Source organism: Podarcis filfolensis, assembly GCF_964270895.1.
Source record: "Podarcis filfolensis genome assembly, chromosome: 6".
NCBI classification, from domain to species: Eukaryota; Metazoa; Chordata; class Lepidosauria; order Squamata; family Lacertidae; genus Podarcis; species Podarcis filfolensis.
In genome coordinates this window covers 79,511,820-80,068,099 of record NC_139609.1, presented here as the reverse complement: position 1 = coordinate 80,068,099, position 556,280 = coordinate 79,511,820, and the positions used below count along the sequence as shown (strand labels likewise).

Below are 556,280 nucleotides of genomic sequence, written 5' to 3'. Positions count from 1 at the left end.
GAACCTGGAATGTAGCATTGTCCTGAAAACACACACCAGCTTTTGTTCAGGAGGAGATTTTTCCTATCAAACTGCTAAAGCCTCCCTTTGCTCAAGTCCTTTTGGCACATGGCAAAAATAAAGTACTGAACTATAAGGTGTTTTCTCAAAACTATTTACCGCTTGTCATTGACAGTAGAAGGGATATTTCCATCTCTAAACTAGCAATCTAAAATTGCTTTGTATTCAATATCTGTTGTGAAAATTATAGGGCACCTTGAAATTGGCCAAAGCCTGAGATACAAATCAGAACTGTGGTTATTCATGTAGAAGCTCTTGTTCAGTCCTCAGAAATGATAAAGGAGTCAAGGGAACAGGCTAGATGCTGTTTAATGCTCAGGAGTTTAACTAATCAGATTATCCTATGATACGGGTATAATTAGGCTCTGGTAACTTGCAGAGGAAGTGCCTGTTTCTATCACATCCTTTTTCTTTAGCTGGTGATACTCAAATGTTTTGTAGGAATCATATTCCTTGAAAAGGAATAGCCTTTTGAGTCTGGCCAGTACTTAATCTTTAACAGAGGCAATGACTTTATTAGAGCAATATTAGCTCTATCCAATTATATACCTGCATCAGCAAAAGGGAGGTCTCATAGCCTCCCCATGATTAGCAACAAAAATCTGGGAGTTAGAAAAACAAGTTTTTGTAAGCTAATGAATGAATGCCTACTTAAACTCTTTGTGGTTTCTGCTTATCATTGGCAATGTGGCAACATTATGACAAAATAAGAGAGGCCTAGATAAGTACTTGGCAGCTTCTCTTCTTCAAAGCACGGTGATCTGCTGCTTGTATTCTCTAGTTTCTTGAGTCTGATAAAGGTAAATGTTTTTGTTGCTGGATGGATTTTAGAGATGCTTAATAGTTGCCTGATCTCCCTGTAGAAGCGCCAGCCTAGCTGAATAGGACAGTTCAGTTTTTTCATAGGTGGAAGGTCTTCCACACCTTTCTCTTTCTGCACTGGGGTCCCTTGGGAATCTGCCCTTCACTTTCTACACATGGTCCCTGGGTGAGTTCAACAAATCCCCTGGCTTTCAGTATTGCCTATGCACAGATGACACTTGGTACTCTTCATGCCCCACACCCCGAATGAGAAGAATCCCATCCTCAGCCAGTCCTGCATCTTCAGTTGCCCTCCCTGATGCCTCTGGCTGCTTTGTCATCATCTCAAACTTGGCATGCCCATAACCAAGCTTCTCATTATTCCATCCATGCCTTTCCATTCTTCACACATTTTGAACAAGCACACAGACTTGGCTTTAATATTGGACTCTGTACTTTTGTTCTTGATTTTCAGTAATGTATTTTTCAAATATTCTGAAGGAAGAAACAACACTTTTCTGTCCCTTTGGCAAAAACTCTGGTCCGTGACATAGACTGCTGCTGCGGCCTTGCTCTCTTTGTTTTTCCATTATTTCTCTTTGGAACCCAGAATTTTATCCGGCATTCTGCCTGCATCCCAACCAACCATCTACATTTCATCTCTGATAATATGGTGGATCTCTTAAATTCTGACATTGGTTTCCCATCAGCTCCTGGTTCTAGGCACAAACTCCTTGTGGTTATCTTCAAAGCTCCCTCCCTGGGACTTGCCCCCTTTTCTCTTTGCTCTTATATTTCAATACATCCCTATCCATGAATGTTCTTCCTCCAACGTATTGGAGGGTTTCCTGCTCCCAAGACTTTCTGCCTTGCTGGCCTTTATTTCCAAGTATTGCCAGAACACCTATGTGATGGCACCTCTCCTACTTTTGGTGCCCTCCAGATGTTGGGACTGGCCAGTGGTTAGGAATGGTGGGAACTATAGGGCCTTATAGGACATAGTAGGTCCATAACCTACTATAACTTAGTCTGCAACATCTAGACCTAAGTGTGTGTAAGTGAAGCAATGGCATATTTTCTGTTTACCCTTCTCTTAATTTCCCCTGTATTCCATTTTAGATTGTAAGCTCCTTGGAGCAGGCTTCTGTCATGCTGTGTTCAATGCCATGCATCCTGATATATTTGATCTTGGTTAGGCACTATGGGCTGCTGGTTTGTTGTTGTTGCTGTTCCATATAATAACGGGTGTAGAAGGAGTTTAAGCTCCTGCTCGTGAGTTGTGGTTCAAAATGGCATTAATGCAGGAAGTTATTGATATATATGAACAAGTGGCTAAAACTGGCTTGGTTAACTAGTAAATTACTGAATACAAGCAGCTGCACCCTCTTCCTCCACCTGTTGTGAAACAATCTGGATTACTCAGGATAGAACTATGTTTGCTAGGACCAGCCTAGCCTTTTCCTACTGGATCATTTCTGCAGTGGGGTGGATAAAATACTGGCTAAGGTGGCTCTTTTGCCTTTAACAACTATATAGCAGAAATAACTTTTAAGATGTGCAGTGTGTCCCAGCAGGGCATTTAATTATTTAATTCCACCACTCCAGCTTTTGAAAGCACGAGTGGTTCTTCTGCAAAGGTACCTGGGCTTAGAGAAATTAAGCTTTGGAAACCAGCATTCCAGATGAACTGCTGCACTATTTGTTTTCAAACTATTCCTGAAAACCACAGGGTTCCTTCAAAGGGTGAGGAGTTTCTCAGTGGAAGACAGGCTTGGCATATGCTCCAGTATCCTGCTATCGTAAAGGGTTCCATGGTAATATATTCATTTTCAATATATTCCCCATTGACTTGTCTGTTGGGAGCCACTATTGGATGCAAAAAACCCTCAGATTCTATCCCTGGTTGGCATTTCCTCTTGGAAAAACTCAGAAGAGCCATTCCCAGTCTGCATAGATAGATAATAGCCAGCTCTATGGATCAGTGGCCTGACTCTGGCTGCATACACACTGTACCTTTAAAACACATTCTTTCCCTCAAAGTATTCCGGGCATGATAGTTTAAACTACAGCTCCCATAATTCTTTGTGGGATGAGTTTTGTTTTGAATGTGTTTTAAAGGTACAGTGTATTTGCCTTCTCAGCAAGGCAAGGTAACTCCTACATTCCTATATCCTAGGTCACAAGTAGGGAATTTGTGGCCCCTTCAATGATGCTGGACTTCCAGTTCTCAGCTGGCAGGATGATGGGAGTAGCAGTCCAACAATGACTGAAGGACCACAGGGTCCCTATCTGTGCCCTATTTTATTTTATATAATAATAATAATAATAATAATAATAATAATAATAATAATAATAATAATTTATTATTTATACCCCGCCCATCTGGCTGGGCCTCCCCAGCCACTCTGGGCGGCTTCCAAAAGAATATTAAAATACTGTGATACATCAAACATTAAAAGCATCCCTAAACAGGACTGCCTTCAGATGTCTTCTAAAAGTCTGGTAGTTGTTGTTCTCTTTGACATCTGGTGGGAGGGCGTTCCACAGGGAGGGCGCCACTACTGAGAAGGCCCTCTGCCTGGTTCCCTGTAACTTGGCTTCTCGCAGTGAGGGAACCGCCAGAAGGCCCTCGGTGCTGGACCTCAGTGTCCGGGTAGAACGATGGGGTGGAGACGCTCCTTCAGGTATACTGGACCGAGGCCGTTTACGGCTTTAAAGGTCAGCACCAACACTTTGAATTGTGCTCGGAAACGTACTGACCAGTTGTTAAAGCACAAGAACCAAACACAACAGACTGAATGGCTATGTTCAACTTAGAGCCGTATCTGAGTTTGCTGTACTGATGCTGAGCATGTTCTCTTGCCTGCACGAGTGAAACACTCCTGCAAGCAGAAAATGATTTCAGTTTTGCCACCCAGTGAAACCTACCTGCACACATTTTTTTTTACTCCCACACTTAGTGAACATCTGCATGTTTTACTTGGTCTCTGGTTTTGAAATCACTTTCTCTGTATAAGCTGAGAAATTCTTGAGAACTGATGTCACAACTGCACTTGCTTTCCTTTCCCTCTTTTCATCTCACTGCAACTAGACTTGCGGTGTCACTCCAGAAAAAGACAGAAGTAGGTGGAGCATCGTTGCCGATGACTAATTCAGTTACAGCTAAAGCTAACTGAGCTAACCGGCATTTGTGAGGCAGGGCAAGGTGACTCAGAATGAATGGCATGGGTAGATGGAAAACCCCAGGTGGCCTTTCAACCACAGCATAGCACTGGTGATTGGAAAATACCAGTGTGACGTAAAGGGGAGGAGCAGGAAAACCTGCAGTCCAAATCTCATTCCTATTGTCAGTTCTTTGGGTCATCTTGCACTAAGCTACTAGGAGTTTATATGTAATGCACACCTAACAATACACGCCTACCTTACAGAGTGTTACAACATAGGGAAGCCTGTAAAGTTTGATGTTTTTATTATATTAGGCTGCTGAGGAAGGAACTGGGGGAGGAGACTTAGAGAGCAGTGGGAAAGTGTGGACCTTCAGTCCTTGCAACTGCCTCATTGGGGCAAGACCTACTGAGAATAGTTGCTGTGATCACTTGGTCTGCGCTGTCTTAGTTTCTTTGACCAAAGAGTTGACTTCACAGACACTGGGTGTTTCATTGTTGACTTGTCCCTAACTCCCACTCCTGGTGGGTGACAGTTCCTTGAGCTTCTTTCTTCTCCCATCCTCTCCGGGCAAGGTCTAGATTTTCACAGGATGTTTCCCACCTGCTTTTACTTTATTATTTCTACTTTTTTTCCCATTTTGAAGCTTCCAAGGTGGCACAGTGTCCTGATCCCCTGGCTGACAGTGCGCCAAGACAAAGCTCCACGTCCAGAAGGCAATCCACACAGCAGAGTTCCAAGTGTGGATTTGCCAGTCCACGCAAGCCAAGTCCAAAGATCAGGAAACACAGTCCGGCGACAGCCCAAGTAAGACAAGATAGTAGTTCAGCACTCACTCTCGAAGCAGAAATCCATGAAGGTCCAAGGAGAATCCCAGGCAAGGTCCCTCAACATGGGCTCTGCTGCCTTCTTATACTGTGTCTGCTGTTTTCAATATCTGGGCTTCATGAGGCATGCAACCCTCACCTGCTCTCAGCTTTTTCCAGCTGAGAAATTTCATGTCTCCTTCCCCACCTGGCCAGCTAGTGAATGAGGTTGCAAGCCCTGGCCCACCTCTGCTTCCTGGACTGCCCCACCCACTGTCCCCTGCACCTTAGGACCTGCCATGTTCGTGGGGATGGGGGCCTCTCTTGCTCTGGCTTCCTGTGCTCTAGTCCCTGCCTCCCTCACCCTCCTCTGTCACCTGGTGAGTATTGGCTACCCCAACCTCTCCTTCCCCATCCCCATCCTGTGTGACCCACTCCTAGCTGCACCCCTCACCAGTATCCTCTCCCTCCTCCCCCAAATCCTGCCAGTTCATGACACACAGGCACCAAGTTGCACCCAGCATTGGAGGGGAGGGGCCTGATACCACATGTGCGACGCGCATCATATGCATGTGATGTCACGTATGTTGCGCCTCTCTTGATATGATATTCGTGCGCCAGGCCACACTGGTCCACGCGGCATCTCAACACTAATGTATGTGTTGAGACTGCAATGTGAGACTGCAACACCAATGTGCTGAGACTGCAATGCAGAGAAAGAGGGCCAGAAACTAAGAATAGGAAAAGAACAAGGTCAACAGGAGGTTTGTGTGGGCTTGTATGTATGTGGTAAACTTTGGGGGGTGGGGGAGGCCTGGCTAAAGTGAAAAAACATATTTCCCTGGGGCCTGAAAACCATTAAGTGCCAGGTGAGCAGCCCTGGGGACAGAATTTCATAAATGGAGCACTACAGGTATTCACAGTCACAACCCATCTAATCTAAGAAGGCAGGGAGTGGCAGTAGGACCCAGAAAAAGGCCTCGGATAGTACTCTTAACAGGTTAGTGTGAGAAAAGATGGTTCTGTGTCCTACGTTTTGGCTTCAGATCCCAATTTGGCTCTGAAGCTGCTGCTGTTGCTGCTGCTGATTCTGAGTCTTCTTCACCTTTACCTTTTACAAATATTTTAACAAGAAAAGCAAAACCTTTGCAAATCTAATTTACCTTCCCCTTGACTTTCCTCCCCTGCTTTCTGTGGTTATTTATTTATTTTACTGCATATCCTGTTCAAATATATTTACTAATTTCCCCCTAACTTCCCTTTAATTCTCTCTTACTGCACATGTTTATATCAGTCCCACTAATATTTGGGTTTGTTTACAATGTATCTTCAAATGGTCAATAAAGTCTCCCCTTTCTATTTTAAAAAGTCTTTCCTCTTGATGCCTTATTCTTCTGGTCAGTTTTGCCATTTCTGTGTATTCCATTAATTTTAATGGCCAGTCTTCCTTTGTCAGAACTGTTTCTTCCTTCCACCTTTGGGCACAAATCATTTCAGCAGCTGTGGTAGCATACATAAGCTTCCCCCACCCCACCCCCATTCAGTAGTACTTCTCCACCAATTATTCCTAAAAGAAAAGCAGTTGTTGTTTTTTGCAAAAGGCTCTGAAGCTTATTAGGTGACATTGAACCTGTTGCCGGCTTTGGAACACATGCAATAAGCACCAAATACACCAACCTGAACTCCCAGCAGAAGGGGTGGGATACAAAGGATATTAGATAAGAGACCAGGATAGGAGAAGACTTTTAAAGTGGCTATTGATGATCTTTAGGGGAGAGACTGAAAAGGGTACAGGAGCTGAGGTACACAGAGAGGAGAAATGAAAGGACAAGGACCTCTGATTAATTTGATGGCGAAAGTGGCAAGAAGCCAGCAATCGGATTTATGGACAGCGCAGATGTGATCATAGTAATGATGAGGTGTTTTCTTTTTTTATGCATGGCATTCTTTCCTTGGACCTTGTGCATGCAAAATGAGATGGGCTCAGGCACTGAACTATGAACGCGCAGATCCAAGTCACATATTTAGGCAGTTACTCTTGTTCCATCCATACTGTAACATTTGCCCACTTCCCTGATGGTAGAATTATTCCAGGGTGGGGAGGGGAGAGAGTGTCATTTTAGAGAGTGAAACTTAATTTTTGAAAATTTCGTCAGTGAGGGGTTGTGGTTGTGAGGAATTCAAATCTGTTTTTTTTGTGATTGGACAACATTTAGTTTGGCAAGTCTACGTTGGTGCAGAAGCTGCTTGGTTTTATTTACAAGCATGCAAGCAGAATGTAAGCAGAGACGCACGTGCTCCTACCATGCAGCAGATCTGCTACTCCACTCACATGGTGCTTCCAGCTCATCTCTCTCCTCCACTATTTGGGTGCTCTGGTCATAGTTAGCACCAACATGTGGGCTGAGTTGCTACTGCCCCTAATGCCTATGCATCAAATGCAAGTACAGTGGAACCTTGTGTTACGTACTGGCCTCCTTGCGAATGCTGCGGGTTATGAGCTCCGCTAACTTGGAAGTAGATGCCCTTTGTTGCGAACTTTGCCCCGGGATGCGAGCAGAAGTCACGCGCTGGCAGGGCGGCAGCAGCGGGAGGCTCCATTAGCAAAAACATGCCTCATGTTACGAGTGGTTTCGGCTTAAGAACGGACCTCCAGAATGAATTAAGTTCATAAGCGGAGGTACCACTGTATCAGAAAGGAGAGAGCACCCTTGGTGTACCCTTGTGATCTAGAACCCTGATTACTCAGGGTTCCAGAATGTGCGGAAACCTGCTTGTGATAAGACTCTTCTCACCCATCTGTGTTGCCAAGGGGAAGTTCTACCCAACTTCCCACTTGTATATTGGTGTTAACAGTGCATAAAATTTCTGAATAAGACCTTGGTCTCTGTTACTAGCGACAAACAAGCATGTGTACAGGCACATAAAAAGGTAAAGGTAAAGGACCCCTGACAGTTAAGTCCAGTCGCGAACGACTCTGGGGTTGCAGCACTCATCTCGCTTTACTGGCCGAGGAAGCCAACGTTTGTCCGCAGACAGTTTTTCTGGGTTGTGGCCAGCATGACTAAGCTGATTCTGGTGAAACTAGAGCAGCGCTCGGAAACGCTGTTTACCTTCTGGCCAGAGTGGTACCTGTTTATCTACTTGCACTTTGACATGCTTTTGAACTGCTAGGTTGGCAGGAGCAGGGATGGAGCAACGGGAGCTCACCCCGTCGCGGGGATTCGAACCACCGACCTTCCAATCAGCAAGCCCTAGGCTCAGTGGTTTAGACCACAGCGCCACCCACATACCTATGTACAGGCACATACATGGACACAAATATCCAGATAGAGCCATCCCTACCATTATGTGGAGTGAGGTGGTTGCCAGAGGCAGCTGATTTTGAATGTTGTCAAAGGACAACAGCCTGCCAGTTATTTAATGTGTCACAAGGGGCACTGTTAGGTAATTTTAGATTCTGAATTTGAGAGTCTCCTGTGCTCCCGCTCTTTACATGGCAATGCATATTTCAAAATGTGGATCGCCAGCCCAGTTTCATGGGGTGGTGGAGCTCTTCCTTTTGCTGGGTGGGGCCCTTCGCTTCTGTCCCAAAGCGGAATGCACCATGTGCTCATTATTGTCTTGCTTTTCCCACCCACTAACTTCATTCCGGAAACATCTGCCAGGGTTTCACTCCCTTCTGGAGGGACGGGTACATAGTCTGGGGAAACTCTTTGACCCATGTCTGTCACGAGAGGCCCAAGTGGCCTTGATAGCAAAGAGCCCATTACCAATAGTGACCTTTCCTGCCGAAGGGTAGCCAGCAACTGTGATCCACATGCTGGATTGAATCATTGTGACATATTTTATGTGGAGTTTCCCTTAGAGCTACTGCAGAAGGTGGTGGCCTGGCTCCTTTATTGGGCTCCATGCAGCACAAATTACCCTTATGCTGAATGCTTGCCAGTTTACTAGTCTTGACCTGCAATAAACAGCTTGAGACCCAGGTTTGTGAGAGACCTCCTTCACCTGTACAGGCCATCAAGGTTACAGGCATCTTCTGGGGAGCCTCTGTTGACTGTCTGACATTGCACAAATTCTCATCTGGCCACATCGGGGAGGAGGACCTCCTTGATAGTGGCACTTTCCCTGCAAAATGATCTCCTAGCAGAGATCAGAAAAGTGCCCAGGCTGAACAGCTTCTGCTGGAAGTTAAATACACTCTTGTTTACCCAGGTGTACAGTAAATCTAATAACTGGATGTGGCTGATTAGATTGCATTGTACAGTTTCAAATGTAAACTACTTGGGTTAGTTAGTCACAGAACTGAATAGCTGTGTATGTGTGTCTCCCAGAAAAGTCACCTGCTTTGTCCCATTTGTTCAGTATCAAACTGACAGTTGTGTTTAAGGTGCATACCTGCACTCATTCATTCTGGGCCTTTTACTAAAGAAGGGTGGCCAATCACTGTAACACCATGCGAATTGTTCTGAATTCTGGGAGTTTGGGTGATGCACAGAAACTTTGTCCCAGGCTATTTGAATAAAAGGGCTGAACAATGGGTGTGAAACGCTCCTTCGGGTACACAGGACCAAGGCCATTTAGGGCTTTAAAGGTCAGCACCAGCACTTTGAATTGTGCACAGAAACATACTGGGAGTCAATGTAGGTGTTTCAGAACTGTTGTTACATGGTCCCAGCGGCAGCTTCCAGCCACCGGTCTAGCTGATCAGTTATTCTTCATTGCCAGATAGCTCCCTGAATTGCCACAAACATCTGCTGGGGTTCCCAGACTCACCCATACTTTTATTTCTGTTTACCCTAAAACTAATTATATAACACTCCCATCTGAACAATAGGTCCTTCGTCAGTTTCTGGAGAATTGGGGCGGGGTGGGGTACTTGGCTGCTGCAGGGACGTTAGCCAAAGGGGTGTGGCCCCCCTCCCTGATAAATGAAGACAAACAAAATATCACCTGCTAAGAGGGGAGGAGATGATGAGTATTTGATGTTCCGGGCAGGATGCAGCCGCTGTGTTCTGTTCCCAGGCATCGATTTCTTGGTACGAACTGCACCAGAATTTGACTGCATTGAAAAATCGAGGGGTGGATTGATGTCCAAGAGAAATGTAAAGAAAATATCAGCATTCTCAGGAGAATTTGGAGATTTGTGGAAGTGCAATAAAAATGAAAATTTTTAAAAATCCAAACAGTAAGGGGGCAGCAACCTCCTTCTTCCCCTAAAACAAAAATATTCAGTAGCAATGGAACCTAAGTGTCTGTTTATTAAGGAAGATAGAAACATAAGGCGCTTGCTCCAGCTACATGCAGCTTCTATTACATTTCTGTTATCGTATACAGTATGCTGGAAGAGGACATGGCTGGTGCTCTGCACAGGAAAACCCACAATTAAGGATGATGATATGCTGCAACATTTCATTGCGGTTCCCACCAGCTTTGCACAAGTACCAAACTGAAAGCCCTGCCTGGACTAGGGTTTAGGGAGCATGCCTAAGTCAGTAGATTCACAACTAATTTAATAGCCTTTCAGTTCCCCTGGGAAAAGCTGCCTTCTCTAGGCAGGGCTTTGAAGAAAGGAACGAGAAGTCAGTGTTTTCATTCAACAGAACCTTTTGAAATCCTTTGATCAAACTAGCTCAAGTGCTGCTGTTCTGGGATGTTAGAGGCTGAAGCAGAATTGAGTTGAATTAGAAAAGCTGTTTTAAAGTTCAGAAGTTTTCATCTACTTATAATTAATGTTTCCCTTAAATAAACAAAAGCTTTTCTAAATTACCCTCCGCCCTCTAATAGTTGCCTTGTCATAAGAGCTAGAATTAAGTCGCCTGCCCACAGCATTTTTTGAGCCATGATCATGGCAATGGGGAACTCAAAATATCCACCCTGGCCCCAGAGGAATCTGGGGTGGGAGGGTCAGATGTAGGGATGGGCAAATATGTAGGCCTTGGCTTCTAGCTTCTCATTTTTCCAATCATACATCCAGTTCTCCACATTTCCACATCAGTTTGCAAAATATTTATTAATTTTGAAAAGTCCTCATGAAATGCACCAGCGTTTTGTTGCAAATCTCTTTAAAGCCCTTTGCAGCCTCGTACCTACTGGACCGCCTATCCTGGTATGCCCCTCGGAGGACCTTAAGGTCCATAAATAGCAATACTCTAGAGGTCCCGGGCCCTAAGGAACTCAGATTAGCCTCAACCAGGGCCAGGGCCTTTTCAACACTGGGTCCAGCCTGGTGGAACGCTCTGTATCTCATGAGACCAGGGCCCTGCGGGATCTGATTTCTTTCCACAGGGCCTGTAAGGCAGAGTTGTTCCACCTGGCCTTTGGCTTAGAATCAGCCTGATCCCTTCCCCCTCTTTCCTTTTCCTTCTGTGTTGGAATCCCTATTTGGGGACTTCCCTGGCTTTTTTCTGGCCCACGTAGGACCAGTCTGGACAGTTGGCCTTGGTGAAGATTTGATGTTTTCTCCCCCCAAACAGTTTTTGATCTGGGCTTCCACTGAAATGAGGCTGCATTTTAAGTTGTACTTTAATCCTGTTTTTAAGTTGTATTTTAATCAATTGTTTTTATACTTGATGTTAGCCACCCTGAGCCTGGTCTTGGCCGGGGAGGGCGGGGTATATATATATATATATATATATATCCCAAATCTCCCAATATACAGGCTTGCTTAGATTTGCTTTTATGTTGTTTTAATTCTATTATCGTTTAATTACTTTTAAAGTATTATCTTTCTCTCTCTTTTTTAGCCTTCTGTGTTTCACCTGTTTTGTTTCAATTTTTGTATGCCATCTTGAGTCCTGTTTCTGGGAAGAAAGGTGGAATATAAATATAATATCAATATAAAAAGAAGTTAATATTATGATTTAGCAAAATGGCTATATTGCATGCCTTCCAATCATGCCTTGATTTTTTTCTCCCACCTGTGCAGCAACCCTGGCAAAATCCCTTCCCGCAGCTTTATAGCTCTGCCTAATTTCCTTATCTCAATTCTATGATTCCGGCACTATCTGAGAAAGTCTCCAACAGGATGTTGGACATAACATCATGTTTGCTGACTGGGAACAGTTGTGGACCACAGGTATGAAATTTACGGCATGTAATGCCTTAAGAGAAAATATTATGAAAATGATATATAGGTGGTACATGACCCCAGTCAAGCTTGCAAAAATTTATCATTTGCCCGATAATAAATGTTGGAAATGTAAAGAAACTGAAGGTACTTTTTTTCACCTTTGGTGGACGTGCCCTAGGATTAAGGCTTTCTGGGAAATGATTTATAATGAATTGAAAAAGGTATTTAAATATACCTTTGTGAAGAAACCAGAGGCCTTTCTCCTGGGCATGGTCGGCCAATTGGTGTTAAAAAAGGATAGAACTTTCTTTATGTATGCTACAACAGCAGCAAGAATACTCATTGCAAAGTATTGGAAGACGCAAGACCTACCCACTCTGGAAGAATGGCAGACGAAATTGATTGACTTTATGGGACTGGCAGAATTGACTGGCAGAATCCGTGACCAGGGAGAAGAATCGGCAGAAGAAGAATGGAAGAAATTCAAAGACTATTTGCAAAAATATTGTAATATTAAGGAACACTGAGTGATGTTGGATTGAAATTAAGGGGTTATTAGCTGTAATGATACAAAAGAATATGAAAAAATAGTTCTTTTTTGTACATAAGTAAAAGTATAAGTTACAATAATTTAAGAAGATGGATTGAAAATAAGGTTTATAGCTGTATTGCTAGGAGATAAGGATTTGCTGGATGAACAATTTGAACTGGAATACAAGAAGGGGAGGTATGAGGAGGTCAAGGAAATATGTTATTGGAAAATATGACATGAAATTTATGTGTTTTTAATATTTTTTCTTTTTAATCCTTTTTTCTCTTTTTTCTTTTTCTTTTTGATTTGTATAAAATGGAAAATCTTAATAAATATCTTTTTTAAAAAAGAGAAAGTCTCCAACAGGAAAAGGCATGCTTTTCAGCAGGCTGTTTTAGTTTGGAGCTTGGGTCACATGCAAAGTCACAGGATGCTTCTGAGTCTCCGATTCTCATCCTGCCTGTCACAAGTTCCGGAAAGCATTCCAGGGAAACAGTTGCGGTATATTCTTCCAAACATGCGCTAACCCGCTTCTCCCTTCCTCAACAATCAGTGTCATTCTGCTGGGGGTTTTGGTTCAGCATGTGATTCCTTCAGAGGACAATTGGGAAACAGAAGACTTCCTGGCTGGCTTTGCAAGGCACCACAAACACATGACCGGCTTTCCTTCCTGAAGGACTCAGGGTGGATTTGCAGTTTGCACTGACCTTTCTTCATTTTAAAGTAGGTTTTCCACCGTGATCATGAGCATTCTTTGATGCTTTTTCCCTTTTCGTTAATGGAGCACATACAAACCTGTCAGAGTCAGCTATATATAACAAAAATGACATCACGTCTGGAATTCCGACACAAAAGGAATAGAGATCAAATTGTTTCTTAATATAATGTCCTCTTAATTTTTGATAACTTTAAGAGGTCCTAAACCTCTCATAATGAGCATTTGTTCCCTCTTTGTGATCCCCCAATGCTGCTCAGCTGACTGGAGAACAGCTGAGGGGGTTGAAAAGGAGGCTGAACTGCAGGAAAAAAATGTTAATCCTCACCTAGAGCTGCACACCTTCTTTCCCCGGTTGGCTGATCAGTGGGAAGGAATGTTGTGGGTCACGTATTATTAGGCAGTAGTTAAACCACAGAGCCTAGGACTTGCCGATCAGAAGGTCGGCAGTTCAAATCCCCGCAACGGGGTGAGCTCCCGTTGCTCGGTCCCAGCTCCTGCCCAGCTAGCAGTTCGAAAGCATGAAGTGCAAGTAGATAAATAGGTACCGCTCTGGCGGGAAGGTAAACAGCATTTCCGTGTGCTGCTCCTGGTTCGCCAGAAGCGGCTTAGTCATGCTGGCCACATGACCGAGAAGCTGTACGCCGGCTTCCTCAGCCAATAAAGCGAGATGAGCGCTTCAACCCCAGAGTCGGTCATGACTGGACCTAATGGTCAGGCGTCCCTTTACCTATTTATTTTCTCACCTTTTCCTCCACAGACCTCATGGTTCTCCCCTTCCACCTTTAATCCTGTGAGGTAGGTGCAGTGGCAGAGGTAGGGGGGTTCGGTAGGTGTGGGCTGCCCAGAGTGTCACCACTGAGGGGGGTCTGGGTGGCACTCACCACGGGCCTGCAGCGCGCCTGAGCCATGCATCTCTCCTGGAAGAGACACAGTGGCTTGGGCACGCGCAGGCTCCACACTGCCCCAAGCGGTCCGCCCACTGCCTCCCCCCCCCCCAGCTGTAGGTGGCTGAGTGGGAGGAGGCAGGCAGACTCCAGAGGCCCCATGGTGTGACCCGCCCCGGGGGTGCTGCCCTAGGCGCCCAAGTGGCTTCCTCCACCACTGGGTAGGTGAGGCTGACAAAGGCAGTGACTGGCCCAAGGTCACCCAGTGAGCTTCATGGCTAAGTGAGGATTCGAACACTGATCTCCTACTACACCCACTCCCTGGTCCAACACTCTAACCACTACATCACCCTGGCTCTCTCTGGTTCAGAAGCAGACCAGGGTAGTGGTGTGTGGACTTCAAACTTCTCAACTAGATATGGTTGGTACAGCGTGTTCCTTAGAGACACTGATCAAACAATGTGCATATTGCCCAGAAAATGTACAAAATGATGTCAAGATATGTACATTTCCCAAAGCTTGTGGGGGATTATGCTGAATGACAAGGAAATGTACAAATTATGTTGATATATGCACATTTCCAGGGCTTCTTTGAGATTATGTCTATTGACCAAGAAATGTGCACTGCACAATTCCCTCCTCGTTGGTGGTTTTGCGCACATTCTCCACGAGGACTGGGGAATGTGCACAATGCCTGGGTGTTATGCACATTAACCAAGCAGTCTGCATTCCCCTTAACACTCTGATGAGGAATGATAGCATAGAGGGCCTTAACAGTTTGACAACTGCAGTAAAACTAGAGGACAGATGCCTATGCTGAGTTCTCTTGCTCTTGGCACTGAGTTCAGTTAAGAATACTTTCTTTGCACTTGGTAGCAGGTTTCCCCTTGATGTGTGGATTGGTTCCAATGTACTTTTGCTAATGGCACTGCTTTACAGGAAAGCCAAGATGAATCAAAACACTCAGATACACTTAATGTTCCATCATTAAGTTTGGTCCTTCCCCTTGACCAAATACAGCTAATGTGCTCAACCCATAGTCCTTGTTGAGCATATGGGTCACCACCCTGGAAGGAGTGAACATTCTTTATTAATCTCTCCTCCTCCATAGTAACTCTTGTATGTTTGATTCCATTTTAATATGTCCTAATGTTGTGAGTTATCCCTAAAATCCAGCTTTTGCTATAAAAATGTTGGGATCAGCATCTTGTAAAACCATGGCAAGTCCGAGTAAACAATATTCTGTGTAGGTGGGCATAAATCCGCCTTTACAAGTCACCATTAAACTATCGGTCCAGGGTGGTGTAGTGGTTAGAGCATGGGTCGGCAAACTAAGGCCCAGGGGCCGGATCTGGCCCAATTGCCATCTGGATCCAGCCTGCGGACGGTCCGGGAATCGCCACGTGGATCTGATTCTGATTGTTTGGGCTGCGCCATTCCCCCCCACACACACACACACCGTGGTGGCGCCACCCCCTTCCTCCTCTTGGCTTCTCCCTGCCCTATGGAGGAAGGGGGCTGGGCTTTGATTGGTGCCAGCAGTAACGTGATCGCTCGAGCGGCCACCATTTAACGCAGCCCCTCTCCGGAGCCCTTTCGCGTATCGCTAACTATCCTTCCTCTGCCGCCACCAGCCCCTGCCGCTCACAAGACACAGGAGCCATGGTTGGCTGAGCGCCCTTCTCGAGTGGCCCCCATTTAAAGCAGCCCCTCTCCAGAGCGCTTTTGCTTGCTGCTCATCGTCCCTCTGCCATCCGGCCCCCCAGAAGGTCGGAGGGACAGTGGACCGGCCCCCTGCTGAAAATTTTTGCTGATCCCTGGGTTAAAGTGTTGGACTAGGACCTGGGAGACCAGAGTTCAAATCCCCACTCAGCCACTGGAGCTCACTAGATGACCTCAGGCCAGGCACAGTTTCTCAGCCTAACCTACCTCACAGGATTGTGAGGTTAACATGGGGAGGAAGAGAACCATAATTCGTTCCGGAGGTCCGTACTTAACCTGAAACTGTTCTTAAGCTGAAGCACCACTTTAGCTAATGGGGCCTCCTGCTGCTGCCACGCCGTCGGAGCACGATTTCTGTTCTCACCCTGAAGCAAAGTTCTTAACCCGAGGAAATATTTTTGGGTTAGCGGAGTCTGTAAGCTGAAGCGTATGTAACCTGAAGTGTATGTAACCCGATGTACCACTGTATATGCCACCTTGAGCTCCTTGAAGAAAAGGTAGGATCTAAATGCAAACAAAAACAAACGTCTCAGGATCAGAACCTGTGAGCTACCCCAAGTTGTAGAGAGGATCCAGCTCTCTCTCATCCAAAGCAGCATGTTTGATGCTCCGAGCTAAATGTTCGGAAATGGTTTCTTGATGTAGAGATCTCTGTGAAATGCTTGAAATGAAAACAAAGGAATAAAAGATATCAGAGTTTGGAGGAGGGGTTGTGTTTGTGTGTGCATAATAACAAAAAAAAAAAACAGGTTTGAATGTGATTAAAAAACCTATTTTTGCTTAAGTCAAGAATGGACACCAGGTGTGAGTTGAGCATGTTAGCCCTCCACCCCAACATCACACCTGTCACCATTCATCGTTCTTTCTATACTTTTCAATGCATTTCCCAACCACTTTTCTAACCGCAAAAGTCACCTTCTTTTTAAAAGCAGATTGGTTGTGCTAGGGAGACAGTCAGTTAATGTGGATAGTGAGCTTCTGGTACCTCCTCCATTGCTCATGTGATGTTCCCCTCCAAATCACAGCCTCCTCACACTTTTCCCCTACTGATTTTCTCACGCCGGTGATACTCTGAAAAGGAGAGGGTGCGAGAAAATCCAGACTGAGGGTGGGGGAAGGCCATGATCTGGAGGCGAATGTCATCTGGACAATTGAGAATCAATGGGGGTACAGGAAGCTTGCTATCCACATAAAACAACATTATGGATGAGCCCAAAGTCTTTCGTTCCATTCTAATTGTGCAAGCATAATTTCCCCAGCATGCACTTGAGTCTAGAGGCACTGCAGATACTGTTAACTGTTGAAAGACAACATCCAGGCCCCTTCTCTTCTGTCTGATGGCTTTTTATCTTTAAACCAGATGTGGAGTTCTAGAAGGATCTTCAAAAAGAGGATGTCCTCTGACAAGTCTTACACATAGAGGATGGTCCACTGCAAAGAAGGATGCATGCCCCCTAATTTTAGAAACCTGATTTTCCAGCACACTTGTTCCTATGCGCACACATGCACCCAACAGGTTGCATGGAAAGAACCCCTGAAGAACCCCTATAGGGACTGAAAGAGGTAGAGGTGAAGGAAAGAGAGAAAGAAAAATGTGAGCTAGAGGCTGGGTCCCTCTCTTCGGATAGAATACCCGAGGCTGCAGATTTGCTGGTTGGAACAATGCACTCTTTGCTTTCCTCTACATGTTGATTTGTCAATAAACCAAATCCTACAAAAATGCCAGAGGTTTATTCCACAAAGAAAGCCCAACTTTGGCACGGCTGCTTCTGGAACTTTTCACCGCCTGGGGAGCCTGCAGCAGCACTATTCAGCCTTGACAATGTTGGAGCTCTTCTACTCCTTCCCAATATTAGTTTCTCACTTGCCAGACAATCACCCTTTATCTTAATGAGACTCTAATAAAGGCTGGGGGTGCGTGGGGAGAGAAATACCCACCAAGTGCAAATCCACTAAGCTTCAGATTAAACTATGCACAATAGTAAACAGCACCTGAGCTATTCATTTACCTGTGTTAACATTACGGAAGTGCCACTGTCCACATTCTTTCCTCCTGTATCAACAGCCGCACAGCTTCTCATCAAGGCTATTCACTTGATGCGGATAGGGGTGGCAGTTTTGTATGCAAAAGGATCTCCAGCAAACAGGTATATCCGGACTGCCTCCAAGAGGCCAAGGAGAGATTGAAATGCTGTTGAGACAGATCTGAAAAGTATTCTGTTTGTTTTCCCTGTTGCACAGGTTGTTATCTGCCCAGGCTTAATGAAGAGAGGCTGAGCCCGGCTTGTCTCACAGGTGAATGACCTCGGATAGCTGCTGAGGGAAGTCTTTTGCTTCTGCCAAATGAAGAGACCGTTGCATTCTCGGGAGACATTTTGATATATGTCTTCCTGCTGCTCCGAGTCAACCGGGGGCAAAGGAAGTAAGTTCAGAGAGAAGAGAGAGCCATAGTCCAAGGAAAGAACACATTGGACTCCGGTTCAGTTGCCAGGATTTACAGCAAACAGGTTTCAGGAAGGAGGGGAGGCCCCCCAGCTCAGATGCCTTGGTGGAGAGACACTGCTGTATTACTGAGCCAGTGTGGTGTAGTGATTAAGAGCGGTAGACTCGTAATCTGGGGAACCGGGTTCGCGTCTCCGCTCCTCCACATGCAGCTGCTGGGTGACCTTGGGCTAGTCACACTTCTTTGAAGTCTCTCAGCCCCACTCACTTCACAGAGTGTTTGTTGTAGGGGAGGAAGGGAAAGGAGAATGTTAGCCGCTTTGAGACTCCTTCGGGTAGTGATAAAGCGGGGTATCAAATCCAAACTCCTCCTCCTCCTTCTTCTAGATCAACCTTCACCAACCTGAAGCCCTCCATCCAACATGGGGGGGGGGGTGTCCTCATCGCTTGCGCATGATGTCACATGTGTGATGTTACATGTGTCAGGCTTGATGAGGCCCTCGATATTTTTTTTGAGGCGGGGGCTCAGTCCTGCCCCCACATATTTGGGGGGTGGGCAGGCTGTGTTGTCCTCAGCTCCATAGAGTTGGTGCCTATGCCCCCATCTATTGCTGGACTACAACTCCCATCAAATCTGATCATTGGCCCTGCCGGCTGAGGCTGATGAGAGCTGGAGTGCAGCAGGCTAAGGAAGGCTAAGCTATGCAGATGAAGAGCATGGCTTTGCAGAAGTCAGGTTCAGCCAGTGCAATGCAGTTGGGATGGAGATGGAAACTTTGACCTTCCAGGTGCTGTTGGACTCTAACTTGCATTAACCTCAGTAGGCACAGTTAGTGATTAGGGATTATGGGATAATCATAATAATTCATTTTTTATACCCTTCCCATCTGGCTGGGTTTCCCCAGCCACTCTGGGCGGCTTCCAACAAAAGATTAAAAATACATTAAAACATCAGTCATTAAAAACTTCCAAGAGATCTGGACAAGATGTAGCAGGAATGGTATTCAACAGAACAGGGTCATACTAAGAACGCTGCTCTGAGTTACTGCAGAGCGGACTTCTGCAATCTTTGGAACTTTGGCGAGAAACTCTTCCACAGACTGGAGTGATCCACTAGGCATATTAAGACAATCTCTTGCTCCTGAGTTGTATAGGGCCTTATATGTTAATGCCAACTCCTTGAACTTGGTGCAGTAGCAGATTGGCAGCTTGTGCAAACACCCTAAGCAGGGTGCTATGTGCTGGGAGTAGTTTGCATCCAAAGGCACTAGCAGCAGCCTCTGGACCAGCCTCAAAGATAGCCCCACATACAGTTCATTACAGTAATTCAGCCATGGGGTTACCAATGCACGGTCAAGCTATCCCGATCCAGGAATGGCCATAGCTGTGTTGCCAACCAAAGTTTCATTTACATTCTTTGCTCAACAGAAACTGTCTTTCCTAAGCCAGCCATTTGGGTAATGGATGGCAAAACAGTGGCTTTCTTGGGTTTGTATTTTTTTTAAAAAAAATAATATTTATTACTTTTCCAACAATTTAAACACTACAAAAAAAATGAACAATACAATACAAATACAATACAATACAAAAACACTACATAACACTAACACATTAAACTAACAAAACAAAACAAAAACAGTTTAAAACACATCAAACAATTTCAATATCTTATCTTTCATTCACTTATTTCAACGACCTCCTCACACCTCCCTTTTTGTATTCCACTTCTATTAATTGCTTTCTTGGGTTTGTAAATCCACTGCCCCATTTGAGACACACACTGACCTGTGGCTGGTTTACTGCAGGTTCTTGAGTGCCTCTCCTGTAAACTAATCTACTCAACTCCAGCCCTCTCGCTTTGATTGAATTAAGCATTTAATCCGGTTATCCATGTGATCACCAAGAGAAGCATCACACCGCAGCTAAAGCATGATACAGCTTTTTCAATACCTACATCTCAATAGCCATAATCCTCTTTTTATTAGCCAGGATATATCCACCAGTGACTGTGTGCTTCTAGTCACAGAGCTGGCTGACTCTGCTAATGATGCCGAATTCAGGTAATTATTATCTAATAATGCACAGCACCGAAGCAGTCCATGTATTCTCAGCACGTCTACCTAGTTTGATCAAATAGGTCTTTGTCACTCATTTTTTTTTTTAGAACAGGGGTAGAGTGGGGAGCCCGTGGCTGTCTCTACAATGTTGGACTGCAGCTGTGATCATCCCGCAGCACTGAGCATACTAGCTGGGGTCAATGGGAGTTGGAATGCAGGGATATCCGGAGGGCCACAGGTTCCCCAACCCTGTTTTTGAAGTTGCTTCATGGTAACAGAGTAAATCTAAATTATGGAAAATTTGCAAACATTTCCATACTTGCATAATTTATTCTGATTCAAGGGAGAGTTCATGAGTTTTGCAGAGCCTTGAAAGGCGTGTGCTCTTTCTACTTGAAATCATGTTGAGCTCCACTGTGACTCTGGAGAACAGCAAAATAAAATAAAATAAAATAAAATAAAAAATTCATTTCCCCCACATTTGAAAGCATACCTTGAGAGCTGTAGGGCACTAAGGGCTAGAAACTTGCATTTGAAAAAAGACAAATGAACCTAAACCTTGGGCCCTGGCATAAGAACTTTGTACCCCTGCCTGCACTACAAGTTTGCACAAATGCTAGTGAGCATATTGGTATTGAGTGTAGTAGAGTTTAGGTATTGAGTTTGGTATTCTTTTCATTCCAAAGTACCTGGGCTTAACCTCTGACATTACTTGTTCCCCTCTTCTGTCAACCATCATGCAGTGAGTTTATGCAATCCTGTCACTTCCCAGACTTTAATTAGCCATTCTTTAGTTGTAGATAATAGAAAGCTGTTTATCAATTTGCCTGTCTCTACTGAGTGCTGGGCAGAGAGCAGAAACTATTGTGGCATAGCTAGATATAAGACAGAATCTGGCTGTGATGCGCAGAGTGATGGGGGATCTCAGTTTTGGGTTCTCTCACTTTCTCTTTCCCCCAATCTTCAGTTATCCACATCAGTCTTCATGCCAATTCACCAGGATTTTAGTGCAAATTTGTTTCAGAACAGAATCATAGATTTAGAAGGGACCAGAAGGATCATCTAGTCCAAACCTCTGCAATGTAGGAATTCTGCCCACAGCTATCCCTGACTGGGCTTAAACCACCAATCTTCTGGTTAACAGCCAGACACACTGACCCATTGCACCACCTGAAGGGGAAGAAATGTCTCAGGATATAAGTCAAATTCAGAGCAACAGAAGACAGGAAATAGCACATGCAACCTCTAGATATGGCCTCTCTCTGTATTTAAATGATGCAAATAGCTCCACCTGTTAAAATGTCAAAGCTGTTACTGGACATGCATAGTATCAGTATGGTTTTTCCAGCAGCAGCAAAAGGCTTTTTTTAGAGAGAGAGATGCATGTTTACCAGTCTCTCATATATACAATAAGCAAACAAACCTCTTTCATAAAAGAGGACCTCTCCAACTTCTGTGTTGCTGACACTAGCACTACTCCTAGCAACAAACTATTCTGATCACTACAATACTTGTTTGCACCCAAAGAGGAGGCAAACACGGCGTGTTGTTTATTAAGTGTTACTGTAATGAAAACATGTTGCATGGTTTGGTGATCTTCTATCAAACTTTGTTTCGTAGCAGAAAAGGAGAACTATTTCCTCAACCTTATGAATACCACCAGAGCCGCTCCTTTTGTACAGAGACTAATCTGGAAACAAAGCTCTAAGCTGAATGATGTGTTATTAGTGTAAATCAGGTAAGTCCACCTTTTAAGGGAACTGAGTCTTAATTTTTTCCCCATCCCTAGATGTGGTTGAGTTGCTTGGGTGTTCCATATTGTTTGTCAGGAGGGTGTGCCTTGGCAAGGTGAAAAGGGACACAACGTCTCCTGAGACTGATGGATGCCAACTCAGTATAAGACAGCCTCCTATGTTTCTAAATAAAGCCAGGGCACAGGTATACCTCTAATGTCTGTGTGGCCTGTGGAAGACATTTTGGCAGATGCCATGTAGGTGCACCTGTGCCAAAGACGCTCTCTCAATGTTCTCCTGAGATAACAGAAGGGAGCCAGTGTGGTGTAGTGGTTAAGAGGGGTAGTCTCGTAATCTGGGGAACCGGGTTCGTGTCTCAGCTCCTCCACATGCAGCTGCTGGGTGACCTTGGGCTAGTCACACTTCTTTGAAGTCTCTCAGCCCCACTCACCTCACAGAGTGTTCGTTGTGGGGAAGGAAGGGAAAGGAGAATGTTAGCCGCTTTGAGACTCCTTAGGGTAGTGATAAAGCGGGATATTAAATCCAAACTTCTTCTTCTCCTTCTCCTTCTCCTTCTCCTTCTCCTTCTCCTTCTCCTTCTCCTTCTCCTTCTCCTTCTCCTTCTCCTTCCTTCTTCCTTCTTCCTTCTTCCTTCTTCTTCTTCTTCTTCTTCTTCTTCTTCTTCTTCTTCTTCTTCTTCCTTCTTCTTCTTCTTCTTCTTCCTTCTTCTTCTTCCTTCTTCCTCCTCCTCCTCCTCCTCCTCCTTCTAAATAGCAAAGCAGCCCTGTGCCTTTTTGTGTATCATCTCCCAAAGCATTATACCAAGTCAGACTGTTGGCCCATCTAGCTCTGCATTGCTGTGATGCTAGCTCAATAATTGTCCTGGCCAGGGGCAAAAAACAACAACAAACCAAGCAGTTTCAAGTTCTTTTGGATCCCAATTAAATGGAGGGCAACAGACCATCAAGAAACAGAAGGAAGCAGAAGGTGCCAACATAGACTTATAATACAAAGCAATGATAGACAAAGATATAGTTATGAGGCAAAGCATCCTGTGAAATCAGCTGCTGGAGATCCTGGTAGCAGCCAACAGTTCCCCACATAGAGTAGTTAGATGGTGCCAGGCACTCTCGGAAAGCCCATGTCTGAGATCTCATAAAGCTTCTGGAATTATATACAGTTCTGTGAGGCTTCATGCCAGCTTTCCTCCTTCCATTGTCCTGCGAGTCTGCAAAAGTTCATGTTGTCAGCTCTGAGGACGAGCCAAAATTTGGGCATCTGCCAATTCATGGCTAGTTCATTTTTATTTTTATACCTGTTTTCCTTGACTGACAGCCAGAGGACATATTTAAGCAAAATTCACAGCTTACAAACAGAAATTAACTAAGAAAGCAGGAGAACCCCCTGCTGGCCATTCCCTGGCAATACAATTGTCCACACTGGCTGGCAGAGAGTCTCTCCCAGGCCTATTTGGAGACGCTGGGGACCGAACCTGAGAACAGATGTTCTAACACCGAACTGCAGCTTTCCCCCAAACAACCCAGACATTGCCTTCTACAATCTTTGCAGCCTTTGCTTCTCCCACTTGTTCCATTCAACACCCATGAGTCATACCTGCTCTCCATAGCAGATGAACAAGTGTAGTAGATATCAGAAGCAGGGAGGGTACCGAGGAGCTATGGCTGGCTGTATTGTCTCCTGCTGAATCTGGTAATTGGGTCAGAGTCTGGCTTGCAATATATTTCCAGGGTTGCAGCCGTCAGAGTTAATAATAATAATAATAATAATAATAATAATAATTTATACCCCGCCCATGTGGCTGGGTTTCCCCAGCCACTCTGGGTGGCTCCCAACAAAATATTAAAAACATAATACAGCATTAAACATTAAAAAAATTCCCTAAACAGGGCTGCTTTCAGATGTCTTTTAAAAGTAAGGTAGTTGCTTATTTCCTTGATATTTGATGGGAGGGCGTTCCACAGGGCAGGGTCCACTACGGAGAAGGTCCTCTGCCTGGTTCCCTGTAGCCTCACTTCTCGCAGTGAGGGAACCGCCAGAAGGCCCTCAGCACTAGACCTCAGTGTCCGGGCTGAACGATGGGGCTTCAGGTATACAGGACCAGGGCTGTTTAGGGCAGGCATAGGCAAACTTGGCCCTCCAGATGTTTTTGGCTTACGACTCCCATGATCCCTAGCTAACAGGACCAGTGGTCAGGGATGATTGGAACTGTAGTCTCAAAACATCTGGAGGGCTGAGTTTGCCTATGCCTGGTTTAGGGCTTTAAAGGTCAGCACCAACACTTTGAATTGTGCTCGGGAATGTACTGAGAGCCAATGTAGGTTTCTCAGGGCTGGTGTTACATGGTATCGGCCACTCCCAGTCACCAGTCTAGCTGCCGCATTCTGGATTAATTGCAGTTTCCAAGTCACCCTCAAAGGTAGCCCCACACAGAGCGCACATAGCCAAGAGCTGTGTAATAGCCTGCTGATTACAACATCCAGCATGCTCCAGCACATGGCCAGATCAATCAAGGCATACGAAGTCTGTGTTGCATGATGCTCAAGACAGGTGGGTACCACACCCATAAGCTAGGGATGGGTGTACTCTGCACCTTGAAGATGCTGGCAGAACATTCTTGAGCAATTAGAGAGACCTCTGTTCAATGCTCAGGCATAGAGTTCAGGAGGGTTGGACATACAATCTACTGTGAATCAGATAGTTTGCAATATCAGATATGTGTAAATAGTTCTCCAGTCAGCACAAGCCATTGGGCTCCAGAAAATCATACTAGTTTTCTGGTTTGCTGCTTAAGGAGTGGTGATGTCACTGACCTTTGCCTGTAGAATAAGGTGCCACTCCCAACTCTGTGATTTTCTGGCCTGTGAACATGGTGCTTTTATGAGGGTCACAGGCCCAAAGGACAGGCCCTTGCCCCAAGGTGGGAGCCACTGTGAGGGAGTCAATCATAACAGAAGAAAAGGGAAAACAAATAAGAAGAGAGGCAAAACAAATAAAGTAATACAAGCAGATCTAGTGTATGTGGTCTCAGGTGTTGTTGTGAACAAATATGAAGGTGTGAACCAAATGTTTCACAGGAATCTGTTGAGGTAATGCATGTGAAGTACTCTGAAAGGATTCTTCACACTCTCTTGCACACAGTTTTTTTTTTAAAGTCAGATTTTGAAAAGCAGATCGGCTTCTTTAGCTTAAACACAGAGTAAATGCACCACCTGCTGGTAAGTTTGAGCTATGAAAATCTGAAAAAAGTCAGTTACAGATAGGTAGCCGTGTTGGTCTGCCATAGTCAAAACAAAAAAAATTTTTTTCCTTCCAGTAGCACCTTAAAGACCAACTAAGTTAGTTCTTGGTATGAGCTTTCGTGTGCATGCACACGAAAGCTCATACCAAGAACTAACTTAGTTGGTCTTTAAGGTGCTACTGGAAGGAAAAAAAATTTTTTTGTTTTGAAAAAAGTCAGTAAGCTGGACTTCGTAACATAGGGAGTTGGCTGAAGCAACCCCAGTTCCTGTTTTCCTTACTGTGAAGCCATGACTATCTAGTTCTTTTAAGACGAGCATTTAGCACAACCGCACAAACCATTGATTGTGTGAGGGTGGCATGAAGGTTTGCATTCTGTGCTCATGAAACTGGAGACAGCTGATATATTTCCTGGCCAACCTTTTGTGCAGCAACACAACAAGCATACATTCAGCAGGTGCACCCCTTGGCTCAGCACCCTGATCCGGCGCTGAATGCAAGTATCACAAGGACACCAAGGCAACTCCAGTTGCCTCCTTCCAGAGGAAACCAAACCTGCATCTCTGGAACTGTTCACCGTTTAGAGAAGTGAGTAGTGCAGAGCGTTACTTTGGGAAAGGATTAGGAACTATTCAGTAGACCAGCTGATGCATGCATTCACCACTAGATAGAGCCAGAAGATGGATATACAAAACTCATGAAACTCAGAATGTAACATCAATCAATCAGAAAGAGGATGAGGGAAGGGGAACAGAGTCCAGAAATATCTCAAGTCAGGGAGGCAAGAACAGCAAACTTTTTCCAATGTCCTTAAAAAAAAAAAAGAGCAAAGTAACCTCACTTGAACTCAAGAAATTGCGCATTGAAACAAACAGAGTACTTGTATGCCTCCTTCCTTCCATTTAACACTCCAGCTTAAATGGGAATTCTGTTTACTTCAATACCACTGAAAGGTCCATGCACTGAGTCTCAATCTTCTCCGGGAGCATCTAATAGGTGAAAATGCAATATGTGACAGCAAAATGTGTTGCCATTCCTGGGCCAGGAAAATGCAAAGTGCAATGATGTCACATGATTACACTTACTCGAGATTGTGGGCAGAGAAACTGTTTTCAGCAGCCAGCTATGCATCTGTTGTAATATATGGTTCTGCCCTGCAAACGTTCACTACCTTCATCAAAAAAATATCCTCAGCTGAACCCAGACAAGGTGGGTCATGTCAGTTTCAAACAATAGGATCAAATGTGGGGAGTGGCACTTCAGCTACCCCAGTGCAGCCCAGAAAACTGGGCTTTTTAACATTAAAAATGATTATCTAGTGACATAGGAAGTTGCCTGAGTCAGACCCATTGGTGCATATAGCTCAGTATCATACACAGTACTTGACCGGCAGCCACTCTCCAGTGTTTTCAGACAGGGAGTCCTTTCCACACCTGCCTGGGTACTCCGGGGATTCAGGAGCAGTGCAGTCACTGTTCTCCAGGGTGGGAGTAGAGACAGAGAGAATAATAAAAATATATTGGAAGATCTCTGAAAATTGTATTCTGAGACACCACCCCAACCTCTGAGCAGTCTGAGATTCCAGGGGTTCCGGGCGCCTACCCAGGGTTCATGTTTCCTTTGAGAATGAGGCACAGTGGAGAATGTGGTGTCTTAGCAGGTCAAGATGGACTTGCTAAGATGTATAAGACTAAATCGGATAAGTGCTGGAGATGCAATGAGGTCGAGGGCACGTTCTTCCATATGTGGTGGACTTGTTTAAAATTAAAAGAGTATTGGGAACTAATTTATAATGAATTGAAAAAAATGTTTAAAAGCACCTTTTCCAAAAAAAACCCTGAGTCCTTTTTGTTGGGGATAACTCAGACGGAAATTCCCAGGTGTCAGATAAGGTTATTTATGTACACCACTATGGTGGCCCATGTTTTGTTAGCCCCAAAATGGAAAACAAGCGAGGTCCCAACCAAAGAAGAACGGCAACTTAAACCAGGGGTCAACAAGGTTTACCTCGCCTGGGCCGGTTTACTCCAGTGGAGACCCCTCTGTGGGCCGGATTGCACCCACACGCCCCAAATTTCTGGCATCTGCATCTGCGCAGACACAATTTTCGGCGTCTGTGCATGCTCAGATGCGATTTCCAGCACCACGGAAGTGAGTTTAGTGCAGCATACGGGGACTCACCAAGTGGGCGGCTCGGTTTGGGGGCGGGCGGCTCATGGGCCGGTTAAATGACCCCCATGGGTCGCTTGTGGCTCATAGGCCTTAGGTTGCCTGCTCCTGACTTAAACTGTTGGAATATGCACAGCTTGAGGATCTAACTTACAGAATACGAGAACAAGAAGAACACTCGTTTAAAGAAGATTGGAAAATGTTTATTGAATATATGGGGGATAATTGTGTACACTTGAAAACATTGGCAGCATTAAGATAAATTCAACAGTGTAAATAAGTTTTGATGGAAGTAACAATGGAGTACTGAATGGTTTAGTTTATATAAAATATGCAGGGATTTATGTTGTGCAAAATGAACCATGGAAAGAGAAGAAGGGAAGTCACTGATATTTTAAGGTTGTCTAAATGAATATTCTAAATTGTAAAACAGAAAATGTAATAAAAATTATATATATAAAAAAGAGAGAATGTGGTGTCTTTGTGGTTTCTTTACACAGATATACAACCTGATCCTACAATGGAGGGGTTCACAGCATCAACACCCCAAGAAGTTCTTGTTTCCCTCATAGCTGCATCCTTGGAGTCAAGCAGACATCAAACATCGCTCTGCCTCACTTCTTCCAGTTTGTTGCTTTACGTTTGACCCACTTCACCGCCAACTCTGCCCTAAACTGGCTTCGTCTGTCGAGGGCCCACCCATTTGCCATCTTACAACAAGCCCCTTAATCACCCCATCACCTCACCAGGAAGCTAGCTTGGCTAATCCAAGAATTAGAAGGCTTGATCAGCTTTTAACACATGCTGGCTCCAGGGAGTAGATGGGGTCTGGCATACAGTTTAACAACCCCAAATGCACAACACAAGCAACAGTTAATTATAAGCAGCAACCGTTTGAGAGAGCTGCACACGTAAACCCAACAAGAGATTTTCATCTAAGCTACTACTGCTGAACATTGCACTGAGCTTTGGTTAGCAAAACTCAAAGATTTGCTTTGAGCCCTCCCAGTAAGAACCGATACAGAGTTGATTGACTTGATACCCTGACACACACAGTCATATCAGTAAATGCACTAGAACAAATATTTATAGGCATCGAAAATGAAGATACATTCAATATGCAGTTAAATACAGAGGGGAAGCACATTCTTTGGGTGGTTATCCTGAAATTTCTAATTCAAAAAATTAATGAACAGAGACCATTTTCCTAAAATGCGTCATTTTGTGAGTTATACTGACCTCTTGGGTAACAGGTCAGTTTTGTTAGCTTTTTTAATAATTCATTCTGCATCCATTGATTTCCACTGTTGAGCAATACACACTTTTAGTCCAACAGCCTGCAATGCAGGAATCTTTTGCCCTATGTGGGGCTGAAACCCACAGCTCTGAGATTAAGAGTCTCATGATCTACCAGCTGAGTCATTATTACAGCAAGCCTTCTGGGTGCAGAGTCTACCTTGCCAGAACATTCCCCCCAGAACCCTGAAGCCCGTCCCCACCCATCAGCTGGAATCACCCAGAGACACCAGTGGTTTGACAAGTGGTTTGGACAGAAATGGATTTGTAGGCCAATACTGGCTTGCAGACCAGAAGTTCCCCATCCCTGGTTATTGTTTCTTCTCTCCTGTTCTGGCCCTGTAAAGGCAGCAAGTGCGCAACTGGCCTTAACCAAGGTCAAAAGCAAACTCTGTCTTCCACCTACCTCTCTCAGGCTCTTAAAGGGCCAGACCTTTGGCCTGACAGCGAGCACAGCTCCTAGACTCCACAGCCACATGGCTGTTGCACTCCATGCAGCACTGAACCTGTGAGATGCTATGGAAGACACCTGGGAGGGTCCTGGCTGTGGCTCTACAGACCCAGTTGCTTTGGGAGGTTGTTCCATAGATGCCTGACTGACAGCCTCACAGCCAGTGGCCTACCAGTCTCAAGCAACAGGCCCAGAGCTCTGAACCTGGCCTGGCCCACCAGCTGGTAACACACACTGTGGCCTTGAGCCCTGCATCCCAATCACTGCTGGACTCCAGGATCACAACATCATCCCACTGCATGTCTGAACCATAGTCCAATTACTGCTGATGAAATGGCAAGCTCATACTCTCCAACATTGTTGAAAATAGGGACGTCTCTCCCATTGTTCGGTCCCTGCTCCTGCCAACCTAGCAGTTTGAAAGCACGTCAAAGTGCAAGTAGATAAATAGGTACCGCTCCGGCGGGAAGGTAAACGGCGTTTCCGTGCGCTGTTCTGGTTTGCCAGAAGCAGCTTAGTCATGCTGGCCACATGACCTGGAAGCTGTCTGCGGACAAACGCTGGCTCCCTCAGCCAGTAAAGCGAGATGAGTGCTGCAACCCCAGAGTCGTCCACGAATGGACCTAATGGTCAGGGGTCCCTTTACCTTTATTCCATAATGATGTTTTTACTATTTATATCTTCCTCAGTTGCCCCAGCTATTCTGGGCAGCTTCCAACACATATAAAAACCTAATAAAACATTAAACATTAAAAAAAAACCCTTCCCTGTACAGGATTGCCTTTAGACGGCTTGGGGAGACGGATAACTCCATACCCTCCAACCCTTGCCCTTTGCTACTGGGAGGCCCGCATGCCATATCGAGTGTGCTTGTGGCCGAGTGTGCTTGTGGCCGACGCTGTGAACAGATCGCCTGCGATGAAAGTTCTCTTATCAAGAGAGATAACAATAATATTTAGTTCCAACAAAGCAGCCTTATTTAGATGGATTCCAAGGTCAACCCACACAGTTGCGAGTTTCCTGGTGCCTGGAGCCCATATTTTCTCCTACGTAATAGCTGGAATACCTCTGATCCTCCCCCACAGCAAACAGTTTGGGAGGGGAGTCCAGACCATAAACTATTGACGACATAAGGTTGCCGACAGCCAAGGGGGTCACATAAATCTCCCTGGCTGGAAAGTGGGAGAGGACTAAAAAGTTTCCACTGCAAAAGATTATTTAAAGCCCATTTGCTTTTCTCCTAGCAGACCTCTAGTCCTCAAATGTTTTCCCTCCTACTTCTTGCAGTTGCCCTGAAGCTTACTTGAAGGCGATGCTGCCAGCTATCAGGAAAGAAGCGAGCTGAATTAGATTAGCCTGAAGGCAACAGAATCCCAACAGAAGCCTAGAGATTCACTTGAAGTGAAAAAAAAGTGTAGGGCTGCCTGTCTATCAGAGGCAGTGCCAGATGCTGGAGAACAATAGCTTTTATGTACTGGTTGTGGGCTCTGAGTCATTATGCAGTTGGTCAGTGTAGAAGGCAGTGGCGGAGAAAGAGGGTGCAGTGAGGGCAGGTGTCATCCTGCCTGTGTGACTCCCAAGCCTCCCCTGACTCCTGAGATGTCAAAACGAAGCAGGAAGCCTGGGGGATGGGGGAGGGGAGCTGCGCTGCTTTGCTGGTGGGGTGTCATCCCTGAGGGGGGGTGTCATCCCTCGGGTGTGTGTGTGTGTGTGGGTGTGTGTGTGTGAGAGAGAGAGAGAGAGAGAGACAGACACACATTCGGTGCGCCGCCTGCTCACATGATTCCCGAGCCTCCCCCGACTCCTGAGATGTCAAAACACCCCATGCTCCATCCTGTCTCTATGGGTGAGCACCCCATCCTGTCCCTATGGGTGCTGAGCACCCCATCCACCCCTATGGGCGCCAAACACCCTGTCCTGCCCTGATGAGTGCCAAGCACCCCATCCTGCCCTTATGGGCACCATGCACCCCGCCCCTATGGGTGGTTCTCCCCGCCCCTGGCCGTGCCGCCCCAGGTGCCCAAGAGGCTTCCTCCGCCACAGGTAGAAGGCAGGATGCTGAACCCTCAGTGTGGTCCATCAGGGTAATTGTGAGAATGCCTGATTATCATCTTCCAAAGCAACTACCCTATTCTGAACTTAAAAATGGCAAGCGTAATGCTAGGGGTCAACAAAAGAGGTTTAAAGACTCTCTCAAGGCAAGTCTTTAAAAAGTGTAGTATAAACACAGACAACTGGGAAACACTGGCCTGCGAGCACTCCAGTTGGAGAACAGCCTTTACCAAATGTGTCATGGGCTTTGAAGATGCTCAAACTCAGGATGAAGGGGAGAAACGTGCTAAGAGGAAGGCATGCTTGGCAAACCCTCACCATGATTAACTCCTGCCCGGAAACCTATGTCCCCACTGTGGAAGGACATGTGGATCCAGAATTGGCCTCCACAATCACTTATGGACTCACTGTGAAAACCATGTTTATGGAAGACAATCTTACTCAGCTATGAGTGATCACCAAAGAAGAAGTTCTTCCCTGTCATATGAAGAGAAGCTGTGTATAATTTTGGATATTGGACTGCTTCCTCTTTCTAAGTGAGTGGAATGGAGGCACCCTCACCATGGACTTGGGCATGTGTCCAATTAAAAAATGCTTGATAAATGGACCGATCAAGTACTTGTAGTTCCCCTATTGTGATAGCCCTGTGTGGGTGTTCTAGCTCGTCTTGATGAACACAGAAACAAAAAGTGGAATCTCACTGAACAGGGCTGCCCCCTATCTCTTATTAGAATTTATATATCTCCCCACATCCTTCCCAGGGAGCCCATGGCAGCAAACAGATACACAATTTAAAAGCAAAAGCAAAACAAAATCTAAAGGTAGTTACAGTTAAAAAACATTCTCCTACCCAATGATTGCCAGGAACAGTAATGCCAAATGCTTGGGTAAACAGGAATGCTTTCAAATTCCTCCTGAAAATTGATAATGATACTGACAGGTGCACCTCACTAAGGAGGACACATCACAACCAGGGGACCATCACTGAAAAGGCCCTGCCATGGGTTAGTGCCAACCAAGCAGACCCCGGTGGCAGCTCCACCAGCTAGGCCTTCCCTCAACATATTGGAAACATCTAATGTCTCTGCAGTTGTGGTATGTTTGTTTCCAATATGGATGATGGCTAGCTCAAAGGCATAGCATATTTGGGACTCAGATCACTGCTGTGGTCCAGGCCCAGTGAAACCTTTGTAGAGTCAAAGCTCAGTAACCTACTGATCATCACTAGTTAGTCCTCAGTTTTTTTGAGAGACAATAAAAACATCTAACCCTCCCTCCTCGCCATGGCACACACTCAGCACCATTAAAAGGCTATGCACTCCAATTTTTGCAGCTTGTAACTAACTGCTAATAAACCATAACCACTTAGTGAAATTTATGGCACTTTCTTGGCAAGCGGCAGAAGTGATGTACATTGGAGGTCATGTACTTAATGCCAGCAGTGCTGGGTGGAGGAACCACATTATATTTCTTGTTGTATTCACTTGGCATTGGGCAGATTTATGAGCCCCAGAAAGACTGACATTACATGAGAGCAGACAGTAACTGTCAAATATTGTCAGTAATAGTCATAAATATATTTAAAGACATTAAAAGAAAAAAGCCTCTTGTTGTCTTTCCAAAACTCCTACTGAATACATTCATCTATGGGAAAAGTCCTATATTTTAATTCTTTCTTTCTTTCTCTTTCTTTCTTTCTTTCTTTCTTTCTTTCTTTCTTTCTTTCTTTCTTTCTTTCTTTCTTTCTTCTCAATGAATAGATAGCTGGAGTGGTATTCAGGATCTTGTTGGGGGCTAACTTACAGTTCAGCAGCTGTGAAAGGGGAGCAATAGTGACTCACTCACCTTACCTTTTGCCAATAAACAGCACTACATTAAAATTTCACAGCTAAATTGTTGCGTGATATGTTTTCTTCTAGGCTGGATCTTAAGAATCTTGCTGAGTTGTATACCCTTCCTAAACCAGGATGCTGATGCTGGGGAATTTTCTTCCTCCAAATTCAGCTGGGCGGCAGTGATTTATAATTGCAGATACACACACACAACCCAAAGTAGTAAACAGATGTGACCTAACCCCTTTAAACTTCAGTAGCTTGTAAGCAGGCTCCTATTTTTAAACCAGTAAAGAAAGCACAAGATGAGTCTAAATGAAACATTTGCAATGTATTCAATTGCATTGTAAGCGGAGGTGGGGACAGTTTGAAAGCCTCTTAAAAAAAAATAAGCAAACAGATGAGCAAATTGTCATTCCAGGAAAAAGGGAGGGAATATTGTCTTAACAAACAATAAAGAATGACTTTATATACACATAAATATGTTTCTTTTTTAAAAGAATTACTGGCCATGACACAACATAGAGAAATTATAATAGATGCTCCCCTAGCCTTTGACATCTGAGATGTACATTTTCAGGACTCACCTGGCATTTTGTAATTGCATTGTAAGTGTTTGAAACTGTTTTTAGTATCATATTTTAAGTTGCTGAAACCCACCCTGTGACCTTAGGATGAAGGGCAGGTAATAAATTAAAAAGTATTAATAGCACCAATGTTTATTAATTTGTGAATTGCTTTTCATATGTAAGTCCCAAGACATGTCTGTCCCAAGATGTACAGACATATCATTAAGAAAAGTACAAAAACAACAAAGTATAGATTGAACAACAGCACAAAATGAAACCTAAGGCAGAAAGACCTTTTAATCTACTTGTCCAAACAAAAATGTCTTCAGGTTTTCTTTGGGAAGTACAGGAGATGGGGACCTGTCACATCTTGACAGGAATACTTTTCTGCACAACAGGGGAGCCACACTGAAAGGCTTGCTCTGAGATACTGTGGAGCATGCTTCTGATATTGTGTGAATATTACAAAGAAAAATTCCTGCCAAATGCAGTGATCTCCTAGATAATTCAGTTTCTGAAGGAACCATCTTGGGTCAATTTGGAGAAAGGCCTTTTCCATGGTGGCACCTAGTTTGTGGGAAAGTCTCGCTGCTGAGATAGGACAGGTCCTTAATTGTCATGAACTGGCAGGACAACGGGGAGGATGAACAGGTTCCTGGTGAGGGGGGAAGCTGGGACTCAGACACACCATGGCAAGCAGGAGATGAGGAAGGAAGTTCTCACAGGGTGATGGAGGATGGTGAGGGGATGGGGGGTCATTACACAGGAACCAGAGAGCAGGACTCATCACCAGAGCCAGAGGAGCCCCAGTCTCCACAAAACAGCAAGCTCTAAGGCAGTCTTTCTCAACCTGTGGGTCCCCAGCTGTTTTGGGACTACAACTCACATCACCCCTAGCTAGCAAGGCCAGAGCTCAGGGATGATGGGAGTTGTAGTCCACCAACATCTGGGGACCCACAGATTGAGAACCACTGCTCTAAGGTGTATGGGTACTTTAGGAGGCTGAGGCAGGCAAGGGCCCACAGCCCAGCTCTCTAGCTGGCCAGCTGGGGCTCGCTAGCTCTGGGAGGAGGTGTGTGATTTCTCAGCTGGAGTAGGCTTGGAACAGGTGAAGGTCACATGTCTCATCAAACCCAGATGCTGCAATCAGCATGCAAAGTAAACAGTGGTACCTCAGGTTACGAACTTAACCTGTTCCAGAGGTACATTCTTAACCCGAAACCATTCTTAACCTGAGGCGAGCTTTCACTAATGGGGCTTCCCGCTGCCGCTGTGTGGCTGGCAAGCGATTTCCGTTCTCATCCTGGGGCAAAGTTCTCAACCCGAGGTACTACTTCCAGGTTAGCAGAGTTTGTAACCCGAAGCATTTGTAACTTGAGGTTCCACTGTAAAAGGGAAGAAGAGCTGCGATTGTTCAACTGCCATATTGATGGACCTTGACTTGGATGTTCTTAGACATCTATAGGACTGTGCTTCAGGTGTGACTCTGGACTCTATCCTGATTGCTGGAACTCAAACTTGGACTGCATTTCTTAACCTTTGGACTTTGTGTGGATTGACCCTTAGATTTTGACCTTGGCATACTGCCTTGTTGCCAGGTAGGCGAGGAGTTCAGGACATTAATATGTTTTTGCTGTCTATTAAAAACATATCTATTCACTCAGGCACTTTTTGAAGACTCCCTGGAAAAGACCCTGATGCTGGGAAAGATTGAGGGCACTAGGAGAAGGGGACGACAGAGGATGAGATGGTTGGAGAGTGTTCTCGAAGCTCATGAGTTTGACCAAGTCGAAGTCATGAGTTTGACCAAACTGCGGGAGGCAGTGGAAGACAGGAGTGTCTGGCGTGCTCTGGTCCATGGGGTCACAAAGAGTTGGACATGACTAAACAACAACAACAACACCTTCTTGTAACAATTTTTCAACTTACTGTAATTAAGCAGTGCATTTTATTTCCCTGTAGTTTTATTGCATGGTTCTTGTTAAGGCCATTCACAGCCTACATTGCTGATAGGGGATACATTTGTATCAGGCCCCAAGATGGCATGGGCCCTGGACCCTAAGCTTTCATTTTAAGAAAAGTAAGTCAATGGGACATCTGTAAAGAAAGTTAAAAAGCAAAATGTGGAGACATTCTAAGGTTTATTAGAGGCAGATGCAGAGAAGCGGCTGTTGCTAAAGGTGCTTGCAATCACGTAATTACTGTTGCTAAGCAATCACAGGAAGAAATGTTGAAAACCCCACCTGGGACATGGAAGGGGGATTTCTAGAGCAATGGGGGAGAATCTCGCTGTGATTATTGTTAGCATGACACTGGGCGGAGAAGGAGAACCTGACAGTGAACTGGGGTATGTCTGTTTAAACTCTTTCCTCCAAGTCCACATTCTTTTATGTACTCCCCAGGTGTGGTGTCTGTATAATATAAACCACAATTGGCTGGCTTGGGTATGTTTTACTTCGAGATAAATGAGGCTTCCTTCCTACTGGGTGAAAAAATGTGATATTGCAAAACTTACCACTACAAATTTTCCTTATCCCCCACACAGCTGCCATCATCACTAGGCTGTTATTTATTAATATACAGCAATTATTTTTAAAAATGCAAAATGAATTGGCACATAGCTTGTTATGGCCGCAGGCAATTTTAGTTCTGTAAGGGGGGGCTGAGGTCCCCAGTATTCTTTGGGGGCACCCATGTATTTTAAATGTATGGTATGGGTGTGATCAATAGTTCTTAGTCACAGTTAACAAATCAAATTATGTCCTGAGAGCTTAGGTTCGTTTAGATGATTTTTCTCTTATGTTTATTTGCGTTAGACAAATGTACACCAAAGTCCCTAAGCAAGTGATATCCAAGACAAAAGGAAGGTTGGCAAACATGACCTGTCATGGTCTGAGCAAGGTTAGGAAATGGCCCCTGTTCACTCCCAAGCAAGCAGGACAATTTCTACAATTGCAGTTCTTATTAGTTTACTTACAGCAAAATCAGACAGTGGCTGCATTTGAATGCTACACTAAACCATGGTCTATCATGATTTGAATGAGCCCGCATGAGTTTGGGGCTTGTACATTCCACATCTGTCTCTTCTCTTTCTATGTGTCTGAGATCAGAAATGTTTGCTTCAATTTTTTATTTATTTTTAATTACTGTGGCTTGTGTCATCCAAATCTAACAAACTGTGGTCAGAATTAAATATGGTTTCTTATAAACAATCCAACTTCAAATAATGGGTTATGTAAGCAATTGGCTCGTTTTGACAAACCACAGTTAATATTAACCACAGTTTGTGTTTCAGATATAACATTAAACTATGGCTTAAGAGCCAATGTGGAAACAAAACCTTTCAACCCCCTCATCACTTTCTGAATACAGCCATTGTAATCATACTGCATCTATGGCAGATCTCTCTATTAAACTCTATGAATATTTCCAGATGTTTTGGGGAGGGAGTCCGATTAGATTCGCCAAAGCAACAAGGGGGGGTGAATGGAGCAATAAGAAAATGAGAAATGCACTTGTGGAATAATGGGTTGGGAGTTCAGGAATTTTGGGCTAACTTCAGGCTCCATCTTAATGAAGGTTTTATCCTCAGCATAACCAGGCACAGATGCTAAATGCCTCTGGTGCCAGAAAAATGCAAGACCATTGAAGAGCAGTAGAAATTCAAAGTGACAATGAGTGATTGCAAGTTTTCCGTAATAGTAGTTCAATTACTTTTCCCCATGCAAGGGCTGTGAATTGAGAGATGGATAATTCCCATCTTCCACTCCTGTGCCATTTCCCCCAATCCCTATAATTTTAAAATTTATTCCTCTGCCCCCCAAGAATTTTTCTCTTGCTCTTCAACCCAAAAATGGCTCCCAGTGTGACCAGCATATCAATGCAAACAGAACAGTTGCTTCCCTCAGGCTTACCAGTCTAAAAAGACACAACTAGAGATGGGGGATGGGACCATTCAGTTTACATTTTAATGTGGACCTTCCTAGTTTCCATTTCCCTAACGAACACACAAACTGAGACATGTCTATCTTTCAAAATTCACACTTCTCAGGTTTCCCGCTTCACAAAGAGAAGCTGTCTGGACATATACATTTCCACGGGTCTGCAATTATTATCTACTTTCCTCGTTTTGTAATTTTCTAGTAGTTTGTGTTGGTCAAGTGTACAAATCTGACTGAGGAAATAGCTACTTGTAAGCACTTCACACTGGCAAGTTGTGTGGGAGAAATCTCCTCTTGGGCTCTTCTCCAGTTAGTCATTTCAGGTTTGTTCTCGACTGAATCATTGCAGGATCATAGACATCATGCTACTTTTTTCTATGAGTGTTGATTTTTGTCTGGCTTGAGGCAAAGCCATTCAGGAGGCAACATCTGTGCAATCCTTATGAGAGTCTTTACAAAGAGCGAAACCAAGGCAGACACTACAGCAAATTGGTGAGCTCCATTTCTCACTAGAGGAAGAATCCTCGCCACAGCCTCTTTCGTGTGATAACATGGCTTGCATAATCTGAATTAATTTGGGGGAGGGAGGCACAATGTTCCATTGTTTCTGATCTTCACATGATATTTCCAATGGCTATATAGGCTTGATATGTCTCCATTTACCAGGGGAATAATTGCCCCCTGCCAACACATATACACACCTGGCTAAACTAACACCACTATTTTGCCTCTGTCTTGCCATGACACAAGGTAGGCAAATGGGTCATCCAAACTGTGGGAATGTTCAGGGTGGCAGGAGAGGATATAATGTCTATTGATATCCTTCCTAACTTGCGCTAGCAAGTTCCTTCACTTAGCAGAGTGCATTCTCCTTTGCCCAGGAGAAAACTTGTTGCAAACTCGTGTGAGTTTCTTAAGACAATATGCAATTCAATCTGGCTTGTCCAGATTGAAATGTGTTCTAATATTTTCCTGATAAGACCCCTTGAATCCCTCCTAAAAGAATAAAGACACCACAGTCTTATTCATAAGTAACAAAAAGAAAGTTTACTCACGGTCAGGTAGAGCGCAGCGTGATCCCTGAAGGCAGGCTTAAGGCTTGAAGTTTCAAACATATACAAACAGGTTTACCCCATAAGGGAGATTTACCTAGTGACTAAGGCTAGCAGTCTAGCAGTTCACAGGATGAAAGGAAGATGGAAAAGGAGAGATAGTGGCCACATGCCTTGGCTTTTTACCAGGTCTGGAAAGGTCACGCCCACCCACTAGTCACATGTGAGGAAGGATGCTCCAGGCCAGGAGGAACAGGAAGTTTCGACTGGCTGGACCAAACATTCCCTTGCATGTCCACTCTAGCAAAACAAGGAATGTTGTATTTGACTGCTCCCAGTGGATTACATCCCACACAAACCACTGGCAATGTTGGTTTGTCAGGTACAGACAGATAAGGATTTGGCCTGCCCCTCCAACTCCAGCAAATCCTTCTGCACTAGTTCTCTCGGAGCACATTTTCCTTGGTCTCTCCCAGTTTCTCTGTTTGGGGAGTGGTAAAAGCAACTTGCTTTGTTTCCATAGTGCTCTGATTGTTAAAGGCCTATTTAAATAATCTTCCCTGCAATTTACCCAATTACTTCTTATCCCATCTTCAGGGCGAGCTGAACAATGGTTCCCTTTCTTTTTAAAACACTTTTGAAACTGACAACATGTCAACACACTTTCCCCTGAGGCCTTCATTGCCTTCTGAGCCTCTTAAACTTTCCCTTTTAACTCTCCTTTCAATCCTGAGGAAGTTGTCAACATCCACATTCTTCTCAAATTATGGCAACTAGAACTGAACCCAATTCTTTTTCCAGGACAGAGTCTGCCACATCTGCTTCCAGGGCCTTGGCTTCCTTTGTTTATTTTCAGAAAACCTAAAATAGTATTTTTTTTTATTTGCTCCAATGTGCCGTACTATTGAATAACTCATTTGTTATGCCCCAAAATGCCTAGATCCATGACAGCTGTTCTAGGGCACAGCCAGTTGGCCTCCATTTTAGATTTCTGCACTTCCCATCCTCAAAAAAGGCCTTTTGCTGCTGGGGGTGGCTGAATCTGACCATTTTGGGTTCTCTTTTTTTCCGGCCTGAAGTTCAGTTCTCTACAGTTCAACATCATTTGTGAAAAAAATTGCTTAAAGCCCTTCTGAAAAGTCACCCTCATTTTACTGCAAATTTGTCCTGATTTATACACTTTTGTTTTGCAATTTTGCCTAATATGCACATTTTTGCAAAGGAATGATCCACAGTATAATGCATCTTTTGCATGTTATTTTCACTGATATATGTGTTTCTAGGCACACTTTACCCCTTGCATTTTTATACATGATGTGCAACTGGAGAATTAGATCTCAAAACATGGAGAAGTGAAGGATGGCTGTGATTCAGTTCATGTATTATTTTGGAAAATGCAAAAGAGGTAGATTTGCCTTCAAAAGCAAACTGAGCTGAATTTCTCCCCTATCACTAGTTGCCATATTGGTATAGCAAATGGTGGTCCTTGATAATGTGGCTAAAATGAAAGCATCCCCTGCAAAGTCTTATGGGGGATTGCAACTATAGACTCATTCTATTCCATTTGGCTCAACTTTATCATCTTTGTGAACCACAAAAATGACAGGACACAAATATCAAGTCAATACACGTTGACTGAGGGGGGTTTTATGAACAAGGTGATTGAATAAATACTATGGTGGCTGTGGGTCATCATTGGTGGTGTTCTGGAAGTCATCCTGAATGAGAATTCAACACCACCTGAGAAGGAACTGTTGGAAGTACAACAGCAAGGACCATTTAGTTAATAACTGTACTCTTTTTCAGCACCTGCGAAATGCTGATGTGAATTTTAATCAGTTTTAGATCTTAACTTTTTGTTGGTTGTTGGCCTCCATCTGTCTCCGGAGACAATGGAGGAGTGCACCTTTGGGGTGAGGTGAAACCATTGGAGTGTTACAGCGCCTGCAGAGACCGGTGCAGGACAGACATGTTTTGTTGCAGCTGGGACAGATCAATGCGTCCTGCTGTGCTGCTTTGGATGCACCATGGCATTTCTGTTGGGATACTGCCAGGGAGACGGGGGCATCAGGCAGGCCTCCAGCTGGCTCCAGCCACCGGCCGGCATCCGGGCAATCACCGGTCTCCCTTGGAACAGCATCAATCAGTGACACGAGCCTCAGATATGTTTAGATACCCATGCACGCTCTATCGGTAGAGTGAATAAATCTTCTCACAGCAGAAGAGGCGGACAGAGAAATGTGTAAGCATATTTACAGCATTTATTCAACACAGTTCAGGAACAAAGGAAAACATGTCTTCTTCCCTTCGTGTCCAGCAAAACAGCTATAAGCAAAAGCAACATACAAACGGAAGTTCCCAGCAGACAGTGCTGGAAGTAAACAAGCATGTGACACACAACAGTCATGCCTGTACCCTTTTAAGATGGAACGGAACTATATCCTAACAATTTCTTCTCTCTGTGCTCCTCTGAGTGGTCATTTCTTCTCCAGTCACGGCTATGGATGCCTGTTTCCAGGCACTGCAGTCATCTGCAATGGATTCCCACAGGGCAGGGTTGATGTTACCAGCCTTCATGTCATGTTTGTAGATATCTTTGAGGTGCGGGCCAGCACTCCATAAATCAGCATTGTTGACCACACGCTTGAGGCGGTAGATGATTTTGTCTACCAGGTCTCCATCATAACTGGCAACCTCTTCATTGACTCTGCACTGGACAAGTATATTAGCAAGGCAGCTCACCTCTCCAAAAAGGTATGGGAGAATGTGATGCTAATGCCCAAAGCCAAGATGGTTTACTAAGCTTGACTGTTGAGCATGCTGCTTTATGGAAGTGAGTCATGGGCAACTTACAACTTCCAGGAGCGTTATCTCAACATCTTCCACATGTGCTGTCAGGAAGATTATGGGCATCAAATGGCAGGACAAAGTCTCAAACAAAGATGTGCTCTCCCAAACCAACATTCCCAGCATGTTTGCATTAAATTTTGTATGCTTTAAAGTATTTTCCTTTTTTATTTTATTGATTTCATCTTTTTGTAAACCACTTTGAGGGTTTCATTTCTACAGTCGAGCAACATATATCTTTTATTAAATTGCCTAGCAACCAGTCAGATTGGCATGGTCATTGCTGAGGTAACTCAAGTTTTGACTGGCTAGTTTGCGCTGATTGCGTGCTTCAATGCCCACCCTAGCTAAAAGACAAACTCTCTTTTGGTCATTTCTCTTCCCATTATGTCCTGTTTTTCTTCAGTTTATCCACTAGTAAAGTATTATCAATTTTTTTGTGCATCTGCATTGCCCAAGTGACTTTGCAAACAGGAAACAAAACAATTATTCCAAATAAAGTGTAATGATCTCCTTCTCGATACATATTCTGTCATTCCCATTTGCAACTATACATATTTGTTACATCTGTTAGGAAGTTTGACTGGGAAAAGGGTTTTTGCAGTGAGGCATATGCCTGTTGTCAGTCCCCACTGTCACAAAGAAAGCTAATCCACACTTCATTATTTCCTTTTGTTTTGACAGTTGTAATCATTCTAGTTCTGGAGTGGGGAGACTCAGCATTGGGCGTTGGATGCATCCCTCTAGGCTTCACTGTCCAGCTCTTGGGACTTTCCTAAGGTATCCCGTAGTTAACCATCCAGGGGACCTTTTACCTTACTCCCCACTTCCAGGCTAAGCCCCTCACTATCCTGCACCAAACTGTCTTCCAATGTGCTTGTCTAGTTGGAAAGTGTCCCTGAATAATGTGTCTTGTTTACCTGGAGAGACAGATGAAACCTCTGATGGTTGCATGGCTGGAATATAGCCTATTTTGCAAAGAGTCTCAGCTGTTGTTCCTTACACTTTTGCCCCTGGCCCTCTTCATCACTGTCATGGGGCCCTTGGAATGTTTTGCATGAGGTTCCCCACCCCTGCTCTGGATAGTGTCACTGGGGTGGGGCCAGATTTGGCCAAATGACAACTCCCATCTCATTGAATCCAGAGCTTTCCTGAAGATCATATGGCTTGGCGCGTCATTGACTGGTCTCCTTTTAATTCCTTTCTTTTATCTAAAGCACTGCAACGGTACATGGAATGAATTTCTCCCTGATGTGCTTAAGAATCATGACCGAGAACTGAAACTGGTGCAATGTGCAAACAGAGAATAATTTTGAGATCTCTGACCAGTTTTCATAATGCCAAACAAATGTCTCTGGCATTTTTGGTTATAACACGCCTACAGACTACCCCACCCAGAATACCAGTTCTGTTTTCAGCCTTCAGTGTTTCAAGAACTATTCATTTCCCTTCCAGTAAACACTATAACCCGTTAATTTACAGCCAACCTTGGAAAGCTTGGAGGCATCCCGTACTTCCAATCCACAGCGATTAAACTGCGACATCGAGAATCCCTAAAGCAAGGAGAATTCCAAATTCCAACGGCAGATCCTCACAGCCTATAAATGTCACCACACTGATAAAATTGCTTCAAATGAATTTGGGTTTAAAATGTGCAATTTCATTCCCCCCCCCCCCTGCAAGGTCTTGCCTGTTTTCTTCTGGATGCAATGTAGCTTTTGAGTTTAATATTCAAAGCTCTGGTGGTTATCTCCCAGTTATGGAAGTTCTCATTGAAATCTGTAGGACTCAAGCTATGGCTAAATTTTCGCACTGATTTCAGTGGAACCAATTTTTAGCTATCTTAGTCTGGACGCAATCTTATGCATATAATGAAACAAATTCAACCTTACAGACTCAGAAGTACCTTGTAATGCTATCCTGCTGCATGGAGACCACTATTCATTTCAGATCTGTATGTAGTTGGCCAATAAGATGCCTTGGGAGTCGGCAATCCAAACCTACATATATCAGTGTGGAATGCAATGAGAGTGGATCCTCTGACTCTGCGTGCTCCACAAACATTTTCTTTGCAAAGGTGCTGGCTTTTTGTGGAGACAAGGATGGTTGCAGAGCACAGGGGGCTTGGAGGTTGCATTGGAGGAAGTGGAAGACCACATATGGCCTGCAGGCTGAAGGTTGCTCATTTGTGCTTTATAGCACAAAGAGTGTCTTACGGAAACTCCAAGGTAGATAACTGGACCTTTGGAAACCAATATGCCAACAGGACATGGACTTCAGTAGCAACCATGAAAAATTAAAAACTTATACCTCAATCTTATGCTTGTGAATTTTGCTTGGAGGCAGGCAATAGCTTTTAGCTAAAGCTGTGAGTAGTTTAAGAAACATTCCACTCCCTGTGATGTACACACCTTGCTTTTGCCCCACTGTTGCCCCCTGCTCAAACATGTTTTTGAAAGAATATGAAAACCTGCCATTCCTGTTTACTGGAGGTGAAAGTGTGTCAAACACATACGCAACAGGCAGCAATCTTGGCTGCAAGCTACCTTCAGCTCCCTAAAACAAACACCACCTGACTCTTAACATAGCCACTGTCGACTCACATCAGCAAAAGGGGAAATTGAAGTCTCTTGAAATCTGACTCAAACCAAAGAAATAGGAAATGTTTCATGGAAAGGAACTATAGGGAGAGAAGAGTAATAGCCATTGGCAGTGAAGGGAGAATTGTAAGGATTGGGAGGATAACTGGGCTGGAAAGAGATGTTGAGCAAGCGGGTGTGATGTCAGAGGCATATAATAGAACAAAGCCACAGAGGGATTTGAACTTCAGAGCTGAGCAGGAATGGTAACCCGAGAAAGTGACAAGGGAGGGTGTGGTAGCGTTAGTTTCCTGAAGTGGAAAACCCACAACATTCCATATTACCTTACTATTAGAAATGAAAATAATGCAACAAAGGTTATTTAAAGCATGAAGTTTGGTGAAGCTCGGGGTAAACTATAGCAGCATCCTGGAAAGAATCCCTATCCCCAGTCATTCTGAGGGCTGCTTTTCAATGACGTCACTGGAACTGGGCTACAGAACAGAGATCTGGGACCCCACATTCCCAGAAGGCCCTCAAATGATGGTGTCACAGCAGTTTTTCTTCCTTGTGGGTTCCCCATAGGCATCTGGTTGGTTGGCCACTGTGAGAACAGGATGTTGGACTTGATGGGCCTTTGGACTGATCCAGCACCAGACACTTATGAATGGGACATCTAGGAACCTCATGAACACTCCCCACTTATGATTCAGGCAATGGATATTCAGAGGCATAGTGCCTCTGACTACGTGCTGCCTTGTGGGACATCTTCAGAAGAAGTAAATCCTACCCAAATCCAGAATGGAGTTCCCAAGACATATTGTACACCCTTTTTGCCAACTCCTTCAGCTGAGCTGGTGCCAAACATATTGCTCTGCTTTCCTTTGGACTACATCAGCAAGGCCGAGAGGGGAGTCATGACATCTGGGCAGCCCAGAACCTCCATACACCTTGTTTAGGTTCACATCCCAGGGAGGTCACTTTGGTGCTGCTAATGCAGCAACCACAATGTGGGAGGCAGCTGTTATAATTTACCAGTCTCTGCAGCCACAGCAGGCACTGCGATTCTCCAGTGGTTTGGCTTCACTTCCAGAAGTGCTCTCCATTGTCTCTTGAACAATGCTTTGGACAGTGGTGGTAGAACATACCCATCAAGCTTAGCAGCTGTTGATGGCCTTATCCTCTATGAATTTGTCCAATCCATTGGGCACAGACCAGATCCAGACCTTTTTAATTTCAGCAAAGCTGCCGCATCATGTGCAGGCTGCAGGCCAGGCCCTAAACTCTGGCAAACAGTTGTGACACTACCTCAGCCCTAAAAAATATTTCGACTTCAGTGCTCATACGTTTTCCCCGGGCAGAATCTGTGTTGTGAATTGCACTGGGGAAATGGTGTGCTGGGAGGTGGTCGGGAAAAGTCTTGTTTTATTTACATAATTTATACCATATTTGGTATAAATATTTGGTAGAGGAACGAGTAGCCTACCTCTTGATCTGGATTTCATGTCTTGGGCCAGAAGGTGGGGCTTTGACTAAGGCTGTGCCAAATTTTCATAATGTTCCGTTTAAAAAACAACACACACAAAAACAGAGCCTTCTTTTCAAAAGAGAAAACATTTGAGCCCATTGTTTCCTTCACATATGAAGTCACATCCTAGCTAAGGAAGGTTGTGGGAAGAGCAGATATGAAGCCTCATTTATGTCCTGCAGCAGACAGCATTTTCATAACCAAAAACTTGGGGCTAATCTGTCGCAGATGTAGATTTTTAAGAGAAGGGATATTTCCATTCTGTCTTTTGGTGCAAAGCAATGCAGTCGATTTCCTCCTGCCTGGGACAGCTTTGAATAACGTTTGCACTCAGAACATCAACAGTGCTTTTCATCTGATCATCTTGAGGCATTCTGGAGATTGAAAGCAGGCCTCTTAAGTTTTCCTGTGTGGTGGGTGCTTAACCACTTTCTTGTCTGATTTCAAAGTGGATGGGTTGTGGTAGACTGATGAAGCGACAAACACACACAATTATCTAAAGTAGATGGCATGTTCTTGTTATACTTTGCAGCTTATATCATGCAACCAGCTGCTGTAGATGACAACAGTTAATGTTAGTACTGCTCAAACCTCGATATCTCGTCTGCTGCTGAAATGAGTACTTAGGAGGGAGAAGCAGAGCAACATTCCCTAACTCAGGGCTCAGGCCAGGCTGACCTCCTTATCCATAATTATTAAGTCATGGATTTTATTATGAACCAACCTGGCTTTCAGTAATGGCACCAGCAATCCTGACGGCAAGTTGGTACGGCAAGTAAATAACTTTTAGTTGAGAGACTTACATAGGCACAGTTTTCCATAGACTTGTAGAACTGTAGACTTGGAAGGGACCACAAGGGTCATCTAGTCCAACACCCAGAAATACAGGAATCTTTTGCTTGAACCCATGACCTTAAGATGCAGCAGCAAAAAAGCTAATGCTATTCTAGGCTGCATCAACAGAGGTATAGTGTCCAGATCAAGGGAATGAATACTACCACTCTGTTCTGCCTTGGTCAGATCACACCTGGAAGGGCAACCAAGATGATCATGGGTCTGGAAACCAAGCCTTATGAGGAACGGTTGAAGGAAAAGAAGAGACGGAGAAGAGATAAGGTAGCAGTCTTCAAATACCTCAAGGGCTGTCAAATGGAAGAAGGAGCAAGCTTGGTTTTTTCCTGCTCTGGAGAGTAGGACTCGAACCAATGGCTTCAAGTTACAAGAAAGGAAATTCTGACTAAACATCAGGAATAACCTTCTGTGACAGTAAGAACACTTTGGGAGGTTGCGTACTCTCCTTCTTTGGAGGTTTTTAAACATAGGTTGGCTGGCCATCTGTCTTAGATGCTTTAGTTGAGATTCCTGCATTGCGGGAGGTGGTGGAATTCAGTGGCCCTCCTTTCTTGAAACCATTGGTTCAGGTCCTACCTCTGGAACAGGGGGAAAACAGCTTGCTCAGTGTCCTCTTATGCAGGCTAAACATACCCAACTGCCTCAACCATTCCTCATAAGGCTTGGTTTGCAGATCCTTGATCTTCTTGGTGGCCCTCCTCTGCACATGTTCCAGTTTGTCAACTATCTATTGCCAACTATATATTGCTACTATATTGGGGTGTCTTTTGTACTGTTTAATTTGGATTTGTTACTGTCATTTTCTTGATTTTATTGGTGAGCTGTTTTGAAGTCTCCAAAGTAAGTAATCAGCATATTAATGCTTAAAACAATGCACATCTCCTAATTTTATTTTTAAAATAATCTTTTGATTATTTGTGTTATGTACTGAGTTGAATAGGATCCAAACTGCAGCAGTCTGATTGGTCCTAGAACAATAGGATTCAGAATGCAGCAGTCTGATTGGTCCTAGAACAATGCAGCAGTATGATTGGTTGGCAGGAACCACCCAATCATGCTCCAGATAGAAGTGAATCCACAACCTGATTGGCTTACAGTAGAATTCCAGAATTAGCCAATCATGTGCAGCCCATTGTGTAAATAATGTATATAAAGCAGATACCTTGAGGGGACTTTCATTCATTCCTCCTCACCACTATGAGCTGAATAAAGAGCATGAAATCACTTTGCGACTCTGAGTATATTTCAATTTGGAAGCCAGTTAAGCCTCCAAGGAATTTCCGGTGTTCTTAGAAAATGATGCATTAGAGCCAAAAAAGAGAGATAAAGATGAAAGTATCATATTATTTCAAATGATCTAATAGGTGCTGAGGAGAACACCCAGATCCCATTGCTTCATGTCCAGGAACAACACTGAAAGAAAAAGTTAACAGAGTCTGTACTACGAAATGAAATAAACCATGGGAAATTCCCCAGGCTAAGCACTTAAGGAAAGAACATCCACAGAAGGACAGTTGTTCCTTGGGCTGAACTTCTGATCCTTATTTCCCTCTGGCACATTTCTTCAGTGCATGAACTCTGACATCATTCATCTCCGTCAGGGCTTTACTTACAAATGCATTAGTCAGTAGTAGTAGTAGTAGTGGAGTCCAGGAAGTATTTTCAGATCATTTCTTTCCCTAGAAAGTATATACGGGTATAAGAAGAGCCTTGCTGAATCAGGCCAGTGGCCCATCGGGTCCAGAATCCTGTTCTCACAGTGGCCAACCAGATGCCTATGGGAAGCCCACAAGCAGGACCTGAATCCAAGGCCACTCTGTCCACCTGTGATCCCCACCAACTGCCTCAGACAGTGGAGGCAGAACACAGCCATCCTGGTTTGTAGCCAGTCATAGTTTCAACCCACTCGCCTCATCCTGTTTCGAAGCCCTTCACTTTGGTGTCCTCTTGTGGGAACAAATTCCCACAGACAATGTGCTGTGTGAAGAAGTACTTTCTTTTGTACGTTTCAAATCTTCCTGCATTCAGTTTCATTGAACAGCCCTCAGCCTAGCAATGAATAGGAAACTTAGCGGCATGTTCAACCACAATGTCCCAATCCCTGGGTAAGGGGTAAGCAACGAGATTCGGCCTCCTGCAGCCTGGTGCTGCCCTCCCGATGTTGCCGGGCTACAACTCCATCACCCCTGACCATTAGGCAGGCTGGCTGGGGCTGATGGGAGTTTGAGTCCGACAAGCATACCTGGGATAGTCAGATGGTAGATCATGAGATTCTTAGAATCATGAAGCTGGAAGGGGAGGAAGGGAAAGGAGAATCATCAATAGATTTTATTGCATTAGCCGTGTGGCCATAGCATGATATACATAAAAATAACAACATAAAATGGGGGTGGGGAGGTAAAGGTAGATATCGTCCTGGGCAAATACTTAAAGGGAGGGGGGGGGAAGAAAAAAAGAGATAACAGAAGCAACAGAGGATTTAAAACATCGAGTGACCAATAATACAGATTACCAAGATGGCAGCTAACTTCCTGCTCAGTGTGATGAAGAGGAAAGCGGCATTAACTTCTTTTTTAACACCACAGCTGCAGTCGATACGCTGCACAATCGAACGAAGTTCCAAGTAGCTTTATTGTACAAGGACAATGGAGCTAGGACAAATCTGAGGAGCTGAAGGACCTCTTTAACGATCCTCCTCCAGCCTCAGCAGTTTTTTGTTTTTTTGTTTCTGTATTATTGGGAAAGGAGAATGTTAGCCGCTTTGAGACTCCTTCGGGTAGTGATAAAGCAGGATATCAAATCCAAACTCCTCCTCCTCCTCCTCCTCCTCTTCTTCTTCTTCTTCCTCCAACCCTACAATTCTATGATCGATTCTCACCAGCAAATAGCAAGAGTTTGGAAGCACCTTAAGGTTTCCTAGAACAGAAGTATGGAAACAACCCAGGGTCCCTTCCAACTCTACATTTCTGTGATTCTAATACGAAGGATTCATCAGAAGAAGACAATGCAGAAAAGATTTACCGTCTGGAGAAAGTTTTACTATCCCGCTCTTGTATATCTGTTTTCCGTGCAGGCATAACACTATAATTTGAGTGAGACAAAACCCTTTTGTTGCCATGGGATATTTTGTTAGTGAACCGCTAAACCTGCAGATCTTGCTACATGTCCCTGCCAATGTGTAGTACAATAGGAAGTGTGCTTAAAATGTCCTACAAACGAAAACTGACACCCCTAGGTTGGAAATACTGAACTCAAAAAGTTACACAATTTTTTCCATGAAGATGATTTCATAACTAGCATGCAATGCCAAAGGTGTGTCTGAGCCTCATCCAGATTTTGAAATATTTTTTTTTACCTTGTTCATACCATCCTTCACAATAGTTTAGAGCTTGCTATGATTACACACAAGATAAGCGAGGGAGAGGTTGAGTGAAGCTGGCATGTGATGTAGCCTTCTCCGTATAGGAGCATAGATGTTTGGCATTCAGCTTTCTTGGGGGTTACAGCCATAAGAGAGCATATTAAATTTGCACCTGTTTAAAACTAAATTAGCACCTCCTATTTGTGAGGACAGGATTGTGTTGAGATGGCAAGCCTCAGACTGGGAATTCACGAACGCAAGATTGTTTCAGAAACGTCAAGTGATGAGACGTCAAAGTAAGATGGACATGTTTTTGGCAGTCAGCCTAGTATTTGTTTATTGGTTTTATAAACAGCCAAGAACCTGGTGGAGCAGTTTCAGCTACACATAAAATAGTTGGGCTTTAGTTGAGATTCCTGTATTGCAGAGATTGGATTAGATGACCCCCAGAATCCCTTCCAATCGTACAATTCTAGGATAGATTCTCACCTGACAATAGCAAGTGTTTGGAAGCACCTTTAGGCTTCCTAGAACAGAAACTTTGCAGAACAATGGTGTGTGAAGCCAGAGGCAAAAACGAGGTACATATTGTTGGCAAAACGCTCTTGGGGAGACGGTGACCCCCCAGAACCTCTAAGCATCTCCTGATACGCACATCTCTGGAAGGCCATGTCCCTTCACTCCAGAGTGCCTCTCTGCGACACTTTTCATATGAGAAGTGCACAAAAGTCTTCTGGCATCTTGCAACAAGAAGAAAGAAACATCCGTAGATCTAAGCTACATTTTATTTACATTCTGTACAGACAATCCATAACCACGTCTGTGTTCTCCAAGCTCTGGCAGAACAACTGTTGCATACTGCAAAAGTGGAAGTACAGTTACAATAACACGCTCAGATGGAAGAGATAAGACAGTCTTCCGTTCCCACACTCTTCTCAGACATCTCATGTGATTTATACTAATCACTCTAGCAGCATCGGCTGCATAAAATCCCAATACATATATCCCTTTACCTTTCTGTTAAGTACTGAGTTGAATAGGATCCAAAATGCAGCAGTCTGATTGGTCCTAGAACAATAGGATCCAAAATGCAGCAGTCTGATTGGTCCTAGAACAATGCAGCAGTCTGATTGGTCCGCAGGAGCCATCCAATCCAGCTCCAGGTGGAAGTGAATCCACAACCTGATATTGGCCTACAGGAGAATCCCGGAATTAGCCAATCACATGCAGCCCATTGTGTAAATAATGTATATAAAGCAGATATTTTGGGGGAACATTCATTCCTCCTCACCACTATGAGCTGAATAAAGAGCATGAAATCCACTCTCGACTCTGAGTATATTTCACTTTCTATGGTAGGCTACACTCCAGCCACTGTAAAGTCAGAAGCTTCTGCAGGCAAGACAGAGATGCTACCATAGTTCAAGAACACACTTTAGCTGAGCTAAAGCACTTGGCGGGAGAGCCAAATGGGGCGGTCCAAAGGGCTAGATAGAGAGAAGAAGAAGAAGAGTCTGGATTTGAAATCCCGCTTTATCACTAACCTTAGGAGTCTCAGAGCTGCTAACAACCTCCTTTCCCTTCCAGAGGTCTGGAGGAGAAGTCTTTCCCTCTTGGGGAACAACGCTCATGTGAAGGGAAGGATTTTTATTTTTTATTTTTTGCAAGGGAGAGGACAGTAAAACAACAAAATCACAGTGATCAATCCTGAGACCTGCTGTATAGTCTAGAAGATCTGGGAAACTGATCAGTTTGAGCGGCAGACTGAGCAATCATGGCTATATTTTTAAACTACAGTGGTACTTTGGGTTAAGAACTTAATTCATTCTGGAGGTGTGTTCTTAACCTGAAACTGTTCTTAACCTGAGGTACCACTTTAGCTAATGGGGCCTCCCGCTGCCGCGCGATTTCTGTTCTCATCCTGAAGCAAAGTTCTTAACCCGAGGTACTATTTCTGGGATAGCGGAGTCTGTAACCTGAATTGTCTGTAACCCGAGGTACCACTGTAATTAAGATGGGGGTAAGGGGCAGGGAAGAAGTGGCAAGGAGGTGAGGCACTTAACCTTTTTATTGCCCACTGTTTTGCACAGCAAATCAACCCCAAATGGTGACTACCCAAATGTGGTATCAAATTGTGTTTTGAATTTGAAGTGGGGGAGGTGGGCGAAACGGATGGGGTGACATTTGAGCTGCCAGGAGGGTAAGGCTTTCACCCTGTCCCGTTGTTCCTGTTCGATTCAATGTAAATTTAGATATCCTGCCTGCCTTTGCTACTGGTCTGGTTACAGAGGAAGTCAATGTTGTACTTTTTTTTAAAAAGAGCCAAAATAAAATAAACTTACTGAAATGAACAAAAGATGGTTTCTGCAAAAGATGTGCCTCCCAACCGGAAGCAGGATGTGAGATATTTGATGATAGTTTAAAAAAATAAATGGTTCCAAGAATCTGCTCAGAGAGTCTGGACTTCACATGAAGCAGGAATGAAAAATTGTCCCAGCTATGGTCAAACATTTTGTCTGGGTGTATGCTAACTGCAGGAACAGACTTTGTTCCTAGTGGTCTGCCTGATGCTAGAGATAACCACCATTTCAAAGAATTTATCTTGGCTGCTTATGTTTCCTCCTAAAGCCAATGGACCATTTGTGTTTTACCTAATTCCCCTCAATCTTTACAAAACAGACCTCCCCATACACATTTTCAAAACAGAAGTGGATTATAGCATACTTGGAATAAGGCTCAAAGAACTGCCTTACTGGGTCAAGCTAAGGATGGATGTAGTCTGGGATTCCAGCTGTCGTCCCCACCAGACTGGTAGTTCTCTGAACTTCCTTCCAACTGCTCATTAGAAGGATAATTAAGTAACTTTGAGCCCATCCAGGCTTGGCAGGGGGGAGGGGGTTGCAGGTGTATTCTGCAACCTGTCATTGACACAATAATAGTGTGTTTGTGGTGAAGTTGTAATGGACCATTCACACACCATCCCTCTTTATTCATTGTTTTGCAATGCTTCTCCAACGTTACTGCATTATTGCTGTCTTGAGGGACAGTCTTGCACTGAGGCCCATTAGCAGACCAGCTCTGTGTTACAAAGATGTCTGCCAATGTGGCTGACAAGAAGATGTGGAACGACTACTGGGAGGTGTGCAGAGAGAAGAAACACCACGATGCATCTTTAGCAGCACAACCAGATGCCTTCATTTGCCCCAGCTGCAACAAAACATGTTCTTCCCTATTGGTCTCCACAGCCACAGCAGGTGCTGTAACTCTCCAATGGTTTGACTTCATCCCTGAAGGAGCACTCTTCCATTGTCCCCTGAGACAGATTGATGCCAACCAACCAATCCCATGCCACTAAAAGCTACCACATCTCCATAATTTTTGGCAGCTCAGTGCTGAGGGAGTCTACCAGGTTATTACGGCTATTGTTATTTACTATTCATCTGCTCATCCCAGCCACTGGACCTTTTCTGTTCTTGACCAAGTCCATCACCAAAGGCTCCTGAGTAAACTTAGCAGTCAGGAGATAAGAAGGACAGGTCCTCTTGTGGATTGGTAACTGATGATCAAAGATAATCAAAGAAGCATACAGCAGAAATAAATGGGTCTCACAGTGGAGGTACCCAGAAAGTGGGGTCCTGCAAGAATCTGAATTGGGACTGGTGCTTTTAAACTTATATATCATCTGAAGTAGGGGCCTGATGGAATTTTTTTGCTTTCAGAACTTTTGTCATTTGTAGCTCTAGGAGGTTTTGATTTTCAAAATACGCACACTAGTAAAATATCAGGGATCTATCACACTGCAAGTAGAAATCAACTGGAGGTGAATGCAGACCACAGTTACTATCTCTGTAACTGCGTAAGTTTCACCCCACTATTATAAGAATAATACCTAAAAGACAATTGCCCAATATATCTCATTTTTAAAATGGCACAGTCTGAACAGGGAAATCCAACCAAGTACTCAGGGTCTGTCTGACCAAAATTCTGGATTACTAAAGTATTTTTATTTTTAGTCAAAGGAGAGTTTCTGCTATAATTGAAGGTCTGATGGAGACAAAAGGATCACAGTTGTCTAGGACAAGCTCTGGAAATTTTCACTGTCTTTGATGGCCTAACCAGACCCTCCATATGGAAGTATTTTCATGTTAATTGCACAAAGAGATAGTGGTTTATGTTCACTTAGAACCACCAAGTATTTCATTTTCTCCAAAGGAAGTTTGATCCTTATCCAATATAAACCTCTTGGTTTTTAAGATTATTATTCATTCTTAGTGTACGCTGTTAGTTGTATGTAGTGACAAACTGAATGGAAGGACAGGGGCCTATACCCTGCAGGATAATGTTACACTCATTGAAAGTGTCTAAGTGGTGAAACATTCCAGGGCTTAATTTCCTTTGTGAAGAGGTCAATGGAGACTTTGTAGGCATTTTAAACTTTCTGGAAGAGAACGGATCATGGAGTACAGCCACTGGTGGAGGAAGAGAAGTGCGGGGGGAGCGCACCGCCCCCGGCAGCGTGATCCCGGTGGGGTGCCATCGCGGCTGTTCCCCACCCGTACTGGGCGCCACACTCCCACAAGTGGCATGCCATGCCCCCAGGACTGCGCCAGCCCCGCCCCCGCTTGCTCTCCGCCCCCGCTGCCGGAGCATGAAGCTCAGCCACTGAGTACAGCGGCCAATCACTGATGTCCAAAACTAGCTGGTGAACCAGCTGGAATAGTAAAAAGGTACTCTTAGCCATCAGGGTCACCTGAGCATCCAGTAACCACATTGGATTCATGAGCATCCCCAGGCAATGGACATGTTCCTTCCAGAAGAATGCATCCAGGACAGCCATTTGCTCATTTTCTGGACTTGAGAAACACCCTTGTCTCTTCAGGATTCTGCTTCCGTTTATTAGCTCACAGCCAGCTGATTACTGCTTCCAAGCATTGGCCTAACAATCCAGCCACTTCTGATTCAAATGGAACAGAGGGATGGAGATAGATGCCATTTGCATATTGATGCCACTTCACTCCAAATCTCCTGATGACAGCTCCCAGTTGGCTTCATACAAATATTAAATCACACAGGGGACAAGATGGAGCCCTGCAGAACACCACTGGACAGTGGCCTCCCATAACTACCTTGTGGAAATAACCCTGGAAGCAGGAGTAGAAACACATAAGTGCAGTCCCCCAAACCCTGCCTCCATGAGATGCTTCAGAAGGATACCAGAGTCCATAGTATTGAAAGCCTCTGAGAGATCAGGGAGAATATGCATGGTTGCAGTCCCCCATTTCTCTCCTGAAAAATGCCCTTAAGCAGATTATCAACGCAGTTTCAGTGCCATGGCCAGGCTTGAAGCCAGACTGGATCAAAGTAATCAGTTTCCTCCAAGCATGCCTGAAGCTGGGCCACCACCACTGTCTTGAGCATCTTGACCCCAGAGGAGATATTAACCACGAGGGAATAGCTATTCAGCCCTTCTGAGTCCAAGGAGGTCCTCTTAAGAAGGGAAGGCATCACCACATCCTTCTAAGCAGAAGGTACTTCCCCCCTCCCCCTGATGGTTCGCTGAGGCTTTTATTGCTTCCTTTTTTACAGTGGGAAATTATTGCTACATTTAGTTCTGAAAATGATGACTAATGTGGAATATTATGGAGGTTTATTGTACCATAAATGGCAAGAAGTGCCACTGAAAAGAGAGAAACTCTTTTGTCACACAAAATGTTAGAACTTGGGAGCATTTGGCAGAATGGGTTAGTAGCGGAAAGATGCTAAACAACAAGAAATAGTTCTTTGTGGAATGTGCAAGCAACAGAATAGCATCCCATGCCACAAAATGTTACGACAGGCAGTAGAGATGACTTTAAAAAGGATTAGGCAAATTAATGGAGAAAAGGCTTATCAATGGTGATTCGCTATGATAATAAAGGAATGAACTTTCATATGGGGTGGCCTCTCATCCATCAGAGAGTAAATGCATTGCCTCAAAAGAGGCTAAAAGAGGTCATGGATTTGCATACATATTTCACGTGCTAATTTATATGGATAGATGCAAATTAAGCCCAGCCCACATCTCAGTGTTGGCCCCTGCAGGGTGGTGGACAGAGGGATGTGTCCCACTGGTCAGATCCAGTTCCCTGCCTCCAATCTAGCCTGGCATTTTCTACTCTGGTGGGCAGTGGGACATCACCTGCTAGCTGACTCTTTAAGCTGGAGATGCCAAAGCATCTTCTCTACCTATGCTTCCTGGAGTGACACCTGTCTGGTTCATGGGACTTATCGCCAGCAAACCAAAAGTGACTGTGAAGCCCATCTGTGGAAGGAGGCATCATGATGCAGCTTTAAATCCCTTGAATTGCCCAACAACATAATTTTCGCTAGGGATGGAAGATTGTACCCTAATCCAAAACAGACTTGCCTAATCTGGTCCAGAGGGAGCATGATGCAGATCAGATCAATGGTCTAGTTCAGAATCCACCAGATAGCCAATTCTATTGTGTGGCAGGTAGTCTGAAGGTTGCTTTTCCTCATCATTCTCCCTTCCCATCCTGCCCCCTTTCAAAACTTCTGTAATAGTCTATCCAGCTGCCCACAGTCTGGATGAAAGAATCAGGACATTCGCAGGAGAACTAAAATGCATGTTTACAAAGCTATTGTACTATCAACCCTACTATATGCTTGTGAAATGTGGACCATTTATAACCACCATCTCCAACTCCTCCAGATTCAATCAACAGTGTCTCTGAAAAAAATTACACATCACCTGGGAAGACAGGCAAATTATTGTCTTCCTGATTATTGTCTTCCAAAGCAACTACTCTATTCTGAACTTAAACATGGAAACTGTAATGCTGGTGGTCAACAAAAGAGGTTCAAAGACCCTCGCAAGGTGAATCTAAATAAATGTAGTATAAACACAGAAAACTGGGAAACACTGGCCTGCGAGTGCTCCAACTGGAGAACAGCCTTTACCAAAGGTGTCATAGGTTTTAAAGACACTCAGGACGAAAGGGAGAAATGTGCTAAGAGGAAGGCATGCTTGGCAAACCCTCACCATGATCAGCTCCCACCTGGAAACCTATGTCCTCACTGTGAAAGATGTGTGGATCCAGAATTGGCCTCCACAGTCACTTACGGACTCACTTTTAAAACTGTGTTTATGAAAGACAATCTTACTTGGCTATGAGTGATTGCAGAAGAAGAAGAAGAAGAAGAAGAAGAAGAAGAAGAAGAAGAAGAAGAAGAAGAAGAAGAAGAAGAAGAATGAAACTATGTGCTTTGCTATATATACAGCAAGTCTCTCTGGGAGAGTTTCCATGGGGGCAGGCCTGTTTGTTTGTTTGTTTGTACTTCCCCTGTGAGTGACAGGGTACCATAAGGTACCATAATTCCCAGGGGAACTTGCTCTATGTGCACTGGAAGTGCACAGTGGCAAGGAGCTCCTGGCAACTAGGTGTACTATTTAAAATGTTCTAAAAGGGGTGGGGGAGGATGGCGGAAAGAGGCAGAGGTGGTATGCAATCCTCAGACTACCTCATAAGTACTTTAAAATGTGTGTTTTTGTTTTAATTATATGTTTTCAATGTGTGTTTCTGGGTGGGTTTTTTTTTTAAAAAAAGGGTTTCCCATTAAAAATCCACCTGGAAACAGAACAAAATGGACTTAGCCCTGTCGCCTTTGTGGACCATGATGGACCAAATTTTAATGGGTTCATCCATCCCTAATTGTCACAGTCCCCAAACTTGGTATGCAAGAAGCTTGGCACAGTGTTCGGCCCGCTGGGCACACGCTGACTCCAAAATCTGCATCACTTCTGCACAATTTTTCCAGTTTAAGTCTGTGCCAACCAAAATAACATCTGGATTATGTTTCAACATCAGAAGCAAAGGAAGGGGGGGAGAGATGTATTTTCAGAAAAGCAACTGTTGGTTCAGGGAACATTGACCGACTGTGTCCTTAGGATAAATAGCTTCAAAATCATGTGGCTTTTGATTAAAAACAAGAAAAAGGGGAAAAAATGATTTATGCAAGTGACCATAAAAAAGAGAGATAAATTATTTGCTAGGGTTCAAGCTTGCCTGCAACTAACCTCTTCTTACTTAGAAGCTTCATTGTCAATGGAACATTATGAAGAAATGTGTGTGTCTTACTGAGCCCCCTCTCCCTTCCGTCTTTTTGAAAATGTATGGCTGGGGATGGAAGGCACAGTATGAACCAGCATTTAGCATTTCCTTACCCATAAAAGCAACAGCCAGTGAAGCAGAGCAATATGACACAGAAATGCTAATATGATGGTGTTAAGCTATGCAGGTTCCTGCCCCCTTCCTGCCCCTTCAACTGCATGTTACCATGAAGGTGCAGATTAATGGAACCCAGTCATGTCTCTATAATTTATAGTTTGGGCCTGGGTGCTCCTGAATCTCAGTCGTTTGGGAATTGGTAATGATTTTACAACGGGAAGAGGGAGACTCTGTGAATATGCTTAGAGGCACCTTTCTTTATTAATATTGCACATGTTTCGGGTTTGAGTGTTTCCTCTTCCAGATCAATTCCTGATTCAGTTGTTTAGTAATGGGAGCAAGACTGAACAGTAAGTACATAAATAAACAAGACTAGCGACGGAGGGTAATGTCTGCTCTCTGCATTTTTCCTGCATCTGATGCAGTGAGAAAATCATGTTGACCTCTGAGCTCTGAAGCCACATTGTGACTTGGGATAGACACTGTAAGAGAGCGACTGTAATCCGTTGAGAACTCCACGGGCAAAGGCTTTCCTCGCAGTATCCAGCAGGGAGATTCCATGGTAGTTGTTACAGTCATGGTGGTCACCTTTGTTGTTGTAGAGGGTCACAATATTGGAGTCATGCCCAGGTGTCAAAAAAGACTATTTATGCATGCTACTACTGTGGCCCATGTTTTGTTAGCCCCAAAATGGAAAACGAGCGAGGTCCCAACCAAAGAAGAATGGCAACTTAAACTGATGGGATACGTGCAACTTGCAAATTTAACATATAGAATTAGAGAACAAGAAGAATGTACTTTAAAGAAGATTGGAAAATGTTTACTGAATATATGGGTGAAAAATAACATATAGAATAAGAGAACAAGAAGAATATACGTTTAAAGAAGACTGGAAAATGTTTACTGAATATATGGGTAAAATTAATATATAGAATAAGAGAACAAGAAGAATATATGTTTAAAGAAGACTGGAAAATGTTTACGGAATATATAGGTGAAAATTAATATATAGAATAAGAGAACAAGAAGAATATACGTTTAAAGAAGACTGGAAAATGTTTACGGAATATATAGGTGAAAATTGTGTTCATTTAAAAATGCTGGTAGCATTAAGATAAATTCAACAGTGTACATAAGTTTTGATGGATATAACAATGGTTTAATGAATGGTTTAGTTCATGTAAAATATGCAGGGATGTTTGGCATGCAAAATGAACCATGGAAAGAGAAGAAGGGAAGTCATTGGTTTAAGGTGTTTAAATGAATATTTTGAAATGTAAATTAGAAAATTTAATTAAAAAATTATGTATATAATGTTGAAGTCATGCATGTATCGCAGCACAAATCCTTATTCAAAACCCTGCAAGAAGAGGCCATGGAGGTGTGACATGAGGGAGGAACGGAAGCCAGATTTCAGCACTTCCATTGGGCTTCTGTCCTCTCCTGGTTCTTTACCACATGCCTGGGAGTGGATGGCATTCTTCTGCTAATGAAGAGCTCTTTATTAAAGATACCTAATGGATCGTTTTGTGAACAATACAATAGCTTATTTAAACAGAGCTTTAAAGTAAAGGAATTTGACAAGAAAACTTTAGTTCTTGGGTGACTGCAGCATGAAGTCACTAATTAACAGTTCTTCCTTCAACAATTGGACAGCTGATGACACTATAGTAACATTTTTATTTAAAAAAATGAAATGAGAAGTTTATTATAAATATTCTGACAATGTCGCTGGCTTCCTCCCCCATAGCTTTTTAAATCTATTATTATTGTTACGTAATCCTCAGTGATTTTGGGTGTGAAGTATAACTTTGGATTTTCAAGACCCAAAAGACAGTCTGGCAAGAAAAGGTGAAGAAAAAAATATTCCCTGTGGTTTGGTTGATTCTGGCCATAACATGGTGTTAATGGTTATTATGACACACATCTCCAAGCTTTGCTGTTCAGTCCCTCTTGGAGGTTTCATAAAAAACCTCAGATGGGGTGAGGAGGTAGCCGGCAAACCTACATGTAGAATCAGAGTCACAGCTGGAACTCAATCCTGCTAATCTAAAGGATTAACAGAGGAAGTGGGGGATTTGTGGGAGCTGTTGGGAAGCTAGGGATGCAATGGCGCTGTGGTCTAAACCACTGAGCCTCTTGGGCTTGCCGATTGGAAAGTCGGCAGTTCAAATCCCCGCGACGGGGTGAGTTCCCGTTGCTTCGTCCCAGCTTCTGCAACCAAGCAGTTGAAAGCACACCAGTGCAAGTAGATAAATAGGGACCGCTGCGGTGGGAAGGTAAACGGTGTTTCTGTGCAGTCTGGCACTCATCACGGTCCTCCATGTGCCAGTAGCCATTTAGTCATGCTGGCCACATGACCCGGAAAGCTGTCTGTGGACAAACGCCAGCATCCTCAGCCTGAAAAGTGAGATGATCACTGCAACTCATAGCCTTTGACTGGGCTTAACCATCCAGGGGTCCTTTACTTTTACCTTACCTATTGAGCAGCTATTTATAGTTTCAATCTGGGGGGAAGTGTTGGGCTTCCTGGAGTTGGTACCCCTGTCCTGAAGGAACAGGTGCTTTGCTTAACATTTCAGTTGCTAAATTGGGGACTTTTAGCTAATTTTGTAGGTCAAATATTTCTTAATGGACCATTAAAAAAAATCAGCACTAATGTCAATGAAACAGTGACTCAAATAACTTTCTTTCACCCACCCAAATGTTTTGCAACCTTTACACCCAGAAGAGCTGGCAAGTAATCTGATTGCATCAGACACAAAAACTGAGAATTTGTCTGACGGTATTATTCTTACAGTATACAGTACTGAGGAAATGGATGCTTAGCTGTTAAATACAGCAATTTCTCAGGAAAGACTACAATCCCTTTCCCCCCTCTCTTGGTGAAGTATTTTCAAACGGGCTAAAGAGGGCAAGGAATACCAACTAAAGAACAAGGGCAAGAAAAATTGATGGAATATGCTGAAATGGCAAAGCTAACTGAAAGACTAAGAGACAAAGACAACAGAGAATTTAAAAAGAATGGGAACCATTTAAGTTGTATTTACAGAAACAATGCAAAGAAGTGGACTCACTGGTAGGTTTTGAGTAAACACTTACAATGGGCAAAATAAATATACAAAACACCAATAATGTTAGAATGATAAGAGGATAACAACATTTAAGTTAAGGAATTTAATATTAAGATTTAGTAAAACAAGCAGGGGAAGTTTATATGCTAAGAAACCAGAAGAGGAAGTTGAGGGAAGTCATGGGGGGGGGATTTGGGAATTGTATGTTTTGTTATCTGACATTATTATGATAAAAAATATGTATAACTTAATAAAAATTATTTACAAAAAAGAGGGCAAGGAATGTTCTGCGGATTGTGCAGTTCAGTTGGCAGCATTAACATCCCCCCCCCCCCCTTCTAGCATGGATAGGGGAGAAATTTGGGTCACTTCAGATTTTAATGCAAACCTACCCAACTTGCACTTTACGAAAGAAGTTGCAAGCTGAAACGCAACTGAGATTCGGAGTTTCCCAAATTTTGTGATGTAGTTCTCCAACTAAATAATGTAAACAAATATGTGATTATTAATGGAAAGTGTGTGTAACATATAGCAATGCACTTTATTTTGGGAAATGGTTAAAAAAAATCTGTACATTGGACAAAATTGCATTTAGAAATATGTGGCAAATATATAATATACAGTATATTAGTGGTGATAACAGTGTTTAAATGCCTTCTGCGAATATGCTACTATTTGGAATTCTTAGTAAGTTCTCAACTTACTAAGACCTCGAGGGCAATATCCTGATATTTATAAATAAAACAAATATTTTTAAAAATCTTACTATCCCCCACCAAAACACTGACAAGATTAATCAATATTTTCCAAGGAATGTGCATGAAGCAACCCAAATTTGTATTTTTTGTGTGTTTGCTGAATTTCCATTTCCATTCTTTTTCTCTGTTTTCTTTTGTTCTTGCGTGTTATTTTAAGTGTATGTTGATGTTTAAATAAATAACAATACAATGTATATATGAAGAGATAATTTACTGCAAAATTATGAAGATTTTTTATGAGGACTAAAAAAAAAAAAGCAAGCAGACTCAGAACTGTGGAGAACTGAACTTAAGACTAAAAAAATAAGAAAGTGAGAGAAAGTAAAATTGCCAGATTTCTCCATTCCTACTTTCAAGGCCATTTGCAGGGCGGTGTGTGTGTGTGTGTGTGTGTTCCCAAAAGAAGGAGAGGGATTGAGTTGTGCATTGCAATGGCAGAGTGCTTTCTGACTGAGGGCATTCTATAGCGTGATTCCTTCCCTATCCCTTCGCAAAGTACTCACAAATTTATTAGAGAGTTTGAGGAATTGTATGGTGAATACCTATTTGTGTCCCCTTTAATAAACAATTTGAGGGGAGGGTGGTTTGTTTGTTTTTTGTAACTGGCTATAATGTTCATGAACAAAGCAACTACTGGGGCCCATTATCAATGCCTTTAAAAATGTCACCATCACTTAGTGCCAGATGGCCAAGCAGCTGCCATTTTATTTTCCCACAATGCCCCTGGTGCAGTGTCTCTCTGATGCCACCTCATGCTACTTAGAGGAGCACTCTCTACCATAACCTTGAGGTCCAACTTCCCCTGTCTGGGGTACAATATATTGTTCTTCCCCTCCCATTTTACCTTAACAACAACACTGTAAAGTCAGTTAGGTTGGTAGACAGTGTTTGGCCTAAGTTTGTCTTGTGAGCTTCATGGATGAGTGGAGATTTTAACCCAAATCTCCTGATAATAATAATAATAATAATAATAATAATAATAATAATAATAATTTATTATTTATACCCCGCCCATCTGGCTGGGCCTCCCCAGCCACTCTGGGCGGCTTCCACAAAAACCAAAAATACAATAAAATATCACACGTTAAAAACTTCCCTGAACAGGGCTGCCTTAAGATGTCTTCTGAATGTCAGGTAGTTGTTTATTGCTTTGACATCTGCTGGAAGGGCGTTCCACAGGGCGGGCGCCACTACCGAGAAGGCCCTCTGCCTGGTTCCCTGTAGCTTTGCTTCTCGCAATGAGGGAACCGCCAGAAGGCCCTCGGCGCTGGACCTCAGCGTCTGGGCAGAATGATGGGGGTGGAGACGCTCCTTCAGGTATACTGGACCGAGGCCGTTTCCTGAGCCTTCCTTGCGCAATGAAAGGCAGGGCTGGGGAGCCTTGGGGGCAGGACAGGCTCTCTGATCCTCAAGAGCCTCCCAGATCACACCCCCATCTTTTCAGGCACCCCCCCACCCAATCAGTTTGGGACATGCTGGTTTGGGATACTCTTGGTGCTGTAATTCTTTCCCATCCAGTACAAAGCTATCATTGGATCCAGAAGACTCTGCACTGTATGTCCATTTCAGATGTGAATTTGCACAATTCATGAGAAAGCTCCTGTGATGATGATGATGATGATGATAATAATAATAATAATAATAATAATAATAATAATAACAACAACAACAATAATAATAATAATAATAATAATTTTTTATTTATATCCCACCCTCCCTAGCCGAAGCCAGGCTCAGAGCGGCTAACAACAGTAAAAATAACACAGTTTACATAAAATCACAATCAATTAATTGAAATACATTCTAAAATGTAACCAGAAGTACTTCAGTTCCCCTTTGTGTGTAGATCCTTCAGTGACTCGTGTCTGAGACTGCAAGCTGGAAACATTCCATGAATTATCTTTAGCTGATTCAGTTCACTGGTTTCTAGCCTGTAACAGAATCCCCAGTATGGTTTATGTTTTTTGTTTTAAAAAAGGAAATTCCCTCCATACAGCTCAGTTATGATACTCACAGCAGCAGCCACCTTTACACATCCTTATGCAAAATGTGGCCGGGAGAGGCCGGGAGAGGCTCATCCACTTCTGCTTAGCAGGATACTTGTAGAATCAGATTCATGGTCTTTATTGGGAAAGAACCACCACAAGACCAAAACACAGACAACCTTGTGTAGGCAAACATTTACTCTTCGGCTTTTTTCCGTCCAGTCACGGAGTGATACATTAACCCATCCAGTGACTATAACTAGCAATTAGTGCCAAACATGATTTCTCAGGGATGGATTTCTCGGATGGTTTCTTTATTTATAACATTTTATGCAAATACATTTGTGCTCAGAGCTGTCCACAGAAAACACTCTAACTACTATCAACCGCTGGGAAAGTAGAGGGCAGAAAATGAATAACTTCCAAGCGCCCTAATGAGGACTGAGCATGTTTGGGGATAGTAATTGCTGGCCTAAATCCATTGATTTCATTTTTTAAAATATTATTTTTATTGCTTTTCCAAATAATTACAAATCAGTCCAAATTATTTAAATTTAATACAATTTTTTTAAAACATCAGGTTTCCCGCTCCTGTTACAATCATATGTCCATTACTTCCTGATGTAGCCACTTCATTCTTCTTTAATCTCCTCTTCATCCTTCTCTTGATGTTAGTCCATTCTAACAGCTGACCTTTATAGTTTCCTTACATGCAGCGCCTCTGTTGCTTTTCATAAATATAAAATCCATTTCACATGTGCAGTCCTTCATAAATGTTGTTTTCAGACCCTTTGAAATCAAAGGGTCTACTCTGATTATGACTTGGTTGAATGCCACCCATAATATTTATCTCAGGAATGTTCCTATGAAGGCTGGGAATCTGTGGCATTCCAGATGTTGTTGCACTCCCAACTGCATGAACCCTTTGCCAGTTGGTGATGATGGGAGATATAATCCAACAACGTTCGGAAGAATCATAGAATCATAGAATCATAGAGTTGGAAGAGACCACAAGGGCCATCGAGTCCAACCCCCTACCAAGCAGGAAACACCATCAGAGCACTCCTGACATATGGTTGTCAAGCCTCTGCTTAAAGACCTCCAAAGAAGGAGACTCCACCACACTCCTTGGCAGCAAATTCCACTGTCGAACAGCTCTTACTGTCAGGAAGTTCTTCCTAATGTTTAGGTGGAATCTTCTTTCTTGTAGTTTGGATCCATTGCTCCGTGTCCGCTTCTCTGGAGCAGCAGAAAACAACCTTTCTCCCTCCTCTATGTGACATCCTTTTATATATTTGAACATGGCTATCATATCACCCCTTAACCTCCTCTTCTCCAGGCTAAACATGCCCAGCTCCCTTAGCCGTTCCTCATAAGGCATCGTTTCCAGGTCTTAGGAAGAACCTAAGCTGTTTGAGAGTGGAATGAACTACCTTGGAAGGTGGAGGTTTTTAAACAGAGGTTGGATGATCATCTGTCAAGGATTATGTAACTGTGGTTCCTTCACTGCAGGGAGTTGGATTGCCCTCGAGGTCCCTTCCAACTCTACAGTTCCATGATTTTGTGAACGAATAAGGAGCCACAGGGTCTCTGGGTTACAGTATCATTTCCTCCCAGGAATGGTCAAAAGCAGAGGTCAGCAACCTTCTTCAGCCGTGGGACAGTCCACCGTCCCTCAGACCATGTGGTGGGCTGGACTATATTTTGGAAAAATAATAATGAACAAATTCCTATCCCCCACAAATAACCCAGAGATGCATTTTAAATAAAAGGACACATCCTACTCATGTAAAAACATGTGATTCCCGGACCGTCCGCGGGCCAGACTGAGAAGGCGACGGGTCTGCATCCGGCCCCCAGGCCTTAGGTTGCCTACCCCTGGTCAAAAGTCTATAAAGGAATCTGGGTGAGTTACCAGAAATTTTGAAAAACAGGCATGTGCTCAGTAAGCTTGGAAACAAAGGATTTTCCTTAGACGACTTTTCCTCTGCTAGATGAACTTTAAAACTGGTCTAGTAAAAAAAAGAAAAAAGAAGTGTTGACAAATATTTACACTTCTTGGTAATAGGGTCGTGGTGCTCCTTAAATCATGGGATATACACTACGGGGGTGTGCAGTGTGTGGCCATTTACGATAGGCAGAACTGAAGAAGTCAAACAAAAATGGAAATAACGTTGATAGGGGGTGGGAAGTCTCTATTAACATCTTAAGTACGGTATATTTATCTGCAGCGTACCAGAAACTAATCTCCCAAAGCTCCCATTCGCTCCTGCACAGTTCTTGAGGTCTCGGTGGCTTGCATCTCCATCTTCAGTGCAACTAGCACCTTATAAATAACAAAGGAGATGAACCACTGTTATGGTATTCACTACTTGCTGGAGACAACACAACCCTTTCCAGAATCCTGAATGTTGTTCTAGCCTCTAACGTGCAAATGGGACTCCTATGCATATTGAGCAGATAAATAAGGGAAACCACTGGAAAGTGAGGGCGGGAACTTTAAACTGAAATCTTCATAGCAAATCTATTTGCATTCAGAGCATAGGAAGCTGCCTAGTACTGAATCTCAGACCGTAAGAGCCTGTAGGATCAGGCCAATGGCCTATGTAATCTGACATCCTGTTCTCACAGTGGCAGCCCGGGTACCCGTGGGAAAACCTCAAGCAGAAGAGCACCCTCCTCTCCCAATTTACAATTGTAGATTTTTTATAACTGGTCTTAATACTGGGTGGTTTTTCTTATGTCACTATAGCTTGCCTTAAGACCTTATGTTGAAAGGTGCTGTATGTCAAGATGATAAACTTGCTAGAGCCAGATAGTCTTTTAAGTGGACAGCCTCACAGGGGACATGAGGGTGACTACATGTTTTACTTTCCAGAGTGCAGCACTCTGTCTGAATATCCATCTGGTCTAACTCCTCCTCCTTTTTTGCATATAATTTTTACTAAATTACATTTCAAAATACTCATTTAAACAACATTAAATCAATGGCTTCCCTTCTCTTTCCGTGGTTCATTTTGCATAACATACATCCCTGCGTATTTTACATAAACTAAACCATTCGGTATTCCATTGTTACATCCATCAAAACGTATTTACACTGTTGAATTGATCTTAATGCTACGAGCGTTCTTAAATGAACACAATTTTCACCCATATATTCAGTAAACATTTTCCATTCTTCTGCTTGTTCTCTTATTCTATATGTTAAATCTGCAAGCTGCATGTATTCCATCGGTTTAAGTTGCCATTCTTCTTTGGTTGGGACCTCGCTCGTTTTCCATTTTTGGAATAACAAAACATGGGCTGCAGTAGTAGCATGCATAAATAGTCTTTTTTGACACCTGGGAATTTCCCTCTGAATTATCCCCAACAAAAAAAGACTCTGGTTTTTTTGGAAAGGTACTTTAAGACATTTTTTTCCCAATTCATTATATATCATTTCCCAATACTCTTTTACAAGTCCACCACATATGAGAAAACGTACCCTCAGCCTTGTTACAACTCCAGCATTTATCTGATTTGGACTTACACATTTTAGCAAGTCTATTCAGAGTTAAATACCATCTATAAATCATTTTCAGGTTGTTCTCCTTCAAAGAATAACATACTGTGGTCTATCTCCTTCTTAAATATATGGAGCCATCAGAACAGAGAGCAGGAGAGGTCTTGAAGTTGCCCATCAGCAGCAAGCCCTTGGACCGCAGATTGAGCCCATCTGGACACAGTCCTCTCCACTGTGGTGAGATGTATTGCACTTCTATTTAAATTATAGTGATTCTTTTATTCTATTAGGAGAAATCTCAATTAAAAAAAAATCTAACCATAAATTATAGTGGTTCTTTCTAAATTAGCAGCTAGACATATAAATTAATGTATGCAAAGTTATGCAAATCTGTGCCCTCCCCCCCTTATTTGTCAGCTCAGCCCTTCTTTTTTGATGTCACCTCAGTGGCCATCTTAAGAAACGTATATTGCTGGCATTGCTGGTTGTTAAATTGACCTTGGGTTGTATTTTATTATTATTTTTAAGTTCCATCCTTTCCATGAAAGCCACATTGTCCTTTAAAAGAAATAATAATAATAATAATAATAATAATAATAATAATAATAATAATAGACTAGAATGGTTTTCACGAATGGCTTTAGAGTTTTTAAGATCCGTTCATATCAACACTGTCTTCTTAACAGATTTATAAAATGTACCCTGAAGAGTGTTGCATTAAGTGCACAAAAACATTGGCATTTTTCTTGAAGTCTGGGGTCCTTATGGGTCAGATTCAAAGGACGTTACAGTAGAATTCTAATGAGGGCCCGGGAAGATATAGAGTGGCAGATTCACCACCACAGCCTAAGCTCTGCTGGCCAGGATAGAAGTCTCCCTTCCTTCCCACTTATGCCAACTCTAAGTTGAGGGGCCCAATGATCCCAAGCCTCTGGCATCCCACTCTAGTGTGCCCCATTTTGAGGTCATTTGGCTGACTACTTACAGCAGAAGGATCACTGGTGGTAGCTCATGACAAAGCTCAGAGCTTCCATTCCAGCAGAGTCGCAGCACCGCCTCTACCACCACAGTGGCAGTGTTCCTCTCGGCTAGCAGAGAGGTGACTGCTGTTTTATTGAGAGTCATTCTGCAGCGTGTTCTTGATGCAGCAATACGGTGTCGCTGCTGCTCCACTTTAGTCTCACAACAACACTGTGAGGTAGGTTAGGCTGAGCAATAGTGGATGACCAAAGCTCGCCCAGTGAGTTTCATGGCTGAGTGGAGATTTGAACCCTAGTCCCCCAGGTTCTAATCAGAAACTCTAACTACTCAAGCCCCTCAAGCCCCTCTAAGCCTGGGGTTGGGCCAGGCAAAAGCTATGGTCAGGCAAAGGATCAAAGACACCGAGAGACAACAGAACTGTTCAAGGTGCCCTGACTATAAAATTGGAGAAATTGAGAGAACTATAGCTGCACCGGCAGCATATCTCTTCTTTACACTTGCCAGAAGCTCGGCTCTGCCCTCGCCGGTCCAGGAAGGAGCCTTTAAAAAAGTCCCATATGCTCAGAGACTTTGCGCCTGTTCATTGGGGGAGATAGGAAGCCCAGAACACTTGTTCTTTAGATGTCCCTTTTATGAAGAGGCAAGTAGTAAGACCATTGATCTCCTACTGATGAGGCTCGCTGACCTCCCAGAAAAGCAAAAATCCGACCTTTTCCTGTTAGGCAAAGATCAGAAGACAACCCGGATGGTCGCCAGTTTCTGTGTACAGATCTGTAGGCGCAGACCATCTCCCAACTCAAACTAATTCGTTAAGAAAATCCCCAAACTCAGTTCCATGAGTGACTCTGGGTCAACTCCCTGTGGTAGTTTATTGTTGTACATTGTTATAATTGTTTGTTTTCCTTCTGTGACTGTACCCCCAAGTGTGTTTTATAAGCTGGTCTCCAACCATAATAAAAAATTATCTATCTATCATCTATCTATCTATCTATCTATCTATCTATCTATCTATCTCTATCTATCATCTATCTATCATCTATCTATCTATCTATCTATCTATCTATCTATCTATATCTATCTATCATCTATCTATCTATCTATCTATCTATCTATCATCTATCTATCATCATCATCTATCTACCTATCTATCTATATCTATCTATCTATCTGTCTGTCTGTCTGTCTGTCTGTCTATCTATCTATCTATCTATCTATCTATCTATCATCTCTATTTATCTATCCACTACACCACACTGGCTGCACTACACACCACTCTAACTCCCCCTCCACCAGCCCCCAAGCCATCAATATTGGGAGGTTGGGATTGTGATCCTGGTCACACTTTGGCACCAATGAAATCCATGGGATTCTATTATCCATAGTTAATGTTTTCCACGTTATTCCACTGGAACTGAAGTGTCACTACTTTGGGATGCAGCGCTATGACTTTAAGAATTTATCTTGGGTATCTATGCCTGTCAGTTATAAAAGAGGCTTCTGGCTGGCCACTGTGGGCATAGGGTGCTGGGCTAGATGGGGTATTGGTCTGATCCAGGAGGCTTTTCTTGTCCTCTTAGGATGTTGCAATTGCTTTTAAATGATGCTGGAGTTACAGGACTGGGTCAATAACTGGACATTAAAACCAGAACCACGGTTATTTAATCTACCCTCCCTCCCCTCCACAAATGGGAACCTTATGAGAAAAATCAAGGGAAACTACTATTAAAGTGAAGCAATATATATTTCATCTGCTAAATTGTGCAGTAATTTAAAAACAAAGAAAGGAACCACAGCAGCCAACATGCACTCTGGGAAGGAGTCCACAACAAAACACTGTTAATTTCAGCATCACTTTTTCCATTCAAAATGACTCAAGCATTTTGATCCTCTGAACTGCATTTGCAACTAAGCCAAGAAACAAGTGAATGCGTGCATAGTGCCTGCAGTTTGAAAAGGTGAAATGTACACAGACAGAGGAGTTTGCCATTTTGTGGTTGTTGTTAGTTTCTCTCCAAAGGCAAAATCTCTCTCTAAAAATACTTCAGAATGAAAATTGGTGTCGTTGTCAGACGTTCTGAAAAAGTTCCACAGTTGTGTTACATGGCAGCCATTTTGAAATGGTAGGAATTCTGGACAGCAATCAACAATTATTCTTGAAGTGTTGATTAAGCTTGTCCATGTTCCACCTGCTCCTTCTGCTAACTTATAGTCTCTGTTTCCAGCACTCCCTCCATTATGGACCCCCCTTTCATCCACTTGGAGAGAGCCAATCGGCAGGTGGGTGGAGGCAATCAGCTGTGGGATGCTATGGAGTGATAACTGCAGGATAACCAGCCCCATATAACCAACATGCTTAAGTCTAGTTAAGGCATGAAGGGGTTAAGATAATAGAGTAAGCTGAGACTTCCAGGTTAGCGCCATCGGCGAATGGAACTGGCTCCGTGGAAACTGGGTCTTCCTGCCGCGGCGAAGGTGGGGACCCGCTAGAAATCCCAGGTGGAGGAAGCCTGGGAATGTGGGGTTCGGCAGGGCACCAGGAGTGCCTCCCCTACTCGCGGGGAACCCCATTTTGGGGCTCCGGAGCGAAGTGGGGTGAGCGGCGAGGTGCTGCTAACTGATTGCTATTTTCACGGAGGGAAGCCGCATAGCCATTGCCGGAGAGCGCTGACTTTTTCCTGTGGACAATTGGACTCTAAACAAGTACCCGTGAGTAGAAACGGAAAATTGGATCAAGAAACACTCTAATTTGGCACTGAAGCGGGTAGGTTTAAAACAGGAAGTCCGCCTTCCGCTTTTTGTAAATAGACTGAAGCAAAAACCTTGTAAGCTAATAGCCTGGAAAGTCGTTTGTAAAGGTCGAAATCTCCTTCATTTATAACCACTAAAACCCCCTTGGAAGCAGGAGAAAAGGGGGGAGATTTTGACTGTTCAAGCCTGCAGGAGAGAGAGTAAAAGAAAAATAAGTTTCCACCGTCTCGGACCTGGGAACGGGGTGTCAGAGACACAAATTGTCAGAGACGTTCATTGACTATGAATGGAACATTTTGACAGATAGCTAAAAAAGAGAAACAAACTGATTCCAATGTTGCCTTTTGCATTCTAAAGAAACAAAATATTTGAAAAATGAAAGTAACTTTCCTTTGTTGGATATGTTTTTTAAAAAAATGGACACAAATAGAAATTGTCTCCTCTAGAGGGAGCTTGTTAAATTGTTGCTGCAGTCCACTAGGGGACTTTACAGCTGCGAGATTACGATCATGGGACCAGTCTTCTGACCTTGAATAAAAATGTGTTGGGAGGAAGTCTTGGTGCAGGCTTTCTGTAAAACAAATGCCTTGCTGGAGCATCTGCATGAGAAGATGGATCTGATGAATGAGAAGTTGGATTTGATGACTGTTGTAGTCAGTAAATGCAGACAAACAGGGAATGCTGACACAGAGATCATACAGGGACCAACTCAGGAAACTGGTTCGACTGGGCAAATGCAAGGGCAGATGATAATGGAGGAGGTGGCGGTTGCACCTCAAGTAATACAAATGGAGAGATCCGAGGCCCTGCAGGAGCATAAGCCGCTGTTTTTGAAGATTGAATTTGGAGTGGGCCAGGGGGAGCCTGGAGCTGAGGAGGCTCTTAACTTTGGAGGGACTTTGAAATATGCTGTTAATTATTTTTTGGATCACATTGATGACTGCAGGGAGTGGGACTGTGGGGAATGGGTTGGTCTGATGAGGGGAGATGGAAATAATTATCGGCTGGAATCCCCCAGAGATCTACTCCTCAAGGAGAAAGGAAATAAATTAAGAAAGAGACCAACAAAAGACAAGGAAAAGTGCAAGTATAAACAAGAAGAAGAAGATCTGCAGAAGGGGCATGGAAGAGATTTAAGGGCCTCGGACATAAGATCACCAGGTTGATGGACTGGATGGAATGGACAGTAAGGACTGACATGACCCGAGACCAGGAAGAATGATGAAGTGGATGAAAATTGGAAGAAAGTTTATAAAGAAAAATTTTTATTTTGGGAATTAGTGTTAAAATTAATGAATATTAGGGAAAATGTTGGAATGAAGCTATCTGGCTTTAGTAGAAAGGATATAAGGAGTTATGCATAAATAAGTATTAAGTTTTTAAGTTTTAAGGTATTTTATGGTAAAATAAGGTTAAACAAATTAAGGCAAATTGAATAACAGAATATGGTGAAAGATGGAAAGGATTTGCTGAGTTAATTAATAGGTTAGATTGTCAAGATAAATTATTCAAATAATAACTGAGAAAGATGGAAAGAATTTGCTGAAATAACTAATTAAGCTAGAATACAAAAAGGGAGGTGTGAGGAGGTCAAGGAAATAAGCAAATGAAAGATGTAACATGAGATTTGTATTTTTCTTTTTTGTTGTGGTGTTGTTGTATTGGCTTTTATGTACTTTTTCTTCTTTTTTCTTCTTTTCTTTTTTGTACTTTTGAAACTCTTAATAAATATCATTAAAAAAAAAAAAGATAATAGAGTAAGCTGTCCTGCCAGGCTTAGCTCACCTTGGGAGGAACTAGGCAACCAGGCCTATTGTACTCTCCCAATCTACCAGAGAAGCTCAGTGTGTAAAGAAGTCTGAGCTTGGAGCAACCAAAGGCACTGATAAGCCTTTATTGAGTTCCTATACCAATAATTTAGGAACTTTTACTACCGTAACCAAACCAAGTTTTACTTCCTGTGCAGCCTATTCTGAATGCTGTATGGAAAACCTTGAAACTCACAATGGCATATTTTAAAGGTCCAAGAACCTATATACCCATGTTTGCTTTGCTGCATATCTTGAAATTTTAAATCTCTGCTGGGTTTGTTTCGCCAAAGAGTGCTTGCCCCAAACCTGGATCTTGGCATCCAGGAATTCTCCTTTTATACCTATTTTTTTTTCTTACCACCAACAATTATAAGGCAAGTTCACTTGCAGAGCAGAATCACAGCTGGAATGCAGCTGGCAGATGTTTGTGGGTGTAAGCTGGTTGAGATTCACCTCCAGAAGCCAGTTTACTGCATTTACTTTTGGAGATGCTTCTGTGTCTGTCTAACCAAAAGCTACTGCATGACCTGGAGATGGACTGCAGTGCTGAGGCCCACCTACAAGTGAGCGGAGCCTCACTTGAAGGTCCCTAGGCTACAGTCTGAGAAACACTGATCTATTCTATCTAGTTTTCTTCTGCTTTTATTTAGCTGTTTGCAAGTTTGATTTCATTGTAGTATTTTTATATGGATTCATATTAATTTCTTAAAATTTGTATTTTATGTAAACCACTTAGAGATTTCTTTTTTATATGAAGTAGCATGTACATTTACGAATGATAAAGCAAGTAATGCAGGAGTGGCTAAAATTCTTTTGAAGAGACAACTGTAAAAAATAATAATTACAGGTATCCTCTGTTGTGCCTGCTTACCTGGAGGTAAGTCTTTATAAAAGTACTTTTGAGGGCGGAATCTGCTTTCAGTGCAGGGCTACTTCATGTTGTTTTGCAATTTCTGAGCAGTGAATGGGATTTTTAAAAAGATATTTTATTGCTGAGCTATCTGCACATGCCAAATTCCCCACATTGTACGTTAAAATTATTATCCTTTTGAGCTGCCAAAATATCGGGGATGCCAGTTGGCTGCATCTATTATTTGCAAATCTGCTATTCAAAGCAAAGCAAAATCCGAGAGCATGAATGTGCAAATGCACTATTTGTGTTACAAATGTCTCAGTGAGGCTGCTGCTTTATTTTTATAACACCCAGTAGCTAACTGTGCGAGGCAGAAATGAGATAGATGCAGTTACCTCATACTGCTATATCTTTAGTCTAGGAAAAGCAGTAAGTTTCAAACTGCTGAATTTGGGGAAGACAAAACACAAGGTGCAAAGCAAAAAAATAAAAATCAAACAAATCAAAATGACAATAGATAATACCATATACAAGAAAATGATCTATTCTATACAACGCAGTAACAAGGGGAAAGTTGGGGATTTCCCCCCATCCATTGTTGTTATCCTTAAGATACTTTTCCAGTTTGCACACCTGGATGACAGCATCAGAATGTTTGTTGTTGTTGTTGTTGTTTAGTTGTTTAGTTGTTTAGTCGTGTCCGACTCTTCATGACCCCATGGACCAGAGCACGCCAGGCACTCCTGTCTTCCACTGCCTCCCGCAGTTTGGTCAAACTCATGTTCGTAGCTTCGAGAACACTGTCCAACCATCTCGTCCTCTGTCGTCCCCCTCTCCTTGTGCCCTCCATCTTTCCCAACATCAGGGTCTTTTCCAGGGAGTCTTCTCTTCTCATGAGGTGGCCAAAGTATTGGAGCCTCAGCTTCACGATCTGTCCTTCCAGTGAGCACTCGGGGCTGATTTCCTTAAGAATGGATAGGTTTGTTCTTCTTGCAGTCCATGGGACTCTCAAGAGTCTCCTCCAGCACCATAATTCAAAATACTACTAAATCATTTTGATCTTACTGCTTTTAACTGTTGTAAGTCATCTTTAGCAATGCAAATCCTTTAAGAGGGCAAAATATAATTTCTTTAAAAACACACACAAATAAATGAATCTGTACAGGAGAATGATTTCAGACCTCGTTTCAAATAGTCCTTTTCATATCTACCACTGTAGGCCTGTCCATCAGAGGGGAATGGGGCTCTGCCCCAGTCTACCCTCAGCCAGCCCCCATCTGTCTGCCTTCTTACAACGAGTCCAGAGGGTGGTACTGGTTGTCAGCATCTTGCTCCTTCATAGAACTCAACAAGGTAGGGGATGGGGACAAAGCTAGAATGAGTTGGCTCCGACTGTCATTGGCTCTGGCTCCCCCTACTGTTGGCCTCCCTGCCTTGTATCCTACTAGCTCCAGCGTGCAACAACAACCATGGCCATAGTCCAGTCCTCTACACTCCAGTTTCCTGCTGAACCAGGAAGTCTCTTCTTGCTCACCTAAGTGGGAAGGGTCAGAAAAGGCATTGAAGGGAAACAGAAATAGAAATAAAAGGTTGATGTTTTAAAAAGTAATAACTGAGAATAGAGAGGAAATTGATAAGATAGGGAAGCTGTTATAGGAGGAGGAAGTGAATGTAAAAAGAAGAAGAAGAAGAGAAGAGTTTGGATTTGATATCCCGCCTTTCACTCCCCTTCAGGAGTCTCAAAGCGGCTAACATTCTCCTTTCCCTTCCTCCCCCACAACAAACACTCTGTGAGGTGAGTGGGGCTGAGAGACTTCAAAGAAGTGTGACTGGCCCAAGGTCACCCAGCAGCTGCATGTGAAGAAGCAGAGACATGAACCCAGTTCCCCAGATTACGTGACTACCGCTCTTAACCACTACACCACACTGGAGGAGGAGATATGAGAAACTGGGAGTTTGGAGGTGAGCATGGAAGTGCAAGTGAAATGTAATAAATAGAAAGGAAGGAAAATGGAATAAGAAATTGTAGGAGAGGGGTAAACAGTGTGAGAAATCAGCAGGTTGCAAGTGGGAATAGGGTGAAAATTAAGCATGAAAAGAAAAGGGGAGAAGAAACGGCAGGAAATGAGTGAAATTACTTTGAGAGAAATGTGGCATGGAGAGGAAATATAAAACCAAAAGCCTCCGCTTACAGTAGAGGTCAGGTAGCTAGCCCTCTTTTTAGCTCATGGACCAAAAAATGGTCTCATCCATCCTTGATCGACACTTAGGTCAACAGGAATGGGGTGGGAGGTGTAGCTAAGGAGAAGGTTATTGCCCTCTCACTGATCAAATGACCAATTTGATGACTAAGGGGAGAGCAGTTGCCATCCACATCACAGACAAGTTTTAAGCTCCATTTTAACCTTCCCATAAGCTCCAGCAATGTTCTGCTTTACATTTCCACCTGCCCCTTTTGCCACTGTACAAAAATTGGTGGGTTCTGACCAATGGTCCAGGGGTTAGCTACCACTGACTTTAACTATCTGGATCAGGATTTTTTGCCTAAATAGGGTGGCTGAGTATTAATACCACAAGGCAAGAAAAACTGGGACCAGAAGAATATATACAAACTAATGTAATGCATATGCTGTACAACAATATTTTAATGGACTATGGCACCAACTAAAAATAAACAATATTTATCTCTTTTTATACAAATAAAAAAATTACCAAGTTGTATAATATAAATACAGCTAAAATCAACAAACTGAATACATGTGACTCATGAAATAACACAGAGCACACAAAAATGTGAATAAACTGAAAAATTAAAACAATGAACGCTAACAAAACCCTAGTGTTATTTATTACTTGCATCATAATACTGCTAGTGCCCATCCTAATTAGTTCAGGAAAAGTGAAACATTGGAACTCTCTGCTACAGTGAAAATCTGTAAAAGAAATTAGGAATTTTTTAGTCATTCTTAACGAGGGGTGAGATATAGTGATATTGAGAAAACACCAGTCATTGCCCACTAATTACGCCAATCTCAATCTCCATCCTCTGCCATTTTATTACTGGCTTTGCCCCTGCACTACTGTTTTGTGACTGGTGAGCTTCAGCCCTGACCCTCTCAAGTGCTACCTAAGGATGGAAAGTTTGAGAACCCTTGCAGTAAACAATACTGGACTAGGTGGATCATTAGATAGTTTCCTGCATTCCTGTACTTTTAGTTGAATTATCCTGTAATATCCATGTACTGCTAAGCCAGTCCTGAACATCTGGACATGCTTACATAAGGAACAACTTGCAACCAGGGCATTGTCACAGTTTGCATTTGGCAAGAAGGGGGGTGCATTAACTCATACGGAGACTGGGTTTTTTTTGGTGGTCAGGTATTTGTTTCTACAACACACACTGGTGCCATCATATCAAAATATAGCAGTGATTGTAAAAATAAATAGAGAGGGGAATATATCAAGATACTGTATATAAAACCAGGAATTGGATAACAATGTAAAATCTCTGAAATCACTTAAGTCAAGTGCAAAAACAAGGAATGGGTGAATGGTGAGCCAGCGCTAAATATCTGTTCTGCAGACTTTAAACAAACAAACAAAAAATTTAAAAAATAATGGGGAGGAGGATTAACTGAATAATGACTTTCTCTGTAATTCATCCACTGCACTGCAAACAAGGCTGCAGTCTGATAACCTGCTTGCTTCTGAACAAATCTCACTGAAATTGTCAATATCTACAAGTGAAAGTCCATAGAATCAAGCAATACAATAATTTATTTTTAAAAATAAATGAATTTAAAGAGAGAGAGAGAGAGAGAGAGAGAGAGAGAGAGAGAGAGAGAGATGCATTTTGGATAACTTGGTCGTGTGGACAGGGATTGAAAACCCTGAGCTGGAAATGCAGTGAGCTCAGTGAAAACGGGAGTGTGAACCCAGCTCAAGAGGAAAGTGTCAACTCGGGGCTTGAGGACACTCCCAGAGACCTCTGAACGCTTACCACGGTTACGCGTTTAATGGGAGGGGCAGGGTCCTTCCACTGGGCGAGGCTGGAGGTTGTTCGTGTGGCATCCACGCGCTCTGGGCGCGCGACGCACACTGGCACCGTTGGCTCTTCTCGCCCAAATGGAGACTAAGTGAAGCCCGGGAACCGACGTTGCTTGCCCCACCTGGGATCGCGGCCGTGCCTTTCTCCCTTTTCTGGAGCTTCGGGTGGGGGGTCGGCGAAGGCGGTTGCCACCAGCACCTGCCTTGGCGAGAGCCAAGGGAAGAGGGAGCGCGGCCTCTTTTGGAGAGAAAGGCAGAGCTACGCTCCCAGGCGGTGGGACGGCTTGAAGGCGCTGCTGCTGCTGCCGCTGCCGCCTTCGAGGAGGGCTTTGCGGTCTGACGGCGAGCCAGGCTGCGGTTGGACGGGTGGGGGCAGGCAGAGAGGAGCCTCGGGGGCGGGGATCGAGGGACTCAAAAGCGCGTGCAGAGGCAGCGTGCGCGCAAGGCTGAGCCCAAGTCTCCATCGCGGCGCCGGCTTCTCCTGAGCTGCCCCGACGTGCCATGGCTTCGCTCCTCACCGCCGGCTTGCTGGGGCTTCTGCTGGTGTTGGTGCTGGTGCTCCTGGCTTCTCACTTCGGCAGAGCGCGGTGAGTGAGCGGTTGGGGTTCGCGGCGGCTTCCACCTGTTCTGGAGGAGGCGAGGTATGGGGTGAGGACGCAGGAGAGCGCGACGCGGCTTCGCTGGAGCTCGCCAGATCTGGATGTGGGACATTTCTCCTGGGAGATTTACCTGCGAGGTCGCCTTAGCCCCATGGATGCCCACTAAACTGCTTAAAACGGGCACTGTTACATGTGCCCCTTAATACTCCATCAACATTTGTAAGAAGACGGTATTTTAGGGTGACAGCGTGGCAGTCTACAGTGTGGAACTCCCGGCTTATTGACACCAGGCAGGCGCCTTCACTGTACTCTTTGGCACCTGTTAGAAACATGTTTGTTTCAGCAAGCCTATCCAGGCATGTAGAATGTTGGCACGTGTCTTAGCCTGGTTTTTAGCTTATTTTTATCTTAATTATTTTGGAATGCTTTAAATAGCCTTTTTTTAAAAAAAAACTGCTTTCACTTATAATTTCATTACTTTATTCTTTTTGTGAATTCCTTTGAGAGTTGCGTGTTTTCTGTTTCATTTTTTGTTTCTGTATATAATATATGTTTGCAGCATTGAGTTCCATAATGGAACAACAGGGCATAATAAAATAAAGGGACATAAGGAAATACATAAAATGGGATTGGACCTGAGGCAGGATTGAAGAGGCAAATCAAAAAGTTGATCTATTATTGAAGGGGGAGCATTTAGTGTTGGTCATTCGTTTTGTATCTTATTTTTTAAAATAATTTTAGTGTGTTTTAATGTTTTGTTTGAACACCATTAGGATAGCTCAGCCAGTAGTGCATGACTCTTAATAATGCCATAATCTGTGGGTGCTGGATGTTACTCCTGTGTTTGCATGTGTTTTAACAGATATATCTAACATCTGAAGATAATGCTTAATTAATCTGATGAAGCTGCTCTGGTCTATGACAGTTTATGCCATAGACCAATCTGTCAGTCTTTACCATGTGGCAAGAGTCATTATTTGAGGATCAATAAATGTGCATGAAAAAGTAACAAACAGTCTTGTGGTACCTTAAAGACTGTGATGAGGTGGGCTGTAGTCCACAAAAGCTTGTTCCATAATACTGTACAGTTGTTAGTCATTCAGATGCCACAGTACAGTGGTACCTCAAGTTACAGACTCCACTAACCCAGAAATAGTACCTCAGGTTAAGAACTTTGCTTCAGGATGAGAACAGAAATCGTGCTCCGGCGGAACGGCAGCAGTGGAAGGCCCCATTAGCTAAAGTGGTACCTCAGGTTAAGAACAGTTTCAGGTTAAGAACGGACTTCCAGAATGAATTAAGTTCTTAACCAGAGGTACCACTGTACTTTGTTGCTTTTGTTGCAACAGACAAACAGGGCTGTCCCTCCAGCATATGTGTGCTAGATTTATTTGCTGGCATAGAACCACCTAGAGAACTCAGTTTTATGGGTAGTATACAAATATAGGTTTGTGGAGTTGCATCGCGGACATGCCGTCCAAATGTCATTTCCAAGTTTTCTAGATAATATGTACATTTGAGCCGCATTGTCTTCCTGGCCTGCATTTAGCATGTTAATGCGTGCATGGAAATGGGATAGAGGCTCAAAGTTATGTAGGGTTGTAGTCAACTAAGCTTTATGTGGGATAGACCCATTGAAATTCATGGACCTAAGTTAGCCATGCTCATAAATCCCATGGGTCTATACTGAGCAGGACTAGCACTGAATAAAACCTTTTGAGTTTAAAATGCCCAGGAGTCCATTTTTATATATAGAGGGCATCCCTATCCCATCCAGTTCCATTTCACACCTTGAAGCTAGGGATGTGTCCAACCACCAGCATACCAGACAGAAAGACCCTCTGCAAACCATTCGAAATATAGTTGATAAATCTGCTGCATGCAAAGCATTATCAAGAGGGACACAAGTGATCTCTCTACCACATGCTGTATATGATGGTGTCCTGTATTGTGGATCTATAGTCAGAAAGAACATGTAAAATAAATATTTGTTTACTCGGATAAGTGGAGGTTCTCTAGGGTCTTAGGAAAAAGATTTTCCCGAGCTGTTTCTTGATGTACATTTTAGCAAGCCTGCCAAGGATTAAGCCTGGAATGTGCTTTCCCACTGATGTGTGGTCCCCCTCCCCCAGAGTATTCTTACCTATCCACAATTCTAAAAGCATTTTGTTCTGGAATTGTGTGTCGAGGGAGCTTCTGGAATTTCCTTTCCTGATGCTTCCAGGGAAGCTCAGGGCAGGCAGATGCCAGAGAAGATTTAGATAGGGACACCTGTTTTCTTATGTTCCTCTGTAAAGTGCTATTTACATAGGTGGTACTATACAAATAAATAAAGATCCTTTATTAAAACAACTCAAAATCTTAGGGCTCCTTTAAGACTCTTCCTTAGTTTTCTTGCAACAGGTTAACAACGTTAAACCCCTGGAAGATCTTACTATTTGCTATTACTATTTTCCTCCTCCACATCCAGCTTCTTTAAGAAAATAGCTTTCAGGGTAATGGGCAGCCTAATGCACTTACAGTGCAATCTCTGCATGTATACTCAGAAATAATTCCCACTGAGTTCAATGAGACTTACGTCTGGGAAAGCATGTTTAACACAGAGCACACCCATTGAAATTAATGGCTCTAAGATAGTCATATTTATTTATTTCAGTGGTTCTATTCTAAGCAGGACTAGCACTGGCGACAACCCATGAACCACAATCCTATTCATGTCTACTCTTCAGCAGGTCCAACCTAGTTCAGTGGAGTTTACTTCCAGGTTAACAGTGTAAGGCAGGGGTGCCCAAACTTCTTTCAAAGAGGGCCAGATTTGATGAAGTGAACATGCGTGAGGCCCGAGTGAAGTTGGTATTTTTTAGGATTGAAGTAGTTGAGCTTTTTTGAGGATTTTACCCCAGGACATATACTGCCACAGAGGATGGATTAAATTGAACGGCAGGCCAGATTAGGCTCCAAAACGGACTTTGGACATGCCTGGTGTAATAATAATAATAATAATAAATTTTATTTATATCCCGCCCTCCCCAGCTGAAGCTGGGCTCAGGGCGGCTAACAACAGTAAGGGTGCAATTCTATATTCAGTAAGTCCTATTAAAGTGAATGAGACTTACCGCATTTTTTGCTCTATAAGACGCACCAGACCATAAGACGCACCTAGTTTTTGGAGGAGGAAAACAAGAAAAAAAATATTCTGAATCTCAGAAGCCAGAACAACAAGAGGGATCGCTTCGCTGAGAAAGCAGCAATCCCTCTTGCTGTTCTGGCTTCTGGGATAGCTGCGCAGCCTGCATTCGCTCCATAAGACGCACACACATTTCCCCTTACTTTTTAGGAGGGAAAAAGTGAGTCTTATAGAGCAAAAAATACGGTAATTCAGAGCGGACGTGGATATTGTTACTTCCCACCCAATTTTCAAGCAGCTACCTGCACTTACTGAGATCTTGATTTCCTTGGAATGAATAGCTTTATTTTATACAACCTGAGCATAGGAAGAAGGGTTCCCAGCATTAACGCTCTCATAGATCTTGCTTCCCCTTTGGGTTTTCAGTCAGCCCACAGTCCACCACAGAGCAGCAGCTCACTCACTCACAATTCTGGCTGTTGTTCTCCTATGTAGCAGCTGGGTGAGGAGTGTGGGGGAAAGGTCTACCCCAGGGGTCAGCAACCTTTTCCAGTGGTGGGCTGGTCCACCGTCCCTCAGACCATGTGGTGGGCCGGACTATATTTTGAAAAAAAATATGAACAAATTCCTATGCCCCACAAATAACCCAGAGATGCATTTTAAATAAAAGGACACATTCTACTCATGTAAAAACACGCTGCTTCCTGACCGTCCGCTGGCCGGATTGAGAAGGCGATTGGGCCGCATCTGGCCCATGGGCCTTAGGTTGCCTACCCGTGGCCTACCCATTTGTACTGTGGCACAGAGCAGCTTCTTTGGTGGTGCTCAATCGAGGTACAGTCATATCTCATGTTACGTTTGCTTCCTGTTATGTTTTTTCAGGTTGCATCCCGCGGCGACCTGGAAGTACCAGGAAGGGTTACTTCCGGGTTTCGCCGCTTGCACATGCGCAGACACACAAAATGACGTCACGCGCATGTGCAGAAGTGGTGAATCACAACCCGCGTGTGTGCAGACGCGCCACTGCGGGTTGCGTTCCTTTCATGTTGCGAACGGGTGTCCAGAACGGATCCCGTTCGCAACCAGAGGTACCACTGTACTTAACTAGGCAGCAAAGGCCATTACCTCAGCTGGTTTGGCAAGCTTTCTCTTATGCATTCTATCCTCACAAGAACAGGACTTATTGAGAAGTCTGATCTTTTAAAAGTATACATAACGACTTGATGGGTATTATAAGGAAGAATCAGCTGGCGGCAGAAGACTATGTTTTGAAAACACTGAAAGGAGAGGATCTGACCACGCTCTTGCCGTGTGAATTTCACTTCAAGACTGAGCCAAGCTGTTCCTGCCCCATTCCATGCTGTGTGTGAGAGATTATCTGCTCAAAAGACGTTTGTGTTGGCAATCAGCTTCTGTCATTGTCCCAGTGATCTGCTTAAGGAAGTCCCTAAGGCGAGAAGGGGAAATGCGGCCAGCTGTCTGCTAGCTCCACAAAACCAGCAAAAGAATTTACCAACGCAAACTGGGCAACACATCTCCCTTTTGCACAGGGCACCAGGGAAGCAGAAAGCAGAGCCTGATGGGAGCATTAAGACATTTCCAGTTTGCACATTGAAGATCAAGGAAGGAGATGGGACATTGAGGAAATCCTGTAAGAAAGAATGGGCCAAACAGCACAGGGGTTTAAGATACAATTTCACAACATTTATTTTCTTTTTTGTTTTATTGGAACAAAAACAAATTGTTGGGGGTGGTTGTGCTTATGTGGGGGTGAAGGGGTGTGTCTGTGCTTTTGTACTAAGGGAGGGAGGGTTAACTCTTTCTCTCCTGCCATTTTCCAAATCTAAATCACACCAACTCCATAGCTGTTATTTGGTCTCACTGAGGGAAAACAGAGCAGAAATAAGAAAATAAATGGGGGGGGGAATGCCTCCCCCCCCTTTTTAAAAAAAGAGTAATAGTCATGGAATGTAAAATCCTGTAAGCACATACAAAGTGCCTCTATGCACCAGTCCAACTCTTCAGAACTGTTTGTTAATCTTGGAATAAATTGAAATGTCCCAAACTAGTAGGACAAATAAAGAAGGAAGCAAAGGGGGAGAAACAGCTTTGCTTGCTAGATGCCCTGTAAAGCACTGTATTTTAGTATTTAGCCTTAGTGATCGTAGTATTATGATTTTAAATAAATTGTTGTTGATGATGGTGATTTCTTGTTTTGATTAGTCGTACATTGGTTTGAATATATTGTACAATTCAGTGTTGTTAATAAAGAGATACCATAGGCACATTGGCACAAAAGCAAGCCATTAAAAGGGGTGGAGAACCTCCACATGTTGTTGGACTCAAACTCTCATTATCTGGACTCATTCCAGTCTGGATCTGACATAGAATTGGCCCTGGTCACCCTGACGGATGACTTTGAGGGAGAGGGAAGAGGATCTCTCAGCAGTTTTCTATATCATTGATGATGGTGTTCTTCTGGACCATCACTAAAAATTCAATAAACATACCTAAACTTTATTATTTACTGTTGCTGTTATAGAAAACATTTTGCTTTTAATGCACTACTGGGGACGGATCTTGAGGGAAAAAAAGCATTTTCCCCATTTAGTTTTGTGGCACCTACCTTTAGGAATTCCTTCCCCTTGAATATTAGACAGGTACCATCTATTTTTGTCTTTTTGGCCCCTACTGAAGACCTTCCTCTTTAAACAAGCCTTTTAAGTTGAGATCTTTCCCTGTCTGCTTCTGTGTTAGAACTGTTTTTAATATATTAGAACTCTTTTAAATTTCTTTTTTAATAATAATAATAATAATAATAATAATAATAATAATAATAATAATGTGTTTGTTTTGCCACCCCAGTCTCCATGGGGAGGAAGGTTGGGATATAAATTTAATTATTTGATTATTTAGTTAATTCATAATATGCTATTTCCATCTGCTAATAGCGTTCAGTATCTGGCCATCATATTTTCCCACTGACGGGACAGAATGTATTTCTTTATAAATTGTCTTGTACAGTAGAAACTGGGGGTGGGTGAGGGAGACAGTTTATTTCAGGATTCCTGTGTCCTTTGCTTTATTTTGTCTGGTAGCCAAAACCAGCAAACGCAGTGATTATGTAAAGTTGTGGCATGCCAATGTACAGGCGTTAATTCAAGCCATCCTATTTAATCAAAATAGGGAACTGAGAAATGGGCAGCTCGGTTCCCAGCACATTTCTTGGGAACTAAGTCAGTGGGTTTATTGTCAGGAAAATACGCAGTCTAAAATGATATATGAGTTGAGGGTCTAAACTATGGCTAAAAGGTTTGGGGTTTTGTCCTTTTTTGAGGACCTGACAGGGGTTTAGAAAATTGTGAATGTTTGGAGAGAGCAGACAATCTTCATATTCTGTCAGTAATAAGTGCTGCAGGGCATGCGGTAATAATAATAATAATAATAATAATAATACATTTATTTATTCCCCACCCATCTGACTGGGTTTCCCAGCATTAAACATAAAAAACTTTCCTAAACAGGGCTGCCTTCAGATGTCTTTTAAAAATAGGATAGTTGATTATTTCCTTGACATCTGATGGGCGGGCATTCCACAGGGCAGGCACCACTATGGAGAAGGCCCTCTGCCTGGTTCCCTGTAACTTCACTTCTCGCAGTGAGGGAACTGCCAGAAGGCCCTTGGCGCTGGACCTCAGTGTCTGGTATACAGGACCAAGGTCGTTTAGGGCTTTAAAGGTAAGCACCAACACTTTGAATTGAACACACAGTAATCTGTGCTGGCAAAATAGAGAGCAATTCAAGATTGGCAGAAGAAAAGGTCTTATGCACTGTCCGTAACCATTGGAAAGATTACCATTGGGCTAGATAAGCTTTAACGCAAGAATGAGAGTCTGTACTAAACCTATCTTCCATGCATATTAGCTATGATATTTAAATGGAACTCCAAGTCCAGAGGTAGTAATACTATTCAGAGGTATGTTTCCTTTGCATGTATTTATTTATTATTTATTATATTGAATTTGTATCCCACATTTCCACCATGGAGCTCAAGGTGCTCTCCCTGCTCCTAGTCCAACGCTCTAACCACTACACTATCATTATTCATGACCTTCAATAGATTGACATCCATGTGGCTAACTCTTTTCATTTTGGTAATGGGGTGGCTATCTCTTTCATGTGGTGTAGTGGTTAAGAGTGGTAGACTCGTAATCTGTTGAACTGGGTTCACGTCTCCGCTCCTCCACATGCAGCTGCTGGGTGGCCTTGGGCTAGTCATACTTCTTTGAAGTCTCTCAGCCCCACTCACCTCACAGAGTGTTTGTTGTGGGGGAGGAAGGGAAAGGAGAATATTAGCCGCTTTGAGACTCCTTCAGATAGTGATAAAGCGGGATATCAAATCCAAACTCTTCTTCTTCTTCCTTGTGGTCTCTGGCTGTGGTCTTTTCCCGTTTCACAGATATAAAACTCAGCAATAAAAAACTAAACAGAGACAGATATGTTTGTGGGCCTTGCTTTGGGCACGAGGATCTTGAGGCTTTGAATGCATTCTTTGATTTATCATATCATACCCTTCAACATTTCTCCTATGAAAATAGGGATGTCCCATTCCATAACAATATTTTACTATTTATACCACACACATCTTACTGGGTTGCTCGAGTCAACATATATAAAAACACAATAAAACATTAAACATTAAAAAAAAAACCTTCCCTATACTGGATTGCCTTCATATGGCTCGGGGGTCCATACCTTCCAACATTGTTCCAAAGAAAATAGCGACATCCTAAGGAAAAGTGGGACATTCTAGGATCAAATCAGAAACTGAGACGGCTTCTCTAAATCAGGGACGTCCCTGGAAAATCGGAACTCTTGGAGAGTCTGTCATATTGATCTCCCACCCTTCCTTCTAAAGAAGCCTGGAGTGGTGATTTGCATGCTTGGAAAGAGTAGCTCAACATGTTGTGATCTGAACTAGCCATACTCTAAACAAGCTAGACCTCTCTGATTTAGGAAAAGCAGCCGTGTCCAGTTCCTCATTTGGGATACGGAAATGCCCGATGAGCCCACTGTTTTGTTAGATCCACTTCTTCTTTTTGGTCCTCTGAAAGAAACAGCTTGTGTTTACTTCCTACCCTCCAACATGTTGAGTCCCAAAACCAGGAGGCACATCTTCCCATCCATGCTCCTGCACGTGACCTATGTGAGATCATGAAGCCCAAATGAAGCACTTTTTCCTGGGTCATGCTCTCACTGTGCCCAAAAGAGTGCATTTTGGGGCACTGTGCAAGATTGCAGCCCTGAAAAAAGGGTGACGTTTCAGAGCAAAGTATTGAGAGGTCACGGCACCCAAAATGGTGGTTGTGATCTTGTGGGGAGAAAAACGGAATGTCCTGGTTTTCCGGAGACACTTGCAGGGTATGTTAACTCTGAGAAGGTCTGAAACATTTTTGTTCCCAGATGCTTAGGAAGCTGAGGTAATTTTAATCTGTTTCAGCATTTTAATTTTTGTATGCTTTAAAGTAGAGTTGTGAATTTTTCTTGTCGCTTTATCTTCTTGTAAACCACTTTGAAGTTTTTTAAACAATCAAGCTGCCTATAAATTTAATGAAATGATTAAATAAAATGTTTGCTGCTTTGGATTCCATGGTAGGGCTATAAATAGGAATTAATTCAGGAGTTTGGAGAACAACTCATTCCAGAACGTTCTGCCCCACTTTTCTTTTTCTGCAGTCTTTTCCTGGAAAAATCTAGTATGCTTACCTGCCTGCACATAGCTTCTACTGACTTTTAAAAGAGCGTACAAAATTCAGGAAAGGCCTGAGGTGCTTTCAATTCAAACTGAAATAATAAACGCCTTTTTGTAATGCTGTATTTTTAACATTTTGGTTTTGAATCAGCAGGAAGGTTTTGGAGCCAAGATGTCACCCTGCCCGTCCCTTTTTAGAATAGATTACCCCACAGTTTACGTAAGCTAAGCTATTGGTTAGCAGCAGAATCCTGTGTGGCCTGCTGGTTTTGGCTAACAGAAAAGTAGATTTCCATTCCTCTTAAGCCTTTTATTAATTCAACTAATCACTGCGATTTAAGACATAGGTAAACAATTGAGATTGGGTTGCAGTATCAGCACAGGCCTCTCGCAGAGAAAAATGATAACCACTCCCCCATTTAAACACAGACAGCATGTGCATTACTTGATTTCATTACGCATGGTTACTGTGTGTCTGAAAGCTGAGCACAAAAAGCATTGTGTGAGAGAGCCAACGCAACTTCTGCCTGGGGTGTTAATATCTGTGACACTGCAGACGACCTTCAATTAAGGTGGCCATTAATGAATTACCAAAAAAGAGAGCAAATGAAGACATGGCTTTGCATAAATTTTGCCTTGGCTACTTTATATGTATAGATGCAAATTTAGAAATATTTATTTTAAAAAATAATAATTTACAGTTGAAATCTTTATTTTTTAGGACCCACCCTATTCTTGTGACTGTTAACTTGTTTTATTTTATTTTGTTTTAAACTATCAATTCTTTATGGATTAAAAAATGTGCATTATGTACTATCTCTTAACAGGTTTAAAAAAAGAGAAAATTATATAAAATAGAAAATTTATAAAGAAAAAAAGAAGAACTAAAGAAGTAACAGATAAGAAACAAAGAAATCAAATAAAAAACAAAAAAGACAAAGTTATTTACATAGTAAAAGTACTCATCAGCAGAATCCATCCCATCCTTCTCATTATACTGTTATAATACCAATATAACATATATATACTATACTGATATAAAATCCTTTTTTACACAGGTTTACATTGTTTAATATAATTTCTTTCTGCTTTGTAAACATTCCTTTGATCTTTTTCTTTACAAATATCACACAATTTCTTCTAATATGGAGTTATTTGTACAATAAAGTTTTACATAATTCTGAAATATTATCCATTCTCTAGTTTTGTTTTGTTTTTGTTTTTTGTTTCGATATTCCTCTAACTGATTCCATCAGTTTTGCTAATTGTCGATATTCTAACATGAGTATCTGCCAATCTGTAATCTCTGGGAGCATTTCATTCTTCCAGTTCCTTGCTATAAGGGCTCTAGCTGCTGTTATACCATACATAAACAATGTTCTTACATCTTTTTTAATTTCTGGTGGTAGTATACCAAGTAGGAAAATCTCTGGGGATTTTTTGAAGGTGATTTTAAATAGTTTCTTAAACTCGTTATAAATATCATTCCAGTACAGTGGTACCTCAGGTTAAGTACTTAATTCGTTCCGGAGGTCCGTTCTTAACCTGAAACTGTTCTTAACCTGAAGCGCCACTTTAGCTAATGGGGCCTCCTGCTGCCGCCGTGCTGCCGGAGCCCGATTTCTGTTCTTATCCTGAAGCAAAGTTCTTAACCTGAAGCACTATTTCTGGGTTAGCGGAGTCTGTAACCTGAAGCGTATGTAACCTGAAGCGTATGTAACCCGAGGTACCACTGTATTTGCCAATGGCTATACATGTCCACCACATATGATAGTATGACCACTCCTCTTTTTTGCATCTCCAACAGGTTGATGTTTTCCCTTTATACAGCAAGCTTTTTGGGAGTAAGATGCCATCTATATACCATTTTCATGGTGTTTTTCCTGAGATTATAGCATGCTGCAAATTTAATGTCTGTTGTCCATAATCTCTCCCGTTGCTCCATAAGTATATTATGCCCAAAGTCCTGCACCCATTCAACCATAACTGCTTTAACTTGTTCCTCTTTTGTTTCCCATTCCAGAAGATACTAATACACTTGAGAAATATTTTCCTTTTCGTTAAATATTAATTCTCTTTCGAATCTAGATGTTTCCTTTGCAATTCCTTGTTTTGAATCTGTAGTTAATCTTTGATGTAGCTGGAAATATTGTAGCCAATCTGTTAGCAAGTTTTTAATTTCCTCATATTTCTTCAATCTTGGTTTATCCTTATCTACTTCCAAGACTGATTTGTATGTCGGCCATTGTCCTTTCATGTTTCTTTTTTTAACTGCCATGGCTTCTGTGGCTGAGGTCCACAGAGGTATCTTTGGCTCCAATATTCCTTTGTATTTAATCCATATTTTGTACTGTATAATCATTTCCTTATCATATGGCTCAAAAATCCCCTGTGGACTTTCACTTTGCTGTATACTAAATATGTGTGCCAGCCATACCTATTATCATGGCCTTCTAGATCTAACACGTCAGTTTCCTTTAACGTAATCCACTCTTTTATCCATTGCATTCCTGCAGCTGCGTGATATAATTATTTTAACTAGAAATATAATCCATCAGTTTGTTCCCGCAGTGCTAAATGCTGATAGGCATATTCAAAGCCTCCATTTCCCCTTCTTTGTGGTCTTTTTCTTTAAATAAATCAGAATCACTGAATTGTGGTGTTGGAAAAGACCACAAGGATCACCTACTCTAATACCCGCAATGCAGGAATCTTTTGCCCAGCGTGAGGCAAAAGAGTCTCATGCTCTACTGACTGAAAAACCCTTCAAAGAGAGAAATCTTTCAAATAAAGGACTGTCTTTTTATTCAGAATAATTGTCACACACAGGAGGAATAAGGATATAGAATGCTTCACCTACGGGTTTAAAAATCATTCAACGTGTCAAGATGAATAGATGTCATTAATATCGCAGTTGTTGTACAGTCATACCTCGGGCTGAATATGCTTCATGTTGAGTGCGTTCAAGTTGTGCTCCGCAGCAACCCGGAAGTAACGGAGCGCGTTACTTCTGGGTTTCGCCACTCACGCATGCGCAGACGCTCAAAATGACATCACACGCATGCGCAGAAGCGACAAAAAGTGACGCGTGCGTGCGCAGACGTGCTGTCGCTAGTTACGTTTGCTTCTGGATGCGAACGGGGCTCCAGAACGGATCCTGTTCGCATCCCGAGGTACCACTGTATAAGGGAGTCTGGAATGATAATGCTAAGAGTTTGGAATGATTAAATGCCAATACAGTTAACAGTTTCCATATTGGTCTTATTTCTAGGCGACCGGGGGAACCTCCACTTGACAAAGGTTGCATTCCTTGGCTTGGGCATGCGCTGGAATTTGGTAGAGATGCGGCCAAGTTCATGAGTGACATGAGGAAGAAGCATGGGGATATTTACACGGTGAGTACCAAGTCCTCTCCGTGAGCCACCTTAGCATTTAATTTTACATTATTGTTTTTCGAAGGTGATGAATGGCCATGACTCAGGCCCTGGTCTACTGCTCCTCACATCACCAGTGCTCTTGGTCAGAGGATGTGCCTGTAGCAGGGCAGGAGATTAGCAGCATTTAGCAGAGAGATGCTAGGACAAATGTCACCAATATGGGGTCTGTGGACACAATAACACCCTTGGGGGGCCTAAAAGGCCTCTGAGCCTCTACCCACCCACTAACTGCCCCTCTTCGTCATGAGTGGTGAAGATATTTACCTTTTTCTCCCTTGAGTACATAAAGCTGAAGGAGGAAGTTGGTAGGGTGACACACATTCCCTCTTTCTCTTTTGATTGTATTTGCTTTCCAGGGTTCAGATTAATTCTACTGGGTCCAACTTTTAACCAAATTCCTTAGGATATGTGTATGCACTTTCTCTTTCTGTATCTCCATGTGTGTGCACTGTGTGCGTGTGATCTAGGGAGTAAGGAAGAAAGTGACCAGAGAGCAGGTGTCCATGGGACTCACTCACAAATCTAAATGTGCCCATAGGCCTAAAAAGATGGGTGAGCCCTGTGCTAAGGGCTGGGGAGAAGCAGCAAAGTGTTGCCTAACAGAGCTGTGTGTGCCCGGTGGCCAGTCCAGCACCCCTGAAGCTGCTGCGGTAGATGACACTGTCCCACCACCAGTGTTGAAGTAAGATTTAAATGCCTGCCCAGTTGAGTTTGAGAAGAGCACTATCTCTATCTTGTCCTTTGCCTCGGGCATCTCAGTGTCTTGAGCTATTCCTGAACTGTTGACAACTTGAGACCCTAGTTTTGTAGGAGAAGCCCAGAATTCCCTTGAGTCCTGTGAAGCAGGTGATCCCAGAAAACTGGTCTAAATTTAGAAAAAGTTCCTAGATCTTCTGCTTTCCCTCACTCTCAATAACCAGTCTCCCATTTCTCTCTATGCTTTCATTCTGCTCTAAGTACTTTACTAACAGACCAATCCAACTCTGACACTGGGTTGTGGGGCATTTGGACTGAGTGGAGGTGTCTGTCCACCCAGCTCTCTCAGCTGAACCAGACCTCTCATTTGCCCAGCTCCACTTGGTTCTGAATAGGTGGGCAAATGAGAGGTCTACTGGCACTATCTCCACCCAGTGGAAAGCCCTGAAGGAGGGCACCGGAGCTGAAGCCTGGATGCACAGTGCGATGCAGCAGTGCGGCAGGCGGCGGTGCTGCGGTGCTGTGCATGGCAGTCAGCTCAGTGGAATCCCTCCTTCGTCGCCAGTGAAATATACTCGGAATCGAGTGTGAATTTCATGTTCTTTATTCAGCTCATAGTAGCAATGAATGAAACTTTCCCCAAAATGTCTAGCTATATATACATTATTTACACAATGGGCCCTGCGTGATTGGCTAATTCTGGGCTGCTCCTGTAGGCCAATCAGGTTGTGGTTTCACCTCCTCCAGAAGCCTGATTGGCCACTCTTGCAGGCCAATCAGGTTGCTGATTTACCTCATCCAGGAGCCTGATTGGCCACTCCTGCAGGCCAATCAGGTCGCTGATTCACTTCCACCTGGAGCTGAATTGGGTGGCTCCCGCGGACCAATCAGACTGCTGCATTCTGGATCCTATTGTTCTAGGATTCAGCTCAGTACATAACAGGTGGGTAGGGCTGAGCTGGCCCAGGATCTGCTGGATCCCAAGCTGATCTCACTGCTATCACCAGCCAGCATAAGGCCCATTCACGACCCAAATGCATTGTATGTAGTGCTGTTTTTCTAGAAAAAGAGGTGCCAGAACTCACCATGAACACCTCCCTTGTTCTGTTATAATGGTGCCCTCCTGAGAGGTGCCGGAACTGAGTCCTGGCGAGTTCCAGTTGAAGAAAAATCCCTGATTGTATCCCAAGAGCCAATTTCACACTCCAAAAAGCAAGAGAGAATGCAGCTGCTGTGCCTTCAATCCTCCTGTGCCTCTTCCACTTCTTTCGTGCCTGTGCCTGCAAACAAAATTCTTCTTTTGCCTCACGGGAGATGAAGGTGGGTGATGGGATAATTTAAGCAATGGGGTGGGACAAGGCAAAGCAACTGCATCCTGCCTGCAGCTTTTCGAAAGCCAGGCACCATCTTTAGATGACGACAAAGCAACCTTAAGTGTGAGAAGCTTTGTGTACAAAATAGTCTACGCAGGGATAGCTTTTATGTGATCTTCCCTTTACAGGTCACAGAGCAGCGTCAGTTTTACATAATGACACAGTTCCTTCATGTTTAGACAGCTCATCTATGCATCCTCCTGTTGCTCAATACATAATTCTTCAGAGAGAGAAATAAACTCGTAGGGAGATCTTGCACTATTAGAGAACACCAGCCATTCTTGCTGACCCACAGCCTTCTTCTCTTCAAGCATTGCTTCAAGGGAAACCCATGGCGACAGCCCTATGCACAGGAATCAGTGAGCAAAGTTATGACACAGTTTTACCATTTGGGAAACCCTTGAATTTTATTCATTGTATCGCAGAGGTAGCTAACCCCTTTGCAGCCTGGGAGTTGCACTCTGGGCTAGCCAACTCTCTGAAGGTCAGTTGTGAGTGGTGGTTGCGGGTACTTTTGCCACTGAAAACATACCCTGGCCGGAATCCATGGCACCACCGCACATACAGCTCATATAAACCCACACGAAAGCACACACACTCACCAGAATTGAAACAGGCGCCAAAGGCAGATCAGAAGTCTTCCTCTGTGACGTTATCTAACACAGACACGCAGACCACCCACATGTCACACAGACAGGAACTTGCCACACTGTTGTGCGATGTGCTGCTGGTCATTTTTTAAAAAAAATCATTTTTATTAAATTTTCCACTTTAACAATCCAATCAAATCACATTAAATATTCCAAATTATACATATACATATCAAATAATCCAAATATTCTGCCAAATTACAATTTTTTTAATAGGACTTCTGATCTTCTCATATCTCTACTGCTTTTCATAGTCATTTCCGATGGTTCCTCTAATTCTTCCTGTTGTTAACCTTCCTTCTTTCACGGCCTCTGAGTTGTTCCCACAAGCGAGTTGAAACAAGCAATGATGTGTTTCTGTGTGGATTTTATGTCTATGATTCCCCTCTATAAGTTTGCAGCATCTCCTCACACGCTGGTGTTTCTGCCGAATCAATCCAAAGGTCTTTTCGCTGCTGGCAGCCGCCATCTTCACTCAGTTCCGATGAAATCAAGTCTAAGCGTCTGCTCATTAATTTTCCCAGACCGGTTGCATCAAACATTAGCCTTTCCAAGGGAATTTTACCAAATCAAACTGGAAATACAAATATTAAAGGCTCACCTCCCCCTATGGCTATTTGTAATTCTGCAACTCAGTCTTGACTTCCATCATGGTGGATTTCCAAATTTAAAAGTGCGACACAGCTCCTACACAGATTCTAGGATATTTTTTAACATCTCTCCAGTGGCTAATGAGATCCTGCTTCTGTCTAATATCAACAAATTGGAGAATCTTTTATCCTCTTCCAAGCAAATCAAAGATCAAAAGCCTTAATTATATAATATTGTGATGTGCTGCTGCTCTTGGTGGAGAGGTTAGGTTTAAATCTTTCTACCAAGCTCAGTGCTGCATTTGGGGAGATCTCTGCATCTCAGCATGGGATTGAGGTTCTAAGCCTCTCCATCAAGCCCAGTGCTGACCTGGGAGGGGGGAATCGTCACCTCTCCTCTTCCCAGAGTAGTCTCTGAAGAGCAGTGACAGATATTTTCCCACCCATCACAACATGATGCAGGGAGAAGAGGAACTACCCCATGGGGAAGAACATGGGGCTGATAGGAACCATATTGGCTCATTTAAGAACCTTCCCAAGAGGGAATAATGGAAAGTTCGCGGTGCAGCTGTTTCGTTTCTGGTGCTATAAATATATGGCACCTAATTGCATTTGCTTTTATTTCTTGGGGGTTTACAATGCTACTGGTTAAACATGGATTTGGAAAGCAATTGTATGACACATTTATTTCTAGGGCCACATTTATATTTTCACTTCCTTTAATGAATAACACACGAGTTTCGCATTTTCGTGATCTGCTTTGCTTGTTTGTATTTCAGGTTCAAGCTGCAGGGAAATTTGTCACTGTTTTACTGGACCCTCATTCCTATGAAGCAGTGCTTTGGGAGTCACGTTCCAAGCTGGACTTTGGCCAGTATGCCCGCATCTTAATGGACCGAATGTTTGAAGTCAAGCTGCCGGATTATGACCCTAATGCGGAAAAGGTCATGATGAGAATGTAGGTGCCTATCTTACATGAACAGTGCTTGCAAAAGCCAAGCCGCTGTACCATGGACCATCTATTTATTTGTTGCATGTGTGTTCCACCATTCCTCCAAGGAGCTCAAGGTGGTGAACCCCTCCCCATTTTATCCTCACAACAACCCTGTGAGGTTAGGCTGAGCAGCAACGCTTGGCCTAATGTCATCCAGTGAGCTGGCTTGGCCTAAAGGGACTTGGCATCCAACATCATAGAAGGGACCACAAGGGTCATCTATAGATAAAGTAAAGGTAAAGGGACCCCTGACCATTAGGTCCAGTCGTGACCGACTCTGGGGTTGCGGCGCTCATCTCACTTTATTGGCCGAGGGAGCCGGTGTACAGCTTCCGGGTCATGTGGCCAGCATGACTAAGCCACTTCTGGCAAACCAGAGCAGTGCTCAGAAACACCGTTTACCTTCCCGCCAGAGTGGTACCTATTTATCTACTTGCACTTTGATGTGCTTTCGAACTGCTAGGTTGGCAGGAGCAGGGACCGAGCAACGGGAGCTCATTCCGTCGCGAGGATTCGAACTGCCGACCTCTGATCGGCAAGTCCTAGGCTCTGTGGTTTAACCCACAGCGCCACCCGTGTCCCTTCCTGTATAGATAGATGGATTGAATATATATACCGCCCTATACTCAGGGGTCTCAGGGCAGTTCGACTCCTGTAAGGCAGGAATCATTTTGCCCAGAGTGGAGCTCAAATCCATGACCCTGATATTAAGAATCTCATGCTCTACCAATCCAGAGGGCTGCATTTTCCTCATCCCTGTTTTAAAGGTCTTTACAAGAAGAGATGGATAAGCAGCTTGCCTTTGTAAATATTGTTGTTTTCAGAGTCTTCCTGTAGAATCTCAAATTTTGAATGGTGTCTGGGTTTCAATCTTTTGTACCTGGGGAGGAGGAATCTCTAGCATAGCCACAAACTGCATTAAACCCTTAAAACTGAGGCGGAGGGCAGAGGGAGAAGGCAATAGCAGAACATAAACAACCAGACCTCAGAGTTTACACTGGCAAACGAAAAGGGAAAAACAGCAACACTGAGGATAAATGCTCATTTGATGGAGCTGGAGTCACATGACTGGAAGCATTAGATAACTGTGTTTACAGCTCAGTACTATTGGGTGGGGGCAGGGAATGATGCTGCAAGTTGCACTTGCTTGACAACAACCTTACAATGCCGGCACTTACATGAATGCTTTGTAAAGGCATATGCAACTTGGGGCCTGGATAGTTGGGAGAGCAGCTCATGTCATCTGGTTATAACTCTCCAATTGCTGGCATCTGCAAGAGAGGCTCTCTTGGTTGTCCTGCCTTTAGCTGATGTTTATTATGCAGCAATATGGGGGACAGCCTTCTCGGTGGTGGCACCCCAGTTCTGGAATTCCCTCCCCTACAAGATACAGCTGCACCAACTCTCTTGAGTTTTTGGCACTAGCTGAGGAGCTGGTTAATTATTTCTAAATTTTGCAGAAAGTGGCTTGTGTCAGGTCACTTGGTGAGCTCATAGCAAAGGTGAGATTGGAACCTGGTCTGCATTTCCGTCTCTTTGTCTCAACTCAGGGGCAGGAAACCTCTGGCTTGCAGGATAATCTGTTGGAAGCATGCTGTCAAAACAGACCTCTGCCACCAGCAGGATGAGTGGACAATACAATCCTGCTCAGTTTGGCTGCACCTGCCTGTTCCCCTACTGGGAACAGGTGTGCACAGCCTAAGTGCAGTGTGGGGCTTTTTGAAAGCTCTTTTGCAAACAGTCCTGTGCTGCTCTTTAAGCAGAAGAAGCAGAAGTAAAGGGGTTTTCAAATAGCTCCATGCTGCACTTTGAAGTTCTGACAGCAGGTGCTACAAAGCACCGCATTACTTGATGTCACTATAATGTCAGGTGATTGACAGGTGTGTGACCCCAGCCACATATACAATTTGGCCCTGCAGGGGTGGGGAAATAAGGATATGGCCTGCTGGTTAGAAATGGTTTCCTATTCCTTCCCCAGCCGATGATTCTTTTATTGTAAAGATGACACTATACTGTTGCTTCTAGTTTCTTCTGATATTAATAATCGGTAGTACTCTTATTACACCTCACTTGAATGGATCACAAAGATGTGCGTTACCACCTCCTTAGGTAAAAGCATAACCAGCGGATCGAATTAATGTTGGCTAATGTAAACAAGGAGTGGCTCTGCTGGATGCAAGTTCCTTGTGAAAGCTTTACTTGTGGAAGTTTCCCAGTGAGCGGGCCAAGAAAAACAGAGTCATTTAGTCCTCTGAGGTGTTCAGTAACAGAATGGTTCTCAAAGAAGCAGTCGATGTAGCTTTGGGTAATGAAGGCTGCATGGTGTATGGGGCAGAATGAGGAGAGTTTGTGTCTCAGTTCAGTAGTGAACCTTGCTGCGGAATTTAAGGGCCAGACATCGTCTCCCTTCCTAACCTACATCGCATGGTTATTGTGAGCATAAAATGGAAAGAAATGCTGCCTGAGTTCTTTGGAGGAAAGATGAGATGCAAATGTGACAGATATGTAAATAGAAGATAGTGGCTGCTCAGAAGGGCACCAAACCATACAGTAATGTTGGCCACACTGTCAGCTTTGGGTCTTGTTATGTGGGGGCCTTTCTCCGTCTCTTCTCAAGGCCTTACTCCCTCAGCATGTTATATTCTGCTAGTTCCTTTACACTTATTCTGACAGAAACAAGCCCAAGAGCTACAATTTCCAGAGCTCCCTGCAAAGAGGGATGGTTAAACCACTCTGAAAACTGTTGCTCTGTGAGGGGAGCAGGTGTCTCCTAACCTATTCTCAGCACCCGTAAGAGACTGAAGTTCCCAGGATCCTTTGGACTGTTGAAAGTGGTTTGATCCTGCTTTCAATTTATGGTCCAGGTGGGGCCTGCCTGTATATGCAGTGGCTCTGACGCGTGAACATCATAGATAAATTCTAGGTTTCATGTTCAGTACAAAAAAGGGCACGTGGCAAATTGGCTGCCATTAATGAACTAAGAATGCACCCTGAAGTACACCTGTCCTCTCCAGCAGTTGTTGCAGGGAAAGATTGGTAATGGTACGTAGACGTATTTTTGGGAATCTTGCCGGCTCACTTGGGACCTCTGAGGTCATCCAAACCACTATCTATGCTTGCTTCTCCATTAGCCCTTTTCTCTGGAATTGCCACCCTTTGGTTGTATGCTTTTTACAGAGAATCCAGATGTTGCTGTTGTTAAATTGCTGCAGTCCAGTATTTTCTGTGTTGTCCTCCCGTATTTTTCAGATCTCAGTTGTGGGCATTTTTAGCTGCCGTAGTCGAATGGGACTGCAGCTCAGGCAAAGCACTGTGGATGGTTGTGCCTTTAATTTAAAAACTCCTGTTTGCAAGTCCTGCTCTTTGTATTACTTCCTGTTGCTTCCTTAATTGGCACCGTGACAGCTTCTCCTCCAGATGGGGTGGTGGGGAGCTTTAAGTTACTGTATTTAGGAAAAATGACTACAGCAGAGGGAGACTCTTAGCACTGATTCTTTCACCATTAGCAGTAGTTTTGTGAGTTTAGTCCTTCAAGAACTCACAGGGTGTACGCAGCAGATAAGAAAGCCAATGTCACATGTGTTGCAGTTTTCAATGGGATTGCATTGTTCACGACTGAAACATTCTGAATCTTGCCTCTTACTGTTATTTTAATTGCTGATTTAAATTCTACACTTTGTAACAGGGTCTGTAACAAAAAAAGGGAACTTATGTTTTATGAATGGTTAAACTACACCTTTAATAAGCTCTTGCTTTTATTCTTCTAAAGTAAAGAGGTTTGTTTTGTCCCACTTTTCCTTCCCCAGGACTCTGCAGAACAAGAATCTCCCCACCCTAACAAAGGCGATGTTCTTAAACTTACGAACCATTCTGCTTTCTGACCCAAGTAGAGGCAGCCAGCAGTGGAAAGAGGAAGGTCTGTTTCACCTCTCCTACAGTACAATGTTCAGGTGAGCACAGCATACCTAAGCCATTTCCTCTGATACAGGAAGATGGTGGTGAGGTCTCCTCAGGGCCAGCATATATTTATTCAGACAGGTTATATACCGCTTAGTTGCCATCATCTCTAAGCAATGCACAAGAAACTGAGTATAATCCATTAACATAATAAAGTCAGAATTCAATTAAGCTGCCTGCTGGAATAAAAAAGTATTCAGTGGGTGCTGGAAGTTCAACAGGTAGGGAGAGGGCTGTCTATCTCAACTGGAGAGGCATCTCATAAAACTGGGCTCACAATACCAACCAAATGACTCCTTGTGGATACAAGCTATGCATCTGAACCATGGGCGACCACCAGTAGTGACTTGGCAGGGATATAAGGGATCAGGTGGTTCCTACATCAGATACCCCAGTAGTGATGTGTGGAAGTGAGAGCTGGGCCATAAAAAAGGCTGATCGCCGAAGAATTGATGCTTTTGAATTATGGGGTTGGAGGAGACTCTTGAGAGTCCCATGGACTGCAAGATCAAACCTCTCCATTCTTAAGGAAATCAGCCCTGAGTGCTCACTGGAAGGACAGATCCTGAAGCTGAGGCTCCAATACTTTGGCCACCTCATGAGAAGAGATGACTCCCTGGAAAAGACCCTGATGTTGGGAAAGATGGAGGGCACAAGGAGAGGGGGACGACAGAGGACGAGATGGTTGGACAGTGTTTTTGAAGCTACCAGCATGAGTTTGACCAAACTGCAGGAGGCAGTGGAGGACAGGAGTGCCTGGCGTGCTCTGGTTCATGGGGTCACAAAGAGTCGGACACGACTAAACGACTAAACAACAACAACAACAACAACAACAACAACAACAACAACACATCAGATACCCAGTGGCATCACTGTGTACCAGATGGGACTCCTAACTCACCAGGGGACCCATTGCCAACCCTCTGCTTTTCTTCCTCCTTGCTCTTGCTACCTGTTTGCCATTCCTCACAAGGAAAATGAACAGCAACCGGAAGGGAGAGAAGGAACAGCAGCATCCATTGGACCTTGCCCTCTCCTTCTGGGTGAGTCTGCAAACTGGACCAGCCCATAGGGTGAGGGGCAAGCAAATAGGCCAGGGAGACAGCAATGAGGAAGAGGTGAGCCCACCAAGAGCATCTTGCCCAAAGGCCCCCAAAACATGGGTCTGTCCAGGAAAGGAAGCTTGGTCTTAATTCTTTAGTGAAATCTGCAACGGTATGTCCTTAGGAATGAAATTGGCACAGTTGATCTCCTTGTCTATCCTTCCACCATCCTGCAGGATGTGGAGAAGAATATATATTGAATGCCTAAATGGAAGTTGGCCTTGTAGAACACCACTTTTGATGAGAAAGAAAACACAATTTAAATATCAAATAGACCTTTAGGCCCACTGGGGATCTGGCATGTATATTGGTATGTATCTAGCCAGGATCACACAGTGGAACATTTTCAGTTCAGAATCCAGCCTGTTGGGGAGAGTTTAAAACACAGATGGCCTCCCAGCCATTTTTTGAATGATGTCACTGTTGGTAATTCAAGCCCATATCAGGAGAAACTGGCAACAATCCCAGGCACCCGGCTTGATTCCCTGTTGACCTCCCTGGCTGCATTCCCAGCAAGCGCAGGCAAGGTCTCGATAGGCGATTCTTCTCAAACGTGAGAAGAACACATCCCCTCTTTCCTGCCCCCCCTGGCAGGGGAAAGAGATAGACAGAAACGTATTTACATGCTTTTATTTCTGTCTTTGCAGCATTACAAAAAACATGACTGCTCTCTTCAAACTCCAGCAGTGTAGTAACAAACACTTCCTGTACTTCCTGGACAGGAACAAACGGAAGAGCTCATATTACACTCTGAGCTAATTCCGGTGCTTCGCACTGTGAATTGACTGTCCCTCTGTTTCCCACGGGCAGTCCCAACATTCCCATCATGTTTACTTTTCAAGCTAGGACTTTGCAGCTGCATTGCTTCAATATCGTAACAGTCACAACATTGGCCATGGTGGCTGAGATTAATGGGAGTAAGAGGCTAATAGCATCTGGAGGGCCACAGCTCTAAAGACTGCCGGCCCTCACTTTTTCACAAAAGTTCTCAAGAGTTGTAACCCAAGGTGACTTTGCACTTGTGGAAAGGACTTCTGCTTCTACATTGTGGGACACTGTTTTCAAAACAGATGGAAGCTGGTTTGAGGGAAGATGCGCCAGAGAACTGCATTTCTCCAGAAGCAAGAGGATTGTGGCTGATGTTGTGTGTACTCACTGGAGCCTGAGTAAACAGCAATGTGTACACAGTCATTGTACACATAGTACACACCATATAGATGGTGATATTGTCAATAGATGAGGAGACTGATTATGAGAAAAAAGGGATGGAAGAGATAAAACTCAGTTTTGGATATACTGAGCATGAGATAAGCAAGAGGAATAGCAGAGAAGCAGATAGATATTTAATATAGATATGAATTTTCAAAAGGCACGCATAATGAGTTGAAGATGAAAGGGTTTGAATAGAGAGGTAGAGATGATACCGTTTCCATATAAATGGTACTGAAAGTCATTGTAATTAATACATTTGTTCAAGATGACTGTGATATTTATATTGCAAGAAAAGAAAAGTATTTTAAAGAGGATTTTTATTGTTTCTATCCCCACTTGCCAGAGCTGGGTTCCTGACACTGTATGGCAATGAAGGCAAAGATTATGAGGATAGCAGGAATCAGGCTAAAGACCTGGCCTTCTCCCTGGAAATATACACTGAGTTTTATAAACTGGACCGTCTTTTGATGAAAGCTGCTCGCTCCATCTTGAGTGCAGGTTGGTGTGGCTGGTCAAGAACAATCATTCCCCAAACTCTGGTGCTTGGTAAATTGGAAGTGGTGTGTGGCTTGGCCTCCCAAAACAATGCACTCCATCACCAAACCTGGAAATTCATCTCTCAGCCTTTGTAGGCAGAGCTAACTGCTTGAGGCACCAGACTTGGGGAGAGCTCATGGGACTCTGGAGAATTGTAGGAGGCTGCCCCGCCACAGCATTTGCTGCTTGAGGTGACTGCCTCAATCTGCCTAATGGTAGGGTCGGCTCTGCCCTATCTCCCAACACACCTTTATTCATGTAAATTTATTTTTTTGCATTTTAAAATTAAGTTATGTGTATTTGCGTAAATGCATATGCCTATGTGTGCGCATGCACACACGCACACGAGCACACAGATCTCTAACGGATCTTGGATAGCCATAGGATTTCAGAACTGGAAGGTAATTTGAAAGCGATTTACTCCAACCTCCCTGCTTTGTGCAGGAATTTTGCAATAACAGAATACTCAGCAGATGGGCCTGATGGGCCTCTTAGTTCACCTCATGAAGGCAAGTCCACCACCTCCCAGGGAAGCCTTCTATACTGTCGAGAAGCTCTTGCTGTTAGGACCTTCTCCTCATGTTAAGCCCAAATCTGCCTCCTGGCAATTTCCACCCATTTGTTTTGTCTTGCCCTCTGGACAAAAAGAACACAAGACTGCACCACCGTCTAGATCTGGTGGCCCATCATCGTTGAGCTCTTTTGCTAAACCAGCAGAGCTTCCATCACACTCCTTTTCCACCACTGCCAGAGCCATCTCTACCTTGGGAGCATTTTGGGCTAGCCCCTGTTCCTCAAATTTCATTCTCATGTCTTCAGAGTTTTGGCAGCGGCAGCTGCTGCTCAACTAACCAGATGCTCCCAGTTGCAAAAAATGAGCCCATAACACTGCTGCATAAATGTGATCTCACAGTAACAGAAATGTAGCTTCCGAGAAGGACTAGACTACTTAATGTACAGAAGCTATTATGAGCAGTAGATGGTGCTATTGTGCAACCTTTTGGGTCCTTTTGCCTTGCAGGGAGTTGTGATTTGCTTCTTTTAAAATGAATAGATAGATCTGGTTACCCCAGGAGTCAGCAAACTTTTTCAGCAGGGGGCCGGTCCACTGTTCCTCAGACTTTGTGGGGGGCTGGGCTATATTTTTTTGGGGGGGGGGAATGAACGAATTCCTATGCCCCACAAATAACCCAGAGATGCATTTTAAATAAAATGACACATTCTACTCATGTAAAAACACGTTGATTCCTGGACTGTCCATGGGCCAGATTGAGCAGGCAATTGGGCCGGATTCAGCCCCCGGGCCTTAGTTTGCCTACCCATGGGTTACCCATTAGAATGATACTTGCAGAATAGTGGAAAAACTATGAGGACTACTACTCAAACAGTGGAAACCTCCATGGCAGCAGAGTTCCACCACTGGCATAGCCCAACAGAGGGACCACCACCTAATCCTAACCCCTCTCTCCTGATAGTGCTTATCATGGGGTTAGGATTCTGCTCTTGGTGCTGTACACATATCAAAAGATAAGACAGTCCTTGACTACAGACTTACAGTCTAGTAGACATGATTCAAAAGGAAAGGGGAATGGGGAGGGAAGAGGAATGCAAGTCTCTGAAGAGTTCCTCCTCCCCTGGCTGGTTGATGGGGCCCAACTAGTCCTGACCATGCCATTATACACCTCCTGGGAGGCAAAGGTTTCAGCCTCTGCTCACTGACAAAGACCAGAGTGTGCTTCTCTTTATCTCGGCAATCCCAGGGTACAATCCCAGATCTCCTGGATTCAAATTCTTGCTCAGCTATGAATGGGGGCATTGGAGAATCTTTCAGTATACCTACTGATTTATGTGTCCCACCTTTCATTCCTAACCAGGACCCTCAAGATGGCTAACAAAATTGGAATTAATGCATATAATGCAATAATCTAAGGCAATCTGAGATAATACCATTATCTCACAGGGTTGTTGTCCGGAAAAAGTGAGACGGCCCCATATGTGCTGTTCTGACCTCTTGTGGGGGGAGGTATATTAGTGCAATCACAATGATACAACATCCATATTGATGCCGCTGGCTTTTCTATGTGCAGCGGAAAAGAAGGAAATCAACAGCATTAGGAAGCACCTCTGGAACTTACTATCTGTGAAGAGACTGGATTGCAGAGCTAACCGAAGTGTTTGGCTGGACAGCTACAAACAGCACTTGGTGGACCTTGGAGTAGATGAAAATATGCAGACAAGAGCAATGCTGTTGCAGCTCTGGAGTACTCAGGTAGGAAATGCCACCATCCCACTTCCTCAATCGACACTTTTCTTTTGGAGTTTAAAAGATAGGCCTGACTCTCCACTTCCAAATTTCCATGCAACCTCAATTTTTTTTTTAAAATCATGAATGGGTGAAGTTAGGAACATGTACATTTTAATCTAAAGGCCTATCATTAATGTAAATGTTGCACGTGAATGTGATTGCTGCATTTGTATATACCGTAGGTTCTCTGATATTTACTATGAAGACCTGCATGCCTGCATTTGCCAAAGAGCTATCAGTGTTTTGACAGTGACAATCTGCTTCACAAGAGGGACTCTGTATCCTAGTGGAAACACAAGGTTTGCATGCAGAAGGTCTCAGGTTCAAACCCTGGCATCTCCAGTTAGGGCTGAGGAGGTCACTTAAAATAATACTGACCGAGAACAAGAAGTATAACAATGTGATAACATAATATTGTATATAACATAATATTGTATATAAACAGCAATGTGATAACATAATATTGTATATAAACAGCATTTGATATAATAAGCCAGAAATGGTAGTTGAGTCAACAGGGAGGGGGAAAATTGGAAAATGTATGTTAACAATGATACAGTGGTACCTCGGGTTACATACGCTTCAGGTTACAGACTCCACTAATCCAGAAATAGTACCTCGGGTTAAGAACTTTGCTTCAGGATGAGAACAGAAATTGTGCTCCGGCGGTGCGGCGGCAGTGGGAGGCCCCATTAACTAAAGTGGTGTTTCAGGTTAAGAACAGTTTCAGGTTAAGAACAGACTTCCAGAACGAATTAAGTACTTAACCCGAGGTACCACTGTATTGGATATTTGTTTTGAGAAAAGAAAATTAATAAAAATTATTTTTAATAATAATAATAATAATAATAATAATAATAATAATAATAATACCGACCAACTGGATAGCTCAGCTGGTTAGAGCGTCTTGCTAACGCCAAGGTTGCAGGTTTGAGCCCATTATGGAAAAGCTGCATATTTCTGCATTGCAGGGTTTAGACTAAATGATCCTCAGGGTCCCTTTCAACTGTATGATTCTATTACCTTGATGGGCTAAAGCCTGACTTGGTATAAAACAGTTTACTACTAGGGGAGTATCAGTAGTGGCAGAAGAACATTGTATTCAGGAGCCCCTAATCAGTTTCCAGAGGAACCTTTTTGAGCACACTCTGAAAACCACTGCATGCAGCTTGCTTTTCTGCTTCTTCCACCTGTAACCCGCCCCCTGTACACACACACATTCCACATGCATTAGTGCATCTGCCCCAAATGACATTGGGGCAGTTTCCCTACAGCTTCCCTACAGCTTCCCTACAGCTTTCCTAGCAGATGACAGGAATTTTCTGGAATGCAGTCTCCAAGGAAGCGGAAGAGACTTTATTCTACCCACCACCCCGAGAAGCACGAATAAACGCATTTGCTTGCAACATGAAAGATTAAAAACCTTGTGCACTTTGTCCCCTCCTTTAAATGCCTGCACTTTAATTAAAAGAGCAGTCGCCCTCCTTGAAAAGTTGTGCGGAATAAACTTGCATCCTCCTCTCCAAAAACAGCATGAATTATGCATGCCCTGCACTCCTCTCTGTTAGGTTTAATGTACTGTTGATGCACTTGCTATCAGCGATGGTGCTATATTGCATTTCACTTAATCATCACAATTTTAAAAAGAAAAGCAGAGGAAAAGTACACAAAGCTTGTTCCATCGGATATTTTTCCCCCCTTGATTTTCCACAGAGTGTATTTTCCAGATTCTGAAATAGATTTGCCATCCTGGGTGCAAAGGGGCAGGTGGGAAATGTTCCTATGCAAAGACAACCTGTTTCTATAATTAGGGAACTCCGAAACCCTCTTCAAAAGTTCACCTGCTACATGATTAGGATAGTGCATGGAGGAGAATGGAGATGAGCTCAACAGCTCCATCCTTTTATGTCACCTCTTGAACTTGCAGATCCGTAACTTTCCATGGCTTGGGAACTGAACTTCTTTGGCAAGCAAACTTCTCTACTTGTGTCAGCTCTCCACACATTTTGAAAACCTGGAAGACCAGGGTTCTAGATTGTACGGTGCATGTGTACAGCAGGCTCCCTGCTACAGAAATTCAGCCCCAGACATGTGGAGGGCTATGATGAGAACATGATGGAGGGGGCATGTTCAAGTTAGACGCTAAAAACTCTAGCGGAGCTGAAACTGTCCCTTGCATGATTCCAGTTACATGGAGGAAATGCACTTCCAAGGGGGGCTTGAGTTCTCAGCTGTCCATGTAGCACTGATGGTCAAACTCTCGCTCCAGGTTCAACACATTTAGGAAGGGAGCTTAACATTGTAAATGGGCTATGGGGGTGAGGGGGTGGTCTGCCCCGAGTGCCATCCAGGGGGGTGACATTGCAGCTGCCCTCACCCCCCGGGACGCTCGCTGCTTGCTGTACACCCCCAGGATGTGCCCTGCTTGCTGTGCATGCCCCGGGATGCACACCGCTTGCTGCACACACATCCTGATGCATGCCACGCCCCCTGGGATGTGCGCCAGCCATGCCCCCAGATGTACACCGCCCCCAGTGCTGGAGCAGGTAGCTTTGCCACTGCCTAGAATTGAAGCTGGCACCTTTCGCGTTCAACTTTTCCTGGCACTTTTTCTCCATATGGGCATTGGCTGCAGCAAGCTTAATGATGTGGGTGTATACAAGCCAACCTCATAAGCTAGGTCTAAACAAAGCACAAGACTAGAGCAAAAGCTGTGAGGTTTAGGAAAAATGGGGGGGGGGAGCAAATATCTCACTTTTTCCTTTTTTTTTACTCCCTTTTGCTTTGTTCAGCCTTTAGAGAGCAGTATAGCCATTCTTTTCCAGCTCATTCCTGTAGTTCAGATTGCTAGAAGCCTTGTTTTTGAACAAGAAGCGAGATGTAGGAATTGTATAGAGAGAAAGGGATGTACTGTGGCTCAGTAAAAGGACACACACCATGCACGCAAAAGGTCTCGCGTTGCATCTCTGGTAAGGGATGTGAGAAGGCAGTGATTTCTGTTCCAACCTGTACTCATCACAATCTGTTCTGCCTCCATTCTGCAGCACTTTGGTTTCCACCAAATACTACATTATTCACCATGCTGTCTGCTGTGGCTGAATTTATGTCGTAATTTCTGTTACCATTATCACCACGTATTCAACCATGCTTGGTTCGGGTGCATGAGCTCTGGCACACCGAAACCCTGAGGAAAACTTACATAATTTGCATATTTATGAAACCTTCCTAACTTATATTCATTGCAATGTAAGGGAGGTAGATTGAGACGCAAAGTTACACACACACACACACACGCTCTATCCAAACTCTCTCCAACATAGTCAGTCAGGGGTTGAGATTGCCCTGCAACTGGTGCCCATTGATTTCAACAGGTCTGCTCTAAGTATGACATGGGTACAAGCCTTCATGTTCTGCTTTCGGCTTTGATTCAATTACAGTGGTACCTCAGGTTACATACGCTTCGGCTGCGCAGCGGCAGCAGGAAGCCCCATTAGCTAAAGTGGTGCTTCAGGTTAAGAACAGTTTCAGGTTAAGAACAGACCTCCATAATGAATTAAGTTCTTAACCCGAAGTACCACTGTATATGCCTAAATTCACAGGGCTTGTCCAGGCTCCTCCTGTTATTGTCTTCCTGATAAAAGTATTGTCAGATGCTTTGAGTTTCTGAAGGAGCTGATTAGGTCTGGGAATACTACCATTAATAATGCACAAGCGCTTGAAAGGTATTTATCAGCCTTTCAGGGCAATCCTTCAAGAACCACCCTCTTGTTAATTTGCTTTCATGTTATGGCTGCAATTGGTGTTCTTTACAAATAAAAATGATATTTACAGTGACTTGTGTTTTGTTTCCGTATGTTGTTGTAGTAGATGCTTTATTGATTCATGAGTTGTTGTGGTGTTGTTGTTGTTGTTGACAATCTTCTTGTTGTGTTTATTTTTAGAGTAATGCAGGGCCTGCAGTTTTCTGGCTTCTCCTGTTTCTTTTAAAATACCCTTCAGCCATGGCAGCAATTCAAGGTGAAATGGAAGGAATCTTTCGAAGTAGAAGACAGAAAATTGGACAAATGCATGGAATCAGCCAAGAGATTTTAGACTGCACACCCATTTTTGGTTAGTAATCTCACATTTGGAGCCAGCCTCAGGCAATTTGATACCTTCCATGAAACTTTTTTTTTAAATAAAAAACATGTTATTTATTATTACATGTATATCCTGCCTTTGCTCCAGAGAGCAAGGTAGCATATATGGTTCTCCCCATACCCATTTTTTTGCTTCAACAATCCTGTGAGGTAGGTTAGGCTGAGAAATGGTGTCTGGGTCTAGGCCACCCTGTGAGTTGCATGGATAAGTGTGGATTTGAACTCTGGTCTCCTAGGTCCTAGCCCAACACCCTAACCACTAGACCACACTAGCTCACAGCGGTACCACTGGCTCCTGGAGTCCCTGCACCCATCCCACGTGCCTCTTTGACATCCAATTTCCCTTCACATATGGACCCAGGACCACCAGATTCTCTACTGTCCCTACATTTCTGTGGTCTGAGTTTCACTGTTTCCAGATACCCCTATCATGGTTATAGCTGTCTCCATGTGCTGCCCAGTTACTCAGTCTTTCTGAATCTGTGCAGAGCCGGCCCTATCATTAGGAAGAGTAAGGCAATCATCATTGGGGCAGGGCCTACATACTTAAAGCAGGATCCCTGCTTCAGACCTTTAGCCTCAACATGTGGTCATGAGGGGGCATAATGGTGGGGGCAAGGAAAGCATCTGCCCCTCAGACAACCGTAATCACCTGAGGAGAGAACAACTGAAATGGCCTAATATCTGCACTTCTGTGCAGGAAACGGCACATAAGTCTCATATGATGGCGCCTGCTCAAGTATTCCATTACATGTGTCCTGTTTCAGTCATGCTGGGAACATACAGGGAGCTGAGCAAGACTTGGAAGGTCTGGTTTTGAATGGGAGACTATCAGAAGCTGGTGTTACCATTAAAATTTACAGGACCTTGGACAGGTCCTAGGCACCCATGAATTACTTCAACAATGCTCACATAACCAACTGAGGTCCTAAGTCATGGTGGTAGCCTCTTCGGTGCTTGGGCAGAACCCTGCTTTGAGAACCCTGGCATTTTCCTGGTACAATTTCTATCTTCTCATCCAAGAGATTAGAGGACTTTGGGTCCATGACGGGTTGGTGGAGCTCCTCATTGGAGAAGCCTGAGACTACTTCAGGGATAGAGTCAAAGATCAAACCTCCCTATGCAGGGTGATCCATGGAGTGTTATTAATTACTGGGCCTCACACACACTTGGGAAGTGCAGGGTCCTTGAGGAAGACTCATATTTGTAGAAGCCTCGACCAATATCTGAAGAGCAATAAGTTGGCTGGCACTTAATACCTCTTTCACTCACTCTCACTCTCTCATTGCCCCCTAAATTTCTCTGGAATGTACATCTAAATTGCTGCTGAGCTTCCCCTGCAAGATTTATGTGAATGTGTGGTTATTCTTAATGTGTAGTCATAAAGAGAAGAGAAATACTTCCTCATTAGCATCTGCCAAACGTAGGACTCCAACATGCTCTTATATAATCATTGCACAAGCGTCCGATTTAACATCAAATTTATTTGTGTCTCTCAAGAGAAGTAAGGTTGTGCCTAATGTTCATGGGTGGATATTTCTGGCATACAAAGGTCACATTCTACACCACCCCCTCCCAAATCTGTACCTTTTCAGATTCGTTCACTGTACCTCTGTGGAGCTGCTTCGGTACCATTTTTAAATCCTCATTGTTGTTGGCTGCCTGATCCAGCCAGTAAAGGAGCACAAAGCCAGCGTGATATCACAGTGCCACATAACCAATCAGGGCTGGCTATGTGATGATGTCATCAATCCAATTAGAGTGGCAGCCATGCCTCCTGCCCTCCCTTTGAATGGGCAACAGTCTTTGTCATATTTTGCAGGGCCTCCCAAGCTATCACAAAATCCCTCCACCTACATTTCATCCCATTGAGCAATGGAGGAATGCCCAAATTTCCTTGTTGGCTTTTGAAGGAACACTCAGATAATTAAGGTATTAATTTACACTGCATTTCTAACTGATGGTGGACTTTAAAATCCCTAGTTTAGTCATCTCTTCCCTTCCAAATGTGGAGAAACAGTGGTGCTGCGTTGCCAACATTGTGATCAGAACTGAGAAATCTAAAAGACAACAAGGTAGCCCTAGACCACAATGTCCTTTCATTAGATTACTCCTTAGGCACAAGGAGTATTTTAAGTCACTACATCTTGTTCCAAGTACTGCAACTCCTACATTTGCACCATAGTGCCTTTGTCACCGACCATGTTTCCTTAAAGAGGAATGTTCATTAACTCTGTTCAAAACTGCTATTAAAACAGGGTTGATTTGTCCCGGCAGTGACACATTTTCACACCATTCTTCCTGCTAAAGATCAGCATATGCCGTGTAAGGACCTTTTTCAGCTGCTAGGGAAGATGGGCAATAAACCTGTTCGAACCAAGAATGCTCAAGGAGGATAAGACTCTAAGTACTAAGCACAACTGCTTGGAAGTACTTGTCCCATGGCAAAAAAGAAGAAAAAGCTCCAAAAAATCAGCAGATCCACACTATACACTTATAGCATATTTCATGCACAAACTGCAGCTCCCAGTATTCCCAGTTGTTGTTGTTGCTTGCGGGGAAGCCACTTGCTTTAAATGTGTGTTGAATAGCCTTTGAATGTATGCTGCGGATCTGCCCACAGAAAAATACGTAGTTTATTGGGGAGAAAAATCCTAGCCTGGCTTTCACCCTGTCATGAAGTTTTCTATGTACAGGATTTGATATTCATTCATTCATTCATTCATTCATTCATTCATTTATAAAGGGTCATTCCATTCTTTCCCAGCTAGAAATTGTAGCGGTCTAGTTCAGGAACTTTTTAAAAACTATAAACTAGTTTTTCAAAACCGCCTCTAAATTCTGATTCCACAGGGAGCTCGAAGAGATATGGATTGTTTTCCCCATTTTCATTTTATCTTCACAACATCCATGTGAGATAGGTCACCCAGCAAATTTCATGGCTGAGTAGGGAATTAAAACCTGAGCCACGTGGCTCCAGTCTTTACTTTCTGACAGTGACCCCATACTGGCCTCCCACACTGTTAAAGAACGCAAATCTGTGTTCTTAAATAAATGGAGGGAGTTCTTAAGTCTTTGAGATGTAGGTACGAGGTATGAATGGTCAGAGTGCTGTGCGATAAGTATAGTTCAACATATGTGCATTACTAGTAGTAATTATTATTTTTTAAAATATATACATATACCATTTTCAGCCATCAAGATGGATTTAAGGGTAAAACACTAGAAATCTAATGCCATGAAACAGAATATCTTTCAATCAAATAATAAAAATTAGGCTATTTATGTTATTTGGTATAATGTACTAAAATGTGGAAATGTACTGTTATGCTATAAACTGTAAGGAATGGGATGGTGGTTTTATAAAGAAATGGAGGGGAATAGCACACACCTGCTGTTTGCACTTAATGTATTTGCAGCAGGAAACCTTGGTGTAACCGTGACGTGCCTCTGGCAAATGTAAGGAATTGCAAATAGAAGGAATCTAACGGACTGGCAAATGTAATAGAAGGAATCTAAGGAATAAGGCAAATGTAATAGAAGTAATCTAAGGGACGCGGGTGGCACTGTGGGTTAAACCACAGAGCCTAGGACTTGCCAATCAGAAGGTTGGCGGTTCGAATCCCGGCAACGGGGTGAGCTCCCATTGCTCGGTCCCGGCTCCTGCCAACCTAGCAGTTCGAAAGCACGTCAAAGTGCAAGTAGATAAATAGGTACCGCTCCGGCGGGAAGGTAAATGGCATTTCCGTGCACTGCTCTGGTTCGCCAGAAGCAGCTTAGTTATGCAGGTCACATGACCCAGAAGCTGTACGCTGGCTCCCTTGGCCCATAAAGCGAGATGAGCACTGCAACCCCAGAGTCATCCACGACTGGACCTAACAGTCAGGGGTCCCTTTACCTTTACCTAAGGAACAGAGGAGGTTGCTTTATACTAAGTCAAGGTCCTTCCTCCATCTAGCTCAGTAATACACTGACTGACAGTGGCTATCCCAGATTTCAGACAGAGGGTCTTTCTCCCAGCCCCACCAGGAAATGCCCAGGATTGAACCCAATACTTTCTGCATGCAAAGCATGTTCTATACCATTGAGCTACAGCTACAAGCCTCTTCCTTTTTCACTGGACTAGACTCCTTATCGCTTTTCCTTTGCTGCCAGTTCAGTTTCTCAGGAAAGAGTAGGCAATCTTGCATTTCCTAAAGGATATCTCATGGTGGAATTTTCTTCAGTGAATTTGCAGTGTTAGAAAAGTGAGCCATCTCCTTGGCACACAGAGATAAAGGCAGCTGCTCCTACCTTTGCTCCTTTGCATGTTTATTGGATGCAGTAATTTTCCCCCTTTGCTTCTCCCGTTTGTACAGACAGCGCATTGAATGAAATGCTACGTTTGACAGCAGCTCCTTTCATCACCAGAGAGGTCCTTCAAGACATGCGCCTGAGACTGGCAGACGGCAGAGAGTACAGCCTGAGAAAAGGAGATAGGCTTTGCCTCTTTCCATTTATAAGCCCTCAAATGGACCCTGAAATTTATGAGGAGCCAGAGGTAAAGCTGCACTGTTCTGAATCATGTTCCCCCTGACAGTTTCCTCCACAGATTCCTTTCACTGCGTGGCTTATTTAAACCAACTGGGTCGAGTATTGTGACAATGCCATGTGCAGCATCCTGAAGACCACAAGAAGATCCTGCTGGCTCTGGCCAATGGCCCATCTAATCCATCGTCCTCTTCCTACACTGGCTCACCAGTTGCCTATGGGAAGCCAGGACCCGAGCACAGCAGCACCCTCGCCACTGGTGATTCCCAGTAACTGGTATTCAGAGGCACACTGCCTCCAATGATGATGAAGGTAGAACAGAAACTTCATGGCTAGTCACCACTGAAAGCCTTAACATCCATGATACTGCCTAATCCTCTTTCAAAGCCATCCAATATGGTGGTCCTCATTCTATCTTGTGGGAGTGAATGGCACAGTTTAGCTGCCTGCTGTGTGAATAAGGGAATCTATCAGCTTTCTTGGATGAATCCCAAGATCTGGTATCATGACAGAGGGAGGAAATATTTTCTCTATCCACTTTCCCCATGCCTTGCATAGTTTTGACCACCTGCATCACGTCTCCTCTTAATTGCCTTTTCTCTAAACTAAAAAGTCCCCAATGCTGCAACCTTGCAATCATTCCTCAGCAGGGGATTGCTCCATCTCCTTGTTTATTCTCATTTCTCTTGCAGCCTGACATGGGCATAAAACCCATGCCAACATGTCGAAACAGCACAATATTGACAGAGTCACATTCCCATGCCTAAAAACAACCTAGCTTTCTGGGGAGGATTGTGCATGTTTCAGGATTCTTAACGCCATGCTAGCGTACAAACTGGTACTGCTACCAGTTTTTCGAGGATTTCCATTTTCTTCTAAAAGAAAGAAGTTTTAGCCCTTAAAGCTAGAGAGATAGGTTTGAAAGCGCTTGTTGACATCTCAAAGGGGAGGGAGGTACAATTTCCAGTGATCAGGAAAGGCAGTTTGGATGCTCAGCAGACTTTTTGCCCCACCAAAGACTAGCTGAACCAGAAGTAATGCTGCACCTTGCACCTAATGACCTTAAGCCATTAGGTGGGTATGCAACCTAAGGCCTGGGGGCCAGATCTGACCCAATCGCCTTCTAAATCCGGCCCGCGGACGGTCTGGGAATCAGCGTGTTTTTACATGAGTAGAATGTGTCCTTTTATTTGAAATGCATCTCTGGGTTATTCGTTCATTATTATTTTTTCAATATATAGTCCAGCCCCCCACAAGGTCTGAGAGACAGTGGACTGGCCCCCGGCTGAAAAAGTTTGCTGACCCCTGCAGCTTAAGCCATGTTAGCTTATGGAATTCACTTCAACAGGACGTGGAGATTGCCACCAATTTAGGTTATTTTAAAAGGCAACTGGGGAGGGGGAAGGGAGGCAAATTGATGGAAGATCATGCTACCAGTGGATGCCTCTGAATATCAGTTGCTGGAGAACAACAAGAGGAGAATTACCCTCATGTCCTTCTTGAGGGTTTCCCGGGGCATCTACCTGGCCATTATAAGGAAAATGGATGCTAGACTAGAAGGGTCTTGGATATGATCTAGCAGGGCTCTTCTTATGTCCTTAAGCACATTCTATATGAAATGTGTTGCTTGACAGGAGTGCCAAGGCAGACATAGAAAAACAGACTGTCCTTTTGCAATTCATCATTTGGACATACTGATCTCACTTATCTCCCGGCCTGCCATGTGAAATAGTGGAGAGCAACAGAGAGGGGGCAAAAGTCCTCATGGTTTGTGGATGTCGCATACACTGTATTAGCTTGGCTGGCAATGGCGAAATCCTCCATCCGTAAGTGCCTGAGCTGTTACTGTCAACACTGATCTGGCTCACCTGTTCCACCCTTGGTACAGCTCCCGGAATTATTCTTGCGATAGAAATCTTAATGGATCTACACAGCCATTGCAAGTTGGATATTTGATATGCCAACAAGCTATGATTTCTTGTATCCAAATCGCAAAGAGCTGCTGGTTCACATAAACATATGGACACCCCATGGTTTTCCTACACCTGATTATTTTGTCTTTGGTGACTGGCTGCTGAATGGGTGAACTGATTTGATTGGGGGAAAAGATGGTTTTGGGTGATGACAAAATTTCCACCTGTGATGTTAGATCCGAAGTGGCTCATTCACACACGTAGCATCTGTTGGTTTTACAGTCACGTGTGAACCTGCTCAGGTAATACGTGTCCCTCAAAAATTGGCTCTCAGGACCAATTCCAGGAGTAAAAATAATAACTCTCTGGATATAAAAATAGAATGATGTAATCCAGGAGTTCCCAAACTGTGATCCCTGGACCACCAGTAGTCTATGATATTTATTTAGGTGATCCATGCCATATCTGAATTATATATTCATACCAATTTTAATTGTATTTTTATTACTTATTTTACAATTACGCTGGCTGCAACAGGTAGAAAAATCATTAATGGTATGTGAAGACCATCAGTAATTTTCAAATGGTCGGTGGGGTGGGGGGCAAAGTTCAGGAACCACTGATGTAAAGAATGCTAAGTGCAGACCAAAATTGATGAGTGGAATTCCTTTTTGACTGTTGCTGTGACAACCTAAGGCACTTCTTTAATATATCAATGAGTTTCTCCTTCTCTGTCTTCCTACCTCCCTCACACCAGCACCACGTTAATTTTCTCTTTGTTAACAAAGAATCAAACTGGGATTGCTTCCTCTTATGAACAGCCTCCCAGGGACCATTATGGTAGAAACGATGCTGATATTATTGTAACTCAAGTCTCATTAAATTATTGTTTGTAAGGTTGCACGAGGCTCACCTGCCTCTCAATTAGCAAGTAAATTCCTGTGTTCTATTTCAGGATCCAAAAACAACAAAAAAACCCAACAGCATGTTTTAAAGTATTTCTCAAAATGCTCATCAATGCCTTACATGACAGATTTAATTTGGAGCAAGCAGAGACGCTCTGAGTAAGCTTAGAAAAAAGTAAGGTTGTTAACCTTAATTGCAATTAAATGTTCCACTTTTGCCACATTAAGCTTCCAGGCATCTATGATTTGAGAGCAAACATCTTTCAGCTCCCCAGGCACTTCCATCCCCTGCTAAAGGATCCAGATGTGAATTCTGTAGAGGAGAAGGAAATGGTCCTAAATGCCTCAAGCAATGCCAAAGTGGCGCTGTAGCCGTGAGACGGGAGACTGGTGCTGTGGGCTGACTGGAAGGGTGTAGAGGAGGTTCTGGCTTTGAAATGTTGTTCCATTTTCCCCATTCCACTCCCAAGGACAGCCGAAGAGACTTAGACCGAGCATCAATACATTCAACAGCCAATTCTAAAGGCTCTTCCTCCTTTGTCATAGAATGGGCCTCAGGCAGACAACTGGCTAGAAGAAAGCAATGCATCAAAGATGCATTTACTTCCATCTGCCCCAAGGAAATCCCCATTAATTTTAACACAGTTTGTGGAGGAGAGCTTACTGTGGATTTTCCCCTGTGTTGCCACTCTAAGTTTCCTCTTGTATCTTGTGACTGAAAAGGGTGCAACAGGAGTAGCCAATGTGATATTCTCCAGATGTTGCTGGACATCAGCCCCAGCCAGCAAGGGATTGTGGGAATTGTAGTCCAGTGACATCTGAAGAACACCACATGGGCTATCTCTAGTCTACATGTAAACAATGTGCCTTATCACAGGAACTTTTATTCTTTTATTATTGTAGCCACCCCTACAGTATATATATATTTTAAAAATCCAAACAGATTCCTGCCCATGACTCTAAATCCTTGCGCTCTGCATTTTTAATGTTTCTGAAAAGAAACATTTGCTCACTTTGAACCTCTTCTTTCTTTCAGAAATTCAGATATGACCGATTCCTCAATTCGGACGGCACAGAAAAAACAGATTTCTATAAAGGAGGGAAAAGCCTCAAGTATTACTCCATGCCATGGGGAGCGGGAATAAATGTCTGTATCGGAAAGTTCCTTGCAGTCAATAGCATCAAACAGTGAGTGAATTTGTCATGTTGATATAATGACCGCCTCTCGCAATAATTTCGATCGTAAGAAGCTAGTGCTGGCTTGTAACAGAAAATGACAGCATCGCGTTTACTCAGAAGTAAGTCCCAAAGTGGTTGATAGGGATTACTCCCTAGTAAGTCATATTGCAGCCCAGCACTGGCCATGATGGCTGGGGACCAGTGAGAGTTAGAGTCCATCAACATCTGAAAAACCACAGGTTCCATATCCCTGGTCTGTCTGAAACGCCGGAAAGTTAGTCAGTGTAGACTTGCCTGGTCCTCAGCCTGGTGCCCCCAGGTTGGGCTACATCATTGCTGGTAATTGGTTATGCTGGCTGGGGCTGATGGGGACTGGAACCCAACAACATTTGGAGGGCTCCAGGTTGGTGAAGGCTGGTGTAGACAATATTGAGATGGACCAATGTGGCAGCTTCCTAGCCCATACAGGATTCTCAGACACATGAAAGGGGCCCTGTACATGTAGGCATATTGCAGGGAGATACGCAACCAACACATGGGGGGGCAGAGCCTGCTCCTAGCCGTCCTCCCAGCCATATGCATAGTTCAGAGGAACGACTTACATTGTTATTAATTCAATTTATGAGCTGCTTGACACATAAGGACTCTCCAAGTGACTTACCGAATTTCAAAAGCATAAAGCATGGCATGAAATCAGGAAAAAACTAACAACGTATTGCAATAAAAGTGGTACAATAGCCTATAAAATAAACCCAATAAAATAGCAGCGAAAACGTTCCATCAATATAGAGAAAAGCCATCGGAGTTCTGTCAGGCACAGAAGACAAACTTCCCACTCCTTTGCTGTCCTGCATTTCCAATCAGATACTTAAAGCATGCTTAAAAAAATTTCTCCTGAGTTAGCAGATTGACACCACCAACTATCTAGCCCAGGGGTTGTCAGCCTGGTCCCTACCACCCGCCAGTGGGAGTTTCAGGATTCTATGTGGGAGGTAGGGGGTTCTGCGGCACAAGCTGAATCCTCCTTCCATTGAGCACTGGAAATTTTACCATCAAACAAGATGCATTAGTGGGCAGTAGGTATAAAAAGGTTGACTACCCCTGATCTAGGCAAATGGCTGTGTGTACAGTGTGTGTACAGTGCTACTCAGTAACCTGTGGGGCTGTCTCCAGCTTGAATATATTTGGTACATTCAATATATACCTCCTCCTGCCCAGGTGGACCCCACCAGCAGGTTTGTCTAGTGATGTTGCTCCTAAAATTGGTGCCAGACACCTGCTATTTCCAAGATAGCACTGCTCAAGGGGCATTGTGGGAAATTTAAATGGAAGCTGCCTGGTCACCTAGCACTGCACATCTGCAGGGGGTGCAGAGGAAGTTAGAGGTTCCAGGGAGTTCAAAGCAGTGATCAAATGTGATGTGCCACCTTTCAGCTCATGGTCACAATGCTGCACAGTTAAAAGGTAAAAGGACCCCTGACTGTTAGGTCCAGTCGCGGATGACTCTGGGGTTGCGGCGCTCATCTCACTTTACTGGCTGAGGGAGCCAGCGTACATCTTCCGGGTCATGTGGCCAGCATGACTAAGCCACTTCTGGCGCACCAGAGCAGCGCACAGAAATGTCGTTTACCTTCCCGCCAGAGCGGTACCTATTTATCTACTTGCACTTTGACGTGCTTTCAAACTGCTAGGTTGGCAGGAGCAGGGACCGAGCAATGGGAGCTCACCCCGTCACGGGGATTCAAACCGCTGACCTTCTGATCGGCAAGCCCTAGGCTCAGTGGTTTAAACCACAGTGTGCACAAATTGATAGAAAGCAATGTAAGACCTACATTGGCTCCCAGTACATTTCCGAGCACAATTCAAAGTGTTGGTGCTGACCTTTAAAGCCCTAAACAGCCTGGTCCTCTATACCTGAAGGAGCGTATCCACCCCCATCGTTCAGCCCGGACACTGAGGTCCAGCTCCAAAGGCCTTCTGGCAGTTCCCTCACTGGAAAAAGTGAAGTTACAGGGAACCAGGCAGAGGGCCTTCTCAGTAGTGGCGCCCGCCTTGTGGAATACCCTCCCATCAGATGTCAAGGAAATAAACAACTATCTGACTTTTGGAAGACATCTGAAGGCAGCCGTGTTTAGGGAAGTTTTTAATGACTGATGTTTAAATGTATTTTTAATATTTTGCTGGAAGCCACCCAGAGTGCCTGAGGAAATCCAGCCAGTTGGGTGGGGTATTAATATTAATAATAATAATAATAATAATAATAATAATAATAATATGCTGTTGTTGTTGTTGTTGTTGTTGTTGTTGTTGTTAATTATGTGAGCCTTCTATTTGCTACATTCTCAGTGCCTCCAGACTGTCAGTATTTTGCAGTAGGGATTCAAGCACATCCCAGGAGATGCAGGTTTACACAGTTAAAGTAGATTAAACCACCCAGTTGCCCTAGTGCCACAAATCCGCTTTAAAAAAAGAATCAGTGTGGAAAGTGACAGGGAATTGCACTGAAAAGTATGGGATGGGCATGTTATTAGCAGGAAGATGAATGAACACCCTGAAGGCAAATCTGGATGAATGCAGGTTCAACGCTCATTATCAGCGCTCATTATCTCAAATAAGAATGAATGCTCAATAAAGACTGGATATGATTTAACTTCCTCTTAAGCTTTGGTGCAAGCAAATCAGGATGAATGCTCAACTAATATGGCATTTGGAGGAGCCCTAGGTGTGACCAGATGCCACCCCCATCTGTCTTGAATAATTTAAAATGAACAGGTCACAAGATTTTCCAGTTTATCTAAACCATCCATTTATTTTTCCACAGAAAGAAATGTTAGGTAGCATTGCTAAGCCATTGAAGGCAGCAGCTTTGATTCCATTAAAAGAAAATCATACAAGCTTATCACACTGTTTTATGCACACTTAGCTATGGTTTTCCCAGTAGTGATGTATGGAAGTGAGAGCTGGACCATAAAGAAGGCTGATCGCCGAAGAATTGATGCTTTTGAATTGTGGTGCAGGAGGAGACTCTTGAGAGTCCCGTGGACTGCAAGAAGATCAAACCTATCCATTCTGAAGGAAATCAGCCCTGAGTGCTCACGGGAAGGACAGATCGTGAAGCTGAGACTCCAATACTTTGGCCACCTCATGAGAAGAGAAGACTCCCTGGAAAAGACCCTGATGTTGGGAAAGATTGAGGGCACAAGGAGAAGGGGACGACAGAGGACGAGATGGTTGGACAGTGTTTTCAAAGCTACCAGCATGAGTTTGACCAAACTGCGGGAGGCAGTGGAAGACAGGAGTGCCTGGCATGCTCTGGTCCATGGGGTCATGAAGACTCGGACACGACTAAATGACTAAACAACAACAATCTGGGAGTGAGGCCCATTGAACACAGGGGAAGCTATTTCTGAGTAGACATGCCTACAAGATTACTTTGTATGGCTACAACCTATGCACATTTATTCAGGAGTAAGCTCCTCTACACTATACTGTTAAACTGTAGTTTCCATTACAGTTAAGAGCTACTGGATAAAACAGAACTTTCTTCGTGCTGTATGGGGCCATACAGCAATCTGTGCATCTTACAAAATTGGAATTGTTGGAATGCTCTGTTTAATATATTGCTCTCCTGGTTTGTATTCATACTACCTATTTTACATTTAAAAAGTACAGAGCCAAGATCTTGGAGGCCACTACTTCCATCTTTCTCTCCCTCCCTACCCAATAGGCTTCTTGGCGTTGGGCGGCGGCAGCAGGGGGCATAGATTAATCTTGCCAGAGGTCTAACTGATAGCTCACCAAATGCTTTTGTAAGAATGCATGAAATCAGGCCCAAGGCCACATGTCATCACATCCCTGTCTTTGGCCCTACTGACCAGGTTATTTTTCTCATTTCAGGTGTGTTTTCCTCCTCTTAAGCTATTTTGATTTGGAGCTGAAAGATCCCAATGCAGCAATCCCACCCTTCGACAAGGAAAGATACGGCTTTGGAATGTTGCAGCCAGAGAAAGATGTCATCATTCGATATAAACGGAAAGCTCAGTAAAATTGTATATTTCTTCCCCTTATCGTCAAGCTCCTCTGGATATCTCTTCATGTTCTGCAAGAAAACAGCTGCTCACTGGTTTCAGTTGAAATTTATTTTGACATGACATGGGTTGCTAAGGTATATTTATATGTTATAGCTACAAAGAGGGCATAATAAATTGTTCTCTGTGGCATCTGCAAGCTGTTCATTTGCAAAAGCTAACCGGATGGCTATTGGGGCTCCTTCAGACAGGTGTTTTCTGCAACATGTCATTGACTCAATAACAGTGGTGAGCTTATACCGGACCAATCCATACATCATTCTCAGTCACTCAGCAATTGTTTTCCAAATCCCTAGACATTCTTTTTTTGGGGGGGGTCTCTTCCCCTCACTTCCTTGTCTGGTTTTCCCCACCTTCTGTTTTATCACCAAGGCTGCATCTACACAGCTATTAAAAAAACGCTCTGAAAAAAGCCATTTTAAAACTCACAATGGAAAATTTCACAGAGTTCTGATTTCAGCTTCACACCACCATTTGGTGTCACAATGTTATATGACATTTATAATGTTCTATTTTTAGTAATGTAGCTGAGTCCTAAAAGCTTGCAAGCCTCTGTATAATTACTTTATAGTAAGTCTCATTGAGCTGGGTGGGACTTACTTCCAGGAAAGAAACTCAGTCATGCTCTGGATCACACAACCTTACCAGGGAGTAAGTTCTATTGAACTCAATGGAACTTTATTCTGAGTTGACATGCATTAGATTGTCCTGTTAATTACTATAGTTAATGGAGGAAATTCAAAATATTATATAGTGATAAATCACCAAACAAACAAACAAACCTCTAGCCACCTTTAAAAAAAATCACTGGTGCACTTTTTGCCTTCCGTTGCTAATGTTTTAATAAATCCAGCCATCAGCAAGTACAGTGGTACCTCGGGTTAAGTACTTAATTTGTTCTGGAGGTCCGTTCTTGACCTGAAACTGTTCTTAACCAGAAGCACTACTTTAGCTAATGGGGCCTCCTGCTGCTGCCGTGCCACCGGAGCATGATTTCTGTTCTCATCCTGAAGCAAAGTTCTTAACCCGAGGTACTATTTCTGGGTTAGCGGAATCTGTAACCTGAAGTGTATGTAACCTGAAGCATATGTAACCCGAGGTACCACTGTATATGTAGAAGTGTAGAGTTGGAAAGGGACCCCAACTGCAGTGCAGAAATCACTAAAGAATCTGTGGCAGATAGCCACCCAACCTCTGTTGTGGGTGGGTGGGTGTTGAGTACAGCAGAAACAACAAAAACCATTACAGTGAAAAACCTTCTCATTGTTTTTGTTTTTAAGTTAGGGTTTGTATAATGCTCGTTCTACACAAAGTAGACCTGTTGGAAATTAATTTCAATGGATCTTCTCTGAGCTTTGAATACAACCCTTAACATTTCACTTTGCACAGGGCTTCCACAGGCAGGGCTGACTATGCGAATCCCCCCTAAGCATCCTTCGGCCAGCCATTGTCTCTCAGGCCTCCCTATCTACAATACAGAGATAATAAATTAATAGTGACCTACTTTATAGGGTGCTGTGCAAGCATGACTGAAATATGAATGTGAAGTGCTTTGAATACACTTAAAAGGCTGCATTTTAAGAGAGCCAGCATAGAGTAGTGGCTACAGTGTTGGACTCAAACTGGGGAAGACCTGGGTTCCAATCACACATGACCCAGTCACTACGGCCAGACCCTCAAAGTGTCCCTATTTTCCAGGAACAGTACAGGATTTTCAGAAGCTGTTCCAGTTCTGATTTTGATCTTGGAATGTCCCAATCTTCCCTAGGACGTCCCTATTTTCACCTGAGAAATGTTGGAGGGTATGTACAGCTATGGATAAAATAGAGGAGAGGCCCACATGCACCGCCTTTAGATCCTAGATGGAAAGGCAGTGGTGTAGCGTGGGTTGTCAGCACCCGGGGCAAGGCAAGTAATTTGCGCCCCCTAACCCGTGGATTTGCGCCCCCTAACCCATGGATTTGCCCTAACCCCAGATGTTGCGCCCGGTGCGGCCGGCCCCCCCTGCACCCCCCACGCTACGCCACTGTGGAAAGGTGGGGCATAAAGTTAATACTGTAGTAATATATCCCATGATTATACAACCACTGGGCTTTTTTGACAACTTGCCAGTTGTTGTTGTTCTCAGTTAATTGGCTCTGAATTAGTGTATTGATTTTCTTCAGTCGTTTTTCTCTCTTCCCTTTAGTCCTGCTTGCATGACATGTCTGTAGATATGAGTGAGAGGATGGGTGGAGAGGGAAGAGGCAAGATCCTGGCCTCCATTCTTGCATCTGTTCACCAACCAATCTGAGTAGCACCTGTCTATGAAAAAAATAGCATCCTTGGAGGCTCTCTGTGCAGCTGGGATCTCTGGAAAGACAAAGGTCCCAGATGAAATAGTCAAATTACGGTAGTTATTAATTTTCCTAAAGCCTTAGCAATGACATTTCATTCCATAAGCTATTACTGTTTACAAAATAGTTATGTGAGGGCAAGTTAGCTTTAAATACACCAGAGGTCGTGCGGACGGAAGAGTCAAACCTTATGATTGGGATGTGTACATTAAAAACACAACTTGAGCTTTTGTTACAAATACCTTTATTGCACTAAAATGTTTTCAGTAGCAGAGTCAGATGTGTTTCACAATTGAGTAAAGGCATCTTTTTTAAAAAAGGCACAAAACTTTAGAGGCAGTGTGGTGCATTGGTTGGAGTGTTGAACCTGGACTAGGAAAATCTGGGGTTTGAAACTGCTCAAAAACAAAGCGCACTGGGTGACCTTTGGCCAGTCACTTTCTCCCTCAGTTTAAAAGGTAAAGGGACCCCTGACCATTAGGTCCAGTCGTGGCCGACTCTGGGGTTGCGGCGCTCATCTTGCTTTATTGGCCGAGGGAGCCGGCGTACAGCTTCCAGGTCATGTGGCCAGCATGGCTAAGCCGCTTCTGGCAAACCAGAGCAGCATACACAAACGCTGTTTACCTTCCCGCCGGAGCGGTATCTATTTATCTACTTGCACTTTGCCGTGCTTTTGAACTGCTAGGTTGGCAGGAGCAGGGACCGAGCAACGGGAGCTCACCCCGTCGCAGGGATTCGAACCGCCGACCTTCTGATCGGCAAGTCCTAGGCTCTGTGGTTTAACTCACAGTGCCACCCACGCCCCCTCCCTCAGTTTAGCCTACCTAACAGGGTCAACTCCATATATGATTACTATATAATAATGGGCCCTGCTATGGGTGTTGGAAATGGGTACCTGAGACGGAGCCTTTTTGTCGGTGGCACCCAAGATCTGGAACAGCCTTCCAAAGGATGCCTGCCTGGCTCCATCGCTGCTTGCTTTCAAACAGGCTATTCCAGTGCATTCTCATCGAGTACCACACTTAACTAAGCTAAATATGTCTTCTCAGAAGTGAGCTCCATTGAACTCAATGGGAGTCGCTTTTCAGCAGACATGGTTAGGATGGCACTGCCCATTGTGTTTATGCTGCTGCTGTTTTTTAGTTTAGATTGTTTCTGTGAGGGAGGGGGTTGTTCTTTTTATTACTGTATATTTTTGACTATATGTTACTATAAATTGCCTGCATATTTTATAGAAAGGCCAAATATAAATCTCAAGAATAAACAATCTCAACTTAGTTACTGGCATGTAGACTTTGCCTTTGCTGATTTATAGAGCTCGGTGCCTTTCTCCACAACCACCAAGCAAGGAAACCCAAGAATTACGTGTGTGTTAAAAACATGCATCATGTATACTGTACTGGCAAGGGTGACAGAATGTCCTTTTCCTCCTTGGCACCGAATTGAGGTTGCTTTCAGGCAGACCCATTGCTCAGAGGTAGAGAATTTGGTTTTGCTTGCCAAAGGTCCCTGGTTAAATCCCTGGCATCCCTACCTTTGAAGGTGACCCGGAAACTACAACTAATCCAGAATGCAGCAGCTAGACTGGTGACTGGGGGCAGCCGCCGAGACCACATAACACCGGTCTTGAAAGACCTACATTGGCTCCCAGTACGTTTCCGAGCATAATTCAAAGTGCTGGTGTTGACCTTTAAAGCCCCAAACGGCCTCGGCCCAGTATACCTGAAGGAGCGGCTCCACCCCCATCACTCTGCCCGGACGCTGAGGTCCCGTGCCGAGGGCCTTCTGACGGTTCCCTCACTGCGAGAAGCAAAGCTACAGGGAACCAGGCAGAGGGCCTTCTCAGTAGTGGCACCCGCCCTGTAGAACGCCCTCCCTTCAGATGTCAAAGAGATAAACAACTACCTGACATTCAGAAGACATCTTAAGGCAGCCCTATTCAGGGAAGTTTTTAATGTGTGACATCTTAGTGTATTTTTGGTCTTTGTGGAAGCTGCCCAGAGTGGCTGGGGAAACCCAGCCAGATGGGAGGGGTACAAATAAATTATTATTATTATTATTATTATTATTATTATTATTATTATTATTATTGGTAGGGCTAGGAGACATCCCTGCCTGAAACCCTGGAGAGCTGCTGCCAGCCAGTGTAAACAGTACTAAGGTAGATGGACCAGTGATTTGACTCAGTATAAGCAGCATCCCGTGCTCTTGATAGATGCAGCTTTTACACTGGCAATTTATTTAAACTTGATTTAAACTGGCCCAGAAGCTGCAGCCAGTGTGGAATGCACTGGCCAGGCTGCTGATGGGGGCAGGCTGCCCACAGCATGGGACCCCTCTGCTAAAGCATCCTCGCTGGAAGCCCATATGCTGCCAGGCCAGGTTCAAGGTTGTGCTGATATACAAAGCTCTGGATGACCGAATATACCTTATTAACCCAGATACCTTAAGGACAGTCTGAGCCCTTGTATTCCAGTACAAACACTGAGATCATTTGGAGCAGTACTGCTAGTTGTCCCCCATGTTACAGAGGCCTGGCTGGCCTCAATTGGAAATTGAAGGTTTAGAGCCTATGGAACACTCTTCCACCAGAAATTTGTCAGGCACCCTCTCCATTAACTTTCAGGCATCTGGTGAATATGCTTTTTATGCCAACAGGCCTATTCTGTTTATTCCCTCCCCCCATCAAAGTTAGCCAGTTATTTTAATGATTACTTTGTATTGCTTTCGTTGTTTTTTAAAAAAATGTTTTATTGTATTTGTATATTTTGTTGTACACAGCCTCAGTATTTTGCATTAGATGGCAGTACAGAATTATTTTTGCAAATAAATAAATAAACAAACAAACCCAGCCACTTATCTGGGTGGGTTCCTGTTTGGCTCTCCGCTTGGTCCAAGTGTCACGCAGTAACAAAATGCTTCAGTGCAGAGTGCTGCTCTTCAATGTGCCAGCCAGTCAGCCCCTGTGCCCATTTCCAGGTTACTCCATTCCATTCCCACTTCCAAAAAGCAAGTCAACATTTGCGCCTAAAGTCCTCACTGGGTTTTGGGGAGGGAGAAGTCACCCATTCCCCTTGAGGATTTTCCCTAAGTTTTTTTGGGGGTGGGGGTGGGGCCTGGAGATTTCGTCATTGCAGTTCTGCAGATTTTGTGGTTTCCCGTATGCTTGCTGATATCTCCCACTTTTGTGTTTCTGGTGCCTATTTGGCTATATAGGCTATGGCACTCCCAGCCTGAACATTGAAATAAAGGGTACTGAACTAGATTATTACCCCCCTCCCTTAGAATTTATTTGTCCTCATTACAGGTCTTGGCCCAATTCACATGTTTTATAGTTATTCTGGGAATGGGCACATTAGCAAATGCCCTCTGTGCCCCTGTAATCATAGCTTTGAATCTGCATGAAAAACCAACGCTTCTGGTTTCTAATGGCTGTAGCAGTGAACCTTTAAATTACAACTGCAAATAGCAATTTAACAGATCTGTAAATTTCTGCATTAAGTAAGTGGAATGTTTAAATCATGTCAGGGGGAAGAGGTTCGTGGTGAAGCTTAATCTCCAGGATAGTCAGATCTTGCTGATGTAAGTGATGGCACTCAAGATGGGGAAACTGTGCCCAGAGCTCCTGTCTGTTGCTTTAAGAGATGCAGATCAGCAAGTTATGGTGTTTCACACCCATCTTGGAGCTTAAAAAGGTAAAGGGTAAAGGGACCCCTGACCATTAGGTCCAGTTGTGACCGACTCTGGGGTTGCGGCGCTCATCTCGCTTTATTGGCTGTGGGAGCCGACGTACAGCTTCCGGGTCATGTGGCCAGCATGACTAAGCCACTTCTGGTGAACCAGAGCAGCGCACGGAAATGCCGTTTACCTTCCCGCTGGAGTGGTACCTATTTATCTACTTGCATTTTGACGTGCTTTTGAACTGCTAGGTTGGCAGGAGCAGGGACAGAGCAACGGGAGCTCACCCCGTCGTGGGGATTCGAACCACCGACCTTCTGAGCGGCAAGCCCTAGGCTCTGTGGTTAACCCACAGCACCACCCGCGTCCCTAATCAGCCTGTATTCACAATCTCACTTGCTATAAAACACATGTCAGCAACCGCTGGCCTTCCAGATGTTGCTGAACCACAACTCCCACCAGCCCCATTAAGCATGACCAATGGCTTAGGATGCTGGGAGTTGTAGTTCAGCAACATCAGGCTGGCCAAGGAAAACCTGCTATAAAACAAGGATGGGGAACCTATGGGCTTCCTTCTGGTGGTGCAGCGTTAAAACTATTAGCACATTGCAAAGCTAAGCAGGGTCTGGTATGGTTTCAAACTGGATGGGGAACCGTATGTTGAGATTCCTGCATTGCTAGGTCAGCTTTCTCCAACCTGGTGCCCTTCAGATCCTTGGGATTACAACTTCCACCAGTGGGTTGTGTGGAGACGATGGGAGTTGTAGTCTGGGACTCCAAAACATCTGGAGGGCACCAGGCTGGAGAAGGCAGAGACTGATTATTTTGGCAACCCCCTTTTTGTAAACAGCATGACTAGAACAAGCTACAGTTTGATGCAAAAATCATTAGGATCCAGCCCTATGTTTGTAAATCTGTTACCTTTTGTACATGAGAACTAGTTCGTGAATACAGAACAGAAAGCAAACCCTATCCTTTTTATGAAAAAAGTGGTGCATTGGGTGGTTATAGTTCAGTCTTGTTACTACACAGAGTACTTGTGGGGTGAAAGTGGGGTGGCTTATATTCGGGTCCACCACTCCAAGCTCAGGGTGGGATGCAGCTGTCAAAACAAAACTTAAGAAATAAATAACAGTTTGCTGCCCTCTAATGGTGTGTATGCACACACACATCTGGAACCCAAGACACACTGCCTCATTTTTCCTAAGGTAAGGCCCGCTATTCGGAGGAACTCTGCCTGCTTCTTGGGAGAAAAGCAATGACAAACCTAGACAGCATCTTAAAAAGCAGAGACATCACCTTGCCAACAAAGGTCCGTATAGTTAAAGCCATGGTTTTCCCAGTATGGAAGTGTATGTATGGAAGTGAGAGCTGGACCATAAAGAAGGCTGATCGCCGAAGAATTGATGCTTTTGAATTATGGTGCTGGAGGAGACTCTTGAGAGTCCCATGGACTGCAAGAAGATCAAACCTATCCATTCTTAAGGAAATCAGCCCTGAGCGCTCACTGGAAGGACAGATCCTGAAGCTGAGACTCCAATGCTTTGGCCACCTCATGAGAAGAGAAGACTCCCTGGAAAAGACCCTGATGTTGGGAAAGACTGAGGGCACAAGGAGAAGGGGATGACAGAGGACGAGGTGGCTGGACAGTGTTCTCGAAGTTACCAGCATGAATTTGACTAAACTGCGGGAGGCAGTGGAAGACAGGAGTGCCTGGCGTGCTCTGGTCCATCGGGTCACGAAGAGTCGGACATGACTAAACGACTAAACAACAACAACTTCCCAGCATCATTGCACACACATCCTAAATAAAGTAGAAGATGAAATATGGGGGTGGGGGAAGGAACCGAAAACACAATAGGGGGAAATAAGTTTGACAGTCCTTTCCCTAAAATGTCTGTTCTGCAGTTACTGCCAGGTGACTGGGTACTTATGGGTCTCTCTAATATTCAAGGAAATAGTGAAGAGGCAGAGAACTGGCACATCTGCACCATATTTCTAAAGCACACGGCTTTCCCCCAAGGAAGCCTGGGAGCTTACCCCTCACAGAGCTACAATTCCCAGCACCCATAGCAAATTACAGTTCCCAGGATTCTTTGCAGGAACCCATGTACTTCAAATGTATGGTGTGGGTGAATTTTGTGTATTTTGTGGAGAACAGAGAAGCCCCAGAAAGTGTTATGACTCACTGTTGCTTAACAGCGCAATTCTACACATGTTTACTCAGAAGTAAACTGAATTCAAGGGGGTTTTCTCCTGCTGAATTGTATATAGGATCGCAGTCTAACTTGGCAAGAAGAGCAGGATGGGAAATCCATGGTTCTCAAGAGGATATCAGACTCCATCTCCCATCATCCCTGACCACAGATCGTGTTGGCTGGGGCTGATGGGAATTGGAGTCCAACAACCTCCAGAGCCCCACAGGTTCCTCAACCATGTGTGAGAGGGAGTTAGCAAGCCACACTCTGTCAGTGTCGGGTCAAAGGAATATGTGAAGTGTGTGGGAGGTTCTGTAGAATTTATCCAGGTTATCTTGAGAAAGAAAAATTAGCCAATAGCTCATTATGTTATGGCTATGATGGCTCAGAATGTTTTTTTAAAAACAACAACATATGTTATTCCCTGAAATTAATTAGTATTTTTCACTACCCATCTCGGCAGGGGAATAAAAAAAATATACTTTGAATAACAAGCAAAATCATAAATAAATGATGGCAGTCTTTTGAAGCTTGGGCCCCCAAAAGATGCCTGCCTCTGTTGCAGACCACGTTCTTGGTTGGGTTACATCTGTCAGGCTTCAGTTTTCTAAGTCACTCTGCGAACAAATTATTTTGCGCCAGCCTTCCTTTGCACATTGAGAGTGAATGACAATGTCTGTGTTTTAGGATACAAAGACAGGTGCAGGCACAGGTGCAATAGAGGTGAACAGATGTGCTTAGTCAATTAAGACCTTTTAACAAATACCCATTTTGATGTGCTGGTAAGAAAAATCACCTCTGTGCTGTTGAAGGTTGCAGTGACAACCAAAATAAGCAATCTCAAGACCAGTTTCTCCTATGCCAGCCCTTGAAATAAAATGATATTAAATATAGGTGCAGTAAGAAAGGCGGCGGCAGCAGGAGGCCCCATTAGCTAAAGTGGTGCTTCAGGTTAAGAACAGTTTCAGGTTAAGAATGGACCTCCGGAATGAATTAAGTACCTAATCAGAGGTACCACTGTATTATTATTATTATTATTATTATTATTATTATTATTATTATTCCCCGCCCATCTGGCTGGGTTTCCCCAGCCACTCTGGGTGGCTTCCAACAGAATATTAAAATACAATAACCTATTAAACATTAAAAGCTTCCCTAAACAGTACCTGCTTTTGACCGGAAACTGCTTCAACGGATGAGTTCAATGGTATTATGAGCTACATGCATAATTGTATATACCTCTATCATGTCCCCATTGCTTATATTTTTTTCTAAATTAAAAAAGCCCTCATAGAGGAGTTGCCCCACCCCTTTGATTACTTAGGTTGCCCTCATCTGAACTTTTTCCATCTCTATGATCTCCACTTTCAAGTGAGGAGATAAGAACTGTACACAGTATTCCCAGTGTGGTTGCACAATAGATGTGTACAACAGCATTATGATACTGGCAATGACTTTCCATTTTGGAGGCATTAGGTATGCTCAGAAGAAGCTTGCCTTATGCAAAGTCCAACTTCCCCAAAGAGCAAAATGCTTCTTAATGAAAGCCTTTCGTTTGACACAGAGCAGCATCCATCGGAGGTCTTTCCATCTTAATAATCAAACCATGCAACAAATGGGGTCTATAGCCATTTGGAGGTCTGTGGTCTGAACTTAATGTATCCAATTACCAAAAATGCCTCTGCAAAGTTCCTCTTCCCATGCAGGCATGCCTCTGGGTAATTTTTGCAGCTTTGTCCATAAGGTAGTGCCGCCAACATCATTAAATATTTACTTAGAATTACAGTTTGCATTTATTACATTTCAGCACTCGGCATTAAACTCTCTGAACCACAAGTTCTGTATTATTAGTGACTGAGAAACGCAGAAGGGAGGGCAAATGCTATGAAAATCGGAGAGTAGAAACTCAGCTCTTTCCTCGCATTTCAGAGCAGGGCATCTGTATGCTAGTCCAAAAGAATCACCCTCTAGGTGTGATTTACTGCAGTGTTCACTGTGAAGTCCTTAAAAGTCTAGTCATTAACCTCAGGACCTAGTTAGCACAATATCCATGACAATCAAGATTCCTTGAGTTCTGTAATTTGTAACTCCCTTGTGGTCAATATATTTTCTATGTAACTATTAGGAACAAACAACTTTTTGAAGGGGAAGGGCCATAACTCACTTGCTGAGCCCATGCTTTGCATGCAGAAAGCCCAAGGTTAAATTGCTGGCATCTTCAGTTAGAAGGATCAGGTAGAAGGAAGGCGCCCCAGCATAAGACATTGGAGAGCCACTGCGGGAGTAGACTAATTGGGGGCTATAATCTACGCAGTCAGCTGATTGTCATTGCTTGATGGCTCCATGTGCTGCACTTAGCAATCTCCAGCAATCAGCTGATGGTTGGTGCTCACAAAGTGTTGTGCAGGGCTATGCAGAAGCCACCATCAACTGGTTGGCAGTGCCTGCAAACTCTCCTTGGCCCAGCTGCATCTTTACTTGCTTCAAACCTGACTTCATGAGCCTAATTTGGCCCACAGACTGGAGGTTCCTCACTGCTAGATGGGAAAATAATCTGACCTTGTTTAAAGCAGATGACAGCAGTCACAAAATTAAAAGACGCCTGCTTCTTGGGAGAAAAGCAATGACAAACCTAGACAGCATCTTAAAAAGCAGAGACATCACCTTGCCAACAAAGGTCCGTATAGTTAAAGCCATGGTTTTCCCAGTAGTGATGTATGGAAGTGAGAGCTGGACCATAAAGAAGGCTGATCGCTGAAGAATTGATGCTTTTGAATTATGGTGCTGGAAGAGACTCTTGAGAGTCCCATGGACTGCAAGAAGATCAAACCTATCCATTCTGAAGGAAATCAGCCCTGAGTGCTCACTGGAAGGACAGATCCTGAAGCTGAGGCTCCAAGACTTTGGCCATCTCATGAGAAGAGAAAACTCCCTGGAAAAGACCCTGATGTTGGGAAAGATGGAGGTCACAAGGAGAAGGGGACGACAGAGGATGAGATGGTTGGATAGTGTTCTCGAAGCTACCAGCATGAGTTTGACCAAACTGCGGGAGGCAGTAGAAGACAGAAGTGCCTGGCGTGCTCTGGTCCATGGGGTCACAAAGAGTCGGACATGACTAAACAACAAAAAGTGAATTAAATTATCTGCCACTGTAACCTATTGTTTGCTTCAAAGAATTGAAACATGGACTTGGTCTACACTGCGGTTGTCAACCCAGTAGCTGTGGATGCGGATACACCTATGAAGTCTTTCATTGGCAGGAGGGTTGGTGTTTCCTTCCAGCTTTGCCTTAGGTGGCAAAGTAGGGTGGGCCTCCCCTCCCCTATCCCCACTCCCTAGTGCCATGTGGCCCCCTCAGAAGGTTGAACAGAAGGGAATCTGGCCCCCAGGCTGAAAAAGTCCTCTGTCCTTGCCGCAGAACAAACAGTTTTAAATGCCTTGCTCTTTCCAAGAATTCATATAGTCTGCAAGCTCCAATATCCTCACCACAGCAAAAGCAGAGGCAGGGAGGTTCAGATTTGCACACAGAGCTGCCTCTGTTGGCGTTCCACAACACTTATGAGCCATTACTGCTTTAGATTCATCATCATCAGTGACATTAAGTACAAGGGGCCTCTCTCAGCTTTTCCAAGGAAAGGAAACCACAATGAGGTTGTGTGAATGATGTTGCAAATGCTAAAACATTAGTAAAAGCAACTCCAATTAGAACTTCTCTTACCCCCCCGCTCCTGTTTGTAATACTCAGCTGGGCTTCTTTGCTGGTTCTCCACACAGGCCAAAGATATCCTGACATTGATTTAGAAAGGGCAACAAAACCAATAAAAAGCTTTTTCGAATGAATTAGATTGAAACACTTTTTTCCATTCCTTAATGGCCTGTATGTTGAGAGAGAAAGAGAGGCTGCATTCCTATCATACATTTAAAGCATGTGACTTCCCCCCAAAGAACCCTGCTCTTTGTTAAGGGTGCTGGGAATTGTAGTTCTGTGAAGGATAAACTACATTTCCCAGGATTCTTTGGGATGGGAGTCATGAGCTTTAAATGTATGGTGTCTTTGCAGCCTGAGGGCAGAGAGAATTGACTGTTGGGGTGCGACCATGAGCCAGTGATTCTCTTTCAGCCAAATCTTCCTCACAGGGTTATTATGAAGCTAATGTGAACCAACCTTCGTATGTAGGCCACCACAGGAAGAAGGATGGAATACAAATGCCATTAACCATAACGACAACTGGTCTTTCCGGTGAAAATACTGCCTAATATGAGATCAATTTCTACAGCAGCAATCCTAGGTCTTAAAATCCTAATGTAAATCTATTGGGCAGGATCCAGATGGATTTCCTGAGGGAGGCAGTTCCTCATTCTGAAGGTCACAGTGATGAAGACCCTCTCAGTTGAGGCAGAATATGCAAAAGCTGATCTAAGTGGAAGGAGAGGAAGCAGGCAGAGGAAAGGTAAGTGTGGATAAGCCCTTAGTCTCAGTGTTGTCCTTGTAGAACTCAGCAGGGAGGAGGACAAAACTAGACTTGATTGGCTCGGTCTGTCACTGGCTCTAGCGCCACCTAGTGTTGGGCTCCGTGACTGCTGCCCTACCAATCTCAGTGGCCACCAGTTATTGCTGGGCACAACTGATACTTCAGGCTAAGCTAGGCAAGAACACTTCTGGCCAAAGCCTTCGTTAGGAGCAAAATTCGCTCTTCCGAACTGGGTTCACTCCGAAACTGTGAGCCAACTTGTCATGCAAAGCTGCTTGTGACAAGGATCCTAGAAAATGCCTTGTTTGTGTGTCATCTTGAATGAATGCTGTTAATGTGGTATCAAGCACGAGAGGTGTTTAAAAAGCGAATTCAATTCCAATTGATGTAGCTTTTTCATTCCATTTACAGATGGGAAAAACTGATTGAAATGGGGGAAACTGATTGAAGAATGGTTCTTGCAAAAGCTGCCTCTCATATGGATTCTGGCATCTATAAATCTGTCAGCAGTGGAAAATATCACATAATACTCCCCTTTCCCACCAGCCGTTAGGAAATAATGGAATGGCATAAAATGTGTGATTGAAGCAGGGACGATTCACAGCAAAATATTGGGCATTTTAACAGTTTTCATTCAAGAGGCACCCAAGCACTCTGCTCTCCAGAATAGAGTCATTTAAGTGAGATTAAAATTGCAGGTAGGTTTATTGGTTCATTAGAGAAGAAATCAAAGGAAACTGGAAGGTAATAAGTGGGACTGACAATAAAAATGGTACACAGTGGAGTGTTCCTGTTGCAGCAGCCATGTACTCTTTCAGAATACTTCCTTCCACCTCTCCCATTGCCAGGTGAGTGTTTGCATGCCACCCTCCAACAGTCAGTCAGCATTCCTTGAACCCTGAGCATGCTCAGTCCTTGGGGTTCCTCTCTTTAGTTTCCCCCTTTTGCACTTCTGTTTACCTTGGGGTTCCCCTTCCCACAAACCTGCTGATACCTACCCTCTTTGGCATGGATGGATGGTACCAGTTTGGCCACATAAGGATCATATACATTATGAAAGTTGGTCTCTGTGTGTGTGAGAGTGAGTGAGAGAGAGAGAATGCCCATGCACACACACACACAAACAATCCCAAAGGAAAATACACAAATAAATATGCAAGCTTTTGAGCTCATCAGAACTCACCATCAGCCTGGAGGGGGGGGGAAGATGTATTAATTTGTATACTGCTTACATGCCAAAATGGTTGCTAAGTGGTTTATAAGTATAAAATCCGTTATAAAATCCATTCCTAAACAAAATACAGAAGAAATCCATTCCATCAAAACATTAAAGCCCACCCATTTAAATTTACAATAAAAGAGTCCCATTAAAATGTTTGCCCAAATAGGCGTGTATTGAGGAGCCGGCTGAATGCCAATGATGATGGCTCTTTTTCTTATTATAGCACAATACAGGTGCTACCAGCGAAAAAGCCAGCCTCCATCTTACCACAAGCTGATAACCATCAGGCCATGGCAAAACTAACTGGATTCCATTTGCTGAGCTTATATTAATCATAGAATGGTAGAGTTGAAAGGGACCCCCAGAGTCATCTAGTCTCAACCTTCTGCAATGCAGCAATCTCAACTAGATGATACATGGCAGATGACCATCCAACCTCTGCTTACAAACCTAGAAGGAAGGTTGGGAGTCTGGAAGTCTGCTCAGCTCTTTCTTTTTAGCCATTCTGGGGTCGCCTCTGCTCCGCAATGCCGGCCTCTAGATGGAGCTCGCTCCTTCCCCTCTTCCCCGTCTCCCTTTCTCCTCCAACTTCTAATCCGCTCGAGCCAAACTCCGCGCAACCAGAATCGCAGGGCGAAGCTGGAGGCTCAGGCTGGACTTGTTGATCTCCGTTAGCAAGAAGCGAACGGGAGAAAGAAGGAAAGGCGAGAAGAAGGAGAGAGGCCGCGCTCCCTGACTGCGAGCGGCGGGCGCTTCCTCCCCGCTGGGCCCGGGCCCCGCGCGCGGCGTCGGCGGAGCTGAAGGTGGGGCTTGGGCGAGAAGCGCAGCCGGATCGGCGCGAGGGCCTGCGAGACGCTTGTTGCGACGGGGGGCGCCTCTTGAGACCCACAGAGACGCCTTGGCCCGTGGGGGGGGGGGGAGCTGCTGCCTTCGCTCTCCCCATCCAGCTGCTGAAGGGGTTATCCTGGGATTTCGTCCCCGGTGGGGTTTTCTTTTTTCCCCTGCCCGCCCCCCTCCCCATCTCTCGCCGCCGCCGAGGATGCCCGCGACGCCTGCCTGCCTGCTGAGCTAGCCCGGAGCAGGATGTAGCGAGCCAGCCAGCCAGCTGGCCGACCGATGCCCTCGCCGCCCCCCGGAACCCCACGGCGCCTCCTTTCTCCGGGATCGCGGCAAGAGAAGTGAGTGGCGGAATTGGGGGATGGGGAGACGGGCACCCGGGGGGAGGGGAGAGGGGGGATGGAGGCAAACCCCACGCGGAGTTAGGAGCTAGAGGATCACATCTGCCCGGGGCAGCATGTGGATGCGCAGGCTGGGCTGGGGAGCTGCCCGAGGGTCCTGCTCCTCAAATCGAGGGTTCGGTCCCCGTCGGTGTTGGGGGGGGAGGGATCTGACTCCCCCTTGCCCCCTGAAAACCTTTGTAGGATTTTAGTCGGGCGTGGGGAAAGAGAAGGAGCCGTTCCTCCTCCTCCTCTTCTTCTTCTCCCGGATTTCTCCCATCTTGTATAAGCAACAGTGTTGCTAGCTCTTTCTACTGGCTGCATATTATTCTCTTTTTTAAAGGCTGTTGTTATGACGACTCCTATTAGTTATCGCTGGCGGGGGGGGGGATAAATGGAGATGGAAATTCTTTCACACTCCCTCCCATAGAAGCCCCACATTCTTTCTTTTTTTTAAAAGAGCTGGAAATAAATGTGATGATTGCTCCCACTCAGGTTATAAACTCGGGTTCTCTGTCTCCACACCATCTCCATCAACAACGTACACATTCCGCGGTGTATTCTCTCTTTCTTGTAGACTTAAATGGAAGAAGTGTGCCTGTCTTTCTCCAGTGCCTTATTTCAAATAATTGAGCTTAATGGCCCCAATTTCCCTGGAGGCATTTGCCCCAAACTCACCAACAGATGTAGCCAACTTAAGCTCAGCAGACTTTGCTTCCCCAAGTATCTTACTTAAATGAATTAAAATAGGTGTGCCGCTCCCCTATTCACTCATTCCACTAGAGACCTTCATAAGGTGAGAGTTTATTTTTTTTTGTTCCCTCCCCCTCCACAATACACCCCCCACTGATGTAATCTGTTCTAGCATGGGGCCATTGCAAGCCCACTAACCCCTTCACCGACCACCCTTTGTAAGTGGTGATTTACAAAAGATTAGTCTCTGACATATCTGCCTTTCCAGAGCTTACTAGAGAGAGGAGAGAGTAATAGCCATAGATATGGCTTATTTCACCCATACCCAATGTGAACAGGACTATCAGACTGTGAATGTCATTTGACTTTGCTCCATGCTAGACTTTCTGCATGTAGAACGGTGTGTGATCAGGTGCTGCTGTGTAAACTATTAGTGCCGGCCTGTGCTCTGATGTCTTTGAGTTAAATTTATAACAGGGGACAGATTAGAAGCACATGTGAAGAGACTAGATTGGAAGCATTTCTGTTTCTCCAAATACCTAAAAAAGAAAAAAAGGGGGGGGAACCTCCATGATTCTCTTTTACAGTTCATAGTTCAGCTCTTTGGCAGAAGAGAGAAAACTGACAAATGCCTCTTAAAGAACATGTAGAAGAAAAAATGAGAACCAGTAGATAAAAATTGCATGCTATTTTCCCAGTCTTAAAACCCATAAACCTGGAAGGAAGTGCTATTGGTTGAACTAACTTCAAAACATGGAGTTCCTAAATACCCCAGGTTTCATGTATGTATGATTTGGGGAAGGAGTATAGAAAGGCATATGACAATTTGATGTGTAGAGTTTCTTGCAGAATTATAGTGACTTTTAATGCCCCCCCTTGTATCCTACCCCATATACAACGTTGTATGTAGCGTGTCTTCAGAGAAGAATTTGTAAGAAAGGTTCAAGCTTGGATCACAAAATATGCCTCTTGGTGGGTGTGTACCTGGTTTTCCCATTTATGTCTCTCGGGTTCACCCACTTCTCTAGGGAAAGGTGTTTGGATGTCTCAGTTAGCCTTATCAGTTGAAACAGTGGGACTCAAATGAACACCAGTGGCTGTATCTTGGGTAGGGGATGACTCTGTACATCAGACTTCCCACCTACTCCCTTTCCAAAATCCAAAATCTGTTATGGTTGTACAAACTAGTCCTTTTGTTAGGGACATTCAAATTCTCATCGTGCCTAGAATCAAGCTGGGACATCTATTTGTGTATTTGTGTGTGTGAGAGAGAGGGGAAGATACGAAATGGTGAGGGACAGACTGGGCTTATAGTGACAAACTGTTATGTACATTGCCTTTAAACCAAAACATGCAGGTCTCTTTTCTTAAGTAACCAAGTATTTCAGCTTTCGCTTGATTGTTCAATGTAACACATACCCAAATGCTTTGATGCATCAGTTTAAAGGGGGGGGGGAGTCCACAAATCTAAGTAAAGGTTCAGAAGAAAAGGAGGGTGGGTAGTGGTGATGAGAATACATATTACTTCAAGGAGAGCAAAATTAATTACAATGGAAACTGCTCCGATGAGCTGCCAACTGGGGTTCATGGGGTCTTCCAGATCCCACTACAAACCAGTGAGGCAGTTTGGTAATTTTAGACTCCAGACACAATGGACATATGGGGGTGGGAGACTCTTTAGATGGTAACTTCAAAAGCATAGTAATCTGCCTAAGCCACATAGGGGCCCGCATGCGCTTTCTCTCTCTCTCTCTCTCTCGCTGAGTGGGGCATTGTCCCAGCAGCCTGCCCTGACAACACCACTGCCCCAAACACAAACACTCTGATAGCTCAGTTGGTAGAACATGATACTCTTAATCTCAGGATTATGGGTTCAAACCCCATGCTGGTTGAAAGATTCCTGCACTTCAGGATGTGGGACTAAATGGGCCTCATGATCCCTGCCAACTCTGCAATTCTGTGATTCTGTGACATGCCACTGGTTATTTTCCCAGAGGCTGGAAAACGTGTTAGGAAATCTATTTCAGCACCTGGGTGTGGACAGCGCACACGGTTCCCTTCTATTGCAATGAGTTCTTGCCATGTATAGATCAGGCAAAGGCTGCTCTAAGTCTTGCTGGGCCAATGGCAAAAAAGGTAGCCTGATCGCCTCCCGGCACCCTTCCCCCAGCTCACCACTCTTAAGGCTCTCTTCAGTTTCAGCACCATTAAACTGAACAGCGACCTGTGCTCTTGCAGCCAGCCTTCTGTCCCCGCTGCTCCTTCAAGCAGACTAACGGAGCTGTTTGTACAGCTGCCTGATTAATTGATCAAGCAGGCAGCCCACAAACAAAGGAAGAAGCTTTCATTTGATCCCCAGAAGTCGCCAGTAGCTCTGTGGATTTTTTTCTCTTGCAGGCATGGAGGAGGAGGACAGATGAAGAGATCCTGCTGAGAAGTGTGAGTGCCCTGGAAGCTTTCGTCAGCCTGTTCCAGCCTTCCTGAGACAAGCAATGCCTGCGGGGATGAATAAGCATGGATCTCGATCGACTACCTCTTTGCCTCCCGATCCCATGGAGATTGTCAGGAGCAAGGCCTGCTCCAGAAGGGTCAAGCTTAATGTGGGTGGCTTGGCCCACGAGGTTTTATGGAGAACCCTGGACAGGTTGCCACGGACAAGGTTGGGTAAGCTCAGAGACTGCAACACCCACGAAACCCTTATGGATATATGTGACGACTACAACTTGGAGGAGAACGAGTATTTCTTTGATAGACACCCAGGGGCATTTACTTCTATCTTGAACTTTTACCGCACTGGCAAGCTGCACATGATGGAGGAAATGTGTGCCTTGTCCTTCAGCCAAGAACTGGACTATTGGGGGATTGACGAGATCTATCTGGAGTCCTGCTGCCAGGCAAGGTACCACCAGAAGAAGGAGCAGATGAACGAGGAGCTCAAGAGGGAAGCGGAAACAATGCGAGAGAGGGAAGGAGAGGAATTTGATAACACTTGCTGCGCCGAGAAGAGGAAAAAGCTCTGGGACCTTCTGGAGAAGCCCAATTCTTCTGTAGCAGCCAAGGTAAAGTCTAAGCTACACATACTTTATCTCTTGTGGAGACAGCATGTACCTATTGATCAGAGTAACAGCTGGGGAATACTGGGCTTTGAGTGTTTTATTGTACTATCCTGGCTGTACTGCCCGTAGCATCAAAAGGGATTGCCACAATGCAGTGTGCCATTCGATTCTTTTCTTTTCTGTGCTTTCATATTACGGAGTTATGTTTCAGTGTTGTTTTTAAGAGAGACGATTTGGGGACATAGACACAGATTGACCTGTCATTCTGCACTTCCTGCATTTTTACTGACACAAGAGTAGAGGACTTTCTGTGGGGGGCCAAACCACTTAATGGAAAGTTTAAAAGGGCCATGGACAGATTATGCAAACACTTCATGTAGCCAAAGCCAGATATGTAATATATTCATAAATCATGAATGGATGCATTGGAGCTTTGCCAAATCTCCTGAAGAGTGTTTGGTGTTAGTATCCCCCAAAGTATGGATTTTGGTGTGACAGCAATACTGTATAGCATATTTCAATTCATTACCTAAAGGTTTGTTTTCCTTCTACTGGTATGTGCTGTGAAAATATTACCCATGTCAATTGAATTGTTGGTTTGGTAGCAGCTAAGTTCACTATATTGATATACCATTCACATTATGCAGACTATAGTTACTTAAGTTCTATGTTTAAATTCAACAAGTGTGCTACTCTTCCCATTCCTCTCCCTACCCCTGGGCAGTGATGGCTTCCTAATGTTCGTTCCAGCTTCTCTATTTTCTGGATGCAGTGTTCTAGCGGTTATGTTGATATCCTAATCTCCTGGACCACCACCATTTTTTTCATTTCTAGTCTCAGGCATTTTGGGGCGATCTGAAAACGTTGTTTTTTTCTTGTGATTACAGAGGACTGACTTTGTTTAAAGAAGAAGGAAAACACAGTATCTGCATGGGGTCTCGTGGGATTCCATAAATTGGTATAGAAAGTTAGAAGCTTCCACTCTGATAGTCTCAGTCTGCCACTTAGATAAGTTCTGAGGCTGCTAAATGGCCCACTTTGGAGGGTGGGGTGGCTTTTTTGTGTTTGTGCAGGGGCTTTTTTGTGAACACCAAGCCACCTGATAGAAGTGGATGATGTTCTGCCTTGTCTTTCAGTCAAGAACTGAATGACAGGAAGTCATGAAAAGAGGGCAGAAGAGTCAGGGGAGAGGGTCCATAGCCTAGTGATAAGAGTCCACATTTGCATGAACCTGGAAGATTCCAAGTTCATTCATTGGCATTTTCAGTTCAAAGGATCTCAGGCATCAATGTGATGAAAGAATTCTGGTTGAATACCCTGGAGATCTTCTGCCAGTCAGAATGGGTCAGCAATGGGGAATACAGACCCAACAGCAAAAGGTAACTTCAGGTGAAACTTGCTCTAACTTGGCTGCCTAACAGATGGGTGAGGAGTTTGCAACACTGCTGCCTTAGGCTACGCTCATCAAAACATGATATATACACACACCACTTCACTTGTGAAGGGTGCATGGTTGTATCAACCCCTTTCCCTTTTAAAGCATTCCAAAGTAGTGACCTAACCCTTTCATACCCTTGTGTATTTAAAGAAAAGTATTGATTTAAATCTTCTATTGCAACCCATGCAGTATTTCATACTTGTACCATCTAGAAAATACAATGTGAAAAACGATACTTCAGGCTCGACGGTTTTTTGTTCGAGGGGTAGGTGGGTGAGATACACCTTGGAAAGATTAAGGCTCCAAAAGTCACCATCACCAGTTTATGACCTTGAAGCTGCCAGTGTGGTGTTGCTGTAGGCGTGCCAGACTAGGACCTGGGAGACCAGGGTTCAGGGTGACCTTGGGCCAGTTGCTGCCTTTCAGCACAAGGTTATTGTGAGGATTGACTGAAGAGGGGGAGATCCATGTATATACCACCTTGAGCTCCTTGGGGAGAAAAAAAGGTGGGTTACAAATACAATAAATAAATTAATTAACACCAGCATAACCACAAAGAAACTGGGTGCAAATGTGAAGGCTATCATATTAGCAACGTGTAGCATTAAATTGGAAAACATCAGATGGTCAGCTGTTAAGAAACCATGTGGGTCTCATAGTAAAGCAGTGGTTTTCAAGCTGAGTTCTGTGGAACCCTAAGGCTCCTGGGAAAATTACCAAGAGTTTCTCAGTGAGAAGATCAGTAAAGGTTAGAACATAGGAAACTGCCTCCTACTGTGTCAGACTGTTGGTCCATCTAGCTCAGTATTTCCCGGATTTCAGGCAAGGGCTTTCCACATCCCTCCATGGAGATGCTGGACTCATGGACCTTCTGTAGCTTCCACCACTGAGCTACATCCATTCCCCAAGCTTCCTGGAGTGGCAGCTGGCTGATGGTTATCAACCTTCCTTTGTATGGTGCAGCAAGAGTGGAATGTTGCCAACTGTGTGCTCAGTTGAGATGTGGCAGTGGAGACATCCCCAAAGCCGTGAGTGTCTTGGATGAAGGGAGCAAAACACCTCCCAAAATCTTCTGCGATATGCAGAACTTCATTGCATACACTATGGGACATCTCAACAGGTAGTATTTTCTGAAGGGAGAATCTTTGAAAACCACAGCCATCAAACAAATAGGCATGGAAGCAGTTGCGATTTTTCTAGTCAGTGGGATGGTCTCGGAATACGCTGTGATATGCAAATTGCACATTCTAGCAAGAAGACTTTACACTTTGCTGGATTAGATGCTTCTGCATGAGCACAGCCCGGTGATTGTAAAAGAAACTGATAATTCCTTTAAAGTTCTGAGAAGGCGTTTCAAGGATCGAGGGACATCTGATGCAGTGTGTCAGGAAAAGGGATGTTGTGTGGCTTTCAAAAACAACAACCAATTGTCGTTTTTATTTCTCACAACAGACTGATCCAGGCTGCCTTTTTAAATATATATTTCAGATGTCACAGTGCTGAATGTGAATAATTTATCAGGGTGTTTTGGCATGCGTGCAGAATCCCAAAACGTCGGCCTCCGGCTTAGGCCGGCTGTGGCACAGAATCAAAATCCATTAGAGGCTGTTGATGTTTCATGATTTATTGTATATGAGGGTGATCATCCTTGCCAAAGAAGTGTCTTTTGTGATTTATAAGTCAAATCCATTCTAGGGTTTGCCTTCTGGAGAGAAGAGGGAGAGAGAAATCCAGTGTAAATGCATTTAGCAATTGCAGGCTTATGTACTAATTTAGAGTGGATTGTGGGAGCACATTGCACTTCCTTGCGAGCTTCCGCTGCTGAGATTCTTAGCACAGGCTCAGATGCTGAGTTGCTCCTCTGTTCACATAAGAGGGTACGGTTCCACCAAGTTTCCCTGCTTCTTTAACCTGCCCCACAAACACACATTATTTCCAAATCATTCCCAGGGAGAGGGTCCTGCTCTTTCTAATATTTTTGTGGCAATTGCCCTCATTGCCTTTTTTGGTAGCAAGATGAATGTATTTGGATTTTCATACCTTTGAAATGCTAAGATTTTGTTTGGAGTTTTTATAATTTGTATTGTTTGTACTTGATTTTGTGCGTTGATTATTCATGAGCTACCTTGGTGGTGGTGGTCTTCTTTTTTTAAAGCCGAAACGCAGCATGTAAATAAACAGTAACATTTTAGGGTATCCCACACCATTGCCAAGTTTTCCCCAAGCCCCTTAGCAGATTTTCAGGGGGTGCCAAGAACTGCAGAAGAAAGCAGGAGGCGGAGAGACCTTCCCCAGGAATATGAACTTGACGTTTCGTTCATAGGAGGAAAGTTAAGCTCCAAGCTGGGATATCTGACGAACTGGATCATCAAATCCCCATGTGTCGGACTGACCTAATCTGCCCTAACGCATGGATCGTAATTTAGCTGTCTATCAAATTTCACATTTCTCCAAATGTTGCAATAACATTGGCACTGGTACGGCTTAATAGGAGTGAGAGGGGTGAGTGCAGTGTAAATTCCCCCGTGGAGTGAATCCAGTGCTGCCACTGATGTGTCTGCACTACACTGATCTTGTTGCTGCCTCTCCTCTCTCCCTCTGGGTAAGATGCAGTGATGCTGGTGATGAAAAGTAAATCACTTTTTTGTAAACCAATTTGAGGATTTTTTTAATGATCCAGCGGTGGATAAATTTTCTGATCAAGCGGTGGTTAAATTTTATTAGCTAACTAAATAGAAATTGCTACCCCACCAACTGTTGCAGTGCAATTCTTGGCGGTTTAAATGTATCAAAACCCATTTAATACAGTGGTACCTTGGTTCTCAAACTTAATCTGTTCCGGAAATCCGTTCCAAAACCAAAGTGTTCCAAAACCAAGGTGCACTTTCCCATAGAAAGTAATGCAAAATGGTTTAATCCGTTCCAGACCTTTAGAAACAACCGCTAAAACAGCAATTTAACATGAATTTTACTATCTAATGAGACCATTGATCCATAAAATGAAAGCAATAAACTGCAGCCACACAATCAATCAATCAGTAGCTGAACTGGGTTCCACACAGTCACAAAAACAAAAGAAAAAAGCTGCAAAAACAAAAATTCAAAATAAATAGCAAAAACAGTCAGTGTGACATTCAAAACAGAAGTGTGGCACTCAAATTGGAAGCGTAACGCTCAAAATAGAGCACGTTCGGCTTCTGAAAAATGTTCGTAAACTGGAACACTTACTTCTGGGTTTGCAGTGTTTTGCTTCCAAGTTGTTTGAGTACAAAGGTGTTTGAGAACCAAGGTACCACTGTATTTTCTGAGTGAAAATAAATTTAAATCCTTATTTAAATATGTACTGAAGTGTGAAACTCATGTAGATATGTTTTAACAACAATAACAGCCACAGATTAATGTGGAAGGGGGATGGAATGGGTTAATGAGTAAATACATCTGCCATTGACACAGACCAGCAACCGACTGACCGATTCATCCAACCAAGCAAAGCCAGGCAAAATGGGACTATGATATCTCTAGGCTTCAGTTTGGTGCTAGAAAACAAAACCAACCACATTTACGTGATTTAACCTAGTAGGATTCACCTGTCTAAATCCAATTTTCTTTTCACCTTGTTATCGAAGACTCCCTTTTGCATTCATCAGAATCTGCTGTAACTTATTTCTCTAATATTTACTGGACAAGCAAAGGAGGGGATATTGAGCTGTTGATAAGATCACTTAAAACGGGCCACCTGGTGCCTCTCAACACACACTAATCATACTATCATGATCAAAATCAGAGCTAGACATAAAAGAAGAACAACATAGGCAAAACCAAACATTTCAATGTCCCATTGGTTTCAGTGGGTGAATTAAGCACAAACATAACTTTCTCCACCTGAAGTAAATGGAACTTAAAAGTGCTTAACTTTGTCTGGATTTTGGCATAAATTAATCTCTGCACTTTCCAAGATAGTTATGGTAGTGCTAATCAGTGACCATGATAATATTCCAGGTTGATTAATCTGTAACACAAAGGATACATGGACATTTAAAAGCTCAACCTAAGTCAGCCTTGTACTTAAGCGCTTTCTTGGTAGCTATAGGCAACAAGGAATCACATGCAGGTGAGTGGACTGGTAGAGGAAAGACAGAGTATTTATTCCTTCTCTCCTTTCTGTGCCCGGCATAGAAAACGATTGGGTTGTTAGAGGAGGGAAGACCTCTCCACAGGCCCCAGCATAGAAAGGCCACAAGCTTCTTCTCAGTTTCTCATCTGCCAGTTACAGCAGGCTGGTAATTTGTTTATTTATTTACTTATTTTGCAGCCTAGTAAGGTGCATACATCAAAACAGGGCCCTGTCCTGGTTTCTAATCCATAATTGACTTCTGACTTCTGTTCCAAGATTGAAACTAAGACCTCCACGTCCAATCTGACTATAATAATAATAATAATTTATTATTTATACCCCGCCCATCTGGCTGGGCCTCCCCAGCCACTCTATGGACTAACATGAACTTATCTCATAAACTCTTATCTCTAATTCTGTAACGAATTATTGTGTTATACATATCTTTATGAGTTTGAGTTTGTAATCTCTATTTGAGTTTGTAATCCTTGTCAGAATACATACTTTTGAATGGATTAGTTTTTGTTACTATTGACTATTGATTTGTGAGTAGGGACCACTCCCACTATTGAAACTTACATTGGCCTGAGTTCTTGGTGTGCTTTTTCTTAGTAATTTTTGGGGGCTTATTTGCAAGGTTGCTGTAAACATGCAGAGAAAGAAGAAAGCTACTCTTGGTAATACTTTTATTGTACACATGGGGAAGGGGAAATGGAATCTGGAGAAGTGTTGAGGATCTTAGGTGAAATTAGCATCATACATTGGTGTGCATCATACAATGTGGCTTGTTTAGCCTTATATGTGCAAAGGTATGATGCTTGTTCCCTGGGCTAAATGACCGTCTCTAGAAGAATGTGAACAAACCAATGATCTATCATTGGATCGCATTAGTTTTGTTTGTTTTACTTTAGAATGGCCCACTCGCTGGATCATCACCTTGTCTTGGTGAGTGGGCTTGCATGTTCCTATGACCCTTGTGAAGTGAAGTGAAGAGTGTTTGAGGACCAGGACATTTACAGGGAAACCAAAATGCTTGTTTACAAAGCTATTGTACTACCAACCTTACTATATGCTTGTGAAACATGGGCCACTTATAAACACCATCTCCAACACCTCAAAAGATTCCATCAACAGTGTCTCCAAAAAATTTTACACATCACTTTGGAAGACAGGTAAATTAATACCAGTGTACTGGAAGAAGCAAAGATCACCAGCGTTGAAGCAATGATTCTTCAACATCAACTTCGTTGGACTGGTCATGTTGTGCGGATGCCTTATGATCATCTTCCAAAGCAACTACTCTATTTCCAACTTAAGAATGGAAAGCGTAATGCTGGTGGTCAACAAAAGAGGTTTAAAGACTGTCTCAAGGCAAATCTTTAAAAATGTAGTATAAACACTGACAACTGAGAAACACTGGCCTGCGAGCGCTCCAGTTGGAGAACAGCCTTTACCAAAGGTTTCATGGGCTTTGAAGACACTCGAACTCAGGACACAAGGGAGAAACGTGCTAAGAGGAAGGCACGTTTGGCAAATCCACACTGTGATCAACTCCTGCACAGAAATCAATGTCCCCACTGTGGAAGGATGTGTGGATCCAGAATTGGCCTCCACAGTCACTTACAGACACACTGTTAAGACCATATTCATGGAAGACAATCTCACCAGCTACGAGTGATCGCCAAAGAGAAAAGAGAGACTTTAGAATGGGTGCAAAAGGCTCAGAAATTCATTAGAGCAGCTGTGCTGGATTGTTCAGCCCTTTCCCAGTACTGTTCTCCTAAAGCTGCTATAATAATTCTCAGAGGCAAAGTAAGGAGTGTGCAGATCCAATAGAATTATTGGGGGGAAGGGGAGACTTAAGTATTAGCAGCCGAGGCTATTTCCCTAATTTAAGCACCCGCTTTCCTGGTGCTGCAACTTCCATCAAATTCAAAGTGCCCTGCTGCACCCATTGTATAATTTTTTGAAAATGCAGTAGATCCCATCACACACATCCTGCGTCACTTGCGCTTTGTCCTTGTCATAAGGAGTGCATCTTCTGTAAAAGGCAGGGTATAGATTTTCAGCTCTGCTCTTCTGTTATGAGTGAAACAGCTGTGCCTGATTATAATAATTTGGGGACTGCAATCTGCACACATTTCACGTCAGCCCCAACCCATTGTCTGCAGCCACTTCATAAATGTCATCCTTTGTGTTGAGCAGGTGGCATTGTCTGGTGACCAAAAGATCAACACTCTCTTTCTCCTTTATTTATTTCTAAGGAAGGGCCTTTCATTTTCTTTGCCAGCAGTTCATCACATTCTCCTGTGCAAACCAATCCAGTGGAAGTAATTCAGGAATTGCTGGAGAGGAATCTCTAGCCAGTGTTATTGAGGCAGTCAGATGAACTCATCGTAATTGCTTTTGCGTTCTTAAGAATTGATGCTTCTGTGATCTGTTAAAGTTTAAGTCAGGGATGGGGAACCTGTGGTCCTTGCAGATGCTGTTGAGCTCCCAGCTCCCATAACCCATAACTAACATAGCCAGTGGTCAGGCATCATGGGAGTTGGAGTCTAATATCTGCAATGACACAGGTTCCCCATGGACCCAACATTAAATAAACACATAATTGATTGTAGTCGGCACTTAAAAGCTTCTTTTCTGACTCTAGTTTTTCAAAAAAAGAATGCAGTTGATTTTTCACTGTAAAAGTTATTCTTAATGCCATGAGTCGTTACCATGCAACTTCTAAAGCTCAGTACATGCCTGTAGTGCACATGCTAGCACACTACTTGTGACATTCCCTGATCAGAAGCAGCTATCCAGACCTTAGCTTTGAGAGCAGTGTTGGGGCATGTGAAGCATTTGAGACTGCCAGGTTGTAACCTGGAGATTTCATCTTTACAATTAGCTCTGATGCTGGAGTGGGTAATGAAGCATCTACAGCTTCTGCTGCCTGCCCTCTCCCTGACCTACTGTATGGCACAACTGGAAACCAACTCACACCTTCTGTTTATATGTACAAAACATCTGGGGGAAGATGCCAAAATACTTGTGAGATGCAGCATATGCCACACATGGACAACAACCCAACAGAAGTTCTAATATGGTAGAGCTGCCATCTCTTGATCTGAAATAGTTGGGATGGGAACCATTGGATCATCATACATTACCAACAAGTTTGTTTGTTTGGGCGGTGCAAGAGATTGTAGCACTCAGAGCGTGGTTGGTTGCATTCAGCTGATTCCAGTGAGTTTTGTTTGTGTGTGAGAGGGGGTGAGGGGTTGTTGGGTTAAGTTAGCCATATCGATTTGTATGTTGTTGGGAACAGAGACATTGTATGTACTCTTGTTGTCTATGGAAATCCTTCAATTATACTTATATACCGTACTGGCTCGAATATAAGCTGCAGCCTCAAATAAGCCACACCTTTAAAATTCAAGAGGAAAAAGAAAAAAAGACAACACCCGAATATAAGCCGCTCCCTTAAAATACCACAGGCACTCACACCCGTAAAAGGAGTCATTGGTGGTAGGGAGCATCTGCGCAGCTCCATCGAAAGAGATTGGGCAAAAGGTGGGGGCAGAGCCAATATTCTGCTTCCCAAAGCTGGGAGCCTCCCTCTTGAATTCCTGACCAGGCTTTTGGGCTCCTGCTCTGCCCATAAGGAAGATGGAGGGAGGGAGGGATCTGAGTTTGTGGGGTTGTGGAAACTTGCACCCAAAAAGAACCTGCAGGGGCGTGGAAGGAGGATTGAGAGGAGATCCCATTCCCCCCCCCCCGACCCTGTCATTAAAACTGAAATGGTTGGTACGTAAAAGCCAATTTTTGTAAGGTCGCAAATTTAAGCTGCACCTTAACTTTTCACGCTTGGAATTTGGAAAGAAAGTGTGACTTATGTTCAGGCCAATATGATATATATTACACATTATCAACAAGTCTCATTGTGCAGTTGGGTTGGAGACTGACTGGCGCTCTACCCCATGGCAGAGTCAGAATGGAATACTCTACTATTACCGAAGAATACCCTCTTCACCCAGAACCATTAAAGAAACTGGCAAACTGTCTGGATTAGGAGGTTGCAGTCCATCTTCTTGCACATGGTTAAAACTCCTCAGTCCTATGGCAAGAGCACCCTAATCCTAAAAATATGTGTGCTTTGCTTCACTCTGCATCCCAGCATTTCCATAGTTATGGGCTGAACCCTGAGTGACAAAATCTGTGTGAAACCCAACCACGTTATCATAGCTACTGTTGTGAAGCTGACAGCCATGTGTTCCCCAAGTACATCAGGCCAACCCTCTCCACCCTAAAACCTGGGCAGCTTTGATTCATAATTGCAGGCTGCCACAATGGCCATTGTCACGCTCCTTGAAGCTGCGAACATGGAAATTGCAGGGATGGAGAAAATCAGAACAGTGGTGACTCACATCCCAAATATGAAGCTGCAGTGAGGAGATCTCCATCTCTTTCAGAAGCATCCAGAGATAGTGATGGAAGGCACTTGGCAATAAATTTTATTTGTGTTGAGTGCTTGGCCCTCTTCGCTGGGAAAATAAGCAAATAAATCTCATGTAGTCCAGCTCAACCGGACAACACATAGGCAATAATCTTAAGCAAGAGTGATGGCACTCTTAATGCATTGGGAATTGGTCCTCTGCATTAAAAGCTAATTAACATTTGTTCTTATTACTAGGCTGTAACACCTATCAATGTCTTTAGTGGATCAGTTTCTTCTGTCTCATCTGATGGCAACATCCTTGCCAGATCCCTGCAAATTATTTAGCTTGAAATAATCCCTCTTATGCTACTAGGTGTTTGCTTTTGAGATGGTTCCTTTAACTCCTGTTTCTGCTTACTTTTCCAGCACTCCTGATCCTCCTTGCCCATATGTTTATATTTGCCTTCTGCTTATAGGCTCCACTGTTTGCTGTGTCTTTACTTAGTCATGCTTTCCTCGGCTGCCCTTGCCAATTGGATTGGATTTAGCTGGAATGAAAGTTGGGTTGCAGGTTATTTCCTTAAATGCCTCTTCTTTTCATGTGGATTTTCAAGCGGAGGCTTCCTTAGAGGTGTTTTGCCACGGCAATTAAAGTTAGCATGGATCATTCACCTTGCTTTTCAGTGTTTTCTCACTGAGAACGCAGGGCTTTTTAAAATACCTGTATCGTTGTAGACATGAAGCAAATCAGCTCCCAAATATTGACCTTTGTGAATTTTGCTATTTGGATAAGAACACACACACCCACCCTGGATGTTTTCTGAATATTCCAAACAGCGTACAGATATCCTTCAGATGGTCACCGCATGATCGTTTGAGTGCTGTCAAACATGTTTAGCTATGTCCTTGGCTAGCGCTGTGAGATTCCCACCCCCATGTCCTTCCCCACATTGTCCTTTCATTGCACTGTCCCCAGAACTGCTCCAGAGGGTTGGGGGGAAGCCCTGAACAGATTTATGGGGTGCAGTGGGGGCCAGAGGGGAAGAACATACCATTGAGTAAAGAGAAATCCTTGCATTGACAGAACCATGTATGTAACATTACATTGAATACAATCCATTATCACTGATGCTACAATAAGATCTGAGCCATGCCTCCTCCTCCGCAACCACCCTTGGATCTCCATAATGAAAAAAATCACCCAGTTTATGTTAAATTGGAACATAAACTTCTGTTTATTTATTGCAGTTTAACAAGCGTGTGGTTTCATAAACGGTATCGGTCAATTACAGTCATGGGGTGCCTATCCAGACCTATAACTTCCACTTCCTGCTCTCACTGACTAAACCACCTCTCAGATATCTACTTGTCTTCCTATCTCCTAACTGTTCCTGACTCAGCTTATTTTGCTGCACTAACTCACCTACCCACAGACTCTATCCCAATTCACTCCCACTCCAACCAACCACCCAACTCCCAACGAACTCCTCCTCTCGCCCCTCCCAGAGCTGGTTTTATAGTCCCTCTGACTCCACCCCCTGGGTTCTAATTGGGTAACCTGTTTAACTATTCACCTCCAGCACTCTCATATGTTAATGTCATACCCCCCGCCAGACTTTATTCATTTGCTGGAGTAGGAGGGGGGAGGCCATTTTTGCTTATCTCCACCCCCGTGTCTTGTAGTCACCACTGCCATCTCCCTGCACAGTTCCATTACAGGAAAACAATAAAACACTTAATAGCTAGTAAAAATAAACCACAAACATCCTGTCTCTCCCCCCCACTACCCATACCAATACCAATAAATACATAATGACACCCAAAATGAAATCGGAACACCACACAAGAAAAAAAAAAAGCAAGGGGCTCTTCAGTAGGGATTGCCAAATCTGTCAGTTTCAGCTTCTCTTGGTTTCTCATTTTGCCAGGCTTAAGCTCAGTGTTCCACATCATTTCGCAATTTTTTAAAAAGTCCTCACGAAAATTCCTCAGCATTTCAGTGTGAATTTCTCAAAATATGCACATTTTTGTTTGCAATTTTCCAAAATGTAATGCATGTGTATATATTGTGTTCACTAAAAAAAATGCTTTGTTCTGCACAATTTACACTAGTATATGCATTTTTGTAAACATGTCTTGGCTGAAGAACTGCATTGCAACATTCGGAGAAGAGCAGCTTTCGAAGGATGGCCATAGTTTGGTTCACGTATGGTTTTGGAATGAATTGGGTAGCCTGGGCTTGAAACGCAAACAAAACCCAATTTCTCTGCCTTCCCTAGTCTTCAGGGCTTTTCGAAACACATGGGGCATGTTCGAGCACAGCTGGCAAAGTGTTGCAGAGATGTGGGGCCTGTGCAGAAAAGGCCCTTCCCTAGCACCTGTCAATCAAATTGCTGTCAGAGGCAGTCACCTAAGGAGGACCTCTGCTGCCAGCTTCCAAGTATGGGCAGGTTAGCATGTGTGGAGGTGGTTCTTATCTGAAGAACAGTTAAGGCATTGATTTATAGAAGTTATTCCAAATTAGCAAGAGATATTCATATGACTCCAACCAGAATAGGGATTTGGATTCCATAAAGAAGTGGATAAGTTATACTTTGCAAGATTATATTAGCTCTAGTTAATGGATTTTATTCATACTTTAGCGTTGAGAAAGTCTCCATATTGAGTTGTGGCCAGTAATGAAGATGATATTTATTTATATCTCATTCTGTTTACTCTTCCCTCATTAACCATCCAAATGAATTTACGAGAGTCCTCACTGTTATACAAGTAAAATAAGTGCCAAATATATGCAGCTATTTGTTTCAGTGTGCAAAAATAACACTAGCAAAATAAATGTTGCTTTTGCCCAGCTGAGGCACCATATCAAGAAGTTTAAAATATTAACAGCTTTTTCATAAGATCAAACTAAGGTGGGCCAGAGATCCAATCACCTGTCTTCAAAATCTATACCAGGCTAGTTTTAACACAAGTTTATTATGGATGTTTATAATGGATGTGCTTTTGTAGAGGTTTTGTTGCATTTGGGGGAGAATATTGACTGATAGTTTACAGTGGTTGAAGTGCTGTTAGAAGGCAGCCCTCTATTTGAATGGTTGTTTTGTCTAAGTCCAGTTTAAAGATAAAGAACCCTAAGAAATAAGAGCAGGAAGAGACTTGCAGTGGTTCATCAACAATTAGTTAGCACCAGGGTGGATAAAAATCAATGATTTTTAATTAAATAATAATAATCATTTTTTTAAAAAAAAATTAAATCGGATTTTTAAAATAAAATGCTTTTGGAGGAAAAATCTTTCTAAAGATAGTTTTCTATTTAAGTTATATTATAGTCCAAAGACTATTTATCAGGAAATAAGGATTTGTTTTAAGTTTTTCATGTGTGCTAAAACTCAGTTTAAGGGGTTTTTTTAATTTAAAAAATAATTTAACCATATCAGTTAACAAACATGGATACATATGCTATAATGTTACTGTTTTAGTTAAATAAATAGTTTAAACTGTTATTAAGGAAATGATTATTTTTCTCCTTCCAATAAAGTACAGCAGAAAACTTGTCCAAATATAAACAATACTTTCATAATTAGCTGTCTGTATTTCTGATAGTATAATCAGATCAGTAATTTTTGATATAACTGTAAAAACTACTCCGAAAATTTATTATTCCAAAAATGAAACCTTCATCTGGTTGCAAATATTAACATTATACCAGCAAGAATGAGTCTGTCTGCAAGAAAGGAAAAGAAAGATTTAAATCAAGTCTTACTGACTAGTGGTTTAAATCATTATTTAAATCGATTTGATTTAAATCAAATCCACCCTGGTTAGCACTGGACAAACAGACTGAGAATGCCCACAGAGATTATCTGGTCACAGTCTTCCTCACTATGGAGAGATGTGTTATATTTCTTTTTAAGATATAGCGATTCTTTTGAAATTTGCATCTCTCTAGTATCAATTCCCACATGCAAATTTTCTGCAGATCTCAGTAAGTAGCCACCCTAGAGAAGAACATAAAAATAGCCTGCAGGATCAGGCCAGTGGTTCACCTAGTCCAGCATCCTGTTCTCACAGTGGCCAACCAGATGCCTGTGAGAAACCAGAGAGCAGGATCTGAGAACAAGAGCCTCCTCGCCACTTGCTTGTCTCGGTAAGCCTTTCCACCCAAAGAAATGTTCAGATTTCCCCCCTCTGGTTTCTTTTCTTTCCCCCTTTCCCCTTCCTCTCTTTTCCAAGGGGGGGGGCAGTTGCCCAAAGTTTTGGGTCCTCTCTATGGTCTGCTACTGAGCTATGTATCCTTTGTAAGTGCTAAAACAGGGCTCAGAAAACTTTTTCAGCAGGGGGCCGGTCCACTGTGTCAGGAGTGCATGCAGGAGCCAGGCCCTGTGACCAGTAGGGCTTCGCAGGACTGGGGCCTTCCTAAGTTTGTTCTGGAGAGGCAAGGCGCAGCCGCACAGGTGAGGCCACTTAGTAACTCACTGCACCTGGTGGTAAGAGCCAGGAAGGGATATAAGGTCAGCATTTCCCTTCGGCTCTTTGCCACAGCAACACATTTCCTGCCTTGCTGCATTTGGCTTCTTTCTTCCTGATCCCCAGACCTCGGCTTCCTGACTCCCTGCTTCTTGATCCTCGGACCCTTGACTTTGTGACTCCTTGCTTCCTGACCCTTGGACCCCCAGCTTCTGGACCCTCATTCCTGCTCCCACCCCACCATCTTGCCCCTGGTCCCAACGTCCTCAGCCGGGACTTTGATCACCTGTAGACCGGACCGTGACTTACTGTCCCTCAGACCTTGTGGGGGGCCAGACTATATTTTGAAGGGGGGGAATGAACAAATTCCTATGCCCCACAAATAACCCAGATATGCATTTTAAATAAAAGCACACATTCCATTCATGTAAAAACACCAAGCAGGCCCCACAAATAACCCAGAGATTCATTTTAAATAAAAGGACACATTCTACTTTAGAAGGCGATTGGGCCAGATCCGGCCCCCGGGCCTTAGTTTGCCTGCCCATGTGCTAAAACAAAGGGGTTTCTTCCTTCCTTGTAGACATCAGCAGAACACCAGGTCTCCATCACCACCCTGCAGGTACATTGTATAACTATATTTATTTACCTGCCATATTTATAAATCACTCTTCCTCCAAAGAAGCTCAGGGCAATGTGCAATGCAAGAGAAACAGTAGCATGCCTCTAGTAAAGAAAACATTGAGCAAACCTGAAGGATTTACAAAGTAACAATCTTTAAACACAGATCTACAATTTGGTGTTGGGGAAGCTCTGGGTGAGCAAAATGGTCTTCAGTTCATGTCTAAATCTTTGCAAGGCAGGGGACAGGAGCCTGAGGAGGGTGCAATTCTGTGTGTCCTCTGCCTATGTATCTTCTCAGGTATTATGAGCAGAGAAGCCCCACCAATCTTCAGGTAGGCTGGTATTGAAAGAGGTACTGCTGCATATATTTCAGCCCTGAAATGCTTAGGGCTTTATGAACTGTTCTCAGCAGCCTATAGCTAGGGAAGATTGTTAATTTTGGTTCTGTGAGTTTCTCATTTTTCCATCCTTCAATGCAGTTCACCACATTTCCACAGTAATGTGCATTAAAAAAATTGTCATGAACTTCCATAAGAATTTTAGTGCAATTCTCTCCTGATCAATTTTTCTTGTATGCAGTTTTGACTAATATACACTTTTTTTTGCAAGCACCTTCCCCTAATATGGTGCATTTTTGTACATGTTGTTTCGTTGGTGATCTGCATTGCAAAATTCAGAGAAGTGCTAATTTCAAAGGAAAGCTGTGTGGCAGCTTGCATATTGGTTGGGGAAGTGTGAATTGCATAATTTCTCATTAACATGCAAACAAAATCAAATTTCTCCTACGTCCCTACCAGTAATGCACAGGCAGCCAGCGTAGTACTTTTACAATTGGTGTTACATTCTCCCGTCTTGCTTCTCCCTAGCAGCCATATTCTGCACTAGCTTTCACTTCTGGACTATCTTCAAGGGCAGCCCCACACAGTAGTGTTGCAGTAGTCCAGACAAGGTCACCAGAGCATGAGTTACTGATACCAGAATATTTTAGTCCAGGGACAGACATACCTGGAAATAAGCACTCCTTGCCACCAAGGTCACCTGATCATTAGTTCCCACTGACAAAATATCAACAGTTCATTCCTTACCATTCATAAACAAAAGACCACAACGCTACAGATGCTGGTAATATATCAAAGGATAGAGCTGTGTGCTATCCATTGGGGACATGGGTGGCGCCATGGTCTAAACCACTGAACCTCTTGGGTTTGCAGATTGGAAGGTCAGCAGTTTGAATCATCACAACAGAGTGAGCTTTCGTTGCTCTGTCCCAGCTTCTGCCAACCTAGCAGTATGAAAGCACACCAGTGCAAGTAGATAAATAGGTACTGCTGCGGTGGGAAGGTAAATGGCATTTCCATGATCTCTGGCACTCGTCACGGTGGTCTGTTGCATCAGAAGCGGTTTAGTCATGCTGGCCACGTGACCCAGAAAGCTGTCTGTGGACAAACGCCAGCTCCCTTGGCCTGAAGCGAGATGAGCGCCACACCCCATAGTCGCCTTTGACTGGACTTAACCATCCAGGGATCCTTTACCTTTATTTTATCCATTGGATTAAATCTACTCTATTGCACGGTGGTACATTTAATGTTTTCTTCCTGCTGGAAATTCCAAGGCAATTTTGATGCATAAAACATTCTCCAAGACAAAAATTAGCAACAAGGAACCTAGCCTAATAATAGCAATTTGGTTGAGACTATTTTCTTATATGTCTTTGCAGTTGCCTTTCATTTAAGGGTGGCTCCCCCCCTTTTTAAACCAATCTACTTATTGCTCCACTATCTCACTATCAATGTAATTAAACTGGGAGGGCATGGGTGGAAGATGGAATCTGGGTTCCATTATGATCCAGGAAATGTTGTTACTGCTGCTGTGGGGAGTGGGGAAATTGAATTGACACTGGAACATATGCCAAGAGCTTCCTCATTTACAGAAAGAAGTTGTCTGGCAGAAGGAGGGTTTCCTGTGAGGGGGGTCATTAGACATGGAATGTACTCTTGCCTTTCTCTAAAACCGTCTGGTTGACAGAACCATTATAGAGGATTTATCTGTGCCTTCTCTCAATTTTTGATTTGATTTGAGAAAGAGGTGCTTGCTTCGATTTTGAGCAGCTGTACATCAACCTGAATCTGGAAGGACAGTTCTTTTACGCAGAGCCCTGGATCAGGCCAATGGCCCATCTAGTCCAGCATCCTGTTCTCACAGTGGCCAACCAGAAAGCCTGCAAGCAGGACACCAGCACAATAGCACTCTGCCCACCTGTGATCCTCAGCAACTGTTTATTCAGAAGCATTACTTTAGAAATATTACTCTAGCAATGGGTATACAGAAACATTACTGCCTCTTACTGTGGAGGCAGATCCTAGCTGTCATCATCATCATCATCATCATCATCATCCTTTGACCGCTGCTTGACATCCTCTATGAATTTGCCCAATCCTCTAAAAAATTGTCCAATCCCAAGATGGCAGGGCTGGCTGTACTGTTGGAACAGGGGTGGGGTGACTCAAATAAGTGTGGGTCATAACACAGGCATTCCTTGAATTTTGTACTTCTCTGAATTTTGCAATGCATTTTTTAGCTCAAAAAGCCCTATACCAAAATATGCATGGGGGGGAGCATAGCTTGAGAGAGACTAATTTTAGAAATGTGAGCTTGGTTAGAAAATAACATTTAAAAATGCAGATTGAAGTGCACATTCCATTATGAATTTTTGTACCACATTTTTGTTTTTAAAATTTATGTGGAAAACAGAGCAAAATGGATTTATGAATGAACAGAAGTAGAGCTGACACAGGCCAGAAATAGACTCTTCCATCAATCCATCCCTACATACAGCTATTCTTACACTATTTTTCTCAGGTAACGGCCTGATTAATCACAGCAGGTGCTGCCACATTTAACCACACAAGATCCCCATCATGTTACCTGTTACTATTTAAATACTGGCACAAGAGCTACTCCATGTTTCAAAATCTCCTCTTAAGGTCTCCTATCTACCATTTTCAGAATGCATTATATTAGCATCGCTGAATTAAAGAGCCAGTATTTTTTTTCAGGGCTATAGATTGTCAGGGAAGGTTCACAGTTGAGGATGGCACCTGACTCTGGGGCTTTCAGTTACTAATATTAGACTTTAAAAATTCCTCATGACAATTTGGGAATGTCAAAAGCAGAACTGATCTGAGAGCCAGCCCCAGCACACGGCGTTCTCATTTCAAATGCATCCAAGACTCTACTTACAGTTCAAGGTGACCTTGGCTGCTATCCTTGCCATGATCTTAAGGGTGTATTTTTGGTAGCATTTGCAAGGAATTTTTCAGTACCAAAGCTTATATTGCTGATTAGCAGGTACACGCTGCATTCCTGTCTATGTTTACACACACAAGGTTATTTTATAGGAGTAATTGAAACCTCCTAACAATCCCACCAAATGCAAATGAAATGCGATCGCCTCAAATGGTTGGATTAGTAGCCAGAAAGCAACTCTGTAGTATTGAATTTGCCTAGAGGAAAACAATGCTTTCCCAAAGAGATGTATAAAGACTCGCTGATTTCAGAGCACACTGTTACCCACCAGCCTTTGCTGAACATTGAGGTCAATCCAGTATATACTTCCTATAATGCTCAGTCTCCCTGGCTGCATTATATCCATGTGCAGGAGAAACCAAAGCATCGTTGTGCCTCTCTCAGCTCCTTCCTGCAGCCTAGATCTCTAGCAAATAACACAAAATGGGAGTGTGCCCAGTGCGCATCAAGTGAAGCCTTTAGACCAGGCATAGGCAAACTTGGCCCTCCAGATGTTTTGGGACTACAATTCCCATCATCCTTGACCACTGGTCCTGTTAGCTAGGGATCATAGGAGTTGTAGTCTCAAAACATCTGGAGGGCTGAGAGTTTGCCTATGCCTGCTTTAGGCCCATTTTGTTTACCTGATGACAGCTCCTATTACTATTACTTAAGCAACACAATGAAAGAGGAACTGCCAAAACAGAGGACAAAAGGGAGCACAGATTTGCATTAAATGTGCTAATTTGCTCATTTGTCTGCAGAGATGCAAATTTATAAGAAGAAAATGATCCCTACAGTGGGGAAAACTGACCAGGTGTGTGCCTGCTGTCCGCTCTCTGGATGCTAATTGTTGATGGAAAATTTCAAGGCCCTAATCGCCCTTCTTAAAACAAACTTAGGCTGGACAGCCCTTCAAACAGAGATCTGCCCTATGACAGCCCTCCAGACAGAGAACTGCCTTTCTGTAAAGTAGGGTATGTGGCCACCATTATCATCCTCATCACTGTTAAATTTATTAGCTTCCCTTCACCAGCAGATCCCAGGGCCGGGTTACAAAACTTCAAAATTCGGAATGCAAAACACTTGAAACACATTACATTCACAAGAATAGGGTCAATCCTGAAAACACACAGCTCAGGTGCCAAAAGCCAGGGAAAAGGGCTAATCCCCTACTCTCTACTCATTTGCCATTTGATTTCAGTAGGATTACTCCAGAGCAGAGCAAATGTTTGAGAGTCCTTTTTCCCCAAAACAGGAAGTGGAGTCTCACTTCAGATTTAGCTTGTGCCTGCAAAGTTATACAGCTTGAAAATTAGTTTATCTTTAACATTAAATTAAATTAGCTTAGCTTATCTTTAGCTTTATAAGAATCCCACATGTTCATTCATGCATTTCCCCCCTTGTTCTTCTGAATGCCGAAGAAACACAGATGTTATTCTAGCAGAATTTGTAGAAGGCAGTTGAATAGCATTGTACACGGCTAACTGATTTAAGCGTGGGTGGGCTTTTAAAAAGCAATTTAGTTAAACAAGTGCAGGACTATTCTTAAAGCAATCTGCAACCTGGAATATATTGATTTGCCAGGATTCCAAACGAAGCATGCAGCCTGATCTTAGGCTTGTTTACTCACTGTGCTCAATAGGGCTTACTTCCAAGTAAGCATGCATAGAATTGCAGCATTATAAAGCAATTATTAGTTCAGCTTCTGTACCCGCAAGCTGAGTGAGACGTGTCGGATGTTTGCTTTCACAAATGGAGAGCTCTAATTTTGTCAGAAAATTATATTGTGACTATACCATACACTCATAAGAGAAGCGGAGCAGAAAAATGTGTCTACGTTTTGCATGGAAGACATCCTTCACAAGTACAGTCAGAATACACACACACACACACACACACACACACACACACACACACACAAGATTCACTCCTGTCTAAAATCATGGCCTTACTTTTGAATAGGAAATGCAATGCTTAATATAACTGTCAATAGCGGACAGTATGATGTCGTGGCACTGCTCACCTAACCTCCAGTCAGTTGCGTTGCTGCTGCTTTCTGGGAGGTAAAGGGGAAGGGGCAAGGCAGCAGAGAGGCTGGCATGGTGCAAACACACAAGCAGAGTCAATGGGGAGGGAAAGGCTCATTCCTTCAGAGGCAACCTTCCAGGGGCTGCACGATGGTATAAAATTGCGCAGAGCAATTGATGTGACTTTTAGCCTTGGATCCTCAGCCACATTCCAGCCAAGCAAACATCAAAGGATTCTGTACTCCACACACTTCTCCATGTCCCATATAAGGAAAGAAGAGGCGTTATCACAGTTCAAGGACACATACTAGCCTGAAAAAGAAAATGCTTTCAAGGAGGGTGCAGAGTAAGACTGTAGAGGAGTTTGACCTCAGGATGTGGCATGGCCTGGGGGAGGCTTGCAGGTCAGGTAGAGAGGCCTAGAGGGCTGGATTTGGCCCATGAGCTTGAAGTTCCTCACCCCTGATTTACTGAGAGGAAGTAGCATGAAGAGGATAGCCTTTCCTAGGGATGCTGTTGTTTGATCTGTGCTTGGATATGTTCCCAGTCCCCTTTCCCCCTTGTACGTATCTGCCCAACTCTTATTCTCCTTACTTCACTGCCGCTGAATTTCCTCCTGTAAATTGCCCTTCCTGTGGATAGACAGCCACATAAATCCCTCCCGTAAAGGCTGCTCCTTTGACGGCAGGCTTTGGCTGTGCTGATCTCTCTGTAGCCCTTCATGCTTGAATTCTTCTGGGAGCATCATTTCACATCTGAGGCATTGGGTCAGCTTTTGCCATCCTTTCTCATGCATCTTATTCAGCACAGCCCAGGCGGTTTATAAGCATTGGGAAGAGGGCAATCAGCTGCAGGAGGGACCACTGGTTTCCTCTAGCATTATTAATATGGAAACGATCAAGCAACTGTTGCCACGTGTCTGGGGGCGCTCCATTCTTTTTTTTAAAAAAAGTAATATTTATTAAGAGTTTAAGGATTACAGAAAGAAGAAAAAAACAAAGTTAAACAAAACAAAAAAATACATTACAATACATTAAAAAATAAAAAAACGAAAAAAAACCACTACCTATCTTAACAAAACAGAAACAAAAACAAAAACAATTAAAAACACATCCAATATTTCCATATCTTGTCTTTCATTTACTTGTTTCATCGACCTCTTCACACCTCCCGTTTTTGTATTCTAGTTCAGTTAGCTATTTCAGCAAATCCTTTCCATCTTTCTCAATTTTTGCCCTATAATTTATCTTGACATAATCTAACTTTACTTTTCCTCCTTTAGCCGATTAACAATCTATTTTTACTTAATCCTTTATAACATTTCTGCTAAAGCCATATAACTTCATTCCAACATCCTTCTAACATTCATTAATTTTACAATGTTTCTGTAAATAATCTTTAAATTTCTTCCAATCTTCCTCCACCGAATCTTCTCCCTGGTCTCGGATTCTGCCAGTCATTTCCGCCAATTCCATGTAGTCCATCAACTTCATCTGCCATTCTTCCCGGGTGGGTAGATCTTGTGTCTTCCAATACTTTGCAATAAGTATTCTTGCTGCTGTTGTAGCATACATAAAGAAAGTTCTATCCTTCTTTGGCACCAATTGGCCGACCATGCCCAGGAGAAAGGCCTCTGGTTTCTTCAGAAAGGTATATTTAAATACCTTTTTCATTTCATTATAGATCATCTCCCAGAAAGTCTTAATCCTTGGGCACGTCCACCAAAGGTGAAAGAATGTACCTTCAGTCTCATTACATTTCCAACATTTGGGGCGCTCCATTCTATTACCGCTCCCTCCTGTATTTCTGGGGCTTCACCCCAAAATGGTCTGCCAGCATCCATGGCTGCTGACAGCATGGAAGAGTGCCATGACTTCCAGAGAGTCAATAAATTATCCCCTAAACCACCTTCATGAAACAGCCATCTAGGTAGAACTACCATTGTGTTCCTTCCACCCTCAAACCTGAACAGCATATCTGGAAGGATACCATTTTTGATGCTATATTTTTTTCTTCTTTTTTCGGAATCATTTTTATTTGATTTTACAAATGTAAATTTATTACAATACCAAATACAGATCCATAAAACGAGATTTCTCTGAATCTTGAGACTTCCCCCCATCCCCTTCATGGGTCCTATTGTCAACATTTCCAACTGCCATTTATTTCATACTCTATGTTTTGTATCTCTCCATATTGTCCATAGTATTTGTTACATTACAAGTGAGTTTAAAATCCTGCTAATGTTTTCATCTGCTTACAGTGGTCTTCTAAATAAATTACAATTTTTTCCCCATTCTTAAAGCTTTTGTCTTCTTGGTTTCTGAGCTTTCTGGTCAGTTTTGCCATTTTGGCATAGTCTAACAGCTTGGTTTGCCATTCCTCTCTGGTAGGGACTCTTTCTTCTTTCCATCTCTGGGCTAGTAGCATCCGTGCTGCTGTTGTCACATAAAAACCATGTTTGATGCTATCAATTGCCATTGAGAGGTCCAAGTGATTCAACAGGTCATATTCCCCTGCAAGGGCATCACACAGGGCACCTGAGTTTCCCCCACCAAGCCAGGCCTGAAACCCAGTTCTGTTTACAGTGGTACCTCGGGTTACAGATGCTTCAGGTTACAGATGCTTCAGGTTACAGACTCCGCTAACCCAGAAATAGTACCTCAGGTTAAGAACTTTGCTTCAGGATGAGAACAGAAATCGTGTGGCAGTGGGAGGCCCCATTAGCTAAAGTGGTACCTCAGGTTAAGAACAGTTTCAGGTTAAGAACGGACCTCCAGAACGAATTAAGTTCTTAACCCGAGGTACCATGTGTGACAATGATTAGCCATTTCAGGGTCTCTCTAGACACAGATGTTTGTTTTCCTTCTCCCTGCCTGCTCAGTTCTTTGATCAGCAGTCATTTTGTCATCTTGGGACTCTGTTCTGATGCCAGTGGTTCTGGGTGCCCAGTTTTTTGAATGCCACAGATTGGGCCAAAGGCTGCAGCATATGTCAGTTGATCTGTTTGAGATGAGGGCCAGACTGTTGCTAGGTGATCTCTTGATTTACCAGTGTGGAATACACAGCAGCAAGCTGTCAGAGATGGAGGTTGTAATCATGCAAATAGGTGTTGTGAGAGCAAAGGGTTTGGTGGTACAGTGGCTGATTTCACAAAGGCGTTGAACGCCGCATACAGACGCAGCAGTGCTGTGGCTTCCTCCTTTGCAAAAGGCATCTGAGGTTAGGATTTTTCCCAGGGGAACCAGTCCTAGATCAGTATCTCCCTTCTGATTGGTACCCATCCTAGTCCTCTAGCCTAGCCAAGCAAAACAGCTGGGCTGGGGGAAGTAGAGGCTTACAGATATGGAACACTAAATGGAAAGATGTATTTTTTAACTATGACCTTTAAAGGGGGAATCTGAAACACAGAGTCTGGTTGAGCATCAAAAATGCCAGGCAGCATTGTGTTATAAATAGTCACTGAATATAGTGAGGTGGATTCCATAGAGGAAGTAAGAGGAATACCTGTATTATAATTGACAACCCTGTTTTTTACCCATGTTTTCTTATCCAATAATTCTCACTCATATCAATGGGACTTTCCTCCCAGGTAAGTGTGCCTACGGGCTGTAGCAGTCAAAGATCACTTCCAGCTCATCATACAAGTCTGCACATTCATGGCAAGGAGGATTTTGACTTGTGCTGTTATTTAGCAAATATAGATCTAGGCTGCAATTCTGTACACACTTACCTTGAACTTATTAGTGTGACTTACTTTTGATTAGACATGTCGATGATTATACAGTTGGGTAAGATCCTGCACTTGCAAGGGGTTATATCACCAGGTTTGTTTACCCTTGATGATTTTATCCAGTTACTCTGTGATAGATATTAGATCCTCCTTTGCCGACCTGGTGCCTTCAACCACCCCCAGATGTTCTGGACTTCATTCCCATCAGCCTCAGCCAGCATGGCTTCACCAGGATGATAAAGGCTGTCTCAGATGGTTTGTATGTTATTGGGACCATGATGCACTGACACTGTGTGATCATCGAGAGCAAATCTACTACACAGTTTTAAGCTGTATTCCCCCTCCTCAGGGAATTCTGGAGGTTGTAGTTTTGCAAAAGGGAGTTTCCAACCAGCTTCTCAACACTAAACTCTTATTCTTTGTGTAATTCCACTTTGCCTCTTAGTATTGCTATAATGATTGGCTCCCAAAATTCATCTGTTGATGCAACACTTTCCCTATAACGTAAAGGCAAGTTGGACAAGGTGGGAATGTGGTAGGGTTTGTATCTGTTGATGTTACGCAGTTTATTTTCTTTCATTAGCTGCCTGCGCAATTCTGGCATGAAATAGATTAAGCAATCTGATGAAGGATTACTTCCTACCTCCCTCCCCCATTTAGTAAATCCCTTAGGAAAAAAAGAGATTATGGATTTGTCAGGTGTTGAGAACAGATTGCTTTAAAAAATAACAATCCCCAAAGTGCTAATATTAAAATGGGCAGATAGGGTGTATTTGATCTTATTTTTGTACCCAAAATGTACATGTTATTTGGATTCCATCTGCCTCCAGAATGGAGGCCCTTATCATACTTGATTAAAAGAACTTTATGCTAAAGATGCTGATTTAGCAACACTTGAAAGCAGATTTGAGAGCCTCAGAGATGCATATGTTTAGGTGAACGGACACTACTGATATGCGAGATGTATCAACAACAGTGAATTAATTCTCTCTCTGCACTTGAGTTGTAGATTGGTTGGCTTAGCTGCAGAGCTATAGAAATTCAAGAATGTAGCTACACATGGAAAGGGGAAGCATCACGTGCTAGTAGGTGTGGGGGCAGAAATTCAATTTGGTTCTCCTTTTAAGGCGAATCTTCCTGATTTGCGCTTTCCAAAACAAATACATGAAATACAGCCGCCCTTCAAAATTCACACTTCTAATTTTGCAACTCAGCTCCCCAGCCAAGAGATGTGTTCAGAAAGTCATACACTAGGATAAACTGTGCAATGCATCTATTGGTGAAAATAATATCTCTTTGCAATAATGTGTATATTTGGAAAAAATGAGAAATGGAGAGAAACCAAAATGGACATACTTGCTCATCCCTAAATGTATCAGAGCATCCAGACTGAAATTTGTATATATAGTTAGTTAGAGCATGGCGCTGATAATGCCAGGGTTGCAGGTTTGATCTCCATATGGGACAGCTGCATATTCCTGCATTGCAGGAAGTTGGACTAGACGATCCTCAGTGTCACTTAGAACTCTGCAATTCTATGATACTATGATTGCAATGCTGAATTCAGAGCTACCTAACATGACTCACCAAGTCAAAGGCAGCTTCCTAGCCACTCATAGCAGTCTGCTTGGCCACCTTTTCTTGCCTGGCGGTCTGCATTGCACTTGATGGGTCACTGCCTTCAGATATTTGAAGGTTCCTCGTATGCATGAATGGAGTAAAGTTCTGTGGGTTGGAAACGCAAATTACAAGAAATGGGATTTTGGCTAAATATTAGCAAAAACCCTCCAATAGTACAAGCTGTTTGAGAGTTGAGCAGACTGCCTTGTATAGTGATGAACCCTCCTTCATTAGAGACGTTTAGCAGATTGCTTGCACTGCTGAGGGTTGGACTGGATGTGCTTTGAGGTCCCTTACAACTTGTATGATTCTGCAGACTGCAGGCAAGCTCTTGGATGAAATGGCAGAAAGGATGGCAAGAAACATTTGAGCTGCCCTGCAGTATCATTCTTTGTACATTTACAGTCACCTGCCTCCCTTTCCTCCCTTGCCCCATCACGGATGTAACAGGGTTCAATCCTGTGTAGAAGTCACAACTTCTAACCTTGCAGCTGTGCTTTCTAATCACAGATGTTTTGGGACAATCTATAGTCCAGGGGAGGATGCGGGTGGCTCTGTGGTGTAAACCACTGAGCCTAGGGCTTGCCAATCAGAAGGTCAGCGGTTCAAATCCCTGCAACGGGGTGAGCTCCCGTTGCTCGGTCCCTGTTCCTGCCAACCTAGCAGTTCAAAAGCACGTCAAAGTGCAAATAGATAAATAGGTACCGCTCTGGCGGGAAGGTAAACTGAATTTCCGTGTGCTGTTCTGGTTCTCCAGAAGCTGCTTAGTCATGCTGGCCACATGACCTGGAAGCTCCCTTGGCCAATAAAGTGAGATGAGCACCACAACCCCAGAGTCGTCCACGACTGGACCTAATGGTCAGGGGTCCCTTTACCTTTACCTATAGTCCAGGGGTATCCTGTCAGTCTCAGCCAGCATTGCCAATAGTGGGTAGCTGTCCCAGTGGCCCTGATATGGAAATATATCTCAGCCTCTCTGTGCAGGAAAGAGAATAGCACATCCCTGCAAGAAGAAAATAAACATCAGCCTGCTTTGCATGCTGGCTCACATAAGGATTACCAGGGAAATATGTGTGAAGTGATTTGAACACATGCCATAGGGAAGCTACACACAACACCAGTGCAAGTAGGTAAATAGGTACCACTGCAGCGGGAAGGTAAATGGCGTTTCTGTGCGCTCTGGAAACGTCACAGTGTTCCGTTGCACCTGAAGTGCTTAAGTCATGCTGGCCACATGACCTGGAAAACTGTCTGTGGACAAACGCCAGCTCCCTTGGCCTGAAAGCAAAATGAGCACTGCAACCCCATAGTCGCCTTTGACTGGACTTAGCCATCCAGGGGTCATTTACCTTTTACCTTAAAACGGAACTAGTTTGCATCTTCTGGTGTTGAGCATCTCTTTTTCATTCATGTCCAAACAGTATCAGACTTAGGGTCAGGGTCATTGATTAAAGCTGACATAAGGGCGAGAAGCCCCAGACTCATTTTATATAGTTAGATGTCTAATGAATGAACGCATGCCTACGACAAACATGAAAAGGCACCCATCCATGTATTGCCAACAAATCTGGAAGAATGTTTGATTAGCGTAATTGTATACTTTGTTTAGTACATCTGTCTTTATACTCATAATTTATGCTTTGATGCACGAGTGCTAATTCCCAGGATATGTGGTGGAACAAACAATTGTTGAAAGAGCCTTTCTGAAGAGGAAAAACCTAGATGTTGTGACATATTTCTGAGACATGTGCTTAGTTTGGACCCGTTTAGGTTTATATGAACATTATTGTTATTCAAGTCTAATCAAAGATGGAGGGGAAATTGGAGAGGGGGAGTGGACATAAAATTTATGAACATAAGAACCACCCATGCAGTCCAGAATCGTGTTCTCACAGTGGCCAACCAGATGTCCATGGGAAGCCCACAAGAAGGTGCCTGGAAAGAGCAGGGCAAAAGGTAACTGTGAATAAGCCCTTAGTTACAAAAACTTGTTTGAGATTTAAGAAAAACCACCAGCAACCTTTTGCCATAGCTTATAATGAAAAGTAACAACCATGCTTTCATTTAGTGAGGGTCATCTACCTTAGAGACTCATCTCAGCTACTTCTGGTTACCAAATCCTGTCCACGCAGTCCAACAACAAAAACATGGTTTTGCTACTTCAGTTAAGAGTGCCGAATAAATTCTGCCGGGGAGGAATGAAGGAAGAGAGAGGCCCTTTCATTTTGAAGGGAGGACAACTCAGTCACGCCCTCTGTCCTTTGAATCCAATCTACAAGCATGCAGCTGCCTAATCAAGGCTGCTGAAAATTGGAAGTCCCCAAAACTGCTTCTGGGAGATAAGCTGATCACCATGCATTTGCCAGTTTTATAAATGTATGGGTTGAAAACGTCAACTGAGGGCCACCTCACAATTCATGGCAACAATGAGGATCCATGCTGTTCAGCTGGGTCATGTTGGTAACTACAACAATTTGCCTCAAGTGGGAAAACGTCTATTTGAATCCCTTTGTAACTGTAAGGCTCCTGGTGTACATCTCCTTTGATGGCAGCCATTGGTCAGTCGCAGCAGGCTCTTCTTTTGTCCTTAATATCTGTAGGGCCACAGGTTCCTCATCCCTCCTCTGAGGGAAGCAGTGTTCAAAATTCCCCAGGCGCTAGGCACATTTTGCTACTGGCACAGGCCCAGGTTGGTGGCTGACATCTCCATCGGGCCAGCTGACTCGTGCGCAGCAAGACACACATGTTTGTGCTTCTGCGCTGCTGCAGAAATCATGGACCGCTTGCTGGGCATCAGAGCCCTCCATCAAGGAAAGTAAGCACAGGGCTGAGTACAGAAATATTTGACTGTAGCCTTTCCAAAGGCCACCCAAATGGAACTCACAGACCACACTTTAGAAACCTCTGGCTTAGTCCATAGTTAATGCCATTTCCATTTCCACTGTATGTTTCTGCTTCTTGAGTACTGGGACAAGTGAATTGCTGTAAGAGCAAGCTACAGTCGAGCAATGTAGTTTTAAAGCATAGGATTGTAGAAATAATAATAATAATAATAATATTAAAAATATTATTTATACCCCGCTCTCCCCAGCCAAGACCGGGCTCAGGGCAGCTAACACCAGGTATAAAAACAATTGATTAAAATACAACATTAAAATGCAGCCTCATTTCAGTAGAAACTCAAATCAAAAACTCTATGGGGATGAAAACGTCAAATCTTCACCAAGGCCAACTATCCAGACTGGTCCTACGTGGGCCAGAAAAAAGCCAGGGAAGTCCCCAAATAGGAGTTCCATCACAGAAGGAGAAAGGAAAAAGGAAAGAGGGGAAGGGGATCAAGTTGATTCCAAGCCGAAGGCTAGGCGGAACAACTTGTAGCATTGGAAGGGACCCCAAGGGCCATCTATGGAGAATAGACGTTCTGTTGTGATGACTGTAACCTAGGTTTAAAGTGTCATTTGGTGTCCAGCTTATATATCTGAGTTTCTAACACTGCAGTGGAGGGAGGGAGATGCCAGGTACAGTTCAGTAGTGGCATTTCAGATGAGCTGCAGAGCAGCAGCTGTTGGATGGGTCTTTCGCTTGCCTCCATGCTTCTTCCTCCCACAGCTCTAGGTCTTTTCCCCCAGAGCTCAGTGTCCAAGAGCAGAAGGAAAGGAGCCATAGGTGAGCTGCCCCCTCACCTGGGGGTCGTTTGCCCAATTACATACCTCCGTAATAGAGAAAACATGTCATAAAACGAAAGAGGACGCAGATTTGAATAAAATGTGCATATTCCATTTTTTAAAACATATAGCTGCAAATTTAGAAATAATTGCTATCATTTAAATAGCAAGACAACGATCTCATCCTAATGTTGAAGGCTGAGAATGAGTCACCTGTGCAAGCACCTGTTTCCTTGACCAGGTGCTTGCTATTGATGGCCAAGAACCTTCCTGCTTTCCCTTCTTATCGTTCTTTATCTTTACATTAGTCTTGGGCTGCACTTAGTGCTACACGTTGGATTGTAGAAACACTAGACTCCCAGCAAAAGATTGAAGCAGAAGAGCTTTCTTTTCTTAGATGGGAATACAAAATAACTCATCTCATATGTTAGGTGCTGTGAATATGTATCTGCATCTTCCCAAATGGCCCTCAGGTGGAACAGATCAAAACAGAGAGATGGTCTGGAAAATGTCAGATTCCTAAACACTAATACGATTTTCAAAATCCAGGACACCATCTAAGTCTGATCCCTCACAGCCAAGTATAAGCAAACATGTGTGTTTAAATATGCACTTAGGAAGAACACATGTTTGAAAGGGCCAGGACAAATGTACTTGAAAGAGATTGATGCCCGGTATTTAACCCCTACCTTTTGTTACCTTGTATGCCAAACAGCAAAAACAGAACATCATAATTCATCACAAAGACCTTATTTGGGTGGTGGCCATGGATGGCTTGATTCAATACCTGGAGGCCCTTTCATCTCAAATGATAATCTCAGTCATTAACTGGCTACATCACGACACAATTCTTCTGCAGATGAAGAATCACATGGTCATAAAAGTTCTGTAATATAAACAAGGGGGACCAGCTCCGAATCCTATTTGGACAGATTTATCACTTGATTATGGAGCAGAAGACCTTGTCTGGGCTCTGTGCCACAATAGATTAATATTCAACTCACACTGTTTTCCCTCTGGATAATGTAACTCTCTCATGCATCTGTAGTTTCTCCCTCTCTCCCCACCTTTTTTTGGTACTGTAAGGCTGAAGGCTGATTCTCTATGCAGACAAACACATTCTGCTCCAAAGTCCACAATTGCATTTCCCCTTAGAAAGAAATAATCATTTCACCAATATGGCATTTATTGACTTTTTCAACGGTGGCTTCTGTTCTCCCATGCACTCTATAGAGTTTTAGTATTGTCTCCAACTTTGGTTTTTTCCGAGTCATTCCTTCCCTGCCCCAAGTTCTATGGGCTAAAGCGACTGGCGGTTTGCTCCCCTTTCATTCCAGTTGTGCAAATACTGGGTTGTATCCAATGCAGTGCTAAGTTGAAGTCACTTAGTGCTATACTTAATCAATTATTATTATTATTATTATTATTATTATTATTATTATTATTATTATACTTGCTCCACTGGTGCAATGTTTTGCACCAGCAGAATATTGTTTCACAAGCAGCTTGCTGGTAAAACATTGTGCAATCTGTTGTGTTTGATTCCTCTGTTGTGCAACATAGAAACTGACTCAACTTTTAGTGCAACACCCCTTGCTCTAGCAGGCAGAAGACATTGGCTACAGTCCACTGACTCGAGGCATAGAATCATAGAATTGCAGCGTTGGAAGGGACCCTGAGGGTCATCTAGTCCAACCCCCTGCAATGCAGGAAACTCGGTTATAGCATCCATGACTGCTTAAAAAACCTCCAAGGAAGGAGAGTCCACAACCTTAGCTGAAGCTGCATTCATTCATTGTTGCATTTATTTCCCACTTTTTTCTCCAAGGAACTCAAGGCGATGTGTGCGGTTCTCCTCCCCCTCATTTAATCCCCACAACAACCCTGCGAGGTAGGTTAGGCTGAGAGGCAGTGACTGGCCCAAGGCCACCAGTGAGCGTCATGGCCGAGTGGGGATTTGAACCCTGGTCTCCCAGGTCCTAGTCTGACGATCTAACCACTACATCACACTGCATTGTGAGGAAATGGCCCCTGTGCAACTAGGTTAAGTGTGGCTTTTTAGTTCAGGGATATATGATTTAGAAGGGGGAAAAAATGTAAGCAGGTTGGGGGTGATGTCATGGGCTCCCTTGGGAGGAAAGGGGGGGTATAAATTTCGCAAACAGATGGTGGAGCTGTATACAGTGGTACCTCGGGTTACATACACTTCAGGTTACATACGCTTCAGGTTACAGACTCCGCTAACCCAGAAATATGATCTCGGGTTAAGAACTTTGCTTCAGGATGAGAACAGAAATTATGCAGCGGCTGCACAGCAGCAGTGGGAGGCCCCATTAGCTAAAGTGGTGTTTCAGGCTAAGAACAGTTTCAGGTTAAGAACGGACCTCCAGAACGAATTAAGTTCTTAACCCGAGGTACCACTGTAAAATTATAGATTATGTGGAGAAAGTGGCCAACATGCTCTCTCTCAACACTGAGGTTTGAACATCCAATGAAGTGGAATAGTGGAAGATTCAGAACAGAAGAAAGAACTTCTTCACACAGTGCATAGCTAAACTTTGAATGGGGATTAAAAGCAGGGAGAGCACTGTTGCCTTCAGGCTCTGCTTGTGGGCTTCTGAGAGGCCACAGTGAGAACAAGGAAGCAGGACTAGATGAGGCTTGTACCTGATCCAGCAGGGCTCGCTTTACGTTTCTGCCTTTGTGGGGGGTGGGGCTGGAGGCCTAGAACAGGCATAGGCAAACTCGGCCCTCCAGATGTTTGGGGACTACAACTCCCATCATCCCTGACCACTGGTCCTGTTACCTAGGGATGATGGGAGTTGTAGTCCCAAAACATCTGGAGGACCAAGTTTGCCCATGCCTGGCCTAGTATAACAGGAAATCAACAGTGTGGTCCCATATCTGTCTACTTAGGAGTAAACCCTGTTGAGAGCTAGGTTGTACTGACTCCCAGGTCAGTGGTTATAGGACTGCAGTCTCAGCCTGGGCTAAGCAACGTGTCAAATGCCCTGCACAGCCACCGAAAATGTGCTTTTAGCTGAGCCCAATGATCTCCAGGAGCCCTGTGTGTGTGTTGCATGTGCATTTCTGAAGACTGGAAGTCTTGTCTACAGCAGAGGTGTAGCTGCAGGTTACTGGAAGTGAGTAATGCACACTGCATTAAAAATGACCCACTTGATCTAATTATAGAACTGGCATCTGTGTTATAATTGATGTTTTCAAGCTAAGGCGGAACCGCTGGGCTGTGAGAATGGGAGGAGAAGGGGGACAAGGACCGAAATACGTTTACATATTTTGTGGCTTACATTAGCAGTCAGCTGGAAGGGCCAAGGTCGCAGATAACACGGGGATGTTTCAAGGCAGACTCTGATTACCAGATGCCCTCCTAATGTTGTACATCTGCCCTCTTGTCAGTCTTCCTTTTGGCAACCTGCATGCTTTGGTACATTATTCATTTCGTTCTTTTGGTGTGCTATCCTTTTCCTTCTTGATTTTCAGCTTTCAGGAACATGAAAGTCAGACGCGAGGGAAGGAGTACTAAAAAAACTCTCTCTCTTTTTAAAGAAATGCACATTCGTCTGAGCACACTTTAAAAGTCTCACCTCCCCCCATTTTTTTTTTAAAGAACTATAGCAGTTATAGAGAAGCTTTTTACAGTCAGATGCCAGGGGCAAAAGTGTGGAGAACAACAAAGGTGAATTTTACCTTTTTACTGTAGGCTAGTTTCTAGACTGGTTGGACAGTGTTCTCGAAGCTACCAGCATGAGTTTGACCAAACTGCAGGAGGCAGTGGAAGACAGGAGTGCCTGGCGTGCTCTGGTCCATGGGGTCACAAAGATTCAGACACGAATAAACAACAACAACAACAAGTTTTTAGACACACAGAAATCCCTCTCTATTATCCATTCAGGCAAGCAAGAAGCATTATCAGAGTTCAGGGATGCATTTGTGCCAGGCAAAAACACTTGGGGAGGATGCTGGTAAGGTTGGTAGGGCTGGGAAGGGGGTGTGGCTTGGAAGGGGGTGTGGCCTGGGAAGAGTCCTGAGGGCCAAATAGAAGGGCCATCTTTGGCCCCCAGGGCTGAGGTTCCACATCCCTGAACTATAGCCTAGTTATTACAGTGTTTCTCAAACTTGGGTCCTCAGCTGCTGTTTACGAGACCCTAGCGAGAGGCTGCCAGCCAAGGTAGACATTCCACATATGCGCTTCTAAAAATGTAATCCCAAGCGATTTAACATCCCAATCCCAGGACTTGCTGTGGCAGCAGCTAAGTAATTAGGTTGGGTCATGCTAACCTCTACACTGCAGTGTCATGGGGCCTGGTGCTATGCTGTTGTTGGCTGTTATGGGCTAAAAACTTGGGACCTTATTCAAGAGGCTGCTTCTGAGGTTGCCCTGTCACTCTGCACCAGGTGGGGAAGGCATTCTTGCCAGTAAGGAGAAGGGGCATGGCATGGGAAACGGGACAAATTACATACATTTAGCTTACATTTAAAGGCAAAACTTACCTAATTCGTACTTTCTGAAACACTATGCGAGCCATAACTCAAACCATCCTTTGAAACACACACTCATCCTTCGAAACTCACACTTTTCCAAATTTTGTAATGTTGGCCTACAACTCCCATCATCCCTGATTAATGGTCCTGCTAGTTAAGGATGATGGGCATTGTAGTCTAACAACAGTTGGGGACCCGAGTTTGAGAAATGCTGGCCCTATTAGTACACCTCATACCACATACATGTATGATCTCAGGCTCACAACTCAGTACAGTGGTTCCTCGGGTTACATATGCTTCAGGTTACATACGCTTCAGGTTACAGACTCAGTTAACCCAGAAATATTGCTTCAGGTTAAGAACTTTGCTTCAGGATGAGAACAGAAATCATGCTCCGACGACGCGGCCGCAGCAGGAGGCCCCATTAGCTAAAGTGGTGCTTCAGGTTAAGAACAGTTTCAGGTTAAGTACGGACTTCCGGAATGAATTAAGTACTTAACCCGAGGTACCACTGTACCTCCATTTAGCAGATCTCAAAAAGCAGGGCTGGGAAAGATCTCTTTACGAGACCCTAGTGAGAGGCTGCCAGCCAAGGTAGACATTGCAGAGGTAGATGGCCCAAAGCACTGACCTGGTATGAGGCCCTTTCATATCTTTGTGAATGTAAATAGTCTTCTCCAACCAGGTGCTCTCTAGATGCTGTTGGACTACAACTCCCATCAATCTCGGCCAGCATTTGGAGGGCACCAGCTGGGGTGGACTGGTATATGGGATATGTGGATATATATGGAAAGTGATGGGAACATTGCAGCAGGAGGTCTGGGGTAACAGTTGTTTGATGCAACATTGCCTAGCCTGCCCCCAAACAAATCAGAATGAATGCTCAAAAAAATAGCTGCTCTTGTCTAACCTTCCGCAAACTATGTAGATGAATCAGAACGAACCTTCAGTAAACAGACCATCTGGGCGTGACCTGAGTCAAATTATTGTTGCAGCTAACTCGGTATTGTTGGCACTGACTGACAGCAGGTCTCCAGGGTTTCAGACAGGGAACATTCTCATCCCTACCTGGAGATGCTGGGGACTGACCCTGGGACCTTCTGTAGCCATCATGTCTCCCTTTTCCTGCAGGAGCAGGTTGCAAAAATCTGCAAAACCTCATAAAATGGCTTCAGAATTAAATATACAAGTTGCTTGGAAAACAAACACAGCTGCATAAATGTTGATTCATGTGAGATACTGTTGGCACGGAATTCAAGTTTTTCTCTCTTCCAGTATGGACACTTTCTTTTCTTTTCCTAATGAGATTGGCTGCAGGCTGAGACTGGAGAACAATAACAGGAGGACCCACCGAAATAACCATCACAGAGACAGTATGACACCATCCCTGGTCTTAAACATTCCTGAAATAGTTATGCATGCTGGCAGCCTGACATTATTTATATGCTCTAAACTGGGTAATAAGGCTTTTAAAATATAGAGTAGATAAACTGATTTGCTCTAAGCATGCCTGTCTCTTCTATTGTATTATATTTTGCACATATGTGCTTCTAAAAATGTAATCCTAAAAGATTTAACATCCCAATCCCAGGACTTGCTGTGGCAGCAGCTAAGTAATTAGGTTGGGTCATGCTAACCTCTACACTGCAGTGTCATAGAGCCTGGTGCTATGCTGTTATTGGCTGTTATGGGCCAAAAACTGAGGACCTTATTCAAGAGGCTGCTTCTGGGGTTGCCCTGTCACTCTGCACCAGGTGGGGAAGGAGTTCTTGCCAGTAGGGAGAAGGGGCATGGCATGGGAAATGGGACAAATTACATACATTTAGCTTACATTTAAAGGCAAAACTTACCTAATTTGTACTTTCTGAAACACTATGCGAGCCATAACTCAAACCATCCTTTGAAACGCACACTTTGAAACTCATCCTTCAAAACTCACACTTTTCCGAACTTTGTAATGCAAATAACATACGGAAATGCATTGTATGAGGAAAGCCGCTTTGCAGAAATGAGGAGAAATTTAGAACTGAAATTTGCAGAAATGAGGAGAAATTTGCACTGAAATGCCACAATCATAAGAAAATCATAAAGTGGTATCGTAGTGCTTTAAATGTATAGTGAAGATGTGGGCCTGTTTAATAGTCTGAGGACTATTTACATGACTACATTGGGTTCATCTACTATCCACATTACTATTATGGTGGCTCTTTGCCACTGCCCAGTTTTTGTTAAAGATCAGCACTAATTATTTCACAATTCCTCATGGTTTATTCCTGATGACTCCATTTACTAGCAGGCTGAGAGCATGTTTATCTGCACTTCTCCTTCTCCCTGCTTCGTATTGTTAAAGTCTCGTTGGCTTCATCTACACCTCCTGTCAAAAATACAAACATGGTTCCTTTTGTTTCTCTGCTGGCAGACTTTCTTTCTTTCTTTCTTTCTTTCTTTCTTTCTTTCTTTCTTCCAAGGGGGCATTTCTTTTTTGAAAGGCAGGTGCATAAATTATGGCAAAAATGAAGTCAGGGAGAGGAAAACTCTTCAGTCTGAAGCCTGCTGACGGATTGTGGAGACTGGAAAGAATGAGTCATAAGATGGTTTCTTCATTTAGACTTGGCTAATACAGCACCAGGCAGCGCTTGGAAAAGTACTCTGGAGGGAAATGATTGCACTTTTTCCCTGTCTCTCCATCTCTCTCTTTCCCATTTTATATGAAACGCCGCATTTCAACACTTGTAACTCTTGTCAGAGTTTCAGTAAGGTTAAAGGGCGACATTTTCCAACCATTTTTACTCTCAGATTAGCGGTTCCTCTTAAATATTTTCACCCGCATAAAGTGGCACAGTTCCACCAAAATCAGCATGAAACCATAGCCCTTGAAGTGACAGTGGTGGGAACAGAGAATTCTCAGAGACCGGGGCTTATCTGCCTACAGATTTTGCCATCTTTTCTTCGCTCACCAAGTAGCCCAGCTGAGAAGGAAGGATTGCACATCACAGATTCTTGATTCCTTCCTGAGGAATGACCAGGAGGTCAGGATTGCAACCGAAAGCCCTCCCCTCCCTGACCCCCCCCCCCAGCTCACCACTGCACCAAACTGATAGTGTTATATTTATATTGCTGCTTCCATTGGATTAATTAACATTGGACACAAGGTCTAGCAAGGAGCTCTGCTGCGATCTGGCACCTCAGTTCCTGCAAAACTTTTCTTCTTGCCCTAAAACCCACTGGAATGGTTTTGAAGCAAAGACACACTGAACATTGAAGCTGAAGTTGCCAAGGACTCTTCACTTGCTGTGAACATCCCATTTGCAGTTTGCATAAGAGATGCTCATACCAGAGGATCAATAAGTAGGTCTATCAAAGGGACACAGACTTAATTGAAACTTCATGGGCGCTTCTGCTTTGAAATTGAACGTAGCCTTATGTGGGGCTGCCCCTTTCATTATGCTGCTGCCCCATGAACAGCCACATTCATTTGGAAGCCAGAAATGCCACTGCCACTGAACTGAGCCCATGACCCTGTGCAAAAGTACTTCATGCACTGGGGAAGAGAAAGAGAGTTCACAACAGGGCTCCACACAGATAGTTGTTGCTGCCAGCTTCTTTGCTGCTGAATGCTAGAAAAAAAAGGGCACATCTGAATTTAATGTGGTGCAAACACTTGCAACAAGGCCCACCGCAGTGTGAAGGTTACTTCTTTCCTCCAGGAAAGAGTTCTGATCAGAAGCCAGCTGCAAAGTGGTAATTGGGGTCCCAAGTGGTATAGAGTTGTTGCCAGCAGTGGTGTAGTTCTAATGGGCAGCTATAACCAGTGCATTTTAGATCTGAAGTAGTGTTGCTTCTTCAGCTAAAAAAGCTTGGGCACAAACCAACACTGAGCCCTGTCCGTTCTCACTGATTTCAACAGGAGGAAGCTAGGCATGCACATAACTCATCCACTGAAGATGGTTGGGATCAGTGGCGTAGCGTGGGTTGTCAGCACCCGGGGCAAGGCAAGTAATTTGCGCCCCCTAACCCGTGGATTTGCCCTAAACCCAGATGTTGCGCCCGGTGCGGCAGGCCCCCCCTGCACCCCCCATGCTACGCCACTGGTTGGGATTAAAATTTGCTTCATTTTTGCTAGAACTTTTTCCTACCATTTTGATGGTGTGTGTACATATTTGTACATTTGAGCAAGAGGAATGTTCCCAAGAAAGCAGATGATATAGAGAAACAATATGTAGAGAAACCCATTCATTTATTAGGAAGCAGCAAGTGCTTTCCCTTTTTTATTTTTAATGGCAAAGGTTGCAAATTTGGCGGGGTTTGGCACACAGTGCCAAACTTGGACTGTATGAATATCCACCTTTTAAATTTTTGTTTGTTGCCATTACTTTCCCAGCTCCTGCATCTTCTTTGTTGCCATCACCACCCACCCGCCACCGGCTGGTTCTTCCCCCTCTTGGATTAGTCACATAGGTAATCCTGCCCAATGAAGGATCATGTAGTGAATGGGAAGGTGTCATGTCCCTCTGTACCCAGTTGGATTTGGATGTTTAGCAGGATCATTGAGGGCAAGTGAGGGCAAGTGAGAATGAGGCCAAGTAAGGGCAACAATGGCAAACTCCTCCCCAGTGAGTTAAAAATCTTTGAAAAAAGCACTGGCATTTTTTTCAGCATTGTTGAAAGTGTCCGTAGAAAACAGTGAGTTAATCCTATTAATTACTAAACAGCACGTTTTCACAACTCCCTTGAGCCAGACTGCCCCTTCAATTTATATATATATACACCATTTCTCCTAAAGAAGGACGATTTGTGGCTCAAAACGCAATTTGCGGCTTTGTCTCTTATCGAACAACATCCGTCCTTCTTCAGATTGTTCTTTTGTTGTATGCACAAGTGCGCAGAAACGAAGAGAAAGAGCAAAGAGGGGAGGGAAGAAAAGGAGGAGGATGGAAACAGGACAGAATCATAATGGTACCTGTTTAGGACACACAATCAGTTCAAGTATTCACTTCTCAATCAGCTAGGGAATTACCCAGAGTGGCTGGTGTTCCACTTTGGGTTACTGAAATACCCCTGAAGCCCAACAACAGTGTAGTAGAATCAATTCCAGACCGATGCTTTATTTAGTTTTCCACCTCATTGAATTTGTAGCTGTAATTGGTCTGGCGAGGATGGCAATAGTAGGCCCTTATAGAGGAAATGCTGTCTGGATTGTGCATCCACTTAGAAGTAAGTTCTGAACTGAAATTAAAGTCTGCCTCTTTTAAGCATTCACTTGCTTTTGTTTGCAGCAGATTAACTTTGGGTAGGGCGACCAAGAATTTTATCTGCGTTTTGTTTTTTTAAGTCCACCACTTAGAGAGCTCTGTGATCAAGCGGTTTATAAATACTCCAAATGCATAAGTAAATTTATTTTGCTCTATTTTACAGAGCGCAGTTCTCAGCTGGAAGGGATGTCAGAGGACAACCCTCCCTTTGGAGGAGTCCTCTGTTGGAAGGGCTTGTCCAGTCCAAGTGTGGCTTTAAAGATAAAAGAAGCAGAAGAAGGGAGGGCAAGGAGGACCATGGAAGTTACTTGCCCGTCAACAGTTGGCACCACTCACTGGCTTGGGATTCGGTGAATCTTGGGATTCCCTGCAGAGCTGGACCAGGGCCCTCAGCACAACTCAGGGCTTTGCTCTCTCAGCCAGGTGGACCATAAGCCTCCATAACTTACACCAGCACAAGTCCCCAGAAGGGGACATGGTGGGAGCAGTAGGGAATAAGGAGAGACTTGCTTCTATTCTGAACCCCTTTCAGCTTGATCATGTGACTTGGGCCAAATGCTCAAAACTCAACCTGACTGGCTCATGCAGTGGTAGCGCCTCCCAGAGGCTCCTGGGTGCGGTTTGGAACAGGAATTGGGCGAGCATAAGTTATGTCTTCCTAAGGTACGTCAGCTTCCTATAGTTGGTATTGCTCTGCTAGTGAGTTGGATTTATTTTGGACAAAAATTTTCATAGTTTCCCAGTGCCTCTTTTATCTAAACATATTCTAAACGCACCTAGAATATGTAAAACACTCACCTGGCAGTTGAGAAATGGTGCAGAGCTGCAGATAGAGAGTGGAACATGGGCAGGGAGCTCCGGTTTCAGATACTGGTTCAGCCAAGATGCTTATTGGTTGCCCTGGGGCCTTGACATTATGTCTCAAGTTAACATGTCTTACATGCTTGTTATTGGCGTAAAATACCAGAATCCCTGTGCATTATATTTATGGCAAAGGTGCATTTTATCACCTTTTAAAAAGCAAGGTATCATTTAGAAAGCAAGATATAATGCTCCAGTAGCACTGGACAAATAGGAGTTGCATCTCTGGGGGAAAGCCTGCAGTGACAGTTCCAATGAAAATTGCAGTTAATTGGGAGAGGGAACTGCTTTCTCAAAATGAGAAGGCCTTTTAAAAAAAATGTACAGGGAGATTCCAGGACTTCTGTGGTGCAAATAATACTATGTTCAGTCTCTGTTTTTTCCCGTCTCTGTGGCAGCGACCTGATTGTCCTAGTTTTCAAAGTTTGGCTTGTAGAGGTCTTTTAGTCAGACCTGGAGAGTCAAAACTAAATAGAAGAAACATTGCGTTATTGGAAGTCCACAGCAGTGATGTTGAAATGACACAAATACTTGTGAGGTGAAATAAGAGGTAGAGAAAGACAAAGCAATGTCACTGGAAATCTAAGCTGATGACCCAAACAAGGTGAATGCAGATGGAGAAACATTCTCAAGGGATGAAGCAAAGGCTTTAGATCGTTAATGGAATGTAAGGAGAATGCCTTTCTTTCTTTCTTTCTTTCTTTCTTATAAAAAAAGCAATTAAATAGACAGATTTTTAAGCCTTTGGGCTTACCCTGGGCATCTGGTTGGCCACTGTGAGAACAGGATGTTGGAATAGATGGACCATTGGCCTGGTCTAACAGAGCTCTTTGCATGCTCTTCTGTCCCAAAGCAAAATACTTGTTTTGTTACCATTAGGTCAGTCCCTGTTTGTTTGTTTGTTTGGTTGGTTGGTTGGTTGGTTGGTTGGTTGTTGTTTGTCTTTCTCTCTCTCTCTCTCTCTCTGTGTGTGTGTGTGTGTGTGTGTGTGTGTCTGTCTGTCTGTCTGTGCATGTGTGCAACAAAGTCAAAATGAATTAGTAGAATTAAGTAAGCATTCAAGGGAAGGACTGTAATGTTTGAGCATCGCATGCAAGAAGTATCAGGCTCAGTTCCAAGTCTCTCCAGGTAGGGCCAGGTAAATCTGCTGTCTGAGATCCTGAAAAGCCGTTTCCCGTCAGAGAGCATAGTCTGTTCCAGATTAGATGAACCGGTGATCTGACTTGGTACAAGACAGATTCCTGTGCTGTTCAGTTCATATAATTCCGGCTGTGACAATTGCCATTGTGGTGAAAATATTGGGGGAGGAAGCGTGAAGACCTGGGGTAGCATAAGCAGCAGCAAAATTGCCATTTCTGATTTATGACTCTGCTACTTAATAATACACGTGTGCAGATAAAATTACAATGAGCTACATCTCCTCAACATAAAGCAGAGAATGCACAGAGCAGGCAGACGCTCCATTGAAATCAGTGGGTCTTAATTATACCTTTGCAGTGCCATCTACTGCAGGTCTAGGCAGAAATGAATTCCATTGTGTTCATGGTTGGTCAAGTGTACGGAGCCTTTGGTCCTCCAGTTCTTGCTGAACTACAACTCCCATCATCCCTGGACACTGACCATGCTTGCTGGGTCTGATGGGAGTTTTAGTTCAGCAATATCTGGTGCTCTAAAGATTCCCCACATCTGATGGTAGGTGAAAATATTCATTTCCCCCCAGAACTTGCCCCCCAGCATTAACATGAGCTTGGTGCCTCCCAATGGAAAACGCCCTGGGGTGCTCCTGCAGCCCCCACTGTCTGAACATCCTCCGGTATGCTCTGGAAAAGGCATTTCCCTTCTTCTCCAGTGCACTCAGCAACATATACCAAATGGTATATGCACACTAATCTTCTAGCATTACACAGCAAGAAGCATGAGACTTCGTAGAGCTAATCTACGTATTTATTTACACACTATGCACAGATGAAGAGTTATGGCATCCTCTCTCATCAGCTCCGAGAGAGAACATAACAAAGTAAAAGCAAAAATACAGTCCAACAGTACCCACAACGGAAGAGAGATAAGGCTGTCTTCTATTCCCACGGTCTCCCAGACAGGCATGTGAATTACACCAATCACATCTGCAGCATCGGAGGCATGAAATACTAACAGTAGGCAGAGTGCCATGGATGTGCTGCCTCCCAACTTCAGCTACAAATCCACAGACAGACTATGGACCACCAGAATGAAGCTTGTATGCTACTGGTTGGACCAGTTTGGAAAGCCCTGCCCTCAGTTGCCCATCAGCAATCAACCCCTGGACAGCAGGCTTAGCAGTTGTCCAGAGCTTTCCCATCTATTGCAAAACATGATTTGTTTCTATTTAAATTCTAGCAATTACCTCTGAATTGGCACATGCATTTTAAATATAGCCTCTTTTGCCTTCTGGTTTGGCAATGTGTACATGGCCCCCAATCCCTCTGGTTGTATGGTTTTCAACAATCCATGAATAGGCCTGGTTCACAATCCTGCAGATCTTGGAGAAGATTGCAATGATTAATATTTCTGTTGCTTAAGGGACAACCTCTGGCAGGAAGATGGTAGGCAGAGATGCAACACTTCATTATAAGCCCACAGCTGTGGGGTCAGAAGCACCGCACTCCTGCTATTGTAGGAGCCCAGTACCCACAGTGATCCATGCTAATGCGCTGCACATCAAGATCAGTGAAAGCCACAGATCCCTGTTTTGCATTCGTATTGTTGTGAATTTTCCTGACATCAAAGCTGGCTTCTTCTGTACTGTCATCATTACCATTTCAAAGTTTTAATATCTCTCCTTTCTCTACAAGCTGCATTATTCAGTTAACCCTCCTAAGGCTTTTTCTGGAGGAGAAAAGTCCAGTGCTATTTACACCCTCCCTACTTTACATTTTTCACATGGAGTTTTCTTACAGGTAGCGAGGGTAGAGAAATTTGACTTGGTACACATTTAAAGCCAAATCCATCAACTCTCCACTTTCCAAAATGCATATGAGAACCAAAATACAGCTATACTTTAAAATTCACACTTACACAAATTTTGCAGTGCAGCTCCCCAACTAAGTAATGCTTACAAAAATGCATATATTTGGGGGAAATGTGCAGGAAAATGAAGATATTAGTGAAGATAACCTACAAAAATTCATTCTATTAGAGGAAATTGCTTGCAGACACGTGTAGCTTAGTCAACATTGCCTATAAAATGTGTTCATTGGGAGAAATCCCCACTAAAATGCTGATTGTCATGAGGATTTAAAGACACATAAACACATTGCTACAAAATGTAAGATATTATAGCCATCTTCAAATATCTTAAGGGCTCTCACATGGAAGAGGAAGCATGCTTGTTTTCTCCTGCTCTGGAGGACAGGACTCAAACCAATGGATCCAAGTGACAAGAAAAGAGATTCCGACTAAATATTTGGAAAAAAACTTTCTGACAGTAAGAGCTGTTTGGCAGTGGAACAGACTTCCACAAGTGATGGTGGACTCTTTTTCCTTGAAGGTTTTTAAGCAGACGTTAGATGGCCATCTGTCATGGATGCTTTAGGTGAGATTCCTGCATTGCAGGGGGTTGGACTAGATGACCGTTGGGTCCCACCCAGCTGTATGATTCTATGATTCTATTTGGAGAACCCAGTTTAAAAATGAGAAACAGAGGGGGACCGAAATAAACAGCTCCTTCCATACCTGCTTGTAGGATGCCTTAGAGGTGAACAAGTCACCGAATATGGCAGTCAAAACAGACCAGAAGGTTGGTACACCTTTGCTATCATGTCTGAGGTTTTGGAGCTTAGAAAAATGGTGGGATATAATCACCAGGGTTATTTACCTAACAAAGGAAGATGATCAGCCAGACCCGTTCAGCCAGTAGGACCACTTTAACTACCCTACTCCCCAGCTCCCAATCTCCCCAATTGGGAAGGGACCCCGGAGGTTATCCAGTTTAACAACTCTTCTGTAGCTTGCAATGATACCATTGCTGTACTTTTACAGAGGGGTGTGTTTGGTTTGGATAGGAAGAACTTTACATTTCTTATGTTCAATAAAGCACATTGACAAGGAGAGAGGTCCTCTCTGAGCTTCATTTAGACGAGCAGTGGTGTGTGATTAGATGCAAAGGGGGACATGGCTCCTAGACTTTTAGGATCTCTATCAAAGAAGGAATGACAGAAGTATGCAGCATTTTAAAAACTCTGCGAGCCTACCTGCAGTTCCCCAAATCCCCTCCTTTGTTTCTGGTTTCCCTAGCAGGGGATTTAAATTTGGGCTTTCCCTGTTCAAAGCCAGCACCGTTATAGCAGCATTCAGGCTTGTAAAGCTCTACTTCCTTGATAAACAGGAACTGCACATGTTGCCATGGTGATCAGGCAAGCTCCTTGAACTCAGCAAAAATTCAAAGGCTAATGGAAAACATCTACACAACCAGAACTGCATGCAGTGCACTTATGCACAAGCAAAAACAACCTCGCTTCTTCATATTTTGTTTGAATATTTTATTCCTTAAAACCCTTGACAAAGAAGCGATGTCTGCAATTCAATTGTTGCCTTCTTTTTCTTTGTTTTTGTCAGGTACAAATGCAAGCTTTTTCTTCCTCACTGGAGGGATCGAAAAGATTCCCAGTTCTGGAGAACAAGGGCAGTACCCTTCAGATTAATTCCTCTACCATGGTATCTGGTATTCATTATTTATTCAAGTGCTCAGTCGGAATCCCTGGTGTAACTAAGAGAGCAGACTGGCTTGATGCAACTAAAATGACACAGCGATCCCAACGAAATATAAATCACCACAGCTGACTAACATGAAAAACAACGTTTATTTGTGGGGTGTTGGATGGTCCTTCAAGAGAGAGGGTCAGCTATAGGACAAGGCAATACAGTAGTTGAAATATACATGCTGCTTCCTCTCTCGCTCTTTGGCATCTCTTTCCTTTATCTCCAATTATAAGATGAAAAATGAACTTCTCGTGAAGTGCTCATACAGCAAAAGTCCTTGAGCCTGTTTAATTTAGGCTGCAGTAATAAGCGTGCTTACAAGGAAGTAGGGATGGGGAAGGAGTTGGATTCCGTTCACATTTAAAGATGAGCCTGCCTAATCTGCACTTTGCAAAAAAATATGGGAACTGAAACTCACCCATTCTTGAAAATGTGCATTTCTCTACATTTTGCCTCCAGGTGAGGCAAGTGTATGCTGTTGCATACACGAGAGTAAAGCATGCATCAAAATGCACGTATAGTGGAAAATAACCGAAAAATGCATTGTACTGGAGAAAATTGCATTGAGAAAAATGTCTACTTTGCATCCAGAATTGGCTATATTAGTAGAAATTCTTCACTAAAGTGCTGCTGAATTTTCATGAGGACTTCTTTAAAAACAAATCACAAACTGATATGGAAATATGGAGAGAGAATACTGAGAGAAACCAAGATCGACAGATTTGCCCATCCCTGCAAGGAAGCAAATCTCCATGGGTTCTACTTTTGTGTAAGCATGTATAGGATCAGGCTGTGGTTAGAATCATAGTCACCTTAGTCCAGCCCCGTTCAGTGCAGGAATCTCAACTAGATAATACATGACAGATGACCACTCAACCTCTGCTTGAAAACCTCTAAGGAAAGAGAGTCCACCGCTTCTTGTGGGAGTCTGTTCCACAAGTTCTTCCTGATGTTTTAGTCTGAATGTCATTTCTTGTAACTTGAACCCGTTTGTTCAGGTCCTAGCCTCCAGAGTGGGAGAAAACAAGGTTGCTTCACCCTTCATGTGACAGTCAGTGCCTCCTGTTCCTACTTGGCTTTCTTCTATGGGCTCAAGACCTTGGCACTTGATATCCAGGATATCTTCCAACATTTCACAGATTTAAATAGGAACGCACTTTGAGCATCCCTGTTCGCATGCAGTGCCTTTCTCCTAATGACTCCTGTTGAAACCACACAAAACAATTTCCAGCGCTGTTAACAAACTACAGTTTCCAGGACCCTTTGGAATGAAGCCATGTGCTTTTAATGGTGTGGATTTGGTCTGCTTCAGGCAGTGGGATATAGAGGAAGGTGCACAAAACCAGGAACTGAAGTCCAAATGGTGCTGTAAGTTATCCACGTCGGGCAGAAAAGGGTCTTCCACTGCCACTGTTTCCAGTGTTTCCCGTACTTCCCAAGGAAGCAGAAGTCCACTGTTCTCCTGTAATTCTTGAGAGGAGACATCCATTTTGCAGACACCCACGTTTGAGCATTCCAGGAAACAAGGGTGGAGGGCAGGGGAAGCATTTCCCATGCCATTTCATCAAGCAAGGAGGGTTGCTTCAAATATGCTCTAGACAGCTGCAGCAGCCTAGCAAAACGGAAAGAGAAATCAAAAATTCTCTACTGCAGCGACTCTTTAACAATGAGTTGAGCTTATTATCTTTTAATGGAGCTTAGGGCAGAGCCTATCTCCAGGCAGGAGTTGTCTGCAGAATACAGGAACAGCTTGAGAATGTTGCCTTGACCCCTCTCACAGAATCCCCATTATTCATCAGGGAGAAGGAATGATGATTAAAGCAGATAAATTCTGCAATACAGCCCCAAGGCCCATCAAGTCCAGCATTCTGTTCTCACAGTGGCCAGCCAGAAGCCTATAAGAAGTTCACAAGCAGGACCTGAGCACAACAGCGCTCTCCCACAGATTCCCAGAAACCGCTACATCTGCCTTAGATATTCATGTCTGGTCCAACTACACCAACAGAGATGGTCATTCGCTGTAGAAATAGCTCAAGTAAATAAAGGAACATGCAATCCAAGAGAGCCAGCATGATGTAGTGGTTAAAGGGTGGAACTGAGACCTGTGAGACCAGAGTTCAAATCCCCATTCAGCCATGAAGCTCACTGGGTGACCTTGGGCCAGTCACTCACTCTCGACCTAAGCTAACTCACAGGGTTGTTGTGAAGATAAAATGGGGAGAGCTGTATGTGCCACCTTCAGGTCTCTGAAGGGAAGCCCAAATGTAAATGCAATAAATGAAACAAATAAACGAACACAACAATGTTGTGAAGTATGCTGAGCTATAAAAGCTCTTAGATAATATGAAGTGCAGCCACTTGGGTTAGCAAAGTGTCTTGGACCAGCTCTGGAGCGGTTGATGTTTTTAGCAGCATTGGTAGAAATTTAAAGCTATTGTTTTGTAGCCTGGAAAAACACCACTTATCTGGTGCTGTCCAGTTTTCTGTTGCATCCAAGACCTTTGCTGTAAAATGTTCCAGATGGAGGGATGTCACTGAATAAATACTGCTGGTTCAACACACACACACACACACACACACACCCTGTAGGTCCACATGCCACATTTGTACATCAGAGTCCTCTGAATCTCAGGAGCCGCTTGAGGTGCAGGGTTTAGGGTTTTGCAGCCAGAAAGGGCCAAGGGAAGCACGCAGAAAAATGCACACAGTTCCTTGGGCCTGAGCCAGGATACCCACAACCACATGGGAAATAATACCTTGCACTTCATAAAAGTCAATGGGAGAGTTACACTCAAGACACACCACTTCTGCGCTCTAATAAAGTCTCTTAAAAGTGCTTTTGGCTGGCTTATTTAAACAGCCATTTAGACAATATTTGGAGTTGGCATCAAACAGCTCAGTATCTGAGAAGATCTTTTAACAGTTTTAAAAATAGGAGCTTTTTGCCTCAGTTCTCCTGGTTCTGCTTTGTAACCAAGATTTGAATTTCAAAGGCCCTTAAGCGGCGCTGCCTCCCCCCCTACTGCTTATTGCAAAATATCTGCTGGTGAAGAAGCTTATGCTTTTCGTCACCAGGGCTGCTGACAGAAGTGCCATCTTTATAGACATAACACTTTTCAGGCCTTCAGAAGCACCCCGCTGCCACCCACATCAAACTGCATGTGAAAACCCAGTTAAGACCTGTCAGCATAAACGATCAGTTGGTGTTTCAAAGCAGTAAGGGAATGGCAGACGGGGGGGGGGGGGGAGGGGGGAATACAGCAGAGTATTTTTTCTTTCTTTCGAAAAAGAAAATATATATGAAATGCAAACATTGAGACAGAGAGTGCTGTGGCACTCCTGTCAAAAAGCCTGTTAGACTTCTGCCCACACCTTGTAAAAACGTTTCCACTGTCCCCCTCCCTCTCCCACCACCTCCTCTCTCTTTCCACATGCCAACCAACTCACCCAGTTCGTGCATCTGACAAGTTGGACTCTGGCCCACAAACATTTGTGGCACAATACATTTGTTTGTCTTTAAGGCAGCCTTTCTCAACCTTGGGTCTGTGGGATAACCAGCCTCATATAACCAACATGCTTAAGTCTAATTAATGCATGAAGGGGTTATTGCCATGAAGTAAGCTGTCCTGCTAGGCTTAGCCAGGTCACTCGTCCTCACCTTGGGAGGAAGGTCATCAAGCCTATTGTTCTTCTCTCAGTCTACCTAAGAAGCTCAGCCTGTAAAGAGGTCTGAGCTGGTTGCTCCCAGCTCAGACTACATGGCTCTAACAAGCCTTTCTTGAGTTCCTATACCAATAGGAATTTTCACCCCTGTAACTAAGTCGTTTTACTGCCCATGCAACCTTTTCTGAATGCAATATGGAAAAGTACATGAATCTGACCTTGGGAAAGTTTGTAAGTAAACCATTTTAAACTTACCAAACATGTAGTCTTTTTCTTCGCTAATGGAAGAGTGAAGTTTTGGAAGTCACAAGAGCATTTTTAAAATGTCTAACAGCCTATGTTTCCACATTTTACTTTGCTACATATTTTGTGATTTTTAAATCTCTGCTGGGGTTCTCTCACCAAGAGTACTTGCCCCAAACCTGGATAAAACTAAGGCCGATAGTTGCCATTTTTGATGAGACTTCAAATCCAAGTGTTGTTGACAGACAGCGGGGTGTAATGGTAGAGGACCACGCTAGTAAGGTCCATATTGCTGCCATTTCTCATCATGGATTGCTCCCCATGTCATTTGTTCAGTTAGTTACAGCAGCCCATTCAGCTCACGTACTTAGCACTGGAGCCTAAAATGGTGCTTTAAACGCGAACAAAATTGCAGTCCGTGGTTCATTCAGCTTGAGTTTATTTTATTCTGTCTCCTTTTTATAGGAACCTTCTAAATGTCTCCAAAGGTTTAGTCTTCACTGGGAGGGAGGTCTGAGCCTCCTAACATTCCCCGACACTGTAATCTTTTAGCAAAAGTGTTCTGCTTCTCTTCATACTTTCTTGCACTACTATTTGTCTCTCCTTGCACTGGCAGGAGACACGGGACGCTTCCTTTGATAAGCATCAGAGGCAGGGGCTGAAGGAGAAGATGAAAAAGCTTTTGACTTTGCTGAGTTGAAAAAATTGCAGGTCGCCGCAGGTTAGTTAGCACTCAACTCTCTCACTCCACCGTGAAAGCTTTTAGATTCCAGGACTTTTGGAAACAAGAAGCTGTCCCTTAGGGAACGCAGATCAGGACCGGCCAGCCCATGAGGCAGACTGAGACAGCTGCCTTGGGTGGTGGAAGTCCATGGGCCAGCACTTCCAGAGGCACCCTCATGCTGACGCTGGAAAAACGAGGAAAAGTGGTGGCTTCTGGCTGGATCCTACCAGTAAGTGAGGTTCCAGAGGAGGGCTGGGCAGTAAAAAAGAATGGGCTGCCCCCAGTGCAGAAAAAATGCAAAGTATACAGTCATACCTTGGTTTTTGAACAGCTTAGTTCTCAAAACGTTGTGGCTCCCGAACAACACAAACCTGAAAGTGACTGTTCCGGTTTGCAAACTATTTTTGGAAGCCAAACGTCCGACGGGGCTTCCGCGGCTTCCGATTATCTGCAGGAGCTTCCTGCAGCCAATCAGAAGCCGTGCCTTGGTTTCTGAATGTTTTGGAAGTCAAATGGACTTCCGGAACAGATTCCGTTCAACTTTCAAGGTACGACTGTATATGGCAAGCTCTCTGAGCAAGTAAAGGTAAAGGTACCCCCGCCCGTACGGGCCAGTCGTGTCCGACTCTAGGGTTGTGCGCTCATCTCACTTAAGAGGCCGGGAGCCAGCGCTGTCCGAAGACACTTCCAGGTCACATGGCCAGCGTGACAAAGCTGCTCTGGCGAGCCAGCACCAGCGCAGCACACGGAAACGCCATTTACCTTCCCGTATAAAGCGGTACCTATTTATCTACTTGCACTTAAGGGTGCTTTCGAACTGCTAGGTGGGCAGGAACTGGGACCGAAAGACGGGAGCTCACCCCACCACGGGGATTCGAACCGCCGACCATACGATCGGCAAGTCCTAGGCACTGAGGTTTTACCCACAGCGCCACCAGCGTCCCCGCGTCTGAGCAAGTTACTGGACCCAATTTGAGCCAGATTTCACAGGAAGTAAAAGTAGGACCCATCCACAACATGCTGTTGTCAGAGATAAAGAGCAAGAGCCCTCCTAGTTCTTACTGATCACATGGCACAGCAGAAGCAAGATTTGAACAGGGGCTTTCCTGGTTCTCTGCTCACTCATTGCGATCATCAGTGCCCTTTACTTGAGCTTTGTCTCTAAAGATGTCTCTAAATACATAGGCCCAAGATCCAAAGAAATGTGCAAGTAGTGTCTGTCCCGGGCTTCTATTTCTCAAAAATCAATTGCTCTGGCATGCTGCGTCAGGTTTCAAAATGGTTCATGTTGTAGCATTGGTGGAATGTCTGTTGCGAAAAAAAGAGAAAACAAACTTCAAGCACACACATAGCTCCTTTAATCCTAGCTGTGGTTTTTCAGCTGTAGGTTACAAACTGAAGAGGGTTGATTTGCCAAAGCCGGTTGGTTCAGCATCAAAGAAAACACTGTCCCATGCCATTTGACGCACATGAAGTTTGTACGATTTGTTGTTGTTTAGTTGTTTAGTCATGTCCGACTCTTCGTGACCCCATGGACCAGAGCACGCCAGGCACTCTTGTCTTCCACTGCCTCCCACAGTTTGGTCAAACTCATGCTGATAGCTTCGAGAACACTATCCAACCGTCTCATCCTCTGTCGTCCTCTTCTCCTTGTGCCCTCCATCTTTCCAAACATCAGGGTCTTTTCCAGGGAGTCTTCTCTTCTCATGAGGTAGCCAAAGTATTGGAGCCTCAGCTTCACAATCTGTCCTTCCAGTGAGCACTCAGGGCTGATTTCCTTCAGAATGGATAGGTTTGATCTTCTTGCAGTCCATGGGACTCTCAAGAGTCTCCTCCAGCACCATAATTCAAAAGCATCAATTCTTCGGCGATCAGCCTTCTTTATAGTCCAGCTCTCACTTCCATACATCACTACTGGGAAAACCATAGCTTTTACTATACGGACCTTTGTCGGCAAGGTGATGTCTCTACTTTTTAAGATGCTTTGTACGTTTGTACGATAGCTTGTTACTATTGTAGAAGAGACACATTCCCACACTTCTGCGTGAGCTGAATGTGTTGGGAGCAGTATGCCTCTGAATACCAGTTGCTGAGATTCACAAGATGCTGTTGCATCTGCATGGCCACTGTGAGAACAGGATACTGAACTAAATGGGCCTTTGGGCTAATCCACCAGGAATCTCCATCTGTCGTTCTGAACGATGAGCCAGGTTTGTGTGAACCTGCCGGGATGTACATGACAAGACATGATTGTAGCCCTAGTTGTTTGCAGATATATCCCTCCGCCCCCAATCTTTGCGGTAATTAGATGCTAATCGCATGCAAGGTCTTTTTGCCTCTATTGATGAATTAAGTGCTGTTATTTTACAACAAGGGATAGGCTGTGATTGACAGCCAAAGGACTCTGTAGCGACCAAAAATAGTTGGAGTTGGGCAATTAGAACTTATAAACAGCATCTCAGATGAATGGTGGATAATTTGATATGATTAAAGGCAAATTAGCCAAGCACAACAAGAGAATGATGAAGTGTATGGGGAGGATGTACACAGAATTCATGAATTGCTGCCATGGAAAAGTCCTTACAACAATTAAGGGATGAATGATACTTCTCAAAATTTGGTCACCGCGTGCCTGGCACAGAACTGCAGATTAGACAATGCAAGGATGCACCTTGATGTTCTAGTCTTTTGAAAATAAGTTTTGCAGGCATCATTATCACATTGAAATAAGCTCTCTGTTCCTTCAAAAATCTGGACCCATTTGTATATTTGGCCCCAAACTGAAATTTCCAATTACCAATACTTTCTTTAGAGCTCACATCATTTCGTATGATTTATTCCTCATACAATTAAAGAAATTCCAGCCAGCCGATCATATTGATTGATATATTGGCTGAATTAACATTTGCATACAAGCTATTTTTGTTTGAAGCAAAAAGTAAACTTCATTTTTTAAAAGATGATGCGCACAAGTATCGTAGGAGGCATATTTTAGAAGAAGCACTTTGACCTGTGTGTGTGATGCCTCTTCCAAAATGGAGCTTGTCATCTGCAGTTTTTATAAGCATTTAAGTATATATATTTGTTTAAATCAACAGTAAGGTAAAGGGACCCCTGAACATTAGGTCCAGTCGTGACCGACTCTGGGGTTGCGGCGCTCATCTAGCTTTACTGGCCAAGGGAGCTGGCGTACAGCTTCCGGGTCATGTGGCCAGCATGACTAAGCCACTTCTGGCGAACCAGAGCAGCGCACGGAAACGCCGTTTACCTTCCTGCCAGAGTGGTACCTATTTATCTACTTGCACTTTGACGTGCTTTCAAACTGCTAGGTTGGCAGAAGCAGGGACCGAGCAATGGGAGCTCACCCCATCGCGGGGATTCGAACCACCAACCTTCTGATCGGCAAGTCCTAGGCTCTGTGGTTTAACCCACAGCGCCACCCGTGTCCCAACAAATCAACAGTAGTAGCATTATAAAAAAAAATCTTTTCCTTTTCCTCAACGACACTTTTTTATTTAATCCTATACCCACATACCTGGGAATGAGCCTCTCATAACTCAAGAGGAGTTACTTCTGAGCAAACATATATAACTGCTGTGAAGAACCTTTGGTCCTCCAGATGTTGTTGAACTATAACTCCCATCATCCCTGGCCATTGAACATGCTTGGGGGGGCTGGTAGAAGTTGTAGTCCAGCAACATCTGGAGGGCCAAAGGTCCCTCACACCTGATGTATAGGACTGTTGAAATTGCAGACCTAATCATTATCCTCATATAACAGTTGGAGAGCAGTACGTGAGAGACAACGGCTGCCCTAAGGACACCTAGCAAGTTCAAGGCTAAGTGTGATCATGTGTCCTACTCTACAGAGGTCAGTTCTCTATTTGAAGTGCTGTCAAGGGACAGCCCTCTCTTTCTGAAGGACTCCTCTGTTTCAAGGCCTTTCAGTCCTACAAGAAAGAACTGTAAGATGGGAGAGCAGGTGCCATGAAATTGCCCGTCAACATGTAGTATCTGGACTGAGCACACGTATAAACATTTACATAAGACTATATTAACAGATATGTCAAGAGTCACCAACTCTTTTGGCCCGACGGGTACATTGGAATTTTGAGAAAGGATTGTGGGTGCCAGTCACAAAATGGCAGCTGTGGGAGCATGCCATCATGGCTCAAGGTACGCTTTTGGGTTTCCCGTGGACAGCTGCTTAGCTAGTTGGTCCTTTGGCCTGATCCAGCAGGGTCCTTCTTACACTCTGCAGTGTATGAGCCTGTGCAAACAGTCTGTCACAATTGCAGATATTTGAGGGGATATTTACGGAGACCTTTCACAGGTGCCATAGGAGGTTCTGGCAGGCAAACTGATGCCCATGGGCACCATGTTGGTGACCCCAAGATAGGAGCTTGAATGTGACAGCAGAGTGAGTGTCAGATGTCAGATGGAATGGCATTTATCAGCAACTGCAAGAGAATAAGCATGTGTGTGCATGCTTGTGTGTACTTCTACATGGTACAAGCACACATACAGACACAATCTTGTGAGTCAGGTGTTGGGAGTGATTGGTGACTTTGCAGATCCAGCAGCAATATTGGCTGAGCTCTCCATCTTCTGATTTTGCAAAAACCTTGGCCTGTGTCCGAAACAAGGATATGAGGAGAAACCAGTTCTCATCAACTCAAGGTTTAGGGAAATTCTTGCTAAGGGATTTCAGCAGAACATCTGGGTGCTCAGACAAGTCCATGACCATATGTGGTTAAACGCTCTCCTGTTTCTAAGCTTTTTATCTTAGTATTGCAGCCGCATACACAGACACACAGCCGCACAAAAGAATTCCACAGTGACTGAGGAGAGGGGTAATGACAAAGTCATATTTCTTACAAAACTGCCAGGAGATGATCTTCTTCCACTGTGTTTTAGGAAATAACTGCAAGAACGGGGCATTTGCAAGGTTTCCATGGCAGCTGATTCCTGGTCTCGGAGCGAGGAGCTGTGACTAGAGATAATTAAAGCAAGAAAAATTGAGAATACAAAATACCTCTTTTTAAAAAATTTAATATCCTTCAGATCCCAGAACGTACTTGCCTTCTCATCCCCTATTTTGGACTCTTCTCCTGACTTCAGTGATGCTAAACCACAATCAGACTCTGCCTATCCATTTTCACCCAGGGATACACAGGCAGTCCCTGGAATCTACCATTTTGTTATCTTTGTTTTCAGATTTTTTTATTGGCAAATATAACCAGAAGAAAGGAAGGAAGGAACAAAAAACAAAAAAAAAATGCTGCTGACATTTGACAATAAAAACATTCAATCAGTTCCAATTTGAGTTGCATTGATTTGAGTCAAATAGTTTATTTTTGTTGTTGTATATATTTTAACAACCCCAAAGTTTGAGCGTCAGTAGCACAGACATTGTAAAGGTGTGGTAATCTGCTGTGGCAAAACCCCATTGAAGAAGATAACAGTTGTTACATAGACCTTGTTGATGGTTATGAAGAGGCGCCCATGACAGTCCAATCTTCAGGGCCCCCAAAATGCAGGTCCCTCACTGTGTCACACACATATCAGGGCTTTGTCCAAGACAAAGTTGATCCAAACAATGTGTACATTAGGTGGCCATGTGTCCTGCTTTATAAGGGAGTATCCTCTGTCTGAAGGACAAGCAGAGGATTTTTCCTCTGAAAGATAAAGTCTCCTCAGAAAGGAGAGCAGGAAGGGCATTGAAGCTGCCTCAACATTAATAATAATAATAATAATAATAATAATAATAATAATAATAATTTATTATTTATACCCGCCCATCTGGCTGGGCTTCCCCAGCCACTCTGGGCGGCTTCCAAAAAAATATTAAAATACTTAATACATCAGACATTAAAAGATTCCCTAAACAGGGCTGCCTTCAGATGTCTTCTAAAAGTCTGGTAGTTGTTTTTCTCTTTGACATCTGGTGGGAGGGCGTTCCACAGGGCAGGTGCCACTACCGAGAAGGCCCTCTGCCTGGTTCCCTGTAACTTAGCTTCTCGCAGTGAGGGAACCGCCAGAAGGCCCTCGGCGCTGGACCTCAGTGTCTGGGCAGAACGATAGAGGTGAAGACGTTCCTTCAGATATACTGGACCGAGGCCGTTTAGGGCTTTAAAGGTCAGCATTTATCCCTTGGGCAGCAGGCTGTGCAGGCATACAGGACAGCTGGCTACAGTCTTCCCCTCTATGGCAAGAGGTGTTATATTTCTATTTAATCACAGTAATTATTTCCAGTTGTGCACATATGCATCTGAATTAGCGTACGCAAAATATACGCAAATCTGGGTCCTCTTTTTCTCTTTTTTGTCTTGGGCAGTGTGTTAGTGGTCACACTATCTATGCATAGGGCTACAGCAATAGGCTTTCTCCCAGTAATCAGTCAGCAAACGCATATCACCATGTAAATGGCTGGACCTTAACAGGATTCATTGCAACAGGGGAACTCCTAGCAGACTGTTCATGTGAGGAGGGGCTTTGAATAGATCTCCATTTTGCTTCCCTCCAGACTTCTACCAAGGGAAGCTTCAGACATCCTAAGTGGTACTAAGTTATTCAGGAATTGTTTATTAAATAGGCAGCGTGCATTCCATGTGCAATTTCCTTTGGATGATTTAAGACAATTTGCGTGGCAAGTCCCCTCCCCCATGTGAAATGAAGACACCGGACACAGAATTTTAGGTTAATGGGCATAAAAAGGCCACAACTTTATTGATTACAGAATTGGAAGGTATTGGCCTTAGGCATTGGCTCCTGTCGTCTACCCGGCATGGGGACCGGGAAGGGTTGTCCACAAACCGTGGGAGTCCTGTTGAAGTACGCCAACTAGGATCCCACGGGTGTCACCGCTCTGGGGCGTGCCGGAGGTCCTTACCTCCCTAGGTTTCGGACAAGGCCACGCCCCTCGGAGTCCTCTACCGGACTACCCTTACTTTTGGGGAAGGTGATGGCGCTTCCTTCCCCCCTTCATTTGCATAACAATTGACCCCTGCCAATGCCTAACCGCCAATACCAAAATAAGTTGTGACGTTTGCTACGAGGTAGGCGAAAAAACCAAAAGGCTTGAAGTGCGCCAACTTGGAAAAATTCCTACCAGGCCCCTTGCGGCGACCAACCGAAGTCCATAGCAAGGTCAAGGCTAGCTAAACCTAAAGGGAGGGTGGGATGGGAAAACCGCTCAGCTGGAAAGGGGGCAAAGAGGGCGGTCCCCGGCCGTGCCTAGTCTTAAATAGGCTAGGCTACGCCTCCCCAGCCCGCTGATTGGCGGGCCGGGTCGCTGACACACCCGGGGATTCCCTAACCACGCGGGGGCAAGGGCCAGCCCCCGCGTGTGAGATGTGGGAGGGATTTCTGCCCGCAACACCCTCTCCTCCCAGGTCGGAAATGGCTTTGTCAGCTCACATGACATCTAGCAGTCAGCAGAGATTAGAGTTGAAAGAGAAAGCATCCAGCATGAGGCAGCAGCAATGAATTACCAGGGGGTCACTGGAGCACTTTTACTTTCTCATCATTTATTAAAGCAACACATATAGAAAACCTTTTCTTTTTTTCCTGCAGGTAAGCTTAAGCTGTCTCCTGCACTGTCTTTCAGAAGCATCGCAAAAGGATGCGTTTCAGGCCACCAATAAGGAAAAGCAAGGTTGCAGTGAATGTGCTGGGCGCTGTTGCCTTACAAGCTGCAGGAAAAAAGATTTAGAGAATCTTATAATAATAATTATACTAATAATTTATTATTTATACCCCGCCCATCTGGCTGGGTTTCCCCAGCCACTCTGGGCGGCTTCCAACAAAATATTAAAATACAATAATCTATTAAACTTTAAAAGCTTCCCTAAACAGGAGTGTCTTCAGATGTCTTCTAAAAGTCTGGTAGTTGTTTTTCTCTTTGACATCTGGTGGGAGGGCGTTCCACAGGGCGGGTGCCACTACCGAGAAGGCCCTCTGCCTGGTTCCCTGTAACTTGGCTTCTTGCAGCGAGGGAACCGCCAGAAGGCCCTCAGCACTGGATCTTAGGAAGGGATCCTGAGGATCATGTAGTCCAACCCCCTCAATGTAGGATTATGCAGCTGTCCCATACAGGGATTGAACCTAGATAGATCATATTTGGAACTACTTACATTATGTATTTCCAGAGTCTCACCAAGCAAGCATGCAACATGGCCGCTTGTGCAGAAGTCAAAATCCCGAAAACCCCAAGTCTTTTCTTTCGTGTTTTGTTTTACTGGCACGCAAGCTCCTAACATGGTTGGTGAAGAAATGTCTGGAAATGCATAGGTGTCTGATGAAGGCTTTAAAAGGAAGCTTCCAGTGTTCCACAGGGTAGGACTTCATTCCCATTTTTGTCACTCTCCCGTGTTCCCTGGCTGGCCACCTTTATCACAATGTCCTTTCTTTCCTTTCTGTGATTCTCGTCTGGGCTAAATAAAAATGCATTGGAAGCCTGTCGCTCAAAGGCAGGATCAGTGGTGCAAATTAGAGACATGTGTAAAGTAATATAATTTACAGAATTTATATAAAACAGTTAATTCTGGTTTAGAATTCCAACAGCAACAACAACACATAATGCACACTGACCTGGTCATTCCACCCCCTGCCACTGCAGCTGATTTGATTTGCTAAAAGTCAACGGTGTGTATTGCCCGATTAATCCCACTTTCCCCCTCCCCGTGTTTCTTCCTACAGATGTACTCTTGTTACAGTTAATTGTTAGCGGCATATGCTGTATACTAATGAATGCAAGTCATTAAATGACATAACAGAAATGCAGTTATTCTGGATCACAATTGGCATTCTGTTTGTTAACTGACAGGTATGTTTTCACGTCCCCAGTTGTCATTCTTGGTTTTGTAAGAAACCTTGAAGCAAGCAGCTTCAAGAGAGACCCTCTTCTGCACAGGTCAGACCAAAATACATATTTTATAATTCTGTCATCTGCCGGATGCCATTCTGTTCAATCAGATCAGAGCTTAAACTGGGTTTGTACAGCAAGGGCTATTGCTTGCATTTTTACAGCAAAAGCTGTTCCTTTGCACATGTATGGCAGGACTTCTTGCTTCTACCTGCCCAGGAAGAGCTATTGCTCACAAAGGCGCAGTGGCCAATTAATGTTTTTTAACGTGTAGCCAGGGCATTGGCTTTGGGTAATTTGGTTTGGGAGGGCTGAATCGCTCTGATGCCATTTTAGCGATTTTAAAATATGAAACAGTTTAGAAATGCTTTTAAATAAAACAAATGAATAAATATAACAAATCCAAGTACAGTGGTACCTCAGGTTACATACGCTTCAGGTTACAGACTCCGCTAACTCAGAAATCGTGCTTCAGGTTAAGAACTTTGCTTCAGGATAAGAACAGAAATCGTGCTCCGGCGGCGTGGCAGCAGCAGGAGGCCCCATTAGCTAAAGTGGTGCTTCAGGTTAAGAACAGTTTCAGGTTAAGTACGGCCCTCCGGAACAAATTAAGTACTTAACCTGAGGTACCACTGTAAAACTAGAGGATGAAGATAAATCAAATTCCATTTCTCTGGTGGTTGTTGCTGTGTACTACCGCCAAGGTGCGTGGTTATTTACACTTACAAGAAGACAAGTTCCTAAGCAGAGAGCTTACATTTGACCCAGGGAGGCAACAGAAGGAGGGAAGAGGGATGGCAGAGAAACCAGAGAAATATTTCAGTCAAGCATATTTGGGCTTTGTAGTAGGAGAGCAGAGAGTTGTGCTGCAGCCTTCACAGAAAGAAGGGTGGGGCTCAAGGAGGGATGTGAAGCACGAGAAGGAGGTGGCAGTGTATGTTGGTGTTCTGGAAGGCAGTTCCATCTGCCAAGTGCTAAAAACAACATTTTGTTTTAAAAGCAATCAAAAACAAGTGAGCCCTGCCACAAAATGCTGCAGCGTGTGGAGTGCTCCTGCTCGTTTGAAAGTTGTTCACAATTCTCGGGCCGACCGGCTATGACTTGCCAGCTGTTCTCTTCCTTGAGAGATGTGATGGCTAGCTTGAGAACAACCAGATTTTGCAGAAGTCTGCGCAGCTTTTTACTTAGCAAAGGCCGCACTGGATCCCTGACCTTTTGCCATGCTGACTGGGGCATGATGGGTGTCCAATAGCATCTGGAGGACCATGTGTTCCCCAGCCCTGATTTTAAAAAATGTATAGGCCACCTTTTATTGTAAAAATAACAAGTTGAATTATGAAATAAAACCACTGTAATCAAATAACAACAATATATACAATGAGATACCCAAAGTTCGGTAGAACTTGCAGGAAGGAGCCGTGCTTGGGAATGCCTGTGTGAGCAGAACACTTGCACAGTAAACTCAAAGCAGCCCAAATCTCATCTGCTAATTTAATTCTCCATGGTGCATTGCAGTTAAGACTCTAACAAATGTGAATTATCTCTCACGGTTCAAAAGGCTCCATTTTCTTTAAGAGTTAAGTGTTTTACTAAATTTATGTATATGTACTCAGAAATAAGTTCCACTGTATTCAGTGGCTTTGAACACCAGAAAATGTTAACTCTCAACTACTACCAGAAGTCCAACATGTAATTTTTATCCCACCTACTTTCCTTCTATATTGGAACTCAAGGAAGCATACCTAGCAGCCCCAGGCAATATTCTGTCTAGCCATTGAGGATTAGACCCAGACACGTTTAGCTACAGCAAGGCTGCTGCATTATGGAAACCCAGCCAGATGGGGAGGGTATAAATAAATTATTATTATTATTATTATTATTATTATTATTATTATGCACCTTCAGCCTATACAGTGGTACCTCGGGTTACATACACTTCAGGTTACATACGCTTCAGGTTACAGACTCCACTAACCCAGAAATATTACCTCGGGTTAAGAACTTTGCTTCAGGATGAGAACAGAAATCGTGCTCCGGTGGCGCGGCAGCAGCAGGAGGCTCCATTAGCTAAAGTGGTTCTTCAGGTTAAGAACAGTTTCAGGTTAAGAACAGACCTCCGGAACGAATTAAGTACTTAACCTGAGGTAACACTGTATTAGACATCCTTTCCTTCTTGTGTGTGTGCATGCTATCATAGAGAAATCCCCCCCCCCCCATTTTTGCATCTTAGGGTTCCCAGGCAAATGCACAAGTGACCAGACATGGACAATATATACTGTAATTAAGACAAAAAAAATTTTTTCCTTCCAGTAGCACCTTAAAGACCAACTAAGTTAGTTCTTGGTATGAGCTTTCGTGTGCATGCACACTTCTTCAGATACCTTCAGATTCAGGTATCTGAAGAAGTGTGCATGCACATGAAAGCTCATACCAAGAACTAACTTAGTTGGTCTTTAAGGTGCTACTGGAAGGAAAAAAAAATTTTGTTTTGACTATGGCAGACCAACACGGCTACCTATCTGTAACTGTAATTAAGAGTTATTTTCGTGGTTGCTAAGGGTTCTTTGGTGGGGATGTGACAGTAGTAACGAATTACGTACTTAACCCGAGGTACCACTGTATAGCCCTGCAATCAACATAGGCAACATTGTCAAATAAACACAGTCGTATAACACCTACAAAAAAACTTGTCACATACTAAATAAACTATCCATAAACTGTCACATTGTCTCTGTTCCATCTTGTCTCTGTTCCAGATTTGAGAGAAGGAGGTCTTCTCCGTAGGACTGGCCATGGCCAGCTCCTAAGCTTTCCTCCTCACACAACAATCCCATGTTGCAGCCATGACACTTGAATTTGCTTATTTAGCTTTTCCCCTCCCTGTTTTTTTCTCTCCCTTTGTATTGGGTCCATGAAATTGTTTAAAAGCTTGAACCACCTTGAGTGCATTGGCAGAAATCTGTGCAATAAATGTATAAATAAAGGGGGGGGAGTTGAAATGAAATGTAACTGAGTGCCAACTCAGTGGGCACCACAGTTCAAGAAGGACACTGACAAACTGGAACGTGTCCAGAGGAGGGCAACCAAAATGGTCAAAGGCCTGGAAACGATGCCTTATGAGGAACGGCTAAGGGAGCTGGGCATGTTTAGCCTGGAGAAGAGGAGGTTAAGGGGTGATATGATAGCCATGTTCAAATATATAAAAGGATGTCACATAGAGGAGGGAGAAAGGTTGTTTTCCGCTGCTCCAGAGAAGCGGACACGGAGCAATGGATCCAAACTACAAGGAAGAACTTCCTGACAGTAAGAGCTGTTCGACAGTGGAATTTGCTGCCAAGGAGTGTGGTGGAGTCTCCTTCTTTGGAGGTCTTTAAGCAGAGGCTTGACAACCATATGTCAGGAGTGCTCTGATGGTGTTTCCTGCTTGGCAGGGGGTTGGACTCGATGGCCCTTGTGGTCTCTTCCAACTCTATGATTCTATGATTCTATGATTCTATGATTCTATTGAAGCCTGAATATCAAATGCTCAGAGGATCTATCTGGAGAATATTCAAGATCTGAGCTACATCCTAGGCACAGCAATAGTTATTTCCTGGTGTACCTAAAACAGCAGTAGGAAGCAGGGGGAACACAGTGTCCTTCAGAGCCCTTTCTACTGTCTGGCTTTTAAAGCTTTCAACGCTGGTTGGTATGGGTGACAGACCATCTGGGTCCATAAATATCTGCTTGAATTCTGTCCATGAACCATTTGTCAAGGACCATCGAACTCCCTCTCTGTGTGTGAGTTTTATACCCAGTGGGATGAAGAGAGGCAGAACTGGTGAATTAAGTTTGGTATGACTCAATGAAACACGGATTTCGACCCCCACCCTTGTCCCAGCTGCCTCTTTTTCTTTGAAATGGCCTCAGGCTTCTCTGAGAAAGCAAGAAAAAGCACATTCTGAGAAGAAGGGTCTGTGATGTTCTGGCGGGGGAGGGCAGGAGAGATCTGTGATGTTTAGCAATCTGTTCCAATTGTTGTGACTCTGTGTTCTATAATAGTTAAACAGAACTGTGTTGTGCATGTTTACTTGGATCATGTGAGCAAGAAATGGTGATGAGGATGAATATTTCCCAAAGTGTTAAATGAGGCTCACTTTTAGACAAGGGAAGATAGCAGGGATGGGGTTTTGGCTCTGCAAGTCAGATCATTATCAGGATCAGCCTCACTTCTCAAATCTGAGGTGCCCGTGGCCTCCCACCTGTCAGTCACCTGATGTCACATCACTTGACATCTTCAGGAAAGCGTTTGCATCAGAATATTGACCAGTGCTTTCCATGGAATCCTGCCAAACTGAGCAGAATTTAACCCCTGCCCATCAGGTGATGAGCCCTCCATTGGAAGGAGTCCTCTGTTTAAAGGACTGTCCAGCCTGAGCCTGGTTTAAAGAAAAAGACTGAGAATAAGAGAATGTAGCAGCTGTAGCTCATCAAGTTAGCATCTGAAGATTAGACTAAGCAGGTCATCTGCTGACCATCTTCGCCACTATGGTGGGATGTATTGTCCTTCTATTTAAATTATTGCATTTATTTCTAAATTTGAACCTGTACATATAAATTAGCGTATGTAAATTTTACATACCCCTGCCTTCTTTTGTCCTCTTTGAGGGAAGGTGCATCATTCTTGGCAATGTCTTAAGCCTAAATGTGCCAGAATCTGGAGCATTTCCAGCTCAGGTTTGACTTAAAATTTCTTGGTGGTTCCATATTTCAGCATTCTTTCACATTTTACCACATACCTGCCCCAAAGTTTGATAAAAACTCTCCATTTTATTGTCCTCCTTACCATGCTATCCCCAGACATTCTCTTATTAAAGTAATTTTTTTAATGCAGAAGACACACACAAAAAACCCAAACATGGTAGAACTGCCATAATTCTAAAGGTAAAGGGACCCCTGACCATTAGGTCCAGTCACAGACGACTCTGGTGTTGCGGCACTCATCTCGCTTTATTGGCCGAGGGAGCCGGTGTACAGATTCCGGATCATGTGACCACCATGACTAAGCTGCTTCTGGCGAACCAGAGCAGTGCACGGAAACGCCGTTTACCTTCCTGCTGGAGTGGTACCTATTTATCTACTTGCACTTTGACATGCTTTCGAACTGCTAGGTGGGCAGGAGCAGGGACCGAGCAACGGGATCTCACCCTGTCGCGGGGATTCGAACCGCCGACCTTCTGATTGGCAAGCCTTAGGCTTTGTGGTTTAACCCACAGCGCCACCTGTGTCCCCGTCATAATTCTAGGTGGCTCTTAATAATCAAGACTTTAAAAATTAATCCTTTTCTTTCTCCTTCCTTGGAGGTTTTTAAGCAGAGTTTGGATGGCCATCTGTCATGGATGCTTTAGCTGAAATTCCTGCATTGCAGGGGGGTTGGACTAGATGACCCTTGGTATCCCTTCCAACTTTACAATTCCGTGATTCCCTGCTTCTATGATTCTACCCTCCAGACCTTTGGAAGTTTCCTTGCAGTCTTCTGTAAAAACCAAAGTAACTGTTTGCCAAAGTAAGTGTATTGCACCATAGATAAGTTAGTTACTGCAAATAGTTCAAATACAGCTGAAAATTAGTTCAAAAGCAGTAAAGAATTTTTGTAGAGGCTTAAAGACTAAGACATGTACATAGTAATACCCACTTACCTGGAAGTAAGTCTCATTGAACTCAAGGGGTTCTGTAGATATGTGTAGGATTACACTGTTGCTATTACATAACTTTTTGTGGACTAGACCCCACTTAATTAATAGTTTTCTTATCATGAGATTAGATCACTTGGAATTAAAGACATAAAAGGACATATATATATATATTAAAATACCTTTATCCCATGCAAGTAGAGAATGAACCATACATTCAGAGCTCCAGGGTTCTGTGATTTTGATGTTGTTGTTCAGATTCTTTCCAAGAGTTTTAAGATAGCTCTGATGACTACATGACTTTCATGCCACCCCGACTTGGAGCAACTCTCAGTAAATTTGTGTGCCCTTTATGTAGCCAGAGGGAAGGAAAGAGTAGAGGACAGGTTCATACCTCCACACATCAGGTCTCCGGACTAAACAGCGCCAAGCAAATCACAAACAGCAACATGCGCCAGAATCGATGAACCACATCTCTGCTAGGTAATGGACTGGTTAACCTTTAAATTTAGACTCCCTGCAGATAAGAGTGCACAGTCACTTCCTGCAAGGGCCTGGCCCAGGAAAAGATGTGTCCAGCCACTCATTGCATGTGGCAGTCGGGATTAAATAATAGGCTGGCGTTTCTAACTCACAGCATGATGCTTTGCCCTTTTAAAATGGAAGCCACTCACACCGTGCTGGACAAACTGTACTAATCGTTTTCTATTTAAGCCAAGTTCATCAGAAGGGGCAAGATTCCCAGCAAGGTTTGGAGACTTGATCTTGGATGTATTAAAAACTGAATTGCAAAAAGCAGGGTCCTTTGAAAGCATTTTGGTGTGGTTGTAATGAGAGAGAGAGAGAGAGAGAGAGAGAGAGAGAGAGAGAGAGAGAGAGAGATGCTACTGAAGAATAATCATGTTAGGAGTAGAACACAGAGAAGTTAGTGGCTGGCCCCATGCATCCCTTAGTAAAATGATCACCTCTGTTTGATCACCATCTTCTTATATGAATGAAGCATCTTAAAGGCAAGTGATAGATAGACTGGATGGGTACCAGGAGATACCCAGAGATAATATATTAACAGTAAGGGATGAGGAAATCCGCAAACACAGAGAGAAGGGCCACATTTTGATGTTTGCAGTGTTTGCTGCAAGCTGCTGTGGGCACAGCTCATTGTGGAAAAGCGACATATAAGTAAACTCAATCAATCAATTCATCCATCCATCCGCACTACATTTAAAGCACCATGGTGCCACTTTAAACAGTCATAGCTTCCCCAAATAATTCTAGGAGCTGCAGATTGTTAAGCATGCTGGGGGTTGTTGGGTGGCCTCTGTGGCCCTCCCAGAACTACAGTTCCCAGAGTGGAATAGAATTCCTCTTTATAGGAAACTTTGGGAGGGGAATAGAAGTCTCCCATCAACTCTTATCAGCCTTAACAAACTGCAGCTCCCAGAATTAAACAACCATGAAGGTTTAAAGTGGTATCATAGTGCTTTAAATGCATGGCATGAATGTGGCATCATTACTAAAACAGTTTGTTTTATTTCAGCATAAGGTGAACTTGCTTGGTGTCCATTTGTGGCGCAGGAGAACCAAATGAGAATATTTCTATGTGCCTCATAAACAAATCCTTTCCTCTTCTTCTCCCTTTCTTGAGAGGGAATCCTAATCAACCTGCTCTTGAAGTAGTTCCCTTTCTTAGCCTCAGGAAATCCCTCAAATAGGGTAGGGAAGAGTTGTCTGTGACTCAGAAAAGCATTTTCGTCCTATCTTTAGAACTGAATTATACAAGATTTGCTTCAACAGCGTCTGTGTGCTTGAAGTACACGTCAGTACTTCATGTGGGACCACTTATCCCATGTGTGCCCATAGAGAGGAGACGTCGTGACACACAGCGCAGCACCTGTGTGCAACGGGGCACCTTTTGTTCCTGAGCTCCTGATGTGCTTGCAGCTTATCGGCCTATCTGACTGTCCTCCTTCCTCCTCCAGCTCCCTTCCCTCAGAGCGGGCAGGTTTTCAGATTCAGTTACAGTGTGTTCCTCTGGCAAGAGTCAGAGCTGTGTCCTTTTGACCAATTTCTAAAAAGGAATTATTTATGTCTCATGCATATTTCTGGGCTTGACTGCCAAAAATGGCAAGCAGCACTAGGGCACGCTGATAGCACCAGCGATGGAGAGAGAGGGGGGGAGAGAGATTCATGGCTTGTGACAAGCAAACAAACAGAACACAGAATGGCTGCCTTCTCCAATTCTCCCTTGATCGTTGCTTTTCTTGTTTTGGTTTATTTATTTATTATATATATATATTTTTAAAAACCACCTCTGTGATTTGGGAATGAAGAGGGGAGAAGGGGAAATGCAAAGACAAGCCTGGAAAAAATTACGCTTCGCCTTCCTTTTCACTGTCTCAAAATAATCTTTGAAAGATCTCTGCAGTGTGTAGAAAATATTATGTTCCAACAGAGGCCAGATTTTCCCAACAATTATGTGTCAGGCATTGGCATTTCAGTCACGCTATATTAGTTTATCGCCACAGAAGTTTGCGGTGGGAATGAGAAAACAGGAGGATGGCTATCTCCAGAATGACCTTCTTTTGAGCTTTGCAAAGTATTTGGCTGGCCCACTGCAAGAGACAGAGGCTGGAGACAAGAGGCAATTTCCCACAGCTTGCTTTTTTTCCAAAAAGGGAAGCCCAACTGCTGCAGAGGAGCAGCTTAAATAGGAGGCAAGGGGGTGGGGTGCTAGGAGGGAAACCCACAACCCAGATGGGGAGGCCTCTCTGGCCAAGGGGACGCATCCTGCTCATAGCCTAAGCCTAAGGGTTCTCCACACCTGATTTGTGGGATGCGGGTGGCGCTGTGAGTTAAACCACAGAGCCTAGGACTTGCCGATCAGAAGGTCGGCAGTTCGAATCCCCGTGACAGGGTGAGCTCCCATTGCTCGGTCCCTGCTCCTGCCAACCTAGCAGTTTGAAAGCACGTCAAAGTGCAAGTAGATAAATAGGTACCGCTCTAGCGGGAAGGTAAACGGTGTTTCCGTGCACTGCTCTGGTTCGTCAGAAGTGGCTTAGTCATGCTGGCCACATTACCCAGAAGCTGTACACCGGCTCCCTCGGCCAATAAAGCAAGATGAGCGCCGCAACCCCAGAGTCGGTCACGACTGGACCTAATAGTCAGGGGTCCCTTTACCTTTACACCTGATTTACACAGTGTACACTTGAGAAGCTGGCTGTCCGTACCATCCTGCCCAGGGTTGGAGAAATTCAACTATTTGTGTGGTAAGTCACATTAATGGTAAAATTGCCCTTGCCTCTTGGCAAGGTAATAACAGAGAGTCCATACAGACAACTCTCTGTCACCTCATGGTACTCCCAGGGCCAGAGTCAGTACCTGGCATCCCTGGGCAGCAGGCAGAACTCAAGCTCTGCTGCCCAAAAAGTGCCAGGTAGCTAGATCTAGCCACCGCTTTAAATTTCCCACAATGCCCCTGAACTAGGAGATTTGTGGGGAATTCAAAGAGTGGGTAGACTAAACCACTTGGCATTGCTCAGAGCACTGCCAGCACAGCCAGGGATGCTCACCAGAGCCTGCTGGTAGAGGGGGGGACCCCAAAAGTGGACACTTTGCCCAGAGTTTCCCCAACCTTGGTAGCTCAGACCTTCTGTATCACCTAGCCAAGTGGTGAAGAGATTTTGACCACATATCAGTTGCTAATGTATGGTAGAATGTGTGGGGAAACAGTAGCCTGGAAATACTGCTTTACCAGTAAGGATGGAGGGATATTCAATTCTGTCTGCATTTGAATAAGAAACGATTCAATGCATGCTTTTTGAAACAATATGCAAACCGAAACACAGCTACCCTTCGAAAATTCATACTTCTCTGAAGTTTGTGATGCAGTTCTCCAACCAAACATTGTGTACTAAAATGCATATTCTAGGATAACGTGTGCCTAAAATGCATGCATTTGTGAAAATAACATTAAAAATGCATTGTTTTGGGGAGAATTGCTTTCAGGAATGTGTGCATTAGTCAAAACTACAGAAAAAATGTGTGTATTAGGAGAAATTTGCACTGATGAATTGTATTTGTTTTTATTTTAAAAAATCACAAATTGCTGTGAAAATGCTGGGAATTAAATTTAAGACTGGAAAAGCAAGAAAGAGAAAGAAAAAGGATTCTGACACATTCACCCCACTTGTACAGAGAAATAGACAAATTTATGGAAGATAAAGCTCTGCTTCTGAATACCAGTGCCTGGAGACCGCAGGATGGGGCAGGTGCTGCTGGGCTCAGGTCCTTCTTTGCAGGCTTACATATGGGCATTTGTGGAAATAGAAAGCTAAACTAGATGTCTTGATCCTCCAGGGCTTTTCTTATGTTTTCATATTCTTAAGCTGTGGTGAATTTCTGGTTCATAGGTAGTTCCTTGAATTATTTCCGATTGCTGAGCTTTTGGTCAGCATAGCAGAGGTTGCTTTCACTTTACACCATTTAGCATTTTCCTCTAGCGAGCTGAATTATTAATTGTTAACATTACAACAACTTTCCCCCCTCCCGTGTGACACTGCAGTGATTGCTTATTACTTTTTCTCCCTAGCGTTATTATATGCTCAGTGTGTGATAACTTTATTTAACCAGTAACAATTTTGTCCAGACTCATTAGCTGGTGTTGTGTGTGTGTGATGATGTGCTTTTAGACTCCTGGCTCTTGAGTTTGTCTCGTTTTTGTGTTCTGATTGCCTGTGTTTTATTGAAACGTTCTATATATAATTGCCCTGTGTTTGTTTAAACATCATATTGTTGCTCACCGCCTTGTGAGAAACTTTTTAAAAGGTGGGATACAAATCTACTAAATAAAAATGGGTTCATTAATTCATTCTGTGAACAACCACTGCTTCAAAGGTGCTGTTGTTTGAATATTGGACTGTTTTAATTTAACACAGCAACCCAACCCTCTGCCTCCCCCGCTCAATGTCACACTGGGGGGGGGGGTTGGGTTCAGTGGAAGTGACCCTCCACTCAGATCTACAGGCTCAGATGGCCTCCCACCAGCATCCAAGTGTGTGAGGGGACAGTCAGGAATACTGCTGAATTCTTGGCACCAGAGTCCACTACAAAGACTCGATATGGGGTCTACCAAGGGGTGGGGCTGAGCTGGTCCAGGATCCCCTGAATCCTAAGCCAGCCTCACTGTTGTTGTACAACAGCGCCTGGCCCAATCTGGACCTGATAGCTGCACCAGCTTGAAACTGGCTCAGGGATCAGCCCCTATTGACTTTCCCACTCCCCACCTTCTACCAAAGCCACTGTGAGCAGCATTCAGACTGTGGATGTTGTGGTAGCTCCACCACTCTGGTAGGAGGTAGAGGGTTACTGATTGCACACTACATCCCATTGAGTTGAATGGAGCAACTGAGTATAGGATTACAGCATATGTGTACTCATAACTATTATATCCCTGGAAGCATGTATGAAAGTGACCTGCAGGTTGTCCCATGACTCAGAAGTAATGGTAGAGGTACTTGCATGATCATTGTGCAAGTCATGTTGAAATTCCTATTCGCTATGGAATACATTAGCTCTCACTTTAGAAACAAACACATTTCTAGCCTCTAGTACTGTGAAAGTAAGGCTTGAGTATAGAGGCAGTACCTAGTGAAACAAAAAAGGGAATCTGAGTGGGCTTTCTCTTTGCATGGGCTTCAGTCTCATGCACATAGCTCTTGTCCCTTCCATTGGCGAATGGCCCAAGGAATCAAATAATAGCATCCTTCAAGGAGGGGACAGTCATGCAGTCTAGATGTGAAGTGCAGGTAAGTGTCCAGGAGCAGGCTTCTGGGACAACTCAGAGGCAGGCAGGGAGAGAGAGAGAGACTAGGCTGGCAACTGCAGTGTAGGGATGGTGGACTATTCAGCTGATGGAATCAGGGCCATCCCAAGACATTTTTCCACCTGAGGTGAACAGCAAGGCAACCCAAAAGCTTAAGCAGGGAAGTCGAAGCAGGAGCCATAAGGGCGAAGGGCTTCAAGTTCCAGTAGAGGGGATGGTTCAAGCTGCTTTTTCTCTAGTGTACCAAAAACACCAGGGATCAGATTCCATGCCAACCCATGGAATATGCAAGTTAGTTTGCCAGACCTATTTTTCCGGAATTCTTCTCTGTGAAAACCACTTTCCCTCATTTCACAGACAAATGCATACAAAGGAAATAGATGGCAGTGCATTGTACTCACCCAGAGAAAACAAAGCATCAATAAAGCCATCTTTCTCTGAACCAAGCTTGGGTAGAAAAACTACTTAACCTTCCGACGTTTGAGATTTTGATCTGAAATGTGCTTTTGGTCTGAAATTAGTTAAGCTCACCCCCTGTCAATTCTTTTGTTTGTTGGAGAAATAGACCTGTTTTCTTCTCCGTGCCAGCAGAGACATCACAGCGGGTGGGCTTGGTATCCTGATAGAAACCTGGCCTTTGAACAAGAGCAAAGCCATTCCAAGAAAGTAAAGGGTTTTGGCCTATTATATGCCATTACTTAGTCTCTTCATCCATGTATGGACCCTGTGGAGAAACCACTTAGTTCTCCATATTCAGCCATGGAGAGAACATGCCTTTTCAACTTAGGAGGCCAACCGTGTCAGTCTCATACTAAGAGTTTTCTCCCTTCTTCGTGACGCCAAAGAAGTCACAAGCTGATATAACTGTTTTGTCTCATGAAATGGGCCCGAGGCCCAGTTTATACATGACTGGAAAAGTATGGAAGCAGCTTCCCAGAATTCTTTGTAGGATGGCTACTTATGCATCTCTGAAAAAGAGGAAACACTACACCAAAAAGCAGGGTGCAGATTTGCCTACAATGTATGTATGCAGATAGTGTCTTACCTCGTTTTGTGGCCAGAATCCATTCCAGAGCCCCGGCCACTAGCCGAAAAGGACGCAGGGCAAAACGTCGTTTCTGCGCACACACCTGGAGTGGTTTGCGCTTCTGCGCATGTGTGAAGCGTGATTTAGCGCTTCTGCGCATGCACGAGCAGCAAACCCAAAGTAACTCGTTCTGGTACTTCCGGGTTTGTCACGGAGGTTCACCAGAATGGATGCTAGACAAGATAAACGTTCGCAGAGGTATTACTGTATGTTTGTATATAGATCCGAAGTTGGCTAATGCTCTTTTAAACTGTACAGGGTATTCAGTTTTCTGTTTTTGCTATGCTGTAAACTGCCCTGTGATCCTTGGATGAAGGGCAGTATAGAGATTTAATTAATAGTAATACAGTGGTACCTCAGGTTACATACGCTTCAGGTTACATACGCTTCAGGTTACAGACTCCGCAAACCCAGAAATAGTGCTTTAGGTTAAGAACTTTGCTTCAAGATGAGAACAGAAATCATGCTCTGGCGGCGCGGCGTCAGCAGGAGGCCCCATTAGCGGTGCTTCAGGTTAAGAACAGTTTCAAGTTAAGAATGGACCTCCGGAACGAATTAAGTACTTAACCCGAGGTACCACTGTAAATTGTAAAATGCTGCTATAACTTAAATAGAAATGCAATACACGTCACCTTAGTGAGTGGGTGGGGTTTAATTTTCAAAGCAATCTTGGATTGAACAGCCTATCAAATAGTGAATGTTCAAATGGAGGACTGTCCTCTGTAGAGGAGGACGCATGACTACTCTGGTGTCAAGCCACATTTAATATCTGTACAAAGGCTCTGCTGGTTCCTCCCAAACCAGCATTACACCTTCCCTTTTATAATGTAGACACTGCTGGAGCAGAGTTGAACTGGACCACAGGGAATGGGCTACCTTGCCTGTTACAAAATATATGCATTGGACTACAGTGTCGTAGGGTGGGATCCAAGTAAATCTCTCCATCAGTACAAGGATTTCCACTAGCTCAGTAGAACTGTCACACTCCGCTCCTCTCCCCACACCCTTCCCACATCTGTGGTAGAGGGTTTGTGTAGATAATGTGGAACAGATTTAGGAGTGCATTGGGGGAAGCGAGGGGGCAAGTTCCATTGTGCAAGTGAGAACCTGTTTGCTGGTGGAACAATCACGTACCACCCATAATCAAAGGCCCATGATTGAGTGAACTGGGAGCAAAAATAGAAGGCTGCTCCATGGAGTTAGAATTTCTTGTAGTAGCCAGCTTCTCAGTGGGTAAGTACAGCGAAGTTTCTTTATCAGATTTTATTTTTAAAAGGATGGATTTGTCTCCTCCCTCCCCCTCCCATTTGTTTCGATCACTTGTCAACCATATCTCAAGAGCTCAGGACAGGCTACAATTAGGGATGAATTACTGGATCAATCACAGCTCAATCACTGAAGTTTTAATCACAGATTAAAAATTGCTTCCAAGAATTGGTGGAACTAAGATCAGAAGGGCAAACTCTTTGCAAAGTGCACACCCATGCTGACCCCCTTTCTGCCCCTCCACACCAAACTTTGTGCAAGAAAGATGACAGTGGCTTCCTTTCCACGTTGACTCTCAAACTAGCAGATACCACAGTTTAGAGTGAAACCACTATCACTTTCTTTAACAACAACAAAAACCATAGGCAAAGCAACCAAGGGTAGAATTGCTCAACTGCAGTTTTATTTATGGTTCTTTCACAATACTGACTATTTTTGAGGCTGCTGTGGTGCCAGTGTTTTAGCATAACAGACAGTACTCTGTATATTTCAAATTCAAAAGCAGGATATAAAAACACAATATTAGACATCCTTTCCTTCTTGTGTGTGTGCATGTTATCATAGACAAATCCCCCCCTTTTTTGCATCTAAGAGTTCCCAGGCAAATGCACAAGTGACCAAAGATGCACAATACATAATTAAGAGTTATTTCCGTGGTTGCTAAGGGTTCTTTGGTGGGAATGTGACAGTAGTGACTGGCATGGTGAGGCAGAGCTGCCAAGCTGCCCTCTCAACCCCAACATCACTAGAGCTTACCTGAACAGGGATGAGGTGAAGCTGAGCAGTGGCTGCACAGGCAAACCAATAGGGCCAATCCATTACTCCAGCGATTGCATCCACAAAACCCCAACCTCACCATCACTGGCCCAAGCCCATCCAGGTAGGTAGTAGCGATGCCTCTTTCAGGAGCATGACTGCACCTCACTATACTTGCTGCTATTGATCATCAGGCATTGCGTCTGTGGTTTGCTGGGAAAATTCTGGAGGCGCATTATTTCAAGCCCATGAAGCCCATTGTTTCGAGTCATCAAACGGAGGTACACTTAGAGTGAGTGCAGTGCTGGTTGAGACAGTTTCATATATGAGCTTCTAGTGCAGTTAGACAAATGGTGAGCCCAGGGTTGAATGACACACTAAGCCAAATCATGTCTTATCTTACAGCTGTGCAGCAGGACCAGAACAGGAAGAGGCGCAATGTGGACACAGTCTCTTCTCTGGGGGCCTGCACACTTACATATCCATACTAAGCCACTGTTTGGTCTTAGCACTGTGTGCAGATCAGTTCTGTGTCTGTTGTCCTTTGAGTTGTGTCTGCAAGTCAGGCCTGTGCAAGAATTCTTACGTTCTCGGCCTTAGGTCTTTTTCTTATTAATGTCAAACAAAATGAATTGGAAGGTACCTTTTGAATTCCACTGCATGCTTGCCTTGAGTTTTTGTCCTATTCAGAACACTCTATTCATTGAGTTCCTGTATGAATAAAATGCGTTTGAAGAAAACATGCTGAAAGCTCAGCCAACCCTCATCTACACAAATATATATACACACACAGCCAAGAACTTCACAATAATAGAGTCACAACAATAAATCGTTCCTTCTTCGCATCTTCCTTCTTCCTTGTACAATCCTTCATTGTGCCTCTTTTCCAGTGGGGAGAGAGAGAAAACTTACTTATCTTTTTGCAGTGCATTTTCATTACTGATGGCAGGAATAAATCATTGGTGATTAAAATCGGTGGAGAGCTTGGTCTCTTAATTTGTGAAGTTAAGGCTACACACTTACCTAGGAGTAAGTTCCATGGAACTCAGTGGGGATTACTTCTTAGTAGACATGTTTGAGGGTGCCTTTGGCAATGTTTCCATTGCTATTTGCTAAATATCAAACAGATAGGGGTGTGGGTGGGTGTTGGTACAGCGCCAGCCGGCATGGCTGTGTTTTCCAAAACTTCTAGGAAGCTCCAGGTTGGCAAAAGCTAGACCCATTCTCTAGTTTTATCAGAATACGAGGAGGAGCTATGGTTCAGTGAGAGAGAGCACCTGCTTTGCATTAATAGAATCACAGAACTGTAAAGTTGGAAGGGACCCAAGGGTCATCTTATCCAACCCCCTGCAATGCAGGAATCCCAGCTAAAGCATCCATGACAGGTGGCCAACCAACCTCTGCTTAAAAACCTCCAAGGAAGGAGAGTCCACCACTGTGGCGATCACACAGGGTCCCCGGATGTTTAACAGTCTATTGATCCCTGTGCCACCACTGTGCTCGCTTCCCCGCTGCCACCAACCAGTTACTCTTTGGTAAAACACTGAGTCCAGTCAGTTGTTAAAAGTGAACCCAAAAAAAAAAGTTTATTTTACAAACATTAACAAGTTTATGGTTTCTCAGATAATATTCCTGTCAGTATCTTAACTTTAGTTTCTTTACCGACCTATACCTTCCTAATACCTTCTGACTGATTATCTCAACTGTCTGACTGACTCCTCTTAACAAATTCTCTCACTCTCTCCCACCAGACTAGCCCAACCCACAAACTTTTCTTATCTGTCTCTTCTAACTCCAGACTGTCTTCTCAACAACTCTAACTCTAAAAAAAAGCCCTCTGTGCTTAAACCTTATACACAGTTAGCTCTGCCCCCTGGGTACCCATTGGTTAGTCACTTTACAATTAGTTAACCCTTTCCCTATGAACCCAGTACGATGTCACACACATAGGAGGGCAAATGCCACAACCACCTTCCAAGGGAGACCATTCTACTGTTGAACAGCTCTTCTTCTCAGAAAGTTCTTCCTGATTCAGATAGTCTCAATTTCCAGTAGCAGCCAGTATGGTGGAGTGGCATTGCTCACCTGGCTTCCCACTATAGAGGTTACTGGTGGTAACTAGGAGGTGTGAGGCATAGAGGTGGTCACCACAATGCAGGCACAGCATAAGGAGTGTTGAATTGTGTCTGCTCCTGTGGCTGCCACTCTCTGATCTCCCTACCACCTTGCCCCTCTTGGTTACCAGCGGTTGCCTCTGCACTGGGAAGCCAGGTGAGCAATGATGCTCCGCTCCGCTCCACCAGCTGCACCTGCCAGGTTCAATCCTTAGTATCTCCAGTTAAAAGGAACAGATAGTAGGTGAAGTGAAAGACCCCAGCATGGAACCCTGTAGACCCTTGGCAATGTGTTGGCATCCGTCTGTCTCAAGAGACAATGGAGTGCGCCTCCAAGGGTGAAGTCAAACCACTGTGTTAGCATCATCCAAGTGACCTCCATGAAGGGTAAGCCTGATGAGTGCATATAGAGGTCCTAGGCTGCCCAGACAACAAGACTCCTTACCATCTTCTTCTCCTGAAGATGTCCCGCAAGGCAGCAGGATTTTAGTATAAGAGTTTTCCTTCTCTGGATCCCCTACCTGTTTGATATTTAGACCTATTTCTCTAAGGAAATAAGACACCAGCCCTAATAATAATAATAATAATAATAATAATAATAATAATAATAATTTATTATTTATACCCCGCCCATCTGGCTGGGCTTCCCCAGCCACTCTGGGCAGCTTCCAAAAAAATATTAAAATACTATAATACATCAAACATTAAAAGCTTCCCTAAACAGGGCTGCCTTCAGATGTCTTCTAAAAGTCTGGTAGTTGTTGTTCTCTTTGACATCTGGTGGGAGGGCGTTCCACAGGGAAGGCGCCACCACCGAGAAGGCCCTTTGCCTGGTTCCTGTAACTTGGCTTCTCGCAGTGAGGGAACCGCCAGAAGGCCCTCAGTGCTGGACCTCAGTGTCCGGGTAGAACGATGGGGGTGGAGACACTCCTTCAGGTATACTGGGCCGAGGCCGTTTAGGGCTTTAAAGGTCATCACCAGCACTTTGAATTGTGCTTGGAAACATACTGGGAGCCAGTGTAGGTCTTTCAAGACCGGTGTTATGTGGTCTCGGCGGCCACTCCCAGTCACCAGTCTAGCTGCCGCATTCTGGATGAGTTGTAGTTTCCGAGTCACCTTCAAAGGTAGCCCCACACAGAGCGCATTGCAGTAGTCCAAGCGGGAGATAACTAGAGCATGCACCACTCTGGCGAGGCAGTCCGCAAGCAGATAGGGTCTCAGCCTGCGTACCAGATGGAGCTGGTAAACAAGATGCCCTTGTCTCTGAAGTTGACATAATTTACTCGCTTGGGTTTTCCAGATAACCCAACAGTGTCACTGCCAGTCTTTGCATCCCAGTGTTATAACACTGGTTGCCTTTTAAGTCCCTGGTTTGTGGTGAGCTTTTCTGACATCTGATACAGCTGGAGGACCAGCTATTCAAGTATGGATTGGCAAAATGCTATTGATCTGAAAAGAATGGTTTGTATGGCTTTATGACCACATCCGCCCCATACATCTAAAGCACTAATATTCCCCTTTAACAATTTTCAGAGTGGTTTAACCATCAGTCCTTCTCCCAGGGGAACTCTGAGGATTGCAGCTCTCTGAATGGAACTGGAGTTCTCATAACAACTCTCTGCACCCTTAACAAACTACACTTCCTGGGATTATTGGAGGGAAGACATGGCTGTTCAAAGTGGTGCAATGCTGCTTTAAATGTATGGTGAAGATGGGGCCTTAAATACATTTTAAATCTGTGTGCCACATGAGCGAATCCAACACCACAGACGTGCTGATGTGCAGTTTGAACTCAAGTAAGCATCATGATTCAGAGCTCATTTTGGCATTTGGGATGTGCAGATGTGGCTTGGGTTTATGGTGCTTTTTCCTGCTGTGCTTTTTCCTTTTTTTTCTTTTTTTGGTCCAGTGGCTCAGGAAGTTGCCTGGGGCTTGTAAGCTGTGGGATCAAATTCCTCTTTAGCCTTTCTTATCTGGGCAGCCTCCAGCAATTCACTGTCTCTCGGCTGCGGCTTCACGTCTGTGAAAAATGAAAAGTCATAATGTTGCCTGTTTCCCACAGTTGGTGTGAGGATAATGGAGGAGCATCAAGGTGGCAGAATGCTTTTTACTTGGAAAGTGTACACAACATTTAATTTAATGAACCTATATAAAATATAGGAATAAGCCCTAGAAAATGTGGAAGAATGAAGCTCAGTGCGTCTGAGCATGTACAAAGTGTTTTTCCTTCACCAGCAGGGAATCACAGCCCACCTTTATACAAACTAGAAGAAGCAAGTATTCTGTTGTTTAGAACTCCTTTTTAAGACACACTAACTGTTGGTCTTTTTGACATTGTATTGTTGCCTTTTAAATGGACATAACTGCTGCCATTCTTATTCACTATAATGGATTTATTGCTCTTAAATTGCTTTGCGTTGTTCTGTTTTATTTTGACCTATTAAGGTAAACTGCTTTGACTTTCTCAGCATAAAAAAGTCATATACGTAATAAACTAAATGAAAACTGAATTAAATATTGTCAAATATGCCTAGAAACCAAGGATGCCACTGTGTCTGTGCTTGCATCCTTCTTTAATTTTATTATGGCATCTTTTCCCCCATTGGTCAGGGTCAAAGCAAACAGCACAGAACACCTTCTGCTACTGACCTGCTTCTTATGAATGCCAGCATCACCAAACAGGAGCACAGGCAGTCATCGGCATCAAAGGCCTTAGGCATCCAAGGAATCTCAGGACTTCCATCCTGCTTGCTGCAGGAAACAAGGAGTCCCATTCCATAAAGTTCCTCTGAGGAATTAGGCTAGGAACATAGGCCTCATACCAAGTCATACTATCGGTCCCTCTGGCCCTGTTACTGACACTGGCTGGTAGTGGCTCTCCAGGGTTTCAGGCCAGAGTTCTTCAAGCAGCAGTCAGGGGTGGTAGTGTGTCCCTGACTTCTGGCCAGTTGCATTGCTGCTGCATGCTGGGAGGGAGGAGGAAGGCAGGGACAAGGTCAGCATGGTGTAAACACACTGGCAGGAACACCAGATAGGCCCTACTGGTGTGTTTGCACCATGCTGCCATTACCTTTCTCCTCCCACTCTGCCAGTAAGCAGCAGTGATGCAACTGACCAGAGGTCAGGTGTATGGCAGCATCCCACCACATGGTGTGGTATTGAGACCTCCTCTGCTCTACCCTCTTGGTCCAAAGCTAAGGTATGGGGAAATAGCAGAATTCCAGCATGTTACAGCTCGTGATGGATCCAAATGTCATTCAAACACAGTTTGCAAGACACATCCAAATAGACTTGCAATACTTGCCTTCACACAAAGCAGGTATTACAACCCCAAAAGTTCTTCTCTAGCTTGGATTTAAATCTGAGCCAGAGAGTAACTTAAGCCCTTCTTCCAATTCTGCCTTCTATCCAGCCAGTCACCGCTTGTCTCCAAACCCTCTCCCACCCTTTACCTTTATTTGCTGCCCCAGATTTTCCTTACATCACTCTTTAATACATGGATCATTGCTTTGGCTACATACCGTAATCAGTGGGTGGCAGATCACATCGATTTCCCAGCACCACTGAGCCATTTCCACGATGTGTTGGATGCTCAGTGAGATTACACTCTGCTACACAGGGACACAGAAAGCTGCCTGATACTGAGTCAGACCATTGGTCCATCTAGCTCAGTGCTATATACACTGACTGGTGGTAGTTGTCCAGAATTTCAGGCAAGAGTCTCTCCCAGCCATCCCTGGAGATGATGGGGATGGAACCTGTGACTTTCTTCAGTTAAGCAGATGTTCTGCAACTGAGCTATAGCCCTCCACAAAATATTGTTTTCACAGGGCGTGATGGATCTGGAATAGAATAAGAATTGGGTTCAAAGGAACTGAGCTTTATTTTGATTTTGCGTGTAATAGTGCAATTTCTTGCAGCCAGCTCTGAGCTTGGCTAGGTTGATGTTGCATGACCACCTCTCCATGAGCTGAATCACAGCCATTGTGCACTGAAGCAACTTTATAGCTGCATCAGGACAGAGCTGATAAGAAAACATCACCCATGTTCAGATGCATGGTCAGAATGGGTGTGAATGCTGAAGCCCTTGTCCTCTGTTCTTGCTAGACAGCATTCGGAAGCAAATCAGGCGGTGTTTATTTCCTTTCTTGGTGTGAGAAACCAGAGCACTCTCTCTAGCTCCTAGGTTTTCATTCTCTGGTTTGAATACACATCAAACTACCAGTGAAGAAAGATCAACACATCCTCCCAGGTCTAATTAATAAGCATATGCAGATTGCAGTGACTCAGTTCAACCCACAGGAACTAAAATGTGTCCAGCTTCTCTTTTATGTTGCTTTGGTTTGATCCACCTCCACATTCCAAGAACATATTTCACACAAGCTATTTTCAGCATCACAAGGTAACAAGACAAATATCAGCCAACGGTTGCCATTTAAATAGACAGTTTTAAGATTTCTTGGATGTGTGGTGGGGGAGGGGGAATCAGTCTCAGCATTAAACTTAAAATTTAATGTCCTTTAAATGACTTATCCTGGTTGAAGGAGTCGTTTTGCCACTTCCTTAAAAAATAGCTTCTAACTAGGGCTGAACAAGAGACGCGGGTGGCGCTGTGGTCTAAACCACTGAGCCTAGGGCTTGCCGATTGGAAGATTGGAATCCCTGCGATGGGGTGAGCTCCCGTTGCTCGGTCCCTGCTCCTGCCAACCTAGCAGTTGGCCAACCTAAAGCACGTCAAGTGCAAGTAGATCAATAGGTAGCGCTGCAGCAGGAAGGTAAACGGCGTTTCCGTGCGCTGCTCTGATTTCACCAGAAGCGGCTTAGTCATGCTGGCCACATGACCCAGAAAAACTGTGTGCGGACAAACATCGGCTCCCTAGGCCAGTAAAGCGAGATGAGCGCCGCAACCCCAGAGTCCTTTACCTTTACCTTTTTAGGGCTGAACAAAGCCCTCAGTCACACATTCATCAGAATTTTCTTCTAAAGGGCAGGGAGAAATTCAGGGCCGTCGATGAGACAAGAGGAGGTGGCAAGGAATACTCAGGAATTTCAACTGGGAAGCTTATAGTACTTATGCACTGTAGTGCAAGGCGGTCTGAGAGTTGTTATTTTTTATGCAAAATCAAGCCACTTAGCTGAGCTCTCACTGACAACATGGTTTTGCACGGTTTATTCATGGTAAACGGGGCTGCTAATGCCCCTGAGAAAGCATCATGTGCTGATGCAGCCGCCGTACCCAAGGCATTACAGTATACAATGGCAGCTCCCCTACGAGGGTGAATTATAGCACTGTGGAGGTGGGGCAGGTTTTATTGGGACAGCAGCATGGAGGGAAAGGACTGGCTCCCCCCCCCCCACCACACCTCATGTGCCATGGTCCTGATTTCTGTGCCCAGACTGCTCCTTTTGATTGTGAACTGCATTATACATCCCTAGAATCAACTCACTTGGCCCGCAAACATCGTGACAGCAGCTTCCATGTGGTCCAAGAAACTTTGGCAATATATATAGTAGGGGTGTGGATCCCCTGGGCCCTCCAGAAGTTGCTGGACTTCAATTCCAATCAGCATGGCCAATAGTTAGGGGTGATGGGCACCATAGTGTAGCATAGTCTGGATATCTACACTTGGCTAGCCTTGAACTCTAGGAAGCTACAATTTTGCACTTCCACTGTATGCTGAATGCAGACTTGTAAAACCTGACTTGGCTATCATTCAGTTGCCCATTTCTTCAACTTTCTCCTTCTCTCTCCTCAGTCCTACTCTAATTGCCCCTCTACCCATTTCATACGTTGAGATCGGCATCACAAAATTCAGAGAAGTATGAGTTTTGAAGGGGTGGAGTAAATCACTCATTTTATCTTATTTTCAAATCCTGCATGTAGGGAAAAAATGTGTTATGGAGAAGGTGAGCCTGAAGACTTATTTTTTCAGTGGTGTGGGGGGTGGAGGGGGGGAGTTTATTGCAACTTTATTCTGCTGATAGCATAAAGTGGCTCTACAGTGTAGCTAATTGCAAGCTAATTCTAATGTGTGAACATCTGCAGAGTGCTCGGAAGTGATGCCTGCCACCTTTCCTGTGCATGCGATTGGGTTATGTCTGGAAATGGTCCACTTGGGGCTTAGGAAGCTTCCATAAAGCACTTAACACTGTCACTTGTCAGCACAGAAAGACACAAAGAGAGATAAGGTTGTGTTAGAGTGGAGAGACTGGGTTCAGATCCAAGGAAAAGTTTTTGGCTGCTAGTCAAGTCTCTTCTACTACTCTTTGAAGGATAAAGATGATGATGATACTGTAATAATTGTAATATGCTGTGTATATCTAAAAGGGGAACATTAACCATTTACCTACTATATTTATTGGATCGTGTTGCAGCAGATCCATCATCACAGTAAGAAAATACAGAAACATTCCTAGAGCACTTTTCCCCCAGGACCTCTCCAGACATCCTTTTTGTGGCGCATTCATGACAATTTGTGTACAGTTATACCTCGGGTTGAATGTGCTTCGGGTTGAGCGTGTTCGAGTTGTGCTCCGCGGCAACCCGGAAGTAATGGAGCGCGTTACTTCCGGGTTTCACCGCTTGCACATGCGCAGATGAGCCGTCACTAATTACGTTTGTTTCTGGATGCGAACGGGGCTCCAGAATGGATCCCGTTCGTATCCAGAGGTACCACTGTACATGACTCTATCAAGACAGTCATACATGACCCCGCTTCCATACTGTTTGCAACTACAACAGTTTTGGGATGCTCACACTCCTTACCTTTCAGTCAGTGCATGTCCCATAACTACCTTCCGAAATCCTGTAACTTTGCATGCCACAAATATTCTGGCAACTTTTCTGTCCCACTTTTGTTGTGCTGTAGCCCCTCTGGAAAGCAAGCATGTAACAGCAGTGAGCAAGCCTTGCAAATCAATTAGATACATCTAAGGTCACTTTAAATAAAATTGCAAAGCTTTAAAAAACAAAGTTGAATAAACACACATTCTCTCTCTCTCTCTCTCTCTCTCCCCTCCACCCCCTCCCCAGAAAAAGAAAGGTGTTAAAGTTCAACTTCTCCATGACACAGGTAGTCTAAAAACAATTCCAATGCAGGTGCAGACAGGGGAAAGTCACAACTTTTAAAAGGCTTGTTTAAAGAGAAAAGTCTTCAGTAGGTGCTTCCAGAAACATTTGGCTGCTTACTGTTGAAGCCAGGAAGCTTCCCTAGATGGGCCATTAACCTGATCCGTTAGGACTCTTCTTTCATTCTTATATGCATTTTGCTCTTAAATTCTGCCAGTTCATGTGGCCTCCAGAGATTAGTAATCTCGTCTTGAGATGGTGCAGGCACAAATATCAGATGCAGTGGGTTTTTTTATCTAGAATGCACTTTAGCCACTATCACAACCTGGTATTTCAACAGTGAATCTAGAAACACATCGGGTGTCCAGGAGGAAGAAATGAATGACAACTGCCTCAAATCCTCACCACCTCATCAATGAGTCTGTTGTGCATCATTACCTTAAGGGCCTCCTGGTCCCTTATATACCAATCACCAAGTTTCTGTTGGTAGTCCCCCACGGTGGTTCATATTCAGCAAAAGCTGTAGATTCAGTATTGCGGACATGATTCTATGGAACTCCCTCCTGGCTGAGATCAGACAGGCCTTCTTCCTGTAGAAATTTGGGCACCTGACAAATACCTTTCTTTTCCAACAGGCATTTTAGGCACGCTTTCTGTTTTTTATGGCTAATTTGACTTGATTTTGTTCATTGTATCCTCTCAATAATCTTTATGTACACCACTTAGAAACTTCAGTATTTAAGTGGCATATGATTACCACAAATAAGTAAATAAAATTACTAGGTCTTGTGCGGGTTCAACTTAGCTTAGCTTGCCAGTGCTTGATCGTGAACACTGGGCAGAACGACACATTACCAAACCCAAACACTACCCAGGATTCTGCATTCCAAAGGTAGGTTGGACACATGTCCCACTTTATGGAGGATTGCCCTCTTATTTGAAGGTGTTTTCTACTTGAAGAGCTGTCTGGTCAAAGTCTGGTTGACAGATCATGAACCTTAAGAAGGGAGAGCAGGAGGTGCCTTGAAGTTGCCCATCAACAGCTACCGCTGGGCAGTGGACTGAGCAGACACAGGTCACCTACTCACAGTCTTCCCTACTATGGGGAGATGTTTTGTGTTATCCAAATATGCACCCATACATCAAAATGAGTATATGCAAATTTGTGTCCTCTTTTTCATGTTGCATTTGTTCTTTGGGGTGATGCCGGCCCAACAGTGACCAGTTTCTGTGAGGCTTACAACAGGGCATGAGGACAACATCTCATCCCTGTTTGCGTATGTGTCCAGTCAAGTGTGGGAAATGTCAACACACTCTCCGCTTTAGCTTCACACTCGCACATGCATAAACAGCTATATTTACACTCGGTGGAACATCTTAGATCTGAGACTACTAAAAATCACTGGGAAGCAGAATCCAGCACATTGCTTGAAGTGTCTGTAGTATTATTAACCGTCCTTTTCAGCAGGTACGGGGGTGTTTTTCAAGACCAGTGACTCACCCCCTCCCCACTCACAATTTCTTTGTCATCCCAAATGATAGGTCCTACAAATGCCACTTCTAGCCTCCAAGCGCTAACATCTGCCGAGATGATGCTAGGCTTAACATTTCTAAATGCTCTGCCTGTGACACGTTTCCAGACAGCAGGTTAGGGACTTGTTAAAACTCAGGCAATGTTTGAGTTTTTCCCTTCTTTGCTAGGAAACCAGATGGTGCTAAATCCCTGTGGAGTATGTAGCATGATTTACTTCTCCTTCGATAACGTCTCTCTCTTTTTCTTTTTCTTTTTTCTTTTTTCCCTTTCGCTATTTGCATGGTGGGAGGGAGATGAAGCTGATATTATTTCTTTCATCTTCATGGTGTGGAAGGGGGTTGCATAAAACACAAATGTGGTAGGACCTCTGCCCTGAGAGTTTCTGGTTGTTGGTTTTTTAAAAAACAGCTTCTATGATAGAAGGTTGGGACGCAGGTGGCGCTGTGGGTTAAACCACAGAGCCTAGGACTTGCCGATCAGAAGGTTGGTGGTTTGAATCCCTGCAACGGGGTGAGCTCCCGTTGCTCGGTCCCTGCTCCTGCCAACCTAGCAGTTCAAAAGCATGTCAAAGTGCAAGTAGATAAATAGGTACCGCTCTGGCAGGAAGGTAAATGGCATTTCCGTGCGCTGCTCTGGTTCACCAGAAGCGGCTTAGTCATGCTGGCCACATGACCCGGAAAATGTCTGCGGACAAACGCCGGCTCCCTCAGCCAGTAAAGTGAGATGAGCGCTACAACCCCAGAGTCGGTCACGACTGGACCTAATGGTCAGGGGTCCTTTACCTATTATAGAAGGTTATGCTTTAAAGTTAAAGTCAGCAACCTGCAGCCTAAAGGCTGCATGTGGCTCTAAGCCTAACTTGATGTGGATGGCAAGGAGAAGAGAAAGTGGGTGGAAAAGAATGGAAGGGAGAGAGAGGAAGAAAGAGAAAAAGAAGGGAGAGATAGGTCTGGCGGATGTAGAGACAAGGGCTTTCACATCGCCTCTTCCTGCTCCCACCTCTCCTGCTCCACTGTCTCCCAGGATCAGGAGAGGGTTGAAGCAGGAGGGGCAGGAACAGGTTACATGCAGGCAGACGGGATGCGGGTGGCGCTGTGGTCTAAACCACTGAGCCACTTGGGCTTGCCGATCAAAAGGTTGGCAGTTTGAATCCCCATGGCAGGGTGAGCTCCCATTGCTCTATCCCAGCTCCTGCCAACCTAGCAGTTCGAAAGCACACCAGTGCAAGTAGATAAATAGGTACCACTGTGGTGGAAAGGTAAACTGTCTTTCCATGTGCTCTGGTTTCCGTCACGGTGTTCCATTGCGCCAGAAGCAGTTTAGTCATGCTGGCCACATGATGCGGAAAGCTGTCTGTGGACAAACGTTGGCTCCCTTGGCCTGAAAGCGAGATGAGCGCTGCAACCCCATAGTCACCTTTGACTGGACTTAACTGTCCAGGGTTCCTTTACCTTTTACCTTACATGCAGGCGGAGTCTCTCGCCTGCTTGCACACAGTTTGGGTGGGGAAGATACATAAGGTTTGGGTAGGGCCTCTCTGTTGTGGCGACTGATTTATAAGGTGCACACCTAGGAGTCGCTGAGAGATGTAGGACTGATTTGCATGACTTTTCCTAACTTGTAAGTGCACTTTTGACAAAGAGTTAATTCCTCACTCAGGACATTCCTTGCCTGACAGCGCTGTGGCGTGTGGTGCATTCTTGCGAGCAGAAATAACTTCCATTCTCATCTTACGTTAGTTGGGTTTGCGGTTGGTACTATCCTATGGCTTCATTAGTTAGAGCAGGGTTTCTCAAACTTGGGCCCTCAGCTGTTGTTGGACTGCAACTCCCATCATCCCTTGCTATCAGGACCAGTGGTCAGTGATGATGGGAGTTGTAGTCCAACAACAGCTGTGGACCCAGCTTAGAGACACACTGAGTTAGAGAATAATTGCCAACTTCCACAAGTGAACATGAGAGTACAATTTGGTCTAGTATCGGTTATGGGTTTATATTTCTTATGAATGCTAAGAAAAAGCCACAGTACCCCCTGTGGCATTATGGAGAGTAATAAATTCAACTGCTGGATTATTTACAGCTGTTTGACTACAAAACAGCTGCTAGAAAGAAATGCTTAGGCAACAGCTATAATATTCCACTGAAATGCTATTGGCAAATGACTAGTGGTGCAGAAAGATATGATATGATGGGATGGAGAGGGGAAGGGAGGGGAGGGGAGGGGAGGGGAAGGGAGGAGAGGTGGGAAAGAGATTCATTTATTGGTTTAAGATTGGCAGCATTATTAACTTCGCTTTTCTGAATGTTTCCTTTCTCTTCCCGAAGTTTCTCAAAGGGAAGATGCCATTATTCCTTATGAGAAAACTTTGCTCTTTTAGTCTTTGCTCTTTTTTTCTTCAGAAAGAGATGCAGTTGTTTACTTGTGTCTGTAATATATACAGTGCTTATCAATCTTCTAATGTTTGTTGCCTTTCAGAAAACCTGATATTTATATATTTTACAACGCTGTCGTTCAATCTTGTAGCTAAAATTGAGGACCATATCTTAGCATCTACATTTAAAGGAGAACTTCGTGTATGTGAACCTGGTGGTGTTAGATCTTTATCAAAACTATCTTTGCTACAATCCATGAATTGGGCAATTTGTTGATTCTAATGGCTGCTGTTATAATTTGAAATAAGGGTTAGTCTTTGATTTTTCAAATACTATGTTATTTGGATTTTGGTCTGTGATGCTCCCTCTCCCTTCCCCCCATTACAATTTGCATTTTGCTAAGAGTTCAATATGTGATTAATATGTGTAGAAAATGTTCACGGGTGTGTGAATCAGAAAGTGGTATAATTTTGTGTTGTGTGTTGGAAGTAAACCAATCACGCTTCTTCTTTTTTGCCTTGTGCTTGAAAAGCAAAATTTCAGGTGGTGAAACTTCACACATCACAACATTCTAATACCAGCAGAGGCTGTTCCTGTTGAGTATAGTATCATAGACAAGAGCCCAGTTAGAAAGGAAAAATTGCAGTGTTCGTTCAAAGTAACATTGCTGCTACTGGCCCGGATAAACCATTATGGAAAAACTGGCTCAACAGGGAGCTGAAGTTAAACATTCCTTGGATCCTAAAATCAGAAAAAAGGCGCCATTCTAACACCGGTGGGGAAATTCAGTTCAGTTCACATTTAAAGGCAAACCTATTTAATTCTCATTTCCCAAAATAATACACTAACCAAAATGCAGCTGCCTTTCAGAATTCGCACCGAATTTTTCTAGGCAGTTCTTCAGCCAAGTACAGTGGCGTAGCGTGGGTTGTCAGCACCCGGGGCAAGGCAAGTAATTTGCGCCCCCTAACCCGTGGATTTGCACCCCCTAACCCGTGGATTTGCGCCCCCTAACCAATGGATTTGCCCTAACCCCAGATGTTGCGCCCGGTGCGGCCGGCCCCCCCTGCACCCCCCACGCTACGCCACTGGCCAAGTAACATGTACAAAAACTCACATATTTGGGGAAAGTGTGTATAGGAATGCATATGCGTTAGTGAAAATAATGTACAGAAATGCATTGTGTTAGGAGGCTGGAAAACCTGTGCATATATGTTAGGAGAAACTTGCACTAAAATGCCGGGGCATTTCATTTAATTATTATTAAAATAATAATAATCCTAAACTGATGTAGAAATGAAATGTAGAAATGAATGGAGGCAAATAATATGTGGTCAGGGGAGTCCATCTTGCTTTGCCACCTGTGACAAAATGGGAATGTGCCACTTCCTGCTTCACCACACCTGCCCCAACACATCTGCTGCCACCAAAACTCAGCAAGAAGTGGGCATTCTAGCAGTGGCAGGTGTGGCACTGCCTCTTGTGCTTCCTCTACCTGAGGCAGCTGCTTTACTCCACCTCAAATGTGTGCCAGGTCTGTCCCGAGGGCACTGAAGGCTCCTTGCAGCCATCTAGGCAGGGTTAGATGTGGGCTGCTTCAAAGGATGGGGCAGATGAAGCCCACCAAACCATCAGTATCTTCCATCCCTTCCTTCATGTTGAATGATGCCGATAGCTTTGGGCAGTAAGCAGGAGATGGAGGAGAAAGTTGTGGGGAGCTTGTGGGACAGGGAGAGACAGCCTTCCTTCCTTCAGCCTTGGCAAAAGGACCATCCTGTCTGCCTCCCCTTTCATTATACTTCTAAGCAGAAAGCAGATTGCCAGCTCTAATTAATTCCACTATCGACATCCACACTAAATTACTTTGAAGAACTTATTGAATGGTGTTTCCAAGAATATGATCAGTATTGAAAGGATGATGGATCTACTGAACTCCAGAGATCCCGCTGGGAAGGGAAAGGGCCACTGGAATGTACTAGCTAAGACCCAGCCTCTCATTGATCTTCTTCCTTTAATGGACGTTCCTTGGAGCACAGTTCTGACACAAACAGCATTCCTTTGTTGAAACTGGAGTCACAGCTGGACAGCTCCATTGGTGGCAGTGAATGTGCCTCATAGGTTCACCTTCCAAACTCTGTGGGCTCCAAAGTCGATGCGAAATGCATGGTGTTGTGGTTAGAGGTTTGGATTAAGACCAAGGAGACACAGATCCAAGCCCTCACTCAGCCATGAGGCTCATTGTGTCATGTAGGGCCAGTTTCACTCTCAGCCTGACCTTCCTCACAGGGTTGTTGTGAGAACAAAAAGGGGGAGGAGACCACATACACTGTCTTGAACGCCTTGGAGGAAAGGTGGGCTATAAATATAATTAATTAAACAAATTATCAATTAAATGTGAGTTTTCTGGCTGGGCACTGCTGCCAATGGAATGTCAAGTAAATGGCACTGGTCCCACAAGGCTTTTTCTTATGTTGTTCTGAGTGTATTTCTTTTCTTTCTTTTTTTCCCTGCAGTGATACTTTTAATTTTATATTTATTTTATTTGATCTTTTCAAGCAGCCCTCCGCAGTCTTATTGGCATGGATGGAGATTAAAATCCTAACCTCCCCGCTGGCAGTTAGATGAGAGGTGCTGACATTCTAAAACAATAAAAACCTTTTCAGCTCTACAGCACTTCAAAAAGCCTTCTGTATATGATGGAAAAGCTTTGAAAGGACAGGAAGAGAGAGAGAGAGAGAGAGAGAGAGAGAGAGAGAGAGAGAGAGAGAGATTCAAATATGTGCTGAAACAGTTCAATGCATGTGTGCTCCCCACCCCCACATAAACCCTTCATTTTTCACCCTCTGCAGTAGCACAAACTTTGCAACATTTTGGAGCCAGCCTAATAAATGTGTATATTATTTCCATGTATTTGGTGTGTGGACTCTATATTAACAGAGCTGGGTGAGTGAGCTGGTGATTGATATGTAACGTAATAAAGGAGTAAATTGCTGCTGGCAGCCATTGTTTCTAACCCGGCCTTTCCTAATGCCTTCCCGTGGCCGAGTAAACCAAAGGGAATTTAGGAAATCATTTTGGCTCAGCTTCAGTGTCTGGGTTAGAAAATGACATCGCCCTGAGCAAGAATGGGAAGTGTGTCTCATACAGGAGGGTAGTGAAACGGCTTAATTGAGTCACAAACACCATCTGTGTCATGATGTTCAAGTAACTGCTTTGACACTTCCTATATAAACAGGTAGCTGGAACTGAAACCTGAATGTGTCAGGGTCTGGACTGAGGAAGAATGGTGGGGGCCACCACCCCCTTCCCCTGAACCGTCCCGAGGGCCGGAGAACAGTATAGATTTAGAACAGTGGTTTACAGACGGGCATACTCCAGAGGGGGGAAGCTGGGAAATACTGGGTGAGGAACAGCTAGAAGAAGAAAACCAGGAGACATTTGACAGATTCAGTGTCCTTGGAAAGCATTCCTGACCCCCCCCCCTTCACCTATGACTAGACGGGCTTTGAGAGTGATAGAACAGAGAGCTGAGCAGCAACAAGCTCATATTACCCGACGTAGTAGTGTTGATTAATGGGGACGGCGGGGAGTGAACCTTTACTGGGAGCAATGCCATATTTTTTAGGGAGATACACATTCCTTTGTCACTGTGATTATTAAGAAACGAACTGGTAAGAGGGTCTTTCCTTTGATCTGCTTCTTTACTGCCACTGGGGGAGGGATGCTATTCCCTGACGTCTGACAGAAGGTTGAGAATGAAGGCATTGTTCTCTGTTCACTTAAAAAATATACAGTGCTACCTCAGGTTACAGATGCTTCAGGTTACAGACGCCTCAGGTTACAGACTCCGGTAACCCAGAAATAGTACCTCAGGTTAAGAACTTTGCTTCAGGATGAGAACAGAAATCACGCAGTGGCGGCGCGGTGGCAGCGGGAGGCCCCATTAGCTAAAGTAGTGCTTCAGGTTAAGAACAGTTTCAGGTTAAGAACTGTCCTCCAAAAGAAATTAAGTTCTTAACCCAAGGTACCACTGTATATTAAAGAGTACACTGGAAATAGTAAATATTCTACATTAATAATCCTGCACCAAATGTCATTTGCAATGGGTGACTCAAGTGATTAATAAGTTGAGCCATCTCCAAGCTGAACTGGGAATGACTTCTGATTGAAACCCTGAAGAGCCACTGCTGGTCAGTGTATACAATACTGAGCTAGAAGGATCCATTTGGATTGGGAATCAAGCAGCTTCCAGTGTTCATAGGTGCCTAATTCATTGGTTGCGCTCCCTAAATCCACCTCTGGTAACTGGCAAGTGCTGGATCTGTCTTGGCTTGCTTCAAGCCCATGTTAGCTGATTCATTTGAATTAACTGCACATTTTGGGCCTGTGGCTGCTTTCAGAGGTAATGTGTTCATACATCCTAGGGCATATTCTTCTCTTTTTCAGAAGAGCAGTTCTGATCACTTCTTCTCCATTAGGGAGCCACACTATTTATTCTCTGTCCCTCTTTTGTCCTTTTAAAAAAATAATGGGATGGGGGGTAGGGAAGCAGCTACAGCCCTTTAATGGCAATTTATATGAGATGTGATGAAGCATTAAGTGCTAAAGTTAGAGCAAATTTGTAAGCGGGTTGTTCAATGGGGAAGGAAGCATGAATGATCATGCAAGAATCTGGGACAAAGGATCAGGGACATTAGATTCTGCTTGTTTGGCTTCAGCCAGCAGTAGGTGGTTTCACGGCAGCAGAGCAAGTAATTGGTTTCCCTGGCTGAACTCTCCATAATGTATAATGTGCATAATGTATGCATTGTGCATTTTTGTTAAGGAGCGGAGTTTTCTTCCCATACAGAATTAAATCAGCAGTGGCTTGGGGATCTAGCAGCAGGGATGGCAAAATTCTCGCTATTTGTGGCCAAAAGGGGTATGTCGCATGGCTGTGAGGTTGCCAGGTTAGGGCTGAGAGCCAATTCACATGAACAGTTTGGCAAACTGAAAATCTGAGTCGTGTGTGTAATGTGGCAAAACTGTGTGCATCCTACCATTACCCATGTCTTCCAACTGCAGACACAGAGTTGGTAATTCGAATGAATGAGATGACAGCATCCTAATCCATGTGGTTCCAAATCACCTTTGCAAACCTTGCTACCAGTGAAATCACAAAGTTGGCCCAAGAAATGTACAGGGACATCAGATGCTCAGAAGTGGGATATTTTCTCATAATTCTAGAAGCGTATAAATTGCAACTCTAATCTTTATAAATTGCTGTGGGCATAGCAACCTCCTTCAGTGCCCCCTCCAAAGAGGATGCAGCTTAGAAAAGAAATGTCTACTATACTAAAAGTCCCTGGATTCCCCTTAATAAAAGCATCTGGGTCTGGTAGCATATTCCAAACAATGCCCTGGAGCACTTCGTCAACCAGATGTCATGCTGGCTGCAGCTGATGGAAGTTTTTGTCTTAAACAGCTGGAGGGCACCAGCTTGACAAACGTTGTCCTTGAGCAGCACTAAGGGCCAGACTGCACATTATTCTTAAATCATAGCATGTAGCAATCTCTCCTCTTACAAATTACAGGCGTGCAGCATGGTGGATACCTTCTGAGAAAGCAGCACACAGAAAGAGGGGGCTTATTTCTCCCCAGTGTGGTTAGACCTTAAATATCCCACTCCCCTTGGACAGTTGGAACACTTTGGGGAGGAACCTCCTATTGGCACCAGTGGGAATACTCCAAGTAGCTGCAGTGGGAGGGAAAACTTTAGTTCCAGTAATGCTGGAGGGTAGATGAGATGAACTTATTCTCCCCTTATTGTACTCTCCTCCCTTGGAGGTCTTTAAGCAGAGGCTGGATGGCCATCTGCCTTGGATGCTTTAGCTGAGATTCCTGCATTGCAGGGGGTTGGACTAGATGACCCTTGGATCCCTCCCAACTCTATGATTCTATGATTTCCCTGTGTGCTATATTCCTAGTAAAGGTCATCCCCTCCCCAAAACACACCCACCCATGCCAATAATGAATAAAATAAAAAGGGAGAGATAGCTACATGCTACATAGTAAGAGCTACATGTAACAGGTAAAGGGATCTCTGACCATTAGGTCCAGTCGTGACCGACTCTGGGGTTGCGGTGCTCATCTCGCTTTATTGGCCGAGGGAGCCGGCATACAGCTTCCAGGTCATGTGGCCAGCATGACTAAGCCGCTTCTAGCAAACCAGAGCAGTGCACGGAAACGCCGTTTACCTTCCTGCCAGAGGGGTACCTATTTATCTACTTGCATTTTGATGTGCTTTCGAACTGCTAGCTTGGCAGGAGCAGGGACCGAGCAACGGGAGCTCACCCCGTCGCAGGGATTTGAACCGCTAACCTTCTGATTGGCAAGCCCTAGGCTCTGTGGTTTAGACTACAGCGCCACCCGCGCTACATGTACTTTAGCCTTAATTCAAGTCATTATAGGAAATTCAAATGGTGACTCCCAACTTCTGGGTGGTGATTCAGCATGCTGCTCACTGTTGCCACCTGCCAGGACTGACCAAGGTAGCGGTGGGGGAACCAGGTCTGTTATGAACAAATGCAAACAAACTATTATCCCATATGGGGAAAATTAAATTGTACCATAGCCCAAGCTGTTGTGCGGAGGTTGAATGGAAGAAGGGAAAGTGACAGCCGCTGTGTGGAAACTACTCTTGAATTAAAAAAAACAACAACATCAGGACAAACAAGGGTGTATTGGCTTTAAATTCAAGGTTAACAAGGTTCTGGTCCTTAAAGACTTCTGTCTGCATGGAAGTCTAGAGAATCATTGTCAAGGTCCCTTGAAAAGCATGTGTACTGTAACCATAATTTGTGTTTTCCGTCGGGTTTTCAAGCGATCAATTATAAGGCACTGTTAAGGTTAATCTTGTATTGTCCTCTGGCCAGCAGCAATTACTGCTCTGTCCTCATGTTTTCCAGAAACAAAACAGTAACAGAAATGCTTGCTAGATTTGCAGTTGTGTGGTGGGGGGAGGTGAGCACACACACACACCATATATTCACCCATTCTTTTCATCTCACCTTCAGGCCATTTCGCCTTATCTACACAAAGCATCCCAGTTGTTATAGCAACCATTTAAATATCTACAGTCCTCCCCCCCCCTTTCTTTTCATGCATACACGCACAGATCCGACCTTTTATTTCTTGATTTAACTGTGCCATTGCAGGACCCAAAGCAGGACAATGCTATCATAACCCAACTCAATCAAAACACAACATCCTCTGAGATGCACAAGTCTGGGATGGGTGTTTCTTGGGCTGCCCCAGCTGACCTGAGGCTGAGCCAGCCATAACTCATTCAAACTGGCAGAGTCAGGGCTTGGCCAGGAGATCTTAAACCAGTGGAATTTGTGCCACTGTAAGTCTGGGGGCATGGTGTGGCGAGATGGGACAAGAAGAGACTTATACCTCTTTCAAACCTCTTTCTGCTCAGTCATGTGAGCTCGAAACCCAATGGAACTTACATGGGGGAGGGGGGTGGTGAAGGTCGTATAACTAGCGTTGCTCCGAAGCAGAGTTTGAAATAAGGATAACTTACACTGTGGGTTAAACCACAGAGCCTAGGACTTGCTGATCAGAAGGTCGGTGGTTCGAATCCCCGCGACGGGGTGAGCTCCCATTGCTTGGTCCCTGCTCCTGCCAACCTAGCAGTTCGAGAGCACGTCAAAGTGCAAGTAGATAAATAGGTACCGCTCTGGCGGGAAGGTAAACGATGTTTCCGTGCGCTGCTCTGGTTCACCAGAAGCAGCTTAGTCCTGCTGGCCACATGACCCGGAAGCTGTATGCCGGCTCCCTCGGCCAATAAAGTGAGATGAGCGCTGCAACCCCAGAGTCGGCCACGACTGGACCTAATGGTCAGGGGTCCCTTTACCTTTACACTGCCTTAACTTAAGTAGATATAAATTCCATCAGCTTTCTATATATGGGATTGTTCTGTGGGTTTCATTCCTACAAAACATTTCATTTCATTGACTTATCACCTGAGGAAAATTGGTGGATGATTATTTCAAATAAATATGTGAAATTCACTACCCTGTCAGCTCCTGGCAATTGGCAGCTCTTTCCTCCCCCAACATCACTCTTTTCCAGTTTTCTTTCCCATCTCAAACTTTTGTGTTTTGCCCACACTATTCCATCTTCCAACCTGCATTTCCCAGAGACATTTTTTCATCAGTACCTCTATAATTATCCCGGTCATAGGCCCCTGAGATGTGCCCCCCCCCGAAACCACCTTATTCTTGTGAAGGCAATTTATTTTACCTGTTTTTAGTTCTGAATTTTAAATTGTTCTAACCCACCCTGGGCAAAGGACTGGTAATTGTAGTAGTAGTAGTAACACAACAACAACAACAACAACAACAACAACAACAACAACAACAACAACAACAACAACAACAACAACATATTTCTACAAAGCACTTTTCCCTGATATAATAAATTGCTGTGTGCTGCTCTTACTAATATATTTATCTGCACACTTTGGTGTACACATTTCTGTGCACATTACCTAGCTGGAGAACAGCATTGTGAAATCTGGAGAAGTGAAAATTTTAAAGGCTGACTGGGTTTTCAGTTTGCATATTGTTTCAGAGAGAGTGAATTAGGTACGCTTGCCTTTTTACATGCAGACGGAATAAGAATTTCATTCCCATCCCTAATACAGTGGTACCTCGGGTTACATATGCTTCAGGTTACATATGCTTCAGGTTACAGACTCCGCTAACCCAGAAATAGTACCTCGGTTTAAGAACTTTGCTTCAGGATGAGAACAGAAATCATGCTCCAGCAGCAGTGGGAGGCCCCATTAGCTAAAGTGGTGCTTCAGGTTAAGAACAGTTTCAGGTTAAGAAGGGACCTCCAGAACGAATTAAGTTCTTAACCTGAGGTACCACTGTACAAGCAACAAGTGTTCCAAGTAGTTACATGTACACATTGCTAAGTTGACCAGCTGTTCTCTGTATTCTTTTTTACTCTGCAACAAGTATTCTTGTGTGTTGCTCTTTCGGCCATCCCTTTGCCTTCCTACCTTGGCTCTTCCTTGCCTCTTTGGGCCTCCTTTTGCCCTCATCTACCTACCCTGTTCCCGCCTTGGATTATCTCTCAGATTACAGACACTGGCTCTCACTTGGAACTCTGAGAACTGCTTAGCTGTTTGGTGCGTCATCTTGGGACTGTTTTGTTGGACTCACGTCTGGCCTGCTCTAAAGTTGCTGACATATTTTTCCTGGCAATCCTTCCAGATCTTTAATACCTGCCTTTAATGACACACAGAATTTCAACCAGGGAAAACTTACTGTTCCTTTTTTGATGCGGCCCCTTATCTCCCTTCTCTGCTGTCTGTTATTCCAGTCCTTACTGAACCAGTCCAATGCATGCATTGACATATGCAATTATTATTACTACATGCTTGCAAAATTGAGCCTGAAATCAGAATCTCAGTTTCCTCTGCACAGATAAAAAATTGATGCAGGCTATATCCAACATTTGGTTCTCCATTGGGCTAAGGTTTTTACCTCTACGTTAAGTGCAAAGCTACTGTCATAGGAATGTAGGAAGCTGCCTTATACGGAATCAGACCATTGGACCATTTAGCCTAATACCGTCTACACTGACAGGCAGCAGATCTCCAGGCTTTTCCCAGCTCTCCCTGGAAACACCAGGGGATGAACATGAGACCTTCTGGAAGCAAAAGAAATGTTCTGCCATGGAGCTACAGTCCTTACTTCTCAGTAACTGTGAATGAATCCCTGCTGATAAGCATTATGGTACAATTGATGGAATTTAAACAATTGGTGTGCTTTGCAAGTCTCCTTGATAACTGGGCTGGTTGTTTTTATTTTATGGGTCAACACCCAAGTAGTTCGAGTGCATCTCCTCTGCAGAAGACTTTCTCGTCTCAGTAACATTTCTGTTGGACGTCCCTATTTTCATTGGAGAAACATTGGAGGGTATGGTAAAGGTAAAGGGACCCCTGATCATTAGGTCCAGTCGTGACCGACTCTGGGGTTGCGGCACTCATCTCGCTTTATTGGCCAAGGGAGCCGGCATACAGCTTCCAGGTCATGTGGCCAGCATGACTAAGCTGCTTCTGGCGAACCAGAGCAGCGCACGGAAACGCCGTTTACCTTCCCGCCAGAGTGGTACCTATTTATCTACCAGAACTTTGACGTGCCTTCAAACTGCTAGGTTGGCAGGAGCAGGGACCGAGCAACGGGAACTCACCCCGTCGCAGGGATTCGAACCGCCGACCTTCTGATCGGAAAGTCCTAGGCTCTGGAGGGTATGGAGTTATGTGATCCCCGTCAAGGAGATAAGTAACTATACAACCTTTAGAAGGCATCTGAAGGCAGCCCTGTAAAGGGATGTTTTTTAATCTTTAATGATTTATTATGTTTTTATTTATGTTGGAAGCCACCCAGAGTGGCTGGGGCAACCCAGTCAGATGGGCAGGGCATTAATAATAATAATAATAATAATAATAATAATAATAATAATAATAATAAAGCTTTTGGGGGGAATTATAGGGACAGAACTACCTAAATCTATAAAAAATTATTTATATATGCTACTACAGCAACAAGAATGCTACTTGCCCAAAAGTGGAAAGAAGCAGAAGTCCCAGCAAAGGAAGAATGGATACTTATGGAATATGCAGAAATGGTGAAACTTACCAGAAGAATAAGAAATCAAGATAACAAACTTCTTTATAAAAGAATGGAAATGGTTTATTGAATATTTACAGATACATTGCAAACAGATAAAAACGTTAGCAGGATTATTGTAATAACCTGCAGTTTCATAAGAGTATATATTTAAACGAGCAGATTAAATGAATTTGGATATGCAGGAGATATTAAAAAATAAATTTAAGGAACCACAGAAAGGGGAAAGGAAGTCAAACTTTGAAATGTTAAATTTATTGTAAAACCAATGAAATGTATAAACTTGAAAAGCATAAATAAATGAATGAATAAATAATATACAGTAAGTCCCTATTTTCATCAGAGAAATGTTGGAGGGTGTGGACTTGATTTTCATATTCTCAGGCCAGCCTTGGGGTAAACAAAAGAGTAGGAAGGTGTATCTATGTAGAGAGAACGGAATTGTCTTCCCTGTGCAAGGTTTGCTGAGTGATCCACAGCAGGAGGTCAGCAGGAGTCTCTGCTATCAATAAAAAATGAGCCCCAGCAGAGCCGTGATGAAATGGAAACGCAGATGAGAAGTGACAGAGCAAAGCACCAGCAGAAGCAGGGACTGCCTGAGCATCACAAGGGACTTCCTGTACTATCAGACAGTTCAAGATGCCTGGTCAGTGAAGGAGGCTGGTGGCTTTTGAAGCAGTGGTTTGCTTTAAGTGTTTCCTCCTTACACCATAATTATATGGTACTAATAAAGTGGGGAAGGGCTCTTACCTGAGTGACATTAGCTAATCTGTTACACTTAATGGCTTCTGTACGGGGACAGTTCCAGGTGTGATGTCGGCTTCTGATGATACCCCCTCCCCTTTCTATTTCAGTAAGACCTAGTGGGCTTAGCTCGTGGCAGAGGTGGCAGTGGGCAGCAGCCGGCAGCTATTATTTTTATTATTTTCTTATTAAATTTGTGTACTGCCCCCATCCGTAGATCTCTGGGCATTTCATAGCATAAAAATACAGTCGTACCTCAGAAGTCGAATGGAATCTGTTCCAGAAGTCTGTTCGACTTCCAAAATGTTCGTAAACCAAGGAAGCTCCTGCAGCCAATCAAAAGCCGCGTCGGACATTCAGGTTGCAAAGAACATTCGCAAATCAGAACACTCACTTCCAGGTTTGTGGCATCAGGAGCCAAAACGTACGAGTGCCAAGGCATTCGGCTTCCAAGGTATGACAGTACAAGATAAAAAGACAAAACACATAATAAAAACAAGAACCAACTAAACCATTGACCATCTCCCCCCAAACGCATTTAAAAGGGGCATGTGGTGTTAATCAAGGGACGCGGGTGGCGCTGTGGGTTAAACCACAGAGCCTAGGACTTGCTGATCAGAAGGTTGGCAGTTCAAATCCCCACAACGGGGTGAGCTCCCGTTGCTCGGTCCCTGCTCCTGCCAACCTAGCAGTTCGAAAGCACATCAAAGTGCAAGTAGATAAATAGGTACCGCTCCGGCGGGAAGGTAAACAGTGTTTCTGTGTGCTGCTCTGGTTCACCAGAAGCAGCTTAGTCATGCTGGCCACATGACCCAGAAGCTGTACGCCGGCTCCCTTGGCCAATACAGTGAGATGAGTGCCGCAACCCCAGAGTCTGTCACGACTGGACCTAATGGTCAGGGGTCCCTTTACCTTTTACAGTGTAAAAGGCCTGGTTAAAGAGGAATCTTTTTGCCTGGTGCCTAAAGGTGTATAATGAAGGCACTGGCCAAACCTCCCTGGTGAGAGCATTCCACAAATGGGGAGACACTGCAAAAAGGCCTGTTCTCATGTTGCCAACTTCCAGAAGGCAGACCCTCCAGGTATCCCTATTTTCCAGGGACAGCCCCAGATTAAAATAAGCCGTCACGGTTCTGAATTTGATCCCAGGATGTCCCACTTTTCCTTAGGACATCACTATTTTCATCGGAGAAATGTTGTAGCACCCTAATACAGGCCTTGATCAGATGCCTCAATGTTGGAGTTATGCAACCACTGAGCCAAGTACATTACAAGCTTTGGAAGACGTCTGAAGGGAACCCTGTATAGGGATTATTTTTTTAATGTTGAATGTTTTAATGTGTTTTTATATTTGTTGGAAGCTGCCCAGAGTGGCTGGGGCAACCCAGTCAGATGGGAGGGATATAAATAATAAAATTATTATTATTATGGAATACGATGTCCCTGCCTTCATTGGAAAATAGGGAACATCCCAAGGAAAAGCAGGGCATTCCAGGATCAAATCAGAAACTCTGATGGATTCTATAAATCCGGGACTGCAAAATGCCACTGGAAACATTCCTTTCAAACGGGTGAAGGGCCTTTGGCTTTCCAGATCATGTTGGACTCTGACTCCCATCAACCCCAGCCAGCATGGCCAACAGGCAGGAATGATGGGAGCTGGAGTCCCAACATCTCTAGACCTCCATCGCTGCTATAAAGAAGACCTTGCCTTCCAGGCAATCCAACAGCTCTGATTTATTTTTCCTGGCACTCCCAGCTGTTTGCACGAAGCTTATCAGCCTAAGTGAAGCCAGTGCATTATTATGATTGAATCAGAATAAATAAATTGGTTTATAAATGCATGCATTTTATATACTGTGCAATAAGCAAGGCAGTGAAGGAAGAGAAATGAAAAATGATGGTTCTGCTTGGTATCTTTTATACCAATGGCCTAAGAATGATAGTCTTACTTTTGCAGCTAGAAGTTTTATTATCGCTGTTTATTGGCTATTGGAATACTGTGCAGCTTACTGAATGTATTTAAGATCTTTCAGAAGGTTTTGCAGAATCTGGAATGTTTTGGGCATTCAGATTGCATGATGTTCTGAAGCCTGCTTAGTCTGCATACACAATATACATTCCATGCACATTTAAAGCACAGTTGTGAGAATTGCAGTTGGTTCAGGGTGCTGGGAACTATAGCTCTGAGAGGGATTAGTTCCTAGGATTTTGGAGGTGCAGACATGTGCTTTAAATGTGCCATAAATGTTTGGCATGTACACAGTGTAGTCACTGACATGCAAAAGGTCCCTGTTTGGCTCCAATGGTTTGAAACTTATTGCGTTTAATTTTAATATACAGATTTTATTGTATTACGCATTTGTGTTGTAAAACCACTCAGGTATTGTTTAAATAAAGAGCAGCATTCATTTATTTTAAATTAATAAAACAATCAAAATCAGCAGGTGATTAATTCCAGAAAACAAGAGTAATTCTTTTCTCGTGCCTCTTACAGCTGTTGAGGGATATGAATGGGAAGAAGTTTCTGATTGTAGGTTATTCTTGGCAATACATTTCTGAGACATGTTAAGTTTGATCAGGTTGTAGGGACAGCTTAAAAAAGCTTCTGTTTAAATATATTTTGATTATTTTTCATCTGCATCTTCATCCAAAACAACAACAACAACAACAATGTGCTTAAAATGTACTCAAGTGTCCATTGTAGAATTAGTGGCAGAGCAAGGACGGCAAGGAGATGAAGAGGAAATTCAGTACAGAAAGTTAATAAAGATTGGATAATGTTTAAAGAATACCTTAGAAACTATTGTGATAATGGTAAACTCCTGGCGGTTTGTGGTGTAGTGGTTAAGAGCGATAGACTCGTAATCTGGTGAACCGGGTTCACATCTCCGCTCCTCCACATGCAGCTGCTGGGTGACCTTGGGCCAGTCACACTTCTCTGAAGTCTCTCAGCCCCACTCACCTCACAGAGTGTTTGTTGTGGGGGAGGAAGAGAAAGGAGAATGTTAGCCGCTTTGAGACTCCTGAAGGGGAGTGATAAAGCGGGATATCAAATCCAAACTCTTCTCTTCTTCTTCTTCTGGCAGACCTAGAATGAATCTTGAAATACAAAGAATGTTTCTAATAGAATACTTCTGATAAGAAATGGGAAAGTAAAAAAAAAATAATGAACTGTGTGTAGATTAACAAAATGTAAAACAGCACAATGACAAGAATTGGAAGTCAGTGTCCAAGGTGTGTTTACGTTGCAATGTGGGTAGTGCGTATTGTCTGTATGACAAGTACTGTCTAAGTTAAAGTCATGATTTTTGTGTAAATTGATGTTAATTGATGTTTAATAAAGGTGTAATTTTGAAAAAAAGAAAAAAGAATTAGTGGAAGAGACACATTCAAAGAATATAGATCAACATGAATGACCTGAGCCACCGATTTATCAGTTTCTATAATTTCCATCATTCCTAAAATCTCCAAATGAAACACTGACCTATAATCACTACATAATAAAGCAACCAAATATCAGGACAAGCATTTGTAAGGCATGGACACAGCCTTAAAAAACAAAAGCAATTTCAGCTATATGCAACAGAGGTGAGCTCCAAATTATAAAAATAATGACAAAATGGAAAGGATGTGATTAATTAGCCACATTATTAGGTCCATGGAAGACTCCTTCATGTTGGAACAAATGCTGCTTATTAGTTTCATAATTAAGGCAATTAATCTCTCGGCTTCAAAGCCTTCTAACTACACATTTTAAGACAGAGAGGTTGCTGTTTTGATGCAGAAAAGTTCCATATGGTGATTTCACACTCCAGGGGGACTTTAATTCCTATGGTATTCAGAGGTAGCCCTATACATATTGGTGTAGAAAACAGTGAGAGGCAAGATTATGCCAAACACTGTAGGCAGTATCAATAATACTTTGGGCCTATAGGCTTATTCTTTTTTTAACCTACTGCTTACATTTCTGGAGTTTTTCTGCGCCTGTGGAGCTTTGCGTAACAGTTGTTTTTTTGCAGCTCAACAGGAACATAATACCTGTTTCCGCTGATCTGGCTAATTCCAGGTGGATCCCAGATAAGGGTTGACAACAGGTGTGTTATTAAGAGGTAGCCCAGGCCTGGATTTGCAGTAGACCCCAGATCTCCTACCTTTTCCTCCTTTTTAAATTACTTTATTTATTAAATAAGGTTTGTTTTTAAAAAAATCTCTCTCTCTCTCTCTCTCTCTCTCTTTCTCTCTCTGGAAAGGCTAATAGAGAATGGCATTGATTAACCTCACTAGGGAGTCATTCCATTACCTCAAAGCTATTAAAGAAAAAGTCCTTTAATGCCCAAGTTCAACCCCAGACCATGCAGAGAGAGATTAAGGCATCTAAATTCTAAAGCTGCCTTTACATCTACCTATACTCTGCTTCAGGGCCGTCTTAACCATAGGCGCCAGGGGTGCTGGGCTCTCAGGGGCTCCAGACCGAAAGTCCGGGGACCGAGAGTTGGAGTCCGGGGAAGAGCCTGCCCGAGAGTTGGAGTTCGGGGATGAGCGAGCCAGCAAGGCGCTGAGGTGGCCGGCCAGCTCCGCTCTCCTGAGCGCCTGGGATTGGCATAGGGCCATGGAGAGGCCCGCCCAGTGCACGCTGCTTACACCACAAGGCGCCCGGCTCCGCTCAGCCGCCGATGCCACAGGCTGGTTTGTTGTGCTGGGCTCCTTATGTTTCCTGTTCTCTTTTCCTGAGCAGAGATAAGCATGGTGTCAGCTCCCCCCAAAAAGGCTGACAACTCTGGGCAACCTGGGGGGGTGCACCAGGAGGATCTGTGCACCCCGGCGCCGCATATGCTTAAGACGGCCCTACTCTGCTTCATTTGGGAGCTCTCTGCAAAGACATTTCCTGCACGGATGCTTTCGTCCCAATCTCTTTGCGTCCTGTGGATGACTGGCCCAGTCTGCTGCTGAGCCTACCATTTCCATGGTCTTCTGCATGGGTAGGCAATGTGCTACCCTTCAGATGTTGGGAGTCCAGCTCCCATTGGCCCCCAGCCAGCATGGCCAATGATCAAAGCTGATCAGAGTCCACCGACATCTGGAAGGGAGCCCATTGGTTATTCCCTAGTTACTGTGACTGGAATCATCGAATCAGTAGCCCACTTCAGGGGTTTCAGATAGGTTAACGTAGACACGTGGAGAGGATAATGGAAATGAGCATCATCAGCTCCTTCTGTCACCATTTCTGTCACTGCCCAGCTCGCGGAGCTCCACTTCCACATTTTTAGAAACCTGATTTTCAGCTGTGACTTGGGCAAATCCTGTTCCCAAGAAGTTTGCTTGGTGGTCCCTTCTCTTGCCATCTTCAAGTGGACCCCAGAGTCTTTTTACAGAAAAGTTTGCAAAGGTATTATTATTATTATTATTATTATTATTATTATTATTACTGCTGTATTTATTATATTCTTTGTTCAAAGGTTTTGTAAATAAAGAGTATGCATGTGTACATTTTTGTACACATTTTGTACATTTTACATGTGCATGTGTACATGTAAGCCCCCTTGTGAAAGCTTAAAAGGCAGGGGAGAAATAAATAATATTAACCATATAAATCTGCCCTTGATCCAATCTACCACTCTTGAAAGGGAAGCTTTCATCTAAATCCTTATTCTGAAAGCACCTATGGCCATCCTACTGATTCCTTTTTATTTCACGAGGCAGAGTATGGTTTTAGAAACCATTTGTAGACTGGCTTTTAGACACACTGGACCTGACTGCTTTCTTTTGTGACATTTTGCTGTGTACCCTTAGTACATAACTTCTTAGAGCTGGAAATATAAGCTCAAGCAAATCAAAGCAAGCACTGCTGATTCCCTGCTACAAGCCAAAACACTTCTCAAAGAATCCCAAGATGCACCTGTGTCTTGTATCCCTAAGAAGCCTGTGGCAGTTGTTTCATGTGTTATTAAAAGTGTGATCTATCTTGTATAGAAGTGTCTAGGTTTATACAAAAAGGAATTTTAGAATATGGAAATAATGGCGCTTTGAACCCATTGAAGCTATCTGCTATAGCAACTCGTTGCTTTGAATGCATTATAACGTTCAGACATTCTTACAGTATCGTTTATTTTGCAGCACACAGGTTACAAAGCATTTGGGTGCTACACACACTGGTATTTTATGTTATGTACTGAAGTTCTCACCCTGGGCCAGCAGGGGAGTACTGTAGATAGTTTTTACTCAGGTCCACATATGCAAATAAGGGATTGAAAGTGACGTTCAGTGATTGGGTAGTTACAGAAGGTTGTTACAGTTACGTTGTACTGGAGCTCTATATAAGCAGGCTGACTGAACCCTTCAGTTCAGTTCTGTTTTGGCCTGTGAATAAACAAGAGCTGTTTGAAGAATCGCTGTGTCGTCTGATATGTTCACCCACAACTTAACATTTTAGGACTTCTTTACTCATAAAGGGTGGAATTCAGTGTAGAGCTAGGCAGACTGTTCCATCAGTGCAGGATTTTCTGCTTGTCTGATGGAATGATCTCCCCATCTCCTCTGCTTATGGTCTGTTCTGGCAGATTCTCTTGGTCCTCCAGAGTGGGGTCTGAGGGATGGAGAGAGAGGAAAGCCCTATTTCAGTAGCAAGGAGCCTTACACCGGCTTCTGCTAACAGAACAGTGTAGTTAAATCCAGCCCTGTGTTTTCTAAGTGTACACCTAAGCTGGGGTTGTTGTTTTCTAAGTGCCTAAAAATATTGTGTGAATGTGAGAAGCAGATCTTTGAAAATTCATGGATCAAACAGTTATGCTCTAATTATTAAATGTTTATTTCACCTTTCATCCAAGGAGCTCGAGGCAAGATGCAAAACCAGGTTTGTTGCAGTGTAATATGTGAATTATGTCCAAAGAGAAATCTTGTGGGATAAAAGACCTCCATTGTTGGTATAGCGTATTCCTTCCAAAAAGCAACTTACAATTCTTCTCTTGTTTACCTTCAAAATAGCCTCATAGTGGTGCTGTGGAGAATTGTCTTGGTGAGCAACCTTTAACATGCAGCCCCATTATTGTGACTTCTTCAGAGAGGCTTGATGCTCATGAGGGGCAAAGCAAGGATTCGAACCTCAGTCTTCCTTGTCTAAACCCAAGAGCCACACTCTAGCATAGATCTGAGTGTGGTTAGCTCTGCATTTGATTGTGGTCATGACCTGCTGGTTGCCAAGCAACCGTGCAAGAAGAAAAGCCCTCTGGATTTCTTATAGATTCACATCTTTGATAATCACTATATTTCATTACATGTGGCTTTTAAATAGGAGAGCAGTGACTGTGCACACACACCATGCATTTAAAGCACAAACCCCCCCAAGAAGCATGGGAATTGTAACTTGTTTAGAGTGCTGTAAACTGTAGTTCACTGAGGGGCAAAACAATCTGAGTGATTCCAGACAGGAAGGAAACCTGGCATTTTCTTTTAGCACTCCCCCTGATTTAGCCTTTGTAGCAGGACATTATCACACCCTCATCGATACGCATGGCTGGGTTCTTTTTCCTCAGGGCATAATAATACTTTTGTATTTGACGTTGTTTTGTATATATATATATACACACAGTGGTACGTCGGGTTAAGTACTTAATTTGTTCCGGAGGTCCGTTCTTAACCTGAAACTGTTCTTAACCTGAAGCACCACTTTAGCTAATGGGGCCTCCCACTGCCGCGCGATTTCTGTTCTCATCCTGAAGCAAAGTTCTTAACCCGAGGTACTATTTCTGGGTTAGCGGAGTCTGTAACCTGAAGCGTATGTAACCTGAAGATTATGTAACCCGAGGTACTGCTGTATATGAAAGGAAGCCGTCCATGGTGGCAAAGGTGAGATTGGGTGATAGTTTAAACCAGGCATGGCCAAACTCGGCCCTCCCGATGTTTTGGGACTACAATTCCCATCACCCCTGACCACTGGTCCTGTTAGCTAGGGATGATGGGAGTTGTAGTCCCAAAACATCTAGAGGGCCAAGTTTGGCCATGCCTGGTTTAAATGATCAGAGCTGTGTCAAAGGGGAAGGGGAGGGATGTTAAGAAGGCATCCAAAAGTGTGTCATGATTTCGTGGATAGTTCCTCAGGAAATGCAAGTGCTGGAGCTGGAGGGGTGTGTGTTTGTAAGAACAATCTATTTAAAATGCAGATGAGCTACACGTTGAGAAAATAACAGAGAATACCAAGTTCTCCCATGCTTGAGTATTGCAGTGGCACAATGGGTACCTAGAGACTTATGAAAGTGCTGCCTTTGTTATTGCTGTTGCTTAGTCGTTTAGTCGTGTCCAACTCTTCGTGACCCCATGGACCAGAGCACGCCAGGCACTCCTGTCTTCCACTGCCTCCCGCAGTTTGGTCAAACTCATGCTGGTAGCTTCAAGATCACTGTCCAACCATCTCGTCCTCTGTCGTCCCCTTCTCCTTGTGCCCTCCATCTTTCCCAACATCAGGGGCTTTTCCAGGGAGTCTTCTCTTCTCATAAGGTGGCCAAAATATTGGAGTTTCAGCTTCAGGATCTGTCCTTCCAGTGAGCACTAAGGGTTGATTTCCTTCAGAATGGATAGGTTTGATCTTCTTGCAGTCCATGGGCAGTAAGTGCTGCCTAGTAGATGCTTATTGGATTCATGCAACCACATCCCGTTCACAACTACAAAGCCCAGCAGTTGAGCAAGGAGAGGCAGGACAGGCATCAGGCATGGGCACCGCTGGGCATCTGCCATGTCCCCACCAACCCCCAGAAACCCCTCTTCCTCCTCACTGTCACTTCCTGTTCACTCTCCAAGAGTGTAAGCCATGAGAGAAGCCAGGCGAAAGGAGCACCAGTCTCCATTTTCCTTGCTCTCTCCTTCTAGGCAGTGGTGAGGAATGGACACAGAGAAAAAAGGAAGTCAAACAGGTGCTAATGACAGTGTCTGGGAGATGGGCCCACTGAGGGAGGGTTCCCCCAAAAAAAGAAAACAAAGAAAACCTCAAGTAGCCACTGGAGAGAGAATTAGATTGGAATTTTCCTGTAACAGAAATTGGAGAAAGATGGCTGCCTCCCAGGCAGTAAAGATGGTGATTTGAATCTAGTGCTAGTCATACTCAGAGTAAACCCACGGAAGTTAACGGATATGACTGAGGCCTATCAATTCCAATGGGAATACTCTTGAGTAGAACTTAAGTCAGATATAACCCAGTGGGTGGAATTCAATGTCACGTTAATAGGTCATGCATTTCTGCTTGCCAATTGGAATGACCACCCCACCCCCCGCTTTTCCCCCGTGTGAAGTTCTGGGGGTTCTCTCAACCCTCCAGAACAGATTTGGTGGGGCAGATGTGCACGGGGGGGGGGGGGGGAGAGAAGCCTTGTGACACGAGTGGGAGTCCTTGCACTGGCTTCCCCTAGCACACATATGTTTCCGTGTCTGCATGTGTGCAGAATGCTGACTGTCTCTTTTTGGGGAGTGGGGAGACACAGAAAACAGGGGCATGGAGGGGGTAGGGATGGGATAGTGTCTGGAATCCTGAACAGGGACTGCTCTGCACTGCAGCATTTTGTTGCAGGTCCTCCCTCTTGTCTCTTCTATTGCTATTTCCAAGCTCTCGGGGCTGTAACTAGAATACAGCCTCCTGTACAGAATTCCTCCTCATTACTTCTGTGCCACAGGCAGAGATGTCTTTGCCATCATTATACTGCTGTGAGACCCATTCCTGTAGAGGGGATTCTTGAAAAGCAATATTCAGGGTGATTGCCTTTCGATGCCTGCTGAGCAACCGGACCTCTAATTTTAATCTTTCTTTTTCCACAAGAACAGCCTCTAATGGACATGGAAAAAAGCTAGTCAGGTTCATGCTGATGTCTCTCTAAAACTTGAGCTGCGACTCTTTAAGATGATGGCTGGGCTGGGTTTGTTAGGTGAATCTGAGTGCATATAGATGCACTTGTCTAGTGGAGCCAGGGCAATTCCCCTACCATTTGCTCCCACTTGCTTTAGCTACTGTCATCACCATCATTCCTGGCAAGGTGACCCTTTAGATATCGGCAGAAAGCAGTAAATGCATCACCCAAAGAAGGCTCAGATATGCATTCAAATGGCGTGTGCTGATTTACACGTATAGACACAGACTTAGGGCTTCTTCAGACTTCCTCTTCTTCTGCTGCTTCCCCCCAGGGAAAACTCTCTTTAGTGGTTTTCTCTCTTTCAGGTTTTCTCTGGATTGGTGTTTACTCTGATTTAGAGCTAAAGGGCATGTTTTCCCTAGGAAAGGAGTGCGGCAAGTGGAAAACCTATCGGCCCTGTGTTTTCTAGGCACAGGGCAAGTGGAATTGTGAACAGGCCCTTAATCACATGAATATGTACACTTAGCACAAACTCAACATCAAAAAAAACGAAGATCATGGCCACTGGTCCCATCACCTCCTGGCAAATAGAAGGGGAAGAAATGGTGGCAATGAGAGATTTTACTTTCTCGGGCTCCATGATCATTGCAGATGGTGACAGCAGTCACGAAATAACCGTAAAAGATGTCTGCTTCTTGGGAGAAAAGCAATGACAAACCTAGAGAGCATCTTAAAAAGCAGAAACATCACCTTGCCAACAAAGGTCCATATAGTTAAAGCTATGGTTTTCCCAGTAGAGATGGAAGTGAGAGCTGGACCATAAAGAAGGCTGATCGCCGAAGAATTGATGCTTTTGAATTATGGTGCTGACGAAAACTCTTGAGAGTCCCATGGACTGCAAGAAGATCAAACCTCGCCAGTCTGAAGGAAATCAGCCCTGAGTGCTCACTGGAAAGACAGATCCTGAAGCTGAGGCTCCAATACTTTGGCTACCTCATGAGAAGAGAAGACACCCTGGAAAAGACCCTGATGTTGGGAAAGATGGAGGGCACAAGGAGAAGGGACGACAGAGGACAAGATGGTTGGACAGTGTTCTCGAAGCTACCAGCATGAGTTTGACCAAACTGCGGGAGGCAGTGGAAGACAGGAGTGCCTGGTGCGCTCTGGTCCATGGGGTCACGAAGAGTCGGACACAACTAAATTGCTAAACAACAACAAGCACAAACGTACAAATACAAATTTGGGGGGGGGCTAAATCTTGCATTGAAATTCCACCCTGGCATTTGGTGCAGCCTTTGTGGGACTGTACCACTTCCTAACTCAAGAGGCAGTACACAAGTTTCAATGCTCTTCCACATCAAAACCTCCTTGCATGCCACATCCTTGTGTATCCTTTATCCTGACATGTTAGCTTACTATGTGCAGGGCCTGTTTGGAAGAAGGATCGTAACTGGAGGTACGATAGGATACAAATATGACCGTCAAGCATACTAAATATCCATTTCCCCTCCACTTGCCATCCTGAAGTGGTACTGCGTACCATATGCTTCTTCAAAACATTTGAATCGGTTCCCAGAATCACTGGTTTAAGGCGCAGGATTGGATTTCATTTTGACATAGATCCATATTATTAATGTTGCTAATTTTATCCAATTCCTGTCTCCACTCCTCAAGATTACAAAAAGTGATGGAGTGTTTTGTGCTTAATCAGTCTTGCCTATTAATAATTGATTTCTGGAAGGGGGCGTTGACAGGCAGCATCCTTGGAAGAATGTCACAATTAAATGGGTAAAGGGAGGGCCTGGTTTCCTTCTGTTGTCCTGAAGATTACTTAGCATATCCGTTTTCGAAGCATTTCCTAAAATTTCCACACATTGATAACAACAACAACCCCCCCCCTCAAAAAAGTAGGTCACTCTGAAGGTCTTGATTTTCAACGAGGAACATCTTGGCATAATACATGGTGACTGTAATTATATAGCGGGCTGACAGAACTTCAGAACAATTCATACAGTAAACCACAAAAGAGACTATTTGACTTCCATCTTAAAGTGCTATATTGAACACATAATAACCATGCCTGTGTGAGGCCTTACCTTCTGTCTTCTCCGTGTCTCGCTCTCCTTGCTGTGATTGATTCAGTCTGAGCGCTGGTCCCCGTGAACAATTCAGAGCATTGAACATGTGAATTCACTTTATTCACCCCACTCGTCCTCCAAGGAGCTGGGTAGGAGACATTTTCATGGTTCATGGCTGAACAATTGTTTGGCATTGCATGGCTGGGGACCCCATGGTCTTCCAGATGCGGTTGGACTCCAGGTCCCATGGGGCCCAGCCAGCATGGCCAGTGGTAATGGATGATGGGGATTGGAGTCTGACGCCATCTTGAGGGACAGGAGGTGTCACACGTTCCCTGCCTCTGTTGTATTTGGCTTATTTAAACTGAGCCTAATTTGAATATGTTGCTATTCATGTTGGCTATTGTCTTGAAAGTCCACCTGGAAATATCTGAAATAAATAAATAAATTTGAATTCAAAGTCCAGACTAGGGAATGTCAGAACCTATGTTAGCTTCCTAGCAAGTGGGTTGATGTTGCTTAGTAGGAGGAAGCGTTAGGGGTAAGATGGAGGTAAGGGTGGCATGACAACTGTGTTCTTCTCTTAAGCTAAAATGCAATCATTAGGATGGGTGGGAAATGTAGAAAGCTTTAGCCAGAGACCTGGTGGAGCTGAGCCTGGCCAATGCAGGCTTCATGCAGTGATTAAATTGTGGTAAATTTTAATATTTATAGTCCTTGCATCCTTTACCTGCCTTTCAATACAATCTTTTCACCCACGTTTTTGTCCCTTGTAATCACTGTGTCCTGATTTCCCCATGTATGCACCTTTTTCTGATATTCTCCCTTTCCCAACGTTCATTTATATATACATGAACGTTGGTTTTGCTTTTATATTATTTGTGGATCATGCTTACATCTTTCACAGACTAAAATGCATTCACTGGTCTTCTGCTAATGTATTTAAAGGAAATACCTCCAAATGGATTTGAGCCGCTGAGATCCTGTTTGGTCACCACCCTCTCAGGCAAATTAAGGTCCTTCTCTTCAACATGTACATACATTTGTACACACCCAGGTCTCCATCCGGCTTATACTGACCCTGTGAGGCATTATATGGTGGGTGTGTTCTCAGGGTGTTTTTCATCATACAGAAAATCTAATGCCACAATAAATTTACCCAGGTTCTGGAAATTGGAATCTCACAGATATTCCTGCATCACATTGTTTGGGCATTGAAGGTACATCCAATCTACAAGAGACCTCTCCTCTTATTGCATGATTACTAACCTTCCCCATGAGTCTTTTATGAGGTACTTTGTCAAAAGCTTTTTGGAAGTCCAAGTACACTGTATCAACCAGATCTCCTCTTCTGTATGCTTGTTGACTCTGTCAAAGAACTCTTAAGTTTTGTAAGATGGGAATTGTCACTGCAGAAGCCATGGTGGCTCTTTTTTAGCAAGGCTTGTACTTCTACATCCATTTTTATTTTATATTTAACAGTGCTTTCCACCAATTTCCCCAGATCCCTTTTTAAAAATTGATGTTACATTGGCTGCTTTCCAGTCCTCAGCAACAGAGGCTGATCTTAGGGACAAACTACATATTTTTGTCAGAAGATCAGCAGTTTCACATTTGAGTTCTTTTGGAACTCTCGGGTGGATGCCATCCAGACCTGGTGATTTGCCCATTTTTATATTTGTCTACGAGGCCTAGAACTTTGTCTTTCCTCACTCTCTGGCTCAGCTCCTCAGATTCTCTTCCTGCAAAAGTTAATTCAGACATGGAGATCTGTCCTATGTCTTCCACGGTGAAGACAGAAGTTCTCCAATGAATTTCCTGTTTTTTTAAAAAAAGAAAGAAAAAGTGCTGATTAAGCCTGACCAAAATATTCCATATGACAAAATATTCCGTATAACCTTGCATGCAGCAGGTTCCATGCTCAATCACTTGACACCTCCAGTTTAGAACATCCCAGGTCTGAGATCTGGGAAGGACCTTAAAAACCACTGTAGACAATTCCAAACTAAACAGACCAGAGTTCTGACTCAATGAAAGCCAGCCTCCCATGCTCTCTGTACAGCCACACTGCCTTGCATCAGATCTCTGGCCAGCTTGAAACAGAGCTGTCCGAAAGCTTCATCTCCCAAGACAGCCTCCTCCTGTAAATCCAAGAAGGATGGAAATATCTATATTCTTCAGAAGAATATAGTATATTCTATGAAATGTTTTGCACTTTGCCAAATGACTTGCACTTCTTCACCTGTTTTCCCCCAGGAGGTCAATTTACATGGCCAGACCATCATTCATTGTTTACCTAAAAGCTTGTGTGGCTCTTAGTGCTCTCAGATACATCCACTGCCATAGCAACAAGGTTGCTTCTTCCTTCCTTAATGCACATCTCTTTCTTTTTTTCCCCATCCCCCACCCCCTTTTTAATGTGTCTATAGTTGCTAAGTGAAGCTTGGAAATCAGACAATGCAGTCAGCATTTTCCACAAAATCTTTCAGTGGAGGAGTGAAAAGCTCCTCCACTTATCACCTCATATCTAGCCATAACCACACAGTAAATAAGTATTATTGTGCCATTTTCCACATAGGCAAACGGCAGCTTCTGGACCAGCTGGCCTTGGGCATTTTACAACTTCCACACCTCCCTGTTCCTCTGAAGAAACAACTTTGAAAGGTGCCATAAAAGGTTGAGTGGCAATAATATCCTAGTGTACAACTGAGTGGTTTAATGCTTTCTAAGATCTCGACAACTCTTGTAAAATCTTTTGGGAAAGGAAGTACACCTAGTACTTTCTCTTTCTTTCTTTCTTTCTTTCTTTCTTTCTTTCTTTCTTTCTTTCTTCTTTTCCAGATACTTGAAGCAAGCATCCTGTCATGAAGACAGTAATCCCATTTTGTAATTTGTCTCCTTTCTGGTACCTTTTGAGGCAGAACTAGACATTACCTCATCAAACACATGATTCCAAACTGCTCTAGCTGAGGGAAAAAGGAGGGTGGGGACATGGGATCACTTTCTCTATATTATAGTCCAGATCTGAGTGAGCAACCATTTTTCTCTCAAGGGCCTCATTTCCACTGGGGTAAGCTGAGGGACAGGAGCTCTATGCAAGTGGTGGACAGGACCAAAGCTGAACAGGGGCAGGATTATCCCCTTTTCCTCAATGTCTCTCTTTCTACCACGCCATTTCTCTCTCCCTCTCCCTTTTTCTCTCTTTCGGCCACCCCATTGTCTCTCTCTCTCCCATCCCATTCTCCGTTTCCCATTCTCTTTCCCATTTCTCTCCCTATCTTTCTCCATGCTCAGTGGTCATCTGGTGGGTTGCTTTTGCGAGAGGTGAACAGAGAGATTTCAAAGTTAGACTGAGCATCACATGAAACTAGGCTTAGGGCTGTGTTTGGCCCTAGAGATGTAGGTTGTTTGCCCCTGGTTCAAATGTTTGGTTTTTGCTCATGTAACTATGAGATTGACATGCTAAGAAGGATGGCCAAACTTGGCTCTCCAGCCGTTTTGGGACTACAACTCCCATCATCCCTAGCCAACAGGACCAGTGGTCAGGGATGATGGGAATTGTAATCCCAAAACAGCTAGCAGGCCAAGTTTGGCCATGCCTGTCAGCTAAGGGGAATGTAAGTTGAGCTGTTAATGTGCATAACAACTGGCCATTGCGCATTCACCGGGCCTCTTGGAGAATGTGCAAATCATTCTTCCTTGAAGAGGATATTGTGCACATTTCCCAGTCCATAAGATTCAACAGGCCTTGGGAAATGTGCATATTTCAACTGAATTTTGTACATTCTCCGGGCATTATGCACAATCCCCATCAGGTACTGGATAATGTGCATGCATCAACTGAATTTTGTTAATTCTCTGGGTGTTATGCCTAATCCTCAACAGCTCTGGGGGCTGTGCATGTAACACATTTTCCTAAAATTAATAGCAGCATTGAACATGGGAATTACCACCAAAATTGTGGAACTGGGGGAGGGAATGTTTAAAACTTGCCCCTCCTTGCAATCTTTGTGCTGCTCAGCTAAGTGGTGAAATGGTGGCTGGACTACAGGGCGGGGGGGAGTTGATATTTTCCTGGAGCCTGTTTTTTTCCTGATGCTTGGCTGATGAGTGGGTGGGTATGTTTGGGGCCATATAAGAAGAGGTAGTGGGTCAGAAGTAGCCCAGGGTGTGCAATAGAGAAGGGGGTAGAAATCACATTTCTTAGAGATTCTGCATACTGGCTAGAGACTGTGCATACTGCTTGAAGAATGTGCAAAATACAATCAAGATATGTACATTCCCCAAGGATTGATGGAGATTGTGCATCATGGCTGGCGGATGTACAAAATTCAGGCAATAGGTACACATTTCCCAAGACCTGTTGGAGATTATGTATATTGACCAGGAAATGCACACAATTTCCTCTTTGTTGGAGGTTTACATGCACATTCTCTGCCTGGCGAATGTGTGCAATAGCCGGTCACTATGCAGATTCACTGTTCAAGTCACATCCCCTTAACACATAGAAATATCTGACTGTGAAATCATTCTCAGCTATGTAATGTACATCACAACATGGACCATTTTGTCTTTCTCTCTATTTTTTCCATCATTCATAATACTTAAGGCCGGCATAAATGCTAGTCATAAACCAACTAAGGATTATCATGAACAAACCAAATGAGCAGAATGAAAAATAAATTGAACCAAGAAAAACTCATTTATTAGACGATGAGGTTGCTCTCAAAAACTGGAAACGTTTCATTACTACCAGATGCTAGGCACACATCCAGCAGGTCACCACCAGAGTGAATACAGCTACTGAAAGTATAAATATTATCCATCTGGAAGTCAAATTCAGTCACAAGAAATAGTGTGTACAGGAACGTTTTTGGCAAAGCGGAAAGGTGGGATTAAAATATTTGAAATAGAATATCATACTCAGAATGCATTGACATGAAAAATGTTTCCCTGAAAGAGAAAAAGTATTTCAACCACTAATATTATTCATTATAGCTGTTTTTCAACCTCCAGGTCTCAGAGATAGTGGCCGCAGGCACACTATATTTTTATAGCACCATCATACCACTTTAGCAGTCAGAAGGACTCCTGGGAACTATAGTTTGTTGAATCACCAGGTGAAATGAATTGGTGGGGACACAAGATAGGCCTTCTTTTTTGTGACACCCTGATTATGGAATGCCCTTCTCCTGGAGGTACTACAGGTCCCATCATTGTAGACATTTTGGTGCTCAGTTAGAACCTGTCTTTATGGGATTCTAGTCTGCAGCTGCAGTTGGTGTGTTGCTATTTTTATCTGTATTTAATTTATATTAATACTTGCTCTTTAATTTATTTAGACCATTTTTTAAAATGCTGTTTTAAATTATAATACAGTGGTACCTCAGGTTACATACGCTTCAGGTTACAGACTCCGCTAACCCAGAAATAGTGCTTCAGGTTAAGAACTATGCTTCAGGATGAGAACAGAAATTGTGCTCCGGTGGCGTGGCGGCAGCAGGAGGCCCCATTAGCTAAAGTGGTGCTTCAGGTTAAGAACAGTTTCAGGTTAAGAACGGACCTCCGGAACAAATTAAGTACTTAACCTGAGGTACCACTGTACTTGGGAATCAGCCCCACTGAGCACAGTGGAGCTTACTCCTAACTTAAGCATGCCTAGGCTTGTACTGTTTGATTGCAGTAATGCCCACTCTACCTGGAAGTAAGCCCTGTTGAACACAGAGGGACTTACTTACAGAAGCGGTTTGTTGCGTGGGGTGGAGCAGCAGTGCTTGCTTCCCAACAGATGGGCTGCTGTTGCTTACTAAGAAGGCCAAGGTGGGGAGAGTGGTCAGCGCAGTGCGAGTGCACCAGCAGAGCCAATCCAATGCTCCTGCCCAGTTTGTTTGCACCATGCCAACCTCCCCATCACCTCACCTCTCTCCCTCCTGGTAAGCAATAGGAACTCATATGCCAGTGGCTCCACCCTACCCAGCAAGCTGTTTCTGCTTTACCTCTGAATAACCATAGCAGGCATGGAGAACCTGTGGTTCTCCGTAGGTTGTTGGACTCCAACTCCCATTAGCCAGCATTGCCAATAGTCAAGTATCTTAGGAGTTGTAGTACAACACCTGGAGGACCACAGGTTCCCCCTTCCTGATGTATAGGATTCCACAGTGATTTATGGATGTTTGCACAAGCAGCAGTTTGGCTCATTTCAGCATCCTTGCTTCCTAGTAAATGTGCTAAAGGATCTTAGCCTTATTTTCCTCTTCTGCCTTACTCTGTGTTGGTTAGCAAAGCATGTTCTCCTTCATGGAGAGCACGTGTTGTGGTGGGGGCCGCCAGGACACTCCAAGGTTGTGGGGCGGGCTAATTGATCATTGGCCACTGATGCGATTGGGCTTCCCTTGTTGTTGGGAAGAAGTTAATGTTGCCGTTTGTTGATTGACAGCCAGAAATGCTAAAACTCCTTGCACAAGGCTAGGGCTTCCTCTTTTCGCCCGTGCATCGGATTGCCCATTCCCCCCCCCCAAAGTTAGGGTTGTTCGCTTTGACCTTGCTATGCCTGTCATGGTGTCATGGGGTCGTCTGCTCTTGGGGCAGGGGCCCGGTAGGAATTTTGTCCATCTGGCTGATTGGCTAGGGCCATTTGGTTTTTGCCTACTGCGTAGCAAATCGTCACAACTTGTAAGGTTGTGGTTAGGCATTGGTTTATGGTTTGGTTGGTTGAGGGGCATGGATTGGCTGTGCCTGCCCCTCTAATGCTGCTGCTGCAAGGGATTCCGTTAAAGGAATCGGGGGCTAACTATTGCTTGTCCACCCTGTCAAGGGGGCTCGGGCCACTGCAAGAGCTCCTGGCTGCATTTGGGGAGGGCTGAGGGCAGGTTCCCTGCTCCGTCGCTACCCCCAAGTGTATTCCCCTTTTCTGACTTTCGCAGGTGTGCGGAATGTCAGTCTGTCCCCCACGGTGAGGGCAGATAGTCGCAACCAATGCCTAAGCAACCACTCACATGTTTGTATTTTAATAAAGTTGTGGCCAAAATTATACCAAAAACCTTAAACAAAAAATTTGGTGTGATGTGTGAGTTATTTGGGGTGGCCCTGGGGACCTCAACACGCAAGAGAAACTCTCCTGCTGCAGTATTTCTTTAAATACAGAACTAAGCATAGGCAAAGCAGATGCTTATTTTCCTTTCTTCTCACCACTGACCTCGGGTTGATCCTTGCTTGATGGATCAAATGCTAGCGTAAGACTGTGATAATGTTATTAAAAGGCCTCGGCATCCTCTTTCTATTGAGCTGGAAACCCAGCTATATTAATGCAAAGTAGGCTCAGGTACTAATCAGACATAAATTCCCCAAGATCACCCACTATTCACATAACCTTTATTTAAATCACTGGGTAATGCATGGCTGATCAATAATGCTATTCAATTATTTAAGAGTCACACGAGTACGGAAGTATTACTATCCCCAACTATCAAAGCCCAGGCTTGTCAACTAGGAGCTACCTCTACCATTTCCATTTAGTTAAGCTCCTCTTTCAACTGTCTCTGTATTTCATCTGTTCATTTTCCCCTGGAACGGTTTGCGGGAGTGAGATGAACTTACTTTCGCTGACAGAGGAGCCAACAGAACTGGAAAGGTCTTTGAGGGTTCTGAGCGTGTTGCTTTGGAAAGGAATACTGTAGAAAGCACATACATCCTCAGATGTACATGAACCAGTTGTGGCTGGTTTATGTAGCTCACATTCACACCGTATTTTTAAAGCCGTCTTATTCCACTTTCTGGGCACTGTAGTTGGTTAAAGACACTGGGAATTGTATATCTGTGAGGTCAGCACCCTTAACAACCTAGAGTTCCCAAGATTCTTTGGGGAACCCATGGCTCATAAAGTGAGATGAGAGTGTTTTAAATGTATAGGGTGTGTTAATATGTGATCTTGTGATCTTGAAGAGGGAAGTGCAGTCTGCATATGCTTACATTTTTCTTTATAATCAAAAGCTGAGGTGCTGGGTGTGTTTCTTGCTTAAAGATTTCTGGAAGTGACTTTTTTTCCTGTCATCTGGCATTATGGGGCAACACCTTGCACCCAAACCCATGTCAGCCCTGCTGTCATTGGGAAAGGATAGAAGTCCAAATGTTAAGCATAAAGAGTTGGCCTTCATTCTTATGGCAGCAGTGAGACAAATAGTTGCTTCCAGTGCTTTTTTTCTTAAAAAAAAATGTTTAGGGGTACTCTCATTTTGACTCAAGAAAACCACCATGTTATAGTTCAAATCAGGAAAAACAAATACAGTAAATGGACAAAAGTACAAAGATTCACAAAGTGTTTAGGGGTCTGCGTATCCCCAGAAAAAAAGTACGGGGGGGGAGTATGGTTGCTTCCATTTGGGGGGAAAACACCCTCTCCCACCATAGAAACTTGGACCCAATATGTGTGGAATATAGCACTTAGGGAATGCTTAACTTGCCATTGGCGGGTGATAAGAGGAATAACAAAGAAAGATGGGTTTGACTCCATATTGTCTCAATTTATATCATTTATTCATAATAGTATGGTAATCTCCCTTTTGTCACAGCAGCAACTGTAGAGAAATTATCCTATTGCTTTAGATTGAAATATACCCCATAGATGTGAGCTGAATCTGGAATGTAAAAGATTTTCCAAGTTCGAATTCATGCAATGTGGAAGATTGCATACAAAACTTAACATCTGTGCATGTATTTGTCTTGGAAGACAATGCTTTGTGTTTGATAACTGGTTTCTGTTTTGTTTTTAATTCAATGTTTGTAAAGAAAAAAAACCTGAGCATTGCTATTCTAAACAAGTTACAGAACTCATTTCTAGCATTAGGTGCCTGTGAAAACATGCCTCTTTCCCCAGATCTTCATCCACTAAATAATCTATGGCCTGTTAAATGTGGTAGGGGACTGTTATCATGATTATTTTATTATTATACTATGTATTTTTTTATGCTACACAAATTATTTTCTTAATGTCCTGCACCACCCTGGGATCTTTGGATAAAGGGTAGTATACAAATTGTAGTAGTAGTAGTAATAATAATAATAATAATAATAATAATAATAATAATAATAATAATAATAATATACATACTTACATACATACATACTCGTGCTAGGCAAAAGTATTCACCTTGTAATTTTCATTGATTTCAGAAGGAGACTAAAGGGCAAATGGGAAATGGCATTATTTAGGGGAGAGGGGAAAATCTGTTAATTTTCAGTGTATCATTTAAGAGGTAGTAGCAGAACATATAGTAACAAACAGACAAAGGAATACAATCTAGGATGCCAAAATACAAAAGTTACATTTATTGTGAAGACATTTATCACATTTTGGTTTGCATGACTAATATATACTGACCAGTTGTCTTTTTTTCCGGTAGGCTCTTGTTTCTGTGACACCTGTTGTTTCTGTTTGTTTGTTGTTGCTGCTGCTTTGATTCTGTATCCCACTCATGTCCCACTACTGAAGTCAGACCTGTTTAGATTGCTGATAGCTTTAATTACATGGCTAAAGGACTCCGTGTAGAACTAAGTGATCTGAATTAATTATGGTGCCACTAAATTATGTAACGCGTGTGTAAAGGACTGTTTGGAATTTTCCTTCCTTTATATTCTAGCAAAATGATTGGGGTTTTCTGGAGCACATTTCCCCCTTTCTCCAGCGCTTTCCACTGAACCAATTTTGCAAGGCGTGGGAAGCGTATGATTTATGAGTTCATTTATCCAAAGCAAGGTATTGAAAAAAAGATAAAGGGGGGGAAAGTGGACCTGTGTTTGCTGCAACCTGGTAAATGCAAGCAGACCAATTTCCTTTCCATTCTATTGCTGCTAATACTTAGGTTAAGGATTGACAATGTGCTTGAGATACGAAATGTGAATTGTAATTATACTACAGGCTTATGACCAATGATAGACCATGTATTTCAGAGCTGGCATCAGATTTCGGGGGTCCCTCGGCATGGTCTGGTCAATGCCCCCCTCCTATCACTGCTGCACCCCCTGCCACCCATCATCCTCTCTGCAGTAGCACAGATGCTGCCCTCTTTCCCCACCCCTCCCCATTGCTGTGCCTCTCCCCCTACTGCCTCTCCTCCTTTGTTTTAAACAATTGTACGAATCTATGAATAAATTCATAAATGATGATAATAAAAATTAAAATCTCCTTTTATTATGTAGTTTTCAGGGGAGGTTCTTGTGTGCTGTTCTTATGGCTACTGTGAGTTTTCCTGGCTGGGGTGCGTGTGTTAAACCGAACAGCAACATTGGGAGGAAAAGCTTTTTCAATCAATAAATTGAGAAACGTTTTGCACACCAGTGTGGCTGCTTTTAGTACACAGGCACCATTGCCGGGTTGTGGCACTGATGGGTTATGAAAGCACTATGGCATAGTTGTGTTGAACCACGGCCTAGGCACTGGCTCAACAGTCGTCTAATAAAGCGAGCCATAGAAGTAGCTGAACACAATGTGCTCAAGGTCAATGACCGAGAAAGTGCCAAGGCCTGTGCAAATCTCTGTTTTACTGCCCACTCTGCTTTGGTTCACCTTTCTTTGCAGTAAGCAATACAGCAGTGATAGCTAAATTGATAGACCGGTGAAAACAGGGAGACATTAAATTATGTTTTGCTCTTCAGAGACCTGTCAGGATTTAAAAAATAAATAAATCACTGTTTATCAGTCTCAGCTTCAGTTCTTATTTCTGAGAGGTCAGACTGTCGCTGCTCTGCCTGTTTGTTGCCTGGTTGCTGTTAGTAGCATTTCACAGGGCTGGGCCTAAACAGCTTTCCCTCATTAGGTATATAAGAATGATCACTCGCCATTAGCAGCCCTTCCTCTAGCCTAACCGCTGCCATATACTGACGTCTGAAAACCCTGACAGCATTCGCTTTCATTACCTCAAGTGACATTTGTGACATAATGGTTCCCACTTAAATGCAAAAGAAAATGCAGGGTGAGGTTGGGATTCCATGCAGAGAGCTAAGCGGGAGGAAATATACCTCAGCACTCAAGGGAATATTAACACGGCATTATGCGCTGAGTCACCAAATACCTTTGTCTAATGAGCTTCTGAACTGGAGCACCATATGGTACGGGCATCAGTGCTTTGCAGATGCCAATCATACTACCGCGGTTTATAGTACCGTATTTTTTCGCTCCATAAGACATACCTGACCATAAGATGCACCTAGTTTTTAGAGGTGGAAAACAAGAAAAAAAATATTCTGAATGAAACAGTGGATGTATGATTTTTGTGGTTCATGCTGTGGCCACAGACATGTGATTTGACGGTGAGTTTGGGTTAGCCCAATGCAAAAATCCTGAGAATCCATGTGGATCCGTGCTTTGTAACCACGTTTTTTCACCATTGCAGCCCCACAAAACAGTGGATGTATGTGTTTTTTGGTGCAGGCTGTAGCCATGGGCATGCTATGTGATCTGATGGTGAATTTGGGGTATGTACTTCGTAACACATAGAACTCGGAGGAGCAGAGAGAGCCCATTCTCCTTCTGTCTGCTCAGGTGGCAAGCATCGAGCTCCCATCACCGTTGTGCTGTTGGGGGGGGGGAGAGCGCAGGGATGGAGTTCAGAGGCTTGCAAGAGTGAACCTGTATTCTGAAACGTTTTATGTTATAAGTGCAATATTCACCTTTACCCCGGTATGGCTCCCCTTTATCACATACACAGCCCAACAAGACAATGACAATAATCCACCAACAGCATACAAATCAATATGGCTAACCTGATCCAAAACACCCACCCACCCCACTCACACACGAAAACAAAGATCACCACAGCCAATCACAAACAAACAACCACACCCTAGGCCAACCCCAACCTCTCTCACCACTAAAGGAACACAAGTGACACCAAACCCTACATACATTAAGCATAATAGAAACATCGCCACCCAACCCCACCCCCACCCATCTTCCCTCCCTCCGCCCCTTTTTTTTTCTCCCCCTAATGTCTCAACAAATGAAACAGATTTGTAAAAATGTTACATGGAAAAAATACGAGAGACATTACACTTCTGTAAAACAAGAAAATCTTTAATAAAAAAAAAATATATTTTTTTTTTAAAAAGTGCAATATTTGAATTTTTTATTAGCTGAAAAAGAAATCTTTACAGGGTTGGGAAGGGCACTGGTTTTAATAATAATAATAATAATAATAATAATAATAATAATGATAATAATAATAATAATTTATTTATACCCCGCCCTTCCCGGTTCAGAAAACCTGGCTCAGGGCGGCTAACAACAAATTTAAAACACTTAATTGAGGCAACAAAAAACAGCATAAAATACAGTATAAAACTTGAATAACAATAAATTCAGAATTCAAAAATCAATTTAGGGGGGAAATCCATCCAATAAACATTAGATGATCACCAGGGCTAGCTGGCTAAATTAGTCCTATTTGGGCCAGAGAGGAGACCAGGGGAGAATTAGCTGTGGGATCCCAGAGCGGGTAATCTTCCTAAAAAGGGGAGGGGGAGGGAAGGAAGGGGAATAAAAGATCAGGCTAAGTTCAAATTGAAAGCCAGGCGGAATACCTCTGTCTTACAGGCCCTGCGGAAGGAAGTTAAATCCTGCAGGGCCCTGGTCTCGTGGGACAGAGCATTCCACCAGGTTGGAGCCATCACTGAGAAGGCCCTGGCCCTGGTGGAGGATAATAGCTGTGCATCTGGCTAGTGTCAGAGACAGGAAGGGTGGCCATGCGTCCTACTTTAAAGAGGGCTTGTTTGAAAGTCCCACTTTAAAGATGGAGAACCCTAAGAGTTGGAGGAGTCTTGGAAGTTGCCCATCAGCAGTGTGATTGGCACACAGAGGTTATTTGGTCACAGTCTTCCCCACCATGGTGGGCAGGAAGTAAGTGCTTTTATTTCAATTATAGTGGTTATTTCCAGATTGGCATCTGTACATATAAATTGGCATATGGAAGTTTAATGCAAATTTGCCTCCCCTTTTTTTCATGATGAGCTTCCTTTTCCTTTTGGTGATGCACAAATGGCCACCCTAGAGACAGAGCATTTTCAGTATGGCCCCATCCATACCTTTGGAATTCCAGAGAGAGAAAGGGGAAGGGAGAGAAAGAGAGAGAAGGGGACTCCCAAAAAGATGGAGTCGTGCTGAAAAGGCCCTGTCTCTGTGGTAGCCGCTGGCTGATCGCTCCTGAACCTTGCAAACTTTCTTGTGTCAGTCTGCAATTTACTGAGGTGTTGCATACTAGGTTTTTAACTGCTGCCAATTTTAGTTTGGGGTAGGATTGTGGATACATATTTAAATCATTTTATGTTGTTTTCAGTTAATTATGCCCGGAAAGGCATATTGCAAACCTTTTAATAAATAATAAGTGAACAAAAAAAAATACGTTCCTCAAAGGAAATTGCTATATTTTCTGTTCCATATGTGCATGTCTTTGTTTTAGCTTATGAATGTTACAGAATGGAGACTGATCTGTCTCCCAGATTCATTCCTTCCTTCCAATTTCCTTTAGTGCTCACAAGTCATTAGGGGGAAAGAACAGCAGCATTTGTAAAGCTGCTAGCTGTTAAATGGCCCTCCCTTAAATGATAATTAGCTGAATTTAATAATGAATTAAATGTCATTATCTGGGTTGGGTTTTCTAATGCTTAAAAAAAAATGCAGTAATTGTTCCTGAAAAGAATGACTGGGCATTGCCCAGCCTTTCTAATTATATTAAATTGCTATCATCCATATATAATGAATTACCTTAAATCCTATTTATGGATTGCTGGGATGAGGGGTAGAAAAAGCCCTTTTGTGCTGGACTCCCCATGCTATTTAGTTCATTTTCAAAATATAATTTTTACTAAATTCCAAATATAATTTATACTAAATGTATAGGCATTCAGAGTATGTTATTAAGAATCCCAACTCCTAGTTAAAGTAGACGAGATTATAATGAGGAACGAAAACTGGGGGTGTGAGCTAGCCAGAATTAAGCACCTTTATCCCATCAGTTTCAGTGGAAGAGATTCAAGCAACCGCTTAAATCAGTGACAGAGATTTATACATTTGCCCAAGTTTCTTTTTGAAATCTTGTGGGATCATGCCTCTTTGTGTCTATAGTGCCTAATTTATATTGGAGTGCACAATTTCTCTCAAGTTATCTTCTCTAATCTTATCAATATTTGTGACCAACCTAAGACAGAGTTGTTCTGCCTGGCCTTTGGCTTGGAATCAACTTGATCCCCTCCCCCTCCCCCTCTTTCCTTTTTCCTTTCTCCTTCTGTGATGGAACTCCTATTTGGGGACTTCCCTGGCTTTCTTCTGGTCCACATAGGACCAGTCTAGATAGTTGGCCTTGGTGAAGATTTGACGTTTTCAGCCCCCCAAAAGTTTTTGATTTGAGTTTCTACTGAAATGAGGCTGAATTTTAATGTTGTATTTTAATCTTGTTTTGAAGTCGTATTTTAATCAATTGTTTTTATACCTGGTGTTAGCCCCCCTGAGCCCGGTCTTGGCTGGGGAGGGCGGGGTATAAATAAATTTTATTATTATTAATTTATTACTAACAGGACGTAACTACAGCAGTATCTTTTGCAAGGTAAATTGTATACTGCTACACTGCCCATTCCTTCAGTCCAACTACAACTGATTTCTACCATGTAAAGGAACAGTGAGTTCAAAATAAAATTGGAGGAAAGCCCTCTCATTAGGATTGCAAACTCATTTCTAGGGGTCAAGTATTTTGCTTGGTTCAGTCCCTGGCATCTCCAGGTTGAGCTGGGAGAGAGCCTTGTCTGAAACCCTGGAGAGTCGCTGCCAGTCTGTGTAGACAGTATTGACCTAGATGGACCAATGGTCTGATTCAATATAAGTCAGTTTCCTATGTTCCTATGAATGAAAAATTGAACCAAGTGGGGTCCTTTGGTTCAGTTTTCATTAGCTCTTAAACAAATGGATAAAAATAGTTTTATTTTTTTATTATCCTGTTTTTACCCATTTGTCACACATTTAGGGGTAGAAGAGCTTTCCTTTCTCCAATGGCACTCAACAGCCACCTCGTGGCATCAGTCATATTATTTTCCTAGAATGCTTCACCCATGTGTTGTTCTAGTGAGTCTTAAGGGTGGAAGTAGGGGCTGCCATTTTTGTTGCAGGTGCCATATTCCCCTCAGTGTGACACAGTATCTGGGGCATTCTGGGAGGGGGAAAAATATGGCAGCTGGTGAAACATCTTCAGAAATACGCTATTCTGACAACCTATTAAGGTGCAGGCTGTAAAAGGATATACTAGTATTAAACCAATTTTTTTATTAATGTTATTAACAATAACTTTAATCATTTTATTATAGAGCTTTAAATAACACATAATGTAAGCTTTTAGAAAATATTATATTTGTACTACATCACTATAAAATTATGGTTTTTGAAGTGTAGGTGGGTTCCCATGAGGCAAGACACAGTGATAACATCAAGAACCTTTACTGAAGAAACAGAACTAGACAACAGAGGCAAAACAACTGCTTACATACATTCCTGAAGGCCTGGGCCACTCCCATTCCCAACGTGATTGGCTGTCTAAACTTCCAAGCTGCGAATCATAACTCAGAGTTTAAGGGCCAATGGCAGAGGCCCAAATCCTGAAATGTTCTGTGATTGGATATCGTATATCGAATCAGAACACAGGGGCTCAGAATCTTTAGTTCAGACTCAAGCTCAGGCAAACACAGACAACTGAATACATAACAGTTTTAATGTATGCTGTTAATTTTCTAACCACTGGGACTTTCACAGGAGCATTTTGTATTCCTCGCTATATGTCAGCATAGGGGGACTGGCTTGAGCACTTCCTTACTTCCTGCTTGAACACTGGAATATTTACAGCACAGCAAGTGTTACTGCCAACAGCTCCAGAACTTTACTTGTTATTGTAAATGTCACTTTTAATATTGATGGTGCAGACTGTTCCTGACATACCGGGGTGAGCTGTTCCATAAGGAGAAGTTCCTCCTGTGTTGTTCTCCTTAAAAGCACATATAGCTCTTGTGGGTTTTTTTTGAAGCAAAACACATAGAAGCCTAAGCAAGTGACCTAGAAATAAAATATTTTGCTACTTGGGGAGAATAGCAATCCAGAACGATCAGAGCCAGGAAGCCATAAAGTCAGACTCCAAAAGCCTCACGTGTGCCATTTATTTATAAAAACAAGTATTTTCCCAGTGCTACAGCTTTAGAGTAGCACCTGCCTGTTCATTTATCAGATGCCATATATATATATTGGATTATTTCACAGCATTTAACTTACAGGGTTGCATCCAATCTTAGTCCTACAGGCTACAGTTTTTAAGTAGATTGCACTGAGAGCTTTGTCCATAGAAAATTAAAAACCAGGCATGGGTACATGGGCCTCAACCAAAAACACGCAGCTTCAATAGGAGTAGCAATTCATCATCTCCCCTGCACAGGCAATAGCTCCTAACCTACCACTGTCATCTTAAAACAGCCTTGTATATAACTCCCCCAAATGACTAGCCTCCTGGAAAATTTACTAGCTTCTTCCCTCCCCCAACAGCCCATTTCACTTCTCTGTCGGGTGTGAAGAATAAGATAAAAATAAGCACCACTAAAAACATAAATGAAACAATCATTAAATAAACAACCCAACACTGAAAATATTAAAACTATATACATATATTATAAACTGTTGAAATATATCCTGTGCAAGTCCAATGGCAATGATGGGAAACTGCGTAAAACCGTGGAAGCTATCAAACGAGTCTCAGCTGATTTTCATCCTAGTTCATCCATCATGTGAATATGACAGATCTCACCCAGCAGAGCGTATGCAGAGCCCTTATTACAGAACCACAGGGATCAACTATATGACAGGGAAGGAAGAGCAGGAGAACAAAATTCAGATCTCACTTGCATATTCCCCTATCCAAATTGGTGGGATTTCAGCTTTTAAAATAAAATAAAATAAAATAAAAAATGGCACCACATACTTTTGGCTGTTGATTTCAAAGGGGCTGGGTCATATTGTTCCTCTTCCATCATCATAAGGATGTCAGCCCTTCCTGCCCATTCAGCACTCCAGCCCTGTCCCCCGACATTCTCAGACATCCGCTTAGGGCTATAATGCTTGGTTCTGACCAGCATGCTTAAAATCCAGTTCCCACAGCCCAATTTCGCAGTGTTGATTTGCTGGATAAACTCCAATAATCATTCATGCAATCTGAGCCTAGGCACAGTGGACCTTCATGTATGTTGGCTGTATTCCAACATTGCAGTTGTGTATGGGCATTCGGGAATGCCAGAAAGCATGTTATGTGTATGAGCTAGACTGGAGAGAAGCCTTGTCTAGTCTAGTCCATATGCATGGCCATATGCATCCACCCAGTCAGTGCTGTTACCAAAGCAAGGCATTATTTTTCTATAGAATTTTATTGCTGCAATTAGGAATGGAGGGGTGCAATTCAATTCAGTTCGCATTTAAAGGCATAATTCACACTTTATGAAACAATACATGAAGCAAAACATAGCCCTCCTTTGAAAATCATACTTCCAGTTTTGCAGTGCAGTTCTCCAGCGATGCAATGTATGTGAAAATGCACACACTGGGGGAAAATGTGGCTAAAATGCATATATTGGTGAAAGTAGCATGCAAAAAAGCATTATATTAGAGGAGAATGCTTTGCAAAAATGTTTAACATTAGGCAAAATTCACACTAAAATACTAATGTATTTATGAGGGAGATATCACAAACTGATGTGGAGAATTGAATCGAAGATTGCAAAAATGAGGAATTGAGAAGAAGCAAAACTGAAATATTTGCCCATCCCTTGCTCCCACTAAACAGTGAACATAAAGTAAGAAAAGGCTTAATTTTATTCAGCATAGTAGCAAATGCTTGCTAGACCCATTTGTACGCCATTTTGTGTGTGGCATAATTACACTTGAGAGTAAAAGTACTTGTTCTTTATTAAATCAGTACAGTTGGTGTGTGGGCTGCCACTGACACTAGTTTTATGGGAGACATCACTATAGTAGTGACCCCAAAGGAAATTGCATAGTTTATCGGCCTAACCTTGTGATTCTCTGACCTTCATGAGGTTTGGTGATCAGCAAGACCAGCACCCATGGTGATGGGGAGAACTGAATACAATTATACAAGGGTTTCTCGTGGATTGATAACAAAGCAAAGGGGAAATGAGCAAAGAAACTGAGAGAGAGGCCTTGCAGCCCCTTTTAATCTTTTCTTTTTATGGAGCAGTATGTTATTAGGATGGGATGATAAGGGCACCTGCAAGTGAATGGGAAGGAAATAAATTGTCTGCATTGTGCTGATGAAACAGTGGTGGTGGCAGATGTGGAAGAAAGCTGCGGAATATATTCAATGCAATAAATTTGTTTTTTCAGAACTATGGCCTACAAATAAATGGGAATAAAGCAATGGTAAGAAACTCTGTTGCTTTATATAATGGGAAACGGATTTGAGCAAATAGGAAAAATTTAAATGTTATCTAGGAAGCAAAAAAACAACAACAGAGGATGGGAAATCTAAAGTCGAGATTAGAGTTAGCAGACACAGTGGCCTCTAGATTATATGGACTACAACTCCCACCAACCCATACTAGTGTGACCAATGGTCACAGATGGTGGGACTTGTAGTCCTAAGTGGCTGGAGGCACTGCATTGATCTAGAGCAAAAATGATAAAGTAAAGCAGATAAAAATAAAATTAGGTATAGTACAATAGATAGTGTACAGTGGTACCTCGGGTTACATACGCTTCAGGTTACATACGCTTCAGGTTTCAGACTCCGCTAACCCAGAAATAGTGCTTCAGGTTAAGAACTTTGCTTCAGGATGAGAACAGAAATCGGGCTCCGGCGGCGTGGCAGCAGCAGGAGGCCCCATTAGCTAAAGTAGTGCTTCAGGTTAAGAACACTTTCAGGTTAAGTATGGACCTCCAGAACAAATTAAGTACTTAACCTAAGGTACCACTGTATTATAAAGAACACCTGCTAATGGAGCATTAGGTTTATCTCTGAAAAATAAATGTTAGAAAAACATATAGATAGATAGATGCTAGACAGACAGACAATATGTGAATGTAAGGGACAAATGGGAAGAAAGGAAATCTGGGGGCACTTAAAATGTAGTACAGAGGTACTTCGGGTTATGAACTTAATTCGTTCCGGAGGTCCGTTTTTAACCCAAAACCGTTCTTAACCTGAAGTGCACTTTCGCTAATGGGGCCTCCCGCTGCTGCCGCACGATTTCCGTTCTCATCCTGGGGCAAAGTTTGCAACCCTAGGTTAAAACTTCCAGGTTAGCAGAGTTTGTAACCCGAAGCGTTTGTAACCCGAGGTACCACTTTACTGAGAATAATGCATAAAGTGAGTTGGATAGAAAGGAACTCCAGGGAAGAATTGTATGTGAATTCTTCCAGTAGAAGCATGAGGACATCTGGAAGGGTCCAGAAGAAGGCTGTTGGTGGGCAACTTCAAGGCCCCTCCAGTTCTCCCTTGTTAGGGTCCTTGAACTTTGAACCTTACATGGACCAGACAGCCTTTCAAATAGAGTGTTCAGTGACAGAACTTCAGACAGAGGACTGTTTCTTGTGAAGTAGGAGACATGGCCATCCTGACAACCCATGACAGCAGGAATTGAGGATGAAACCCGAAAAACCACACTGCACTATGCAAGCAATTTCAACTTTCCCAGTCTTTAGATAAAGGGAAAAGTCAGACAAACAGTGCAACCATTGAATTATTGCTTGGGAAATGAGACAGCAGCAACTTCAGGTCAAAAGTTATACGAGGACAATGCTAGGGAAAACAATACCCACAGCAGATGAAGTACACATCAATTCTAATTTAAATTCTCCTGCCTTTTGCACACTGCCAACTACCAGCAGGGCAGAATTTCTACCCATTCAGAATAGATTTTATATGCTTAGCTGCTAAAGCTTAGCACTAGACAAGTGTCTTGCTTTCCGTTGGCCAATTTTCAACTTGTGTTTAATGAGGACAGTTGCATGCAGTTCATCATCTTCATGTATAGGTTGAAGATTCCATCCAGCTGTTTTGTGTACCTTCCCTGGAGACAAAAAAGAACCTTTGTGTCTGTTAATATTACAGACTACCTAAGAAAATACCTCTCAGCTGTTCAACCACCTGGTATTCGTTTGTTTTTCCAAGGGTTGTTCTTTGTGATCTCACAGAGAGCTAAAAGTTCCACTTGTATAAGGGGCAAAATGAGATGCAGGGAGGAAGAAGAAGAAGAGTTTGGATTTGATATCCTGCCTTTCACTCTCCTTCAAGAGTCTCAAACATTCTCCTTTCCCTTCCTCCCCCACAACAAACACTCTGTGAGGTGAGTGGGGCTGAGAGACTTCAGAGAAGTGTGACTAGCCCAAGGTCACCCAGCAGGTGCATGTGGAGGAGCGGAGACGCGAACCCGGTTCCCCAGATTACGAGACTACCGCTCTTAACCACTACACCACACTGGCTCAGGCTGGAGCAGGTTGGAAATAGGTTGGAGGGATGTGTTTAACAGTAATATTCCTAACTTTTCAGAACACTTCGTTTCTGAATATTCCACTGGCAACTGCAGTACTTTTCTGCCAGAAGGACAATAGCAAATTCTTCTGAGTTCAGTGAAAACAATATGCAGTTCTACACATTCTTTCCCGGTGCTTTGCCTTTTCAAAATCACATTTCTTAAATGAAATCAAAGCTATTTCCCTCCTGACGTTGCTGGACTCCCATCAGCTCCAGCCAGGAGTGGTGGGAGCCATAGTTTTGAGATAGGGAGTGTCTGAAAAGTTACCATGGGGATAACTTGGAGGCCCGATAGAGGGCAATGGTCCACTAAAACAGTGGCAGTAAAGGGGTTAAAAGTATTGGACTATGACTATGACTTGGGAGACCCATATTCAAATCCAAAGCTCTCCCAGTTACAACCCCTCAGCCTGACCTGCAATGAAGGGGTTTCTGATTGGCCACATACTTGAAGGCACTGGGAAGGAATCCCATGACTTGGTCCCCTGGGCAAGTTATATGCAGTGATATACTTGTGATGGTGCCATTTTCAAGGAATCAGTGGGTTGTCGTCAACTACGTCCTCCTCAGAGTAGACCCACTGAAATTAATGGGTTGCTGTTGTTCACTTTTCTGTACCACCCTTCATCTCAGGATCACAGGGTGGTTTACAATATGGAAACACAAAAATACATAACATGGTAACCAACGAAAACAATAACCCCCATTAACTTCACTGGGCTCCTCTGAGGACTGGTATTGAATACTAACCAATGGTCCTCTCAGCCCATCAAGGAGGGAGAAAAACGGTGAATAATACTGCCCTTACTTTAGCCCAGGGGTGGGAAATCTCAGGCTCAAGGACCCAATGTTCTTTATCAAGCCCTCTCCTTAGGTGATGCAGTTTTCCTGGTTCCTGCTCCCAGCCCCTCTTGAGAGCTTTTGCTTGGCTGAAATGTGGAACTGTGATTGTGTTTGCCTGGATGGAGAATGGAGCAGAGTATGCTTATGTGTGTAGAAACTTCTTGACTTTCATGTGCCTGAACTATATGTCCTACTATATGAAGGAAATATATCCTTTGTACCACCTGCTTTTTGCCATTTGTGGCCCTGCCTACCACTGGCACAGGGCCCCAAGAAGGTAGTTGTTGAGGTAATACAGCCATCGAACTGAAAAAGGTTCCTTACCTCTGCTTTACCCAGTCAGAGAGAAACGCTCAAGGAATTCTCCCATCTCCTCAGCAGTTGCTATCCAGTCTTAAATTATCACTGCCTTGTACATTGGTAATAATACAGTGGTACCTCTGGTTGCGAACGGGATCTGTTCCGGAGGTCCGGTCGCAACCTGAAAAGAACGCAACCCACATCTGCGCATCTGTGTGTGCACAGGTCGCGATTTGCTGCTTCTGCGCATGCGTGTGACATCATTTTGCGCGTCTGCGCATGCGTGAGTGGCAAAACCCGGAAGTAACCTGTTCCGTTACTTCCGGGTCACCACGGGATGCAACCTGAAAATGCGCAACCTGAAGCAAACGTAACATGAGGTATGACTGTAATCTCACAGTTATCATGGCCTGTATCCTCTGTACATGCCTGAATGCTATAAGCAAGTTTGTTTGTTTTTAATATAAAAACAAAACAAAACGAGGAGTGAAGTATCATTCACCACACCAGTTTCTCATAAAGTATGATATATAACCAGGACTCCGAATGAGGCTTTGGTTGTTATTATTATTATTATCCATTTCATTTCTATACCGCTTTATATTTTTAATTTAAAAAATATCAAAGCAGTTTTCAACACATTGAAACATGAAATAAAGCAACCCAGAAAAAAATATTCCTGAAGACAGTCAAATATAAAACATACATCCAAAGCAACTTAACAGGAAACTAAAATATTATCTATTATCATAATAAAGCATTACAAAGGAGGTCAACTACAGAATGCACATTTAACACAGCAGAGTTAACTAAATAAATTATCTTAAACATTTCAAAAGGAACCATAGATTTCTTTTTTAATGGAGGGCACATTTTAATAATTAATAATAGTTCACAAGCACGACTCATGAGAAGACTTGAGCCCTATCTAACTGTTTACATCATTTCTCCAACATGAACAATAAAAGCATGCACTGATAATGCATGAAAAAAGGAAAACAGATCAACAAGATGAATATTTTACACTGCACAGACTTGTCTAAATATCTTAAGGCAATTAGAATTCGAGGTGTTTGTTTCAGATGCAAATCAGCCTAGATTGATGAGATAAGGCTGAGCAATGGAGCCAAAACCACACAGGTTTTTACCTGGGAAAAATGCCAGTAAACCACAAGCAAACATCTCTTTCCACTTTTTCACATATAGAGTTAGGGGGTTGGACTAGATGACCCTCGGGATTCCTTCCAGTTCTATGATCCTAGGCTCTTAAAGCAGAGAAGTTGCTTCTAAAATATACATTCAAAGAATGGCTGCTGCTTTTTCTGCCCAGAACTGTGGAAAATTTTCCACTTCTATGTTTTTTTCTGTGGAATTCTTTCCTCCTTTATATATATATTGCTTTATGAAATTAATAACTAACTCAGTTGCCTCGCGGTAAGCCAATGTATGGCTTGCTAGGGCCATACAAATGAGTTAGTTTCCAGAGTTTGGATTTGCTTTGCTCCTTGCTGGACTTTTCAGGTCCGTGAGGGACAGCATCTAAGGTAAGGTTTAACTTGGTGTGTCATCTCAAGCCAGGATCATAGCTAAGCTGTCTGCTCTGTAACCATGAGCCATAACCATAGGACCAACCTTGGCTGGCTCACCTCATAAAGGAAATTGTGGAGCTGCAGAAGGTTTAGAAAAGGGCAGCCAAAATGATCAAGGGGATGAAGAAAGGCTGCAGCATTTGGGGCCTTTTAGTTTAAAGACAAGTAAGAGGCAACATGAGAGAACACGGTTTCCCAAACCTGGGTCTTCTCCAGTTGTTTTGGACTACACTTCCCATCCTCCCTGAACCACTGGTCCTGCTAGGTAGGGATGATGGGAGTTGTGGTTCTAAAACAGCTGGAGAAGACCCAACTTTGGGAAACCCTGTGATAAGACGTTTATAGAATTATGCATGGCATGGAGAAAGTAGATAGGGAAAAGCTTTTCTCCCTGATAGAACTCATGGGCATCCAGTCGAGATGAATGCTGGGAGAATCAGGACAGATGGAAGAAAATACAGTGGAGCTATGGAACCTGCCCCCATAGGGGGCAGTGATGGCCACTAACTTGGGTGGCTTTTAAACAGTTTTAGACAAATTCATGGAGGTGGGATAAGGCCGTCAGTAGCTAATAGCCATGATGGTGAACCACCAAAGTGAAAGGGAGAGTGCTGTTGAGTCACGTCATTCTTGCATCCACTGTGCAAACAAGAAGCTGGACCAGATGGGCCACTGGCCTGATCCAGCAGGCCTAATCTTAATGTTCTTATGTTCTTATCCTCCATCAAAGCAAACAAGAAATATTATCAGGGTTCAAGGACATGTTCCAGTCAGGCAAAAATACTCAAGGAGAGTGCAAAGAGGGCTGGTGAGTGGCACAGCTCAGGAGCACGTGTCGCCTGGTGAGAGTCCCGGAGGCTAGATAGAGTGGCCTGGATGACCACATGTGGCCCCTATCCTGGACATAAGCCAAGTGCCACACTGTACAATGTCTTTCTCATGATCAGCTTAGAATATCCATCTGCTAAATGAAAACACAGGAACTGCCAAGGTGCCAGAAAGACCTTTAATGTTGTAACCTGCCCTGTGATCTTCGGATGAATTATTATCAGGCTAATTTTTTTGTTTAAAAAAATCACTTCTTGTTACAATCCCTCCTATATTCTTTACTGAAATTTTACTGAAGCCCTAAAAAAAAAAAAAATCCTGTGTCCTTCACTTGCAACCGAATTAATCAACTAAAGCTTTGGTTGATTAATCTACTGATTAAACTGATTCAGTGATGCAGGAATAAATATACAACCACTTTTTCAGAGCTAGCAATTTTTCAGCTTCGGTCCGTGTGGGTAGATGCTTTATTGACACAGAATTACACACCTGGGTTTCTCAGTTCCCATGACAGAACCTCAGGATTATTCTTCATCTCCATATAAAAATGACAAGAATAATCTTTTGACACGATATGCTTTCTCCCTGTTTACTTCTGATGGATTTCTGTCTTATGCTTGAGTATTGACAGTGCTTGCCGTGACAGGGAATAGCAGTTCTGCTGCGATGGCTATGCCTATGCCTTAGCCTTGGGGAGAAAATTGATACAACATAATTTATGGCTAATCATAGTGTAACAGAAGGACTTTTAGATACAGAACATTCAAAGACAAATTGGCAACAGTAAAGGATATCTGCAGTGGAAAAGCTGGACATAAATAAACTTGTTTCATGCTTGCAGCTTCTTCCAATGATATGAAGTCCCATGGCAAGGTTTGTTTATCAGAAGAGATTACTGGAGATTTGTGATGTTTTGTAATGTCTGTTTCTTCACAGCTACTTAGACTGAATAAGTGGGAAGGGAGTTAGCAGGCAGGCAGGGCTAACCCCACATAAGCAACAGTCCAGCATCTTAGGGCTGGCCCTATTATTAGGCAAAGTAAAAATAAAACTTGCTGCCTCAGGTGGCAGATGCTGATGAGCGGGAAGCAGATAGGGCTGTGTGCACCACACAATTCATACTGCACCCTCTAAGCTAGTGTACTGCCCTTGAGTGCAGTGGTGGGCACTGTCCCAGCAGCACTGTTGAAGTAAGATTCATGTGCCAATCCATTTGACTGGAATAGGAGGGTGGGCATCTTGCCCTTTGCTTCGGGCAGCAAAATGTCTTGGGCTGGCCTTGCAGCATCTTGGGCTGGCCTTGCAACCTGCTAAAAAAAAACCCTGTTACCAATCTTATGCAGCCTGGTTATAGCCTGATACGGTGAGCAAGGAAGAAAATGAAGGACCATTGTGGTGTAATGGTCAGAGTGTTGGACTATGACCTGGGAGAGCAGGGTTTGATTCCCTACTGAAGCTCACTGAATGACCTTGGGCCAGTCACCATCTTTTAGCCTAGCCTACCTTACAGGGTTGTTGCGACGATGAAACGCAGAGGAGAACCATATGCACCACTTTGAGTGATAAATGTGGCATATAAATGTAATCAATTAATTAAAATAAAATGGGGAAACTTCCAAGTGGCAACCAAAAATACATTTTTTGTGCTAGCATGGTGTTAGTACAGTTCTAATCCCAGTCAAAGGACATGGCTTAACCTATCCATTTATCCCCCTGCAGCAATAACTCTGTCAGTATCAAAGCTTAGGACTCGATAAAGGAAAGCTAAGTGCTTTAGGGCTTTGCTGCTTTATTAGTCAAAACCAGCACTTCAAATTGTGCCCAGAAAGCTATATGCAAGCAATACAAAGGCCAAAGCACAGTGACATGTTTCTGGTAAGGAGCTATGCCAGGATTAAGGATGCCATGGTCAGCATCAGCATCAGCTGTAGTTTTTGAATGGTCACTTCTCTGTGCATTGCACGACGCAGAACTCTAGCCTCCAGATTATGAACGCACGACCGGCGGTCAGCAGAGCTGAATGCAAAGTGAAAAGTTCACAGCCTGCTGGCTGCATCAGAAGCTTCCGGCCATTAGAGCAATCTGAAGTTCCAAGCACAGTGACAGATCTGAGAAAAGCCCAAGGCTATAAGTTAGGCAATTGGGGAAGGCCAGATACCATAAACATCAGATCCACACACCCTAAAGTCATAAAGCTGGCTGACTCTCATTGGTTCTGTCGGTTTTAAGTGTGCTGCCTGAATCCTCTGCCTCCCCTCAAACCACAGCCAGAGGTCAGTTTACACAACTGAACTGGTGTCTTGTGAATGTTGCTTGATTGAAAGCATGCATCACTTAGAACTTTGCTGAAGCCACGTTGCACGTAGTTCACAAGGCAAGTCACTCCCATGGTGATGAAAGTGGCTTGAACGCTGGCAAAGGAAATGAAGGTTGGGGGAACCAGTGGCATGTGGAACAAGGATTCATGTATTCACAACCACACAGATTTTGTTTTCTGCCTGCAAATAATTCAGAGATTCTATTTCGAGGGCCTTCTGGCAGTTCCCTCACTGTGAGAAGTGAGGTTACAGGGAACCAAGCAGAGGGCCTTCTCTGTATTTGTGCCTGCCCTGTGGAACGCCCTCCCATCAGATGTCAGGGAAATAAACAACTGACATCTGTAGGCAGCCCTGACTAGGGAAGTTTTTAATGTTTGATGTCGTATTGGGTATTAATTTGTTGGAAACTGCCCAGAGTGGCTGGGGTAACCCAGTCAGATGGGCGGCATATAAATAACTTGTTGTTGTTGTTGTTGTTGTTGTTAAGGATCTTAAACTGGTCATAGCAAACTAGGAGGATAATATTTCTCACTCTTGCTTTGGGAGACCAGCAGACTGACCATTTTTACTATCCCCGTGGGGCACGGGAGTGAATTTCCCCAGGGAGGATGTCTGTTTCCTTGGCATGAAAGAAGCTGCTCCAGTTGGGACTCTGATGTTGCTGCTTGTGTCAGCTTTAATAACAGTACACATTTTAAACCACCCACTACTTTTGACAGCTACAGTGATGTAAATAAAGTAAATAACGCAGATGCCACCACTGAAGCTTACAGCCCAGTTGTGCTTTGCTAATAATATCTTGGTTACCAGCAGAGACACAAAATACTTTGCATGTATATCTATTACACTAAGCTGCAACTTCCCAGATACATTCATATCTCTGGAAGATGATAGATAGATGATAGATAGATAGATAGATATAGATAGATAGATAGATGATAGATAGATAGATAGATAGATGATTGATTGATAGATAGATAGATGATGATGATGATAGATTAGATAGATAGATAGATAGATAGATAGATAGATAGATAGATGATAGATAGATAGATAGATGATAGATAGATAGATAGATAGATAGATAGATAGATAGATAGATATAGATGATAGATGATAGATAGATAGATAGATAGATAGATAGATAGATAGATAGATGATAGATGATAGATGATAGATAGATATAGATAGATAGATGATGATGATGATAGATAGATAGATAGATAGATAGATGGATGATAGATAGATGATAGATAGATAGATAGATGATAGATGATAGATAGATAGATAGATGATAGATAGATATAGATAGAAATACAATTGTGTAATCTAGTCATAACCTCTAGGTTAGATTGCTGCCACACATTATGCTTGGGGCTGCCTCTGAAGTTAGTTTGGAAACTCCAGCTGGTGCAGAATTCAGCAGCCAGGTTGCTCAACGGGGTAACACAGTTTGAGCATATGATGCCAATCCTGGCCCGATTGCACTGGCTGCCAATCAGTTTCTGATCTCAATTCAAATGCTGGCTTTGACCTATAAAGCCTTAAACAGTTCAGGACTGTAATACCTCAAGGACCACCTCTCCCCATATGAACTGGCCCGGACCCTGCAATGATCATCTGAGGCCCTTCTTCGTGTACTTCCTTCACAAGAGCTCTGCAGAATGGCAACATAAGAACAGGCCTTTTCTGCAATGGCTCCCCATTTGTGGAATGCTCTCCTCAGGTGTCAGGCAGCTTGCCAGCAACTGCCATGGCCGGTTGCCCAGGAATGTACAAAGACAAGGAAATGTTTCTTACCATCCACTTTTTATTCAGTATTTACAGAGAGAGGCTTTAGAATCCAGCCTCTTTGGATAACGGTGTTGTCCCGAGTGAATCTCCACCCCCTCTATCTCTCCCACTCCCTCATGCATCATCCCTACTGGCAAGCACCCTCTGCCTTTGAGCTCTTTGCTCTCCTACTTTCAAGGCTCACCAGGTTCTGGGAGAAGGGAGGGTCTGGAATGCTTTCTAAAGACACTGTGCCCATCAGCTGTCGCCCCCTACCTGGTGCTTTCTCTTCCTCCTCTCCCATTATTTCCCCTCATCTGCCTCTGAGCTGTGACCTCCCTCAAACCCCTGTTGTAATTCTGAACTGTCTTCCTCTTCTTTGGAACGGTCAGGCTGGGGAGGCGGTCTCCACCATTCCTCCTCTGCCCAGTCCCTGACATCAGGGAGATTCACTTAGTGCCTTTTTAAACATATCTTTAGGCACCAGGCAAAAACATTCCTCTTCTCCCAGGCCTTTGGCTAATTAAACAATCTATTTTAATGTGGAGTTGTTTTTGTTTGTTACTATGTTATGCATTTTTTTATTTTTTTATTTTTAAAAGTATATCTTTATTGATTTAAAATAAATACATTTATGGGAAAACAGACAAACAAACATACAATCAAACAAACAAATAACGGAGAAGTCAAACAAACAACCACAATATAAGAAACAACAAAATTAGTATAACTAACATCATTTATACTCCCGATACTGAAATCAATTATAAAACGTATAAAGAAAGAAATTAAAAATGACTTCCAATTAATCTCACTGTACTTTATCTATCAATTACCTTATACCGCACAGTTGCATATTTCTTATATAGTCTCTTTTTATGCATTTTTATGGGGGGGTTAACTGTAAACCCTGTGCTCCTCAGATGGAGGGCAGTATAGAAATTTAAGAAGAAGAAGAAGGAGGAGGAGGAGCAGCAGCAGCCAACATGGTGCCCTCCAGAAGTTGCTGGACTACAACTTCCATTAGCCCCAACTACCATGGCTAATGGTCAGGGATAATGGGAGTTGGAGTCGCAGCAAGATCTGGAAGGCACTCCCCATGGCATAAATCTGTTACTTAGAATTTAAAAAAGACCCAGGATCTCACATGGCTGCCCATGACATGCAACTGATATTTGAATATGCATTTCCTGCATTTTTAGGCTCAGAATATAAGGAACCCAAGTAAAGGGATACCTTTTATTAGGAAGAATGTGCAGGCATCACAGAATTCCTTGGTTATGTGATTTCCATAGCTGCCTAAAAGAAAAAAAGGAGAGAACTGTCAATTACAGTAGGTTTTTCCAAGTCTGGTCATATCTGGTCTTTGGGGATTTTTGATGTAGATTGCAAACATTTTTTGTAGTCATTTCTGTAGAACGCATACATCTGACTTGTGTGAAACAGCAGAAAAAAGTTGCAATCAGAAAACACTTTCTGGAGACACTAGCTTAAGTGTCTCCTCATCCCACCCCCCACCCCACCCCTCACTCTACCCCACACATGCCTGCTTCCTGATTGAAGCCACACACAAAAAAAGAAAACCTCAATTATTAAAATGGTGGTCACTCGCATGTTCTGTGGCAGCGCCCTCAGGTTATAGCTAAAAACCACTTTGAAAACCACCAAATGAAAAGATTCCGTATGTAGACATAAATAATAAATTTGACAGATCAATCAATCCGTCATAAGAGCTGGATTAGGCCAAAGGTCCAGCATCTTGCTTCTGACAGTGGTCAGCCAGATTCCTATGGGAAGCCGAAAGACAGGGCATGAGGTCAGTAGCACCAAGGCTCCCCCACCAAAATGTGAATGACAAAGACCTCACTGCTCAGTGTTGGAGGGAATTTCCCTGTTTCTGTGTTTGTCATCACCGTTCATTCCGAGAAGGCGACAGTAGTTCTTAAACAGATCAAAATGCAGCCAGGAAGCAGTGTGCAAGACACGCTGTGCAGCCCAAATGGCCATGCATATTGCAAGGAGGAGCACAAAGGTCTCCCTGTAATGCTAGAATAAAAAGGAACAGCTGCTGACATCTGGCCTGCCAGGAAGGGTTGCTGGCCAGGCAGGAGAGACTATGAGAAAAGCTGAGCAGAAGGTATGAGAGAATGGTAAATGTAAAGCATAAGGATGAAGCACCTTAGCTCAGTGGTGGAACATCTGCCTTGCATGCAGGAGTTCAATCCTTGACATCTCCAAATAGGACTGGGGAAATGCTGTGTCTGAAACCATGGAGAGACCCTGTCAGTCAGTGTAGACAGTACAAAGCTAGGTGGACCACTAGTATAGATCAACATAAAGCTGCTTCTTGTGTTCCAGAGGATTGTGTTCCAACAGATTCAGGTTGAATCCTGACAAGACAGAAGTACTGTTTTGGGGAGACAGGGCAGGTGTGGAGAACTCCCTGGTCCTGAATGGGGTAACTGTGCCCCTGAAGGACCAGGTGCTCAGCCTGGGAATCATTCTGGACTCACAGCTGTCCATGGAGGCGCAGGTCAATTCGGTGTTCAGGGCAGCTGTTTACCAGCTCCATCTGGTATGCAAGCTGAGACCCTACCTGCCTGCGGACTGTCTCGCCAGAGTGGTGCATGCTCTAGTTATCTCCCGCTTGGATTACTGCAATGTGCTCTACGTGGGTCTCCTTTTGAAGGTGACCCGAAAACTGCAACTAATCCAGAATGTGGCAGCTAGACTGGTGACTGGGAGTGGGTACTGAGATCATATGACACTGGTCCTGAAAGACCTACATTGGCTCCCAGTACGTTTCTGAGCACAATTCAAAGGGTTGGTGCTGACCTTTAACGTATACCTGAAGGAATGTCTCCACCCACATTGGTCCAGCTCCGATGGCCTTCTGGTGGTTCCCTCCCTGCAAGAAGTGAGGTTACAGGGAACCAGGCAGAGGGTCTTCTTGGTAGTGGCACCTGCCCTGTGGAATGCCCTCCCATCAGATGACAAGGAAATAAGCAACTATCTGATTTTTAGAAGACATCTGAAGGCAGCCTTGTTTAGGGAAGTTTTTTAATGTCCAATGTTTTGTCTTTTTTTAATATTCTGTTGGGAGCCACCCAGACTGGGGAAACCCAGCCAGACGTGCGGAGTACAAATAATATATTATTATTATTATTATTATTATTATTATTATTATTATTATTAGCCTTTGGGGTGGTCCTCACTTTCATACCCTTCTCCTGTGCTTCAGAAATGTCTGGCTGGCCACTGTTGGAAAGAGAAAGGTGGACTGGATGAGCTGTTGGTTTGATCCATCCAGCCTCTTTTTTTATTCTGAAGATGGACTTTATAAAAATGGTTAGGCTCTCTGATAACCGCAGTTCTTGTGCTTAGTAGATTTTAAATAAGGCATTGCAGTATGCAAAGCGCATTTCCAGACTACCTCCTGGGAATTTAAACAGCATATGTTCTTTGTTGTTAAAAAAAAAATGTCAGGAGAAATGCTTTTCAAAACATACACACTTAAAATTAAAATCCAGAACACAGAGATCTTCCTTTAGCCTTCAGCAAGGCAGAATGGTAATTAATCAGTAATATATATTCAAGTCATGGCACGCGCATAAGCAAAGACCCTCCGCAGAAGTTTGCAGTGAAACGCACTAGCTTGGATCCTAAAGGAAGTGAGTGGAAAGAAAGTTTGCCATCCTTCCTCTCTGAGCTCCCCCAACACCGCTCCCTATATCCTCTCTGGAAGGTCAGGATTTGTCAGATCTACCCATCTCTAAGCAGGTGGTACCAGCGATGGTGAAGTGGAAGAGGAGAAGGTGCTGGGCTATTGTGAGGATAAAAGGAGAAGAGGGAGAATCATGTATGCTACCTTGAGCTCCTTGGAGGAAAGATGGGGTACAGAATGATAGAATCTAGAATTGTAGCATTGGAAGGGACCACAAGAGTCATCTTCTCCAATCAACTGCAATGCAGGAATCCTGTCGCCCAATGTGGTTTTTGAACTCACAACCCTGAGATTGGGAGTCTCATGCTCTACTGACTGAGCTGTTGTTGTTGATGTTCAGGATGATGATGATGATGATGTCAGGTGTGGGGCAGGTAAGGATTCAACTATGCTCCCAAATAGCTGAGCAGTTGCAGCAAGGTAAGTCTGCTCTTCTTACAGCAGGCTCAGAGAACAATTAAGCTCCTAGTGTCCTTTGTAAAGTTCATCTCGCTGCCTGGCAAAGGGCATTTTAGGATAAGCATAATAGGATTTGCCATTGCTATATACAGTTGGCTAAGCCAGGAAGTCCTCCTAATGGGCCTTCACACAGTAGGAAAGTCTTTTCAAAGGATGTTTTTATATAGTATATAGCAAAGCACGCAATCGGACTCTGGGGAAGGAACAACCTTTTATTGACATGTAGTGCTAAGTACAAATCGTCCTGCCATTCATACAAAACTTACATTCCAATGCATGAAACTTAGGGTGACCACGCTGTAGCACCTTCAAGTTTAATGGTAAATGTACTGTTATAGCTGGGGTACCCGAGTCTGTTAGTGAATATTAGAAACTAATAAACGGTTGTATTTAGATAATATTTGGAGTACTGAAGGGAGGATTCCAGGCCAGTGGAAAAATTCAGGCTGAGGTGCCTTTCCAAGCCAGGGCCACACCTGGGATAGAGGCTGTTAACATTTTTTTTTTAATGGTGTTGGTAGCCCATTAAAGAGAAATCATTGGGTCTGTGCAAAACAGAGTTGCTACAGCTACCGTGGGGGGAGAGAAAGATTTGGGATTGAAAACAGGGGAGAGGGCAGGCTGTGCTCACAGGAAAACTGTGCCTTTTTAAAACTAGGCTTGGGATAGCAGACAGGTGATGTCCTGAGATAAGAGTTCAGCCAAAGGAGAGTTCCAGGGCCCACATTCAGCCCCTGGACCAGAGGAACCTCATCTCTGCTGCATGTTAAAGAACGAGTGCATGTGATAAGCGCATTTAGCTGTGAAAAAGGCAGCACAGGGCATTGGCATGGGTAAAAAATCAAGCCTCCCCACGCCGAGGTTCTGGAACAGGATTGAAAAATATGGTTTATTTTGGCTGGTTATTTACATGAGAAGTCAATTCCCCATGCCATACTCTTTTTATCCATTGACTCTTAACTCTCCGAAGATCCTATAATCAGATTGTTGATTCCCAGCCAAGCGAAGCAGGCTTTGTGGTGCCAGGAGGGAAGGCTGAGCTGTGAGTGACTCTCACGTCCACCAATCCTGCTAACTAATGTAACATCTGAATGAGTCCCGAGAGACAGGAATGTGTAGGCCTAAGCCCAGTATGAAAAACCCCTTAGTCATCTGCACTCCACAGCTTGTCTTGCCTCGTCTGCCGGTATAATAAGTGTAGCCCAGTGCAGCTCACCAGGGTGCCAGTGTATCATAGTTCTTCGCTTTGACACCTGTGAGTGAGACATGTGAACGATGATTATTGCTTTTAAAAATATTATTCGCTTCGGCTTGCCCAGGGTGCAGGCTTTGGAGCCAATTCTGAGCCTTCCACAGCATCTGTGGACATCATGGTGATAATCATCATCGAGAATGACTGGAAGAAGCAGGTGTCAGCTGCAGAGAAAAAAAGAAAAATAGTTTAACCACAAGTTCCTCTGACTCCAGTTAGGCTGATTCACAGTAGTTTTGTTCCTTTTCTCTTTCCAGTACGTCCATGCGTACAAATGAGCCCAGCCTCTCGCAGAGGCTTGAATGGGTTAATTTTTAAAGGCTAGTGTCTCCATAGCAAATAGCTCGCTTTGTTTCATCATCCCAGGTTGAGATACCATAGGAATAAGAGACTCTTAGAAAAGCCATCAGAAGACATAACAGCATGGCAGTCAGATGGAGAATACTGTTCCAGCATGTCTCCATCCAGAACAGCAAGTGAAATTGTCCCAGCTCAGCCAGGCAAAAGGAAGGCACAGGACAGAGCTGATAATAGGTTCAGCTTGGGAAAGTAGAGCCCAGAGGGCCAGATCAGGAGGCTTGGAGGACCACATTTGGCACTTGGCTTGAGGCTCCCCAGCCCTGCTCTGTAATATCTTGGAACATTGTAAGTTACTGCTGTCCTTTAGCTCTATTTGCAACTTATTTTCTCCTCTTGAATGTCAAAAGATAGAAACCTGCTCAGGGAAAGCTGTTTTCCCTGTGTTTTTATGTCACCTTCCATATACGTGTCAGCTACAGCCTGTCTGTTCTAACTTTATGTGTGTAAAGTTTTTAATGGTGCGCCAGCCATCACACAACCACTCTGTGATGGTCACTCACAGCCTGTGGTAACAGCAGCTGCTGTTCCAGAGATGGCCAACGAAATGAGCGTTCACCTAATTTTACCTAAGATCAGATTACCAGAGTCTGAAATTCAGTATTCCTAATGAGAGAGCAGCAAGCAAATATTATTTAGTTGCAAGTAGGGCTGGGCCAATCTGCCTATGACCATTTCTCTGTGTTTCTCATATTTTCAGTCTTTGGTTCAGTTCTCCACATTTGCAATTCGGTTTGCAATTTAAAGAAAATTCATCAGCATTTTAGTGCAAATTTACTGGACCATACAAAAATTTGTGTGCAGTTTTGCTTGCGCAGTTTTGCAGAGCAATTTTCCCAAAGCTAATGCAGTGTTAATGGGACGTGGGTGGCGCTGTGGGTTAAAACACAGAGCCTAGGACTTGACGATCAGAAGGTTGGCAGTTCAAATCCCCGCAACGGGGTGAGCTCCTGTTGCTCGGTCCCTGCTCCTGCCAACCTAGCAGTTCGAAAGCACGTCAAAAGTGCAAGTAGATAAATAGGTACTGCTCTGGCGGGAAGGTAAACGGCGTTTCCATGCACTCCTCTGGTTCGCCAGAAGCGGCTTAGTCATGCTGGCCACATGACCCAGAGGCTGTACACCAGCTCCCTCGGCCAATAAAGCGAGATGAACGCCGCAACCCCAGAGTCGGTCATGACTAGACCTAATGGTCAGGGGTCCCTTTACCCTTTACCTTTAATGCAGTGTTGGGCATTTATTTTCATGAATATATGCAGTACATGCTTTCTTGTACACGAGAACTGCACTGAAAACTCAACTGAATTTGGGATTTTGAAGGACAGCTATATTTCAGAAAGTGTGAATTTGATGGGTTTGCCTTTAACGTGAACTAGATCAAATATCTCCTCCATCCTTAGCTGCAAAAGACTTTGGAAGGTTGTGGGGATTGTTATTAATATCTATTGATTTTGGGTGAGAATTGCGTTCTGCACATTTCTAACTGCCAAGCCGATAGCTCCACAGACCTAAAGAAACAGAGGCACATTTCAAAAGGATGTGTTCAAAGTGTGCATGATCTAATGCTGACCTTAAAACACAGACTTTTTGAACACCCTACAGTACTATTACTGTATCACCCACTGGGGACGCCATAATTAGGGGCCTGTCAGTTTTTAGCATTTCCTTTTTACACACTATGATTTTCAGGAGCATATAATTTAACCAAAAGCGCTCACTCCAATGGCACACCTCCCCCCTCCACTCTGGTTTTCTTAAAAATATATTTAGATATTTTGAAACTATTGGTGTGTGGCAATTGGGGGGGGGGGAGGGAAGGGTAAGAAAATACAAACAATTGCTAAGATTACATTTTCAAACATAGGCATCCAAATTGTTACTGTAAAATACATCTGAGTCCCCGAAGGACAGTTAATTTGCATTAAAAAAATATGTGCGGAGCAGGGAACAGTTCACTGTGGCCAGCCCAAGATATTTTGCCACCTGAGACAGAGTGAACCCCTAGTCAAGAGCCACAGTACCCAAGACCAGTCAAGTTATTTTGACCCCTGAGACAGAAAACCCCAGTAGCGCCTGCCCAGTAGCAAAAACAACAAAGAAAAGCTGAAAAACTAACACCACTCAGAATCAGCTGCCTGAGGTAACTGTCTCACTCTGCCTAACAGTAGGGCTGCCATTTCCAAGTTGACATACCTGTGGGCAATCACTTGACAGCAGGACAAAGTGAACACATGTGACTGCCATACCACAAAACCAGTACCAACCATCTTGGACCCTATGATTGACCGATGAGGCCTTGGTGGTGTCACCATGAGGGGCTACTCAGTTGGTGCTTATCTGTGACAGGGCCTTTTCAGTGGTGGTTTCCCAGTTGCGGAATTCCCCCTCTAGTGACATGTGCCTGTCTCCATCATTATTCACTTTCAGGAAGAATTCAGAAACATGCTTGGTTACCCAGTTATTTGGTTGCTGAAGAATACTATTCCTGACAACCCCAAGATCATGGGAGGGAAGACCGTTTTAACTGTAACTGCTTTTAGATACTTTTTCATTAGAATTGTTTTTGGATATTTTTTGACAGGAATTGATTTTGTTTCAAGTGTTTTAGAATGTTTGTTGCTTTATTTTTTTATTTTAAATTGCGCCCTGGGCTCTTTGTGGGGAGGGAGGCAGGATATAGATTCAGTAAATAATAACAAAATAAATAAAACTGTATGATGTATATATTACTTTCTGGGAAAATGCATAAATAAATAAATGCACCACAAACGAAACTTCATCACCTGAAATGCCAGGCTTTTTGAAGGAGTCGGTTCACACATTCAGTGGTGAGTCATTCATCAAGAATAACAAGCAAAGAGAAATCAAGTGATGTTGATGCATGTGTGAACCAGCCCCAGAGTCTTAGATCAGCCTGTGGCTTTACAGGTGACCAACCAGGGTTTAGTCTGCTCTTTCGGTTTCTGTGCTTGAAGATCCTGCGGTTTGGGGTATCATGTAGGGCAGAAACCATGGGACATTGCACCTGACCATTAGGTCCAGTCGTGGCCGACTCTGGGGTTACGGCGCTCATCTCGCTTTATTGGCCGAGGGAGCCGGCGTACAGTTTCTGGGTCATGTGGCCAGCATGACTAGGCCGCTTCTGGCAAACCAGAGCAGCGCACGGAAATGCCGTTTACCTTCCCGCCGGAGCAGTTCCTATTTATCTACTTGCACTTTGAGGTGCTTTCGAACTGCTAGGTTAGCAGGAGCAGGGACCAAGCAACAGGAGCTCACCCTGTTGCGGGGATTCGAACCGCTGACCTTCTGATCGGCAAGTCCTAGGCTCTGTGGTTTAACCCACAGCGCCACCATATACTTACCTGTTAAAATTATTATTCCCAATGGCCATAAAGAAGGCTGAGGGAGGGATGAATTGCGTACTCTCTCCCGTGGCTATTTCAGCGCCCTTTGTAGAAAGCATCTGATGTGCTACAGATTTTTTTTTTTAAAAGTGTGTATGTGACAATTAAACCTTCACAAATTAGTAGCTACCAACAAGGAGTCTCATCTGTAGCTTCATCACCACAGATCATTTTGCCTTCTATGCATGAGATAGTAATTATTTTTAGCTCAGCTTGGTGTCGAAACACAGCAGCTACCAGAACTAGCGGCTGTTGCAGACTCCACCTGCAGTATGTTTTCTGCACCGCAGGACTCTTCCTTCACTTTTGTTTTTGTTTAAATAAACAAACATGGTTGTGGGGCTTGCTGCTGCAGCGCCGGTCCTGCAGAGCAGACCACGGGCTGCATGTCCTCCACCTTGTTGCTGTTTTAGGGGTGAATGGGTTTCCAATGACTTGCTGATTATTGATCCGGGAATAGACATCATCAGAGTTCTAAGACACATTCCAGATAGATGAAAACACTCATAGAATCATGGAATCGTGCGGAAGGGACCTCAAGGGTCTTCAGCCCCCTGCAATGCAGGAATCTCAACTGAAGCATCCATGACAGAGGATTGGAACCTGCATTGCATTGCAGGGGGCCGGACCTTCAAGGTCCCTTCCAACTCCACAATTCTGTTGTTGTTGTTGTTTAGTCGTTTAGTCGTGTCCGACTCTTCGTGACCCCATGGACCAGAGCACGCCAGGCACTCCTGTCTTCCACTGCCTCCCGCAGTTTGGTCAAACTCATGCTGGTAGCTTCGAGAACACCGTCCAACCATCTCGTCCTCTGTCGTCCCCTTCTCCTTGTGCCCTCCATCTTTCCCAACATCAGAGTCTTTTCCAGGGAGTCTTCTCTTCTCATGAGGTGGCCAAAGTAATGGAGCCTCAGCTTCATGATCTGTCCTTCCAGTGAGCACTCAGGACTGATTTCCTTAAGAATGGATAGGTTTTATCTTCTTGCAGTCCATGGGACTCTCAAGAGTCTCCTCCAGCACCATAATTCAAAATTCTTTGTCCATGGAGTTTTCTTGGCAGGGATACTGGAGTGGCTTGCCGGTTCCTGCTCCAGGTGGTCAAAACTCTCCACTATGACCTGTCCATCTTGGGTGCCCTGCATGGCATAGTTCATAGCTTCTCTGAGTTATTCAAGCCCCTTCACCATGGCAAGGCAGTGATCCATGAAGGGGCCACAATTCTATGGTTCTATGATCATATCTATGGTGCTGGGGAAGGGGACTGTAAACCTTTCTCCCATGACATTTTTCTGATGTAACAGCCCCACTCCCCCCCAAATGGAGTGCTTCTCGATACAGAGGTGCCAAGGAGAGAGCAAAAATCATGAGGTGGGCCTCTCCTTGGTTAAGAATTCCAACCAGCTCTAGAGCAGGGTGTTCTTGCAGATGGTGAAAAGGGGATGGAGGATGAGATGTGGAGCTGAGTTGGTTAGCAGCACGATACTAGTGCTGGTTTTGACTCACTAGCAGCATGATACCCATTTCCCACACACTGGATCGTGGCCAGGTAGCCTTGCTACAAGGAGCTGGCACAAAACCATGAACCTCATTGAAAGAAAAGAGCATTTTCTGCTAGTGTTACCAGCTAAATTGACTGCTATTCTTCTTCCTAGATACTGTGCTGTTCCTCTAGCAGAGTTTCTTTATTGCAGGGTTGGGGAGAGCATCTAAACACACAATAGTTAAAGATCTTAATCCCAGAGACCAGAATCCTGGCGATTACTCTCCCACCATTTTTTTTAAATATACTGCATAAAAACTACTGAAATGTGTGCATATATGCGTTGGTGAACATGAGGAGTTGTGAGAATTCTTAATTTAGTAATTTAAAGCAATTCCAGTCGTGAGGAGCACATGTATCCTAAAGTGCGCAAAATTTATCCTGGGCAAGCAAGGGGCTGAAGTGTGAAATGACACGCTTAAAAGCACCTTGGTGCGATCCACAGAATTGTGTGGAAGCATGTCTCAAGCATAAATCTCCTTTGCTAGACTGAGGGGTGAGCTTTGCGCTTTTTGGACAAATCGTTCATGCAGCATCTAGCCATGCCAATCACAGCAGCAGCATCCTCCGACATCTGCACATTCATGTCACCTAGCTGTGCCCTGTACAACACCTGCATAATGTGAACAAGATCCCTACGTGTAATATAGCCACTCTTACATGTACACAGCTGTACTGCTATAGAAGGACAAATCTGTTGGTTTCCAGTCTACAGTGGTACCTCGGGTTAAGTACTTAATTCGTTCCGGAGGTCCTTTCTTAACCTGAAACTGTTCTTAACCTGAAGCACCACTTTAGCTAATGGGGCCTCCTGCTGCTGCCGCACTGCCGGAGCACGATTTCTGTTCTCATCCTGAAGCAAAGTTCTTAACCTGAAGCACTATTTCTGGATTAGCGGAGTCTGTAACCTGAAGTGTATGTAACCTGAAGCATATGTAACCTGAGGTACCACTGTATATAAATTGGGTATGTTTTTTAATCCATAATTCCATTCATCTCCATTCCTTAGCTTTCCTCGTTCACCTGCATTTCCCTCCCCTCTCCCCTAAATCCCACTCAAAATGTGTATTTTGGGTAAATGTGTCATTTGTTCTATGGACCCTGGAATCCTTATCGCCTCTAGGAAAGTGTCCCAGAGACCACAGGGTGTATTTGCCCTCCCTCTCAAGGGCAGAGAGAGATCCACCCTCCGAGAGGGAGATATTGTGTTGTGTTCCCCTCTCCCCACCACCGCATCGACTTCTTCTGCAACCCCACTGCAGAGCTCCAACATTGGCAGGATTGAAAAGAGGGTGGTTTGGGGCCACACCTGGAGATGACATGAATCCAAAACATCTGTATCTTTTTCCAGTCCCCTGACATGCTCCCAAACTAAAGATGGAACTAGGCCACACTTGCAGCTTGTATTTTTCCCTGTCATCATTCCCAGTCAGAGAGGAAATTCTTTTTTTTTAATTATTTGTAAAAATGGAAGAGGACAGAGAAGTTGCACCCCCACTCACATGTTCAATGGGCGGGTGAGCTTTTTCTCTCAAAGGGTTCTTGGATAAATATATGAATCTAGATTCAGCACACACGTACACCAGCAAAGTGGCAGCCAATTTGGTCAATTCTTCTTGCCTAAAAGGGTTCTGAGAATTCAAGTTTTTCATAAGCAGAGGCATATGCTATTTTTTTATTATTTAATTTGAGAATGCTCCTTTTTGATCCATTGCCAGTTTTGACTAAACAGCTATTTTTTTTCCATGAAGAAAATTAGAAAATGTTTTGGCACACTTTCTTTGCACAGTCATTCTGCTCATCAATAGTCTACTTGTATGCCTGCGTGCTAAACTCAGCAGCCAAAAGTGCTATCCACACACACATACACACACACACTTCATTTTGGGAATCAGTGTTGAAGGTTTCTAGAAAGCTTCCTTTTCCATCTATATCTTGAGACTGTCAAACACTAGAAAAACCTGCAGTTGGTTGGGCAAAGCTGGCTAACATTTCTTCCATAAGAATGCACTTTTGGTTCTTAATCCAAGCCCTGGATCTGTATGCAGAATTACAAAAGCAAATTGCTTAGGAATTCAATGAAGATACTCTCCCAGTAGGAACATATAACAAGTCAAACCATTGGCCCATTAATCTCAGTATTTTTTCTTAACAATTTCTAAATTGCTTTTTAAACAAATGCAAGACAAGAACCATCAAACACTTACCCAGCAGAACATCTAATGCTGTTTGTTCTATCCATTGACTTAGACATAAGCTTACATATTTAGTGTCCAAACATACTGCTTAATATAACCTCTCCACTGAGAAGACTGAGCAGCTGGTATAACACACTATTGATGTTGGTCATTAATATAGTTAAAGAATATTTCTTGGAAGGTGTCTCTATTTGTTTTGCCTTAAATTGCCCTTCTGCGTCTGGTGAGATGCTCAGACATTGCTGTATCCCAGGTATTATTTTCCCATGTGCTCAGGGGTATTTCAGGCTGGTTCTTCCATTGTTGAGCTATCGCTAATCATGCCGTGGTCACTGAGAAGCCTACTAGTTCTCTGTGGTGAGGATGGAGCCCAAATCAGTGTCCAAAGATAGCAGGGCTAACCAGCAGTGAAAGCCAGTCAGACAATTGGGCTGGCAAAAATTAACCCCTCCCTTTCCCCTTTATGTCGGAAGGGTTGTGGAAAACATTCACCTATTCCTGTTTGGTGGGAATGCCCCCATTTTAATAACTTTTGGAATAGAGTTATGTCCACAATTACAAGCCAAGCTCAGTATTACACTGTCTGGCAGAAGCTCTCCAGAGTTCAGGGAGGGAACATTCCCAGCCATATCTGAGGATACCAGGGATTGTTTTGTTTTGTTTGTTAAATTTGTGCATGGCCCTTTATCCATAGATATCAGGATGGTTCCCAACATAAAGTTTTCTTTATGCAGAACTAAGCTAGTAACCCTTTAACAAGGGTTGCATTGGCACAGCCAAGCCAAGAAGGTTGAGTTATTGCTAATCATGACTGTTGTCAAGTGGTCACTGTGCTTAATGCAACAACATGAGTGTTGCATAGTAAAACTAAAGCAAACCAAGGGATTGTTACTGGGATCACAGCACAGGGTGAGTGAAGGAGGTTTACCCATCCCCAACCACAATTTGAATTTTAAAAAGGGGGGTGGGTTTTTTCTGTTCCTCGTCCCAGCCACTGACAGCTGCTTTGCATCTGCAGTCCTAAAAATGTTTACAAAGGTGTAAGCACCATTAGGTAGAATGGAGCTTTCTCCTGAGTAAAGATGCACCAGAGTACAGTCTAAACGTAGGTTCTTAGATTATAATCCTTTGGTTGCCTGGAAAGGCCTGCTATGTCTTTCTGTGAGTGTGTAAGAAAGGAGAGGGATGGGGGTTAGGGAAGAGAGAGGCAGCGTGAGTGACTGATCGACTGTATTCCATCCATTTTATAAGTGAATAGCAGTTATAATGGTGCTGACTGCAGTGCAGTAAAGCATAGGGTTTGATGCCACTCAATGAAAAAGAGACCCCTGCTGGCACATTGCTGTGTGTGTATGTTAAGAGAGTATTGTCGCGCTCTTCAGCTGTTTGGGACGGAGGGAGAGAGATGCAGAGTCTAACCAAAACTGATGGCATTTAAGATCCCCCTGTTATCTGGAGCACAACTGGGAGCACGCGTGCTTGTTTACCGTGTCTTTTCCCTTGCTTTTTCATTATCTCACATCTTTCATTGATAATTGCCACTCTTTGCATCAATAGGCAATAGAGCAAAATGAAGCGTTACAGTAGGGGACCACTTTGGGATGGCACAAGGCTTTTGAATACGCATTCTGTATGGCTTTCTGTAGAAATTTGGCTGGCTCGTTACACGCAGGCTCCTGATGAGAGCTGTTGTTCAAATCAGACGATTTAATGATTAGATGCTCGCAACAGTTTGGAACAAGCGGAACAAATTAGTGAAGGAAGTCTAGTGAATCACATGACCCAGCTGTAGGGTGACCATTCACCTTACTTTACTCTGTTTGAAGGCCCCCTTGATATGAAAGACTGGTGTAAAGATACAGAAACATAACAAAGGAGAGCAGGAGGCATGAAGTTGCCTATCAACAAAAAGCAGTCGTTGACATGGTCTGCAAGTAATACTAAACCAAACCATGGCTTAGCATGAAAGTGCAAGTGTGCAGAACCCTGTAGAGGAGATTACAGCTGCTTTGCAGCGAGACCTTTGCAGCTAGACCTCTAGACCTGCTGATGCTACACTGCTGTGAGCTAAAACATTGTTTGCTTTAGCATGTCGGCTAAGCCTAGGCTCGTGATTTGTCTGATCCAGACAGACCAAGGTTTGCCCTATGGCTTATTACTCATGGTTTATCTGGTGGAGATAAACCAAATTATGGCTTCGATCACAGCAGCACAGCAGGACCAGAGGAGGAAGAAAGCAAGCATGATTTCCCCTCCCAGATCCCGCATCCTTGTACAAACCCATGATTTGGCTTAGCGTTGCCTGCGAACTGAGCAGGCACACGGGTCATTTTCCCACTATGCTGAGCTATATTGCATTTACATTAGAGTAGTAATGCATCATTTACAATGTATGATTAACGCAGTGAACAGGAAAAGAATATCTCCCGTCAATGTATGGGGAAATCTTCGGAAGAAAGAACACAATTTTTTCCCCCATTAAATGTGGCTATCAGAATTGCAGTGAGAGATTTTACTTTCTTGGGCTCCATGATCACTGCAGATGGTGACAGCAGTCACAAAATTAAAAGACACCTGTTTCTTGGGAGAAAAGCAATGACAAACCTAGACAGCATCTTAAAAAGCAGAGACAGATTACCATGCCAACAAAGGTCCATATATCCAGTTACAAGAAGTGTGCATGCACACGAAAGCTCATACCAAGAACTAACTTAGTTGGTCTTTAAGGTGCTACTGGAAGGGGAAAAAAATTTTGTTTTGACAAAGGTCCATATAGTTAGAGCTATGGTTTTCCCAGTAGTGATGGATGGAAGTGAGAGCTGGACCATCAAGAAGGCTGATCGCTGAAGAATTGAATGGTGCTGGAGAAGACTCTTGAGAGTCCCATGGACTGTAAGAAGATCAAGCCTATCCATTCTGAAGGAAATCAGCCCTGAGTGCTCACTGGAAGGACAGATCCTGAAGCTGAGGCTCCAATACTTTGGCCACCTCATGAGAAGAGAAGACTCCCTGGAAAAGACCCTGATGATGGGAAAGATTGAGGGCACAAGGAGAAGGGAACGACAGAGGACAAGATGGTTGGACAGTGTTCTCGAAGCTACCAGCATGAGTTTGACCAAACTGCGGGAGGCAGTGGAAGACAGGAGTGCCTGGCGTGCTCTGGTCCATGGGGTCACAAAGACTCGGACATGACTAAACAACTAAACAACAACAATCAGAATTGCTGCAGGATCATGTTCAAAGGGTATATTACTCCAGGGATAATAAAGAACCACAGAAACATTCTGGAAATGCCAAAGGCAAGTGGGAATATTTTTCCCCCTATTTGATGGCAGTGTCCCATAGGAAACAATTATTGGAAAATAATCAGTAAGAATCCGGATAAAATATTAGGATACATTATCCAATTCAATCTGCTTTTGGCTGATTAAGTTACATGGATGGAGCTGTTAAAAGCAGGGCTGTCTCCCTGCCCTTCCACTGTTCAAGCAGGCGGCAACAACGCTTGGGAGGACAACTCCACAGCAACACCACACTATCCGCTCCTGAACACAGATCTTTGGTTTTATGCCCTTGAAACAAAGAGGCAGAAGTGGGAGTTTAAGCCATGAAGAAGGAAGCTGCAAGGCAGTGGGAATAATGTAGGGTGGTTCCAAAAGAAGCAAGGAGAAGCAGGAGACAAGATAAAACAGACAAGAGCACCACCAGAAGAGGCCTATGGCTGACAGTGGATTGTGTGCTCGACCCTGCCATGTTTTTTCTTTTTTTAATACGGTTTTTTGTATCCTCCTCTGGTGCCTATGCACCACTTACAGGCTCCCACAACTGAGGAATCTGCTGTCTGTTAACTTGCTTGGAGGAGGAGGAAGAGCCGGGAGTCAGGAGAACTATTGATGGGTAGAAAGTCTGCGGGCCGGATTGAGAAGCCGATTGGGCCGCATCTGGCCCATGGGCCTTAGGTTGCCTACTCCTGCTCTTAAGGGAATTTCAAAAGTTGGGTGTGTAGTAGGGAGGTGATGGGGTGTGTCAGCAGGAGAAGCAGCTGTCAAGGAAAGTGACCTCTCAAATTATGATTCTCATGTGTATGTAATTCAAGTTCAGTTATTGGATCATGACCTGAACCTTCTCCTTTTAAGAAAGAAAGAAAGAAAGAAAGAAAGAAAGAAAGAAAGAAAGAAGGAAGGAAAGAAAGAAAGAAAGAAAGAAAGAAAGAAAGAAAGAAAGAAAGAAAGAAAGAAGGCACAAGAGATAAATGAGTTAATTTCACTTTTGGGGGGTGGAATTTAAAGCATTTATTTAAAACAATTATTTTGTAAGTACCTAGAGCAAAAAAAAGAGTGATCACTGGTAGAAGCAGCAGGGATTTGTTGTGAAGAAATCATGACAGACAGCACTATTTTCTTACAAGATGAACGGTAGCTTGTTGGATTCTGCTTCTGCATTTGCAAGAAAATGGATGATGATGACGACTGAAATCCAATTGGGTAACCGGGCCCTTGCATGAGACTGTCTGCTTGACATTTTCAACTGGCCCTAGCTAATATTGATTTTCACTTAACTGCTGTCCTGTGCTGGGTTTTAAAAAGTGAAGATTCCAAGCCACTTTGCTGATCCTCAGGACAGGCCCTATTTCAGCCATTTCTTTGTCATTTGGGTGCTGAATTTGATCAAACAAGGGCATTTCGTTTGTTAATTATAAATGAATTGATACAATGTGCATGCAAAGAATTGATAGCAATAGAATTGTGAATAATCCTGGGAGAGAAGCTGGGCAAGCGTGTAATTTCATCAAGGCAAAGAAAATAAAGGTGAATAACTCTGACCTGCTGCTAATCTACTAAGGGTTTTAAAGGTTAAAACCAGCCCTTTGAATTGTGGGAGAAACAAAGCACAAGGCAGCGAAGTAGGTTCCATTTGTTTCAGTTAACAGCTGCCTTCTGAACCACTTGTGATTCCCAAACGATTCTCAAGGGCAGCCCCAGGTAGAGAACGTTGAAGCAGTCTTTCCTTTAACTAAACACCCAGTGCCTTTAGGTGGCAAGGAATTCCATGCAGGTGAATCTGTAGCCTGGCAGCCTTGGGGTAGATCACTCTGCCCCTCCTCCACCATCCTTCTGTTTTCCTGGGCTGTCTCCAAGGCCTCTACTCCATAGCCAGCATGGGGAAAAGTCACTCCATCAGTCATCCACCATCCCACTGTATATTGATGCTGGCTACAAGCTTCTCCCTCTGAAGCCAGCAAGGAAAACAAGTGAGCTTGTGGACAAAGGATGGAGAGATGTGGCTCTCCTCCTCTGTCAGTCTGCTAGGGGGACTACTGATGTCAGAGGCAATTATATCAGAGCAGCTAAAACACAGGATCAGGGGCCAAGCCCCTGTCACATCTGGACATGGATCTGTTGCCAGATCATGTTGGCCGCTTCTGTATTAGGTTTCCCTGCTTGGCAGAATACATTCCTTTTACCAAGCTCAGTACAGTGTTCCCTTGAACTGAGAAGGAGATCATTTCCTCTCTCCATGAAAAGTCCCCTCTCTGCAATGGATTCAGCTGCCTGCTACCCCAACCCCTACAACACAACTAGAGTCCATGTTGCATCCCAGCCCTGTACCTAATTGAGTGCAAATCTTTTATATGTTACAGAACAACATGATCTAGCTAAAATGTAATAATTCCTCCAATTGATTTCAAGGGTAAAGGCTTGAAGATATGCTTAACTCCTGTGCTAAAATCAGCAGGAGGTGCCTTACTTTGGTGGAATCACAGCTAAGCACAGGCAAAGCAAGGTGGTACTTTCTCCTGTCCTGACATGCCTGGAGCTGCAATCCTGTGCATACAAAAGCAAACACACATAATTTGCACGCTCCAAAACAATGTGTGAACGGAAATACAGCCATCCTCCAAAAGCTGCACTTTTCTAATTTTTGCAATGCAGTTCTTCAGCCAAGTAATGTCTACAAACATGCATATCCTAAGTGTTCATAAATATGCTAGCAGAGGACATTATTATTATTATTATTATTATTATTATTATTATTATTATACAAAATGATGTAGAAATGTGGAACATAAGATGGGGAAAATGAGGGACCAAAATTGACTGAGTTGCCCACATCCATCCTTGCTTCTAAGTAAATATTCAGAGGTTGCTCTGTAACTGGAATCTTCAGGGCTCATTCTGGAATGATGTCAGCAGAAATATTTTATCCAAACCACAAAATATAACATGTTCAATCCAGCATTAAACATCCATTTGAGTAATGGTTTTAGAATTCAGAACCATGCTTCATAGGACAGTGGGTGTGGGGACACAAACTGGGAAAAGGTACTGGAAAATGCAATAAAGATTAAAAGGGTTTTAAAGAAAAGACCTATAATAAACAATCTGTGATGAATTAACTGCAGACAAGATAACAGCTTTCCAATGTGCAAAAAGCAGCAACAAATGCCAGTGGTTTTTTCCCCCTCTCAAGTGAAGGTAGGGTCAAAACTAATGGGTTTATAGTTCAAACAGAAATAATTGTGCAGAATATAAGTGAGAATTTTTGAATCATAAAAAGGCAAGGTACAAGTTAAAGGAAGGTGGATAAGTTTGCAAAATTGAATGCTTTGTTCAAACATATCTGACAGATTAGATCTATTTCAGAGGTGCAATATTCCCTCCATGAGGTTCCCAAGACATTTTGAATCTAACAAACTGAAGCTATTGAAAGGAAGGTAGCTGTGGGGGGTTTTAATGAATGAATAAATGAATGAATGAATCTTTATTTGCATCAGCTATCGGCCATAGCAATAAAACAACAATACGATATACAAAGAATAGAAATAAGAAGTCAATTATATAAAATACATTTTAGGGTTTTGAATCAATAGTCAAATAGTGGATCTTATTCTGATTGCCCCAGCTAAAAACCTTGCAGCCTTTGCTGTCACCTGCTCATCTTGATCTGCCAAGAGAAAGGGCACTGTGGCAGTGGTTGGGCAACCTGGAATGGACAATAAAAGAGGGGTGATGTGAGAGGTGTGTGCTGCCAAGCCGTCATAGATAAAACTCCAGGCTCGCTGCCAGTTACGATCTTTTTTATTTATTTACAAAGTTCAAAAGAACATCTCCAGAGCTTCAAAGCATGTCCGACCCGGTCGGCAAAGATGCCTCGTCTGGTTTTTTTTTACGTTTTCTTGCCCAACATGCAAGTCGGCGGAAACCCCGCCTCTGATTTCCTCTGTTCAAAGAATAACTAGTTCCGGGCTCAGCCTCCCCCCTCCCTGCCTCCTCTTCGCTGTCAGACGACAGACTACTAATTACACTGGGCAACAATTTTTTACTTTTTGAATGTTGACTAGATTTCTACAACTGATTTAGGGTATTTTTGCACTGCTGAATCAGGAAATGGCATCCGTTTCTCTCCATCAGGTCAGGTTTTCTGTAAACTGAATAGTGGGCATTGATAAAGGTAAGTACACGTAAATTGCATGTTGCTTCACCATTTTTCAAACTTCAGGGCTTGAACTTCTGTTTCTTGGAACTCCTGGAATGCCCAGCAGCACGGAGGTCTCTCTTCAGAGTCCAACAGTAGTCAGCCATCATGACTGCGTCCCAGCAACCCTGATACCTGGTCTCCATCTCTTTCATGTCCTGATGGAATCTCTCCCCCTGCTCGTCACTCATTGAACCCAGGTTCTCAGGAAACCGGTCCATATGTGAAAATAGGTAGTGCATCTTGACGCTCATGTTGCAGCCCAGGTTTCTGAAAGCAGTCAGCATGTTTTTGACAAGTTCTGCGTAGTTTCTGGCCTTATTGTTGCCAAGAAAGTTCTTCACTACCAGAACAAATGCCTTCCACGCTTCCAGTTCCACTTCGTTCATCGAGTTTCCGAACTCTGGATCTCTGATGAGCTGACGGATCTGAGGACCGTCAAAGATGCCAGCTTTCAACTTCTCCATGGTCTATCCTGGAAAAGCCTGGCACAAGTAAATGAAGCAGTCACCATCCTTGTCCAGAGCCTTGGTGAACTGCTTGATTAAGCCGAGCTTGATGTGCAGCGGTGGGAAGAGTATTCTGTCTCTGTCCACCAGAGGGTCATTGATGACGTTCCTTTCTTTGCAAGGCACCAATTCCTCCCGCACAGGCCAGTCCTTCTTCGTGTAATGCTGAGCACGGTCCCTACTATCCCACATGCACAGAAAACATGGGTACTTGGTGAAGCCAGACTGTTGTCCCAACAAAAAGTTCACCATCTTCAGGTCAACACAAATAAACCACTTATGCTGATCATAACCAATTTTCTCCAGCACATACTTCACCGCTTCATAGTGCTCCTTCAGTGTACTCAAGTGAGCCAGGGGTATAGAGGCAAACTGGTTGCCGTTGTGTAGCAGAACACATTTCAGTGATCGCTTGCTGCTGTCAATGAACAGTCTCCAATCTTTGGGTTCGTACTGTGGCACTCCAAGCTTGAGCAGAAGCTGCGCAATATCTGCACAGTACACCAAGTCCTTCTCTTCTGAGAAAAAACGGAGGTACTATTGATGCCTGTTGCACAAGAAGCTGATGCAAGCACTGTCAGAGAGGAGGTTTTTTTCCATCAATCTGGATGCCAACAGTTCGGCAGAGTCCTTTGACAAGCTGAGGTCGTGAACTAGATCATTCAACTCCTTTTGGGAAAATGGATGTGGAGCATCATCTTCAAGAACCACTTCTTCTTCTTCATGTCCTTCAACACTGGAGGCATCTTCGTCACTAATGTCAGGAAGTTCTCCGAAGATAGGCACTGGAATTTCATCACAATGAGCTACAGGACGAAGTGCTGATTGAAGATCAGGATACTTCGTGGGGCAGCTGCCCCATTAACTTAGTTTTGATCCCCCAACTTTATGCTTTGCTGGACCAATTTATGGAAGATTTCAAGGTTTTATGACTTCAAACTGATCCCTTTTCGACATAATCACCCAGAACTATCGGACCTGAATACTTCTTGTCATTAAAATAATCATTTCCAACCAAAACAATTATTTGACAAGGCATTTTACCCCCACCAACTTCTTCTAAAATGCTCCACACAAGCGTACATGTGAGCAAAAACGTAAAAAAAGACATGTGGCCATAGCTCAAAAACTTGACCTGATTGAGCAAAACCAATGTGATTTTTGGATTCAGCGCATCAGATTCATCCTAAATCAGCTGAAAAAATGCAGACAACAAATTTGTTGTTGACCAGTGTTATCTCTTTTGGCTCTCTATAAGTGCTGGTCTCTCCCCTTAGCTCTTTCCCTGTTTGCCTCTCCCTGACAGGTGATAATCTCATTCCTCAAGTCTTTATAAAGAGTGCAAGCCAGAAGGGCATGCGCCACCGATTCGGTATTGCCATCTCCACAGGGACATAAGCATTTTTCGTGTGGAATCTGTTGGAATCGTCCCTCAAGTACAGGCAAGGGCAATACACTCAATCTTGCGAGAGTAAAAGCAGTTTTTCTAATGCAGTAGAAGGCTCTCCCTGTGCTCTCAAATGTGCCTGGGAAACACATTATTAGAGAATGTCTGCAGTTATGTAGTAATTAAGAAAATACACTCTGTACATGCTCATATTTACCTTCCTGCCAGATTAATGTGAGGTTAAACCCAGACAGTGAGTCATGCTTCTGTTTTCTTCCATCTCTGCTGTAATGTACAAAGTGAGGGTCATGGAGCTTCACCTACATTGCCCAGCAAAAACAGAAACCATAAACTGGAAGCATGTATCAGACTCCCAATTCTACAATGCTATGATTCTATGCTAGCAGGAGATCTCTCTCAGGCATGGGGAAATGGATTCAGTTAGAAGCCCAGATCCAGAAGTGGCCTCTTTAGGCCACTTTGACTTCAGGGTTGCCCACCTGTCAGTCACCAAGGACAGCAGGCGATTGTAACTTCAATCCACAGCTGCAAAGGGAGCTGTGGGAACATGCCCCTTTGCAACTCCAGCTTGAACTGCAAAGGAAGATTTTTCACTTTGCAGCTGCAACTTGAATCCACTCCATAGCTTCAAAAGAAGATTCTTCCTTTCGGAAGTGCATCTTGATAAAGGGAGATTTTGCTTTCGAATTCTGCTTTTGCAGAAGATGCCAAACCTTCTTGCTTCACTTTTATGAGGCAAGTCAGCATTATTCTCTTTTAACGTGGGATGCGAAACCTGTTTCCCTCCAGATGTTGCTGGACTACAACTCCCATCAATCCCAGCCAGCATAGCCAGTAGGCACAGAGGGTGGAAACTGTAGTCTAACAACAACTGAAGGGCCAGATGTCATCTGAGTTACTAGTTAATTGGGGGAGAACCACGGCTGTTTGGAAAATGCATTGTTTTCTATAACTGTTGCCAAGTTTGTCCAGCTGGCACACAAGTCAGGAAGGGTGACTCTGTGCCTTATTTTGCAGAGGACATTCCCGTGTCTGGAGGTTCCTCTATTTGAAGGGTTGTGTGGTTCAAGTTTGGTTTTAATATCTAGAACAGGGGTAGGCAACCTAAGGCCTGGGGCCTGGATACGGCCCAATCGCCCTCTCAATCCGGCCAATGGATGGTCCAGGAATCAGTGTGTTTTTACATGAGTAGAATGTGTGCTTTTATTTAAAATGCATCTCTGGGTTATTTGTGGGGCCTGCCTGGTGTTTTTACATGCACAGAATGTGCGCTTTTATTTAAAATGCATCTCTGGGTTATTTGTGGGGCATAGGAATTTGTTCATTTTTTTTTTTCAAAATATAGTCCAGCCCCCCACAAGGTCTGAGGGCCAGTGGACCGGCCCATGGCTGAAAAAGGTTGCTGACCCCTGATCTAGACCCATAACAAGGCAGAACAGGGGCCATGATGCTCTCCATCAAATGTTAGCACCTGTGCATAAGACTGAGCAGGCCTACAGGTCATCTGCACAACCCCACAATGATGAACTCTATTTCTTTCTGTGCACATTATTTTATCTAAATGTGCATCTATACATATAAATTAACACATGCAAATGTAGCGCAAAGCATATGTGGACATCCTATCTTTATATTATTATTGTTCTAGATCCAAGCTAACTCAGGAATTGCAATGCCATAGTAAAAAACCTTTTCTTCAAGGTTAATTCAAAGTCACTTTGAGATCTGTTCTACAGACTATTTAAACAGCAGTAATTATTTCTGAAACTGCATCTATACATATAAATTAGCCTATGCAAATCTAAGTCCCCCTTTTTTGCCCTCTTTTCTGCCAATGCATCAGTGGCTGCCTTAGATGGACCCCTTGGGCATTTTCTGCTCCAACAATAGAATGCTCTTTAGCAGTTAGTGGAGATGTTTGGGTGCTGAAGAATTGTCACTTAACATCCAGTTTTTGTGGTGGCACTGATGGCAAGTACAGCATATCTTCCAGTTTGTTTTGTTAATTGCTGCTTTCTCTTCCTATGCAGGAAAAAAATGAACTTTGCTGTGTAGTTAAATATCCTATTATCTTTACGGACTTAGATATAAATATGCAAATTTACCTTTTTGGTTTAAGCAAGCACAGACATGCCTGTCTAACCGGAGACTTTTGATCTTTACTTTTGGTCTTTATCTGTGGATCTCACAGATCTGTTGACCAACAGATCCCCTCTAGAGGGGATATAAACCAGCCTCAGACTTTGCTGGAAAGGAAAGCCGAGTGAAGGGTTTGTGTGAACTGAAGAGCAGTTCTGAAGCATCTGACAATGTTAATTAGAAACAATTCAATCTGATTGCACACAGTACATAATCCAGTGGCTGAACTCACATGAGTGGCTTTTGCATGACCTTGTACAAGCTTGTTCTAACTGCTGAAGTGGATGGAATGCTTTCATTCTTATCCTTCCAGACTGGCTCTTTCAATCAGGACTGCCATGGACTCAAAAGCAAAGCTGATTTCTTTGTTACAAGCAAAGGTTGAATAGCAAAGATAACATCATGCCCTCGGTCTACCTGAATATGCACATCCTTCCCACAGCTGCCATACGCCAAATTGGCTTGGTTGTACATCAGGCATATATGTGCCCAGATGTGGTTTTCTAGCGTCATGCAAAACTGTCCAGTTTTCTGCATGGTAGCTGCATCACGCAATGGGCCAGATGTGGACACACTCAGGCCAGGTCTAAACATAATGCTCTCCTTGTGATATTTGGCATTTTCGTGGTGGCTTTCCTTGTTTGCAATGCATACCACACTTTGGGGCAACATATTGGGCTGCCCTTCTCTCGTGATAAATTTATGTTAACTTCACATGGGCAGTGGTATAGTGTAAGAGGAATGCAGCAGAGTGCAGCTCCTAGACCTTTTTCAGAGCAGGAGCAAAGATATCTTCAGCTGGGAGCCTAAGGTGGACTTTCCTTGCTTTGGCCAGCGAAGGAGGTGATAATGAGGCTTGGATTTGTGGCAGATTAGCACTGGGGAAGTCAAAGAGTGAGGAAATCATCGAGCAGAGGCTTCATTGGACAATGCTTTCCTTTTCTTTCATGGAATTCCTACTTTATATTTGCAGTGGGAATAGGAAACTCTTTTCTGTTGAGAGCTACATTCCCTCAGGGACAGATAGGTAGCCGTGTTGGTCTGCCATAGTCAAAACAAAAAAATTTTTTCCCTTCCAGTAGCACCTTAAAGACCAACTAAGTTAGTTCTTGGTATGAGCTTTCGTGTGCATGCACACTTCTTCAGATACACAGGGATCAGCTGTTTCCAAGGCAGCATCCCAGTGGTAGGTGAGACCACCACTTTTCTCACTCCTTCCCTTTCTGCCTCTCTCTCTCTCTCTCTCCCTCGACCCCATTGCACAGTTGGCCATGTGGTGAACTTTATAGAGACAATAGGTGACCCTTTATTTAAAGATGTCCTCTATTTGAAGTATTGTCTGGTCCAAGTCCGCTTTAAACATAAAGAACCATCAGCAGAGAGAACAAGGCTTTTCAGTTGCCCATCAACAGTTAGCACCTGGGCAGCAGGTTGAACAGACAGGCAGCTCCACCTGGTCACTGTCTCCCCTACTGTGGTGAAATGTATTGCAATCTATTTAAACTATAATACAAAAGGACATTGGGGGCGCGGGGGGGCGCTGTGGGTTAAAACACAGAGCCTTGGGCTTGCTGATCAGAAGGTCTGTGGTTCAAATCCCCGCAATGGGGTAAGCTCCCGTTGCTCTGTCCCTGCTCCTGCCAACCTTGCAGTTTGAAAGCACATCAAAGTACAAGTAGATAAATAGGTATCGCTCTGGCAGGAAGGTAAATGGTGTTTCCGTGCACTGCTATGGTTCACCAGAAGTGGCTTAGTCATGCTGGCTATACGCCGGCTCCCTCGGCCAATAAAGCGAGATGAACGCTGCAACCCCAGAGGCAGCCACAACTGGACCTAATGGTCAAGGGTCCCTTTACCTTTTACAAAAGGACATAACATAAGGAGATAAGAAGAGCCTGCTGGATCAGGCCAATAGGTGATCTAGTCCAGCATCCTGTTCTCACAGTGGCCACCAAGATTCCTGTGGGAAAACTGCAAGCAGGATCTGAGCACAAAAACCTCCTCTGGTTTCCAGCAACTAGTATTCTGAAGCTTCACTACCTCCAGCTGTGGAGACAGTGCATAGCCAACATGGCCACTAGCAACAATAGTAATTGTTTCTCAGTTTGCATCTATGTCTCTAAATTAGCATATGCAAATGTTATGTAAATCTGGCATCTTTGGGGGTTGTGTATATACTGAGGTTTGTCCATGGAGTTTTCTTGGCAGGGATACTGGAGTGGATTGCCGGTTCCTGCTCCAGGAGGATCACGTTTGGTCAAAACTCTCCACTATGACCTGTTCATCTTGGGTGCCCTGCACGGCATAGTTCATAGCTTCTCTGTGTTATTCAAGCCCCTTTGCCACGACAAGGCAGTGATCCATGAAGGGGAGTGATTCATGAAGGGAAGAAATGGAAGCAGTGAGAGATTTTACTTTCTTGGGCTCCATGATCACTGCAGATGGTGACAGTCACAAAATTAAAAGACTCCTGCTTCTTGGGAGAAAAGCAATGACAAACCTAGACAGCATCTTGAAAAGCAGAGACAGCACCTTGCCAACAAAGGTCCATATAGTTAAAGCTATGATTTTCCCAGTAGTGATGTACGGAAGTAAGAGCTGGACCATAAAGAAGGCTGATCGCTGAAGAATTGATGCTTTTGAATTATGGTGCTGGAGGAGACTCTTGAGAGTCCCATGGACTGCAAGAAGATCAAACCTATCCATTCTTAAGGAAATCAGCTCTGAGTGCTCACTGGAAGGACAGATCCTGAAGCTGAGGCTCCAATACTTTGGCCACCTCATGAGAGGAGAAGACTCCCTGGAAAAGACCCTGATGTTGAGAAAGATTGAGGGCACAAGGAGAAGGGGATGACAGAGGATGAGATGGTTGGATAGTGTTCTCGAAGCTACCAGCATGAGTTTGACCAAACTGCGGGAGACAGGTGAAGACAGGAGTGCCTGGTGTGCTCTGGTCCATGGGGTCACGAAGCGTCGGACACGACTAAACGACTAAACAACAACAACATATACTGAGGTTTGCTTGTTGTTGTTTTTGCAAAAATGAACACCCTAGACACAGTTTGTCCACCTCTGCTTTAGGTATTATCTTTATACTTCCTAACCTGGCTCCAGGTTCCTCAGTTTTGGATTCATTGACATGCAGTATGAGATTTTTTTTGGGGGGGGGGGTTATGCATGATTCCAAATAGCCAGTAAGCTGCACTGGCAGTTGTGATGTGGAGAAAGCCACTTGTTTTACAAAGCAAAGCAGCTTATCCATCTCACTATTTCTCTCTCGCTCTCTTATTATTGCACTGCTATCTCCATTCAGCTGGGAAACAGGAGAATCTGGCAGTAAAAATGTGCTTCAAGGCTTTCTGGGTTGATAAGGAGTTGCAGAAATCAGCCAATATATATGCCTGACAGACATTCTTGATCTTCTATACAAACCCAGAATGCAGCATGAGGGTAGCTCTGCTAATGAATTGCCAATCCGCAAGAGCAGAGGCCCCAATTCAGAGATGCTAAGGCACCTGAAATTACCGTGCATGAAAATTCATCAAGTGGGCACCGCAAGAGGCAGGGAAATATATCAAAGGCCAAAGACGCCAGAATGAAAACGTGAATATTTATACACTGCTGTGAACAGAAGTTTCAGTTCGGCTCATTTTCACACGTGCAAACCCGACATGCTCTGGAGTTCTTCGCACAGCAAGATCTCACAAGTGCATTTAAATGTTACCAGTTTGAATAGGGTTACTTATGTAGCTGTTTTTGGTTGTGTATCTGTATCTGTTTTAATTTATGCAATGAGGCATCTTGGGTCGCACACTGGGGGAGAATAATAATAATAATTTATTTAGACCCCGCCCATCTGGCTGGGTTTCCCCAGCCACTCTGGGCGGCTTCCAACAAAGCACTAAAATACAATAACCTATTAAACATTAAAAGCTTCCCTAAACAGGGCTGCCTTCAGATGTCATCTAAAAGTTTGGTAGTAATTTTTCTCTTTGACATGTGGTGGGAGGGGTTCCACAGGGTGGGTGCCAGTACCGAGATGGCCCTCTGCCTGGTTCCCTGTAACTTGGCTTCTCGCAGCGAGGGAACTGCCAGAAGGCCCTCAGTGCTGGACCTCAGTGTCTGGGCAGAACGATGGAGGTGGAGATGCTCCTTCAGGTATACTGGACTGAGGTCGTTTAGGGCTTTAAAGGTCAGCACCAACACTTTGAATTGTGCTCGGAAATGTACTGGGAACCAGTGTAGGTCTTTCAAGACCAGTGTTATATGGTCTCGGTGGCCTCTCCCAGTCACCAGTCTAGCTGCCGCATTCTGGATTAGTTGTAGTTTCCGGGTCACCTTCAAAGGTAGCCCCACATAGAGTTCATTGCAGTAGTCCAAGTGAGAGATAACTAGAGCATGCACCACTCTGGCGAGACAGTCTGCGGGCAGGTAGAGAAAGGTGGGAAATAAATAAATAAATAAATCTTTACATAGCCTAATCAACACTAGCAACACAACAGGAGGGAGGTATATCAACAGGCTCAGGGAACCTAAGGTACAAAAAAATAGTTATCAGGGAAACACAAAGCAGGGAGGAGGGAGTCAAGTAGCCTAATCAGGACAGAGCATGCTCAGTGGTCAGGGAATTCCAGCTGACTGTTTTGGGGAGGGAGGGGAAGTCCAGATGCAAAGAGAATGGAAGGGAAAGACATGGCAGACTGGCTGGAATCTTGAACAGGAGCATTCCAAACTGCACCAGGTTCCTGCTTGTAATCATTGCTATTTTTTTTAATGCATCAGTGACGAGTGAGTGAATTTCTGCCAAACTAAATTGCTGGATGGGCCTCATCAGTGCGAGAGCTAAGGCACCAGCAGCCTTTGAAGCGGTGAAAAATGCTGACTCAGACCATACGATTGAATCAAAAGGTGAATGTGTGCCATTACTTCTCCCCTTTTCTTCTAAGCACTGCAGAGCTGTCCTAACTGATTGATGCAGGAATCTAGATTGTCCCTTGGTGTGGGGAAGCTGAAGCGTTGGCGTTACCTTTCCATCTCTCAACTGCCAAACCTCTTAGCCTTGATAATACTGTTCATTTGCTGCTGTGCGGGAGCAGAGGGGCCTGTTGATTTCATTGCTATAAGAAGTGACAATTGGAATTCACAGCCAGTTGGGTTACTGCTAGTTACCTAACCAGTGTTACCTACCACTCTTCTTGTTGGCATAGTGCCACCTCAGAAATCCAAGAAAGATACCATCAGTGGATGCCAGAGGTGTTGAGTTGCTTTCGTGTGTTCCTTTAAGACACAGGGTCAGGGTGCTATCAGCGACTCCCGGCTGGTTGCCCAGGAAAGTATAAAGACAAGGAGAAGTTTCTTAATGTCCTTTTTTATTTCAGACTTTACGAAGAGCGGCTACAGAACCCAGTCTCTTGGACAATGGCGTTGTCCTGAGTCAATCTCCAACCCCCTTCTCTCCCACTTCCTCATTCGTCGTCGTCATCTCCTTTATGGGTGCAGCTAAGTGCCTTCTGTATTTGAGCTCTTTGCTCACGTACTTTTAAGGCTTGCCGGGTTCTGGGAGATGGTGGGTCTGGAATGCTTTCTAGCGACAACGTGTCATCCAGCTGCTGCTCCCGCTCTGCCTGTTCCTCCTCTCCCATTACTTCCCAACTTTCCCCCTCATCTGCCTCTGAGCTGTGACCTCCCGCAAACCCCTGTTGTAAATCTATACAGTGGTGCCTCGGGTTACAGACGCTTCAGGTTGCAGACTCCGCTAACCCAGAAATAGTACCTCGGGTTAAGAACTTTGCTTCAGGATGAGAACAGAAATTGCGCAGCAGCAGCATGGCCAGGGAGGCCCCATTAGCTAAAGTGGTACCTCAGGTTAAGAACAGTTTCAAGTTAAGAACAGACCTCCAGAACAAATTAAGTTCCTAACCCGAGGTACCACTGTACTGTCTTCCTCTTCTTCCTCCCTGGAAGGGTCCACAACTCCTCCTCCTCTGCCCAGTCACTGACATTTGGCGATCACCAAAGAGACACACCAGGGCAAAGACGCTTCACACACAAACCCCGTGTCCCTGTTGGAAATCGCCAGCACGCCTTCTGTGTGCATGGTCATGGCATGTTGAGGGGGCTTGAACATTTTTGGGGGCCCTCGGTCCCCTGACACCCCTTAGATGACGCCCCTAGTGGGTTCATTTTCTCTCTTCCACTCTGCCCTGCCCTTGCACCATCCAGGTACACAGCAGTGGCACTGCTGTCATGAGGGTGGTACTGCCTCACCTTTGTACCGTACCAGCCACTCTGGTTCCTGCGCATATACCGTGTTTTTCCATATATAAGACTAGGGGTTTTTTTCTTTAAAATTTGCCCTCGTCTTATGCCTGGGTGGTCCAGAGGGGGAGTTGGGCAATTGGTTGCAGCCATGAGCAGGAGATTTTCTGCAGTGACAGGGTGGGCGATTGGTGGCTGTTTGAAGGGCTGTTTGTGATCGGGTGCCTCTGTGGCAATAGCGTGGTTGATTGGCGGCTGCGGGTCTTTGGTGACGCGCATGATCGGTGGCGGCGGGTGAGCGATTTTCGGCAGTTCCACCCCTAAGGAAGCTCAAGAGCTCTGGGCATTCCCCCCCCCCTCAAAAAAAGCTCAAAACCTGTGGGCAATCCCCTCCAAAAAAGAGCCCAACGACTCTGCCAGCGATGGGACAGAAGGGAGGCGGATTTAGTGATGTATGTGGGTGTGTGATTTTGGGCAATCCCCCTGGGCAATCCTAAGCAAAACAAAGCTCAACAACTCTGTGCCGCCACCCCCCCAGTTTCTTACATCAGAGTCCCCCAAAATAGGGGTCATCCTATACATGGGGACATCCTATAGACGAAAGACTTGTTGTTGTTGTTTAGTCGTTTAGTCGTGTCCGACTCTTCATGACCCCACGGACCAGAGCACACCAGGCACTCCTGTCTTCCACTGCCTCCCACAGTTTGGTCAAACTCATGTTCGTAGCTTCGAGAACACTATCCCACCATCTCGTCCTCTGTCGTCCCCTTCTCCTTGTGCCCTCCATCTTTCCCAACACAAGGGTCTTTTCCAGGGAGTCTTCTCTTCTCATGAGGTGGCCAAAGTATTGGAGCCTCAGCTTCAGGATCTGTCCTTCCAGTGAGCACTCAGGGCTGATTTCCTTAAGAATGGATATCAAAGGCCCCACTGCACTGCAGAGTGGGTTCCATCTGCAACTCAGCCTTGGGATGCTGCAGGCATGGGGAGAGGGTTTAGCTGAGCCACTTGGGGACCAATGGCACTCAAGCCATTGCACAATGGCACTGCAACCAATTGTCCTGCCCCCCCCCGACCTTGCCCGCTGTGAGTAGTAGGGCTGTGGATGCACTGAGGGCTCTGCTGTTCCAAAAGCCCTGCTGCCGAAGGTCGGAAGGGTGTTAGGATTGCACCCTAAGACTTGTAAAGAATTGTGGAATCTGTCCCACCTGCTGCCACTTCCATAATTTCAGCATTCCATCCCCCGCCTCTGACAATTTTCATTGCTTTGCCTACCCATCTTGCAGAGCTGCTCATCCATCCATGCAGCTCATGAATATTCCAGAGCAAATAAATCTTTCAGCATGCCAAAACCTGCCTTCCACTACCATATAAATTCCACCTAAAATACAACAATGCTGGGCAATAGAGGACTGCTTGTACTAATTGGCTGTGCTGCATTTTCAAAATCCAGCCAATCTTTCCCCCTGCCCTGCGCTCCTCTTTCATGCAAAACAGATGTTAGTTGCCAGCATTGTGTTAGGTTTGTAAACAGTGCAACCCTGAAAAGCTATCGCTCTTCTACAGGCACATTTCTCAGGCTATGGCAGGTCTCTACAAAGATGTGCGTGGTTGCCTCATGTGGTGAGATATCAGAACTGCAGCTTGGGACATCTTGCCGATAGGGAAGCTTTTTCAGCCTGGGCTTGCCCCGCCCACCCAGCCAGAAAGAGCTATTAAAGGTTTGCTGCTGGGACTATGGCCTTGCCTGAGGAAGAAGGACTTTTAGGCTCTGCTGTGTTCCTTAATTTTGACTCCAAGGTTCACCACTGTCAGCTAAGTATGGTTCAGTCCTGACAGCCTTCCAAGCTTTACACTGGGATAGATTGCAGAAACCCCCTGACATACTGAAAGCATGCATTTGGTGCTGTGCTGAGATTTGATTCAGTTCACATATAAAGGCGAACTTGCCTAATTCTCACTTTCTGAAGCAATCCTTGAACAAAAAACAACATCACCAGGCATCCTTCAAAATTCACACTTCTCCTAATTTTCTCCATAATGTGTGCAACAATGCATGTCCTAGGGTAAAGTGTGCATGTAAATGCAACCTGTCAGCAAAAATAGCATACAAAAATGCATTCTATTAGGAAAAAATGCTTTGCAAAAAAATAATAATCCATCTGCTTTGGAGAAACTCATAGCAAAAACGCTGATGAATGTTCATGCGGAATTTTTGGGGGGAGAATCACAAACTGATGTGAAAATGTGGAGAACAGAATTTAAGATTGGAAGAACGAGGACATGAGAAAAACTATCATCCAGCAATACACCCACCCAACAGCCACATCTTTTGTATGAAGCAGCCCTGTAGGCATACTTGGAAGTACAGGGTAGGGCTCATCTGCACAAGGGTGGAGGGTGGGAATCCTCAGCCAATTCAGATTCCCCCTGCATGTGGGTAAGGCTGTTGCACATGAAGTGCCCATTCCAGTGGCGAATGTAGCAGCGCCCGATTTATGGCAGTGTGAGTGGTTACCCCTCACACATGGTGCAAAGCCGAGGGGGCGCAAAATTGAGAAGCTCCCTAATTGAGAAGGTCCATGTGGGGGTACCAAATGTTGGCCTCGCACAGGGTGCCCTATTATGAAAGGTTACCAAAGTCTGCCCCTGGATGTGGCCAGTAGGCACATCAGCAATAGGAGCAGCATGAATCATTGTAGCCCTCCATGTATACTTTCAATGCATAAGAAGGTTTTCTCTGAGATTTTAAACCAGCCCTCAAGTGGGACAATTGGTGTCCTTGGGGATTCCTGGTCTCTTTTTCTCAGACACTTCCTTTATGTTATGAATTGATAGCCCTTGTTCCTCCTCCTTCTCCTGCTCATTGGTCTGCATAGCTCCTGCCAACCCTACTGTCTCATTGGAAGATTTCAAAGCATTGCATTTAGTGCTCATAATGTCTTTCTCAAAGTGAGTCATTGCATCAGATCTTGTTGTCTATATAATTCCGTCTAGAAATATATGTTTGAACAGGATCCCACCCAACTCCAGTTAGGAACTGCTTGGGGTCTGGATCTTCCCCTCTCTTTCATCATGGATGTTGGCTTATTTTATGGATATATGCTGCAGGTTATTTTATTAATACTATTGCTACAAGTTTGTCATGGCCTTTGGCTAGAACAACAAACCTGTGAACTTGAACTTGAATTGGAAAAATGAGAAACTGCGAGAACTGAAATTGACAGCTCCTTCCATCCCTAGATTGACAGGTGCTAAGAAGGACCTTTAACTGAGACTCCAAAGACCAGTTGGAGCCAGTCAGAGAAAAGAATACTGGGCTAGGTGGACCAATCATCTGACCGAATATAAGGCAGCCTCCTACAGTCCTACTTGCTCTGACTGGCAATAGATCTCCAGGATCTAAGACAGAAATCTTTCCCTTCTCCAACTCTGCTACCTGAAACCCTTTTAACTGGGAGGCCTTCTGCATGCAAATTGTTGTGCATCCACAATTGGCAATTTGTAAACAGGCATGATCTCCTGTATTCCTATATTATAAGCATATTTGATGCTTCAGCTGAAGTTTCTCAAGAAAAACAATCTGTAGGCAGGTTTATTTTATTCTAATTTTGATTGGGAAGGGGGGTTGCATCATGCATATCATCAGCATACGGTTTCTATTTTCTAACAATTTAGCAGGCCAGTATCACATCAACAAATGTATTTCTCCCAGCTAGATGCAAAAATAAACATTTGATCATGCTGCTGTTCTCCACTCCCTTTTTATTAAGGAGGAAAAATGCATAATTGTGTTAGCTATGCTTCTCTCTCCCACCCCTTCTCTCTTTTTGGGAAAAAGAAAAGTATCAATTATTTCCTTGCATATTCAGGAAAAGAAGGCATCTTAAGCAATCAAGCTAATAGTTTTTCCTTAATTACTTTTAGCTGATTTCATGCTCTCATGGCACATTGCTGATTGAACTAAACCATCCAAAATTCACTAAAGACAACATTTTGTACTCAATGTTTTGTAAGTGGGGCGGGGAGGAGCTGCTGGGTCTAGCAAGCCCTCGGAAGCATCACATTTTGCTGTAAAGATGATAAAAGCATAGAGCGCCTTGACATGAGTTGTCTTCACAGCTGCTGGATGGTGCATGGCCTTTAATACCTTGCTTTATCTCCTCTGGAGATTTGGAAGTCAGGCACACAAGGATTTATAGAGCTGAGCCAAAACAGGTGTTTTAACTTTGCTCCTTTTCTTTTCTTTTGCTTTTGTTATTTCCAAAATGCACCTTCCGTTTTTCAGTAGCTTTTGACTGCCTCTTCAAAATTTCATCTTGTTTTGAAGCGTGCAAAATACCCCAAGGGCTGGATTTTAAGACAATGGGAACTGCACGGGCGTGAGTGGGCAGAAGGTAGAACTGGTAGAAAATCAGCTTATTGCCAAGACTTCAAAACACCACACAAGGCTTTCTGCAAGCATCAGTAATCACTGACAAAATGGGGAGGGCCCGCAGGACAGACGTCCTCCCCCAGTGCTCTATAGGAAGTCATTTTAAAGAAGCAAAGCAAGGGCTTTGATGTTGCCCAGCAATAGATGGCCTCTGGCGTGCTTAACCATTTCCCAAGCCCAGTTTCAGCACCTATAGCAGGGGTGGGTGGAAATTATCTAGAATTATCTGGGGGAGGCTCCTGTAAGAATCAGTGGGTGGGAGGCGAGGGTTAAGCTCAGTCTATTCTGTGTGTTGATTCTCTTGCATGACGCCGTATTTGTTTTATGAATATTGTGTTTGAAACTGCATGTTTTCTGATCAGGTTTAGCTCTGCCCCAAGTCATGTTGCCACCTGCGGCAAAGCACAAAATGGCGCCTCTTGCCCACTGCATGTATAGAAGCTGACTAGAATGAGAGCTGCATCTAATTCAGCGTTGCCACTGCTGCCCCCTGGCATCTGTCACCTAAGGCAGGTGCCTCACTCTACCTAATGATAACCTGCCAGGGAAGCTTTTGTAAACTAGAAGGCAAATGCCCCCCGCCCCCCACGCTCCTGCTTCCTTTCAGGTTATCAGCGCACCACAAACTATTCATTATAGCTATGTTTGTAGGCTAATGGAAATGTTGTGTTAGCAGGGCTGATGGACTTTATTTACAAAGTCAAAATTGCCTGTAGCATCTCTTCCAATTCTGTAATATGAAAGCGAAATGCACATTAGACAGAACATCCACTTAGTATTAAAATGAGTCTCTTCCACTTTCAGTATCCAGATTTATCATTTTCACACTCATTTCAAGAATAGCTCGAGAGATGCTCAAGGCAATGTTGGTGCTTTGCATCCAAATGCCCTGAGCTTTGTGGGTTAGAGTGGCCTTTTATGAGTGAAGGTACATGCCATTTGGATAGCTGTGGCAGAGAATCTAAATGGCACCCCGAAAGCCTTCTTTGTAGTAGTGAGTGACTTCCTTCAGATCCGCTCTGTAATGGTTCCAAGACTCTGACATCTCTTTGGTTCTGCTTGGATTGAACTCTGACAGGGTTGGTAGGGTGGTATCCAGCTAAATGGTTCTGCTAGCACAAGGAGTTTTAGCTGTACAGTGGAGTTTCTTCACCTTCTTCTCTCCACATGCAAACCCACATGCAAACCCACACAAACCTGAACTCTGTCCCAACCCTCCGAAGCAGATTTACAGGGGGCACACAGGGAGAGGAAAAGGTGGGGGAGATCCATTTTGTGTAATAATTGTGTGTGTGTGTGTGTGTGTGTGTGTGTGTGTGTGTGTGTGTGTGGTGTTGTTGTTTTGAGAGAGAGTGTGTGTGTATGCACCTGAAGTAAGAGACAAGAGGAAAGACACATATGGAGAAATATCCAATTAAATGTCACAAATCACCATTTAAAAAAGGATTACACATTAATATTTCTGCAACATTATGCTTTTACACTACAGTGGTACCTCGCGTTACAAACACCTCGGGTTACAAACACTTCGGGTTACAGACTCCACTAACCCAGAAGTAATACCTCAGGTTAAGAACTTTACCTCAGGATGAGAGCCAGTGGCCCGGTGGCAGCGGGAGGCCCCATTAGCTAAAGTGGTGCCTCAGGTTAAGAATGGTTTCAGGTTAAGAACGGACCTCTGGAACAAATTAAGTTCATAACCAGAGGTACCACTGTATTGGGCTATTTCCCATAGTGCCAGTATATTTACTTCTTTTTTACAAAAAGCCTTTGGAGTAGAAAGTTCTGTTTTTAATTTATTCTTGGTGTGTTTTTACTTAGTACCCAAAATGGATGACCAGAAGAAGTGGGATGGTTGGAAAGGACTCAGTCATGTCCACCGGAAAATAAGTGGGGTGGGTCTGCAAAGGGGATGACAACCTACCTTACTTCAGAAACTGTTCTACTCGCAAAATTTCAGGCATGATCCTCTTAACCGGGGATTCTGACAATTTGAGTTCCACTTGATACATTTGAACCTCTAAATCTCAATTGGAATTTTGTAGAGGCAGATTTCATAAAGTCCATTTGCTGCCTTTTGACAGTACCCTCCCACAAAGTCTGCTACCTGAGATGAGCCATTAAACAGCACCTTAATGGTAGGATTGCTGCTCTTTTCTCATTGAAAGATAATCTTACATTGAACACTTCACAGCCATTTCTACTCCACTGTTTGCTGCAGATTTGTGCTCAAGCGTGGTAAAACCACACGTGCAATTAGATTGTAAATCGCTCTTGCTTTGTGCAATCAATAATCATCATTCTGAAAGCATGTGTTTGATGTACCTGGTCCTTTAAAAAAAAACACCACCGATTTGTCCTGAAGTTACTTAGCACTGATAATTCATTAGGAGTCACAAAAATTCAGTCAGGGACTTGTAGATTTGCACTGGTGGGAAAAGCTCTCCTGGAAGCAGCTGTCATTTTGTGTTCCTGGAATCCTGCCTGTCTATACAGAGCCTTGTGTTCCAAGACAGCAATATCATTAAGGGCCAACACCTTTTGGCAGTAGCCCAGGGAAATATCTGAGGTGGAACTACAGTATCAGCACTGCATTTGAGCAGGTGAATCACAGCAGCCTTCTTCTACCAGTCAGAACATAATGGGAATAAGTTCTGAGCATCACATAACACACCCGATGAGCACAGTGTGGCAACACAAGCACTGATATGGGTCAATCACCATGCCAGTGCTTCTGAACCTGTCATGGCCGGCCCTACCCTTAGGCAGCTGCCTCAGGCAGCAGATACAGTAAAGTGCTGGAGGACAGATGTGTGTGTTCCATACTTCCTTAAGCTAGCCTCCTGCCCTTGGGTGCAGTGGAGAATCCTGCCCTCTCACCAGTCAGGGCAGTGTTACTCACTTGGCTTCCTCAAACCATATGTCACTACTGGTTACTGAGAAGGGGAGGGGAGCAGGCGTTTTTGCCAGCCACCGCTGCCCATCACTGGTGTTGAAGTCAAGTTCAACTGCCAATACATTTACCTTCTGGACTGATGGGGGTAGCTAAGCAAAACAGTCTCTTAAGCTTAAGCCAAGAAATAGTATTCTCTGTGAAACTCAGTATCAATATACGTATCAAGGCTTTGAGATTAGACCACTGAAGAAGCCCGGAAAACTACCTTGGGAGTGTACTATCTGCAAGCCCCAGTAAAAGGGCCCCATTGGGGCAAACAGCAGCCTCTTGATTACTTGGACTGCCAGGACGAAACAGGTCAAAACGCCAGCACCCTGTCTACAACTTCATTAACATCCATCTACAACTTTACTAGCATCTCTTGGTATTGTGAACAACACCAAACTTACCTTTTGTTGGTATCTTCATGAACTTACCTAAAAAGATAAAGAAAACAAAAGACTGAAAAATCTATTGAAATCAGACATTTTAAGTTCATCTTAGGTTGGGTAGTTCGCAAGTCTCTGTGGCTTTGCATAAGGTTTTGTATTTTTCTCAGAAGATTGATAAAGAATGTATAATCCTTTTGGTAATTATTGTGTGTATATTAGTCGCCAACGTGTTGCATGAGTCGTACTACATCCTCTCCTCTGACAGCAAAATATCCTGAGCTAGCAGGCAGAGTTGACACACCTGCCCTGATGTCAAAATGGCCTCCACTTTTGAATTGCCAGGCATTGACTAGTAGGCATTCAAGAAACTGCAAAAGTACCAAAAACTAAAGTGGCAGTTGGTGTGCAATTCTGCTCTCTAAAAATCTCAGCCTTCATTTTAAGAAAAAGAGAAAGTTGCCAGGGTTTAACCTTGTGAAGGGATGCTTGAAAATGTGTGAGCCGTTCCTACTGGTGAAACCTCAGGAGACAGGAGGATTACAGAGCAAGATTATGAGCTCCAATTGGGTGGGCCTCCCTTCAACACCTTAACTAGAGGAAGCAGAAGAAATGAAACAAAAAATGTCAAGCTTACTAAAGGTATATAGGTTGTAAAATCTGGCTTTTCTTGGTAAATATTTTATTTTCTTGGTACAGTGTTCACACTGCCCACAGAATCCATCATCAAGCCCAGGGGTGCAACAATTGTTTTGCTGCAAAGCAAATGTTCACGTATAATTTTTAAAAAACAGGTTTGACTTATGCATTTGGCACCACTGGCTCCTCTTTGCAAATGGTGCCCAAAGGAAAGAGTAGCCAGATCCAGGACCTTTTACTTCTTGAATTAGTTACGTTGTTCTTTGCTGAGCACCAGAGTTCAAGCCAGTCCAGCAGAGGCCCCCTGAACACTGTCTGTTCCATCTGTACAGGATCAGTTTAGATCAGCCTTTCTCAAACGTGGGTACCCAGATGTTGATGGACTACAACATGGGTAGGCAAACTAAGGCCCGGGGGCCAAATCCAGCCCAATCGCCTTCAAAATCCAGCCTGCGGACGGTCCGGGAATCAGCATGTTTTTACATGAGTAGAATGTGTCATTTTATTTAAAATGCATCTCTGGGTTATTTATGGGGCCTGCCTGGTGCTTTTACATGAGCAGAATGTGTCCTTTTATTTAAAATGCATCTCTGGGTTATTTGTGGGGCATAAGAATTTGTTCCATTTTCCCCCAAAAAATATAGTCTGGCCCTCCACAAGGTCTGAGTGACAGTGGACCGACCCCCTGCTGAAAAAGTTTGCTGACTCCTGGACTACAACTCCCATTATCCCGGACCACTGGTCCTTCTAGCTAGGAGTAATGTAAGTTGTAATCCAACAACATCTGAGGACCAGTGGTTGAGAAAGGCTACTTTAGATTATTGTGGGCTGAGGAGGTGGGCATCCTGCTTTAAGAAGTGCATCTGACCACCCTTGGCTGCTGACCACCTTGTCTTCTTGGATCAAGCCAAAGGTGATTGCTTGGGTAGGTCCAGGAAGTGGAGAATGCTGAAAACGTCTTTAACCTGGCTTTTGACACTTGAGGTATATGCTATTAGGAACCACTTTATTTTTATGGTTGTAAGATCTTTTGAATTATTTATGATACTGTGTTTTAATGCGGTAACCTACCCTGGGAACTTAGGGTGAAGGATGGGTAAATCAATCATCATCATCATCATCATCATCTAACTTAATATTGCAAAGAGAATATTACCAATGCATGGATAATTCTTATATTGGTCAGATGGACCAATGCTTCCAGACAAGGTATTACTGTATATGCCCATATGTGATGTGAACTCCTGACAAGTGCAACATTTTAGCACCTTGATCTACCATTTGCTTTTGTGTGTGACTGTGACTGGAAATGGCAGCTTCTACTGTAAGATCAAGGGCTCTATTTCAGCTTGTTCTATTTTGATTTTTGTCCAAGCAGGTGGATGTGCACAGAGGCTGATGCATCGTGACCGCTGCTGTGTTTACATTCAGCGCGGAAGACGATAAGCATTCAGAGAGTGTACAGAGCTAAGGATGGGGAAGAAATCCAATTGAGTTCATATTTAAAGGCAAATCTACCTAATTCACACTTTTTGAGGCAATATGTGAACCAAAACACAGTCATCCTTCAAAATTCATACTTCTCCAACTTTTACAGTGCAGTTCTCCACCCTAGCACAGGGAGTTGGACTTGATGGCTCTACAACTCTATGATTCTGAATCATGTGTAGAAAAAAAAATACATATACTAGGATAAACTCTGTCTAAAAGTGCATATATTGGTGATAATGTCAGGATGCTGTCAGCACCTCCCAGTTGGTTGCCCAGAAAAGTATAAGGACAAGGAAAAGTTTCTTATCATCCTTTTTTATTTCATTCTTTACACAGACAGGTAATAGAACCCAGCCTCTTGGATAATGGCATTGTCCCAAGTGAATCTCAACCCCACATCTCTCCCACTTTCTCATTCATCATTCTCATCGTCTCCTCTATGGGTGCTGCTACGTGCCCTCTGTCTTTGAGCTCTTTGCTCTCCTACTTTTAAGGTTCTCCGGTGTGCTAGTCCCGGGGGGGAAGGTTACCGGGAGGCGAGGTCAGGGTCCTGGGTCGAGGGTTGGTAGACTGTCCTCCATGGGTGAAGCGGGGACCAAAGCGAGGAGCTGGACAAGGACAGGAACTCTGGAGGAACAGGACTGGATGCTGGCCGAAACAGCTCTTCCACGACGTTGCTCCCGCAACCTGGGACCGCGCTGGCTCGCCTTTATCTTCTCTGAGGCCAGGGGCGGTCCCGGCCCCCAGGAGACCCGCCTCTCCTGGCCTTAAGGCAAGCACTCCTCCTGGGAGAAACCAGTTCCCTCCGCCTCTCTGCCCTGAGCCTCTGCAGCTCAGGAGAGGCTGAAGGGTTACTGGACCCAGGGGAAGACTCACCTTCCCCTGACAGGGCTGGGAGAGGCGTACCTGTAGGCACTGTGTCTTCAATCACCTCCGGAGCCAGAGAGGATTCACCTGGTGCCTGCTCCTGAAGTTCTGGCACAGATGCAGGTGCTTCAGATCCAAGGCCCTGCCCCAGCTCAGCTGGCCCTGGAGGCGGGGACTCCTGTGCAGGCTGGGGTTCCTCCGGTTCAGCCTCTGAATCGGATTCCCAGGCCATCACATCCAGGTTCTGGGAGATGGAGGGTCTGGAATGACAACATGTCATCTGGGTGTTGTTCTGGCTGTCCCATTATTTCCCAGTTTTCCCCCTCATCTGCCTCTGAGCTGTGACCTCCCGCAAACCACTGTTGTAAATCTATACTGTCTTCATCTTCCTCCTCCCTGGAAGGCTCAGGAAAGGGAGGCGGTCTCCACCATTCCTCCTCTGCCCGGTCCCTGACAAATAACATACAAAAATGCATTATGTATAGGGAAAATTGCTGTGCAAAAATGTGTATTTGGGGGGCAATTGTGTTTATTGTTTTTAAAGCAAGCTGATGTTGGGAACTGAATTTAAGGTTGGAGGAAACAGAAATTGACAGATTTGCTCATCATTAATAGGTGCCTGGCAATTTACCATGATTCCTAATCTTTCGAAGGCCTCAGGCTTCTTTACCAGATGTATTAATCAGATTAGGAAGGGTATAACAATCATAATGTTTGAGATACAGATGAGGTTAAACCAAGTTAACAAGGAAAGAACTAATCTTAAATGGAATGTCGAAAACACACCCTTGGTAGCTGAAATGGCGAGTATGGATATGGTACATAATCCCAACATCTGCTGAAATATCAAAATTTGACTGGTCCCAAGGGGACCCAGATTTGAGAGCAATTACAGGAAGTCTGGTCATTACATATAAATATCTATTTTAATGTATTACTGAATTACTCAGAAAAGATTTTTAGCATAAATATGAAAGTGCTTTATCAACAAAAGAAATCAAGGTACTATTGCCCTTCACTGTGAGCAGATTATCTGCTTGGGAAGTAGAGGAACCTAAGAACGTTTCTTAATTCCATAACTATAGATGGGGAGGTCATTTGTAACACCTAAGTGTTTTAACAAGAACACATGAAATTCCACTTCTTATTTCCCTTAAAAGCAATAATCTTGGCAGGTCGTTTCACATGTTTACTGCCTTTTGTTTCATTTTTAAAAAATTAAATTTATATCCCATCCTTGAACATGAAGGCTACCAGGGTAGTGCCTGGGATCTGTGTATAAAATATGTAATACAAAGACCATTATGCAATGATATAAAGCAAGTATCCAAAACAAAAACGATGGTTTGTATCCAACTAAGTTCCACCCAGAGCAGCCCTATTGAGGCCTATGGACCTAGGCAAGCCGTGCCCATCCATTTCAGCATTTGATGTGCAAAAATGAGAGCAGGAAATGAAATGATTTTAACGATGCTAAATCATTACCCATTTCAGTGGCCCTAACCACTTTCTGTTTTCTTTGCAGATTTTGGCAATCATTTCCATCATGTTCATCGTCCTCTCTACAATTGCCTTGTCACTCAACACTCTTCCTGAGCTCCAAGGCACAGATGAATATGGAAATTCCACCGATAACCACCAGTTAGCCCATGTCGAGGCTGTGTGCATTGCATGGTTTACAATGGAATACCTCTTACGGTTCCTCTCCTCTCCTAAGAAATGGAAGTTTTTCAAAGGGCCGCTGAATGCTATCGACTTGTTAGCCATCTTGCCATACTACGTCACCATCTTCCTCACAGAGTCAAACAAAAGTGTACTTCAGTTCCAGAACGTGCGGAGGGTCGTTCAGATATTCCGTATCATGAGGATACTCCGAATTCTCAAGCTAGCTCGGCACTCCACCGGTTTGCAATCCCTGGGATTTACGCTGAGGAGAAGCTACAATGAGCTTGGGTTGCTCATTTTGTTTCTGGCCATGGGGATTATGATATTTTCGAGCTTGGTGTTCTTTGCAGAAAAAGATGAGGAGGATACGAAATTCAAGAGCATCCCAGCATCCTTCTGGTGGGCAACCATAACTATGACAACAGTTGGCTATGGAGACATCTACCCTAAAACCCTCTTAGGTAAGATCGTCGGTGGCTTGTGTTGCATTGCTGGTGTCTTAGTCATTGCCCTCCCTATACCAATCATTGTAAATAACTTCTCTGAGTTCTACAAAGAGCAGAAGAGGCAGGAAAAAGCCATCAAGCGCAGAGAAGCTCTTGAAAGAGCAAAAAGAAATGGGAGCATTGTGTCCATGAATATGAAGGATGCTTTTGCCCGTAGTATAGAACTGATGGACATAGTGGTTGAAAAAAAGGGAGAAAATGCAGGCAAAAAGGATAAAATTCAGGACAATCACTTATCCCCAAGCAAGTGGAAATGGGCCAAGAGATCTCTCTCCGAAACTAGCTCCAACAAATCTTTAGAGACAAAGGAACAAGGGTCGCCAGAAAAGGCTCGCTCATCTTCCAGTCCTCAGCATCTGAATGTTCAACAGCTGGAAGACATGTACAGCAAAATGGCGAAAGCTCAGTCCCAGCCCAACCTCAACATGAAGGAGTCAGGTCAACCCAACAAGCAAAAGGAAGAATTAGAAATGGAAGCTATTCCTGGCCCTATGGTCCCTTTGCTGACCACTCGGGCAGATGGAATAATTGACATGAGGAGCATGTCAAGTATTGACAGTTATATAAGCTGTGCTACAGAATTTCCTGACTCTGGGAGATATTCCCATAGCCCACTAACTACGCTGCCTAACAAAGGTGGGATAAATCCACTTCAGGATCCATATAGGCCAGAGGGAAGCGGGTCTAAATTCATGGAGATAAAACCAAATCTAGAAAGCAGTCGTTGCTCTACGTTTTTCATAGAGAGCCCCAAAAGTACCATAAGAGTCACCAATCCTCTAAAATTAAGATCTCTGAAGGTTAACTTTATGGAAGAGGATGCCATAGGACCAACAGCATCAAACGTCCTGAGAATATACCCAGATCCCCTCAAGAGCAAAGGAGCAACAGGAGCAGCTACAGATAGTTCTGGACACTCTGATCGGTCTTTAATGAGTCCAGAAACCTCTATCTATACTACTGCAAGTACTCGAACACCCACAAAATCCCCCGAGAAGCAGGCAGCAATAGTTTTCAACTTCCACGATGCTGGGATACATAAATATATTGACGCCGACACTGATGACGAAGGTCAGTTGCTGTATGACTCAAGCCCTCCCAAAGCCCCACCAGGAAACCCAGCTCCCAAATACAGCATTACACATGGTGGCTATTTAAGGCAAAGGGATAGTGTTTATAGAACAGAGAAGAACCACTTAGAGACTGCAGCTTTACCCTCCTCACCCAAGCTAATTGGGCAAAATTGCCTTTATTCCATGGAAAGTATCACTGGAAGAACCCGTGGTAACCAGGAAACTATCAAATTAGAGAACCACATTTCACCCGAGGTTCACATATTACCGGGTGGAGGAGGACATGGTAACACACATGATCAAAAGATCTGACATGTAACCCAGAACTTTTGGTGAAAGCTGAAAAGGAATGCCTTTACACTCAACACACGAAGAAGAGCTTCTGCATGGCATGAACTTTTGACTGAAACAAGCCACCTGTTTTTTAAAAGCAAGAGGATGCCCTCAAGGTGGGCTCAGGAATAAGTCCTTCTCTGGATCCACTACAAAGTTACTGCCTACAGCCATCAACTGAAACGAAGATTGTGCATCTTGGTCATAATTTGATCTCCTTTCGACTTCCTTCATTGAAGTTAGTGTGACCAAATATTCCATTCACTCCCCCCCCCCCCACTTTTTGATGGATCTCTTATATGTGGCAGTATCAGCATCCGACACTGCAGTACCCCTTTAAAGGAGACCAAGGTGGCCAGAGTCAAATACTGGAAGAAATGGTTAGATGTGGTAAGAATAATCAGTGATGCAACACTTTTAGCATGAGGGCAACTGTTTCAAAGATCCCCAGCTATGCCTTCTTCTCTGAGGGATACGAGGTCGAAAGGTAACAGAACGGGCTGGTTAAATTGCGGATTCAGTGAATTGAGAAATAAACTGTTTAAATTCTCTGTGTGTGCTTAATACTTCAAGATTCATTGAGACCTGAAGTTTTCTTTATAAAAAAGTAACAGCAGGGTGAGTTGCACCACTTGTATCTAAATCCAAAACACCCCTTCAAAATTATAGCTAAGAATAGCACTTATTACTGCTCATAGTAACACCAAAACAGAGATCAGGAAAGCAGTTTTTAAACTGAGATTAGAAAGGCAGTTTTCAAACTGAAAAGACAATGGGAATGGGTGTGTGAAGGAAGCATTGTTCTACTGTTATGGGTGAGAGGGTTTGGTTGGTATTCTTAGAAGGGAGCAACCAAGATGTAGCTGACCCTTTTGTGTGTTGGGGGAAGGCTACTACCCAAAACCACAGCCATAAGGTAAACGAAAGGACAGTGCAACCCCTGGAGATTCTGACCAAAGCATTGAACTGGGAGTCCATACTGGTTTTATGATCGTCTCCAGCACCAAAGGGGCTAAAGTTAGTAGTATGAAAAGGCATTAAATGTCGGCTCCCTGAATTATTTGCACATCCTTTCATGGCTTACACCTAATCTGTTATCCATGCCAGAAGAATCTTTCTGCCACATTTTGCACTTAAATAGCGCAGAATGAAAAGATATGCAAGTTTTAAAAACATAAATATGCAAAAATACTAACAACAATCTTAAGCAATTAGCCTGATCCTCCTCTCGTTTGGACTGGTTGTGAATCATAAGAGGCTCCCGCTGGAGTTTCACAGGTGTGGTGTAAATGAGAAGAGAATCAAGTTTCAAATATTTTGTTTTTAAACTGGCCATTTTAAAGAAAACCATAAAAACCAGCTTGGATTTATAACGTAGGCTGGTATATTAAATCTTGTATCATTTAGGTTTGCTGATATCAAAAGCACTTTATGTTGATTTTATTATTGCGTTTGACAAAGGTGGCGTAGAGAAGCAGAGAGAATGTATTTTTTTAAATAAAAACAAACAAACAACCTAGCACTTTAAAACAAGCACTATCTTGATTTGTGCCTCGTCACATCTGTGATTTGTTACCCACCTGGTAACGAACTGCGATAACTGTGATGATAACACTTAATGTTGTGTCCATTGTTGCTGTAGTATATGTGTCATTGAAAGTTTGACTTCTCTTTCAGGGTACACTGTACTCTGATGTGGACTCAAAGTCTAGTATAAGAGGTGGGCAGTAGAAGAAGAAACTTTAGGTCACTGCCTTCTCCCCAATAAACACATGTGAAATAGACATGAACTAAACTTCGGAGCAAGTTGGTAAAAGTAGTATAGAGAAATGTCATGTTCTTGTTTTCCTCCTTCAATAATAATGTGGGTTTTGTTCAGTTTTTCTAGGAAGATATCAAAATATTGCATATGGGCTATATGCAATATTTTCACTGGCCATATTCAAGGACTGAGGTTTAAAAACCTGGGAATAGTGAAGTTTTTTGGCCAGTACATCAAATTAAGGTTGCTTCCAGTTGGGTGTATATTATGGAATGGGTGCTCCTCATGCATGCAGATTTTTCGCAGCATCCACATTACATTGCTGGCATCAAAATGCTGGCCTGTATTCTCTCCTGCACCCGTATCATCTGGATTTAGCCTTCCCAAGGCGAAACCCAAAACGTTTAGAAAAAAGACCTGTTGTCAGTGACCTGTGTGCAGTATCTGAATGGCCCATTTACAATATTAAGCCTCCATTTGGAAGCACAGTAACCTTTTTAGACATGGGTGTTTTATCAGTGAAGTGCATTGCACCTACAGTGGTGCATAAACCACCTGCATGCTACAGGCCTCGAGGCTCAATTTTTCTGAAACGAAAAGCTGTCAGTAATATATTGCACCCTTGAAAAAGACTACCCCACTATCTGGATATACATGTTTCGTCAAACAGTTACGTTTCCAATGTAATATAGTCATTGGTTGGTCATGACTGTCATTCTTGTCCATTCAAGCTGTACTGTACTCTTGCCTCTAATGCACACAGCGTGGATGGACAAAAGCAATAAGCGCATTGGGGTTGTCATTATCGCTTTGTTAAGTTAGACCTCTGGCTGGCACAATATTATATGTAGGTATGGAGATGTTGCACATTGGCTGAATTATTCAGTAATCCAGTATTGTTGGGATTACTGAATAATTTCCCAATATTTCCAGAGAGGCCTTACAGTTACGCTATTGTCCTATTCACTCACATGCGCATAAGACAGATCAAGATATGGATAAGCTCAAATTGTGTACAGTTTAGGCCAGTAAAAGTCGGATAAGCTCCTTTCCGTGCAAGAAGTCGCACAGTCAGCAGCCAAAAATGCACCTCTGTATTCAAAATCTCAACAGAATAGCATATTTGAAAAGAACACCCCCTACCCCAAGTTAGAAGTCTGTCTTTGTTCATTCAAAACTTGCATTAAGGGTGAGCCTCGCAGTAATTCATACAATGTACTTAGAAGAGTTAAGTTGTAACAATCAAATAATTATTAGGAACTAATGATATAGCAAATGAGCTTTAAGCATATTATTGCAGTGATCCATTCTTAATTAAACTGACTATTAAGTGAGTTCCATTGAACTCGGGAAGCTTCCTTCATGTTTAGGACTAGACTCTGGGAAAGATTATTTTAGGGATGAAAACCAATTGCTACAGAAAACTCCCATGTATTTTAAGTGAGGGGGTGTTAAATAGTTTCAACACTGGGATTGGCAGGGAGGCAAGACCTAGACTGCTTATGTGCTTAAGCAAAGGCAAGTGAATTAGGTCATTTGCAAGTCAAACCCCTAAATTGTTTGTGTTAAAAGTCTGTCATGTCCATTATCAGCACAAATGTTTTAAATAAAAACAAATTCAGGGAAAAATTACTTTTTGATATATAAAAAGTATACAGTGGTGATTTCCACATTGCATATTTTAGAGCTGATTCTTTCATGTAAAAAGTTTTCAGAGGAATTGTATTTTTCTTATCCGAAAGCAAATGCGTTTGACTATAGCCATATAGAGAAAGTATTTAACAAATCGCTATTGGAAATGAGACATTTGAGTTCCTAGATGACAGTCACAAGAATCGCGGCGTTTAAAAAACAAACCTGGAATATCAACTGGTGCAACTCTCCTTGTAACCAAAGGCCCTGTTATTGCCTTGCGTGGACATAGTGTGACACAAAACTATCATTCATCTAGCGCAAACTTCTCAAGTAGCATGTTACCGGGTCACTTTTGACAGCTTTGTTCAAAAGTATCATAAAGTATCTATCCTTTGAGTGCAAACCGCCAAAGTCCTATAGATTTCTTATAGAAAGAGAATAATTAAAGATGGGCATACACTATGCTCAAAAACATTTCTTTCTTCTGTTTGTGAAAGTGTTATTCTAGCTCACATTTTGTGCCCCGCAAAAAACAAACAAACATGGATCTCTGGGGCAAACCGCACTGCTGTGAATGGGTTCTACACAAAACCATAGCAATGGTCCTGTATCTTCTGTTCATTTCAGTGCAGCTTGCACCGGAGAACCTAGGATTGTGTCCTATGATTAATTTAAATTAAATGATGCCTGACAATGAACTGCTTTGTACAAACTAAGTATAGATGTATGAGCACTGGGAAATCTACTCTGAACTTTTGAGAAGCATTTGGAATGAAAGGAAAAATCCAAAAGAATTGGGGAAGGGTCTGCACTCATCACAAAAGGGAACAGTAGTGGGGTGGTTTTTTTAGGGGGACCACAGTTCAGAAATCCATAAAGTATTGAAAATAACGCCTCTGTACAATTTGCTTGTTTGTTAGATGCATAGCTGGCCCTTTCACTAGCTGAAGTTGCCAAGAGGAGGTAGAATGAGCAAACACTCTGTGTGGTAAACCAGTTGCTGTGGCCCTACAGTAAAACAGACAAGCAGGAGTCCCATTTGATGTGTCTCTTGATGGGCTGTCCCAATTCAGACTGCTGAAGAGAGAATGAAATCTTTTAAATTTCACTCTGTGGAAACACACACATCCAAAACACCGATTGCCTGAAATAGGCTTCAGGTTTGAAGGGGCCTGGGACAAAGCACCCTTAGGTGAGCTCCCTCCTCTGTCATTGGGCTCTGCTGGTCTTCCCTAGTGGCAGCAATCAGAGCAGCACCAGGTAGCTGTTGCCCAGCCGCCATTTTGATTTCCCACAATGCCTTCAACACAGCACACTGCACTGAGGCATGGTGGAAAATAAGTATGGTATCTAGACTAACTGCCGGGTCTTCGCTTAAAATGCTGGGCCAAAAAAATATTAAAGGAGGGTCAGGGCAGGCAACAGGCAGGGCTGGAGGCCCAGGAGCTGCCCAAGGGTGCTGGGTGCCCCGGAAATGGTACTGCCCAGCAGAACTTGTTTTCTCGTTAAATCTTTTTTTCTAAAAGATACAGAGATGCATGAGAGAAAGAAGAGAATCCAGCGAACAATAATGAGCATACGAGATGAGAGAAAGTGGAGTGTAGGTATCTACTTTGGAGATAGACCATTTGCTGGGATAGTGAGGGAAAAAAATTCCAGTGCAGAAGCTCCTAAACTAACCATAGTTAAATGGTCCTCTTGACCCCATAAACTTTATTGGCACAAAGTATTCGCTCGGCATTTGATCATCAGCACTTTCCTTTTTTAAAATCTTTGCCTATGTGCTATGCACCATGCAAATAAACAAACATATTACAGGGCAGAATTCGCCTAACAAGTCCCATGAGCGGACACTGCTCAAGGACTTCCATTTGTGCAACAGTGGTTTCCCCTCTCTCCTCCCCCCAAAATTGGCCCGGGTGGGTCAGGAGAACCCCCAGAAATGGTGCATAGAACTGTGTGCTGGGGGAGGAGAGGGAAATCATGTCATCTGACAAACCTTGTACCTGCCTCCATCTTTATTTGCCTGCCCCATGATGGACAGCAAATGGGTTGAAAAGAACGAGTGCAGACCTTGCACTTAGCTTAGGGGCAACAATTCTCTCAGCTGCTAGCTTGCTTCTTCTTTTTTCCTTTAGCAAGAAAAAAAATAGCTGTATTTGTGATTATGGTAGATTTCTCAGTGCCTTTTTTCATAGAAACATCACCTAAGCACACTTCAGGAACATGAAGAGCATTGTCCTGTCCTACGGGTGGTCCACATTTTATGAAAGTCTTGAGAATCAATGATTGCAAAAGAAGAAAAAGATGACCCGCAGGGTGCGTATTTCTTCCCCGAACAGACTGTGTGGCAAAGGGCCTGGGGAATTTTCCCCCCTGCGTATATCACGTTGCACCCAAATCAGTGTGACGTGTTACCTTAGCAACTACGGCTATCATAAACTGTAGCCTTCCCTTCCCTTTGCAGCTAATAAGGTACAAGATTTTTAAGCAAAACAGTATTCTCTTCTGTAAAAAAAAAAAAGACTGTAATGTATTGATAATATTTGTACCTATTCTATATTTATGTCTTGACAGAATGACGACTGGTACTAACTTGTGATTCGTATACCAGGGGTATTTCAAGCTCATGTGGAGGTTACTAAAGCCGCATTCTCTCGACTGATACATTCCACATGACATTTGGTAGATCAGAACACTCTTCCAAAACACCCATGCCATGCCGTTGGTACAATCGCCACATAAAGCAACAATAGCAGTGGGTATTCTGTGGCATGGCTAAAACACTAATGTATGTGAACGTGGATTCGCACAGCCTGTTCACATGGCGGTTATCACATGATGGGCTTATTGTATGTCAAGCTTTGCTCCACCATGGGAATGCTAAATCTGAGGCACTCTTACTTGCTTCCACAGCTGCCAGCTCCCCAATGCGTTCCAACAGGCAACTGGACAAAAATCCAGCTATCAGCATTTAAGGGAGAAAATTAACATAACCCTCCTGCATCGTGATGATGAGGGATGCTGCAGCTGTGGACGTCCTCTTCCCCTATCTCACTACTTAGCTGCCTAACAGCCTCCGTCTGTCAACTAGCCTTAACAGTACTCAGCTTCTCAAGAGCCCTTCTTAAAGGGGATAGATGACATGGTGTCCTTTGGGTGTTGTTGGGCTTGGGGTACAGGGAGAAATTGGATTTGACTCACATTTAAAGGCCAATCTACAAAATTCACACTTTCCAAGAAAATATGTGAACCCAAACACAGCTATTCTTTAAAAATTCACTCATCTCCAACTTTTGCAACAGAAGTAAGATGTCCTAAAATGCATATAATAGGGTAAAGTGTATATTTTAAAAAATGTATTGTTGAAAATAACGTAAGAAATATTTGGGGGAATGGCATTGCAAAAATATGTATATTAAGCAGAACTAAGTACAAAAATGTGCCGATTTGGAAAAAGTCACACTAAAAGGCTGATGAATTCTCATGAGGATTTCTTAAAACATAATACAAACTGCTGCAGAAATTCAAGATTGGAAAAATGAGAAACAACACCGACAGAGCCATCCATTCCCAGTTGGGCCACAACTCCTATCATCCCTGACCATTAGCTTTTCTGGCAAGGGCTCATGGGAGTTGTAGTCCAAAAACCTCTGGAGGGCACCATGTTGACTCCCCATGAGCTAGCCAAACTGAGGCTCCTACTTACATCAAAATTACCCTCAGTAAATTGTTGTGCTTGGACACGATTTTCTTGTTTAAAGCTCCATGGAACGTCCAAGAGGAGCAATTCCATCAAACCGCCCATTATATGGGACTTTCACTCATCCCATTTTTTAAAAAAACCAGGGTTGTGGGAATCCACTCTCAATGAACTGAGAGCACAGAGGTTTCAGAGTCACTCTTTCCCTTTGTCAAATTTTCCCGTACGACCAATCATTAATTCCCCTTAGATGGTAACCAAAACAAAGCAAAAGTAGTCATGGAGGTTGCTTTATAAACAACCTGTCAGGGAGAATATGGCTTTAATAAAGTTCTGGTTGAAAGTACAGCTGTTTGCTGTTCCTCCAGTTTGCCATTGTGTTGGCTCTGTAAGTAGTGCTGAGGGGAAAGTCAGGCGACTTTCATGCATTCCAGAGTAGTCTATTTTTCTGTTCCGATAAAAAAAAATGGGGTGGGGGTGGGGAATGATATATAAATATATGACTGTATTTTTAGCAAATTTATAATAGGGCAATCAAGTCAAAATTCTTCTTTTGTATTACAGAATAATATATTAGAGTCTCTATTGTCAACAATTTCCATAGTTGACCTTCTTATTTCATTTTGCGTGTGTGTCCGATCTAAAGGAACGTTACAGTATTTTCCCACTGAACTGTGATGACTGCAAAAAGGTCGCGGAGTCCGACGTTGTCGTGTTTTGATATTCTCCTTAATCTGTCAGATGTTTCAAAAGTGCAAATGGGAGTTAACGTGAAGATTTCCTCCTTCTGTGGGAGTGTGTGTATGTTTGCGCGTGCCAGTCAGAATGGCTCAGACTCTGATCTAAGTGGAACGCAGACATGTAATCCGTTAACTTCATACTTTGACCTCCGTGAGGTCCCTTCCAGATGTACATCAGTTATAATAAGATTAAAACCAATCAGAGTGCATGGATTACGTAATGGGCTCAATCCTTTGGGCAGGATAAGTGGCCAGTTGAGAAATCTTATCCACTGCATGCTTTGTGTGCAAAAAAAGTGGGCGCTCCAAAAGTCCAGACCAGCCTTTCCCAGCCTGGTGCTATCCAGATGTTCCCAGCCAGCGCAGGCGGGAGCTGAAATCTAGAGGGCACTAAGGTTGAGGAAGTCTGGTCCAGATAATTCAGAATTCCCCTCCCCTTGAGAGCAGGAACTGGTGTGGTTAGGAAAGAGCACTCTGCACACCTTCAGAAGCACAGCATTTACCAGGCAGTGTGAAAACATAATTAAAACACAGTCCCAGCAAAGACAAGATACACAGAAACAAAAAGGCTTCCCTCACAGCCAGGCATAAGCTTATCTGTGTCAGCTTCACAGCACCGCACATCCTCCCAGGAAGCATAAACCTGCCTGCTAGCCTCCAGTGCGATTCCTCCTGCAGAGACCAGTGGGAAAGACGCTTGCCAACTTTGGAGTGGAAGCTGCGCTCTGGTGCCTGTAACAGCTGCCTGGCACTCGGAAATTTAGCAAGTGGCGTCTTCTCGATTGCTTCATCTCTGTGCCAAATAAAAAAGAAAGAAAACTGTTGAAGGCACAAGAGGCAACTGAGCCCGTGTGGTGTAATGGTTAGAGTGCCTGGGAGACTAGAGTTCGAATCCGCACTCAATAAATAAGTGGCAGGCACGGGAAACAGGGAAGTAGATTCCACTTAATGCAAAACACAGAACTTTGGTTTAAGGGAAGGGGTTTTGCAGAGGGGAAGAGCGGGCATGGATGCTTCAGTCACCTGCTCCCTGCACTTCTGCCCTGCAGGCTTCAGTATTTCCTCCTTTTCAAATATAATCTTACATCAAGCAAAAGGGCTGTAGCGCTTTGCATGCAAAAGGTCCCAGTTTCAATCATCATGTAGGGCTGCAGAGGGATGGCACTCTGTCTAAAACCCTAGAGAGTCACTGCTGTTAGTGTAGAGTCCACAAACGATACTAAGCTAGATGGACATGATAAAAGGCAGCTTCCTACATCCCTTATCGCCACACTTACTAGGTAATGAGACCAAGAGCCCTGCCTTCATTTGCATCTGGTTACTCTATTCCTTGCATAGACTAGAGGGATTTGCCCAAGTATAAACTGAGCAAAGAATCCACAATTTGTTCCAATTAGGATCTGACGTTGCTTAAATGTGCTGGGATATGTAATCAAGCAGCTGCTGTAGGCCAGGAGTAGCTAGCATGGCATCCGCCAGATGTTGTGGACTACAGCTCCCATCATCCCTCACCACTGGCCATACTGGCTGGCACTGATGTGAATTGGTGCCCAAAACGCCTGGAGGCTACCACTTTGGTTACCTCTGTTATATATATATATATAGCATGTGGCCAGGTTTGTTTGTTTGTTTTTTCTGTTCCTTTATAATAAAGAGCTGATTCCATTGCATCAACAGAATCACACGGTGTGGAAATTTATTATATAGGCCTCCAGCTCTGACAAGCAAAGGCTCCGACATGATCTAACATGAAACCTTGTGTTATATGGAACTTTCATAAAAGTAATTGAATAATGGGAAGAGCTGGTGCCAGATATCCAGCAGTCTGAAGAAATAGCCAATGGTTAGATAGATGATAGATGATAGATAGATTATGATAGATGATAGATGATGATGATAGATGATAGATATAGATGATAGATAGAGATGATAGATAGATAGATGATAGATAGATAGATAGATGATAGATGATGATAGATGATAGATAGATGATAGATAGATAGATAGATAGATAGATAGATAGATAGATAGATGATAGATAGATAGATGATAGATAGATAGATAGATGATAGATAGATAGATGTGCAGTATATGCAACAAGATGTGAACCTGTGACTGCCTTGTGCTGCAAAACACCATTTTACCACATTAAGCCTTTAATAGCTCAAATGAATATGTTTGTCCCAAATGTCAGCTGGTCCTTCCATTATCCAGTTTAGGAACCTTTTACGCAGGTAGAAGTAGTGAAATGCATTCATTAGGATGGGCAGGAAGTATGTATACTACAACTCCCATCATCCCTGATTAGTAGCCATGCTGGCTATGAGAAACTGGGAGAAACCAAAATCGGTATATTCTCCCAGCCCTAAAGGCCTGGATATTCTTCTATAAATTGCACAACCCACAGAAGTTCCAGCTGGTGGAAGTGAGGCCATGTAGTGGTCTGGTAGGTGGGTTTTGCCCTGACTGTAATGGTGTCCCCATCTTAAGTGATTTATTTCTTGCCCCAAAGAGAAGCCAACGGCATTCCGTTATGTGGGAGAAAGCAAAGAACTATGCAACACGAACTCATTGGGTATGTAATTTCAGTCCCAGGCATCTCCAGCTAAAAGGGGCCGTGTAGCAGGTGATGGGATAGACTTTTCTGCCAGAGGTCCCGGGGAGCCAGTGCCAGACAGAAAAAGCCACACTAGATGGACAAATAGCTTTATCTGGTATAAGCAGTAGTGCACAGAATGGTGCTATCCTGACTTCCTAACAGGTGAGTCACTGCTGCTTACCAGAAGGGAGAAGGGCAAGCTAGCAAGGTTGGTGCAGTGCAAATGCACCAGCAGAGTCAATCCACTGTTGCTGCCAATGTGTTTGCACTACACCACCACTTTGCCCCTCTCCCTCCCAGTAAGCAGCAGTGATTCACCTATCAGGAGGTCAGGTAAGTGCCTCTGCCCCACCATGCTGGCTGCTACTGGGTCTAAGGCACCTTCCTGTGCTCCTCTAAAGAAGCACTGCTCACTCACACAGGTTCTCTGCAGAAATTACAACGCTGCAACTGGCGAGGTTAAGGATCTGCTACAAACATCCCCATGCTGAAACCAAGAGAAAATAGTGCAAGAGTTGTTGGCCAGCCCTCTTCTAAGGCAAAGAACTTAATACAAGAGCGCTGTTTTACCTTAGGCTAAAATGCTTGTGCCACATAGCACTACAGCCAATGGAAAGCTACACCTTTGGTATGGCCTTTGGACGCTGCCCAACTTTGGAAACTTGGCTGCTGGAGAAACAGAAGAGATTATACTAGGGATGAACCTGTTTTAAAAAGTGCTCATTTACTACAAACGAGTGATGTTAAGAACATGTGTTGTTCTTCATTCTAGTTCACAACAGCTCCAGGAGCAGGCAACATGGTGGAGTGGAGTGACCTCCCTGCTGCTTACCAGGAGGGTGAGGGGTAAGGCAGTGGGGAAGGTGGTGTAGTGCTAATGCACTGGCAGGAACATCAAATTGGTTCTGTTGATACGTTTGCACTGCAATAACCTTGCCACTGCATCACCTTTTCTGCTCCCTAGTATGCAGCAGTGACTTGGCCGCTGGAAGGTCATTTATGCACCTCTGCTTCACCACTCAATCCAGTACATAGCTAATAGGGGGCATTCCTTATTCCAGAACACAGTAGCCTTCCCCAAATTGTACAGAAAAGAAGCCAGATCTCCACAGTAAGCCAAAAGTCTAGTCAGGTACAGCACAATCTTACACCTGCCTACTCCAAGGTATCTCTCTTTCAAGTTCAGTGGGGATTACACTTAGTAAAGTGATATGGGAGTCTAGCTATGATCCCATATACTCTGCCCTAAGCTCCCTGGAGAAAGAATAGGATACAAAGGCAATAAGTACACAATAAAGGCCTATTTCCATTTCATCGGCATCCAGTTTTGAAACAGACCTGCCTTTGTCCAACAAGAGAGGAAATTTAGATCAAGTGAAAAACAGCTTTTCTTGAATCAGCTGTTGAGGGGGGGAAATGTTTTCAATTATTGATTGATCAACTGACACTCTCATCTCAATCTATTTCTTGGATACCAGTGTGGCCCTTCCTCTACCCTCTCCACTCAGTTTTAAAATATAGTAACAAAATGGAGGGGGGGCTACAAATAAATAAGTTATAAAGTGAATAGTCTGGTTAGAGCAGGCGTTGAGAACCTTTGACCTTCCAGGGGACGTTGGAGTCCAGCTCCCCTCAGCACCAGCCAGCATGGCCAAGAGCACCAATGATGGGTGTTGTAGTTCAGTAACATCTGAAGGAACCCCCTGCCATTCCTGCCGTGTCAGGGTCTTTCTCTAATTAAAAGGTGCATGTTCTTCTCAGCATTAAGCAGGAAATCCCCAAAACTGGGCTTCCAGAGGCAAGAATCTAAGCTACTGCTTTCTGACCCGATATTCATTGGTGAATCAAATGCTCCTGATCAAACTTCCACATCACCCCTTATTTTATTTTCTTTACTATATTTCTAGGCCTCCCTTCAGCCACAGTTCCCAAGGTGGAACTCAGGGCTCACCCACAATTATTTTTTGCCTTGCGCTTTTTGGGCAGAAATCTGTGCTTTAAAACTCCACGTCTGAGCACCGTTGTTTTTTTCCCTCCAGAGCTTTCCCCATGAAAACCCGCTCTTTAAAGCTCAGTCGACACAAACAGGAGTCTGTGAGTCAACCGTTGAATGTTCACGCACAATACGCACACATCTGTGAACAGGCCTTCAGACAGTCCTTCCCAACTGGGATTTAAGTTTCTGCCTTGTAATCCTGAGTCATTGAACAGTATTTTAGTTATTTTGGTTATTTTCCTTGCATGCTTCCTTTTCTTCCCCTCATTTCTTGCCCCCCCCCCTTTGCTGCAGAAATGCTTGTCTCAATGTGACATTCTTGGCCACTGAGACCAGATAGCCAGTGTTTTTGGCCACAGAGAGCTGCATTTTTTAAAAGAAAAAATATTTCTCTTACACCAGGAAACTTGTTAGGAGTCTTTGCCTGTTTATTTTTGTGTATCTACAGAGTTGCTTCTCATCTTCTCTTTGCTCTGTCTTCTGTGAACTTTTCAGCTATGGAAACACAGCCGCAACATCAAAAGAACTATTGCCCCCCCAAAAAAAATGAGCAACTAACTTTTCCCCAGATTAAATAATTACTACAACAAAAGTCCTGCTTGATAATTAATCCTGTAAATACATCCTTCAAAGTGACGCACTACTAGTATTTCCCTCTGTGGCGTAATGGGTCATTGTGTCTGGCTGTTAACCAGAAGGTTGGTGGTTCAAGCCCACCCAGGGGTGGCTGTGGGTAGGATTCCTGCATTGCAGGGGTTGGACTAGATGTCCCTTGGGGTACCTTTCAGTGCTACAATTTTATGATTCTGGTACATCTCTGCATAGGGGAAGGGTACAGGCAACAGCACGACATGCATTGTATGCAGAAGAGCCACGGCTCTTGGCACTTCAGGGAGGGCTAGGAAAGACCCCAGAGAGCTGCTGTCTGTTCACATAAACAATACAGAACAAGATAGACCACTGCTGGATTCAGTAAAAGGCAGGCTCCTTTGCTCCTAGGGTTGCACAGGAATACTGCAGTGAGTGCATTCAGTACAGCAGAATGAAAATAATTCAACGTAGCCTGCTTGGAAAGCACAGGCCTCTGCTATTTCAGCTACCTAAAGCAGCTTTTATTTAGAATGGGAGTACTAGCCACAGACCATGGTGGAATCTACACACATATAAAAAATGTTCTAAAATGCTTTTTATTAAAACCTTTTTTCAAAAATACATTGAATTTTCCATAAGGCTCACCATCGCCATCTAGAGTCACATTGTATATTGCACTTAAAATGATTTATTTGCAGCTGTATAGCTGAGTCCCATGTAAGCAGTGCTCCACGAAGAGAATGACTGGCAAGGCGACATGAGCCTAGAAAAGCTATAGAATAGCAAGACTTTTTGGTGAACCTGGCTAGCAGTGTGCTTCTGCTCATCTCACTTGCAATATCCACCCATGTAGTGCAGTCTTACTTGAGCACCGGCTACTTCTGAGGTATCAAGGGATCTCAAAGGCAGAAATGTTGGAATCGCTTGCACAGCGGGTCCAGAGTGGCCTTGTTGCTGTTAAGGTCCTCACTCACCCCCCCCCCATTCTTGCTTTCAGTGGTGTGTTTCATTAGGTCTCTCCCCCCTGCATGCCATTTTAGGGCAGAGTCAACAGGCCCCAAATGGCATCACCAGAAGCAGCCAAATGGCTGGCATCGTTGTGCAATTTTCACACTCTTTTAGAGACTGCAGGCGTGGTTGTGACAAGCGTAGCTGAGCGGATGGTTTGTTTAAAGGGACAGGGGTTTTAAAAAGCAGCCTTCAGAACAGAATTATAATGGGAAACTGCATCATGAGATTATAGATTTTAAGGGGATTAAATGGGGGGAAAGGGGGGATTTAAAAAAGAAAAGAAATGCAGTTTTGGATCTTTACCTTGTAGAATGTACACTCTAGCTCATTGCAGAAAGCAACAAATCAAATCCAGGAGCTGGATTTGTGCATCAGCTGATATACAACAGCAACTGGTCTGCTAAATTGTATATGGATTCTTTGCATTCATGGCCCATACTCTCAAGACTCAATGCATCAAGACATTTCACCATCTGAGCATTAACAATTCCCATATGTTTGGGAGGAACAAGGATTCCATTAGCCATAAACTAGTGCACTTAAGAGTCTTACTTTTTAAAATATTTATTTTTGGTAACTTTAATTTAATCCTTACTTGTTGAAGTTTATTGACCTCTCCAATTGTTTCTGTAAAAGAAAAGAAAAAGACTTTTAAACGTGTCTTTATATGCATGTGGTGGTATGAAACTGTGATCATTGTGTGACATTCAAAAACTGTACTGTCTTGTAAAATACGTCCAAATGTCTACAGATTTTAAAAGCAATGGACCCTTCCTCCAGATTGTAGAAATAAATAAAAAGGTATTGTTAAAACTGAGCAGTGAATGTTTAGTATGTGCACTTATTTCCATTTAGATTTAACTATTTCTATAGTAACTTGCCGTGATGGCTCAGAGCTGGTAATAAGAGTCATCGAAAATGGCTTTTTGTACCCAATGCCTGAAGTGTATAAAATGAGACTAAAAGAACAGGTAAATAGCACCTGCTCATGAGAGAGAAGGGTGGGTACTTTAATTCATGTGAGTGATTGTCAGTTGAAATTCGTGAGCATTCAAGTGGGCTCAGCCATTTCCTACAATGCAAGATGTGATTTTGTGCATGACGAACAATGCAGGGGAAATAATTGCTTTAGAGCCAAACTACATGTTATGATAAATAGGGTTTTGTAAATAAAAAAATAAAAAAAGTGTTTAAGCTTAACACTTTTATTTTCATAAAAAGGAGCCACGGGGCCAAGAATGGACTATGAGTGTATGGCAGTTTTCTTCAAAAACTCTCCCTAGTTCTTATTTGTCCACAAAGATGTGAGCAAATTACAGCCACATGGAGGAATTTTCAGCAAGAAGCCGATTAACGCCCCAGTCCATACAGAATAGGACAACAGAACTGTAGAATTGGAAGGGGAACATGAGAGTCATCTAGTCCAACTCCCTGCAATGAAGGGATCGTTTTGCCCACCATGGCAAAACGCTGCTTTTTCTTTGAAATAAAACTGATTAGGTTAATCAAACTTTTTAAACTACATATGACAAAATGTGCAGGAAGCAGAGGCAAGATGAGGCAACAGCTTACCACACCTGGGGTGACAAAAAGGCAAGCCTACCTAGTTCATAAAGGTAAAGGTAAAGGTACCCCTGACAGCTAAGTCCAGTCGCAGACGATTCTGGGGTTGCAGCGCTCATCTCGCTTTATTGGCCGAGGGAGCCTGCGTACAGCTTCCGGGTCATGTGGTCAGCATGACTAAGCCGCTTCTGGGGAACCAGAGCAGTGCACAGAAACCCTGTTTACCTTCCCGCCGGAGTGGTACCTATTTATCTACTTGAACTTGACGTGCTTTCGAACTGCTAGGTGGGCAGGAGCGGGGACTGAACAATAGGAGCTCACCCCCGTCGCAGGGATTTGAACCACTGACCTTCTTATCAGCAAGCCCTAGGCTCAGTAGTTTAGACCACAACACCACCTGCGTCCCTTACCTAGTTCATACTTTCCAAAATTATACACAAGCTGAACATGGCCACCCTTCAAAATACAAACATCTCCGAATTTGGCAGCATAGTTCCCCAGCCAAGTAATCTGCACGAATATAGTAAAGTGAGTCTAAAGCAGAGCCGGCGCACCCAGTTTCGCCGCTTGAGGCAACACAAGAAATGCCGCCCTGGCCCGCCACCTCCACCAGTCGTGGAGAAGCAGTACCACCACTGGTACCCATTTCTGGCAAGATCTCATGAGATTTCTCTCGTGCTGTGTGAGATCTCACAAGGTTTTGGCAAGATATAGGCACTGATGCGGTACTACTTCTCTGCCACCAGCAGAAGTAGCAGGTGGGGCATCTACAATGGTACCGCCTCAGGGGTTTCTGCTGCCTGAGGCAGCTGCTTCAAACTACCTCATGGGTGGACTGAGCCAAGTCTATAAAGATGCATATAATCATCATGGAAATAGCATACAAAACTGCATTGTATATAAGGAAATTTCATTTGAAAAAACTGAGTATTAATAATGTTAATAATAATTTTATTATTTATACCCCGCCCATCTGGCTGGGTTTCCCAATTAGACAAAGTCACATATAAAAAGGGGCATATTTGGGAGAAATGCACTAAAATGATAGTAAATTTTCAGGAGGACTATTTAATAACACACACACACACAAAATGAGAGAAAGCAAAAATTCAGATTCGCCCGATCCCTAGAGCCAGCCCAAGTCCCCAGCAGGTGGACTGAATGTGAAGTCACCATTAAGCACTGAGTGTATCATTAAAATCCTTCTTTGTTGGATTTTAGGCCTCCTTGCTGAATATCTCATTCAGTTTTTTCTGCAGGCTGTAGGAAAGTCTCAACAAGGGGCGGGGAATCATTATAGACCTCACTAGGCAGACATTAAAGCATCCGATTGAAATTGCATGCTTCTATAGCTTTCATGATTTGCTCCAGCTCGATTTGTAAATGAATCAGGACTCCTTTGCTCACTTTTTTATTATTTCTAGCCGGAATTATTCTAATGCTCTGGAGCCTTCAAAGAAATCATTTCAGAATGTGAAGTGGTTACCAAAGAAATACTAACTTTACCCAATCAACTGGCATGCCACCATTATTTTAAGATGCAGGGATAGCCTCATGGGCCAAACTGAAGCCTCTGCTAAGAGCCCGAGTTTGAACTGCAGTGATCAAAGTGATCACTAAGCAGCCTCTGTGCTCTTACCTAGATTGATCTGCAGTCTGGAAACTGGCTGAGTGTGGCCTGGGGCTTCAGTCTGAATATTTAAAACTGCTGTTGGGTCCGGGTTGCAGCTCACTGTCCTGCAGGCACACAAAAAGAGTTTAACTTGAGTTTTCTTCCCTCTGTTGACTTCTCTCTCTACAGATAGTTAGCTTCCTGGAGAGCAATGTTGCAGATGCAGTCTCCAGATAGCAGCTTCATTGCTGCCTACCTGGATGGTAGGGAAAGGGCAAGATGGTGGACAACTTGGGGATGTGTGCACACACCACCAGTGAGAGGCCTGGATTGGCTACGCCAGACTGCCTGCACAGTCCTGACCTTGCCATTGCCTCTCTGCCTGCACCATCAAGGTAAGAGGGGCAGCTCCATCAGGCCAACTGCCCCTGATTTGCTCCACCTTGGCCACTGGCTCTTGAGAAATGGATTGCCAGCTCACTAAGCAGGGGCAGTTCAACATGTTTTGCTGCCTGAGGCAAAACGGGAACATGCTGCCCCATCCCACTGCTGCCCTGCCACTGCAGCAACAGGGGAACTGCCTTTTGGGCTTCTGCCACCCAAGGCAGCTGCCTCACCCTGCCGGCGCTGTCACCAAGCCATTTACTTCTCAGCCTGCGACTCAGCTATACAGCTGCAAATAAACGTTTTAAGTGTGTTGTAGAGTGCAATATACAAATGTGACGCTAGATGGCGACAGTCAGCTATGGGAAATTCCACATATTTTTCAAAACATTTTTAAAAGCATTTTCACAGCATTTTTTATGTGTGTGTAGATTCCACCCTAGTGTTTTTCTCTCAATAGCTCTGCACTTTCAACAACAACAAAGAAGAACAGCCCTTACACAACGCACCCCCAGATTGGTTTAGTTGTGAGGTCATCTGGGGTGTCCTCAGGCAAATTGCTTTCTAGAAAGCCAAGCCACATTCACAGGAAATTGCCCAATAAAGAGTTAGGTCATGGGTACATCTAGGACAGGATTGCCTTTGCTAACTGGAAGTAGCTCTCCAAAACTCTTTTCATCCAGGGAACTTTCCCATCACTCCCTGGACATACCACCAAGGACTGGACCTAGGTACATTTGCATGCAAAGCAAGAGCACTCTACCACAACTGAGCTAGTGCCTTCTTCCTCAAAAGGAGGACATTGTCTCCCTCCAAAAGCCAATCAATGACAATGTTTACAACAAACTTTTCAATAGTCAGCCTACTGTTCCCTAACTCAGCTTTCCCGGCACTTTAGAATTCCTTCCTAGTATGCAACCAGAGTTTTCCAGAAGCTTGAATTGCAGGTAATAACCGTGTTTCTGCCCAGAACCAGATGACTCCAGCATGGAGTCTGAGGGCACTTTAGATTTGCAAATTTGTAAATTTGCAAATTTGTTCCCAGTCACCCCAAGTCCCAGCAGCTCTCCAGCAACAAACCCTCTGCAAATTTGAGAAGGGACATATCTCAGTCCTCTGGCTTCCTCCTAGCAACTCTGAGCAAGGATGTAGAGCAGTTTCCTCACCAGCTGTTTTGATTCCCTTTGGAATGAAGCATGGTAAGTCTTTCAGGCATGCTCCATCGTCTCAAGGGCTTCTCAAGTGGCCCTCAAAAGCAGTTAGTGTCAACAGGCCTAGGATCAGAAGACAAGCATGGTCAGGCTCGTGCCAAGACTCCTAGGGCTCAGAAAGGCCCATCATTGACCTGACACTGCCAACCCATCAGAACCAATTGCAACACGTAATGCCTGGTGCCTCTGCAAGCCACAGAGGTGTGGCATTGTACCATCAGGTCCAGCATTGCATTTTGGGTCACTGAACATGGCATGCAGCTGTTGCAGATCAAAGCCGGGCACCTCTGTGGTTAGAGAAATCTATCCATGAAGGACATTTGAACGCAAAGTTTTCCTCAACCCTCATCTCCCTATACAGTGGTATCTCAGGTTATATACGCTTCAGGTTACAGACGCTTCAGGTTACAGACGCTTCAGGTTACAGACTCCACTAACCCAGAAATAGTACCTCAGGTTAAGAACTTTGCTTCAGGATGAGAACAGAAATTGTGCTCCAGCGGTGCGATGGCAGCAGGAGGCCCCATTAGATAAAGTGGTGCTTCAGGTTAAGAACAGTTTCAGGTTACGAACGGACCTCCAGAACGAATTAAGTTCTTAACCCGAGGTACCACTGTATTTGGAATTAGACAGATGTGCAAAAAAGAGACACCAGCGACTCCTCAACCCTTTGTAAAATACAGACATATTTACAGTGCAATCCTGTGCATGTCTACTCAGAAGTAGGTCCCACTTTGTTCAATGAGACTTAGTCCCACAGGTAAGTGTGTACAGGACTGCAGCCTTACATGTTTTTCTCTTGCTCCCTCTATCAGAGCTGTAAATGAGTGCCACCCTCAGGAAAATGGCAGTAGTTAAACTCTTGTGCATAGGGTTGGCTCAACCCATTTCACTGCCTGAGGCACGGGACAATGTGACAACCTTCCTGCTTCTACAAACAAAAGCAACCAGACTGATGCTGCTTACCCATCATACATTGCTCCACCAACAAGTCCTGGGAACTGCAGTTTACCCCCTCACAGAGCTATAATTTCCAGTATCCTTAACTAGGGTTGCCATACGTCTGGAATTTCCTCGACATATCTGGAATACTGCTGTCTCTAGCAGTGTCTGGGTGGAAATCTGGACACCCATGTCAGCAGTGTCAGTTTTTGGATATTTTTGTTAAAAATAGCTCAAAAACTTCAACCTGGGCAGGGGTTTGCTCTGTTCTCAAGGACACATTCCAGCCAGGCACACCAGGACCGGTGAGGGGTGTGGCCTGGGGGCTGATAGAAAGACACATTTGGCCCACAGGACTGAGGTCCCCATTCTTGATTTTAAAAAATAACCCTGCCTATGTAAATGCAGTCTGTTATTCTCTTACTCTGTGGCTGTAAATGAGTCATAGTAAAAGGCACCTTGGCTTGGGGAAGTGTTATTGCTGCTCCGCCTCAGGCAGCAAAGTGTCTCGAGCCAGTCCTGTTGCTTCTTCCGAAGACTTACAGAAATATTTTTAGTTCCCAGGTAATTCCTTACCTTAACGTCAGAGCTAACAAGCTCTATCTCAGAGGACACTGTGTCAGGAGACAGCAGCTGTAAAAGTCCTATGACTCCACAAATCTCTCAACTGCAGAATTATTGGCTGGATGTTTCTTGTTTCCAAAAGAAGCTCCTTCTTTAAATACAGATTGTTCCGTGCTAAATGTTTGGTCATAATTACAGGCCTGTGAAAATTTGTCAGCTGCCATTAACGTATAAGGCTGTGTATACACTATACCTTTAAAGCACATTCAAAGCTCATTTCCCCACTCAAAGATTTCTAGCCACTGTAGTTCACTCCTATTGCCTTGTTTTCCACAATTCCGCAACTGAGACTAGAGGCCTATGACCCCCTTCTTTCATTCCTTCCTCGCTCATTTCAGTAAGATAATTATGCCAATGCATACAAACAGTGACTAAATAGGATCTTGGAAATGGAAGCTATAATGCTTAGCGGGGGAACGTCAAGCCTGACAATCAGTTCAGAAGTGAATGAGGCCTCCCCAAGTCCGTGTGGCTCTGTGCCACCTCCTAATCATGAGTTATTACAGGAGCAGAGAGAAAGATCAGCACATATGGTAATGAAAAAACTACCATGTCTTGGCAGCTTCAGGCGATGTCTGTAGAGAAAGCGCCAATTTAATAGGAGCATACTTTTGTTATGGTACCTCTGGCACTGGCCTTAGCCTGATATTACTGCATTTGTTATGCATTGCTTTGCAATAATGCTGGTAAAGTCGTGCATTTGAAATGTAACAGGGATTCAAAGCCTGGCACTAAGCTGACCAAACCAAAGATTGCTAGGCAAGGAGCCATTTTGACTGTGGGGGGGACTCTGGGCAGCGCAGCACACTTGTGCCAACTTGCACCGACTTTACTCTTTGACAAGGTTGGCTACAGGTTTCAGGGGTCCTTAGGTAGGTGTTAAGTTGTGGGTGAACATATCAGACGACACAGCGATTCTTCAAACAGCTCTTGTTTATTCACAGGCCAGAACAGAACTGAACTGAAGGGTTCAGCCAGCCTGTAGCTCCACTACAACGCAACAGTAACCACTTTCTGTAACTAGCCAATCACCGAACGTCACTTTCAATTCCTTATTTGCATACAGTGGCGTAGCGTGGGGGTGCAGGGGGGCCGGCCGCACCGGGCGCAACATCTAGGGGTTAGGGTTAGGGGGCGCAAATCCACGGGTTAGGGGGCGCAAATCCACGGGTTAGGGGGCACAAATTACTTGCCTTGCCCCGGGTGCTGACAACCCACGCTACGCCACTGTTTGCATACATGGACCTGAGTGAAAACTATCTACAGTACCCCCCTGCTGGCCCAGGGTGAGAACTTCAGTACATAACAGTAGGCCCTCTCCTCCATCAGTGGACTCTGGTGTGTTTACCTAGCAGTGACTACAAACAACAACAGGCAGCACCAGTGGCAGTCTGAGCAGCATTGTGCGGCTGGTTCTAGCCAAAATTTAGGTTTCCCACAATGCCTCTTGCCATTTAAATAGCAGCTGCCAAGTTCAGTTGCCCAGCAAAGCTGAGAATGTTGGGGCTGTGGGGGAAGAGAATTAAAGGGGAGCTCGTTAGCCGTGTGTTTTGCTGTGGGCAGTACCAGTTGCCCAAGAATGACAGGAATGCAGAATCCCACCCTGCTAAGGTGGTCAGCTACGCATTACAAAAGTGCTTTTGGGGCGACTGAGAAATTGTATGAGATCACAGCAGCGCAAATGGCCACTGTGCTCTTGTGATAAAAAATGGGAAGATGGTGGCATTCCAGATTTTGGCTTGGAGGGTATGATAAGGGTAAGCTAGGAAGTGCATCACCAAAGAAGAGCACAAAAAAGATGTTTGCGTATTTCCATATGCTTATTTATATGCACAGAGGAAAAATTCTGTAATTTAAATAGAAATATAGTCCATAATTAGACCTGTATGCCTACTTGAGTCCAGGTGTTAAGGAACTGTTGATGGGCAACTTCAATGCTTTTTCTGGTCTACCTTCCAATGGTTCCATTTTCCTAAACCAGATTTGAACCAGACAGCCGTTCTAACAGAGGACTCCTTCAAATTGTCCTCTGGCAGTTTTTCCAGTAGAGGACTATCCTCTGTGAAGGAGGACACTTCATTGCCCAATGGAACTGGTGGAATCGAATGCAGGGAGCTCAAAAGAAAGTGGAGCCAACAAATTCTAGTCTTGTCCCCATCAACCTTCCTGCTGGGTTCTGGAATGGTAACACTGAAGTTGACAGTCTGGAAAACTCCTGGACTCATTGTCACTCAGAAGGAGCGTGGGCAAGAGCAGGTTGGGGTTGCTGGCACAGTGCCCATAGCTGTCAACTTACAGATTTGAAAATAAGGGACCAGCAGACTCAAAAATAAGGGATCAGCAGCCAAAATAAGGGATTTTCCAAGCACAGGTATGTTCAACTTCTGAGCCCCTCCAAGCCAAAGGCAGAAAGCCCAGCCAGCAGCCAAACAAAGCCTCAAGCGGTGGTTCCCACAGCGCATCAACTCGGCAAAGGGGATGCAGCAAGGAAAACCACCGTCACCTCTCCGCTGGGAAGCACTGAGCAAAGGCAAGTCCCCAGGCAACGCAGCCGATTTGATCAGCACAAGGCATGCAAGCTCCACCCCCCAGTCATTCTTAGACTCCTTATTGGGTGAGCAATGCAGCCAAGCAACACAGTTGGAGCCTCCCTCCTCCCTGGCCGGTAGGGAGGGAGGGAGAGGAGCTGCTTCCTTTGAAACCTGGGAAATTTAAGGGACATCATCAATAAGAGACAACAGTGGGACACGGCGCTGGGATAAAGGAGTTTCCCGCCAAATAAGGGACGGTTGACAGTTATGCACAGTGCCCCATTTGGCCAAATTCAATTGCCTCCACTGGACACATAGCCCTCTGGGGCCCTAAACCTAAACCTAAACCTAGAAGCAAAGGCATAGCTCCTTCTTCAGTGTTGCTGAACTGCGATGAAATATAGGGATAATTTCTTCATCTGCTGATTCTATTACTTATGGGAAGAAAGGGAAATGACGGCTCTCCAGCCCCCTCTCCGAGAGGTGGTTTGAGGTGCTCTTGGAATGTGTCCCAGGGATTGCAAACGAAGCCAGAGATGGCTGCAGGCCAGATTCCGACATAGGCTGACAAAGCAAAGCAGACACTGGGGTAGATTTGTGGTGGATTTCCAGGCCAAACCTTCTAAAGATGACAGTTAAGAATAACTGTTAAGACAAAGACTAATCCGGATAAATGTGCAAATTTGCATCCTTTTATTAAAAAAAAACTAATTTCCATTAGCTGTGTCCCCTTTATGAGCCTCTTTACAGGCACCATCTGCAGTGCCAAAGGCTGCAATAAATTGGATACATTAAGATATTAGCCACAAGGGCCTGGAAAGTAGAGTCTTAAAACATTTCTTCCCCTTTTAAACCCTGAAAAGTGGTCGGCTTAGTATGTGGCCTGCTGGAACTATTTGGGGCATATCTTTCTCCCCGGGGGAAAATGAAAAATTTAATTGCTGAGGCTGACATTCCACTGAGATGTTCAGGTGCTTCCTTTATGTCTGTGCAACTGAAGCTGACTGGAAAGGCCAGCCCAGCCATTAGGCTTAATGTGGCAACTGCCTCAGGCAGCAGGTGCTGGGGGGCAGCAGCCCCCCACTGTTATTCCTCAGCTAATAATAATAATAATAATAATAATAATAATAATTGGGCGGCTTCCAAACAATATTAAAATACCATAATACATCAAACATTAAAAGCTTCCCTAAACAGGGCTGCCTTCAGATGTCTTCTAAAAGTCTGGTAGTTGTTGTTCTCTTTGACATCTGGTGGGAGGGCATTCCACAGGGAGGGCGCCACTACCGAGAAGGCCCTTTGCCTGGTTCCTGTAACTTGGCTTCTCGCAGTGAGGCAACCGCCAGAAGGCCCTCGGTGCTGGACCTCAGTGTCCGGGTAGAATGATGGAGGTGGAGGCACTCCTTCAGATATACTGGACTGAGGCCGTTTAGGGCTTTAAAGGTCAGCACCAACACTTTGAATTGTGCTCGGAAACGTACTGGGAACCAATGTAGGTTTTTCAAGACCGGTGTTATGTGGTCTTGGCAGCAGCTCCCAGTCACCAGTCTAGCTGCCGCGTTCTGGATTAGTTGTAGTTTCTGGGTCACCTTCAAAGGTAGCCCCACATAGAGCGCATTGCAGTAGTCCAAGCGGGAGATGACCGGAGCATGTACCACTCTGGCAAGGAAGTCCACAGGCAGATAGGGTCTCAGCTTCCCTCTCCCAGCTGTTTCCATCCATCTCCACCCATACTCTCCTCCTGCACCCCAAAATCTGGTCTGCTGCCTCAGGTATAGTGGAGGATGTTACATCGCCATGACCAGTGTGTAAGGAAAATTCAGCTGCCAGCCTAGTTGTTTTCTGTGTGTGAAATGGGTAGTGGATGCCTGTCCAAGGCTGACAGCAGCTGGGAATTGTCAGACGATTGAGACAGCTGAACCTCATCTCTGTGGAGCCTCACAGCTGTATGGAATTCACTTTCCTTCACCTGCATACTACAAAGAGGGAGAGAAATTTGGGGAAGGAGATCCCACTATAGAAACAGCATACAGGTGAAACTCGGAAAATTAGAATAGCGTGGAAAAGTTCATTTATTTCAGATTCATGACATGCAAAGTGAGATATGTCAAGCCTTTATTTGTTATAATTGTGATGATCATGGCGTACAGCTGATGAAAACCCCACATTAGCAATCTCAGAAAATTAGAATATTAAATGAAATCAGCAAAACAAGGACTGCAAATAGAGCAATATTGGACCTCTGAGAAGTAGAAGCATGCATATGTACCCAGTACTTGGTTTGGGCCCCTTTTGCATCAATTACTGCCTCAATGCAGCATGGCATGGATGCTATCAGCCTGTGGCACTGCTGAGGTGTTATCGAAGACCAGGAAGCTTCAATAGCAGCCTTCAGCTCTTCTGCATTGCTCAGTCTCATGTCTCTCATCTTTCTCTTGGCAATGCCCCATAGATTCTCTATGGGGTTCAGGTCAGGCAAGTTTGCTGGCCAATCAAGCACAGTTATCCCATGGGCATTGAACCAGGTTTTGGTACTTTTGGCAGTGTGGGCAGGTGCCAAAGGCCTGCTGGAAAATGAAGTCAGCATCTCCATAAAGCTCGTCTGTGGAAGGAAGCATGAAATGCTCCAAAACCTCCTGGTAGACAGCTGTGTTGACCCTGGACTTAATGAAGCACAGTGGACCAACACCAGCTGATGACATGGCTCCGCAAATCTCTTTTCTGGTGAGAGCAGTTTTGCATCTCATTTGGAAACCAAGGACCCAGAGTCTGGAGGAAGAATGGGGAGGCACACAATGCCAGATGCTTGAAGTCCAGTGTGAAGTTTCCACAGTTGTCATCAGCTGGTGTTGGTCCAATGAACTTTTCCACGCTATTCTAATTTTCTGAGTTTCACCTGTAGGTTTCAAAAGAAGAAAGCTTGCCTCAGAGTTGGAGATGCAGGAGGAGGCAACAGGGAACTCTTTCTGGGTAGCAAGCCAGGGAAGTAAGCCCTTTCCAGAAACAGGTACTCAGAAAGACAGAACTTTACCTAGTAACACTCAGGGAGAGCTCAATGCTGAGAAGAGTCCTAGCAACCACCCCTCCCTATGCTGGGAGCCAGCAACCCACCAAGACCTCTCTGAAGCAACGATGCTCTGAGACTACTCATAAGTTGGCTGCCCTCATTTGGGGAAGATTCCAGAACAAGCAGGACTCTGGAGTGTCACCCTACCCTTCATGCCAAGCAGCAAGATGTCTTGGGCCAGCCCTCCTGACCAGGAACAATGCTGAGATGTCCAGTATAGCAAGGTAACACTACTTGGAGTTATTCACACTCAAGGTGAGTCAGCAATGTCCAGGAAGGGCGGAATTAGCTGGTAAATTAAAAGAGGATAAGAAAGGGTTCTATATTAGGTGAACAGTCAACTCACATTTCCCCTTCAATCTCGGGAAGTTCTTGATAAATGCCTTAATGATGCCACCATGCTTGACAAAGGGTAGAATGTTCTTGGTTTCTACCTCAAGCACTAAGGTTGAGCCTTCTCATTTCCTGAATGCAACCCAGGGTGCAATACACAACTTCACACCATAAGCCAGAATGGCTGAAGTCCTCTAATTAAGTTCTCCTCCCACAGTTCCTTCCTTTCGCCATCTGTTCTCTATTATATGACACATTGCTTAGTCAATTAGCAACACCAATAGGATGGCTACGACAAGCCAACAGAATGACTCACAAGCCCATTCAGCACTCCAAACCTACGGTGGTTAAGGTGTACACATTATTATTTTCTTCTTCTACACTTTTCAATTCCACTTTCATAGCCAACTGGGAAATCTACATTGAGAAAGTTCAGGCACACACTGTACTAAGACCTAACTCAATTTGTGGGGAAAGGCATTAGATTCTTGGGTCAGCATCAGTAAGCAATAATGGAGAGATGTTTTTACCCGTCTCGGGAGAAGGGTTGTGTACTTGCCATATATCTAAAGCACATTTTACCTCAAACCCTCACAAAGTCATGGAGACTGTAGTTTGCTAGGAGTGTTGGGAATCATAGCTCTGTGAGGACCAAACTACATTTTCCCAGATTTTGGGGGGTAGTGCTTTAAAAGTATATAGTGTGTACACAGTCGAAAATAAATTTAGCTGTAATCCAGTGATCCTAGAAATACTACAGATTACATTGGGTTACATTCAATAAAGTCATAGTAATGAAATCGCTAGACATGACTAACTTAATCCATTTATTCCAATGGTTCTACTCTTGAGTATGACCTTTCCCTAGTATTTTAAGTTCTCTCTCTTTATTAATGATATATTTCACTCCTGTACTCCAATCTTATTTTCCACAGATAAGACTTTAAGGGGGGGAGGGATAATTTTATTTTTTGGTTTAAATTTACTTGTATGCTGTTTAATGGGTCAGAGCCTCCCAGGGCAAAAAGGAAGCAGTCAGATGAATAAAAAGACAGTAAAACAACAGAACATCAAGCAGTCAGGTGACTAAAAGCCCAGACTTTAAGGGGTGGGTGGGTGTCAAAAAACCTGAATGCATTAAATGGACAGATAGAAAGGCCTTCACCTGTCACCAGGCATTTCGGAGTTGAGGTACCGCAGCAAAGAAGACCCTATCCAAAGCATGTCTCAGGGAAATATTGTTAAAATACACTGAAAGTTGTTTTGCATGTGACTTCCTTTCTTCTGTCTTGAAGAAGTAAATGTTCTGAAAATACAGGCTTGGGGAAGGGAAAGGGGAAATGCCAGGCATATGCTCCTTTGAACTACTTGAAGCACATCAGATGGCAGTCGAGAAAACAGAATACTGTATACCTAACAATAAATTTGATAGCTGAAGCAGCCCTGACAGTACTTGAATGCAGAGATCAAAGTGATAGCTAAGTCTCTCTCTCTCTCTCTCTCTCTCTCTCCCCCTCTCTCTCTCACACACACTCACACACACACACACTCACACACACACACACACACACACACACACACACACACACCAGAACTAGAAAATGTATGCATATTTCAGAGGAGATGCTTGAATCCCTGAGCCACTTCCAGTCATTTCTCTCCATCTTCTTTAAGGGTGAAAACAGGCATTAACTCAGCGGTCCCCAACATGGTGCCCTTCAGTGCCCTCATTTACCCTTCCTTGTAAAGACTGGATAGATACCATTGGCCAATAACAAAATGCATAGTTCAAGCCTTTTGTTGCTTTTAATTTCACAGAGCATTGGAAGTGACATTAAAATATAAAATTTTAGACATGTTTTATGCATTGTGGATGTGTAACTCTTTTATTGTGAGCTTTTAAAATGATAGACTGCAAGGGAAATGTCAGCGTAAAATCCCCTGTAGTACTCTCCTCTCTTGCTTATTGCAATCCTGCATTTATTTTCTGATAACTACCACGATGAGCTTCGGTGTGATTTACGCCCTTATTAACTCTACACAAGACTGTTGCTTTTATTTGGTCACCTCTTGGCCAGCTGCCTCGGCCAAACTATCCCCACCCAGACAAAGGTGCTATTTTCCACTTGTCGTGCGTTTCGCACTTCTGCACTGTGCCATACCTTCGAGGTTGTTGTGTGTTGTTCTTATTTAAAAAGCAAAAAAGAGGGGGTTATTAAGAAGCTGATCCTCAACCCTATGAGACTAAAGTTAGTCTGCAGGTAGCAGTGTAAGCAATATCCATGCACAGACTGAAACAAACAAAAATAATCATGTACTGGCCATTTTCAGGAGAAGAGACTTTTACTGATTTCTTCTCACTCCCAAACTGCTAGTTGGCATAACTATCCACAGCTGTCTGAAGGGCACATGTGGACCTCCAGATGTGGCCTGTCTGCAACTCCCATCATCCCTGATTGACAGATGCTGGTGGTGGTTGCTCGTGAGTAACCAGGCAGGACTCCGACCTGTCTTTTACAGGTTTTATTTGGTGCAAACTATTTACAGTGCAGAGCCACAAAGTTCATGTCCGTCTTAGTCACTTGCAGAATCCGGGAGTGGCCCCTTCCGGTTTCTCCCCCAACATAAGAACTTCGGCACCCCAAGCCTCCTCCTCCCCTCCTTAGGTTTCACCCCTCTGCGCAGGCTGGGCGATGGAAGGGGCGTGCCTCCCTCCTGGCCAGCCTGGCTAGGTGAGGTGCTGGGGCTCTCCCCACTGGACTGGTCCCTTCCCTCTCTCCTTCACTGGAGGTGTGGCTTTCCCCACCGCTGGAGAAGGAACTGCTCCTCAGGATTTGTGGAGGCACTCTGTATCCCAACGGCCCCCCTGCCTCCCTCCCCTGTTCTGATGGCAGTCCCCTGACACTGATCATTGGGAATGATTAGAGTTGGAGTCCAGCAACATCTGGAGGGCCATCACTTCCTAACTCTCAGTTAATAACCTAGGAAGCTGCCTTATACTGAGTCAGACCACTGGTCCATCTAGCTCCATATTCTCTGCACTGGGTGGCAGCAACCCTCCAGGGTTTCATGCAAAGGACCTTTTTTGTTCCACCTAGAGATGCCAGGGACTGAACCTGAGACCTTCTGTAAGCAAAGCAGATGTTCTGCCCTTGAGCTACAGTCCTCTTCCTCAAAGTCTTCATCTCTACCGTTTTTATCGTGTTTGCAAGCTATCCCTGCAAGATAGGTCATTATAGGTCCACTCTTAGAAGACAAAGACCCGCATGACTGTGCAGCTGTCAAGGCCTATGCCAGCTCCTGGAACCCCCAGGCCTGGTTTCTGATTTGATCCCGGAATGTCCCACTTTTCCTTAGACCAGGGACTGAGTTTTCCCCAGCCTCCAACAGTACACTGTCTGCTACAGGGAGGGAAGTTTCAGCATCCCCATTCTTTCTCACCTGCCTCTTCACCTGCATCCTGAATTGGCCATCCCTGGTCTGTGCCCAAAGACCCATGATATTATATACCACTTTTTTTTTTGCCATAGGCCCCAAACTGGTGAACCAATTAATATAGAAGAAATGCAAGGAAACTGTAAGGTAAAGGTAAAGGGACCCCTGACCATTAGGTCCAGTTGTGACCGACTCTGGGGTTGCATCGCTCATCTCGCTTTATTGGCCAAGGGAGCTGGCGTACAGCTTCCGGGTCATGTGGCCAGCATGACTAAGCCGCTTCTGGCGAACCAGAGCAGCGCACGGAAACACCGTTTACCTTCCCGCCGGAGCGGTACCTATTTATCTGCTTGCACTTTTACGAGCTTTCGAACTGCTAGGTTGGCAGGAGCAGGGACTGAGCAATGGGAGCTCACCCCGTCACGCGGATTCGAACCGCCGACCTTCTGATCGGCAAGCCCTAGGCTCTGTGGTTTAACCCACAGCATAAATGCAAATACAAAAGGACACTAAATCAATAAACACATAAAATAGCTAAAACAAAACAAAACACAGGCACACTACGAATCACACACTATATATATATATTCATGAGATGCATTTGTGCTCCCACCACAAGCACAACAGTTGTCCACAAACAATTGCTTACACAACAAGCTTCTCCATGGAAACAGCTGCCGCTGTTACTCTCCAGGGCAAGGCCAGATGGTCAGCCTTGTGGCTCCTCAGCAGGCTGCAGTTCTACAGGTACAGCAACAGAAGCAGGTGTAGTAAAGGAGGCCTGGAGAAGCTAAAGTTATTCATCTCCCAGCCAACAATAGTCCCATCACTGCTCCCTGCCAAGTAGCTTCATTCAGTACAGAAATGGACCAATACGATGCTCCCCTTTTCAATATTCACAAGGACCAAGCTCTCAGAGCACATGTGAGTAGGGACTCGTCTTCCTGAGCTGTGTGAATATCTGATTGTTTTGCAGGGAAGCAGAAATCTCAGTTTACCCTCACGTCATAAAGCAATTTGATGGACTCTCTGTAAGCCATTGCTAATTCTTCCAACATACCCGTGGATTTGGCAAATAGCCTGCCAAAAGAAGCACCTGGAACAAAAGGTTAACGATGCCTGACAGTATGAAATGCGACCTCTAGACCAGGCATAGGCAAACTCGGCCCTCCAGATGTTTTGGAACTACAACTCCCATCATCCCTAGCTAACAGGACCAGTGGTCGGGGATGATGGGAATTGTAGTCTCAAAACATCTGGAGGGCCGAGTTTGCCTATGCCTGCTCTAGACTAATAGACCTACCACAGAAGCACAGCTGTAATGTGGACTATCAAGTGAAAAGGGTTTCGCAGGCATGAAAGCATAAACCAGTACGACCCTGAGTCAAAGCAATCCTCCCTCCTCCAATAACATAGAGGGGGGAGAGAGAGAGAGGGGGGGGGGAATAATAATAGGTGATGCCGGCTAACCCTAGCATTGTCCCCATCCTATTCCCGGCAGAGTTTGGAGGAGGAAGCTGATAGCCAGGCCCACCACCTGGACTGTAAGAAGGCAAGCAGGTGAGGATTGGCTGACAGCAGACTGAGGTTGGTGGGGCAGTGCCCCATTAACCCTAATGGGCAAGTCTCCACTGTGTATGTGCATGACAGCTCCCATAACGTTCTTTGAGAGCAGAACCCTGAGAATTCTTAATCTGCCACTAGCATGGAAAGTAGAGCACACGCCAAGAAGTTCCTAACACACTTCTATCAAACAAAACAAGACATTGTCAGATCAACTCAGCGTTTGAGAAAGCTCAATATCTGCCTTAGCAGCTAGATCTTTGAGACTTTACATCAACCAAGTTAAACATGAGTCACTTGCAGCTGATTGAAGATGATCATTCCAGAGTTTTGCTGTCTTAACTGTGCTGTTTTGACATACTAGTTCAGAACCTGTCACTTTAATTATAAGAATGGTTGCTGATACAGGAAACCAACAAAAAGAGTCTCACACCACTAAAACATGGTGCTTTTAATTAGATAAACACGGCATCAAGTAACTATTGCATCGGAAGAGTGTTTGTGATGAGTTCATGTGTACATATTCAGGCAGTATCTTACTTATGTAGAACAGAGATCACAGATCAAAACCCACAAACACCCTTTCATATCATCTGTCTTCATTTATTACAGGGGTTTTTTTTTTATCTCACCATTCCTCTCCTTACTCATTTCATCTTCGCAATATCCCTATGAAGCAGACTAGACTTAGAGTCAGGGAATGGTTCAAGGTTACTCTGAGCTTCAATGTGGACTTGATCCTAGATCTGCCCAGTCCTAGTGCCCTTCCCCAACTTGGTGCTCTCCAGGTGTTTTTGGACCACAACAGGTGTGAGGAACCTTTGGCCCTCCAGATGTTGCTTAACTGCAGCTCCCATCAGCCCATTGGCCATGCTTGCACGGGCTGTCCATGGACTGCAATAAAGCCTGGCCAACACCAATGGCAGGGGATGATACAAGCAAAATTGGGTAAACGTGTTCAGGACGCAATTCAGCATTCCAAGTTTCAATCTGGTTTCAGGAATTGGGGTGGCATATGCAAGTGAATACAGGACTCCTGCACTTTCAACCATTGTACAAAAGAGGAAGATTCAAGAAATGTAGTTTGTCATGCAACAAGTTTGTCATGCTTGCTGAAACTCCCTCATCTGTGCAACTATTAAAGGTGCAGAATTTCCACAATCTCTTGTCTCTGAGCACCCTATAAAAGGGGGGAGATAAAATACAAAATACAAATTGAAGTGCAATATCTCCCTCACTCTCCTTGAAACAAAAATGAAAGCTGGTGGTGTTTAGTCAACTCAACACAAAGCTGGGAGCTATTCCACCCCCTCAATAAAGTCAAAGTCTAGCACCTTGGAATTGGGCACCCTGGATAATTGTGTTGCAGCATTCTGGGTATTAGGGAAGAAGCCCTCACACAGAGAACTTCAGAGAGATTTTGCCACTGTCCCACCATAGCCATCCATGGCTACCAGCCATGATGACTATGCAGGGCCATCTTACCCATAGGCACTAGGAGTGCAGGGCACCCCGGCGCTGGGCTCTCAGGGCCGCCAGGCCGAGAGTCTAGGGTCCAAGAATTGAGTCTGGGGAAGAGCCCGCCCATCAGTCGGAACGCCGTGGTGGGCTCTTCTGCTACGGGCGGCTCTGTGCCGCAAGTTCAGGGGTGACCAAGTCAGCAAGACGCTGATGCAGCCGGCTGGTTCCGCCCTCCTGCGCGCCTGGGACTGGGCAACCGAGGGGGCGCCAGGTGGATCTTTGCACCCCAGCACTGCATATGCTTAAGACAGTCCTGTCTTAATGGCAAAGGCATCCGGTTGCTGGAAACTGCAGGAGGGGCAAGTGCTCTTGTGCTCAGGTCCTGCTTGTGGGGTTCCCATTGGCATCTGGTTGGCCACTGTGAGAATAGGATGCTGGACTAGATGGTCCATTAGAATGACCCATCAGGCTCTTCTTGTGCTCTTAGGTTCTTACACCATCAAGGCCCAACTCCAATGAGTACGAGCTCAACTCAGGTGAGGCTTTTCAAACTGGCAGAGTTCATAGAACTCATAGACATCCCATCACTCTGCATTTCAAAGACACACCCCAGGTGTACCCCATTTTCAAGGGGGCCAGGAAACAGCTTAAAAAGGAGGCCCCAATGCAGGTGCAAAACCTGACTTGAAGATCAAGCAACTACATTGGGGCATTTTTTATTTTTAGAACCAGGAACAAGTGACCTCTGCCAAACACTGTGCTTTAAAAATCTCCTCCATCCCTGTGCACTAAAAAGACAACAATGAAAATATCCCAAACTTTGCTAAGTAGTTTGCAACACCAGGCACATTTTCTCCCAGTCCCATTCACCATGATGAGAAATTGTAGCTCCCATGGGTCTCTGGACACATTATTATACTGTCTAATTCCTTTTGAAGAAAAACCTAATTAACTGTGCATATCTATGCCCACCCTGCCAACTCAGTCGTTTTATAATTTCTGAACAACAGAGTAGAAACAACCGATGTGTTATTACTTGGAAATTCCCCACAATAATTAGTATATGCAGGGATCAAAGCAAGGAGCATATCAGACTCTTCCTTATTACCATAGTCAATTACAGAGATGCTATCTACATGTCTTGAATGTTGTCTAAAATTAATTGTCTTATTAACCTTGACCATCTCAACATTGCTCCTTCGCAAAGGTCACTCATGCAAAAAATGAGCACAAAGCTCCTACATTAAAAAGAAACCTCATTTCAGTCAGTTGGTGATTTCACAGATGATGCCCAAATTGAGATTTGACTTTTCTGTGTTTCAAATATGACATCACAAAAATCTGCATTTCCTATGTTTGCGTTGCACAGCAGGTGTGCTGCTTCAAGTTAGGGGGAGGAACCAAGATTTACAGCAAGATTTGAAGGCTTGCCTTCTGATAAATTGAATATTAAATTGCCAAAAAGATAGAACTTTATTGTAAGGAAATTAATTGGCCGACTTTTTGTATATCTCACAATATAAAAAAGAGCTGACTCAACTTCTAATAAATTTGCCACTGGAACCTGTTGGATTTTTATTTTATTTTATTACTGTTCTTTGGACTATCTCTTTTAGTATAATAACTCAACTGACTATCGAGAAATAGGGGCTGAGCCCTTTTAGACCCCCTATATTTTTGAGGTAGGGGCCACACACACACACAATGTCCCAGAAGCATGGAGCTGAGCACAGTGTGCCCCCAGTGGCTGGCTCCTTCTCCTCTTCCTCCTGCCATGGAGGGGAAGGAGGGTCGAAGCGGTAGCAAATCTCATTACCCATACGTGTGCTTTCACGATTCCCCTATCCCTGCATAAATAGCCCTATAGGTGCATTTTGGTACATGCATAAAGCTCCTTCCCACAGCCGCCAAATTTGCAGCCAGCGGAGCCATGGTTGATAGGCATGACACTTTGGAGTCAGGCTAGTTGGTGCAACCCCACAACCCCAACATGTGTACTTTCAGTGCATGTGGGGGTTCGTGTCAAGCCCCAATGGCTTCTAAAGATTCCTAGGTTGCTAGGTTTATTGAGGGTGCAATGAGATTAAGCGCCACTATCTGAACGATAATCTTGGCCATTTGATTGCCCTTTTTACCCATTGCTGTCTTTTTTATTTGTATGTATTTTATTTGTATATATTGCTTGTTTTATGTTGCTATGGCCGTTGGCTAATGCGAATAAAGTTTATCTTATCTATCTATCTTCCTTAACATGCTTTAAATAAGTTTTTTGTAGCCATCGTAGTGAAACCGTGGTCGGGTGTCACACACAAAGTTTTTCCAAGAAGCAACGTAAATATTTGAACCAAGAGTGCATGCAGACCTTTGCCATTTTAGCAGTACACATTGTGGGAATACAGTCATACTTCGGTTCTGGACCACCTTGCAATTCGAATATTTTGGCTCCTAAACGCCGCAAACCCAGAAGTGATTGTTCCGGTTTCCGAACGTTCTTGGAAGTCAAACGGACTTCTAGAACGGATTCCGTTCCAGAACCAAGGTACAGCTGTATGTACCATATTCTAGCCCATGTCGATTTCTAGAGAAGTCTCTTTTCTGATATGAATGGAGATCAGATTTGCATGGTACTAACTGGCTGGCCTCTATGCAGTGCCAGATAGCTATAAGCTAAACAAGCTATAGCTTAGGGCCCCACTCTCTTGGGGGCCCCCAAAAAAATTTAAAGGAAAAAAACTGCATGTACATATTCAAAATATAAGATAAAAAACAAATATAATAAAACCTGCATACAGCAACAGTGTTTTTTGTTGTGCGGCTCCTATTTGTTATGTGCAAATGGCTTTAGATACCTATTAGGTCCATAAATGACCATATAGCATATATTCAACACAAAAAAACAGCAGCAATTTGTTGTTGACAAAGGACAGCTGGACATATAAAGGGCCCCATTACCTTCAGTAGCTATGGGCCTCATCAAACCTAAATCCAGCCCTGCCTGTATGGTAATTGCAAATTCACCTCCTCAATTCTCTGAGCAGGGCTGTGTGAGATAGTGGCAGATTGGCACTTGCATGAGTACTGAGGCTGCCCCCTACTTCACTGTGCAGTTTTTGAAGTATGAAAAAAGCATTAAATTAAACATCAAAGGCAGCAAAGAAAGGTTTGAGCATATGAATTCAAAGAACTTGGAAACCTGCCACTTGATGCAGAGAATTCTGGGCTGAAGTTTCCCAATAGGTGGCTGTTAAGCTTTTTGCTTGAAGAACCTCCACCACCCTCAAGGTAATTGATTCCATTATCCTAGTCTCCACTTCCGTAAGTGATAAGAAGTCCAGGACTAATGCTAAACAGCACTTACTTCCTTTGGGTGAGAGAACACTGAAGGCTTATAGCATCTATAGACAGTAAATAAACCTAATATTACAGGAAGAGAGTTTTGGAAGCCGATATGCACTCCTACAGCAAGTAGCACGTGCCTATAACAAGTTGCACACCTGCCAGCTCTCCATCAAATTTCTGAAGAGCAATTTGTGCATCTCCATCACCCCAGGCTTTTCAACTAAGTCCCGCTAGAAACTCGCATGTCTTCTCTCCCAATTCAAATGGCAAGCCCTGGACAAACCCTCTTTTTGAACTCTTCGACTAGCTAAAGGGTGTTACCTTCCAAAAGCAGGAGAGAGCGATACACCAGCCATCATTGTACTGATTATTTTGTTAGATCCTGAGCAACCCATCAAGAAAAAACAGCTACCGGTAATCATTTCTGTCCCTTAGCAAGTGGATGGTCAGGCATCACCCACAACACCACAGTACATTTGTTAGTCTTTAAAGTGCTACAGCATTCTGTTGCTATCATTTCCAAGATCTTTAAGTGACGTGTCACAAACTTTGGAATTATTTAGCTGCAACTAAGCCTATTTTAAGTTCTCTTTTAAGTCCTCTTGATGTCAATGGGACTTGAAGCCTGATCCTATGCATGTTTCTTCAGAATAAATTATTTCAGCAGGACGCTCTGCCAATTTTGACTGGTTGTGCCCTTATTTGGCTGGTGAAACTACCATATTTCTGGGGGAAATAACAGGAAGGCTATTTATAGAAATGATGTACAGAGTTGGAATAAATAAAGCCCCGGAAATGAACCCAGTTATACACATTCAGCGCTCTAGAAAGCGCCATGTGCTTAATTCCAGCACACGCACGCATTCCTGTAAATGGTTTAAATATACTCATTAAACCATTTGCAGTCAAACACGTGCCCATTAATATACAACCCGTGCTGTCGTAGTATAGCTTTCCAATTACAAATGTTTAAGAAACCGTTCCTAATGCAATTTAGAAGTGTGGGTACAAAAAGCCCATTTGTGCAATGAGAAAAAAAAGAAACATAAAAACTTTGAGGACTTTGTAGTTATTTAATTTTTGCGAATTATAATGGAAATCAATGTGGCCCAGCTGCAAGCTGATAGGTCAGGTCCACCCATGCAACAGACTGGATCTGTGTAACAGCAACAGTGGTTGTCACCCCTTCCACGTAATGCAAGGAAGTATTTGAAGTCAATTCTCTTTGTGTGGCATATTCCTGGCAATTTATTGTTTTGTTTAATTTTTAAATGTATACCCCCATTGTTTATGTTGAAACAATCCCATTGTAGTTATCAATCAGAAGTATAAAAACTGCATAAACAACACAGACCCTAAAAATAGAACAGCTAAAATGAAAACCAACATCATCATAAAAAGCATGAAGTGGGCACTATAAAAATCCAGACAACCCACAGAATGGAACCAACAGCAGCCATCATTCATAAGAACATAAGAAAAGCCCTGGTGAATCAGGCCAAAGACCCATCTACTCCAGCATCCTACTTTCACAGTGGTCAACCAGATGTCACCAGCAGGACCTGAAAGCAGCAATGCGCTCTACTCCCACCAACTGGAATTCAGAGCATATCTAATGCTGGAGATCATATACAACCATCCATCATGACCAGCAGCCATTGTGAAAAAGTCAAGTTTTATTGGGTTGCCTGCAGTTGTATAAAGTCTAGGCCTGGCCTGCCTTCTTCAGAAGGCATTTCACAACACTGGTGCCACAACTGAAAAGGCCCTGCTCCTAGTGCATGTCTGCCATATCATACCTCATTAAGTGGAGATGCCCAGATCAAGGCTTCAGATTATGACTGGAGAACATGGGGTAGTATATACCAATGAATCATCTTCTCCCCTCCACTGGCACTCTCTGCAGCAGAATTTCTCAATTCTCTTGCTTTTCTGCCTGCCCAGTTCTCAGTCCCATGCCAACCCACCCATCACCAGAATCCCTGTCACCGTGGTGCCATTTTGCTTGCACTGCAAGAGAAGAATTCGACTACAAGTTCCCTCTTGACCCTTTGCTGCAGAACTCACTGGTTTCTATGAGCAATTAGCCGGTCTTCTTTTATCTTGCTTCTTTCAAGCCTCTCCTTTCCCTATGCCTTTATTATGTTCTTAAGTCGGATGCAAGCCTTTCAAGTAAAGATCACCTCCCGCCAAGCTACTCTGTTCCCCGCTGCAGTTTATTTTTCTATTGACTTCAAGGGGGAAGGAAAGAGGGGAAAGTGCAGCAGGCTATCAAGCCTTTTCACTTCTGCATTGACTGTAGATAAAAATAAAAAAAAATCCCTTAAAGCTCATCAGCAAGGGGTGGCTGTTTCAAAGGAGCTCACTGATAGGCATTCAGCATTCCTACCTGTAGCCACAGGCACACAAGCACAGGAATCCCCTCTAACCCCTTCTTTCTAATATTAGACAAATGTCACATTCGGTCTTTCAGCATCCTGTGCCAACAGATCTAAGTTATGCTATAGAAATAAATATTTTTAATTTCATTAATGTTGTTGTTGTTTAGTTGTTTAGTCGTTTCCGCCTCTTCGTGACCCCATGGACCAGAGCACACCAGGCCCTCCTGTCTTCCACTGCCTCCCGCAGTTTAGTCAAACTCATGCTGGTAGCTTCGAGAACACAATCCAACCATCTCATCCTCTGTCGTCCCCTTCTCCATGTGCCCTCCATCTTTCCCAACATCAGGGTCTTTTCCAGGGAGTCTTCTCTTCTCATGAGGTGGCCAAAGTATTGGAGCCTCAGCTTCACGATCTGCCCTTCCAGTGAGCACTCAGGGCTGATTTCCTTAAGAATGGATAGGTTTGATCTTCTTGCAGTCCATGGGACTCTCAAGAGTCTCCTCCAGCACCATAATTCAAAAGCATTAATGTTAGCATTTTATTAAAAGGGGGGCTGGTCCTGGTGGGGTATCACAAAATGTGCAACAAAGCAAAGCATGGAAATAATAGGCTATCAGACCTTTAAAATAGGTCCTCCCAGGTGAATTCCAAAAGTTCCCTCTTTCCCCAGCATGTACAGTAGGTAACATAGTATTGCTTTAAAAAACAAAATGAACTCCTCAACTGTAACTAGAATAAAACACTCAAAAACCAGATCTCAACATACTTTAATGCCCCCCCTTAATATATAATGGGCATAAATATTTCAAGTAAGAGTGATTGTAAAACAAGCACCTGGTTTCTGCTTTACAACAATCGCAAGGTACCAGAACAATGGTTGGAAGCTGATCCCTGTGTGCTATTCAGGTTTCACACTAAGGTACTATGAGACCTGATTTCTGAACGCAGTCATATAAAAGAACATTTCCTTCCTTGTAACTGCATCATTCCCTGACTCGTGGTTAGCTATACAACCCTGATACAGAATCACGTGTGGATGGAAGCAAGCACCTGAGGGCAGAAAATTAAGTACTGAATGAACTCAGTTTTAAGGCTCAACATTTAATACTGTACATGTTCGTTGTTAGTTAGTTGGCATCCATTTGTCTTGAGAGACAATAATGTAACATCGGGGGTAAAGTCAAACAGTTGGGAGCTGCCCAGAGTGGCTGGGTATAAATAATAAATTGTTGTTGTTGTTGTTGTTGTTGTTGTTGTTGTTGTTGTTGTTGTTGTTGTTGTTATGATGATGATACTCGCTGTGGCTGTAGAAGCCAATACAAGAGAGACATGTTTTACTGCAACTGGGGCAGATGAAGATGTCCAGTTTCGGTGTTACAGATGCACCATGGCATTTCTTATCTCTGTGGATGTTTTAAAGAAAGTGGCAACCATTGCTCAAAATACATTGGGTATTATTAGCAGTGCTCTTTTTCTGGGGTGACGCAGGGGTACGCATACCCCTAAACATTTTGTGAATCTTTGTACTTTTGTCCATTTACTGTATTTGAACTATAAAATGGTGATTTTCTTGAGTCAAAATGAGAGTACCCCTAAACATTTTTTTAGAAAAAAGCACTGATTATTATTATTATTATTATTATTACCCACTTTTCACCAGCAGGTCCTGGGGCTACTACAACAATATAAAATTCAGAATTGAAAGCAGTTAAAACAAAACACTCCCACAGGACATAGGATGGAACAGGAATAATAACTGGTTTTCAGGCTCCAGTATGAGAACTGCCCCTCCCCTTGTGGGGCATTTAGACAAATCTCAGAGCCCCATGTGGGTAATTCTGAATTCCCAGCATGGCTCTAGGCTTCCACTTCTGAGCAGCCGTTCAGAAGGAAATTTCAACAGCAGTTTGTTTGTTGCTGTGCTGTGGACCGGATCCTTGCTGTTCCAAGAAACATGTTAGATGTCCTACATGCCCACGCCACACATAGCTTTCTGGACTGTGTCCATCATCACTTCCTGTTCTACATCTTGCATCACAATGACATCCTGATCTGCTATACCAGATTTTGAAATCTGAGTCAATCCACTTTACCTCCTGCTTCAAATTATGTTCCGCATCTCACTTCCTAATAAAATACAAGTCCCCCAGCAGCGCATGAAACATTCGTGCTGTTGGATTTATAATTATATTATTAGCCTCATTTGTGTCTTATTTTAAACAACTTCAGTGTTGAGCGAGTGAGTGTGTGGTTTTTTGTTTTTTGTTTCATCACCCAAACAGACCCTATTTTATTTGTAACGTATCTATTTTCAAGTTGTCATTCTCTGCTTCCAAGAAGGCTGTATGATCTACTATTAATATTGTGGCTTTGAATGTCAAAATGCAGTCTGACGGAGGGATCTGAATGACTCTTCAGCCTAGCTTCCCTGAGCCATCTGTCTAGCTGTTATGTGACAAAAAATGCAAGCCATGTGGCCGGCATGTGCTAAGAGGAAAATAAAATTGTCTTACAAACACTGAGTGACCTGGCCTCTGTGGGCTGGTGCCTCTCTCTGTCTCTGTCTGTCTCTCCTCTGTTATGGATCCCCCAGAATGTCAATTGTCCATGAGGAAGCGTATAAGGTATAGGTATAAGGTACAGTTAATATCGAGCCTACATTTCTCCACTCTTTCTAAAATAAATAAAGGGGCAGGTGGCAGACAGTGCCAGGAAATATATTCATGAAGGTTGGCGTGCCAGTTCTTGGGAAGGAATGTAAGCCTTTACAATACCTCCTTTGCCATACATTACTAAGGAGGGGGAGATCAGTCTAATTCTAGTCTGTGACTAGCTTGCTCATTCATAAGTCTGCTTCATACCATTTCAATAATTATCTGTGATTTTTTAAAATAAAAAAATATGAAAACTCATATTTAAATGTATGTTTTATCACATAGATAAATACATAATCTCATTTCTATATTTATTTTACCCTGAACTATGGGTGTCTACACATACGGTATGTTTTTTAAGCAAAAAACAGTGTTAACAGAATTCAAAGAAGCTTTAAACCCCATGTATAAATACGTTCCAATCCATATATTGGTCTGAAAGGTAAAAATTAGATCAATTAGATGGAACAAAATTATCCTCCTTTTATTTGCATTATATGCAATGTAACACATTGCTTGGTCCCAAACATTTACCCCTCTGAGACTGAAGCCATGCCAACTGAGAGCGATTTCAAGCCAACATACTTTGAATTTCTTCTGATGAATGAGAGATGTGCTTCTGCTCCCTAAAGTAATATTTTTGTGTACAGTACAGTCATATGTTCCACGTTTCGTTCCCTGTCACATCTATGAGTCTCTGTGTAATCACAGATTTTCCAGTTTACCCAGCATTATAAACACTGGAAATATGCACACTCTTCGGTATTAAGGAAATGAATGTATTATATTGCTGTTGCAAAATCGGCAAGACATGGTTATTATCCTGCTAAGTGCAGAAGGGGCTTAAAACCCAAAGCAGACCTGGCCAAGATGCTGGTAGAGCTCAGAGGTAGAGCACCTGCTCTGCATACAAAGGCCCCAGGTTGAGTTGCTAGCATCTCCTGGTATGGCTAGGAAACACTGCAGTCTGGAAGCTTGGAGAGGCAGTGCTAGTCACTGTAGAGTGAGGAACAGGAACCATCTGGTGGATTGAAGGAGCTAGATATGCTTAGCCTGGAAAAGAGGAGACTGAGAGGTGATATGGTAGCCATCTTCAAATATCGCAAGGGCTGCCAACTAAAGAAGAGTGGTAAAAGAAATTGATGAACTATGCTGAGCTGGCGAGATTCACTGGGAACACACCATTATGCCTCCCAGCCATACACAAAGTTTTCATGAGCAGAGATTGCCACTGGTAGCTTTCCACAGCATGAAGCCAAGTGTGATCTCCTGCTAATTTCTCCAGATCCATCTACTCCAAGAGGGTCAACCATGACAACTGGCTGAAGAATCTCTGCATCTCATTGGCAATGGTGCTGCTGCTCAGGATCTTTCTGCAAATCCCAGTTTTGCGAGAGATCAAGTTGTTGTTCATTAATGTGGCACTATCAATGAGAGCGAGAGCTTATGGCAGCTGCAAACCTAAACATCTGGAGGGCACCAGGTTAAGGAAGACTGAACTCGAGTATCCTATTATCTAGGGTAATTTCAAACAGCTGCTTGTGGGGAAGTAGTTATCAAAGCCCCCTGTGGAATCAACCTAGTTTTACATTGTCGGTAGCAATGACGTCTTTGCAAAACTGGCCACAGATAGGTTTCCCAGCTGTCTTCATTAAAGGTCTGTCTTCAATCACACTCCTATTTCACACTTCACTTTATTTATTATATCAGTGTGATGGGTATGCAGTTGCGTCAGAAGACAAGGGTGAAAAAAATAACTGCTTCTTTGTAATTGTAAACTAACCAGGATTCAAAATGAGAAATGAAAGCTTCACTAGGTGTGCGTTGTCTCAGGCAATCCATGAATGACCATACATATTTTTCTTTTATCTTTTACAGTAATTTTAAAGGTGTCTCAATTATGTTAGTAACTCTTCCCTTTCCTTTTTTACTACTCTGAATTCCACACGGTTCTGAGTTATAGCTCCGATATCGCTGGAGGGAAAGGAAATGGCATGCAGCTAATAATAACTTTGGATCATGGGAAAACATTTTTATGATCAAGGGCTACTCTGCATAACCATCTACCATCTGGGATGAAGGAATAACATTTCCAATACTCTGTGACCCAGACTTGGAGTCTTTTCAAAGATCATATATAGTCCATGGCAGTGTTCCATTTTGGTGACTTCATTGGTCTTTGCTGATAAGAAATTCACTGAGGCTGCAGTCCTGTACGCATTTGCCTGGGAGTAAACCCCACCGAACTGAGTTTATAGTGCATTGCTGGGTCTTGTTTTCACGGTCACCTATCCTATACTCCCTGTGATGCTGGGTTTACAGGAAAGATCATTAGAGGCCCTTTGCTTACTAGTTTGTTTGTTTTTCACTACAAGAGAAATAACTGGAATTCAGCTCTCAGATTAATAGGTTGAATGGGGTGCATGACCAGAGGGATGCAAATGTCCTGCATATGGGTTTCTGAATTTTCAGGTGTAAGAGGTCCTTGCATACGAGTGATTGTGAGTGGTATTTAGTTACAGATAGGTAGCCGTGTTGGTCTGCCGTAGTTGAAACAAAATAAAAAAAATTCTTCCAGTAGCACCTTAGAGACCAACTAAGTTTGTCCAAGTAAGTATTGGTATCATCTGAAGAAGTGTATCTGAAGAAGTGTGCATGCACACAAAAGCTCATACCAATAACAAATTTAGTTGGTCTCTAAGGTGCTACTGGAAGGGATTTTTTTTATTGTGAGAGCAAACCATGTTAGTGTGAATGGTAGGTGTCAGGAACTGGCTGGCTGAAGAGGAATAGTGGAAGGCACCAGCCTGGCAGCCCTCCAGGCCAGAGGAGGAAGGCTCAGAGCCAGGGGAGTGGTGGTGGGACACCAAGGAGAGATGAGAGGGAGAAGATTGGGAGGAGGGATGCTGGATGTTGAAGGGGCAACAGGGTTTAGTGAGCAGGAAGATTCTGTGACAGGGAGCGGCTCAGACTCCAGGGCTGAAACAGAGGAATGAGAGGTCATGAAACAGCTACTCCATGGGGGCAAGACCTACTGGGAAGTGTGGCTGAGTTGTATGTTGTTTCCTTGAATAAAGAGTTAAGTTCACTGGCAACAGAGTTCTGCTTCTTTGTGCTGACCAGCATCTGACTCCAGCCCTGACAGTAGGTGTAAATCATATATGGGGGTGTATGGGGGTGTGAAAGGTAGTGTGTCAATGATGTGCATATGACGATGGGTAATGAGTACAGTGGAGGTATATTTCAAAGCATAAAACAAAGATAAACTTGTGGATTTTCACAGGTCTACACTTGTGACACATATTTCTTTTCCCTAACAATATTCCTGCATAGAATGAAGTCAACCCCATCTTGCCTTTCCATATTGTTTTAAACATTGATCTCAAATGGTTTTGTAACAGTGTTTCCCTATTCACTGTTCCCTTGGTTAAGAGAATTTCACAGGCGAAATTCACAGGCTACTGGGCTAAATTTAAGACAGCATCTAAGTAAAGTGCCCTTCCCCTACCTGGTGGCCTCCAGATGTTTTGGACTACAACTCCCATCATTCCTACGGCTCCCACAGCTGCATTGGCTGAAGATGGTGGGAGTTGCCATCCAAGTCACTGGGAGGGCACCACGTTGAAGAAGGCTGCACTAGAGCCTTTGCATTTGGTCTTACAAGAGAGGTTTTTTCTCACTATAATACGAGAACAAAACTTGAGAACACAGTGCTAAAGAGGCACTTTGCCTTTTCAACTTTCCAATCAGATAGCATTATTCACCTCAGATGCTAATATCTGGATTGCAGGCTCAAAGAGTAATTTTTTAAAACTGGCTCGTTTGAAATAAGAATGGATATCAACATGGATAACTCTTGAGTCCATTAGCTCTGGCATTCCTCCACACCCTCCTTCCAGTAATTCAATAATGCACAATTATTGGTATGAAAAGCCACCAGGAGGAATGGGTGGGACTCAAGTAAACAAGCACTAAGCACATAATGTAACAGCAAATTCCATGACTCTTGAAGACAGAAACATTGACCTCCTTCCCAACAAGACCTCAGTATGGTAACAAAATCATTCCACCACGTTGAGTAACAGTATGCTTACTGGAATTGAAAGAGTGTTAATACATTAAATGTAGCAACGGGAGATTCTGTCCAGAGTACATCAGTGATATTCACAACAATGTGGCTCAAGGATGGTGACCTGACACATTGCAGTGGCTGGTTTAAGAAAATAATGTTATGTACAATGCTTGGTGCTGAGGCCCAAAGTTTCAAGGTTTTTACCTTTCTCAAGGTGAGGTCTTCTGGGGAAGGAGTTACATTTCAAACTGATGATCCAGAAACGGGGGGGAAATTCTGTTCTGTATGTCCCAGCCCAACCCAACTCCCTAGTTTAAACTTTTGAACAACACCCAATTTTCCTGCATGTTTCTCCAGTGTCAATGGCACGGTACAATAATGGAAACCATGGTTTACTGCTATGTAAACCATTACAATAATGGAAACCATGGTTTACTGCTATGTAAACCATTACAATAATGGAAACCATGGTTTACTGCTATGTAAACCATTTATGGTACATAAAGTTTGGGACTCGTCCACTTCCCTTCCCATAGTCTCCTCTTTCATGCACACAAAAAGGCAATTGGAAGCATTTCAGTTCTAAACAAGCTTTCCATGATGTCTGAACTCAAAATCTATTGCTTGTTTAAACTATAATTAGGGAGAACAAGACAGTATCAAACTGTGGCTTGTTCTGAAACTGTATGTTAAACAAACCACAGTCCCCCATGTTTGGGCATCACAAGGAATTGTGGTTCATTTAAAAGTGAAAGCTTCAGAGCTCTCCTTTGTGGGCACAAAAGTGGAGGGGAGGGGCATGAAAGCTCATGAGACCACGATTCAACACAGTTCATTCACATGAAGAAATATCATGAGACATCTTCAGGTGCTCATTTGCCCATGTGATTAACTTCATGTGGAGGAGGAAGCAGAAATGAGTGTGCTGACCTTGTGCCTTCCTGCTCATGTAGTCTCCTAGTGCATTTTAGAATCCTGACTGGGAACCAACTCTTGGAAGACAGAAGAGATGGGAGACAGTGGGAGTGGTGTGGTCATTTGCCCTTATATCTGAAACAGGCCAACGTCTTTCTCACTCTTCCTGTGAAGGTAAATGACTGAGGTATATAATAAGACAGGCATAACAGCTATGTTTTGAAATATATGAGGAGGTACGTAAGAAACCCACTACAGGGTTCCATTAGAAGGAGATACTTGAAATCTTATTTAAAAGCAAAACAACAACTGGAAATGCCACTAGGCTGTGCCACTGTGCATTTCTGGGTTCTACTCCTTGTGCCTCACACACTCAGATGGTACAAATCTAGTGGGGAAATAAACAAATGGAAAAGAAGGAAACAGAAGTGTAGCAAGGCATGAATATGGGTAAATGTGGCTGTTTCAAGTCTTGAATTTGGTTATGATTGGATGGATTAAAGGATCGATCCCAAGGCCTTGTGGTAACAGGTTGGTAGCCATGTTGGTCTGCCGTAGTCAAAACAAAAAAAAAGAATTCCTTCCAGTAGCACCTTAGAGACCAACTAAGTTTGTTACTGGTATGAGCTTTCGTATCTGAAGAAGTGTGCATGCACACGAATGTTCATACCAATAACACACTTAGTTGGTCTCTAAGGTGCTATTGGAAGGAATTTTTTTATTTTGTTTTGCCTTCTGGTAAGGTGACTTAGGATTTGAAGGGGAAGAGAGGCATAGATTTTTGTTGCCCCCTATTTTTAAAAAATGCATGTGTAAGAAGCAATAACGGAGAAAAGAGGAATGGTGATGAGGATGATTATAAAATATTACTTAGAAAACTAGAATTGCTCACTTCATCAATCAAACAATGGTGCAATTGCACATTACAATAATTGTATTTCTTTTTTCTTACTTTGTTCCCTGCTCTGGGACTGAAAATATTCAATGACAAATGGGCTATAAATACTGTAAATAAAGAAATGAAGAGATGTGCAATCTGTGTACCAGTGTACACAATAGTTGTGCAGTACAAATCAACAAGTGCACACTCTTTCACACAAATACTTGCATGTGTGTGGAGACTGCTTTTACATGTGTTAATTATGATGTGTGGAAAAGTCTAATATCAGTGCTTCTGTGTGTAAGGTGTCCTGTTTTGTTCAAAGGGGAAACAGGGTCTTCTATATTCTTTCTCCAGGCTAGGAGTTGAAGTTAGCATCATTTGGAGTTTTCCAAGAATGATGCCAAATGGCCCAGAGTTTTGTTTTGTTTTGTTTTTCCCCAGAGTAGTCCTGCAACAATAGACTGTGAGCTACCATGTTGGCATACCTCATAAAACATTTGAAACTGCTCCCACGAAGATCACTCCAAGGTTGCACCAAGGGCTCATCAAGCTCAGCATCTGTGTGCCTTTCCTCCATATTCTAGTTCCTGGCTTGAGATCGTCACTTGTCATCTTTGGAGGAGATGGAAAACGTTAGGAGGACGCAACTGCTTTATTGCATCTTTTACAGCAAGTGTGACATTTGCTGAGAAAAATAATCTTTGCTTGGTAAAAAAACAAACAAAAAGCAAAGCCCTCCATCTCTTAGGCTCCTGATGTTCTTTCTTCACATTAAGCCGTAATCTTCTGTTTGCAACATCACCGTTATCTCCACGGCAACAAATTGTATTGCTCCTAGCAGCTGTACAAGGGCCTTTGCAACAATGTGGAGAACTTTGCACGACTATTACCATTTTCAACATGCTTTCGCATATAAGCTGAAGGATAGGGTGACCAAGGAATCATACCAACAGCTGTCGCCAGGCTCATCACAAGAATATTTTAACAACAAGCCTGGGAAAAGGTTCATCAAATTAAAGTTGATTGCGGGGGAGGGGTTGCTAAAAGACATTTGAATGATTATTATCCTGATCACTGACTCCCTGAGGTCATAGAATCATAGAATCATAGAGTTGGAAGAGACCACAAGGGCCATCGAGTCCAACCCCCTGCCAAGCAGGAAACACCATCAGAGCACTCCTGACATATGGTTGTCAAGCCTCTGCTTAAAGACCTCCAAAGAAGGAGACTCCACCACACTCCTTGGCAGCAAATTCCACTGTCGAACAGATCTTACTGTCAGGAAGTTCTTCCTAATGTTTAGGTGGAATCTTCTTTCTTGTAGTTTGGATCCATTGCTCCGTGTCTGCTTCTCTGGAGCAGCAGGAAACAACCTTTCTGCCTCCTCTATGTGACATCCTTTTATATATTTGAACATGGCTATCATATCACCCCTTAACCTCCTCTTCTCCAGGCTAAACATGCCCAGCTCCCTTAGCCGTTCCTCATAAGGCATCGTTTCCAGGCCTTTGACCATTTTAGTTGCCCTCCTCTGTACACGTTCCAGTTTGTCAGTGTCCTTCTTGAACTGTGGTGCCCAGAACTGGACACAGTACTCCAGGTGAGGTCTGACCAGAGCAGAATACAGTGGCACTATTACTTCCCTTGATCTAGATGCTATACTCCTATTGATGCAGCCCAGAATTGCATTGGCTTTTTTAGCTGCCGCGTCACACTGTTGGCTCATGTCAAGTTTGTGGTCCACCAAGACTCCTAGATCCTTTTCACATGTACTGCTCTCAAGCCAGGTGTCACCCATCTTGTATTTGTGCCTCTCATTTTCTTTTGCCCAAGTGCAATACTTTACATTTCTTCCTGTTAAAATTCATCTTGTTTGTTTTGGCCCAGTTCTCTAATCTGTCAAGGTCATTTTGAAGTGTGATCCTGTCCTCTGGGGTGTTAGCCACCCCTCCCAGTTTGGTGTCATCTGCAAATTTGATCAGGATGCCCTTGAGTCCATCATCCAAGTCGTTGATAAAGATGTTGAATAAGACCGGGCCCAAGACAGAACCCTGTGGCACCCCACGAGTCACTCTTCTCCAGGATGAAGAGGAACCATTGATGAGCACCCTTTGGGTTCGGTCAGTCAGCCAGTTACAAATCCACTGAGTGGTAGCATAGTCAAGACCGCATTTTACCAGCTTCTTTACAAGAATATCATGGGGCACCTTGTCAAATGCCTTGCTGAAATCAAGGTAGGCTACATCCACTGCGTTCCCTTCATCTACCGGGCTTGTAATTCTGTCAAAAAACGAGATCAGGTTAGTCTGACATGACTTACCGTATTTTTCCCTCTATTACACGCAGATTTTTTCTCCTAAAAAGTAAGGGGAAATGTCTGTGCGTGTTATTGAGCGAATGTGTGGTCCCTGGAGCTGACAAGCGCGAGTGAAGGCAAAAATCAGGCAAATATCAAATCGTCCGGAGAAGGGAGGAAAGGAGGAAGCTGCTGCTTTCCTGCATTCTGCCTCAGGGTCTTACTGCCCACCCGCTTCTGTTTCCTTACTGTGTTTGCTCAAACGGAACAAAGAGCAGAGAAAACCCCTCCCCTCCAGGCAAGCAGAGCGTCCTTCCTTCTAATTCCTCTCCGTGCGTCTGGGACTCGAAGGCAACATGCAGGTTGGGGGGGGGGAGAGAGAGAGCTGGTTGGCTTGTGGGGGGGGGGACTTTTGCCTTCCTTTCCTCCCTCCGGTAAAACCCCTCTCCTGCATTCTTAGCCAGCTGCTTCTCTGCACACCCCTCTCCTTGTCGCTTCTATGTTTTTCCTTCCCTCCCTACTTAAAACGTGGTTCCAATCACGGATCCACATGGATCCTCAGGATCTTTGCATTGAGTCACCCCAAATTCACTATCAGATCACATAGCATGTCCATGGCTACAGCCTGCACCAAAAAAATCACGCACCCACTGTTGCCTGGGGCTGCAATGGTACAAAAACGTGGTTACAAAGCATGGATCCACATGGATCCTCAGGATCTTTGCATTGGGTCACCCCAAATTCACCAACAGATCACATAGCATGTCCATGGCTACAGCCTGCACCAAAAAAATCACGCACCCACTGTTGCCTGGGGCTGCAATGGTGCAAAAACGTGGTTACAAAGCATGGATCCACATGGATCCTCAGGATCTTTGCATTGGGCTACCCCAAACTCACCATCAAATCACATGTCTGTGGCCGCAGCATGAAGCACAAAAATGATACATCCACTGTTTCATTCAGAATTTTTTTTTCTTGTTTTCCTCCTCTAAAAACTATGTGCGTGTTATGGTCAGGTGCGTGTTATCGAGCGAAAAATACGGTATTTTTCAGAAATCCATGCTGACTATTGGTGATCACAGCATTCCTTTCTAGGTGCTCACAGACTGTTTGCTTAATGATCTGCTCCAGAATCTTCCCTGGTATTGATGTCAGACTGACTGGGCAGTAATTATTTGGGTCCTCTCTTTTCCCCTTTTTGAAAATAGGGACAACATTTGCCCTCCTCCAGTCTTGGAAGTTTTGGAAATAACAAAATGTATAATAAAATATACAAATGAACAGGCAATAATGAATAGCACAAAGGCAGCAGGAAACTATAAAATGGTAAAACAGCATATAGTCAAGGAGTACCAGATATATCAACAAAATAAAAAAAACAAAATAGAGTAGCAGATAAAAACACATATCAAACCACAGGTGCAGCATAAAATGCCAACTATTCATAGGGGGAGCTTGGATAAAGAAAAAGGCCTTCAAGTTTCCCCTGACTGGGGAAGTATAGAAAAGGAAACAGGCAATCATTGTGCAGTATAATTAGTTGATATAATAATTTGAGCCCTTTTTATTTAATCACAGTATAACTAAACAAATAAACAAATGCCTGGATACATTTTTCAAGTATTATAGTATTATATTCCAGGACCAACAAATTGGATAAATAACTCAGGAATAACTGGAGGATTTATGATGAGAATAAAGAAAGGTTTTTTATCCCTTTACTTATTAAAAAGTGATTGTTGTTGATTTATTAAATTTATAGCAGCAAAATTTTCATACTGTAATACTGTAGCTTGATGAATATTTATATATAAGCATTTGGATACTTGTGGATAAGCTTGAATGGAAATAAAACAGGGACTCTAATAATAATAATAATAATAATAATAATAATAATAATAATAATAATAATAATTTGATATTAATCAGCCATTGGATGTGCTTTAAATGTACAGTGTGTATGCAGCCATATTCTGCTGCATGTGAAGACCAGGCTTAATTCTGGACTATGCAAATACAATAACAACAAAAGAGATATGGGCATAGTTGTCCAGTGGCAACAGGGCCCACTGATGCCTGCCCAGTCTTGGGATCCCCTGACGGAGAGCTGCAATTCTCCTGGTGGCCATCATTTTAGCCTTCCCACCATGTGCCAGTCACAACGTCTGCAGTGCTGTATGAGATAGAAACAAAATGGCGGCAGCTGGGCGGGTGCCAATCAGCTTTACAGTTAGAGGAGGAGTAAGAGAAAAAGTCAGCTTCTCTGCCAGGTAGGTCCTCCTCACGAACCTTAACAGGACCACCGGAAAGTCCTTACCTGCCTCCCCTGAAGGAGGCCTTGGGTGCACATGATACTCTTCCCATGGACATTTCTCCCTCAGAAGCGTGAGGGATGGCAGCCCTAGAGAGAGCATTCTCTGGGGCAGCTCCCAGGATGTGGTGCTTCCTCTAGATAGAAGTGTTAAGTTGTGGGTGAACATATCAGACGACACAGCGATTCTTCAAACAGCTCTTGTTTATTCACAGGCCAGAACTGAACTGAACTGAAGGGTTCAGTCAGCCTACTTATATAGAGCTCCACTACAACGCAACTGTAACAACTTTCTGTAACTATCCAATCGCTGAACGTCACTTTCAATCCCTTATTTGCATATGTGGACCTGAGTGAAAACTATCTACAGTATCCCCCTGCTGGCCCAGGGTGAGAACTTCAGGGTGAGAACTTCAGTCGATAGTTGCCATCATCTGGCCTGGCATCTGGCAGTTTAAGATTTGGGTGCTTTTTGCAGGACCTCTTCTGCAGCCCAAAGTGCATTCTTTGTTCTAAGGGTAGGTAGGAAACCTCTGAAATAAACAAGTACGTAAAGGGAGGCGTAGGCTTGTGTTGCGCTTTGCGGCTGGAATAAAGCAGACAGAATACAGAGAGAAAAAGAAACTGATAATCCTTCACCGGTAACAAAGGGACCAAGAACAGTGTATACACAGAGGAGAAATAAAACAGAGATTTGTCTTTATGTACAGGATTCAGGCCTATGCAGGGGAAGAATGCCTTCAGAACTACTTTTATTTCCAATTCCTCCAGCTATCAAATACTAACTATCTTCCTCACTGACAGCTAACTCCCAGCTGACTAGAACCTGGCAATCTGCTGTCCGCCATACCAATAACAGATTAACCCTTTAAACCACAAAGTGATTTATCTCTGCCTTTGCTCCTCCAACTGTTGGTGCCTGCATGCTACATACCTGGTGCTCTGTGTTCAACCTGAATAGGAAACAGGTCCGATGCAAGTATTCTGCCATCCTAAGTAAGGCTACAATATTATGCACAGTAGACGCACCACCTCACCCCACCGCACCACCCCTTTGAACAGAGTGAAACTTATTTCAGAGTAAACCTACTTTGGAGCAGACTGCACAACTCTGTGTGCCTGCTGTGGCAGATTATTGTGTGGGTGCAATTGCCCATCTTTGTAGCCATCAGCCGCTGCCAAGTAGAACGAACCATGCTCTTGGATGAAGGTACAGTGGTACCTCGGGTTAAGAACTTAATTCATTCTGGAGGTCCGTTCTTAACCTGAAACTGTTCTTAACCTGAAGCACCACTTTAGCTAATGGGGCCTCCTGCTGCCGCCGGAGCATGATTTCTGTTCTCATCCTGAAGCAAAGTTCTTAACCTGAGGTATTATTCTGGATTAGCGGAGTCTGTAACCTGAAGCATATGTAACCTGAAGCCTATGTAACCCAAGGTACTGCTCTAAATCTCTCCAACCAAAGGCCACCATACAGATACAATCCCTTAGTGGAAAGGAGGTTCTTCACACAAATACATAACTATAAAGCTATGGGTTTCATCCATTCACAATGGCAGCTGCCCTCTCACTGATAGCCAATGGCAAAGAGGTCATGGTGTTGTCATGGGAACATTTGCTATCTCTGGAAAACACACTGTTGGGTGCAAGGCTGTCTGTCATGTTTATGGTGTAAAGACATTTTAAGCAGGATTTAAACCCTGTTTTTCCAATAGCATTAGGTTTACATGTTTTTTACTAAAAAAAACCAACCCAAAACACTATTGTATATAGGGCATATTGCAGGAATAGATGGGGATAAAAGTGTCTTGTGTTGTATGTCTGCTTTAACTTGTAGGCAAAAATGTGTCCCATTGCAAACATCTGTTTCCCCCACATTTTAAAATCAATTTACTTTCCCACTTATACTCCTTTTTAAAAACAAACAAACAGAATTTACTTTTATAATGGTCTTACTGCTTATATTAAAGCAAAGCGTGGATGCTGCCCTCTTGTGGACAAGATAAATTCGGTGGATTTCACTGCAATACCAATTCTGTAGATTACAAGGCCTCCTTTTTTGAACTTGCAGTATTTGTGGAGAAATTCAATGAAAAGTAGTTGCACACATGAATTGTCTAGGGTGATCCCAGCCACAGACTCTTGGCTGGAAAGGAATGGATCTGTCAATTTTGGTTCTCTCAGTTTCATTTTTTTTTTTTTTCAAATCTTCGCCACCATCTCCACAGCAATTTGTAGATTTTTTAAAAATTCTCATAAAAAACTGCCTGCATTTTAGAGTGAATTTTTCCTTGCTTACACATCTTTGTATGCCATGTTCCATAACAAAATGCATTTTGTATGTGATTTTGTCTAATATGTGCACTTTATACACAATTTTCTCTTGTGTACAAAAACATACATATACATTCAGTGTCTGGAGAACTTCACTGTAAAATTTGGAGAGGTGCCAGTTTCAAAGGATGGTTGCATTTCTAATCACATATTGTTTTGAAAAGTATGAATCTGGTAGGTTTGCATTTAAGTGTGAATGGAATCAAACACCTCCATCCCTCCTCCTGCCTTCATAAAACTGGTCCCTCCAGCTGCTTTCTCCCATCAACAACTCTCCCTATTCTTGCAGAGAGCTGCCAGCAATTTGAATTAAGCCAAACGTAATGGAGGAGACTAGATGATTGCCCATCTAGGAGCTACTGAAATGAGGATGCACTTTCAAACACCAAATCCCCATTCCAACATAGTACAGGACTGTGCCACATGTCTACTTTAACATTTGAAAAGACTTAGACTGGAGACGTGATCCCCCCAAAAAAAACACACACAAAAAAAAAACATTCACATTTTTGCACCCCAAAGTTTCCTTTAAAATGTTCTCTGGTTGAATATGAGACCATAAAGCATCATAGCTGTTCCAATGGCAGATAATTCCTTTTATTAGACTCCAGGTCCCATTATCCCCAGCCAGCATGGACAATGGTCAGGGATGATGGAAGTTGTGGTCCTCCAGGTGTTTCCCCATCTCTTGGTCTAGACGGCCATGCTGAAATCCCCACCCAGTTCCCCCACCACCACTTCTTCAGAGGAAAACATGAGAATTGCCAACTCCAATGCTGTAAATGCAACCATTCCCCTTACCAGGAAGAAAAAAAACCAGCAATAGGTAGAACTTTCCATAAATATTAATTTTAATGGGCTCTTTCAAAACACAAAGCCTGCAAATGAAAAAGAACTACCAGTGTTTCCAGGTCCAAATTATTTCAGAATAAGGTTTGACATGCCACAGGTGCACAGAAGATTTTTTTTTTCTATTGAACAGGGCAATACTATGTCTACCCAGTCAATATAATCAGACACTTTCATCTGTCCCAGCTGCAACAAAACATGTCTCTCCCATATTAGTCTCTACAGCCACAGCAGGTGCAGCAACCTTCAACAGTTTGACTTCACCCCCAAAGGCGCTCTCTTCCACTGTCTCCCAAGACAGACAAATGCCACCCCAGAGGTGAACCCTACTGAGTTCAAAAAGACTTTCCTGAAGGTGTGTGTGTTAGTTTAAAGCTTGGGAGCAAGTCCCACTGAAGTCTGTGGCACTTGCTTCTGAGTAAACATGCACAGCAGTGTGTGTCCTTTGTAAGTGTGAGTACAACTAAAGATGGCAGAGGAGATCCATGAGTACAATCACTTCCTGCTTGTTTTAAGAAGTTAATAGCAACTTCTAAGGAAGTTGTGGCATCTGGAACTGTGGCAGTCAGAAGGAGAATGATCTCCCCACCACCAGTTTCCTAAATTACAATTCACGGGGGCGGTGGCAATATTTATTCAGGAAAATGGGGAGGAGCACCAGCACCATGGTACTAATCCAATTCTAGGGCTCCAAATTTTGTGTTTTTTTTCTTCTTAAACAATAGGTATTTGTAATCCCAGATCTCAAGAGACATGTCTAGATTGACACTGTGTAAGGCACTTCACAAGTCAGCCAAGTTCTTAACCTCCCCAACATTCACCAGTGAGTGAAAGGTCAAGTGTATCTAAGCTTCACAAGGATGTTTTGAGTGGTTTGTAAGGCTCAATCAATCAATGGGAACTAGCCCAAGCCTATATTCCATTTCCTTGTTCCTCAAATAATCTGGGAGGGTGCTCCACAGTTGCAAAAAGAGTACATAGGGGCATCCGGCCAAAGTTCATGTTAGGCAGGAGATCTGTGGCAGAATTCCTTCCCCCCAATCAATCAATCAATCAATGTTGTTTGTCTTTTCAGTTTAAAGCAAGTGCCCAAAGCCAAATTCAACTGGAGTTGCAGCAATTAATAGTGTGGGTGTTCAAAACTCCCCCATCCTTGTAAACAGCTTAGAAACTATTGTAGTTAAGTGGTATATACTGTAAATTGTTTAAATAAAATAAAATGAAAAATAAATCTACCAACAACCCTTTATGGGGGGAGGAATACATATCATGGAACACCTGAAGAATGTATAATTTGGCCCAAAGGCTAAAGCTTCTTTGAGAACTCATTTTATCCACCAATTTAAGGATAATGTGCAACTACATCCCCTGTAATTTATTAATTGGAGACAAGGGGATGCAGAAATTATCCTGCTACTTACTGCTAGTTCAAGGAAAAGGAAGAAGCTACCCATAAAACTGAAGCCCTGCTCTCATGGAAATCTTACTCTACCACCTGCTCTAACCTTGCAAGATTTCACCAAATATTCTAAGCATATGTTGGCAGCAGCTATGGGGGCTAGAAACTTGCATTTAAAATATAAAATTGTGGGTGAAGGGTACAACATCTGCTTTGCATGCTGAAGGCCCCAGGTTAATAATAATAATAATAATAATAATAATAATAATAATAATAATAATTTTATTGTTTATACCCCGCCCATCTGGTTGGGTTTCCTCAGCCACTCTGGGCTGCTTCCAGCAAAAGATAAGATAAGACATTAAAAACTTCCCTGAACAGGACTGCCTTCAGATGTTTTCTAAAAGTTGTGTAATTCTTTATCTCCCTGACATCTGACATTCCACAGGGAGGGCACCACTGCCGAGAAGGCCCTCTGCCTGGTTCCCTGTAACCTCACTTCTCGCAAGGAGGGAATCGCCAGAAGGCCCTTGGCGCTGGACCTCAGCGTCTGGGCAGAACGATGGGGGTGGAGACGCTCCTTCAGGTATACTGGGCCGAGGCCATTTAGGGCTTTAAGGTCAGCACCAACACTTTGGTGCTTGGAAACATCCTGGGAGCCAGTGAAGTTCCTTTAGGATTGGTGTTATATTATTATTATTATTATTATTATTATTATTATTATTATTATTTATTGAATTTATATACCGCCCTATACCCGGAGGTCTCAGAGTAGTTCACAGAAGAAAGTCAAAATATAAAACCACAAAATACACAATCAAAATAAAAACAACAACCCAATAACCACCCCCGGGGGAAAAACACATTTTAAAAGGGCACAGGATGTCAATCAAATCAACCAAAGGCCTGGTTAAATGGTCTCAGCGACTGCTCCCAATCACTAGTCTAGCTGCCGCATTTTGGATTAGTTCAATTCCCAGCATCTCCAGGTTGGGCTGTCGGTCAGTGCAGACAATACTGAGCTAGATAGGCAAATGGGCAGTTTCCTATGTTCCTGAGAATCTCCAGCATTCATAGGAAGCAGAGTTCTCTGCTCAGTATCACACATTCAACCCTTTCCTCCTACACATGCAGGATCTGCCCAACCCTGACCAAGGTGCTCCACTTTCAGGCCTGAGTTTCAGGGGCTTGTAAAAACCTGAGTCAAAGGCGTGGTGGACATTACAAGCCCCTAAGTTCTCTTCTGGCTTGGATGCAACCCACACAGCAGAATCCCCAGCTTATAGCCTGGCCAATACGTTTCCCAAAGGCCAATGGGGTTTTTCTACTCCCTGTGATCATAATGGGCATGGGTTGAGCATAGTTTTAACTACGGAAAGGCAGCATACCAATAAAACGATGCTGGAGGACAGGGGAAGAAGAAAGATGGAGAGGATCAGATTTCCTCTTATAGTGCCTTCATTCGTTCTGGAGCATCACTGCAGCAAAGCCAAACAGTGTAGAAGGGGATGGAGGTTTAGGGGGCTGTGGGAGGTGGGCCTGACCAAGTGACACGACATTATCTCCAAACCATAAAAACTGATGTCTCAGCACATTTCAGAATCAACCCGAGTTTGGGATGAGCTCACTCATCTCCCAGGCATCTGGTTGGCCACTGTGAGAACAGGATGGGTCTATTGTCCAATCCATGGGTTCTCCCTAGGTTTTGATCTTTACTGCTCCCTTGTCAGCATGGTCTTGTTGGCCTGCCAGCCTCAAACCTGACTCTCCCAGGTCTCTCCTGCACAGATTACCTGCTTCTTTAACATGCCAGTAACTTCAGCTTGAGTCTCAAGGAGAATGTCCTGTGTCACCAAGTGACAGTTCCTTAAAGCAGAAAGTACCCTTGATCTTAGAATATATCCGTTGGCATCGCAACTGTGGCTGTTCACAGTTGAACTTTTATTAAGGAGAACCAAGGAGGAGATGCAGACTCAAGGCAGAGGGACAACTACGTGAAAGTCAGATGAACAAGAAGCTGTGGACAGAAGGGCAGGAGCAAGTGTGCAGCTGGCGAACTCGCTTCCAGGTCCCTCTGCATCTTGGGTTTCCTACGGCCTGCCAGTGCAGTAGCTGGTTCCTGGAACAGAAAAAGCAGAACCAAGCATTGATACAATGCATTCAGCTTCCCCCAAAAGCAGCATCAAGGAAACACACACACACAAGTCACACAGCTTCAGGTGAGCACATAAAAAGAGTTGAATCAATCTTGGCTTTTGCTTGTACTTCAAAAGCATTTCTCAATCCGTACTCACAAACTAAAGGCCCTTGAGAATGGCAGGGACACCCAGTAATTCTGAATCACTGAAAACACAGTAAACACCTTCCAGATGCTGGACGTTCAAACAAAGATAGTTATGTGCAGTACTGTGCAGTACTGAAGTGCACCGTTCACTTGAGCTTCAATCTCTCAACCTGCAGGTCCAAAGTGGTTTTTATCACTTAGCTGTTGCTTCAAAGGGACACCGTGCAATCTCCTAAATTTGTCACAAGTAGCAGGCATCACTCAGTGTTGGTGTATAGGCTTGTGGGCATTATATCCCATGTTCTCTATCCATAGCATTTTCAGATAAAAAGCATCTCAGGTAGCAGGACCAGAAACGCCATCAGAGCAAACATTACTGGGAGAGATGAACCAATGGGGGCTCCAGAGGCACGGATGCAAACAACTGCATGTTTATTTTGCGTGGAAGAGTAAGTTTCGTATCAGCACCTTTAGATCCTAATGTATCCTCCATTCCTTAATATCCAGGACCAGAGCCATGCAATAAGTTAGTGGAACTCTGCTTTTTTCACAAAACACAGGCACCCAGAAAGGCACCAAAGTACAGACAACTGTAATTTTCTTTCATTTTCTGAATGTGTTTCCCCACCCCCTCATCAACTGAAGAGTGGCTGGTGAGGGAAGAACTGAAGAAGAAATTTTCAGTACAGCACTAAATGCACTAGCAGGTCCATTAGTTTTATTATTATTATTAATGGGATTGCTTTATTGAGTATTTTTATTATGCTGCCTTTTTTAATCATTCTGTATTTTAACAATTATGCGTGGTCAGTTTTTATATTCTGTATTAAGCAGTATATAAATTAATAAATAATAACAAAAATAAATAAATACTCATCTCTTAAGAATATTGGGAAGGGGCTGTGTGGTTACGTCTCAAACCCCTGCACCCCCCACTCTCAAAATCTCCCCCTTTCCTCCATTTTTGAGGCAGATTTCTTTTTTTGAAACTAGACCTCCACCCACTAGTAAATGGTCAAAGAAAAGAAATGGGTGGAATCTGGGCAGAATTAAGTAGGAATCTGGCAGAGACACATGCCCGACTGGCATGTTCTCTCCCTCCTGGGAGATTCAAAAGCTTCCTCCAGCCTGAACATCACAGCGACTGATACCAAGAGGCATCTGCACACTTCAGCATCAGCAGAGTATAGGCAGTTAGCGTACAGACTCAGTAGCGCAGCTTTTGGCTATACGTTTATTTACATATACCTACTCAGAGCATCGCAACTCAGCTCCTTCCTCTTCAGCATCAGACAGCAAAGAGACAGAACAAAAGGACAAACATCCTACATCACGGAAACACAGTAATATAAACATCCTGTCTCCGTCACTTCCCACAATGTGGAATGAAAACATACACCGTCATGTGATAAAAACAATCCCATGTCTGCAACACGGTGGAAAGAATCCTAACATTAAGTAGGGTGTGCACAAGTAGAACAAGGTCTGCTCGTGCACAACTCAGCTTAATCCTGCTCACAGCTTTACAGTGGACATTGTGAAGGCCAATTTGAAGTGGCTACCACTGAGCAATCATGTTTAATCACTTGCATATTTGCCTTTGCTGATGGACAAATTATACTTCTTGGCCCTCCATGTAAACAAGGTTATACTTTGAAAAACAGTTCCTTATACCCGTCCCCATCCGCATGTACATAAATGTCCATAACAAAACCACATTCCACAGTGAACACATCTTACTGCAAACTATAAGGAACAGCTAATCCTTGCAGGCTTGCAGGAAGCACTGGCTTTTCCAGCAATTCCCAGTGCATGCTCTCTGCAAATGTCAACTGTACTTACTCAGGTCTGAACTTTCCAGTACCATTTCTTAAATGCTCCATAAAACAAATCACTACATCATTTTAAAAGCTGGTCATTTTAGGCTTTAATGTACTTGTTGGAGGAAGGAACAGCCACCAAGATTGTAGCATAGTGTAAAGTATCTGCAGCTCTCAGAATCTACTTTTTAACTGACTTGGGTACTGTATGGGTTCATAATGGCATAACTTGGAACTATCTCCAGTTATACCAAGACAGAATATGCTGGCAAGCTGTTACTGCACAGAAACTGCTTTTAGGCAAAAATCCCAACCACAAACCATTTCAGTTTTTCTTTTTCCAAATGACACATTCCATAAACACTGAGCACCTTAAGGGGGCTTTTCTTGGGTGGGTGTGGGTGGGTATCCCTTGGGGTTCTTTTTGTTTTTTAAATGTAATTCTGCAAAACGCAAAGTTCCACCAAACATGCCAATTTATCTCACACTTGTTTCTCAGTGGCCCCATTTTGGCTCCAAGCCCATTGGCCCTCAACACCCAAGTTTTCTGTTAGAGGGCCATATTACCCCTTCATTGTACCCTTGGAAAAGATGAATAGTCTCCCGGCTGCAGGCTCTCTTTCCCACTCATTCTAGAGGCTGCTCCCCAGCTGCTCTCCATTCTCAAATGATTGAAACTGGCAGATCATCGTGCCATCACATCCCCCAGCTGATTTGGCAAGCCCTTCACAGCCTATTTCTGGAAGAAAGAAGGAGGGGAGGAATATCGATGCACCGGCCCAGTTGCACGAGACGTGACCTTGCGAGACATTCCGAACGTGGCTCAGCTAATTCAACAAAATGCTTTGAACCGTACACACGCGAGCCTGAAATTGGATCAATCCATTAAGCCAGCTTCATAACGGGTGAAGCACTTCCTAGGAGATTTAGCAAGAGGTGTCATTCACAGCCCAACTACTCTTTTCTTACTTTCAAAGCAGAGATTAGTTCACGATGGGGTCATCCTCACTAGCTGTGATCTCTGTTGCTTTCCCCACCAAGGAAAACCACTTTTTAGCACTCTATCCGAGCAAACAGCAATTCAGGTATTCTCTGGATTGACCTTTTGCTCTGATTCAACATTGAAGAGCAGGTTTTCCCTAGAAAACCACTCGGACCTGTACCTGGAAAGCATGGGTCAAGTGGATGTGGGGACGAGTCCCAAGTCTTAAAAGAAGCAAAGAAAAACAAAAAAAATGAACCGAGATTTGCTTGTTCTAAAGGGAAAGATAGCTTGCCTAAGAAAGTGATGGAAATGCTTTTCAGTTTTAATGAGCAAGGCCGGGGGGGACGGGGAACCATGCACAATAGGAGGACACAGCTGAAAATGGAAGTGTCAACAAACAGAAAACAATTAAAAAGAACAAGGCAATTCTGAAAGCTGGGACTACTCTTCAGCGTGTGGACGGTTCAAGGGGCTGAAAAAATCACATTGGTTAAAAGGATTCAGGTTTTCATTGCAGAAACATAATGACTGGGCTGGATCAAGTGTGGTCACCCCTCCCTCCCTCCCTCCTCCCAAATATTGAATTATCAAAGCTCGATACATGTTAAGGATCAGAGTTTCCTTTCCATTACCGATTCCTCTTCATTTGGCCCTCTCCTCACTGGGGCATGCGAGTGCTGGGACAAAGTTTGAGAACCAAACATTTTCCCCCAGCAGTTATTTGCTCTTAGCTTCAGAGCAGCCCTGATGGACTGGACCCAAAGGTCCATCTACAACACAACTACCCTCCCCCCACCCCCGCATCCCGTTTCCCACGGGGGCCTCTGGGGATGCCAAAAGCAGGGCCTCCCTTGCTCTTCCTTCATGGCAGCTGGAATTCAGTGACATTTTCTCTCTGACCCTGGAAATTCCACGTGAGCCCTTCTGTGAGCAGAAAAGGCAGTCCATCTGGATCAGATCAAAGGCCTGTCTAGTCCAGCATTCTGTTCTCACAGTGGCCAAACAGATACCCATGGCAAATCCGACATGTACCAGGTCTCTCTGACTCGCAGTCTCCAGCTATGGCTTCATCTGGCTTGCCTGTGATGACTGTTTCAGGACAGGGATAGGCTACTCACTGTAAGCCTACATGTTGGTACCACTGAGGCTAGATTACTGCAATATGCTCTATGTGGGTCTGCCCTCAAGCCTGGCCCAGAAGCTCTACCTGATGCAGAATGTGGCAGCCAGGCTGCTGACAGGGGCACATGGCTGACAACATGTGACCATTGTTAAAACATCTGCACTGGCCAAGTTCAAGGTCTTTGCATTACTTTAATTGCATTAATTGATTTGTCTTTATTCCTGTATGTCACTGAATTGTATAAGGTAAAGGTAAAGGGACCCCTGACCATTAGGTCCAGTCATGGCCAATTCTGGGGTTGCAGCACTCATCTCGCTTTATTGGCTGAGGGAGCCGGCGTACAGCTTCCGGGTCATGTGGCCAGCATGACTGAGCCGCTTCTGGCGAACCAGAGCAGAGCACGGAAACGCCGTTTACCTTCCCGCCGGAGCGGTACCTATTTATCGACTTGCACTTTGACATGCTTTCGAACTGCTAGGTTGGCAGGAGCAGGGACTGAGCAACGGGAGCTCACCCCATCGCGGGGATTCGAACCCCGACCTTCTGATCGGCAAGTCCTAGGCTCTGTGGTTTAACCCACAGCGCCACCCGCGTCCCTTCACTGAATTGTATGCTCCTGATCAAATAAACAAAAAGATAAGATTTTTTAAAGTAGTTTTTTTAATAAATAAATATTGCCTCTGACAACAGAAGTAATATAACCATTGTGACAAATAACCTAATCCCCCGTGGGCACATGGTTCGAGAGCGGCCGTCTGCAGATTAGAGCCTTGGGTACTCATGGAGGCTTCCAGGAAAGGCAGAACCCCGGTTTTCCAGAATTCGACATCAGGCAAGTAACCTACACAGGTCAAACAGGCCCTCTGCTGCAGACATTCACTCTCCAATTCATGGAGGGGGTGGGGGCTGAGCTCACACACTCATTCCTACTCTCTCCCCCTTGTGCCTCCATTGACTGAGCTCATAAGATGAATGCCTGAAGAGGACTAGAGTCATCCCATATACTAAATAGCAAACTCAGTACTCCTCTTACGTTTTTACTGCATTTTATGGCCTCTCCAGACAGCTACAGTGGCTGTTATTGCTGCCTTATCAAAATAACTGCAGTTCTATACTGAAGACTTCAGGGAGGCACGGGGAGAATACCTAGCAGTGCTTTTCTTGCTCAGTACCGCTGAGAAAATGCTACCTGGACGAACATGCTGTTTCATACAAACTTATTTGTTGTTTAAAATGTTCTTGAATGAGCACTGTCAGAACAACAGCCAGGGCAGATTTAGCTTCCATATTCCTATCCATTAAGAATGGATCAGGTTCAGCCAGCTTGCTTTTGACGGTCAGGATGGGCCAACAACACAACCCTATAAGTGCCTACTCAGAAGTAACTCCCATTGGGTTCAATAGGGTTTACTCCCAGGTAAGTGGGTGCAGCCAATTGCAACCAGATTCACGCATGCATGTTCTGGAGGACTGCAACATCAAGTTGCATGTGCATAGCTGGAGTCATTCACATCACACATATTTTGAAGGATGTACATTCATATTTTGAGGTCAATTTAAGGCACTGGTGCTTACTTTTAAAGACCTAAAGGCTGGTCCATTGGGGCAAATGAGATGCTGCCCCACCAGTCTCAATCTGCCCTCTGCCCACCCACACCTGCATATCTTCTTTTCTACAGCCAGTGTGTGTAAAAAGTAACTCAAATTCACATTCATTGCCTAGTCCGCTTCTGCCTCTTGCCCCACCCATCACTACCATGTGACCCCACCCCCAAAAGTTGCCCAGAAGCAAATGCAGCTCCCTGGAACTGAAAAAGTCACCCCACCCCTGTGCTAGGCAGTACAGAAGTTTAGAAGACGGGGTTGCAATTTTCCCAACAACAAAGCATTTCCAACTGAGCAAAAGCAGAAAGGTCAGCTCTTACTTTTTGGCTCCGCTGCCATCCCCTGAGCAGTGCAGGTTCCTGGAATCCAAAGCTGGGTGCTGGCACTCAACACACACCAGATGTCCTTCGCTGAGATATTTCATCCAATGAGTGTAAGAGCTGTTCCCACGCAGACATCCTTCTGTGATGGCCATGAGCTGAAATTCGACACAGTACCTGCCATGGGAAGAGAGAGGAATAGGGTTGCATGCCTCCCCAATCTCTGAACTGTGCAAGATTCCAGGGGTTCCAAATGCTCACCCAGGGTCTGTGTAAGGCTTACTTACAAAAATAAATGTGTATATCGCGTGTCGGGGAGGTGAAGTACCTCTGGTGTCACACTATAAATACTTATTGGGCCAAATGCATTTCAACAAGGTCTTCAGGTGGGATGTTTTACTCAAGACTATGCCTGCTAAAATTAATGAACAGGACTAAGTTCCAGTGGGTATACTCAAGAGTAAAACTTAGCTAATTACCACCCTTCAACTCTACATCCATTATTTGCAGGAGACTTTTTGAAATTTATTTGGCCAACCTGTATACAGGCATCTTTCCACTTACACAGGGATTACGTTCCCGGGTACCACTCATAAACGTGAAATCACGTATGGTGGAGAACACCATCTATAAAGCCTGTAAACAACCAAAACCTCTGCCAAAAATTCACAAAAGTCCACCAAACTCCACTACAATCACTCCCTCCAAACCTCCAAACCTCCTTTCTCCAACGCCCAACTCTTCACAGGCCTCAAAGATTGGTGCAAAGGCTCATGGGATTGCTAGCTCCTTTCCTGCTCTTTTGGGGCCATTTTGCCCTTTTTTGAAATTTTAATCAATTTATTTAAATACTTCCTAGGACTGCGCATGTTAAGTTGTGGGTGAACATATCAGACGACACAGCGATTCTTCAAACAGCTCTTGTTTATTCACAGGCTAGAACAGAACTGACCTGAAGGGCTCAGCCAGCTTGCTTATATAGAGCTCCACTACAACGCAACAGTAACCACTTTCTGTAACTATCCAATCACTGAACATCACTTTCAATCCCTTATTTGCATATGTGGACCTGAGTGAAAACTATCTACAGTATCCCCCTGCTGGCCCAGGGTGAGAACTTCAGTACATAACAGCGCATATACATGGTTGCACATGAGTCCATCGTGCGTAAGCTGGGGAGACATCTGTACTTATTCAGGACCCTATGCGTATTTTTCTCTCCTCCCTTAAGCGGCTGCAGCTCAGAACCGGCTGAATTGTTAACGTTTTTAATAAGGCCGCCGAGGAAGACTTTGTCAAAATGTGTTTGGCCTATTAAGGATTTACAGCGGTGTATTTACAGGGATCGTGACAGCACCATATAAATGAAAAGTGCAGGTTAAAGCACTGTTCTGTGTATAAGCAGGAGGATGGAAGAACATGTGTGCTGGAGGTTGGCTTTGCATCAGGGAAATGGGCCAAAGGCTGTACTAGTATGTCTTCTAGGCCTGTGAATCTAGACTTGTGTCATTTCATTATATGAGCTCCAGGCCATAGTGTGACCCACAGGAGGACAGAAACGCTGTAGAGTCCTCGAGCAGCTCATTACTTACCCGGCTCTTTCATTCTCAATGGACACAGCTCGCTTTCTCCTTGCTTTCCCATAGCCTCCAGTGGTTATTAATGCTGGGACTGCTCACATCAAAGGGAAAAAGGAAAACACAGCAGACATGATAAGTGACAACGGTGCCCCGAGCCCGCCTGCATCTGCAGAACAATAACAACTGGGACATTTGCGGTCTTTAATGCCGTGTCATTTTCCCTCTGGCAGGAAATCAGAGAGAGAGAGTTCTCTCCCACATTCTCAGACCGCTGGTGATTATTCATCATTCCGCTGGGCAGAAATGGGTACCCTCCACCCACAAAATCCCCCCTTGTTGTCCGTACAAACAGGCCTGCTAATTATCATCCCAGAAACTATGCTGAAGGGAGCAAGCTATTTTAATAATATCCCAATTTAGAAATATAACACTTAAGCTCTTCTGAAGCCTACAGATTTTATTTTGGTCTCAGAAACACAGGTTTGGTTTTGTGGTTTTTTTCAAAGCAAACCAAAAAAATAAAAAGTCAGAAGGAAAATAATAACCAGTCTAAACAAGTACACCAGAAAAGGGCCGGTTGTTTAGGGAAAGGGTGGGCAAAAGCTAGAGATTGCAGATCTCTGGTTGATTTCCAGTAGCACAGCAAAGATTTTTGACACCCAGTTGTTTTGACAATATCTGCAATAAAATGAGTTGTTCCACCTAAATTAGGCTGCTGAAATAAAAAGCTCCAACTAGGACCATGCTTTTGTGAGAAAGGGCTATGGACTCAGTTCAGTTCCTGTGCTGAAGACAATTTCCTAGGCTCAGAATGTGCTCAGAGGCACCCTGTTCTTGAATTCTAACTGTGAGACTTGTTGCACCTGCCTCTGGTTAATAGCTCTTGGGGATCTAGTAAAACAGGAGAATATGAGATGAGCCTTTCTGGATCAAGCCAAAGGTCCATTTAGTCCAGCATCCTGTTCTCGCAGTGACCAACCAGATAACTACGGGATGCCTACAAGTTGGCTGTGAGAGCACAATAGCACACACACACACACACACACACACACACACACTTTGATTCTCAGCATCTGTGAAAGTGTTGAACTTGTTCATTCGTACAGCTCAACTATTGTGTGCACAAGCACGCAGACTATATATTCACTAAATATTAACATGTGTATTACGGTACATGTGGGACGCAGGTGGTGCTGTGGGTTAAACCACAGAGCCTAGGACTTGCTGATCAGAAGGTTGGCGGTTCGAATCCCCGCAACGGAGTGAGCTCCTGTTGTTCGGTCCCAGCTCCTGCCCACCTAGCAGTTCGAAAGCACGTCAAAGTTCAAGTAGATAAATAGGTACCGCTCCGGCAGGAAGGTAAACAGTGTTTCCGTGCACTGCTCTGGTTCACTAGAAGCGGCTTAGTCATGCTGGCCAGAAGCTGTCTGCGGACAAATGCTGGCTCCCTCGGCCTATAGAGCGAGATGAGCGGAGCAACCTCCGAGTCGTCCACAACTGGACCTAATAGTCAGGGGTACCTTTACCTATTACAGTACAAATGTATAGCTCAACTATTTGTGGACAAAGTTTGTATGAATGTAATGTGTGAATGTTACCATTGTCTCTCACGTGCAGATTTAATTAAATCAATATACCAACAGCACAATCCTAACCCCCTCTACTCAGAAATGAGTCCACCTGAATTCAGTGGGGCTTACTCCCAGGTAACTTGGGTTAGACTCACAGTCTTAAACTCACAGGATTATCAGCTGTGATTTCTCTAAGCAGGTGACAGCCATAATTTGAATGGAGCCCAGCCCCAACATAGCCTTTTGTACAAGCACAGTTTTCAGAGAAGCAGCCATGTTAGTCTGTTGCGGCAAAAGCAACACAGAGTCTCGCGGCACCTCAAGAGATATGGGTGGCATTCAGCTCTTCTGCTGATGGAAGGCAACCTTCAGTGGAACTAGGAGGGAGGCCAAGGTCAACCCTACCTAGAGTGCACTGTGGTAATCCAGCCTCAAGGTTACGTATGCATGGACTACAGTGATCAGACTTCTTTGGCTGCTCTGCAGCAAAGGCACTCAGAAGAAAACCTTGACCAATCCTTACACTAGATGTCACTTTGCATCATCCCATTTTACTCTGGATGAACTAGAAGAGGGACATATGCAACTGCTCTCCAAGCACAAACATGCATCTAAAGCTGTTTTGTGTGCTGTAAGGTAAAGGTAAAGGGACCCCTGACCATTGGGTCCAGTCGTGACCGACTCTGGGGTTGCGGCGCTCATCTCGCTTTATTGGCTGAGGGAGCCGGCGTACAGCTTTCTGGGTCATGTGGCCAGCATGACTAAGCCGCTTCTGGCGAACCAGAGCAGTGCACGAAAACGCCGTTTACCTTCCCGCAGGAGCGGTATCTATTTATCTACTTGCACTTTGACGTGCTTTCAAACTGCTAGGTTGGCAGGAGCAGGGACCGAGCAACGGGAGCTCACCCCGTCGCGGGGATTTGAACCGCTGACCTTCTGATTGGCCAGTCCTAGGCTCTGTGGTTTAACCCACAGCGCCACCCGCAGGGCCACTCTAATTTAATGAATGTGTCGAGGATTAAGCATGGGGCATTATAGACTGCAGCACTTTCTTTCTCGCATCTGGGATAGCTCAGTCGGTAGAGCATGAGACTCTTAATTCCAGGATCATGGGTTTGAGCCCCATGTTGGGCCAAAGATTCCTGCACTCCTGGGTGTTGAACCAGATTACCCTTGTGGTCCCTTTCCAACTTCTGCGATTCTGTGATTCTTTGTAGCTACGACACCAGCAGAGCAGTGCAAGAAACCCAGCCAAATATGGGATACCCCTGTTAAGCAAGAGGCACTTGACATGAGTCAATAACTTTCTTCAGCTTAGAACAAAACAAAAGTAACCAGAAGAAATGCTCTAACAAGACTTTTTTTTGGGGGGGTACAATTTAATTTTGAATGCATCCAAAAGCAGGCCTTGGAAACCTTTTTTCTGCCAATAATCTGTTCCCCCCCCCCACTCCACCCGTGCCCTGCTCCACTTACTGAAGGGCTGCTTGCACTCTGTTCCTTGCTGAGTCCAATACTCAAAACAGCCAGCCTTGTCCTCGAGAGGAGGGCAGGCTTCGCCGCCATTTCTCGGCTCCCGGATGATGCGCCTCCTCCTCACACGGTACGCTGCCTTGCAAGTCTCCGCACAGCTGCTCCATTCGCTCCACTCAGAGACCACGCAGGAGACCACTGAGGAAAGGAGGAGGAGGGCAAAACTCACAATTGTTATCTATTCCACGCATTTCCAGGCTGGCATTCTTCTCAAATAAGCAAGTCTGATCCATTCCTGCCAAGCAGGAGTGCCAGCATTTAAGGTGTCCCAACTTAGCCCACATTCACAATACGCGTTTGAAGCAATCACGATACCACTTTAAACTGCCAAGTTTTCTACTTACAGGGTCATCTGTCTGTTTACATTGGGAATTACTTTTTTTAAAAAAATGTGGTTCTCCAACAGCAGGATGAAGTGAGGCAGCTCATTTTACCACCTCAGCATTCTTCCACTTCATTCCACTGCACTTGGGAGAACCAGCCAGCCTGAGCTTTGTAACCGTGCAGGAATATAAAACGATTCCCTATTCCACGCAATTACTCTGGACATGTAACGCAAAGCAGAGTTTTCAATCCAAGTACAGTGGTACCTCAGGTTACAGATGCTTCAGGTTACAGACGCTTCAGGTTACAGACTCCGCTAACCCAGAAATAGTACCTCGTGTTAAGAACTTTGCTTCAGGATGAGAACAGAAATCGCGTAGCAGCAGTGGGAGGCCCCATTAGCTAAAGTGGTACCTCAGGTTAAGAACAGTTTCAGGTTAAGAACGGACCTCCAGGACAAATTAAGTTCTTAACCTGAGGTACCACTGTGTATGTGTCGATTCAGACATCTTCCAGCCCTCTCAGTCGCCAAAGCAAAGATGACTACGGTGAGAAGAACGGCTCTCCAGTTTCTGGCTTTTGCCACAAACACCCCACCTGGGTGTCAGCAAGTCACCTCACCTATCCGCAAACTACCACATGCAGAGCAGGCCAAGAGTGACACTTGCAAAGGACAACATTGTGCCATTTCTTCAAAATGCCACAAGATGGAACCAGTTGAGAATAATCATTGATGAGGCATAAAGGAAAGGGACTTACGCTTCAGTAGTTCTAATAAAGGCTAATCAAGCAACCTGCATTTTGTGGAGAGGGATAATTCTGTTTTGCTTGCATTTTCTTTTACATATGTTCCCTTTTTAAAAAGGACCCCATGTTTTCATTTGCCTAATAGAAAAAACCAATGTTTGTCTCCTGGAAGGTTTTACTAAGAGCTATGGGAAGTAAAGATTATTATAGGGATGGAATGGGTTACATGTGGGGGTGGGGGGAGTGCACAAGCAGAATTCTGCATTAAGTAAAATATCCAATATGCTGAAAACCTCAGCTTTTGAAAAGTCAAGATTTAGGAAATTCCTATTTGCCAATATTTGGGTTCTGTTGTACTAGGGAACAGGAAGAAGATGTTAATATGCTCAGTGTGTGAGAGATTATTTTTTTTAGGTAGTATTAAGAGAACCACTGCAGTTACTCCAGGCCATTACAAATGCCTTGAGTTGTACCATATGCTCCAAACTCTACGAATAATTGTGCACACGGGGCTTCAGTGTTAGCTCTTTTTGATGCCTTGCAACAGCAGGATAAAACAGCACAATTTGCATAGCTTATGCTTTTGCACAGAATGTTATTGATCTTTTTAATAAAGAAAAAGTTCTGAATGCAACTCTCCCTGTTTATGACAATACACATGTCAACAGCACTCAAATGTCCTCCAAGAACATTGAGATTCATTGGTATCTGATTTCCAACACAAGAAAGCTTAAGCCGCTCTCGCTTCCCCCAAGTTGCAATCCTAACTTTAAGGATCCTAACTTTAAGGAAACACTTTTATTCAGGTGTTAGCCCCCTGCTGAACTCCAGAGTACTTATCTCCAAGTAAAACATGTTTAAGACCACATGGGAACAGCTGCCTTGGGAGTAAATCCTGTGCAAATCAGTGGGATTTAGTTTTTAAATAACATAGGTAGGAGTAGATTGTCAATACTGTAATTTTCCACCTGGGCTCAGTAACTTCCAGCTCCCTCTAGTACTCTTAAATTCAGGGATGAAGAACCTCAAGCCCTGCAGAGATTTTTGAACTTCCAACAGCCCTAGCCCTAACAAGATGAGGCAGATGAGAGTCTGCATTTGGAAGGTCACAGGTTTCTCATCCGGACAATAAGCCAAAAAGTATTCACACAAGGGCTGTAGTCCATTTGAATTGGCTACACCAAGTCATTTTTCCACCCTTGAGTTTCAATCGCAGTTCCCCTTCTGGGTGGGATCCGGCACTCTGGAAAAAAGGCACTGCTCTTTCTAAGCATGTCATAGAATTGTAGCGTTGGAAGGGTTCCCCAGGGGTCATCTAGTCCAACCCCCTTGCAGGTGCTGAATTTGACTTATCACTGGAAGCGGGAGTCTGTGGCCTTCCAGCTCCCATCAGCCCCAGCCACCAAACCCCATGGTGAGAGATGAGGGGAATCCAAGAAAAGAAAACAGCCACAGGTCCCCCATGCCTAATCCTACCTGAGCTGGACCATCCATCCTCAGGTGTAGCATCCCCCTCCCCTACTCCTCCTGCTCCTTACCCACCTGGGCACACCTGCCGGTAGTCCTGGCAGCAGTCCAAGGTGTAAGGGCACGCCTGGTCGCAGTAGCAGGGCCCGTGGGACCCGTCCGCCCTCCAGCCGGTGCTCACGCACGCCATGCTCCGGCCCGCGCAGCAGCGCCCCAGCGCCGCGCAGCCGCCCTCCGCCTCCGGCGCGGCCAGGAGCAGCAGCAGCCCCGCGCGCAGCGTCCAGCAGGGGCGCGTCCGCATGATCCTGCCCGCGAGGTTCAAGTCGGACCTGCCAGCGCCGAGCACCAGCTACTCTCGGCCGAAAACTAGGCGCTCGATCCGGGACTGAGACCGGAGCGGATCTGGTGGAATTCAGTAATGCGAATTAATAGGAGGAAGGTGGGCGGGGGCAAGTCCACGCGGACTGCCTAGATGTCGGGTGCGGCGGGGAATGCTGCGCGGAGCCCACGCGCAAAGTGCTCCGGTGCGCAAGTTGGGCAGCGCTTGCCTGGAGAAGAGTTGTTGCCGCCGCTGCCGCCCAGCTGAACATCCGCCCTGCGCGTGAAAGTTTCCGAAAGCGGATCTGGAAAGGGAGCAGCCCAGGGCGACCTTTAGCCAGCGCGCCAACCTGCGCTCGCCCCACCCCAAGGCGGCGGGCGCTCCGCTCCCTGTCCGCGCTGACCTTCCCCCCTTCGGCGGGGATTAGAAGGCGCTCAGGCGGCCTTTAAAGGAGCAGGACGCTCTGGGGAGCTGGCGACGCTTAGTGCGGAGCGGAGCGGCGGCCAGCGCAATGACGACCCCCCGCTTGTCTAGCCAGGGGGCCAACTTGAATAAAATATTGGGGGGGATAGGTAAGCCCCGCCCTGCATAATCGATCACAAGACGCTGAGCACGCCATAGCTGTCAACGTTTCCCTTTTTAAAGGAAAATTCCCTTATTCCGAATAGGATTCCTCGCAAGAAAAGGGAAAAGTTGACAGCTATGGCGCAAGCACACCATTTCTATTGCAATGCCCGTCAACTGAGAGGGAAGACTGGCACCCTCAAATATTTTATTGGCTCCTGTTCTCAGAAGCAAAGGAGCCCCCCACCCCCAGCCTTACAGTGTTGGGAGAAACTGCTTGCTCGCCCTGCCTGGGCACCAGGATCTGGGTTGCTTTCAGTCAATGGGCATTTGGTGATGTAGTTCATTAGTTAAAATTAATGAGCTGTGAGCTGGAATTACTTTTTTTTGGTCCAAATTTCATTCCTCCATGAATAGCCATAGGTGAGCCAGCATTATTACTGTTTGCCAGCTACAATGCGTGTGGGAATGCTGCTGCTTGCCTACCTTACAAGATCGTTGTGTGTATGTCTGGGATCGTTTGTCTGAAGTGTTTTGAGCACTTTAGGGAAAGCATTGCGTAGCTGCTGAGGCTGCAATCCTGCGGTACATGCAGATGGAAGTAACTGTCCTACTGTTCTGACAAAACACATAGGACTGGGCTGCATATATTACTGTATCTCTTCCCTTCCTTCTGCATAGTTTTTATGTCCACACCAGGCTCATGGAAACTAGTTGAACCAGAACAAATGTCAGTCGGGTTTTCTGCGGATTGACATTCGCCCTGATTCAGCAGTAAACAGCAGGAGGTTTTTCCGGGGACAGCGGTGGGACAAAAGAAAATCCTCTCAGTGGTATACCTAGAAATCATGTGACAAACAGAAGTGTGGATGAGTCCTAAAACTTGCAAATGTTGGTAAAGCAGAGGCAGTAGCAGTACTTAATTTTTATTTACTTAATTTGATGGTGCCTCACAGATCCTAACCAAGACCAGGGCTGTGCACACAGACCAGTGCAAGTAAATAAATAGGTACTGCTGCGGCGGGAAGGTAAACGGCATTTCCATGCACTCTGGTTTCTGTCACAGTGTTCCATTGCACCAGAAGCAGTTCAGTCATGCTGGCCACATGACCTGGAAAGCTGTCTGTGGGCAAACGCCGGCTCCCTCAGCCTGAAAAGTGAGATGAGCGCCGCAACCTCATAGTCACCTTTGACTGGACTTAACCATCCAGGGGTCCTTTCCTATTTACCTTTTACCTATACATGATGTTAGCCACAATTCATCTCATCTCCTATTGTTTATTTCATGCAAGAGCTATTTCATGTGGTTTATGTGCTTTTCCCCAAATGGAGAAAAAGAGCGACTTAGCTGCCTTTTAAGCTGGCATTGTGTCCACCACCTCTATGTTAGACATCTCAGTCTTCCAGGGAACACAGTGCCAGCTCTGTTTGCCAAGAGGGAATAAGAACAAGCATACAGCGGTGGCCTTGACTCAAAGAAACCGTGCCTGTTTGCCGAGACCACACCAAGCACACACGGGGTACTTTATCTGCTCCTTCGGCATACAATCTTCACTGCCAGCCGCTTGGGAGTTTCCTTTTCTGCCTTAATTAAGCAAGCTGTACAGCGGTGGAACTTCCAATGACCCAGTTCCCAGAGGCTCTCCCTCTGTCCTCTTTTGTTAAACGGGTGGACAGGAAGATCCTGGCAGCTGGGGATTGAAGGACACAAAGGAGCACTTATTCTCACTTTCCACTGCAGGCTGGAATCTGGGGTTGTTAATTGTCCCTGCTGGCCAGCAACATCAGGCTTTGTCTCTCTGCACTACAGGCCAAGCCCTCCTGCTCACAGAAGTAGGAGCATCCTTATATAACACATTTAGAACTGGGCAACGTTTGCCACTGCCAGCGGGCATGCTGGAAACATCACCAGGAAAAGCAAACAAACAAACCCTGCAATCAATCTTCATAGTTAATCGCATGCAATAAAAACTTCAATAATAATATTTCACACATCTCTCTGACTTCTCTTTTCTGAATAACTTTCCTAGAATGGGCAGGGAAGCTATCACCAACAAGCTAAGTTGCTGGGGAAGCTAATAGTCTGAGTTTTGGGGAAGCAGCAAGAAAACCTTCACCCCAGAGACAGAATAAAGGAGTATCACAGCTTTCCTCTGATTTAAGGGAGCTATCGCTGTTTTTGTGACATCATCAACCATTACCCCAATCCCCATTCTCGAAAATCTATGTTTGAAATTAACAACTTGGGCTAGGCTCTTATGCACGCTTATGTCAGATGTTAACCCCCTGTGTCCAGTCGGAGCTGACTCCTGGGTTTAGGATTGCAGCCTCAATAAATGTGTCTGAGTTTGTTCATATGCACGCCACTCACCTCACACTGTCTTTGTCTCTCTTTCCCTCTCCTACATCTATGTTATCATCCCTACTGTTTTTAAAATGTGCACACCATAAGTCAGGAACCTAGCTTTTTTGGGCTTATGTTATGCTGTAGAATAGAGCACCATGTACCTCGATGGCAAAATGAATGAATGTTTTGAACATCAATCTTTGTTCCATTTACATTCATGCCATGCAACACACCCAACCATAGCTGTCAACCGTCCCTTATTTGGCGGGAAACTCCCTTATCCCAGCGCCATGTCCCACTGCTGTCCCTTATTGATGATGTCCCTTAAATTTCCCGGCCCAACTCAGGAGGGAAGCAGTGGCTCGGGGTCCTCCGCAGCGAGAGAGAGCGTGTGCTGGCACCGTCGTCCTGGCGCAAGGGGTTCCATCGGCCCTTCCCCGCCCGAGAGGGAGGGGGAGGGAGGGAGACTCTCGCCCATGCTGCCCGCGAGCCCAGAGGCAGCAGCGGTGGTGGCAGCTGAGGAGACGGCCTGAGGGAGGAGGAAGAGGAGGGGATGGGGAGGGACGCAGAAGGGGGGCGCTTCAGTGGCCGCCACGGCTCCACAACCGTCTCATGCTGGATTGACAGCATCTGTCAATCCTACCAATGTATATAACTCTTTACAATAGCAAAATCCCTTATTTTGGCTGCTGATCCCTTATTTTCGAGGCTGCTGGTCCCTTATTTTCAAATCTGTAAGTTGACAGCTATGCATCCAACACACGTGTAAAGCACATTATCCCCCCCCCAAGAATCCTGGGAAGTGTAGTTTCCCCTGCACAGAGCTACAATTCCCAGCACCCTTAACAAGCTACAGTTCCCGGACTCTGAGGGAGGCCATGTGCTTTAAATTTGTGTTGGGAGTGCTTTAAATCTGTGGTGTGAATCTGCCTGCAAAACATTTCTCTTCTTATCCTGCAACCTTTGATTCTGCTTATAGCACCTGCCCTTCAGAGCTGGTTGACATATCCTTTGGATGCAGAGCGAGAGAAATAACCTCAGTTATTATTGGGGGGGGGGGGACAATGACAAAGTCCGGAGAACAAACACTCAGTTTTATGGCTGCGCAATAATCTTGCTCTTTTGTTCCAGGTGGCAGGGAAATAGGAGCCAAAGGAGATGAAATAGGCCTGCCTTGTACTCCATTCAGCATCCTTTTCACTCAGCTAATTATGTGTTCACTTCACTGACCCAACAGAAAGGCAGATTACCGAAGGAGCTCCCTCTGGCTAACTGCATATTGCCCTGCTCTTTCTCTCAAATTCCCTGAAGGCTTCGTCCTTTTTCCTTGAGGGAGAAGAGGGGGAAATCCCCCGAGATGCAGAAATAAAAATGGGTGGTTGTGCTCATCTATTAACATAAAAGTTCAGGTTCATGCCTCTCTGGGACAAATTTTGAAGGACCTCTGTGGTTTCCCCCATCCCTACCCATAACACACTGCCCAGGCATGCCTCCCAGGGAGGTCACTTTGGTGCTGCCAATGCATCAGTTTGGCTTCACCCCTGGAGGCACACTCCATTGTCTCTTGAGAGGGATGCCAACATCAGCCACCCAACCCCAATGGGAGATAGCTTCTGCGTTCCCCCCCAAAAAGGAAATGCCCCTCTCACACACACATTTGCATGAGCTAATGTATGCACATAGATGCACATTTAGAAATAATTACCACAATTTAAATAGAAATACAGTGGTACCTCAGGTTAAGTACTGAATTCGTTCTGGAGGTCCGTTCTTAACCTGAAACAGTTCTTAACCTGAGGTACCATTTTAGCTAATGGGGCCTCCTGCTGCTGCTGCGCTGCCACTGCACAATTTCTGTTCTCATCCTGAAGCAAAGTTCTTAACCTGAGGTACTATTTCTGGGTTAGCGGAGTCTGTAACCTGAAGCATCTGTAACCTAAAGTGTCTGTAACCTGAGGTACCACTGTACAGCTCCTCTCACCATAGGCAGAAGCTTGTAGCAAGGTAACCTGTTTGCCTGCTGAGTTGCTAACTATGGATGGACTCTGCCCTCCTTTCTGATGCAAGGAAAGAACATCTGCCTTGCCTGAGAAAGGTCTCAGGTTCAGTCTCCAGGTAGACTTGGGAGAGACTCCTGGTCGGAAACCCTGAAGAAGCTACTGCAAACCACCTGTAGGCAATGCTGAGCTAGATGGGCCAATAACCTGACTCACTCTAAGGCAGCTTCCTATGTTCTTGATTTTCAAACTCGGCCCTGGAGCAACAGGCCTTCAAACCGAGTGTCTTCTGCAAAGTAGATGTTTAACAACTGAGGAGCTCAAGAGGCCAAACGTCTGCTGGAGAAAAGGAGGTCTTTACAGGGTGATAGCCAGGCACCAAAGAGGGAATGAGGTGAGTCTTCCTAAGGCAAGGGCGGGACAATATTGTATTGGACTGCCAGAGTGTCCAACCCAGCCCATTTTACCAAAACCATGCCCTCCTGCCAATCAACTGAAGTCACTGCAATGAGCAGGTGATATCGACTGATGGACAGGGTTCCATTCTCTCTTGGTTGTGTCCACCAGTTCCCTGCTAAGAACTGACACACAAAGGCAAAGCAGCCGGATTTAAACCCCTGCTCATCAACTGAGTTTAATTCTGCTTGGTGCAGTTTCACTGGTTACTATCTTCTGCCACTCATGCAGCTCAATTTTAACAGGTGGGTGGGGAGAAAGATCTGGCCTGGAAGGCCAAATTGGTTCACTGCCACCCCTGAGGCAATAATTTCCAAAGCTTAGGTGTGGCTGCAGAAAAGACTGTCTCCTCCTCCATCACCAACCAAACACAACTCATGTGGGGCTCCCTGGACTAACTCCTGTCCCTTGCCAAACTAGAGACAATGAATAGACTAAAACGTCCATCATCCCTGACCATTGGCCCTGCTGGCTGGGCTGATGGGAGTTGCAACCCAACATCTGGAGGGCCACAAGTCCCCCCTCCCCAGTTCTGCTTTTGGAGATGTTGACCCACCCACCATTCCTATCTCAATATAGTCCCCTGAGGAAACAAACTGCCAACTAGGGCAACTGAGCAAGGACTAGCCTATCATCAGTTCTTGCCAAGGGGCTGGGGAAGCTGTAGGGGTCAAGGCAGCTGGTCGCCACTGTCGTCTTTACAGAACTATTTTAAGAACAAGGATACAGTATCCTCAGGTTTGTACAGCTGGGCTGACATATTGACAGTTTCATTCTTAGGATCGAAAGCCACAAGATGCCTCATCTGGGAAGAAGAGATTTATTCCTGTAACTGTATAGGGTGAATCAAGCACTATCTCCCATCAGAATTCCATACTGTTACACGCCTTGCAAAACATCTTTGACCTTTTCAAGAGCCACATATTGTGGGCTCATTAACCCAGGGTTGACTTCATTAGTTGCAAACACAGCAGTAATGTCAGTATCATAAAGTTTTGTCTGTGTATTTCTTTAGTTTTGCTCTCTCATTTGCTCTTGAATTTGCTCTGATTTTATTTTATGTGCTATTGTCATTTTAACCTGTTTCTATATTTATAATTCGTGTGTGTGATTGTTTTAACAGTATATGTTATTATACTGGGAAGCTCCTTATATATGAAATTAATAACTTAATGCACTCCAGGGACTCGGCAGATTGTGGCTGGTCTTGGGTGAAAGAGGTGGGAGAAAATTACTGGCTTCCACTGGAATCAATGGAGGGCGAGAATTTCCCATTGGAAACTGGAGCAAGTCCAAACTGGCTGATCTATTTTTAGGTGAAAAGAAAAACACACAAAATGCACTTGCAAGATGCATTGTCAACTCTCTCGCTTTATTCCCCAGCGATGAAAGCAAAGGATCACCCTTCTGATTTAGAGGTAGATACAGCTCTTAAAGCCTCTAAGGTTTTGGTTTGGTTATTTGGGAAATATTTTCCAGTGCAAGAAAATGCTTCTGAAAAAGCCAGCAACAACATTTTAAAAATAGCTCTCGTACCATAGGACAGACATAGGGGTTGGATTCAGATGCAACACTAAACTATGGGAGTCTGCAACTCCCCATCAGCACTGATCCTTGGCCATGTTCTCTAATCCCCGAGCCACCACTGATTAAATGTTCAAGCAAATACATTTAAACCCACACCATTGTGCCTGCATTTTATACTGACTCCTTTTGCAGTTGGGACACAGGTGGCACTGTGGGTTAAACCACAGAGCCTAGGACTTGCTGATCAGAAGGTCGGCGGTTCGAATCCCCGTGACGGGGTGAGCTCCCGTTGCTCGGTCCCGGCTCCTGCCAACCTAGCAGTTCGAAAGCACATCAAAGTGCAAGTAGATAAATAGGTACCGCTCCGGCGGGAAGGTAAACGGCATTTCCGTGCGCTGCTCTGGTTCGCCAGAAGCGGCTTAGTCATGCTGGCCACATGACCCGGAAGCTGTGCTCCCTCAGCCAATAAAACAAGATGAGCGCCACAACCCCAGAGTTGGCCATGACTGGACCTAATGGTCAGGGGTCCCTTTACCTTTACCTTTTTCAGTTAATGCCCTTTACCTTTACCTTTTTCAGTTAATGTTAGCTACAGTTCAGGTAAATAAAACTGTTGTATTTTTCAGAACGTAAGAGGAGCCTGCTGGATCAGGCCAATGGCCTTTTTGAGTCCAGCATCCTGTTCTCACAGTGGCCAACCAGACGCCTTTAGGAAATCCGCAGGTAGGAGCCATGCACAAGAGCATTCTTGCCTCCTGTGGTTTCCAGCAACAGGTCTCCATAAGCATGATGGCATCCATCATCATGGCTAGTAGCCTTCTCCTCCATGAATTTGTCTAATCCTCTTTTAAAGCCTCTTCTAGGCTGGTGGCCATTGCTGCCTCCTGGGGCAACGAGTTCCATAGTTTAACCATGTTCTGCATGAAGAAGTCCTTTATCCTCTTCCTGAATCTTCCAACATTCACCTGTCCACGAGTTCTAGCGATATCAGAGGGAGGGGGGGAAATTATCCACAGCACACAGGTTTCTTTGATAACGATAGCCATATTCACTCAGTACTGTCTGGTAGATGAGAACCTTAAAAGAAAAACAGAGGGAAAATGTCAGTGACAAATGGGGTCACTAGACTTTAAATAATTGCACTCCAAAAGAACGGAGGACTTTTAAATAACATGTTAAATGAGCAAGAGTAATGGGCATTGCAGCCCCTCTGAATGGCAGTCATTCCTCCTTGTTATCTCTGCAGATAATTGGGGAGAGAGAGGGAAATCCCTTCGCCAATTCTCAGGTTGCGTTGGCCAAGTGAAAAGAAAGACAGAGGTGACGTTAGGGAGGAATATAAGAAGCTGCCTTATACAGGAAACCCCAATTTGCGTGGGGGTTGTGTTCCTGGCCCCCCTGTGTGCGTCAGCAGAGCAGGAACAGCCCCATCCTGCCTCATTATTTTCCACCCCCATTCTGCCCTCTTTCAGGTCCTAAACGACCCGCACGTCGGTAGTCATGGATCAATTGAATGCTCTCAAAATGGTTGCAGCCTGGACTACTGCTCCATCTAGCTCAATATTATCTGAGCTGACTCACATCAGCCCAGCTCTCCAGGGATTAAAAGACAGAAGTCTTCTCAGCTCTACTTGAAGATGCCAAGGGACTTCTGGAGCCCTTCACAGAACATAGCCCACTGGTTCACAACTATTGACATTTCAAGGTGAAACTGATCCTCAGCCAAACTCTACTGGCAGACATGTAATGGGCTTGTGCTGAACTTTGTTAGATTGTGGCTGGAGAGTTCAGAAATTTGGGGCTTGTAATGACCATACAGTGGGACAGGGAGCTGGAAACAAACATCCAGTGGTAGACTAGGAAAACGGTGAAGTGCAGGAATTCACAGGGGACTCAGCTAGAATGGTAAAAACAAGGCATTTTATATGTGTTGTATATGCAACACTACAACACCAGATGGCACTGTGGGGTCCCATCTTTCCCTACCGGATTTCCCTGTATGAGTTTACAACACGTTTAATTGAAACACTTCTTTGATGTGTCTAGATCCAGCCTGAGACAATAGCCATTGTCCCCAAGGAGATTCCAAAAATTCAGACAACTGTGTTGATCCATGATTGCACACACAAACACCACACATCCAAAGGAGGAGCAGTACATACAATAATGCACATGCGCCTATCCAATCCGGACATCTTCAGTGTTGCCCTCCCTCAGTGTTACCAACCCATCAGCTGACATCACAAGTGGCATCAATTACAGATCTTGCAAGGAAAACATTCCTGGTTTGCTTCTTGCACAGCACCAAGCGCTGGACAGAAAACTATCAGAATATGCCCAAGGTTGATTCCTTCCCCCCAGCACAGAGCTTCTGTTGCTCCTTCTTGATTCCACCACCTACAACTCAAGGAAGACGGATGTTCAGGTGGGGTTTGGGAAAACAGCAGCAACGGAAACAGGCATGACATTTTTTGAAGCCCAACAAATGCAGGAAATCCCTCCCAATTAGGAGCACTTTGGTAATGTGCTTTTTTTTTTGTTACAGCTCTCCCAAAGACTTTTTAACTAAGCTCTTCATCAGCCTTCCTATGCTGGGAAATTTAACCCCCCCCCCCAGTGATTATTGTAACGAAACAAAGCCTGGGAGTTTGCTCCCCTGGAGATTTCCTCCCCTGCTCGCTTTGGGCTCCAAGAATAACTGTGTTCCAAGCGAGATGACAAAAAGATTATATGGGGGCTGCAGAGAGGCCAGATTCAGCCATTGTCCCAGGGAAAACCCCTTCCCTTACATGGTCTTTTCTTGACTGTTGACGTTATTGCCGTCCCAGTTTCTTCTTCTTCTCTTTATGCAGAAACGAAACCCAGGTTCTGCTCTGCATTTAATATTGACATCAATACTGGGTTAAAAGGGCAGGAAGCCCTATAATTAACCATCCTGCGGAGTCCCATATCACTGTGAGTTAAGGGCAGAGAGCCTCAGGCCTGGGTAAATGCAGCCCTTTAGGGGCTTCTGTCCGACCCTCGGGGGTTTCCCCCAGCCCCAGCCCTTCTTGGCCCCACTTTGCCCCATTCTCAGGTGTTTTTTGCCTGGAATGTGTCCTTGAACTCTGAGGCCACATGCACACCCATCCCCAAAGAATCCTAGGAACTAGTTTGTTAAGGGTACTTGGAATGGAAGGTCTGGGAACAGGTAAACGATGGTTCTTAGGATTCTTCAGGGGCAGGGTAAATGTCCAACACAGTCCGACAATGCCTTTTGCTTGCCCGGATAGAAGATAGGTGTGGAACTGTGCATAGAAACCAGTCTATTATACACACAGTTAAAATTCACATTCATTTTTCTGCCCACTTTTTGCCTCTGGCCCCACCCAGCTCTGGCAAGTGGCCCCCAAATGCTTCCTCAGAAGGGAACACGGCCCTCAGGCTGCAAAAAGTTTTCCACACCCCCTGATCCGTATATTGTTAGACTCCAACTCCAAGCAGCCTCTGCCAGAATGGTCCCCAGCCAAAGACAGCTGGAGATGTGGTTCAACGTATGGAGGTGTGCAGGTTCTCTATCCCTGCCATAAATAATATGAGCCAATTTATTCTTGACACCAAACTTGGCAGGTCCTCAGCCAGAGACAAGAAGGTTGTCCCCATGCTGTTCCGTCTCCAAGACTGTTGTCTCTGACTCACTGGGGTGCTTTCATCTCTGGCAAGGGAGGACCATGAATCACCTTCCCCATCAGTCTCCCCCCAGCCTCCCGTGTCCATTTCTTGACTTCTCAGCCTTGCTTGCGAGTAGCAGGCCTTTATACATGAGTAGGTTCATGGGAAGTGACTGATAGGAGACTCTGGCTTCCAGCTGTCACCATCATATGACGCTTCTCTTGCAATAACTCTTTCCCTTCAAAATAAAATAATTCCTTCCAGTAGCACCTTAGAGACCAGTTTGTTATTGGTATGAGCTTGTGTGTGCATGCACACTTCTTCAGATACACTTCTTCAGATCATACCAATAACAAACTTAGTTGGTCTCTAAGGTGCTACTAGGGACGCGGGTGGCGCTGTGGGTTAAACCACAGAGCCTAGGACTTGCCGATCAGAAGGTCGGTGGTTCGAATCCCCGTGACAGGGTGAGCTCCCGTTGCTCGGTCCCGGCTCCTGCCAACCTAGCAGTTCAAAAGCACGTCAAAGTGCAAGTAGATAAATAGGTACCGCTCCGGCGGGAAGGTAAATGGCGTTTCCGTGCACTGCTCTGGTTCGCCAGAAGCGGCTTAGTCATGCTGGCCACATGACCCGGAAGCTGTGCGCCGGCTCCCTTGGCCAATAAAGCGAGATGAGCGCCGCAACGCCAGAGTTGGCCACGACTGGACCTAATGGTCAGGGGTCCCTTTACCTTTACGGTGCTGCTGGAAGGAATTTTTTTATTTTGTTGCAACTATGGCAGGGCAACACGGCTACCTACCTGTATCTTTCCCTTCAGTCTTCCATTTTCTTCCACGCACCCCAGCATGGACCCTGTTCCTGCCTCTGGGGCTCTGGTAAGGTGGGGCTGCTCCTTGAACTCCTGTAAATAAGTACACTTCCAACACTCTGCTGTGACCAAGATACAGAATGAATATTCAGGTAAGAGCAGGTTTTAATTAATTTTGGAGAAAGTCACTGAGGTCATCAGTGGGGAGCGGGTTCAACCCTTACCCTCCAAGGGTAATCCTAAAAGTACCACTTTGAGCAAATGGTTTTCATTCATTTTTTGTGGGGGGAGAAACACTACACCATGTGAGACTATGGCAAAGCAGGCAAAATTTCTCCTCCACATCATCACCCATGAGACTAGGCCAAGGGAAGGTTTTGAGGGAAGGGCTAAATTGGTCAGTGAAAGAGCACATGCTTTTTATGCAAATGTGCCAGGGTCAGTCCCCCAGCATCTTCATATAGTTAGGACCTTGGAGGGCTGTTGCCAGCCAGGAGGCAAGACTCAGCTGCATGGGCCAATAGTCTGATTTGACAGCCTATGTCATTGCAAACAAGATTTTCTCTGTTTGTGCGCGCACACGTACATTTAGGCACAAATCACAGGTCTTAAGTTACTAACCATCAGGAAGAACTTTCTGATGGCAAGAACTGTTAGGCAGTGGAACAGTCTCCCTTGGGAGGTGGTGGACTCTCCTTCCTTGGAGGTTTTCAAGCAGGGGTTGGATGGCCATCTGCCATGGATGCTTTAGCTGAGATTCCTGCATTGCAGGGGGTTGGACTAAATCACCCTTAGGATCCCTTCCAACTCTACAATTCCATGATTCTCCAGTGAGGGTCATTTCATGTACCATTTTCAACCAACAGCAAAGCAAGCTATGATGAAAGAAGCTTGTCGTCCTTCATACGCACACAGCTCATTTTCCAAAAGCTGATTAATTAAATTGACCAAACCTTGGGGGAGGGGGGAAGGCTCCCGCTGCTTCGGCTTCCTCTTCTCATTTATTCTTTGGCTTCTGCAGGATACAGTAGAGGTTAGGCTACAGCTGTGGTCAACTTTGCATAAGAACATCAGAATTGTCCAGGGAGCGTGTGCTTGCTAAGTAGGGCAACGAGGACAAATCTAGACTTGTTTTGAGGAATAAAGTTTGATGCATGTACATCCTGCGCAGACCAAAGTGAACCATCTGAGCATGACAAGTGATCTGCCATAATCCATGATGGGACCAACTCTCTCAGAGAGGGAGAGTTCAAAACGCAATAGCAAGGAAAGAGCAAACTGAGGAAGGCAATACCTTTTACAGTGATGCCCAGTTTTTTTGGGGGGAAATTCCTATGCAAATCAGGGCAATCCCATCATCGACCTTCCCTCCATACTGCTAGAGCAAGCAAAATGCTTACACTGCCCCACACCAGGTAAGAGAGAGGACCGGCAATGATGGCAGAAGTCTTGGCTTTATCCTTTTTTCCAGAGCTCTTAAAGAATTAATGCCATCTATGGATGGCATTCTGACAACCTAGAATCCTTTTTTTAACAGAATTAAGCTGGGGGTCCATAAAGAAAGGTGGCAGCCAGGTCTGGGGCACTGGCATCATCACAAGCTACAGGTGCCCCAGTTCTAGAAAGGCAGGTGAGTGAAAGTGGCATGCAAGCATAACCTCAAATGCATTGCAATTCAAGATATTTGTACAGTGGTACCTTGGGTTACATATGCTTCAGGTTACAGACTCCACTAACCCAGAAATAGTACCTCGGGTTAAGAACTTTGCTTCAGGATGAGAACAGAAATCATGCAGCAGTGGCAGCAGAAGGCCCCATTAGCTAAAGTAGTGCTTCAGGTTAAGAACAGTTTTAGGTTAAGAACAGACCTCCAGAACAAATTAAGTTCTTAACCCAAGGTACCACTGTAATGCATTCGAGGCTATGCCTACATTCCAACACAACTAGTGGACGCAAAAGCTGAACAATCCAAAAGCCATGTTGATAAGCACATCAGCATGGAGAAGAATGTTTCAACCGTGCAACACGGGCAGATCAAAGGGCAGGACATCCTGTCCTTGCCTAGAACAGCTGCAAAAATCTAACAAATCTGACTGATAACGTTGGGTGGGGTGGAACAGAAAGGACCATCAACAAAATTGATGCATCAGGAGCCCATCCTTCTTCCCAGGAAGGAAATCAACTGGGTCCACAATCCTGTATACACCTATGATGTGGGAGTAAGCGCCGCTGAAATCAATGGGACTTACTTCCAAGTAAAACATGCATAAGATCACAGGGTGTTCAGATGAAAAAGGAAGGATGCACTGAGTGAATAGGTTAAACTGCTCTCTCTCTTAATAGAGCCATCCTGCTGAGCACTGGGAGATTAAATATAACCCCCAGCATGTGTCTAGAAAGAGTCGAGTCTGGGGAAGGGAATATAAATGTTAAATTATTCCTTGCTTATTGAAAGAAGAAATTCCAATGTCTGGCAGAGCTATATTTTGTACTATCTTCCCCAGTGGAACCAGAAAACAGATCTGTTTGAACATACAAACTATAGTAACTATGAGCTGGGTGGGGATTTAAACCCTGGTCTCCAGCACTAACCACTACACCAGACTGTCTCATAGTTTCATAGATGAAACACTGCTTGCACAGAACTGCAGCCATATGTATTTGATTGCACAGTACTGTCATTTATTTCGAAGGGACTTCGTTGTGATGAACATTTATTGGGTTGTGTCAAAGGAACCTTTCCCTAAAATATTTGCAGATGGCATTAACCACTTCGGACAACTCAGAACCTAAAGGTCCTTCAGAGTTCAGGATAATGGGTAAATTCTTTCTTCCAAGGCTACATGCCAAATAGGGAGTCTCCCCTCCCTCCCACCAGTCCCTTATTAATAAAAAGTAAGAACATTGTTTTTAAACTGTCCATGATCTATTGGTCAGATAACGAATGAATCTTTATTTGCGTCAGCCATCGGCCATAGCAATAAAACAGCAATACGATATACAAAGAATAGAAATAAAAAGTCAATTATAATAAATAAATCTTAGGGTTTTGAATCAATAGTCAAATAGTGGATCTTATTCTGATTGCCCCAGCTAAAAACCTTGCAACCTTTTGGTCAGATAATTTATTTATGGCATCCCTTGGTCTAGTGACAAGGAGAAAGCACCAACACAGAACAGAGAGATGACTTGGCAGATTGAAATGCACTCCATAATTCACAGGAGGAATGGGCAAGAGGCAATCAGATCAAAGGGAAATCTCAGCAAAAAGTGTGCACACAGTGCCCCCTGCAGACTCATAAGCAAATGCAAGTTTTTGCATTACATCCCTAGCAATTAATATAAGACACTTCATTTGCCCATCTCTGACTTGTGCATTCCTACTGACAAGTTGTCTTTATTAGAAATAAAAGCTTGCAGGAACTGCTGCCAGCGTTTTATAGGCACAAGGTCCCACATGCATCAATTTCTTGCATGCGCACACACACACACACACACACACACACACACACTTTGATAGCCCCAAACAACTTGCAACTTATGAAGAAAGGAAGCTGACCTGCCATCGTTGCAGCCAACCTACCAGGCATAAAAGGATACCCAACTCCATCCAACTTCTGCTCTCTCAAGGAGACAAGCCCAGGAGGTCTCACTACACATGGTTTATGGGCTACACTGCAATTGGTGGATCTCAAGTTAATGATAATAATAACAATAATAATATTTATACCCCGCCCATCTGGCTGGGTTTCCCCAGCCACTCTGGGCAGCTCCCAACAGAACACTAAAAACAGAATAAAACTTCAAACATTAAAAACTTCCCTAAACAGGGCTGCCTGTTTCTAAAAGTCCGATAGTTATTTCCTTGTCATCTGATGGGAGTTCTACAGGGCGGGAGCCACTACCGGCCCTCTGCCTGGTTCCCTGTAACCTCGCAGTGAGGGAACCACCAGAAGTTGTACAGATGCTACAGTTGCCAGCTTTTATATTGCCCCAACGTCACTGGGCCTTTAACAGGTGCTTCATCTGCAGGCATGCATAAGTAAAAATAAATATACTGATGCCATTCAATTTCAGCTGCTGAATTTCTTGGGGTCAAACTTCTATAAAACAGAGCAGGCTGCGATGCTATTTTTCTGGTTAGTTGGCAACCCTGGGGAACATGTGAATTGCTACACCCATCTTCCCATGTACCTGAGTTCTCTCACTCCTGCAGTGCCAGAAATAACAAGTTGCACCTGCCCATTCGCCTTCAAATAATTACAGCTGTCCTATGCACCATTAGTTTGACTGGAAAGGCTCATACTGCTGCAAATGGTAAATATTACCTTGTTTAATTGGGAGACTTCAGTTATTTCTACTGCAGTTGCTAATGAGGGAAAAAATAATCAATCTACGTAATTGGAAAGAGCTTTAGTGAGTCTCTTTTTTTTGACACCTTATCTAACACACAGGGCCAAGGGCAAACGTGCTCTGTACCTGCCTCCCCCTTCCATTGAGATTTGAATATTGCAGCAGCCCCTCAGAATGTAATTACCCTAAATAATAACCATGCCAAGGCTTATTCATTATGCACTGACTAGCGGGCACAGAATTAACAAGGCTGCATTTTAAAGGCCATCAGAAGTTTGGATTCCATCAATATTTCTTCCACTTTTCAGCTGTGTGCTTACACTTTGCAACCACCTACCAACAAAGAGGGTAACAGATGCAGCAATATTTTTAAGTCGAATTTGTGGGCAGCCAAAGTAACAATCTTCTGTCCTTCACAGAGAAACCAGCAAGGCGATCACGATCTAGGTCTGGGGTGGAGGAACCTTTTTCAATCCAAGGGCTGCATTTTCTTCTGGGCAATTTTTTTGGGGGGAAGGGGGGACATATCAATAAAGGTAAAGGGACCCCTGACCATTAGGTCCAGTTGTGACAGACTCTGGGGTTGCGGCGCTCATCTCGCTTTATTGGCCAAGGGAGCCGGCGTACAGCTTCCGGGTCATGTGGCCAGCATGACTAAGCCGCTTCTGGCAAACCAGAGCAGCGCACGGAAACGCTGTTCACCTTCCCGCCAGAGCGGTGCCTATTTATCTCCTTGCACTTTGACATGCTTTCGAACTGCTAGGTTGGCAGGAGCAGGGACCGAGCAACGGCAGCTCACCCTGTCGCAGGGATTTGAACCGCTGACCTTCTGATCGGCATGCCCTAGGCTCAGTCGTTTAACCCACAGGACCACCCGCGTCCCTATCAAAGGCAAAAGTGGGCACTGCAATGTATGTGAATTTTACCTTTTACAATTGGCTAGTCTCTTCTCTCCCTGTAGAATGTTTCATTGATTTTGTAGCAAAATAGCACTGATCAGTTCCAACAAAACCTGTGATGTGTTGCATGCTTGTATCAATCACACATAAAAAGAAAAATTGAGTGGGGACATTGTCAAATAACTAAATACGTAATCAAGGCTTCAACTATCCATGACAAGTCTCTCCATATGCAAGCTTGAGTGGCTGGAGGTCTTACATTAACACCACTATTTACAGACTGGATAAAAGCCAGATCCCAAACTTTCCCTTGCCATCCTATCAGAGGTGATCCTTTGGAGTCTTTCCAATTGGAGGCACTCTCTAACTGGGCAAACAGCATAGCAATCAGATCCTTATGTAAGAGAATAAAGATCCGCACCTATTGACAGATGGCCCAGAGCCAATTAGAGACAAAATGCTTTTGCCAAGTCCTGGGGAAACTTGGCACCCAAATGCCATAAATTTCAAGATGTGGGTATCACAACTGAACCCAAACCTGATTGGTGAGACACACATCAGTATCTCATGTCAAAGGGTAAAAAAAGGAGGTGCCTTGCAGGGCCGCTCTGAGCACAAGTTAAATACAGCAATACAAGTGATTAGCCTCTCCTTAGGAGGAATGTGATTTTGATGTACAGATGTCCTTCCCTATACTACATTAGGCATGGCAGATTGTGATAAAAGGCACTATTTGGACTGTCGAGTGAGCTTATGGAAGACAATTAAGCTCCTAGTTTGTTTATTCCCAGAGCCCTCTACACCTGTCTACCAGCTGCCAAAACATCTGGTGAGGTTTGCCCTCCTGGCCTGCTCTTACCTGAGCTCAAAACATTCCCCTGACTACAGCAGACAAGCTCCCAGCTTTTCCTAGCAAGGTCAATGCAGACTTCAATGCTATTTGCTATACAGACAGGAAAGTTTCATATACAAGAGTCCCAAAGTAGCAGCACCTTCTTCCTCCAAGGGAGCTTTGTGGGCACAATGTCCCCTCAGGGATCCCAATTAAGAATCACAGGCGTGTGGAATCATTCCAGTTTTGGAAGACAGACAACTAAAGTTCTTTTTTGTAAAATCAGTCCCATTAAGTTCCTAGCCTACTAAAACGGGGCACCTAAGCCTAACACACAGGATGGAGTTTCTCAACAGCAAGCAGAAATGCAATGGGTTGCCATCAAGATAGCCCTCCATCTACCTAGCTGACCATTCCCTCCCCTGGATGGAATTCCTAGTCGCCTATGGTGATCATACAAGAACCACCATTGGTGACCTATATAGAATTGTGGGGTCCTTCCTCGGACATTCCCTTCCACAATACTCTTACCTGCTAGCTCTGCAAGAGTTGCACCCAACCACTTAAATCAGGCATAGGCAAACTCTGCCCTCCAGATGTTTTGGGACTACAACTCCCATCATCCCTAGCTTAGAGGACCAATGGTCAGGGATGGTGGGAACTGTAGTCCCAAAACATCTGGAGGGCCGAGTTTGCCTTTGCCCGACTTAAATGAAGAGAATGGGAACAGTGCTGATAAGGCACTGAACATATACAACTATAAGACTGACTGCCCCATAAGGCTTCTACACCTAACATACTTTTTAAGAGGAAATGCTATAAAACCTGGGTTGTTATGCACACTAAAATATACACTTTCCCATACAGCTGTAGCCTCTCCCCCAACTGCTCCTTCTCTAAATATTGGCAATCCCTGGTGAAACAGCATCAGGACAAGCCCTGCAAACTGAGAAATGTTCCTGGGGAAAGAGAGGAGAAAGGTACCCCGTGCCACCACTGAAAACTCAAAACTGCTTTTTAATTTGCCACGGTGCAAAACCATGCATTTATTGTACAGCAACACTCATGGGACACTGAAATGATTTCTCCTTCAAGTCTCAGCCGTTCTGCTTCAAGCCATCCATTGGGCAGCAACCAGGAACCCTTGCGCCTGTTGAAAGAAACCGAAAAGGCTTAGCCACCCATTGACCGCAGGCAGGAATAAGTTAATTACCATGCTCATGTGCCAACAAAGCCACTTGTGTTACTAACTTATGCCTTCCTTCTGCTTGAGGGGATGACCATTTTATTCTATTAATGAATGCTTGCAACAACAGCCAAAAAGGCTTCCTGGCTTATGTGACAAACAGCAGCTGCTTTGCACCCCGAAACAAGCAGGCTTCTTCCTCCATGACAGCCCATAAAATATTTGAAGATGGCTCTGGTCCATGGGGTCATGAAGAGCCAGACACGACTAAACAACAACAAAACGTATCTCCTTCTCAGGGGTTCTTAAATCTACCCTGAAGCCAAAACAGTAAAGGGCTCAACAAATAAAGGCTGCTACATTAGCTCCTACAGCACGAAACTGTTGTTGTTTGAATTTTTTTATAAAACTGGCCAGCTATTCAAAGGCAAGGAAAGCATTTATCCATCTATTCACACAAGTGCAATAACCATTCAATAGGTATGTACATTACACTAGGTAGGCAGATCTCAAATCTACCCTCCTGCACCAGTTACGTAATAAACCGAAGAATCAAGAGGTCAGCAGTCTTGGGGAAGTTGCCTGCACCTTCTCATTATCCACAACCCTCATGCTCCCATCATGAAAATTCAGCAAGCAGTGTGCATTTATAGCAGAATATTGACATTAGGCTTCTGTCTTTGAAGTGCATTACAAAAGCATGCAATGTAAGATTTGGACATCAGTGGAATCAGACCATCTGGCTAGAACACATGTTTTATCAGCATTGCCGATAAGATGGGGAAAAAAGATTAAGTCATCATGTACCACTGAATAGCACGCCATGTGAGCGCCCTGCCACACTCTTCTAAATGGCCATTTGGTCTTGCAAAACTTACAGCACTTGGAAGACTTCACAATTTCCCTTGCCATCCTCCCAAGCGTTCAGTCTGACATACGGTCCTGCAGTCTGAAAAAAGAAACAGGGAGCATGGTAAAGAAAGGGAAATTTTTGCTTTGTATCGCACCAGTGAATTTTCAAATGAACACATGCTTCAGGGCAGCAGGGTATCACGCAAGATGGGAGGGGAGTGCATAAGCCTCGAGGCTTAGTGAGAACAGGCTCACACAAGACTGAGTCAACATGAGCATAAAACTGCGTATGAATGGGCCTTTTGACTTCACTTGCAACACCAGAGCCTGCAGTGCTATGCCTACTTCGGGGGAATAACTAAACTCAAAATAGGATTTCTGAGTTCTATTTTGTACACCCCTGCAAAGACTGCGAAGAACGTATGGCTGACAGTTTAATCCAATACACAGATGCTTGCTTCGCACTGGGATCAATCTGTGGCTGAATGATATCCTGAAGGGGCCTCGCATGATCATGGGCTTCTTTGTACTATTTAGTCCCTGCATACAGAAAACGAGGCTTTCAGGGAGACCTCCAGACTAGCCCTCACCACCCCTCTAAGTTTTCCATGTACAGAAAACTGACTGAGAAGCAATTATGTAAAAACCCACTTGAAGCCTAAGGTTTACCACCTTAGTGGGAACCAGTCCTGTGTTTTTTATTCACGTCTGCTTAATTTATACCAGGTACACTTAACTTCCACACGTCGTTAACCCCCCAACTCCCATCGTTACGTCATATTAATTTTATTATAGTTTAATTACTTTTTAAATTATTATCTTATACAGCTTTTTAGCTTTCTGTGTGATTTGTTTGCTTTAATTTTTGCAAGTCTCATTTGAGTTCCGGTTCTGGGGAAAAAAGGTGGGATATACATAATTGGCTGTAATACTGGCCAACTTTAGGGTTGATTTAAGGGTTATGGGAGGAAATGTGCCTTAATACAGAGTATACATCCTTGCTTAGGCATACCTGATGACTTGCCATCTGAGATGTTGTAGGAATTAAGAAATTAAAGATGATGGGTGGGGGAGAACCAAAATTGAGAGTGCTACACAACTTCCCTGCTACAACAACATGCGTAAGATTCCTAAGATGCCCTACTCCGGTTATCTTTTCTAAATTAAACAGAACAAGAAAATGCAAACCCTCTACCTTCCATGCTTCTTGTGTAGGATCAGAGCAAGATGTCCTCCTTTCAAGGTTTTATTTCAAGTCACCCATCTCTTCTGCATGGGCCCACCTCAATGATTAAACTTCAGGCTCACTCAGATCCTAAAAATGATACAGAAAACCAAAGAGTTGTTGTTTTATTTATTTTTGAACCAAGGGTAGCCTGCTGTAGAAACAGATTATGCTGATGTCGTCAGACAAAGATCTGGCTAAAGCAGCAACAAATCAACAGTGTCGCTCTGATGGGGAAAAAAGTGTTGGTCATCACAAACATCAGCTAGAGACCATAGCAAGGAAGAGACAGCTGCCACACACAAGAAACTGTAAGGCTACTTCTAGTTACTGTTTTAAGGACTTTGAACCATCTTACGTTTTATCAACAGGAAGGCTTAAATTGCACAGAAGTTTGAATTATTTGAAGAGCAACTGTAATCAACAAATTACGCTAGTAGGACTACAAGAAGTTTTGTAAGGAGAAATATAAGAAGTGTTACAAAGTAGAAAAAGATATGAGTTATTGGTTATGAGTTTGAAAAATAGGGAAAATAAGAAATGCATACTAAGATTAGATCGGAAAATTTTCAGACAGGACTGATGGAAGTAAAAAAAAATCGAGTAAGATGTAAAGGTATGTTTAATTACTGTTGAAAATGGTATGTTAAAAAAACTAATAAAACGTATATTTTAAAAAAATTGCACAGAAGTTAGAACTGTGCCCCCAACTGAATGAATGCTATCTTCCGGCCACATGGCCATTCCTGGAATTAAATCCAGCTGCCGTATGCAGCAGTTTGAGGGACAAATTGCAACTATACATCAGGATTCTGGAATACTTGGTTCCATTATGTGACCCCTTTTAACCCCACCATAAAGCTGCTTGAAAGTCCAGCACTAAAATGAATTTGACAATGAAGCTGCCTAACCAAATCACAATGGCCAAAAACATGTGGGCAGTTGGCTCAAAAATACAGCAATAGCCAATATATTGTAAGCTGCGTATTAATTCTGCAGATACACAAATTTGGGTTTACAAAAAGCAGCGTAGTCCAGCACCCTGTTCTCAGAGGCCAAACCAACATACTGAGTTGATTCCTGATCGAAAGGTACTTTTGACCCATGTGCTACTCTAGTAACAGAAAACTTCAGTACAAAATAGTTACACAAAAATCACAATCTTTCCTTTAAATTTTTTTACAAATAGGCAACGATCAGGAACTCACGTGTGCTCAATTAAGTTTTATTGTGAATTTTAAGGTGTTTACTCAAAGCACAGTGCGTACCATGAAGATACACCTCTTAGTACCATATTAACATCTAGAAATGAACTGTTAAAAGAGCAGCCAGCAGAACCTACTGAGTTCACATTAGAGTAAGAGGCAGTATAATCCTAGTTTAATTACTCAAAAGCAAGTCTCATGGAGTTCAACACATTTAACTCCTGAAAAATGAGGATTGCGGCCTTCAACTTTTTGTATGTGGAATATTAACAAACTTAAACCCTTTAACACATCATTGGTGGCCGGTGTCTCCATGAAAAATAGGATTGAAGGCGGAAACTCACACGTGTATTCTGATCGTGGGTGGGTTTCAGGTGACTCCATCGCCTCCTTGCGCCCAGCTCGATTTTTGCAGCAGTTCGCTCTGTACATGCCTAGCGGCATCGTCGCCCTAAACGGAAAGACACCCAGCACAGTCAGATTAACCGAGAGATTTGCTCTTGCAAACTGCATGAATTGGGCTCAAGAGACTCTCAACCGCCCTCCCCTCTCGCTGTTAAAAGACTGGTGCATCAGACAGATTCTGGCTGTGACAGCAAAGAGATCAACACTGACGCTCTGATGGGGAAAAAAGTTTTAAGTCATCATGTGCACCAGTTAGGATCCGATCGGTATGGCTGCAATTTGAGATGCGCGGGGGAGGGGAGATTTAAAAAAAGTCGAGCTTTTAAGAGCATGCAAGTGAACTGGCCCCATAGGAAAGGCAAGGGGGGGGACCCTACATAAGAAGGAAAAACAACGAGAAAGCTTCCCCTCTGCAACAAGTTAGCCCTCGGCGGTTGCAAAACTCAAAGCTTTGAATGCGAAGCAACGTTCCCACCCGCCCCGGATTTCCTAACCGAGAAAATAAAACGGTCAATATAGGGCGAAGGGGGTTAAAGGGGTTCTGAGGAACAGCTCGAACCAGCACGCATCGTGTAATAAACAAGGAAGGGAGGCGATGGCAAAGGATTCCCCAGCCCCACCACCCAACCCCTTCCCCAAAAAGACATCTTACCTCCGCGGAAGCCGCATGTGAAAAGAACGAGGAAACGCGCCGTTGGTTCTTATATAGCCCATAGCGCCTCAATGCGCACGCTCTTCTCAAGGCACTTTGGGAAATGTAGTCTTTAGCAGCCCGCGGGGTGTGGCTTCTATAGGCTTGGAGTCCTGCCCCGCTTTTTTTTCCAGATGCTTGCGAATAGGTCGAGAATGTCAAAACAAAAATTTTTTTTCCTTCCAGTAGCACCTTAAAGACCAACTAAGTTAGTTCTTGGTGTGAGCTTTCGTGTGCATGCACACTTCTTCAGATAGTTATCTGAAGAAGTGTGCATGCACACGAAAGCTCACACCAAGAACTAACTTAGTTGGTCTTTAAGGTGCTACTGGAAGGGAAAAAAAAATTTGTTTTGACTATGGCAGACCAACACGGCTACCTATCTGTAACAGGTCGAGAATGGTAGAGGCAGACTATGCCCGAGGCAGGGATTTAAAAACACGCCATATAAATATGCCAGGACGTCCCTGGTTTAGAGAAGCCATCCCGGTTTCTGATATGAGCCCGGAATGTCCCAGTTTTCCCCAGGATGTCCCTATTTTCATTTTCATTTGAAAAATGTTGGAGGGTATGGAGTTATCCAACCCCCGAGCTGTCTGAAGGTAATGCTATATAGGGATATATATATATATATATATATATATATATATATATATATATATATATATAATGTTTTTATATATGTTGGAAGCTGTCCAGAATGGCTGTGGCAACCCAGTAAGATATGTCGGGTATAAATAGTAACATCATTATGGAATGGGACATCCATATTTCATCGGAGAAATGTTGGAGGGGATGGAGATAGAGATGGAGATGGAGAATTGTTATAATTATTATTGCTTATTTAGTATACTGTGTCATGCTTGGTTGCTACAGTGAAGTATAAATAGGCAACGCAATATTATTATATTTTTGTTCTGAAGTTAGAGGGTGTAGGATCTCTTGGAGCAGTCAGTGCCACCTTCTGGACTAGTTGTAAGAAACAAGGTAGATCCTGCAAGGCTGAAGTCTGCTAACTACCGTAATTTATAAAGCTCTGAAAGTACGTTTCCCCCCTCATAAGCTATAGCTTTTTAGGGGTTGCTGTGAGGGGTAAACTTCAGTGCCCAGAATTCTTTGAGGCAAATAATGTGTTTCAAATGTGATTTAAAGGCAAAAGTGTCTACACAACTTTAGAGGAAATTCTGCCATGCCTTTGCACTGAACTTTTGTGTCTGCATTTTCACTTTTGAAATATGGCAACCCCATTCAGAATAGGGCACTGACCTTCAGCTTCCTTCCCTTGTGTTGCCCTTGTAGAACTTGGCAGGAAGGAAGATGGGAACGAAAGTAGAATTAGTTGGCTGTGCCTCACATTGGCTGTTGCTCCACCTACTGTTGGGCTCCTGCTTTTCACCTGTCGGTCCCCAAGGACAGCAGCAGCCACTCCTGGATGCAACTGAATGATCCAATCATACTCAATGGAATAACTTGACAAAGTTGTCCCCCTCCAGTGGAGACTGAATGGCCACAACAGTGACTCGTTGTTGGTTTTTTGTTCTTATAGGAGTCTTTAGTTTCTTCTTCTTGTTGTTGTTGTTTAGTCAGGTCCGACTCTTCGTGACCCCATGAACCAGAGCACGCCAGGCACTCCTGTCTTCCACTGCCTCCCGCAGTTTGGTCAAACTCATGTTCGTAGCTTCGAGAACACTGTCCAACCATCTCATCCTCTGTCGTCCCCTTCTTCTTGTGCCCTCCATCTTTCCCAGCATCACAGTCTTTTCCAGGGAGTCTTCTCTTCTCATGAGGTGGCCAAAGTATTGGAGCCTCAGCTTCAGGATCTGTCCTTCCAGTGAGCACTCAGGGCTGATTTCCTTCAGAATGGATACGTTTGATCTTCTTGCAGTCCATGGGACTCTCAAGAGTCTCCTCCACTTTAGTTTCTTAATCCATTGCTTTGCCATCACAGCCTACTAGCAGTATTTTCATTACATGCTAGCGTGTACCAGCCTGCCGCTTGGGAATTACTGACGAAATGCCTTCATTGTTGTCCAAATTCCACCTTCTTAGTGGTAGTGGTTGCTATAATCTCTTAAATCTTACTTTCCCCATAAATACAGCATGTCTGGATTGCATTGTCCGAAGGCTTCTCAATGCACTAGCCTTACAGAGCTTCCATTCTTATTACTGTCTCCCCAGAGATCCAAGACAATGTCTGTGCTTGTAGACTTTCTTATACTTACAGCTAAAGTATTTGGCTACATCATCCATGCTCTGCTTCGGTGGGTAAAGAAACCTGCAGAGAAAAGAGTCACTAATGAAATCTGCCTGATAACAGGTGCAGCCAGCCCAACTGGCATTGGGAGGTTTTTTGCATTGGAATTTGCCCGACGAGGAGCAACACTTGTTTTGTGGGATATAGATACAGAAGGCAATGAAAATGCAGCCAGGGAAGTTCGCAAGCTGGGAGCGAAGGCTTACATTTATACTTGTGATGTGAGCCGGAAGGAAGAAGTCTATAGCGTTGCCGAGTATGTGAGAAAGGATGTGGGCAATGTCACAATCTTGGTCAATAATGCTGGCATTGTAGCTGGAAAGCCCATCTTACAGTGTCCTGACGAACTGCTGGAAAGAACCATGAGGACTAACTGCCATGCTCACTTTTGGGTAAGTGTGTATTCAGGCTCCTGAATGAGAGGAAGGCTGAATTGTGAACTTGCAGCTCTTGACGGTCAATATAGCCCAGCTGAGAAGATGAACTATGCAACCACCTGGAGTGCAAAACATCCATGCAGAGAGCATCTGTGTCAGCTGTGAAAATACCGGGGGATGGGGAGCAGAAGAGAGTGCCCCTTTTTGCACCTTTGGAAGATGCATATAGAAGCAATTCTTTGACTGGGGAAGTATTCCTCCCAATCCATCTGTATCCATGGCACTGGCTAATTAGACCATAAATACAACTGTGACAATGGTGATAGATGTTCATAGATTATTGGCATGCCTTTCTAATATGTTTGATTAATGGTGGCTGGGAATGGCAGTGTTAGTACATTAGAATCCAGATTAATTAGTTTGGGAAACATCAGTGTAATAATATTCTTATTTTCATCTTTAGTTTAAGCAATTTCATTCTTTTCCTTACTTTGTGATGGGTGTACTCTTGATATATGCTTCTCAGCAAATGATGAAGTATGTGGCTCAAAATACATTAGTTATATCAGATGTTATATGTTTCAAGTATGAAATTTCTGATATTTCTATCACAATATTCAATGTAGCATATGATAACACCGATGAATAGAAATATACAACTGACTAAAAATATTATAAACGAATTTAAACATTGGCCTTAGAAACAGCTTTAAAATCTGTAATAATAGTTTAGCCCTGCAGAAGGCCGATGCCTTCTTAACAGATAGCACAACGAAAAATCCCATGGAAGGATTTCCACTAGTGCAACAGGGCTCTCTCGCCCCATTCTGATGCCCCTCACAAATTGTATTTTGTGGGGTGTTGTCGGGGAAAACCCCAGAACAGCACATGTGAGGTGTTGGGGGGGATCATCATCATCATCATAATTTTTACTTTGTATACTGGCTTTCTATCTTACAATACTCAAAGCGGTTTACAAGCTGAAGAAACAAAAAATGTACATCTTATAACAATCTGGAAAGCTGAAATGTTTGTGCTGGTGGAATGAACACCATAGTGCTATGTGGAATTCTTCTCAAAATTTCTGATCTTTGCTTGGCAAGTTCAATGCTATATTCATACGGTTTGGCACATAAAGTGTCTTATCCCAACTACACATTAAAAGCACTCTTATACCACTTTAAGTGCCGTAACTTGCTTCAAAAAACACACACCTGGGAACTGCAGTTCGTTACAGGTGCTGGAAATTTTAACTCTGTGAGGGAGTCACCTAGCAACTCCCAGCACCCTGAACAAACTATAGTCCCCATTTTTCTTGGGAGGGTGGTGAGCCATGACTGTTCAAATGGTAGAAGAGTACATTAAAGTCATGGTGCGGATATGACCAAGGAGTTATGCAAAGGGCTATATTTTGTAATTATTCAATCAAGTTCGCCCAGCTCACTCACGCAGTGTGGATGGGTAGCTTTGCAGCAGCTAATTCTGAAAAGCAGCTTATCAGTTCCGTCTTGCAAAACATGGCCTGGCTCTCATTAATCCTACTTTGCAGAGCCTGAAAAGATGGAGAGACAATCAAATGGAGGGCAATTTTAAGAGGATTGCAATGAAAACTAATCTCGTTACACTCTTTTATCCTTGTCACATGTGCCATTAAGACTCAAATTTCTGGAGGAACTTTGAATAGGCATTAATGTTTCTTACTTGGAAGAAGAAAAGGGGAAATTGGGAAATACATGGATGAAAGCAAAGTTGTGGTGGCTCCTCCTCTTTCTAGGTGAACGATTAGTCAGAAAATCTTTGGGAAACAGACAGAGACCTCCAGACACTCCAAGCCAGAGTGTTTGCATCTTGTCTGCATTAAGCTTGGGTTTGTTCAACTCCACCCACTTGAAAATAAAATAACAATAACAATAATCATTTGTTATTTATACCCCATTGGTCTGGCTGGGTTTCCCCAGCCACTCTGGGTGGTTCCCAACAAAATATCAAAAACATGATAAAACATCAAACATCCCGCCCTGTGGAAGGGCCTCCCATCAGATGTCAATTGAAATAAACAGCTATCTGACTTTTAGAAGACATCTGAAGGCAGCCCTGTTTAGGGAAGTTTTTTAATGTTTGATGTTTTATCATGTTTTTAATATTCTGTTGGGAGCCGCCCAGAGTGGCTGGGGAAACCCAGCTAGAAGGGCAAGGTATAAATAAATAAATTATTATTATTATTATTATTATTATTACTACTACTACTACTACTACTATTACTAATAGCCGCCAATAATTTTACCTACATTGTATGCTGTAACAGTAAAAAAACTGAACAGATTTCTGCTTATAGAAAGAAAATGGAGCTACTTTAATCTCTATTTCTAAAAATAAAATAAAATACTGATGAATTATATGTAGCTTTTTTTAAAAAAATGTTGGTATAAATAAGAGCTAAGCTTGGAAGAAGTCAAAATTAAGAAATATTACCCTTGTGTATACAATGATATATTTAATAGGACAGTTGTAGTGTGTGTGCGCGTGTGTTTACATATTTATAATAAAAGAAACTAAACAGATTTGTTCTTATATTCTGCTGGTACCTTTGCAAAGCAGGCGTTCAGACATTACAACTGCTGCTTACTAGTTGCAAATCTGAACACACAAAAAGGAAGCATGAGTATAATCAAAACTCTTATCCCCTTTTGCAGACAGTCAAGGCTTTTCTTCCACAAATGATTGAGAGAGATCATGGCCACATTGTGACAGTCGCAGGATCATTTGGACTTTTTGCAACAGGTTGTCTGGAGGTTGGTAAGCGACACGTCGACGGAAGTTCACAAAAGCTAAATTGCCACTTTGACATTTGCATGATTTATGTCTATAATCCATCGGTTCCCAAGGCCAAGCATCACTAATGATGCAGGGCATCTCTCTCATTGCAGGGTCTTACTAAAACAGTGGTAGAGCTCCTAAGTTAAGCATGTAAACGGGAAAATGTTGCTTGTTTCCTCAGGGTTACTGCGCTAGCAAGTTTGCCGTGGTTGGATTCCATGAAGCTCTGAGCCATGAGCTGAAAGCCAAAAGAGTCAGTGGTGTGAAGACTACCCTCGTTTGTCCATATTTCACGGACACTGGCATGTTCCATGGCTGTAGAATCAGGTAACGCTGCACTCAGTTTTGATGTTTTGTTTGTTCACTTTTTTTTTTGATAAATATTTTTATTAGTTTTACAACACAATTATACATTTTTTAACTCTATGTTTTAACAAATTAATCTTTTTTGACTTCCTTCCGCTTCTCTGGCAATCATCCATATTTACTCTTCAGTACGCATTCCCTTGGTTGTATTGCCATTTGTCTTCCCTCCCCTTTCTATTTCTTTTTGACAATACATCTCAAACTTTTACAGTGCTTCTTGAAACCCCATTAGCATTGTTTGCACATCACATACATTTTTCAGATAATCTACAAACTTTCCCCACTCTTCGATGAACTTTTGGTTTCGAGCATATCTTATTTTCCCAGTCAATCTGTCCAGTTCCGCATAGTCCGTTAATTTCATTCTCCATTCTTGTATCGTCGGTACTTCCTCTTGTTTCCATTTTTGTTCACTTTTTATGACTACTTTTGCTATGTTTATAGGTTTCTAATTTATATATAAGGGACGCGGGTGGCGCTGTGGGTAAAACCTCAGCACCTAGGACTTGCCGATCGCATGGTCAGCGGTTCGAATCCCCGCGGCGAGGTGCGCTCCCGTCGTTCGGTCCCAGCGCCTGCCAACCTAGCAGTTCGAAAGCACCTCCGGGTGCAAGTAGATAAATAGGGACCGCTTACCAGCGGGAAGGTAAACGGCGTTCCGTGTGCTGCGCTGGCTCGCCAGATGCAGCTTGTCACGCTGGCCACGTGACCTGGAAGTGTCTGCGGACAGCGCTGGCTCCCGGCCTCTAGAGTGAGATGAGCGCACAACCCTAGAGTCTGGCAAGACTGGCCCGTACGGGCAGGGGTACCTTTACCTTTACCTAATTTATATATATGTTGCAAGCCACCTTGAGCACGGTTTTGACTTTGGAAAGGGGGCGTACAAATAACATGAATGGTTGGTTGGTTGACACTCACACAGATTCCTACTCAAAACACACACACACCAACTTGATCCCTGGTACAAGGAATGCACCTACTGTTAGTAAACTTAGCTGAACAACAGAACATTCTGCCCCTCTCCCCCCGGTGCACCCCCTTAATCTGTTGTAAGGGTTCCCCCAAGCCTTTTCAGAGGCGGCATGAGTCACACACCAAGAAGTTGGAAGCCCTCGCACTGATGGGATGGTTAGTTAAAGGCCACCCATTCATTTCACCAGCACACTGAAAGGTTCAGAATGGATTCAGAGCCACTCATTTCTCAATGAGTAGTGGGAAATGTAGACTGGCTGTAAGCTTCCATTCTTGGATGTTCCAGTCTTTAACCTATGTAAAATACCACCTCTGGTAACCAAGCAGGGCATCATCAGGACATGATGCCATCAGGGGAGGGGCTTCTTATCTCCCCAGGCCAGAACTCTGGCATGAAGTGAGGTGAACTCTACCCTAGACTGAAATCCCCTAGCACAAAATTCTCCTCCTATCGCCAGCTTTTGAAATTTAGTATATATTCATCTATAACAGGAATGGCAAACAGTAGGCCTGGGGGGTTGAATGCAGTCTTCCAGGTGTGTGTGTGTTCACCTATGGCTTTTGTGTGACTTACCAAACAAAGAGTCACCTCCATTGCACAAGTAGAAGAATTTGGATTTGATATCCCGCTTTATCACTACCCAAAGGAGTCTCAAAACGGCTAACATTCTCCTTTCCCTTCCTCCCCCACAACAAACACTCTGTGAGGTGAGTGGGGCTGAGAGACTTCAAAGAAGTGTAACTAGCCCAAGGTCACCCAGCAGCTGCATGTGGAGGAGCGGAGACGTGAACCCGGTTCACCAGATTACGAGTCTACCGCTCTTAACCACTACACCACACTGGCTCTCTGCCCAGGGGCATAGCTAAGCTGCTCTGGCACCCGGAGCGGCAGGGGCGGGGTGATCCGCGCATGGGGGCGCCTCACGGGGGCAGGGTTGCAATCTGCACACAGGGGCGCATCACAGGGGGTGCCATGGCAATCCATGCACGGGTGCCCCACAGCGATCCGTCCAGGGGGGTGGTGTGGCAAGCTGCCCACGGTGTCCGCCTGGTGGATGCAAGCCCCACACTGCCGTTTCAGGCAGCACGGGGCCCCAAGCCACTGCATCACTCCCAGAAGAGATGCGTGGCTCGGGCGCGCTGCAGGCCAGGCCCTGTGGTAAGTGCCGACCCCCGCGCTGTGCCAATTTGTCACACACACCCCAGGGTGACACCCAGGGTGCGCCACATCCCGCACCCACCCCTTCCTACGCTCGCCTCTGCCCACTATTTTTGCCAGGATACCCATGAGAAGATGCATCCCTTGGTTTAAAAAAGCTTCCTCACCCCTGTTCTGTAACTACATAGCTGGAGAAGAGCGATTACCACCTTCCCACGCTTTAATAATATTCAGTGTGGCGCCTGAGACGGAGAAAGAAGGAATGGAGAGATGTCCACTTACTTAATTTGAATGGTTCCATGGATTACTGACTCATCCCTTAGCTGCTTAATACTTGCAGGGGAATATATTGTTCACATGATTAATGACAGGGTTCGCCGAGCCGTAACGATACCTTGAACTCACCTTATATAGAACAGAATCAGCAGGTCCATATTTAGACTTTGTTACAGCGACTCCACTCTGGTTCAACGATTCATGCATTTCTGCAATTAATAATGTTTTTAGCCTGTCTGAAGTGGTTGCTGCAAAGTGTTAACCTGGAACATTGTTAATAGGGACAGTGGTTCATCTGCGAGGATGGAAAATCAAAAGGTTTCTAGCTAAGGGCGGGCCTCGTGGCTTGGTTTCCAAGAAAGAGCTAGATTATACAGGAGAGCAAAGCAAAACAGAACCACACCCACCCACAATTAATATCAATGATCTGGTCCCCAAATAAGAAACTGCCATATATCCAACTCAAGACTGTTGGCCCCTTTTAGTTCAGTATCGTTGTCTGCTCTGGAAGTGACCTTTAATGGCCAGACAGGGGCGTTTTCTACTGCTTGCTACTTGATTCTTGAACTAGAGATGCCAGACTGGACCTTCTACATGCAAATGCATGTATCGCTGAGCTATATAGACCAGTTGACAGACTTCAGCCTTGCAGGATCTACCTTGCTTTTTAACGTAAATCCTGAGATCCACAAACTGGAGCCTGGACCAAAAGAAACACATCAAGAAAGAATTCTGCACCCAGGAATTTGTTTTGAGCAGCAGAACTGAGCAATGCTCTTTCCACACGAAAGTTGACACGGCTTCCTTTCCCTCAACATGCATTTTTTTCTTTTTCTAGGCAAGAACTGGAAACCCTACTTTCTCCCTTAAGGCCAGACCAGTTTGTGAAATCAGCAATGCACAGAATACTTCAGAATCAGCATGTGATCTACGTCCCCAGAATGCTGTACCTTGTGGCCATTTTAAAAAAGTAAGTCACTGTATTCAGGAACTGGCAGACCTATGACTGCTTAATAGGGGTAGGGGGAGGAATTGGACAGCGTTGAGAGTTTACTGCAGCCAATAAAGGCTAAAGCAGTGTTTCATGAGGCCAGACCTCAGTGCCATAGCCCACTTGCCTTGCCCTCATTGACCATCCTGTAGCCTTTTGGTTGGACCAAGGCCAGCATCAGTAACCTATAAAAATGTTACATTAACACAAAGTTACTAATATGTATATATAAATCAGTATCACTTCATTTTCCTTCTGACACACTGTCTCTCTCAATCTCCTGAGTTCTCACCCAAGGTCCAAACAAACTCTCAGTTCATTCACAAGATCCTGAAAGCAGCAGACATCATATCACTTGAGTTTCACATTTTAGACTTGCTTTTTATGGGCATTCTCCAGGTAGATGGGTCCTTCCTCAGGGCTGCTCACATATGTGTTCTATTCACCTGCACACTCCACACCCAGTTCCAGGTGCAGAAGGTTTGTTGAGTTTCCCAGGGGGTCCAAAGGATGGGAAAAGAGCCCCCCTCCACCCAAAACTCTTTCTTCACCCTCTGTCCTCTCCCTTCTCCTCCAGAGCCCAGAGCCAAGATGGAGTTTTCATGTGGAGGGGATGCACACTGAAACATTACTAATTAAGACACAATAAGACTCTGGTGGAAAATGTTTATTGTTGGTAGTAATTCATTCCATGTTGAAAAATGCCTGAGTTTAGGAAAGTCCCTTTTCACATCTGACTCACTAACCCCTCACTTTGGTTTCTGTTTATGGATTGGGTGATAACTGGGTAAATCCTTTCTGCTCACTAGAAGTGTAGTTCAATGCTATGTATAGGGTGAGTCCTTTAAAAGAGGCCCTGTGGATACAGAGTACACATGTTCCACGGGGCCTCTTTTATTTCATAGCAGCTCCCCAAAGGGCTCGATTTTGCAACGTTCCAAACATGATGTGGGAGGGAGGCCAAAGCAGATATAAAGTCAAGTAGTTGGATACAACCCATAAAAAGCTAAACGGTAGCTCCGCTGGTTCATAAGAACAGAACGACAAAATCCTAGTTGGGCAATACCTTTACTATGCCCAAGCAAAATGTCACAAATTCATGGCATGTTTGAAGAATGTAATAGTTTATCTGTAACTCAATGTTCTCATAAACACTATTTCCCCCCACATAGACCTACATGCTAAGCCCTTCTCCCTTCTAGTGAGTCCCATGGGGACCCTACCACATCATTGCCCTACCTGGTGATGCTATGGCAATAGGCCCCATTGCCAGCTGTAGCAAAGGAGAAACATCCAGCGAGTCATGATAGGGAACCTGTGGCCTGACCAATGTTGGACTTCTAACTTCCAACCACTGGCCATACTACCCGAGGATGATGGAGAGTCAGCCTTCAGCAATATCTGGGGGAGTGACGGGTTCTGCAACCCTGAAATAAGTGCTATGGTCAGAGTGGGAATGAGACTTGTTATTTGTGCTCCCAATATTACAGGGATGCTTTTAAACAAAGCTGCAATTTTCCCTTTTCTCTCTTCCTCAGTCTCCTTCCTTGGGATGTTCAAGTTCTTATTCAAAAACTCCTGGGACTGGACAAATGTATTCCACAAAAAGCTAAATAAACTATCACCATTAAGCGGCTGGAAGGTGAAAAGGATGAAAAGTGTTGTCCTTTTGCATCACAGCTTCGATAGCAAGATTTCCGATTCTAAATGCAGGCAAAAAGGACAGATGAAATCAAAGTTTGGCATTCAAGATTCACTGGAATATTCTGGTTTTGCACAGGTAGCGTACATGCAAGGGCTCTCTTTGTGAGCATTTATGCCTTTGGCTATTGAACAATTGCTGGAGAATCTCTTTCAACATTCAGCGTTCAGAAAGATCAAATGATACAGCAGGTAGAAACATTTTAAGCGTTGATGGAAAATAAGAGATTTCCCTCCTCCGCAATATTTCATCCATTCTTATTTGGGGGTGTTTCACTTGACTTTCCATTATATTCTGAGGTATACACCAGAATCTTTCTTCAGAAAACCGACTTGATAAACCTCATTTTCAGCTCCCTATCACTGCAGAGATATAATCTGAGTTGAATGATGCCGGCCTTGGAGGCAGCCTGTAACAATGGATCTGAAGTGTGCATTACTGTGTATTGTATTAATCCCCATGATTACACTTTGGGGTCACCTATTTTCCAGCTGTTCGTTTTATATAGGAGAATGGAAAGGAATAGGGATACAGCCATTTTAGGAAGTAGAATTTAATGCGGAAGACGGGGATTTCTAACAACAGCTACACATTCCTAGCAAGTCAGGCAGAGCATGTTTGTGGGATGTTCTTGCCCTTGCTCAAGAAACTAAGCCTATGTAAATAAAAGTTATGCATTTTCCACCTTGTTTATCTGTTCTTCCAACTTTCCACAATACATCTCCCTTCATGAAATAAAATCATTAAGACAGTTCCATGCAGATTCTGGAGTCAGTGGACCGGGAAGGTAACACTGGTTATAAGACACAAGTGTACTAATGTAACGGTTAATACCATAGATGAGCTTAACACACACCCTCCCAATCCTTTATATACGGAGAATAACCCCTGGTCTACCTTACAGGATTGTTGGAATGATTCCTGAACACGTATGTAAAGTATGCTGAGCACTAAGAGAAACTGCCATATGAAGTATTATTCTGAATATCCTCAGCTTTTGGTCATTTTGTGTCGAGAGATTTCTGACCAACTTTTATAGGTTTAGCCCTTCATCTTTGCTCATATTAGCACAGGAAACAAAAAAATATATATATCACGGGGAACAAAGAAACCCACCACTTTAGTATTTACCATTTATTGGTGACAAACACTAAGTTTTACTTACATTCCATGGGGAGAAAAAATTCCAGCGTAAACAATGAACTGAAGCAGTACTTAACTTGCAAGGCTATCGTGCTTTACCTGGACCATATGCAAAAACTTTATTGCACACACCACTGTGTGCAATAAACACAACATCAAAAGCAACACAGTTTATATATAAACATAGGTAATTTTTTTCAGCCCTACATGGAGATGTAATTAAACAGTATAAAGCACTCAAGGAAAATCAATCTGCAGTTTTATATGCACTACATTGAGATCATATCCTGTACTGTACTGAGTTTGTGTGCCTTTATATATAGACACACACACACAATTTTTTTAAAAAACAAAGATTAGAGACCATTTAAACTTCTGCGGCATTCAAGTCCCCCCCCCAATATTCTAGAAATCAAAATGATCAAATGAAGTTTTAAAATTCCTAAAATGTGTAATTTATTCAACCGTTCAATAATTAGGCTAGACTTGCCTAGCTGGCTTTGTTTTCAATCAAATGGCAGGCACACAGTTGTTTCCAGTGAAATTTTTTTACAATTTCATTAAAAACAAAAGACCAAACATATACATGGATATGATCTTCCCAAGTTAGTTCATAGGTAAGTGTTATCAGACAACAAAAGTTTCTAAACTGTGCTATATTTCTAGGTACAATTAAGAAACTTTTCTCTTCTTTTTAAATGAAAAATTTATAGTGTCATTCAAAACAATGTAATGAAACTAAAAATTTTATCACTGTTTGAAAAGCAACGGTTATGATTTAGATACTACAGTGGATTGTGACAACTGTAGCGCTCTAAAACAGTTAGGTTACATTAATTAGGAAGCATTTGATTTTCTCTGGTGCTTTCAAGGTTTGGGTCCAGTCAAGCCTTTTTTAGGCAGTGGTGTCCAGTGTTTGTCCCAAAGTGTTTGAGCTAGCCGGTTTGAGGAGAGGGTCGTTTTCCATTTCTTGCTTCACGCATCTAGAAAAAAAGGAAAAAGGTTTTGTTTTCCCCCCAAAAAAGGAACCACACTTGGGATTATGGATCTCTCAGCCAGAATTGTGGCTCTTTCAAACTCATGCCAAGAGGCACATTTCCTTTGAAATAGCAAACTCCCGCAGTCACATTTATCCACTGACTTTAAATGCTCTGCCAGTAATGCAATTAAGCTAGTGCTGGCAAGAGACTAGGACCCTCGTACCTATGGGACCGCCTCTCCTGGTATGCCCCGCGGAGGACCTTAAGGTCCACAAATAACAACACTTTGGAGGTCCCAAGCCGCAAGGAGGTTAGATTGGTCTCAACTATGGCCAGGGCCTTTTCAGTACTGGCCCTGACTAGGTGGAACGCTCTGGCACCAGAGACTAGGGCCTTCCGGGACTTGACATCTTTCCGCAGGGCCTGCAAGACGGAGATGTTCCGCCTGGCCTTTGGTTTGGACTCAGTCTGACCCTTATGTTTCCCTCCCCTTATGGTTTTGATTTATGGGCTACTATTAAAATGAGGGACGCGGGTGGTGCTGTGGGTAAAACCTCAGCGCCTAGGACTTGCCGATCGCATGGTCGGCGGTTCAAATCCCCGCGGCGGGGTGCGCTCCCGTCGTTCGGTCCCAGCGCCTGCCAACCTAGCAGTTCGAAAGCACCTCCGGCTGCAAGTAGATAAATAGGGACCGCTTACCAGCAGGAAGGTAAACGGCATTCCGTGTGCTGCGCTGGCTCACCAGATGCAGCTTGTCATGTCACGCTGGCCACGTGACCCGGAAGTGTCTGCGGACAGCGCTGGCTCCTGGCCTATAGAGTGAGATGAGCGCACAACCCTAGAGTCTGGCAAGACTGGCCTGAACGGGCAGGGGTACCTTTACCTTTATTAAAATGAGGCTGCATTTTAAATTGTATTTTAACCCATATTTTAATAAATCGGGGGTTTTTTGGGGGGTGTTTGTCCCCCCCCATTATGTTTTATTGTAATTTTATTGGTGTTAGCCACCCTGAGCCCGGCTCTGGCCGGGCAGGGCGGGGTAAAAAAAAATTAAAATATTTATTTATTATTTATTTAAGACGACTCTGCAAAGCACGCCTTGAGAATGGGTACAGTTAATGATGTTCGGCTTACAGCAACACATTCAAAACCTCAAAGAAACACGAACGACAGGACATGTTGTTGGAAGAAACCGAAAGTAGACTAGCTGTGATACTAAATGGACAACGGCTGGGCATAAACCTGCTCTCCCACTCATCTGCCAATGTGATACAAGGTTGATTTTTATAACTCTCCATGTAAACAAATACTTCTCTAAAGGAAAATGATATTTCTGTGAAACGGTTAGAACGTTGTGGCTGGGTTTTTTGTTTAGTAAAAAGGAGGTAAATGCTAGAAAAGATCATTTTCACTCACACAGACATTGGTCCATTTCCTGTTCTTGGCATCTCTGTACTTTGTTGGTCCAACTCAGACAGCAATTTTAAGATGTTTAATGCAGCCTGGAGAAGGAAAAGATTGAATTAAATGCCTGCATATAACGTGGATGTTTTACGTGTCTGAAGTCACTGAATTAAGCTTTTATATTACTGGTTTTAGGTTGTATTTTTGTTTCAATGATTTCTTCTTTTTATTTAGACTGTATGCCACTTGGGATATTTCTGAAATGTTAGGTGGTTTATCAATGCTCATACATAAATAATGGATGCATGTTGTGATAAATGGCTGGAAGAATACTGGGCAATGTGTATTAAAAACACTCAACACTCTGCTAAAGTTGGTCATGCACACAGAAATGAAAAGGATTAGTTCCATACAGGATTTCCGTGGCCTCAGTTAGCAGACTTGCCATTTTCCCATTCCCAAGCTGCACAGAATGAAGATCATTTCTCGTGGACAAACTGGGCAAGTTAGGTATGTATATGTGAGAACTAGGGCTCAGCATGGGAAGAAGGCCCTGTATGTAGCCTAAAGTTCTGGCCAACTCAGAACTCTGAAACTAGGACTGAAGTCAAGGCTTCTACAACAAAAATCTTTGCACCACTGTAGGTTTCTCCTTTGTAAAACACAACAGCATGAGATATTTGAGCAGTGAGTCCACAAGGATGGTTCATCTCACAGAGTTTAAAAGCAGCTGGCTCAGTGAAGATATACTGTTGTTTAATCGGAAAGTGTGCTGGTTCCTAATTCACACTGGCTCCCTCAAGTAGAGCAGCAACAGACACCTACACATTTCACAAACTGTCCTCCATTAGTCAACATTTGTCATCACTCCAATGGGTTTCTCTTGGACCCAAAGAGAAAAAAGCCTGAAGATGCCTAATCTAGACTCCCATCCATCTGAATGTTTAAGTGATCACATTGGAGGAAGTTAATGACTGGTCCACAATTCATTTAAATAAAATCAGCTCCACGTTCTCTTACCATATCGTGGCAAGATTCAACATCTTTTCCAATTCCATGGCTGATCAGTGGCGGCTGAGCGGAACAATTTATAAGAGACACAAATTCGTTCTTGTTGTTTTTGGGGAAATCTTTGTATTCAACCTAAGAAAAAGAAAGTTTGAATTATTTCCAAACAGGTGTCCCCCAACCCTCTAAGCAAGCTCTTATTCGCTCCCCAGAACTCTCATTAGTACTGCAACATTGATATGGTAAGAAGCAGGAGCTTCTCCCAGACAGAAAAAGATCCCTGTTCTTGTCTACTACAAACCACAGAGAAAAGAAAAGAAAAACCTCATCTATCTTTCAGGTGTTCTGCATGTGCTGGAGAACTGGAGGTGGGCCAAACTTTCATATACACTAAAGGTTTTAGTCTGCCTGGCTTTTTGTTGTGGGGAGCTGGGAGATTTCTATCCCCCTGGAGCCCCAAATCACTTTCCCCACACTCTACTCATGTGAATTGTTACTTGTTAGAATGGTCCTCTAAATTTAGGGAAGTGGTACACCAGGAAGGGCTTTTATTTAGCATCTCAAGGAGTATGCTACTTCCCTATATGCAAGGAGATTGCTTCCTCAGCAACATTCTAAAACTGGGGGAAGCTCTCACCTGCAGGGGAGCCTAGTCAATTGCGTAATTATCCTGATCATGTAGATTGGTACACATGTAAGAATGAAAAACAAGTCAAAATGTATGCTGAATCTAAATGTCTCCGAGGAAGAAATTCAGACATATACTTCAACTGCATGAGCCTTCTTCTTCTTCTTCTTCAAAGAGAAGAGGCTCTGGCACAAGCCATACAGAGATGAACAGAAGTTATTTAAGTGCAGTGTCTGATGGACAGGGCTATGTTTTTGTTGAGTAATTAAAAAGACAACGCACAAAAAACCCATAGAACAGCCTTCAAGTTGTATACTAGCTGGGAAACGTTCCATTTTAAAAAATGTAATATACTGGTTTTCAACAATAACTCCAAAAGCATAGGAAACTTTCTGTCTTAGGCAAAAGGCTGACATGCATGAATTGGTACCTGCCCCATGTGGTTTTGTGAAACAAGGTTTTTATTGAGCAAGTCAAATCCTATGAAGAGACACCTTGAATTATGCTGCTTGCAACCGATTTACCTGGATTCCCTGAACACCGGAAAGGTAGTCCAACTGTTCGGAAGGTCTAGTGAGAGGTCCGTGGGGCACATGGCCCGAGGAGCTGTTTTTTAAAATGGTCTCAGCGGTAGGAGAAGTGCCACCGTATAATAGCTCTCTAGCAATCATAGCTGTCACAGTAGCCATGGCAGGATTGGGGGCTGCCCTGTTGAACTCTTTGGTGTGGTGTCCTTGATTAACTCCTACAGCCTGTGCAACCTCAGGGACCATGGGAAGAATGCCCGCAGGAAGCTGCTGATGGCTGAGATAAGGCATCCTGAACTCATCCTCTTTATTACCTAGTAACGAGACAGAACAAACAAAAAAAAGTTTCATTGATTGGCAAGGGTCTGGGTCATACACAAAATGGCAGATCACAGAGCAGAAAATCCAAGATCGCTTCTGAAATGCAAACCCTATCCTGGCCTTCAGCAAGATGGTAACATTCCTTCTGGATCTAATGTGTTTTATTCTGATAATGATTTCACATTGCTTTTGTCAAAGCACTTTGCAAAAAGTAAGGCTAATGTCCCAAGCAATGCCTGATATGAGCTGAAACTTTGAAAGTATTTTCCAAATAGAAAAATAAATAAATCAGTATTTTAGTTTTATCAGAGTGGGTTAAAAAAATAAATAAATCTTGCATCACCCTCTGCGCATGCAGTGCTCTGGAAATATACCTTGGGAAATAAGCAAATGGTCAAACCATTATTTACTTTATATTATTGGGCCAGCAAACTTATTTTCACAGATGTGTGTGCATGCTATGCAAAAATCACAAGGTGGGGAAAGCTATAAAGCCACCCAAAGCTTCTCTCGATTCCTGCAGCCCTGTTAACTCTGCCATTTCAGTTCTCCCCCTGCCTCATGCAGGGAGGGGGCAGCGAATCACAAGAGCGGGTACTGGCAAAAATCATGATGCAGGAAAAACTGAAGCCAGCCAATGACTCTAAATAGCTCCATACTTATTTCAGACATCGTGATATATTGGTATATTGTGATGTTTAGCTGCTGAAACATCACACTGTTGAAAACCAGATATCGCCAAGCCCTAGTGTCCCCTGGTCTACCTGGGTGACCCATTATACCTATTTAATGCCTAGTAACTACCAACCAAATAGTATGCCCTAACTGACCTTCAATTCTTGATGGCTGAAATCACGGAATGTCAATCTGCTCTGGTACAGCCATCATACCAATAAAATAAAATAAAATAAGAATGAAATGAAGGTCACTTACTAGCAGATGTTTCTTCAGAGCCAGGCTCAAAAAACGTTACTTTTCTTCCATCACCTGGCTTCTTTACTGGCGTCTAGCACAAAAGAGAGTTATTTGGAGTTGTTATGCCACTGCGCTGAAGAGTCGAGCGTTTCTAACAACCTTTCTAAACAAAGGCTATACCACTTTGTTCTTACACCACCCCAATAGCAAAAATCAACAAACCAGGGCCATCCCTCTGAACCTAAGAGATGAGACTTGCCCTCATTGCCACCTGATGGAACACTAGGTCATCAGCAATGTTGGGGCAAGCATCTTGTTTCACTCCAAGGGCTCTGCTGACATGTGTCCATATCCATAGCGGATATGCACTAGTCCATCTGTACAACGACTGTTCAAAGCATCTTAATACGGTAATAAAAACCACATGGTGCGGCAAACGAAAATGCACTGCTCATGGTTTCTCTCTCCTTATGATGCTTATTACACATCGACCTTAAGCTTTTAGACCAGCGTTTCCCAAACTTGGGTCTCCAGCTGTTTTTGGACTACAATTCCCATCATCATTGGCCACTGGCCCTGCTAGCTAGGGGTGATGGGAGTTGTAGTCCAAAAACAGCTGGAGACCCAAGTTTGGGAAACACTGGTTTAGACTCGTTTTGGCAACAGTGCACGCTATAGAATTGCAAGAAATGCAGGACCTTAATAAAGGACTATATTTGGGATTCAGCACAACCCACGTATTATTGACACAGAAAAAATTGGATTTTATAAGGTAAGCAAGATCATGCCTACAACTGAGTCAAGAATCTGAAGTTGCCTAAATCAGACACGTCCAACTCCCAAGAGACTGCGATCTACTCCCAGTATTTTTAAAAATGGCAGTGATCTACCCATTGGACATGCCTGGTCTAAATGACCCAGTTTACAACCACCCTGATGGCCCCAGGACAACAACCCTACACCTGTGAATTTTACAGTCTAGATAATCTTCAGTACACAAGTCCCCACTTGAACAGCCCATCATTTAAGATGTCTTACCTTTTCTTCTGTCTTTAGTGCTGGCTTTGGGGGTTGTGGTTGAGGGACTTTGAATCCTAAGAGCTCCAGCATGTTTTCAGCTGCATTACGCTTTGCTACCTTCTTGTTAGTTCCCATTCCTTCGGCTGTGTGCATGCCAACTTTCACCTAGAAGTATGGAGAAATGGATTATTAGAACAAGTATCTCTTTATGTAGGAAGGGGAAACTAAACGCCAATGATCATTAGTAACGTATCTGTCCAAATATGGCCTTGGAGGATAGCCAAGTTATGGTGCCTCCATGCCACTGACACACAGAGCAGGCAATTCGTGCTCCAAGACTTTCCCTCTGGCTTTTATGTTTGTTTTAACGCCCCAAATAAGTTTGGATTCTGGAAGTGTCCAGAGTATAGTATCAAGATAACATGATTAGAAATCTATTAGCATGCATGTGGCAATAAATGTTGTGCTTTACAATGATCTCAATGTTCTTCAGCCCCTGTAACAGCTCCCAAATACTATTGCAACATGCTGCTCATCTAAGCAGTTTCTGCATTTACAAGGCATAGAGCTTCCAAAGGATTCTATGAGAATGGACTAGCAGACGAAGACAAGGCTTCCCAGAATTCTACTTTAAAATTACAGCACACTGATCTCATTATGAACCTTGAAGAATATGAAAATCCAAACCAGGGAGAGAACAGAGGACTATGTCAGCAGAAGGAGAAGGGGTGGCAAGTGTGGGCTAAGGAGGAATATGGAATACAATAATGTATGGTAACATGATAGGGATGGAGTATCGAATGAACCTATGACAGCCATGGGAAGAAGTTGTCAGCTATTTCCTGCTTATCTTCACCTCCATAAGAGTTTGGGACACAAAGACAATGTACTCCCAGCAAGAGAAAATAGAATTCAAATCATCACGTACTGCTGTCACACAAATAAAAAAGTTCCCCATGACATAAAGACAGCAAAAACCAGAGCTAGCTAGCTGCTAGTTGGCCATGGAGAACTCTTCCCTTCCTCCTACTGCCACCACTAGACCAGGCATGGCCAAATTTGGTCCTCCAACTGTTTTGGGACTACAATTCCCATCATCCCTGACCACTGAACTTTTAGCTAGGATGATGGGAGTTGTAGTCCCAAAACAGCTGGAGGGCCAAGTTTGGCCATGCCTGCACTAGACAGCTGTATCACAGGGGCTGCCTGGGGGAAAGAGAAAGAGTGAGCAAGCTCTGCTGCAGTGGCTTCTAGAAGCCACAGTAGCTTTCGGTCAGCAACAGATGCAAGGAGGAAATTATGTGAGCACCATAGAAATACACTATGTTGAAATTAGCACGGGACTACGTTCTGCATAGCATAGGTTCGTTGTCTAATGCAAGGCTCTCATTTGTGATAGCCTCTTGGCTTCTGCAGTGCACTTTACATGGGGCTTCCCTTGAATAGTTCAGAAACTGTCATCTGGTCCCACATCTTGTGTGCTTCTCCCCACAGAGATAATAGGACATCCATTTTCTATGAACATCACTGTTTACCAGGTGTGCTTCTGGATTCAATTCACTATCTATGCTGATTTTAAACCTTTGAAGTACTCGGTCTGTGATATTTAAAAGTGCATCTGCTCCCACATATATGCCCATCCCACTCCCTTTCTGTGTTAAGATCTACCAGATAGATGGCAGTAGCACCCAAAGCAATATGCATTAAGATTACCCTCTAACCAAAAAATAGGAGTTTCATTTGGTGGTACCACCTACGTTCTGTTTCCCAAGGAAATTCAGCCGGCTCACTCGATTGTAAAAAATGTCTTTGCAGCACCTTAAATATTGCTCTGCCAGGCTGAGAAACTTTGATCAATTATTTAATACAAGATAAACTGATGCCGTGCATTTTTCATATGAACTGTTTGAGGTTTTTATGATATTCTATTGTGGTTTTATTGCAATCTTGCTTGGAGGGGCCGTCGTGGCCCAAAGCAGCTTATAAATTCAAATAAATCAATTAATTACATGGCTGCCCTGTCCTGGATAAAGTGCTGAGCTCAACACAAACCTGCATCACGAACTCCCTGCGCCTCGGAAGTCCACGTTCTGTGATGAGCATGTACTCTGGCTCCTTCTCTTTCTTCGCTTGCTGTATTTGAGCCAGTCTGCTAATGGGATTCATACCTTGGCCGTATTCGGGACTTGTCTGCAACTTAGATAGAAAAAGCAAGAATCAGCCAACAGTTGGCAAGAGCAGTTCCAATACATCACATTCTCATGAAAACACTCCAGGAGATAGGGTGGTGTTGGGCTGGTGTTTTTTTAACTGTTAACTTTGCTATTGGGTTTTCAGGAAGTATTGGTACATGTTGCAGAGTTACAGACACAGTTGCAAAGAATTATTCTGAATCACTTTAAGAAGACAACAAAACAAAACCAGTATCAACTGCAAACATGGTACATAGACACAGGAAGCTCAAACTGACTCAGGGAAAGGTATCTACAGCATCACAACCTCCAGCGTTCATCAGTAATAAGGTTACGATCACAATTGTTTCAGAAATAAATCATACTGAAACAATTTTTGCGTCTCTGGAGGTTTCAGTCCATGTTGTCTAGAAACACAGGTGATGGGGGATATCCACTTACTTGCAAATGAACTGTCTCTATGTTCCCTATGGTGCGGAACTTTTAAAAAAGGAGATCTGATATACTAGAAACTACATCACCAATTGTGCTCGTTAGATTAGGCCACGCCTGATTTCTGCACAAGGCTGTTACATGAAGGCTGAACATGCATGCTGTGCTTCATACACTAAGAATGCCTACTATGCAAGCCTCCACCAAAACAGAGCTGCACAAGAACATTTGGATTACAGATGGCAGCAAACACACAGCACAGGTCCTGGCATTTAGGCAAGTTAAGTGCTTCCTTGCTGATACAGAATCACCACTAGTTTGGCATAACAACAGTGAACAAAGAGTTCCGATGACTACAGGCACAAACAGAGGTGTCTGCTATAGTGCAAGACAGCTTCCTTAAACTTATCAAGAATTTCTTTCTACAACAGCTGAGGTTTGGCTAAGCGCATACTTCTCTCACCTTGACTATTGATTTTGTTTTCTTTTTGATTCGTGGCTTCATTTTCTCAACCGTAGGAAGGGGGGGCAGTTTCTTCAATTCCTCTAGGACTGCTATGGCCGCGTTCTTCTTTGAGATCTTCTTGCTCTTGCCTTCACCCTCACCCATGAATTCTCCCACAGATACCTTCGTTACGAAGCTCTTCATATGAGGGGGACCGCTCTCCCGGGTCACCTGTTTCAGAGGGAAAAACTGAGTGAAAGCGTGATAAACATTTATTAAAAATGGTAGGGTAAAATGGTTGTAGCAAACTTTACTCACATATACTAAACTACAATTTGGGGGGGGGGCGGGTTAGGGAAGAACACGGCTAATTTAAACAACATTCCTAATAAAGCGGGAAGTGGCTATATTTTAAAAGCCTCTCAGTACATTACCCCACCCCATGCAGGTTAAAAATGTAAACCCAGCTAAACTTTACATGCTAAAGACGGTCTTTGCAAGTCTTATTTTATTCAGTATGTACCAAGTTAGTCTTTTGGGGGCACTACGTTTTGCCCCAACTACAAATATTTAGGTCTGTGGCAGTTTTTACTTAAAAAAATTAAAAGGCTATAAACCTTGGCATGCATCCATGCTTAACGTTAAGCAAATATCCAAATATCAATTCATAATAAAGCAACAAAGGGACATATTTGGTACTGAATAAATTTTCTTTTTTCTTGCACTCTACACACAATAAACAGCAAGACAGTACATTCTTAAACAGAAAGAAATTACATTAGATATTTATACTCTCATAACAGGATAATTCAACTTGCCCATTCTTCTAATCCTTTCAATAGCCTTACCCACTGAATCCAACTACCAAGAGTGGACTTCCATTTATGGGAAGAGCTCCTTCCCCTTGCAATGAAGTCCCTTTCCACTGCAGCCCTCATGCACCTGCACATCTGCTTCTGAGGGCTGGAGGAACTTTTGGAGTTGGGTGGTACACAGTGTGGGGGCTGCAGCAAAGGGGAAATCAGTGACACCCTCCCTCCCACTCACATAAGCAAATATATCTGCGACATTTTATGACATCAGTGGCATCTGCCGTTCCTTCCAAATACATTGGAAGAATTTAAATGCTGCCAGCACACAGCTTCTCATAATTCGCCTTTTAATGGCTTTCCGCTATGAAACAAAACTACTGGACCCATGGAAAGAGAATCAGGATATATTTTAACACGCGATTTTAAAGCCCAGCTGTATTCCGCCCCAAATTATCTCCCCCCACCTGCCAAGTAGTGCTACCTTCAGTATTCTAAAGTAAAACCACTTTTAGAGCAATTAACTAAACCTACCTCAAAATTCACAGGCAAGTTCCTTTTAAGTGCAATCTCAAACACTTGGCTTATTTCAGATTTATTGAGATTTTCATCATCTGGTTCTCTGCCATTAATCTAAAAGAAGAACAATGATATTGAAGAAGCTTCTTTTGCACTGACTCACTAACAAATCTGCCACACAGTATCTAAGGTTAGTATCATAATATTAAACATGATTTTCTCCACTCAACCCATAGGAGCAGATTAAACTGAAGGCTCAAGAACAGTTTGCATCACGAGTGCCTGACATGCCAAGGAGATTTTCCAGAGTTATTCCCTTGTCTGAAAAATCTACGGGGAAACAGCCAGCAGTTCCGAAAGATGCACATGAAGCACGGGAGAGGTTAATTTTGGTGTCTACATGAAATTACTTGCAGGCAACCTGTAAAAACTGGCAATAAAGTTCAGAGCTTTATAAAATACATTTTCAAAATACAAGCCCAGTGTTGTTTACCCGTTTTCAGCTTTTCCAATTTCAGGCCATTATTAACCCAGAGAATATCTGCGTGCCTGAGGGGAGTGTTGTGCCTGGGTTTGCCAACCGCAGACTCCCTACCCCACCCAATGCCACATGGAAAGCTCCTTTTATAAAGGTCAGTTTTCAAAAGTGGTCTGCTGTCTAGCACAGGAGCTGCAACTAAAAGGGAAGAAGCAGCAATTAAATCCACTGGGTGCACCCAACTCTTTACAAACACCTAATGCAGTCCTTTGGAGCTGAATTGTGGTAGTCACCCAGTGAAGACTGGAGTCATATGACATTCCCTTGCTTGAGGAGAAATACTATTTTCTATTGCAACAACTAATCTCTCAGGGAGTTTTCTGCATAGTATTTGCTTCCTATATCTGCCATGCCTTTCAGAATGACAGTTCTGGCATTTAAGTAGTCAGTGGAATGTCCTTTTCTACTTAGATTATTGTGCTCCAAGGGAAGGGAAAATAAGCTATGCAGGACACACTCAAGACGCCACACAAATCATAATCAGCACACACTCTAGCTACGGAAGTTTCAGCAGACATTTTATACACACAGAGAGACACAGTACAGTCCACGAATGCTAAGAATTAGCAAATGTGATTGAGAGAGTTACTTTGGAAAACTAGTGGTTCATTATTTATTTCTGACGTTTTACCAAATGGTCCCAGGGCAGAAATACAAACATCCTTAAAGACGAAGAAAATCAATAAAACTAAAATAACGTTTTATTTGTTCATCAAGATTTATATACCACTTAACCAGAAAACTAAGTGGATTACATAAATAATTTAAAATATCCGTAAGACAATACCCACTGAGTCAACATATTTTTAAAACAGGTAAAACAAGTAATATAAAAGTAAGTGATCAGTAAAATAGACAATCTATATCTAAGCAGGCAATAAAAAATGTAAACCAAGAGGCTCATTAAAATCCCCCCCTCTACACTCAAAGATGTTTTGTTTTGTTGAGTCTTTCTTCACCTACTCAAAAACACATCCCATCTCTTCCAGTATTAGAAAGCCAAACACAGGGAGGGGAGAGCTCTAAAGCTTCACCTTAAAAGCTAAGCATTTAAGTTATGGGACTTCTCTCTATCTATAAAAAGACTCTCCAATGCAAGCTAAGACCTTGAATCTCTTTTTTACTTATTTTACTACCATGGATTTAAAAAATATATGGACTGAAGCAACATTGCCAAATATGCCCAAGTTTGGAGAATTAGTGGCTCAGTTATTTAATAACCAGGGAATTATAGTACAGAGGAGATAATGGCAGAATGTCAGGCTGTAAAATCAAGGAAATCAAATGTTCTGACTGAGCCATTTTTATGGTGCCAGTTTATGATCTGATTCTTCAAACAAGCTCTATTCATAAAGCAGCGATCACATTTAGGCCTATATAAAGCCATGCATATACGAAACTCTGAACACATGCTTCAGATAATTCATAACAATTAGCAAGCATGCTGATGAGGCTATTGAGGTTGAAAACAAATACACGCCCTTCTAGAGGCCGGGCAAAACAGCCATGCATTGGTACACACAGCACAATAATCTTTCCAAATAACTATCATGCAAAATTAAGTTAATTGGAGCTAGCTAGTGGAGCAAATGAGAATGTAAGAGAAGTTAAAGCAGAGAACAGTTCTTTAGAATGTTATTTTGCTGTAAACAGGAAATAATGTAAGGGGTAGAGGAAGAAAAAACTCAACACACTATTTAAGAAAAGTCTATGCACACATGGAACGTATGAAGGTCCCAGATTTTGATCTCTCTAGTTAAGAAGGCCTCAGAGAGCAGTGTCAGAAGGCTGCTTGATCCAAGCCACTGAAGAACTGATGCTGGACAAGGTAAACTGTATTAAGGTTAATACTTCAGGCAACTTCTAAGGCAATGCCAAATTAAGCAGTTTAATGTTCACCCAAATGCATCTGCGAAATGAGACGATGCCAGTAATTCAGTTCTGCTTCTGCTGCAAGCTGGCTATATTATTCTTCATGTAACCCAAGTTATGGGTTGGGCAGAATATGGAGTTTCAATGCAGTTCTGATGCTGATGATTACGGAAAAGAATTATGCTGTATTTTCAAAGTAGTGACAGCTTTAACAATAACGTTCTGCAGCCAACACTGCGTGGAACCTATTTATAGAATTCCAGTTGCTGTTCCAGTACTACTTAAATATACTCTGCGGGAAAACTGGTCTCCCATTCACAATTTCTACAGTGTCTCAAAGACTTGACAGTGGTTGCTCCAAAATCTGAAATCAATTTATCTGAAATCAATTTCAGCACAGACTTGGCTACAGATCTACTTCGAGTTACGCCATTGTGTACTCTCTGTTATTCTAAACTGAACTAAATATAATGAACTAAATATAACCTGGGGCCCAAATTCGTTTTTTAAACTTACTACCAAATCCAAATAACGAGCTCATTTCCCGCCCTCCGCCCCAAATTCTGGGTATATCCATTTATATAGCCCCAAAGCCTTGACTTTGAAGCTGTAATTTTCACAATGCAATATAGTTAAGCCACGCAATGACCGAGGCACCATTTTTTGAGACCTGCTGTATCTGTGACACGTTCTTTAGGCTGAAATGCTTAAAACCAGTGAGCAGCAGCTGGTTGGTTGGGTCTGCCTTGAGGCAATGCAAGGAACAGAGAAGGAAAGAATAGCAGCCTTGGAGGAGGCAAAAAGTCTGCAAATATCTTCCCTCTTTAGCTTGCCAGCACTTGAGTAACTGATGCATTTACTCTTCATTAGCGACAGGGCTGTCAAGCAGAGAGGTACCACAGTTCACTATGGCTAAACAGGGGAACCACCAAGTGCCCCAGACAGGCTTATCATAAGCGACAGAAAAAATACATGAGTGCAAGCCTTCACACATTAAAGCAACAGCATTTGGGGCAAACCAAAAAGCTAATTTCAAAACAGTTAACTTCTACTATGTTTTAGACATACTACCTCCGGTTTTTCAGGCAAGGGCTCATTTTGCAGGATTTTCAGTGCTTTAGCAGCCGCGTCATGTTTAGCAGCCTGTCTTGTTCTTCCTTTCCCGTGAAACTGCTGTCCCCCGATGGAGAGCTCCACTTGGTAGAGCCAGGGTCCCACAGGAAATGGATAGAAGTACCTTAAAAGAGAAAGACTTGACATTTCAGGCCTGGAGGGGGGTGTACAAAGTCATCCTTGCCAGCAGACAGGGCTCAAATAAAGCGTTAAGTGGAGAACCAGCACTGAACACAATGCATCAACTGTTGGCCCTCAAAAGTTTGACTGCAGCACTTACAGTGCAGACACTGCATGACTAGAAGCATTAACATTAAAGCCAGAAGCACAAAGCTACCGACACAGATTAAACATTTCTGAACTCAACCAGCAAGTTAAGCTATTAATATATTCGGCTGCATTCAATAGAACATTTGTTTTTAAAAAGTTACAAGCTCAGGCCCGTAAATTCTGCCCACTTTATTCAGGCCAACTGAACCTACAAGAAAAAGGAGACTGGCTGTTTAGTGTAGTGTGACCCCATCCTCCCCCCCAAAATGCAGACTATCATCCTTCGATTTTCACTTCCTAGCTTTTGTTTTCAAATTTTGGAATGATGTTGCTTTTTGGAGGAGGAGGAGGTTGCAGGGATGTCTGTCACACTGCAAAGAAAAAGATTTGGGAGCAAAAAAGAAGAAAAAGGCTCCTTTCAACAGCTTGGGTCCATAATAGCTTAAGGACAACCTGAGCCCTTATATCTCAGCTTGATCACAGAGATAATCCAGGAGTGGTGTTAGTTATTCAGCAGTCTGACCGGTTACAACCAGAATTCAAGGATTTAGTGTCGCCAGTCCCATTCTGTGGAATACACCTTTGCTGCTAGTCTTCAGGTGTCCTTGGAAGACCTTTTTATTCCAGCAGGCCTATTCGGTTGTTTACATTTTCTTAAGTCGAGCCAGTGATTTTAATTATTATTTTTCAATAGTATTTTATATTTTGTTGTATCTGCATACGTTGCTGTATACCACCTTGACATTTTGTAGAGTTTTATAAATAAAGGGTAAGACGGCATGAAACCAGTTTTCCCTTTGCATCTAGAAACAAAGAGAATGGGGTGCTTTAAATAAAGAGTTCTAAAAGCGTTTATGAAGCCTCACCAGGGAGACTGAGGCTGTTGCCAGGAGGCTGTAGAAGTGTGGCTTAATTGGCTTGGGGGCAAAGTGCCAACCTTCTCATTCTCCAATAGTGTGCAGCAGGCATACTCCCATCCGCTACACCAAATGTAGTACTTAGAAAGGCTGAGGGGTGCAACCCCCTCCTTCTCCCAAAATTCTGCTCCTCTAAGGGATCTTGGCTCTCAGCCGTTTCCCTGGTGTGCCCCCTATTCCAGATACCATGGATCTTCGGACAGCTGAATCATCCATTTTTTCTTCTTCACTATAGCTAGCTTGGGAAGGCCGTGGTATTATTTTGGTGATCGAGATTTGGGGTTTTGCAGTGCAGCAATAGCTAGCCACTACAGTGGACACTCGGGTTGAGAACGTGATCTGTGCGGGATGCATGTTCGCAACCCGCAGCGGCGCGTCTGTGATGTGAATGCGCGGGTTGCGATTTGGTGCTTCTGCATATGCGCAAAGTGTAATTTGGTGCTTCTGCGCATGCACGACCGCCGTAACCCGCAAGTAACCCGTTCCGGTACTTCTGGGTTTTGGCGGTCCGTAACAAAAACAAAAAACAAAAAAACCCGCAACCTGAAACATCTGTAACCCGAGGTATGACTGTACTGTAGAACCAGATGTTTTGAATGGTTGCCTTTTAACTGTCTGTGCAGCTCATGCATAAAACCTGCTTGTCCTAGGACACTGCTTCTCAAAGGGTGTGGCATGCCACACTTGCGTGGCAGGAGAGGATGACAAATGTGGCAGGAAGGTTCCATGACAATCATCAAATAAATATTTTAACATTTTACTGTAGTATAGTAGAGTATCAATTTATTTATTTTAATTTGCAGGACATGGATAGATATATTTTAAAAATGAGAGCAAAAGCATCAAGTGATATTGAGGACAATCCTAGTTGTGATCCAAAATCACCGTTCGAACAGAGTGCTAGAGAAGACCCATTTAATTTGACACCGGTAGCAGGCCCAAGCAAACATCCAAACAAGAAAGCTTGTCGACAATATGCGGATAGCTATTTTGAGTCTTGATTTCACATGGAATGGAGAGGAAAACGTCCCTCAGCCACGTGTTTGCTGTGGTGGGAAGCTTTTCCCATTCCAATATGGGCAAAGACAAGATGAAGACATCTGTTGTCAAACATGGAAATCTGGCAAACAAGAATTTTCAATATTTTGAAAGGCTTTTGGAACAGCAGAAATGTCAATGATCTTGTTTTGAAAAAGGAGTAGAAGTCTCAGATAAGATGCAAATTATATCTTACCAAATGGCTGAATTGACTGCTCAACAGACAAAATCACCCTGAAATCTACGGACGAAGGGTGGTATACAAATTTAATTAATAATAATAAACCACATACAATAGCTGACAAAATGATTAAGCCTGCCATAAAACAAAAGATTAGAAAAGAGAAAGGATTCTTTGTGTTGATGAAGAGATGAGAGTTTGGTTCTCTCAAATTAGACCTAATATAAATGAGATTACTCAGCAAAAGCAAGATCATAAACGTACTTAAGGTACATATGTAAGTGGTTCATTTATAATTATATTTTGGGAATGATTCATGTTCTTATGTAGCTGCCTTGTTTAATGCTTTCTGGATGTCACGTGATCATACTATAAAGCACTTGTGTTCTGCTGTTCTAAGTCAAGCACTGGTAGGAATTGTTCCTTTTTGTTTTTCAATGTATTTCTTATCAAAAAAAAAAAAAAAAAGGTGCAGCATGGCATGAGCAAATCTTTATTCTGAAAGTGTGGCCCAGAGAAATAAGTCTGAGAATCACTATACTAGGAAGACAAGTGCAGTATTCTTCAGAAGCACCAAAACTGTGAATTTGAAAGAGTGTGATCGGAGGACTTCATTACAGGAGAGTGAATAATGGCATGACATACCGTGGGGGATAAGCACCACCTCTCATACTGTAGTTGTAAGTGGACCTCATCTCTGTGTAAGGATCTATAGGCTTGTACATTGGTTTCTTTCCCAGCTTCATACAAAGCGCATTCAGCTCCACTGTGGGGGTTACACTATCTAAAGAGAAGAAGATAAAGCAAGTGTTAAAGGTGGAGGTCAGAGAGAATTCCACACTGCGCCTCAGACATTCATTCCCTCGATAGCTAGGAGTAAACTTGAGAAGCATCAAAAGGATGGGTGGTAGGAAGAGAAGGTCATGTGTATTAAATAAGGACAGAAAGCAATTTGTCATTTAAATTTGTTCAGGGGAGGCATGCTTATTTTACAGAAACCAAGTGTTAATGCAAATGCCATGTGAATAGATTTTTGCTGCAGCATATAACTTGATTTGTATTTGCAAACTGATATTTAAATACTGGCATTTGACTGGAAAGCCTAGCACTATATGCATAGAATACAGAAGACATGCTGTTCTTCAAACTGAAGGTTATCATTACTACAAAGGCTTGCATTACACATGCTTGGTTTAATATAAACACCTTTTCCCCTCACTGAGAGCTCACATGCTGCCCACATTGGTCTTTTATCTGACTGCCAGCCGCCTCTTATTTGCATAGTACCGCGGCACTGTTTGCAAATTCTCAATTCTGGAGAATTAAAATCAATGGCAGAAATCCAAAATCTACACCTGGGCTTCAAGTGAGCTGGAGCATTCCAGCATCCATGCTCCCAACAACCACCCCAAGCCATAGTCTGTGTGCTTCAGAAGTCACTATGAAGGTCAGAGAAAGCTCCATAGCAGCATCTGGTGCAGTGCAAGGGGCTGCAGCTGGAAGGGGACAAAAAACCCACAAATCCTTTACAAGTGCATGGAGGCATACAAAGCACATGCATGGATCTCTGGACTCCATCCAAGATTCTGAAAGACCTCAAAAACCACAAAGAGCTCTCTAGATTTCTTTGTCTTGATTAAATATCACTATTTCCCCAGAGACTTACACAACTGTCAGGCAATATGAGTTTTTAAAGCTCATATTTTCCATATAAAAAGCAACAAAATGTAATAAAGCACACTTGAATAAGGCATTTATCCAATGAAGTGTTAATACAGCTTGTCTATCAGTAGAAAATGTGTTACTGTGAACCAAATTAAGGGAAGACAGGAGATGTTGCTGCCTTGTATCTTAAAGCTGTATATTCTTATCTAAACCCTCCCCCAAAACGGCTTAAAACAAAGCTGAGAAGGAAGACTAAAAAGCCTGGTATGGCGGGGCAAGTGTAACCATAGTTGAGGACAGATGGCAGCAGAGCCAGGGGCATTAGAGAAAGGCAAGGAGCTGGGAGATTTACTGAAGACCCACACATTTCAGTAAGTCTACATAAGCTGTCAACTGTCAAAAACAGCAGCATCCCCTTACCCACCCATCCCTAGCAATCTTCCCTTGACACCAAGGAGTTTTGGAAGCAGTTTGTGACATGGCATGGGGATCTGTTCTCAAAAGGGAAAACGTAAAATAATAATTCCACAGCACATCCAAGATCTTGGTGGCACAAACTACCTATTTCCAAGCTCATTCCATGCATCAAAATGATGTCATTTCCTTTGAAGGAAAGCTAACTACAACCAACTTATAGAGATATTACTCTATGGGCAACCAAGTCCTGCAACCTACCATTTAATCCCCAATTTCTAGGATTATCATCACCTGGTAAAAGAGAGCACCATGCCATCTTCTGCACTCCCTGTGTCTTTTAAGTTGTGTTAGCGTCTTCAGGCAAACCAACTTTTTTCTCTAAACTCTAAGTCTCTCCCTAGTCAGCTGCTTGCTTGATTTCTTTGCTGGCGAATTTGTTACAATCATAGCCAGGTGTGTTAATGGTCCATCATGTAGCCAGGGGAGAGAACTGCCTCCTACCTGCATTAGTGTAAGATTAGGAAACCTTATTTGCACACACTACAACCGGAACAGAAACCACAGAGCCTAGGACTTGCTGATCAGAAGGTCGGCGGTTCAAATCCCCGCAACGGGGTGAGCTCCCGTTCCTCCGTCCCAGCTCCTGCCAACCTAGCAGTTTGAAAGCACATCAAAGTGCAAGTAGATAAATAGGTACCGCTCCGGCGGGAAGGTAAACGGTGTTTCCGTGCGCTGCTCTGGTTCACCACAAGTGCTGGCCACTTGAACCGGAAGCTGTCTGCAGACAAATGCCGGCTCCCTCGGCCTATAGAGCGAGATAAGCGCACAACCCCAGAGTCGGTCACGACTGGACCTAATGGTCAGGGTTCCCTTTACCTTTACAACTGGAACAAGCCTTAAAACTGCCTCACTGTGGCTGACCTGGACTGGCCATGTCAAATATGCATTTAGCCATCCCTTTTTCTTATGAGACTAACCTGTTGCCTAGAGTGCTTTCAGTGGAAGTCTGGTAGACATGGGGAAAGCTTCCTGTTTCCATTTATCCCTGTTTGACTTACTGCAAGCATGGTGTAAATAAACAATAGTATTTTCTGCAAACATTAGGGGCTGTTCCTGGGTAAATAACTTCAGACAGAGCAGAAAGTATGCATTTGTATACATTTCTTATCTTTTCTCAGTTTTGGAAATATTTAGTATTATATAGTGGAATGTTTTTTGTTTTTGTTTTTTTACATAAGAGGAATAAAGAAAACCAATGTAGGCAACAGAAATGAAAATAGCATATGAAATATGGGTAGTTTTCTACATAGTGATATGTTCAATCAATGCAAGGATGGTCCCTTTTGCAACAGATCCCTCTCCCTCTGCTACCCTCCTAAATCCTTTCTTGGCTTTCCTCCAGCCCCCTTCTGGAGCAGATTTGGGGATGACACAGGGCACACCTTGAGCTAGCACAATTATTTAGTTCCATGTGGCCCCATGGCTCCATTATTACTCTTCTGGTTTTTCTACAGGGTCTGCTAGGCGAAGCACAGTAGAGGAAGAACAGAGCTAATATTCAGAAGTGAACGTCCAGACTGGCTTTGAATTATATATACTTGCACATGCCAGGACCAGTTTGGAGCCGTTCTCTCAGTTCATGTGCACAAGAAAGCCATACCACACAATGGAAAATGAGTTTATTAGTTTTTTTTAATTTGTCCCTTGCTGAAATGAATTGTTTTCAGTCACCTTCTCAGACACTGCAAATTGCCACTTATTTTTGTACTAAGCGTCCATCAATGCTCCTTACAAATATTTCCAATTCTAATTGATAACAATCCTTGCAGCCATAAAGTTAAGAAGCTAGCCAATTCCTTGTCCATATCACTTTCACAGTGCAAAGTAAATCCTGTTTTCCTTCAATACTTTATTTTTATGTTTAAGTTACAATTATATGTCTTTGGGTCAATTCAGACTCAAGCTACTCATGATACTGGCTTTGGGTAACATTACTAAATTTCTCCCTGAGACAGCACTGGGTTTTTTGGTTTGCTCCTTTTTATAAATAGTAAAATGACTGATACTTAAAGAGTTCTCCTGGGGCTGCAGAGCTGGAGGGCAGCACACTCTAGTCTCTGCCGTTGGGAATCAAGGATTACTAAAAGACCGGACCACTGCCTCACAAACAACATCATGGCAAGTGGAGAGCAACCGAAACAAGAAGAATTGCTGGAAGCTCTATTCCCCCACCTTATTTGCAGAAAGAACACTTGGCTTCCCAGCTGCCTGCTGTCCTGAGAATGCAAAAGCAAGAGGAAAGACGACACTACTCCAACCAATTGATGTCCAAGCAAGAGCACCAGCAAAGGAAAACCAACCTGGCCGGACTGGATATAAATGCTTGTAGCTCACCACTTTGTGCAGGGCTTGAACCAATCTTCCTCTTTTGCCTTTTACCTCCCTGCCCCTGTAAACCTTGCCTTTCTAGTCTGTAAGTCTAATGGCAGGGCATGTCTCTTCTTTTTTTTAATGAGCCTCTTGGGGAGACAATAAATGTCTGAAAAACTGAATGAGAATATGGAAAATAAACAGAACTATCAAGGTTTTGTGCTCCAGTGAAACCCCGAAAAGAACTGTGAGGTTAAGTAGTAACTTTGCACCATCACTTTATCATATTCCTGCTCCCTTGTCGAGGCTAACAATGCATACACCATTCAGCTTTAGAGAAAATTCCAGGGGCAAGATGCAAAGGTGGCAAAAGGCACCATGACTTACTGATAAAAGCATGACTTAGTCTAACTTGGATACTCAGCAGACACCAGTGGTGGATTCTTTTTGGCAGCAGGTTAAGCCTGCTTACACTGGTGTTTGGGTCATGCCAAATATAGTCTGGAGTGGGATCTGCCTAGGAGGTGGTTTGATTGATGATTGACATTTTATCTTGTTTTATGGAATAGGTACCCCACTCCAAGATCAACTGATGTAAGGTGGGATACAAATATATTAATTAATAAAATAATGCCAAGCAAAGCCTTCAAAGTCTAAGTAGTGGAAGCATTCTGGAATCCGAAATTTTTAACCACAGAACTTTGGATTCAGAGGGCTAAAAGCTGATTGCACAATGGGTATCAGCCGACACAATTGTATGCTACTTTAGCACACCTGTGTTCAGGTAGTGGGAAGTTTCTGGCTGTTATATAACCAGGAATTGATGGTTGGCTGTTGTCATGTGATATATAGGGTTGTTTTTTTGGCTTTTAAGGAAATTTTATTGAATATTGTATTTTTATTGTTTCCATGTAAACGGCCTTGAATTTTTTTATTATACTAAGCAGCATATAAATATTTGTTACAAATACTTAAACATGATCGCCATAGGATGCAATTATATAACGGGCAAATTCAGGGGCAGCTTAGGTGTACAGTATGTACACTGTACCACTGCAACATCAAGTGATGGCTCACATCACTGTACAACCCATGTTAGCTGTATGTACCTGGGTTCTTTCCTTCATTACGTGATGGGCGAGCTGTAGGTTTAGGAAATCTCGTCCCTTCCAAAGCTTTGGCAGCAGCTGCATGTTGAGCTTTCTTAATACTAGTTCCTTCAGCTTCCCAGTGCTGGTCCCCAAGAGTCAGCTGCACTGTAAACACCTAAGAATGAGAAAGATGCTTTTACTGCAACAACTCACCGCCTGATCTTGCATGCGTGTGATATTTTAATAGTCTGAACACACACAGGTCAAAAGGCACAGATACAACACTGATCACTCTAAAGCATGGGTGGCCAACTCCCAAAAGACTGAAATTACACAGAGTTAAAAAAGCTGGCAGTGATCTACCCCCTTTTGGGGGGTTCAGGTCAAAGTTGCTGAGCTTTTTTGGGGAGGAGGAAAGCCCCATTTCTGGGGGAGTGCAGGCCTTAACTGAGCTTTTTTTAGGGGATCCAAAGTTGCTGAGCTTCTTTGGGGGAGCCAGTGATCTACCAATGATCTACCGAAGACAATCTACTGGTTGGACATGCCTGCTCTAAAGCAAATACTTCATGAAACACTATTAAACCATAGGAAAGAAAAGTCACATGAATTGTTGTAAAAGTATCCAATGTATTTAAAATGTTTTTTCTACTGTGGCCAAGGACTTTGTGGAAGGTAATGCACAGAACCAAAGGGATCCAGAAGGCTGCATCCCGGGAGCTACCATGTGCACACTGAGACCTCCAAGGCCCTTCCTCCCTACCACATTATCGAATGCTGCCCAGTAAGTTGCTTCCTAAAGCAAAGAAATCTGGAAACCTTGAAAGCTCTTGTGGGAATGCAGGGCCTGAGGCCATGCAAGGCTATAAATGATAAAATAAGTACTTTGAATTGCATGCTGCCGTTTCCAAACAGTGTGCTTTATTGGACTTCTCCTTTACTATTTCCTCCCCCCTCTGTTTTCTTTTACAGCTGGGTTTGGATACTGGGGTGAAGGTACAACTACCTGCTTAAGCCAGCTGGATTTCAGCAAAGGGCCAAACCTACACTACTTCCCACCCTTCCAAGCTGGTTGAATACTTGATATTGTTTTTCTTTTATCTGCTGTTATTTTCTGTGCATTTAACTGTTTTTATTACATTTTGTACAGTGCCCTGAGATGTGTGTGGAAGATAATAAATAAATAACGCCCACTGAGTTATATTAGTAGCACCAGCTTAAAAATAAAATCAAGCTGTGCACTGGAAGCTGTGTCAGGCTAACAGACCTCTCACGTTTTGTTTTACTTCACACACATACACACACACAAACACATTCAAGTCATCGTTTTAATATAAATATGGAAGTCAGACAGGCAATGTTTACCTTCGAATGAGCTGGACCCTGCTCACTCAAAAGCTTATACTCAGGCTGAATCTTGTTAAAACGGGCTAACTCATTCACAAGACACATTGGGGTTTTCTCTTTGGGGTTTGCCATGTTAGAAGGAACTGAAAAGAAAAGACCAATAGCTACTTCAGCATGGAGAAATCAATCTGATCTCTCAGTATTATTCTACATTCACAGAAGCACTTAAGGACTTTAGCACTCAAAGCTGGGAAAACACCGCACAGAAGCTTAGGCTTATAAAATTAAGCGGCTTTCTACAGAAGATGCCCAAAGTAAATTGGTTTCAGAGAATGTTAATTTAGTTGTCCAGAATGCCAGATAAAAGTTGATTGTAAGACTAACTCTAAGGATCAGACAGTGAGTGAACGTTGCAGTTGCAATATAAGGAAAGATCAAACTAATTTGCTTTGCAATAAAACTAGCTAGGTGCCTGCATCTTCAAGTTGATGTTTGAAAGCCATAGGCCTCTTGTTTAACCTACACAGCATACACTGTTCAGAAAGTTCCTCCACTGCCAGGACATATTTGGTCCTAATCTGACAGCTTCTCTCTCCCTAAGAATGAAGCTGCTTCACAGGTATTTATATTCTTAATTTCTCATTTTTAATACTTAATTGTCTCTGCTTCTACTCTGTCATATCTTTTAAAAGGAGTGTCCCATTTGAGTGCTTCGTCCCAGGTTTCCATTTTGCCAGTCATCCCAATTTGGAAGAAAACAAGAACACAAAGCCCAATAAGCTTTACAGAAGCTTAGTTTGTACAAACAAGGGAGCCCAACCCATGAAAACTCCGTGCCTTCCAGGATTCAATATTCTGAAAGTGGAATCACATGAGGCACACTTTAATTGCACAGAAAACTGGTAATCTGTAGCCTCTGGATAAGCCTTGAGTGGAGCATTGCCGTTAACTCCTGCTTCCCCAAATTCTCAAGGGGTTCTGGAAGTACAAAGCTAGGCTTATCTAGTGGCCAGAGGCTATAGATGACCAGAACAGTGCAATCAAAATGCCATACATTTTTAATGGTCAGTGCTTATGGAATGCCACACTATTTAAGAATTATGCCACCACCCATGATGATAAACACACGATGGGTGTGTACATTCCAAAGATATTCTAAATCAGTTTGCAATTTTTGTTTGGAGGGATACCTGAAACCTTAGTTTGCCAGACTGAAGAGAGCAAATGGCAAATGCACACATGTAGTCAATGAAGCAAATTACTAGTAAATTACTTAACTACAGTTAAGCTACTAGCATAAACCACTCTGTATTAGAAAGGAAGCTCTTTGGAACGATCCTTGTTAAGCATGTCTTCATGGCTAAACGCATGATCAGAAAACACTGTACAGAACCAGAACGATGGAGCAGTGAATTTGATGATATAAAATATTTATAAAGCCATTTTAGCCATTTGTTTTAATCTTATCTCTGTTTGTTCCATCAAACATTTCTCCTTATAATTTTCATTATTTCCAAAACAACTTCATTAAGCAAGCAGCATATGAACAGCATGGATATTAGGACCTGGCATTTTCTTTTAAGGCATTTGACACGATCAACGAAATATACCAAATAAATTTTCAGGCTTACCTGCAGCTACACTGGTAGATGTAACAGATGCAGAGGGTAAAGCAGAATTTTGAATAGGTCTACCTGCATTTTCAGAGGGCAAAGAACTAGTGGGAGAAGGAATACTCAAAGGCTGTGCAAGTGATTGGTTCTTGTTTAGTATTTGGCTGCTAGAAAGAGCAGCAGAGGGATTCTGGATTTGAACTTGAGACATATTGACTTCCATCCAAAGCTAATTGCTGCAGGTAAACTTGGCTTTGAATGCAGGCTATTTCTGTGCAAGTGCTTGAATTTTTACCTTAAAAAGAAAAGAAAAAGGAGAGAATCAATTGCTTCCCAACCTTTCCACATAAAATATTCAATTGAGATGCCACCAATACCTTACAGTCATGGGAAAAAGAAAGTACACCCTCTTTGAATTCTGTGGTTTTACATATCAGGACATACCGGGTAATAACAATTATCTGTTCCTTAGCAGGTCTTGAAATTAGGCAAATACAACCTCTGATGAACAACACATATTACACTGTGTCATGTATTCTACAAGTATCTTTGGCCTTCTGAGTACATACAGTCTACACAAGCCTTCCATTTGGATACAATCAGTGTTAGAAACTGGGATAGAAAAGCTGGGTTGTGGGCACCAAAACAGAATGTTTAAGTGTCATTGGGGGGGGGGGCTCAGCAACAATAAATAAATATTTATTTATTATTTTGGTAAGCATGAACTAATATGCAATTCACATATGAGAAACATGGTTAATATTACATTTTAACAGAAATTGTTAATACATATTTAATTTGGTGTTTACAGTAAAAATGTTTGTACCATACTTCAGCTCTCAAAACACTCCACTCTTTATTGTTAAACTCCTTAACATATTGTCTATCCTTGACATATACTTCGAAGCTTCAAAGCACATATATTTCAGTAATCCTCAAGTGTTAGCCAGACGCAAAAAATGGCACCAAGACTTTTTGAGGTGCTTGTAAATGCAAAAACTTTAGGTGCAAAATGCACCTGGCGCCCTGCTAATTTCAAACCCTGCATACAATAAACCTGTGCTGCCAAATGAATGCCAAACTGAGCATGCATGTGGTCAACTGCTCAGGAGTTAGTACTGGAAAAATGAAAGTTCAGGCTTTCTGCAAATGGTAGGTTTAGCAGGCAACCTTTCTAGACCAGAAACAATGCTGGGCACAATCCAACACACTTCATTTGTATTAGCCAAGAAGAATGAATTAAGGACTGCATGCAGAGCAGTAGTGCTTGGTGAACTGAGTACTTATATCGTCACAGTGATGAAAGCAAACACAAGGCACTAATGTCAAGTTACCATAGTCCAATTTCTGTCTCCCAATAAAACTTGTAGACGTTTAAAAATTTATCTTGAACCAGCAAAGGTCCTGGCTTTAAAAATGAGCAATCACTGGATGCTAATAGTAGCAATTTGTCTAAGCATTCTGTGGGCCTTCAGAATTGATGCCATGAATAGGCTTCCAAATTTAGAAAGGATGAGTCAAAGACAAAAGTGATCTGCAAACTGCCTCTTAAGGATTTTAGGAAAGACAGGTACTTCTGAAAAGACAGACAAGGGTTTATGGGCCAGTGGAAGCAAATGGATTTTCAACACAATGAGTTGGCATCTAAGAGCTGAAATACACAATCCAAAGTCTCACTTGATGAACCTGATGCTGGACTGCAGGTAGGAAACTGAATGCTCTCCAGCGCACAAACATTTTCTAATACCTGCACATACAAAATAGCAGGCTGGGCTCAACATGCTAGCCTGAGATGTGCAGCAAGTACTCATGTGAAGCACCAGACCAAAGTCTTCCAATATTCTGACAAGTTCACAAATTTAATTGCCAAAGAAACCAATACTATGCTTGTAAATTAAGTTATGCTGCTAGGTGTTTTTTTATCCAAAGGGGAAAATGGTTTACAGCTTTGTTTTACTAAGTTTATGTTTAACATGACACTCACTATTTTAAGGATTTTATTGATTTCCAACTCAGCATTAATGCTTCCTGTAAATTACAATAGCTTGGCTCAGCTTCAAAAGGCACAAGTCCCAAAACAGCCATTTTTAAAGCTATGAATGACCATCAGAAACAGTGTTGGGCATGCTTAAGGAAAGGGGCCATAGCTCATTAGTAGCCAGGAGTTTACAGCCCAGCAGCAGCTGGGCCATGTTGTACCTCACACTACCCTTAATGCACTAAGTGCTCAGTGGTATAGCACAGGATTTGCATGCAGAAAGTGCCAGGCATCTCCTGCTAAAAAGTTTAGGTAGCAAATGAAGGGACATCTCTGACAGAGACAGGGAGAAGCCCTGCCAGTTCAAAAAGGGCCAAACTAGCACAATCATCAGCTCTACAAATTTCAGATACAGGAGCCTGATTCAAACCTGGAACGGGGGCTTTGGCCTTTTGCCCTATGCTGTGGGTCCCAATATGGATTAGGCCCTGCTATTTGCATTGGAGGAAAGCTTCCACCCCCAGCTATGAATATAATAGACTTCTACCCCCAACTCTGTGCTGACACTTACTGGGACAGCAGCAGGGAACAAAGGGTCAAAGCCACCGGCCTTCAACTTCAGGGTCTGGATCAGACCTTGCACCTGAAACTTCCTTTTAAAAATCCATCTGCATAACTGGTAACTGTGTGAATGATGTGGTGCCTAGTTTTGCTTATGGCCTGACCTGGTATGTTCCTACATTTCCAAGAAAGGGACCCAAGAGGCTACAGGTTTCACAAAGAGCACACACACACCAGCCAGGCCTTTGGCCAAGGAGTAGTGAGCATTTGGTGTGTGTGTGTGTGTGTGTGTGCGCGCGCTGTTTTGCTCTTGCCTAAAGTTCTCTCCATATTAGGTTCAATAATGAAAATTTCAAGTTGCCATTTTAAGACAGAGCATGTTCATAAACGTGTAGCAAGGACATCTTGCATTACAGATTAAAAAGCTGAAGGCAGGCACATGTGTCACTGAGTAAACCTGTTTTTCCTAAACCAACTGCGCTAGCTGAACTGCTTAGTTGAAGGCCTTTTCTATAAAATGGCCGAGCATGCACATACCACTCTTACAGATTGCCCCTTTCAGAAAACCTTGGACACATCCCATTATCTTGACATGCAATTGAGGCCTGCCCTCTAGATATCTGTTTAGAATGACTCACCACTACATTAAGAGCACTGAGTCACCTGGATATACACAAAAGACAAAAACTGGCTCTCTGCTGAATGCAGGCATCAGCTTTAACATGCACAGCCCCCTAACAATCTGTTGAGAGCAACACACCTAGGGCATATACTCTTGAAAACACATGCCCCCATTTGCAGGAATACTGCCTCACTATTTGGACTGTTTCAATGAAGGAATAAAACATTAACAAAGATATGATTACAGATTTCAGTAGTCTGAATAGAATTTAAAATTCTCCTGCTTGTAAATGTTATTCTTTTGCTTTATACCAGAATCAAGTATCGGAAATGTGCTGCAGAATGCAGTTAATACTCCAGACAAATGAACAGGCCTGTGTATATTCTAAGCCACCCTTCACAAGCAATTCCCAATATCTAGGGAAGACTAATCCATGCCCTGGATGTTTCCTTTCAGGTTTAAAGTGTGTCATCCTTATATATGGCATATTGTTGAAGCAAGAGATTCAAAGATGCTGTTGATGGTAATGGAACAGGGAGAGAAGACACAGGTGTTGGGGGAAGCAGTAGCCAGGATATGGGAAAACTGAGAAGCAGTGTCTCTAACCACCCACAGCAGTTTTTTTTTTGAGGGTGCAGGAGGGTGCTGCAGTAGGGAGAAGTGCATATGTCTGCTCAGCTCAAGTACTGATGGCTTTGGATACAACCGACATAAAGCAGCATCTTAAGATAGGAAACTGCAACAGAACTCCCATATACTTGTGTCCACCCCAAAATATCAGCCAGTGATAAAGAGCTGCTGGACTTTCAGAATACCCAACTTCCTGTACCTTTAAGTGATCCAGGGACAGTGTAGCTTTAGCTTTAGTTCCAAGGGGATTTATATGTTGAAGATTGCCTATAAACAAAAGAAAAAGGGGAGAAAGTTAGAAAGCTGCTTTTGAGTAGTACAGTATTATACTATTCCACAATGTACTACTTATCAACATTACCAGGAGCAACATTTGGAGAAAAATTCTCATTAGATAAAATTGTTCAGCACATATGCTTTGAAAGGTTTAGAAATGTTTACTTTTTCAGAAGTGTTAGCTATGAAGTCATTTCAGAGAGGGTCTTCAAGAGACAGCACCCATTACAGTTAAAAATTAGCCAGTAATTATTTGACACTCTCAAAAGGGAGGCATGCCTGGCACCAACTCTGTCATCATTTTGGCCTCAGGCAAAGGTGTTTTTGTCTTCCTGGGCATCATCAATTGGATGTTTTTAATCTGAATGTTTATATTTGTGCATTTTAAATATTGTATTACCTTCTTGCTGCAAATCGCTTCAGGGCTTTTTGTTGTTGGAAGCGATTCATAAATTGAATAAACCTAAATCTAAACAAAGCCAGTTCACTCCCCAAAAGGCTGATTTGAAGCATTTCACTATTCCAAACATTTTTGAGGTGGTTAAATGACAATATTTGATGCCTCCTCTTTAGAGCCAGCAAGTTGTTGATCCTGAAGAAAGAGAACAGAGAGTCTTGTTTCCATTTTGCCAAAACAAGCCCTGTAAGGATGCTTGAACTGTGTTTAATTTTGGCAACCGTGCCTTCTTAACTGTATCTTGGTGCTACCTATTAACAGCCTCTTCTCAGCCCTGCACAAATCAGAATTATGCACACACATAAGCACACACATATAAAGCTCACACTGATAATACATGTCTTTCTGCTCTGACAACAGAAAGGCAGCCTGCTCTGAGATTTCATAGCTTGCTGTCCCCTCCAGTTAAGATTAAGTGGAACCAATAAATAATACTTCATTGTTTATAGAGTCCATTAAAATATGATGCCAGGAATGTGCAAGAAACCTACCTGTGCAGGTTTATAAGCAGTTAGTGTAGCAATGACCCCCTGATTTAAGTCTTCAACCACACCAACACACTTGGGCTGTGAATTCCAGGTGTGTCAACTCTCTACATTTTATAGGGAATGAAACCCAACTGAAGTGTGATGACAGCCATGCCCAATCATGCATAGTTAAGTGAAACCAGCTGTGCGAACTTAAATCAGACCTGAGTGCATTTCAAAAAGTAGCTTTTACAGATACTTTGATCAGTGCTGCACTTTTTAAAAAAGTTACAGAACATTCATGAACCTTCCTATTTAAATAGTAATTTCTTCATGGCAAATGCCTTAGATTAATCCAAGTTAGTTACTGCAACACATCCTCATGTTAAACAACTGCCCTGTGCCCCAACATAATTGTGACATGCTTACTGCTTTGTACAAAGGAAGTGGTGGACTGCAGAAATCTGATGACCATGAAGAATAAAGTTAGAGCGGCTAGCGAAATGGAATGCATTTTGGTTAGAATGTCACCCTATCAGATTTCCTTTTTCCTCACTCCTAGTCAATGTTGTTGTGAGCATAAAAGATGGCTACACCAGTCCTGATATGTAACAGTGGAGATGTTAGACAAAATATGCATACAGCTTCCTCCTCTGCAAGACAAACGGATCAAATGATGCAATATGTGGAGATATGTAGCTAGCTAGGAGTTTTATGGAGCATCAGCAACAAGGCCAAGTTGTACCACAAACTAGAGCAAACTGACCTGACAAAGATATCGTTGACAATGCTTTAAAAGACAACACATTTGTCACTGGAGATTAGGGATGCTAGTGACTACAATAAAGCTCAAGATAAAAAGATTCTAGAGACTCTTCCTGATCTCCATCCACCTTGTTACACACACATCCTGCTGGGAAAGATTTGCTGCCCTATACATATAATTCATTATTCTTGTGTGTTGTAGAAGATGCCATACATACACTACATACATCTCTTACCTTTCCCACCCTGACCTGGCCACAGGGATCCATGTGACGGTCACCTCCAGGCTTGACTACTGTAATTCACTCTACGCAGGGCTGCCCTTGAAGCTGTCCCAGAAACTCCAGCAGGTGCAGAATGCTGCAGCGAGGCTCCTCACAGGATCTCTGCCATGGGAGCATATTCACCCAGTGCTTTTCAAGCTGCACTGGCTCCCGGTGGAGTACAGGGTCAGATTTAAGGTGCTGCTTTTGACCTTTAAAGCCCTTCACGGCCTAGGACCCTTGTATCTACGGGACCACCTCTCCCGGTATGCCCCATGGAGAGCCTCAAGGTCCATAAATAGCAACACCCTAGTGGTCCCGGGCCCTAAGGAAGTTAGATTAGCTTCAACCAGATCCAGGGCCTTCTCAACACTGGCTCCAGCCTGGTGGAACGCTCTGCCTCATGAGACCAGGGCCCTGCAGGATCTGATTTCTTTCCACAGGGCCTATAAGACAGAGTTGTTCCGTCTGGCCTTTGGCTTGGAGCCAATTTGATTCCCTCCCTCTCTTTCTTTTTTCTTTTTCTTTCTCCTCCTGCGATGAGGCTACATTTTAATATTTTAATGTTTCAATATTCTAATGTTGTATTTTAATTTTGTTTTTAAGTTGTAATCATTCAACTTGTTTTTATTATTGCTTGTTAGCCGCCCTGAGCCCGGCCTTGGCTGGGGAGGGCGGGGTATAAATAAAAATTATTATTATTATTATTATTACTTTTGTGGGACTACAGATGCTGGCATTGCTTGCTAGGGCTGATGGGAGTTGTAGCTCAGCAATATCTGGAGGGCCAAAGGCTCCCCACTCCTAATCTACAGCTTTGACTTATGCTTGTACCATGGGATCGTTATTACCAAAAAGTTACATTCAAAGTCTCTTAAAAACCAAGGTAAGCAAGGCAAAATGTCAAGACTTCAATAGGCTATGTAGAAACATGATCTATCAAGTTAGCATAACAGCCCGTAAAGAGCTCACACACAGGTTATACGATAGTGTGCTCGTGGTACACACGTCCAAATAGGTTGCAGCCTCTGAATACTGGGGTCTATTATAGTTATTAAAACCCCATGCTGGGGTGTAACACTTGCCAACCACCAAGTGATTTGTCTACATTTCTTTCAAAGTTCTAAGAATAATTGGTGGGAAATTAAGTACCGGTACTTGTTTCCCGACTGCCTGAACGTTTAACCTTTACGTTCCTAGGCACAGAGGTGTCTTATGTCTGTCATTTACAGAAGTCACATGCAATAACAGGTAGCAAATAAGTTTGAAATGGAAATAACAACAGCAGCTTTACATGTTAGATAATCTACTACAGAAGTTCTGTAACTACACTGCAAGCCAAAAAATAGTTTGCAATCTACCCAACTATTCACCAATTGCTTACAGATCAAGCTCTCTCTTGCTCCAGGCAAAACTGGCCAGACCTCTTCTTAAAAACATGGACACGCTTTGATGTTCCTAACAGTGCAGATTGTCAGTGTTACATATGACTGCAAGACAGAGGAAGAACCCACCTCTCCCCTCATGTTTTGCTAGTTTGCTTGCAAGAGCCATCTTAATGGCACTACAAGATTACATTACTACCACTATGATTTGTGCTATGCTCAGTAATATATTTGTGGTATGTGCTGTTTTTTTGCCAATGCACTGTGTGTGTGTGTGTGTGTGGAGAAAGAAAGAGAGAATACATTTGGATTCAAGCATGCTCCCCAAGATTGGATTTTCAGGTCTTAACATGTACATTATGGGGTCCTGAATGTTTTTATCATCAACATTTTCAGGGGTTCACTTATTACCAACACAGATAACCTAGAGTTCAATCTTCTTGTGGTTCTAAAGAACACTGTTCCTCAAAACCCCAGGAACTTCAGATATACCAACTACATTTTCATTGTGCTGGACAGTACATGACTAGGGACTCATACTATGACATGCTAAAAGGGATAGAACAGGGAAGAATTGGGTACTCCATCCAGATGGAGGATTGGGAAAGATTGTGGCAAAAGGGTTTAAAATTTACAGCCTGCTACACAATAAAAGAAAACATCATGAAAATGCTATAACAGGTGGTACATAACCCCCAGAAAACTGGCCAAAATAAATCAAAGTCAAGTGTATGCTGGAGGTGTAATCAAGGGGAAGGAATGATGTACCACATGTGGTGGGATTGTGACAAAATTAATTTTGGGGGGAATTTTGTCTATGACGAATTTTTAAAAAATGTTCAAAAAACATTTGAGAAGAAACCTGAAGCCTTTCTTCTGGGCATTATGACAATTGATACTTCAAATGATTAAAAAGGGTGTTCCTATATGCTACAACAGCAGCAAGAATGTTAATCGCTAGAAATTGGAAGGGTGATAAGACACCAACAAAGGAAGAATGGCAAATCAAATTGTGTTAGTATTTGGAATTAGTAAAAATGACAGAGGTAATTAGGAACCAACCAAACAAAAAATTTAAAATGGAGTGGGAATGTATAATAATATATATTATTATTATTATTATTATTATTATTATTATTATTATTAATACCCTGCCCATCTGGCTGGGTTTCCCCAGCCACTCTGGGTGGCTCCCAACCGAATGTTAAAAACACAATACAGAATTAAACATTAAAAACTTCCCTAAACTGAGCTGCCTTCAGATGTAAAAGATTATATGGAAAACAGTTCTCAGATACGTTTCGACTAAACGTTCTCTTGATACGTTTCGACTAAATTTTGCAAAGTAAAGAACAGATAAGAAATATTGTGTAAGAGAAGGGTAATAAGGAAAAACAACACAGTTGAAAAGAGAAGGAAGAAACAAGAAGCCGCACTGAGGTGGTGGGAAGTCACTTCTAAAGAAATATTGTTATTGTTTGGTTGATATATGTGCACAATATATGTTAAAGAGAGAATGGAATATGTATATGAATAATAATTTTAAAACTCAATAAAATGCAATTAAAGAAGAAAAAGATCAGGGAACAATTACCGGTAACTGGTAAGAAGAACTGCCTTATTGTTCATTCTAGAGTCTGTTCCCTGAAGTAAGACAGGCTGAGATGTTGTATACATTTTGTTGGATGCTATTTTTTATAGGTTTCCCCAGAAAGACAGGCAATATCTAGATATGTGAAAGGCATACTGGTGGTGGTGGTGGACCAGATCAGAAAAACTAGGAGGGGGGAACCTAGGTTTTTCCCGGGGGTTTTTGTCTCAAGCTATTTGTTGTACCTTTATTGTCCATCGATGTTGTATTTTAAAATATTAAGTGGTTTAGAAATATCCCAATAAAAAATATGGGGGAACCAGGTAATTGTTTACAGCAAAAGCCACTGGATGCATCAATAAAAGCTTATGCCATAATAAATCTGCCCAATGTTAAGCCTCTACAAGACTCTGGTTTTGTTGCAACTGACTTATATAGGAAGTGAAATGAAGGGTATGCATCAGTGCTTTGGCTCAATTACCATTCATTCGAGCAAGATTTGTACCTATGAGTTCCCTGATGGAATGCATTCTGTAGTTGTGAAAAGTGAAAAACAACAAAATATACACACATTATTTCCTGGTCCCTTTAGCCTGTATGTTCCATGTCAAAAGGTACCCAAAGACTTTGAAATGGAAAGAATTCAGTCTGCCAAACACAAAGATAGGAGGGTAAGCATATTTTAAGAAAGACTGCCAATTCCAAAATTGATGGCTAATACCGATGGTACCTGCAGCAATCCTTTCGTTGTAGCTGCACAAATGGAAACACCTCCTGCCTCTTTGAGACTTTCAACAGCACACCATGCTATAAAAGCAAAAAGCATTAATGCTTCTGAAACTGGTGAAATTGCCACCCTAACTCAATTCAGGCTGTGTGCAATAGCACAATAAGTAAGGTCATGTTTGGCAGATGCACAACAACTGGTAGGTTGCGACGCTCTATGGTGGGTCACACTAGCAGCACTATCAACTTTTAAGGTAATAAAATGGAGAAAAAGGAAAGGCAAACAGAAATACTTAGTAAACAAAACAAAACAGAATGAGGCACCATGTTGTAGGCTAAACTTCAGTTAAATTCTAGGACTCAGGGGGAGGAAGCAGCAGAAGGTGCAGTGGTGGGTGAGCAAGCTTGGTCTACAGAAAGTCTCCAGCTCTGCTCTCAATTCCATTTCAGCCCCTCTCTCTTTCCTCTCATCCAACGGGTCTGCACAAGGGGCAGTATTCATACACTAGACTACTGTTTAACCTTTGGGCCCCAGGTATTGTTCGCATATATTGTTCAACTACAATACCCATCATCCCCAGCAAACATGGTCAAAGGTCAGGGATGACAGGAGCTGTAGTCCAACAGCATCTAGGGATCCAAGATCGAAGAACACTGCATGAGGCCATACCTCCACCATCATAATTTTGATATTATGGATCATCCCATGGTATACTACTCAAGGAAGTGTCGAAGGAATATCCTCTATGGCCCCACTTCAGTTTGTTCCTGCAATCACTTTCAGTTTACTTAAGAGTTTTGCTAAGCAGCAGAGCAACTGGTAGGGACAAATTCTTCAACACTGCACTTCAGACACTTTTGCATATGCCTAAAACCAATGTTAGCCTAGGTTTTACAAACAAGTTCACACATTTGCATTTATTACTTGTTGACTACAGCTTCACACAACATGTATAAATAAGCCACCACAGATAGATCTGTATTTACTCCTAAACAATGTTTTTCAACAGATTCAGTTCACACCCTTAGCAGTTGTTTGTCAGATGTTGTGTAATCAAGGGATATACAGGTCATGCATTAATCATCCCCCAGTAAGTCTTTGGAACATGACTTTACTAGTGTCACAAAAGCGTAAATTCACTTAGAGATCACTTCCTTCTCCTTTCACAGTCCTATCATGCATTAAGTATCACTAAGTTCTATACGACATTTCCTAGTAAGAGTTATTAAGACTGAAGCTTTAATCTGAGAGAGCATCTTACTAGTCAGGTATGAATGTCTGATAATATATAGCATATATAGCACAGAATACAGTCTAGCAAAGCTGAATTTAATAAAAAATGTTAAACATTCTGGTGCAGTGTTGAATATCTATTTGATCATGTGTTTGGTTTGTAGGGTCACCATACAGCGCTATTTAGAACATGACTTAAAACAACCAGACTGATAGTTTAAATATATCAAAAATCGCATTGGTCTCTTGACTACCAGTTAACTTCTACAGGATTTAGCTTTACGATTCCATGAAACCCACAGTATTAAAATATTTTCAAGTTCTCAAGCAGATAGTAAAGTGTGACAATGTGGCTGTGACAAAGTACTGTTCGCTATAATTCCTACTCACCAGGACTGATTCAGAGAACTGGATTGGGAGATTATGCGTCTGCTCCCTGTTTAGTATTATTAATATTTTTTTATTATGCACCCTTCACCCTAAGGTTCCAGGGCAAGTTAGAACATTAAAGCACAATATTAAAAACAGTTTAAAGTTGCAATAATAAAAATAAGGTGGGTCCTAAAGATCCACACCTCCATTATACAGCATTTTGGAAGGTTCATAATGGAGGTGCCAGACATAACTCTGTGGGGAGGGAATTCCAGGGTTTAGAGGCCACCACAGGGAATGCCCTCTCCTGGCTGTCACCTGCAGGAACTTCCAAGAGTGCCCCTTCTGCTGGTCTCAGCATGCAAGAGGGTCTGTAGGGAAGGAGGTGGTCTTTCAGTTATTTGGAGCCCAAATAAAGTTGAATAGGGCTTTAAACACTAATGAGAGAACTTTGAATTGTGCTGGGAAATGAACTAGTAACCAGTGCAGCTGTTTTAAAAGAGGGGTTATAGGAGATCTAAATGGAACCTCCAACTGCTGCACTTTGGACCAACTGGAGTTTCCAAGTTGTCTTCAAGGGAAGCCCCATGTAAAGCATGTTGAAATAATCCATTCTGGAAGTTATCAGAGCATGGAATACTGTGGTCAAATCTTCTCTGTCCTAAAGTGAATCTGCCAGAGCTGAGAAAAGGCAAAACCAGCTACTGAGGCCTCCTGAGCCTCCAGTGACAGTACTGAATCCAGGAACAGCCCCCAAATGATGAACCTGCTCCTTTCATGGGAGTACAGACAGAACTATATGAAACCACTAGAAGCACTCATCAAATTGGGGCACAGTGTTAGCCTGATATGCCAACTACGCTCTTTCCTGGACAGGGTTAGCTACTGTGATTCACGTGGCTATTGTAATGTGCTCTATGTGGGGCTCCCCTTGGGACTGGTACAAAACCTGCAGCTGGTGTAGAATGTTGTGGCCAGGCTGCTGAATGGAGCACCAAGATGTGCACATATTGCACCTGAACTGAATGAACTGCACCGGTTGCCAATCAGTACCAGAGCATGTTCAAGATCCTGTTGATATATAAAACCCTGAAAGACTACCTGCCCCTGTTTTTAGATCATCTCAGGAAATTCAACTTGTGCATCCTACAGAATATCATATGGTGGTGACGCAAAAACGGGCATCCCTTCCTTCTGCTGTATGTGAAGCAGCAACCATCAGTTGCTGCAGAAGTCTTGTGAAGATGTATCTTTTCACCCTGGCTTCCCCTGACTTTGCTTCACATATTTGAATCTTCTGAATTTGCTTTATTTGCTTTTATGCATTTTTATAATGCTGTTTTACTGGTTTCAGGTTCTTTTTTTGTTTTAATGTATTAAAGATATATTGTTTTGTTTTTTTAGACTGCACACTGCTGCACACTGAAGTAGTAAGTGGTATATAAATGCTTTGAAATAAAATGAAAAATTCGTATCACCAAAGATGAAGCAACATATGCAAATACAAAACTATTTAAGTTTCAGAAGCGGTTCTGGTTCCAGGTTGAAGTGGAAAAGAGTACACATCAAAAGCTTGCTCATATTGCTAAAGTTAAACGACAGGAGACCAATTAAGTTTGCGGGCATATATAGTGGAAAAAGATTAAACCATTAGAGCCATTAAGCCATTCATTACTTCCATTAGGAGATGAAAGCATTATGTTTGTAAGCGAGAACACAAAAGACTTTCCCCCCAATTAAACTGAAACTTGACAGCGATATTCCAAGGCTGTCTTGGAGAAAGCAAGTCTTGGGAGAAGCCTGAAGCAACTAAAGTGTGATCCAGTAAACACTACAGGATTTAAATTACAGGCTCTACACTCCAGCATTATTTTATTGACCAGGGAAATGAGAAAGCACATGCCCTGCAACTGACACAACTCAGGATGGAGAAGCGTTACCACCTGCCTCGCACAGGTACAAGACGACAACATCAGGGAACTTGGCAAGGCATGTACATATTAAGAACACAATGCACATGACTATCAAGAAACGTTGAGCAGGCTGCACAATCTCACCCGATCAAGAAAGGCAGGATGAAGAGCTGGGGTAGAGACATGTACTATTGCAGCCCACTGTGCAGAGATTTGTCAGCAATTACCCCGTTCCACCTTTTTTTGCACAGGTAATTCGGGATAGCCAGAACGCAACCTTCCCTTCCTACGCTCTCCCTGCCCGCCACGAACTTTGCTATGCGCGCGGTGAAGATCCCTGTTAACAGGAGGAAAACGTAAGGCGACCCTTGCAGGATCAGGCCACGGGGTGGGGGTGGAAAGGCCTCCCAAGCCCGGCCTCCTGCTCTCTCACAGGTGCCTCTGGGAAGCCCACGAGCAGGACACGAGGAGAGCAAGGAGGCAGAGCGAGCCGGCGGCGGGAAGAGCCCGGGACGGACAGGAGGGAAGGCGGGTCGGAGTCGAAAGAAGGGGGGAGTGGTGGGTCTTCAAGCCAGCTCCCCACTGACCCCTTCCCCTAAATAACAGGAGGCAGAACCTGGCAGCCTCCAGCCCCCCACCTGCCAGCAGCCCACCCGCGCCCCGCGCCCCGGCCGCCGCCTGAGGGGCCTGAGCCTCGTCTCCCGCGCCCCGTCCGCAGGCCCAACCCCAAGCGCAGGCCCGGCCGAGGCCTCTCCCCTCCCATATATCCCAGCGCCGCGGTAGGAGTGGCGGGCGGGGGGCGGCTGGGAGGGACGCCCGCCTTGCCTGCCTGCCCGCCCGGCTGCCCACCCGCCCGCTGCCTCTCCGCCCCTCACCTGGCGGTTGTTTTGGGCTGCGGCTCCCGGGCCGGCTCGTCTTGGCGGGCGGGCCGTGGGGCGGCTCAGTCCATGGGCAGCTGCCAGGCCGAAGAGGGGGGGGTCCGGGGAAAGGGGGGGGAAGGCGAGCGAGTCGCGGCGGCGGCAGACACAGGGCAAACACTAAAGAGAATGAACGGGGCCAGCTCCGGCCGGGAAGGAAGTGACGGCACCACGCGACGGCGTGGGGGGGTGGGAGGAGGAGGAGCCAACCAGGCCTCTCGTAGCTATTTATAGCACCGCCCAGCGCAGAGCGCGCCGCCAATCCGGGCACGGGCCGGCTTCTAAGGCTTCTCAGGCCGGCGGGACTACTCCTCCCGGCATGCCCCGCGGCTGTCACTTAGGCGGCCCGTCGGAGTCTCCAGCTCGCGAGACTACATTTCCCAGCATGCTGCGCTCGCAGGGGAAGTAACAGCTCTGCCGCCACGCGCTGTCCACCAGAAACCCCGGGACTCTCGGCCGCAGCCGCGCCGGAGGACGCGGGGAGGGAGGTAGTGGGGCCCCGCACAGCGGGGAATGCGGGGCGTGTGAGCTGGGAGGATACAATACCTGTCGGGTCCCCAAGGTTGGCCCTCGCGGGAGGTCCCAGGTGGACATGCTTGTTTTTCTTTCTCAGCTGAGAAGACCAGTGAAGGGCAACGAGGCTTTGCTTACGGAGACTTGCACCCTGTGTTCCGTTCCTCTGAAAGATAGCGGGTGCAACGAGCTGAATGAACTGTTTTCGGACTCTGGAGTAGATTTAGGGCGGGGAAGGAAACAGAGGGGACAGCCCAGCATTGTATAATATTGGTATCTGCTATTTCGCGGTTAAGTTTTGGACGAAAGAAGAACCTGGATGGCAGGATTCCTTAATAAACAACCATTACAGTGGTACCTCAGGTTACATACGCTTCAGGTTACAGACTCCGCTAACCCAGAAATAGTGCTTCAGGTTAAGAACTTTGCTTCAGGATGAGACCAGAAATCGGGCTCCGGCGCCGCGGCAGCAGCAGGAGGCCCCATTAGCTAAAGTGGTGCTTCAGGTTAAGAACGGTTTCAGGTTAAGTACGGAGCTCCGGAACGAATTAAGTACCTAACCTGAGGTACCACTGTATTTGAGATAGGAATTATTTCTCTGGGATCCCAGTTTTGCTCTAAGCAGCACCCACTTCCTCCTTTTATTGAATTCTAGGGCACCAACCAACAGATACCCAGATACGTATTGTGCTTCTTTGCATAAAGCAGGCGTGGGGACCCGGTGCCCCCCTCTCCCAGACGTTGTAGACCCATAACTCCTTTCATCCCTGATCTTTGGCCATGCTGGCTGGGGCTGATGGGAGTTGGGAGTCCAAGAATACCTAGAGGGGCGCCGCTTTACCATCTCAGGCTTAAAGGTTGCTTCATTCCACGTACTCTTCCTGAATCATAAAAGTGAATACATTACAGCGCCATAAAATCCTCTCCTTTTTGAAACTGTGGCCTGAATCTTCAGCTTTGACCTCCAGATCAGTAAGAGATCACTTTCGCTCTGGGAACGCAAGATTCCGAGCGGGGGGCAGATAGTAGTTTCAACAGTTTTCTAATTAAGCTAGATCAAAAGCTCTCGCACCACTCCTTCAAGCAATATAGGGTTTTGCAGTTGCAGCCTTATCTATGGAACGGACTGGAAGATTACAACATGTGTTTTCTGACTCCTAGGGGTTTGTAGTGCCTCCTTTCCGTCAAGCTCCGACTAAAACTTGATAAAGTAACTGAGGGTGCTGGGTATTGTAGTCTTTTACGAAGTAGTACTGGAAGCCACTGAGCCAAGCATGCTGCTCTATTTAAAGCAAGTCGGCCCCCCAAGGAGCTTCCGCAAAGTGCTTATGTGGCAAATGAGTGGGCGAGAGCTTACAGGCTGTGCGCTGCCGCATGTCCTAATAGTGTTAGCTGAGAACATGATTGGCGGTAGAGACTGCTGCAAAACCTGACCCACGCATTCTAGCTGTGTTATTTCAGACATTCCTTTAAGCAGAACGGACTTTTTAGCACTGTGCAGGAGTGGGCGAACTTCAGGCTTGTCAAATCGACTTTGCTGCTTTTCTCCTGGAACCCCGACCAGTCAAAACCAGGCACAAAAGACACACATTGGAATTAAAGAAGAGAGTTGCCTCTGAGCCTAGCCTAGGGATTTGTTTTTAGTACCAGAACCAACCTGAATTCAAAAGTCCTTACACACACACACACACACACACACACACAGAGAGAGAGAGAGAGAGAGAGAGTCCATTCTTTCTTAGTTTTCATTTCAGCAACCTAACCTTATATAATTACTCATGTCCTTAACATTTGGTGGGGGGGGGGGCGTTCCACAGGATGGGTGCCACTACCAAGAAGGCCCTCTGCCTGGTTCCCTGTAGCTTCACTTCTCGCAGTGTGGGAACCTCCAGAAGGCCCTCAGGGCTGGATCTCTGGGCTGAATGATGGGGATGTAGATGTTCCTTCAGGTATACGGGCCGAGGCCATTTAGGGCTTTAAAGGTCAGCACCAACACTTTGAATTGTGCTCGGAAACATACTGGGGTGCCAATGTAGGTCTTTCAGGACCAGTGTTATATGGTCTTGGCAGCTGCTTCCAGTCACTAGTCTAGAACACCCTGCTCACAGTCTAAAATACGACTGAATGGAGACATTTTCCTACCTAAGGTGGGGTAGCAAATGGCGCCCCCCTCCCGTCTAAAAAAAGTCACAAAATTGGCTTTAAAGGAAAATTTCATATCAATAAGTATAGCAAACATCAAGACTACTTTTGCACCTGTCTTCTTTTCCCATAGGACTAAAGATTTGGCTGCCCCAAAGCCCAAAGTATTGAGGTAGAGTCAGAGAATTATATAGTATAAGGTATATATACCGTGGACCACCAACATTGTTCATTTAAGGTCTTCTCCTAGCATCCATTAAGCCTCTGACCCCCTGACTGCACTTCCTGCTCTCTTGGTCATGAGGCTGGTTACCTTTTCCTTCCCTTGAATAGAGATGGAGGAGGAAGTTCAAAGAGACACTTTTTCTGATTTCCTTTTTCAGTTCTATCTACTTTTCCAGGCTGATTAACTATACTGGATCTGACTTGGGAAAGCAAAAAATGTGCATCCAGTCTTTCAATGGGATGGACTGATCCTCAAAAGGGGGGAAAGAGATGTTCAGAGTGGGGACGGGACCCAAAACTACCCCCCCCAAAAAACAACAACCCTAAAAAGGTTGGTGACTAATTATATCCTATGAATAGGCACACTGTGTTCTTCCTTCTTTTTGGGGGAGGGCGTTCATTCATCCATGAATAAATTACATGTACAACCTGATCCTATCTAGGCTCAAATGAAAGAGTTGGGGTTTGGGGCTATTGCTGTTGCCACTATCCTCAACATCTGCTGCCTCCGCCCCTTTTTTGAAATCTTTTTTTTTAGTTTTTACAGTACAAAATTATATTTAAAAAATCAATTACATATCCATATGATTCCTCCGAATCTCAGGACTTTCCCCCACTCCTTCCCTGGGATCCCATTTTAATCATTTAAAACTGCATCTTCTCCAAACTCTATTATTTAAACCCATATTTTCCATGGTAATTGTTATACTACAAGTGAAATCAAAGCATCTGCTGCCTTAGGCAGGTGCCTTTGCCTAATGGTAGAGCCAGCCCTGAAAATTAAACAGGGAAGTATTTTTTTAAAAAATGTATAATATATTTTACTTATGAAAGATGAGTCTCTGAAATAGAGCTGCAGTTTAATCAGCTGAAGGCTTTCCCCCTTCCTATCACTGTAGAAAAGTTACTTCTTTCTCCACATTTCAAGGTTGGTACCTGCCATCCTTTGTTCTTGGGCAGCAGAACAGGGACAGATGTTCAAAAGGTATCCCATATGTGCTTGGAGGCATTGCTGCTCTGTATTGAGAAGTTGGCTTGGCAAGGAAAAAGGACAATCAGCACATGAAGTATCTCCATAGAAGCTGCAATTCTGCAGCATTGCTTGGTTGTAAAGTCCCACTGAAATTAGTAAGCCCTCCTCAGTAGCCTGATCCAGAAACTATTAATTTCATGCTTATGCAAGTTTAATCAACCAGCATTTATTTAATCTAGTGACAGCCTTAATAAAGCAGCACATGGGCAGAGTTAGCATTACACGCAAGTGTATATTACATATGAAACCTAAAAGGTGAGCTCTCTGCCTCTTACAGCATGATAACTTTGTGGACGGTTTTTGCTTAGAACTGAAGCTTAGGGCAAATAATTGGGAAATCCCTGCTTGTCATTTTGACTCAATTCTTTGCCCCCTTTGGGCTGCTAGGTTAAATGGTACAACAAAACAAATGACTGACTTCCTATCAGTCTCATGTCTGCATCTACTGCCTCCTACCTTGCCCTCCAGAACCAATACTGCCTGCCCTCCTTTCCCCTTCTGGTAGAGCAGAGCCCCAGTTCTACTTTCTCCTTGGCTTGCTTTCTTCAGCACCATGGGGTTCCATCCAATGTTATCCCTGGGGTGATGAGTAAAGGCTTCCATCAGCAGAACAGAGAAGTTAGGCTGTACCCCATTGCCTCTAGCGGTAGCATGAAGGAAAAGGCAATGAATGATGGCACCAACCAGGAACCATCTAGAGGAGGAGTTAGCTGCAGGGAACTCTCGCTTCTCTTCTTGCTGCCTGAAAGAACACTCAGCTCCAGCTGACTGTTACACCCCAAGACTGCAAATGCAAGGAGAAAGAACACTCTGGCCCCATCCATCAGTCAAAGGAACAAAAACCACCAATTGCTTATTAAGCATGATCACTAGCAAAGGAAGATCAGCCTGCCTGAACTGGATATAAACACCCTCTTAAACCTCATCACTTTGTTCTGACCTTGAATAACTTGATCTCCTTCCTCGATGTTTTCCTAGTCTGTTGTTTTTTTCAGTTTGTAAGCCTGATGTCAAGAGTTGCTCTCTCCTTACTTACTTATTTGAGCCACTTGGAAACTACAAGTGTTTGAAAATTGTGACTGAAATAGAGTAAATAGATGCTTTTGTGCAAACTTATCCTAAGTTTAAAATAGAAGGTTCTTTAGACATTGGATTAATGTTACATGAAAACATATTTAAAGGCCCATTGCTACCATCTGTGTTGCATCAGATTTCTGGAGTCACACACACACACACACACACACACGTCATAAGTCCATACTAAAAAAGGAAATCAGAATACATTTGACTGTCAACTTGCTTTTTAATTGGCTCATGTCCTATTCTTGCTGCAGAAAATGGTTTGCACTTGGTTCTTAGTTAGTCACACACTCATGCAGTACTGAGGCCCAGACCTTCAGCAGTGGACCTGCATCATGTGCCTTCAAGACTGTTTTCTGGGCCTAGTGGTTAGAATATTCAAGTTGCATAGTAATTATTTTTAAGGGAGTTCAAGCTGTATACAATTGTGAAGATCACTCCTATTTATATAGCACTAAATTTGTAAAGGCCACTGCAGTCTTGTTAAACATCTGAGATAAGAGTAAGAGATAATAAATTGCCTCTTTTTATTTTCTTTATTTCTGAATATCTGTAACCTTAAGCCTCCTAGGTACTCATACCACATATTAACAGCAGTGATTACACAACCCTAGACAAAATTCCAGAATCATTTGTTACCTTTCACTGACCAATATTAAGACTCAGCATTTCAGTGTTTAAAATATGAAATTGAAGAATACCAGCAAGTCCCAAATGCAGCTGAACACAACTGCTTAACAAGAAGCACCTGCATGGATTAAATCTGAGACATTTATTTTCCACTATATTTCATAGCAATGCATTTCCTGAAAGATGGGTGGGATGTTCAAGTATGACTGAGACACTAAAGAGCCAGAATGCTATGAAGGTGCCTCTCCAAATACAATTTTAATGTTTGTCATGAATAGTGTTAAGGTAAAGCTCAGGTGGAAAAGCAAATTAAGAAGTGCTGGGTATTGCTGGGACTAATTGACAGTTTCTTTGCAGACAACTACAATTTATTCTACCATAGTAAGATATATATTGCTAGACAAATACTTTAAACAAGAGCTTATTTATTCACAATTCAGATAAATTTTTTGAGACACAAAAGAAATACAAATGACAATAAACTGGAAAAAATAAGTGACAACATGAGTTTGCATCCAGTACTCTATACATTTTAAAATGGTACCCAAACACTGCAGATGTGGAACTTCAATCAATCCCAAATGATAAACTCCTATTACTATTCCCTTTGAAAGCAAACTGGGAATGGGAAAGTCACTTGCTTCTTTACCTATGATCACATGAACAAAGTATCATTCAGCTTCTGTATCAAGCAGTAATTCAGTGATGTGTTTTTCGAAGTAGCAACTCGTTTCACCTTGTCCGAGCTTTGTTTAGAACAGTCAATATCAGCGTTCCTTGATGCAACTTTGAAATTCTCCCATTCAAAATAAAGAGGTCAGAGCAATGTTACACTTGCAGCCTGTAAGTATCCTTGAAGAAATTTCAAAGCTTCTGCATTCAGGCTAGTACTCAGCATCGAGGGAACCTTTAAACACAAGATAGAGTGGCACTATTAATATGCATCTAAATTACAGTAGTTTAAAATACCAGCATGCAGGCTTGCAGGCAAATGTTTTAACATTTTAGTTTCTCCAAATCCTAAAACGTTAATTGACTTGTGTGCATCTCAGCGTATACTTTCAGATTATAGCTTTGTTTTGCAGTCAGCACTTAAGCTATTGCCTGCATCTACACACTTTGGTACCGTTGCTGCAAACACTGCGCAGAGCTAGCACAGCCTGAATCTGCTTCTAGTCAATAAGGACCAAGGGCACTTGTAAAACTCCCTAGTCCCTCAAACCACGGGGCCGGGGGCAGTACAATGCTGCCAGGACTGAGGGAAGTTAACTTTGGGTGCAAGGAAAGGGAAAAAGATGGAATCATGTATGTGGTTATCCAGTTAGTCCAACCAGCATGAAGCTAGGTGGAAAGTTATGAACACATCCCTTCACCTTCTACCTGGTGAGTTGGTGCTTGGAGCAATGCCACAGCCAAGTAACCATCTAGTTGCTGACTAGAGTTTGACAAATTAAGCCATATCAGAACCAGATAATCTGAAAGTGAGGCACGCTTTAGAAATCGCTCTTGCAGAAGACTGGCACCCCAGTCCTCAACACATCTACAAAATCAGCACAACTGATTTCAACAGAGTGTGATTTATGAGCACGTTCATTCAAGATAGCAGTCAAAAAAGGAATCTTCCGATTTTGGCACACTGCATTTTCTAGGATAAGAGAACAGACTCAGGAGAGAGAAACGATTCCCCACATTCATATCACCACACACACTAGATTACAACCACGCAATCTTACCCTGCCTGGACACGCAGTTGATAACTTGTGAAGAGACTGTGCAAGATGGATTTTAGGATTGTTCACAATTTGGCCCACTGGATCGTGTTCTTTTTTCCCAGCAAAGGCAAGCTGGGAGAATGCAGTTTGGTACCCTGGCGTGTCTTCTATATCAATGAAGTGTTCTTCGTCAGGAAGGGTATCATCTTCAGGCAACTCAAAGAGACCAATGAGGGCCTGAAGAAGGGGTGTCCTATGGAGAAAACCTTTTATTTAATGGACTTATTCGTTGCTCACTGCAAAAGAATCTAAGCAACTTATAAAAATTAAAATCTTAAAGGCGTAGCACAAAAACAATATGTTACAACAAACCATTTCAAACCACCGCAGAAAACAGCCAATTTTCAGCAGCAGAATATTCCTTAGACAGAGGACTACCTGGATCTAGTTATCAGCGCCAGAGCAGAAACTGGCAATGGAACGGCACAAGCATTCAGAAAAACTGGAAAAAGCCTGTCCATACTCTGGCTGTTCTTCTATTTTGGACGGTGTCCAAGGAAAACAATGTACTTGCTCTTGTTTCCATTATGCTCCATACATTTATTTGTTTTCCTTATAATTCATATTTCCTCTACAATATAACCACTGCCTTGGTATAAATGCCCCTGGAACTGTTCCTGCCAAATTTAGGATATTGTTATAATTTGGCTATTATTAGGGGAATATTGGAAAACTAATAGCAACTTATTTGGAACGGTTCCTGCTGGGAACACTTCCTATTGACAGCTGCACTCCAGCCCACCTTCTGCTCACACAAGCATTCAAGCTCTAGTCACTCCTGCTCCTAACTTGGCAATGTGGATTTTATTATTATTTGTCTTAATCTATAACAGGAGAACTTCTATCTTATTAATACTTTTGCTCCCTGACTGAGGTCCATGGGAAAACCACTTTCAAAAGAGGAATATACAACCAAACCTATTGCTTCTCAAGTGCTAGGTGGGGACAGTGAATGGTGGATGCAAAACAAGCAGAGGGCTTAACTGCTGGGGTCTTTTCCGCTGATACTGACTAGAAGCCCATATTAACAACACATAATGTGGTAACATATTCTGGTTGCATATCATTAGTAAACTTCATTACTCTTAACTGTGCTAAATTGCACATACTCCCTGACCTCACACACACAAACACATACTGCAAGATTTGTATCCTGAAAACACTGTCCCTAAACTGGTCCCCTAAATTCTTTTAGACACAGCAAGATTGAATTCTCACCCCCAAGCTGGAACTCTTATCCTCTTATTCCTAACAGCACAGCATATTTTGGCCAGCACATTTTAAAATCTTTTTTGAAATAGGAATGGAAGCAATAGAGGGAGGAAGAGACCAACAGAGAGATTCCTTCCTTTGGCAAATATCTCTGTTGCAACTGTTTAAGCAAAAACTAGCATGTTCCCTGGGTAAGATAGAAATCTTTTTTTTAAAGAGAGGAATTTCTTCTTCATCCTTAGAAGTTCTACCTTTCAATAATAAACTTTATCAAAGAAGTAATTGCACTTACCACAGCTTTGTGTATTCTGTGTCCATCATAGGAGGGCATTCTGTGAGTATTTTTGTGATACCAACGGCACAGATTTTCTTTTCTACTTGCCCAGATACTTTCTGTATTTCTGGTATTATGATTTTCTCTAAAACCATTCCAAACATCCTGTTAAGTGCCAAAAGAAAACCATTTAATCTTGCAGTATCCACCTAATGCATTTATTGGGTCAAGTGCAGATATTTAGAGAGGCTAGAGATCCATTGACTTAGAAATCTGAACACAAATCAGGCAGACCACTGAGCATTACCAAATGATGTGTTACGAGTTCCTGGCTTAATCAGTATACCACGAAAGAAGAGCATTAAGAGGGCTCAACATTTCTGACTGAACAGTGACAGAGAAAAGGGGCCAAATCCAAAAAGTACCAAATTATGTTTGCTCCTGAGCCTTACTTTGCCATCTTGAATTAAAGCTGAAAGTGCAAACAAAGAATCTTTATTTGCAGCCAAAGTAGTTATGTTGTTGTTGTTACCATTACTGTTACATTATTATTAATTAAATTTGTATGCCACCCTATCTAAGGACAGTTCACAGCATAAACAACTTTTCAAAAGGGTGATTGCTCCTGATTCTTCCTCTGCCGTTTGCCACCTTGAATTAAAGCACATAACTGTCAGGCCCTTATTGCAATATGACATCAACTTAATTATGAAGTCTAGCCACTTGTGAGGGGATCAATTGGTTTTGCTGCCCTAGGCTTCGCTGGGAGGAAGGGTGGGATATGAATTTAATAAATAAACAAACAAACAATACATTTTCAGATTCACTTCCAGCTCCGATGCCTTCGTCCTGGGAAACAGAATGATACCTGAAAATACAGCTATCAGTAAAGCCTGGTGCAGTCAGTGTGGTGTAGTGGCTGCAGAACTGGATTAGACCCCCTGGAATACCAGTGTTCAAATCCCCATTTGGCTTGGCCATGAGGCTCACTGGGTGGCCTTGGGCCAATCACCCCCTCCCAGCCTAACCTACTTCACAGGGTTGTTGTGAGAATAAAATGAGGAGCATTAGAACTGAGATGAAAGGCGGGATAGAAATGTAATAGTAAGAAATAGAAAGAAAATGTGGGTTGTTTTTTTTTTTAAAAAAAGATACTAACTTTGGCTGTATACTGTCAAATATTTCTTGAAGTGCTATTGCTCCGTATCTTACACAATACAAGTTGATAAAGACTAAGAAACCTATTAAAAGAAGAAGAATGAATCAGAAGCTGTAAATGAGCACGTATAACAATATTAGTATGTGTCTCTCTCTTCTATAAAATCACAGTGAATAAGCATCTGTATCTTTCCTGCTATCTGTCGACAAAACTTCTTTGCTGGTTTCTAGGACCCACCTGGCAAAGCTGTTATGCAGAGGGACCAACTCCATCACAAATCCCCACCAACCCAGCTCTAATATACTAGTTAGGCACAAAGTTCAAGCTCCAATGAATATTCCTCTCTTTGCTTCCAAATCCTGTTACTCTGACCTTTACAGTGGTACCTTTGGTGACGAATGGGATCCATTCCGGAGGCCCGGATGTATCCCGAAAATTTCGTAACCAGAGGACCGCTTCTGTGCACGGGCAAGTGGCAAACCCACTTCTGGGTTTGCCACGGCTGTAACCTAAACGTTACGCAACACAAGGTACCACTGTATTGCCATCTTTGAAATCAAATCAAACGACAAGTGATGATTGTTCTGATCCAAAGCATACCAAGCCCCTCAGTGCAGAGTTCTTCCCCAAATCTATCAGCCATAAAACAAATAGCTTACTTTTGATAAATTTTGTTGTTTTGGAATTCTGAAGTCTTTGGAATAACAGGATGAAAATTTGTTTCCTGTACTGATCAATGGATTCACTAGAAAGACAAAAAGATGTTGAAACTGGTTAATCAATTCAGTAGGCCATTTGAGTGTACCATTTCTTAACTTTCTTTTGGCATATTTTGAGTACATGCGATGGGAGAGCTACAATAATGAAAACAAACAGCAGCAAAATTACTTGAATTCGGTATGTTCATACTCACGGGGGCATATGTTCTATAATACTGTTGAGAAGGTAGAATCCTTGATGGTCATTAAGTTTAGAGGCAATAAGTTTCTGGAACACACCCAATAGTCCAGGCTGTAAATTAAGGAAAACACAAAGTTTTGCATCGGCCTCCATAGCCACAGCAGGCGCTGCAACCTTCCAACAGCTTGACCTCACCTCCAAAGGAGCACTTCTCTGTTGTCTCCCAAGACAGACAGATGCCAACAAATTATTAACAGTAAAATGATCTGGCAGCTACAAAATCTACTCAGAATGGAATTATGATGTAACTGACTACCAGAGCAGAACAGTCAATGAGTCTGGGAACTGATTTAACTCTGCCTAGTTAAACTTGCCTAGCAATGGGGTAAAAAACTGAGTTAAGAGTATTCAGGAATTTCAGATCATAGCTGGGTATTCAGCAGTGCTAGGATAGATTGAAGGCACCACTGAAAAGTATTGCTTTCATGGGAAAGAAGTATCTAGCTCATCTAATAATTTTATGGCTTATGTAAATAGCTTGGAAACAACAGGGAAAATATATAGTCATTCATTCTCTGTAAGTGACAAGTTCCTAGCATCAAGTGCAGATTAAAAATTTAAGTCCCACAGGATCAGACCTAACTAGTCCCACATTCTGTTCTCAGAGTGGCTACCCAGATCCCTATGGGAAGCCCATAAGAGGACATGAGCAAACCAGCACTCTCCAATAGACTGAAAGGGCTGCTTTTCGGGGTTGGCATCCTTATGAGAATTCTAAACGGAACCCCAGCCAGTAATCTCTTCACTCTGCAAAAATATGAAGAGTCAGTAAATCTCCCAAAGAGAATGGACGTGGCTCTGGGGGCTATAGAGGAGCCTCAGGTGGATCTCATTTCCTTCTCTGAATGAAAGCAGCATTTCCATTTCTGGAGGAGCAAATCTGAATCCATTCCAACATGAAAAGAAACTTGCTCAAGATAATACATTCAAAATGTGTTGTTTTCTACAATGAAGAATATGATAGCATCTTTGAATTCTGCCTTCTAGGAACGCAGTTTGGTGCAGACTTTTCCCTTAGCGATAGCCATTAGAGTCTAATAAAGTTTTGTAACTTCACAAGCCAACTTGAATTAACAACTTGGATTTCCAGTGTGAGAAAAATATAATTCATTCTTCCTGATATCTACTAACAAAGGAGAGGGTCTGCAACCTCTTTTTTATGAAACACCAACACACACACTTTTAGAAATCAAGCAATGGAATCAGTGTATACATACAATTTTGTCAGCTGCGGCATTTGCTATTGTGCTGGCACCTCTCTCCAAGTAGGCCTGAAGGAGTCTCACCAAAGGGGGGATGTTTCCTGACCTCTCCCACAAGACTGGCTGAAGCAGATGTGGAAATAAGGCCATATACGACGATGGGATGTCAGTTTTATGCATTTCCAGAAGCAGAGACATCACTTGAAACACATATGGAATGAATTCTGTTGAAAGGGGAAGACAGTTTATAAGTGACAGGAGGGTGTATTCATGTGTGTAAATACTGATACCTCCAGTATAATCCAAAGGAGCATTTTGTGATTTTGAGCTGGTTGTGAACTCTTAGCCTAACCTACCTCCTCAGACAATGAGAAAACACCATTTATAGAACCCTGAGGTTATTGGGATAACGGTGGGCTAATAACATAAATAAATGAATATAGCCATACAAACTAAGATTTTTCTTCTTTTGGCTTACATAAAGAAAAGACGATATGGGTGATCATGTGTTTATCTGCCAAATATAAAAAGGTGTAAATAGGTATATTTTCAATTAGATAAATAAATAATGGCTACCTGAACTGCAGACACTGCTTATACCATATTTCAAAGAAGCCAGATGTTTTATTTTTACCTTGTACGTCATTCTGCAGAATCTCTGTGAACACCATAAACAAAGCATCTTCAAAGCTTCCAATAGCAGTGGGGTTTGCTTTGCAAGTTATCCTTATTGACAAGCAAATTGATTCAAACATGTAATGATTAAAGTGAGGCTTGCTTGGATTCTAAAAAGAAAAAGGGGAAAAAGAAGACGTGAACACCACAAAGTCACTGATAAGATTCTTACTTAAACTAAAAAGTAGGAAGTTGCTTTCAGTGCAACTATCATTATCTAAAACATGAGAATTCTAGTCACACCATAGGAAAGCAAACAGTTAACCTCTGACATGGGCCTCCTCCGATCTCCAATCAGGTCAAAATCTGAAAATGGCCATATTTAGCCTGTATCTGGCTAGAATCTCCTCTTGAATTCCCAAGGCCGCCTTAGATGAATATCAATTCGCTTCTGACTACCAAGTTACTTTTCATCGTATAGATTAAAAGTTACAAGAATTATAGGTGGACATACAACTATATATTAAGAAAAATCACATGACAAGCTTAAATGCTTCCATGCGAGTTCCAATCACAATTTTAACCATACCTTACTAGATCCTCATTTAACTTGCATGGGACTTACATGAAAACACAGTGAAAAAATATTTTGATGTTTATTAACAATTGATTTTATTCAGCAGACATGCTTTTCTTTACACAGTTGGGTTTTTTTGGCTATGCTTTTATATGTACATTTGTTCTGTAGTATTCAGTGGAATCTCCTGATGTGCTTCTACAAAAATTCAATGGAATTGTTTTAAAAAGCAGATACAGTGATATAAGTAAGAGAAAACCTAAGGTTAAAATAAAGTTGTATTCAATAGCTCTCGTCCATAAACATGAGCCCAGAGCAGTATTGTGTGCGCAGATCCACTGTGCGCCCAGTGGATCTTGGGATCATGGTAAGTACCTCCCCCCCCATACATAATTTGATTCCCTAACAAGGATTCAAGCAAGCTTTGTTTTTAAATTGGCGAGAAATTACGTCAACACAAGTGACAAAAAATGAACCTCTAAATCAGGTTGAGAAAAGCAATAGTATCTTCTTTTTTACCTTACTGACAGCAAGCAGTTTCTGTGTGAGTTGAGTGATGAGAGAAGGGATGTAGGGAATTATGGCTTCCTGAAGTAGGGAAAAGCTTCTCATGATAGCTGGAAATTCAGAGACTTATATTACTGAATGCAGAAACGACAGCAACATTAAGCTTAACATTACATTTTTTTTCTTGCATAAAAATACTAGATCTTGTAGGGTGCATCCAAGATAAGAACTTGCTCATTAAGTTTTATATAGGCACGTAGCACAGCATTCAAAAATACTAATGGGAGAGCCTCTAAGATAGGAAAAGTGGTTTAAATTTGAGGGTAACTATTTGGACTACTAAATGTAGCCTCTTACCTTTCATAATATACTCATTTTCTGATGACCCTGGAAGTGTCAGTGCTTTGAAAAGGTTTGTTAGCAGCATTTCTGTATATGGTGCCATCTCTGCAGCCGTAATCCTGTAGAGGAAAAGAGTGTTTGATTATCACCAATGTTTTTCCAATGACTCAACAAGATCCTCTACTTTGGAGAGTCTTACCAATCCTGAATGGACACCAGAGGGAAAGCGAGAACGTATGAAATCCTAGAGTATGACAGTGCAAGGGACAGAGAGATGGAGAAGGCCAACTCATTTTCAAGTGCCTCTGAAGCACAGTCAACTTGGAAATCAGCTAAAAACTCTGGTTTTAGAAAATGCAAGAACTAGCATAATAAATACACGTGTGTGGTTTTATCAATTTAGGATTCTCCATATACAGTGAGGGATATAGCCAGAGCGGCAAGAAATCAATGAATAGATGAGTGTAACATATTTATACCTGAACATAAACTTACAGTGTAGTGTTGTTAGCTCCTTTCATTGTAAATAACCTTTCAAGAGCATGGGCTGCGTAAGTATGAACTACAATGCTTTCTGCTTGAAGATGATTGATTAGGAGAGGAATAGACACCAATAGTTGTTCTTTGGGTACCTACAAAATAGACACATAGGTAAAAATGCTTTAGAAGCAAGTACCAAGCAGTTTTGGAAGAATTAGGTCAGAAACAATGGACGGAAACATTCCATCTGTTATTACAATCTTTTGGTCATTGCAACTGTTATATAAGCAGACCACTGTAACTTTCCTGCATGAGGTGTATATACATTGTGCAGCCATACCTGTATTAAGCTTTTTTAAAAATTACTGTGCATATTCTATTAAACCAAGGTCATGGGTCAAGTAAGAGTTCCTAGCCACAGCAATTCAATGTGGGTGGGGGAATCTGTGGGGGAAGAACTGCCAGCAGCAACTGCAGACACCGTGTGTGTTGGGTGTGGGGGAGGAAAAACAAGCACAGCAGCTCTAGAGACAGCAATTTCCCCCTCCCCTGCTGAGGAAGCAAGAGATCTTTGGAGCCTATGGACCCCAAGCCTCTCTTTCATGTGCCCCTAACATGTCCCTTTTTACCTCCTTACTGCCAAATCACTGATAGTAGAGGGACAGCCTTGGAGGCTGCTGCAGCCACAACAAAGAGGTTTCCAGGAGGCCACAGAAACTGAGGCTCATGAAATCCTATGGTCCCCAGGATGCTGTCCCATGGACCTTTGGAATGTTTTGCATATTAGAAGATTGCATAGCTGAAGATTTTAAAAGAAATCACACACACGAAAACAGGAGCACTTTCTGTACCTGTTCTAAGAAACATAAAGTATGAAATTAGAGAATCTTCCCCAAATCAATTATGATCTGTTCACTGGATTCCAGGGAAAGGGTTTTTTCATCTGTATACTGTAACTTTTTCAGAATTGGAGGTTTTAAAATAGGGGTTGGGGTACCCTAAAATAATTTATGTTATTTTACAGAAGTATTGATACCACACTGTGAAACAATTAGTATAGTTCTAGGTACACCATTTACAGTATTTTGCCCACAAAAAAAGAGTCTATCAAACAACTTCAGCTGGATGTTAAGAACTCTGAATGATGATACAACTTACTTGGTTCCTGAAAATCATGATGTACTTGATACCATCAGCCTTAAGAACGGGAAACTCGTTCACTGCCAAAAAGTTAATACTAGTTACTTAAGCGGTTACCATATAGACAAAATTAGATATATAATAGAAGTTCAAAGTCCCTCAAATTTCACAGCATATTCCCACAATTTATCAACAGAATAAAGATTCCCACTGACAGTCTCAAGCTTAAGGAGAGACAAGATTGCAGAATGACACACACACAAAATGCTCTTCACTTGGCTCTCTTTTGTTCTGTCCCCACACCCATTACCCCACCCAACTTCAAAAAAATAACTCCAGCCATCCTCAATTTCTGGACCCACATTAAGAACACAGGAAGCCGTCTTCTACTACGTCAGAACACTGGTCCACTTTGACAAATATTGTCAACTCAAACAGTGGAGAACATAAGGTCCTGGCACTGTACACAAGCCACACTTCCTCCCCAGCTTTTCCCTCTCTCCCTGGTTGGAATGTGCCCATGAACTCCGATAATGGCTCTTGCTTGCCTACACAGAGGACAGAGAGGAGTGTGAGAGCATGCATACAAACTAGTTTCTTGTATAAAGGCAAAATCTGCATTCATTGCTCTTCCCACTTTTGTCTTTGGCCCTGCCCACCACTTGCATGTGACCCCTGGAAGGCTGCTTTGATAATCTTCAGCTGATAAAGGCTCTGCACCCCAGGCCACTCTGAGTGGCAGAGGTTTTCCAGGATCTTGGGCAGTTTGCCCACCAATAACAATACAAAAATACAATATACAGTACAAGGCAATCCACTAAAACCTGATAAGAAATTAAAGAGATCTTACGACTATTTTAGTTATCTATGCCCATGTCTTCCCTGCATGACACAACAACACAGATCCAAAATTATTCCCATGTTCGTTTACATTTATTGGTGTTACAGATGTTTAATATAGAATTCTAAGCATACCATTAGGAGACTTCAGGTCTGGTAGAATGTGATTCACAAAGAATTCTGTCAGGTTTACAAGTTCATTGGCTTGTGTTATTCCATGCTAGGACGAAAAAAGTGTGATAAAAGAATCATAAACAATATTAATTGCTGGACTGGTTTATAGAAGCTCCCATTTACACACTAATGAAGTTCGCATGTGAATGATATCTGGCAATTTCTGTAAGTATTCATTGTATATACTTTGGCTTCAAGCATTGGATTGTGAATGGGAGAAGGAATGAGTACTCTTATATTCTACTTATAGGATATTAGGTTAGTCTATTTCAGATATATAATATAGTTATGAAAGGTGCAAGTGAAAGGTAGGTTAACCACAATACATTTTATGCCATGTCTTCTAAAATGTAAAAAACACAACTTTCATAGAAACAGCCTATATTGCAAACATAATAATAGTCCTGAAAAAAGCTATTTCTCAACATGCTCATGATTGTTATGTCAAACCCATACCATTTATGTTTTTATGGTAGAGGTGCTCTAAATCTGTGAAGTAATGTAATCAGTACTTCTAATTTCAATTGTTGGTAAAATGGAAATTATAAAGCTGGGCCCCTGTTCAGAAACTTTTTTGTCCATATGTCCCACCTCTTATATTTACATCGAGTGCTGAAGTCCCTGCCCCAAAATTTTGCCAAGCCTAGAAGAGATTGTTAAACCATAGCAATCCAATCCTTGAACACTTACATTAGCATACTTCCAAGAAGGCATGCATGGGAATGCAACAAAATTGGAAGCCGTGACTGCAGAGGTTGTTCCCAGGCAAATACCAAATTTTGCTCATGGGTTGACCTACTCTATATAAACTATTCCAAAGTCAATTTTATATATCTAAAAGTCTGTGGGTCATAAACATGTCATTACTTGAAGAATGCTCTTCCACGGAGTGCTTACTATTAAATAATGGTTCTTCTCACCAAGGAAACGGGTCTGGATGGGTATTCAACTTATAGTACCCTGTGTTTACTGTCAAATGCAAACAAGTACCTTTTGTGTCTGAGCTTTCGATGCCAAAGATGTTACAAGGTAAATAGCAGCATCTTTATGCTTCCAGTTGACAGATGGATTCTTTGCATACTCTTGCAGCATAGAGTTAACGTAACCAGAAAAGATCCCAGTTACAGGTCCTTCAAAAAACTTGCACAACCCTCTTACAAGATCACAGGCTGCTCTGCGTCTGGTATCAATATCTGCAAGGCAGAGATAAAAACAAGATGCATTATGGGTTATATTAAAACAATGTTTCTTCATTTTGAAGCTCTGCTTGCAAACCGGCTAAATTGGATTCACCCTGCTGTGCTTCAGGGACAGAGCAATTTGCTAAAATAGGCTTCTCTATTATTATTCATAAAAATCACGCTAGTGGTATTAAGGAATGCAGAATTACAAAATCTGCCAAAATATTGATTCTCATGAATATAAATGAAAGCAAAAACTGCAGGGCCATAGCATCAAAACACAAGTAAAATAAAATTCAGAAGAATTTTGGGACTATTTAAAGGATAGTTTAGGATACTATAAAACTTATCCTGACACAGTCAGCAATTTAAGATCACAAGGGGAACAAATGGTTCACTAAGAATGACTGCTCCCTGCAACATGTGCCCCTCAAAGGCTCAGAAGAAACTCTCAGTCCCAGAGTTCAATGGGTTTTAAATTCCAAGTGTGCACATATATAACTGAGACTTTTGAGTAAGAAGTATGTGAAGCACTCAACCCAAATGCATCTGCTTCTTTGGTACTCCATAGAAACAGACTATACATTAGAAGAGAGGGTGTGAAAAGCTACAAGAAGAAAATTCTGGCTGGGGTAAAGAAGAACTTCATAGAGAACTGTTTGGAGTAACTCAGGAGTGGAGGCTGAGCTTTCAGTAGGAGAAGGCTGTAGGCACTGGATAAATAAGGTGCAACAACCATTTAATCTGATGTAGTGCTAGTCCTCCTAGTGTTGCAGTAATACACCAGCAACTACTAAAAAGCAAGACAAAAACAAGTAACCCTTAAAGCAAGCAAAATTGCCTTAAGGCTTGTCAGATGAACCCCCACCCCCAATAGCCAACAAATGTGCTCATCCATGGAATCACAGGACAAGCGCAAAAAAACCACACCATTACATATTTGAATCCCAAAGGGAAGAAGTATTACGACTGCATGCCTATTCAAGGGAAGACAATTAATGCATGTACTTACGCACATGTCAACACTTCAGAAAACTGCATCAGTTCTCAAATGCCATTATACACCCTGTATAGAACTGCTTACCAGATCCTTCCAAATCTCTTCTGATATATTCTTCAGAATTATCTTCAAAGGCTTCTTCATCAGCAGCTGCAGAAAAGCAGTCCACAAACATGTAAAGGATCAGCAATGATATACAAACTGCATTTATTTTAATATAGCATATGCTTGTAAATAAATTTAAATCACCTATTATTGGGCTCTGTTTTATGAAGTTACCATGATCAAGGCAATGGGAGTTCGTGAACCATCAGTATTTTATATGAGAGTAGTAAATAAAGTTCTCATCTAGAATACTCAGGTCAGGGTCCAAATTACATTGTGGAACTATTTTCATAAAGCCATGCATGGTGTTTACTCCTCCTTTAAATAGCAACCCCGCACCATACTGCACAGCAAATTAGTTTTGAAATAGAGAGATTTCCAGAAGCAGCAGCTTATGGTATAGCATTGCTCTTCAAAGGCAAAAAGTAAAAGATTCCATTAGCATGAGATGCTCTTTAGATCCTGATCACAACCAATGTATATCTTTGTATGACAAAATATTAAGGATAGCTTGGAGTAGCTGGGGATTTTAACCGTTGGGCTGCTTCAGACATAAAGCCAAATCTTTAACAACAAGATTTGAAGCAGCCTCTCCTTAGACATGATGATTCCCTGACTTCTTTCATCATTTGAGGTGAACTATGATTTACCATTTCATCTGAACTGCCAAAATTATAGTTTGTACTTCGCCCAACAAACTAAGACTGGAAATCAGTTTGAGATACTGAAAGACTCATTTCTGGAGTACAAAAACTTTCTTTGGCATTATGTATGAACCACTTCATGACAGAGACAGGGGGAAATCCAATTAATGTAAAAGCAGTGTACTACACTCAGATTAAACTGAGCTAGAAGCACTGGTGGATGAGGAACTCAACTCTTCCAAACTGATGAGTTACTTCAGTCACTCATGATGGGATGGGATGCCTGTACCCCTCTGGATACTGCTGGAATCCCAACTCCCATCAGCCCCGCCCAGCGTGACCAATGGTCAGAAATAGTGGAAGTTGCAGTCCAACAACAGTTGGAGTGACAGAAGTTCCCCAACTCTGACGGATGTATTACATATATATTAAAGGGAAGTGCAGTTCTGAGAGTGCAGAACAGAAAATGCCTCTCAAAACCATGCTGCAAACCTCTTGAACGCAAATGGCCACAAATACAGTCAATTACTTGGCTACTGTGCCAGTTCTAAAGCCCTCATTGTTAAAAACTCAATTTTTGTTTTCCTGGAAAATTTTAATCAAGATTTTTAAGAAGGGAAATATTTACCTCTAAATTCCATGTTGGGAACAATGACTTTTTCACAAATACTTGTCAGTGTATTCTGGTCTTCAAACAGGTGCTTATAATGGGGCCTCTCACAAACCGAAGCTAGAAACTGGATTGCATTACTTACCAACTGCGGGGGGGAAAACACAAAATGAGCATAATCTGAAGAAGACCTAAAAAAAGGTTCATTTATTTCAAGCTGGATGGAAGAGAGTCACTTACCAAATCATATTTAACTTCTTGCCCTGTTGTGACTAATAAATTCCAGATTGCTGTGACAAAACGGGGCAGGTAAGGCTGAAATTCTTCATCATATTTTTGGGCGTACAAAGCTGCATTGTCACAAATTTGGGATTTCAAAAGCTCTAGCAGACCAGCTTCTTCTTCATCCTGGCAACAAAAAAAAAAGCACCACCAACAACGTATTTGGAAAATGTAGTCTCCTAGTACCCCTGACATCTGCCAAAGCAGCAAGTAAAGTAAATGAAAGGAGGGGATTTGGAGGGCAGGAGGAGGGCAGGATGGTCAGGAGGCTCAGGGGATGAAAATGGGACAATAACACATGCCTAAGGGCATCATCTAGGGTAAAAGTCCCAACTGGGTTCCAAAATCAGCCAAGCAATTCCCCATGTCTTGAAAAAGTAGTTTGTGTTGCCCAAAGCCAAAATCCTAGTCTGGCTGGAGAAATGTTCCCAAACACTAACAGAAAGTGAGGTCAGATTAACTAGATGCTCATCCGAGGGCAGGCTTGGTAGCATTTCCCTCTTCCAAAGCCAATTTCTCATTGCCCAGTCATCACATATGACCATGACAAGAGAATTACCACTATCAACATATGGACCCAGTGCTATGATATGTTATACAAAGGGACACAATTTTTTATTTGAGAAAATTACCATCTACCTTTAATTTTTCCTATACTGGCTCCACAATTTCCCTCCAAGAGAATGACAAAAATCAGAATTACTTGAGCTACTGCAATTTCAGTGTCCTGTTCAGAACCCAGGAAAGCTTCTTTTTTGCAGCTCAAGTGGAGTGTTGAATTCCCTTTCCCATTACACAGAAATTTTCCAAAAGGTTTTATGCCAGAGAAGAGGAAACTGTGACCCTCCAAATTTTGTTGACTCCATCAAATTCAGCCAGCATGACCAATGATCAAGGATGATGAGTTTTAGTCTAGCAACATCTGGAGAGCGACAGCTTCTCTATCCCACTTTTATGTTGCTACTTACATCTGTCTGTAAGAGTTTGTTATCCAAAGTTAGAAGATTATGGAAATTCATCATCCAGGTTTCCATGTTATCTTCAAAAAATTCAGGAAGATCCTACAAAATTGAGAAGTAGATCCGTATCCGTAGTTATTTTTCTATTAGGTAATTGCTTATTTAAGAAGCATACTTTCCTATCTATTTTGGCATGCAACCTGCTCAAAGAAATACAGAATCACCACATTTTAAAAAAAACAAGAGAAGGTATGAAACATAATTTTCAACTGCCAAAGGAAATCCAAAGCCCAAGAGACACAAACCAAGTCAATTTCTCTGTAGCTTTTGACGCATGCAATTCATCAACCTTCTCCTCAGTTTTCAATCAGCATAGCATGAGCTGTGTAACAACCAACTTGCTTTATGGCTTGACAGTGCTTCAAGGCAATAGAACTGCAGCCTATTGTGTCAGATCCGTTTTGCTCACTCAGGGTTCCCAGAATTAAGGGTCATTGTGGACCACATTAGTCTTAGTAACAGATGCATGTAAGCCCTGCTTCTTTACTTACTGGCCTACCATTATGCCTATGAAGAGTAAAAAACAAGAAGCACCCACCTTTCCTTTGACTTACTTAAACTTAAGTAGGTTTATTACCCCTAAATTTGAGAAGTTCTGTCTGTCAACAGCTATCGTTCCCTCTGTTCTTTTGCCTGCTGACACAACCTTTGATCAAATCCAGTCTTACCAGAAATAATCAGTGCTGAATCCAAATCTGAAAAGCCAAGCTTCTTATACTAAAAGGTTACATGCACATTACTTTAGATTTGTTAAAGCTCTAACAAACAACTTATCCTAGCACACTTATGGAGCACTGACATTTGGCCAGATACTTGCGTTTTTAAACACTCGAGCATCTCCAAAACCCATCAAGAATTTTGGCTAGCAGCACCGAGGTTTTTAATCACGCAGTTATCCATCAGTGAAATTGCTCCTATACAGAAAGTTGCTTGCAGGATCAGAACTATCCACTAGAATAGAATGTAAAAGATGGCTTACCTGAAAATTTAAACTGTAGAACAGCTTAGCAATCAGAATCAGAGATGAGAAGAGTACTTTCAAAGCACTGACATCATTTGCATGAGTACTACAAAGCTCAATTGTGGCCTGGAAAAGAGCAATTTTAATAGCAATCACCAACAAAATCTATTCAGACACTTGCCAATGCTGTTCCACTTCTGTGAAAGCTCACTGATGCCACAAATTCATGCCTCTCATCCAAATTCAACTAAATGTAATTTCTCTTTTCTATTAAAAGCACAATATATGTACAAAACCAGATAAGCTAAAACATCAATAAAATATAAAAGCAACAAAACAAAAAGGCACAGCCTAAAAAACAGAGGTCTGAACACCAGTAGCATTGTTTTAATAAAAACATCTTAATTTAGCATCAATTATTGCAGTTATTAATAAACAGCATATTATAGAGTGCTAACACATCCTCTTTAAGAACAGACAGAGTAAGCATGGAAGATTTTAGTTCAAACTTTATCTTCTTCACCTTATATATCTGACTATCGCAGCAGCTAGGACAAAAGTAGGAACTTCATAATAGTCAACATAAAATGCTTTATGTTGGCTGTGAAGTTAAAAAAATACATTACACAGAAGGTATATAAATCAATTCCATATTTCAAATACAACACTGTACCTTAAAGAGATTTGTCAAGGGAAGTGCGAAAGCATCAAGAACAAGTTTGATCTCTGTCCACAGTTCATTTGATTTAAACTCATGACGATACCTGACAAATAAAGGAAATCAGAGCTATTTAATTTGCGTGATCATTTTCTATGAATTTGAAAACTATAGCGAAGCAAAAGAAAGAAGTTAGCAGTTGAAAGGCATTATTTCCAGAACAGAGTGCATTTACTTTCAAAACAGAACTTGGAAATTCATGGCCCTCACCCACTACCTTTTGAATAAAGAATGTGCTGTACGAAGAACTCCATTAATAACATGGAAGTCTCCACTCTGAAAGCGATTCACCATCTCCGTTAGCAGATCAGGCCATTTCTGAGGGAAGTCTTCTCTACCGATTATGCTGATAGCATCACTTAACTAGGACAGAGAGAGACAGAAACGTTATGTAGATATTTGCATGGAGATAAACAACCACCTTACAGTTAACTCAAGACAGGCTTTCTACATGTTAAGTATGCAACTGCCAGTGACAAAAGCAGGTGCATGTGTACCTCCCTGATCCTCTCTGCAGTATCTAGCAGATCTTATTCATGACACCACAACTTTTTCCCCTTCCCCACCCCACTGTCAGTGGCAGCATGATGGGACAGTGGACCATGTGAAATCATGAAAGTGGTACAAGATACTATGGAGGGGAAATTGCATGTACAGCTACCATTTTGGCAGACTCACATTCAGTGTCCTGGCTCATTTTGCTTTAAGAATATGCCACTAAGGATGGTATCCAACTAAATAGATCCACTAGGGCAAGGACTTTTGGCTGTGCAAATGAATTTCTTCTCCTTCTCTTCTCCCTGACCCCTAACCCTTCAAATCTTTTATGGGGGTTCCCTTGACCATCTACAGCAAACTGGGGAGGTGCATGGGGGGGCAAGGAGAGAGAAGAAGTTTCAGTGCTCAAGCAGAAATTATTGTACTAGTGGGCCTATTTAGTTGCCTTTTTCCCACTCACCCTGGATATCAAACTAGAACAAGACACTGCATATGGGAAATTCAGCTGGCATACTGGGGTAGTTTCACACACTGCCTAACTATTTCGTGGGTTTTTAAATCTGTCCAAATGTTCTCATAGGATTCCCACCCATGGCTTCAATGGCACATCTGGAATCACATGTTTTATCTTCACCATATCAGCTATGTTTGCTAAAATTGAGAAGGGAAAAACCCAACACTTCTGAAATGCTAATGCAGGTTTCATCTTATTTCCAATAAAAAACTTAATAGCAGCTTCCCTTCTTTATGTATAAGATACATATAATATGAATAGTAGTAATACATAATTAATAATACCAATAGAAATCGGAGCAAGCTTATCCTTCAGATTTCACACTTCCCTGAATTTTGTAATACAATTCTCAACTCAAAACAACATACTGAAATGCACCAAAAAATCACTTATTTTAGGGTAAGATATTTAAAAACCAATTTCCATACTGATTTTTTTTGTGAACCAACTGCGTGAAACTGACACAAACCAGAAACAAAGCAACTCATCCGCCCTTAGATGTATCTATTGCTTCTCACTTTAAAACAAAATTTCATATATTAACACAATCAGTCTCCCAGCACAAAACAATTCCCTCTTGAAATAAGCAGAATTCTGTGGGTTTTTTTCTTCGTTGTCACCTCACCTGTTTTTGAATTTGTTCTGGACTGCTAAGCATTAGGTGTACTATGTTGGCTTTGATGGCTATCCTGTCGGCTTCACATATTTTGTTTGGTTCATCTTCAATCTAGGAACAAAATGTTAGTTGAGCTAGTATCATAACATCTCGAGATACTTGCATTTTTGCAGCAAGTGCATTGGCTGAGTTGTAAGCTTTCAGGAAAAAGCAAATGCTACACATTTATTCTGAAACATGTTGGGCCCAGGAAATATTATCCTGTGCATACCGCCAATCAGACAGACAATAGACCACAACCAGTTGCATCACAACAGCTCAGCTGTAAACACTACATACTGGCATGTGGATGCATCAGGCGAGATGGGTGGAATTTGCTGACACCAGGAAGCAGAGTTTCATTTCGTGCTCTGTTTCCACTTCCATCTGAAATAAACTGGTCACTGCATCAGTGTTCTCCATCATCAAACTAAACAGCAACTGCAGGGGTTGCCATGGTGCAGCATCCACTGCCGGCTTATAGCCTCCCCACTCCACCCCCGCTGCTGCAGTTATCATCTTCACAGGTTCAAATGCTCCATGAGAAAGGAGCTACCTTCCCAATTCCTGATTCTGTGCCAATAACTGCAGCTGTAAAATGATACTTTTCCAAATTTATGATTTAACTATTTATATGACGTTATTTTTCAACGTTTTAAACCCATTGATGAGAAAGCACCTGAAGAGTAACCGAGTACAAGCCCTTAAAGCAGATTCTGGAACATCCTCAAAATAATAAATATTAACCTCAAAGTGGACCATTTGATTCAGTTGTGATTAAGTGTCCTAATTTCCTGTTGCAGTGAATTAGTATCAATAGTTGGAAGATCTGAAGCAGATACAGTTCAAAGTTATAAAAATTAAAACACCAATTCTAATGAAAGTAACCAAATCAGAAAAGGGTAACATGGTAGGAAGTATAATAAATTTATTCAACAGTTCACCAATGAGAACTATTTCTCATCTATCAAGATCACTGTACTGTCTCAAAAATCCTGACTGTGAGAGAGAAAAAATTCTTCTTTTTCTTTCCTCTACTTCTCATTTTTCTTTCCACAGCTCATTTGCAGAAGATAGTAACAACAAGGCATTTGTAATGTTTTCTACAAAAGCCAAGTTCAAGCGCTATCATCCATACCTTTCTCAAGTTATTTATAGGTGCCACAGAACTTGGGGAAGGGAGGAGACAATGAAGGACACCAATAAAGGATTGGCTAGTGAAGCAAGTCCAAATGTGTGGATCCTTGCAACTAGCAAAGCAACCAAAGAAACTGTTAACCTGGGATTTCAGATACAAAATCACTATTCCCTTCAGTAAATAAGTGTACTAATAGTATGTTGTTCTGGAAGAATAGATACCTGTTTCTAAAGGTAGCTTTATGGGTAAAAGGTAAAGGTACCCCTGACCATTAAGTCCAGTCGTGGACAATTCTGGAGTTACGGTGCTCATCTCGCTCTATAGGCCGAGGGAGCCGGCATACAGCTTCCAGGTCATGTGGCCAGCATGACTAAGCCGCTTCTGGCGAACCAGAGCAGCGCGTGGAAACTGTGTTTACCTTCCCATTGGAGCGGTACCCATTTATCTACTTGCACTTGACGTGCTTTCAAACTGCTATGTGGGGAGCTGGGAACAAACAACGGGAGCTCACCCCGTCGTGGGGATTCGAACCACCAACCTTCTGATCGGCAAGCCCTAGGCTCTGTGGTTTAGACCACAGCACCACCCACGTCCCTGGTATTCCCTTCAGTAGCTTACCACAATACCAAATCTGATGTCTATAATCATCCTGCAACATCTTAGTTCACAAGTGTTCCCATTACTTTATTCATAACCACTTACTTTACAAGGAAACACACTATCATAGTACAATTGTAATAAACAAAATACCCACAATTCTCCAGTTCCTTTTAATGTAATTCTTGAATGTGACAGAGGCACAGACTTTGATGACATTATCTTGTGACTTCTCCAGTAGAGTTAAAAGTAGCAGTGGGTAATTCTGGTTTCCTTCAACCGACTCAAGGAATTTTTCCGCTATAAAACATTTAAATATAATGAATTTAGCAAAAAGGTTAGCTATTCCACAGTCTAAGCTCCAAACATTTAACACCATTTAATACAATACCAAGCTGGTATTTAGCATGATACAGTGAAGAAATGGCTATTAATGGATGGTATTCTACTAAGCCACACTTAGGTAGATCCACTGAAATCAATTTACTTTATTCACAACCAGCTTGTTCAATACCGTTACTGTTACTTGACCTACACAGAGTATGACTTAGTTGGATATCGCCTAATATTTCTATGACAGTACTTGCAACCCCACAATTATTAAACAGCTGCAATATGGCAACTGCAAATCATTTTAGATGCAGATCAGGAAGCTGCTCTTAAATTCTGTATCTTCACAATTTCTAAAAAGGTAGCCCAGTTTGGACTGTCATCTTAACCTACATGTTATGACTGTGAATAACAAAGAGACAAAAAACATTAAGCCTCTCCTCTTCATTTTACTGAAAAACTTTGACTCATATAGTATTTTGAAGGAATTAGTAATGGAAGACCCAATTTAACTGATGGGAAGTAATTTAATGAAATAGTTACGTATTTTGTAAAATTTAACAGTTGAACACCAATATTATACATATTTACTTATTTATATTTTGCAGTGTTAATAAACTGTTTTGGATTCAACGAACCACATAACTAGTTCCACACAGCCAACAGATGTTTAGACTTAATGTTTCTTGTACAGAAGCTCTCCATGCTGCATGTCAAGCCTGTTGTGAGAGCAGTTTCATAAGCTGTGTGAGATTTGGCCTGAGGATCTGCTGTTAAAAGCGGGAGGGGGGAGGCAACAATTCCACTACGCAAAAACAGCACCTCCAGTAGTGACTCTTTCTAAGAGGTCAGCACAGTGTGGACCTGACCTTCAATGCAATTCAACGAATATTTATTCAGAAGCAAATCCCAGTATATTCAATGGGGCTTACTCAAATCTAAGCATGCATAGATCACTAATTTATCTGAACAGCTAATAAATAGAGATGGGCAAAATACACATTTGCCCCTCCTCTAGTCTTTTTGAAATTAGTTTGGTTTTTCTTGAGATTTCCACAGTTACTTTGCCTAAGCAGGACCCCCTGAATTCACATTTACTATCCTGAGTGAGACCGTGGGTATAATCAAGATAAGTAAGGCATGCCTAATGAAGCCGAAGGAACGTGAAGTGCTTAAACAGTTCACTTCAACTTCAAATCTGATTTCAGATTTCAATGCAACCTACTCTCTTTGAATCATGCCCAATCACCTCAAAGGCAGATTTCAGAATGGAACCATGGACAGTTAATATGACTCAGAAAGTATTCACTGATCCGTCATGCAGTTTTGATCGCAGCAAGATTAAAGCTAACTTGCATTTAATAATCAGTAACTTGACTGCAATTCAAAAAGCATACAGATGGACCTTCTAACGTTTTTTTTTTTAAAAGAATGTATGTCCAACTGTCACATGAGGTTTCCAGGGGTCAGCCATGCCACCCACACAACTGATCTGCATTTAAAGCGACAGAAAGTAAAAAGAGGTCTCATTTTGACACATACTGATTTCAGTCAGCCTGCTCCTTCAGATAAGAACATATTGAAAAAAATCAAGCAGTTTTCTTTTTCATTAATGAATGTTGTCCCAACAGTTTGAAAAACCATGTTCTGGGCCATTACCATTGATTCTGAAAAACCCAGAAAATGACTAAACAGTTCTTATAATGTTGTGGGTCAAACTATCACTAGACACCATTCAATACAGGCTCAAATTTCATATTTTTAAACTGTTTACCAGGACGCCTTATGGCAGGATCAGGATCAAGTGTCTTCTTTAAGTATTCTGTCAAAGTCTGCAAATTGGCATCACTCAATTCCATAACTGCAGAACCTAAAAATTTAACAAAAATTTCTATAAAAATCAGAAACAAGAACAAGAGTCATAAGCAAAGTTTCTGTATATTGCTACATGTTTTTGAACCACCTGTTATACTTGTTTCCATTGCCTTCTGAAAAATCTCTCTGGAAAGTCAAGGAACCCTTGGGAACAACCACTAGAAGAAAAAACCCGACAGGCATGTATGAAAACCTCTAGGTGCACACATGCAGTTTGAGAGCCAGTGTGGTGTAGTGGTTAAGAGCAGTAGACTCGTAATCTGGTAAACCGGGTTCACTTCCCTGCTCCTCCACATGCAGCTGCTGGGTGACATTGGGCTAGTCACATTTCTTTGAAGTCTCTCAACCCAACTTACCTCACAAAGTGTTTGTTGTGGGGGAGGAAGGGAAAGGAGAATGCTAGCCGCTTTGAGACTCCTTAGGGTAATGATAAAGCGGGATATCAAATCCAAACTCCTCCTCTTCTTTAGTTTTAGATAAGTTACATACAACATACATACAAAATCAGGAACCAAAGTGATCATTCACATACATGTACACACAGACAATTATTGACAACTGATTATAATACTGAGAGGCTTCTGGAAACAACAAGAATTTCCTCTCGTGCGCAACTGGGCAACAGAAAGGTCACTATACTCTCATTACTCTTCTGAAACTCTGGAACTGACAGCTCCAGTTGGAACACTGAACTCTCCTCCTGAATTCTAAGCTGATCACTGATCTACTGAGAGCCATGGGACCAAGAATAAACAGTTGAGGAAAGAGGAGGGCACATTATGTGTGAATGTATGGATCTGATGGATAATGCAAGAAATGATGAACATGGCTAACTCAATACATGGCCTGTTACAGGCATGAGGCGGTTAATCAGGCAACCAAGGGTGATCCTCCAGTGTCTCTTCCATAGATCACGCTTCTTGGTTTACTGACAAGCTTGAACACTAGTGGTAAAAAACAAAGAATTTTCCACATGGTGCAGGGGCTGTTAGACTCCACTCACTGTAACAGTTAAATTTTGCTGAAAAAGCTACTAAGGTACTGTCCAACTGGGGCATAATTAGATACTGCCTATAGTAAGTAAAGGTAAAGGGACCCCTGACCATTAGGTCCAGTCGTGACCGACTCCGGGGTTGCGGCGCTCATCTCGCTTTATTGGCCGAGGGAGCCGGCGTACAGCTTCCGGGTCATGTGGCCAGCATGACTAAGCCGTTTCTGGTGAACCAGAGCAGCACATGGAAACACCGTTTACCTTCCCTATAGAGGAAGTGTCAAAAGCATCCACTTGTTGCAGTTGCATGGCTCACGTCTGACCTAGTTTCCACACAGGTTGTTTGATACTGTGAAGGCCATGATGTGTGTTTTCACCCCAGACCCATCACGACAGATGAAAACTTCTAGCTACCATTACAAACATTTTCCTGGAGAAGGTCCACCCACTGCTTAAGAAACCACTGTTGTATGAGGAGGATCCAGCCGCTGTTAACCCAGTTTCACTGCTACAAAATGCTACTGCACATCTCCTAAATAATACAGTGGTACCTCGGGTTAAGTACTTAATTCATTCCGGAGGTCCGTACTTAACCTGAAACTGTTCTTAACCTGAAGCACCGCTTTAGCTAATGGGGCCTCCCGCTGCTGCCGCGCTGCCACTGCGCGATTTCTGTTCTCATCCTGAAGCAAAGTTCTTAACCTGAAGCACTATTTCTGGGTTAGCGGAATCTGTAACCTGAAGCGTATGTAACCCGAGGTACCACTGTACTGGGAGATGTAAACATATTCTATTTCATACCATTTACTGGTATGTCTATTACCTTGACTGCTTCCTCACTTAATGCAAAAGTAACCTTTACAAACAGCCTGTGCTGTGAGTTCAGGAAGTGGCCATTATTCTTTCTCAACTCCTAATTTGCAATGTGGAAAAAATATGCCATGCAAAATTACCACAAACGTTTATGGAAATCCTTTGAAATGTAACATTCCATGCAAGCACCTAAGAATCACCTCTGAACACGTGCAGAGTGGCTTTCCCTCGCCACTGAACACCCGCAAGTCTCTTCCAAGTCAGGTTAGGAAACACCCTATTTCCGCATGAGACCCATCACATCTTTCTAGAGCTACCAGCAGCGTAGTCACTGACATGCATGCTTACTCTGAAGTCAGCCCAGCTCCATTCAGTGGGGCTCATACCCAGGAAAAGCACGCAGAGGATTGCAGCCTAAGCCTTGCTTGGCACCCGCTCATTACAACCAGGGAACCAGGAGCTACAAATCCCGCTCCCTCCGCAGCATGTGGCAGTCCCGTGGCCTCCGGGCTGAGTCCGCGAGGAGAGAGGCTTGGCCTTAATACCATGAAGGGGGGAATGGCAACGGAGAGACAGTGATTGAAAGTATATTCGGATCACACCATCTCGTTATTTCGCCCACCGGAGTGGCAGCTGCGGTGGCCAATCAACAGGGCGCTTTCGTCACGAGCTAGGCTCAAGGACCAACGGGGGGCGCGCGCAGCCCCGAAGGGGCGGGCCGAGGCAGACGCAGCATGCTCAGGTGCGCCCCCTCCCTCGGCTGGGCCCACAAGTCGAGAGCCATCCGAGGGCCGGGGAAGGCGGACCGCGGCCGCCTCCCTTCGGGGCTCCGCCGTCTCCCCCCTGCCCGACTCAGGGCTCCGGACCCCCGCCGCTCAGGCGCCCGGCCTCACCTGACGGGACCCCTTGAGAGAGCACGACTAGCAGCGACGGCGGCGACAGCAACTCCTCCGCTTCACATTCAAACCTCGGCGAGAGGGCGCGGCGGCGACGTAGTGACCGAATTACGCAGGGCGCCGAGCGGCCTCTTCTCCCCCCCCCTCCCCGCCGGGCACCAATCAGCGGCCGCCTTCTCGAAAGGCCCCAGCCAATTCCGAGCGCGAGCCTGCCCAGTCCGGGCGGGCCAATGGGCTTCGCCCTGCTCAGCGGTTTCCCACAAGGCACCGGGGCTTGGCTCAAGCCTGGCGCGAGAGGGTGAGAGCAGAAGGGCGGCGGCGCGTCCGGAAGCTGGATGACGGCGCCGCTGCCGTCCTTTGGCTTCGTTCTGCTGGTGCGCATCGGTCCACCCAGGCTAACCCAGGGGTGGGTGGAAGGCAGATCGGGACGTGCGGGGACACCTTGTAAAGGTTTATGATGATGTCGTCATCACATTTTGAACTCTGCCCCTGCTCTGTACATGAATGTTGTTGTTTAGTCGTGTCCGACTCTTCGTGACCCCATGGACCAGAGCACGCCAGGCACTCCTGTCTTCCACTGCCTCCCCCAGTTTGGTCAAACTCATGCTGGTAGCTTCGAGAACACCGTCCAACCATCTCATCCTCTGTCGTCCCCTTCTCCTTGTGCCCTCCATCTTTCCCAACATCAGGGTCTTTTCCAGGGAGTCTCTTCTTATGAGGTGGCCAAAGTATTGGAGCCTCAGCTTCAGGACCTGTCCTTCCAGTGAGCACTCAGGGCTGATTTCCTTCAGAATAGATCGGCCTGATCTTCTTGCAGTCCATGGGACTCTCAAGAATCTCCTCCAGCACCGTAATTCAAAAGCATCAATTCTTCAGCGATCAGCCTTCTTTATGGTCCAGCTCTCACTTCTATACATCACTACTGGGAAAACCATAGCTTTTACTGTATGGACCTTTGTTGGCAAGGTGATGTCTCTGCTTTTTAAGATGCTGTCTAGGTTTGTCATTGCTTTTCTCCCAAGAAGCAGGCGTCTTTTAATTTCGTTGCTGCTGTCACCATCTGCAGTGATCATGGAGCCCAAGAAAGTAAAATCTCTCACTGCATGAATAGGGAAGCGTTTTAATGTTCTTGTATATAAAACCCAGTCAGGTGGTCGGGGTACAAATAAACTGTTATTATTGTTGTTATTTGTGCACCTTCGGCCAGGGTTGCAACCAGTCCTATATAATACAGGATTGTCTCACATTTCAGGATAAAATGTGACGTCCTGTATTGATACAGTTTTGTCCTATATTTCAGGTCTTCTCTCTGCCAAGTTAGGGATCATCTCCAGCTGCATGTGTTTGAAGGGATGTGTGGAAAAGGTCATGTGTTTAAGCTCTGGGTAGCCAAGCACAGATTGATTTACAAGTTCATGTATGTGTGTGGGGGGGGGGGGGGTATGTGCATGACAGATTCCAGAGCGGCCATCCTGTTAGGCTGCAATAGATGGTAATGAATTGCTTTGAAGTCACTTCAGCACCAGATTAATCATTATTATTATTATTATTATTATTATTATTATTATTATTAAATGCCCTCAACCGCCCCGCCCTGTATGTTGCCAGAATAAAGTTGGCAACTCTGCTTCAGACACACACATAATAGGAGCTTTTGAACGTAGATGAGGAAAGGAGATAAGTGGGAGGCTGTCGTGGGAATGCACACGATTAACCATGACATCTAGCTCGTGTTTCCATCTGTGCTAGAAATGCTTTGGTGTCTGTGTATCACTGCTGCCAGCTGCTGAGCATAACTGGTATAGCACCTTGCCACCCTTTTCAATGCACATGATTTCTGCTCATGATGCCATTGCGGCAGTTATTTGCAATCCCACTTTCAGTACTTGTTGTGCCAGCAGAAGTTTTGGGGTAGTCATACTGCTTCATTTCTAGTCCCTGCATAACCTGTATATTCCTGCTGAAATGATGTAACTTCATACTGCAAATGTGTTGGATTTTTATTTGTTTTTTTGGTCCCATTTTAGTTGCCCTGGAGCCCCTCTGGACAGCAGTAAGGCATTATTATCATTATTAGCAGTATACACCTGCAGGAAAACACCAGACCAGGATGGGCTTTTATTTAAAATGAAGCTTTCAGAAAGTTGCAATAAAGCTTTCAGAACTAGGACAATTGTACACCATATGCTGGTCCTGGGTGGCTACTGGGTATTAGCAAAGCAAAATATTCACTATGCTTATATTCCATTCTCTCGGAAAGCTCTGAGTGCTTTATATGGATGGGGCAAACAGGGTTCTGCTAAGATACTGCTCATGTGCACACACAGCAGCTTAACCTCAACAATGCTGCAGGCGTCACATGCTCACTTTGCAGTGCTGTAGTCAGCAGACACTTTGAAAACAGGACTGAAATATTTAACTTCCGGCTACCTGCTGCACGTTGCTACAAATTTTATACATACAAGAAGGGCAGATGAACATGACATGAAGTTGCATGTAACAGTTTGCCCTGGTTTTTATTTATTTATTCATTTGATATATATATATATTTAAAAACTACAGCAGCATAGGTTGCAATCTTCCTTGGAAGAGCAGCAGCAGGGGACTGGATGGTTCTGAAAATCACAGCTACTTTTTCTCTTGAAAAGGAAAAAGATGGTAGAACTGGTGCACTTCTGTCCAAGGGCAAAACAGTTTACAATAAAATTATGTAAACATAATTGTACATGTTTATACCAGGGGCATCCCTTTACAGCAGGTGTAACCAATGTGGGGTCATCCAGATGTTGTTGAACTCCCAACTCCCACCAGCCCCAGCCACCACTCAACTATCAGACATTAGGGGAGTCTGACACACTGCAAAGTGCTGGATAAGTAGATCCTTGTGTTGCAACCACTGGCACCACACATAGGGAAGATTTCCTTGAATGGAAATCATTGCTATGAACGTATCATTCTTGGCTGGATTGGGTGACGCATAACAAGCTGTTCCATCTATCTGCCAGTATTGGAACACACTTTGGCTGGTTCCAGACAAGATGTTTATTGTGGAATGAGTGGGGTCTCATTCACTCAAAATTTTACAAGGGAAAGTGGACCAGACTTTATCAGGCATGTTATACCTGTGTTTTCCTCTATAGTATCACCCCATCCAACTGGATACAAATAGTTGATGAAAGCTTTAAATCATTACATTTGAAAAAGAAAGTTCGTTTTTAAACTTTTATTTACCACCTGATTAAAGCATGGAATACAACAGTATTATACATAATATTTTTTATGTAAAAAACTTTACATAGCTTTTCATAATTATATAATTATTCTGCTATTCTCTCAAAAATGTATACATCCATCGGGCAAGGAATGCTTTTCATTAACTTAATGATATTAAATGCACTTCATAATAGAAGATCTCTTAAGAAAAAAAGTAGCTTGTAACTAATTTTAGGCATTTATATAGGTAAAACATTTTGCACAAAGTATATTTTATTTAAAGTTGCAAAGAGATATTCTGGACAAAATGTCAAGACATTTAGGAACTGCACCTCTCACAAATTGTTTCAAGCCAAGGATCATATCATCTGATTAAATGTTAAAATAAAATTTGGGGGCAAATTTCACTGGCCATTTTACACTGGCTTACGTTATCTTCAAACACGATTGTGCTAGTGGTAAGCAAACTATCCTTATAAAATGCAACGCACAAAGATTTAAGCAAACTTTATTCCATCAACTTTGCTCAAAAAATAAACCAGCTTGTGTGCAAATATGCAGGCTTAAGACATTTGAGCCTCAGTTTGAATTTATACTACAGGCCTTTAACATACAGGAGCTGTACTGGACTTTTGTTCTATCTCTGGTTTAGAATTTAAATAAATAAACTTAACTTTCAGAAATGGGTGCAAAAATAATAATAATAAAGCTCCATAAGACAACCCTCGAACCCTTCAGGACATCTGTCTATGTTAACCGTTTTTCCTCACCTGTTTACTGTAGAGTGCGTCTTCCAAATATTGACTACGTGTAGATTTGTACATCTTGTCAGACTGTATTCTACACATTTTACTGTGGCATAACTTACTTTCATCAGTTTAAATGTCTCCAATTGTAAGAGTGCTCTGTGGGCTACTGTAGATACAATGCTGGACAGCCACAGTTTAAAGAGAATATGAGCAGGCTTTGTGTGTTCTTATCTCCCTTCTCCAGTTCCTATTCCTGCTGCCCCATTTCCCAATTCATAGTTTAACAATGTGTCTGCATCAGCAATAACCAGGGTTAATGCTAACCAGAGTTTACATCTTAAAACTGTTTGAGAAGCAGGTCTGCAACCTCTGGTTTAAGAGGAAACCTGATGACTGTTAACCACGAGTGCAGACAGTAGAGTGGTAAAGCTAAACCATGGTTAATGCTGATAAGGACAGAGGGTAGGAATTCATACTAGAAATGGGAGGAAGGGGCCTGTGTTCTGCATGTGTCCGTGGGTCGCTCCTGATCTCTAAGTTATGGTTAACGGATGGGCAGAAATATGTACATAGGACCTTACACAAACCTCTAATCCTACATTGGCTCCAAGACACAGAATTCTGCTGCTAACCTGTACCAGCTGAATCAAATTTCATGTGGATCGAAGGAAGTCTATAGGAGGTACTGTGTTTAGTCTGCAGAATCTGCTCCATGATCTGCACTCAAATGAATTGCTGTGAAAGCAGCCGGAGAGAATTCCTATCATTGTTACGATTGTCTGTGGAGTTTGGTGCTGACAAAATGGAAAGGTACACTGAAGCCCAAAGCCACTGCAAGAACACATCCAGACATTACATGTACTATATCAATCTCCACAGATCTAGTACACACACTTTCAGGAACATCTGGAGTAAGGATATTATGGAGTCTCTCTCTCTCTCTCTACACACACACACAGATCATATGGTAATCTAGATCCCCGCCTCCGCCCCTCCAAGTGTCATTAAATTAAAGTTCAGCAATTTGAAAATGTAACTGTTGACTGCTAACAGCTTACTGAAGGAAACGAAGTCATTTAACACTAAGGCTTTAAAAGGTTCTAAGTTGTATGATCAGAATATTATCTATAAGCTAAGATCTCACATATAAAGCTTCTTCATATTATTTTACATTGCAAAGTTCTGGAAGATACTATTACAGTCCCAAGGGTATTGCACTTCTCTTTCAGATTCTGAAGCAGCTGTAATGTTGCCATGCTCTCTTAATAAAAGACAAACAGCTACAATTTTGAACAGGTAACACTTGACAAAATGGGGTGGAGGCCAAGCTGCATTCATACAATGTATTAATAGCAGAACTATAGCAGTGGAAAAAATAAACAGCTCAATTAAAGAATATGTCCAATTAAAGAATATGTGGATGTAAATTTATATATTTATATATAAACAATAAATGACTTGGTACACAGTGAAATACATATCTATGATGCAAACTTAAAAGTTGAAATTTCTTTCAGTTTTGAAGAAAGTCAGATTATTGTTTTTTTCACTGTGGCAAAATGCCACCACAATCTTTTAAAATAAATTACTCACATTTCTGTCAACGTACTTCATATGAAACAAATGCTGCAGCTCTTATGCAGAAAAATTCTTTGGTAGAGAAATTAAATGTCAGAAACTGTTCTTACTTATATTAATGACCAAACACAAATATAAAGCAAAATTAACTTGAGATAGAGAAAGAGAGCACCAGTATTTAATAAAACAAATCCAGCCGTCAATTCTGGTTCTCCAAAAACCGCAACAACTTTGGTTGAGCTAAACAGCCAAACTCAATTTACAAAGCAAAAAGTTCCAAACACACTGAACCCCAATCACATTTCAACTTGGGCGTTATCATTTTCAATGGAACTTCAGGAACGCTTGCTTAGGATTGCAGCCAACCAACTACCATCTCCCCACCCCCAATTAAGTTAATACTTTTACCATTCTTATTTGCAGATATGGGTAAGTACAAAATATGCTTAATAATACTCTTGCGCTTGCATTTTTTAATATATATATACACATTTGGACGGAAACAATTCCCTTCCTGCCCTCTTATGCAAATCTTACACTCATATCGGAGAGTTGAAATACAACTAAACAGGTTCTAGCCTGCTATACCGTACAAAACTATTTCCTCTACTAGGCCAAGAATACTAAGACATGGTCTTACAAATAAACAAAACAACTCTACCCGCCGACCCAAAGTCAGTAGAGCCAATAGAACTGCACTGATAAAACTGCAAGTTTGCTTCCTATTGCCCCTAACAAACAGGATTTCGTCACAAGTACATGTGCACTTATATTAATAAACCAAGTGGTCCCAATAGGAACCAGACTCTTCGCCCTCATACAACTATTGACAATAAAGTACTAACCAAGCCATTAAAAACAACCGCAACTCACAATTCTGCAATAAAAATAGAAATATCTTAATGCACATTAAAGATAGACTGCTTCTACCAAAATGTTAATCTATATATTATTCAAAAGGGGAAGGGCTTGACCAACTGCTATACATTTTAATTCATTCAATGTGCAATTCAAATATTAATTCAAAAGTTTCGTTTTGCCATTTCCTCCATACTAGTCAAGAATCAGAAGAATTTTCAAAGATATCAAGCTTCGTGGTGCATTCAAGGCATGAGAGATTTAGTAATGGGATTAAGAGGCTCGTGTGTAATGGTTTTCTCCAGCTACATTTAGTGTGTGTGTGGGGGGGTAGTATTTCCTTTGCAATACTGTATACTGCAAATTAATTTCTTGATACAGATCTAGTATCAAGGGTATTTACTTATGATGAAAAACAATGAAGGTCCAGGCCAACACGATATGGCGCAGTTCTGGGAATGATTTACCACACACATTCTGCAGCATGTAAGTTGGCAGGGAGGGTGATGAAGATCAATATCTCTTTGGATTCTTGCTAGGTTGTTGGTTATACTACCGCCCAACTGCCATCTTGCTATGACTTTGCAGAATAGACAGCACCAAATCATTTTTTTAAAAAAGTACCCCGTATTCACACAGAGGTTGAATCCACCCAAATGGGGGCGTGGGGGACCAGATGTCCCAGCATGATTTTCAGATGAATTTAAGCCCTCTCTTAAATATTTATTAATACATTTGCTAACATCACAGGCCTATATGAATATATTCGGTATTATCTCATTTTCCATTCATTCATCATTTCCAACAGATTATGGGCAATTAGCTGAAAGGCATTAAGAAGGAACCATTGCAAACAACAGATTTGAAGACACAAGCTTTGTGATAAGAATGACTTGACATTTACTGCATTAAATTGCAAAATGCTCAACAGCTATTCTTATAGGGAAGCCAGATTTTTTATATATATAAAGGAGACAGTTTTCCTTTAGAAATGCTATTATTTTGATCTGTTCCTGTGGTTGTTTCATCTTCTTTGAGTACAATCTCCCTCTCTCTGCATCCATTCGTTGAACTTAGCACAGCTCAAGCTTTGGGAAAGAGCAGTGATGGAGCTACCATGCAAGCGAGTGGGTCCCCGTCGTCCGCAACTGTCCTTCAGGAATCCAGATTTTGAATACTACACCTATGCGCAGGAAAAACTTCCGCAGTACCGCTCGGAGCTCTGGGATAAGGTCAAACTGCATTATCTCACACAAGTAGGGGTAATATGTTGAAGCATGTGCTTTGAACTTGGAAGGGAAAAAAAGGGGGGGAATAAGATTGTTTAAAAAAACAGCACATAATAATAATAATAATAATAATAATAATAATAATAATAATAATATTAGAAGGAACCGAGCTCTCACAGTCAGACTATGACAGGCATCCCCAAACTCGGCCCTCCATATGTTTTGGGACTACAATTCCCATCATCCCTGACCACTGGTCCTGTTAACTAGGGATGATGGGAGTTGTAGTCCCAAAACATCTGGGGGGCCGAGTTTGGGGATGCCTGGACTATGGGGTAAGCAACATCTAGGTTTGGAAACTGCATGCCTCTTGAGGCCGCCAATGAACCTGTCCTTCAGTTTCTTACCTAACCAGAACAGCCAGTCCAAGCAATTTTCTTGACTGAGTCAAAGCAGAAAATGCCATTGCCCTTCAAGTTAAGGTTTGTCTTAACTTAAGGCCAGTCAAGTTATCCCATAAGCAACGTTCCCCTGTTCCCTGGGATTTAAAATAGTATATATTAAACAGTTACCTATTCTGCTGCCCTTTCATAGCTTTAGAAATCAGCTGCCTGAGGCGGCTAGCTCCACTTTGCCTAATGGTAAGACTGGCCCTCCAGTAACCAGAAATTCCCCCAGGGATCAATTTATTGTAGAGGTGGCCAGTGAGTAGTGGTTCCCAAACTTGAGTCTCTAGCTGTTTTTGGACTACAACTCCCATTATCCCTAGCTACCAAGAACATTGGTCAGGGATGATGGGAATTGTAGTCCAAAAGCAGCTGGAGACCCAAATTTGGGAAACCCTACTTTTCCCATTCTATGTCAACATGTAGCAATATTACCTAATTTTAAAGAAATCTTCAAGTTTTAGGCTGCAACGCACTAAGCACATAACATTGAGATAGTCCATCTAAACCATGGGTGGCTAACCTGTGGTCCTACCTGATGTGGTTGAATTCCAGCTCCCCCCAGCCCCGTGCATTCTGCAACCCCAGTCACAGAATTCCAGAACAGACACAGCCTCTCCTTTTACAGATATCCATGCCTGAGTTGGAGAAGGGCCAGCACCACCACCACATGACAATTTAATTGTGATGCCCTTTCATACAATGTGTGTGTGAGAGAAAAGGGATACAGTTTCATGTTAAAGTGTGAAAATAATGTGCATGAAACCAAGGTGAGAATATTTTCTTACCTTTTCATCACTGACTTTTAGTGTTTTTGTTAGAAGTAACAACAGGAGATTGGTCCAGGCCTCTCGGTGGCTTTCTGAGTTCACGGTGATAAAATAGGCCAACGCCTCACTGCACACACTAGAGAAAGATTATGCACCCACTCAATACATAGAAAAAGGAATCGTAAGCAAATGGAATCAACAGGTGTTGCGGTCTACCCTCAAGCCTACCAGTAAACGTGGAAGCTTGATAGGTTTCACTTTAAGTGGGAAGAGAAAAGTGACAAAACATTCAGTGGGCAGGATTCAACTAATGCAAGACACGGCTGTTCCCTTCTATGCTGCTGCCGCACATAGACCTGCCCCCTAAAACTGGCTTGGAGAACCCCTAGAACAGAGTGGCAGAAGAGGAAATGGGGAATTGTTCCATCTGCAAGCAGAAATGCTTCTACTAATTGGACCATTATCACAGTGCTATACTGAATTCCTCTCAATGTCTTTTTATTTCATTATTTGACCTTTGTGTTTTCTATTTAAAATCACCCGGCTGAAGCTGCAAGTGGGCTTGGAAGTATTGCAGTTCAATGTACAAATGGGCGATTTTCTTTATCTGGTATCCATACAGGCTGTCCTATGTCATTTATAAATAGGGTCATCTTTTCACTCTCTGAACAATTTCACCTAACTAACTAGAAGCAACACTTTACAAAAAGCACACTGAAGCCAGAGTCAAAAGCTCTTTTATCAAATGGTGTGGAAGGGATGAATGGCCTGCTCCAGGTATCAGGTTACTTTCACAGACACATTCCAGGATGGTCTTAATGGAAGGCCCAGATTTGAACACCCATCACTTTTTATTACCTTGACTAAAATTAATAGGAAGATTAGGGGGAGGCATTCCATACAGACACTGGAATCCTCCAGCCAAAAGCAGTCACTTGACTGGGCAGCCTAGTAACATCTTTGAAGGGTAGAAATAATGCTTACTTCAGGAGTCTCTCTTGTATAGCTTCCCAGGAGTCTCTGCGATTTTCATCAACGTACATTCGGAAGAGGATTCTCAGACAGCAAGCCAAACTGCTGGTTTCTTGTTTTAAAAGATTAGGCTTGGATTTACCCTTGAACCCTAGAAATCAAGGACAGCGATATAGCTAGATAACTATATCTGCATGTCTGCTCCAACTCCAACAGACATGCATTCATACAGCTTTTCCACACTGTGAGGTCCCAAACACTCATTTGGCAAGACACATATGCCTTTGAAACCACATGCAGGTAAACACTATTGAAGGTAGAGCCATTTGGAGAAAGGAAATGTGCAGCTTCACTTAAACCCTGAACAAGCCTCTTAATGCAACACTTGGACCCTGACTCCACATTACACTTAAATGCCCATAGTTACCACCCAATCACTTTTAAAACTGGGGGAAAAAATACAATTTTAGGAGGAAGTGGTTAGAATAGAAAAGGGGAAGGGGTACTTAACCCTTCTATAGGTATAAGGTTTACAACAACTCAAAATATGACATGCTCCCTCTGTACCATAAGGACAAAATAAAAGCCGTTAGCTTTGGCTTCATTTCACTGAATCTAACCCTATCTTCTGGAATCAAATTTATGGAACTCCTACATGATGAACGGATATGAACAGCTATTGCATACTGTGATCTTCATACGAGGCAGGGATGGGAAACCTGTTGCCTTCCAGAAGTTGTTAGGCTACAACTTCCATCACTCCTTTACCACTGGTATGCTGCCCGGGGCTGATGGAAGTTGTTGATTCCCCATCTTGATATAAGATAATTAGCAAGGTACATTTCTTAATTGGATTATAATATTCCAAGTTATACATTTAACCTCAAAATCAAAATAATAAAATTCCATGTTATTAGATCAGGTATGGTGAATCTGTGGCCCTCAAAATATTGCTGGACTACAGCTCTCATAAGCTCCAGATAGCATGACCAATGGGCAAGGATGATGGGAGTTGCAGTCTAGCAACATCTGGGGAGCCACCAGTTCCCTGAACTGGATTCATGTACTAGACTTGCAATTTTTTTGCTTACACTGCTTTAAGTATATTTTTTAAAAAACCCTTTGTGCACCACACACTTGGTGCTTACCTGCTCTCCACAGGACAGTTCTTTGTTCGTAATTTGAGTTAAAAGCTTTTGAAAATGAATGGGACTCCTGCAAACAGTCCAGCAACTTGAACAGGTGTTGGGAAGACATGTATTTGTACATTCCTTGGTCTTCAGTATCAATGTGGATGTCTGTTTCTAGTGTGTCCCTCTAAAATGGAAAATCAAGTTACAAGAAACATTGACTGAAGGAATAGGTGTAATCATAATTTTTTTTAATCAGAGTATATCACAATTTCCAAGCGCAATAGACCAATTTTGGTATCAGTCCAGTGCACCTGGATGCATCAGTTGCTATCCCCCCCCCCCCCCGCCAGAGCAGAGGGCACATGCCACAGTTTCTGGTATTGGTAAAAGAAGTGTCATTATTCTATGCAGAATCACCATGAATTGATGATGCCTCCCAGTTTGTGGGAGGCAAAACCAACAAAATCACAGATGCACAGGTAGAATATGTGCCAGTTGCTTCTGGATGCAATTTAGGAAACAAATGTAGTTCTGTTATCGGAAACGTAATCTAAATTTCTCTCTGGTTCACAGCAACATTTGTCCAGACAGTCGGCACATTGGGTCTTCTGGAGAAAAACAGGCTGGTATCAGTTTCAGGGGTATCCTTCATTTTCACTGATGACTTTGACCTATCTACAATTGTTCAGTAGCAACACTTTATTTGCTCACTTCATGCTCTTGTCAGACAGAGCCGAATGCTAAGCCTCTTCAGCTAAATTTAAGGCACTGTTATAGCGGGACCTCGCATACAGGGCAAAGGACTGTCAGGGCACAGTTCACTCCCTGTCTTCCATACTAGCTGATAAATGTTAAACAAATGGGAAATTCAAGATGTGACTCTGGAGAAGAATGTGAGGTTTCTTACCTGAGCGGCAGCCATATGCTCAGCATCTTCCTTCTTGCTCGTTGCTGGGTAAAATACTATGTTATCAATGGTCTGTATCAATTCCAGCTGCACAACACACTTAATAAGGAGGCTGGCAAAGAGTTTCTGGTCTAAGAGAATATCAATATGATAGGTCTTAGTTTCAAAGTAATTTGGCTGTATGCACTAAAAACTAGTGTAGCCAAATATAGGTACCCTGATGTCACTTTCCCCTGGTTCCCATCATCCAACAAGATTCCTCCCAAGCATATACTGTGCAATATTCTCTAGCAACAGGGAACCATGGATTTCATGAGCTACCGTGGTGCCAGTGAAAATTACCATCATCCCTAGACTAGCACCATGCCATTGATAAAATAATACTTTAGGACCCCCCTGAGACCTCCGGGTAATGGCGCGGTATATAAATTCAATAAATAACAACAACAACAGAATACATTTTCCTTTTTAAGTAAGATAGCAGACTTTTGTGTCACTGCTACATGAATGCTCCTTAAATTGCGGTTAAACAACCAGCATAATTTGACCTGGAAAATGGGGCTGTAAACCTCTCAGAGGTTATAGATGATTATGTGGCATATGAATCCTGTTAAGAAAATTTCAAGAATCTATGAATCCCATCGACCCAAGCTCTTAAAAAAAAAACAACCAGCAATAGGCTGTCAATGGTTGTGGGCTGCCGTTTCCAAGGCTCTTGCACAATGCTACAAATCTGGAAACAAATTTGTACACAAGTTGGCAGCAACACTGTAGTGGAGGCTAGGAACTAATGATGCCTGAATGCAGATGGTGCTGAAAGCAGAATGGAAAATCTCAACAGCCCTTCAGCACAATGAGGTGGTGTTGCTTGCAAGGGGACTTGGGTGAGGAGTGGATAGCCCTCAAAGATAGATGATAGATAGATGTTGAGGAGATTGAAGTGCAGACTTACTTGAATAAGGGCCACCTTTCCAGCTTTCATCTGTAGGATTTGAAAACTGGCTCTGCCCCCTTTCTGAAGCATTTTTATCTATGCTGCTTAATGACTGGCGATCTAGATCCATATCCTAGAAGTAAACAGGAGCAATTCAATAATAAAGAATAATAAAAAAAACAATATATTATTATTAATAATAGTTTAAAACACACCCAAAGATACATATTGCTGCTACTAATATTTTTATTTGTTAATAAATATGAGTCTAATGAATGTTCTTGCAGATAACTCCTGTTTCCACATTAAATGTCTATAATAATAATAATAATAATAAATTTTATTTATATCCCGCCCTCCCCAGCCGAAGCTGGGCTCAGGGCGGCTAACAACAATAAAACAATACAAAAGTACAACACAAACAACGCTCTAAAATCATTCATTATAAAATTAATTAAGTTCAAGCCACTGGCCACTATTGGGCCAGAGCTCCGCGAAGATTGCCGAGGGAGGGAGTCAGGCTGTGCCCTGGCCAAAGGCCTGGCGGAACAGCTCTGTCTTGCAGGCCCTGCGGAAAGATGTCAAGTCCTGCAGGGCCCTAGTCTCTTGTGACAGAGTGTTCCACCAGGTCGGAGCCACAGCCGGAAAAGCCCTGGCTCTAGTTGAGGCCAGCCTAACTTCTCTGTGGCCTGGGACCTTCAAGATATTTTTATTTGAAGACCGTAAGTTTCTCTGTGGGGCATACCAGGAGAGGCGGTCCCGTAGGTACGAGGGTCCAAGGCCGTATAGGGCTTTAAAGGTTAAAACCAGCACCTTAAACCTGATCCTGTACTCCACCGGGAGCCAGTGCAGTTGATATAGCACCGGATGAATGTGATCTCGCAGCGAAGACCCCGTAAGGAGTCTCGCTGCAGCATTCTGCACCCGCTGGAGTTTCTGGGTCAGTCTTAAGGGCAGCCCCACGTAGAGCGAGTTACAATAATCCAGTCTGGAGGTGACCGTCGCGTGGATCACAGTGGCTAGGTCAGGGCGAGAGAGGTAAGGAGCCAACTGCTTAGCTTGGCGGAGATGGAAAAATGCCGCCTTTGTTATAGCTGCAATCTGCGCCTCCATGGAAAGGGAGGTGTCGAAGATTACACCCAAACTCTTAACGGACGGTGCTGGCACTAACTGCGCCCCCGCAAGAGATGGGAGTTGCCCCCCCAATCCCATATCGTCCCGTCCCAGCCACAGGACCTCTGTCTTCGAAGGATTTAGCTTCAACCGGCTCCCACGTAACCATCCAGCCACAGCTTCCAGACATCTGGTCAGTGTGTCTGGGGCCGAGTCAGGATGGCCATCCATCAACAGATAGAGTTGGGTGTCATCGGCATACTGATGGCAACCCAGCCCAAAACTCCGGACAAGCTGGGCGAGGGGGCGCATAAAGATGTTGAAAAGCATTGGGGAGAGTATCGCACCCTGAGGTACTCCACACACCAAGGAGTGGCGCGATGACAATTCCCCCCCAAGCGCCACCCTCTGTCCCCGACCAGAGAGAAACGAGCGCAGCCATTGAAGGACTGTGCCCTGGATCCCCACGTCGGCAAGGCGGTGGTCCAGAAGTTCATGATCGACCATGTCGAAAGCTGCTGACAGATCTAGAAGAATCAGCAGCCCCGACCCGCCTCGATCCAGCTGTCTACGAAGATCATCTGTTAGGGCAACCAGAGCTGTCTCGGTCCCATGACCAGCGCGGAAGCCAGACTGGAATGGATCCAGAGCCGATGTTTCATCCAGAAACCCACCAAGCTGTTCAGCAACCGCTCTCTCAATCACCTTACCCAGGAACGGAAGATTCGAAACCGGGCGGTAATTGGATAGATCTAAAGGATCTAATGATGTTTTCTTTAAGAGCGGGCGCACCACTGCCTCCTTCAGTTCCCCTGGGAATGTCCCCGTGCCAAGGGACAAATTGATGATATCCCCCAGGAGGGCCCGCACCTCGTCTGGACACGCTCTAATCAGCCAAGACGGGCACGGGTCGAGAGGACAGGTGGTGGGCTTTCCAGCTCGGAGGAGTCTGTCTACATCGGCTGGGGATATCCGGTCAAAGTGGTCCAATACTGGACCCGAGGACAGTCGAGGGGCCTCCAGTTCATTTATTGTATCCAAATTGGCAGGGAGGTCATGGCGGAGCAACAAGACCTTCTCCGCAAAAAAGCTCGCAAATGCCTCACAGCCGTGTGTCAAATTGTTATTTAAATTTGGCTGTCCTTCAAGGGACGTTAAAGACCTGATTATACTAAATAACTGCGCCGGGCGAGAGCTAGCGGATGCAATGGAGGCCGAGAAGTAAGACTTCTTAGCAGCCTTCACCGCCATCTCATAGGTTTTCATAAAAGCCCTATAAGATGTTCTTGAGGCTCCGTCACGGGCACCCCGCCATACTCGCTCTAGCCGTCTGAGGTCCCGCTTCATTTTCCGGAGCTCCTCGGTAAACCAGGGAGCCCGGTTTCTGCGGGGTCGCAGAGGGCGCTTCGGTGCGATCTCATCGATGGCTGCCAGGAGCTGGATATTCCAGCCCTCAACAAGCTCAGTCAATGAGTCGCCAGGGGGAGCAAGGTCCCGCAAGGCTTGGCGGAATCTATCAGGGTCCATCAGCCTCTGCGGGCGAGCCCAAATCGGCTCGGCACCTAAGCAGGGTGGGGGTGGAAAGTCAATCCTGGCTTTCAGAGCGTAGTGATCAGACCATGGCACCTTCATCGAAGGAGACATGATCACATCTATACCTGCACCAAAGATCAAATCCAGCGTGTGGCCTGCTTGATGTGTGGGGCCCGAAACAAACTGGGAGAGCCCTAGTGTCGCCATGGAAGACACCAGGTCCAGAGCCTGTGAGGAGGGAGTGGCATCAGCATGGATGTTGAAGTCCCCCAATACCAATAGGTTAGGGAACTCCAAGGCCCAGCCGGCCACCGCCTCCAATAGGCCTGACAGGGTGGCTGCTGGTGCGCTAGGTGGCCGGTACACCAGCCAGACAGCCAAGCTCTCCTCGGAGCCCCACACTAGGCCAACACATTCAATGCCGGGGATCGATGGTGATGGTAGAGCCCTGAAAGAACAATCTTCCCGGATTAATAATGCCACCCCTCCCCCCCGGCCCACATGAAGCCGTCACATACATCATTTTGCGCACATTTTTTTCAGCTAAGGAATGAGTAATCAGAGCACTTACCAAGTGCTTTTCAGATGAATCATCTTCCATTCCTGCTGGTCTCCATGTCAGCAAGCTTCAAGGAAGAAAAAAAATTATCAGAAATGTAACCTAATTTGAAACCACTTTAAATAATCTGCATTTAGAATTATACTCACACATGAGGAATTGTAGTTTTGAAGATCTCTAGCATACAATTGCAGGTTTGGTCCCAGACTTCATGACTGAATTTCTGCCCATTTAATATTACCAGGCTTTCTAGGCAGTTGGTACCCGATCGAGCCAGCTGTTCATTATCTGCAGAAAATGAAGAACCAGCTTAAAAAAAACCACAATCCTCATTTATGCAAAATTAAAGAACATTTACAGTGACTATAGACACACAGTGTCAGAGATCAATGGTATTTATAAACCACCTAATAAGAAGGACTTGCAGTTGTTTGGCACTTATTCTTACTGGGAAGTAGTAAGTCAAGGCAACACTGCAAAATGAGACAATGAGATGGAGCAAATGTAACATTATATGTATATTGTATTCTTTTCTTATCTTCCCCTCCCCAGAATATTTCCTCCCCACCCATGATTCCCTCCTATATGCAGTGATGTAAAACCATGGTTAACATTAATCATGACTCTTAAAAACCAAAGCTTGAAGTCTATTTTAAACCAGTTTTAATGCCTGGTAAAAAGGTAAAGGCACCCCTGACCATTAGGTCCAGTCGTGGCTGACTCTGGGGTTGCGGCGCTCATCTCGCTTTATTGGCCAAGGGAGCCGGCGTACAGCTTCTGAGTCATGTGGCCAGCATGACTAAGCTGCTTCTGGCGAACCAGAGGAGCGCACGGAAACGCCGTTTACCTTCCCACCGGAGCGGTACCTATTTATCTACCTGCACTTTGACATGCTTTCGAACTGCTAGGTTGGCAGGAGCAGGGACAGCGGATAGCTGCCTGAAGCCCCCGGAGCACAGCGCGAGTTCCCTGCGCCCCGGGGGCTTCAGCGAAAGCAACGCGAAGCCTCCGGAATGCGGGGGGAGCACTCCCTCTGCGCTTCGGAGGCTTCGCGTTGCTATCGCTGAAGCCAAGGAGCCTGCATTCGCTCCATAGGACGCACACACATTTCCCCTTCATTTTTGGAGGGGAAAAAGTGCTTCCTATAGAGCGAAAAATACGGTACCTATTCAGGTTGAGCAATTTAATATCTTAAGTAATGATATAATAGGACTAGGAAAGGAAGTGAAATGCAAAAAAGTAAAATTTAATTTTGTAAACCATTAGGAGGGAGGGAGGGAAGTCGTTTAGGCTCGGTTGAGCCAAGAGACTTAATAAGAGGACACGATGTTACGTATTGTGATTATATGTAAAATTAATTTAAAAATTTTTTTTTAAAAAAATGAATTTTACTAGGTAAAAACTGCAAGCTGATGCTTAGGTGGGACAAACCGAATTTAGAAGATTTGAAAAATTAGAAATTGAGACAATTTGACCAATTCATCCATCCAGAGAATAAAGTGACATGTATGTAAATAAGCTACCTTGTTTTACACACCAGTGTAACTGTGCAAATATGTCAGCAAGAAGAATCTCATTCAAAGCTTCATAGAACTGAGTGAATACATCACAGATTGCATAAAGTGCATGATTACATGTAGTAGTCATCCATTCAGATTTCTGTCAAGAGAGAAAGCAGACCTTGTGTTTTTTTTGGAAAATACCGCTCACTGGGAAAAGTTCTTATTGAATATTGAAAAGCACAATAAAGCTTATAAATTTAAAGGCTGCCTCCACGTGTTCCCCCTTTCCCATTGTAAAAATATAAGACTGCAAGCTCCTAAGGATAGTAACTTGCCATTTTTTGTTTATGCTAACCCAAGAAGCACCATATACTGTAAGTAGCAAGAACTAGACTGCCTACTGAAGCACAGAGTGGCCCAACATTTTTGCTCAACTTGGGCAAGGACAACATAGAACATAAACCTTTGCCCTTGTAGCATGCTACCTCAGGTAGAAAAGCCTCAGGCTCTGCAATTCCAATCCCCCCCCCCAAAAAGGAATAATAACATCCTACTAGATCAAAGTTTGACTTCAATTTCTGTTTTTAATATTGTTTACTTCTATAAAATGGCTTCCAATACCTCTGTCTGCTGCTCTGGAAGCTTCATGTTATCAAATATCCTAAACACAATTCGAAACAGATCTTGCCACCAGTGTTGTTCAAAGGTATGGCCATAGCTCTTCATGATTTCAAACATAACCGTTAGGCCTCTACAACATGGAGGGGAAAGCAGTAATAAGACAATACAAGTTAACAGGGAAAAACATTAATAACTGGGCAGAACCAAAAAAAGAAGAAGATGATGTTTCATTACCTCGTCCGCACATCTAGCTTGCACCGATTGATGATACAAGAAAGTTCAAATAAAATGGGGAACCAGCCTCTAACCCAAACTCTGTCCCCAGGGGCCACATTCATGTCGTCACTTGTGTACTCTCTCAAAACCTGTGAATAGACAAGAGCTGGTAGTTCAGTACAAACACTTAAGCCACTCAGTCAGGTCTTGCTAAAGAACGGAGAAATGCAAAGAAAAGTAGCAAGACAAAACACACTTTAAAAATGTTTCACGCACAAGCAAATCGCTCCGTAACCTCACAAAAAAAAATAATATCCCTCCTAGTGGGACATTTTTCTGCCCAAGCCACTAGGCAAAAATGGTAGATTCCCCATTCATATTTAATTTGAGATGTGGGAGGAGGAAGAAACTAAGATTTGATAGAGTTGCTGAAATATAATGGGTGCCATCCAACAAAATCATTCTCAGAGTAGGTCTGTTAAAATCAATAGGCTGATGTCAATCACAATGTTATTCTGAGTATGATTTAAGAAGCTGTTACCCAATAATAACCAGTGCAGGCTTAATTTAAAGCAGGTCTGTGGCATAATATATTTGCTATTACTAAAATCATTTATAAAATCATTTGATACAAATTGGTCTTTCATGTTTCTTTTTTCAGAAAACAAACTACAAAATTGAAACAGTTTGTAAAATCAATAAAATCCAATAGCACAAAACAGTAAAAAAGAAGCAAACAGTGGTCATAAAAAAGCAGTCAGCATATCCAAAAGGCTTGCTGGAATAGGGTTGCCTTGCCTTGTTGCCTAATGGTCTTTAGGGAATGAGGAAGGCAGACATGCCTGGGAGTGAGTTCCGTTACTGAAAATGTTTTTGAGTCTCTGAAAAAGCACAGAAATACAAATGAGGGGAGGAAAGTACCTGAGGTCTTTCTGAAACGTATTTTGCACAATAACGAATAAGTCTAATTGCTTCCATACTGGTGTCTGGAAAGGCAGCATTACAGGCAAATTCTGATAAACATTTTACGGCATCCTGGAATGAATCTATTGCTGCAGGAAAATGCTGTTGAAAAATATTGGCTGCAGAGGGAAATGTGAAATAAAGACAAATCACTACTTTTGTATTTCTGCTCTGCTTTAGAATACAGTTGGTATACAAATACATAAGCAGATCAGGTCAACAGGGCTTGGAGTTACATTGCGATACAAACATTTGCCCTTCTATATAATAAATGCTGATTGCAAGATGGTTGCAATTCTAGGAGGTGACCCATCGCACCAGGCCTGCACAACTTGCATGAGTTATAGCCCATCACAAAGTCCAGCAGTTATGTATGGTGGTCCAGCGAGGTAAGTAGGTGTGTTGAAATTTATTGCAATTGCAGGGGACTTCTTTTGTCAGCAACTTTCCACTGCTAATCCAATCAGTCTTAAAAGGGAGGAAAGCCATCCAGAAGACCCCAGGAACCCATACAAACCTGTGGGCAAGGCAGGGATTTCACCTAAGGGTAAGCAGAGATTTACAGCAAGCCTCGCTGTGCCAGAGCTGGTGTCACACAATATGGGCAGTTTCTGAAAGTGAACTTGTTTGACACAACTACATCATACAATGCTTTCAGTGAGTTGTGGGCTGCTGGATTCTCTGTTCTCATAAGGAGCTTTTCAATCCCTTCTTAAAATGTGTTTTCCTTAACAGCAAAATCAAGGAGCACCCCCACCCAGCATTTTCTAGAAGGTAAAGAGAGGGAGAAATATTATTTGAAGTACATGTGAGAACATAAATACTACAAGTCATTGTTTCAAAATGTTGAGGTTGGTCTCTACCATCATCATTTGGCACATTAGTCTTGCTGAAATTTACTTACTAACTATATGTCCCGTTGACTGGAACGCCAGCTCCACAATATTCCCATCATGATCAGACGCCGCTTGATGAAATACTGCGAAGATATTTTTCCACCCTGAGCGAATATTAGCAGCTTGAGAATTTACCATCTGAGCAATGCAGCGTATTACCATATCTCGAATTGTAGGAGACCTGAAGAAAAATAAAATAATAATTACTGACTTATTTGTGGTATCGTGTATGATGAGGCCTGAGGGATCTGCATTGGCATAAAAGAACACATTTACATTTCAAGTTATTAGGACGAACCTGTTTTTCTTCATGATATGCTCAAATGGCCTCAGAAAGTCTTTCTGAAATCGGAAGTTGGCTAACTCTCCCTTCTCAAGGAACTTCATTGACAGCTGTCTCAATGAATCAACTGCAAAGATGGCCACGTCTTCATTAGGATTGCAACCAACCTATTAAAAGGAGAAACGGGCATTCTCTCAAAAGAAGTGCATATCCAGTGAAATTTGGGCTATACAAATACAGCCCTGCAACCTGATTGGTCCATAGAACAATGACTGGCATGATGCCGCTAAGAAGACAGTCAGTAACAGCCTGGGGCAGGACTGGGGAACCTCAGGCCCTCTGGGTCTCTCTATTCAGCCACTGGAACTCTTCCTAGGCTATGCCACACTTCCCAGGCATCCTCTCCTTCACAGACCATCCCTACTCAGTGGCCCTGCTCTAGGCCCTTCTTGGGTACTTTTGCCAGGATGGAATGCAACCCACTATGAAAAGGTGTAATTCATGCCCACTGTCCCAGCCCCTTTTGCCTCTGCCCATAGCTGGCATGTGCCCCTTAAAGACTGTCCGTGGGCAGAAACAGGCCCCCCACCCCGATCAAGGTATTCTCAAAATACATCACAAATCTTTGCAGAGTATCAAAATGAGCTTGGCAGTAAATATCATCAATCGGAGTAGTGTTTGTTTCCCTGTAATTTTGTTTATGATCAAGACATAAATCCAGAAACTATGAGCACAATTATGACAAGCCAGTCATTAAGGAAAGACACACGGTAATATAAAAGGCTATATATTTTAAAAAGAAGGAAAAAAGAAATGCAGACTCTGTATCGCACCAAGCCTGTTTGCGCTGACAAGGAGCAGTAAGGGAGAAAGCTAACTGTCCATGCCTGAAAATAGGAAGTCCAACCACACCCTAAAGGGCTTTCAACTTCTTAAACTTTTTGTTTCTTCTTACAGGCTTAACACATTTTCATAACACTGTTCAATTCCATAATTGGGATCATCCAAATTCCAAGGTTGTGTAACTCAGGAGTTCTGGCCAAGAAATAAGTCATGTCCAACAGAAATTGGTGTCTATGCTAAAAATGGTCTGTAATTTTGCCCAGGTGCTGCATGTTACCTCCAGACCCCTTGGATCTTCCTATTAACAAAGGGTGTGCCTTTGCAGAGTTGCAGTTTTGCCAGTCAAGCTTTATATAGGAGCTGCCGGCAATATTTTTCTACCTACTAGTGTGGGCAGAGTGGATTCCAAGTCCATCTTGATCAACCTGAGTCTATATTTCATTTGATGCCATCAGAGATTGCCATGTAAATTTGATGGGTCTTGAAATGAAGCAGTTGTGTGCATGCTAACTTGGGTGTTTGAACCAGAAAGGGAAATAGGTTTCAAATACTGAAATACCTTATTGAAATGATCTCCAATGACGTGCCATATCCTGGACCACTGCAGCCTAATTCTGTTCATGTTGTAATAGGAGATCTCAACAATCTTCTGCAAGCTGAACATGCGTGGATGGTGAGGGGAAGCTAACTCATCCATGGAAACAGCACACAACCACCGAACGAAGTCCACTGAAAATTTTGAGACCAAACATGTCAGTAAGCCTGAAATGGTACAAAGCAATTATTATTCACCTTAGGGTATTCCCCCCCAACATACATACCTATAGCATTTCCATCCAGTCTGGTTGAACCTGTAAATATTCTGTGGGATAAATTGAGATATAGAGTTAATTCTCAAGAAGCAGAACATTTGGGAAAGCCCATTACTGTACATATTATCGTAAATTTATGTGGTGCTAGAATGAAGAAACTGTTTTTCCTGATGGGGCTCAAGGCAGCATACAGAAAAAATAGGAACTGTTAAAAGCATAGAAGAAACAATAATTAAAAACAATTAAACGTTGATAGAATTTAAAACTATATGTATATGTGTAAATGTATATATGTGTGTATATAAAAATCATACCAATAACTGCAATAGGAAAGTCTTCACTTCATGCAACTCCAAACTAATTATGGAAGGGTAAAATGTGCCGTGCTGTTTTAAGATGGGGAGGACAGGGGCATCCAACAATAGCAAAGACAATTTCTCTGCTCTTAAGTCCCAACTTCTGATCCCTATTCAATCCCTTTCTTTGGTATCTTTAACTACTCTGCATTAGAGACCAGGAAACTGTTAATATTATAAGCTTGAGTTAAAATTATGGTTTGTATCTAAAAACCTGTGCCACAGCCTGTTGTGATAATAGTGATAGTAAGCCCTTCAATATTTCATTTTTTTTAAGGTCACTGGAATACCTGTCTACTGCCACCACCACACTTTGCGAACTGGTTTCTCCCACAGATTCCTGAATACTGGCTATTTGCCTTCTATCAACACCTCCGCCAACGAAGTTACCTAGTTAGGAAGAAACCAACAATAATTGTTAAATCTAACATGAAATATATTACCATCAGTGAACTACCAATACCAGTTGAATTATAGACTATAAAATCAAAGGAGCAGGCTCAAAGAATAACAGCATCTAGCGGTCTGAGAATTCACCCACCAAAGTGGTCCTCTTATAAAATACTGTATTGTATGTGATACAATAGTTAAGGAAAGCTTTATTTCCTGTTCCCAAAATGACATGAACAAATATATCACCCTGCATGAGCTATATATAATTAATCATCTACCCTTGTTTCTTATTTCCAAACCAGCAATTCAACGAGCCACTGTCATTAATTACTTTAAACAGAGGGTCTTTAAGGTTAAAGCAGTCTGAAATCAAGAAACAGGTAATTTGTTATGATGACAAATGCCTTTATTTAATTAACCTGGATCCTTAGGCATGAGAACAGACAGAGTCAAGGCTAATATTCTCACCTAGTCCAAGACCCATGAACTCTTCTCCTCCAGATGTGAAGCCTTTGAGGCTCCCTTCTCTTTCGCGCCCAGATCCAGACAGGTAGCGTGTTTTAACCCCAGTCCCTATGAGCTGTGCTAGTTCCAGCTGGCTGATACATTTCAAGATCTAATGAAAACAAATGCGCATTTCAGTACTGAAGTCAGCAGCTACAGATTGCAGAACCAAGAAAATGCCTCCAATGCAAATTCCACACTCCACGTCGTCAGACACATCCCCATTCACTTCTAATGCTACGGAAATGCTGTGCATGCACTCAATGTTCCACTCCGGCCGTGGAATCTGCTCCACTTCAAAAACTGCAGTTCTGACATGTGTATGCAATCCAGGCGAGATTGTCCATTTAGCCAATTCCTGTCTACTACGGATGGCTGCAGCTCTTTGGGTTCTCAGCCAAAGGAGTTTCCTACCCGATCATTTTAATTGGAAATGCCAGGGACTGAAACTGAGACTTCTTGCTTGCAACACCACTAAGCCACAATCCCTTCTTCCCCAAAATATAGCTTTTGACACATTGGCCCAATAAAGTCATGGGGCAGCAGGATTAAATTTGCAATGCTAATTTCAGGACCAGCTAGGTTAAACCCTTGGAATTACAATTCACCTAATATATAGTTGGGCAGATAGAGAGGATTTCATTCTTCATTGTGGGTCCTCTGTCTAGCAGACAGAGCCAATTAGCACTTTAAGGAAACTGATAAGGCATTTTGAAAAGTGGAAGGCAGTTATGGAGAAAGAAATGTTTGGTTTCTTTTGACAAGCCCATCTCAAGGAACCTCAAACCCCCATATCCCAGAAAAGTTGATGCTGTCTTGAAATTCACTTTTCCTAGGATTGGCAATGAGCAGGGCACATTTACAGAATTGCTTTGTGTACCTTAGCAGTGGAGAACGTCTAGCTCACAGGTCTCATTAGGCCCAGAGAGACTGTTTTCCCCAAGCCACAGTCACCCCATACATGTCGTCATATATTATGTCAAGTGTGGGGCAGAGAAAGACACAGCTTCAAAGGAACCATCTAGACTATCAGAATGCAATTCCAATTGCTCTTTGGAAAGCAGGACTCTTATTTGGCGCTGTTAAAATCTGGTGCCAAAGGCAAGCCCCACTGGGATTAGTTCCACATATAAATGCAATGAGAGGTTTTCTGCATCAATTCTGAGACTACAGAAATGCATGAATATGTAGAACCTGTATCAGCAGATCAGTCAGATACAGTAACACTTCTTCAAAATTGACAGCACACAGCACACAAGCACGTGCTTTCTTACCTCATGCCAGGAATTTCCAAGGTAGTTGCCATCAGTGTGGGCCACTGTAATGAGGGTCTTAATTGTATCTATGTTTTTCTGTTTCATTTCTGTGATGCTGGAGCTGGCAGTCAACAAGGAAAAGCGGGCAAGTGCCTGCACATAAGCATCCCGTTCAAGCTAAAATGTAAGAAGGAAAATTCAGAAGCAGAAATAAACCATGGTAAAAGACAGGCATGTTGCATTCCTCACCCCCACCACTCCCGCCAAAAACATGTATCTCAGGAAATAAGAACATGGAGTGAAGATGGCATGTTACTCAGTGATGGCATGTGGCTAACTTGGATATGGTTCCAGACAAGAAAGAGTTCTGTGGATGGAATAATCTCTTAAAGCAAGTGAACAGGGAATAGGACGGATATTCTCCAGTGTTTTCTAAACATCAAAATCTCTGAAGATCTCTAGTTCAGTGTGCATTTTGGAGAGATCTTGCTTTGGCTCAAACAAGCCCCAAATCTGACAGATGGCTTTGGTTCCTGGGTTGAGGATTCATACAACTCTTTTTGCACACCCCTACTACATACAGCAAGCCTACTCTATACTAACCTGCATGCCAAAAATGCAGGCTATTCGGATGGCACAGCGTATTCCTTCCAAGCATAAGGATGCAACTTCAGTGTCGTCACAGTTCTGAAGACCCACGCTATAAGCAGCCAGTAACGGAGTCCACACAAGCTATTTAAAAAAGGACGGGGAGAGGAAGAAGGGGGAGGCTTTAGTCAATTTGGCTTTTTTAACCCAACCATATTTTGCCCCAGAAAGTTATTTAATGTGACATAGACCAGGAACATTACAATACTTTCGACATTCTTGACTATCTTCTGACTGTACCTTCTCCCCGCTGTTATTTCACACATGTTAAGTCTATCACTGCACAGCCCCGCAAACCCACTGTTTCTTAAATGAATGCTGTGCAAATATGGTCCCAAGACAAAAGGATGCTTAGGAAGTCTGACCTCTGGTTTCCATGACTTCAGTTCCATACTCACTTTGAACATGGGCCTGACATGATCCAGGTGAGTTGCACTAGTAAAAGGTGCCTTTGCATGGCTTACGGCCTCCATTAGAGCTTTAGCTGTCTTTGCCATTTGCTCCATCTCCAGGTTGTACAACAACCGTCGCTGCTTCTCACTGGCTACATCTAAAAAAAACAAAACCCAAACCCCCCATAAAGCTGCATTAAATATCTTTTGGCACACCTATGCCACATTCCAGACAAATCAAGAGTATGTAGTCTTTAAAAAACAGATCCTTCTTCCCATATCCACCAAGAAATTTATGTGCAACTTAAGAAATCCATGCATAATTGAACATATTAAATACCGAGGATATAATAAATTCATTTTCATTATTATACTGAGGATATAATAAATTCATTTTCATTATGTTTCTGCTTCACTTCCCAGAAAAGACCAATCTAAATCATACATTTCATACTCAGACCATATCATTCCTTCAGAAACTCTCAGTTTCAGTTAAACATTATAACAATTATACTCTTACTCCTTGATGAAGCCATGATGCTTACCAGTGCTGATTCAACCTTATCTGCCATTTTAGAAGTGGCAAATGACCCACTATTCAAGTTGTATTACTCTGGTTGGCCCCAAGCAGGTGCAGCAAGAAAATAAGGCTTTTGGTGCTGCTTCATTTTGACCTTTTTTAACCCTGTTGCAGAAGTGGGGAAAAGAACTGACACAATTGCTTTGTTCCCTCAGATAAATGTGAAGAAATCCTGCAGTGTTTGAGTGAGCAACGGTTGCTGTCAGTCTGTTGTTCTGCTGCCACAGCTCCCAGCACAGCTTTTTGAAGGAGGTAACAGAAGACTGTTACCGATGTTCACTTAGACTCAGCCATACGCAATATGCTTTACTGTTACTACCATTACTACTGCTTTATCTGGGTCGTGATGGGAGGAGGGGGTGCAGAAAAAGACATCCCCAAAGGAACGGAGACACTTGACGGGGTATTTTGGGGAAAGTTTTTTTGGGAGTTTTTGCTGTTATTGATATTAATCTTTTGTAACTTAATTTTTATGTTCAGTTTGTTCAGTTTGGTTATGTAGTTTTTTGTTTTTTTTAAAGCGTTTATTAATTTTCCAATAAATACATCTAATTAACATATCAAATCAAATCCAATCCAATAAAAATAAAAAACTAAAATTTAAAAAAAATCCAATTGTCTTCCAAATTGTAATAATTTTTGTTTTGGCTTCCCATGGTCTGAATTCCGAAGCGCTTTCAGCATCACAGTCCTGCCTCTCATCATCATCAATGTTTTTCATAATTCCTTATCCGATCTTTTCCTCCACGTTTTGACTCTGGTTCTGTGGTCCTCATTCATGTCAGAAGACAGATACTTCTTTTTCTATGGAGTTTGGTTATGTAGTTTTGATGTGTTTTATTTATTTTTATGAGTATTTTGCCATGTTTGTAACTATGTAAATTTTTTCATATTGAGCATTGTTTTAACTGTGGAAAGGCGGCATACAAATAAAATGATGATGATGATGATGTGGGAAGAATGACCACTCGGTGACTACAGTTTTCTTAAGCCCAGCCCTTAGGAATCACTTCACCCAGCAGGGTGGGCAGCTTAACATGCCAGTGAAGCTTTCCTCCGAGGCAGCCACAAGAATCTCATTCCCCTCATCTGAGCCTCCTCAACTGAGCTATGCGTTAAGAAGAGATCATCTGTTTTAAGCAGCTATATTCCTGTACTTTCTCTTTCCTGTGGCAGTGGTTTGACTTTTAGGCTGCAATCCTACATACATGTATCTGGGAGCAAGTCCTCTTGGACTCAGTGGGACTTACTACTGAGAAGGTAAGTACAGGAGCATGCTGTTTATCTCATTTCAATCTTCTACAGACAGCATGAAGTAAAAGGACTTTATATGTCAGCTTGAAACAATCTCCCACCTAACTCCACCAGGTAAACAGAGGTGTGCTGCTGAACATTCAGCGAACACAGAATCATAGGCCTGGAACAACCCTGGTGTCCTCCAGATGTTTGGAACAACAACTGCAACCAGCCCCAGTCAGGATGGTCAATAGGCATGGTGGGATGATGGGAGTTGTAGTCCAAAATTTTTGAAGGGGAATTTGGGGCAGGAAAGGAAGCCTGCGAAGTCTAAAGCACCTGCTCCAATGCAAGGTCAGCCAGACCAGCAACAGACTATTTCCCTCTTGTTTCCACAACATCTGGAACCAGCTCCTCCTCCAAGAAGCCCAGACTGGAAGCATATGAGTTAAGACTGTTTCACCCTCACAACAACTTTCTGAGGCAGCTGTGGCTAAAAGATACACTGGCCCAAAGTGAGCCAAGTGATGCCAGAGCAAGGATCTGAACCCAGACTTCCTTAGGCCATATCCTCTGTCCACCATACCGCCTTGGTTATTCTAAGTATCTTCTGCGCCAACAATAGGAAATTAGCAAGTTGAACAATGAAAACATACTAAACCAAAGCCTAGGATTATTGAGGGTTCTGGGTTAAAACATCATACTTGGCTTAGTAGACTTTGGTGTGATTGCATATTCTTTCGCGTCCTTCATTGCAATTTTCTTCCCTTCTATTTCATCATAGATGGTAGATAAATACTCTTCTGGAAGGTCTTTGCTGTCATTGATCCCACGATTCATTTTTATATATTGCTCTTTCGTCATCTTATTCTTCACCTGTTATGGCAAAACAGTCAAAAGCTGGTAAAGAAGTTGTGAGTTACTTAGAAGCCCATTTGCAACCATTCTGTATCATTATATAGATACACACATACCTGGGGACTGTGCAAGTCTGTTGTCAACATTATAATAGAATATGCTAGAACGTAAGCTGTGTCGGCACTAGCAAACAGAATTTGACTGGAAAAGAAAGAAAATCAGGTTTTTAGAATCCTAGGTATTGTTATTATCATCTCTTCATATGTGCATTTTCAAAACACCATTATAAACTCTATTATAGCATTTCCTACTGAAATGTACACGCTGTTCATTGAGCTGTGACTACAGACTGCTCCGGAGTCCGTAACAATTTGGCAAAATATCAACAGGGAACTGCCAAGTAGGACAATTATCACCATGTTCATCCAGAAAATAGCTATGCTTGCAGAATATCTAGCACTGAGAACCAGCAGCCAGATTCTTCCTGAGCTCTTCCAAATCCAATGTCTCCCCAGTGATCAAGGGTCAAACTAGATGCAGTGCCATTCAGGCAATTACTGATTGTATGAATGGCTTTTTTTTTAAAAAAAGAAGGTAATTCAGGTGCGGTACCCCTCACCAGTTTTCCATCAGAAAAAAAATGGTAATTGTCCTGACCTGACAGAAATGAGAGCAAGGAACATGGTTTGTCTGTCTCTGAATTTTGTGTTTCAGCATTCTCTGTGCACCCTTGCCCTGTCTGAGGCCTAATCACTGACCTTGATTGTTCTGAAACACTGGAAATAATGTCAGTCAGGAAAAAATGAGTGCCTTGAGGCGAGACAGGCGGAAAAGAAACAATTAGTTTTAAATTTATTTTTAGGCCTAGAGTTTTCAGGACGGAGGAAAAAAATGCTTTGTTATTAAGATATTCAATTATCTTATTGCACAAATTCCCAGTAAGAGAGTGGGAATCGGAGAAAATACTTTAAATCTACTATATTTTTCTACTGTTTTTAATATCATTTTTATACTGGAACTGAAACATAATGTTCATGATGTAAGTGTATGTGCGTAAATAATAAAGAGCCTTAAACATCCCTACTGGATAGGTGACTTAAGCTATGTCAGGAACAAGTGAACTTATTCTATGTAAGGTGGTCCTGTTTGAAGTATTCATCAAGTCCGGCTTCCGGTTGGTTTCTTTCAAAGTTGCAGCCAAGTTCTAATTGATTGGGGAGGGGGGAAATTCTCATATATAATAAAAACAAGGTGTTGAGGATTCTAAAAGTTAGGAGTCCCCCAAGCCCTGATGCAATGCCTGGAATATACAGCCACTGACCCCAGAATAGCAATATCAGCTTATGAATCAGTTCTCCCTTAGGTACAGATACACTTCCCTCATTTTCTTAGGATTCTATGGTCTGGCTACAGAAAGGTTTTGCTTTTAGAATATGTCAGCCATATCCTATTTTTGAATAATATGGTATTCTATGCATGGTATTCTACAAATTGCTTTCGCTTGATGAGCTGGATGAGTAAGGCTACCTGGCTCGTCTTACTAAACTATATCTTCTCCCAACCGCTGCTTCCAAAAATGCACTCATTTCTATTATGATTTGCCAATATCTTTCAAGTTACCCTTGGTTGCATTCAATATATCTAGCAGCAAACTTTTCCATTAGTCTGTCAATCTTCTGAGCTTCACCAGGTAACCGAAATCCTTCCAGAAATATGCGTAAAGCAGAGACAAAGTCTTTTCCGCAGAAATCAAGCAGGTCTACGTAGGCGTACATCACCTCCTTGTTAAACTTGTTACTGTCCCCCAGAAATTCTCCCACCTGGCTCTAACAGAAAACAAAGTAAAGAAAGAAAGAAAAAGAAATGTATGAAATATTGTAAAGGTAGCAACTTTGATAATTTCCCCTCTTACAATCCAAATATATTACATTACAAAATCATCATGTTTCACCATCACGTTCACTTTATGTTGTGAACCGCTCTGTGATCTCTGAAGGAAAGGCATATACAAATTTAATTAATTATAATGAAGTGATTAAGGACATTTGTCACTCCATTAAGTAGCATTAGCTGTCAATCTGGTTATCAATGCCTGGTCCCGAAACGCCACCAAAAGCCTCATTAGTGTGATATTTACACACTCACATCCCCACATGGAAACAGCTGTGAAAAGCATGTATGTGTATAGCATTAACAAAAGCGTGTGATTTTTGAACAATGTAAGATTCAGCCTTACAGAACTCAGGCGCTCTTCTTGGTGCAGAAACTGTGCTATGTCTTCTGCTGTTACTCCAAGCATTCCCTGTTCCTGCAAATACTGCAGTCCTCTCTTGGACTTTTTATTAAACCTATAGTTTAGAGACAGGACAAGGAGGAAAAGGATAGATCAATCTGATGCAGAAAAACAGTCTCCTGAACTCTCAAACACTGACAGAAAATATCAGAAAACAATAAAGTTTAGCATAATTGTTATTAATTTTATAATATTTTGACTTTCTCTTGCAGCCCTAGCAGGCCCCTTTCTAAAATGTACAATTAAAAACTTATGAACTACAAACCAGAGTTAAACCTGAACTGGAAATCCCAGGACTTCATATAGAAATATATTAACAGCACTGTATAATTTTAAGGGATATTAATGGCTAATGTAGCCACAAAAAACAGAAAGCAGGTGTTCCTTTTAAAGGGAGTTTTACAAGTTGTAAGAATGGACAAAACAAATGGGAAGGAGTTACTTATGCTCAGTTGGATGGAATTGGCTCAGTGGGCACAGAAGTGTTAAATCAACTAAACAGAAATGTTTAACAATCTTTGTTGAACATTTATATATTTCCTAAAATGTATGCACTGCTTTATTTTGTAAGCCGCTCTAGAGTTTTTTCAAATATAAATTCATAAAATCTGGGGAAAAATTACAGTACATTAAAAGATACAAGAAGTTAAAATGCTAAAACAGATTAAAATTCACTTTTGCACTCTTACATATTCTGAAAAATGGGAAATTTACTGAATGAATACAAACGCCAAACACTCAATGCAATAAATTATTTGGCACCAATCTGAAGTTCAATTCTTGTTGATTGCTTGGTACCAGCTTACTTTTCTTTTCACTGTTAATATGCACAGCAAATAAAGCAGTAAAAAGTTTAAAAGTATAATTAGAAAAGCCATTTTAAAGCTACTTTAGCAATAGGTTCAACTCACAGTTCAATCCCGTGCTCAATTATCTCTTTTTGTTGCTTGATCACCTCAAATTGTTCAGGATCATCAGGGACAGCAGTCTGGGTGCCAACACTTCCAACTCCAGAGGAGACTGTTGAATCTAAGGAGCTTGCACTACTTCTTCTTCCCCCAATATCTAAACATTTGACTTCCCCCATTTCATGTTCTGAAGGCTTGTCTGGACCTGCATGTAAGAAAAGGGACGTAAAGACATATTCCCAAATAATGCGTAAGTAAAAGCATGTGGGCTCTCCAAACAGACGGACACTCACACCAGCCTTGTGGTCTTAGACACAGCTCAAGAGGTCAGCCAACACACCCAGCCACTATCTTCCAAGTTTCCCACCAGTCCAGAAATTGTCTTCCTGCAGAGTGTATTGAGGTACTCTGAATCTGACCCAGAGACCATTCTGGGCAAACCATGCCCACCTGTCAGTCAGCTGACATCATATGACATCATGCATGGACACCTGTGATCTCCAATCCAAGCATTAAGTGCCAAGACTGGAGATAAGTGATCTCAATCCTAGGCACCACAGTGCAAAGATTGGAGATAAAACACAGTAGCCCCACGGCACTAGGATCAGATACAGACCTCTACCAGTTGCCACGGGCTGAGATTCGTACTACCTGATGTTGTATGATTGACATGGATTGTCATGCCCATCTGTCAAAAATGGCCCACAGGGGGCAGGTCAGCTTCCCACCTCTGATCTAGATAAAGAGCCACAGTTGCCGAATCACAAAGGGTTCTTTCATCTTGATAATCCACGAAAGCAAGTGGGGAGGGTGCTATTGCGTTCAGGGCCTGCTTGAGGGCTTCCAATAAGCAGCTGGTGGGAATGGGATGCTTGATTATTAATTATTCACTGGCAATCCCCCGATATTAAAAAGTCACAAAACATGCACCAGAAAATTCTAATTCTATGATAATACAAGGCCTAAAATAAGAAGCCAGCTTTAGGTAACATGTACAAAGCCACAAATCATTTCTCTCCGGCTTCCAGCTATTTTAAGTAAGGTTTTGGATACAGAGAAGGTTTGATTTCTCACCAACGCTGGCCTGATGGTTGGGGTTCACATATAGGTCTTTGCTCCATTCTACCATGCACTTTAATATAGAGACCAAACATTCAAGACCTTTCTTCCGTAGGCTTAGTTCCTGTGCACAAAATATGTGGAGAAAGAACAATTACAATGTAAACAGGTCGAGATCTTTGGAACCTCAGAATATTAAAAACAAAAAACAAAAAAGCCATGGCCTTTCAGCTATTTGGGGCCTAAGTTGTTTTTGCCTTTAAATGCTACTGCAAATACTTGGAATTTGGTTTGGGAACCAACCGATAACTCAGGCTTCCTCAAACTCGGCCCTCCAGATGTTTTGAGACTACAATTCCCATCATCCCTGACCACTGGCCCTGCTAGCTAGGGATCATGGGAGTTGTAGGCCAAAAACATCTGGAGGGCCGAGTTTGAGGAAGTTTGCAATAACTGATGCAAGCTTTTTTAAAACTGAGGTTATGCGAGCTCTAAATGGAAACCCAACCAGTAATCTGGCTGCTGCATTTTGGAGCAGTTTCTGAGTTATCTTCAAGGGCATTGCTTTACACTTCTGCTCAAGTTTGGCTCCATGTTCGATTGTCATGAAACTAAGTGCACTCCTAAACTCTTTGCTAGCAAATAGACAAGTGGATGGAATACATACAAGATACTAATACAAGGCTGCCAATATACTTAACTGAACACAGTGGGAATTGCACGAATGAGTCTTACCTGCAGCGGTGTCATGCCTAACTCATGTCCACTCCTTCCCTGGGCAATTTTAGATAAGTCATTTACTAGCCGTTCAAAAATATTAGCAGCATTCAAATCACAGTCATAGTTCACATATATGTCCACCACACACTGAGCATCTAAAACAAACAAAAAAAAAAGATTATGAAAATTGAGTTGTCTGGGAACAATGTATGCAGACAACAGACTATTGTGACAGGATACAACCCCCCCCCCCCCATTTAATACCTATGAAACGTACTGGGGAAAAGGGTGAGGAAGGGATAATACAAGCCATTGTTTGCATTATTATACCAGAGCTGGGTTACATTTTCTGAACTATTTCCCCCACATCAAAAAAGGTCTGCACTAGTAGCAAAAAGCAAGACTAGGGCTGTGCATATGCACTGGTGGGAGAGCCAGGCTTGCTCCGATGGTGCATCTGTGCAACTCTGACCTTGTCACAGCAATGCCCCATGCCTGCCACATCCAGGTAACAAGCAATTTTGGAGTCAGGAAGCTCCACCCCACCCCACCAGCCACTGCTGGAAGGCAGGAAATACTCAGTTGGCATCCAAACCCCTTGAAGACCCCTTTTTCCACCACTTCTTTGCCTCTATATTCCAAACGTCTCCAGTGTCTGCCCTTTGGCTAAACTGGACATGAGAGAGTCCCTGCATAGCCAGAAAGCACAGTGGATTGATTACCTTGAACCAATCACCACCAGTCTTTAGCAGACTTCCCACTAGTTACGGGGATAAATACTGCAAAACCCTTAGCACAGTGAAAGACACCTACATTAGCTGCTTTTATTCCCTCCTGCTACGCCTGACATTTTCACAGCGCTACTGTACTTCTCATTCCCTCTCGTTTCTCCTGTCTTAGCAACTACGTTTGGGAAATACTTGAGGTACACACTCTGGGGGTCACATTCCAACAATTCCAACAAAAAAGTGCCCAGACTAATATTTTTAGTGTGTATGGTGTTTGTGGGTGTGTTGCCTCATGGCACTTTGATATATTTATTTTGTTATCACTTCTATACAGTATGCCTATACTTCTTCTATTCATTCTTGATATTCTAAACAGGCAGAAAAGGAAAATTTCTTGATGATGTTATAAAATTACCTGCAGAAATTCTAGTCAAGGTCTGAATTACCATCCATTTGTGCTCAAAGGAACTAGAAGAGGTTTCTAAAATGTTCAGGAAGATCTCTTTGAAAAACACCTGTTGAATACAATTAGGAAAAGTAGGTGCAAGGTCTGTACCCCAGGCATACATTCAAGGATATCGTTAAAAGTTCTGAACACACACACACAGCACACACACACACACACACACACACACACACACACACACATTCAAATACAGAACATACAGGGTTGATTCATGATCCATATGCAGAGGCAGTTTCATATTACTATTGAACTGAACTTAAGAAGAGTATCAAGCATTTGAAGCAAGAGAATAAAACAAAACCTTCTTACCTCAATCTGCATTTTCAAATGGGTCTTAAAGTTTGAGAGAAGGGTGAGGAAAATGGCAAGGGAGAGCTCAAAGACGTCAGGAACGGAAGATACTCCATTTTTAGATAATGCTACACAAAGGTATTGCTTGATTGCATTTATAAACATTTCATGTGTCCTGAAGACCGGACCAGCATTTTGCAAAACCGAAAGCAACAGCTGGAGAGACACTATTTTAGAGCGTAGTTCATGGGATCTAAAAACAGTAAGCAGAAGAACAGAGTCAAAACAATATCTTGTTATAAGCTCTTTGTATGTTATAAGAGTAAAGGTTGTCCTACATGATGTCCTCCAGATCACACGGACTCCAATTCCAGTCAGACCTAACCAACATAGCATCAAGAGTGATGGTAGTGGCAGTGCATAGAATTGGGCTGGGTGTATGTGTGTGGAGGATGCAACACTGACTATAGAGCATGTCTGATGTACTGAAACATTTGATTGTCTTTCAATGTTCACGAGAGAGTAGTTTTTAGATGATTTCACCACACTTAACAAAGAAGCTAACCTTTAACCTTTCCTTTCCTTTGTAATAAGACACACACTCACACCCCGGACAGCACTGCATGCTAACAATGCTTGAGGGTCACTTAATTCCATTGAAGGCATCAAACTTTATCATGCCCTTTACAGATGCTGAATCCCTTTGAACCTTCATCCATTTCCCAGCACAAGAAATACAGCAATTTCTGTCAGCCGGAATCATAACACAGCCCTGAGCCTTCTGGCATCTCTACAGCTTACATTTCACTTTCTCTCTCACACACAAATCTTACTTGACAGCAAACGTACAAATCAAGTAGTGAACCTATACACACAGTTAGTCTCCCTCTGCTGCAGAGGAGAGAATAATATGTTTTGTGTCTCTCTGAAGTCAAGGCATGCAGCTGTTCCTTTGGGCATGTCTCAGAATTCAGACGTGGTCCAGCAATCATGGATCACTTTAGAAAAATATGACTTAGCAGTTTCATAAATGAGGAAGGTTTACACCCAAGATAAGTAAGGCTACAATATACTTTACACCAAAGCAACAATACATGCCGCTTGATAGCTAATTAAATTATGAATGCATTTTTAACTGTGTTACTTCAGGTCTCATTCTGGATAGTGTACAAATCAATAAATGTAATATTTTCATTTTTACTTGGGATCTGGAGGCCCATCACCAAGCGGTTTCATCGAAAGCTTGCACAATGACCGAAACACAAGGAAGGCATCCTTCTGAAGGATATGGGAGAATCTGGCAGCTGCCTGAGGTCCAGGTACATCAGTTTCCTAGATAAAGAAACAAAAGAATTAGTTTGGATTCAGCCACAAACATATATGAACAAGTAGCATTTGAATTACACTTATGTTTTGTTGAGATCAGTTTTAAAAAGGAAATAAAAGTCTTGCTCAGATGTAATGCTGCACCATGATTATGGGATCAAGCCTGTGTAAACCTTGGGCTTGTGCACTCCCCTCTGGCATGGCTGCAAGTCTTGAGTTCTGAGGCATGCACTTCAAATTAAGCACAGCTTATTATGTCTGGACTCAGGCAAACACTGATAAATATTAATTATGTTTTCTTGAAACACAGCCACCTTCAAACCACAGTTTAGGAAGCTGTTCCCCCCCCCAACTATTAACTAACTATTCTAAAAAGAAGAAGCAGATTCTTCTGATCGTATTGCCATGCCAAAAGAGGAAAGAGGTGCATAAGTCCATGGCTCACGCAGGCTCAGTCTCATAATATTCAACCAAGGTCTAGCATTACATTCAAATGCAGTTGTTTGAATAGAAGGAAAACTGCATATAATGTCAGATTTGGTTACATTAAGCACAACAGACCGCTGCAAAATAAATTGCACGTAGAAAACAATTAAGCCTTAACCATTCCACTACAGAAGGGCTACAGCTCAGTAGAACACATGATCTGCATGCAGAAGGTCGTATGTTCAATCCCTGGCTTCTCCACATAGGCCTGGAAAGTTGCTGTTTGTCACTGCACATAAAACTGAGGCAGACTGACTAAAGGTCCTACATTGTCTCAAGCAGCTTTTTATTTTACAGCCCTGTTAAAGTAAGTAAGGCTTTGCTTTCAAGAACAAGACTGAATAAGGATTGTCATATAAGCTTCATATTATATTAAGCTTCATACTATACTTAATGATATGTAGTATGTACCCAAATCACATTTCTATGAAGAATCTATTAAAGTAGTGGGGATATGTCCTTTCACGCATTTTGGTGTGTGAGTATCCTGTGGTCCAACTGATCTCCTACCAATTACTCTCAGAATGTTAGGAGCTTTGCATTACGTTTACTGTACACTTAAATCTCCTACCAGATTATCCGTGGAGGAGACAGACTGTCTATCATCAGGAATTCCATTTGCTTGTGTGTTTTCATTAATACCACCAGGAGAGGCAGGAACCGCACTTGCCAAGTCAGATAAAATCCTAACCGATTCAGGAAGAGACGGCTTTTTCATGTTTTCTTCTAAAGAAGCTGCAGGAGGGGGTGGGGGGAATGCAGTATTTTTTTTATAAACAGCATCCTCGATATATAATCTCATTCACACCAGCTAAAAGAAAGGGGGGAAAGTACTGCTAAATGATTAGATAGTACTTATCCTATCTTATATATGGGAGATTAGTAGATATAGAATCCTATCGGTGGCAAGTCACTAACGCTACTCCTGCACAGAACTCTAATATACTTTTCTCAGGATTTGTAGTCTTGAAGGAAAGGTTTTAAGAATGAGTCAATCTCTTAGGAAAGGGATGAAGAAAGACAGAGACTTCTCCAAAGAAATTTTACCTCTAACTGCAGATGTCACCACATCCTCCAAGATTCCTTTAACAATTTCTTTGCCTTCATCAGTTTCTTCTTCTGATAAAACATATATCAATAAGTCATTTGAAAAATGTTGCAATTTAGCCTTCTCTTTTAAAAGATGGTTTCAGCAATTTACATAAGATCAGAGATTAGGTTTATATTATGTGTATGTATATGTGTGTGTGTGTGTGTGTGTGTGTGCGTGCGTGCGTGCGTGTACACACACACACACAGCACAAAGCCCTGGTTAGGAAAAGCTGATTAGAGATATTTAGACTTATTTCACACAGAAGCCCTAAAGCTGTTTGACATCTACAGCAAGCTTGCTATGGGAATGTATGGACAGAATTATAGAGTTTCCAATGGGGAACTCTACACAGCAGCCGATTCCAGCAGGTCTGTTGTCACCACTAATTAATTGATCGGCACTGACAGCAAGTCTGACTTGCCAAGGAACTATCAAAAGCATTTTAAGGCTTCCAAATATTACTTGAAAATGCATCTTTACCTGGGCACAGGACATCAGGTGGCTGTGGAGAAAACTGCCTCATGGGCCAAACTGAGACCTGAGCCAGGCCTTAACAGAGCCTCTACATAGCAGGAAGTCTGCTCACTAGATAAGCATGTTATATTTTGAGCTAAATCTTAGGGGCAATTTGATTCTGCTCTGTGCTCCTCTTTTAAGGATGGCTAAGCTCCAGTGGTTCTTAGCTATTATGGAAGTCACCTGAAAAACCATTTTGATCAAGCTGTTCACACGGCTGAAGAATCAAGTAGCACAGTAAGGTAAAATTGCTATGTCAGAGAATACTTTGTAGAACACCAAGGACTCACCTGGTGTCAGTTTCAAAGGCTAAAACTGTGTTTGTATCAGTAAAATAGGGCTACAATGGCTATTAAACAAGTCCCACCACTGTAGAATTTTTACTTCCCACTGAAAGACACATGGGAATGAATATTTGGGATTCCGAGTACTTACTTCAGTCATCCTAGAAAAAAAATAACTGTTTTGGTGCAGTCAATTACTATTAAATTGGGCCAATATGTCAATCATTTCCTAGAATATCTGTCAAATGGATGATATCTGAAAGAACTTATATTTGATGCCAAATACAATACTTTCTGCTATATACGCTTTTAAAAATAAATGTTGGCAATTAGAATCCACTAAAAAAAGAGATAACATTCAAGATATTGAGCTAGGAAGTGAGATCTATTAGCAGGTGACAAACTACTTATTATACTTCAGCCAACAAGAAATAAGAATCAAAATAGAAGATTTTACATTTTAATAGGGAGATTATCAGGATTAATATTACCGATATGTGAAAATATTGTTTTTATCTTAACACAATTAGCTTGGTCTCATAATTAAAATTTATTCTCTCTCTTTTTTCTGATGCTGCAATCTGTAGATTAGTCTTCAACAAACAGAGTCCTATTTAGGAACAGTACTTGAAGTTCAGCATCTGGATGGCCACAAGTGAGCCACACCTGCCCTATAGCTACACAAATGAATGCTTTTAGCTATCTTGACAAATCACGGCATCCAATAAGCTGGAAAATCTAGCATTTGTTTATTGTGATTGATTCATTTTTCTAAAAAATGCCTTGCCTGGTTTTTTGTCAACCATTCACCTATCCAACATACTTTTTAATGATGCCCAATTCCATTAGACTAACATTTGGCACAAAAAGCTGTAATTTGAAAGAGATATCTACAGATAAATTACACTGCTTGGAGCTGCAAGGCTTTGAGAAATAGCCAGCCTGCTGCTTTGATGAAGCAACAAGTACTACAGTTTGGGATCAGAGGAAATTTGAGTCATTTTTTGGCAAGTGTAAAGGTAAAGGGACCCCTGACCGTTAGGTCCAGTCATAGACGACTCTGGGGTTGTGGCGCTCATCTTGCTTTACTGGCCGAGGGAGCCGGCATTTGTCCGCAGACAGCTTCCGGGTCATGTGGCCAGCATAACTAAGCCACTTCTGGCGAACCAGAGCAGCACACGGAAACACCATTTACCTTCCTGCTGGAGCGGTACCTATTTATCTACTTGCACTTTGACATGCTTTCGAACTGCTAGGTTGGCAGGAGCAGGGACCGAGCAACGGGAGCTCACCCTGTCGCGGGGATTCCAACTGCCGACCTTCTGTTCGGCAAGCCCTAGGCTCAGTGGTTTAGACCACAGCGCCACCTGCACAAGTGATACAGGCAAGTGACTGAATAAACATTTTAAAAGGGAATAGCATAAAACAGTGTGGGACTCATGATCCCATCAGCACTAGCCCAAATGGTCGATGGTAAGAGAATACAAATGTTAGGATCCAACAACATCTGAAGGACCCATACCTTCCCCATCCCTGCTGTAACAGCTCTCAGGTATATGAGAGTATCTTAAGAGGAAGTGTAAATCAGCATTATCCTTGTAGACATATCACTTTACTTTGTAAAGCCTTGGAAGATTGTTTGAATGCTGCCAAACCATAGCTCCCCTATCCTCCCATCCCATCCCAGATTCAACAGAAAAGCCCTGCCTTGCATTAAGCTGGAGCTCTCTGCTACATCTGAACCAGAGAACCCAGGCTCAGTGCCAGATCCTGACTTATTTTCCTGATCCATTACCTAATATTATGCCAGAGTTCCCTAGATGTAACACAACGCTCCAGCTTAAGCTAAACCAGGATCTTTGTGCTGAAACTGGCACATAACAAACTTGGGCACGACTTCATAAAACTATGGCTGATAACTTAAGTCAGCCCCAATACAGGAAGTTTTCTTACCGAATACAGAAGGTGTCAAGCTGTCCTCTGGTTTCTGGTCTCCATTTTCTTTTCTTTCAGGCTCACCATTAGTCAAGTCTGTTTTGACAGGAGTTGAGGGTCTGCTTCCATGCTGGCTGTATTTCAATCGGCCAAATTTGGGAGACCCTGAAGCACTATGAATCATTGGAGACTGGGGTTTTTGTTGATTTGATTTTTCCAGGTCTCTTCCCTCTTGTATCTAAACAACCAAGATAGAAACATACTGTATTCATCAGGCATGTAACAAAGTAATAGTCAATAGGGGGAAGAACCAAATAATGCAGCATGCTTCAAAAACCATACACCTTCCTATTGCATCAGCTCAATACAGAGGCCATCAGTTTTAACATTTATGTAAGACAGTAAGGGTTATTTCCCAAAATGACTTTGGAGTTCCATCATACAGAAAATTTAAGTCTACATGGTACAGACTATAACTATTTAATGAAAACAGATTTTAAGCAATTTATATAATTTAAATTCAACCTCTGAAACAAGAAGGACAGTTGTCTTTGCTTGCAAAGTTCCTCATATTTGGAGAGGAATCACAGCATGGCGGAACCACAGTACAACAAAGAAGTAGTTGGGCACATACAATGTTCATGATAAAAGATCACCTGAGAACTCACAACACAGCAGAGTCCTTATTCTCTAAGCCAAGGATGGGAAAAGAGTAGTTCTCCAAATACCGTTGGACTACACCATTCCTGACCACTGGCCATACTGGCTGGGCTGTTGGGAGTCCAATGACATTTGAGGACCACAGGTTCTCCATCCCTACTCTAAATCACAGCTTGGAGGACTAATATGCAACATCAAAACTGAGAAAGAGTCCTTCCTCTTCTTTCTGATTTGCTATTTCCTTTGATGTCTGAACAAGGTCTAGTATGGTTAGCACAAATTAGGAATCGCCTCCAAATTATGGATGTGAAATCATGGCTTGAAGTGAGTTTTGCAAACCATGGTTTAGCAGGAATTCCTGGTTGATGCTAACTATGGTCTGCCTGATTGAGACGTCATAGTGAACTATGGTTAAGACAAACCAGAAAAGAGAGGAGATAATTGGCATGCAAGTGGGGAAGAGGGAGCTTGTAAGCCTGCAACATGCTTACAAATAGGAATCAGATGACAATAGCTCAGAGGAGAAGGAGCAGTAATATAACAATTAAATGATGTACATAAAAGTCAGATTGATAAACATTTACTACATACAGCTTGGTTTTCCATCCGGGTGAAAATGACATTCAGCATCTGAGTGAGAGTAGCCTTGGCAGTTGTTTGATTAATGAGATTTTTACTGGCTAGATAAATGTTGTAACAAGTTCTAACAGTCTGAAGGATTGTTCCTTCGTGAATTTCGATATACGGGGACGTGACAGCGGTGAGAAGAGCCTGGAGGGGGAAACACAACATACACCACAATAAAGACATCTAAGCAAATGGGAACAAAACTTATTTAAATATAGTGCTCTGAACAACGAACAATCAGTCATAAGGTCAGCATGGCTCTTGCCTTCCCATAGTCCCATAACTTAAAATTAATAAAAAGCATTACAGTAGCAGTACTGGCAATTTATAGCACTACTGAGAAGAAGCAGTCTTTGACCAAAGATTAAGGGAAACATTCACAATGTTTTTGGCAGCAAATGAACCCCACATCCTCCTTTCTAAAAGTATGAGGGTCAGGAGAGGGGGACACTATCGACAGGCGTGACCTCTTGCTAGGGATAGCACAAGTTTCTACTCAAAACCTATTTTAGGCTGTATTTTTGTCAAAGATGACATACTGTTACTTTGCTTTGGAGCTCATGATGCTTACAAGCAGAAGACACAACCTTCACATTTTCCTCTTCAGATGTTCTGCTTCTTTAAGCCCCCAAGTGGATTTCAAAACACACTACCGACATGTAGATCAACTTCCATATTTGTTGTTCAAAACTGAACCCCACTGTTTTGCTTTTATTGTCTGAGAATATCTCCTCTACACAACTCCTAAAACCTGCTTTCCCCTGCATTCTAAGATGGCACCTTACACATCTGACTAAACATCAGGAAGAACCTTATGAAAGTAAGAGGTGTTCGACAGTGGAACAGACTCCCTTGGGAGGTTAGGAAGAGAGTTTGGAGGTTTTAAAGCAGAGGCTGGATGGCCATCTGTCATGGATGCTTTAGCTGAGATTCCTGCATTGCAGGGGGTTGGACTAGATGATGCGTGAGATCCCTTCCAACTCTACAATTCCATGATTTACCTGGGAGTAATTCTCATTGCATTCAAAAGTGACTGTATAGACATGCAAATCCTTGTGCTGTAAGCATCTCTTTGCTAATAGTTGTTACAGAATCTGGAAGTTTACTCACGAGCCCAAGGAATATCCAAGATGCCAGAACATGTGACACACAGTCATGTGTATGTCTCATTCATGAGGAGTTTCTCTCTTTTAAATCAAAAGCAGCTGCAGAATAATGAATGTGATAGAACGGGAGGGGGAGTTGTTTGCTCCTGCTCTAGCCATTTTTCCTCTTAGCGCTCCCAGGTGTTTTCCTCACACATAAAAAGGCATACAACTGCATGTTATATCTATTTCAGGCCTCATGTGTTAAGTGTTTAAAACTAAATTTTACTGCAGTCCATCATCCTGGCAATTTAAAAGACAGAGGTATTTGAAATCAACTGACTTTTTACACTAAAAACTGTAAACTGTAAAAACTTTTTACAGTAAAAACTTATTGTCAATAAGTTTTGGAGAGACCTGTTACATTGCTACAATCAGCAAAAAGAATGTTTGCAAAATGTTAATGCTGTATCCTATGCTGTAGGCCCTATATACCTGAAGGAGCACCAGTACTCCCATCATTCAGCCTGGACACTGAAGCCCAGTTCCAAGGACCTTCTGGTGGTTCCCTCACTGCAAGATGTGAAGTTACAGGGAACCACACAGAGGGCCTTCTCAGTAGTTGTGCCCACCCTGTGGGACGCCCTCCCATCAGATGTCAAAGAGATAAACAATCAAATAACTTTTCATAGACATCTGAAGGCAATCCTGTTTTGGGAAGCTTTGATGTTTTGTTGTGTTTCATTATATTTTGTTGGAAGCCACCCATAGTGGTTGAGTCAACCCAGTCAGATGGGAGGGGTACAATGAATGAATGAATGAATATTTGCTGCTGCTGCTGCTGCTGCTACTACAATCAAATGCAATACAGATTTACTTACAAGCTAAGCCCTGTCAGTCAATAGCCACGAGTTATTAAGAAAATTAGATCTTAAATGAGAAATAAGGTACTGGAGCTTCAGAAAATAATCTTTAGCTAGTACACAACATGCAATTTGCAGAAAGCTAAGTTGGGTGAAGGAGAGGGAGAAATTGGGCAGCATATGGCAGAAAAACATTTCAAATCCATTAACAGAGCTCTGTGGTCTAGGAAGAAATGGCTACTTAAATAAGATATGAGTTCATATTTACCAAGAGGTAGTTAATTTAATTTTCATAGTATGGTGCAGGAAGGGGTAAATTGTACAGCCTTTTAAAATTAGATTTGGGGATTCTCTAACTGGAAGATAAAAGGAAGAGCCTCCTCCATTTAGAAAGCATAGACTAAGCAAAAGTCTTATTAGCAAACAGCCTTTCTAAAATATAAATCAAAATAAAATACCTTTATAATTTGTAACTGAACTCCCTCGTCAGTCTGAGGACCCTGAAAGCAATTGCAGATGGTTTCAACAATGCGGTCAATCAGGCGTTTTCCAGGAGCTCCACTGTCTGGAGCATTGCCAGTGATATGTCCATATGCAATAAGTTTCTACAGCGAGAGAGAGAATTGTATTATAATCACTTTCACACATGAAACACTTTCCATGTCATTTAGAGGATTCAAAATGCAGGACAGCTTCATTAGCAGGTTCCAAAGAGGCTGATGGTGTGTGTGTGTGTGTGTGTGTGTGTGTGTGTGTGTGTGTGTGTAAGTGTAAGGAATGTCTTAAAATATGTCAAAGCTGAGGGAGGGGTGAGCGTGGAACAATTACTAATAAAACCTGTAACAGATGTTTTAAAGAACTTTGGAGGCAGGGAAAGGAAGACAAAATAAAGTAGCTTCTCAGTTCTGTCTGCAGTCTAACAATATATACATACATGCATCTGCTTCAACATAAAATTTAGAGGACACTGTCAAAATAAACACAGCCAAGGTTGATAAATACTTAATTTTAAAAGGATACCTGCAAGCAGTCCAATGAAGTGCTGACAATCCGTGGGGACTTCGACTGGCAGGCCAACTCAAATGGGAGGAAATATTTATCGGCTTCAATGAAGTTTGCTTTTGGAGTGGTTTCATTGCCTTGGCTAGTTGGAAAAATTGAAAACAACAACAAAATCACTCAGTGTTATGAACTGAGCAATGGCTTTCATATTAATTTCCTATCCACATAGAAAACACAACATAAAAGCCATTGATACATTCCTTTCTAAGGCATGGAAAGCAATGCAGGTCCTATCTCCAAACATATATAACTATTTCCAACCCTTGCTGCACACCTCTTACAACAAGATGGCAAGGGCTAATATCCACCATACCTAACTGGCAGCAAGTTTGTCAGCAAGCACGTAAAGTATTGAAACCTAGGACCACAGTCTCCAATGTCCATGCTTGTCAAAAATCAGCACACAATTATATATATGCAGACACACTCTCCCTATAGTCTCACTCTTAACAGCAACTTGGTTTAACTCCTCCCTCAAGTACAAAACCACTTTATTTTTCGGTTGATGAAAGACTATTGAGGAAGTCATTCTTGCATGCATGTACTTCAAGATCACAGCCTAAAGAATTGGAAAAACAACATCCAATTGCACTGCATGAATGGATGTGTCAAGAAGTAGTAGCTAATAAAATTAAGTACTGTACTTTTTAAATATATCAGTGTGGAAATTTCTGAGCATGAATCGTTTTCTCATGGATTCATTCCCTTTTGGCTTAAAAGTTAAAATGAAGGAATGGAGATAAAAACAAGAACAATTTGAAAGAATATGGTCTCCTTTTATGATCTATATGGAGCAAAATTAAAAAATTCAATAATTTAATGCTTTTACAGCACCAAGAACAAATATAGCTTATAAGGAATGAAATTTAATCCGTAATAGGACATATGTTACATAGGAATGACATATCTGTATGTATGTTTTTGTATAGTATTTTTTTAAAAAAATGTATATAAAAAGTTAAGATATCTTTATATTTAAGCATTTTTAACCATTGGGTTCAAGATTATTAAGTTTCAGGAGGCAGAAAATGTCAATGGTCCTGCTACTGCAAGGCCAACCATCAAATCTTGCTAATAGCTACTTCTCACAGTATGTTTATGAAGCACTGGAATATTCCCACATAGCATGCAGTGTCTAAGCTTCTTTTGAAACATAAGGAGGGAATGGTTAGCACATGTATCTACCTAGAAAAATATAGTGAAAATGCTTATTAATGTTTTTCTGCAGAATAAAAGATGATGAAAGTCATGTCAAGCTACCTCCAAAACAGTACAGTGGTACCTCAGTTTACAAACTTAATCTGTTCCGGAAGTCTGTTCTTAAACCGAAACGGTTCTTAAACCGAGGCACGCTTTCCCTAATGAGGCCTCCCACCACCAGTGCCCTTCCACTGTTCAGATTTCATTCTTAGACCAAGGTAAAGTTCTCAAACCGGGACACTTTTTCCAGTTTTGCGTAGTTCATAAACGGAATCATTCTTAAACAGGGCTGTTCTTAAAACAAGGTACCACTGTAACTTCTTTCTTTGGCGATAGGTACATGACTCAACATTGAATTTCCAGATTGTGTTGGGGTAAGACAAACAGAAGCCCCCACCCCAGCCTACATCACAACAGAAATCCAGTGTGGAAAATGATCAACAGTGGCTTGGAAAACTAACACAATAGAAGAAAATCATTAGGATTCTTCCAAAAGTATAATGAACTTGTGTTTGCACCAGGCACAGCATGCCACTGAAGAAACAGAGATCCAGAAAACAGAACTACAGCAATTTTCTAATCCGATAACATCAGAGAGACAGCTGAACACCAACAGATTAGAGCTGGGTTTCATTAATCATGCAGATTGGTATCTCTGACCAAGCCAATTACACGCATACATTATGGAACATATGCAAAAGAGATCTAAAGAGAGGAAGTGGAGGTTCTGTTAGCAGAGAACTGCCATGTCATAAGCAATGAAAGAAAAATCCAGTTGAGAAGAAAGGAAGTGGTAAAACAATATCTTTGGGAAGTCGTTACTTGCAACTGAAATACAATTAATTCTACTTAGGCCACTCATAGCCACAGGGATTACCTAAACTTGTTCATTTTCTTCCAAATTCCCCATTTTTTTCCTAGAGACACAGTTGCAAATAACTGTACTGAGGGCAGCTTCAGAAGGTCTTACCACATCCAAAGCCACTTTTTTTTTTGTCCATGCCACTCAACTCCTGCCTAGAAGCGAGCCTGAAACATGTTCATCCAAAAGAAAATGTTCTACTGCTAGAGGGACATTCGTTGTGTTGCTGTGATGCGTTACCTTAAAGAGTGTTACCTGAAGCAGCCAGATAAATTATACATACACCTGCATATTAGGTGTTTTTATATTATACGTGTGGTCACCAGCACTTACTCACCTTTGCTTTTCTAATTCTGCTTTTATTTCATCTGGGGAGAAAAACAGAACAAATGGTTTATGTTGCAGACTTATACTATACACAGATGCCAATATAAGACAAAAGCCAATAACTTGGTAAAAAAGTGGATGATATCACCAATGATATATGTATTACCAATCTATCTCAAAACACATTTTAATGTCATGTATAATAGACAAATTTTGCCAGATGCACTTTTGAGAATCAATAACAAAGTACTATTTATACTAAACAGATATCTGAATTTACTTCTCTCATTAACTTTGCCAATGCAGATAGCCAGTGGTGGTCTCCAGATGTTGCAGACTATAACAACCATCAGCATGTTATAGCCAGCATGGCCCAATGCTCAGGCATGATGGGAGTTGTCCAAAATATGTGGAGAGAGCCATGTTTACTAGCACTTATCCTGCCACACTGCCATATTCCTTATGGCAAAACTAATGACAGTTACTGCAGAAACAGTGAGTTAAAAAACTAAATGTTTTGTATTTTCCTCTTGAAACAAAATATTGATTAGAATAGTATCTGCTCCAAATACATTTTATTTTTTATAAACCACTTGTGTCACTTAAACAAAAGCTTAGCAAATACTGTTGAGATTCAGTGCCCAAGTCTGCCCAAAATAATTTTCCTTTCCAATTAATGTTGTAATTTAAATACTGTTCCAGACATGCAGATAACACAACCCAAAAACTATTTAATTGTGGGGAATTTCAACTTTATTTGCAAAAAGTTTTCTTAAACAAGTAGTACATCAACTTTTACTGAATTTTTCTGCTGCTGTTCACCTCAAAAATGATATAGTAGTGCTAATTGTCATCGTCCAGAACTGAACTCTGGGTGATTAATTGTAGGTACAGAGGAGGCACATGATTGCTGACCAGTATATTTAAATGTTTGGTTCACCCAAGACTTTATAGACCCTTTATACCCAATAATCACAAAAGTCACAGGTGGAGAATACTTCTATTTTTACATATCTTTATTGTTCTGCAAAGGGAATCGTATGCATTAGTACTTTATTATCCCTTTGGAGCTGTGTTGTATCTTTGTACTTTTGTCCTTCCAGGTTGCAATGCTTTACAAAAATGGACTTTGTTTTCTTTCTTTTTGTTAAGCTTGCACCTTTTTTTTGCTAACAAATCAATAAAATATAATTTTGATGAGGGGCAGGGGAAGACTACCGTACATTGAAAGTCCAGTAAGAAATCTCTGAGCAAACTACAGTACTTTGCAAGAGATAACACAGTAACATTTAAGTCAGAACTGAAGCTAAGAAACCTGAGATATCAGCAGCTTGGGAAAAACGTATCTTCCATAATGGGGAAAGCATTGCACAAGATTCCCTTTACTAAATGTTGGTTTCCTCCAGGCTTCAACAGTTTTATTCAAACACACTCACACTCCATCCAGCTGTGCAAGGTAGTTAATATTAATGCAGGCAAGAAACTACAAACACCTTGTCTTCTCCTGCTGGCTTCTACTCCCACAAGAAAAATGTTATAAATTATATCAAAATCCCTCCTCTAACAGACAGGCCAGTTTGGCAGGTCAGACTGCTCTCCAAACTTTAATTTGTGGGGAGGTCAATTTGTTTGGAACAGCTGGGCGTGATTTAATTATTTCCCTCCTTTTTCCTGATCAAAACCCCATACACATGCCCCAATTTGTCAAATGCCCCAATGAAGGAAATCCTACGACAAAAGAAGGGGAAGAAAGAAAATTCATTTTTCTTCCACCTGTTTTCTATTCTGCTCAATGCCCACTTCTCAGGGTACCATTAGATGTTCAAAATTAAGTGTTATCAGAAACAACCGCCTTTTAGACATACAACTTGGCTATGAAGAAGAGATTGCTAGAGCCCACTTCTATATGCAGACGTTTTATTAAATACCATGTGATATTTGCAAGGAAAGAACGGGAGACAAAAAGGAAGATTTGTGAAAAACTGTGGAGATCTATAGGAAGCAGTTGGGAATGTTTTTCAGACTGAGGCCTCCTTGACAACTTCCTGGGGAATACCTGCTACTGGTGGGCAGAGTCAAGAGTGGGTGGAGGAGCAGACGAGACTGTACAGGAGGGTATTCCAGACATGCAAAAGTCAGCAGTTTCTACACACTGACCTGCATCTCTGCATCCTCCATAGAGGGAAGCAAGGGGCATTAGCATCACTCAAGGGCACAATCCAGCCCAGCAAAAGCACTCAGGCAGAGTGTAGACCAGAACTAGTGAGGGATATGACTTGAAGGGCTGAATAGCCCCTAGGTCTGATATTCCTCAGCCCCGTTACAGGGGAAGGGACAGGAAGCTAATTATACATTGTCAAACACTTGTAAATTTACTGGGTTTGGTTACAGGCCACAACAAGCAGTCCTTTGCAGAAATAATTATTATACCCAGTAGCAACTGTTAATTGGCAAAATTAGAGGTTCTACATAATGACTGCTTCTTAATGAGAGCAAAACCTCCTGTTCCTTATGAAATAAAGATATGTGAGGCAACTGACAAATTTTAAAAATAAGACACAAACTTTTTTTGTGGCCCCGGGTCCAATAGTTCTAAATCAGGATTTACTTTGGAACAAGCACTTTTATCCCTTCCTGCCCGATTCAATTCCAGTTGCTACTGGGAAACTGTGGAGCTTCTACAGTGTACAGTGGTACCTCGGGTTACATACGCTTCAGATTACAGACTCCGCTAACCCAGAAATAGTACCTCAAGTTAAGAACTTTGCTTCAGGATGAGAACAGAAATCGTGTGGTGGCAGCGGGAGGCCCCATTAGCTAAAGTGGTGCTTCAGGTTAAGAACAGTTTCAGGTTAAGAATGGACCTCTGGAACGAATTAAGTACTTAACCAGAGGTACCAGTGTAAGTAAAATGAATACACAGAAAAGTATTTCATGAGGAAAGAATTATGAACTGCAAAGAAGGAAAAAGTTACTGCAACAACAAACTTAAGCAAAACTCCCTAAAATCTCCTTTCCCTGAATCTGCGGAACTGTATATAAGAAAACTGCAATCTCAGCTACAACGAATTCCTTAGCCAGGAGTGATCTGCCATACCCATAGTACAGGATAACATTACGTGGCAGCAATTGGGGTAAACAATTTTAAATACAGCATATGCCGTCGAAACAAATTGTAAAGAGCAATTATTTTCAAGGAACACCCAAAGCCAAGTAAGGAGTTAATAGCACAATCTGTTATTTGAAAAACCTATAACAATTTCAGTGGTAATCCTTAGTTGCTATATCCTTTAAGATAATAAAATAAAAAGTTTAAAGAGGCTATGACTGAAAGCTATAAGTTATATGAAAATGCCATTCAGTGCTGTGAACTATCTAGCATTTTTTGGTACATTTTAAAAGACATTTTAGATCCTGTAAAGGTTCCAGTAAGTAAAAACAAATATTTAGGGAAAATATGTTGAAATATGTAACTGTGTGCTTTTGCAATATTTTGTTTAAGTTGTATATTGTTGCTTCAGTTTTTGTATATCATTTATATATTAAGCAGTACAAAATTATGCTGTAGGTTGATTTATTATTGATTTAAAGTGTACAGTGCAGCTGATGTGGGAAACTTTTATGATTGACTTTTTAAATGTTGGTAATAATTATTTACTGGAAATGAGTCTTGCCCTGCTACCTATTCCGGACAATTAGCATACTATTCTTCAATGTAATGAGCAGAGGTTATTAACATATAAAGTTGTTATGCTCCCTTTCTTTATATAATAGGCTAGAAATTAGAGTCTCTTTAAACTTATATTAATTTAAAATGATTCAGTGGTCAGTTTTCTGTCCCTCCCAGTAGCTTTCTACCAAGACCTTGCTGGCTTTCAGGCTGTACAAAATACTTCTACTTTTGACTTAATTCTAAATCACTATAAATTAAATTTTGTATGTATTCAATAAACCTGAAACAAACACCTATCAAAGTGGCACCTGTCCATATCTAGTCACCTCCTCAGTGTAAAAAAATAAAAATAAAAATGGACTGCTGTATCACAACCACGCAAATAACCCTTCAGATGTTTTCTTATTAATTTCCTGGCAAATACATGTATGCTTCAGGTCAGACAAACCAGCTGATCAGGTCGAACGGGAGTAGACAGACAGTCTTGTTGGATCCACTTTGTTTTTTTACTAGAACCAACCTAGAAGCTTGTGCAATAAGCACAGAGTTAGAATTAAAGAACATGATGCTCTGAGCATTCTGAGCCCAAAAAAATTGTTTTCAGTAACAGAATGGAACTGACTCCACAGTACTTTAGCACGAAAATCCACACCTGGTTAGCTTTCTTCATTTCATCTTAATTTAGGTGGCAAAAGTCATTCTGTTGCTGCTATTTTTAAACAATTAGAGCTTGGAAACACTTGCCAAGCTACTGCAAAATGTGCACAAATCTACCAGTAGATAAAGACCTATCTTTTGCCCACACCCCAATGCAGAATTTGTATTCACTCTTATACCCTTAAACTTTTATAATCCACATATTTCTCCCTTCTGCACTAAACAGAGTTTAAGCCTCTTGTCACTATCTTAGAATGTTCTACTAAATTGTGCCCCAGCTACTTTCTTGCCTATTATGATATGTATTTTGCCAATATGTTAAATGTTAGACCTTCACTATGGTGATTTTATGCCTTATTTTGTTCTGCCTCTTACCCACAGTGAGATCTGCCTGGGCTTACATACCCATTTTCAGGTCAGGTCTCATTTCCACCCCCCTTAGACTAAACTCTACTATCAGGTCAATAGAGGGTTCTGTCAGTTAGTTTGTATATAACGTTCCTGTCTGGTGTATCCCAGCCTATATATCATCACAATGAACATAAGCTCTGTATAGCAGAGGCTTTCAATTAAAAATGTACAAGGAACATTGAGGAGGCTATAGTAAACAACAGAAGAATGCAGTGCTGTGGTACATGCATTCCTGCCATTATCATCTTCATTCCCCCTTTCCATTTTTCTCCTTATGATAATCTGGATACCTCTTATACAGTATGGAAACCCTTCCCACCACCAGACATATAAAGAACAAAACAAAGTATTATACTTAACATTTATACATGAGTTGAACTGTTGCATGAATGCAATGAACACAGGAATTATGTTGTATATTATACCATATATTTTTCAGATTATGCTTTTGTTTTTGGCTGAATATCAGATTCATTTTATGCTTTGAAAGCTGGGAGCTGTGAAAAATATTTCATGTGGTATTGTTAGAATTCACGTTGTACTATAAGAGTGAAGGCTGCAATCTCACATCTGCTTGCCTTGTTGTCAGTCCCTAAACCGAAAATAATTATTTCTAAGTAGATCTCCATAGGGCTGAAGTGTTAAGTACTTCATCACTGGTGGACTGAGCATACAAAATGCTTTGTAATACACTTCTTGATCCTTATAACATTAGAACAAAATAATGTCTATTTTACAAATGGGCCACTTAAATTCAGACACTGATATGCCAAAGAACATTCCTATGTCTACTCAAGAAATAAGTCTCATCAAATTCAGTGGGACTTACTCCCAGGTAAGGGTTATAGGATTATAGTCTCAATCCCATCTCAACCTACTTAAAAACATCTAAATTTTTGCCAAGAAAAAATAGACACAAGTCCCAATGTCCTATTTGCATAGAACATGCAGTTAAGACACTAACAGAGAAGGCAGCTGTCAAACTGTTTCCCCCACTATTTGGACTTATTGGCACAGAAAAAAGTATAGAGCCAAAATGAAACTGTCTCTGCTTGTAATGCAAGTTGATGTTTCTTAACTTTTCTTTTAAAGAAAGGTCACATTCATTAGATACATCTAAGAAACATTTATCTAATTTCATTCATCCTGTAAAAACTATTCAGTAAGGCAGTATTGATCTATTTTGTACTTAAGTCTCACAACTAATTTCATTATTTACCAATTATAAACAATTCAAGAAAATATTATAGAAAAGTGTTTCACATGCACACAATCTGCCCATCTGATAAGTAAAAAGTCTTGCAAATCTACAGCAATTAGTACTGCATGTTACAATCAGATAAGGAAAGTGAACCTTGTTCTCTCTTCCTGAATGAAAGGAACCTCCCTCTTTCCCTTGACAACCAAACCTGACCACAAAATTTATTATGACACTTCCTGTTAGAAGATCTGGAGCGTGGTCACCTGTTCACAAGCAGGGCAGTATCCAACGTGGCAAATTAATCTACCGAGCATACCTGATGCCAAGCCCTGTCACCAACTACACTCATGTGTGTACAAAGTCATTCATTAGACACTTCCCAGAAATACTTTTTCTAATTTCTTTCATCATGTAAAAAATCTAGAGAGGCTTTAAAAAGAGAAAGTTATCAGCTAGGGAAGACAGATAGGAGTCCCCAGGAGATCTGACAGGAGTGTCCCATAGGCATTGGATCCCCGTCACAGCCTAAAGGGAGGGGAGATGAAGAAACACAGAGAGCCTAGATCCCAGATCACACTTCATTCAGGGAAAGATCCCAGATCACACTTCATTCAGGGAACACCCCCCCACACACACTAAGAGGAAGCAAAGAATAGAATTTTTAACCCAGATCCTAGGCTGCAATCAGAGGAACCTGACTGCTTTTCACACAGCTGGGTAATCACAGAGGGCAGGCTCAATGGGAGCCAACCCCGCTGGACTCACTGGAACTAACAAGCATGTAATAAGATCAAGGGTTCAAGCTTGAGAGAAGCTGGTAGGCTCCCAAATGCACGTGGCAAAACATTTTAGAGAAGACAGCTCATTTGACGGGGGGGGGGGGAGTGGAGAAAGAACCCAACTTTTATATCCGAGAAGAGGGGTTCGCATTTGTGTTTCAGAGATATCTGGCAGGTGTCGTCGTCGTCCCCCCCGGCCTCATGTCCATGTGGGCAGAAGACGCGGGGCTTTAAACCGCCTGGGAGACGGTCGGATATAAACACTCCGAAGCAGCCCTCTCGGCGACCTTCGGCAGTTTCCCCCTCGGCGACATTATGCGCTGGGCGGAATTTACGCAGGAGGATAGCGAAGCTCCGGGCGAGGCGGCAGGGCTGGGAGCGCCAGCGGCCCTGGGCTCCGCCGCCCGGTGCTTTTGACAGGGCTGCCTGGAGCTGCGCCTCTGTGAGAGGAGGGCCCCGAGCTTCGTAGCCGGGCTCCTGCGGGGGCCTCTGCACTCACCGAGCGCCACTTGGCAGGCCCTCCGCAGCTGCCCGTGAGGGGGCCGCTTCGCCTCCTTCTCGGAGAGGATCTTCTCCAGGGCCCGGGAGACGAACATGCTCTTGGTGCGGGTGTCTTCCTCGCGGGTCGGGGGTTGCATGGCCGCCGCGAGGCTTGAAGGCTCTCCGGTCGCCGTCTATCCCAAGCGGGGCGGGAAGCGGCGCTCACGGGGCTCGGCCGCAGCTGGGCTCCACGATCCGGAAGAGACGCGGCTCCCTCAGAGGTAACGCTGGCGGTGGTGGTGATGGACAGCGGCACGGCGCCGCCATATTGGAACCGTCACGTGACCTAGGCCCCCCCCCCACTTCTCTCTCACGGCCACCTTGTGGAACGGCTCTCGCTGCCCTGTCAGAGGCGGTGACGCGAGAGGGCGGGTCTTAACTTCGAGGTGGTGATGGGAGGTGCGATGGGCGGGGCCAGGGATTCCAGCCGATGATGTGTCGCACTTCGCGTTGCCTTTTAACTCTCAGCTCGCGAGATTACAGGGTGGAGGCTTATAAAATAAACACCTTGGACGTGTTTTGAAATGTTCGTTTGTTTAAAACATTTCCGTATGGGTTACATTCAGTTACAAGATTTCCAGGATTCCGAAAAAGCGATTAAATTAATAAAACGCAATAAAGGAAGAAATATTTAAAATGGCATCAAAAGTTCCCAGAAAGGCTTTGCTGAGGACTAAAGGGACGCGGGTGGCGCTGTGGGTTAAACCACAGTGCCTAAGACTTGCCAATTGGAAGGTCGACAGTTCGAATCCCCGCAAAGGGGTGAGCTCCCGTTGCTCGGTCCCTGCTCCTGCCAACCTAGCACTTTGAAAGCACCTCAAAGTTTCAAGTAGATAAATAGGTACCGCTCCGGCGGGAAGGTAAACAGCGTTTTCGTGCGCTGCTCTGGTTTCGCCACATGACCCGGAAAAACTGCGGACAAACGCCGGCGCCCTCAGCCAGTAAAGCGAGATGAGCGCCGCAACCCCAGAGTCGTTCGCGACTGGACTTAACTGTCAGGGGTTCTTTACCTTTACCTTTTTAGTGGCATGAAACACCAGGCAGAGGTTTAGGAAAAAGAGGAAGATGTGGGTTTGGATTCTGAACCAGAGAGATACAGAGCTATGAAATTATACATTATATATCACAAGGAGATACATTATATCTCACAAGGAAAGCTCAATGCGCACCTTTTTAATAA

The 556,280-nt window shown here is 43.3% G+C and overlaps 7 protein-coding genes and 2 long non-coding RNA genes across 21 annotated transcripts; 4 read left to right on the top strand and 5 right to left on the bottom strand.

The window, feature by feature from the left end:
* Nucleotides 1-77,591: 77,591 nt before the first annotated feature.
* Nucleotides 77,592-120,990, top strand: PTGIS (prostaglandin I2 synthase). Of its 2 annotated transcripts, none has more exons than XM_083618837.1 (10): nt 77,592-78,359; nt 90,522-90,645; nt 94,776-94,954; nt 98,797-98,940; nt 101,606-101,760; nt 103,887-104,068; nt 108,046-108,214; nt 112,602-112,783; nt 116,628-116,779; nt 120,668-120,990. In XM_083618837.1, exons 1-10 carry the CDS (start codon nt 78,274-78,276, stop codon nt 120,813-120,815), a joined length of 1,521 nt encoding a protein of 506 aa, XP_083474963.1. In that variant the 5' UTR covers nt 77,592-78,273; the 3' UTR covers nt 120,816-120,990. The 2 variants fall into 2 exon arrangements, with proteins under 2 accessions (XP_083474963.1, XP_083474964.1); XM_083618838.1 differs by lacking the exon at nt 77,592-78,359 and adding an exon at nt 78,687-78,727.
* Nucleotides 120,991-122,892: 1,902 nt separating this feature from the next.
* LOC310764842 lies at nt 122,893-126,045 on the top strand. Its single transcript, XR_014549261.1, has 2 exons — nt 122,893-124,706; nt 125,297-126,045. It is a non-coding gene; the product is annotated as an uncharacterized lncRNA (long non-coding RNA).
* Nucleotides 126,046-135,310: 9,265 nt separating this feature from the next.
* KCNB1 (potassium voltage-gated channel subfamily B member 1) lies at nt 135,311-331,792 on the top strand. The gene is made up of 3 exons (XM_083618529.1): nt 135,311-135,942; nt 139,072-139,733; nt 320,222-331,792. Exons 2-3 carry the CDS (start codon nt 139,167-139,169, stop codon nt 322,250-322,252), a joined length of 2,598 nt encoding a protein of 865 aa, XP_083474655.1. The 5' UTR covers nt 135,311-135,942; nt 139,072-139,166; the 3' UTR covers nt 322,253-331,792.
* A 45,261-nt stretch (nt 331,793-377,053) lies between these two features.
* Nucleotides 377,054-394,151, bottom strand: LOC310764720 (somatomedin-B and thrombospondin type-1 domain-containing protein-like). The gene is made up of 5 exons (XM_083619158.1): nt 393,907-394,151; nt 391,237-391,431; nt 388,202-388,280; nt 386,610-386,786; nt 377,054-380,591 (listed from the first exon to the last, which is right to left on the bottom strand). The coding sequence occupies exons 1-5, from the start codon at nt 394,130-394,132 to the stop codon at nt 380,474-380,476; spliced, it is 795 nt and encodes a 264-aa protein (XP_083475284.1). The 5' UTR covers nt 394,133-394,151; the 3' UTR covers nt 377,054-380,473.
* An 18,447-nt stretch (nt 394,152-412,598) lies between these two features.
* On the bottom strand, nt 412,599-416,547 carry LOC310764811. Its single transcript, XR_014549212.1, has 4 exons — nt 416,397-416,547; nt 414,818-414,937; nt 413,649-413,719; nt 412,599-412,734 (listed from the first exon to the last, which is right to left on the bottom strand). It is a non-coding gene; the product is annotated as an uncharacterized lncRNA (long non-coding RNA).
* Nucleotides 416,548-419,129: 2,582 nt separating this feature from the next.
* On the top strand, nt 419,130-431,448 carry LOC310764682 (retinol dehydrogenase 10-like). 2 transcript variants are annotated; one of them, XR_014549199.1, is made up of 6 exons: nt 419,130-419,794; nt 422,473-422,571; nt 422,778-422,923; nt 426,208-426,339; nt 427,899-428,140; nt 431,322-431,448. XR_014549199.1 is itself a non-coding variant. In XM_083619079.1 (5 exons), exons 1-5 carry the CDS (start codon nt 419,249-419,251, stop codon nt 427,975-427,977), a joined length of 1,002 nt encoding a protein of 333 aa, XP_083475205.1. In that variant the 5' UTR covers nt 419,130-419,248; the 3' UTR covers nt 427,978-428,787. The 2 variants fall into 2 exon arrangements, 1 of the variants encoding a protein (XP_083475205.1); XM_083619079.1 differs by lacking the exon at nt 431,322-431,448 and having other exon boundaries at nt 427,899-428,787.
* STAU1 (staufen double-stranded RNA binding protein 1) lies at nt 429,182-469,326 on the bottom strand. 9 transcript variants are annotated; one of them, XM_083618635.1, is made up of 18 exons: nt 468,950-469,169; nt 464,560-464,636; nt 459,302-459,493; nt 458,825-458,892; nt 454,853-455,129; nt 453,240-453,364; nt 451,896-452,052; nt 446,980-447,118; nt 443,887-444,052; nt 440,421-440,519; nt 439,096-439,308; nt 438,061-438,204; nt 436,027-436,173; nt 435,007-435,079; nt 433,750-434,066; nt 432,610-432,732; nt 431,602-431,687; nt 429,182-430,188 (listed from the first exon to the last, which is right to left on the bottom strand). In XM_083618635.1, exons 5-18 carry the CDS (start codon nt 455,055-455,057, stop codon nt 430,101-430,103), a joined length of 2,082 nt encoding a protein of 693 aa, XP_083474761.1. In that variant the 5' UTR covers nt 455,058-455,129; nt 458,825-458,892; nt 459,302-459,493; nt 464,560-464,636; nt 468,950-469,169; the 3' UTR covers nt 429,182-430,100. The 9 variants fall into 9 exon arrangements, 8 of the variants coding, with proteins under 8 accessions (XP_083474761.1, XP_083474758.1, XP_083474755.1 ...); XM_083618632.1 differs by lacking the exon at nt 464,560-464,636 and having other exon boundaries at nt 439,096-439,326; XM_083618629.1 differs by lacking the exon at nt 464,560-464,636 and having other exon boundaries at nt 468,950-469,137.
* Nucleotides 469,327-475,022: 5,696 nt separating this feature from the next.
* CSE1L (chromosome segregation 1 like) lies at nt 475,023-500,895 on the bottom strand. The gene is made up of 25 exons (XM_083618541.1): nt 500,693-500,895; nt 497,895-497,990; nt 495,948-496,090; nt 494,026-494,127; nt 492,606-492,751; nt 492,344-492,434; nt 491,689-491,796; nt 490,659-490,751; nt 489,649-489,816; nt 489,427-489,556; nt 488,134-488,199; nt 486,859-487,061; nt 485,830-485,914; nt 484,873-484,934; nt 483,730-483,866; nt 483,250-483,353; nt 482,905-483,002; nt 481,828-481,978; nt 481,209-481,417; nt 479,945-480,042; nt 479,691-479,776; nt 479,032-479,113; nt 477,891-478,037; nt 476,348-476,579; nt 475,023-475,521 (listed from the first exon to the last, which is right to left on the bottom strand). Exons 2-25 carry the CDS (start codon nt 497,977-497,979, stop codon nt 475,432-475,434), a joined length of 2,916 nt encoding a protein of 971 aa, XP_083474667.1. The 5' UTR covers nt 497,980-497,990; nt 500,693-500,895; the 3' UTR covers nt 475,023-475,431.
* Nucleotides 500,896-503,903: 3,008 nt separating this feature from the next.
* ARFGEF2 (ARF guanine nucleotide exchange factor 2) lies at nt 503,904-555,468 on the bottom strand. Of its 3 annotated transcripts, none has more exons than XR_014549154.1 (39): nt 555,060-555,468; nt 547,850-547,880; nt 545,409-545,532; nt 544,847-544,993; nt 542,405-542,584; nt 541,172-541,391; nt 538,373-538,444; nt 537,897-538,060; nt 536,715-536,845; nt 535,532-535,766; nt 535,172-535,271; nt 534,044-534,183; nt 533,324-533,432; nt 532,253-532,454; nt 531,285-531,396; nt 530,669-530,874; nt 529,165-529,249; nt 528,895-529,066; nt 526,381-526,532; nt 525,938-526,066; nt 525,353-525,511; nt 524,043-524,190; nt 523,472-523,571; nt 522,835-522,875; nt 522,573-522,742; nt 521,186-521,337; nt 520,896-521,068; nt 519,950-520,110; nt 519,047-519,177; nt 518,813-518,942; nt 518,227-518,348; nt 516,839-516,977; nt 516,702-516,756; nt 513,503-513,617; nt 512,551-512,681; nt 511,659-511,827; nt 510,523-510,661; nt 509,557-509,674; nt 503,904-508,382 (listed from the first exon to the last, which is right to left on the bottom strand). XR_014549154.1 is itself a non-coding variant. In XM_083618309.1 (39 exons), the coding sequence occupies exons 1-39, from the start codon at nt 555,196-555,198 to the stop codon at nt 508,206-508,208; spliced, it is 5,394 nt and encodes a 1,797-aa protein (XP_083474435.1). In that variant the 5' UTR covers nt 555,199-555,468; the 3' UTR covers nt 503,904-508,205. The 3 variants fall into 3 exon arrangements, 2 of the variants coding, with proteins under 2 accessions (XP_083474435.1, XP_083474436.1); XM_083618309.1 differs by having other exon boundaries at nt 518,213-518,348; XM_083618310.1 differs by lacking the exon at nt 538,373-538,444 and having other exon boundaries at nt 518,213-518,348; nt 555,060-555,452.
* Nucleotides 555,469-556,280: the final 812 nt, after the last annotated feature.

Bases quoted from the DNA above. Each gene is read 5' to 3' on its own strand.
- LOC310764682 (XM_083619079.1), top strand. From the start codon at position 419,249: ATGTCTGGATTGCATTGTCCGAAGGCTTCTCAATGCACTAGCCTTACA. The intron at 419,795-422,472 runs GTAAGTGTGTAT...CCCCTTTTGCAG, and splicing joins ACTGCCATGCTCACTTTTGG to ACAGTCAAGGCTTTTCTTCC. The intron at 422,572-422,777 runs GTTGGTAAGCGA...TTGTTTCCTCAG, and splicing joins TTGCAACAGGTTGTCTGGAG to GGTTACTGCGCTAGCAAGTT.
- ARFGEF2 (XM_083618309.1), bottom strand. From the start codon at position 555,198: ATGCAACCCCCGACCCGCGAGGAAGACACCCGCACCAAGAGCATGTTC. The intron at 535,767-536,714 runs GTAAAAATGAAA...TACTGTTTTTAG, and splicing joins GATGGGCCTCCAGATCCCAA to ATCCCATGAACTACGCTCTA. The intron at 520,111-520,895 runs GTAAGTAAATTT...TTCCCTCTGCAG, and splicing joins GTCAACGGGACATATAGTTA to CCAATATTTTTCAACAGCAT.
- STAU1 (XM_083618631.1), bottom strand. From the start codon at position 455,057: ATGGAAGTCAATATGTCTCAAGTTCAAATCCAGAATCCCTCTGCTGCT. The intron at 452,053-453,239 runs GTAAACATTGCC...TCTCATTCTTAG, and splicing joins AGGGTCCAGCTCATTCGAAG to GTGTTTACAGTGCAGCTGAC. The intron at 439,327-440,420 runs GTAGGTTTAGTT...GCTTTCACTCAG, and splicing joins ACTTGCCTGTGAATTTTGAG to TTTTTCCCTCTGAAACAGGT.
- KCNB1 (XM_083618529.1), top strand. From the start codon at position 139,167: ATGCCTGCGGGGATGAATAAGCATGGATCTCGATCGACTACCTCTTTG. The intron at 139,734-320,221 runs GTAAAGTCTAAG...TTTTCTTTGCAG, and splicing joins ATTCTTCTGTAGCAGCCAAG to ATTTTGGCAATCATTTCCAT.
- LOC310764720 (XM_083619158.1), bottom strand. From the start codon at position 394,132: ATGCGGACGCGCCCCTGCTGGACGCTGCGCGCGGGGCTGCTGCTGCTC. The intron at 391,432-393,906 runs GTGGGTAAGGAG...TCCTTTCCTCAG, and splicing joins CTACCGGCAGGTGTGCCCAG to TGGTCTCCTGCGTGGTCTCT. The intron at 388,281-391,236 runs GTAAGTGGAGCA...TGATGTGAGCAG, and splicing joins AGAGTGCAAGCAGCCCTTCA to TCCCAGCATTAATAACCACT.
- PTGIS (XM_083618837.1), top strand. From the start codon at position 78,274: ATGGCTTCGCTCCTCACCGCCGGCTTGCTGGGGCTTCTGCTGGTGTTG. The intron at 98,941-101,605 runs GTGAGCACAGCA...CCCACTTGCCAG, and splicing joins TCCTACAGTACAATGTTCAG to AGCTGGGTTCCTGACACTGT. The intron at 108,215-112,601 runs GTTAGTAATCTC...CCGTTTGTACAG, and splicing joins AGACTGCACACCCATTTTTG to ACAGCGCATTGAATGAAATG.
- CSE1L (XM_083618541.1), bottom strand. From the start codon at position 497,979: ATGGAATTGAGTGATGCCAATTTGCAGACTTTGACAGAATACTTAAAG. The intron at 483,867-484,872 runs GTAAGTTGTATC...TCTATTTTGTAG, and splicing joins TCATGATTTTCAGGAACCAA to GTACCCAAAGAACAACTATT. The intron at 483,003-483,249 runs GTAAGAGGCTAC...CTGAATTTCCAG, and splicing joins AAATGAGTATATTATGAAAG to CTATCATGAGAAGCTTTTCC.